Genomic DNA, 539777 nt, shown 5'->3' with positions numbered 1-539777 from the left:
AACCTGCAACAATATCGATTCCACCACAAAAAAAGCAATTCAGAACCCAGAAGTCTGTGTTTCTTCCTCCAGGCCAGTCTCCTGGGATGATGTTTCATTCCACGTGACCGCTGCAGCGGTGACATGGGATGAAACATCATCCCAGGGTTGCAGAGCGTCAGGACGTCGGAGGGACGCGTCGCCATAGTAAGTATCCTTTTTTATTTATTTTTTTGTGCAGTTTTCTGCAGCGGACATTCCAGCTGGAAAACTGCACCACAATTTGGTTTGGTTTTTCGGCCGGAATTCCCTGCGGCACACAGGGCGGATATGCTTTTACATTATTACATTTTACTTAATATATTATCTTTTAAAACTTTTTGGGTTTTTTCCTCACCCATTCAGGTCGCTCAAGCTTTTGACATTTCGCAGTAATTTTTATATGCATTACACCTATTGTCCACCAGAGGGCAACCTTGCCCTAAAGAAGAATATTTTCACAAAGCTAGCCTGGAAAGTGACTCACAACATGTGATTGATTGTAGAAAATACACCACACGCTAATATCTAGTCTGATGTCATGTTTCCAATGTGGGCAAGCGTATTATTCTGATAAAAAAAATGTGTTCAAAAGATCATTCACAAGAAATTCTCATTATGGTGGAAGATGAGGGCAATAATATTACACCCAATTAGCTTGTAAAAGCTGACCGAGAAAGCTGTCAATCACAAGCAAGAGACAATGGCCTAGGGTGATCGGAGATTTTTAAAACTCTCTAGACACACAATGCCTTTATCTATATCTGTGAGTGCTTTGTGCAGAGTGCAGTGGATTTCTTGGAGATGCAACTTCATGCTGCTCTCCCCTGCCTCATGCTTATGATTGGTTTCTCCCTGTCAGCTCTTATAAGCAAAAGGCAGGGGAGATAATGTGAAGCAGCATCCCATAGGAATACACTGGACTCTGCATACAGCAGAGAGCGTGAGTCAGGGGATTTTTATAACTGCAGCTAAAAATTGTAGGGACAAAACTACCACGGATGTAGCCATCTTTATCTTCACTGTGGTAACTTGCTGCAGCGTGATATTACACAACAAAAGCCATTGAAAAGTCAAAATAAAGGATTTTGCCACTGTGTATTTAATGCGTTAAAAGTCCAGGTAAAGACGCTGCACTCCTCGTCCCTAAGGGGAGAAATTATTTCTTCAGCAGCACTCTATGTATGGGTGGACACACAAAGGAACAAGTAGGACAAAGCCTGTGAGGAGGGGAGGTGTCTTAGAGCTGCCAGGAGGTAATTGATAGGCGATAATGTAATCCTGTTGTTCACAGGATGTCCTCCACACGGGGAGACTGACCTCCTGTCTGCACAGGAAAGCAAGTGCTGGACTGGTGGTCATACTGAGATCAGATGACACAGCTGCCCATAATGTTAGGGTTTAAAATTCATGAATGCAACATAGCTGGAAAGAAACAAACTACACTGCTAGAATATTGATGGTGAGTCCGCATTATATGTCTCCAAAAATTTTTCCCTGACGTGCTTCTTTAAAACTGTCAAATAAAATCTGAAAATCAATATTCTCACTGAGCAATAAATATTCAATCAGGACATAAGAAAATGACTCATTTACTTCTATGGGAGAGTGTTGTGGGCATGCTCTGTGACATGTGCAGAGGTCACTGTGCAGGGAGGGAGAGAAGGTGAACTGTTCTCATCGCCAATTTTTTATCCTGTGTATTCTGCCGCCATCTTTATAATAGAGGTGCTACCTATCTTTGTGATCTCACCCTATGATGAAATTAAGATTACTTCTGCCCATGCCCCCTTTTTACATGGCACAAGAAAATGACTAGGGTTTATTTAGATCAGGGGTCTCAAACTCGGCTGGGTAGATGGGCCGCATTACATAAAAATTTGATACAATACAAAATTATTGTTAATCAATTAGTTATTGGAACTACTATAACAATACTACATTACTATAATAATACTACATTACTATAATAATGCCGCTAGGTTTAAACTTACCGGAAATGTGCGATGTTACTCCACGTGCTTATTTTAACAATCCAGTTTAAGTGTCGCTAAATGCAGTCTGGCGGCTCAGTTGGCAGCGTTTGGCAGACACAAATATGTCAATATTGGGCAGCCCCTTTTTAGATAGTGCCACAGTGCCCCTCTGTAGATAGTGCCACAGTGCCCCTCTGTAGATGTTGCAACACAACCACTTTGCAGATGTTGCCACCCCTTTGTAGATGTTGCCTCCTTACTTTTGATTGACAGCTCCCCCCCCAGCACACACGAAATCCTGCGCTTGCGCATCGATCTTTTGGTGCGTGTGCAAAACGGGACACCACAGCAGCGCATGCGTTTTAACTAGATTTGAGGCCTGGACGAAGCAGGGAAGGGTGTCTGACATCCATGAGGGGTGCATGCGCGCTAAGTTAGACAGGATTTTAGCATTCAGGGCAGGCCAGTTTTTGGCGGTGGGTGGGCATAAGAAGAGGAACGAACGGGACTGCTGGATTATTACCATAAAAGGCGCAAAATGTTTGCCGTTATTTACGTTTATGAGAGGGGATAACGCCAATGAACTTTTGACAGCAGCGGCCAGCAAGGGGAGAGTTGAGGTCAATAGGTGAAATGCTGGTGACAGATTCCCTTTAAAGAGGACCGGTCATCTCTCCAGACATGTCTATTTGAATACATGTATTCCCAGTGAAATGACAATTTTGGAACATATTTTGTTATAACTCTGTGTTGTGTCCTTCCTCTGTTATTCCTCCTTGAAATGTATGAATAAATTGACTACTAGGTGTTCCCATTCTCCTTGTCAAGGGGGCGTGTTTCTAGACAATCTCACTCTGTCAGTCTGTGTAAAGACACCCCCTCAACTGGTAACACCCAGTTGTCAATGTATTCATACATTTCTAGGATGAATAACAGAGTTCTAAGAAAAGATGCTCCAGAATTGTTGTTTCATGAGGAATACAAGTATTTACTAAAATAGACATGTCGGGAGACATGTATTCCATGAGCTGCACATTATGCAGCACCCTATATGCCATCTGTGCAGGAGCACCGCTAATGAAAAACAAAATTCAATCCAATAAAATATATATGCCAAGAGTACACAACTATGGTGTCAGACAAATTTCAAATATATTAAAAGGGTTGTTAGATTTGGCCAATCCCTTTTTAGTAGATGAGTCCGCCAACGTTAAACTGATCACACCGCGTACCGATGCAGGAACCTGTGGGTAAATCCTGCAGCAACTGTTAGGCCCTGTTCACACACAGTTTTTTGCAGGCATCAAAAGATTTTGATATGCCTGCACGCCGTTTGCTGCGTCTTTGCGGTGTTTTTCGCTGCGTTTTTCACTCGCCCATTGAGCACCACGAGCAAAAACGCAGCAAAATACGCTTTCTCTGCCTCCCGTTGATGTCAATGGGAGGTCAGAAACGTAAGTGCCCGAAGATAGGGTGTGTCGCTTCTTTTTCCTGTAAGCGTTTTTTCCGCTCGCGGGAAAAAAACGCCTCCACCTCCAATGGGAGGCATTTTCGAACGTTTTTTGGCGCGTGGAAAAAACTTAGGACGCGGATACAATTGATTACAATAGCGCTGGCGAGTCCTGAACTATTAGTTTTTGCCTTGCCATTCAGCGTGTTAACAATGACGCAGTCGGCGCGACGTCATCACTCCGACTGCGCCGTTATGCCAGATGACACTACCTGGTGTCTGACCAGTACTGTGTCGCTGGAGGACGGCACAGGGATAGGTGAGAATGTTTTTTTTTTTTTGTTTTTTTTTTTTTCTGTGGGCAGCGTTGGGGGTAATATCTACAGGGCGCGTTATGTACATTGGGCAATATCTACAGGGGACATTGTGACTGGCGCGATCAACAGGGGTCATTGTGACTGGTGCTATCTACAGGGGGCATTGTTAGGGCTTATTCAGACGAACATGATATACGTCCGTGCAACGCGCGTGATTTTCACGCTCCTCGCACGGACCTATGTTAGTCAATGGGGCCGTTCAGACAGTCAGTGATGTCACGACATGTCCTATATTTGTGCGTTTCTCGTGCATCACGCACCCATTGAAGTCAATGGGTGCGTGAAAATCACGCGCAGCACACGGAAGCACTTCCGTGTGACGCGCGACTTCAATGGGTGCGTGAAAATCATGTGCAGCACACGGAAGCACTTCCGTGTGACGCGCGACTTCAATGGGTGCGTGAAAATCACGCGCAGCACACGGAAGCACTTCCGTGTGACGCGCGTGATTCTCGCAACAGCAGTAAAAACTATGAATGAAAACATACAAACAGAGTGTCATAATGATGAAAATCACGCAGCCGCGCATCCTACGCTGCTGACACACGGAGCTGTTAAGTACCTTTTGCGCACACAAAACGCAGCATTTTTTGCACACGCAAAACGCACATGCCTTAGCGTGTTCGGTGTTTAACTTTGCAGTGTATGACAAAATTGACTTCATGGGACAGAGCATGGTGCTATTATATTCAGGGGCGCAGTGTGTTATACTATTATATTCAGGGGCATAGAGTGTGGCACCATGAGCGGCAAACTGGAAATTGGCTGTGCCCGGGAGAAGTCATCATAGAGGTCTGGACCGGATGGAGAAGAAAAGAGAAAAAGAATCTGAGGCATCACCCTTCACTCAATGTAAATGTTTATTCTCCCTGTGACGGGTCAGTACTGTAGTCACTGTATGATCTGCAGGGAGATGACGGATGGTAGCATTCTTTTTTGGAAACAACAACCCCCAGCATATCCTAACCATTGTTCAGGCTATACTGGGAGCTGTAATTTTATGTTGTACAAACTTATATGGCAGGGGTTAAACTGAATTTGCAAATGATCTCTGTACTGAGCTGTATTTGGGCTGTATATACATACAGAGCTTGGTTCTTCTGCTGTATATATGTACTGAGCTTTGTTCTAGTGCTGTATATATGTATGGGCTTTGTTCTGGTGCTGTATATATATATATATATATATATATAATGAGCTTGGTTCTGGCATTGTATATATGTACTGAGCTTGGTTCTGGCACTGTATATATGTACTGAGCTTGGTTTTGGGGCTGTATATTTATGTACTGAGCTTAGTTCTGGGGCTGTATATATTTACCTTATCTTAAAGTAAAATTAGATGTTAAATCTACTTTTACCTTAAGATAAGGTAAATATATACATACAGTAAAAACGAAACCCAAAAAACCAAGAGTAATCCGTTCTTTTTCCAATTTAACCAATTCAGGACCGGGCTATTTTGAGCTTTCAGGACCAGACACCGTTTAGCCCTTTTTAGCACGTGTTAGTTAAATGGCTATAACTTTTTTATTTGTTGGGCTAACGACGTGATTTTTGTGACGTTTTTTCCGTAGACAATGCAGGTTTCTTTTTTTTATCGTTTTTATACACATCCTTTTTGCTATTTTAGAATTTGTATTCATAAAGTTTGAAAATAATAGTAAAAAAATAACCTTTTTTGCGTTTCAGCTATTTTTTTTTGGTAATAACATAGTTTTACCCTAAAATAGACCTTTTATTTGTGATCGTCATTGTCTACCGTAAATTTTAATATATTACATGTCTATATTAGGGTAATTGGGTCAGCGCTAGCGTTACAACAATGATTGGCGGGAGGGGAACGTTTTTTTGGGATGGCCATTTTATGTGTATTTATTATTAATTTTTTTGCACTTTACTTTACTTTTATTTTTTTATTACTATGGTCTGTCCCTCAAAGGTCAAAAAAGACCTTTGGGGAACTTTATATTTTTTTTCTTTCTTTTACACCATCTTTTCCACTGTAACTGGAGCTGCACAGCAGCCCCAGTTACAGGGGAAATCAGCCCTCTCATAGTGACAATTGTCACTAATAGGGCTGTGCTGGTGTAAAGGATTTGCCAGACACCGCTTCTGTCGACGCCCGTGGGCAATCAGTCTGCTCCTATGTCTGTGAGACTGACTCCATCTTCCACCACTCAGGATGGCAGGCTTAGGAGTGGGAGAGCCTATCACAGCCTGGCCAGACGGAGCTAGTTCCCGCCCACTGTCTATTTTTACCTGCCTTTCCTGTTCCTCCTTTGCCTGTGATTCTTCTATGCTTGTTTCCTGGCTTGCTGTTGCTTCTGCTTGTACTACTCATCCTCTGCTTGTTATTGACCTTGGCTTTCTGACCACTCTCCTGCTCAGCGTTTTGTACCTCGCTCTCTCCTGGTTTGACTCGGCTCGTTCACTACTCTTGTTGCTCACGGTGTCTCCGTGGGCAGCTGCCCCGTTTCCCTGGCTTCTGTGTACCCTTGTCTGTTTTGTCTGTCTTGCACTTACTGAGCGTAGGGACCGTCGCCCAGTTGTACCCCATCGCTTAGGACGGGTCGTTGCAAGTAGGCAGGGACTGAGTGGCAGGTAGATTAGGGCTCACCTGTCTGTCTCCCTACCCTGTCATTACAGCTGGGTCTAGTTAGACCCAGCAGCAGTCTGTCAGTAACGGCACCCGGCGATCCTGTGACCAGTCACATGAGCACCGGGAGCAATAGAGACAGCGGTGCGGCCGCTGCCTCTATTCCTATACACAGCGTTCATTGAGCGCTGTGTACAAGTCATCAGAAAAGACAGAATCAGCGAAAGCTGCTTCTATCCTCTCCTCAGGGTCCCCGGCAGTCGCTGACAGCCGGAGACCCGACATTCAGCTGCCCGATCGTGCGGGCAGCAAGTTAAAACCTGAGCCGTAAAAAGTCTATGGCTTGGGTTTTAAGGACCCTGACCGCTGGCCATAAAAACACAGCCAGCGGTCGGGAACCAGTTAAAAAAAAAAAAAAATGCCTTGTACTTTAAGGGGTTAAACAACAGAGACTGGTTCTTTATATTTATGCACAGCAGATCTTTTTCCCCGGAAACCACTAACAATCTAAAGCTCTTGACCTCTTTAGGGTCTCAAAGTATTTTTCTTTCTCTCTTTTTTGTATGGCTCATCCTGCTTTTACAGCGAATTCAAAACCGTGCCAGATCTGTGGCTGCCTAAACTGAAATCTGCAAATATACGGTAGAGCGTCCTCAAAGTTTGGGGGGCCCACACTTTGTGGACTGCCCGGGGCCCATTGTACCCTTAATCCGCCCCTGGGTAGGGCACACAGACTATTCCACATGCAACTCGGGCCTTTAGACTAAATTAATATTGATAGAAGAAGTAAAATAAGATGCACTTATAATGTGACCTAAAATAATTACATGTTCTACAGTCACTTCTTGTTACATTCCGTTTATGCTAGCCTTAGCGGTTTCTTTTTTGCATTGTTATGACTGAGGAATTAGTAGATCAATGTAAATCAATGGTAATTCACACAATGCGCATTGCCGGTATTTTCTAGTAAGTGTCCTGGCAGGATTTGATCTAATGAAGTAATGAGGGGAACGTGTTTAATTCCTTCAAGAAACTGGAAAATAGTAATGTACACAGCAGCCGGAGTCAAGTGTTTCACCCGTGTTAGTCATGAACAATGAATAAATAATGAATCCTCGTTTTTCATCGTGATAAAATTTGAGCATCTCCTGTTCTAGAGGAGTTGTACCACTGGTGAATTATATAGACGGAATTAATCTGAATAGCTGAAATCGCTGCGTCTTCTCCCAGCAATGTTATCTGTTTGCCAGGGTTGCCCGAAGTATTACCCGCAGTGGCTCAATTTTGAAAGGGCATGTCTCTGTTGTGATAATATCTAAAAGGAACCTGTCACGTCGAACATGCTGTCTCATCTGCAGGATGTTATAGAGTACGAGGAGCTGAGTAGACTGATATATAGTATTGTGGGCAGTGCCGCACCGTCCATGAGGCGAGATGAGCATCTAGCCTCAGGCGGCGGCCTGCTGCCTCTCTGAGGGGGTGGCGGATCCACTGAAACCAGCCGCCACCATCCCCTCCTGCACGAATTGTAACTGCGTCTCTTTGACGCAGATACAATTACATGTATAAGCGCTAAATGGCCTTACATTGGCAGCCAATCAACGCCTTTCAACGATGTGCGCTGCTTCCATTGTTGAAAGGCGCTGATTGGCGGGGCAAGTCATTCTGCCTTGCCAATCAGCACCTTTCAACGACACTAGTGCCGCGATGACGTCATCGCGCAGCTACTGTTATTGAAAGGCACTTATTGGCGGGGCAAGTCATTCTGCCCTGCCAATCAGCGCCTTTCAACGACGCAAGCGGCGCGATGACATCATAATGCTGCTTGCATTGTTCAGCCCCAGCAGACCTCCTTAGAAGATCGCAGGTCTGCATTCATTGACACAGGACGGCGCGGGAACTGGATCAAGGTGAGTATGTAAAGTTATTTATTTTCTTTAAAAAGTGTGCGTCGCATTATCTACAGGATGGGAGGGCTATATGTTGGGTACAATCAATAGAGGGGGCTATATGTGGGGCACTATATACAGGGGGCTATATGTGGGGCACTATATATAGGGGGCTATATGTGGGGCACTGTATACAGGGTGGCTATATGTGGGGCACTATTTACAGGGGGGCTATATGTGGGGCACTATTTACAGGGGGGCTATATGTGGGGCACTGTATACAGGGTGGCTATATGTGGGGCACTGTATACAGGGTGGCTATATGTGGGGCACTATTTACAGGGGGGCTATATGTGGGGCACTATATACAGGGGGCGATTAAGGGAGAATCGCTTATATGCCAAGTTGGAGAAGTGTGTCTTTGAAAAGAAGTCTTTGCCTTCCTGGGCTACATCATCTCGGATCAAGGTCTCAAGATGGATCCTGAGAAACTAAAATCTGTCCTGGAATGGCCATGTCCTCAAGGCTTGAGGCACTAAGGGAAAATCACTTATATGCCAAGTTGGAGAAGTGCGTCTTTGAAAAGAGAGTCGTTAAACATTTGCACCTTTTAAAAAGTGTCGTAGCTCACAATCTGAGCTTGAAGTCAATGGGTGCGTGAAAATCACGCACAGCACACGGAAGCACTTCCGTGGGACGCGCGTGATTCGCGCAACAGCAGTAAAAACTAAATGAAAACCACGTGCTTTTCTGTCTACAAACATACAAACAGAGTGTCATAATGATAGCGGCTGCGCGAAAATCACGCAGCCATGCATCATACGAGGGTGACACACGGAGCTGTTAAGTACCTTTTGCGCACGCAAAACACCGCGTTTTTTGCGCAAACAAAATGCACACGCTCGTGTAAATCCGGCCTTACCCAGAACTCTCTCCTTCTTCATGCAGTCTTGCCTCCTGGGATGACGTTTCATCCCATGTGACCGCTGCAGCCAATTACAGGCTGCAGCATCACATGGCCTGCAATGTACTCTTAGGAGGCCGGACTATGCTCAGAAAAGAGGCAGGACTTGTACCCCCCATGAAGGGAAGGTGCTGTGGGTTCCAGGTTGGATACGCTACGCAGTTTTTACGCAGCATATCCGTACAGTGGGAACCCGGCCTAAGGCTATGTGCACACAGGGCAAATTAGCTGCAGATTTTCCATTGGGATTTACAGAAGGAAAATTCACAGCGTATTACAACAGCCGCAAATTGGATGAGATTTTAAGAAATCTCATCCGCACGCTGAAGAAAAAATCTGCAGAGAAAACGTGCAGAAATTGACCTTAGGTGGCGATTTTTAATCCGCAGCATAAATTGACATGCTGTAATTAAAGGTATGCACCTCAGGTCAATTTCTGCACATTTTTGTTGCAAATCTGAGAAGTTGGGATTTTTGATGAGGAAAAGCTGTGAATCCGCAACGAAAATCGAAAGTAGGGAAAAGAAATGCTACACTTCCTGTTTAAAATAAAAAAATGCCCAAACTCCTAGCGAAGCAATAGCAGCATCTCCTTGTTCCAATTGCTGTTCGCTGCACAGCCTGTCTCCTATGATGACGTTTCATCCCATGAGACTGTTGCAGCTTCATCATTAGAGGCCGAACTGCCTAGAGACCATGCAGGTAAGTATAGACTTTTTTTTCCCGCTCTGCTTTTCGAAGCGGTGAATCCAGATAAAATTTGGTGCAGATTTTTGGCTGGAATTCCCTGCAGCAAATCTGCACTGTGTGAACATACCCTAAATCACACTGTCAGGGACAAGTGTACAGTACCACTATACAAAGATTAATAATACCGCCATATAGTGGTCAGACACCAGTTCTACACAGGCGCTCTAAATACAGAGACAAAGGCAATCCATGTGCTGCCATAAGGTATTGCAAAGAATACCTCCACCTAACACTGCATCCAAAGGAGTATCCGTCCACTGGAGCATTTCTATGGAATCAATGGAAAAAACCCACTGTATAAAATCATAGTCATACAGAGGTACAGTAGGGCACTAAAGCTGCAGAGGTTGTCCAGGATTAGCTTAATTAACGCTGAGCTGTAATACCAGACACAGATGTGGTGTTGTGTTTCAAAGAAAGCAGCCCTATTTTTCTAATGCCGGAACATCCCCTTTAAGACTATACAACCACTAAGATATGATCCTGGGTTTGCAGAAAAAAGAAAATAATGTTCACAGTCTAATGCTTTATTATGGGGCACTTTATTATATAAAGACAGGGTGGCTCCCAGGTTAAGCATTTACAGTAAATTACTTTGGTGTGGATTACAGCTTTGAAATGTGGAGCAAATAACATGCTTCAACCTTATTAGGCTTCGTTCACATTTGCGTCGGGACTCCGTTCATGGGTTTCGTTGGACCTTTCCGTCAAGGGAACCCATGCACCAAATCCAAACGAAACAAATGGAAACTATAGGTTTCCGTTTGTATCACCGTTGATTTCCATGGTGACAAATGCGGTTCAAATGTTTTTCGTTTGTCATCGTTGTGCAAGGGTTCCGTCGTTTTGATGGAACGAATACCGTAGTCGACTGCGGTATTCATTCCGTCAAAATGACGGAACCCTTACACAACTGAGACAAACGGAAACCATTTGCACCAGATCAATGGTGATGCAAATGGAAACCCATGGTTTCCGTTTGTCTCCGTTTGGATTCCGTTCATCGGTTCCCCTGACAGAAAGGTCCAACGAAACCCATGAACAGAGTCCCGACGCAGATGTGAACGAAGCCTTGTTCTGCTGCTGGCTACATATTAAACAAAATATTTTATGTTGAAATACAGTGTTCCAAATTATTATGCACATTGGATTTAAGTGTCATAAACATTTAATTATTCGTTTTTCTATTAAACTCATGTATGGTATTGTGTCTTAGGGCTCTTTGGATCATTGTAATCAATCTCAGACACCTGTGATAATTAGTTTGCCACGTGTGGCCAATCAAAGGAAAACTACTTAAGAAGGACGTTCCACATTATTAAGCAGGCCACAGGTTTCAAGCAATATGGGAAAGAAAAAGGATCTCTCTGCTGCCGAAAAGCGTGAAATAGTGCAATACCTTGGACAAGGTATGAAAACATTGGATATTTCAAGAAAACTTAAGCGTGATCATCGTACTGTGAAAAGATTTGTGGCTGATTTAGAGCTCAGACGGGTTCGTTCAGATAAAGGCATAATGAGGAAGGTTTCTGCCAGACAAATTAATAGGATTAGGAGAGCAACTGCTAAAATGCCATTGCAAAGCAGCAAACAGGTATTTGAAGCCGCTGGTGCCTCTGGAGTCCCACGAACCTCAAGGTATAGGATCCTCCAGAGGTTTGCAGTGTGCATAAAGCTATTGTTCGGCCACCCCTAAACAATGCTCACAAGCAGAAACGGTTGCAGTGGGCTCAGAAATACATGAAGACTAATTTTCAAACCGTGTTGTTTACTGATGAGTGCTGTGCAACCCTGGATGGTCCAGATGGATGGAGTAGTGGATGGTTGGTGAATGGCCACCATGTCCCAACAAGGCTGCAACGTCAGCAAAGAGGTGGCGGAGTCATGTTTTGGTCTGGAATCATGGGGAGAGAGCTGGTAGGCCCCTTTAGGGTCCCTGACGGTGTGAAAATGACCTCTGCAAAGTTTATGACTGACCACTTTCTTCCGTGGTACAAAAAGAACCGTGCCTTCCGTAGCAAAATTATCTTCCTTCATGACAATGCACCATCTCATGCTGCAAAGAATACCTGTGTGTCATTGGCTGCTATGGGCATAAAAGGAGAGAAACTCATGGTGTGGCCCCCATGTTCCCCTGACCTCAACCCTATTGAGAACCTTTGGAGCATCCTCAAGCAAAATATCTATGAGGGTGGGAGGCAGTTCACATCAAAACAGAAGCTCTGGGAGGTTATTCTGACATCCTGCAAAGATATTCAAGCAGAAACTGTCCAAATACTCACAAATTCAATGGATGCAAGAATTGTGAAGGTGATATCAAAGAAGGGGTCCTATGTTAACATGTAACTTGGCCTGTTAATTTATTTTTTTTTATTGAAAGAGCTTTTGATTTCTGTAAATATGACGACCTGATGTTCAACAAATTACCATTTTAGTTCTCTTTACAACCTTTAAAATGTTTTGATCTCTGGTGTGCATAATAATTTGAAACAGTGCATTTTGAGTTTTTTACTTCTAAAAAAAAAATCTGTTATCATTAGGAGATTTGTTCAATAAAATTCGCATTATACTCCAACGGTTGATGGCTTGAAGATTATACTGACTGTCATTTGCATCGACTATTTAGGAAAATCAGCGAAAAATAATATTTGCATAATAATTTGGAACGCGGTGTAGAACTATCTAGGAATTATGTAATTACAAAGAAGTTTAATATTTTTTATAATTAGCCATAATATGAGTTTTGTGCTGTAATTTTAGAAAACAAGTATCACTTAATTTCTTGTTTGAACTGCAAAAAGTTTTTACTTTGTGCGCTTGTTTTTTTACGGGCCTGTTCACATCAGTGTTGGCTTTCCGTTGAGGGGTTCTGTCTGAGGTTTCCATCGTGGAAACCCTCAACGGAAAGTCAATTTGCATCACCATTGATATCAATGGTGACGGAAACATTGCTAATGGTTTCCGTTTGTCACCGTTCCGGCAGGTTTCCATTTTTTCGACGGAATCAACAGCGGAGTCGACTGCGCTATTGATTCCGTCGAAAAAACGGAAACCTGCCGGAACGGTGACAAACGTAAACCATTAGCAATGTTTCCTTTACCATTGATATCAACGGTGATGCAAACTGAAGCTAAGGTTTCCGTTGAGTGTTTCCACGACGGAAACCTCAGACGGAACCCCTGAATGGAAAGCCAATGCTGATGTGAACCGGCTTTTAGCTGAACACCACCAATTAGTGTGTGTTCACATATATATGTTGCATGAGAATCCGTTTTTTTGTGTCTCGAGTGATTACAACTGATGGAAAAATGTATACGCTGCCATCAGGCTTTTTCACGATTTTTACTGCAGAACCATAAGTTGTCATCAGTTTTTAACATCCATTTTTACTACAATGGTCCACCAAAAAGGTTGTCTAGGGTCTGAAAATGTGTACATTTTATCAGAGAGGTGCATAGTTTGTGATAGATTGGATACGTGATCGATTAGATACATATTGTGTACTTGTCATTTCACAGAACTACTGACGTGATGCTGGCATGTCAGGGCTCTCCTTCTCTGCTCCGACCTCGGCGCTACACTGAAGTCTGACACACACATTATAATGTCACCTGTGTCATATTCAGTGCATCGCTGAGGCCGGCTGCCCAGAAGGCAGATGCTGTCCACTCACCTCAGATCAGATCTTCAAAGCAGCCTTGTGAACCTGCAAAGATGCCAAACACTAGCCTTCTCTTCAGGAAGTCGATAGTTTTTGGCGCCTTTACGGCTTCCAAATGCCACCCCGCATCTCCTACCCACCCCACACTACGCTGGGATTGCTGTTGTTTCTATTCAGACGACGGGGTCCGGGTGTCGGCTGTTAAAAACTGCCGTCTCGGTCTGTTTTTGACAGCCGTTTTGCATCTGTTTTGTTTCCGTTCCGTGTTCGTGTTTCCGTTTTAGACGGCCGATTGTGACCTGTTTTGCAACCGTTTTTCACTGTTTTAAAAACTGATGAATTTCATGTGTAGAAAATGCCACAGTGCCCTCTGTATATAGTGCCACACAGCTCTCTGTATATAGTGCCACATATTCCCTGTAGATAATGCCGCATTGCCCTCTGTATATAGTGCCACAGTGCCGCCTGTAGATAATGCCACAGTGCCCCCTGTAGATAGTGCCACATTGCTTTCTGTAGATAATGCCAGAGTGCCATCTGTATATAATGCCACACAGCTCTCTCTCTATATGGTGTCACACAGCCCCCTGTAGATAGCCTCTTTTTCAAGGGACCAAAGGTAATTAGACAATTATCTCAAAAGCTATTTAATGGGCTGCATGGGCTATTCCCTCATTAATCCATCATCGATTAAGCAGGTAAAAGGTCTGGAGTTGATTCCAGGTGTGGCATTTGCATTTGGAAGCTGTTGCTGTGAACCCACAACATGAGGTCAAAGGAGCTCTCAATGCCAGGGAAACAGACCATCGTTTGGCTGAGAAAAATGAAGAAATCCATCAGAGAGATGGTACAAATGTTAGGAGTGGCCAAATCAACAGTTTGGTACATTCTTGAAAAAAAAAAACAACAGAGCGCACTGGTGAACTCCAAAAGGCCTGGACATCCACGGAAGACAACAGTGGTGGATGATCGCAGAATCCTTTCCACAGTGAAGAAAAACCCCTTCACAACATCTACGCAAGTGAAGAACACTCTCCTGGAATTAGGTGTATCAGTATCTAAGTCTACCATATAGAGGAAACTTCATGAGAGCAAATACAGTGGGTTCACCACAAGGTGCAAACCATTAATCAGCCTCAAAAATAGAAAGGCCAGATTAGACTTTGCCAAACAACATCTAAAGAAGCTGCCCAGTTGCAGCATGCTTGAGAAAGGTCCTGTTGGACTGAAACGTTGTATGGGTGATTAAAAGCGGTTATATTTTTGGAAGTGCTGCCTCCTTGTCCATTCTTGTTTGCCCGATATTGAGGACCGTGGACCAGGTCCCGTAGAGGCGTGCACCCCTTTGGTGGTCCAGTTCTGTGGAATCTCTCTCCAGACTTCAGGCAGTCATTGCCTGCAAAGGATTCTCTGCAAAGTTTAAAAAATAAATAAAATATATATATATATATATATATATATATATATTTATTGTAATGTTAATTTGTCCAATAACTTTTGCGCCCCTGAAATAAGGAGGCTGTGTAGAAAAATGGTTGCAATTCCTAAACGTTTCACAGGATATTTTTGTTCAACCCTTTGAATTAAACCTGAAAGTCTGGACTTCAATTGTATCTCAGTTGTTTCATTTCAAATCCAATGTGGTGGCAGCAGAGCCCAAATCATGAAGATTGTGTCACTGTCCAAATAATTCTGGACCTAACTGTAGCCATGCACATGCGCGGCCCCATCTGCATTTATTCTGCACCTGGGAGTGGTGGTCCGCATCCACTTCAACAAGGAACATAGGTGCGGTGGGAGGTAGGACCCGCACTTATTAGATATTTGTGGCGTTTCCTGTGGTTATGCCACACGTGTCTTTGATGGGAATACCCCTTTAACACCTATTGAGTAGCTTTGTAGATACATTGCATTAATTATCTTGTACTGATTTAGAGTTGTATTATTGTCCAGACCTTTAATAATAGGCATATAGAATTCCCCATGCAATTGCACTAGCAATAGGAGAGTACATGAAACCGTTCATATGATATAGCAGTGCCCAAAGGGTAATTACTTTAGACAGAGGTGGACAAAGACAGCAGAGGGCCCTTGTGCAAGAACAGTATATGGGCCCCTTGCTCTTGAATATCTCAACATAGAGCACACCCTTACGTCTGCTCACTGGCGTAGCTATAGGGGTCGCAGCGATCGCAATTGCGACCGGGCCCCGAAGCCAGGGGGGCCCACGGCCCCCTGCACCACATCAATAAAAAGTTACTATAGTAACTCGGGCCGCGGGCCCCTGTTACTATAGTAACCTACTTTACTTACCTTACTGGTTCCGGATGGCAGCGGAGGTCCTGACGTCAAGCGCTGTGCGCAGCGCATGACGTCACAGCGCTATGCGCCGCGCACAGCATCGAGACGACAGAACTCCCGCCGCGGCCGAAGAGGAAGGTAAGGTTACCCTGACTGGCGGGGTCCGACTCCCGGGACCCGCCAATCAGCTGTTTTGAAGGGGCCGCAGCACTCGTACGAGAGCTGCTCCCCTTCATTCCTGTCACTTCATTCCGGTCACACTGTGAATCCGTGTCGGCGATTCACAGTGTGAGCGAGTAGTGAAATGAAGGGGAAGCAGCTCTCGTACGAGTGCTGCGGCCCCTTCAAAACAGCTGACTTGCGGGTCCCGGGCGACACATCAGCTATTGATGGCCTATCCTGAGGATAGGCCATCAATGTTTAGGGACTGCATACATCGTAGGCTTAGGGGGCCCATGAGACAGGATCACAGATTGTGTGATCCTGTCTGCTGGGCCCTGTATCTAAGCCAATCACATGGTAGGCTTAGATACAGGGCCCATGCGTGATCCTGTCTGCTGGGCCCTGTATCTAAGCCAATCACGTGGTAGGCTTAGATACATGGCCCATGTGTGATCCTGTCTGCTGGGCCCTGTATCTAAGCCAATCACATGGTAGGCTTAGATACATGGCCCATGCGTGATCCTGTCTGATGGGCCCTGTATATAAGCCTACCACACTGTAGGTTTAGATACAGGGCCCCAGCACACAGTAATCTTATACTGTATAAGATTACTGTCTGCTGGACCCTGTATCTAAGCCTATGTTGTGGTAGGCTTAGATACATGGTCCCACAGACTGTATCACACATGGCATGGGCCCTGTATCTAAGCCTAACACATGTGTTACTAATCATTTTTTGTGTGTTTTCTTACGGGTTCTGTCGTTGGACTACGGCGGATTCCAGGACTACTTCGATGACGGCTTTTTTTTTTTATTATCAATAAAATGGTTAACGAGGGTTGTGTGTGTTTTTTTTTTATTTCAATAAAATATTTTATCTATGTCTTTGTGTTTTTTTTTTAAACTATATTACTACCGCCTTAGTAATGGCCGCCGGCTGATTGACAGCATCCATTGCTAAGGCGGGGCTTAGTGATTGACGGTGCAGCGGCTAACACTAACCCCCTTTATTACCCCGGTACCCACCGCCACCAGGGGTGCTGGGAAGAGCCGGGTACGATCCAGTACCTGACCATCTGTAGTGATGGTCGGCCACTGGGGTGGCCGCAGGCTGGTATTATCAGGAGGGGAAAGGCCATAAACAGTGGCCCTTCCTACCCTGCTGATGCTAGACTGCTGCTGCTGCTTTATTTTATCTGGCTGGTTATGAAAAATGGGGGGGACCCCACGTCATTTAAAAAAAAATAAATTTGGAAAGAACGATGTGGGGCCCCCCAATTTTCAGAACCAGACAGATACAACACAGCAGCAGCAGGCAGCATTACAAGGGTGGGAAGGGCCACTGGTTTTGGCCTTCCCCAGCCTAATGCTACCAGCCTGCGGCCACCCCGGTGCCTGCCCGTCACTATAGATGGTCGGGTACTGGTTCGTACCCAGCTCTTCCCAGTACCCCTGGTGGCGGTGGGTACCGGGGTAATAATGGGGGTTAGTGTAGCCTCTGCACCGGCTAACATTAAGCCCCGTCTTAGTAATGGAGGTTGTCAATCAGCCAGCGGCCATTACTAAGGCGGTGATAATAAAGTTTAAAAAGATACAAGCACATAGAAAAAATATTTTATTGAAATAAAAAAACAACCCTCATTAACCATTTTATTGAGAATAAAAAAAACGCAGTCATTGAAGTCCTCGAATCCGAAGTCCAATAACCGAACCTGTAAAAAAAACACACAAAAATAATCAGTAACACATAAAGAAGCAAAATTATTATTCTTACCTATCCTGGGTCCTGCGCTGGAGCCGCAATGTCAGCGAGCTGGGCCCTGTATCTAATCCAATCATGTGTGATGCTGTCTGCTGAGCTGTATATCTAATCCAATCATGTGTGATACTGTCTGCTGGGCCCTATATCTAATCCTATCATGTGTGATACTGTCTGCTGAGCCACTGTATCTAATCCTATCATGTGTGATACTGCCTTCTGAGCCACTGTATCTAATCCTATCATGTGTGGTACTGTCTGCTGAGCCACTGTATCTAATCCTATCATGTGTGATACTGTCTGCTGGGCCACTGTATCTAATCCTATCATGTGTGATACTGCCTTCTCAGCCACTGTATCTAATCCTATCATGTGTGATACTGTCTGCTGAGCCACTGTATCTAATCCTATCCATAGTTTATAGGGTCGTAGTGCTATAGATATGCTATGCTGTCTCATATAGACACTTTTTTTTGGGCGGACACATATGTATTGGGGCTATTTCCCTGACATATTAAGCCCCGAGGGTATGTTCACACGGCAGCGTCTGTTACGGCTGAAATTACGGTGCTGTTTTCAGGAGAAAACAGCACCGTAATTTCAGCCGTAATGGCATGTGCAGGCGTCTTTCGCTGGGTCCATTACGGACGTAATTGGAGCTGTTTTTCTATGGAGTCCATGGAAAACGGCTCCATTTACGTCTGAAGAAGTGAGAGGCACTTCTTTGACGCGGGCGTCTTTTTTTACGCGCCGCCTTTTGACAGCGGCGCGTAAAAAAAATGACCGTCGGCACAGAACATCGTAAGACCCATTCAAATGAATGGGCAGATGTTTGCCAACGCTTTTGAGCCGCATTTTCGGACGTAATTCAATGCTAAAACGCCCGAATTACGTCCGTAAATAGGGTGTGTGAACCCAGCCTTAGTGATGCCCCCGGCTGCTAGTGCTGCATTGTTGGGTCACTTAGGAGACCCAGCGATGCAGCTGAAAGCGGCGGACCGTCGGCCATGAGAAGTTTGCGGGGGGGGGGGCCAGTAAGAATTTTTGCATCGGGGCCCATGAGCCTCTAGTTACGCCCCTGCGTCTGCTTATAAAGTGACAGTGGGCCCCCTGACCTACTGGGCCCCTGTGCAGTTGCACCAATGGTATGTCTTCCCCTGATTTTAGAGCATTGCCCATGCATTAGTGACATCCTCAAAAAGCACCACCATAGAGTAGTGCCAGCCATTGTAGTTAGCAATGAAATATACAGGACCAACGCAATGTTAATAGTGTTATCCACACTGCCAAAGTGCCAGCCAGAGAAGTCCTCTCACCCCTATAAGTGACAGTCACAGTACCCCTATATGTTGTGTATAATTTTCTGACATTAAATGGGTTGTCCAGTCTCAAAAAATTATTGGCCTATCCTCAGGATAGGCCATCAATAGCTGATGGGTCAGCATCCGACTCCCGGGACACTTGCCGATCAGCGGTTTTGAAGGGGGTGCAGCGCTCATACGAAGAGGTAGCGGCTGACGTACGTCATATGGACACTAACCATGACAGACAAGTAAAATAAATAGGAGGGTCATGAATGTAGCTATAGTAGGTGCAGAGGTAGCAGTTGTGCCTGGGCCTGTCCATATATGGCAGCAATATAAATGGCATGTAGTAGGTGTTACAGATTTTGCACTGGCACTCAGGAGCTTCAAGTTACGCCCCTGAGTAAAGTAATAGCAAAAAACATTGAAATCGATCAAAGGCAACCTGTGTCCTGCAGACAGATTTCTACAGCCCTGCAAGCTTGTGATGTCAACACTGTTTTATGGACAGGGCCGGCATTAGGATAGATGGTGCCCTGTGCGAAATTTTCTTCGGTGCCCCACCCCATCATAAAAAAATATGCCCCATAAAAGAGTATAATGTCCCCACACAGTAAAATGCCCTTTTTTAGTGCCCCCACACCATAACCACATAGTGACTGAATAATACCCCCATACTGTTACTAAATAATACCGCCACACCATAACCACAAAGTGACTGAATAATACCCCCACACCGTTACTGAATAATACCTCCACACCATAACCACAAAGTGACTGAATAATACCCCCACACCGTTACTGAATAATACCTCCACACCATAACCAACAAGTGACTGAATAATACCCCCACACCGTTACTGAATAATACCTCCACACCATAACCACATAGTGACTGAATAATACCCCCATACTGTTACTGAATAATACCTCCACACCGTTACTGAATAATACCACATCATAACCAGTGACTGAATAATACCTCCACACCATAACCACATAGTGACTGAATAATACCCCCATACTGATACTAAATAATACCTCCACACCATAACCACATAGTGACTGAATAATACCCCCATACTGTTACTGAATAATACCCCATACTGTTACTGAATAATACCGCCACACCATAAGCACATAGTGACTGAATAATACCCCCATACAGTTGCTGAATAAAATCCACTATACAAAGACCAATATTACCACTATATAGTGACCATATAGTGGTAGATTCCGGTTATACACAAGAGCTCTGCAGACTATATAAGTGATTACAGCACATTTATATCCAGTGACTTTCCCTATTTTTCCTCCATCCGGCCCAGACCACTGTGACGACTTATTCCAGCCTCGACTTGTCTCTGCAAAATTTGACACACAGACATGTCGGTTTCTCGCTTTTCCAGCATCCTCCACACCTATAACCCATCCTCTAAACAAACTTGTAATCCACAGTGCCCCTCATTGAAATAATGAATCTTCAGTGCTCGACACAATAAAAGTACCCAATCCGTAACGGTGCCCCCTTCCTGAGTACGCAGATACAAGTGAATGTGGCAGTCGCTAGCACCGGGGCCCCCTCCGTTGCTAGCGACGCTACTGGGCATGAGGGGGCCAGTGCCACCCGGCCCATAAATGTTATGTGCCGCGGCACTGCCTTTCCTCTTGCTGGGGTGATGTGCCCTGTGCGATCACACCGGTCGCTCTCCCCAAAGGCTGGCCCTGTTTATGGAGTTGTTGTTCATGCAATTCATGCAATACATGAGATACAATCCGTCCCTGGTGTACAATCTGATCTGAGATGCAATGCAGCGTCGGACTGGGGTTCCTTGAGCCCACCAAAGGAGATGATTCTGAGTGCCCAACCTCCATCTATAAGGAACATGTACAGTGGAGGAAATAAGTATTTGATCCCTTGCTGATTTTGCAAGTTTGCCCACTGTCAAAGACATGAACAGTCTAGAATTTTTAGGCTAGGTTAATTTTACCAGTGAGAGATAGATTATATAAAAAAAATTTAAAAAAATCACATTGTCAAAATTATATATATTTATTTGCATTGTGCACAGAGAAATAAGTATTTGATCCCTTTGGCAAACAAGACTTAATACTTGGTGGCAAAACCCTTGTTGGCACGCACAGCAGTCAGACATTTTTAGTAGTTGATGATGAGGTTTGCACACATGTTAGATGGAATTTTGGCCCACTCCTCTTTGCAGATCATCTGTAAATCATTAAGATTTCGAGGCTGTCGCTTGGCAACTCGGATCTTCAGCTCCCTCCATAAGTTTTCGATGGGATTAAGGTCTGGAGACTGGCTAGGCCACTCCATGACCTTAATGTTCTTCTTTTTGAGCCACTCCTTTGTTGCCTTGGCTGTATGTTTCGGGTAATTGTTGTGCTGGAAGACCCAGCCACGAGCCATTTTTAATGTCCTGGTGGAGGGAAGGAGGTTGTCACTCAGGATTTGACAGTACATGGCTCCATCCATTCTCCCATTGATGCGGTGAATTAGTCCTGTGCCCTTAGCAGAGAAACACCCCCAAAACATAATGTTTCCACCTCCATGCTTGACAGTGGGGATGGTGTTTTTTGGGTCATAGGCAGCATTTCTCTTCCTCCAAAAACGGCGAGTTGAGTTAATGCCAAAGAGCTCCATTTTAGTCTCATCTGACCACAGCACCTTCTCCCAATCACTCTCAGAATCATCCAGATGTTCATTTGCAAACTTCAGACGGGCCTGTACATGTGCCTTCTTGAGCAGGGGGACCTTGCGGGCACTGCAGGATTTTAATCCATTACGGCGTAATGTGTTACCAATGGTTTTCTTGGTGACTGTGGTCCCAGCTGCCTTGAGATCATTAACAAGTTCCCCCCGTGTAGTTTTCGGCTGAGCTCTCACCTTCCTCAGGATCAAGGATACCCCACGAGGTGAGATTTTGCATGGAGCCCCAGATCGATGTCGATTGACAGTCATTTTGTATGTCTTCCATTTTCTTACTATTGCACCAACAGTTGTCTCCTTCTCACCCAGCGTCTTACTTATGGTTTTGTAGCCCATTCCAGCCTTGTGCAGGTCTATGATCTTGTCCCTGACATCCTTAGAAAGCTCTTTGGTCTTGCCCATGTTGTAGAGGTTAGAGTCAGACTGATTAATTGAGTCTGTGGACAGGAGTCTTTTATACAGGTGACCATGTAAGACAGCTGTCTTTAATGCAGGCACCAAGTTGATTTGGAGCGTGTAACTGGTCTGGAGGAGGCTGAACTCTTAATGGTTGGTAGGGGATCAAATACTTATTTCTCTGTGCACAATGCAAATAAATATATATAATTTTGACTATGTGATTTTCTGTTTTGTTTTTTTATATAATCTATCTCTCACTGGTAAAATTAACCTAGCCTAAAAATTCTAGACTGTTCATGACTTTGACAGTGGGCAAACTTACAAAATCAGCAAGGGATCAAATACTTATTTCCTCCACTGTACATGTCCACTACGTCATAGTCCTTGTTGTTATCATTGTACACATAGGATATATCCTCAATAAGGTCTAATAGGTTATTTGTGAATCATCCCATAGGAAATAGATCCCAGTGACAAGTTATTGGCTCCAAATGTGGCTATCTTCTGAAGGTCCTTTAAGGCCCATTATTGTGTTAGAGCCCGGGCCCACGGAGGATCCTCTGGTGGTCCAGTCCAACCCTGCTTCAGTGCTCTTCCTGATCTTTCATTAGTAGTGGAGATATTTTTGATGGCCGATCTACTCTGAACTTTCGTGAACCTTCATATAGACTCATTAGGGCTCATGGACAAATCCCTGTCCTTTTATAGTGCTGCAAAAAACTGGCTGCATATGGGTGGCTTTTGTCTAATGTCTGTTTTTCTAACAGACCCATAGACTAGGATCGGGGACACACATCAGCAGAAAAAAAAACCACTGTATACATGGCACCGTAGAAATGAATGGGTCAGTGTTCTATCTGTTAAAAAAACGGATAGCACACTCAAGAGTGTGCACAAGCCCAAAGAGATGTAGGGAAAGAAGGAGCCACTACCATTTTACCCAAAATACACCCCATGCCCAGTGCTACATATAGGAACAGGGGGCAGTAGTTTGGGTGTGATATTTCCCTTGGGCCTTGTTGCAGCTAAAGCCACTCATACTAGGCGACCTTTCAGTAGATATTATTGTCAAAAGTAAATGATGTATACTTCTGTCTTGTTAAATGTTATTTACTATGCTTTAACAAAAACCACTGCAAGATAAAGCTGTTTAAGTAACTTTGCCCACATTTCCACCATTGCAGTGGATTCTTTGAATATTTTATAATACATTGAACAAGGAGCTTCATTTCCTGTAAGTATATGCACTGAATATACCATTTGATGTGATTTTCTGGATAAAATCAGGTCATATTTTTCTTTTGTTATTGATATAGCACCAACATATGAGGCAACACTGTACAATGAGATTACAATAATACTCATCAGCCCCAGTAGAGCTTACAATTGAATCTCGTTCCATAAGCTTTCTGTACACGATAGCGTGCCATCCTTCAGTGTGCTGCGTACTCCGAGGAATTGCTTTCTGATGTGTTGTGTTACCGCCACATTCTGCAGAGATGATTTTAACATTTTACATTGTGTTGACATTAATTAAACATGTTTCTAAACTGCACTATCATAAGTTGATTCTATATGAAACCCTGCAAGCCAGACTTGTTAAAGTTAATGCAAATGCTCGTTCCCAATTGCCCTTGCGCTCGTAAATTCTATTTTCATGCTTCTATTATTCCAATTATTCCCAAGAGTCGAAGGATTGGAGTCTCCTTGGAAACCGTCACCCCGCTGGTTACAGAAGGTGTCTTTTTGTGAAATGTTCACATGTAGAAATGCACAGTCATATTCTGAAATATTTTAGTCCACACCTAGCCAAGCTGTTTATTTTGGAAACTACAGTATAGGCCTCATGCACACGACCGTAAAAACACCCGTTATTGCGGGTCGTAATTACGACCCGCAATAACGGGCTCATAGACTTCTGTTACCCACGGGCACCTTCCCGTTTTCTCACGGGAAGGTGCCCGTGCCGTTAAAAAAATAGAACATTTTCTATTTTTCTATTTTACGGGCCGTGCTGCTATACTTTATAATGACAGCACGGCTCGCAAAAGCGGCCGGCTGCCCGCGGCCGGCCGTGCCCGCCCGTGCTCGTAATTACGAGTCGTAATTACGAGCACGGTCGTGTGCATGAAGCCTTAATCTGCAGCTTTGGACAATAGAAAAAAAAAATTAAGCGTCAGTTTTTAATTTTTTTTTTTTAAATACTATAATTAGTGTTGAAATGGGACAGTTCTTTGTTATGGCTGATAATCGGGAGAAATGCTATTGGATGTGCATATGTTATCCGACAAGGGAGAGAAAAAATCCTGGACTGCACCTCCACTTGTTAGGGCCTTTGCATAAAACGTTATTGCCCTACACTTGGCATGTACGTCTGGAAAGCTCCCAATGTACGCGCTAAATGTGTCCTTAGGGCTACAGTAGCCCAGCGTAGTTCAAAAGAGTGTGCTGATATACGGTGATAGACATTTTTTTGGGGAAGATGCAATTATATAGTAGTATTCCATTCTGAGAGATCCCTCAAAAAAAACGTATACTACATGGTATATGTTTTTTTTAATTTGGGAGCCTATGTGTGACAAATTCTATGGCATCCATCAGAGGCATATGTTAGATGTATATCTCTCTGGGAGCTAGTGACAGAGTTCCCAGGAAAAGCATCAGTTAGTGCTCGGCGCAAAGATTCTGGCCTTGGGGAAGCCTCTGACGTCACTGTTCATGCATTGTGGTGTTACATAGGACTGCAGGTAACATCTAATACATTATGTGTATTCAGAGAGTTATCACTGTTATCTGTGGTGTTTCATAGGACTGCAGGTAACCTCTACTACATTCTGTGTATAGATGTTCCTGTGTGGGTATATATGGTCTGTATGAGAATGTGTCTTTGTGCTTGTATTATGTGCCTTTTATGTATTTTCTCTCTGTGTATTTATGTGCCTGTGTGTGTCTGTAAATATAAATGTGTCTGTATGTCTAAATATGTTTTTATATATGTACAGTATATATGTGCCAGTATGTTTGTGTCTATATATGTGGTTAATTTTTGGTTTGTGGAGGGCGGCAATAGAGAGTCCCGCACAGGGCGCCATCCAACCTAAGGCCGGCCCTGACCACTTGCCACTTCACTGTGACCGCTTTATAAGTGGGTCACTACTCTATTAGCTGTAGTATCTCATTGCAACCAGTCCCTCTAGGAGTGGAATCCCCAGCCAGAGCGTTGCCGACACTTTGGCCAGGGATTCCTGTGCTAGAGGAGCCCCTGGTGTCACTGTCCATACACAGTGACGTCAGGGGATCCTCCTGGACCTGAATGTGATGTCAGGGGCAACCCCAGAGCCGATGTCGCAGAGCGGAGTATTAGTATAGGCTCTGCTCCGGAACTCTGGGGAAGGAACTGACATCAGTGTCCATATATGGACAGTGATGTCAGGGGCTTGCCCAGAGCTGGAGTCCCGGAGCAGAGCCGTTTCTAGCACTCTGCCTAGGATTCCAGCTTTGCTCCTGACATCACTGTTCATATATGGACAGAGATTTCAGGGGCAACCCCAGAGCTGGAGTCACGGGCAGAGCGCTAGTAGCTCTACTGGGACACCAGCTGTGCTCCTGACATCACTGTCCAGCTCTGGGGAAGTCCTAGACATCGCTGTTCATATGTGGACAGCGATGTCAGGGGATTCCACAGAGTCCCGGAGCAGAGCCTATACTAGCGCTCTGCCCGGGACTCCGGCTCTGGGGTAGCCCCAGACATCGCGTGTCCATATATGGACAGCGATATCAGGGAATTCCACTGAGTCCCGGAGCAGAGCCGATGCTAGCGCTCTGCCCGGGACTTCGCTCTGGGGAAGACCCTGAGAACACTGTCCATATATGGACAGCGATGTCAGGGAATTCCACTGAGTCTCGGAGCAGAGCCAATACTAGACGCGTGCTTGAGACCCCTGCCTTAGGGTATGTTCACACGCTTAGCAAAAAACTTCTGAAAATACGAAGCTGTTTTCAAGGTTTTTCGCTGCTTTTTTTTCGGTCTTTTTTGGAGGTGTTTTCCTATAGTCTATGAAAAACGGCTCCAAAAACGGCTGAAGAAGTCACATGCACTTCTTTTTCGCTGCCTTTTTTTAATGCGGCCGTTTTGAAAAACGCCCCGTCGGAACAGAACGCTGTTTTTCCCATTGAAATCAATGGGCAGATGTTTGGAGGCGTTCTGCTTCCGATTTTTCAGCCGTTTTTAAAGTATGTGCACGCACAAAATAAAAAACGTCTGAAAATACGGAGCTGTTTTCAATGGAAAACAGCTCCTGATTTTCAGAAGATTTTTAAGCCACTCGCAATTTTCGCTGCGTTTTTTACGGCCGTTTTTTAAGCTGTTTTTCTATAGAGTCAATGAAAAACGGCTCCAAAAACTTCTCAAGAAGTGACATGCACTCCTTTTTCGCGGGTGTCTTTTTACGTGCCGTTTTTGGAAAACGAGGCGTAAAAAACGCCCCGTCGGAACAGAACAACGTATTTCCCATTGAAATCAAAGGGCAGATGTTTGGAGGCATTCTGCATTCCGTTTTTTCAGGCAGTTTTCGAGGCGTAAACGGCCCGAAATACACCTGAAAACACTCTGTGTGAACATACCCTTAGGCCTAATTCACACGAGCGTATTTCACGTCCATGATACGCACGTGAAAACCGCACGTCACACGGACCTATGCAAGTCAATGGGGCATGTGTCCGCTGCGTGAAAGTTACTGCATGTCCTATACTTGTGTGTTTTTTGCGTATCACGCACCCATTGAAGTCAATGGGTGCGTGAAAATCACGGACGGCACATGGATGCACATCCGTGTGCTGTGCGTGATTCACGCAACAGTTGCTAAAGAAATCATTTTGAAAAAGAAAAACACCTTCAGTTTATTTTGCTGACGTGATACGCGTGCCATACTGATGACATACGTGCGTAAAAAACGCAGACACGCACCATACACTGATGTCACACGGCACTGCAATGCAGGAAAAACGCTGCGTTTTGTTACGAGCGCAAAACGAACACGTTCGTGTGAATAAGGCCTTATGCAGTCTCCTGCTATTTAAAAACACCTGGCCAAATGGGTGGAGTGCTGGTAGCAAGTACCAAATAATCCAAGAATTATTTATCCCTATTTACATCCAAAAGTTTGTCCACTGAGACTACATGGAAAGGTAAGCATTTTTTGTTCACTTAGTTTTGGTGTTGTGTGGTGGTCTTGGTTGTTGTGGTACTGTACCTGTGAGCGGTACTGTACCTGCGGCAGCATGGATGCTTTTGGGAACCTGGGTTGCTCCCTCTGCAGGGAGGAGGAGGACCCGTTTAAAAGAGGTCGCTGTTAAATGGCAAGTGGACTTATACAGTTTGATCAAATTTTTAAAAAAATTGGGCCATTTTTTCTTTTGCTTATATTCATACATTTTGTTTACCAGCATTAGATCAGAAAAGTAAATGTGCGATCCAAGTTTTCTCTCTCCCTTGTTGGATGTGCATATGTTATTTGATTTTGTCTTGGGGATATACATTTAGCTCCTTGACGTACTATTCCGTCATGATAAGCACATCGTTTGCGCACCATGATGGAATAGTACATCACTGATGGATCGGCCATTTCGGCCATCCTCTCGACACATATAGGAGCTGTGACAACTGGTGTCCCCACTGATTAACCCTCTAGAAGCCGCATTCAATAGTGATCACGGCTTCTTAGGGGTTAAACCACCATCGACGGCCCGCTACATGATAGCGGGCGGTGACGGTTGCTAAGGCAACCGGAGGCCTAACAATGTCCTCCGGCTATGCCAACTACGGAAGCCTAATGGATCCTGACAGCGAGTAGCAGACAACTCTAATACACTGCACTACGCAAGTAGTGTGGTGTATTAGAATAGCGATCAGGGCCTCCTGCCTTCAAGTCCCCTAGCTGGGACAAAATAACAGTTTAAAAAAAATAAAGTTTAAAAAGAGTTGTGTAAAAATAAAAGTTTAAAAGTAAGAATCCCCCTTTTTCCCTTATCAGTCTTTATTATTAAAAGAAATAAACAAATAAACTATACATAATTATTATCGCCGCGTCTGTAACGGACTAAACTACAAAAGTATTTTGTTATTTATGCCGCGCCTTGAACGCCATAAACGAAAATAATAATAAACCATACCAGAATCACAATTTTTTGGTTACTTCACCTCCCATAAAATGGAATAAAAAAAGATCAACAAGTCGCATGTACCCAAAAATACTGATCAAAACTGCAGTTCGTTACGGAAAAAAACCAGCACACGGCTTTCTTGATGGAAAAATAAAAAAGTTCTGGCTCTTAGGGTGGATTCACACGAACGTGTATTGGGTCCGTGCAGGCCGCGTGGTTTTCACGCGCCACGCACAGACCAATACAAGTCTATGGGGCAGTACAGACAGTCCGTGCTTTTTGCGCAGCGTTTGTCCGCTGCGCAAAAAGCGCGACATGGTCAATATCTCCGCGGATTTCGCGCATCACGCACCCATTGAAGTCAATGGGTGCGTGAAAACCACGCAGGTCGCACGGAAGCACTTCCGTGCGAACTGCCTGTTTCGCGCACCAGCTGTCAAAAGGATGAATGTAAACAGAAAAGCACCACGTGCTTTTCTGTTTACAAACATCCAAACGGAGTGTCTTTGAGATGAGCGAACCCGGACAACCGAACCGAACTTCACCGGGATCGGCCGAACTCGTTTTGGCCGAACCCGGCAAAAACATTTCCGGTACGCGACGTCAGGAGATAGTCACTGTCCAGGGTGCTGAAAGAGTTAAACTGTTTCAGCACCCTGGACAGTGACTTCCGATCCCAATATACATGAACGTGTAAAAAAAAAAAAGAAGTTCTGACTTACCGATAACTCCCGGCTTCTTCCTCCAGTCTGACCTCCCGGGATGACAATTCAGTCCAAGTGACAGCTCCAGCCAATCACAGGCCAAGCACAGGCTGCAGCGGACACATGGACTGCGGCGTCATCCAGGGAGGTGGGGACAGATGTCAAGAGAGGCGCGTCACCAAGGACGCGTCACCAAGGCAACGGCCGGGAGGGAAGTTCTCGGTAAGTACAAACTTTTTCTTTTTTGTTAACAGGTTTCTCGATATTGTGATCGGCATTCACTGTCGAGGGTGCTGAAAGAGTTAACTGCCGATCAGTTAACTCTTTCAGCACCCTGGACGGTGACTGACGTCGACTAGACTCATCTCTATGATGGCGGCTGCGCGAAAATCACGCAGCCGCGCATCATACACGGATGACACACGGAGCTGTCAAGTGGTTTTTGCGCGCGCAAAACGCCGCGTTTTTGCGTCCGCAAAAACGCCACGTTCGTGTGAATTCAGCCTTAGAATACGCAACACAAAAAAGAAATTATTTTTATGAAAAGCATTTTATCCTGCAAACGCCATAAGACATAAAAAAAGCTATGGTATCGCCGTAATTGTATCGCCCTGCAGAATATAGTGAATGTCATTTATAGCGCATGGTGAACGCTGTAAAAAATAAAAATAAAAAACAATAGTAGAATTGCTGTTTTTTAGTCACCACGCCTTTTAAAAAATGTACTGGTACCGCAGAAGCTCTGCAAATCCGACATGGCGCCCAGAAACCAATCCAGCAAAATTTACATGGCAAATAGCGCTCCTGCCTTTCTGAGCTCTGCTGTTTGTCCAACCAGCAGTGTATCACCACATGTGGGGTATTTCCGTAATCGGGAGAAATTGCTTTACAAATGTTGAGGTGCTTTTTATCCTTTATTCCTTGTCAAAATTAAAAATTTGTACCTTTTAATCTGAAAAATTTGATTTTCAATTGCACAGCCTAATTCCACAAAATGCAGCAAAAAAACCTGTGAGATCTAAATGCCCACTATAGTAGCCTTGATAAGTTCCTTGAGTGGTGTAGTTTGCCAAATAGGTTTGCCTTTGGGGGGGGGTTTCCACTGTATTGGCACCACAAGACCTCTTCAAACCGGTCATGGTGCCTAATAAAAAGGAGGCCTCAAAATCCACTAGGTGCTCCTTTGCTTCTGAGGCCTGTGTTTCAGTCCATTAGGACACTAGGGCCACATGTGGGATATTTCGAAAAAAATGCAGAATCTGAGCAATAAATATTGAGTTGTGTTTCTCTGGTAAAACCTTCTGTTTTACAGAAAAAAAAATGGAATTAAAAGGTTTTTTTGACAAAAAAAATAAATTTGTAAATTTCACCTCTACTTTGCTTTCAATTCATGTGAAACACCTAAAAGGGTTAATAAACTTTCTAAATGCTGTTTTGAATACTTTGATGGGTTTAGTTTCCAAAATCAGGTGTTTTCTGGGGGTTTCTAATATATAGGCCCCTCAAAGCCACTTCAGAACTGAACTGGTACCTAACAAAAAAGAGGCTTTTGAAATTTTATTCAAAATATGAGAAATTTCTGCTTATGTTCTAAGCCTTGTAACGTCCTAGAAAAATGAAAGAATGTTCAAAAACTGATACCAACATAAAGTAGACATATGGGAAATGTGAACTAGTAACTATTTTGGGTGGTTTAACCCTCTGTCTTACAAGCAGATGCATTTAAATTCTGAATAATGTTATTTTTACAAATATTCTCTGAATTTTGCTATTTTTCACAAATAAACACTGAATAACTGGATATATCAACCAAATTTTACCACTAACATAAAGCCCAATGTCTCACTAGAAAACAATCTCAGAATCGCTTGGATAGGTTTAAGCATTCCGACGTTATTAGCTCATAAAGTGAAATATGTCAGATTTTAAAAATGGGCTCTGAGGCTTAAGGCCAAACTAGGCTGCGTCCTTAAGGGGTTAATATGATTTCAGTCCCTGCCCCCAGTGTGGAGCTCACAATCTAATCTTAAACTTACAACAAACACGCAATAGGGCCAATTCAACAGAAAATCTATTAAATTAAGTATGTTTTGGAGTGTGCGAGTAAAATGAACATATAAACTCCATGTATATGTCCTATTGGATTCAAATCTAAGGCCTCAATGCTAAACCTCAGCAGTGTTGACCATTGTGTCTAAAATGGTTATTTCGTGAAATCATGCACATAGAAAGATAAATAATTGAAAGAACCAGGATTTAAAGGCCACATTTTATAATAGTGCAAAATGCAGCATCTTCCGAAGGGAGCAGGGCATTACACTAAATGAACTGATGGAGGAAATAGCATAAAAGTAGTTAACAGCTCCCAGTGGGTGTCAGGGATTAGTATGATAGGTACTGAATAATTTAGAGCCTGACATTATAATCCCTTACTCCTCACTGGTTAATTATTTCGATGACAACCCCCACCTCCATTTAGCAAGTACAATACAAGCCAAGGATCCTCAGGCCCACAGTGCGGAACTGACTAGGTAACCAGAGGATCCTTTGGTGGACTGTACAATATGTTTGATAAAGTCCGCATAATATACTTAAAATATTGATTAAAATGTAATCAACTTTATATTATACTTCATATAAAAAAAACATTGTACCATTGCTGAGTTACAGTGAAGGAAATAAGTATTTGATCCCTTGCTGATTTTGTAAGTTTGCCCACTGTCAAAGACATGAACAGTCTAGAATTTTTAGGCTAGGTTAATTTTACCAGTGAGAGATAGATTATATTAAAAAAAAAAAAGAAAATCACATTGTCAAAATTATATATATTTATTTGCATTTTGCACAGAGAAATAAGTATTTGATCCCTTTGGCAAACAAGACTTAATACTTGGTGGCAAAACCCTTGTTGGCAAGCACAGCAGTCAGACGTTTTTTGTAGTTGATGATGAGGTTTGCACACATGTTAGATGGAATTTTGGCCCACTCCTCTTTGCAGATCATCTGTAAATCATTAAGATTTCGAGGCTGTCGCTTGGCAACTCGGATCTTCAGCTCCCTCCATAAGTTTTTGATGGGATTAAGGCCTGGAGACTAGCTAGGCCACTCCATGACCTTAATGTGCTTCTTTTTGAGCCATTCCTTTGTTGCCTTGGCTGTATGTTTTTCGGGTCATTGTCGTGCTGGAAGACCCAGCCACGAGCCATTTTTAATGTCCTGGTGGAGGGAAGGAGGTTGTCACTCAGGATTTGACGGTACATGGCTCCATCCATTCTCCCATTGATGCGGTGAAGTAGTCCTGTGCCCTTAGCAGAGAAACACCCCCAAAACATAATGTTTCCACCTCAATGCTTGACAGTGGGGACGGTGTTCTTTGGGTCATAGGCAGCATTTCTCTTCCTCCAAACACGGCGAGTTGAGTTAATGCCAAAGAGCTCAATTTTAGTCTCATCTGACCACAGCACCTTCTCCCAATCACTCTCAGAATCATCCAGATGTTAATTTGCAAACTTCAGACGGGCCTGTACATGTGCCTTCTTGAGCAGGGGGACCTTGCGGGCACTGCAGGATTTTAATCCATTACGTCGTAATGTGTTACCAATGGTTTTCTTGGTGACTGTGGTCCCAGCTGCCTTGAGATCATTAACAAGTTCCCCCCATGTAGTTTTCGGCTGAGCTCTCACCTTCCTCAGGATCAAGGATACCCCACGAGGTGAGATTTTGCATGGAGCCCCAGATCGATGTCGATTGACAGTCATTTTGTATGTCTTCCATTTTCTTACTATTGCACCAACAGTTGTCTCCTTCTCACCCAGCGTCTTACTTATGGTTTTGTAGGCCATTCCAGCCTTGTGCAGGTCTATGATCTTGTCCCTGACATCCTTAGAAAGCTCTTTGGTCTTGACCATGTTTTAGAGGTTAGAGTCAGACTGATTAATTGAGTCTGTGGACAGGAGTCTTTTATACAAGTGACCATGTAAGACAGCTGTCTTTAATTCAGGCACCAAGTTGATTTGGAGCGTGTAACTGGTCTGGAGGAGGCTGAACTCTTAATGGTTGGTAGGGGATCAAATACTTATTTCTCTGTTCACAATGCAAATAAATATATATAATTTTGACAATGTGATTTTCAGTTGTTTTTTTTATATAATCTATCTCTCACTGGTATAATTAACCTAGCCTAAAAATTCTAGACTGTTCATGTCTTTGACAGTGGGCAAACTTACAAAATCAGCAAGGGATCAAATACTTATTTCCTTCACTGTATATTGATACTGTACCTGTATCCCATGTCCCAAATTCTAGAAAAGTCCCATCCATCAAATTTTCGTCTTGCTGATGCTGTCCCTTACACTGCCGTATCTGGGCAGTTCTTGCCTGGGAAGCGCTTTTTCTAGCTTGGCGCATGTGCTCTACTGCTTACAGTGTATGTTCGGCTGCATCCATAGACTTCTATAGGCTCCATTGACTTCAATGCAGCTCATAGAAAGCAATATGAACATTCAAATATAGATAGGAGGCATACATATATCAAGTATATATTATTGATTATAAGTTTGATAAACACATCACTAGTCACACATCACTAGTATGCCAATGTGTGAAAAAATATAAAACGATGCAGCTTACCAGCATAAAATCAATATACCTACATAAATGATATGAGACCAAACACCCCCATAAATTTATCACAAAATCTATATATCATTACGTATAAGCCAGATAAAAATAACACAATGGACGAGGCGGCATCACCGGGATGAAACCCATGGGGCAAACATATGGAAATAAAAATGCTGATTAAAGTGCAATGTGGGAGCTGCAAGCAAGGGAGTTGACCAAATGTCAGTACAAGTGTATAAGATCAGCACAATCCCACAAATCCAAACAGGGCCGCCATCAGGGCAGTACAGCTGATACTCCCATCAGGGGCCCGGGCTTTACAGGGGCCTGATGCGGCCGCATAGATATAAGGGTTGCAGAGGTCGTAATTGCGACCTGGCCTAGTAGCCAGGGGGGCCTGGCCCCCCGCAGCATGTCTAGTAAAAGTTACTATCGTAACTGAGGCGTATGTAATAAATTACTCGGGCCCCTGTTACTATAGTAATAACAGTATGCTTGCCTTCCTCGTTCGCAGTGCAGCTGAGGTCCCGATGTCTTTGATGTCACAACAATGTGCGCAACGCACAATTTCGCAATGCTGGATGGCGTCAGGACCTCCGATGCACCTGAAGCCGAGGGGGAGGGTAAGTATACGGTTACTGTTTGCTGGGGCCCTGTATCTAAGCCTACCACGTGTTACTAATGAGTTTTTTTTGTGTCTGGGCTTTTTTTTACAAGTTTAGTTGTTGGACTACCTCGGATTCGAGGACTACTTCAATGATTACTTTTTTTTACTTTCGATAAAATGGTTAATGAGGGTTGTGTGGGCTTTTTTTATTTCAAGAAAATATGTTTTTTCTATGTCTTTGTATTTTTTTAAACTTTATTACTACCGCCTTAGTAATGGTCGCTGGCTGATTGATAGCGTCCATTACTAAGGCAGGGCTTAGTGTTAGCTGGTGTAGAGGCTAATCCCCATTATTACCCCGGTATATACCGCCATCATGAGCACCGGGAAGAGCTGGGTGCAATCCAGTCCCTGACCATCTGTAGTGATTGCCGTGTATTGGGGCAGCCGCAGCCTGCTAATATTAAGCTGTGAAAGCCTAAAAACCGTGGGCCTTCCTACCCTGGTAATGCTAGTCTGCTGCTGCTATGTTGTATCTGGTAAAAAATAAGAGGGACCCCACGTCCCAGAAAAAAAGATGTGGGGGTCCCCCCCATTGTTCATAACCAGCCAGACACAACATAGCAGCAGCAGACTAGCATTACCAGGGTGGGAAGAGCCCAGATTTCTGGCCTTTCCCAGTCTAATAATACCAGCCTGCGTCAGCCCCGGTGCCCGGCCATACCTATAGATGGTCAGGTGCTGGATCTTACTCCGCTCTTGCTGTTACCCCTGGTGGCGGTGGGTACCGGGGTAATAATAGGGGTTAGTGCTAGCCTTTTCACCGGCCAACATTAATCCCCGCCTTAGTAATGGACGGTGTCAATCAGCCAGCGGCCATTACGAATGCAGTAGCAATAATAAATAATAATCTTTATTTATATAGCTCCAACATATTACGCAGCACTTTACAATTTAGAGGGAGCGTAAACCGACTATATCAGACATTACATAGTGACAAAGCTAATTTACAATTCAGACAAGAGGATTGAGGACCCTGCTCGCAAGAGCTTACAATCTATGAGGAAATAAGGGAGACACAACATGTAAAAGTGTTTGTTCAGTACAATGGTCCAGCCATCTTTTATAAACATGGGGTGGTACACATAAAGCTGCATGAGCCGGTCACCAACCAGTATCCGTGTATGACGGACATGAAATGAAGTACGGTGCAAGGAGTGTGAGGGAATCTTATTCTGATGACTAATGGGGCCAAGGAAAGGAGTCAGATTAGGGAATGTTATAGGCCTGTCTAAAAAGATGTGTTTTCAGGGCACGTTTAAAACTGCAGATATTGGGAATTGATTTTGTAAAGCGCCTGTAAAAATGTTGGTCTGTCCGTGATTTTTAGCTCAGTTGTCCAGAAATTTCTAAAGTGGAGGTTGACAACCCTGCCCCTATTTCAAATCTGACATGTGGTCATAACTTTTGAGAGCTTTTAATTATCCAAGTGATTCTAAGAGTTTTTTCGTGACACATTATGCATTAATTTTGTGGTAAATTTTGGCTGATATTTTTACCCTATATTTATAAAAGAAACTCTGAAATGTAAGGAAAAATTGTGATTCTCCATTTTAAATCCTCTGCTTCTAAAATGGATAATGATAATAAATTAATAAATAACGTTTACCATATGTCTTCTTTATGTAGGCATAGTTTTTTTTATTATTTAATTACATTTTTCCGAACGTTATAAGGCTTCTAAGTTTAATAGCGGAATGTCAAATTTTCAACAAAATTTGCAAAAACTTTTTTGAAGCATCACTTCAGTTTTGAAGTGGTTTTGAGGGGCCTATATATTAGAAACCCCCATAAATCACCCCTAAACCTATTCCAAACAGTATATAGCACGTTTATTAACTCTTTAGGTATTTCACAGTAAATTAAAGCAAAGTGTATGTGAAAATTACAACTTAAATTTTTTTGCAAATATCAAATTTTAATCCATTTATTTCTGTAACACAGGAAGTGTAAGGGAAACACAACTCAATATTCATTACCCTGATTCTGCAGTTTTCAGAAATATTCCATATGTGGCTCTACCGTGCTACTTGACTGAAACACAGTCTCAGAAACTGAGCAGCGCCTTGTGGTTTTTGGGGCCTCCTTTTTTATTCGGAAGTTTACCAGGCACCATTTCATGTTTGAAGAGGCCTTGAGGTGCCAAAATGTAAGATACGCTCCAAAAAAGACCCTAGATTGGAAACCACACCCCTCAAGGAATTTATCTAGGGGTGTAGTGAGCTTTTTGTCGTGGAAATGAACAAACAAAATGTTTTCCAAATAATTTGTAGTTTTAACTCTGTTTTAACTAAGGACTATAAGATAAAAGAACACCCCACAATTTATTAAGCAATTTTTCGCAGGTACAACATTACCCCATATTTGAATGTAAACTGATGTTTGGGCACACAGCAGGGTATAGAATGGAAGGAGCGCCATTTGGCTTTTGGAGTTAAGATTTTGCTGAAATGGTTTTCTGACACCATGTCTCATTTGCAAAGCCTCTGAGGTGCCAGTACAGTGGAAACACCCAAAATTGACTCCTTTTAGGAAACTGCACCCCTTTTGTAATTTATCTATGATATAGTGAGCATTTTGACCCTACAGGTGTTTCAGCAAATTTATTACAATTGGGCTATAAAGGTACCAGTACAGTGTAAACCCCCTGAGAAGTGACCCCATTTTGGAAACTACACCTCTCAAGGAATTCTTCCAGAGGTGTAGTAAGCATTTTGACCCCAGAGGTATTTTGCAGAAATTAGTGCGCAATGGATTTTGCAGAGTGAAAAATTGCAATTTTTATCCATTGATATGCTATTTCACTGCCCAATATGTTGTGCCCTGCTTGTGCCTCTATGAAATGACAGTTCTGTTGTTGTTATTATGCTATGTTTTCTGATTTTAGAGACACCCTACATGTGACCCTAATCTTTTGCCTGAACATACAACAGGGCATACGACTAAGGCCGGATTCACACGAGCGTGTGTATTTTGCGCACGCAAAAAACGTGGCGTTTTGCGCGCGCAAAAGCTCCATAAAAGTTTCGTGTGTCAGCAGCATATGATGCGTGGCTGCATGATTTTCTCGCAGCCGCCATCATTATGACACTCTGTTTTTATGTTTGTAAAGAGAAAAGCATGTGGTGCTTTTCTGTTTTCATTCATAGTTTTGACTACTGTAGCGCGCATCACGCACGGAACACGGAAGTTCGTCCGTGTGCCCTGCACGGTTTTCACGCACCCATTGACTTCAATGGGTGCGTGATGCGCGAAAAACTGGCAATTATAGGACATGTCGTGAGTTTTACGCAGTGGACATACGCTGCATGAAAATCACGGACAGTCTGAACGGCCGGCCCCATTGACTAACATAGGAAATCACGCGCGTAGCACGGACGTATTATACGTCCGTCTGAATAAGCGCTAAAAGAGATTTCAAGGGCTCTGAGCTCAAATAGTAAAAGAAAGTGACCCCATTTTGGAAACTACACCCCTCAAGGTGTTCATCTAGTAGTGTATTGAGCATTTTGACCCCACAGGTGTAATCCTATTTATGGAATGTACATCTGGAAAAAAGTTTAGAAACTTTGCAAATCCATTGCTTTAGCTATCATGTACTGATCCTGGGTTACATTCTGTGTTATAGTCCAGATCTGCATTTATAAGTCTGCTAGTTTCAGAGCTGAAATCTTCTGCCATTCCTTGCTTGCTCATTGTCTAGAGTTTGCTCTGGCAAATGTTATCGTTACATTAGGCACGGTACAGTAATCTGACATAAGAAAAACTCGCTGTCCCACAGTATTATGGGAGCTCAGCTAAGCTGTTAGAGATGTGTCTGCCAACAAGCTTGTTGACTGTTTCCAATGAAAACTAGCAGAATGTAAAAGTAGCTCTAAAGTATAATATGGGCTGTAACTCAGGATCATTACAAGCTAAGTAATGCAATGCATTTAAGAAGTTGGACCTTTGTAAATTACTTTCTCCTACTGTCTACTCATTTACAGAATTGTTGACATCTTAAATACAGGAACATTCCAAGCACAAGTCTACGGAAAAAGTCTGATCCATTTGAATCTGTGAAACATAATGCTTAGCGCATCTGAAAAATCAGTTATGTTGTACACTAAGAATTCAATCACTGCCTGTGGGTTTTGCAGACACAATATTGAGGTGTTAGTTATTGATCTAAACCTTATTATACATAGTCTTGGCATGGATCTTGGCACTCAACAATGGAGCAGATGGAAGAAAAGTGACCCATCTGGTACACTGTAGACATCACTGTATGGTTCATCTCATACAATCCGCTCTGAATTTGGAAAGTCCATAGGATGTGCTTAGAGCTAAACTTTCAAAAAATATAGCATACTAATGGGGGTTAAGAAACGTAAAGGGGTTTTTCATCATACACAATAATGGCATATCCACAAGATATGCCAAAAATGTCTGATAGGTAGGAGTCCTACCTCTGGGACCCCCACAATTTAGGAGAAAGTGGGGGTCCCGTCTCCAGTACGGCTAATAAAAGCAGTCTCTTTCTGGTGTAGACTAAATAGCGAGCTGGCCGCACATATGTGTTTCCTACTCCAAATCTATGAGAGCTATGGAAACAGCCTGAAAAAACATTCCTGTACTTCTGATAGGTGTGAGGATATGCCAAAAAAGGTCTAAGATGGGTCAACCCCAATTCATAATGCAATACACTGTACGTATTTATAATGGTTTTGAATCTGGTAATGGGGACGATTCTTATTTTAATATCTGCTTTCCTGTTTATCTATGTGAAGACATAAAGGGGTATTCTCATATGATATTTGTATGGTACATAACTAGGATATTCCATAACATCATATCCTACAAGTAACATTGGAGTCTAAACTGTATTGTAAAAATTCACTTCTTTATAACTATCTTTCCAACATGTTAAACAACAGTAGACAGGATAAAAAATACCTATGGATGTACAAAAGTGCAGGGAGTGAGTGCTGTTTTGCGTATGGTTTTAAACAGGCTAAGTATACAGTGGTCCCTCAACATACAATATTAATTGGTTCAAGGGCGACGAGGTAAGTTGAAAATATTGTAACTAGAGACCAGACCATAACTATGGAAAACTAGGAATTGGTTCCAAAGCCCCCAAAATGTCAACCACAGATAAGAAAAAATGATTTAGCAGATAACTAATACAGATAAAGCAAGTTCTTACATATAAAAGTCATTACTGAGGCTGCTGGAGGCTGTAAATCACTTTCTACGATGAGGACAGGAGCTTCTTCAGGAACCTGTACAGTACACAGTGTACCAGTAATATAACATGGAGCCGCCCTCACCTGGTGTCCAAAGGAGCAACTCATCCTGGCGCAGGTAAAGAGCCTTACAGGACATGTAGTAGTGTACTGTAGAGAGGCGATACTAGGCAGCCAATCAGGGCATACACTGCATTACAACAGACATTTTACTAGTAAAACGCCCATGCTGATTGGCTGGATCTTCCAACCAATCACACGTGCCGAGATCCAGACTTTTTGCATTTTGTATGTTGAATGTGGTTTCAAGTTACAACGGCCCAGGAAAGACCATTGTATGTTGAAAATATTGTAACCTGTGGCCATTGTAACTTGAGGGACCTCTGTATACTGTATATGCCAATTATAATAAAAATTAGGACAGAATACAAAATAGAAAATATACAATACATTATGTGATCTAGAAGATGATGTAGAAAAGTGTGCCAGTCATCGTAGCTGCGCATCCCACCCGCCTTCAGACATGGGATATCACCTGGGTTCCTGTACCCTCCTGCACATGCTTGAGGCCATCACTAATATGCGTCTATCCTTTAGCAACAGACATGTAATGAAAGATTCTACGAATCCTCAAGTTCTTTATGTCAGCCTGCGTATGCGCACCATTGGGAAACGTTTTTTTTGTTTTTTTTACATAAAACTCTAAAATGATCTCTGTGATCCCTCCCAATTACAAAAAAGGCTTATTCCCTGCTCATTGGCACCCCTGGCCACCCGATATGCAGTAAAAAAAACTGCAACCCAGCTCCATTCAAGTGTAATTACCTGTACGGTTGGTGGCCAGGAGCATCGATGTGGAGGGAAACACTGAACCAACACTCAACCAGCACTCCTGCTCCTAGAAGTCGGACCCTTAAAATCAGTAACAGGATGACATATTCTAGCAATATGCCATCACTTACTCTGGGGGGTAACCCCTTAAAACAAGGGTTATGAAAAGAAACTTTAATGATGTTTTCATGATAAGCTTTATATGATCACAGTAAGCTGATCTTACTGTAGACATGGAAATCTCCATCAGGGCATTATAAGATGCCGTTTCATGATGAAACAATCAAAATCCTTCTTTATACTGGTCTCCAAGCAACTATGCTATGATGAGGCGAGCTTGCAGGACTCCAGTTTGTCAGAGTGTGAGAGCCGTGGGGTTTACAATTAGAGAATGTGTGGACACAGAGCAGAACCTGTAGGGCATGCTAATTCATCTGCACCACACAATATGTACAACTACTCCATGGGCACAAGATAAGTCACGCACAGCTTGTGCATATCTGTGATATTGCAGATAATCCCGGTAATAAACCTTTTACTAACTGGATTAGAACCAGTTCCTTTTATTAAAAAATATATGAAATATTTAAACAAAAAATCTGTCGACTCAGGAGTCTTCTGTCAAGTCTCGAGCTAGTTTTGCTAATTATGACCAGTTATGCAGTTATACATCCCGGATCTTATTGCTGTGCAGAGAAGCCATTCAAAAAAGTTCACTCAATCAGCGCCAGAACGAGAGGGAGACAGAGAAAGGTGTCACCTAGGTTGCTATTGGTATTTTTTATTTAAGACTTCCAGAGAACATGATGCTCATGACAAGAACATAGTTTTGCCTCTATTTAAATCACTAGTTAGACCACACATGGAATATTGTGCAATTTTGGGCACCTGTGTATAAAGGTCCTATTACACGGCCTGATATGGGCCATGAAAACGAGTTCCAATCAACCAGACAGCTCATTGATTGGCGCTTCTTTGCTTCTACCACAGGGCAATGATATGAATTAACGTTCATATGTGCACTCGTCTGCCTGATCATTGACCCGCGTAATGGGGTCTTTATAAGGACATGGCTGAACTAGGTGCAATGAAGGGTAATTAAGGGAACAGACGGATTGCAGTACCAAGAAAGGTTTTCCAATTTGGGGCTATTCAGTATAGAAAAAAGATGGCTTAGGGGCGATCTAATTACAATGTACAAATATATAATTGGACAGTACAGAGATCTTTCTAATGATTTTTTTACACCTAGGCCTGTAACAAGGACAAGGGGGCAACCTTTTTGTCTAGAGGAAAGAAGATTTCACCACCATCACAGACGGGGATTCTTTTCCGTGAGAGCATTGAGACTATGGAACTCTCTGCCACAGGATGTTGTGATGGTTTATTCTTTGAGTAAGTTCAAGAAGGGCCTTGAAGCCTTTCTTGAAAAATATATTATAAGCTATGAGTACTGGACACTGGAGATGGGACGTTGATCCAGGGATTTATTCTGATTGCCATATTTGGAGTCGGGGAGGAATTTTTCCCCTAACAAGGCAATTGGAATCCACCTCATGGGGGGTCTTGCCTTCCTCTGGATCAACACGGTAGGATTATAGATTGTCCTTGATCAGGGGCTTAGCTAAAGGCTCATGGACCCCGGTGCAAAAATCCTTCTCGGGGCCCCCCCAACTTGTTCTCGTGGCCGACGGCCTGCAGCTTTTTAGCTGCATAGCTAGCTCTCTTAAGTAACCCAACGATGCAGCACTGGCAGCCAGGGGCATCGCCCCAATACATATGCCCCTCCCCCCACAAATTTTTTTTGTGTGCATATACTAGTCCTTCTCAATAAATTAGAGTATCATCAAAAAGTAAATTTATTTCAGTAATTCAATTCAAAAAGTGAAACTCCTATATTATATAGATTCATTACACACAGAGTGATCTACAGTATTTCCAGCATTTTTTTCATTTAATGTTGAGGATTATGGTAACAGTTAATAAAAACCCCAAATCTAGTGTCTCAGAAAATGTGAATATTACAGAAGCCCAATTTCAAAAATTATTTTTAATACTAAAATGTAGACCTATTGAAAAGTATGTACAGTATATGCCCTCAATACTTGGTCGGGGCTCTTTTTGCATGAATTACTGCATCAATGTGGCGTAGCATGGAAGCGATCAGCCTGTGGCACTGCTGAGGTGTTATGGAAGCCCAAGTTGCTTTGATAGCGGCCTTCAGCTCGTCTGCATTGTTGGGTCTGGTGTCTCTCATCTTCCCCTAGACAATACCCCATGGATTCTTTATGGGGTTTAGGTCAGGTGAGATTGCTGGCCAATCAAGTACAGTGATACTGTGATTATTAAACCAGGTATTGGTACCTTTGGCAGTGTGGGCAGGTGCCAAGCCCTGCTGGAAAATGAAATCAGCATCTCCATAAAGCATGTCAGCAGAGGGAAGCATGAAGTGCTCGAAAATGTCCTGGTAGACGCTGCGCTGACTCTGAACTTGATATAACACAGTGGACCAACACTTTGGACCACTGAGCAACAGTGTTGGTCCACTGTGTTATATCAAGTCCAGAGTCAGCGCAGCCATCTAGCAGGAAATTTTTGCGCACTTCATGCTTCCCTCTGCCAACGAGCTTTATGGAGATGCTGATTTCATTTTCCAGCAGGACTTGGCACCTGCCCACACTGCCAAAATTACCAATACCTGGTTTAATACCCACAGTATCACTGTACTTCATTGGCCAGCAAACTTGCCTGACCTAAACCCCATAGAAAATCTATGGGGTATTGTCAAGAGGAAGATGAGAGACACCAGACCGAACAATGCAGACGAGCTGAAGGCCATAACAAAGCAACCTGGGCTTCCATAACACCTCAGTAGTGCCACAGGCCGATCGCCTCCATGCCACGCCGCATTGATAACACCTCAGCAGTGCCACAGGCTGATTGCCTCCATGCCACGCCGCATTGATGCAGTAATTCATGCAAAAGGAGCCACGACCAAGTATTGTGGGCATATACTGTACATACTTTTCAGTAGGCCAACATTTGAGTATTAAAAATCATTTTTAAAATTGGGCTTACATAATATTCTAATTTTCTGAGACACAAAATTTTGGCTTTTCATTAAAGTGTAGCTAAACGTTTGACAAACTTCTGACGTGTTATAGTAAAATATCAGAAGATTTGATTTTTGAGGGTCTAAGCACGGAAACCTCCACCGATCGCTAGAACGAAGCAGCTGAAGCGCTCGTGTGAGCGCTCAGTCGCTTCATGTCTGTTCGGCTTTTTCCGGAGATAAATGTATCGGTGTACGGACTCAATAGAAACTCTATGAGCCCGTACTCCAATACATCGGCTTTCCGGAAAAAGCCGAACAGACACGAAGCGGCTGAGCACTCACACGAGCGCTTCAGCTGCTTCGTTGTAGCGATTGGTGGAGGTTTCCATGCTCAGACCCCCACCAATCCAATCTTCTGATATTTTACTGACATGTCAGAAGTTTGTCAAACGTTTAGCTACACTTTAACTGTTAGCCATAATCATCAACATTAAAAGTAAAAAAATGCTGGAAATAGATCACTCTGTGTGTAATGAATCTATGTAATATATGAGTTTCACTTTTTGATTGAATTACTGAAATAAATTAACTTTTTAATGATATTCTAATTCATTGAGAAGGACTAATATATTGTAACATCCATGATCGTCGTTCCTACTCACCCCCTCGACGGCCGTGGCCATGGACTCCTTCTTAGGAGACGCCAGCACTCATTTCCGCTCCGCAGTGTCCTGTAAGGTGCGCACACGCTCGTGCCTGGCCTTAAAGGGCCAGCTCCCTTGTAAAATGTTGTTCCATGGACTATAAAAAGGGCTCTACCCTTTCACTCCTTGCCTGAGCTTTGTTGTGTATTCCCATGTTAGTCTTAGCAAATGGTCCCTTAGTGTTATCCTGCTCCCAGTGTTCATGTGCCCTGCTACCTGTATCCCGTGCTGTGTTAGTTCATGAGTCTTATAGAGTGTTTGAGTCGTGTTGTGCCACCTGTCAGGCCTGCTGTCTTACGCCACGTCTGGTGTCATCGGCCATGCCTGATATCCTCTGCCACGTGTTGCATCACCTGCTGTCAAAGTTCCATCTGTGCCTAAGCCGCTGCTACTGTCTGGACTAATACAGGTACCCTTGTGCTTGAACTTTGTATAGACTTGGTACACTGTTGTTTGGCCAGCTGCTACTCCGCTACAGCGGTGCAGCCTAGTGGGTCCACATACGCACGGATCGTGATATATATATATATATATATATATATATGATATATATATATGATATATATATATATATATATATATATATATATATATACTTTTATATATATATACAATGAAGGAAATAAATATTTGATCCCTTGCTGATTTTGTAAGTTTGCCCACTGTCAAAGACATGAACAGTCTAGAATTTTTAGGCTAGGTTAATTTTACCAGTGAGAGATAGATTATATTTAAAAAAAAACTGAAAATCACATAGTCAAAATTATATATATTTATTTGCATTGTGCACAGAGAAATAAGTATTTGATCCCCTACCAACCATTAAGAGTTCAGCCTCCTCCAGACCAGTTACACGCTCCAAATCAACTTGGTGCCTGCATTAAAGACCGCTGTCTTACATGGTCACCTGTATAAAAGACTCCTGTCTACAGACTCAATTAATCAGTCTGACTCTAACCTCTACAACATGGGCAAGACCAAAGAGCTTTCTAAGGATATCAGGGACAAGATCATAGACATGCACAAGGCTGGAATGGGCTACAAAACCATAAGTAAGACGCTGGGTGAGAAGGAGACAACTGTTGGTGCAATAGTAAGAAAATGGAAGACATACAAAATGACTGTCAATCGACATCGATCTGGGGCTCCATGCAAAATTTAACCTCGTGGGGTATCCTTGATCCTGAGGAAGGTGAGAGCTCAGCCGAAAACTACACGGGGGGAACTTGTTAATGATCTCAAGGCAGCTGGGACCACAGTCACCAAGAAAACCATTGGTAACACATTACGCCGTAATGGATTAAAATCCTGCAGTGCCCGCAGGGTCCCCCTCCTCAAGAAGGCACATGTACAGGCCTGTCTGAAGTTTGCAAATGAACATCTGGATGATTCTGAGAGTGATTGGGAGAAGGTGCTGTGGTCAGAGGAGACTAAAATTGAGCTCTTTGGCATTAACTCAACTCGCCGTGTTTGGAGGAAGAGAAATGCTGCCTATGACCCAAAGAACACCGTCCCCACTGTCAAGCATGGAGGTGGAAACATTATGTTTTGGGGGTGTTTCTCTGCTAAGGGCACAGGACTACTTTACCGCATCAATGGGAGAATGGATGGAGCCATGTACCGTCAAATCCTGAGTGACAACCTCCTTCCCTCCACCAGGACATTAAAAATGGCTCGTGGCTGGGTCTTCCAGCACGACAATGACCCGAAACATACAGCCAAGGCAACAAAGGAGTGGCTCAAAAAGAAGCACATTAAGGTCATGGAGTGGCGTAGCCAGTCTCCAGACCTTAATCCCATCGAAAACTTATGGAGGTAGCTGAAGATCCGAGTTGCCAAGCGACAGCCTCGAAATCTTAATGATTTACAGATGATCTGCAAAGAGGAGTGGGCCAAAATTCCATCTAACATGTGTGCAAACCTCATCATCAACTACAAAAAACCTCTGACTGCTGTGCTTGCCAACAAGGGTTTTGCCACCAAGTATTAAGTCTTGTTTGCCAAAGGGATCAAATACTTATTTCTCTGTGCACAATGGAAATAAATATACACTACCGTTCAAAAGTTTAGGGTCACTTAGAAATGTCCTTATTTTTGAAAGAAAAGCACCGTTTTTTTCAATGAAGATAACATTAAATTAATCAGAAATACACTCTGTACATTGTTAATGTGCTAAATGACTATTCTAGCTGCAAACGTCTGGTTTTTAATGCAATATCTACATAGGTGTATAGAGGCCCATTTCCAGCAACCATCACTCCAGTGTTCTAATGGTACATTGTGTTTGCTAACTGTGTTAGAAGGCTAATGGATGATTAGAAAACACTTGAAAACCCTTGTGCAATTAAACAGTTTTGCTGTTTAGAGGAGCTATAAAACTGACCTTCCTTTGAGCTAGTTGAGAATCTGGAGCATTACATTTGTGGGTTCGATTAAACTCTCAAAATGGCTAGAAAAAGAGAGCTTTCATGTGAAACTCGACAGTCTATTCTTGTTCTTAGAAATTAAGGCTATTCCATGCGAGAAATTGCCAAGAAACTGAAGATTTCCTACAACGGTGTGTACTACTCCCTTCAGAGGACAGCACAAACAGGCTTATAATAAGGACACATACAAGGTTTCTGCATATCATAGCAGCACAGCCTGGGAGGCTGTTTGTGTTCCTGGTCTGGCATATAATATACCCAATGTGAGGGTTATTCTCTATACCCATGTTCACACTTTGCTGCAGCGCAGCTGCATGGTGGTGACACTAGCTACCCTGCTTTATTATTGTACTGCCGCAGACCTGAGAATACAATTGCAGGTTTGGAAGCATAGCCACATGTGTTCTTTGTGAACACTCTGTTATGAATTACAAACCATGACATCTTCATTATACATGGCCTAGGTATGTGAGTTTGGGGGTCACTCACACATATCACTCACACATATCTTTTACACCATCGGATATTTTAGTGTTTATTTTCAATTCATTTAATGCATATTAATAAAAGTTACATATTAATTTCAGATCACATACTTCTTCTTCCTTTCCCTTATTACTCATGTATACATACACACAGTTGTTTTTTTTTACAGTATACACATCATAAATGACACTATAAATTTGTTGTGCAGGTTATTACGGTTGCGACGATACCGAATACGTATATATTTTATGTATTTAGACTTTTTTTTAAATGTTTATTCTAAAAAATGTGCGTGTTTTTTTTTTAAATTTAACATTACTTTCATTTTTTTTAATATTTTAATGTACTAGCATATATCTATCTCTGTCTACATACAAGTATTTCCATACTAAGCTGTGCGGCCACACACCTTAGTATCGAAATTCATGAATTAACGGTATTGAACCGTTTGAGGGTGTGAATGTGAGTGAATTTGTTTGTGATTGAATTTTGTAAGTATGGCTATGTTACTCCACCTTGCATGGAGTATCCATTTTTATATCTTAAAGAATCCATTTTGTGTTTGAAGAATCATCTGTTTCTTTAAAAGAAGTCAATCATGCTGGGATTATCTGAATAATTATATGTTTTTGTTTCTTAGCTAATGTTATAATTCCTTTTTATGGAGAATATAGCTAAATATTTACCAGTTCTTTCGAGTCTGCCGTCCGATGCCGCCTGGGAACACAGTTTGTTTAAAATTTTTGTTATGGGGAATAGACTGGTGATATCGCAGCTGTGAGGTCATTATGACCCATCAGTCGTGCTGACGTTGGATGTTATGTGAAATTGTAGTCTTATGTAAAAAGCGTTTTATGCTCGTGATTGGCTCAGCATGACCAACTCCCCATTGTATGTAATTGGCTGAGATAGAGCCAACGGCCCATTGTAAATGTTTGTCTGACTTGAAGCCTACTCCCCTTTTGAAAGATATTATTGTAATTGCATTTCTATCAATAAAGCAAAGAAGGATATTTTGAGTATACAAAGCATTGTCTTTTTGTGTCTTACTTCTCTCCGATATATCGATATAAGATATGGATTTGGATCTGGATAAGCATACTGATGGGTGTCAGTTGACACACCCATCAAACCTTCTGTCTAATATGTTTTGATATATTGGAGACAAGTAAGACACAGAGACAATGCTTTGTATACCAAAAACATCCTTCTCTGCTTTATTGATAGAAATGCAATTACAATAATATCTTACCATATGGGAGTAGGCTTGAGGTCAGCCAATTATTTACAATGGGCCGTTTCAGTCTAATATATTTTGGCCAGGATTGCGTCAACAGAGGGTGCACGGCATCAAAATAGTATCGATATTTCGATGCATCGGGCAACCCTAGTCTGCACTTTATTTTTGTGGACCCTTTCATTGTCTGCACTTTATACATGAGGTAAATTGGGCAACAATTTATTCCCCTAATGACTGTCATCGGGGAAGAAGGATCAAGGATGTTGGATTTCAATATGCCTAAACCTTTGTTCCTCTGGAAGATGGGCGCTGACTGGGTTGTCTGACCGTGGCTGTTCTAGGGACCCCATAGAGATGGCTTTGTCCCACTTCTCTAACAAGTGGTAAGAACCTGAAAATAAGATTCCCGTCTACACAGGTACTGCATTGTAAGCAAAGGAAACTGAACCAAGGGTTCATCGAAAAAGAAGGGTAGTTAATGGTGTGGTGATGTGTGTTCTAGGATCCCCATTTCACTTTAAATGCCCTGAACATAATGTTATCCAATTTTCTGATAAAAATACAGATAGCTGACACTTAGTAAAATAAAATAAAAATTCTAGAGACTTTTTTGTGACACTGGAATATTTGTCTATAGGGACATACTAAAAAAACAAAATTTGTGACAAGACAATTTTAAATCACTCCAAGTATTCTGACGTCTACTTAAAAATAAATGTACCAATTTTCCACTGCACAGCGCTGACCTTCTTGCTTTCTTAAATTAATGGTATTTTTTTCCCCTTACAAAATCAAATTTTCTTGGATCTCGGATTAAGTGCGAATTAATTCCATCTCTTAACAAGGCGTGAACTGTTCTGAGGTCAGTTGAGGTAATTACTCGAAAGAAAACCGTACTTCATAGCAGGAAGCATACCAACATGAAACCTGCCCAAACCCAGGAAAACGGAAGATACTGGACAGGCTGCCGTCCTCTGTGGATTAACAGCTCTGTGCTTCACATTGCCACATGATAAAGTGTGAAGAGTTGGATGATTACAGTATAATTTTCAGGTTATTTATAAGTAAAGCTCTAGTTTGGAGCCACTTTAACCACTTCAGGACAGAGCCGGTTTTGGCCTTGAGGACCCAGACGATTTTTTTATGTGGTAATAACTTCCGAATGCTTTTACCTATCCAAGCGATTCTTAGATTGTTTTCTCATGACATATTGTATTTTATGTCAGTCTAAAAAATTGGTCAATAAATTCAGTATTTATTTCTGAAAAACACCAAAGTTTAGCATTTTTCCCAATTTAAATGTATCTGCTTGTAAGACAGATAGTATTACCACATAAAATAGTTACTAGTTTACATTTACCATATGTCTGCTTTATGTTGGCATCATTTTTTGAATGTCCTCTTATTTTTCTAGGGCGTTACAAGGCTTATAATTTAGCAGCAATTTCGAACTTTTTAAAGAAAATTTCCAAAACCTATTTTTTAGGGGCCAGTTCAGTTCTGAAGTGACTTTAAGGGGCTTATGTATGAGAGACCCCCATAAATCACCCAATTATAAAAATAACTGCACCCCTCAAACTATTCAAAACAGTATTTAGAAAGTTTCTTACTTTCGCCCTACAGGCGTTTCACAGGATTTAAAACAAACTGAAGGTAAAATGTATAAATATAATACATTTTTTTTTACAGAAATTCATTTTTAATCCATTTTTTCTGTAATACAAAAGGTTTTTACCAGTGCGACACAATATTAAATTTTTATGGTTCAGATTCTGTAGTTTTTAGAAATATCCTACATGTGGCCCCAGTGTGCTACTTGACTCAAACAAAGGCCTCATAAATGAAGGAGCACCTAGTGGATTTTAAAGCCTCCTTTTTATTAGAATATACTTAGGGACCATGTCAGGTTTGAAGAGGTCTTGTGGTGCCAAAACATAGAAAACACGCCAAAAAAATACACCATTTTGGAAACTACACCCCAGAAATTAATCTGGAGGTGTAGTGAGCATTTTGAACACAAAGGTTTTCTGTTAAAATCATTGGAATTATGCCGTTAAATTGAAAATCTACATTTTTCTCAAATATCATTTGCTAAAATTAAATTATCATTTTTATAAGGAATAAAGGAGAAAAAGCACCCCAACATTTGTAAAGCAATGGGTACAGCAATACCCCATATGTGGTCATAAACTACTGTTTGGACACACGGCAGGGCTTAGAAGGGAAGTAGCGCTATTTGACTTTTGGTGTTCAAATTTTGCTAGAATGGATTTTGGGGCGACATGTCGCATTTGAAAAGCCCCATAGGGACTAAAACCATGGAAACCACCCAAAAGTGACTCCACTTGGGAAGTTACACCCCTTAAGGAATCCTATCTAGGGGTATAGTGAGCATTTAGGCCCTACATGTCTTTCGCAGATTTAATTTAAATTAGGCCATGAAAATTAAAATCTAAATTTTCTCCACTAAAATGTTAAATTTTTTTCATTTTCACAAGGGATAAAGAAGAAAAAGCACCCTAACACTTGTAAAGCAATTTCTTCCGAATACAGAAATACCCCATATGTGGTCATAAACTTCTATTTGGACACATGGCAGAGCTCAGAAAGGCAGGAGCAATATTTGGAATGCAGATTTTGCTGGATTGGTTTCTGGGCACCATGTTGCATTTGTAGAGCCCCTGAAGTACCAGTACAGTGGAAACCCCTTAAAAGTGACTACATTTTGAAAACTATGTCCCTCAAGGCATTTATCATTTGCCTGGACATATGGCGGGGCTCAGGAGAAAAAGAGCACCATCCGCATTTGAGGCCTATTTTAGTACTTTTCACAGCATTTGCACACAATTACAGGACTCTGACGTAAAATAGTAAAACTGAAGGCCAAGAAGTGACCCCTATTTTATAAACTACAACCTCTAAGGCATTTTTTAAGGGGTGAGCATTTTGATCCCAAAGGTATTTTTCATGATAATTTAATGCGCAGCAGATGGTGCAAAGTGAAAATTGCAATTTTCCACTAATTTGCAATTTTAGTGCGCAATATGTTATGGCCAGTTTGTGCCACTGAAGACAAATACCTCATAAACTATTAGGCTGGGTTCACATTGAGTTTTTTGCAGGAGGAATATCTGCCTCAAAATTCTGTTTGGAATTTTGAGGCAGATTGTACTCTGCCTGCATTCCGTTTTTCGCTGCATTTTTCGCCTGCGGCCATTGAGCGCCGTGGGCATAAAACGCCGCGAAATACGCTTTCTCTGTCTCCCATTGATGTCTATGGGAGGTCAGAGGTGTAAACGCCCAAAGATAGGGCATGTCCCTTCTTTGTCCTGCGAGCTGGTTTTTCCGCTCGCGGGGAAAAAACGTCTCCGCCTCCCATTGAAATCAATGGGAGGCATTTTCCGCCGTTTTATGGCACATTTTCCGACGCGGTTTCAGTGCCAAAAAACTCCTCAAAAAACTCAGTGTGAACTCCCCCCTTAGGCTGGTGGTTCTGGGTATGGCAATGACATATATGTGGGCATTTAATGCTGTTTGGGCAGAATGTAGGACTCAGAAGGCAGGTAGAGCCATTTGGATTTTGGAGCGCTGATGTTTCCTGGTAGTAGTTCTGTTTGGGGTTTTACTGGTATTTCAGTTTATAATGTGGGGTATACGCAAGTTGGACAGTGTATATTAGGATATAATAAGGGGGTATAATAATGCGGTAAATAAATAATAATCATTAGATGTGTGGTCAGTGTCGCACTGATAAATGTTGCCCAAACCTATCCCCCTTTTGGAACACACTCTGCACCTTTTGTTCCGCCATATTCTGAGATCTATAACGTTTATATTTTTTTAGTTGACGGAGCTGTGTGAGAGCTTATTTTTTGCGGGACAATCTGTAATTTTTATTGGTATCATTTTGGGGTACATATGACTTTTTGATCACTTTAAATTCTATTTTCTGGCAAGCGCAGTGACCAAAACCCAGCAATTCTGACAATTTTCTTATTCTTTTATTTTTACAGTGTTCACCATGCGCTATAAATCAGATATTAACTTTTTTCTGCCGGTTGATACATTTATGGCGATACCATATGTTCATAGTTTTTTATGTATTACAGCGTTTGCACAATAAAATCACTTTTTTTTTTAAATGATTTATTTTTTTGCGTCAACATATTCTAAGAGCCATAACTTTTTTCTTTTTCCGTCAAGAAAGCTGTGTAAGAGCTTTCTTTTTGTTGCACGGGCTGTAGTTTTTATTGGGGTACATGTGACTTTTTCATCACTTTTTATTCTATTTTTTGGGAGGGGCGGTGACCAAAAACAGAAATTCTGGCATTGTTTTTTATTATTTTTTATGGTGTTCACTGTGCGGGATGAATTACAAGATAGTTCTATAGTTCGGGTTGTTACAAACACGGCTATATCAAATACGTATACTTTTTTAATGGTTTCATTTTTTCCCTATGATAAAAGACTTTTGGGGGAAAAAGGCAAGTTTTGATATTTAAACTTGAAGCTTTCATTTTTTTATTTTTGTACGACTTTTTAATTACATTTTTTTTGTCTTACCAGGGGACTTGAACTCCTGCACTGCTGATATCTTGTCTAATACATTGCACTACTACTACTACTACAATGCATTGGAGCTGTCAGTGTCACAGTGTCAGCAAGCCTTTGGCAGGGCCTTGTATGCTTCCGTACTTGGCAGACCAGGAGGTCACTGTTAGGTCTCTGGTTGCCATATCAACCATCGGCACCCCCGTTATCGTGATGCAGAGATGCTGATCGGCGTCAACCCAACTAGATGCCAAGGTTGCTTTTGACCGCGTTTTCTAAGGGATGGGAGCTAGCTCTGGTCCCTACATTGACAGCAGTGTGTCAGCTGGAAAATACAGCTGACACCATCACTATCACTACCCCATTGAATTCAATCGGGAACACCCGCAACAGAAAATCTACAAAAACGCAGCATAAATTGACATGCTGCGGAATTCAATTCCATACCGCAGGTCAATTTATTAATATTTACGCTGCGGTTTTTTTCAAAATCTCATCCACTTTGCTGCTACTGAAAATGCTGCAGAATTTCCGCACACAATTCCGTTGCGGAAATTCCGCAGCGTTTACAATACGTGGGAACCCGGCCTTACACAATGTTTGTAAATCACTAAAAAGCAGATCCAAAAAACTGTCCTAAATTTTGTGGAATGGAAAAGATCACTGTTTACATACAATTATTATGAAGGAATTTCATGCAAAATTTTGCCTCCTGCAAGCAATTTACTTTAAATAGTTGATGATTTACTGTTGTAATACCAAGAAATTGTTTTGTGTGTTGATATTTTTTTATTTCTTTTTTTGTTGGTAAGGCTTCGTTCACATCTGCGTCAGGGCTCCGTTCCGCCTGAGCTTTCCGTCAGAATGGAACCCTGACTGACACAAACGGAAACTATCAAATGGAAACTAACAAATGGAAACGAACAAATGGAAACGGAAACCTATCGTTTCCGTTTGTGTCAGTCATGGCTCCATTCTGACAAAGCTCCGACAGAACAGCGGAACAGAGCCCTGACGCAGATGTGAACGAAGCCTAAATGGTACAAAAGAATTGTTGTTGTATATTGTGAAAAAAAGGGAAAATAACTGTGGACTGACCGGCAGCAGCGTTTTCAATGGACTGTGGACTGACCAACCGTAGCTTTAAAGGGTAACTAAACTTTCCAAAAACTTCTAACATGTCTAAAACTTGGAAAGCCGATGTAACGGTGTACGGGCCCATAGACATTCTATTGAGTCTATACACCGTTACGTAGGCTTTCCGAGAAAAGCCGATCAGAAACCAAGCGGCTTAACGCTCACCTGAGCGCTTCTGCCGCTTTGTTTTATCGATTGGTGGGGATCTCAGTGCTCGGACCCCAACCGATCAAAACTTCTGACATGTCACTATGAAATGTCAGAAGTTTTCTGAAACTTTAGTTACCCTTTAACACTGCAATGTGGACTGAACGACTGCAGCGTTTACATTAGACTGTGAACTAACTGCAGCATTTATACTGGACTGCGGACTGACCGAATAAGGAATTTACATTGGACTGTGGAATGAATGAGTTACTTTTTAGCATTAATTATAATATGCAACGCTTTCAAAAAGTTGTATTACATGCCACTACCATAAAAGCCACAAAACAAAACTATGTGCACCACAATTTCTTAAATATATAATGAATCAAATGTATCAACTGGCATGAGGCACTTCATAAATTTAACGTAACGTAATGTAACTTTAAAAGCCTGCTGTAAATAAAGCGAACACAGAAGAAGCCAATATTGCGAAACCCAATGTGTACATAATTTTTTTAAATGTTGTAGCTGTTTATTTTAAACTCCACTGGGGGTCGCCATATTGGAGAAAGAGATGGAGTACAGCCACTTTGCCGAGAGAGCGGGAAGTGTCAGAGTTTCTGCATATAGAGCCTGATCTGTGTTCATAGTGTTGGGCTATTCTGCCTCATTTAGTATTCCAGCAATACAATAATACTGTGATCTGTCATTTTATCCCATCCTATAATGATAATGAGTTGACTCTGCTGAACCGTCCCAGTCTACACTGCAAAGCTGGAAATTAAACTGCAGAAAACAGAAACTATCAGCCTTTAGTGTAAGAACATGATACTTGATCATTGCAAAGGTGCTGAAAATAAGGAATAGGAGGGTGAAATAGCGGCTAGGGGTTTAGTGCTATTGTCAAAAAATCAGTCTATAAGTGGGGTTAAGCTCTGTTCACACCATCTTTGATGTGAACGTTCAGTGAATGCACCGGGAGCCCTATGTGTCTGGCGGATGCTATAAGAGTGTCCTTTTGGCATCCACTGGGCTTGTACAGTGAAGGAAATAAGTATTTGATCCCTTGCTGATTTTGTAAGTTTGCCCACTGTCAAAGACATGAACAGTCTAGAATTTTTAGGCTAGGTTAATTTTACCAGTGAGAGATAGATTATATTTTTAAAAAAAACAGAAAATCACATTGTCAAAATTATATATATTTATTTGAATTGTGCACAGAGAAATAAGTATTTGATCCCTTTGGCAAACAAGACTTAATACTTGGTGGCAAAACCCTTGTTGGCAAGCACAGCAGTCAGACATTTTTTGTAGTTGATGATGGGGTTTGCACACATGTTAGATGGAATTTTGGCCCACTCCACTTTGCAGATCATCTGTAAATTATTAAGATTTCGAGGCTGTCGCTTGGAAACTCGGATCTTTAGCTCCCTCCATAAGTTTTCGATGGGATTAAGGTCTGGAGAGTGGCTAGGCCACTCCATGACCTTAATGTGCTTCTTTTTGAGCCACACCTTTGTTGCCTTGGCTGTATGTTTCGGGTCATTGTCGTGCTGGAAGACCCAGCCACGAGCCATTATTAATGTCCTGGTGGAGGGAAGGAGGTTGTCACTCAGGATTTGACGGTACATGGCTCCGTCCATTCTCCCATTGATGCGGTGAAGTAGTCCTGTGCCCTTAGCAGAGAAACAAGCCCAAAACATATTGTTTCCACCTCCATGCTTGACAGTGGGGACGGTGTTCTTTGGGTCATAGGCAGCATTTCTCTTCCTCCAAACACGGCGAGTTGAGTTAATGCCAAAGAGCTCAATTTTAGTCTCATCTGACCACAGCACCTTCTCCCAATCACTCTCAGAATCATCCAGATGTTCATTTGCAAACTTCAGACGGGCCTGTAATGTGTTACCAATGGTTTTCTTGGTGACTGGTCCCAGCTGCCTAGAGATCATTAACAAGTTACCCCCGTGTAGTTTTCGGCTGAGCTCTCACCTTCCTCAGGATCAAGGATACCCCACGAGGTGAGATTTTGCATGGAGCCCCAGATCGATGTCGATTGACAGTCATTTTGTATGTCTTCCATTTTCTTACTATTGCACCAACAGTTGTCTCCTTCTCACCCAGCGTCTTACTTATGGTTTTGTAGCCCATTCCAGCCTTGTGCAGGTCTATGATCTTGTCCCTGACATCCTTAGAAAGCTCTTTGGTCTTGCCCATGTTGTAGAGGTTAGAGTCAGACTGATTAATTGAGTCTGTGGACAGGAGTCTTTTATACAGGTGACCATTTAGGACAGCAGTCTTTAATGCAGGCACCAAGTTGATTTGGAGCATGTAACTGGTCTGGAGGAGGCTGAACTCTTAATGTTTGGTAGGGGATCAAATACTTATTTCTCTGTGCACAATGCAAATAAATATATATAATTTTGACTGTGATTTTCTGTTTTGTTTTTTTATATAATCTATCTCTCACTGGTAAAATTAACCTAGCCTAAAAATTCTAGACTGTTCATGTCTTTGACAGTGGGCAAACTTACAAAATCAGCAAGGGATCAAATACTTATTTCCTTCACTGTATATGGTCTACCTTTTGTTTTTAGTGCATAGGAAAGCATAGTCTGCTGCACTTTACTATTCAGTGGACAACCGAAAAGTATATGGTTTGGCATACTGTGTCGTACATCTGGCCTTTACGTTCGGCGCATATATTTTGGGAGATTTTAGTGCGATATACACTGAACGTAAAGGTAAAACGTGATACGAATTGAACCTTGGGCTTTAATATCTGTCAATTAGCCAAATATCCACATCTCTCTCTTTAAGAATCTATATTTCTATCTTACTGTCACAAATCTGTGTGGCAATTATATAAATATTTCCCACAGTACTTCATTTTCTATCTATCCCAGGAGAGTGCTCTCTTTTAACAGATGAAGATAACATTGTGGTATAATCCACATTCGCTTCCTGTTCTTCATCATGGAACATCTGCTTTATCTAACTATTGGATGGGTTCCAAAACAGGTTTTTAAATGACCTGATTAATGTTCTTGATCTAAAACATTAATTAACAAATTTAAAAGAAGTTATGGTCCTTGGTCTGGCATCATTAAGTAAAGATTGAACAGCAATTAGGAAACTCCTCGTTACTTTAATATTGTTAAGTAGCTAATTGTTTTGGCATTTAAACAGTGTTCACTGCTGGAGGCATCAGTAAGGTATTGATCTTCAAGTCAAGGGTTAATAAGAGACACTCGATATTCTCTAATTATGGGATAAAAGGTTCAGAGAATGCCCACAATGCCTAAATCAAGAAGTGGGATGTATGATTTCAGGAATAATCATTAGGCTATGATCACATATTGTAATTTTTGAGATTGGCTACAGCCGATACGGCTCGTCATCGCTCCTCAAAAGTGAGCAAAGATCAGAAAGGGATCACCTGAGCAACGGGAATTAAACAGGCGCGTACTGTTTTATTTTATCTTACCTCATTTGCTGCTACAAGTTTCATCGGGATGGAGTTAAAGGAACAAACCCTTTAACTCCATTCTATTGATCTGGAGCCTGCGTGACCTGTCTCTGCTCCAGTGCACGATCACCATAGCAAAGGTATTGGGTGAGTAGCAGTCACTGATCAAGAAGGGGAGCACCTATAGAGGTAAAGTAGGTGTTCAGAGAGCACATGTTTCGAAGACATTCTTGTGTCAATATACGGGTTATTTTGTATTTTCCATTTGCATATAATGTCATGTTTGGATCATCTCTATTATCTGGGGCTGTGCATATGCCTACTGTATGACCATTGAAGACTTTCTTCTTAAATGCTTTCTAGAGATGCTGTTCTAAAATATCATAGTCATAATTCTTGGCTGTTTGTTCAAATTAAAACTTTGCTGCTCCATGGGACGAGGATGGCGTGTCATTACCATATGTTAGATGGTATTATATAGCTAGTCAATTATCTCACTTTACCAGGTGGGGCTCAGATGCCAAGTGAGAGTCCAGACCTTCCTATTCTCCCCATTCAGCACCATCTATTCTCATCCTCTGTATCTCCTCTTCTGTAAGATACAGCAGCGCCTTTTCTATTCTGCTGTGTTGACTAGACACACATCACTGTGGCACGTAAAGCCTTCCCGGTGCTAACTGTGGTAAGAATGGAGTTTGGTATTTCTCATCGATACTCATCTGCAGCAAGCCATTTTTGGAGTTCAAGGGAGAATTCACCCTCCCCTTCCCAAATATTCTCGTATTTCTGAGTTAAACATGCTCTTGAGACGCAGTTTGGCCAGGGGGGTATATCCTATCAGAAGTTCTCACTTCCTAATTTTACTTTCTCCTCTCTCAAGTCACTTAATCTACGGTTTTTACAACCTTTTATCTAAATATTTCAGGGAATCTGCACCTTAAGGTTCTTTTACACGGCCCATATATAAGGGCTGTTAAAATGAACGCTGATTATCGAGGCAGCTTGTCGATTGGCGCCCGTTTACTCCTTTCACAAGAAGCAATGATCGGTAATGTGTAGGGATGAATGATCATTATTAAGTTCGTTCGTCCCCATACATTTCCATCATGTGGGCAGCATATCTCTCATTTTATTGTCCGCATAAACAAACAAATCAGCCGATGAACAAGCGTTTGCTCGTTCATTGGCTGATAGTTACCCTGTTTATACAGGGCAATGATCTAGAACGAGAATTCACATGAACACTCGTTTGACTGATCATTGACCCATGTAAAAGGGCCTTTACCCCTCATGACAAAGTGTGAGGGAGACGTAGGCCCCTTGGCAGAAGAAGAATGGGATATAGCCCTGTCCTTTCCTAAATTAGCTTCCGCCAATCACAATGAGAGGCTCACACAGTTATATATTTTACATAAGGTATATTATACTACTTTTAAACTTCACAGATTCCACCCAGATTCAATTATTTGTGTGATCACGTCCTAAAGTGGCTAGTTTCTGGGACCAGGTTGTTACGATTCTAAATTACGAGATAGGAACCTCTCTTCCACTGTGCCATATGGCGTGTCTTTTTCTCACAGATTCTGATGAATCTCATTCACGTTATACTTATACCTTTTTGGTATTCCCCCCACTTATGGACTTGCTGGCTAGCGTCAGTAATTTGCTACCTCACAAGAAATGGATATACCAAAATTGTCCTCTCAAAATTTCTCAAATGATGGGACAGATGGTTGTCATCTTCTGCAACGGTCTGTTTTTCCCATATGACTTCCCCGACAGCCTTTAACTGCTGTCTGCCTCACCTATATTTCTCATTTGATTTATCTCCCCATTTCATGTCTGCTCTTTTTTTTATTTTATATGACACTAGTCCTATACTAAAAAGTATTTAGAAAGTCGCACCAAACGCACTGATACACATTTTTATTATACTAGTCCATCTCAATGAATTAGAATATCATCAAAAAGTTCATTTATTTCAGTAATTCAATTCAAAAAGTGAAACTCATATATTATATAGATTCATTACACACAGAGTGATCTATTTCCAGCATTTTTTTTTCTTTTAATGTTGATGATTATGGCTAACAGTTAGGGTATGTGCACACGATAGCAGGCATTTACGTGTGAAAAGACAGACTGTTTTCAAGAGAAAACAGCTGCCTCGTTTCACACGTAAATGCTCCACCTCGTATTATGCGAGGCGTCCGTGACGCTCTTAAATCTTGAGCTGCTCTTCATTGAGTTAATGAAGAACGGCTCAAATTACGTTGCAAAGAAGTGTCCTGCACTTCTTTGCCGAGGCAGTCAATTTACGCGTCGTCGTTTGACAGTTGTCAAACGACGACGCGTAAATTACAGGTCGTCTGCACAGTACGTCGGCAAACCCATTCAAATGAATGGGCAGATGTTTGCCGACGTATTGTAGCCCTATTTTCAGACGTAAAACGAGGCATAATACGCCTCGTTTACGTCTGAAAATAGGTCGTGTGAACCCAGCCTTAATGAAAACCCCAAATTTTGTATCTCAGAAAATTAGAATATTGGGTAAAAGTTGAAGATTGTAGCCGCATGGTGTCACACTCTAATCAGCGAATCAACACAAAACCCCTGCAAAGGTTTCCTAAGCCTTTAAAAGGACTGGTCTGTTGCTCTGTGGTCCATAGTCCTGTTTTCATATGAAAGTAAATTTTGCATTTCATTGGGAAATCCAGGTCCCAGATTCTGGAGGAAGAGTGGAGAGGCAATCCATCCAAGTTGCTTGCGGTCCAGTGTGAAGTTTCCACAGCCAGTGATGGTTTGGGGAGCCATGTCATCTGCAGTGTTGGTCCACTGTGTTATATCAAGTCCAGAGTCAACGCAGCCGTCTAGCAGGAAATTTTAGACCTCCTATAGGAAGTATCCAACAGTGGTTGGAAGAGCACGACAAAGACTTCCAAGTACTTCCCTGGCCCCATAATTCGCCAGACTTGAACCCAATGGAGCATCTGTGGGACCACCTCGATCGTCTTGTTCGCTCTATGGATCCTCCCCCACGCACCCTCCAGCAAATATGGGATGCACTGCAGTCAGCACGGCTCCAGATACCTGAGATAACCTACCAGCACCTTATTGAGTCACCCACAGCCCGTCTAGCTGCTGTCCGTGCTGCACTCGGCTGTGACTCTGGATATTAGCTGGTGGTCATAATAATGTGACTCGACTGTGTATATGCCAGTCCCCACTCGCTTCATACATTCTTACTTGTACACTACCAGTTATACGAAGTCCAACTGGTTGTTACTTTATTCATAGGGACTCCTTTGCTCTATTTAAATGACTTAGTGGAAACATTGTTTTGATCTACTTTATTGAAGTATGATACTTATGCACTACATATATACTAATATACTACACATTTGTATGCAGATTTTTCCCTATGTTACATGTACATTGCTTTGTGTATATGCTGTTCTACAATAAACTTTACTTGTTAATGAAAAAAAATTAAACTTCTGTCTCAGCTTAAACCCATCTGGGCAATTTCCTCTGACATTTCTGATTTTAAAAAAAGTGTGTTTTTGTGCATAGAAATGGCTTTCACTGGATGTTTTTTATATTTGTACCTCATTCTCTGTAAACTCTAACACAGTTGTATGTAATAAATCCCAGAAGATCGGATGTTTCTGAGATGCTAAAACGATCCTCATTCCATGGTCAAAGTCGCTCATCTCACATTTTGTCCCCATTCTATTCTTTGGTCAACAACCAAACAACAAGAACTTAACCATGACTATATATGATTTTATTTGTTACAGTGTGTGTGGATAGAGAAAGCCCTGCAAATGGGGCCTGTCCATATATGATGGTGTTCTGTGCAGGACCTTTAGTTGGCTCCCCCCATATGGTGCACTATCATACATTATACAAATAACCATATCATACAATGCCTAAGGCTGTATTCACACGACAGTGAAAAAAAATGTCCATTAAAAACTGATCAACTGTCAAGCCGTTTTGCATCAGTGTGTCTCTAAATTTTCACCCATTTCCAGTCCGTCTGTCCGTTTTTAATGGCCGTTTAACATCCGTTTTTCATGGCCGTTAAAAAAATCTGATGAATTTCATTGGTCAGGCTTTTTTTGTCCCAACCTCCTGAAAACACCCAAAGGAAGGTCACATGTTCACCTAGTCACTATTTACAGCCTCCCTGTATATGATGCCACACACCTCCCTGTATATGATGCCACACGCCTCCCTGTATATGTTGCCACACGCCTCCCTGTATATGATGCCACACACCTCCCTGTATATGCCACACAGACCCCCTGTATATGATGCCATACACCTCCCTGCATATGATGCCACACATCCTCCCTGTATATGCCACACAGACCCCCTGTATATGATACTGCACACCTCCCTGTATATGATGCCACACAGCCTCTCTGTATATGATACCACACATGTAAATCCCCATGTCACAGGTCTGTTTTTAACGGTTGTTACATGTATTGACAGCCGTTAAAAACGGATCCATTGGCTTCTATGGGGGCAGTCAGGCCGTTAAAATGGCCAAAAATAGGACATGTCCTATTTTTTGAAGACCATTATTCACAGGCTGTTAAAAAAACGGCTGTGTGAATACACCCATAGAACATCATTGTTCTTAAAATACCCGCGTGACAGCCGTTAAAAGAACGGCCGTCACATGGCCGTTTATCACTGTCGTGTGAATAAGGCCCCATGCACACGACAGCAAAAAACCTCAGTTTTTGCGGACTGCAATTGCGGTCCGCAAAAACGGAGCCATTCACTTTCATTGAACACTGACACCTTTCCGTAGCACTACGGAAGGGTGTCAGTGCCGTGGAAATGTTCCGGGAATTATGGAACATGTCCGTTCTTTCGCATTTTGCGGCCCGTGCTCCCATACTTTGTATGGGAGCACGGCCCAAAAATGCGGCTGTCAGTCAGCGGCCGGCCGTGCCCGCAATCGCGGGCCGCGATTGCGGGCACGGTCGTGTGCATGGGGCCTAAGGCCTAACTATCAGTATCATACAGTGTGGTACCAAAGTAATAGTGTCATACGTTGGCCAAATGGCACTTCTATTCAATTCTCCAAATGAGTAGCAGTGCCACACACGGCCAGCCTAAGGGTATGTGCACACGACCTCTTTTCAGACGTAATGGAGGCGTTTTACGCCTCGAATTACGCCTGAAAAGACGGCTCCAATACGTCGGCAAACATCTGCCCATTGCTTGCAATGCGTCTTACGATGTTCTGTGCAGACGAGCTGTCATTTTACGCGTCGCTGTCAAAATACGGTGCGTAAAATGATGGCTCGTCAAAAGAAGTGCAGGACACTTCTTGGGACGTTTTTGGAGCCGTTTTCTCATAGACTCTATTGAAAACATCTCCAAAAACGGGCGTAAAAAACGCTGCGAAAAACGCGAGTTGCTCAAAAAACGTCGGAAAATCAGGAGCTGTTTTGCCTTGAAAACAGCTCCGTATTTTCAGACGTATTTTGTTAATCGTGTGAACATACCCTTAGAGGTGTGCGATCTGTGCGGTTGCATGGGGGGAATCGGCTGCTTCTGCTAAAGGGATAAATACACATAGCCTTGAAAAAAAACAACAGGAATCTTAATATTGGAGCTGTTATTTGGTCACTGTATAATGGTATTATTTGAGCACAGTGTTGTGTATTTACTTAGACACTGTGTGGCACTGCTACTCCTAGGCACTGTACAGTATATAATATTTGCAGTATATGGTAGTGGCAGTACTGTAAAGCATTGTTATTTAGGCAATACCTCCCAAACGTCCCCGTTCAGCGGGACAGTCCCGAATTTTGGGCGGTGTCCCACTGTCCTGGGCGGCCGGTGGTATCTCCAGGGCTCCTAGCGTCAACTGTATCTGCGTCCTCAAAATTAGAAAAAAATTGTTCTTGGTTGTTGCTCTTTGAGATTCTTGAAAGTCAGGAGATATGATTTAGGCTATTGTATGGAAATGTTATTTGGCCAACCTTTATCACTGTTATCCAGGCACTATACTATATGCTTACAATTAGGCACTGTATGGTATGGTAATTTGTACCCGGTACACCATATGGGGGGTAACAGAAGGATCAGCACAGAGCACCATTTACCATAAGGCTGGACCTGGTGCCACGCCATGCCAAGTAAATACCACCATACAGTGCTCAAATAATACCAATAAACAGTGACCAAAAAACAGCTCCATACATAAAGTAACAGTGCTGTACAATATCTAAATAATACTGGTTTACAGTTAATATTATTTTTTGTGGTGGTCACAGGCCTCAATGCCAAGCCATTGGTATCGCCCCAGTCTGTAAGGGCAGCTGATGCGCCTTCTGCGACTGCACAGACCCCAAACCCCTAAGGCTATGTTCACACGGAGTATTTTGGGGGAGGAATATCTGCCTCAAAATTCCGTTTGGAACTTTGAGGCAGATATTCCTCTCCCTGCACGCCGATTTTCGCGGCGATTATCGCGCCGTTTTTCGCCCGCGGCCATTGAGCGCTGCGGGCATAAAACAGCGAGAAATACGCTTTCTCCTGCCTCCCATTGAAGTCAATGGGAGGTCAGAGGCGGAAGCGCCCGAAGATAGGGCATGTCGCTTCTTTTTCCCGCGAGGCAGTTTTACTGCTCGCGGGAAAAAGACGCCGACGCCTCCCATTGAAATCAATGGGAGGCGTTCTCGGGCCGTTTTTGCAGAGTTTTGCAACGCGGTTTCCGCGTCAAAAAACTCGGCAAAATACCCCGTGTGAACATAGCCTAAGGCTGGCCCTGCCTACACAAGCTGACACAAACCATGGGGAAGAGGCCCAGAGGTCGCACTACATATTTTCCATCAGGATAAAAGTACTCCTCTTAGCATTTTTTAGGAGTATTTCCAGCCAAGTAGTAACTGCGGTAATTCAAATTAATTATTCGTAGGGATACGTGGTATTAAAAATCGCTATTTATCAGGGAAACATTACTAGAACTTATAACAATGCTTTTATGCATAAATAGCGAGTTTAGGTAATGCTAAACCTGTCTTATATTACACACTGAACATAAGTGTGAAACACTACCTTTTTTAAAGCACTAAACAGATCAGGGCAGAGGACCATGTGAACGGATAAAGTCAAATCAAAGATCGTTGAAATAGTGGAACTGGAACAGGTCAAATAAGGTGTGTGCTCGGCCTGTCGCCCCCAGATATCCATTATAGTTCGACTGCACAAATCTGTGGTTCAGAGGGGCACGGTATAGCAATGCTTAATAAAAGCAGTACTATGTAGCGCCACCCTAAAACACAAAAATGCACAGTCCAAATAAAATAGATGTCTTATACAGTTAGGTCCAGAACTATTTGGAGAGTGACACAATCTGCATGATTTGGGCTCTGCTGACACCACATTGGATTTGAAATGAAACAACTGAGATGCAATTGAAGTGTAGACTTTCAGGTTTAATTCAAGGGGTTGAACAAAAATATCCTGTGAAACATTTAGGAATTGCAACCATTTTTCTACACAGCCTCCTCATTTCAGGGGCTCAAATGTAATTGGACAAATTAACATTACCATAAATAAAATGTTTTTTTTGTAATACTTTGTAGAAAATCCTTTGACTGCCTGATGTCTGGAACCCATGGACATCACGAAACGCTGGGTTTCCTCCTTTGTGATGCTTTGCCCGGCCTTTACTGCAGCGTCTTCAGTTGTTGCTTGTTTGTGGGCCTTTCTGCTTTCGTCTTAAGCAAGTGAAATGCAGCTCGATCAGGTTGAGATCTGGTGAATGACTTGGCCATTGCAGAATATTCCACTTATTTGCCTTAAAAAACTCCTGGGTTGCTTTCGCAGTATGTTTTGGGTCATTGTCCATCTGTACTGTGAAGCGACGTCCAATCAACCTTGCTGCATTTGGTTGAATCTGAGCAGAAAGTAAATCCCTGAACACTTCAGAATTCATCCGGCTGCTTCTGTCTTCAGTCACATCATAAATAAACCCTAGTGACCCAGTGCCTTTGGCAGCCATGCATGCCCATGCTATCACACTGCCTCTACCATGTTTTACAGAGTATGTGGTGTGCTTTCGATCATGAGCCGTTCCAAGCCTTCTCCATACTTTCCTCCTCCCATCATTCTGGTACAGATTGATCTTGGTTTCATCTGTCCGAAATGCTTTTCCAGAAGTGGGCTGGCTTCTTGAGATGCTGTTTGGAAAAGTCTAATCTGGCGTTTCTATTTTTGAGGCTGATTAATGGTTTGGACCTTGTGGTGAACCCTCTGTATTTGCTGTCATGAAGTCTTCTCTTTATGGTAGACTTAGATACTGATGCACCTACTTCCAGGAGAGTGTTCTTCACTTGGGTTGATGTTGTGAAGGGGTATTCCTTCACCATGGACAGGATTCTGCGATCATCCACCACTGTTGTCTTCTGTGGACGTCCAGGCCTTTTGGAGTTTCTGAGATCACCAGTGCGCTCAAGAATGTACCAAACTGTTGATTTGACCACTCCTAACATTGTGCTCTCTCTCTGATGGATTTCTTCATTTTATTTTCAGCCAAACGATGGTCTGTTTGACTTGCATTGAGATCTCCTTTGACCTCATGTTGTGGGCTCACAGAAACAGCTTCCAAATGCAAATGCCACACCTGGAATCAACTCCAGACCTTTTACGTGCTTAATTGATGAAGTATTAATGAGGGAATAGCCCATGCAGCCCATTAAAGGCATGGTGTTGCCAGAAAAACATGTTTTTTTTTTAAAAATTAAACATTTAGTGTGTGGGTGATTAAACATGGTTCAAATATTTTTTATTTTTTTCACGAGTCAGGAAATAGTCAGGAAATATTATAAATTAATTCTAATTTATAATACTACCCATTTTTGGTCACTAGATGGAGCTAGTTCCCAAAATTGCAGCATTGCAACATTGGGTTAAAAGCCCTCGCTCTAGTGAGCTCTCAGCATCCCCCCCTCCTTTATCCTGGCTAGTGCCGGGATAAACGAGGGGTTTGAAAGGTTTAACCTCCTACACTGTGTGTCGCCATTTTTTGAGGTAACCCACAGTGTAGTAGGTTTACATACAGTAGTAAACACACACAAACACTAACATACATTGAAATGTCTTACCTGCTCCTGCCGCCGCGGCTCCCTCCGGCCCGTCCGCTCCCTTTGCTGCCGCTGTTCCATGTGCACAAGTCCGGAAGCCGCGACCGGAAGTAGTAATATTACAGTCCGGCCGCGACTTCCGGTCCACAGGAAAATGGCGCCGGACGGCGCCAATTTCGAATAGGACTGTGTGGGAGCGGCGCATGCGCAGTTCCCACACAGACGCCGTACACGGACGTGAATGGGACGGGAGCCGTTCACAGTCCCTATGGGACTGTGGCTGCCGTACTCCATGTCTGTGTGTGTCGTTAATCGACACACACAGAAATGGAACAAAAAATGGCAGCCCCCATAGGGAAGAAAAAGTGTAAAAATAAGAAAAAGTAAAACACAAACACACAAATGAATAAAAACGTTTTTATTAAAGCACTAACATCTTTAACATATAAAAAAAATTATTTGCCATGACACTGTTCCTTTAAATAGCTTTTGAGATAATTGTCCAATTACCTTTGGTCCCTTGAAAAAGGGGCAGCTACATATTAAAGAGCTGAAATTCCTAAACCCTATCTCAAATTAGGATGTGAATAACCTCAAATTAAAGCTGAGAGTCTGCACTTTATGCCCATATTGATTATATAACTGTATATTCAATATGTTTTGGTAAACAGCTAAAATGTCAAAACTTGTGTCACTGTCCAAATAATTCTGGTCCTAACTGTATACACACATGATGATTTTTTTTTCTTTATCTCCATTAGAAATTAATATGCAGTTGTCAGGTGGGATTTGCACAGATCCCATTCCAGTCAAACTGGGTTAACGGATCGTGGTTAAAATGCGCGTTCTTGCCAGAAACAGTGGCAACACCAACCAATTTTGTCGCAATCTTTCAAAAATGTAAGGGAAAATAGTTTCTGCAGTAGTTCGTGGCAAAAAATTTTTTTCCACGACCTGTGAGGCCAGATAAAAACACACGAGCAAGTGGGTGATGTGGAGAAAGAGTAACCTCCTATAGAAAGGTGATGGGGTGAGCAGGGGACACGGAGGTCAGGCAAATGACCCTGGAGTATCAGACTGCTGGACAATAAACATGGGCACATAAACACAGGGGCTGGCGTGAGGGTGATAAATGATGAGGAGGCAATGGAGGAAGGGGATTGATGATGCAGGTAAAGGACCACAGACATCCTGGCGATCTTCATACCTCCAGCTCTCCTTCTTGTGAGGACTCTGGCGCTGACATACTCCGCGCCTTACTCCTCCACTGTGTCTATGGAGACTCATGCCTCTGTCCCTAGCAGCCCTTGTAAGGCCCAGGTGCCTCCAGTGCGGGAACGCCAGGCAGCTTGTAATGACGTAAGAATACATGTTCAGGAGCCTTTATAGGAGTCGTCAATAACGCCTGTAGAGGCATTGTTGTGACCTCTGCATATGCCAACTCTCTACTGACCCACAGTAACCACAGGGGCTGTCTGTACAGTACATACACCTTTGGTTAGGTCACTATATTTTCTAGAAATGCCTTCACAAAAATGAAATGTAAACATACCTCCCAACCATCCCGGATTTAGCCGAATACTACTGGATTTTGTATGCTGTGTCCCGCTGTCCTGGGTGGCCGGTGGTATGTCCTGGTCTCATCTGTATCTGCATCCTCAGGACGCAGGTACAGTTGAATTTAATGCTGTAGCAGGGAGCCGTGAGTGGCTTGGCACAGACAGATGCGATGAAGTGAAGTTATCATGCCTGTCTGCACCGAGCCACTCAGCACAGACTGGAGGAGCAAATGGCTCTCCTCCACTTGTGGTGGGAACAGGGATAGGTGAGTATTTTTTTTTATTAGGCACTATGGGGGTATTATACTGTATGGTGACAGATAATGGGGCATTTTATTGTATGGGGGAACCTGTTGGGGCAGTATACTGTATGGGTGCACCTGTGGGGGCATTATACTGCATGGGGCAGCTTTGGGGCATTATATTGTATGGGGCAGCTATGGGGGCATTATACTGTATAGGGGTATCTGTGTGGGCATTATACTGTATCTGGGCAGCAATGTGAGCATTATACGGTATGGGGCAGCTATGGAGGCATTATATTGTGTGAGGACCACATTGGGGGAATTTCTACTGCGCGTGAGCAGCTATGAGGGTCATTATATGGTATGGGGACATCTGTGTGGGCATTATACTGTATGGGGGCATCTGTGTGGGCAATATATTGTATGGGGCAGCTATGTGGGCATTATACTGCATGGGGCAGCTATGGGGTTATTATACTTAATGAGGGCAGCTATTCGGCATTATACTGTGAGGGAGGCTCTATGGGGAATTATACTATGTGGGAGGCACTATGGGGTATTATACTATGTGGGAGGCACTATGGGGCATTACACTGTGGGTTGAACTGGGTGTATATGGGCGGGTAATGGGCAGGGTTAAAGTTGTGGCTTAACAGGGGAAAGATTTAGTTGTGCCTCTTTGTAATACTTAAAAGGGAGGTATGATGTAAATACTGTTCAAGATAGCTCAAATTCAAGTATCTTAATTTTATTAAAAGTATATTTGCATCAATTTACATTTCAGGTTTAATAGAAATTTACAGAATTAGAAACAATGAATTGAATCATATTCTTGAGTGATAAAAATGTATTCAATATGCTAATAAAACGTCGCCTCAGGCCTCTTTTAAACAAAGCAGCACATGACCTATTTCAAGCAACACATCTCCCTTGCCAGCTGTTAATTTCCATCTGATATTTTCCTATTTACATTTAACATTAACAGCAACAGTCTGCAACTGCTGCATCAAGCGAGAGATCGCGTGGCAGGCCCGCGCACCCACAAAGCACTTGTGACGTTAAATTAACTGTCTGTGACAAACTGAACAAAGTGGGAAAACGACATGAAACTATTATATTTAAAGAGGACCTGCTGAGGACCAATCAGCGCAAGTCAGCGTCAGTGTGGCCAGGCACAGCATGACCTCACCAGAACAACCATATCTCGCGAGATCACACTGAGCCTGGCCACTTTGAAAATGCCTTGCGCTGATTGGTCAGAGTCAGAGGCAGGGAAGCTAGCTCTACCTTGGGAGAATGGGAGTAGCTCACGCCTCGTTGGCTGATTACAGCAAATTAGCATTAAAGGTGCTAATACAACAGGAGACCATAGCTCTGAAATGGGGGAGACGGGGACGGACAGGCGCTGGAATCATGGAGACAGCGCTATTTTGGTCAGATAATCAGTTCAACTGATATGACCTAGTGGCAGGTCCTCTTTAAAGTACCAAATCTCTTGTGACTGAGTGCCACACTTCGCCAGTTCCTGGTAGCCAATGTTATATATTGTATTTGAAGGCAAGTGAGCCGGTAATATGTTCTATACCCAGTGGTATATACTGTACTGAGATTCTGTTTACTTGATTATGGTTATTTAGCCAGCACTGATCTCTACAGTGGCCAGGACATGGAAGATAGTAGGAATAGAGCTGCCATCTGATGACAGCAGCTCCATTCTCTGATCAAACAGGGGTGCTGAATCTGAGTAAAATTCGCCTGGTTTTCAAAGGCTGTTATGTGCCTCGTATTTTTCTGCCCCGTACAAAAGCTGTGTGAACATACCCTAACCCCTGATAAAAAGTAATTACTTAGTTTAGTGATTTTCTTAAATTGCCGTAGTGACAATATAAAACGAACTTGCTGTCACTGGAATATCCCCTTATTAGTGATGAAAAATGTAAAGGCCCTCAAACATAAATAGGGATCTCAGGTTGCATCATGAAAATGACAAAGTATTGAAGCAAAAATAATCTTAATCTTATTAGGAGAGGTTTCCACAGCAACTAATGATTCCAGTCCTGGAGCTGGAAGTCGCCCATCAATCAGCATTCAATAGTGCGGCTTCATGGAGACAAAATGACCCCATATCCTTGTGCGTTCGCTCCTCCGTGTCATTATGTGTCACAGAACTGGGGTGTCTGTCAGAGGACACATAAATTATCTGCACTGATCTATACATATTTATAAACGCTATTCTCATGTATGGTTCATAACATTGTTTAGTGATAAAGATCTCAGATGCATTACAATAAAGCTATACAAGGGTATGTTCACGGTTTATTTTCAGGCGCATTTCCGAGAGTAAAACGTGAAGTGCTTGCAAACAGCTTTCCATCTATTTCAATAGGAAATACACTGTGTTGTTCATATGAGGCGTATATTTACGCTGCTGAATTGTAAAAAATGCCTCGTAAAAAATAAGTGATTGAGTCGTTTTACAAGCTGATTTTTATCAAAATACGCTTTGAAAGTACTCCGGCTTAAAATACTCTTGAAAAACGATTCAAAATGTCCTTGAAAAACATTTGCAAAAATCTTAAAACGCTCTTAAAATCAGCCTCGTATTTTTCTGCCTCAGACATATACCATGCGAACATACCCTATGTACTGAGACTGTACAGTATTCTCCTTCCCAACTAAAATTAAAGGGTAGCTAAACTGTAAAAAATCTTTTGATATGTCAGTAGTTTCAATCGGTGGGGGTCCGAGCACTGAGACCCCCACAATCACTAAAATTAAGCGGCAGAAGCGCTCGGGCGAGAATTGTGCTGCTTAGTTTCTGATCGGCTTTCCTCAGTGGTCTTGCTCTCAGTTTTTACATACGGGTTCTTATGACCTATAGTAATTAAATTAATGCTGCACATCATGCCCCAAAAACTGAGCAGTTCCTTACCACAAAATGTCAATGGGATTTGTAAAAGAATATCTAAATGTCCCATTTAATTAAATAGCAAGCTTTTGTTTTTTTGCTGTCGGATGAAACATATGTACAAGGATTGTGCATGTTGTCCTTTAAAAGAGGTTTCCACTACCCTAAAATGATTAAAGAAAATGAATTAATAGCACAGGCGGAGATGAGGAATGGCATGGCATTACTGCTGTTACTCTTATCTGCTGTCACAGTGCCAATCCAACTCTGAGGTGAACAGCTGGGTCATTTATGCTGTCCAACAGCTGTCTACTGTATATAAGTAGTCAGACGGTGCGCCCCGACGCAGCCAGTCTAAGAATACTTTAGTTATTTAGCACAAGGTCAACCTGGCACTTAGCTCACGATAGATTTAGTACATGGAAGCTATGCAGTACCCAGGCATTTACATTGCTTTTCCCTAAAAGAGAACCCGCGAGCACTCCTGATATGACTGTCTTAGTAAATACTCCTCAACATTGAAATTGCAACCTGTAAATTGCTATTAAACCTGAAATGTAAATATACTTTGAATAAACTGAAGATACTTATTCAGTATCAAGTATGAGACAACACGCACAGAAATACATTCACTTACACGCCCTGGCATGCTATCAATGAGGTTATTAATGGTTGTCTGAGGAATGTTATGCCACGCTGAATGCATTTGGGCAAGCAAATCATCAAGATTGGCTGCTGGCAGCTCCCTTTGCAATTGCCGACCAATGGCTTCCCATATATGCTCGATAGGAGACAAGTCCAGAGGCGCTGCAGGCCATGGTAACACGTTTAGGCCACGCAGGCTGCTCACAGTAGCATGAGCATCATGCGGCCTGGCGTTGCCCTGTTGAAAAACGGATTCTGGGACACTTTGGAGAAATGGCTATACCACTGGTTTCACGAACAAATCAATGTAACGCTACCGTACATTATGCCATTCCACACCATTATCCCGTGAGTAGGACTGGTGTGATATTCCCTTGAGAAGGCCTCTTCATGGCGTTGCTCACGTGGTCTCCAGACTAATCTCCGGCTATCATTGGGTCCGAGAGAAAAGCGAGGCTCATCGTTAAAGAGAATAGACCTCCATTGCAGCCTCCGTTGTCGTCTTGCTGTGCACCATGATAGCCTTTGAGAGTGGTGGCGTGTGGTTAATGGAACACCTGTAGCTGGACGTCTGGCTCGTAGCACAATGTAGTGCAAATGCCTTCTGATTTGTGTCGACACTGGTTGCTGCCCTAGACTTGAGACGTCCAATTTCACTTGCAGTACAGAATGGATCACTATGCGCCATTCTTTCAATCAGACGATCCGTCAGTGCAGAGGTTCTTGCTGTCATTCCCGTTCATTGTTGTTCTCCGGGACACGTAACGTTGAACAGTGCTGACATCTCGGCCTAGGTGCTTAGCGATCTGCTGGAGTGATAAACAAAGGTCTCTCAGCTCAAGTATTCTGTACCTCTTAGTTTGCAACAAGTGGCGATAACATCGACGAACAGGAGGCTTTGCACAATTATTCCACACTACTTGATCCGATTTTTGAGATTTCATTTGGCTAAAAAAAACTTTCCTTTCAATCTGCCTTTTATGCCCCTTTCACATGCCACAGATTGGAGCTAGGTGCTTAAAATTTTTATAATTTGCAGATCTCCGAAACACCTTCTACTTCCTCGATTTGCATAACCTTACGGCTTGGTGTTGCAATTTCAAGGTTGAGGACTGTAGGTTGCGTTAGCACTGACTGAACAAAGTCAGATTGTGTAGAGACATTCATTTGTCATGGTAACATTCATTTGTCAATTTATTTATAAATTTCTAGGAGGAAAAACAGAACACAGAGTTTTTAAAAAAGATGCTCCAGCATTGTTATTTTATGGGGCATAGTATGAACAAAAACAGACAAGTGAGGAGAGATCTTGTTTAATTTTGTTGTGGAATACATTTCTATTAATAAAACAAGATTTTTCAATAGATCAATTATTTATTTTTTAGTAAATGTTAGATTGGTGCAGGTACAACCCCCATGATTACTAGAATGGGACCCCCGAACACTGAAATTTAGCCAGCCATAGAAGGGAGTAGAGGCCGGGCTCAGCTATTACTGTTACTCCAATAGTAGAGTGGACTACATGCAGGTCCACACCGTCCATGAGGCGAGGTGAGCGTCTCGCCTCAGGCGGTTGCCTGTTGCCTCTCTGATGGAGCGCGGCACCACTGAAACCAACCGCCGCCACACCTTCTTGCACTATAATTGTATGTGCGTCTATAGGAAGCAGATACAATTACATGGATAACTACCTCTGGCAATGCAAAGAACATTAGCTCCTTGCCCCGCCATTCAACTCCTTTCAATGACGCAAGCGGTGCAATGATGTCATTGTTTCAGTTGCATCATTGAAAGGCACAGAATCGCAGGGCAAAGATAAGCCTTGCCCTGCCATTCAGCACCTTTCAATGACGCAAGCGGCGTGATGACAAGGATGATGTCATCCGTGATGACAAGGATGTGCCTAGCCCTGCCATTCAGCGCCTGTCAATGATGCAAGCGGCATGATGACGTCATCATGCTGCTTGCGTTGTTCAGCTCCAGCAGACTTGGTCAGCAGAGACCAAGCCTCCTAGAGGAAAGTGCAGGAACGGGATCAGGTGAGTATGTAAAGCTTTTTTTATTTTCAGTTAACAGTGTGACTCTATCTACAAGGGGGCTCTATCTACAGGGGCTAAATGTCGGGCACTATCTACAGGGGACTGTATGTGGGGCACTATCTACAAGGGACTGTATGTGGGGCACTATCTACAGAGGGATCTATGTATGGCACTATCTCCGGGGCGGCACTATCTACAGTGTGATCTATGGGGGGGGGGCGCTATCTACAGGGGCCTCTATCTGGAGCAGTACCTACAGGCTCTATGTGGGACACTATCTACAGAAGGCTTTATAGGGGGCACTATGTATGGCGGCGCCATCCACAGGGGGCTCTATGTGGGTCAATATCTACAGGGGGCTCTATGTGTGGCACTATCTACATTGGGCTCTATGCAGGCCACTGTCTACAGGGGGCTCTACGTGGGGCACTGTCCATAGGGGGCTCTATGTGGGGCATTGTCTACAGAAGCCTCTATGTGGGGCGCTATCTACAAAGGGAAATATCTACAGGGGGCACTGTGTGTGTCTGTGTGTGCGCGTGTGTGTGGGATACAGTGAATGGTGCTATTATAATCAGGGACGCAGTGTATGGTGCTTTTATAATCAAGGACACAGTGTATGGCCTATTATATTTAGAGGTGCAGTGTATGGCGCTGTTATATTTAGGGGCATAGTGTGTGGCACCATGAAAATTTTATCTTCGTTTATAGGTGCGGAAATGAGAGGCAAACTGCAGAAATGGTCCATGGCTGGGAAATTCATCATAGCGGTCTGGACCGAATGAAGAAGAAAAGAGAGAAAGAACGACTAGAATCTCAATGTAAATGTTTATTCTGCCTCTAATCAGTACTATAGTCACTGTATGATCTGCAACGAGATGATATGTTGCAGATCATGATAGAGATATTTTGGGTAAAATAGCAACTCCCAGCACATCCTTACCATTGTTCGGCCATGCTGGGAGCTGTAGTTTTACACTGTACAAACCTAAACGGCAGGGGTTGCACTAAATTTGCAAATTATCTCTGTACTGAGCTGTATTTGTGCTAGTGCTGATTTATGCACAGAGCTCGGTTCCGGTGCTTTATTTATGTACTGAGCTTGGTTCTAGTGCTGTATTTATGTACTGAGCTTGGTCCTAGTGCTGTATTTATGTACTGAGCCTTGTTCCAGTGCTATATTTATGTACTGAGCTTGATTCTGGGGCTGTAGTTATGTAGTGAGCTTGGTTCTGGGGCTGTATATGTTGTGCCCACGGTCGCTGACCGCAGGCACATCCTACCTACTGGCAGCCGCGACTGCAGATCACTCTCTTCATGCCAGCGTCTCCCTCCCCAGAGACGCTGGCACATGCGGCTGCAACCTCCACACTGAATCCTGCGCACCAGTTCAAAGTTCCCTGGCCAATACCTAATATATCCTGGACTATAAAAAGGGCTCTGCCCTTCCTCTCCTTGCCTGAGCATTGTTGTGTCTGCCCATGTTCATTAGCAAATGGTCCCTTAGTTGTATCCTGTTCCCAGTATTCCCGTATCCTGCATCCCATAATTGTGTTTGTTCCTGAGCGAAGTCTAGTGTTGGAGTCGACTTCATCCTCTGTGTCATCTGCCACACCTAGCGTCATCTGCCGCGTCAAGCGTCTTCTGTCACGCCTAGTGTCATATGCCACGCCAAGTGTCATCTGTGCCAAGGAGTCTGCTACGCCATAGTGTCTGCTACGCCACGTGTCTGTCAGAACTTCCATACAGGTACTCATGTTCTAAAGACTGGTATTGACTTTTGTTCGGCCAGCTGCTACTCCACTACGGCAGAGCAACCTAGTGGGTCCACATACCCCACAGTCGTGACAGTACGCTCAAGCCAGGGGCGGATTGGGAGCTTAAAGTGGCCCTGGGAAAAAATCTAAAAGTGGCCCCATGTTCTGCGTGGGGCCAGCACAAGTAGGCGGAGTCAGAAAACCGTTAGCTGTAGCCACATTAGTGATGTAATAATGCAGCCTTATTATTATTGTCGGCATTGGGCTGTATTCACATCTGCATTGGACGCTTTCACACCACAGTATTTCTATTAATATGATGTATGTGCTGATAAAGCTCCCAGGAGATGCATTAAATGGTTTAAAATATGGATGTCTCTGTTATCCGTCCTCCATAGGCGCCCATGGTAAAAAAAAACAAAAAACACATACCTATGCATGGAATAGCGCAGCCTTCTAAGCTATTCCATGCGGCAAAAAAAAGCTTTTTTAGCCTCCGTTGGGTGTATGAGGGTCTATGGATCCATTTATCATATGTATCAGGAGCTTTCCTGCCACATACAGTAAACTGATAGAAATACCACAGTGTGAAAGACGCCTTAGAAGCTTCCACTGCAGGTAAAAAAAATCGTGACCAAAATAGTGCAAAATGCGGCGCTATTGTGTCTGGTAAAATGCGGGGTAGCAAGTGGTAGGGGTACTATGGGGAACAGAAAGTGGCAGGGGGGTCTCATTGGGTGTAGGGGGACACTGAAGAGGATTTTGAACTTTAATTGTGGTGGGGGACACACATGGTGGCAGAGGCTCTGTGGGAGGAGGGCGAGAGGGGCATAGGAGGAGCCAGGGGGAGCGTATAGGTGAAAGCTGGGCCGTATTTAGAGTTGATAAATCCAGAATATTTCATCCCATGTGACCGTTGCAGCCTATTAAAGGCTGCAGTGGTCACATGGACAATAGTGCCATCCCAGCAGGCCGGGCTGTAGCAATAGCAGAGGGATGCGTCACCATGACGACGCTCAGGTAGTAAGTATAAACTTTTTTCTTTTCCTGCAGTATTTCCGCAGTGGGCATTTCGCCAGAAAATCTGCACCACAATTTGGAGCATTTTTTTGGGCGGAATTCCATGCGGTTTCCAGGATGAATACGCTGTGTACTTTTACGCAGTGTATCTGCTCTGTGTGTCCTTACTCTAAGGCCTCCCTCACAGACACACAAATTTTTCTGCGTTTTTAAATGCGTTTTCAAGTTCTATAAGGAAGCCTATAGGAAAACCGCCAGGAAACCTCCATACCCAGAGCATTTTGAAAAAGAAAGCCACAAATGCCAAAAATTGAATCAAAGGGGTTTTCCCATAAGAGACATTTATGATATATCCACAGGATATGTCATAAATGTCAGATAGGTGGGGGTCCCAGCTCTGGGACCCCACCTATCTCCAGAACGGGGCCCCCTAAACCCCGTTCAGCCGCTCTTTGTTGCGGCTGAATGAGGTGAATTCCAACCATAAAAAAGGTTATATAGTCGTGAGTTACGTAAACAGCGTAGCTCGCTGTTTCCGTAAGTCCCATACAACTGAATGGTAGTTACGGAAACAGCGTAGCTCGCTTGCTACGTTGCTTCCGTAATTGCCATTCAAATAGTGCCATTTAGCACTATTAAGGGATGTTCACACTGGTCTGACCCAGATACGACAAGGGAATTTCGGCCAAAAGTTCGCACCAAATCATGTTTAACATGATGCAGACTTTAGGCCAGATTTTCCGGTACGGGCACCAGAAAAGGGTATTTAAAAAAAAAAAAAACGCCACACTCCCCTCCCCATGGTCTCCCATAGCAACACGACACTCCTGCCAGGGCTGTGCCAGTGCTGCCGGCCTCCTGGGATGACAATTTCTCCCATGAAACCTTTTCAGTCTGTGGTTGGCTGCAGCGGTCATCCCAGGAGGCCGGCATCACTGAGACCAGAGAGGGAGGAGTGATGCATCACTATGAGAACGCCAAAGGAGGCAAGTCTGTACTATTTATTTTTATTTTTTACTACTTTTTTTTTCTGGGAATTTGTAGATTAAAAAATCTGCACTGCAGGATAATTTCTGCACAGAACTTGTGTCGATGAGATTTTTAAAATTGAATCCACTTTGCTGCTGCTGTAACTATTTCCTCCTGCAAATCCGGACATTCTGCAGCAGTTATGCTATGTTTCAACATAGCCATAAAGGGGAATGCACACATTATTGGAGAGGGGGGTCACCTGCTTGTGACCCCCCTCTCCTCTATGAACCAGAGCAGAGAGCCGTTAAAGGGGTTTTCCCACAATCATAAATTATCACTTATCCACAGGATAGGTGAGAATTTTCTGACCGCTGGGACCCCCACCGATTGTCAGATCGGGGGTCCCAAACTCCCAGATCCTTGTCATTGCTCAACCGCATTAAGGAGGACATAGAATGCAGTGGTGGTCGAGCATGTGTGCTGCTGCTCCATTCAAAGTCTATGGGAATGGCGGAAACAGCGGAGTTTCAGTGCTCAGCTATTTCAGTCATTCCCATAGACTTTGAATGGAGCAGCAGCACACATGCTCGACCGCCGCTCCATTCAATGTCCTCCTCACTGTAGTTGGAGGAACGGGGTTCTGAACCCCCATTCTCACAATCGATGGTGGCTCCAGACATAATTTATGATGTGGGAAAACCCCTTTAAGTTTAAGCGGTTCTGGAAGCCTTGACCTGTACAGTACATGAATGACCATTTATTTTAATACTGCCATGTAATATTACACAACTTTCTCCGCTGGGGGTTTCTGAAGCTGGACCTGTGGCAAACCTTGTATACAGCAGCACTCATCTGATCCCATATATCACTATACTTCACATATGCGTATATATATTGGACAGACACATACAAACACTGCACACATACTACACACACACACACACACACACACACACACTACATATACATACACACGCTACATATATACACACTATATATACATACACACACAACATATGGACACACACACACCACATATACACACACACACACACACACTAGATATACACACACACTACATATATACAAACACACACTACATATATACAAACACACACTACATAGACACACATGCATACTTACATACATACAGTAATTGCACACTCCAGTCCCCCTTTTAGATCACATATACTGACACTTATCTTCCTCCTGTAGACTCTGCTCTTCTATAGTCTTGGTAACTTCAGTCTCCTCTCACTCCTTTAGCAGGGGCTGGGGGAGGGGTGTGCAGAGGGAAAGTAGTAGCTGAAGTGTCTAACAAGGATAGTCCAGCTAGAGGGCAGGGCTGTACAGGGCTTAGGAGACATAGCAGCAGCAGCGGCGGCAGCAGCAGCTGTACAGGTCAGCAGTACAGACAAAGTGAAGGAGCAGGGTGCTGCTGACCTGTACAGCGCATGGGCAGTGAATTAGATGCAGAGCAGGACGCTGGGCGGCAGCTTCACACATTAGCAGTACAAGCTGAAGTAACGGCTGCCCAGCGTCCTGCTCTGCATAGATTCTATTGTTCCACCTGTCGGGCCCAGCCAAGCCGCTCTTACCAAGCTACTGCTAGACTTCCTGCTCTCCGGTCTCCTGCTCCTCTCTAGCGGGCAGCATCAGGGGGCGGATCTTCTTTCAGAAGTGCCTAGTGCGCAGCGTCTACTACACGCAGGAGATAATCGTTTTTTTTTTGTTAAAGCTATACTGCGGCAGCCAGGAAAACTCGTGTAATATGCTTGCGGCCCGTAACATTTACTGGGAGACCGGACTGGGGGCACAGTCCCCCCGGCCCAGCATACATCTGTGTATGTGTGGATTTCTTTATATCACAGATCAGTAACCACATAAACAGACTTATGCAGGACTGTACAGGAGAGCGGCCCCTGGGCAATGGAGCTGCCGGCCCACCGGGAAAATTCCTGGTCAAGTACATGGCCAATCCGCCCCTGGCTCAGGCCATGGATCCCGCTGGTCAACCTAAAAGTGGGGTTCAAATGATGCAAGTGGACATGCATGACCTCCGGGCACGCCAGGATCAACTACTACAGGTGGTAAAATCCATAACTAACTGTTTGGATCGTCCTTCCGTCCCTCCTCTGGCTGCTACCGCTGCTCCACCACCTGCTATCCCTCCTTCTTGTCCTGGGTTTGAAGTCTTGTTGCCTCTACCACCTCCCTACGATGGGGATCCTAAAACCTGTAGATGTTTCATTAACAATTGTACGATTCACTTCAAGCTGTATGCTGGGCTCTTACCCTCTGATGAGGCCAAGGTCGTTTTTATTATCTCTCTCCTCTCTGGGAAAGTCCTGGCATGAGCGAACCCCATCGTGGAACGAGAGGGACCGGAATTATCTGATTTACCACTGTTTTTAGAGGCCTTCCTTACAGAGTCCTGTATACAAACATCCTCTGCAGCTGTCTAACTGCTGACCCTCAATCAGGGGAAATCAACTGTAGGAGAGAACGCCATCTCCTTCCGTACACTGGCGGCAGAGCTGGTTTGGAATAATGAGGCACTAGTGGCAACTTTCTAGCAGGGATTATCTCCAGGTATATAAGATGAACTAGCGGCTCGTGAGCTTCCCTCTACCTTGGATGCTGCCTTGATACTGCTAACAACGAAGATCGATATGAGGATCCAAGAGCGCACTTGTAAAGTTCACCAAGAGAAGAGATCTTATCAATTGGCACCTAAGTTTAAAAAAAACCTTCTTCCTTTTCCTGTTGCACCTTTGGAGCCAATGCAAATAAACAGACTCAGACTGTCTGACCAAGAGTGGCAACGCAGACGTTCTTCTGGATTGTGTCTATATTGTGGTCACAAGGGACATTTATTGCACCAATGCCCTCAGAAACTGGGAAATCTCCAGCATCTAGGGTTGATTGGGGAGACAACTCTAGGTGAATCTAGCCTGCTACTAAATTCTCTCCCAGACTGTCTATTCCTGTATTAATCGTCACCAATGAAGGATCGTACTGTGTGCCTGCTCACTTGGATTCCAGAGCAGCTGCAAATTTTATCCAGCAGGACTTAGTTGATCGTCTCCACTTGACCACAGATCCTCTAGAGAAACCTCCGGCGGTCGCCTCTGTAATTGGACAACCTCTGCATGACCGTATCCTGTCTATCACCAAATCACTGAGACTACAGATAGGAGTCCTTCATTCAGAGCGGATTACTTTCTATGTCTTATACAAAGCTATCGACCCCATCCTGCTGGGATTGCCGTGGCTTTGCAATCATGCTCCAGTCCTTGAGTGGTGCTCCGGAGAGGTCCTCCGGTGGGGACCCTGATGTCTGCACAGCTGCCTGCCCCAGGTTCTTCCTGTTTCTTCTCCACTACCTCAGCCACTCTCTGGATTGCATTCACAGTATGCCAGCTATGCTAATGTCTTCAGCAAGAAGGAGGCAGAGGTCCTTCCTCCTCATCGTCTATATGACTGTCCTATAGAGTTGCTTCCTCAAGCCTCACGCCCTCGTGGACGGATCTACCTGCTTTCCTTGCCTGAATCCTAGGCCATGTCAAGGAGAACCTGGTGAGGGGGTTCATCAGGAAGTCTACTTCATCAGCTGGAGCAGGATGATTTTTCGTTGAGAAAAAGGATGGGTCACTGACCATGAATTGATTACCGTGGATTGAACCAATTCAAGGTAAAAAACAAGTACCCCTTGCCGCTTATCTCTGAACTCTTTGACAGGATTCTTGGAGCTAAGGTGTTCACTAAGCTGGATCTACGCGGGGCCTATAACCTGATTCGTATACGCAAGGGTGACGAATGGAAAACCGCATTTAACACCTGAGACGGTCACTACAAATATCTTGTCATGACCTTTGGACTGTGTAACGCTCCAGCAGTGTTCCAAGAGTTCGTTAGCGGCGTCTTCCATGATCTGCTGAGTGTCTGTGTGGTGGTATATCTGGACGACTTCTTGATCTACTTACCCGATCTGATGATACATCGGAAGCATGTACGCCAAGTCTTGTTGCGGCTAAGGGGGAATTAATTATAGGTGAAACTGGAGAAGTGCATATTTCGTTATCCTGATGTTACTCAACAGGTTTCCATGGAGGTTGATGCCTCTTCCATTGGTGCTGGAGCACTCCTGTTTCAAAAAGATTCTAAGGCCTCATTTACACGAGCGTAATATACGCGCATGCTTTTCACGCGTGTCGTACGCACCTATATTACTCTATGGGGCAGTGCAGACGATGCGTGAATTTTGCGCAGCGCGAGTGCGTTGCGTAAAACTCACGACATGTTCTATAATCGTGCGTTTTTCGCGCATCACGCACCCATTGAAGTCAATGGGTGCGTGAAAACCACGAAGGTCGCACGGAAGCACTTCCGTGCGAACTGCGTGATTCGCGCAAGAGATGTCAAACTGAATGTAAACAGAAAAGCACCACGTGCTTTTCTGTTTACAAACATCCGAACGGAGTGTCTTAGACATGAGCAAACCGAACTTTACCGGGTTCGGCCGAACTCGTTTTGACCGAACCCGGCAGGAGACAGTCACTGTGCAGGGTGCTGAAAGAGTTTAAACTGGTTCAGCACCCTGGACAGTGACTTCCGATTCCAATATACGTGAACGTGTAAAAAAAAAAAAAAGTTCTGACACCGATAACTCCCGGCTTCTTCCTCCAGTCTGACCTCCCGGGATGACAATTCAGTCCAAGTGACAGCTGCAGCCAATCACAAGCCAAGCACAGGCTGCAGCGGTCACATGGACTGCCGCGTCATCCAGGGAGGTGGGGCCAGATGTCAAGAGAGGCGCGTCACCAAGGACGCGTCACCAAGGCAACGGCCGGGAAGTTCTCGGTAAGTGCGAACCTCTTTTTTTTTAAACAGGTTACTCGATATGGTGATCGGAATGGACTGTCGAGGGTGCTGAAAGAGTTACTGCCGATCAGTTAACTCTTTCAGCACCATGGACAGTGACTGACGTCGACTAGCCTCATCTCTATGATGGCGGCTGCGCGAAAATCACGCAGCCGCGCATCATACACGGATGACACACGGAGCTGTCAAGTACCTTTTGCGCACGCAAAACGCTGCATTTTTTGCACGCTCAAAATGCACACGCTCGTGTAAATGAGGCCTGAGGGTAAGGCAGTATATTGCGGATTCTGCTCCAAAATCTTCTCTCTTGCTGAGCGCAACTACTCCATTGGGGATCGAGAATTGCTCGCTGTAAGGTTGGCCTTGGAAGAATGGAGACAGCTGCTTGAGGGGTCTGCTCACCCCATCATCATCTACACCGATCACAAAAATCTTACATATCCGCAGTCTGCACAGCGACTAAATCCTCGTCAAGCTACATGGTCGCTGTTCTAAGCCATATTTTGTTTTCTTCTCCACTTCCACCCTGCGGACAAAAACATTAAGGCTGATGCCCTGTTTCGGTCATTTTAAACTGACGACTCAGAAGAAAAACCTCAACACATTATTGATCCTTCTGGGATTATTTGTGTAAATCCTCTGCAGCTCAAGGACATTCCTCCTGGAAATATTTTTGTCTGTCCTGCTGACAGGAAAAGAATACTCCGCTGGTGGCGTAATTCCAAACTGGCCGAGCATTCTACTCGTCATTATTGGTAACTGTCACGGCCGTGGTCGGGGACCGCCTCCATTCCATACCTCGCGACGGTCGCGACCATAGACCGTTGCCATCTTGCCGGCATCTCCCTCCTAGGAGACGCCAGCACTCGCGCCCGTCCGGCCCTGCACTTAATGTTAGGGTGCGTGCGTGCTCGTTCCCGGCCTTAAAGTGCCAGCGCGCGCACATGTTAAAATTCCCCAACCTATCCCCAGCTCACCCTGGACTATAAGAAGGGCTCCGCCCTTCCACTTCTTGCCTGAGCGTTTTTGTTGTTTACCCATGTTCGTATTGCAAATGGTCCCTTAGTTGTATTCTGCTCCCAGTGTTCCCGTGCCCTGATACTGTATCCTTTGCTGTGTTTGTTCCTGAGCCTTTTCTAGTGTTGGAGTCGTGTTGTGTCATCTGCTACACCTGCTTTTATACATCACGTCTGGTGTCACCTACCACGCCTGCTGTCATACACCACGTCTGGTGTCATCTGCCACTCCTGGTATCATCCGCCACGTCAAGTTCCATCTGTGCCAAAACCTATGCTACTGTCTGGACTCTCTGAGGTACCCTTGCGCTAAGAACTGTGCATAGACTTTGTATAGACTGTGACTTAGCCAGTTGCCACTCTGCTACGACGGAGCGGCCTAGTTGGTCCACATACCCTAGATCGTGACAGTGGCCCTCGCTACCTAGAGATGTCTTGGACTTTGTTTACTCCTGTGCTAATTGTGCCATACACAAATATTCTCATTCTAAACCTGCTGGTTTGTTCCAATCTCTACCGGTGCCTGATGGTCCCTGGCAACACATTGCCATGGACTTTATCACTAACCTTCCCCCTCTGCTGGATGTGCTACGAGCTGGGTAGTAGTAGACCATTTCTCCAAGATGGCACATTTTCTTCCTTTAATGGGCCTTCCCTCAGCTCGTCGTCTGGCAGATCTGCTCATCCAACACATATTTTGTCTACATGGACTACCTCTTCATATTGTTTCTGACTGGGGGGGGGAACAGTTCACGTCTAAATTCTGGACAGCCCTGTGTAATCTTTTAGACGTGAAGAAGGACTTTTATTCTGCCTATCACCCACAGTCTAACGGTCAAGTGGAAAGGATCAACTAAATATTAGAGAATTATCTCTGTCATTATGTCTCTGTCCAACATGACAATTGGGTACAACTTCTATCTTGGACAGAATTCTCATACAATAACCATACAAGTGAGTCTACTGTTTCCTCTCCGTTCTTCATTGCATACAGTCAGCACCCACGAGTTCCTCTTCCTGTGCCAACTATGTCTCAAGTGCATGCAGCCAATTCTTCATTTGGGACCTTTCTACACATCTGGCAGCAGACCAAATCTGCGATTCTTAAGGCAGGGGATCGCATGAAAGCATATGCCGATTAGAAGAGAAGGGTTCCTCCTCAGTTTCTCCCCGGTGTCAAGGTCTTCCCACAAATTCGCTCCCAGGTTCCTCGGCCCCTTTGAGGTGTTACAACAAATAAACCCTGTGTGCTATAAGCTTGGCTGCCTCCTACTCTCAAAATCCCCAACTCGTTCCATATATCTCTCCTAAATCTTGTGATCCTGAACCGCTACAGCAAATACCCTGGTTCTGCAGTCACTCCCAGCAGTTCTTCTGATATCTTTGAGGTAAAGGAATTTCTGGACTTCAAGAGAGTAGGAGGAAAGACTTTCTATCTGGAGGACTGCAAAGGTTTTGGTCCTGAAGAGAGGCCTTGGGAGCCTGAAGAGAACATTGATGCCCCAGCTCTTATGAAAAAGTTCCTCTTACGCTCTGGACCTAAGAAGAGGTGGCGTAAGGGGGGGGGGGTAATGTTGTGGCCATGGTCGCTGACCGCCGGCACCTCCGACCTAACGGCTGCAAACTTCACACTGAAGCCTGTAGGGGGTGCTTGCTTGCATGTTCCCGGCCTTAAATGGCGAGCGCGCGCACCAATTCAAAGTTCCCTGGACAATCCCTAATACATCCTGGACTACGTTCTCTCCTTGCCTGAGCGTTGCTGTGTCTACCCATGTTCGTTAGCAAATGGTGACTTGGTTGTATCGTGTTCCCAGTGTTCCCGTATTCTGTATCCAGTAATTGTGTTTGTCCCAGAGCGAAGTCCAGTGTTGGAGTCGACTTCATCCTCTGTGTCATCTGCCATGCCAAGCGTCATCTGTGACGTCAAGCGTCATCTGCCACAGCGAGTGTCTTCTGTCACGCCTAGTGTCATCTGGCACGCCTAGTGTCATCTGTGCAGAGGAGTCTGCTACGCCATAGTGTCTGCTACGGCATGTGTCTTCCATACAGGTACTCCAGTTCTAAAGACTGTTATTGACTTTTGTTTGGCCAGCTGCTACTCCGCTACGGCGGAGCGGCCTAGTGGGTCCGCATACCCCACAGTCGTGACAGTATATAGGTACTGAGCTTGGTTCTGGGGCTGTATATGTACTGAGCTTTGTTCTGGTGATGTATTAATGTACTGAGCTTGGTTTCTGATACTGTATATATGTTTGAGATTGGTTCTTGAGCTGTAATTATATAGGATATATTTATAATAACAAAATTGCAGGGCAGACGGAATTAATGCAATTCATTGTCTATTTAATGGGAACCTGTCAGGTATTTTAACCCCTTGAACTGCCACAATGTGGTAATACATGTTATATATACAGATTAACTCCTACCGCAAATTCAAAAAGAGGGGCTAGATGCTATAAGGTAGAGCATACTCCCTAAGTAACAATAAAGGCACTCCTATATAGACATTTAAACACTGGAGAAAGGAAAGGAGCATATAGGCCATATATTAAAATGTAACTTTATTGACACATAGTAACATACACACAAAATACTTAAAAAGAGCACTAGTTATCTTGCCACGGCATTTTGGCACTATGCCATGGCAAGATAACTAGTTCTCTTTTTAGTGTTGCCACCCATACCTCATAGTTTACTTCTTGAGTGTCTGATACCTTTCATATATACTACAAACAGTCTACATTTACGTGTTTTTTCACTGGAACTGTATTAGTGTCCTCTCGTCCTTTTGTACCTTTTTAAGTATTTTATGTGTATGTTACTATGTGTCAATAAAGTTAAATTTTAATATATGGCCTATATGCTCCTTTCCTTTCTCCAGTGTTTAAATGTGGTAATAAATGACCTGACAATATTTCCAAACATTCCCCTGTATGGTTTTTTTCGATGCAGCAAAATCTATAAAATCAACTTTTAAAACTGCGCACACTATATGCGAATTACTCATTGAAGGGTCATGGGGTGCCACTATCCTGAAGATCACAAAGTCCTGCCTCCAAACCCACCTTTCCATGCTCGATTGATATCTTCCTGGCTGTTCTATATCACAACCTGTCTCCTCCAACTTTCTCGGATGCACCATTGCCTTATACTCTATGGGCACGCACTGTGCAGAGAGGTGCACTCTGCCCGGCTTTATCACTGCACCATGCATGCCAGGGAAGTACAAGGCAACGGCGTATCCGCAAGAGTTGGAGGAGGCTGCTAATGATATAGAACAGACCGGGATGTCAATCAAGATCTGTGGGGCGCCATTTCAATTTTCGCATCAGGCAGCAAAAAAAATAGAATCGGCACTGACTACATGCATGCATCAGTCCTCTCCGCGGCCTACAGGGTCATAGTAAACGGGAGTCCTCCATTCTAGTGATTGTAAGATTGTTCTAATAGTCGCCAATGTTATTTTTTTCCACAGTTTTTACAAAAAAACATTGATTTCAATGTGATTTTTGCCGTTGTTTCATCAGGTTTCTCTTGTTTTGCAGGCAGACTCCAAAAAACAAAGCTAGTCAGCACCTCCTAAAACAGTAAAGTAAATGTTCAGGTGCTAAACTGCTGTGACTGCAATGTGTAAACAAACACAGAACTGTAGCAGCACCTGCGGGCGCTAAGATATATGCAAACACTGAATTTTCACATACATTTACATTGCATTACATCTATATTTACTATACTACAAATGTTCTGAATGGTCAAAACCGGCTACTTCTGACAAATGTTATCTACTGTGTAAGGGGAGCTAAAGTCTTCAAAGAGAACCTATCAATAATACCTCGGGCAAAGGCTGAAAATACAGTCTTAGGGCTCATTCAGACGAACGTGAATAACGTCCGTGTGCTGCACATGGAAATCACGCGCAGCACACGGACCCATTGATTTCAATGGGGCTGTTCACATATGCAGGAGTTTTCACACAGCGAGAGTCTGTTGCGTGAAACTCACTGCATGTCCTATATTGGTGAGTTTTCACGCACCTACGCGCCCATTGAAGTCAATGGGTGCGTCAAAACCACGCACCGCACACGGATGCACATCTGTGTGCGGTGCGTGATTTGCGCATCAATTCAATTGAATTTTTTATTTTTTAAAAGATGTGCTTTGCGAGTGCATGAATAATGCATGCCACTTGCAAAGCACACCGATGCATAACGCAACACACACACGGACCAGATTCACGTACATTTTTCACGCGCATGAATCTGATACGCTCGTGTGAATGTAGCCTTAGGCTCCTTTCCCACTGCATTTTATGGTCTGTTTGAAGTATAAGCCGGGAAAAGCTCCCAACATCTATGCTAAACGTAGGCTGTGTTGAATGCCTAACGCCCAGTTCACACACAGTTTTTTGACGCAAGAACCACGTCAGAATCAGCGGAAAAAAACGGCCCAAAATTCAGTCTTAGGCCTCTTTCACACTGCATTTTATGGTCTCTGTTTGAAGTATACACCGGGAAAAGCTCCCGACCTCTATGCTAAACATAGGTTGTGATGAATGCCTAAGGCCCAGTTCACACAGAGTTTTTTTTACGCTGATTTTGAGGAGAAACCTCGCCGAATCTGCGGCAAAAAACGCCCAGAGGCGTCTTTTCCGCAGCGGTTTTTAGCCGCTCACGGTCAAAAAATGCAGCATGCTCCACGGTTCCGCCTCTGACCTCCCATTGAAATCAATGCGAGGTAATGAAAGCATTTTATTGCCCGTGGCGCTCAATGGCCGCAGGCGAAAAACGCTGTGAAAATCGCTGCAAGAATTTGCAGGCATGTCAAAATCTGCCAAAAAAATGAATTTTAAGGCAGATTTTTCTGCCTGCAAAAAAACTCTGTGGGAACAGGGCCTATCAGTGGCATCCGTCAAACAGATACCATTAGACCTCCTTCACACAGATTTTTTTCTGCCGTTTTAAACTACATAACAAAAAATGCATGTAAAAATGCCAACAGATACGTCATGAAAAGATATTAAAAAAAGCTCATGACGTATACATTAAACGGATGCCTTTGATGTAAGCCATATTGTTGCATACACCACCCATGGGCTCCCCTAATACAAAAACGTATACCGTGCGGTATGAGTCTTTGCTGGATCCCTTCCGGTATAATAGCGTAGTGGGCTACAATATTCAGGAACTATTTTGGTTCTGTCGGTGTAATGGGAGCCTATGGTTACATCTTACATATGTGCCGGGTGCTTTCCCGGCGCTTATGTCAAACGTACACAGAAAGGGAAAAACAGCACATTTTACAGGGTCCCTGCTGATCGGAGGATCCACATAGGGTCGTTACATTTTATTTTATTTTTTTTTTAAAAACAATTTTCCATTTTTCTTAAATAAAATAACGTAAACAATAAAATAAACATAATTGGTATCACCGCACCTGTAAAAGTTTGAACTATTTCTTCCATACTGTAAACGCCGGGAAAAAAACAACCAAAACTGCTGGTTTTTGGTCACCCTCCAAAATTTTAGAAAAAGTGATCAAAAAGTCATATCTACACCAAATGGTATCAATAAAAACTATAACTCGCAATAATCAGGATCTCACACTGCTCCATCGACAGAAAGTGAAAAAAGTTATGGGTCTCAAAATATGGCGTCACAAAACAAATTTTTTTAAACACATTTTTGGTATTTTGTAAAAGTAGTACAACTTAAAAAAAATATCTATTTGGTATCATCGTAATCGTATTGACCCGCAGAATAACGGTAACGCAATTGTCACTGCATGGCAAATGCCATAAAAACAAAACCCAAAAAGCAATGGAGGAATTGCGGTGTTTTTTTCCATTCCACCCCACAACAAAGTTATTTTTAAAAGTTTTGCCATTAAAAACTACAATTCGTGTCGCAAAAAACACCCAAAAACCTCATCATATGGCTATGTTTACAGAAAAAATAAGTTATGGCTCCTGCAAGGCGGGGATGAAAAAAATAAATAAATAAACAATGGCTTAGGCCTCATTCACACGGCAGGGTTTCCCGGCCGGGTGCCGGCCGTTCATAAATCGGCCGGCACCCGGCTGCATTAGGAATAATAGATCCTAATGGGGCTATTCACACGACCGATTTTTTGACGGCCGGGAAATCCGGCCGTCAAAAAATAGGACATGCTCTATCTTCGCCCGGGTACCCGGCTCCCATAGAAGTCTATGGGGCCGGGTATTATACGGCCATCACCGGAATGTGTTCCGAGTGATGGCCGGGTTTCCCGGCGCTTGCACTCTATCTCCTCCTCCTCACAGCGCAGAGTGCATGTGAGGAGGAGGAGTTGATGCCATTCGGACGAATGGCATCGCTGTACACTGTGTGGCAGGGCCGTGGTGTACTGCTTGTTTTCCTGGCCCGGCGACACCTTCGACGGCGCCGCTAGTAGCAGAAGCTGCTGCTGCTGCGGCTGCTACTACTGTAGCGACGCCACTATAGCAGAGCGGGGAGGTATCTCCCCGCTCTGCTATGTGCTAGCCGCGGAATCCCCGTGTTTTCGGGGATTCCGCTCCTGGACAGAGCGCTTGATGTCTCTGTCCATATCTGGGCAGTGACATCAGGGGAAACTCCTGAAGCGGAATCCCCGAACACATGGGGATTCCCCTTCAAGAGTTGCCGCTGATGTCACTGTCCGGATCTGCCCGGCCCGGCACGGATGCAAAACTTTATGCAAGCCGGCCGGGCAGAATGGCCGATTTTACCGGCCGGCACTCGGGCTCGGGAACGACCCGTTCGTGTGAATCCCGCCTTAGGCTGTTTTCACATCAGCGTTGCTTTCCGTTGAGGGGTTCCGTCTGAGCTTTCCGTTGAGGAAACCCCTCAATGGAAAAGCAAACTGAAACCTTAGCTTCCGCTTGCATCACCATTGATCTCAATCTGATATTACGGAAAAACCTATTGATATCAAGTTGAAAAGAGTCAAATTTGCTTAACAAACAGAAAGAAAGACCCTTTTGTAAAAGTTCAATCTCAATAGGGAGTAAAACCTTAGAAGAAATATTGATCACAAGTGAGGGCTCCGTACCGGAGACCGGGTCTAAACATTGATAGCTGGGCCTTCTGTGGTGACGCCCCGCTCTTCTCCTCTTCCTGGAGGTTTTCCTCGGCCTCTCTGAAAAAAAGGATGGCGTTCCCGCCTGGGACTTGAGTATTCGCTTTCTGTACTGGATGATAGAAAACCTCCCCCTTGTATCCTTGGATCATAAATGATATCATCCTGTTGAAACATTTGTGCAGTTTGTATCCAAGGAAGTTGAAAACGTTCTAACTAATATCGAAAAAGGTGGGATACGGGTTCAAGGGCATTTAAAGAGGCTCTGTCACCAGATTTTGCAACCCCTATCTGCTATTGCAGCATATCGGCGCTGCAATGTAGATTACAGTAACGTTTTTATTTTTAAAAAACGAGCATTTTTGGCCAAGTTATGACCATTTTTGTGTTTATGCAAATGAGGCTTGCAAAAGTACAACTGGGCGTGTTGAAAAGTAAAAGTCCATGTGGGTGTGTATTATGTGCGTACATCGGGGCGTTTTTACTTCTTTTACTAGCTGGGCGTTCTGACGAGAAGTATCATCCACTTCTCTTCAGAACGCCCAGCTTCTGGCAGTGCAGACACAGCCGTGTTCTCGAGAGATCACACTGTGACGTCACTCACAGGTCCTGCATCGTGTCAGACGAGCGAGGACACATCAGCACAAGGGGCTACAGATGATTCTGCAGCAGCATCGGCGTTTGCAGGTAAGTCGATGTAGCTACTTACCTGCAAACGCTGATGCTGCTGCAGAATCAACTGTAGCCTCTGGTGCCGATGTGTCCTCGCTCGTCTGACACGATGCAGGACCTGTGAGTGACGTCACAGCGTGATCTCTCGAGAACACGGCTGTATCTGCACTGCCAGAAGCTGGGCGTACTGAAGAGAAGTGGATGATACTTCTCGTCAGAACGCCCAGCTAGTAAAAGAAGTAAAAACGCCCCGATGTACGCACATAATACACGCCCAGTTGTACTTTTACTTTTCAACACGCCCAGTTGTACTTTTGCAAGCCTCATTTGCATAAATACAAAAATGGTCATAACTTGGCCAAAAATGCTCGTTTTTTAAAAATAAAAACGTTACTGTAATCTACATTGCAGCGCCTATCTGCTGCAATAGCAGATAGGGGTTGCAAAATCTGGTGACAGAGCCTCTTTAACTAAGGCTGAAAAGAAAAAAAAATTAATGGACTGCTCGGCTTATAAAAGAGAGATACTTTCTCAATTATCCGATAGTGATACATATAAAAGATTGGACAATGATCCAGTTTTTTCTATTAAAAGGAGCATTAGTATGGTAATTGATACGTATTTACAGTAGAATGGAGAAGACACTTACCCCTTCTGAAAAGAATATTCAATCCTTCGTACTGGAAACAAGGCAATTTTTTTGACAAACATCAATCCTATTGGAAAAATGCCTTTGGATAACCCTTTGGTGACGATAGATATAACAAGCTTGTATACGTCCATTGACCATCAAAAAGCGATACAAGTAGTCAGTGACTTGCTGTCTACGAGCAACTATTCAGGGGATCAGCAACAATTTTTGCTGGATCTTTTGAGTCTCGTTTTACAAGACAATTATTTTATGTTTCAAGACGTGTTTTACTTGCAGCAACGTGGGACAGCGATGGGCTCGAATGTGGCCCCTCCATATGCAAATATTTTCATGGCAGCTTTTGAAGAGAAATATGTGTATACTAATGAGTTATTTAGGAAATTCGCTCTGCTTTGGCGTAGATTCATCGACGACCTATTTTGCATATGGACTGGGCCACTCGAGTCCATCAACACTTTCTTTGATTACCATAATGGAATTTGGGGTGAACTGACATTTACCATCACTACTGATTTGAATCAAGTAAGCATCCTTGACACGCTAGTGATTAAAAATAGCGAGGGAGACTTGAGTACAGATATGAATAGGAAGCCTACCGATCGGAATAGCATTTTACATTCACGGAGTTCGTACCCCAATACTGTCAAAAAATGCATTCCTAAGTCCCAGTTTAAAAGGATTAAGCGTATAGTGAGTAATAAAGATTAGCAGTTAGACAGACTGACAGAAATGAGAAATAAATGCATCCAAAGGGGTTATGGCAAGTAGTACTGTATCTCGTAACAAAGGAATCAATGATTCACGTATACCTTTCGTACTTAAATACCATCCTTTCAATTGGAAGATTGACGCTATAATTAAAAGACATTGGCACATTTTACGCAAAGCATATCCAATGATTGAAGTTTTCCATAACCCCCACTTTTTTGTAATAAAAAATAAGGTAACCTTCAAGATAAGTTAGTTCGAGCAGATTTGGGTAGCGTCAAACAGTCTTTAAAACAAACCAATACGGTAAATTGTACTCAGTGCTCTAATGTCATAAGGGGGCAACATTTTTATCATCCACATTAAGGGCATTTGTATAATATCCAAGGATATTATAAATGTGATTCCACTAATGTTATCTATCTGATAAAATGCCCCTGTGGCCTTCTATATGTGGGCGCGACTATGCAGCGTATAAAAGACTGCATTAGCAAGCATAAGTCCATGATCAGACGAGAGAATTTGTTACTTCCAGTACCGCATCACTTTTTGGAGAAAAACCATAGGATTACCGAGCTCAAATTTCAGGTTATAGAACGCATACAACAGCCAAGACGGGGGAAGACGTGAAAAAGTTATTGCTACGCCGCGAAGCGTATTGGATTCATACTTTGCAAACATTGGAGCCACAAGGTTTAAATAGAGAGTATGAGATTGCTGGTATTTTATAATTCTTCAGAGTGATATTAATAACATTATCAATAAATGTAACTCTCCTTTTCTTTCCCTTTTACACTACGAGATCAAGCAGATAAATAGAATATTCTTTCTCTGTGGATCTACAAGAGCAATGTAGATAGGATAGGGTGATTATATACTGATTATCAGCCAGGATATTCAAATATAATAGATTACGAAAACATTAAAAATTTTATATATATATATATGTTAGTGATAGATAATATAAAATATAATAAATTTAATCATATATTAATGTACTTGATTTTTGCACAATGCAATTTTCGTTTAGATAAATTAGCCTTTTTTTTAATGGGTTTTCCGTTAATGTGTTAATTTTCTTAGCTCGAGCTGTTCATTAGAATTGTGAATTGGATTCATGTTTGTTTATATGTTAATCGGGTGATGTGATCGGAAATGTTACTATTTAAACCGATTCTTTGTATTCGTTGTGACTACTTTATTGAGAAAGGCCGAGTTTAAGCCGAAATGCGTATGAAATAAATACAGCATCAAGCAGAAAGTGTGTGCCGGGATTTATTTTTAATTTTGGTGGGTTCATCACCCCTCCAGGGCACCACATCACCTTGGGAGTGCCGACCATTTTTTATTCCTAAAAAAAAGACAATAAACACAATTATTTTGTAATAAATAATTTGTATTTAACAATAAACAGTAAACATATAAATGTTAAGTATCCACGTACTCATAATGACCCCTGCAATAAAGTTCTGCCATGTTTTAACCTGATCAATAAATGCTGTAAAAAAATAAATACAAATACAATGGCTAAATTGCTCGGCTGTTTCCTTAACGCCCAAAGGGCCAGGATCACACACATTTTTTTTATTAAGTTTTTTAAGCCAAAGCCAGAAGTGGATCCAAAAGGAAGGAAAAGTACAAAGAAAAGACTGATCCATCTCTTTTCTTTTGTAACCACCCCTGTGTTTGGCTCAAAAACTGCATAAAAACGGATTGTGTGATCCTGGCCTAGAAGAGACTGAAGAGAGCTGCGTATATGTGTGTTAACTTCTCTATACATTCGCTGCCTGGGTCAGCGACTGGTGGCCACCTCACCAGGCAGTACGAGGATCGGGGGATTCCCATTCTCCAGATAGTTGGGGGTCTAAGGCCAGGATGACACAAAAAGTATTTCTGAAGTCTTTGTGGCAGTTTTTGTCTTCATTTTTTTAGGTCAAACCAGAAGTAGATCCAAACGAAAGGAAAGGTATAAAGAAAAGACTGATGCATCTCCTATCTTTTGTGTCCACTTCTGCGTTTGGCTTGAAAAACGGAGCCAAAAAATGCATCAAAACTGTGTGTGTGATTCTGTTCTTAGAGATTTATCAAATTTTCTTGTTTTTTTTTATGCTTTCTATACTATTGATCATATAAGTATAAAAATATAAGTACAAAAGTGGAGACACTAGGGCCCCATGCACACGAATGTGCTTTTGAGGCCGCAATTCCCCCGAAAATCCACGGGAGAATTGCGGCCCCATTCATTTCTATGGGGCCATGCACACGACCGTAGTTTTTACGGTCCATGCATGGCCCGGGAGCCTGCACCGCAGAAAAAACGGACATGTCTTATTACGGCCGTCTTCTGCGGTCTGGGCTCATTGAAAATAATGGCCGCGGCCATGTGCATGGCCCGCGATTTGCGGGTGGCTCGCGGCTGACAGTCCGCTGCCGGCTGACCCGAAAATCACGGCCGTGCACATTGCTACGGTCGTGTGCATGAGGCCTAAGGGTAACTAAACTTTTAAAAGACTTTTGACAAGTCATAGTGACATGTCAGAAGTTTTGATCACCGATTGCCAAAACGAAGCGGCAGTAGCACTCTGGTAAGTGCTGTTCCGCTTAGTTTCTGACTGGCTTTTCTCGGAGCTGTGTACGAGCTCAAAAGAAAGTCCATGAGTCCGTGCACCGCTCGCTCGGCTTTCCGAGTAGCCGATCAGGAACGAAACGGCTCAGAACTCACCAGAGCCATTCTGCCACTTCGTTTTAGTGATCAGTGGGGGTCTCAGTGCTAGGACCCCCACCGATCAAAACTTCTGACATGTCGAAAGTTTTTTAAAAGTTTAGTTACCCTTTAATGTGACTCCTAATATTCTTGATAATTTATAGTAGGTACATTATTGCTTATAACACACTGTAGATGCTGCCGAAACACATTTTAAAAGACTCAGGGCGTGCACCGATGCTACATAACTGTATAACACATACTGCCGCTGCTAAAGAACCTCTTTTTTTTTTTTAAAGGGAGGGGCGCTACAGGTCAGTCACTCATTGGTTGGTAAAGAAGAAGCTACCTGCTGAAGCTGTCTAGACAGACAAGAGATGAGCAGCGCCTATGTAGCTCCAATTATCTAGGTTTAATCCTTAGGCCCCACGCACACACCAGACCCATTCACTTCTATTGCCCAAGGCCACCTTCCCGTATATTTACGAGAAGGCGTCCGTGCCATAGAAAGGCTCCGCAAAAGATAGTACGTGTCCTATTTTTGCTTTTTATGGACTGTACTCCCATACTTATACTTTATATGGGAGCGCGGCCCGCAAACGCAGGTGGCTATCCGCGGCCGGCCATGCCTGTAACCACTGAACGTGATTACGGGCATGGTCGTGTGCAGGGGGCCCTAGGTTCTGACATCAGAGTGTGATGATATAGTTTACAGAAAATCTCCATTGATGTGTATTATATTGTATATCATTATAATTAACAATTACTGCTATTTTACGTGGCAGGTGCATTATATGTTATTACATGCTGGCAGTCCTGGGGTTGTAAGGTGTGTTCATTTACTGCATGGTGGAATGGCTACTATAAATCATGTGTGGATGCATTATAATAGATTGGCAGGACTATGGTAATCAGCAGGTATATTATACTAAATTGTATTACAGGCTGGCAGTGCCACAGTTATAAGCTGGTGTATTATATTATAACAGGTTGAAAGTTACGGGGTTATGGGCATGTATATTCTATATCATATAGTATTACATGATGGCACACCTTTGGGTCCAGTTCACCCTGAATTTTTTGACACGTTTTTGACGTGGAAAATGCGCCACAAAACGACCGAAAATGCCTCCCATTGATTTCAATGGTAGGCGGACGCGTTGTTTTCCCACGAGCGGTAAAAACCGCTTGCGGGAAGAAGAAGCGACATGCCCTATCTTCGGGCGTTTATGCCTCTGACCTCCCATTGACATCAATGGGAGGCAGAGAAAGCTTATTTCGCTGCGTTTTTGCCTCAAAAAACGGATTTTTGAGGCAGAATTTTCTACCAGCAATAAACTCTGTGTGAACTCAGCCTTAGGGTCCATCACTGTCAGAATCTTGACACCAGATGATCCTCTTGTAGGCCAAGGCTCTGAAAAAGTGATGGACCCTATAGGTCCAGCAGAAGACAAACTTATTTGGCACTGACTTTGGAGACAATCAGACCCTGAGCTGGCAGTGTTGGGGTTATCAGCGGGTGTATTATATAGTATTACAGGACGGCAGTGCTGGGGTTATCAGCGGGTGTATTATATAGTATTACAGGACGGCAGTGCTGGGGTTATCAGCGGGCGTATTATACAGTATTACAGGACAGCAGTGCTGGGGTTATCAGCGTTCGTATGATATAGTATTACAGGACGTCAGTGCTGGGGTTATCAGCGGGCGTATTATATAGTATTACAGGACAGCAGTGCTGGGGTAATCAGCGGGTGTATTATATAGTATTACAGGACGGCAGTGCTGGGGTTATCAGCGGGCGTATTATATAGTATTACAGGACGGCAGCGCTGGGGTTATCAGCGTGTGTATTATATAGTATTACAGGACGGCAGTGCTGGGGTTATCAGCGGGTGTATTATATAGTATTACAGGACGGCAGTGCTGGGGTTATCAGCGGGTGTATTATATAGTATTACAGGACAGCAGTGCTGGGGTTATCAGCGGGTGTATTATATAGTATTACAGGACGGCAGCGCTGGGGTTATCAGCGTGTGTATTATATAGTATTACAGGACGGCAGTGCTGGGGTTATCAGCGGGCGTATTATATAGTATTACAGGATGGCAGTGCTGGGGTTATCAGCGGGCGTATTATATAGTATTACAGGACGGCAGTGCTGGGGTTATCAGCGGGCGTATTATATAGTATTACAGGACGGCAGTGCTGGGGTTATCAGCGGGTGTATTATATAGTATTACAGGACTGCAGTGCTGGGGTTATCAGGGGGTGTATTATATAGTATTACAGGACTGCAGTGCTGGGGTTATCAGGGGGTGTATTATATAGTATTACAGGACGGCAGTGCTGGGGTTATCAGCGGGTGTATTATATAGTATTACAGGACGGCAGTGCTGGGGTTATCAGCGTGCGTATGATATAGTATTACAGGACTGCAGTGCTGGGGTAATCAGCGGGCGTATTATATAGTATTACAGGACGGCAGTGCTGGGGTTATCAGCGGGCGTATTATTTAGTATTACAGGACGGCAGTGCTGGGGTTATCAGCGTGCGTATGATATAGTATTACAGCGGCAGTGCTGGGGTTATCAGCGGGTGTATTATATAGTATTACAGGACGTCAGTGCTGGGGTTATCAGCGTTCGTATGATATAGTATTACAGGACGGCAGTGCTGGGGTTATCAGCGGGCGTATTATATAGTATTACAGGACGGCAGCGCTGGGGTTATCAGCGTGTGTATTATATAGTATTACAGGACGGCAGTGCTGGGGTTATCAGCGGGCGTATTATATAGTATTACAGGACTGCAGTGCTGGGGTTATCAGCGGGCGTATTATATAGTATTACAGGACGGCAGTGCTGGGGTTATCAGCGGGCGTATTATATAGTATTACAGGACGGCAGTGCTGGGGTTATCAGCGGGCGTATTATATAGTATTACAGGACGGCAGTGCTGGGGTTATCAGCGGGTGTATTATATAGTATTACAGGACGGCAGTGCTGGGGTTATCAGCGGGTGTATTATATAGTATTACAGGACGGCAGTGCTGGGGTTATCAGGGGGTGTATTATATAGTATTACAGGACGGCAGTGCTGGGGTTATCAGCGGGTGTATTATATAGTATTACAGGACTGCAGTGCTGGGGTTATCAGGGGGTGTATTATATAGTATTACAGGACGGCAGTGCTGGGGTTATCAGCGGGTGTATTATATAGTATTACAGGACGGCAGTGCTGGGGTTATCAGCGGGCGTATTATATAGTATTACAGGACGGCAGTGCTGGGGTTATCAGCGGGTGTATTATATAGTATTACAGGACAGCAGTGCTGGGGTTATCAGCGGGCGTATTATATAGTATTACAGGACGGCAGTGCTGGGGTTATCAGCGGGTGTATTATATAGTATTACAGGACGGCAGTGCTGGGGTTATCAGCATGCGTATTATATAGTATTACAGGACGGCAGTGCTGGGGTTATCAGCGGGTGTATTATATAGTATTACAGGACGGCAGTGCTGGGGTTATCAGCGGGTGTATTATATAGTATTACAGGACGGCAGTGCTGGGGTTATCAGCGGGTGTATTATACAGTATTACAGGACGTCAGTGCTGGGGTTATCAGCGTGCGTATTATATAGTATTACAGGACGGCAGCGCTGGGGTTATCAGCGGGCGTATTATATAGTATTACAGGACGGCAGTGCTGGGGTTATCAGCGGGTGTATTATATAGTATTACAGGACGGCAGTGCTGGGGTTATCAGTGGGTGTATTATATAGTATTACAGGACGGCAGTGCTGGGGTTATCAGCGGGTGTATTATATAGTATTACAGGACGGCAGTGCTGGGGTTATCAGCGGGTGTATTATATAGTATTACAGGACGGCAGTGCTGGGGTTATCAGCGGGTGTATTATATAGTATTACAGGACGGCAGTGCTGGGGTTATCAGCGGGCGTATTATATAGTATTACAGGACGGCAGTGCTGGGGTTATCAGCGGGCGTATTATATAGTATTACAGGACGGCAGTGCTGGGGTTATCAGCGGGCGTATTATACAGTATTACAGGGCGGCAGTGCTGGGGTTATCAGCGGGCGTATTATACAGTATTACAGGACGGCAGTGCTGGGGTTATCAGCGGGCGTATTATATAGTATTACAGGACGGCAGTGCTGGGGTTATCAGCGTGTGTATTATATAGTATTACAGGACAGCAGTGCTGGGGTTATCAGCGGGCGTATTATATAGTATTACAGGACGGCAGTGCTGGGGTTATCAGCGGGCGTATTATATAGTATTACAGGACGGCAGTGCTGGGGTTATCAGCGTGTGTATTATATAGTATTACAGGACAGCAGTGCTGGGGTTATCAGCGGGCGTATTATATAGTATTACAGGACGGCAGTGCTGGGGTTATCAGCGGGCGTATTATATAGTATTACAGGACGGCAGTGCTGGGGTTATCAGCGGGCGTATTATACAGTATTACAGGGCGGCAGTGCTGGGGTTATCAGCGGGCGTATTATACAGTATTACAGGACGGCAGTGCTGGGGTTATCAGCGGGCGTATTATATAGTATTACAGGACGGCAGTGCTGGGGTTATCAGCGGGTGTATTATATAGTATTACAGGACGGCAGTGCTGGGGTTATCAGCGGGTGTATTATATAGTATTACAGGACTGCAGTGCTGGGGTTATCAGCGGGTGTATTATATAGTATTACAGGACGTCAGTGCTGGGGTTATCAGCGGGTGTATTATATAGTATTACAGGACAGCAGTGCTGGGGTTATCAGGGGGTGTATTATATAGTATTACAGGACAGCAGTGCTGGGGTTATCAGCGGGTGTATTATATAGTATTACAGGACGGCAGTGCTGGGGTTATCAGCGGGTGTATTATATAGTATTACAGGACAGCAGTGCTGGGGTAATCAGCGGGTGTATTATATAGTATTACAGGACGGCAGTGCTGGGGTTATCAGCGGGTGTATTATATAGTATTACAGGACGTCAGTGCTGGGGTTATCAGCGGGTGTATTATATAGTATTACAGGACAGCAGTGCTGGGGTAATCAGCGGGTGTATTATATAGTATTACAGGACGGCAGTGCTGGGGTTATCAGCGGGTGTATTATATAGTATTACAGGACGGCAGTGCTGGGGTTATCAGCGGGTGTATTATATAGTATTACAGGACAGCAGTGCTGGGGTTATCAGCGTTCGTATGATATAGTATTACAGGACAGCAGTGCTGGGGTAATCAGCGGGTGTATTATATAGTATTACAGGACAGCAGTGCTGGGGTAATCAGCGGGTGTATTATATAGTATTACAGGACAGCAGTGCTGGGGTTATCAGCGGGCGTATTATATAGTATTACAGGACGGCAGTGCTGGGGTAATCAGCGGGTGTATATAGTTGGGTGTAATATTGGGGTCGGCAGTGACTGTATTAGACGGGTGACATATTGGCCGGTATCCCGGGCCGGCAGGGTAGGAGCGGGGCTCCTCCCGTTCCGGTTTCCTGTGCCCCCTCCTCTCCCGCACACATCCCCGGACATGGCTCTGTGAGACAGCACATGGCGGCCGTGGCCATGCAGAGCCCCCCCAAACCATCTAACACCCCCCCGCTCTTCCTCCTCCGCAACTAGACACCCGACAATACGCCCGACACACCCGCCCATCACACCACAACAAGAAGCAGCGGGCGGCATCATGGGGGTCCACGGCTTCCAAGATTACATCGAGAAGCGCTGCCCGGGCGCGGTAGTCCCGGTGGAGCTGCAGAAACTAGCACGGGGTAGCTTAGTTGGGGGAGGCCGACAAAGACCCCCCCAGACCCCTCTCCGCCTGCTCATCGACGCCGAGAACTGCCTGCACCGTCTGTACGGCGGCTTCTACACGGACTGGGTGAGCGGAGGCCAATGGAACCACATGCTGGGCTACCTGGCGGCCCTGGCCAAGGCCTGCTACGCCGGCAACATCGAGCTCTTCGTCTTCTTCAACGGCGCCCTGGACAAGGCCCGGCTTCATGAGTGGGTGAAGAGGCAGAGCAACGAGAGGCAGACCGGGCAGCAGATCATCAGCCACGTCCAGAACAAGGGCACCCCGCCCCCCAAAGTCTGGTTCCTGCCCCCCGTGTGTATGGCCCATTGCATCCGCCTGGCGCTTATCCGCTTCCACATCAAGGTGAGACAGGTGCCCGGCCCTCTGCTCCGTCCTCTATCACTGTTCAAGCTGCAACTAAACATGGCGGCCTGTGTGTGAGCCTGTAGTGATGCCAAGGAAACCCTGTGCCCCACAGCTGACTACATATCAAGGCCCAGGCTACATAGGAACTTCAGACTGGCAGCACATTGTGCCACTGTCAGATGGGGGTCGCCCTCAGTATACCCATAAGTCATTGGACAAATGGCACTACCAAGATACAGTAGTGCCACCTTTCAATGATTTCTGTTTGAAGAGGAACCATGCAAACTGGTAATTGCATGGTAGAAGTCTCTGTGTAGCCCCGGCCTAGACATCGGCTGCTATGTCATATCCATGCCAATGATAAGCGGCACCATGCCCCCAGCAGCTGTAGTCAGATCACCCACCAGTGCCAAAGCCAGAATATTGTTCTCAAGTTGTAGTTGCTTGTCATGGCTGCCGACAGGGTGCCATTCAATAGTGACAGCAGGGTTATTTACATGGCGTAAGAGTGGTAAACCAGGGAGGCAGAGAACCGCTGCCAGGGATATGCCAGTGTGGCTTCTTGTAAGGGAAGAAAAATATTCTGGATCCAAAAGTGTCCATTAGAATCAATCCCTTACAATACCAAAATAAGCACACGAGGATCAATATATTATAAACGGAGCCGGTGATCCCGAAGAGTCCGCAAATATCCTCACAATGGATGGAGCCGACTGCTTTTATTTAGACTGGGCGATGTAGTATGTGATCGTAGTTCCCCCATCGCTACCACCTGCTCCATAATACCTGTGTATGGCTCGCATGATAGTCAGACCTGGTCCTCTGTGCTGTACAATGTATATACTAGATCAGATTAGACAAGCTCATGTGTATGGTGGAGTGACGACAGCCCCCCTTCCATGGCAGATGGGGGGGGGGATCGGCCATGTCAGATTTCAATATGCCCTATTCACTATTTATCTATGAGATCTAAGAAGTTGGCGGAAGTGTCTGGCAGTGGCTTATTCCCGTCTCCTTATTGAGATAATCACGCACGAGCTGATCTTACATGTTTATAGGGTTAGAGGAGAGGACGAGCTTACAGCTGTCTGATGTGTGTGATCACCTGTATATAATGCTGTATTGTTATTAAAGCGCGTACAGCATCAGAGCGGCTCGTGTACCCCCTGCCTCCCGTGCTTATGATCGTAGGAGTACGTGAGTTGCTCGGCTGCTGCCCGCTGTAAAAAATGGCAGCAGAGCTCTACGGTTCACTCCCCCATGGCAAGTGAGTGGCGTTAAAGGGGTATTCCCAAAATCATAAATGATCACCTATCAGGTGGGATCCCCAACGATCGTGAGAACTGAGGTCCTGCACCCCTAGATCCTCCTTCTACTTACCACGGTGAGCTTGAATGGAGTAGCGGTGACGCCTGCGGCCGCTGTGCTACATTCACGGTCTATTCACTTTTGGGACTCCCGTTCCTATGATGGGTGGGTGACCCAGCGATCATAAAAATGATCACCTATCCTCTGAATCAGTGATAACTTATGATTTGAATATCCTGTTAACCGCACCTCTTGACAGTCAAAAGCCTCAAAACTAATGGTACCGAAATCTCAGAAACGGCTTGAAGGAAAAATAAAAAAAAACTTCAGAATCTGTGAGGCGTCGGCAATTTTACTGATGTCACCTGCAGTTTTTTGGCCAGATAACGGGTTCTCACGTAGTGTAAACGCTGCGGAATTTCCGCAATGGAATTCTGTGCGGAAATTCCGCAGCGTTTACAGTAGCAGCAAAGTGGATGATTTAGAAAACCTCATGCCCGCACTGCGGAAAAAAAAACTGCAGCGTAAACATTAATAAATTGACCTGCGATGCGGAATTTAAATCCGTAGCAGGTCAATGTATGCCCGGTTTTCGTTGATTTTATGTGGCGGGTTTTCCCCATTTAATTCAATGGAGATGCAAGACCTGCAACAGACAGATAAGCGATGCGGAAAAAATAAATAAAATCTTACTTACCCAGAACTCCCTGCTTCTTCCTGCAGTCAGGCCTCCTGGGTTGACATTTCATGCCATATGACAGCTGCAGAGTCACATGGCCTGTAACGTCCTCTTAGGAGGCCGGATTACATGCAGAAAAGAGGGAGGGGGTAAGTTTGGCTGTTTTTTTTTTTCTCCCAGCGCTGCATTCCGCATATTAAATACTGTTCAAAAAACCGCACCACAATGGTGCAGTTTTTCGGACAGAAGGTGCTGTGGGTTCCAGGTCGGATGTTCTGCGCAGTTTTCACGCAGCTTATCAGACCCGTCGGAACCCGGTCTTGCGTTACAATTAAAGCGATTTTCCCATCAACATTTATTGCGTCTCGATTGGATAAATTCTAATAGTCGGATTGGTGAGGTCTGAGACCCCCTCATATCCTAAAAACCGATACACAAGCAGCACTTTTTTTTTTTTTTTTTTTTTTCATTTTACCCATGGACTATAAATAAGACTTTGATCTCCACCCGTTTTAGGATTGGCTGGTCACAATGGTCGGACTCCCTCCATTTAATAATTTATGGCCAATTGATATTTTTGGGAAAGCCCCTTTAGTTAAGGCCTGGGCTCCATGATGACATTGGACATACAATAATGTGCAGCATCCGAAGTTGTGTGCTGGCTGTGGCTGTAGAAATGTATTGATAGAGACAGATATGTCAATGGACGTTTCCACTCTTGTGCTATCGTAATAAGGGAGAGAAGAACAAAAGGTGAAGAGCTGGCGCTGCAGAGCAGGAGCAACATACAAAGTCATGCAAGTTTGTGATCACTGGAATGCAATTAGTGGTCCAGTGTGGCCTCAACCGTGGTACCCCAGTAGACATCAATATGTGACCTGTAATTCTTAGCAGCTTGCTGTCAGCTTCACACTGCAGGCAGGATTACTAATATCCTGTCTGTTCATTCGAGACTTTCCACGGCCACATTAAAGAGGCTCTGTCACCAGATTTTGCAACCCCTATCTGCTATTGCAGCGGATCGGCGCTGCAATGTAGATTACAGTAACGTTTTTAGCTTTAAAAAAACGAGCATTTTTGGCCAAGTTATGACCATTTTTGTATTTATGCAAATGAGGCTTGCAAAAGTCCAAGTGGGTGTGTTTAAAAGTAAAAGTCCAAGTGGGCGTGTATTATGTGCGTACATCGGGGCGTTTTTACTAGCTGGGCGCTCTGATGAGAAGTATCATCCACTTCTCTTCAGAACGCCCAGCTTCTGGCAGTGCAGCACTGTGACGTCACTCACAGGTCCTGCATCGTGTCGGCCACATCGGCACCAGAGGCTACAGATGATTCTGCAGCAGCATCAGCGTTTGCAGGTAAGTAGCTACATCGACCTCTGGTGCCGATGTGTCCTCGCTCGTCCGACACGATGCAGGACCTGTGAGTGACGTCACAGCGTGATCTCTCGAGAACACGTTGTGTGTCTGCACTGCCAGAAGCTGGGCGTTCTGAAGAGAAGTGGATGATACTTCTATACACAACGCCCAGCTAGTAAAAGTAGTAAAAACGCCCCGATGTACGCACATAATACACGCCCAGTTGGACTTTTACTTTAAACACACCCACTTGGACTTTTGCAAGCCTCATTTACATAAATACAAAAATGGTCATAACTTGGCCAAAAATGCTCGTTTTTTTAAAAATAAAAACGTTACTGTAATCTACATTGCAGCGCCGATCTGCTGCAATAGCAGATAGGGGTTGCAAAATCTGGTGACAGAGCCTCTTTAAGCTGCGCAATCTGTGGCTTAGTGACGAGGTTGCAGTCACCGGACCTTCGAGGCGGAGCAACCAAAAGCAAATGCTCAAATTGTGGGGAAGTCTTCACCTGGCATAGCAGGGTACCAGGCGTAATGTAGCTCAGGCTTTAGACTTCTTTTTTTATTCGTGCTGTGCTGATCCAGAGGATCCAGGGAAAAAAAGGATCCGAAAAAAACCTTGTTTGGTACATGAGAACTTGTCTCCATAAGGGCCAAAAAAAATCCTTCCTTACTTTGAATAAGAATAAACTTCTATGTGGAAGGTGCTAATAAATTTATGGCTAATAAATTTATATCTAAATTTATAACTTTTATGCCTCATGCCCACTTCAGTTTTTTCCTCCAGGGTGCTAGCCGTTTTTCTGACGGCTAGCACACTGACCCATTCATTTCAATGGGGCCATGCACACTTCAGTTTGTTTTTTTTGACGGTCCCGTTGCTCCGTTCCGATCCAAAGTAGAGCATGTCCTACTTTGGTCCAAGATTCCGTCACCGTGAGGCCCATGCAAGTCAATGGGGCCGTCAAAAAAACTGAAGGCACACGGAAGGCCTCAGTGTGCCGTCCGTGTGTGATGGAGCCGTTGCCTAGCAACGGCCGGGCGGACAGAAATACATTACAGAAATATTACACTAATCGGCAGCCAATTGTCTCTATCAATTACTGATAGAGAAAAGAGGCTGCTGATTAAAAATAAAAGAGAAAGCAGTTCATACTTACCCGTTCATTGTCTTGGTGACGAGTCCCTCTTCTACCTCCAGTCCAGCCTTCCTGTATGACGCGGCAGCCTGTGATTGGCTGCAGAGGCGGTCACGTGGGATGAAGCGTCATCCCTGGAGGCCGGCCTTCTGACGTCATCCTGACGTGCGTGACCGCCACTGTGATTGGCTGCAGCGGTGACATGGATGAAACGTCATCGCTGGAGGCCGGACAGGAGGAAAATTCAGGGAGTTCTGGTTAAAGAGGCTCTGTCACCAGATTTTGCAACCCCTATCTGCTATTGCAGCAGATCGGCGCTGCAATGTAGATTACAGTAACGTTTTTATTTTTAAAAAACGAGCATTTTTGGCCAAGTTATGACCATTTTTGTATTTATGCAAATGAGGCTTGCAAAAGTACAACTGGGCGTGTTGAAAAGTAAAAGTACAACTGGGCATGTATTATGTGCGTACATCGGGGCGTTTTTACTACTTTTACTAGCTGGGCGTTCTGATGAGAAGTATCATCCACTTCTCTTCAGAACGCCCAGCTTCTGGCAGTGCAGACACAGCCGTGTTCTCGAGAGATCACGCTGTGTCGTCACTCACAGGTCCTGCATCGTGTCAGACGAGCGAGGACACCGGCACCAGAGGCTACAGATGATTCTGCAGCAGCATCGGCGTTTGCAGGTAAATCGATGTAGCTACTTACCTGCAAACGCTGATGCTGCAGAATCAACTGTAGCCTCTGGTGCCGACACGATGCAGGACCTGGGGCAGGAAGTGAGTGACGTCATAGCGTGATCTCTCGAGAACACGCTGTGTGTCTGCACTGCCAGAAGCTGGGCGTTCTGAAGAGAAGTGGATGATACTTCTCATCAGAACGCCCAGCTAGTAAAAGTAGTAAACACGCCCCGATGTACGCACATAATACACGCCCAGTTGTACTTTTACTTTTCAACACGCCCAGTTGTACTTTTGCAAGCCTAATTTGCATAACTACAAAAATGGCCATAACTTGGCCAAAAATGCTCGTTTTTTAAAAATAAAAACGTTACTCTTATCTACATTGCAGCGCCGATCTGCTGCAATAGCAGATAGGGGTTACAAAATCTGGTGACAGAGCCTCTTTAAGTATGAACTTACTTTTTTTTTTTTTTATTTCATTAAAATTGTATTTTCCGAGCGCCAAGCATGGTACTGTCCAGGGTGCTGAAAGAGTTACCGCCGATCAGTGCAGCCCATTAACTATTTCAGCACCTTGGACAGTACCATGCTCGGAAACGGAAACACGGAGTGCACATGGCCGCTAAAACGGGCACACTGATCCGTCAAAAACGGCAGTGAAAACGGTGTCGGAAGTGTGCTCGAGGTCTTAGGCCGTTGAATACATCCGTGTGACGGTTGTTAAAACAACGGCCGTCACACGGACTTATGCAACTCAATGGGGCTATTCAGACGTGCAGTGTTTTTCACGTAGCGTATTTCCGTTGCATGAAACTCACTGCATGTCCTATTCTTGTGTGTTTTGCACTTCACGCACCCATTGAAGTCAATGGGTGTGTGAAAATCACTGACCGCACACGGACGCACATCTGTGTACTGTCCGTGATTCACGCACAAGTTAAGAATTGAAGAGAATTTTTTTTTTTAAATAAATCAACGTGCACATAAAAACATCAACAACTGATGCCACACGGAACACACATGGAACTGCAACGCGTGACAAACGTGTCAGTTTTTTGCGGATGCGAAACGGACACGTTTGTCTGAATTAGGCCTTAGGGTAAGGACACACAGGGCAGATATGCTGTGTGAAAGTAAACCGCGTATCCGTCCTGGAACCAGCAGGGATTTCTGCCTGAAAAACGACCAAATTGTGGTGCATATTTTCAGGGTGGAATCTCCAGTGCGAAAACATTGGTAGGAAAAAAAAAAAAAGTTCATACTTAACTCCGGGTGTTGGCATAGCGCCGTGTCCCTCTGCTCTGAGTGCAGCCCGACCTCCCGTTCAAGGACCCCAGGGCTGTCTGACCATATTGCCTGTTGTTAGGGAATACTTGGGTATGGGCATGCAAGATGCATCGGAACTTCGATACTGTGCATCCTCAAACAGTTCGATACCGTTGTTTCATGTATTTTGATACTAAGCTGTGCGGCCGCACAGATAAGTATAGTAATACATGAATGTATGAGAGCGGGGCTGCGGCTGTGTAACACAGTCATTGCCGTGCTCCTGAGTACTGGTAACAAGTGCGTGCCGTCAGGATGATGTGATGCGGCTGGAGCTGCACTAATGAGTGGCGGCACTGAAAACAGAATATGGCGGGCGCACTGCAAAACACCCCCATGTTCTGTCTTCAGTGCCTGAACCGCCGCTCATTAGTGCAGCGCTGACCGCGCGCGCACTTAGGGTCAGGTGCGGGGCAATGGCTGTATTACACAGCCGCAGCCCCGTTTAGAACGGCAGAGATCAGAGAAACCTCTCATCTCCGTCATTATTCCCCTGAATGCTTCGATCAAAGCTGACTGCAGCATTCATGAGAGAGGGGGATGGCCCTTGGATCGCATCACAGGGAATTCCTGTGACGCGATTGAGGGCCATACCATATATGGGCAGACAGCCCAGGGTCCATTGAAGGACCCCAGGGCTGTCCTACCATGTTTTCTGTTGTTAGGACACACTTAGGTATGTCCTGACAACTTCCTGTGTACTATCAGTATATAGATATATGCCAGTACATTAAAGTTTAAAAAATAAAGTAAAAACATAAAGTAATATTAAATTTAAAAAAAATACACATACACCTTTTTTTTACAATAAACATTAAAATAAGTCTCTACATAAAACATACACATATTCGGTATTGGCGCGGCCGTAATAACCTGCACAACGATTTTTTTTGCGTCATTTATGAAGTGTACGCTGTAGGAAAAAAACAACTTGTTTCACTTATTAATGGAAGGCACAAGGTGTGATGAATTTAACCTCCATGTGCCTCAGATTAATAGTAATTAACCCCCTCAACAAATAAAGGAAAAAAAGAACCCCAACATTTGTAAAGCAACTTCTCTGGAGTACGGCAATACACCATATGTGGTCATAAACTAATTTTTGGGCACACGGCAGGGCTCAGCAGGGAAGGAGCGCCATTTGGCTTCCGGAGTACAGATTTTGCTGGATTGGTTTCTGGTCGCTATGTAGCATTTGCAAAACCCCTGTGGGACCAAAACAGTGGAAACCCCCAAAAGTGACCCCATTTTGGAAACTACACCCCTCAAAGTATTCACCTAGGGGTGTAGTGCGCACGTTAACCCCGCAGGTGTTTTGCATAAATTAGTGTGCCCTCGATATTTCAGAGTGAATATGGGATTTTTCAATAGATATGCCAATATGTGGTGCCCAGCTTGTGCCACCATAACAAGACCGCTCTCTAATTATGCAGTGTTTCCTGGTTTTAGAATTACCCTACATGGGGCCCTAATCTTTTGCCTGGACATTCGACAGGGCTCAGGAGTGAAAGAGTACCATGCAAAATTGAGGCCTAATTTGGCAACATATAAAGTATTGGTTCACAATTGCAGAGCTCTGATGTGAAATAATAAAAGAAACCCCTGACAAGTGACCCCGTTTTAGAAAATACACCCCTCAAGGCATTTATTAAGGGGTGTAGTGAGCATTTTCACCCCACAGATTTTTTCCATAAATGATTGCGCTGTGGACAGTGCAAAGTGAATTTTTTTTTTTTTTTCCTAGATATGGCATTTCAGTGTCAAATGTCGTGCCCAGCTTGTGCCACTGGAGAGACACACCCCAAACATTAACAGGGTTCTCCCGGGTATGGTGATGCCATATATGTGGAAGTAAACTGCTATTTCGGCACACTGTAGGGTTCAGATGGGTGGGAGTTCCATTTGGCTTTTGAAGCGTGGATTTTGCTTGGTAGTAGTCTTGTTTGAGTATTAGGCCTGATTCGCACGAACGCTGCGCATCTCGGATGTGAAAAACTGCAGTTTTTCACGTCCGAGGTGCATTCGCGCTCAGCGCTGCAGGATGTGATGTCACGCATCCCGCATAGTTGAGAGTCTATGGAGGGATGCGTGGTGAAAGGATAGGACATGTCCTATTTTCCCACGGACCCTTCACACGGTCCGTTGAAACAACGGCTGTGTGAACGGCCACATTGAATAACATAGGTCCGTGGGACGGCCACGGTTTCAACAGCCGTCCCAGGGACGTTTAACACGTTGGTGTGAATCAGGCCTAACTGGTATTTCAGTTTATAATGTGGGGGGCATAGTCAGGTGGTATAATAATGGCGTAAAACAATAAAATAATCCATAGATGTGTGTTACGCTGTGAAGAATCCTCCATGCACAGGCCAGTGTCGCACTAATAAATGGTCCTTTCTTATCCCCCTTTTGGTCCACACTCCGCACCTTTGCAGTTTGGGGAATTTTGCTGGGAAGTGTTGTCCTGGTATAATACAGACACCGTCGCTTCCAGCAGATATGTTTGGGCCCCCCCCTTCCTTGTTCCCTAATTTTAGGGCCCCGATAAATCGCCTCTTGAAACAGACGAAATGTTCTCCTCTGATCTACACAACTGCATATTTTTATTTCATGACTTATTGGAGCCTTAACTAATTTTATTTCTTCATAGACGCAGTGGTATGAGGGCTGTTTTTTTGCGGGACGAGCTGTAGTTTTTATTGGTACCATTTTGGGGTACATCGACTTTTTGGTCACTTTTTATCCTATTTTTTGAGAGGCAAGGTGACCAGAAAACAGCAATTCTGGCATAGTTTTTTTTAGGGTTTTTTTTTATACAGCGTTCACCATGCGTTATAAATTACATGTTACCTTTATTCTGCGGGTCAGTACGATTCCGGCGATACCAAATTTATAGCTCTTTTTTATGTTTTACAACTTTTTGCACAATAAAATAACTTTTGTAAAAAGAATGCATTTTTGCTGTCGCCAAGTTGTGAGAACCATAATTTTTTTAGTCGACGGAGCTGTATGAGGGCTTGTTTTCTGCGGGACGAGCCATAGTTTTTATAGGCACCATTTTTGGATACGTGCAACTTTTTATCACTTTTTATTTCAATTTTTGTAGGGCAAAGTGACTTTTTTTTTTACGCCATTCACGGTGAAAGCAAATATGTATGGTTTAATTATTTTTTTCAATAATAAAGGACTTGATAAGGGAAAAAGGGTGATTGTGTTTTATTTTATTACTTGAAAATGTTATTACATTTTTTACAACTTTTTTTTTTTTTTTTACACTTTACTTTAGTCCCACTAGGGGACTTGAAGGTCCAACTGTCAGATTTTTTTTCTAATACATTGCACTACCTATGAAGTGCAATGTATTAGATCTGTCAGTCATTCACTGACAGCAAGCCGACTAGGCTTCGCCTCTGGGCGGGGCCTAATCGGTTTCCGTAATGGCAGACAGGAGGCCATTGTTAGGTCTCCTGTTGTCATAACAGCAGGCAGCAGTCGTGCGATTGCAGGGCACAGCTGGCGATCTGCTAACAACCACAAAGATGCAGCGATAGCATCCGATCTGAGGTGTTAATGGCAGGGATCGGAGTTAGCTCGGGTTCCTGCCGTTACAGGTGGATGTTAGCGGTTACAGCTGACATCCACCGCTGATGACGCCGGCTCATCTCCTGAGTCGGCGCCACTTTGCCGGCGGCTATGGAAACCCTTCAGGCCCCGCCTCTGGGCAGGGGCTGAATGTTTTCCGTGCTAGGCACACCGGGAGGCCAGTATTAGGCCTCCGGTTGCCATTGCAGACACCGACACCCCGGCGATTTCATTGCTGGGGTGTCGATGAGCTGCAAACACCTTAAATGCAGCGATCGCTTTTGACGGCTGAATTTAAAGGGAATGTGTCGCTAGAAATTATTTTTTTTTTTGTTAAACAGTTAGTATATACATGGTTACACATTGTTCTAATTTTTTCACAAGTCAGGAAATATTATAAATTAGATTCTAATGTATAACATTTCCATGTGCTGGTCACTAGAGGGAGCAATTCCCAAAATTGCAGCATTGGCATGTGGTAAAGCAACCTTATTGCTTTATGCTGCAAAATTGGAGAAGACACACTCGCTCTAGTGTGCTCAAACAATCCCCCTCCTTTATCCTGGCTAGTGCCAGGAGAAAGGAGGGAGTTGAATGTTCAAACCTCCTACACTGTGTGCCGCCATTTTTTGAGCGAATGCACAGTGTAGTAGACTTACATACAGTGGTAATCACACAGTAAAACACGAACATACACAAACATAACTTACCTGCTCCTGCCGCCGCTCCCTCCGCTGCTAGTCATTGCTTCTGAACATATGTCCGGAACCCGCGACCGGAAGTAGTCCTATTACTGTCCGGCCGCGGCTTCCGGTCCACATGAAAATGGCGCCGGATGTCGCTCGGCCGAAGACCTTCCTTTTGGACTGTGTGGGAGCGGCGCACCTGTGATAATTAGTTTGCCAGGTGTGCCCAATCAAAGGAAAACTACTTAAAGAGGCTCTGTCACCACATTAGAAGTGCCCTATCTCCTACATAAGGAGATTGGTGCTATAATGTAGGTAACAGCAGTGCTTTTTATTTAGAAAAACGATCTTTTACCCCGTTAGGAGGGTTTTTAGCTTTATGCTAATTAGTTTCTTAATGCCCAACTGGGCGTGTTTTTACTTTAGACCAAGTGGGCGTTGTACAGAGGAGTGTATGACGCTGACCAATCAGGACCAATCAGCGTCATACACTTCTCTCCATTCATTTAGTCAGTGCATAGTGATCCTGCTAGATCACTATGTGCTGTCTTATACTGACACATTAACGTTACTGAAGAGTTTAGACAGTGAATAGACATCACCTCCAGCCAGAATGTGATGTCTATTCACAATCCCGACACTTCGGTAACGTTTGTTTGGTACTTACAGCAGAGCAAGCGTAATCTCGCAAGATCACGCTGTAAATTACAGGTTACAGCGAGATTACGCATTTGCTCCGCTGTAAGTACCAAACAAATGTTACCGAAGTGTCAGGATTGTGAATAGACATCACATTCTGGCTGGAGGTGATGTCTATTCACTGTCTAAACTCTTAAGTAACGTTAATGTGTCAGTATAAGACAGCACATAGTGATCTAGCAGGATCCCTATGCGCTGACTAAATGAATGGAGAGAAGTGTCTGACGCTGATTGGTCAGCGTCATACACTCCTCTGTACACTTGGTCTAAAGTAAAAACACGCCCACTTGGGTATTAAGAAAGTCACTAGCATAAATCTAATAACGTGGTAAAAATAGATTGTTTTTCTAAATAAAAAGCACTGCTGTCACCTACATTATAGCGCCGATCACATTATATAGGAGACAGGGCACTTATACTGTGGTGATGGAGCCTCTTTAATGCAAAACCCTTCCCTGGTTTTTATTTGTTTTAACAGAGAGAGCTGGCAGACTTGTTGGTATTATATTAGTGTTTATCTGTATTTTTATCTGCACTTTAGTATTATCTCCCGTATTGCAGATACAGATCCGTGATACAAATGTAAATTAAATGCTACGTTGATGTCTGAGGAGAATATGGCGGTCATATGTCATCTGATAAAACATAGTGTGTTGAAAAGTACCAAATGGCATATCTTATTCCAGTCTCAGGAAAGGAGATAGTCGGTATGACTTGCGTCAAATGTATCCATAGGTGTATTTTGCACTGACGGAGAGGAAAAATAACAAATCTATTGCTGCGAACGGATGTAGATTTGCAACAAAATTTGCGCCATTTTCAGACATTCTACTCAGAGGTTGTCTCATTAGAGGCAACCCCTTTTAGGATTCGGCCTCTAGGGCGGGGGAGTGAATTATTACATGTGGACATCTAGATAAATGGCCATCCTTCTAATATAAGGTCACCTTGAGTCCGCCAGCACTGAAGCTGCTTGTTCTGACGGCTCTGTTCTGGCTCATAGTCGGGAACTCGAGCGGGGGTGCCCCCTCTGAAAAGTCCATGTGAATTAAATTGTGTCTGTCCGTATTAAGGACCTATTCTATACAGAGAGAATATGGATTCGGTGTAAACAAGTGTGAATGAGTCCTAGGTGAAGACTGGGAACCAGAGACTGATGGACACTTACCACGTACTCTAGTACTGCATCGGTCTGTAACCTCTCGGTACTACAAAGTAGTAGTGTTGACCATAGCAACCAAGCAGACTCGGGATTGTATTCATAAAACGTGTAATCCCGTTACTATGGCAACCTCATCGCTTTTCTCTGCACTAGTCTCCATTAATGAGGTCAACAATTTCACCTACACGTGTCAGATCTTGACCCCGCATCACGTTATAAATGGGACGGGCCACCAATAATAAATTAGGGGACCGTAGATTGGGGTTAGCAGTTCCCTAATATAATATTACTATCCAAATTCCATCTGACCGCAACAAGCGCTATCTAATATTCGAGCAGGGCAGCCAAATGCTGAGCAGTGCATTCTGGGATATGTTTTTTTTTCTTCTCTAAAAGTGTTCTTAAATCCCACCCTGTCAGTTCCTGAGTTTTTGCAGTTTTGTATTAAGGCCCTGTTCACACCGTTTTTTGCAGGTAGAAAAGAACCTGCCTGCACTTTCTTGCCACGGTTTTCGTGCGGACTGACCACTGCAGCACTTAGCCAGCCAGCCTCTGACTTCATCCAGGCCGGCCTCTTGGGATGATGTTTCATCCCATGTGACAGCCGCTACAGCCTGTGATTGGCTGCAGCGGTCACATGGGATGAAACGTCCCCGGACGCCGCGCTGGAGGAAGAAACACAGACTCCTGGGTAAGTATAAGACTTTTACTTTTCGCAGTTGCGTTTTATTGTGGCGGAATCACTGTGAGCACGCCGCAAAAAACAACTGCTATTTGTTGCGGGTTTTACCTCCCTATTGAATTCAATAGGGAAAACCCGCAACAAATAAGCAGCGTTTACGCAAATACAATTGACATGCTGCGGAATAAAATTCCGCAAGGCAGTTCATTTTCTGAGTGTTTTTTACGCTCCGTATTTACGCAGCGTGTGGATGAGATTTGTTTTCTCATCCACTCTGCTGCTACTGTACTTCCTCCAGATTTTACGCAACTAATTCCGTTGCGGAAAATCCGCAGTGTTTACGCAGAGTGTGAACGGACCCTCAGGCTGTTTTGCTGCATTTTGGTGGTTTTTGTAGTGCGGTTTTGTTTTTGTTTTCCAAGTGCAGCTAGATGTTACATTAAAGTCACACAAAAATCGTTTTGGGCTTGTGCCAATTTTGTGGTCAGTGGAGTTTTTTTTTCCAAATGCAGCATGCTCTGGGTATGGCGTGTTTTTTTTTTGGCGTTTTTTTGGGCGTTTTTCGCATAGGCTTCTCTGTAGGACTAAAATGCCAGAAAAAAAAAGCTTGTTAAAAATTACACCAAATGAAAAACGACACTGTATAGGCCCTAAAAAAACCGCCTGTTTTATTTTAATAATAATGCCAGCGGTTGTAAAAGCGTTTTTTTGATGCAGTTTCGAAATGCCAGAAAGGTGGTTCTTTTAAAAAAGGTCTTCCGCCTAAATACATTTTGAGAAAAATCTGATTGATTAATGCAGGCTGTTAAATGGGGAATGATGGAGTGACTGCGACCAGGCTTCATTGCCCTTTTTCTGCTGTCAGCACATTGACAGCCAGCTTTGAACTGTTGAGTCACTGGTTGCTATGGAGACTCCCTAACAGCTGCAGCTTTTATGAGGTTGTCAGGCTGTGCATCCCTAGCAACAAGGTCTCACGTCTTCACTTCATACATAAATTGGTACTGTAATAACGAGATTGGCAATAGTGAAATTGCAGTTTTCTCCATCCCTTGCACCTATATCAGTGAGACTTATGTAAAAAAAATATATAGATGGAGAACCTGTTGAAGGGTGCATTTAGATGAGACCATTTTGACAGTGCAGCATTAAAACATTGCGGCAAAAAAAAAAAAATTGTTGCAGTTTATGATGCGGTTATTGCTGTGCAGTTTTCACAGGTGAAACACGTTTATTTGAAAAGTTTCCCCTTTAACAACCTCTTCGCAAACTGTGGCAAAACCACATACGTTTCTGCTGCGATTTTTGATGCGGTTTTTACCATGCGGCCAAAAACGTCTCCTCTAAATGAATCCCTACTGTTAGCTCTATTTTATAGATCTCATTCCAACCAACCTGGTTTTCATAATGTAATCTCCCTGTGTTACTTTTTGGGTGCATTCTCACGTTGCGATCATATTGCAGCGTGAAGTAAGATTTCCGCAGTAACGTGTTGTCGGAGCTACCTGTTGCATATGTAAAACATCAGCGTTTTCTGTTGTGTGGTAATATTTCTGCCTATTACAATCACTGGCAGGACGTACGTGACCTTTCCTTTTATATCCGTGTGTATAACCGGAAACTTCAGCTCTTTGAAATCCAATAAGGCCTCATGCACACGAAGGTATTTTTTTCCTCCTGTAAATACTGGCATAAATACGGGTCCTTGGTCACACGTATTCGACCAGTGTTCGGCACGTTTTCGCTGCAAAATTGCACTGCACTAATCGGCAGCCCTTCTCTCTATCAGTGCAGGATATAGAGAAGGGACAGCTCTTGCCGCAGTAAAAGTAAAAGAAATTCATACTTACCCGGCCGTTGCCTTGGTGACGCATCCCTCTTTCGTCATCCAGCCTGACCTCCCTGGATGACGCGGCAGTCCAAGTGACCGCTGCAGCCTGTGATTGGCCTGTGATTGGCTGCAGCGGTCACATGGGCTGAAACGTCATCCCAGGAGGCCGGACTGGAGGAAGAAGCAGGGAGTTCTGGGTAAGTATAAATGTGGTGTTTTTTTTGTTTTGTTTTTTACAGGTTGCTGTATATTGTGATCGGTAGTTTCTGTCCAGGGTGCTGAAACAGTTACTGCTGATAGTTTAACCCTTTCAGCACCCTGGACAGTGACTATCCCCTGACATCGCCTAGCAACGCTCCCGTAATTACGGGTGCACACACGTAGTCACCCGTAATTACAGGAGCCCCATAGACTTCTATGGGCTTGCCCGTGCCGTAATTACGGCCTGAAATAGGACATGTTCTATATTTTTCAACGGCACGGGCACCTTCCCGTAAGCATACAGGGAAGTACCCGTGGCCAATAGAAGTCCATGGGCCCGTAAAAACGTGCCATAATTACGGCCCGTAATTACGGGCGTTTTTCCGTTCATGTGCATGAGGCCTTAATCTTCTTTCCTATGTTTACCGTGATGGGTGTTTAAAGTTGTTCACTCCACGTCTCAGCCTTACATTCGGTGTATGCACTGGGAAAAATCCTGGTACATATACTGAACGTATCAATACCAATACAACTGCGTATGCCAAAAATGACTACTTTTGGCATAAATCTGCTGGATTTTCCGCAGCATAATACAGGCATTATAATACAGGTATACGCCGTATTTACGCAATGTGTGAACTGACTAACCTTTGCACCACCCCGCCGGTCCCTGGAAAAGTTGTCTTGCATCAAACTGGTCCTCGGTGCAAAAAAAAGGTGGGGACCACTGGTCTATAGGATATGACCTTCGGAGCATAGAGATTAGTAACCAGAGTTTGGCGTTATCACCACGGCGCTGCTCCCTGCCCTATCTACAAGGTTATACCATAGTGGTGGCTGGGAGAGATGTAGGGTGTATGATCATTCATTAACCCCTTTATGATGCTTTTTTTCTATGTCTGGGTGTATGAACACAGGCGCAGAGTTGTCACTTGTGTAAGGACCGGTTTTGGCGCAATATGTAAAATGTGTCATTCATTTGAGCTTTAAAATGTCATAGGTTTCATGATCAGTGTCTCTAATAATAAACATTGGGGGAGATTTACTAGACAAAGATGAGGTACGTAGTGTACACCAAATTTATCGCACAGCACGCACCACCGTGATAAATTTGGCACCGTTTCTGCCGATCTGGTCTAGATTTACCTGGTTTGAATTAAGACCTTATTAAGAAATCTCCCCGATTGTTGTAAAAATAAGACAAAAAAAACCGTTTTTCTCCAGGTTCGACCTGTCGGACATGTGCCTTCATACTGTCTGTAGACCCTGATGAATGTGTTGCACAGGTGTAAACGGTGGCAGGCAAGTCACGCCAAGGAACACACCTGTCACATTCCTTTTGAAAGACCACATGAACTCCGTTCCAGTATTCGGAACGGAAACGCTGCGGATTTTCCGGAGACTGACGTGTGGTGCAGATTTTTTTTAATCCGCACCATATCTATTTCTGACGTGGAATGAGCACAGATTTGATGCAGATTTTCCCCGTCCTAGTGTCAGGGATTTTGGTGCAGATCCAAAGAAATATCCACAAGTGTGTATTTCAAATGAATGAATTAAAAAAAAAAAAAAATTAATTTGCAGGAAACTCTGTAGCTGTTAATCTGCCCAAAGTCCACACACTTATCTGCAAATCCAACCAGTGTGAACTAAGGGTCCTCTTACGCGGCCCGTGTAACCGAGCGCCGATCAACGAGACCGCTCGTTGATCGGCACACGTTTGCTCCTCTCACAAGGAGTAATGCACGGGGAGGAGGGTAGTAACGATCGCTCGTCCCCATACATTTCTATCATGTCGCCAGCACGTCTCCTTGTTTACTCAGAGAGATGCGCTACCGACAAAGATGATCATTTCTCCTGCATAAATATGTGATCAGTCGATGAACGAGCGTTTGCTCATTCATTGGCTGATCGTTGCTCTGTTTACACATGAACGCATTTCTCGTTTGCCAGATAATTACCCCGTGTAAAAGGGCCTTATCCCTAAAGTGTCTTGAATGTGGTGTAAAAATAGCCTTTTTGGGGAATGATTTATTTGTGCCTTGATTCCTAGAAGGAAAAAAATAAAAAAATAGGACTGAGGTTGTTTTTTTTAGGCGTTATGTACACACACTTTTTTTTTTTAGCGTGTAACAGATGCATATAAAACCCGCCATGCATTTCAAACATTTCTTATGTAGTTTTTTTAATATGGGTTTTTCTTGACTTTTTGTGAAGGTCTCTATAGAAGCCTATGGAATGTCATACATAGAGCATGGAAAAAAAAACACGCCATCAGCCCTTAAAGGGAACCTGTCACCAGCATTTCACCTATTGAACTTTACTTATCCCTCGCTGGCCGCTGCTATCAAAAGTTCATTGCCGTTATCCCCTCTCCTAAACTCCTCCTCCGACTGTAAATAACGGTCTGCAAACATTTTGCGCCTTTTATCGTAATAATCCGGTGTCCCGTTGTACGTACATACTAGAATAGGACATCAATGCACAAGCGCAGGATTTTGTGTGCTGGGGGAAGGCGAGGAGCTGTCAATCAAAAATAAGGAGGCGGGGTAAACTCGGAAAGGCTTGAGGAATGAAGATCTGACTCTTTTCAAACGAAGATTTGACTCTTTTCTGCTCATTAGCATACGGTGTGGGAACACCAAAAAACTGAATACTAAACCTACAGAGCCGACTAAGAAGATAATTATAGGTTATATAGAAATGATTTTTCCCCCACTACCACCAGGTATTGCTGGTTTAATAGGTGAAATGCTGGTGACCGGTTCCCTTTAAAGAAAAATTAGAAACATGCCACAAGTCAAAATGCTGTGCATATGTAGGCCTTGTTATATTTTATTATTGAGTTTTTAGAGGACCTGTCTGTTCTCCTGACGTGTCGCTTTTTAGTAAGTAATTTAATGATTCAGGGGCATCTTTTCTCAGAGCATTGCATTGTGTAGTTCCTCTGTTATTCCTCCTACAAATTTATGAATAAATTGACATCTAGGCTTTACCAGTTGGAGGTTTGTCTGTACGGTCTGACACTGTCCAATCAGTGCTGACGTGGTGAGACTATGAAGGGACACCAATTTGATGAGGAAAAAATTTCTAAAAGGGATAACAGAGGAACGGCACAATGGAGAGTTCTAAGGAAAGATGCTCCAGAATTATTTTATGGGAAATACAGGTATTTACTAAAATAGACATGTCAGGAGAGGTGATCGGTCCTCTGTAGAGTAACATTTTGGGGAAAAAAATAGCGCAAAAATACGACACCGTAAGGCCTTCTTCAAATGGGTGTTTCTTTTGCAGCTGCAAAAAACGGTCCATGTTTCGTGCATTTCAGCTCCGTGTGGCATCCGTTTTTCTCGTCCGTGTTTTCCTCTGCGAGCACTCCTTTTTTTTCTTTTTCTCTGCATTTCTTTAGTAGCTGATGCGTGATGTCGTCCGTGTGTTGTCCATGTTTTTCACGCAGCCATAGACTTCAGTGGGCAAAAACAGACCAAAGTAGAACTTGCAGTGTTTCACGCTGCGTGAAAAGCCCCATTGATTTACATGGGTCGGTAATTCCAACGAACAGCACACGAACAGCACACGGACGTAAAATACGGTGGTCTGAATAACACCAAGACCAGAATAAATGCTGCATGTGCATTCAGCTTTTATTGTCCGTCTTGTCCTAGTTTTTAACCTATAACGCATTGTTGAATGGGATGAAAGATTTAATTGTGTTCTAAAATACTAAGACGTTGCACGGCCAGTAGTACAGGGTGGGCCATTTATATGGATACACCTAGATAAAATGGGAATGGTTGGTGATATTAACTTCCTGTTTGTGGCACATTAGTATATGGGAGGGGGGAAACTTTTCAAGCTGGGTGTTGACCATGGCGGCCATTTTGAAGTCGGCCATTTTGTATCCAACTTTAGTTTTTTCAATGGGAAGAGGGTCATGTGACACATCAAACTTATCGAGAATTTCACAAGAAAAACAATGGTGTGCTTGGTTTTAACGTTACTTTATTCTTTCATGAGTTATTTACAAGTTTCTGACCACTTATAAAATGTGTTCAAAGTGCTGCCCATTGTGTTGGATTGTCAATGCAACCCTCTTCTCCCACTCTTCACACACTGATAGCAACACCGCAGAAGAAATGCCTCCCGATCTGACTCCATTGAAAAACAGCTCCAATAACGGCCGTAAAATACGCAGCGAAAAACGCGAGTTGCTACAAAAACGGCTGAAAATCAGGAGCGGTTTTCGCCTGAAAACCGCTCCGTATTTTCAGACATTTTTGGTCACTGCGTGTGAAAATACCCTAATATTGTTTTTCTTACTTCGGGTCCCTCACTTTTAGATTTGGTAGTAATGTAGGTCTGGTCCCTTCAGATGAGCTGGCAGTCCCTGTGTTTCCATGGCTAGGTGCCATAATCCTGCTTGCCTTCATGCTTCCGTCCATCCATCTTTTTGCTAACATTAAATTCAGAAAGGTTAGGATATGTGAACAGATGGCTGAGAGTATGGCAGGATTACACAATGCAAACGTTACCATGGAGACACATAGGTCTGCATAGGAACTGTAGACCCAAAACAATAGGAAATTGTTAAAATGTAGCTAAACGTTTGACAAACTTGTGACATGTCAGAAGTTTGTATTGGTGGGGGTCAGAGCGCTGAGACTCCTGCCAATCGCTAGAAAGAGGCAGCTGAAGTGCTTGTGTGAGCGCTCACACGCTTCGTGTCTGTTCGGCTTTTTCCGGAAATAAATGTATCGGTGTACGGACTCAATAGAAAGTCTATGAACAAGCCGAACAGACACGAAGGGGTTGAGCGCCCACACGAGCACTTCAGCTGCTTCGTTCTAGCGATGTGGTGGGGGTTTCAGTGCTCGGACCTCCACCAATCCAAACTTCAGACATGTCACTATGACATGTCAGAAGTTGGTCAAACGTTTAGTTATACTTTAATAACGACTACTTCCAGAGTTTCCTTATTTTTTTATTTTAATTGGTGCAAAAATTAGGTGTGAAGAAAAGAAGAAAAATAAGAGAATGGTGTATAAACTTCATAGATAAATCACTACAGTCAAAGTAGATTGTGCCTTTTAAAAAATTAGTTTGACCTTGCAGCCCCTCAATTCACTTGGGAAGGCAATGAAATTTGAGCCACGCATTATGTAGCATCCGAGATCTTGGTGTACACAGCACAGTCCTAATAACATCACTACATATCCCCTTTTACCCAAATACTATGCTCTTACCAGAAAGGCCCCATTCATGTCTCGTTTATGTCCCGCATTTAGTGTATGCTTCGATACTGGGCTCCAATAGCCTGATGATGGAGGCCATATGGATCCTTTTGGCTTCCGTTGGACTGGTATACGACAGTATACCTTTTTTTTTTTTTTCCCCCAATGATAGAATAGGGTAGTAGACTACATTATTCCATCCTGAGGGATCCTTCAAAGAGACTTGTCAGAGGCTGTCAGCTATGGAGTCCCCAGCCAGAACATTAAATGTTCTCTGGACAGGGACTCCAGAGCTGGAGGAGCCCCTGATGCCACTTTCCATATATGGACATATGATCCCTGATGCAGGGAGGACACGTGATCCCTGATGCAGAGAGTAAAGGCCCTTTTACACTGGCCAATTATCAGGCAAACGAGCGTTCATAGAATGCTCATTGACAAAAACTGCCCTGTGTAATACACCTGGCACGTGTGAATAAATGCCAATACTTTTTTCACTACTGGAGTGCTGCAGATATTATTATTTTTTATTTTGGATAAGTGGTTTCCCTGAGACTGGGGATGTTCCTGCTGCGTGGACCATTGGGGAATTTGTTTCTTCCTTTTTGTTCGTATGCTGGTTGTGCTGCTGCGATCTTTAAATCTAACTTAGGCCTTGTTCACATCTGCATCCTGGTTTCTGGTTTTAACGGAAACCGGGATGCAGTGCCAGATCTGTTTTGCTATGGATACCACCGGTCCCTGATGGACCCCATTGACTTAGGCCCCATGCACACGAACGTAAAAAGGCCCGTAATTACGGGCCCATAGACTTGCGGGAAGGTGCCCGGGCCGTTAAAAAATATAGAACGTCCTATTTTAGGCCGTAATTACGGCACAGGCAGGCCCATAGAAGTCTATGGGGCTCCCGTAATTACGGGTGACTACGTGTGTGTGCACCTGTAATTACGGGAGTGTTGCTAGGCGATGTCCGTAAATAGTCACTGTCCAGGGTGCTGAAAGAGTTAAACGATCGGCAGTAACTCGGCACCCTGGACAGAAACTACCGATCACAATATAGATTAACCTGTAAAAAAAAAAATGACGTTCATACTTACCCAGAACTCCCTGCTTCTCCAGTCCGGCCTCCCGGAATGACGTTTCAGCCAATGTGACCGCTGCAGCCAATCACAGGCCAATCACTGGCTGCAGCGGTCACATGGGCTGCCGCGTCACCAAGACAACGGCCGGGTAAGTATGAATTTCTTTTACTTTTTCTGCGGAAAGGGCTGTCCCTTCTCTATATCCTGCACTGATAGAGAGAAGGGGCTGCCGATTAGTGCAGTGTAATTTTGCATCGAAAACGTGCCCGTAAATACGGGTGGAATACTGGTGACACCGGATCCATATTTACGGGCACGGGTCCGTAAATACTGGTGCAATACGGATCGAATATGTGTGACCAAGGACCCGTATTTACGCCAGTATTTACGGGAGGGAAAAAATAAGTTTGTGTGCATGAGGCCTTATAATGGGTTCTGTGGTGGTGTTTGTTGATTGGACAGGAAGAATTTTTTTTTTTTCTGTCAAATCTGAAACGGAGGGCCCTGATGCAGGTGTGAACATAGCCTTATCCCAGGTACTGGATCCCTATGATCACCTAATAAACACTTTAAAGTGTAGATTCACCTTGTACTGAGGAATTGCATAAGTTCTACTGATCTGTGCCTATTATCAGTATCTACCAACTAGAAATAAGTTTGCAAGCAATTTAATGCCTTACCGTGTCGCGGCAAATCCAGAAGCAAAGGAGTTTATAGCAGGAGGTTCTTATAGTCTTGTCTATTATATAAGGCAGTCCTCATTATTAATCATGTAAATAGTGTTAGGTTTCATATCCGTAGGGAACATTGATCCCGCTCCCCCTCTGATCATTGATCGGTCTTGCTGTAACCTCTTTCCTTTCCTCTTACAGGTCGCACAGAGCATTGAAGACCATCACCAAGAAGTTATTAGTTTCTGCCGAGAAAATGGATTCCATGGCCTTGTTGCCTATGATTCGGACTACGCCCTGTGCAACATCCCTTACTACTTCAGTGCCCATGCGCTAAAGCTGAGTCGCAATGGAAAAAGTATCACAACCAGCCAGTATCTGATGCACGAGGTGGCCAAACAACTGGACCTCAATCCCAACCGATTTCCCATATTTGCTGCTCTTCTAGGTAATGCATTTGGTTCCATGTAATGTTTATACATTTATGTAATCCCCCCCCCCCTCCCGCTCCGTTTCTAAACGTGATTAGGTGAAAGGTCACATGACCGAACGACGACCTGTAACGGAGCCGCCAACTATAAAACAAAGTGTCCGGTAAGAGGATAGGTATCAATACCTTCCACCTAATTCAGATACTAAACGGAGGGGGGTGAAATTTGGCGGAGTGTGCTTTTAGTAACCTAACCGCATCACTTTTGAATGAAGGGATGGGTGGAGGTCTCGGCACACGGACACTGACGCTATCTTTTGATATTTTACAGAGGCAAATCAGGAGGGAAAGTTTTGTACACTTTCCTTTGTGCGCTCAATGACTTCTACATAGATTTTTACATAGCCTATTGCTGCTTATGGTATTTGCGGTTTAGGGTCTGTTCACACAGTGTAGTCATATCACGGGTTTATTGCTGCTCTGAATTGGCTGGAGCAGTGGTCTGCTGACAGGAAAACTCCAGTTCCGTGTTCTGCATCCTGTGGCTCTCCAGAAACCATAATCACACAGGTGCTTGGCTCTTCTAAGGGTGTATTCACACAAGCCAGTTAGGGTAAGGCCACACAGTGCGGCCACGTTGCGTTTATGTTGCGTTTTTAAACCGCAGCAAGTCATTTTTTTCAATAGAAGTCAATGGGGATGTTTTTGTTATGGACAGACTACTGCTGTTCTATTCAAATGTGTTTTCTGTGCGGTTGAACGGATCTTTATAATGTCCGACCGCATGAGGTTAATGACCGCGCTGCCAATGTTGTTGAATTGCTTGCGTTTCTGCTAACCGTTCTGCAATGTATTGTAATGAACTATAAACCGGAGGCACCTGTGTGTATAAAAAATCGCAACAGAACCGTAGCATTACAAAGACGAAAAAACGCATGCAGTTGACCGCGTGCGGTTTTCAAAAGCAACAAAACCCTTACCCTTGTGTTTTTTTAAAATTTATTTTCTGTGGTTATTGTAAAATGACAGCAGAAAAAACTGCGTGGTTACGCAAAACTGTGGCTAAAGTGCTACAGTTTTCATAATCACTGCGTATTTTTCAGAGGGATTATCTAGGATAGATCTGCGCAAAATAGATTTTTTTCTTTCATTCGCAGTATGTCAATTCTTTCACGATCACACAAGTACCCGGCTCATTAGTGCTACAGTTATAGCGAGGCCCCCCTATACACATAGCGAAAATATCTGCTGCAAATCCGCATGTGTAACAATTTGCTGCAGCCTCATCCGTCATTGAAAGAATGACTTCTGTGGTGAAAATCCGCAGCAGAAATATGGCATACTGCAGAATTTAAAATCTGTACGGCAGATCAATTTCCATGCGTAAAAATTCTGCAGAATGCAGATGAGATTTGTTCATATCTAATCTGCATGGCTTATATTGTATTCCACTGTGGATTTGCCGTTTCTAAATCTGCAGCAAATACGCAACGAATGCACATTCTGAAGATTTTTCTACCGCTAGTTTTTCAGAAGATCTGCTTGTTCCACAAACTTGTTGCTGATTTTTGCTTCAAGTTTAACCCTTTGCAATGCATAAGGTGAAATCTGCATAAAAATCTGCATGTAACACCTGCAGGTTTCGGCATGGATTTTCTGAAAAATCAGTGGCACGAAGTCTGCAGCGTGTGGTTTTACCGTACTGCAGAGCGAACAAGCCAAGCACCTTTGTGGTAGAGGTTCTTAATGAATGACTGCAAGCAGAGATCTTGAAAACCAAGAGAAATTGATACAGGAAGTATAATGAAAAATGCATAACTTTTTTTCTTTATACAAATTTATTTGCTGAAACCAGAATATCCCTTTAAACATTAAACCCATCTGTCTAAAAAAAAAAAAAAAAAAAAAAAAAATCCCTGAATCCATTGCGTTTTTTTTTTTGTTTTTTTTGGCTATGGGAACAGTGATCTTTCTTTTAAATGGCCTGAACACGTGAACAGATGGGAATGAAAGCCAAGAGGGCTCCGCTGTGTAGTATCCGGCCCGGTCTCTGATCATTATTATGTTCTAGTAGACGTTGCCATTGTACAAATAATCCAGTCCCACTGTTTCTTTTACTGTTCTCTGCACATATTCTAACCATGGAGAAGCTCTTGAAATGGTTCCATGACCCTAAATCTACGTTAATTTGACAGGAAAAAAATTCATGAACAATATGCTAATCCCGGCGTTGAGATTGACGATGTGCAGAAAAAGTGGTGGTTGAATAAAGTCATTTAGCATCACTTTTCCGTTTGGAGTCTCTGGTAAAGGAGCATCTGTGTGTAAAATGATCGTTCAGCTTTGCATGGAGAGGCCTGTTCTGTAGTCAAGGTTACCAAATCCTTCAGTGGGGCGTCAGGTGCTAATCTCCGATGGCGGCGGCCAAGCGCATTCTCTGGGCTTAGCCAGAAGTGTATCATTGTTCCTAATGCTCAGTAATTTGTCTGTGATGGAGCAGCAGTGGCTGAGGTAGTGCAACCAAGAGAAGCGCGCTCGGAGTTTCTGTACGAAACGCGTTCTGCGTTGTAGAAAATATATCCTAGAGGTTCCATCTTCTTGATGTGCTTGCAGATTACATAATACTTTGTCCCTTCGTCCTATTTCCACTCCTTCTACTAGTCTGCCTCTGTCCTAGATACAGCAGAGTTTACTGAATCATCTTCTCGAAGTCTTAAAATAATTGCACACTGATACATGGGTCCTCAGAACCATCTTAACTTGACGATGAGGAAGACTTACAAAAACAAGTGCAAAGAAAACAGGCGCGTAGCCCATGGTAACCTATCAGGGTGCTGCCTGCTCTTTTAGTCCTTGGAAGATCAGGACTTAAAGGGGTTATCCGGACATTTTTTATTGGTCTATCCTAAGGATATGCCATCAATATCACGGTGGTGGGGGTCTGACTCCTGGCACCTGATTAATTGAGTCGCGGGGTTCATCACCGCAGCCTTTTCACAGTTGACAGGCACAGTGCCATACACATCCGGAGCGGCTGTGCCTGGAGTTTCAGTTCCAGTCCCGTTCAAGTGAGTGGGACTGAACTGCAATCTCAGGCACAGACTCTACCGTTATGTACGGAACGGTGCCTGGTACACTGAAGAGGCCGCGGCAACGAATGGCGCGGGCCCTTCAGTTAGCTCATTGGTGGGGGGTCTGAACCCCCTGATTGATTGATAGATAGATATATTAATCTGATTATTAGAAAAAGGTTTTCAAATACAAAAGATAAACAAATCTGTACAGATCAGCAAAAATACATATCCATAATGGTAGCGTTAGACAAAAATACAAATAAGCAGAAGAATGTATCTGAGCTTTTGACCACATATAGGCATACAGAAGGTGGTATATAAGTTACAATGCGTAAATTAGCACAAGAGGAAACAGGCGACACAGGTGTGCTAGGTACACTGAAGTCAAGGAATAGGGGAAAAGAAAGGGGTATGTGAGGAGAAAAAAACATTTTAAAAATAAGAAATATAGAAAAAAAGAAAATTGTAAATAATATATACGTATGTACGAAGGAAAGAATGGTAGGATATAAGGAAAATGGAAATGCATCCTGATACAAGATGGAGGTCGCAACCCAAAAAACACGCCATGTGCCAGAAAACCGACTAGGTGACTTTCAGCCTAACCAGGTAGCAAAATATGAACCCGATTTTGAAGGAGGTCCATGCAAGCCAAAGAAGAACTATTCGATCAGAGTGGTCCCTATCCTCTGCCATCAAAGATTCCATTCTTTGAAGAAGATCCATCTCAAACACCCATCCTCTAATTGTGGGGATGCTCAGCGGACCTCCAGTGTCTAGGTATGACTGTTCGAGCCACAGTCAGGAAGTTTCTAAGAAGTCCCTTTTTTATGTCTGACAGGGTACCGGGAATCAAAGATAAAAGAGCAATCTAAGGTGTGGGTGCCATGGAAGATTTCTCAACTAAGGCGTAAATGTCAAATATAGCCTTCCAGAAGGTCTGCAACATCGGGCAGGACCACCAAATATGCAGCATCGTTCTGGTCTCTACCGCAACGCCAACAGATGTCGCCTCTGAATAGATCTTGTGTAAGATCTGAGAGCAGCGGTACCACAGAGTCAGTATCTTAAAATTATTTTCTTGAGCATGACATGCCATAGGCATTTTGTGAGTCATAAGAAAAATTTGATCCCAGTCTGCTGTTGACAGGCTAACCTCAAGTTCAAGCTCCAAGGCACTATTGTATGCAGGGGCTGGTCCGCTGAAGCCTCCAAGAGGAGGGTGTAAAGTGTGGAGATTACTTGGCCAGGTATGGACAATTTGAAGTTATGGATTCAAAGGTGGTGGTATTTGTCGTCAACTGAAGCCCTCCAGGTAGGGTGGAATGAAGGTAGGTTGAAAGTTGAGCACATTCAAGCAAAGAAAATGTCCTCCCAGGACAGGTCCCCTGCAGCTCAGAAAAAGAGGGAAGCCGTCCATCACCCAACATCACCAGGACATATGAGTGTGTCAGCAGGGGAAGACAAAGTCAGAAAAGCAGTATTGTTCACAGCTAGTGGAAATTCCGGATTGTAAAAGAAGCCCACGTCTACGTGATAGGCCTCTTCTAACTAAGAGTCTATCCCAGAGAGTGAGGAAATCATGGGTAAGTACTGGTAAAGTAGAAAAGGCAGGTCTGTGATCAGGCAGGATCCACGGCAAAGATCTTTGGGAGATTGCGGCAATGGTCCAATGTTCAATTCACACCCATTGTTTGTTAGGACTATTGTGAAACCAGTCCACAGTTCGCATGAGAATAGTGGCTTGATGGTATAGGGAGAGATCAGGAAGTCCAGCTCCACCTTTTAGCTTTGGACGAGACAAGGCCTTTCTATTGAGACGTGGCCTGAGAGTGCCCCAGACAAATTTCTGAAAGGCCCCTTGTAGACTCTTAAAGAACGTCCCGGGAACAAGAATAGGAATAGCCTGAAATAAAAATATGAAGCGTGGTATAATGTCCATTTTGATGGCGTTCATACGGCCAAACCAGGATAATTGGACACGATCATAAGACTGTAGGTCTTTGAGAGTACGTTGGAGTAGCAGAGGAAAATTAAGAGCATATAAATCCATCAGATCTCTGGTTATCTGAAATATTTAATAGAACTCGGTTGCCATTTTAAATGAGAAGAAAGACTTTAGGAGGTCTAGCAGATCAACCCGTAAAATTGTTTAGAGCCTCTGTTTTTGTATAATTCACTTGATCAAACTCACGGATGGGGACTGGAAAATAAATGGAGGGGTTCGTAACAAAGAGTAAGAGATCATCCTCGTATAGAGCCAGTTTATGGTGAGCCTGTCCCATCCTGATCCCAGAGATATCTGGAGAATTACGAATAGCCGTCGCTAAATGTTCCATCGTGATAACAACAAAGAGCAACAGGGATAAGGGACACCACTTGCGATCGGTAAGGAGGGAGAGAGCACACCTTTGACCCGTACTCTAGCCGTAGGTTTCTTATAGACCGGATCCTTTCCAACATTATGGGGCCAATCCTGAACTGGTCAAGGTCAGCCCATAGAAATGTCACATGGACGCGGTCAAAGGCGCTCTCTGCGTCCACTGACACTAAACGCATAGGGATTAACATTTTCCCAACATATGACATTATTAGTTTTTAGTGTTGTCTCGAGCCTCTCTTCGAAGGACAAAGCCTGCTTGATCAGAATGTATAACCCGTGGAAGGAGTGGTGCTTGCCTATTAGCAATAGCTTGCTGGCATAATGTTTAACCTCCAAATTTATCAGTGAGATCGGGCGAAAATTCGAGCATATAGAGGGATTCTCTCCAGGCTTTATGACCGTAATAGTCGCCATCAGAGTTTGTGGGGTGAAAGGGGTCGTAGTGGATACAGAGTTGAAGCACCTGGTCATAAAAGGAAGGAGCTGAGGAAGTAAAGCCTTGTAGAAGGCTGTTGGAAATCCATCCGGGCCTGGGCTTTTACCAGCTGGGAAAGACTTAATAACGGCCTTCATTTCTGATTCCAAGAAAGTCCCACTTAAGGAGGAGGTCTGTTCTGGATCTAGAACCGGTATGGCTGTGTTGGAAACGTATGTCGATTTTTCTGCTGGAGTTCAGTAGGTGATGTGTTCGCTGAGGGACCCCTAAGATTGTAGAGGGAGCGATAGTCTCTAAAGACGTTTACAATCTCTTATGGTTTATGTCTCTGTTCACTAGATATGGCTTTGATCACGGGGATAAACTATTGAAGAACTCGTGGATTGAGAGACCTAGCCAAGGTTTTACCACATTTGTTCAATTATTTGTAGGAGTAGTGGCGATCTCTAAAAGAGGCATCTGCCTGATCAAGTAGGTCCCGCAATGAGTTACTAGCTTCCATCAACTCGGCCAGTGTCTGAGAGTGTTGGGTCTGCTTATGTTTAGATTCCAAGTCTTGTATTTGAGGCAATAGACGTTTAATTGCAAAGGCCTTTTCCTTTTTCAATAGTGTTTCCTGTTGTATAAAGGTTCCACGCAAGACGCTCTTCAATGCTTCCCATTGAGCTTGGAGGGGAGTGGAGTCTGAAACATGGTGGTCAATGAATTTGGAAATGGAGCTCTTGAAAGCAACCTGATAAACCAAATCTTTTAAGAGATTCGGATTCAGTCTCTAGTGCCATTCTCTCGGCATAGTGTCCAGGTGAGTGAGGGAACGCAAGACCGGCAGGCACATGATCTGCCCAGATCATAGAGCCAAACAGAGTTTCAGGGGTCCACGACAGTTAATGATGGCTGATGAAAAACAATTCTATTCCACTGTACATGTCGTGAACTGGCGAATAAAAGGTAAAATCTCTCGCCTGGGGATTAAGGATTTGCCAGTCGTCCACCAGCTGTAAAGTAGAGAGCTTAGATTTAATAGCGAGCAGTTGGGAAGCAGCAATGGGGGACCTGCCCGAGGAGGAGTCCAGCACACAATCCATGTTTAAATTAAAATCTCTCGCAGTAATCAAAAAGCATTCAGCAAATCTAGATAGCTCAGTGAGAGAACCTCTGCACACGCGCGCCTAGTCGTGATTAGGCAGACATAAGTTAGCAATAGTAAACCGTTTCTGATACAGTTCCAATAACCGAAAACGCACCTGAGGGTCATAATGTATTGCGATGATAAAGACCGGAAGGGATTTATGGATAGCAATACTCACTCTAGATTTAGCGTCAGGGTTAGTACTATGGAACCACCGCGTAAACTATGGTTCATGGCTAAAACAAACATGATCAGCCTTAAAACGGGTCACCTGTAAGAGTAAAATGTGAACACGTTGTTTGTGCATATGATACAGAAGCTGAGCGTTTCTCTGGTGTATTAAAGCCCCGTATGTTCAATGAACAAGGTTTCAAGGACGCTATCTGGGGTGGAAAGGGGGGACGATGAAAAGAAGAAAGACTAGAAAGATAATGGAATCACCACAAACTGCATTCCAGCCCCAAAACTAAGTTCAGGGGAAAGAGTGATGGTACTGAGTGTTTGGATGAGCACACACCCTAAGTGTGGGGTCGACTAAACAATGGAAGGATATTCTTAACCAACCTCCGTTTACCCAGTAACAAATTTAGAAATCCCACAGAGCGTAAAAGTCAAAAAGAAAAGTTTCTGAAGGAGACCATTTCAATCACAGCTCCAAGAAATGAGAGATTACCAGGAGGATGAGGACAAAAAGGTCCCACTCTAAGGATACTTAGGAACCCTAACATATTTATCAACTACGAGAAAATTGTAAAAGAACATTATAGCAGCTTCAGGGAAGTCAATGTACAACCTTAGTCAACAAATGATAGGAAAAACACTGTTTATGCCGCCCACCCCAGGAGATTATCAGACCCTATAATATGCTATATTAATGAAAGGGCGGGGATCAAGGCAGAAATAATATTCAAACTACAGGACATATGCTAATTATTCGGCAACTCATTGACCATGAATAGTTGACCATGAGTCCCCAATGGCCACCTAAATTTATAAGTAGCTTTTTGATGCGTGGGTATATATGTGTGTCCCAAGGGGGAACGGCAAGGACCTACATGCCAACAGACTTAATCGTCACCCTGGTGCCCCGAATACATATACTATCCAAAGTGAGTTTTCGCCCCAAAAGAGACCAATATGTGAACCAACAATGATAGTAAACTGAACCCCAATGTGGTGATGACCATCTTACTGATACACCATATACAAAAACTGAAAAATTCTAACTGAAAACTAGAAATGCCGCTTACCTCAGGAGGATATCTGGCACAATTGATTAGTCCTAGAAGGAGGGATGGGGAACAAAGTCCTAAGAACCCAGGAAGTGAAAATGAAAATCCAAGCTCACAAAATTGAATGACTAAACTGCATCCATACACTATCAAACTGTATATAGATTATGGTATATACAAATCACATGGTAATTAGGGCCATCAATTTAGTGGACATATATATCACTCCCGGGGGAACTGGCAAAAACAAAACGGAGCAAAATCACACCACGTTTCTTAGGTAAGAAGTCAAGGGATATTGCACAGATATGACAAATAAGTTGCATACAGAAGTCGTCACAGAGGCTCTGGCGTGTATGTGAGAGATGGGGCAAAAAAGAGCCCCCCCACATAAACACCTCCCCATATAAACGTCACCTCACTTCCACTCCTCCGTGTTCATGAGCAGCAATAGAAATTGTAAGTGAACCAGCCTAAGTCCGTGGAGGGCAACTCCACATACAGCACAGGAAAGGATACCGATCAGGTCAAGATGGATCTATCATCTGGGATAATTAATGTGGAATCCCACTCCTGTGAGCAATCGGCCTCTCCCAGCAGAAGGCAGATAGGATCAGAGGAGAGAGCCCCACTGTAAAGCTAGGGATCTTTAAGGTCGACGGAAGTCGCACCCACGACACAATATGAGCAATAAATCTAAACCTTATCCGGTTGGCGTTGAATCCAATATAGCGAAATGACTAACTGGAAGGAAGGACCATGTGGAGGCAAACAATACATACCTTTAGCAATGTGAATTAATAGTTAGGAAGTTCACCCTGAAGAGAAAAACAGTCATGCGGTAAATTGAGGCTCGACTCACGTATGGCCAGCCGATGCAAAGTCAAAGATTACAGTGGTCCTATTAGTGGCAGAGGAGAGCAACTCAAATAGCATACAGGCAACGAGTGAGAGTCTTCCGGATAGGTTGAGAAGCCAAACAGAGGCAGCAGAGTATAATGAGCGTACAAATCATGGTTCCATAGAAGCAGGATTAGGGACCTGGGGTTTCCTATGTCTTGGAAGAAGTGGAGGATTACCATTCCGCTGGTTTCTTTGAGACATCCTCTGCAGTAGTGGCAGGAACAGCCAATCTGGGATTGAGATAGGTGGTAAAATCAGGGATGTATTCTGTAGAGTAGACAGAATATGTGGAGAAACCCTGACGAACTTGCAACTAGAAGGGATACCCCCCAGGGGTACAGAATATCTTTTTCTCTGAGTTTCCTCCGTTTGGCTAATGTAGTATGGGAGAGGTCCGCCAAAAGCTGTACAGGTGCTCCATCAAAGTCAAAAGTACCTTTTATTACAGGTTTGGTGCATGATATTTTCTTTGACTTGAAAAAAGTGAACTCCGCAAACCACATCACGCAGTCTAGCTAAATCTGTCCTCCGTGGACCAATGGTACGGTGAGCACTGTCAATCTCCAACAGGGAATCGGCAGCTTTATCCAGCAGTATATTAAATATACCTGTTAAAGTGGGTATAAGATGTTGGGGTCCAGTGGCTTCCGGGATGCCCTTGACTCTGATGATCCTCCTATTTCTGTTTTCGGCGTCGTCAGCCATGTCAAACTGCAATTGAATATGTGATGAGTGCTGATCTAACGAGTTGTTGTGAGTCCTGTTGTTGCTGGAGCTCTTGAGTTTTAATGTCTATAGCTTCCACATTCGCATGTAAATGAGAAATGTCCTCCTTCAGGGAGCGAATTTCTGTTTTGCATACCACTTCAAGGCGGGAAATGTAGCCCTCCATGTCCGCTTTGGTGGGGATAGCTTCCATTTGTGTTGTAAGCACCCCTATTTCTGGTGCAAACTCCACTGCTTGGGGGAGGGCAGGAGGAGACTTACCCCGTAGATGGAGAGGAGGAAAGTCCCGTGTCCACATCGGGGAAGTTCTCCCAGCAGGATGCCTAGTAGCCGACACGACGCTCCGGTCCGCCATGTTGGATTGCAGAGTCTGAGAGTCGGGAGAAGGAGTCGGTAAAATAATGTGGTATACCGCTCCTTGTACTGCTATGATCACTTCTCTCGGGTGTCCTGACTAAGAGACGTAATCTTCGCATTAGTGATGTGTAGGGCAATGAGACGCTGTTAATCGGGCTGGAAGTAGGAAGCAGGCGCTCTCACACCACGCGTCTCACCAGCGCCATAGCCAGGCCGCGCCCTGCACCCCCTAATATTGATGGCCTATCCTAAGGATAGGCCATCAATAAAAAAAATGTCCAGACAACCCCTTTAAGTCTGATTGGCCGCTTTACTTGTCTCACGTTAAGTGCAACAACCTTTTTCATTTGTGAATAAACGGCCCATACACCTGGCTTTGGGTTCAAGCGGATGAACTAGAATGGCACTACCTTAAAGGATGTAACTGAAGGAGACCCACGTGTTTATTGTGGCCTTAAGTGAAGTCATTGTAAAAGGTTTTTTTTTCTTCTTCTTAGGAAACCACATCTTACCCGATGAAGATTTAGCAGCTTTCCATTGGAGCTTACTTGGGCCAGATCATCCATTGGCTTCACTGAAAGTAGGTGAATAACCTGTGTACTATATATGTGCTTCCTCCATCCTTCTTTCTAGTCCAAAAAGAGTTCTAGAATTTGAGAGATTCACCTAAAACTATAATGTACAGAAAAAAAAAGTTTTTTTTTTTGCTAACTTATCCCTATGCTGAGATATGGCGACTTGACATTACAGGCCCAAATACGGAAACTGCACTACTGTGTGGGGATAACCCTGTACAGTTTAGTTTCACCCGAAAATATTGAATTTTTAAACTCTAAATCATTTACAAGGTCACTAACAAATAGTTTGACAAAAATATGTCCCAATATTGATGACCCCTCATTTCCCCCCTGTATGACCTCTATATGCCAGAATAGGGGATGTGGGCAGCCACATAGGGAAGGATTTATCAAAACTGGTGCAATGGAAAAGTGGAGTAGTTGCCCATAGCAACCAATCAGGTACAAGCTTTTTCAGAGGCACTTAGACGCAATCTGGTTGCTATAGGCAACTACTTCACACATTATTTTTTTTGCCAGTTTTGATAAGACTCGCCCGTTTTTCTCATTTTATGTACCCAACTATTTAACAACCTTTGATCACCTTGGCTGCCACGTTAAATGTCACACTTTTGACGTGTATGTATGTATGTATGTATATATATATATATATATATATATATATATATATATATATATATATACATATATATATATATATATATATATATATATTATACCCCCATACCTATATATTTTCTGCATGTAGATGCCCCAACACACTCATGGGGCGCCTTCATGTACCTTTTGCTTCAAACAAACCATACATAAAAATGCATAAAGTTGAAGTTGTGCAGAGTTCATACATGTCACTAGTCTACGTCCACCTGCATATATCTTCTTTATATCGCAAAACTTTGTCTGCAGTCCATAAACATTCGCATCTGTTGATAAATGGTCTGATCAGGCGAAGGGGGCAACTATATGTATAACTGCTCGTTTTCTCACCCCTTTTGTAGAAAAAAATGTTAAGACCCCCCCCCCCACCCTAAAAGCACACACATCCTCTCTTGTTGTTAAGAGTGGGTGATATGAAGAAATGTTTCTGTAAACCCCCACCCGAGTGGTCACTGGAAGGTTTTACAGCAGAGATGACCATAAGGCCCTTTTACACGGGCAGATGATGGAATAAGCGTTTGTACGCACACTCATTCCTGATCATTGCAACATGTAAACATGACCGCAATCAGCTGAAAAAAACAGCAAACTTGTATGTTGGCTGATCGCGTCCTTTATGCGGTCGGAAAAATGATCGTTTGTCGGCAGCACATCATCTCGTGTAAACAGGGCGATGCTGACAAGTGGCATACGGCATGGAGACCAGCTATCGTATTAACAATAGTTTTGTCTCCATACATGTAAATGGAGCAAAAAGTGTCGGTCGATATGTTAGTTACCAGCCACGAAATCTGGCCGTCTAAAAGCACCTTAACAGGCGATAATGTTTATTCCTGTTCTCACCAGCAGCGTCCCCCCTCCCTTACTGTGACACCGAATCAGGAAGTAAAACTTTTCATCTCGTTCCCCTACTTAGAGGCCCTGTCACCAGATTATAAGTGCCCTATCTCCTACATAATCTGATCGGCGCTGGAATGTAGATAACAGCAGTGGTTTTTATTTTGAAAAAACGATAACTTTTGAGCAAGTTATGAACAATTTTAGATTTATGCTAATGACTTTCTTAATAGACAACTGGGCGTGTTTTTACTTTTTACCAACTGGGCGTTGTACAGAGGAGTGTATGACGCCGACCAATCAGTGACCAATCAGCGATGGAACGATGAGAAGTGTATGACGCTGATCTGATTGGTCAGCGTCATACACTTCTCTTTACAACGCCCAGTTGGTAAAAAGTTAAACGCCCAGTTGTCTATTACTAATTTGCATAAATCTAAGATTGGTCATAACTTGCTCAAAATTTATCGTTTTTCAAAATAAAAACCACTGTTCTCTACATTACAGCGCCGATCAGATTATATAGGAGATAGGGCACTTTAAAGAGGCTCTGTCACCACATTATGAGGGAATCTCTCATTAGTTTAGTAATGCCCTGTCTCCTAGTTAATCTAATAGGCGCTGCCACACTGATAATCGTGAAAATTCTGTCCCAAAACATTTATTATTTTAAAAATTTTGAGCTTTTTGCTAAATATGTAAATTAACCTTTATTAGACAAATGGGTGTCATCACCAGTGATTCTCCAGAGGAGGCGCTACCGCATAGCCTCTAACCCGGTCCTATCTGCATGAAGCTGCTTCACACAGTGTGAGAGACTGAGGCTGGAGGGAAAGGGGGGGGATCACTTAAAACAGCCATATCTCAGGCTTTGGTTCTGGTGGCATATGAAAGAGGAGATTCTAATTTTTCATATGGCACCAGTTGAATACACAGTTTGGAATGGAAGCTGTATACTATATGATCACGCTGTGTTGCTGGGCAGGGAAGGGGAGAAACTGTGTGCTGATTGGACAGCGTCATACAGAAAACATTACACAGCCCAGAGTGAAAAGAGACAATCACCTCCTATTTGTCTATTCGAGCCAAATTAACATATTAAGAAAAATGCTCATAACGTTGCAAATAATAAACGCTTTTTAATATAAACCACACTAGTTATCAGCATCATAGCGTCTATTAGATTAGTTAGGAGATAAAGAATTGATAAACTGGTGACGGATCCTCTTTAAAACGAGTGCTGCACTCTAAATATTGCACCCAGAGCTATGGTGCTGGAATTTGAAAGCTAAATTTCTGGGCTTTAATATAATATTAATATCTAAGCAGTTATAGTTTTCTTTCTTTGTGTCAAGTGTTTAGTCCAGTTGTACCGCATATGTCCTTGGCAGTGAAAGGGTTAAATAACCCTTCAAAGGTTTAGGCTATGTTCACACATCGCGGTTTGTTGCAGATTTTTAAGCAGACGCTAGAAGTGGATCCAGCAATGGGGACAAGTAGAAGTTTTCCCTTTAATATTTCCCATTCCTTTTGAAACCACTTCTGGCTTTGGCTCAAAAATCTGCAACAAATCACGATGTGTGAACATAGCCTTAGACTCTGTTCTGGCGCACTGCTTCTATTTCATTAGGTTGCTATTGCCCCTGATGGGCAGAATAGTGAAATCTGCTGTACCATTCTAGCCAATATAAAAAATAAACCTGACCTTTCCTATAATATTTCAAAGAAATCCCCCAAAACAGATTGGTTTTCTCCATTGTGGATCTTCAAAAACTGAAGCCGTGGCTCATTGAACATACAGCTTGTTGATTTTTGGTCAATAGTCGGACATGTTCAAAACTGATGTTAATGCCTTCCTTTATGGTACCATTGATCAACAATGTGAATATTGATCACTTATCTATTTTACATTAAAATTACAACCTCTAACGATAACGGATCCTTTTGCTATGGCCTCTCATATGTATGGATCACCATAGGAGCTGGGGAGACGCTGTGTCCTGATTGTTTCTAGGTGGAGAACAAGACTATCGGCGCGGTACATCGCTTCTGTAATTGTTTGCTGAATGATCATGACAAATGTAATGCTTGTTTACAGGCACTTTAAATGTTTGTACAGGATGCATTTGAATTGCAATACAAAAGGCGACGGGTCTATAAACAGTGATTGCTGCTATTCATTCTTCAGGGCTTCATGTTGTCTTTTGTGACAATACAACTCAAAAATGTTGAGGGAAGGTAATGGGATTATTTGTGATGCTTGTGATTTGCCAGTGTGTGCAGACGAGTTACATCTTGTGCCTCCTGGGTTTTATTGTGAGTTTTTGTTCGAACCCTTGCTGCTTAGGTTTTAACATACATACATACATACATACATACATACTGCACATACATACAGCACATACATACATACTGCACATACATACATACATACATACATACATACTGCACATACATACATACATACAGCACGCACATACATACATACATACATACATACATACATACATACATACATACATACAGCACGCACATACATACATACATACATACATACTGCACATACATACATACAGCACATACATACATACATACATACTGCACATACATACATACATACATACATACAGCACGCACATACATACATACATACAGCACGCACATACATACATACATACATACATACATACATACATACATACAGCACGCACATACATACTGCACATACATACATACATACATACATACATACAGCACGCACATACATACATACATACATACATACATACAGCACGCACATACATACTGCACATACATACAGCACATACATACATACAGCACATACATACAGTACATACATACATACTCTTAGGGTCCATTCACATGAACGTGAATAACGTCCGTGTGCTGCGCATGGAAATCACGCCCAGCACACGGACCCATTGATTTCAATGGGGCCGTTCACACATGCGTGAGTTTAAGTCAATGGGTGCTAGAAAACCACGCACTGCACATGGATGCACATCCGTGTGCGGTGCGTGATTTGCGCATCCATTCAATAGAAAATAATAATAAAAAAATCTGTGTGCTTTGCGAGTGCATGACTAACTTGTATCGTTTACTAAGGATAGGCCATCAATATCTGATCGGTGGGGGTCTGACCAGGTCCGATGAGCTGGTTTGAGGGGCCGCAGCACGAGTACGAGTGCTGCTCCCCCCCCTTTTTTTTTACATTTTTTTTAAATATAGAATTTTATTCAGTTTTAGACACTGTAGAAATACATATGAATTAGATCACAAGATAAGCGATTATAGCAAATACTTAACGTCACAGAACACCTCTACATGCTCCCTCCTTTCTATATGTATTTAATTAAAACCCCTACCCCCCCCCCCCCTCCCACGGGACATAATTACTATTATTCTTTAATAGCAAAAAACTTTTATCAATTTATTCTAATGAGAAAATCTCCTTTTAATAGTCCTTTCGATCTCCTGAGACCTCTTTCTATTTTTCTGCATTTGCGGCACGCGTACAGGCGCTGCTTCCCCTTCTGTACTGTCACTGCTCATACTGTGAATCGCCGACACACTTGTAGCAGCCATTCACAGTATTATAGCCTTCTCCCATGCACTTAAAAAGGCTGTTCTACTGTGAACCGCCGCTACAAGTGTCAGCGAGTCACAGTACCAGTAGATAAGGAATGAAAAGGAGGTGTATGAGGGCTGTGGCCCCTTTAAAACACCTGATCGGTGGGGTTTCAGGAGTCGGCTCTCCACCGATCAGATATTGACGGCCTATTCTGATGATAGGCCATCAATTTCTGATTACTGGACAACACCTTTAACATCGTCTGTATCAATACCGTGATCTCCTGGTAGATGAGGTTTTTGGTAGCAGCATATTTCCTCCTCCCATTGAAATAAATGTGCCTGCTCGGGATGTTTGTGACGGATGTCTATAGTTATCGGTGTCTCGTCCGTAAGGACCAAAACCCCTCTTTGATCTGCTTTTACCTGGTTAAAAAAAAAAGTGTCGCTGACCATGTTCTTGTTAATATTCTGATGTACAAACTGGAGTTTAATCCTTTTCATTTTTCCTGTTTAGGTTCGTGCTCACCAGCTTGTGTTACCCCCCTGTGATGTTGTAATCAAAGCGGTTGCTGACTATGTCCGTAATATTAAGGATACAAATGATTTGGACTCTATCTCTGCTGATGTTTTCCAGCATTCACAGGTAAGGGACATGTCTAGAGAAATTACTTTTCAGGCCTGGCACATTAAACCTCTGCATGCGCCTAAGAAAAAGTGGGTGCTCCAAATCTGTTTGGCAAATTCTAGTTTTTCAAGGAGTACTTTGGCTATGGCATCATTGACATAAAAAAATATTAATATTTATTATTACTTATGGCCATGGTTACCTGGAGTTAAAAGAAAGTTGCACTAAGTTTCAGGCTGCAGTAGTCATTCCTTCATTCATTTTCAGACCCTCTGATATGCAGTTGGCAACCTGCCCCTAGTTTCAGACTTTTCTCATGTGGACGTGTCCCTCCCAGTAATATATGCTGTAAGGTCTGGAGTTCAGGATGCTACACTAAGATACTGACCGCTTGTGTGATTTATTTATTTTTGCCTCCTTGCTGCTTTGTCTAGAGGCCCTTTGACATGGGCCAAAGGCTTGTCCATCGGCTGTTTGGATGTTTTATGCGGCCAAAAAAACATTGCTTGTCCGCAGCACATCTCTCTGTGTAGACAGGGGACGTGCTGCCAACAAGATGTAAATTGTATGAGGACGGACGATCGTACAAACTATTAATTGCCCCCATAAATTCCGACCGTTGCTCCATGTAAGTAGAGCTAAACGAGCACCGAATCGACATGGCGCTTGTTACTGGCCAGGAGATTTGAAATCACCATAATCCTAAAGGAATGGAGGGGGAGAGCAGAGAGAACCGACACAGCCAGGAGCAGTGTGCTGTTGGATCTATGTCAGAATAGACAGCACAAACAGCTGTGTACAGGAGTTACACACTCTACAAGAGCAAAATAGTCTTTATTAAAAATGTTATATTTTAGAAAGTTGCTTAAGTTTATGAACAATAAAAACAACAATGGCGGGTGCAACGGTGTCCATAGCCTTTTAAAGGATAACTGAACATTTAAACAACTTTTGGCACGTCAGTGTCTTGTTGCAGGCAATTGCCAGCCATGGTTGTGTTTAGATAGAGAGATAGATATATAGAGATGTAGAGGTAGATCGGTAGAGGTAGATCGGTAGAGGTAGATATATAATCTCTATCTCTGTGGTGGACATTGGAGGCAGGACTAGATGACTTCATGTCAGTGGGCTGTAATGATTGGGGTGGATTACTTATGTATGGTTTTTTTTCTAGTCAAGAACAGATGACAAAGTTTCCCGGTTCAAGAGAGCAGTCGCTTACTACAGAGCCACCAACAAGCACCTGCCATACCCTGCCGCTCCTTACCCTGGTCAGTCTGATCAATGATTTCTGTTTACTGCTCTGTAGCTGGTCTTCATGCCTATGAATTCTGAATGGTTATAACGTCTGACATTAAGGACGGTTTCCTGTCCTTCAGAGATTGTGTGACAAGCAAACGCTAATAATTGTATTGTTTAGAAGCAATACCTCTACCTGATGCATGATTAATAGATTAGTCAGTTTGCGAATGTATCCACAGGTCGAAATATTTTCCATTAAGGTGTTTATAAATCTTCATCAAATGAGGACCAGCTGGTGATTGGCAGATCGATGTAGCTAAGACTCCTGTTGATAAGCTGTTGTTGCCAGAGGGAAGTTGCGGGTATCTGCAATGTAGTATTACATGATATCTATTGTCACGCTGAGCCCACCAGAGCCAGTCTCTGCAAAAGCTCTCTGCCCTAGCCAATATGGGGGCTTCCTGAGGGAGGAACCAGACGTCCGTATTCTATAATAGGGCACATGAACATGCATTGTTTTATCGCGGCAACATCTAATAGTATATATTGACTTAGTCATTGTAGCACGGGGGTAAAGAAAGGCCCCATTACACCGGCTCGTTGATCGGTGCTTGTTTTCTCCTGTCACAAGGAGCTATGTACAGGGACGAGCGGTCGTTGCTCCGATCACTCGTCCCCATACATTATCATTTCAGCAGCGCGTCTCCCTGTTTACACATGAGATGTGCTGCCGACAACGATATTGTTTTAAAAAACAGAAATATTACGATTTCAGCAGATGACCGAGCTGATCTATGACCGAGCTGATCTATGACCGAGCTGATCTATGACCGAGCTGATCTATGACCGAGCTGATCTATGACCGAGCTGATCTATGACCGAGCTGATCTATGACCGAGCTGATCTATGACCGAGCTGATCTATGAACGCGCTGATCTATGAACGCTTGTCTGCCTGATAATTGCCCAGTGTAAAATCCCCTTAACTCTTCTTTGGAGCAGTCACAGTCCATCCAGTAAGGCCTACTAGAAGACGACTAAGTTGAGTTACTTTAGAGTTGCATGTCGGGCGATTTCATAGGAAAATTGTCAAGTTGCACTTTACGACATGGAGACGCACAGACGTTGTTTTATGGTGGGACTTACAATAATGAAGATTGAGGACTTTTCCTATTGACATCTGTTGGTTTGTGACTCGAGCATGAAAAAATTGCACGACTTGATTCGTACAATTGACTTCATAGTCTAGTCCTGGTTTAAAGCACATCCAAAAGGTGAAAACCCGACCTCTGATAAGACAACAGCTGAGAATTTTAAAGCACAATTCTGTCTTCTCTTATTAATCCCATTTAAAATGCATTCTAAAAGTGGAGTGAGACGGATAAAATATTCTGGAACAATAGACATTTTAGGTCTTATGAAGCTCACATTTTATTTGTATTTATACATAAATGACCAATTAATAAAAGCGATTCCTCCTCGCTTACTGCAGGTTGAATTTTTAAAATAAGCATGGCAGCATTACTGTATAATAAAGGCTTTAGCCTAAGCAAAATGAAGACTAGGCAAGTGTATATATATATATATCTGTGTGTAAGTCGTGGTACGGTTTATTTATGGGGTGTTTTTACTCTTTATACAGGCAGACCAAATAGAGGCCCTGGTATGATGCAGGTATGTCCGTCTTTTTATTTGGTTCCTTCAAAATTGCACTAGGCCATTTGGTGTATTTTTTTTTTAATTCTAATTGGGAATAAAAAAAAACACCAAATGGTTAAAGAGGATCGGTCACCTCTGCTGACATGTCTATTTTAGTAAATACTTGCATTCCCCGTGAAATAAAAATTCCGTAACATTATCTTAGAACTCTGTGTTGTGCCTCTGTTATTCCTCCTAGAAATGTATGAATAAATTGACAACTGGTTGTTACTATTTCTCCTTGTCATGGGGGCGGGTCCCTACAGTCTTACTCTGTCACCACTAATTGGACGATGTCCAATTGTGTAGCTACACACCCCCAACTGATAACACTGCTGTCAATTCATTCATAAATTTCTAGGTGGAATAACGGAGGACAGGCACAACGTAGAGTTCTAAGAACAGGTGCTCCAGAATGGGGAATACAATTATTTACTGAAACAGACATGTCAGGAGAGGTGACAGGTCCTCTTTTACATAGTAAGTGTATATATTTGGCAATCATCAGAATTTCCTGAATATACCTGGTAAATATAATTGGACTGATAGTTGCCCCATTTTTCCCATTGACTAATGGAGTGTACCAGTGGTCAGACTCTCGCTTATCCGACTGTTATGGCATATCTAGTCTATATTGGTGCACATCTGTAGCGTTTCAGCGAATAACAAATTAACCGTTTATGAAATGGAGCTTTAACTCCCGCAATGGAGACCAGGCAAGCTAAGCATGTCTCTGTCAGAGATGGGGGGGGGGGGAGGTCTGGGGGTCTGGGTTGAGCTGAATAGCTGTTCACTTACCAGGCATTGAGTTAAAGAGGCTCTGTCACCAGATTTTGCAACCCCTATCTGTTATTGCAGCAGATCGGCGCTGCAATGTAGATTACAGTAACGTTTTTATTTTTAAAAAACGAGCATTTTTGGCCAAGTTATGACCATTTTTGTATTTATGCAAATGAGGCTTGCAAAAGTCCAACTGGGCGTGTTGAAAAGTAAAAGTACAACTGGGCGTGTATTATGTGCGTACATCGGGGCGTGTTTACTACTTTTACTAGCTGGGCTTTCTGACGAGAAGTATCATCCACTTCTCTTCAGAACGCCCAGCTTCTGGCAGTGCAGACACAGCGTGTTCTCCAGAGATCACGCTGTGACGTCACTTCCCCAGGTCCTGCATCGTGTCAGACGAGCGAGGACACATCGGCACCAGAGGCTACAGATGATTCTGCAGCAGCATCGGTGTTTGCAGGTAAGTTGATGTAGCTACTTACCTGCAAACGCTGATGCAGAATCAACTGTAGCCTCTGGTGCCGATGTGGCCGACACGATGCAGGACCTGTGAGTGACGTCACAGATCTGCACTGCCAGAAGCTGGGCGTTCTGAAGAGTAGTGGATGATAATTCTCATCAGAACGCTCAGCTCGTAAAAGTAGTAAACACGCCCCGATGTACGCACATAATACACGCCCAGTTGTACTTTTACTTTTCAACACGCCCAGTTGGACTTTTGCAAGCCTCATTTGCATAAATACAAAAATGGCCATAACTTGGCCAAAAATGCTCGTTTTTTAAAAATAAAAACGTTACTGTAATCTACATTGCAGCGCCGATCTGCTGTAATAGCAGATAAGGGTTGCAAAATCTGGTGACAGAGCCTCTTTAAGCAGTGGTATTCAAGTAAATCGAGAAGATGGAAAGTTCTAGAAAAAAGCCACAGAGGTTCGCTGCCACTACCTATGTCGTAGTGTTTTTAGTTCTGCTTTTTTCGGATAGGGGCTTTAAGAGGCTCTGTCACCGCATTATAAGTGGCCTATCTTGTACATAATGTGATCGGCGCTGTAATGTAGATTACAGCAGTGGTTTTTATTTAGAAAAACTATCATTTTTGACAGTTATGACATATATTAGATTTATGCGAATGACTTTTTCTTAATGGACAACTGGGCATGTTTTACTTTTTGACCAAGTGGGCGTTGTGGAGAGAAGTGTATGACGCTGACCAATCAGTGACCAATCAGCGTCATACACTTCTCTCCATTCATTTACACAGCACATAGTGATCTTACTAGATCACTATGTCCCGCCACACACACACACGCACGCACACGTTACTCAAGTGTCGTGACAGTCAATAGAGATCAGTACCAGGCAGGACGTGATGTCTATTCAGAATCCTGACACTTCGGTAACGTTTGTGTGAGATTTACAGCAAGGCAAGCGTAATCTCGTTTTAAATGAGTTTACAGCGTAATCTCGCGAGATTACGCTTGCCTTGCTGTAAATCTCACACAAACGTTACCGAAGTGTAAGGATTCTGAATAGACATCACGTCCTGGCTGGTAGTGATCTCTATTCACTGTCAGGACACTTGAGTAACGTTAGTGTGTGTGTATGTGGCTGCACATAGTGATCTAGTAAGATCACTATGTGCTGTGTAAATGAATGGGGAGAAGTGTATGACGCTGATTGGTCAGCGTCATACACTTCTCTCCACAACGCCCATTTGGTCATATAGTAAAACACGCCCAGTTGTCCATAGAGAAACTCATTAGCATGAAGCTAATATAGGTCATAACTCCTTCAAAAAGGATTGTTTTTCTAAATAAAAAACCACTGCTGTAATCTACATTACAGCGCCGATCACATCATGTACAAGATAGGCCACTTATAACGTGGTGACAGAGCCTCTTTAAGTTCTACTGTGTTCAGTTTTTCTCTTGTTTTTTTTTAAATTCTATTTAAACATTGTGTTTGATATATTTACAGGCACCACACATGCCCATCCCTTGTGGGGTTCCTAATAAAGGTCCATATCCATACAACCTCTCTGAATCCACTGCCGCCATCAGTCAAACAAACAAATGTGTGTCTGAGCAGAACAATTACAGTAACATTCCTCATGAAGGCAAACATACCCCCCTGTATGAGCGATCTTCTCCCATCAACCCAGCACAGAGTGGGAGCCCAAACCATGTAGACTCTGCGTACTTCCCACCATCATCTGCTTCATCCTCATCCGATATTGATGATGGCAACGGAGGAGCCACCAAGTGAGTGTTTGCATTGGGCTTCTTATCCTCTCAGCCCATCACGATTTCCCTCATTAAACCAGTCATTTCTTCCTGTTTAGCTGGTGTTTGTATGCATTGGGTTCCTGTATGGTTATGCATTTTCCCTTAAAGGGGTTGTCTCCTGTCAGGACATATGGCCATTATATAGAGCCCCCACTTGGCACCCCTCTCTATATCAGCCAAAGTAGAGTCGCTAACAAGCAGGAACCGTTTCGAATAGTCGCATATAATACTACTATTCTCCTGTAGCGTCTGCTGTAGGGGAAATGTATAGCTGCAGATAAAATGGACAACTAAACTCAAAAAAAAATTTAATTGAATTGTTGCAGCAAAAAGAACCACACTCTGTGTACACCACCAATGTATATCTGTAAATTGGAAACGGGAAAGGGAAAAGAGGGAAAAATTGTGTGGTTCAATAGAGCATAATATATAAACTAAAAAACCTTTATTAGTAAATTATTAATCATTAAAAAATCCAATGAATGTGGGATGTATCATGTGCAGATGTCCTCTATATGCACTACAGAGGTAATTCAGTCCGTAAGTTAACTGAATACTCTGCGATGGTAATAAATGGACAAACCACAATAGTATGAGATGCCTCCTGTGTAAATGTCACATGTCCCTAAATCAAATTGCTGCCCAATGGTAGAACCACGGGCGCATGGCAGCAACCAGTCTTGCTATACAGAATAGGGGTTGAAACCATTGAGTATGTTCACTATATGTCTTGTTCAATTAGAAATGACCCCAAGTCTAAACCTGTCATGTTGACCATACATATGTGCAAGCAGTGCAAATTTCATTTGTTAGTCCTGCTAGTGCTGGCGTGATGTAAGCCGGGATGTAAGATTCAAGCCCAGTGGTGGAGAGGCCCTGCACTAGAGGCAATTGGGCATGTGAGCACAGAGGGCAGCGAGATGAAGACAGTGAGCCGGAAGAGCCGCTCTGGGTATTGTCAGAGCGGCCTCCTGCGCTCAGCTGTTACTCCGCTAGTCCCGCTTGTGGGGTAAACCTGGAGAACCGAGGGCGCATGCGCCGGAAACCGCTCTGAGATTTGCATCGGGCGGTTGTAGCCTCTCGGCTGTGTCTAGGGATTAGACACAGAGCTGTAATTACGTGGAGGTAGGCTAGATAATTAATTTCAGAGGATTTCTAGAACCTGACATTGGATTGATTCAAATAGTGACTAATCACCCGACGCGCGTTTCGCCGGCTTTTCCGCCGCCTTCTAGGGACAAGTGACTTATTTACACAGGAGGCATCTCATACTAATGTGGTTTGTCCATTTTTTACCATCACAGAGTATTCAATTAACATACGGACTGAATTTCGTCCTTCGTGCAGAGTTAGGGGACATCTGCACCTGATACATCACACTTGCATTGGATTTTTATTCTCTATTGAACCACGAAATGCATAGCTGGACCAAAGGCAATTAGCGGATCGTCACAGCTGCCCTCGTATTAGAGTGGTTACCCGGTTGTCCTAGATTCTTAACGCCAAATCTACCTAGTGTGTGTTGTTGCACAACTAGGCAAATGTATTTATTTTATGGTCACTGATAAAAAAAATTTAGGGCCATTGGGCAGCTCTTGCACCATTTACATGTGAAGCTGTAAAGATCAAATTCTTTCCCTCCCCACTGACCCGTTTCTAATAATGCAGTAATCCACACCCATGATCTGTTACCCAGAGTCTGGGACTTACTTTGTTTTTGTTTTTTTTTAAATATACCAAATATGGCTTAAAATAAAGAACTATTCTTACCGTTCAAATTCCACAGTTCCTGGTCATCACCGGTCTTTGTGTACACCGCTGCAGCGATGATGAGTCGCCACAACACATGACCAAGGCGTCCATTCACTGGCTTCAGCGGTGAGGTCAATGCTCAGAGGAATAAACAAAGACTGATGGGGGACCAGGGAACTGTGGGATTTGAAAGCGTAAGTACATTGGGGCAGATTTATCAAAAGTGATGAGAAGGAAAAGTGAAGCACTTGCCAATAGCAACCAATCGATTCCAAATCTAATTTATTTTTTTTCAGCCCTTTTGAAAACGGAAGAAGAAACTAATTGGTTGCTTTGGGTAATTCCTCCACTTTTTCTTTGCACTAGTTTTAAAAAAAAATCTTCTTCCATTGTTTGAGAAAAAAACCCCCAAACAAACTGGAAAATCCCCATAACCTGTAGCGTGAAGCACTTTGGCATAATATTACTAAATAGGTGGAAAGTACTTTTATTTTATCCATACAATCTAATTCCATGTTTTTATTTGTTTTTTCCCTGTCTCTTTTTTTAAGCCATATCAGCGGGACCAAACCTGACTGGGATAAAAGAAGTAAATCCCCTGGAAAAACCAAGAAGGGTACCACAGACCAAGCCAAGGTAACTTCACCAAGCAACCTAGCCCACATATGGTAGCGAGAGGAGAAAGCTTTGCAATGTTTTAACCCGTTAGTGACCGGCCCATCGTGTTTCTACGTCTGTCACTAACGGGCCTTATTCCGATGCCATAGACTTTTTACGTTGCGGCATCGGAATAAGTTTACAGAGCAGGGAGCTGTCAAATCTCCCTGCTCTCGGCTGCTAGAGGCAGCTGAGGGCTGGGAGCGTCCCTGCTCTGCCGGGTGAGATCGATATTAGTATCGATCTCACACGTTTAACCCCTCAGATGCGGTGCTCAATAGCGAGCACCGCATCTGAATGGTTTTGGAGAGAGGGAGGGAGCTCCCTCTCCCAGCGACACCCGGCAATACGATCGCCGAGTGTCTGTGTCTCAAATGGCAGCCGGGGGTCTAATAAAGGCCCCCAGGTCTGCCTGGAGTGAATGCCTGCTAGATCATGCCTCTGGCATGACCTAGCTAGCAGATGCCTGTCCGTGTTAAACGGACAGGCAGTAATACACTGCAATACAAAAGTATTGCAGTGTATTATAATAGCGATCGCAGAATCGCTTATTATAGTCCCCTAATGGGACTAGTAAAAAAGTGATAAAAAAGTTTAATAAAGTTAATTTTAAAAAAAATGTGGAAAAAATTAAAAACCCAGCTTTTCCCCTTACAAACTGCTTTACTATTAAAAAAACAAAATAAAGTTAAAAAGTTACACATATTTGGTATCGCCGCGTCCGTAACGACCCCGACTATAAATCTATTACATTATTTAACCCGCACGGTGAACGCTGTAAAAAAATTAATAAAAAACTATGGAAAAATTGCTGTTTACTGACTTTAAAAAAATGTGATAAAAAGTGATCAAAAAGTCGCATCTACTCCAAAATGGTACCAATAAAAACTACAAGTCTTCCCGCAAAAAAAAAGCCCTCATACAACCGCATCGGCGAAAAAATAAAAACGTTACGGCTCTTCAAATATGGAGACGCAAAAACAAATAATTTTGAAAAAAAAGCGTTTTTACTGTGTAAAAGTAGTACAACATACAAAAACTATACAAATTTGGTATTGTTGCAATCGTAACAACCCGCTGAATAAAGTTATTGTGTTATTTATACCACACGGTAAACGGCGTAGATTTAGGACGCAAAAAAGAGTGGCGAGATTTTTTTCTATTCCCCCCCCCCCCCAAAAAAAAAGTTAATAAAAGTTAATCAATAAATATGTCCCCCAAAATGGTGCTATTAAAAAATACAACTCGTCCCGCAAAAAACAAGACCTTATACAGCTATGTCGACGCAAAAATAAAAACGTTATAGCTCTTGGAATGCGACGATTGAAAAACGTAAAAAATAGCCTGGTAATTAAGGTCCAAAATAGGCTGGTCATTAAGGGGTTAAGGGTTCCTAGAATTGGTTTATAGTGGAAGTATGGCATTGATGTGTACAGAAGAATATGGCTTCTCTCCATATATACCTATAGAATACCTCATGTATTTCCGATATTATGTCTTTGTTCATGGAAGATTGTCCAGTAAGGGTACTCTTTCCTTTCCATTTTTTCCTCTTATTGACACAGACCGAAAGTCCTTCTCCTGCCGCATCAGGATCCAGGACCACAGACAAGAAAGGCAACCAGGGGAGTCTACAGATACCTTGTCTTCTTTCCATGCCCACCAGGAACCACATGGATATCACAACTCCTCCTCTGCCTCCCGTGGCACCTGAAGTATTGAGAGTAGCAGAACATCGTCACAAGAAAGGGTTAATGTACCCCTCCATCTTTCACATTCTCACAAAGGTATGCAATGGCTACGCCGCACACTGATGCTTGCAAAGCACATACACTAATGGGATAACAATAATAAAATCCATTTTATGTTTGATATTGGATTTTCCTGCAAGACATTTTTCACTGTTTTCTTTCTATAGGTTTAGTAAGTAGAAAGCTGCTCCGTATGACTCTCTGTGAGATATAGTTTAAACTTATTTTTATTTGCACAAACATGGCTGCACATGTGTTTGCCTATATACTATCTTACAGTACGCTGATTAAAGACTGCTTTGAATAAATATAAAGTCATAATGACTCCTAACAACATATAAATAGCCAAAAAGTCTGGGTGATATATGAATATATTACTTGTTTTGGGTACACTTGTTAATGATCCAGGCTGCTGGAGGTATTAAGGTTTTAGGCCGGATTCACATTGCGTTTTATCCCTACATTTAGCGTGTACGTCTGGAAATCTCCTTACGTACACGCTAAATGTGTCCATAGGGCTCCATTAGCCCGATGGAGGCCAAACGAGTTTCCTTATGGCCTCCATCAAGCTGGTATACGTCGGTAAACCCTTTTTTATTTTAATTTTAAGAAAAGGAATAACGTAGTAGACTACGATATTCCATCCTGTATGGATCCTGTAAAACAAAAAATACTGTACAGTATACAGTTTTTTAACATGGAAGCCTAGGTGTTATGGATGCTACTGTATGGCATCTGTTACAGGTATACGATAAACATATACCTGGGGGGGTGCTTCCCCAGACCTGTAATCCTCGAGAAGTGCATTAGGTAGCGCTCTGCCCTGGAATTCTGGCCCTGGGGGAGCCCCTGATGTCACTGGCCAGAGCTTTGAAAGCGATGTGGCCAGGGACTCCAGGACTGGAGAAGGGGCTTTCAACTACAGTCCCCGGCCAGAGTGTTTCCAATGCTCTAGCTCCTGAGTCGAGGAGCCCCAGACGTCACTGCCCATATATGGACAGTGACATCAGGGGCTTTTCCAGGAGCAGAATCTCTGGCCAGAATGTTGCAGACACTCTGGCCAGGAAATCCGGGATCTTAAAGTGTCAAGTGCTTCCCCAGGACCGGAGTCCCTGGGCAAAGTGCTTTTGATGCTCTGGCCAGGGACTTCAGCATTGTAGCTCCTGACATCACTGTCCATATAGCGCAGGACAGTAGCGCTGTGCCCGGGGAGTTGGGGCGATGTATATTAGACTGTATGCTTTTACAGTGGGATACATTACTACATTCCATTGGAGGTATACATCGGGACTCCACCCAAAAATATATTACATAGCAGCTAGATTTTACATTGATGATGATGATATAGTCCATATTAATCTAAGATAAGATTCAGTACAATGTTTGTAACTTACTTTGTTATTAAATAACTATTTTTATATAAAGGGAGAAATAAAAATTCCAGTTACAATAGAAGACGAAGCAAACAAGGACCTCCCACCTGCCGCAATTCTTTACAGACCAGCGCGCCAGTATGTCTATGGAGTCCTGTTCAGCCTTGCCGAGAACAGGAAAAAAACTGAGCGTCTGGCATTCAGAAAAAACAGAATGCCTCCAGAATGTAAGTGATCGAGTCATTAGGGAAGCAGCTGGAGCAAATTCACTCCATTAATTGTTCTGTCCCTTTAATAAATAAGTACTTTTGGTGGATTTTCTACATACGTTACATTATCCATGAAAATCAAAGCCAATAAAGCTATAAGTTATCCACTATAGGCAGCAAAGATTATTCTAACACTGTTGAGCCTGGGTTGTGATGTGGCTTTGTATAATTTTCTTAGAGGATCTGCCACTAGTTTAGTAATGTCCTATCTCCTAGCTAATCTAATAGGCGCTGCCACACTGATAATGCTAGTGAAAATTGTGTCCCAAAAAGTTCATTAATTTAAGTTATGAGCTTTTTTTCTAAATATGCATATAAGGCTATACTAGACAAGTGGGTGTCAACATCCGTGATTTTCCTGAGGTGGAGCCTCCTCACAGCCTATCAGCATGAAGCTGCTTCACACAGTGTGAGAGACTGAGGCTGGAGGGAAGGGGGATCACTTAAAACAGCCATATCTCAGGCTTTGGTTCTGGTGGCATATGAAAGGGGAGATTTTAATCTTTCATATGGCACCAGAATCGCATTCTAGCTGTGAAACAACCAGGAGATATCACCAGTTGAATACGCAGTCGGGAATGGAAGCTGTATACTATATCATCACGCTGTGTTGCTAGGCAGGGAAGGGGGAGAAGCTGTATGCTGATTGGACGGCGTCATACAAAAAACATTACACCGCCTAGAGTGAAAAGAAAGAGTCGCCTCCTATTTGGCTATTCGAGCCAAATTGGCATATTAAGAAAAATGCTCATAACGTTGCAAATAATAAACGTTTTAAAACACAATTTACACTGTAGTTATCTGCATCATAGCGCCTATTAGATTAGTTAGGAGATAGGAAATTAATAAACTAGGGACAGATCCTCTTTAAATAAAATCTTGTACTGCTGGGTTCATTCAGTGCAGTTCTGGTAAGGTAGCTACTATGCACCCTGCCTAACAGGAGGCTGTATGGAGCTTTAGATACTCAGTTTGATGACCTATGGTGCCCTGTATGGCTGTGTATTCTGACCTATTTCCTTTAAAAATCAATGTTCCTCAGCGAGAATTGCTCCATATAACTCTAATAACATTATTAAGTGATAAAAAAAAAATATACATTTTAAACAAAGGTATGCATATCCATGTACAAGCAGAGGCATCCCGAGACACAATAAGGCCTCATACACTTTTACAGGTGTCGTAGTACAGCTCCATACATCTTTAAAGTTGCAGTTGCTCTTAAACCAAGTTCAACTTTTACCCCTTCGCGCTCAGTGACGTACTATTACATCGTGCTCAGTGACGTACTATTACATCGTGCTCAGTGACGTACTATTCAGTCGTGCTAAGTGCATAGTCCGCGCTCAGCTCCGGAATAGTACGTCGCGGGAGGAACGGCCATTTCGGCCGCCTTCCCGACACATACAGGTCTCGTACAGCAGTTGCCGCAGCTCCTTCAGCGGGGACCGATCACTGTGTCCCCGCTGATTAACCCCTTGGAAGCCACGTTCAATAGCGATCGCGGCTTCTTAGGGGTTAACCTACCATCATCGGCCCGCTACACGATAGCGGCCGGCGATGGTGGCTATGGCAACTGGACGCCTAACAATGGCGTCCGGCTATGCCACCTACGGAAGCCTAGTGGGTCCTGATTTAAGTCAGGACCCACTATGCTTGCTGTCAGTGAGTAGCTGACCACTCTAATACAATGTACTACCCATGTAGTGCAGTGTATTAGAATAGCGATCAGGGCCTCCTGCCCTCAAGTACACTAGTGGGATAAAGTAAAAAAAAAAAGTTGTGTAAAAATAAGAAAATAAAAGTAACGAAAGTAAAAATCCCCCTTTTTCCCTCATCAGTCCTTTTATTTGTTTATTTTTATTAATAATAAACTATACATAATTGGTATCGCCGCGTCCGTAACGGCCTGAACTACAAAAGTATTTTGTTATTTATCCTGCGCAGTGAACGCCGTAAAAGAAAATAATAATAAACCACACCAGAATCACAATTTTTTTGGTCACTTCACTTCCCAAAAAATGGAATAAAAAAAGATCAAAAAGTCGCATGTACCGAAAAATGGTCCTGATCGAAACTACAGTTCAGGACTAAAAGACAAGTCCTCGCACGGCTTTCTTGATGGAAAAAAACCAAAAGGTTATGGCTCTTAGAATAAGGTAACACAAAAAGTAAATGATTTTTAATAAAAAGTATTTTATTGTGTAAACGCCATAAGACATAAAAAAACTATAAACATCTGGTATCTCCCCGCAGAATAAAGAGAATGTCATTTATAGCGCACGGTGAACGCTGTAAAAAAAAAAATAGAATAAAAAAAATGGTAGAATTGCTTTTTTTTTTTTTTTTTTAGTCACCACGCCTCTTAAAAATAGAACAAAAACTGTCGTTTTCATGGGGTGCATGCAACTTTTTGATCAATGAATTCCTCAAGGGGTCTAGTTTCCAAAATAGGGTCACTTTTGGGGGGTTTATGCTGTTTTGGCACCACAAGACCTCTTCAAACCGGACATGGTGCCTAATAAAAAGGAGGCCTCAAAATCCACTAGGTGCTCCTTTGCTTCGGAGGCCGGTGCTTCAGTCCATTACCGCACTAGGGCCACATGTGGGATATTTCTCAACTGCAGAATCTGGGCAATAAGTATCGAGTTGCGTTTCTCTGATAAAACCTTCTGATTTACAGAACAAAATGGAATCAAAAGGATTTTCTGCCAAAATAATTAAATATGTAAATTTCACCTCTACTTTGCTTTAAATTCCTGTGACACACCTAAAGGGTTAATAATCTTTCTAAATGCTGTTGTGAATACTTTGAGGGGTCTAGTTTCTAAAATGGGGTGTTTGATAGGGGTGTCTAATATATGGGCCCCTCAAAGCAACTTCAGAACTGAACTGGAACCTAAAAAATAAATAAATGAGGCAATACTTCGCTTCTTACATTATACTGATAATGAGCCGTGCCCACCCCGAGATGACCCCAGTTTTGACCGTTTGTATAAACGGAGACCCCTATTAGACCGTTTCAGTGCCCGGTTTTCCCAAGCATACACCCCCGAGAAGTGTATTTCTATTGATGAATCCTTGGTACATTTTAAAGGGAGGCTTCAATTCCGCCAGTGCCTGCCGAGTAGAGGGCAAGGTATGGCATGAAGATGTATAAGCTGTGCGAGTGCATCAGGGTATACCTACAGATTTAGGATGTATGAAGGGAAGGACACCAGTATTCGACCCCCAGAATGCCCCCCCCCCCCCCTTACTGGGAGTTAATGCAAAAATTGTGTATGATTTGGTGCTGCTGGACCAGGGTTACCACCTCTACCCGGATAATTTTTATACCAGCGTCCCGCTCTTCAACTGCCTCACTCCCAGAAGTCCTGCGGCATGCGGCACTGCTAGAAGAAATCTGAGAGGCCTCCCTAAAACACTGCTTGGGCAAACAAGAAGGGGTGAGAGCAGGGCACATTCTAGCAGCAACATATTGTGTGTCATGTACAAGACAAGAGCGATGCCACACCAGTACCCATGTACCTGTACGAGGTCCCAGTACAGAGACCCCCAAACCAGACTGCATCCTGGACTACAATAGGTACATGGGAGGGGTGGACTTGTCAGATCAAGTCCTGAAGCCCTACAGCGCCATGATGTGTGGTAAAGGAAGCTGGCCGGGCACATCATACAGATGGCATTGTACAATGTGTACGTGCTACATCGATGTGCAGGCCAGAAGGGAACTTTCCTGGAATTTCAAGAGGTGATTATCAAGAACCTAATCTTTAGGGACCAAGAAGGGGGGGGCACCCAGTACTTCTGGAAGCGGGGGCTACACGCATCGTACCAGGGCAACACTTTCCAGGAGAAGTTTCCCAAACTGGCAAGAAGGGAAAAAGTCAAAAGAGGTGCAAAGTCTGCTATAAGAGGGGGATAAGGAAGGACACAATATACCAATTTGACACGTTTCCCGAAAAACCAGGGATCTGTATGCAAGTGTTTTAAAATTTATCATCCATCCCTTGAATTTCAATCTACCCCAGTTTTACTTACCCTGATGCACTCCACACAGCTTATCCCCCTCATCTTTCTCTTCTTAGTCCTGCTGTGTGCCCACATAACAGCCACATGTAGGGTATTGCCGTACCCGGGAGAACCCACATTACAGTTTATGGGGTGTATATCTCCGGTGGCACATGCTGGGCACAATATATCAGACACTGAAATGGCATATATGTATAGAAAATTGCAAATCTCACTCTGCACCAACTGCTGCACATTATCTTTTACACAATACCTGTGGGGTCAAAATGCTCACTACACCTTTAGATGAATGCCTTAAAGAGGCTCTGTCACCAGATTTTGCAACCCCTATCTGCTATTGCAGCAGATAGGCGCTGCAATGTAGATTACAGTAACGTTTTTATTTTTAAAAAACGAGCATTTTTGGCCAAGTTATGACCATTTTTGTAGTTATGCAAATGAGGCTTGCAAAAGTCCAAGTGGGTGTGTTTAAAAGTAAAAGTCCAAGTGGGCGTGTATTATGTGCGTACATCGGGGCGTTTTTAATACTTTTACTAGCTGGGCGTTCTGATGAGAAGTATCATCCACTTCTCTTCAGAACGCCCAGCTTCTGCCAGATCACGCTGTGACGTCACTCACAGGTCCTGCATCGTGTCAGACGAGCGAGGACACATCGGCACCAGTGGCTTCAGTTGATTCTGCAGCAGCATCGGCGTTAGCAGGTAAGTCGATGTAGCTACTTACCTGCAAACGCCGATGCTGCTGCAGAATCAACTGTAGCCTCTGGTGCCGATGTGTCCTCGCTCGTCTGACACGATGCAGGACCTGTGAGTGACGTCACAGCGTGATCTGGCAGAAGCTGGCGTTCTGAAGAGAAGTGGATGATACTTCTCATCAGAACGCCCAGCTAGTAAAAGTATTAAAAACGCCCCGATGTACGCACATAATACACGCCCACTTGGAATTTTACTTTTAAACACACCCACTTGGACTTTTGCAAGCCTCATTTGCATAACTACAAAAATGGTCATAACTTGGCCAAAAATGCTCGTTTTTTAAAAACAAAAACGTTACTGTAATCTACATTGCAGCGCCTATCTGCTGCAATAGCAGATGATAGGGGTTGCAAAATCTGGTGACAGAGCCTCTTTAAGGGGTGTAGTTTTTTAAAACAGAGTCACAACTGTACTGGTACCTCAGGGGCTTCTGCATACATGACTTAGCACCAGAAAATCCCCAGTAGGCCAAATGGTGGTCCTTTCCTTCTGAGCCCTCCCATGGGCCCAAACGGCAGTTTATCACCACAAATGGGGTATTGCTGCACTCAGGACAAATTGGGCAACAAAATGGGGTATTTTATTCCTTGTGAAAATAAGAAATTTTGATAAAAAATTACATATTATTGGAAACAATTTTAAATTTTTTTTTTAATTCACAGCCCAATTCAAATACATTCTGTGAAAAAACTGTGGGGTCTAAATGGTCACAACACCCATAAATTAATTCCTTGAGGGGTGTAGTTTCCAAAATGGGGTCACTTCTGGTGGGTTTCCATTGCATTGATACCTCTGGGGCTCTTCAAATGCGACATGGAACCCGAAAACCAATCCAGCAAAATCTGCACTCCAAAGAACACAAAGCACTCCTTCCCTTCTCCCCCCCATGGGCCCAAACCGCAGTTTATCACCACAAATGGGTTATCGCTGCACTCAGAAAAAATTGGGCAACAAAATGGGGTATTTTATTCCTTGTGAAAATAAGAAATTTTGATAAAAAATTACATCTTATTGGAAAATATTTTAAATTTTTTTAATTCACAGCCCAATTCAAATAAATTCTGTGAAAAAACTGTGCGGTCAAAGTTATAACAACAACCATAAATTAATTCCTTGAGGGGTGCAGTTTACAAAATGGGGTCACTTTTGGGGGTTTCCTGCTGTTTTGGCACCTCAACACCTCTTCAAACCTGGCATGCTGCCTAAAATATATTCTAAGAAAAAAGAGGCCTCAAAATGCACTAGGTGCTTCTTTGCTTCTAGGTCTTGTGTTTTAGTCCACGAGCGCAGTAGGGCCACATGTGGGACATTTCTAAAAACTGCAGAATCTGGACAATACATATTTAGTAGTGTTTCTCTGGTAAAACCTTCTGTGTTACAGAAAAATAAATTGAATAAAATTGAAATTCAGCAAGAAAAATGAAATTTGCAAATTTCACCTCCACTTTACTTTAATTCCTGTGAAATGTCTAAAAGGTTAAAAAAAACTTTCTAAATGCTGTTGTGAATACTTTGAAGGGTCTAGTTTTTAAAATGGGGTGTTTTATGGTGGTTTCTAATACATAGGCCCCTCAAAGCCACTTCAGAACTGAACAGGTACCTTAAAAAAATAGGCTTTTGAAATTTTCTTAAAAATGAGAAATTGCTGTTTATGTTCTAAGCCTTTTAACACCCAAGAAAAATAAAATAATCAAAAACACGATGCCAGTCCAAAGAAGACATATGGGAAATGTGAACTAGTAACTACTTAGGGTGGTGTAAGCATGTGGTTTACAAGCAGATGCGTTTAAATTCTGAAAAATTCAATTTTTCTAAATTTTCTCTAAATTTGGCAATTTTTTACAAATAAACACTGAATATATCGACCAAATTTTACCACTAACATAAAGCCCAATGCGTCACCAGAAAACAATCTCAAAATCGCTTGGATCATTCCGAAGTTATTACCACATAAAGGGAAATATGTCAGATTTGAAAAATGGGCTCTGAGCCTTAAGGCTGCGTCCTTAAGGGGTTAAACAAGTGTTTGGATACGGTCTCTTAAATCACTTGGTTCTGCATTCTTAGTATTAATTGTGCTGTGTATACCTTACAGATTACCCAGTCATTATTAAGGAGTGGGCCGCCTACAAAGGAAAGTCCCCACAGACCCCAGAACTAGTGGAAGCCCTAGCTTTCAGGGAATGGACTTGCCCTAATCTGAAGAAACTTTGGTTGGGAAAAGCGGTGGAGGACAAGAACCGGAGGATGAGAGCTTTTTTGGCATGTATGAGATCCGACACACCAGCCATGCTCAATCCCACCAATGTGCCCACTCACCTCATGGTGCTGTGCTGTGTTTTACGGTAAGTAGCTTACGGTTACTTGGTAGTGGACTTTCAGTATGCTACACCGCTCTATTGACACAATCAGAAAGAAAACCCCATTCAACGGAAAATAGAGCATAATCTGCATGCTGTGCTAAAATCTGTCTTGTGGTTAATTCAGAACTTTTTATAGATTTTGTGTGATTTAATGAGTAATGAAAGGTCACCTATCATTTTTAAGTCACTCTGTAGGATTTGTGCATTACCATTTAATGCTAAAATATAAATCTGTTCTCTCCACGCTTCATTTATGTTTTTGTGCAGGTACATGGTGCAGTGGCCAGGCATTCGAATACTCCGTCGCCAGGAACTTGATGCCTTCCTTACCCAAGCACTTTCGCCTAAACTCTATGAGCCCGATCAGCTTCAAGAACTCAAGGTAAATGCTTCTTCGTTGAGAGAGGCTGGCGACAGATTCCACTTGAGGACTAGTGGAGCAGCTCACTATTCTATGGAAACAGCCGAGCAAGCACTTCTCAGCTGTTTCCGTAACTTCCACAGAACAGAATGTGGAGAGCCCCGCACATCGGGTGACCCCCTCCTCCCCGTTCTCAATTTAGGTCTGGGTACCAGAGCTGCTTAGCGCTCTAATTGTACACAGGTAAGTCTTCTATAGGGTGCCAGTCACACCCACAAGTGACGCCAGTTACTTAAATCAAAAGGAGTACTTCTTTAAAGGGGTTTTCATCTTGGACATTTATGGCATATCCACAGAATATCCTTAAATGTCCGATAGATGCGGGTCCCACTTCTAGGACCCGCACCTATCTCTAGAACAGAGACCCATGAATCCCATTCGAGTTCCGGAAACAGCGTAGCTCGCCGTGCTCTCGCTGTTTCTGTAACCCCCATTCACTTCTATGGGAGTTAAGGAAACAGTGTAGCTGTGAGCTCGGCTGTTTCTGTAACATCCAACCACCTTATCAGGGAGTGCACAGGAAGCAGTGGGAGCCGAGTAGGGTAGAACAGGGTTTAGGGGGCCCCCGTTCTCGAGATAGAGATAGGTGCGGGCCCTAGAGGTGGGATCCACATTTATTGGACATTTATGGCATATTCTGTGGATATACCATAAATGTCTAAGATGGGAAAATTCCTTTAAATGATCGTCTCTTCTGATTTATATTGTTGGTGCATGAGAATCAAGCAACATCACTGCTTTGGCAAATATTCACCTTTAGAAAAGAAACCAATATGAAAGGTTTCACTACAACACCTAAGCATTGGCTGTCTGGATGTAGTCCATGTCTAAGTGCCTTCAAGTTGTCTATTTTCAGCTTTGACTTGAGGTGGTGAATCCATGCCTTCTAGCGCTTGTAGAACATTGTTGAGCTGTCATTTTTTCATGTGAAAACTGCTTTTGGCTTAGAATGTGAATTTGAATTTGGTTGTATGTGAATTCATTTTCATCCATAAACTTCTTGTTTTTAGATTGATAACCTGGACCCCAGGGGGATTCAGCTGTCTGCCCTATTCATGAGTGGAGTGGACATGGCGCTTCTAGCCAACGACGCCTGCGGACAGCCCATTCCCTGGGAGCACTGCTGTCCCTGGATGTATTTTGATGGAAAATTGTTTCAGAGCAAGCTCATTAAAGCCATCAGGGAAAAGGCCTCACTAATTGACCTCTGTGATGGTCAGGTATGTGACCAGTGCACCAGGTAAGTGCTTAAGCAATCTGTAGTCCTCTACATGTAGAGCATGTGGACTACACGTCACATGGGAGTAGGTTCTCTACAAAAATCTTACACCGTGGCTATGGCGGCTGAAGATACTTTAGGCTTAGAAATGTCTATAGCGGTAACACGCCCTACCTGTGTCCTTCATGGACTTTTAAACTAATGACCAAATAAAGCTCTTTTTTCACATTTCTCATTGTGGATGTGCTGAGGAATATATTTTTTACCTCTTTCAAAATAACAGAGACATTAGTTAGCCAAAATAGGACTCAAAACTATTTATGCCAGGAAAATACCCCCACAACTGTCACTTAGGAACTATTGTATCTCAGCTATGTTATTGTGACCATTATCCTAACTAATGTTTTATTCTCTTTAGGCAGAACAAGCTGCCAAGGTGGATAAGATGAGACAAAGCATCCTTGAAGGGCTACACTTTTCCAGGCAGAACCACCCAATGCCATTCCCACCGCCTCCCACCATGCCTTTCTATCCTGCCGCTATGTACCCACGACCTTTTGGTCCAATGCCTCCTCCTCCAGGCAGAGGAAGAGGATTCCCTGGTAAGGGTATATTGAAATCAAATGTTTGTAGTAAGACTGTATTAAAAATTATGTGAAGGAGGGTGGGATTATTCTATTACAATGTTTTTTTCTCTACCAGAGGCAGAACTAAGGTAACTTGGTCATAGTAGGTCTCTGGGGCTGTGCTTGGTTCATGCGACCCTGTTACCGAAGGAAGATTTGTGCACAGTATTACTGTGGGCAGGCCTATGCTTCGGGTTAAAGGGAATGTGTCGCTAGAAAAAATTTTTTTTTAAGTTAAACAGTTAGTGTATACATGATTAGACATTGTTCTAATTTTTTAACATTTTTCACAAGTCAGGAAATATTATAAATTAGATTCTAATTTATAATATTTCCATGTGCTGGTCACTAGAGGGAGCAATTCCCAAAATTGCAGCATTGGCATGTGGTAAAGCAACCACATTGCTTTATGCTGCAAAATTGGAGAAGACACGCTCACTGTAGTGTGCTCAATTAATCCCCCTCCTTTATCCTGGCTAGTGCCGGGAGAAAGGAGGGGGTTGAATGTTCAAACCTACACCGTGGACTGTCCAAGTGCATCCTTAACCGCATCACTGGCATATTTTAATGTAATATTTACCCACTCATGCATGACAGCACCCCTGGAGAAGACCTCACATCAGTAGGAAATCTGAAAAGATAAAAATGGACACCTCTCCACACCACCCGTTCAGCTTTCCTGTCTTCTGGATGGGTTAGCCTGTAGAGGACTCCTTGAATTTCCAGAAGACTGGACACCATCCAGGGCTGCAGTTTCCCTAGCACTTACTATTACTCCTTGGGGTTTCTGGAAGGGGCAAGCCTCTGAAGAGAGTGGCCATTACCCTGCGGCAAGTCTCACTCCTCAATCCGGGTGCTGCTTCTTTCCTTGCAAGCGGTGGTTTGCTACTATGCCGGAACTCTTCTGGGAAGGGGGTATTTCTCCTTACACACTGTTCCGCAGATCGGAACGTTTGATGCACCTGACTGGGCAACATTACAGGAGCACTTCTAGTCCGTGCGTGTATGTCACTTCTGGCGGTTACCTCAGCGTCCCACGTGAGAGGAGGCATTTGGAGTCTATGAGCCCGTACTCCGATACATCGGCTATCCGGAAAAAGCCGAACAGACACGAAGCGGCTGAGCGCTTCAGCTGCTTCGTTCTAACGATTGGTGGGGTTCTCGGTGCTCGAACCCCCACCAATCCAAACTTCTGACATGTCACTATGACATGTCAGAAGTTTGTCAAACATTTAGCTACACTTTAAGGGTCAGTGATTGGGAATAAGAGTGCTTGAGGCAATGAAATCGAGACCTGTTGGCCTCAGATGGGCCTTGTGCAGTGCTTAAAGTGTACAAGTTGTTTCATTTGTCTTTTCAGGATAAGCTAACATGGAAGTGTACATGAGGAGCAGCACTATTTCTGGCCATTATGATTGATTTTGCAATTTTTTTAGTTTTCCCCTTTGCATGATATATCTGTAGTTTGCATTTCTCTCTGAGCTGGGGGTTGGAGACGAGCAGCCTTACACTACACGCAGTAAGAAGAGGAGAAAATAAATATATATATAGAAGCACTGCTGTGAATAGAGTGCGTTGGTTGTGGTAGAAAGTTCCTATGCCTGTCGTTCTACTCTTATCTCTTGCACTTCCTGCTCACTCCCCCTTCCCTCTCCATAGGCTTCAATAGACATGTGTTATCTGATACATGTGAGCTACAGTCCGACTCGAGACGGATATAGCTGAATTTTCAGAGTGAAAGTCAATTTAGCAGAGGGAGGGGGGAGCAGGAAAACAGCCTAATAAGAGAAGAAAGAAGCATTTTTCTCTAAGATAGATATATTAGTCTCTTATAATCGCTTATTTATGCAAAGTTTGTTGAAATGACCGTGCCTATTTGATAAAGGATACAGTCGACTTGAGGCACCCCTGGAGGAACACTTGGTCACGTCCCATGTCTCATTAATGTCAGGATTGACTCCAAAGAATGCTTCCTGTTGTGAAGTGATTCCATCAGCCTGAGGGAACTTGGAAAGCCAAAATAGATGAAGGCGCCACGGGGGGCATGGACAGAGATTAGTTGAGGGGAGTGATCCAATATAGATCCCTGGGAAGTTAGGTCATATCTGCCATACGTGGCCTTGTATTGGAGGGGGGACAAAGGTATTGTCTATGTGAGATAGATACCTATGGGAGGGGGAGTAACAGAAGTACACGTCCGTAGTGGGGTAAAGATGTCGCAACACATCACACCTTCCCACCTCAGAGGTGGAGTGGGAGAGCCTATCTAACAATGGATCGGTGAACCAAGTTAAAGTCGCCTGTGCGTACAAGTAATCTGGAGAGTCTAAAGCAAATAACAGAGTCTCTCATGGAAGGCCCATGTCGGCTGGAGGTGGATTGTAGATTGCAAGAAGAACCAATTTATGGGTATCAACCGTACAGGCTAGAAAAACTGGCCTTCAGGGACCGACCTAACAGACTCCAATTCCAAAGCCAAGGGACACACTACCCTAGAGCAGTTAGAATGAGAGGAGTGATGCATCCAGCCGACCCATCGCTTGTGGAGGGAGGGAAGATGTGGCATGATCAAACGTGTCTCTAATACACAGACCATGTCTTGGCTATGATTTTGTAGGAAGGAAAATACCAGGTTACGTTTAAGGGGATTCACATTCCAGGCTATACATTTCAAAGTACTGTTAGCCATAATGTGAATTACAAAAAAATATGGTCAGAATGCCAGCAATGACTGTTTAAGTCGGACCCCAAGTTCCCATAGCATTACAACATAGATGCAGTAGATAGAAATGGAGAGGCAACCATTTGGTCGTAGCTCAATGACATAGTGACCAAAAAAAACATGATCACGCTGAACTTAGCGAGATTAGTCCACTTGCGAAGTTTACTCCAGAACAGAAAGCAACGTCCAGATGTAAAAAAAAGAGCAGCACCCTCCCCCTGCAGTCTCCAACCCAACCCACCTACATTGAACCCCAACTAGGTAGGTTTAGATTCCAAACAAGTAATATACGCAGAGGTCTAACTAGCTAGCTATCTGATGAATGACTGCTGAGCACCCGGGCTGGGGCTTGAGAAGACATAAAAAAGATATTAATCAGTGGAAAACTGTTTAGACCATCAGGCGAGTTTATCGCAATGTAACGTAGCCCAATGGGCCCAGAGAGAGCAGCAACTCCGTCCCGAGGAGAATGTGCAGAAAATCTGGGCGGATTATCCAACCACGCCGAGGCTTCCGAAGGTGATTCTTGAAAGTGCGCTTTGCCATCCCAAATGACCCCCTAATCAAGCTGGAAAGGCCATGGAGGATGAGATTGCTCTGTTCTTCAAAAGTTTCTTGACTGCTACGAAAATACTCTGCGCTTCAGCAGTCCGACCGAAAAATCTGGAAACAAGTATGTTGTGCAACTTGATGGGGCGCTTTAGCCAGGCCAAGGTAAGGATTTTATCCTGGTTCAGTTCAACAGCTGCCTAAGGCAGGGTCGCTGTGGGGCTCCAGGAGGCCGAGGTATCGTGGGAAATTGGGGGGCTCATTCCACCACGAATGCAGTTGAAAAGTAGTCCTCTCAAAATATTTGTTTATGCCAACTCTTGGCAAACTTTTCGGGGTATTGGCTCTCGGTGCGCTCCGGCATGCCTACCACATCATTGCATTAAAGCCAGTTTTTTAAGTCCTCTGTCTTGGATTGCCGATCATTAGCTGTAGAGGAGAGTGAACGGACTGTCAGCCAGCGGTATCATCTGATCCTCTATCTGTGGCCTTAAGATATCGTGACCCGCTCCCGCAATCCCTGGAACTCAGGACGCAGAGATCAACCTGCACCTCAACCAGCTTACCTGTAAAGGTTGACTAACATGCAGTGATAGCAGTAAGGAGCTGTTCCAAGACCTGTTTCAAGGTGAGTTTAGCCGCTAAGTCGTGGTCTGGTGCAGGGGACTGGCCTCCGGCTATAAAGCTTGGCCGGCGCTGTTTTGGGCTTGCTTGCATATGAATCGCTCCAAGGTTTGTGCAGCGTTGCTGGGGCTGATTTTCACCATGGAGGAACTAGAGAGAAGCGGGAGCCAGCCGCAGATGTAGGTCAGTTTACCGGGTTAACATGTATCAGGAGTATAATCAGGGGTATGGATGAATGGAGCTCACATACTCTGCTAGGACAGGTACCTCCGCAAGCTCCTTTTAAATTAAAAGTTGGCTGAGCATCCATTGATCCGGAGGTTCGTGGTTGCCTCTACCAGACTTGGGCCCCATGTTAAGTCCACCACCCCTCCCTGGGATTTGAATTGGGTGCTCTCAGCTATCACAGGTTCTCCTATTTGAGCCTCTAAATTCCATTTCAATATAGATCCTCACTTTAAAAATGCAAGCAATAGCAATAAAAAAAAAACAGGGCGATTGTAGCGCTGCTAAAAATCACAAACTGACTTCCCGATAAAGATAACGGTATTGTAAAATAACTGACAACGCGTTTCAGCTCAGAACGGGAGCTTTCATCCTAGTGACTAGGACCTGATGAAGGCTCTGATTCGGAGCTGAAACGCATTGTCCGTCACCCAATAAATACTGTTCTCTTTACCTGGAAGTCCGTTTGTGATGTTCAGCAGCGCTACAATCGCTCAGTTTTTTCTTCCTATTGTTTGCATCTGATTACGGCTTACGTTACTCACGGATCCGGTACCATGGAAAGCAGCAGCTTGCATCATTTCAGCCTAATTAGAGTTGTGCCTGCTCAGCACATCCTGATCAGGTGAGCAGTTCTACTTTTACTTTCTGTTCATCCAAACCCACTAAGATTCCACGCTATGGCACGCCATCCTTTTCCCCTTTAATCCTTACCTTAAAAATGACCTTTCTAATCAGCCCTTCCTCCCCATACTACCATATTAGAGGATAAATCACAAAAATAATTTATTAATTTAAAATGACTGAAAAAGGCCATACTTACTCATAATAGGGCACCAGTTCCCAGCAGGATCCAGAGAAACCACAATGTTACATAGAGGGAGATTACACAGGTACAAAATACTGATGAACAGCTACTCGCATCTACAATTCATGAGGGGGGGTGACTTCTTAGTATTATCATTGCACGCAGATATGGCTTCTATAAATGTGCCAGTCACACGGTTACATGTCTGCATCCTGCTGGGAACTGGTGTTTGTACCTGCCCTTGTATGAGTAAGTATGGCCTTTTTCAGTCATATTAGAGGATAGGGTCATCAAGAAAACCTTGCTAGACTTACTACCAGGTAGTCTCTGACTTCCGGAAGCACCAGATTGTACTGCCTACCTTTTTGTACTAGTCCTAAAAATACCCAAGAGGAAGACTTTCCCAGTTTAGATAGAAGTCTACTCCAGAATCATGATGCCTCTAAAGACTGGAGATCTTCAGAAAATTTGCTGATCCAGTGTCAGGGTATCAATAGAAGTTCTGCGGCTGGATTAAGCAAGCCATAAGTTTAGCCTATTCCAGTCAGGGTCTTTCACCACCTGTGGTTTTTCGGGCCCATTCAGTCAGGGCAGTATTCACCTTTTTGGTAAGAAAGAACAAACGCATCCTTAGAAATTTTTTTGAAAGGCAGGCGTTCCCCCTGCCTTGGAGCTCCCCTCACACCTTCCTCAAGCACTACCGCCTACAGCTCCCTTCTATATCTGACGGGCTTTGTAAGAAAGCTTCTAGCATTAGTACTTCGGTACCTCTCCATGGGTGCTCTTGATTTAATAGATCAGCAGTATTTCTGGGTTGATCAACTAAGAATTCTTGCCGTTGATATTCTCATCTTAAGTTCTTGCAAGGACTTGGGGTGTGGAGAGCTGTGTGCACTTTATCTTCTCAGGTACCCTGCCTTGCTGATGTGAGGTCTCCCCAGGGGTGCTGTCATGGGTTCGAGAGAAAAAAAACTTACTGGTAAGAGTAATCTCTCTTTTTTTAACATTTTATTCATTTATTTTCAGGAGTCCAGCCAATTCCTTCTCAGGGAGGGAAGCTTGAAATAGCTGGGACAGTGGTTGGCCAATGGGCAGGAGCAAGACGTGGCCGTGGCAGAGGGCCATTTCCACTGCAGGTGGTTTCTGTTGGGGGACCAAATAGAGGGTACGTATATGCTACATCGGTACTAACACTGTATTATACGGTCAGCTTCATCTTTGAGGTTTATCTTACCTGTTTATGTGGAATACTTATGCCCATATCATACTTCAATGGCCTCCCATCTGTGCCTCTCCAACTGTAGCTGTCATGGCATGCTGGATGATACCGATTCAAAACAGGAGAGTCTCTGGTTTAAGATCTCATCTAGATGATTGAAAAAAATACAAAGTTGTGGTTAACACCCAGATCCCTGTACTTTGTAATCTCCATATCTTACGCTGCTACTTCTAAGAAGTACTACAACTACTTATTTTATGAGACTGCGCTTAACACAATGTGAATGTTTTAAGTCTAAAATTGTGGATAATCTTAAATTTGGGAAGTTTCTCAGCTGTAGTGAGGGAGAAGCTATGACATTCAGGTCCCGTTTACGTTTGCAACAGAGGCTGCGCTATTATATCCGGGAAAATGACGGAACCCATTAAAGACAATGGGTTTCATCTGGCGCTGTTGGTTGCCATCATACAACGGATCCCGAGCTTCCGGTATTCTCGTTGTTCTGCTCCTATGACAGAGCGGAACACAGATGTGAGCGAGCGCTTATTCCTTTATAACATAAAATATTTTTATGTAATTGCAAAAATGTGATTTGTTTGTATTTGTACCGTTTACAGACGTCCAAGAGGAGTTATATCAACCCCAGTTATAAGAACGTTTGGAAGAGGGGGCAAATACTATGGAAGAGGAGGATACAAAAATCAAGGGCCATCTCCGGTACATTATTGCCATGTGCTGAAAATTTTTGAGAACTTAGGGCCCATGCACACAAACGTGCTTTTGCGGCCGCAATTCCCCCGAAAATCCACGGGAGAATTGCGGCCCCATTCATTTCTATGGGGCCATGCACACGACTGTAGTTTTTACGGTCCGTGCATGGCCCGGGAGCCCGCACCGCAGAAAGAACGGACCTCTCTTATTACGGCCGTCTTCTGTGGTCCGGGCTCATTGAAAATAATGGCCGCAGCCATGTGCATGTCCCGCGATTTGCGGGCGTCTCGCGGCTGACAGTCCGCAGCCGGCTGACCCGAAAATCACGGCCGTGCACATGGCTACGGTCGTGTGCATGAGGCCTTAGAGGTTCTGTCACCAGATTATAAATGCCCTATCTCCTATATAATCTGATCGGCGCTGTAATGTAGATAACAGTGGTTTTTATTTTGAAAAGCGATGATTTTTGCGCAACTTACGAACAATTTTCGATTTATGATTCGTTTTTTTTATTAAAAAAACGCCCAGTTGTCTAACTTTTTACCAAATTGTTGTAAAGAGAGCTGTAAAGAGAAGTGTATGACGCTGACCAATCAGCCGCATACACTTCTCTTCATTCATGATTAGCTGTACTCACGCTGTGCTGTCACTTACTCACACTAACTTTACCAAAGTGTCTTGAGAGTAAATAGACATCACCTCCAGCCAGGATGCGATGTCTATTCACACTCCTGACACTTCGATAAGTTTATGTGGGTTTTAACTCACAGCACAGCGTGATCTCGCTGTAAATGACAGTGCCGCGTGATCTGTGTGCGCAGTGAAAGAAGCTAGACTGGAACGATGAGAAATGTATGCCGATGATTGGTCACTGATTGACCAGCGTCATACACCTCTCCTTACAACGCCCAGTTGGTAAAAAGTTTAAAAAAACACCCAGTTGTCTATTAAGAAAATAATTCGCATAAATCAAAAATGGTTCATAACTTGCGCAAAATTGATAGTATTTCAAAATAAAAACCACTGTTATCTACATTACAGCGCCGATCACATTATGTAGGAGACAGGGCACTTATAAATGCAATTGCGTTAAGTTTACACAGAAATCACTGAATGTATACCCTAGTGTTAAAAATAGAACTTTTAATATTAACAATCTAAAATGTACAACAAATAATGAAACAAACCCCTTTAAACCCAAAACAAAAACCCCGCTGGGGTTAACACCCTAATGAGGTGAAACTGGTATGAAACCAGGCTTAAGGCTATATTCACACGACCGTGAAAAAGGTTTTGTTTAACTGGCAGTAACACGGCCGTTTTCAGAACAATGAAGTTCTATAGATGTATTCACGCGGCCGTTTTTTTAACGGCCTGTGAATATTGGCAGTCAAAAAAATAGGACATGTTCTATTTTTGTCCTATTTTTTTAACGGCCAATATTCACAGGCCGTTAAAAAAACGGCCGTGTTAATACACCCATAGAACATCATTGTTCTGAAAACTGACGTTTTTCACTCTTGTGTGAATGTAGCCTAACTGCCCAGAAAAAAGCAAAGGTGGCACTGTTTCTAGAAGGTAGCAGCGATGTTTTTCTAATATAAAAATGCTTTTAGACATAAAAGGGCATTAAAAAAAAACGTGCATTTTTGATTGGAAATAGCTTTTATGCAAAGATTCCTCTAATGCCCCATGCACACGAACGTGCTTTTGCGGCCGCAATTTCCCCGAAAATCCACGGGGATTTTTGCGGCCCCATTCATTCCTATGGGGCTATGCACACGTCCGTGGTTTTCACGGTCCGTGCATGGCCTCGGAGCCCGGACCGCAGAAAGAAAGGGCAGGCTCATTGAAAATAATGGCCGCAGCCATGTGCACACCCCGCAATTTGCGGGCGGCTCGCGGCTGTCACTCTATGGCCGGCCGACCCGGAAATGACTGCCGTGCACATGGCTACGGTCGTGTGCATGAGGCCTTAGTTTGTGCGAATATGTTTGAAAATATGAGTGTGGCTCTTTGTCTATACACTTTGACCAACATTTCAGTGACTCTTGCTTTCACATCACTTTGTTTTGTTTTTACGACGTTCACCATACGGTAAAAAGACATGTTCACTTTATTCTGCGGGTCAATACGATTACAGCGATACCAAATTTATTTAGTTTTCTTTGTTTTACTACTTCTACAAGGAAAAAACGGATTATTAAAAATAAAATTAGAGTTTTGCCCCCACATTCTGAGAGCCATAAAGTTTTTATTTGTCTGTCGATTTAGCCGTGTGAGGGCTTATTTTTTGCGGGGCAAGCTGCAGTTTATATTGGTACCATTTTGGGGTACGTGAGACTTTTTGATAACTTTTTATTTCATTTTTTTGTGGGAGAAGAATAAACCAAAAAACAGCAATTCTGATGTTTTTTATTTTTTACAGCGTTCACCGTGCGGACGAATAATGATATATTGTAATAGTTCAGACTTTTACGGACGCGCCGATACCAGTTATGTTAGCTTTTTATTTTATTTTTACATAGTGCTTGAGGGAAAATGGGAAAAGGTTTTTGGTTTTTTTGAGCTTTTAATTTTTTCTTTTACTGTGTTTTACTTATTTTACTTGTCCCCCTAGGGATACCAGTTATATTGCGTTTTGTGACAGCCTCATATGAAGCCCTGCCAGAGGCAGGGCTTCATAGGAGTACAAAGATGGCGGACCTGGGGGACTTCATCATGCCCCCAAGCTGCTGTTCCAACCACGCGGGGGGGGGGGGGCGTTGGGACGGTACATGGGGTCGCCCCCCTGTTTTTAGTCCTTTAAATGCCGCGATCGCTATTGGACGCGGCATTTAACGGGTTAAACAAGCGGGATCGTGCACAAACAGGATCCCGCTCGTTACCCGGAAGTGTGGGCTCTATGGTCTTAGCCCGTGAACCCGCTCCATATTCCTCCTCCCGGTGTGCGCCGTATATATACGGCGGATGTCGGGAAGGGGTTAAACTAAAGTTTTACTTCTTGAAATCCAGCTTTTACGTATGCTATATACATAGAAACTGTTTCTCAACGGCAAAGCCGAATCAATGTCTACAAGATATTTTGAAAACCTGTATTTCAAAAAGTAATCTTTTCTTTTTTATAAATTCCACATCCTGACCGAGATCTTTTTGTAATAAAGAAACTGTTTTGCCAGCTTCGGTGAGTGCCTCGATCATTCTTCTACAATATATTTAGCTGGTTGTGCTACACTTTCGATGAGCAATTTACCTGCATTTATCCAAATAGAAAGAAAGCCATTCTTCTACACTCCCATTCCGATTGTGCGGTTTTGGCAGTGCCAGCCCTTTTCCTTCTTCCCATTTCATTTGAATAGGTCCTGTGCTGCCAAAACAGTGGAATCTCCCCAAAAGTGGTTTTGGAAACTACACACCTCAAGGAATGGGGTATAGTTAGCATCTTGACCCGACAGGTCTTTTGCTTTATTTATTGGAATATATCTGTGAAAATGAAAATCTACTTTTTTTCTATAAAAAAAAATGACATTTTTACAAGGAATAAAGAATAAAAAGCTCCTCAACTTGTAAAGCAATTTCTCCCGATTACGGCAATACCACATATGTGGTAATAAACTGCTGTTTGGACCCACGGCAGAGCTTAGAAGGGATGGAGCGCCATTTGGCTTTTGGAGCGCAGATTTTGCTTGGTAAGGATATGTTCACACGTCCTATTTACGGACGTAATTCAGGCATTTCACGCCTGGAATTACGCCCGAAAAAACTGCTCCAAACCATCTGCAAACATCTGCCCATTGAATTCAATGGGTCTTACGTTGTTCTGTGCAGACAGCCCTTTTTTTTACGCACCGCTGTCAAAAGACGGCGCGTAAAAAGACGCCCGCCTCAAAGAAGTGCATGTCAATTCTTGGGACGTAATTTGAGCCGTTTTTCATTGACTCCAATGAAAACCAGCTCCAATTACGTCCGCGAAAAACGTGTGCACTTGTCAAAACATCTGAAATTCAGGAGCTGTTTTCGCCTGAAAACAGCTCCGTAATTACAGATGTAGTTGGCGTTGCCGTGTGAACATACCCTAATAATTCTGTTTGGGGTTTTGCTGGTATTTCAGTTTATAATGTGGGGGTACGTGTAAGCTGGGCAAAGAACATCAGGGCATAATAATAGCATATACAAATGTGGTAAATAAATAATTCATAGCTATGTGGCCAGTGTCGCACTGATAAATGGTGCCCAATCTTATCCGCTTTTGGACACACTGCACAATTTCTGTCGCTATATTCTGAGTGGCAGAACTTTTTTTATTTTTTCTCCACCGGAGCTGTGCGAGGGCTTATTTGTTACGTTACAATCTGTAGTTTTCATTGGTACCATTTTACAGTACAAGTGATTTTTTGATCACTTTTTATTCGATTTTTTTGTCAGGCAAAGTGAGAAAAAAAAAAACATGACAATTTTTTACCGTAGTCACCATGCGCTATAAATGACATTTTACTTTATAATGCAGGTCGGTACGATTACGGCGATACCATATATATATCGGTTTTTTTTTAATGTTTTGTGGCGTTTGCGCAATAAAATCTCCTATAAAATTATTCTGAGAGCCATAATTTTTTTTATTTTTCAGTCAAAGCTGTGTAACGGGTTGTAGTTTTTATTGGTATTATTTTGGGGTACATGCAAATTTTTGATCACTTTTTATTCTATATTTTGGGAGGGGTGATGAACAAAAAAATAGTGATGCTAGTATTTTTTAATTCTTTTTTGCGGTGTTCACCGTGCGGGAAAAATAATATCTCTTTTTATAATTGGGGTCGTTACGAACGCGGTGATACCAAATATGTGTACTTTTTTAAAGTTTTCCTTTTTTTCCCTATAATAAAAGACTTATAAGAAAAAAAACTTAGAACTTGTTTTTACACTTTTATAAAACATTTTTATGACTTTTTATTTTTTTAACTAGTTTTACTTGAAGACCTGCAGCACTGATGGCTGCTATAATACATTACACTACCTAGGTAATGTAACGTGTTATAAACTGTCAGTGTGACGTTGACAGTCACTGACAGGAAGCCTATGAGGACCAGCTGATCCTCATAGGCTTCCGTGAATGGCAGACCAGAGGCCGTGCAACCGGCGGCAGCATCCGCAATCGGTCCTCGAAAGTTTGTTGTAGCAACAAACTTTCCCTGCGATCACATGATCGGGACCTGAACCAATCAGGTCCCGGTCATGTCTCTGGGACCAGAGGCAGGGGTTGACAGCGCGATCCGGGTGTCACCACTACTCTGAGACACCTGGATCACGCTTTTAACACTGTGAATTCACGTCGGGGCTGCACAGAGCCCCGCAAGCGCCGACGTGAATTTACTGTGGGCGGTCAGGAAGCGGTTAATAACGGTGATCATATTCTCTGACAGTCGAACCAATCGGTTCGGCTGTCAGAGAACAGGTTGCTGGGGAGCCGGGGACACTGACACAGCCGGCGTCCGAGCGCTTTTCACAGCGCTTTGACGGCTGGAACAGATCTGTATATACACATCCTGGCAGCACGGGGTATGTGCGAAAAAGATGTGTATGTACAGATTGTCGGCATAAAAGGGTTAAGGACAACTTTTTGGCTCTCCTGACCGTTCTGTTTTATTAAATAGTTGTATTCTCCGTTAATATAACAATGCTGGAGTAAGGCCCCATGCACACGGCCATAGATTTCCTCTGTAATTACAAACCCATTCATTTCTATAACCGACGGATACCTCCCCGTATATTTAGAGGAATGTGACCGGGCCATAGAAAGCTTCCGTTAAAAATAGGACAGGTCCTATTTTTTTACATTTTCCGGACAGTAATTCCATACTTTATAATGGGAGCACGGCCACAAATGCGGGCGACTGTCCGTAGCTGTAATCACAGACCGGTATTACGGCTATGGCCGTGTGCATGGGGTCTTTGTAGATCCTCCTGGAAGTTTCTGCATAAATTGACATGGGTAACGGTAACACCCAGTTGTCAAAGGGGCGTTTCCCTACAATCTGGCACTGATTGGCGAGTGCCAACTGGTAACACCCAGTGTTTAATTTATTCATAAATTTCTAGGTGGAATAAAACCGGAACGGCACAACGCAGAATTCTAAGGAAAGATACTCCAAAATTGTTACATTATGGGGAATACTAACCTTAACTAAAAATCGGCTTTTAAAGAGGGCCTATCAGCTCATTTGACAGAAAGTTTCCCACAATTGTATCCTGTCCAGACAACCTTCCTCTGAGTTACAGATTTTCATATTCTGTATGTAAACATGCATGTACTCATTCAATGAACGCAATTAAAAACACACAGTATATTAAAACACAAAATATAGAATAGCCACATTTTTAACACCATTCTTAGATACAGCGTCCTATTCTGATTGAATTCATACTAGGGGGAGCATGTATTCACCAGTCTTCATATAAAAAAAGTTGGAGTAGGATGTGCCTAATTTATTCAGAGGTGCACGCCCCTTAATAAATAAGGCGCATCTCTTGCCATCTGTGCACCAGAAAATCAAATCTACACCATTTTCTGTGAAAATTATAGTTAATTATTTTGGCCCACGATAGCCCAGCCCACCTTTTTAAAAAGTGGTGGAGGCGGCGTAAAAATGTCGCAAAACGTTTGGGCAAAAAGCAAGTGCCTTAAAGAGTTTCATAAATCACACCCCCAGCCCCCACCGCAATCTTTTATAGCAGTCACAGCTCTGTTTTTCCAATGCAGAGCTGCAATTCACGTTGTACATAAAGGTAAATAATACCGGTCTGCTGCCGACACTAGGGGGAGCTGAGGAGCTTACTATTTTATTAATGAGTTAAATGTAGTATGCAGTAAGCTCCCCCTAGTGGTGTCTACAGGCAGACAGAATTTATCACAAAATCTGTGTGGATTTGGAGGTTTGAATTCGAGAAAGTGAGTTTTAATCATTTTAAACACATTGGATTTATTTACACCAAAATGGTTTTCAAGGGTGGACATTCTATTATAAATTGAATCCGTGTAACAACATTTACTGTAATTTAGGACATTTCTGAATATGACGTATGACTTTTATCTTTATTTTTATCTGTAGACCAAGCCGGCATATGCCACTTCTGCAGCCGAGGTGGCCAAAGAGCTTAAGACGCAATCCGAAGACTCCAAATCATCTGCTGTGTCTTCAGATGGATCTCTGACCGAGAACGGAGTGGGGAATGAGGAAACACAAGCTTCCCAGATAAACGGGGGCTCGGGAGATGTCCGGCCTTCTGATCACTCTGAAAGTGCCTTAAGCAGTGACTCTAAACCGTGCAATATAAATCCTCACTTAAATGCACTAGCTCCAGACAGCGCGTGCCACGAAGAGGAGACTCTCGAGGCGACTGTCTTAAAAAAAGAAGAGTAAACTTATTTTTCTAGAGGGTGAAGGATGTTAGACAGTTCAGGGTTAAGAATATCTGGAAAGATGGAGAGCCTACAGTTACGTACATTTTTTCCTTTCCGTAAGCGAAAAATGAGGATTTGGAAATTTGGATCCCTCTTTTGAAGTCAGGCTAAAAAAAATAAAGAGAAAAGATTTTATTTTACTTTTTAACCAGTTTGTAGTCAAAATGCTACAGGGATAAATCACCGCTGATAATAAGAAGAGCATTTGACTCCCATATTTAAAGAAACATACACAGAGTTAAAACTGGTTATAACAACAAGAAAGACAAAAATAAAACCGCTTGTTCTGTTCCTTGCGATACCAGAACACAAATTTTTGGCAGTTTTTTCAGTATATATATATAGCTTAAATATAATTTGTAGTATCTGGCACCATATGTATGCCATTATATTTGATTTTACATTACTGTGTCACAAGATAAAAAAAAAAAATTAGAAACTTGGTTTCCGGATTATGATAATGAAATATGGCACAACCATTTTTTTTTTCCCTTTCATTCTTTATTATTTCATCGCTGTTGACGTGGTTTTTCTTTTTTTCTACTAAGACGTGCAACTTATTGGAACACGAAAAATATAGCGTAACCTTTGCAGATTTTTGCTGATATTTTAAACACTCATACTATTCAAGACAAGTTAGAAATCATAGGGGAAAAAAAACCGACCTTTTTTTAAATTGTTTTTCGTTCCGAAACGAGAAAACTGGCGTACTCAAAGTTTCCGTAATACTTTAATACCATGCATCCGTGATCAATAAAGTTGTGTGGTTTTTGAATCGGACGTAGACCATTAGTGCTACTATTGACCTGCATGGTTCATCATTTTAAGGTGTGTAGTTAATATTATGCATGTTCTTGTCCTATTTCTACCATTCTTACAAGTTCTGTGCCCCATCTGCAAAACAAAAACTAATAATCAGTAATAGTTCTATGAAAGATGTTACTTATGTTTAGTCATTGACTGATATCTCTCTAACCTTTAAAAAAAAAAAAAAAAAAAAAGTTTGTGATTATTGACCTCTGTTGCATTTATCCTTAAAAACAAAAAAATAATAATAATTATCTAGCCGTTTAAATATCAACGTTTCCCTGGTGTATCCATTGCTGTATTGCATTATTGTTCTTTGTTGCTGTTTTCACATTAGAAAATATGAATTCTGTGATTAAAAAAAAAATCATAAAAGTGCTTTGATCCTCCCCCCCCACCCCTCGCTACTTTAGCAGGACAGGTTTGCTGGTTCCTGGCGTCGTCTTTTTCAGGAATGTAGCCTCCTCCTTCCGCAAAGTACACCTGTATCATTTTGATGTTTCTGTTAGTGTTTCCAAACTTTTAAATGTACTTTTTGAAAAAAATCCAAAATCATTTCTTTCTCTTCGTTTTCATATAATTCTCCTGATGCTCTTCATCACTCATTAGTGATCAGAAATGAGGTGTAACTCCCCCATTCTTTGCCCGCAAGAGCTGAGTAGGTATTTTTAATGTAAGTTGAAAGGAGTTTTGCCCCAACTCATGGACTGTGCAAGAATGAACTACTGTTGGCTTTGACTGGAAGTCGGTGGATTGTGGTGCGTTATGTTTGAAGGCTATTGAATGCAACTTACAATGCTTAATAAAAATCTTTATTCTTTTAGTATAAACTTCAGACTACTTGTCTTTTTTATTGCTTCCTGGTGTTTTTCAGGTCTTGCTTGATTTTGAAGGCTATGTAAACCTTGGTTTTTTTTAATAAGAAGGTCAATTAGTGTGTCTTGTGCAGCTTTATAATTATAATTTAAAATTATTTTTACTTGCACTGAATCCTGCACCCGTCAGTAAGGTACAGCTGCTCTGTATACAGAATACAGAGCAGCTGTATATCAAAAAGTAAAGAACGTTTTTATAAACTAATTAGTTGCACAAAACACAGACTTTATTTTTTTTTTTAAAAAGCTTTTGAAGGTTTACATAGCCTTTAAAGAGAGGTAGACCGACCACAGTCCAGGGAGCTGGATCCCAAGCAGCATAGTCCCCGCCTCCCCGCGGAAATACTGTCTCGTACTGAAAACATGATTACAGTACTGTATTCCCACGGGGAGGCAGGGACTGATGCTAGGAACCCGGCCTGGGAAATACGGGCCGACACATGGTCTGTGTATCATGGATGGAACACGGCACATTTAACTTTAGAACAGATGTTTGTACCCCTCTAGACCCTAAAAAAAAAAGTTCTGAAAAAGGGGTGTGTCTTCAAATGCACCAAAGATCTGGCACAAAATTCTGCGGCAACATAAGCCAAATCAAAGAAAGTAAAAGGAGAATACAGTGTAGCTAGATGCACCAAACTTATCATACACCATGCACCACTGTGATAATTTTGGTGCATCTTCTGACTGCCAGGTCTAAGTTTACACTATCTAAAACGTACACAGCTTAGTAAATCCGCCCACAGCTCTAAGAAAAGACGCTCTCCAGGTAAATATATTTTAAGAAAAATCTGATTAATAGCTTAAAATGGAGAGTGCCATGGTTTGGCTAATGCCAAACAGCTCCCCCCCCCCCCCTGTGCTATTGCCAATCCAACACAATGTCTTACAGTGTTAAACTCTTTAACCCATTGGTTGTTCCGGTTACATGCTCATGCGCACTGCCGCTCCATTCATTCTCTATGGGAGCGCCGGAGATAGCCAGGTGCAGTGTTCAGCTTTTTCCGGTGCTGCCATAGAGAATGAATAGAGAATGTAATTTGCTAAATTGTGCGGCTATAAAGAGTGTATTAATTAATGGCCATACGATTTTGCAGATAAAGGAACGGTTTATCCGCATGAACGTGTGGCCACTAACAGGCTATTTGACAGCCGCACCGAAAATGGTGCCGACGCGGTTGTTGGCCGCTCAGTGTGCTCTTACCCTTAATCAGTCTTTCCAATGGGTTCATCAGGCAAAATGCGAGCAGTTTATCTCTGATTATTTAGGTCTTTAGCTCAAAGTTAATTGTATTTTAGAGCTCGTTCTTGGGTTAGGAGTCCAGTGGGAGGTTTCAATCCATGATTGGCAGTTTTCTGTTTATTAGTGTGTTTAGGACCTCCCACTGGAGTATGAAACCCAGAATAAGCAGAGATTTAAATTAATATTTGCACATCACCTGATCTCCACTTCTTGCCCACCACAATTACAATACAACTTTCCTCACTAGTGTTTGATCACTGCTTTAGATAAGTGCCCGCAAGTGATTTATGGGATGTGGTCTGGATACAAACATCCAGCAGTCTTCATACTATATATGAAAATAATTCATATGACAAGGCATTATGCACATGATAGAAGTGACATGATACACTGATTTTCTGTTGGGCTTGTGGTTATACAAGAAATACAAAATCTGAGCACAGAATGGAGAACAGCGGTATAAGTTATGACAACAAAACGCTGATCAATCTGCCTAATCAATAGAGGTCCTGCCGTTTACAGATCTAATGTACATTTGTTGTTTGTCACAAATGACTGCATTCAATAACGACCAAAAAAAATGCAACATAGCAGATCAACTTTTCCGCAGAAATCTGCCTGCGGCGAGCGTCTGTCACGTTTGTTTGTGACGGCCGACAAAAAAATGTCTAAATTGACCTTTTTGGACATAAAATACCAAATGTATGGTTAGCTGTGCCCTAATGAAACCGAGATGGAAAACAACCAAAGCTGAGAAAATAACTTGCCGGTAAGCATCATCCATGGAGTGGTGGCTTAAAGGGATTATCCAGGCTTTATAATTAATGTTAATTTCACCTGCAAATGGGGTCGTCCGTTGCAAAAGCTGTGATGTTCTGTACTGGCACATGACCCCTCCAATCACAGGCTGCAGCAGTCACATCCGACTGAAATGTCATCACAGGAGAACAGAAACCGGTGTTTATTTTTTATTTTTTTTCCTGTCGGTTGATTTTCGTAACATGATTTGGTGCAGATATTTAGGCGTATTTACCTGTTGTTTCTGGGTTGGATATGCTGCGAACATTCTGCAGCTTATCCAGCGTGGGTGAACATTCCCTTTTTGTCCCACTAGGGGACTTGAAGCTGCGATCATTTGATCGCTGTTGTAATGCTTTGGAACACTTAGGCTGGGTTCACACAACCTATTTTCAGACGTAATGGAGGCGTTTTACGCCTGAAAAAACGCCTCCAATACGTCGGCAAACATCTGCCCATTACTTTCAATGGGCTTTACGATGTACTATGCAGACGACCTGTCATTTTACGCGTCGCTGTCAAAAGACAGCGCGTAAAATTACAGCCTAGTCAAAATAAATGCAGGACACTTCTTGAGATGTAATTGGAGCCGTTTTTCATTGACTCCAATGAAGAACAGCTCCAAATTATGTCCGTAAAAGACGCAGCGAAAAACGCGAGTACATGCAATTACGTCTTAAATTCAGGAGCTGTTTTCTCCTGAAAACCGCTCCGTAATTTCAGACGTAAATGCAATTATCGTGTGCACATACCCGAACACTCAGGCCGGGTTCCCACGGGTCTGATACGCTGTGTAAAACCACAGTGTATTCTAGAACCCACAGCACGTTTTTTTCAAAAAACCGCACCACATTTTGGTTGCAGTTTTTCGGTGCAGAATTTCCGCTGTGCAAAGCTAGCTGCCGGGAAGTCTGCAGTGGCAAATCCACACCAAATTGTGCAGATTTCCCAGCGGAGAACAACCAAGCGTCCACAAAAAAAACCTCACTGTACTCACCTTCCCTGGTACTCCTGTGGCAATGCTTCCCTGCTGGTCTCTGTACACACAACATCCAACAATGATGTGTCGTCACATGTGACCGCTGCAGCCTGTGATTGGCTGCATTGGTACATGTTGACACATCGTCGCTGGAGGCCGGGTATACAGAGACCAGCAGGGAAGCATTGCCACAGGAGTACTAGTGGAGGCGAGCACAGTGCACCCATTTGGGTGCAGTCACACGTGGCGCACTTACTTGGTTTTTCCACAGCTTAAAATTCTTACAGAATTCGCTGCGAATACACATCGTAACCACAGCAAATTCTGCAAAAATTTTCATTTGCTGCTCAATTTTACTTTCACATTGATTTCAATGGGGAATATCCACAACAAATGTGCAGCAAACCCGCAACATAAATTGACATGCTGCAGAATTAAATTTCGCACCGAAGGTTATAATTTCTGAACATTTTCTCCGCTGATTTTTCCTGCAGCGTGCGCATGTAATTTTTTCAAATTTCATCCATTTTGCTGCGACTGTAAAACGCTGTGAATTTTCAGTCCACAAAAATCGGGCAGAAAATCCGCTAAGTGTGAACATAGCCTTGTACTAACAGTAAAAAAAAAACTAATGGAATACTGATTATAAATTACGGTCAGGTGAAAGCAGCCTCTGGAGGACCCAGCGCATCTGTTTATTACATTGACCGCAATTGATTTCTATGGCCACCATGTGATTCTTCATTTTCCCTGTGGTAACGCTGCAGGGGAATGAACACTTGCTGCCAGGTTTTCCTACATATTACATCTAACAGCTGGGGCGCACTGATCAGCTTATTTTAGAGGGACCCTTCTAATAAAAAGGTATTGTCAAACCAGAAAGCCCTATAAGAAAATGCAACCGATGATACGTCACACAGGTACATGGCTGGTTACAAGACAGATCTGTAATAACTACATTATTATGCACCTGTGTGATCACCACATAACCTGGACAGACTTAGGGTCCCATTCAGACATTGCGGTTAAAACCACATCGAAAACTGCAAGTGGTTTTTACTGTGATCTGGTTTATTTTTCGATGCAGATTTAACCGCACCTCAACCGCTAAGTCTGAATGAACTCTTAGGAAATATGCTCTTCAAGTAAACCATAAAGTTCAGACTCAATGACTGAAAGCAGGGATCTTAAAAGCATACAAATTAAGAAATACACAAATCATACTAGAAAATTGCATAACGTTTCACAGTACATAGGTAGGTAGTAGTTCAGAGCGCACAAGACCAAGGTAGGTGCACGAATAGGGTCCCAACCCAATCGTATAATAAAGAAGTATTCGGCACACAAGTTAGAAGTTTCTTGAAAAATCTTGAATTTTATTTAATCAAAAATGATGCCAGAGGCTTAGTGCGTGCGACGTTTCGGTCGTAACTTAGACCTTCATCAGGCACTATTGGAGCAAATTATATTGCAAACAAATATATTCGCATCATGTAAATTTATAGATTTCATATAAGTCATATATCATAACAAAAAAATATAAAGAAAACAATAGTATCTAAATAAATTTCAGTAAAATAAAAATTAGAATAGGAACAGTATCCATGACGTGCTCCGACATTGTACATAGGGGTAATACATTGTGGAAAATTGCGAAGTAGACATAATGCAAATATATATTATATAGTGTATGTACTATTATATGACATGCTGTATGCGCATGGAGAAAAGAAGACCTAGCATAGGAAACAATGTCAGGGAATATCAGGCAAAACAAAATACAAATGCAATCTGTTTTAGAGATGGGCTCAGGGTATGTTCACACGACCTATTTTCAGACGTAATTCGGGCGTTTTACGCCTCGAGTTACGCCTGAAAAGACGGCTCCAATACGTCTGCAAACATCCGCCCATTGCTTGCAATGGCTTTTACGATGTTCTGTTCAGAAAAGGTGTAATTTTACGCGTCGCTGTCAAAAGACGGCGCGTAAAAAGACGCCCGCGTCAAAGAAGTGCAGGACACTTCTTGGGACGTAATTGGAGCCGTTTTTCATTGACTCCATTGAAAAACAGCTCCAATTAAGTCCGTAATGGACGCCGCTAAAAACGCCTGCACTTGCAAAAACTTCTGAAATTTAGGAGCTGTTTTCGCCTGAAAACAGCTCCGTAATTTCAGACGTAATTTGTTAAGATGTGTGAACATACCCTCATTATTTTTTTAAGCATTACAAAGGAGAACAAGCATCAGTAGCAGGCACATGGTAAAGTGGGTTTATTCTGAACTTCATTCATATCTGGACTTGGTGTTAAGGAGCATGGTCCTGAAGTTATTGAAAATGGATAATTCATTATTAGTGTAGGTGAGACATAAGTGGAGAGTGTATATTATTATTGAGAGGGAGGGATATCGCGTTGTGCATAGGTAGCCCCTCAGTGTTGCTTGTCAGGGGTGTATTCTCTGTACCTAAGTGTTTGTATGTTGCTGGAGAAATTAAAGACCAGACTTTTTTCTTTCTTTCCCGTGCGTCACCCACGGCACTCCTACAACCCCTATAATTATGTAGAGTACTTCAGTTGACAGTTTTCTATATTCTTACCTATGTCCTTCTGGTTACTGGTATATCCAGTCGTTGGCGCTAAGTTTTCTATGGCGGTTGACCGCTGCAAAAGATGGTAGCTGTACACAGCTTTTTTTATGTGGGGTCATGTGGGTGGAGCGGTGGGCGGCACTTAGATTGTGCCGTCTACGTCTATATACTGATAGGTTGGTCGTATGTGCCTGGTGCGGAGTTATTGTTATGGGCGTGTTATACTAAGTGAACTGACGGCAGGGGGCGTTTTACGCTAGAGCCAGCTGTAGTATCACGGATTTGTTTGTTATATTTTAAAAGAAGGTACGGAGTTGTTTCGATTTAGTGACATAGAACCTGATAACGTGTTGCACTATGTAGAACACCAGTATCATGAATTTGTATGTTGTTATATACTAGATGGTGTATATTGATTAGTAACCTTTATGCCCCATATATATACTCTGATCCTGGATGATGTATATTAATTAGTAATATTTGAAACATTTAAGTCCCGTATAACCTTGTCTTGTGCTACATAGAATTTGTATAAATAGAAATAGGTGATGTTAGCGTCTCTTATGGCATGCTAATGTGCTGCACTATGTGGGTATATAGTATCAAATCTGTGTACTACAAGTAAGTTGGGTGTTAACTATACGGGTTCTATATGTCAATGTTCAGGATATAGAATATATGTGGGGGTAAAGTGCATGTTTGGGTATGCAGTGTTGTTGTGTAATATAAAAAATATTTAAAGGGGTATTCCTGTTCTAGGAAATACTGTAAAGCTTAAAGGAACAGTGTCACCCCAAAAAAAATTTTAATATGTTAAAGATGTTAGTGCTTTATTAAAAACGTTTGGATTAATTTGTGTTTGTGTGTTACTTTTTTTTATTTTTACACTTTTTCTTCCCTATGGGGGCTGCCATTTTTTTTTTCCATTTCTGTATGTGTCGATTAACGACACATACAGACATGGAATACGGCACCTCCAGTCCCATAGGGACTGCGAACGGGGCCCGTTCCATCCACTATCGTGTACGCCGCTGTGTGGGAACGGCGCATGCGCCGCTCCCACACAGTTCAATTTGAAATGCGCGCCGTCCGGCGCCATTTTCCTGTGGACCGGAAGTCGCGGCCGGACAGTAAGATTACTACTTCCGGTCGCGGCTTCCAGACTTGTGCACATGGAGCAGCGGCAGCAGACGGAGCGGATGGACCGGAGGGAGCGGCGGCGACTGGAGCAGGTAAGTGATTTCTATGTATGTTCGTGTTTCAGTGTGTTTTACTACTGTATGTAAACCTACTACACTGTGTGTTAGCTCAAAAAATGGCGACACACAGTGTAGGAGGTTAGACCGTTCAAACCCCTCGTTTCTCCCGTCACTAGCCAGGATAAAGGAGGGAGGGATTCTGAGAGCTCACTAGAGCGAGGGCTTTTTACCCAATTTTGCAGCATAAAGCAATGTGGTTGCTTTACCACATGCAATGCTGCAATTTTGGGAATGGCTCCATCTAGTGACCAGTGCTGGGACATATTATAAATTGAATCCAATTTATAATATTTCCTGACTCGTGAAAAAAAATAAAAAATTAGAACAATGTTTAATCACCTACACACTAATTGTTTAACTAAAAAAGCAAAAACATGTTTTGCTGGCAACACATTCCCTTTAAAGGGTAACTAAACGAAAATTGAATAACATTTCACAGTACATAGTTAAAGTGTATCTAAACGTTTGACAAACTTTGACAAACATGTCATAGTGATCGCTTAGCCGCTTTGTGTCTGTTCGGCTTTTTCCGGAAATCAATGTATTGGAGTACGGGCTCAATAGAAAGTCAATGAGCCCGTATTCTGATACATCGGCTTTCCAGAGAAAGCCGAACAGACACGAAGCAGCTCAGCGCTCACAAGAGCGCTTCTGCCCCTTCGTTTGAGCGATTGGTGGGGGTCTCAGTACCCGGACCCCCACCAATCAAAACTTCTAACATGCCACTATGACATGTCAGAAGTTTGTCAAACGTTTAGTTACACTTTAACTATGTACTGTGAAACGTTATTCAATTTTCATTTAGTTACCCTTTAAGCTTTACAGTATTTCCTGGAACAGGAATACCCCTTTAAATATTTTGAACATGTGCAATATTGTTAGATGATAATGCCAGACATTCACAAAATGAACAATTCACCTTGAAAGCTTAGGTTACTAATCCCGTCAGACGACTATATTAATGATATTTGCCACCAGGAGGACATAAAACATGTCATAGCTACTGTTCATTGCCTTCTATGCACAGTGGGGCAAATACCGGCACATAATGTAATAGATATTCCTACATTTTAATTTCTGAAATGTAATTATAGTCAATGCTGTAAATGTAAAATGTTTAGATTTTGAGGGAGTCGAGAATACATATATGACACTAATGTTGAGATTGCTGTCTAGTGCCTCCTAGTGTATAAATGGATGTAATTATCTTAGTGTTTGCACTGAGTTACTATATTACATATTAAAGGCCCTTTTACAGAGAACACTCGTTGCCGATCTTTGCCCTGCGTGAACGAACAGCCAATGAACGAGTAAACGTTCGTTCATCGACTGATTTTATCATTGTCAGCAGCACATCTCCCTGTGTAAACCGGGATATGCGCTGCCGATATGATAGAAATGTATGAGGACGAGCAATTGGAGTAACGAGTGCTTGTCCCCATACTAGTTCCTTGTGTAAGGAGCTAACAACCGCCGATGTACAAGTGGTCTTATTGATCAGCACTCGTTTACACGGCCCACGTTGGGCCGTGTAATAGGACCCTTAGTCAATAAGGCCTTCTGCACACGTAACGGATTTTTGGTCCAGAAGTGCAACTAGAATAAACTACAGCGGAAGATTATTACAGGCAAGTGAATTCAATTTAAAATAACTCATCCACATGCTGCTAAATATTTTCCGCACTCAAATCAGAACATGCTGGGGATTTTTAAATCCGCAGCTTTCTCATTCTGTTGCGGATTTCACCCTTTCTAAGTTAGAAGTCGATGAAATCCGCTACAAAATCCACACATAACACATGTATACTTAACTATGAAAATGCTGCGGAATACCTTAAAAAATGTTTAAGGAAATAAAAAATAAAAAACTGCAGAAAATGCTTAAATAATAAACTTTTCAGTATACTTACCTTTTCTAATTTTTCACCATTCTCCCACGGACTCCATTAGGCTCTGATCACATTACTTTCAGCTTTACATTCGGCACATACATTGGGGATATCTCCAATTGTTAAGGAGGTCTGGATTAAGGCCACGGAAAACATCACATTTAAAAGTGAGTTACATTGGCTGACATGAGCCAACTTCACTAAAGTAAACACACGTTTTATTCCATGGGTTTAAGATGTTTGTTTAAACTGAATCCCTCCCTTCCTGCCATGGAATAGGAGAGCGGGATGTGTGCCTGGCTGTCTGGTTATTTCCCCTTGTGGCTTCTCTTAGTTGTTATGTTTCTTCTTCGTGAAATTACTGTTCTCAAAATAAAAAGTCTAAAATGTCTGCCAGATTTGTTGTGTCAAATTTTGGCAAGTCTTATAAAGTGGCACAAATAGGCCAACTAACCACATATCACACACCATCTAAGTAGCCAATGTGGCTTAAGCTGGCCACACACTTTAGATCCTTCGGCCAACAGCTATTCCTACTGACTCCCCCATACATATACATACATGGTCTAGCATCCATGTGTTTTTAATGGGAAGAAGGGAGAAAGCCGCTGCCAGACTCCTCTACTAATGAACAAAAGGATCGGGCATGTTAAAATTGCCTAACCCCTCTCTCCCCTGACAACGATTGTGCTCCTTTCTCTCTGGCACCATCCTCTTGGCCACATATAATTAATCCAATCTTAGAACGCTCCTCAAAGGGGTATTTTCAACGTACTCATTTATGGCATAACCACACCATGAATATGTGATTGGAATGGGTCCCACACCTATGTGAGTAACTGGGGTCAGCTGTCTCGCTTGCTCAGCTGTTTCTGTAACTCCTATAAAACTGAATGGAGAGAGCTATCTCTCTATTCAATCTCCAACCGCATGCGATGGAAGCCTCATAAGACATGACATGGGTCGAAGGACCTCTGTTTTCCCTAGAGGTGGGAAATGTGCCTATTACACATATGGCATATAGTGTGGATATGCCATAAATGTGTGAGTTGGGAATATCCATTTAAGTCCTTGAGGACATGAAGAATTGTTTTTTATTTGCATGCCAACGGCCATAACTTTTTTTTTTGTTTGGTGTTTCCCACAAACACATTTATCCCCTAACCACAGGATAGGGGACACACGTGTGATCGCTGGGGGTCTGACTGCTGGGATCCCCAGCGACGAGGAGTACAGGAGACCGAAAGTCCCCTGAAGTGCTCCATGAGAATGCTCGACTATTCATTTCTATGGAGCTGCAGGAGACGTCGGTTCCGGAAGCCCATAGAAATTAATCGAACGCTGGTTGGACATGCGCACCAGTGCTCCATTCTCATGTAGCACTTCAGGGGACTTTCGGTCCCCTGTTCCCCTCATCGTTGGGGGTCCCAGTGGTCGGATCCCCATCGATCACACATGTATCTCTGATTCTGTGGATAGGGGTTACATGTGTTTTGTGGGAAACCCTTTAAATATACAAAACAATATACATAGCCTACTGTATTGTTAGTCCACGTGTAATAGAAATTCTTTGTCTGAAGCCTCTCTTACTGTATCTACCTAGCTGAAACTTTTTCTCTCTCTCCTTCTTTTACACAAAAGCTGAAAGTCCCCTCTCTGCTGTCTTTTTCAGTCCACCGAGGTTGAGCTGAGACGTAACTGCCCGTCAACTCAGTCTCTTGACGTCACTATTACTGGGCAGATTAGTTTTCTCTGTGCTGCAATGAATAGTTGGGGTAGGAGCTCCCAACTCACCAGGTTTATGTGAGCCCTTGGGCAATAGAGTCTCAGCGGGCCCCTTCGTGGTGTCACAAGCAGTAGTAAAACTGCATGTATTGTAGACTTCACCTTATTTCCATGCAGAAAATATTCAGCAGCATGTGGTTAAGATTTGTTAAATCTTATCCACTTGCCTGCAAGAATCTTATGTTGCAGATTTTCCACCTGAAATTTCCGCTGCAGATCATACGGTGACTAAAGTACTGATCAGTCAAAGGGGGAATAAACATTTACATTCAGTGACTCACAGGTGACATCTTCTCAAATTCTAGTCATTTTTCTCTTTTCTTCCCCAACTGGTCCAGACCTCCATGATGACTACTCCCGGCCACGACCCATTTCTGAAGAGTTTGTCAATTAGATATCTTCGATTCCTCGCTTTTCCAACATTTCCGTACCTATAAACTAAGATAAAATTCTCATGGTAGCATACACTGTGCCCCTGAATACAATTGTTTCGAACACTGTAAAGTAAAGCACAACTCACACAGTGCCCCCCCCATCGATAATGCCATGCACCTTGTCCCCCATCGATTGCGCCACTCACAGTGCCCCACGTTGATAGCGCTCCACACAAAGAGCCCCCTGTAGATAGCACCACTCAGTTAGAGCCCCCTATAGATAGCGCCACTCACATAGAGCCCTTGTAGATAGTGCCACTCACAAAGAGGCCTATGTAGATAGCGCCATTCACAATGCCACCTGTAGATAGTGTCCCACATAGAGCCCCTTGGTTGATAGTGCCCCTCATAAAGTCCGTGGAAGATAGTGGCCCTCACACTGAAAAAAAAACAACTTTACATACTCACCTGTCGCTCTTCCCACGCCGTCCTCCAGCGATGGAGTCGTGGTGTCTTTTGCATTATCGCGCTGCCTGCATTACAGGTAAAGCGTCGAATTTCGAAGCAGGGAAATGATAGTTCAATTGCCTAGCCAGAGCTCGTCTACTCAGTCATCAACCAGTGACAGATTTGGGATATCGTTACAAGGGTATTCCAACTAAAAAGACATATGACATATCCATAACCCATAAATGTCTGATTGGTGGGGGTGAACACTGAATTAAACAGAACAGTGAACACTGATTTACAGAACAAAGCAACCAGCGCAAATAGAAGGAAAATAACCAAAAGAGTTGGCCATGCACGGCTCTTTCCCTTCTAGTTTATAAAACTTAAGAAAACTAGCATGTCAGAGGTGGTACCATCACTTATAAGACATTCAAAGCATAACCTGTGATACCCCTTTAAATATTCAGGTACTCTCATTTCTCCTCATCTGTAGCTATCATACTTCAAAACATAATGTTAAAAACGGGTACATAATACTTTTAGAATGCCAATAATAGAAAGTCAATGGGTTCACTAAAATATATCATTTTCTTATGTTTAATAGTATCCTCTCAGATCTCAGATTATGCCCAGAGCAGTCTCTTGCCATCTTTAATTAGAACATTTTGTCTCATCAATACAACCCATTATTCAAAATGCTGATTCTATGATGTACTTTTGTCTACATGAAAGGAAATCCATACCTTTATCTTCAATAATCAAAACTTCAGATCAAAACTAGAAATGAGCAAATTCCCCAAAATTCCAGTCTGATTCTCGGTGGCACTATATTTATGTTTCAAATCAATTTATTACATTTCAACAGAAGTTGGATACACAACATGCATATTATATGGATCCATAGCAAGTTGTAAGTTCACGCAGGAGGCTAGTGGTCGGTATCCATCATATATATATATATAATATATATATAATATATATATATATATATATATATATATATAATAGTAAGGCAGGTAGGAGCAGCACAAGTGCAAATTACCAAATAAATGGTCGGTGCTAAGCTTCAAATGATAGGAGTGACTTCTCCCCATACGATGTATAACAAAAAGACGAGCATGGAAGCAGCACTCACGAGAAAAAAGTGAAGTTTATTCACTCAACAAATGCAACATTTCACTTCCTCAATGAAAATGCTTCCATGCTCTTGTCTTTTTGTTACGTATATATATATATATATATATATATATATATATATATATATATATATAGTGAAGGAAATAAGTATTTGATCCCTTGCTGATTTTGTACGTTTGCCCGCTGTCAAAGACATGAACAGTCTAGAATTTTTAGGCTAGGTTAATTTTACCAGTGAGAGATAGATTATATTAAAAAAAAGAAAGAAAATCACATTGTCAAAATTATATATATTTATTTGCATTGTGCACAGAGAAATAAGTATTTGATCCCCTACCAACCATTAAGAGTTCAGCCTCCTCCAGACCAGTTACACGCTCCAAATCAACTTGGTGCCTGCATTAAAGACAGCTGTCTTACATGGTCACCTGTATAAAAGACTCCTGTCCACAGACTCAATTAATCAGTCTGACTCTAACCTCTACAACATGGGCAAGACCAAAGAGCTTTCTAAGGATGTCAGGGACAAGATCATAGACCTGCACAAGGCTGGAATGGGCTACAAAACCATAAGTAAGACGCTGGGTGAGAAGGAGACAACTGTTGGTGCAATAGTAAGAAAATGGAAGACATACAAAATGACTGTCAATCGACATCGATCTGGGGCTCCATGCAAAATCTCACCTCGTGGGGTATCCTTGATCCTGAGGAAGGTGAGAGCTCAGCCGAAAACTACACGGGGGGAACTTGTTAATGATCTCAAGGCAGCTGGGACCACAGTCACCAAGAAAACCATTGGTAACACATTACACCGTAATGGATTAAAATCCTGCAGTGCCCGCAAGGTCCCCCTGCTCAAGAATGCACATGTACAGGCCCGTCTGAAGTTTGCAAATGAACATCTGGATGATTCTGAGAGTGATTGGGAGAAGGTACTGTGGTCAGATGAGACTAAAATTGAGCTCTTTGGCATTAACTCAACTCGCCGTGTTTGGAGGAAGGGAAATGCTGCCTATGACCCAAAGAACACCGTCCCCACTGTCAAGCATGGAGGTGGAAACATTATGTTTTGGGGGTGTTTCTCTGCTAAGGGCACAGGACTACTTCACCGCATCAATGGGAGAATGGATGGAGCCATGTACCGTCAAATCCTGAGTGACAACCTCCTTCCCTCCACCAGGACATTAAAAATGGCTCGTGGCTGGGTCTTCCAGCACGACAATGACCCGAAACATACAGCCAAGGCAACAAAGGAGTGGCTCAAAAAGAAGCACATTAAGGTCATGGAGTGGCCTAGCCCGCCTCCAGACCTTAATCCCATCGAAAAGTTAAGGAGAGAGCTGAAGATCTGAGTTGCCAAGCGACAGCCTCGAAATCTTAATGATTTACAGATGATCTGCAAAGAGGAGTGGGCCAAAATTCCATCTAACATGTATGCAAACCTCATCATCAACTACAAAAAACGTCTGACTGCTGTGCTTGCCAACAAGGGTTTTGCCACCAAGTATTAAGTCTTGTTTGCCAAAGGGATCAAATACTTATTTCTCTGTGCACAATGCAAATAAATATATATAATTTTGACAATGTGATTTTCTTTCTTTTTTTTTATATAATCTATCTCTCACTGGTAAAATTAACCTAGCCTAAAAATTCTAGACTGTTCATGTCTTTGATAGTGGGCAAACTTAGAAAAATCAGCAAGGGATCAAATAGATAGAATCTTATTCATACGGTTTTTCACTGCCGTAATTGAAAGCAATGGTCGTCTCCAGTTTTGTGCTATATGGTTGTGAGCTGACATCATAAGGAGTTGAAGTAATTTACAAGACAGGGTAAGAAAGGCCGTCTGGTTTAACCCCTAATAGACAAACCTCAGGATTTATCTCTTTGTGTGTATTAATCACGGAGTTAGAAAGCGTCATTTGACGTTTTGACATGTCCACCATGTGGTGGCACTATTTTTAGCAATTAGATATACGCAAAACAATCAGTGACGTCACGTTCGTGAAGTCTGTTTTAGTACCAGGGTTTAAATTAAAGCCTATTTATTGGGGAAAAAATATGTCACTTGGACACAGACTGAACCATAACGGCGCTGTATAAATGCTTGACACAGAACAATACTACAATTTTCGGTGACACTATTAGATCTCTGTTTGAGAAGGCAGCGGCACACTATCAGCACCAGGATTAATAATATTGAAGAATATTTGGATATGATGTGATGAAGATTGCTGATTCATAAATGAATGTAATAATTGTATAGATGCAGCAGGACTCACTCATAGCAATGGCTGCCTGTGCCTGTCAAACTCACTGACCTCTACTGACTCCCATCTCTCTCTAAAACCTCTCTATCAAATTATTGTAAATCTATCCTATCTATTCTCTAATCACTTCTCCTCACTATGAAACACACTCATTAACAATAATTCCCTATCATTCTGTATTTTACTATCTTTCACTCTCTGTCTGACGTCCTCTCTTCTCTCTGTATCCAGACAAAGCCACAGCATTTCCTGGTTGGGCTGTTTATAGTATCTATTAGTCATACAACGATATGGGAGGTGTTTTATATTATTATCTATTGTCCTATCAGACATGGGTTTCTATTTACACATATACCCATGGGAAAATGACCCAGTAAATTAGATAAGACAGTTGGCTCCAGCCAGCTGCATCGTCTTGTTTACAATCTAAAGATTTCCTTTGATCGTCTTGTTTCCTACCCTCTGGGGGGGAACCATAAACAATGGACACATCCTGTATTGTATCCTACGTCACAGGAGGTTCCCACGGCCTGCGCCCTCCCCTGCACGTGCATGAGTTTGGCACAGTGATGTCATATAGAAGTGCACGGAGAGAGTGTTTAAATAGACAAGCAGGCCTGCTGAGCTCTCTCTTGCTTCCCTACCACCACCAACGAAGGACCTCCTGCTCCCTCTGGCTTACCGGTAAGTATCCTCCCCCTCTCCATGTGCAGCGGCAGATGCACTTACCCCGCTTTCCAACGAGTTTTTCCCCTGGTCATTATCCTAACCTTCTCTCCAAATCATATTCACCTCCCATAGCCCTGCACATTTAACCTACACTACCTGCACATTGGTTTAACCCTAAGGGTATGTTCACACACCCTATTTACGGACGTAATTCGGGCGTTTTTGCCCCGAATTACGTCCGAAATAGCGGCTCCAAAGCGTCGGCAAACATCTGCCCATTCATTAGAACTCTTACGATGTTCTGTGCAGACGGTCATTTTTTTTACGCCCCGCTGTCAAAAGGCAGGGCGTAAAAAAGACGCCCGCGTCAAAGAAGTGCCTGTCACTTCTTCAGACGTAAACGGAGCCGTTTTCCATTGACTCCATGGAAAAACAGCTCAATTTACGTCCGTAATGGACGCAGCGAAATAGCGCCTCAACATGCCATTACGCCTGAAATTACAGTGCTGTTTTCTCTTGAAAGCAGGACCGTAATTTCAGCCGTTACAGACGCTGTGTTTTTATTTAATAAAATATTATATTGACTTTATTACATTTTTCACACACAATGTTATTTTTTATTAACTCTTTCTTACTGTACTGGGGGCTGCCATGTTTTATTTCATGTGTGTATGTGTCTCTTAATGACACATACACAGATGGAATACGGCAGCACAGGGCATAGGACACAATGAACGGGAGCCGTGCATTGCTTCTGCTATCTGGCTCTGTACTGCGCAGACGCAGTTCAGAGTCACACAGCAGAGAAGCTGGTTTGTAGGGAGATAGCAGGCGCCATTATGAAGACCGGCTGCACTGCAGGTAAGGCCACGTGCACACTTCCATCACCGTTTTCACGGCCGTTTTTGAGGGATCCGTGTGCCTGTTTTAGCGGCTGTGTGTACTCCCGTGTGCACTCCGTGTTTCCGTTTCCGAGTGCCGAAGATGGTACAGTCCAGGGTGCTGAAAGAGCATGGTTATTCAGCGCTAGTCACTGTACAGGGTGCTGAAAGAGTTAATGGAGTGCACTGATCGGCGGTAACTCTTTCAGCACCCTGGACAGTGACTAGCGCTGAAGAACCATGCTCTTTCAGCACCCTGCACAGTACCATGCTCGGCGCTCGGAAAATATAATTTTAATGAAATAAAAAAATAAGTTCATACTTACACTATCGTTCAAAAGTTTAGGGTCACTTAGAAATTTCCTTATTTTTGAAAGAAAAGCACAGTTTTTTTCAATGAAGATAACATTAAATTAATCAGAAATACACTCTATACATTGTTAATGTGCTAAATGACTATTCTAGCTGCAAACGTCTGGTTTTTAATGCAATATCTACATAGGTGTATAGAGGCTTATTTCCAGCAACCATCACTCCAGTGTTCTAATGGTACATTGTGTTTGCTAACTGTGTTAGAAGGATAATGGATGATTAGAAAACACTTGAAAACCCTTGTGCAATTATGTTAGCACCGCTGTAAACAGTTTTGCTGTTTAGAGGAGCTATTAAACTGACCTTTCCTTTGAGCTAGTTGAGAATCTGGACCATTACATTTGTGGGTTCGATTAAACTCTCAAAATGGCTAGAAAAAGAGAGCTTTCATGTGAAACTCGACAGTCTATTCTTGTTCTTAGAAATGAAGGCTATTCCATGCGAGAAATTGCCAAGAAACTGAAGATTTCCTACAACGGTGTGTACTACTCCCTTCAGAGGACAGCACAAACAGGCTCTAACCAGAGTAGAAAGAGAAGTGGGAGGCCCCGCTGCACAACTGAGCAACAAGACAAGTACATTAGAGTCTCTAGTTTGAGAAATAGAAGCCTCACAGGTCCTCAACTGGCAGCTTCATTAAATAGTACCCGCAAAACGCCAGTGTCAACGTCTACAGTGAAGAGGCGACTCCGGGATGCTGGCCTTCGGGGCAGAGTGGCAAAGAAAAAGCCATATCTGAGAATGGTTAATAAAAGGAAAAGATTAATATGGGCAAAAGCACACAGACATTGGACAGAGGAAGATTGGAAAAAAGTGTTATGGACAGACGAATCGAAGTTTGAGGTGTTTGGATCACACAAAAGAACATTTGTGAGACGCAGAACAACTGAAAAGATGCTGGAAGAGTGCCTGACGCCATCTGTCAAGCATGGTGGAGGTAATGTGATGGTCTGGGGTTGCTTTGGTGCTGGTAAAGTGGGAGATTTGTACAAGGTAAAAGGGATTTTGAATAAGGAAGGCTATCACTCCATTTTGCAACGCCATGCCATACCCTGTGGACAGCGCTTGATTGGAGCCTATTTCATCCTACATCAGGACAATGACCCAAAGCACACCTCCAAATTATGCAAGAACTATTTAGGGAAGAAGCAGGCAGCTGGTATTCTATCTGTAATGGAGTGGCCAGCGCAGTCACCAGATCTCAACCCCATAGAGCTGTTGTGGGAGCAGCTTGACCGTATGGTACGCAAGAAGTGCCCATCAAGCCAATCCAACTTGTGGTAGGGGCTTCTGGAAGCATGGGGTGAAATTTCTACTGATTACCTTAGCAAATTAACAGCTAGAATGCCAAAGGTCTGCAATGCTGTAATTGCTGCAAATGGAGCATTCTTTGACGAGAGCAAAGTTTGAAGGAGAAAATTATTATTTGAAATAAAAATAATTATTTCTAACCTTGTCAATGTCTTGACTATATTTTCTAGTCATTTTGCAACTCATTTGATAAATATAAGTGTGAGTTTTCATGGAAAACACAAAATTGTCTGGGTGACCCCAAACTTTTGAACGGTAGTGTATATGAGACAGTAGATCTATAACAATACGATCCTATAGCTATGGATAGGATTAGATACAGCGGCTCAGCAGACAGTATCACACATTATAGGATTAGATACAGTGGCTCAGCAGACAGTATCACACATGATAGGATTAGATATAGGGCCCAGCAGACAGTATCACACATTATAGGATTAGATACAGTGGCTCAGCAGACAGTATCAGACATGATAGGATTAGATATAAGGCCCAGCAGACTGTATCACACATTATAGGATTAGATACAGTGGCTCAGCGAACAGTATCAGACATGATAGGATTAGATATAGGGCACAGCAGACAGTATCACACATTATAGGATTAGATACAGTGGCTCAGCAGACAGTATCAGACATGATAAGATTAGATATAAGGCCCAGCTCGCTGACATTGCAGCTCCAGTGCTGGACCCTGGAAAAGTAAGTATAAGAATTATTTTCCTGTTTTATGTGTTACTAATTATTTTTGTGTGTTTGTGGTTTTTTGTTGTTGGACTACTTCCGATTCGAGGACTACATCGATAACTGCATTTTTTTTATTCTCAATAAAATGGATAACAAGGGTTGTGTGGGATTTTTATTTCAAAATATTTTATCTATGTCTTTGTATTTGTTTAAAATTTATTACTACCACCTTATTAATAGCTGCAGGCTGATTGACAGCATCCATTACTAAGCTGGGTTTAGTGTTAAGACATGAAGAGGCTAAGGGTATGTTCACACGGCCTATTTACGGACGTAAATCGGGCGTTTTTGCCCCGAATTACGTCCGAAAATAGCGCCTCAATAGCGCTGACAAACATCTGCCCATTGAAAGCAATGGGCAGACGTTTGTCTGTTCACACGAGGCGTATATTTACGCGCCGCTGTCAAATGACGGCGCGTAAATAGACGCCCGCGTCAAAGAAGTGACCTGTCACTTCTTTGGCCGTAATTGGAGCCGTTATTCATTGACTCCAATGAATAGCAGCGCTAATTACGGCCGTAATGGACGCGGCGTTCAAGCGCCTGCACATGCCGGTACGTCTGAAATTACGGGGATGTTTTCAGGCTGAAACATCCCCGTAATTTCAGCCGTAACGGACGCCCTTGTGTGAACATACCCGAACACTAACCCCCATTATTACCCTGGTACCCACCGCCACCAGGGGTATCGGGAAGAGCCGGGTACGATCCAGTAACCGACCATCTGTAGTGACAGACGGTTACTGAGGTGGCCGCAGGCTGTTACTATTAGAATGGGATAGCCCAAAAACAATTGGGGAACAGGAGCAGAGGCGGAAGCAGCTAGCGCCCCTAGCTGTTGTGCCATGACGTTTACTGCCACAAGGAGTTGATCCTGTCGTGTTCGCAGGTCCTGCAGATCCACCTGCATGGCTTGAGAAGGTGACAGGCCTTTGGATTGACCAGCAGGGTCCATGGCCTGAGCGTACTGTCACTGCGCGGGGTGTGAACTCACTGGGCCGTACCGCGTAGCGGGATAGCAGCTGGCCAAACAGGTATAGGCAATGTTTATAGTTCTGGAAAGGGTACCTGAGGCAACGTAGACAGTAGCGGTGGTGCAGGCTGAGATGAGGCTCCGGCAGTAAATAGACACGCGGCGGGGTGCAACGCAGCAGATGCAGCAGAGAGTACAACACGACTCCAACACTTCAAGGCACAGGGGCACGGTACACAGGGTACAGGCAGCAGGAACGGGAAACACTGGGAACTGGAAAAGCCCGGCACTCACTCTTCCATGGCCGCGGCCGTCATAGGGTAAGTCAGGACGAAGGAACTCGGCCATAGACGTTACAACCAGCCTACTCAGCCACATTATGCCTGAATTGTACGTTGGCATAATGACGTCATTCCGCAGGCGCAATGACATCATCGCGCCTATGCAGGGTTCCAATCCGTGTCTTCTATAGCCTGCAGGCCCAACATGGCTTGTAGCCGAGCCTAGCGAATAGCGGACAAGGGAGCTAGCTCCCTGCAGCTCTGCCATTGTATTCAATTGTAGCGATAATCTGGCCCTGGTTATAGCACTAGTAATGCAGTGATAAAAAAACATCCCTTTGTGCAGGCTGGAGGGGAACATTCCTTCAGTTTCAGGGCCCTAGTATTTAGGAACTAGGAAGGAAAGGGACATAGCACATCTGCTGGAAGTGAGGGCACCCGTATTATACCAGCGCAACACTTTCCCAGCAAAATTTCCCAAACTACAAAGGAGGAAAAGTTCACTTACTAGTGTCAGCCACCACTACTACCTCCTTTATATCAGGGTCACTAGGGTTATACCTAGCTTCCCTACCATTCTCTTGTATTAACATTGACCTACTTGCTTTGCTACTAAGAATGTGTATACGACTGCATAGTAAATAAAGGGTAATATTTATTAACATACACTTTAATCGCACTGCACAATATAAACAAGGTATCACAATCCTAATCTATACAACCACCCACTTACCTAAACATACATGTATACATTGCGTTACAATACATATTATAACTACACGTACACAGTACAATATATTACAATACTATACTAACACCCACCCACTTAAGTAACATACATATAAGTTACAGTGTACTCACTCAAGCTTGCTTCTGTGACCCACCCCCACCTGTCTCTAACTTTCCCTATATACCCAAGGGGTTAAATACCAGGGAAAATCTGCAGACCAGGCAAGGGCCAGGAAAAGTGGGGTTTTGGGGAGAAGGGTAGGAGAGGAGAGAGAGAGGGGGCAGGATACTTAGCACATGTGGTCCTAGTTTGGTGAGTCAGGAACAGAGAGTTGGTGTCTGGTCAGGTAGCAGGCGCAAAAGAGAGAAGTGTGTGACAGTTTGTCTTTTAAACCCTCCCGCGCACTTCTGTATGACATCACATGCTCATGCACGTGCAAGTGGGGGGGGGGGGCATGGGACTGTATATGGCTTCCCCCTATGGAATCTCATTACATGGCGAGGCGGGGGCAGGCAGTGGGAATGCATTGGATGTGTCCACTGTCTTCTCCCCCCTCCCCCGGAAGCTAGAGATACACCTTTCTGCAGGGACATATATATATCTACACTCACATGTACATAGATATAAATATTTAAAATAATTCCCTTTACAATCTCCCTGTTGTCGGGAACACGACAATTAAATTTGTGGAAGTGTTTGTTCTGTATTTAGCCCCTCAACCTTGTTACTGGTAATGGTCGTAGATGGAATGAAGTGTGATTTTGGATTTAGGTACTCCGGACATCACTTATCGCCTCAAGGACACCTTCCTGCCAGTCCTCAACCTCAAAAGTCCATATAATGTAACTCACAGTACATAGAAATGCAAAGCCTATCGAACAAACCTCAAAGTCCATAGAACGAACCTCAAAGTCCATAAAATGAAACTGAAAGTCCATAGAAACTCAAAGTCCTGGATCTTCTTCTTTCTTGGATCTTGATCTTTCTTTATGAATCTTTTCTACTTTAGCGGCGTCAGCAGGTCTTTCCAGCGGCTGATCCCATTTTAGCGTGCCGACCCGTGTAAGGCTACTTATTCCCTCCCACGGTCAGCCTTGGAATGGCTTAGTCCTGCCTTTCGACAACCTTCCTTCAACACAGTTCGTTAGTCGAACCTTGCGGCACCACATTCAACTGGGTGCGTGGTCAACTTGACTTCTTCCAAATCTCCCAAGCACCTTGATTAAAGACGCAATCTTTGTGGGCTGATACCCAGGTCTCTACCATGGCAGGTTAGCATCCCTAAATAGGATGTGATGGCTCAGTACACGATATCTAATTGTGAGGTGGAACATCCTTCCGTTTCCCCTCTACCTAACATTCAATCCATAATCTTATGAACCATACCAGTTCTAAGATTGAGGTGGCAATTACCTACAAGGGTGTGTGTGTACACCTACCTGTCCCTAAGGGTTCCAGCACACTACCCAATCATACATACAAAATGTAAAATAATCAAACATACAAAAATATTCCCCCCAATCCATAGGTATATGTTCATATAGAGATTCATGCTTAAACAGCATCTCTCTCTACTCTTCCATAAGCACGTGCAAGGTACACATGTAAATGGGGTGACTACAGGCTGTAAATATGTGCCCACCTACATGTACACAGTCACTGTGGGACAGGCTTGTCCTCACTGAGTATGACTATGTTCCTTACACATATCTACACCTAGAATGTCTATATGTACACCTTGAAAGTTTTTGTATGACACATTGATTCATATTACACTACACAAATATATGTATATACATAAACTCGACAATTATGGGTCGCAGGACAGTATTGGTATTATGTCCTTAATCCAAGTCCATTCTTTTACGCCTGACCTGGTTTACTTGGTCGGCAAGTCCTTTCACCCATCAGTACTATCACAGGGTGGATGAGTAGGTTAAAGAACAAAATTGCTTTGTGGTTGTACCCAAACAGGCTCTCCCACCAGGAAACCTCTGAGTCTCTTTTCAGGGAATGGGATGGAGGCTCGATTCTTAGACTTTTTACGCTTCTCCACGATATCCTCTTCCTCACTGAACTCAAGAGGGATCATCTGGAGTCTTACAGGAGCATCTGGGCGGATATCGAGCCTCTACTCAGGGGTGAATGGAGTTCTTCCGTTTTGCTACATCGATACCTGTGACAATACAAAAAGGTACAATGCTCCTTGGAGGAGTAATCCTCTTCCGGTGCAATTAGTCACACAGATGGTGTAGTAAACATATTGCACTCGGTACCAACACCAATACCCTTGACCCATCTATCTTAAGCTTGAAGAGGGTATTGGGTTGACCTTCATCTCACAGGTTCCCTCGGTATCTCAACAGTGGTGTCTAAGCACCTGGTCTAACTACCTTGGCAGAGGATCGCATCCTTCTCCTTTCAACATCCATCTGTACAGATAGATATGGATGGCTGCCCTTATAGGTTAGGATATGCGAGGGGAGCTGTAGATGAAGAACCATTTTGTGGTTCTTCACAATTCTCATGTTTGTGGAACTATATCCTCGTCTTACCAAACTCATTATTTTTAAATCAAGATATGGGTGTAATGCCAGTCAACCTCCCCCTGTCAACCTTTCCTAAAGGACCACTCCAGTTAAACACCAAAGAATCAGCCATACTTTTATTAGCTGTATTTAATTGCACTCGCATTAGGCCTCAGATGAAATTGTGTTAAATAACAATTCCAACGTTATTATCCCAAATAGAGAGCAATTAAAACATTTTGTGATTATAGATGTAGATGCAAAGTCTAGGTGCGCAGTATAACATAACACTACAAGTGAACTTATGTTACCTGTTCACACCTCTATACCTAATATTAGTTCACAGAACAAGCAAATACACCACTATCCAATGGTTGATTATCCAGTTGTTTTCCTGGAGTGATTTTCTAATTATGCATATAAATACAGGCAACACCCATATAGTATAACTACATATAACCAGGGATATACCACAATAGAATCTATGAAGGAACCACAAAATGAAAACTCAAATGAAAACAAAAGGACAACAGGGGACAAACACAAGACCATAAACACAGTACAGACATCAAAGAGATAACACCTCACTGTGAACATGTAATTTATGGACTACTTAAAATTCATAGCTGAACTCCTCCCTAGTTGTGGTTGGTCATTTAGACCCTTGAGCACATGGTGGAGCATATGGCTGGAGGAGATTCTCATGCAGCCATTTTGTCCACCATTTGATGTAATGTGGCCATTTTCTATTGCTTCACTACTAGGCTTTCCACAGTTGCTTATACCATGGCAGTTTCTAGCAATATGTCCCATCTGACCACATTTAAAACATTTGACAGGACCACATTTCTTTGTACCCAAAGACTTGCAGTACTTCGCAATATGTCCTCAGCCGGCATATGCAAAACATTTAATAGTACATGCTCTGCTCTGTTAGGGCAGTCACCAGTGCATGATCTTTTAAAGTTCTGCATTGCTAGGTACGCACTTCTGATTATAGTACGCTTACATTTGCGTAACACTTTCGTAACAATGTTACCTTCAGGTTTCTGGATGGGATCACGATTTGGGACATCTGATCCATCACTCTTTCTACTCCCTCCTTTTTGCCCTGTAGAGGGCAAACTTACAGCAGAATCAGGCCTTGAGATAGACAAGGCCGGTAACATTTTTGAGAAATCTTTTATGATGTTTTTCATACTGGAAAACCAATTGTGACCTAGTAGAAAGTTCATCATTCAACTTGGCAATGATCGCATCCGTAGTTGCCACCTTATCCTTAAATGCATTGATCACAGAATAAGACCCAATCAGCTGTGCATCAATATCATCACCACTATTTCTGAAATATATCACCTGCGGTTCCAGCATGCAAATTTGCTTATCTCTACATTGGGCACTCTCTGTCAGTTGTGTCTGCAAAGCACAAACCTGCTATACATTATTGACACAACACTGGCAGTGAAGATTTGGGGAATCACTCTTTATTGAGTGATCAGGCTTTCACGTCTCCTCATACACACAGATAAGTTTAGCAAGCATGTGGAGCCGTTTGGAGGTTTTCTTAAGAACACTCCTCTTGCTAATACACAACTTATCATGGGCATAAGCGTCATCCAGCAGAGTGGACCACAGCATTCCTGCTGACTTGTATGTAGTGGGGGTACTGGATTAAATGTAGTGTTTTTCGCGAGGTGTTTCAGTGTGGAGAAATCCATACTCACTCTTTCAGAAGTCATCTCAGTCTGCGTTGCCCTCCTAGTCCCCTGCTGCATGTTAAAGGTCCTTTACTCCGGAACGCCTTTTCCCGACCAGCTGGACCTCACTTGAAGGACACCAATATCGATACTTCCTTGCTTTGCTATCTATCAGTAGTCATCTCAGTCTGTGTTGTCCTCCTTGTCCCTTGCTGCATGAAAAAGATCCTTCTATTCCGGAACGCCTTTTCCCGACCAGCTGGACTACACCCGAAGGACACCGACGTCTAAACTTCTGAAACTCTTACGTTGCTCGATCACCCGACGATTCGTCGCAGTAGAGCAGCACACCGCAAAGCAAAATAACAACGTTAATAACTTTGAAAGAAAAAACAACAATAAATAGCTAGGTTTGCTGTTCTCAATTATATCCTGTATCAAGCCTTAAATAAAACTGTGTTACTCGTCCAAACTTCCAGGTTTAGGCGCACAGTATAACCCAACACTACACCGTGTACGTACGTTAACTGTTCACGCCTCTCTGCCTATCTTTTTTTTCACGTTTTAACACAATCTTATTGCACAAAACACAGGAATAAATCGAGAACAGTTTGGCCCTTTGCTCACCATATGTTAAAGGGCTGGGGTACTAGCGGGATTCACTTACTAGTGTCAGCCACCACTACTACCTCCTTTATATCAGGGTCACTAGGTTTATGCCTAGCTGCCCTACCTTTCTCTTGTATTAACGTTAGTCTACTTGCTTTGCTACTAAGTGTATATGACTGCATAGTAAATAAAGGGTAATATTTATTAACATACACAGTAATCACACTTAGATATAAAATACACCAAACACAGTAAATAATCACAGTATAGTATCAGTGCATCCCAATACACATAACAACTTAATATGTATTGAATACACTGACACTACACTGCACAGTATAAACAAGGTATCACAATTCTAATCTATACTACCACCCACTTACCTAAACATACATGTATACATTGCGTTACAATACATATTATAACTACACGTACACAGTACAATATATTACAATACTATACGAACACCCACCCACATAAACATACATATAAGTTACAGTGTACTCACTCATGCTTGCTTCTGTGACCCACCCCCACCTGGCTCTAACTTTCCCTATACAGTTAAATACCAGTGGAAATCTGTAGATCAGGGAAGGACCAGGGAAAGTAGGGTTATGGGAAGAAGGGTAGGTGAGGGGAGAGAGAGGGGGGAGGATACTTAGCACATGTGGTCCTAGTTTGATGAGTCAGGAACAGAGAGTTGGTGTCTGGTCAGGAAGCAGGAGCAAGAGAGGGAAAAGTGAGGGACAGTTTGTCTTTTTAAACTTCATGCACTTCTGTATGACATCACATGCTCATTCACGTGCAAGTGGGGGGGAGGCCATGGTATTGTTTATGGCTCCCCCATGGAATCTCATTACCTGGCGAGGAGGGGGAGGGCAGGCAGTGGGAATGCATTGGATGTGTCCACTGTCTTCTCCCCCTCCCCGGGAGGATAGAGATACACCCTTCTGGAGGGACAAATATATATACACACACAATGGTACATAAATATATAAAACACTTCCCTTTACAATCACATATGAGGTATTGCTGTACTCAGGAGAAATTGTTTTACAGATGTAGGGGTGCTTTTTCTCCTTTTGTCCTTGTGGGAATAAAAATATTCTACATTTTATTGGGAACAAATTAATTTTCAATTTTCTCAGCCCAATTCTAATAAAATCTCTTAAAGACCCCTTCAAACCTGACACGGTGCCTAAAATATAATCTAATAAAAAGAAGGCCCCAAAATCCACTCGGTGCATCCTTTGCTACGGAGGCCGGTGCTTCAGTCCATTACCACACTAGGGCCATATATGCGATATTTATAAAAACTGCAGAATCTGGACAATATTTTTTTTTTAAATGAGTTGTTTTTAAAATGTTGCAAACAGAATAAAGTATACATTGACATAACATCTCGGATGTATAGGAAAAGCTTTACAGTCAATTATAGAGAAAATAAAGAATATAGCCCTTTAGCAACATTATAAAAACTGTTTTTCTTTCATAGAACCATAAAAAAACTAAAAGAAACAAGTTATCGTCTATGCCATCTTGCAGATACATAAATGGAAAGAGAATAGAGAAAACACCCAAAATGAATGAGTGATTTTTTAACTTAGAAGTCCTCTATAGCAATGGAGTCAGCGTTCCCAACCACAGGCCCCACACTTTATTGAATTTAGTAGGACAACCCCGATGCTGAAACACTAATCTTTCATAGGATACAGCAGTATTTACAAGTGTTTTCCACTGTGAGAGTGTTGGCGGTCTGTCTGCCATCCAGTGCATCGCTATAACTTTCTTGGCTAAAAACAAAGATTCTCTCAGGAATATGCGGGTATAGTGTGGCCATTGTTCTTCATCCAAAATACCAAATAAAGCAACTTTAGGGGACAGGCAGAAGGGATGTAAGGAAATCAAATACTCGTGTCCAAAAGGTGGGCAATCCCAAATAAGGCGCCAGAAATTTGCCTCTAGGCCATAGCATCAAATGACACACCGAAGTGGGCATTCTGCCCATTTTATGTAATCTAGTTGGTGTTAAATAAGCCTGATGTATAACACAAAGTTGAATGAGTTTGCTATTAACCATGGCATATTATGTGCCCTGCGCACCTGTATGATTGTATGTACCCTTTTAATATTGATAGTGGTAGACTTCCTGGGCATAAACCCAGTTTGATCCGGATGAATAATTGTCAAAATAACTTGATTTATTCTTTTAGCAAATATTTTGGTTAGAACTTTATAATCTACATTGACTAAGGAAATCGGTCGGTATGAACAGCAATCTTCAGGGTTTTTACCAGGTTTCAAGAATACTATGATGGAGGCGTCATAAAATGTGGAAGGAAGTAAACGTGTGAGCAAGGCCTGATTAAGGGTATCAAGTAACATCGTGCCTTTATGTTCCAGATATCTCTTGTAAACTTCAATAGGAAGTCCGTCTGCGCCAGGTGACTTGTGAGGGGCCATATCCCGAATGGCATCTTGAAGATCCTCCATAGAGATGGGAGCATCTAACAAAGTGACCTGTTCTGGTGATAAAGTAGGAAAGGATAAATCATGCAAATAAGCCAGAACATCATCTACAGTGTGGTTAGTGGAAGAGCTATATAGGGCAGCATAATATTATTTGAATCTGGTGGCAATAGCATCCCCTTCTGTCAAGATGTGGTCGTTATCATCTCTGATCTTTAAAACCGAATTTGAGGTGTTTTCCTGCTTAAGTGGGCCAGCAATTGACTGGATTGATTTCCCATTTAAAAATAATACTGGTGTGTAAAAAAGAGTTTGCGCTTTGTTTTAATGTGGAGTTGGTGTCTATATGAAAAAGTCAAAGTTAACCATTCAGCTTTGTGAGCTTCTGTAGGGTCAGAAATGTATAACAATTCCGCCGCAGCCACACGGTCCTCCATTTCTCGTTCTAAGTAGCCCGTAGATTTTTTTATGTAGGAAATCGTGGGCAGCAAGCAACCACGTAGATAAGCTTTAAAGGTGTCCCATTTTAGGGTATGGAGGATAAGAAGATCATGAACCTGTAAGAACTGCACTATTTGATCTGGAATACGATCTGAGGGGCCGATCAGTGTCAACTAGAAAGGATGTAACCTCCAATTGGGTATCAAACACCGCCCTGAAAATTCCAGCCTAATAAGTATCGCACTGTGGTCTGAGATGCCTCTGCGGTCATGGGACACCGAAGAAGTATGTAGTGACAAATTAGGGGAACCAAAAGCATAATCAATTCTGGAAAGAGCATGCCGTCCAGAGGAGTGACAGGTATATTCTAGAACCTGCGTATGTTGATATCTCCATAGATCGATCCCACTCACACTCTCTATCAGTTGACTTAAAGGGGTCGGAGGTGCCAAATTTGGGTGGGACACCGGTGGTGACTGTCCATAGGTGGGGACATTATCTGATTGAAGTCTCCCATACATAAAACATAAGAGGTAGGAAACTGATGGGCTAAAGCAATCGCCGCCTGAAGAACAGAAGTGTTAGCTTGTGGAGGATTATAGGTACACATAACAACATATGGCGTAGTATCAATTTAAGCATAAACCTGGCTACGGGGTCTCTACGTATATGTATGGGGTTCCAACATACAGAGCAATGGATTAGAAGAGAGACTCCCCTCGAGTAAGAGGTATTGAAAGAATGACATGCCCATTTAATCCAAGGTGTATTGTCGTAGCGGGGTAGCAGCTGGCCAAACAGAATACCAAGTCAATATAAAGTCCGAGCACAAGGGTAACTGTATTAGTCCAGACAGTAGCAATGGCACAGATGGGACCTTGGCGGCAGGTGATGCAAAATGTGGCAGATGACACCAGATGTGGTGTAAGTTAGCAGGCGTAGTAGACAACACAAGACGACTCCAACACTAGAGAGGGCACAGGAACAAACACAGCACGGGATACAGGCTATAGGTAGCAGACCACGGGAACACAGGGAACAGTATACGGCTAAGTGACCATTTGCTAGACTAACAGAGGAATATAAACAACGCTCAGGAAAGGAGTGAAGGGGCAGGGCCCTTTTTATAGTCCAGGGTGATCTGCGAGTAGTTAGTTAATTCCTAACATGTGTGCACTCTGGCCCTTTAAGGCCGGGAATGAGCTTGTGCGCGCACCCCAGGGGTCACTGCAGGACAGGACGGCTGCATGTGCTGGCATCTTCGGGGAGGAAGACGTTGGCAGGATGAAAGGAGTCTGTGGTCTGCGACCACAGCCCTAATACAAGGTGTCACGTAGCGGATTTGTGGACCCACTAGGCCGTACCGCTGTAGCGGGGAGGCAGCTGGCCAAACAACAGGGAACCCCAGCAATACAATGTCCCGCACAAGGGTACCTGGATAGTCCAGACAGTGGCCGCAGCTCTGGTACAGATGGAGATGGGTGCAGCAGGTAACGCCAGATGTGGCGGATGACACAGGTGCCGCAGGTTGCGCCAGACGTGGCGAACTCCTCCGTACGTGGCAAATGACACAGATCGCGGCAGATGACACAGGACGTGGCGGATGGCACAGAAGCCGCAGGTTGCGCCAGATGTGGCAAATTCCACCGGACGTGGCAGATGACACAGGACGTGACACGACTCCGACACTAATAGACACAGGAACAAGAACAGCACGGGATACAGGAACAGGTAACAAGGCACGGGTAACAACAGGAACGGGAAACACTAAATGACCATTTGCAAGACAGACTAGGGATAACTAACAACGCTCAGGCAAGGTTTAGAAGGGCTGGGGCCTCCTTATAGACCAGGAAATCATGGGCTGTTGATGATGATGATTTCCTGATGTGCGCGCAATGGGCCTTTAAGGCCAGGCACAAGCGTGCGCGCGCACCCTACGGGACACAGCAGAACGGAGCAGACGTGAGCGCTGGTGTCTCCTAGGAAGGAAATGGGGACCAGCGTTCACGGATCCATGGCTGCGGGTATCGGGAGGTGAGTAAACCCGACGGCCCGTGGCCATGGATGCTACAGTATCCCCCCTCTTACGCCACATCTTCTTGGGGCCAGAGCGAGAGAGGAATTTTATAATAAGAGCAGGAGAACTGAGGTTCTCTTCTGGCTCCCAGGACCTCTCCTCAGAACCAAACCCTCTCCAGTCCACCAAATAGAAAGTCCTTCCTCCTAACCTTTTGCAGTCCAGGATCTCCCTCACCTCGAATATATCAGAAGAACCGCTGGGAGCAACTGTGGACCTAGAAGTCTTGCTGTAGTGGTTCAGGATCACGGGTTTCAGGAGGGACACATGAAAGGAGTTGGGGATTCTGAGGTTAGGAAGCAGCCGCAGCTTATAGGAGACAGAGTTTATCTGTTGCAGAATCTCGAAAGGACCAAGGAACCTGGGAGCAAACTTGTATGAGGGCACCTTCAAACGAATGTTCCGAAAGGACAGCCAGACTTTGGTACCCGGAAGATACTGACTCCCTTCTCCTTGTATCTACCTTTCGCTTCATGCGATCGACTGCCAGCAGAATAGAGGATCGGGTCTGTTGCCAGACCTGCAGAAAGTCCCCATATGCAGAGACACAAGCGTTGATCCTCTCAACTTGCCCATTGGACTGGGGGTGATACGCTGAGGAAAAGTCCAATCTCACATCCAGGAGCTTACAGAGGGCTCTCCAGAACTTCAAAGTAAACTGAACCCCCCGGTCGGACACAATGTGAAGAGGCAAGCCATGCAAGCGAAAGATGTGCTGAATGAAGAGACTCGTCAGTCGAGGAGCAGAAGGTAGGCCGGTCAGCGGGATAAAATGTGCCATCTTAGTGAACCGGTCCACCACCACCCAGACAGTGTTGCATCCTGCTGAGGGGTGAAGGTCTGTGACCAAGTCCATTGCAATGTGCTGCCAGGGGGCGTTGGGTACAGGCAGAGGTTGAAGCAGGCCGTTAGGCTTGGAGTGAGTAACTTTGTTAGAAGCACACACCGTGCAAGAAGAGACAATGTCCAGAACATCTTTAGGTACCGTAGGCCACCAGAAGTGACGAGCAATCAGGTCTCGAGTTTTACGGACACCAGCGTGCCCAGCTAGTTTAGAACTGTGTGCCCAGCGGAGAATTCTTCTCCTGTCTACCAACCGAACAAAAGTCCTCCCCGGAGGGATGTCTTTAACCTGCAGAGGATTAGCAGTAACAACGCAGGACGGGTCTATGATAGTCTGAAGGGACTCCACCGTGTCTTCCGTCTAAAATGATCTGGACAGTGCATCGGCCCTCACACTCTTGTCCGCGGAACGGTAGTGGAGCACAAACTGGAAACGGGTGAAGAACTGTTATGGCAGGAAGAAGGGGAAGGGGCTAAGTGAGCCCTAATCTACCCACCGCCCTGTCCCTGCCTACTTGCAACGACCCGCCCTAGGCGACGGGGTACAACTGGGCGGCGGTCCCTACGCTGACTAAGTGCAAGGGAATACAAACAGGGAACAAGCAAGGGAAGGGACCGTAGCCCACGGAACACCGTGAGGAAACCAGAGTGGTCTACGAGCCAGTCAGAATCGGGATGTCACGAAGTATACGAACGCAGAGCAAGGAGCAGGAAGCAAGCCAGGGTCAGAGCGAAGCAGGATAAGCGGAAGCTGTAGCAAGGCTGAAGCAAGGCAGTAGCAGGCTGGAGCAAGGCAGTAGCAGGGCCAGGAAACCAGGAAGAATCACAAGCAATGAGGAAGAGAAAACGGCAGGTATAAATGGACAGGGGGCGGAGCTAACTCCGACTGACCAGGCCGCGATAGGCTCTCCCACTCCTGAGCCTGCCACCCTGATTGGTGGGAGCCGGAGTCAGTCTAAGAAGTCCGGCTTCAGGTGTCGATTGATTAATCCTGGGAGTATCCACAGACGTAGTGCCTGGCAGATCATTTACAGTACCCCCCTTTTATGAGGGGCCACCGGACCCTTACTAAGAGGACCTGGTTTAGTGGGGAAGAGAAGGTGGAACCTCCTGACCAATACCCCAGCGTGAACATCTCGAGCAGGTACCCAAGTCCTCTCCTCCGGCCCGTATCCTCTCCAATGGACCAGGTACTGGAGGGAGCCCTGGATCATCCTACTGTCCACAATCTTGGCCACCTCGAATTCCACCCCCTCAGGGGTGAGAATGGGAACAGGAGGTTTCCTCGAGGGGGACCAGGACGGGGAGCAGCGTTTAAGGAGGGAGGCATGAAAGACGTCGTGTATGCGAAAGGATGGGGGCAGCTCCAGACGGAAGGCTACAGGGTTGAGGACTTCAATGACCTTATAAGGCCCAATAAATCGGGGAGCAAACTTCCTGGACGGGACCTTAAGGCGCAAGTTCCTAGACGACAACCACACCAGATCCCTGACGACAAACCGGGGGTTAGCAGAACGTCTTCTATCAGCCTGAATTTTTTGTACGCTCTGGGACGCCTCTAGGTTCTTCTGAACCTGGGCCCAGACTGTGCACAGTTCCCGATGAATGACCTCTACCTCGGGATTATTGGAACTACCAGGAGAAACGGAGGAGAACCGTGGATTAAACCCGAAATTACAGAAAAACGGGGAGACCCCTGACGAGTTACTGACCCGGTTATTCAGGGAAAATTCGGCGAGGGGGATGAATGAGACCCAATCAAATTGACAGTCAGAGATGAAACACCTTAAATATTGTTCCAGGGATTGATTAGTCCTCTCCGTTTGGCCATTAGTTTCGGGATGGAAGGCGGAGGAGAAGGACAGATCAATCTCCAACTTTTTACAAAAGGCTCTCCAAAATAAAGAAACAAATTGTACCCCTCTGTCAGAAACTATATTGACTGGGACCCCATGGAGACGCAGAATGTGTTTAACAAACAAAGAAGCTAACGTCTTGGCGTTAGGTAGTTTCTTAAGGGGCACAAAGTGGCACATCTTGCTGAAACGGTCTACTACCACCCACACCACCGACTTGCCTTGAGATGGAGGCAAATCGGTGATAAAATCCATGGAGATTTGGGTCCAAGGTCTCTGGGGAATGGGCAAAGAACGTAGTAAGCCCGCAGGTCGGGACCTAGGGGTCTTGGACCTAGCACAAACCTCACAAGCGGCGACGTAAGCCCTAACGTCTTTAGGCAACCCAGGCCACCAATAGTTTGGTACCCAAGATGCCAGGATGACCAGATAGTGCGGAGTCATGGTTTTCCCTAAGTACCCTTAGCCGGTATTGCAGGGGGACAAACAGCTTGTCCACAGGGAGGTTCCCGGGAGCTGAACCTTGATCAGCCGCAATATCAGAGACTAAATCAGAATCAGTGGCAGAAACGATTATACCAGGGGGTAAAATACAAGCAGGATCCTTCTCCGAAGGAGGATTGGCCATGAAACTACGTGACAGTGCATCAGCCTTAATATTTTTGGACCCAGCCCTATAGGTAACCAAAAAGTTAAATCTGGTAAAAAAATAGCACCCATCGAGCTTGTCTCGGATTAAGCCTCCGGGCAGATTCTAGGAAAACCAGATTCTTGTGGTCAGTAAGGACCGTTACCTGGTGTCTGGCCCCCTCCAGGAAGTGACGCCACTCTTCAAAAGCCTATTTAATGGCTAAAAGTTCGCGGTTGCCAATATCATAGTTACTCTCCGTGGGCGAAAACTTCCTGGAGAAGTAAGCACAGGGGCGGAGATGGGTGAGGGACCTGGTACCCTGGGACAAGGCAGCCCCCACTCCCACCTCGGATGCGTCAACCTCCACGATAAATGGCTCCTTTTGGTTGGGCTGAACCAGCACAGGGGCCGAGATAAAGCACTTCTTGAGGGTCTCAAAAGCCTGGACGGCCTCAGGAGGCCAGTGGAGGACATCAGCACCCTTGTGAGTGAGGTCCGTAAGAGGCTTAGCGACGACCGAGAAGTTGGCAATAAATCTCCTGTAATAGTTAGCGAACCCCAAAAAACACTGTAGCGCCTTCAGGGAGGCAGGTTGGACCCATTCCGCCACAGCCTGAACCTTGGCAGAGTCCATGCGGAATTCATGAGGAGTGAGGATTTGACCCAAAAATGGTATCTCCTGTACCCCAAACACACATTTTTCGGTTTTCGCAAACAGATTATTTTCCCGGATGACCTGGAGCACCTTCCTGACATGCTCCACGTGGGAGGACCAGTCCTTGGAAAACACCAGTATGTCATCAAGGTACACTACAAGAAAATTTCCCAGGTAATCTCTCAGAATTTCATTAATAAAATTCTGGAAGACAGCAGGGGCATTACACAACCCAAAGGGCATGACCAGGTATTCGAAATGACCTTCAGGCGTGTTGAACGCAGTCTTCCACTCATCCCCCTCTTTGATGCGGATAAGGTTATACGCCCCCCGTAGATCAAACTTAGAGAACCATTGGGCCCCCTGAACCTGATTAAAAAGATCCGGAATCAAAGGAAGGGGATACTGGTTCCTTACAGTGACCTTATTCAAGTTACGATAGTCAATGCACGGCCTAAGACCACCATCCTTCTTCCCCACGAAGAACAATCCAGCACCTACAGGAGAAGTGGAGGGGCGAATGAAACCCTTGGCCAGGCATTCTTGGATATATTCCCTCATAGCTTCACGTTCAGGACATGAAAGATTAAATATCCTACCCTTAGGAAGCTTAGCACCTGGTACCAAATCGATAGCGCAATCGTAATCTCTATGAGGGGGCAACACCTCGGAGGCCTCCTTAGAGAAAACATCAGCGAAGTCCTGAACAAACTCAGGTAGCGTGTTTACCTCCTCACGGGGAGAAATAGAGTTAACCGAAAGACATGACGTCAGGCATTCACTACCCCATTTGGTGAGATCCCCAGTATTCCAATCAAACGTGGGATTATGCAACTGCAACCAGGGAAGACCTAATACCAGATCGGACGATAATCCCTGCATCAACAGTACAGAGCACTGCTCCAAATGCATGGAGCCAACAAGGAGTTCAAAAACAGGAGTATGCTGAGTAAAATAACCATTAGCAAGAGGAGTGGAGTCGATACCCACTACCGGGACAGGATTAGGCAAATCAATAAAAGGCATTTTTAGAGACATAGCAAATTCCACAGACATGATATTAGCAGATGAGCCTGAATCCACGAAGGCACTGCCGGTGGCAGACCGACCACCAAATTTTATTGCGTTTCATATTAACGGGAAATACCTGTGCGCCCAAGTGACCTCCCCGATTATCACTTAGGCGCGGAAGTTTTCCGGCTGCTTATTCTTGCGCCTGGGACAGGTGTTCAGTTGATGCTTGTCATCCCCACAATAGAAGCAGAGACCATTCTTCCTGCGGAACTCTCTACGTTGACGGGGGGACACGGAGGCCCCGAGTTGCATAGGTACCTCCGAGTCTTCCGTGGAAGAGCGAGGAGACGGGACCTCGGGGGGAATCGCAGGGAAGTCAGAGGGGAAAACACTGAAACGTTCAAGCTGTCGTTCCCTGAGACGTCGATCAAGTCGTACTGCTAAGGACATAACCTGGTCTAGGGAGTTAGAAGAGGAGTAGCTAACAAGCAGATCCTTCAGGGCGTTAGATAAGCCTAACCTAAACTGGCACCTTAGGGCAGGGTCATTCCACCGAGAAGCTACGCACCACTTTCTAAAGTCAGAACAGTATTCCTCAACAGGTCTCCTACCCTGACGTAAGGTCACCAGCTGACTCTCGGCCAAGGCAGTCCTGTCAGTCTCGTCATAAATGAGTCCGAGGGCAGATAAAAAACGATCAACGGAGGAAAGTTCAGGGGCGTCAGGAGCCAAGGAGAAGGCCCACTCTTGGGGCCCTTCCTGGAGTCGGGATATAATGATTCCCACCCGCTGGTTCTCGGAACCTGAGGAGTGAGGTTTTAGATGGAAGTAAAGTCTGCAACTCTCCCAAAAGGAGAGAAAAGTCTTACGGTCCCCTGAGAACCGGTCAGGTAACTTGAGGTCAGGTTCTAGAGGTGAGGTGAAGGGTACTACTATGGCAGCGTCAGGCTGGTTGACCCTCTGAGCCAGGGCCTGGACCTGTAGGGAGAGGCCCTGCATCTGCTGGGTCAGGGTCTCAAGGGGGTCCATGATAGAGTAGAAGAAAGGGTAGACTAGGTATAGGCTTGTGATTATGTTATGGCAGGAAGAAGGGGAAGGGGCTAAGTGAGCCCACCACCCTGTCCCTGCCTACTTGCAACGACCCGCCCTAGGCGACGGGGTACAACTGGGCGGCGGTCCCTACGCTGACTAAGTGCAAGGGAATACAAACAGGGAACAAGCAAGGGAAGGGGCCGTAGCCCACGGAACACCGTGAGGAAACCAGAGTGGTCTACGAGCCAGTCAGAATCGGGATGTCACGAAGTATACGAACGCAGAGCAAGGAGCAGGAAGCAAGCCGGGGTCAGAGCGAAGCAGGATAAGCTGTAGCAAGGCTGAAGCAAGGCAGTAGCAGGCTGGAGCAAGGCAGTAGCAGGGCCAGGAAACCAGGAAGAATCACAAGCAATGAGGAAGAGAAAACGGCAGGTATAAATGGACAGGGGGCGGAGCTAACTCCGACTGACCAGGCCGCGATAGGCTCTCCCACTCCTGAGCCTGCCACCCTGATTGGTGGGAGCCGGAGTCAGTCTAAGAGGTCCGGCCTCAGGTGTCGATTGATTAATCCTGGGAGTATCCACAGACATAGTGCCTGGCAGATCCTTTACAAGAACAGCGACCACCTGGCTTGACAGGGATTCATTCGTTGAGCAGACTGAAGGTAGGTAAGGTTCTTGTGGTCGGTGAAGATCAGGATGGGGTGAGCTGCGCCCTCTAGAAGATGTCTCCACTCCTCCAGAGCCAATTTGATGGCCAGTAGCTCCCGATCTCCAATAGAGTAATTGCGCTCAGCAGAAGAAAAAAGTCTAGAATAGTAGCCACATACTACTGCCTTTCCTTTGGCACTCCTCTAGAACAGAAGTGCGCCAGCACCAACAGAGGAAGCGTCCACTTCCAGTGAGAACTGCTGAGATACGTCAGGATGATGGAGGATCGAAGCTGAAGTGAAGGCTCTCGAGGCTAATAAATGCGGACCCTGCCTCTGGAGTCCACACCTTGGCGTTCGCACCCTTCTTGGTAAGGGTAGAGATGGGAGCCGTCAGAGAGGAGAAGTTAGGAATAAATTGTCAGGATCCATCTTGAGACCTTGATCCGAGATGATGTAGCCCAGGAAGGGCAGAGAACTCCTCTCAAAAGATGCACTTCTCCAGCTTGGCGTATAAACAATTCTCCCTTAATCGTAGTATAACTTGACGGACATGCCTCTGATGAGTCATCGAATCTGGGGAAAAAATAAAAATATCATCGAGATAAACAACAACACAGACATAGAGGAGATCTCAGAAGATATCATTAACAAACTCCTGAAACACTGCGGGAGCGTTACACAGTCCGAAGGGCATCAGTAGGTATTCGTAGTGCCTGTCCCGGGTGTTGAATGCTGTCTTCCACTTCTAACCCCGGCGAATCCGGACTAGGTTATAAGCCCCCACAGGTCTAGCTTAGAATTTTTTTTAGCTCTTCGTATGCAATCAAACAGCTTGGATATGAGGCAACGTGTATTTGTTCTTGACCGTGATCTGGTTGAGACCACGGTAGTCAATGCAGGGTCGAAGGGATCCGTCCTTTTTAATGAAGAAGAATCCAGCACCGGCCGGGGAGGAAGACTTTCGTATGAAACCCCTCTCCAAATTCTCCTTGATATAGGTTGACATGGATAGAGACTCTGGCAAGGAGAGAGGATATACTCGGCCACGGGGGAGAGAGGCATTAGGAACCAGTTCAATGGGGCAGTCATAAGTCCGATGTGGAGGCAGCATCTCTGCCTCCCTTTTGTTGAAAACATCCGCAAACTGACCAAACTGGGGGGGGGGGGCAGTCCCACCAATGACTGAGGCAGATGAGGCTTGAGAAGATGGATCTGCAACTGATAACGACCAAGGTACTTGAAGCCCCATTGGAGAACCTCTACAGAATTTCAGTCCAGGACCGGGGCATGTAGTCGAAGCCAAGGCAGGCCCAGCAGAACAGGATTGATGGCCTTGGGCATAACAAGGAAAAAAATCAGTTCAGAATGAAGGACTCCAACCTGGAGCTTCAACGGCTTGGTTTTAGAAATGATAGTATCAGGCAGAGGCAGTCCATTCATTGAGGCAACAGCCAAAGATGTCTCCAGGAGAACTGTGGGCAACTGAAGATGATACACTAGCTCCTTTTGAATGAAGTTAGCCGCAGACCCAGAGTCAAGATATGCAGAAACCTGATGCGTCCTCTCGCCGGATACTAGGGTCACAGGAATAGTCAACTTGGAGCAGAATGCTCTATTAGGTACCATTCCACCTAGGGTTGTTTCTCCAACCAATCCTAGGCAATGGGGTCTCTGGGAACTCAGACGCACAATATGGCCTCCGAAGCCGCAATACAAACAAACTCCAGAAGTGCATCTGCGCTGTTTCTCATGGATAGACAACTTGACCTGGTTACTCTGCACAAGATCCTCTGGTGGGACAACTGAGGAGGATTGCTGGAAAGTAGAATCCAGCCTAGGAAGTTCTCTCTCCCGGAGAAACTCTTGGGAACGCTCCCGGATACTCATGTCAACCCGGGAGGCGAGTAGGATAAGATCATCCAGGGTAGATGGCAGATCGCGAGCAGCCAGCTCGTCCTTAATCCCTGAAGACAGTCCCTGCCAGAATTTGGCCACCAAAGCCTCGTTGTTCCAGGTCAACTCAGCAGCCAGGATACGGAACTGAATGGCATACTCGCCCACGGAGAGGTCTCCCTGGTGTAGGGTAGCAGGGATGCAGCAGCCGAAGAAACTCTCCCAGGTTCCTCAAAGATCGAGCGGAAGGTCTGTAAGAAGCACTGCAAGTTACGGGACTCTGATCCCTGATGTTCCCACAGAGGATTAGCCCATGCCAGGGCTTTGCCAGTAAGGAGAGAGATGATGAAGGCGATCCTGACGTCATCCGAAGGGAAGGACCTGGCATGTAGTTTGATGTGGATCTGGCACTGATTCAAAAATCCCCTGCAGGTCCTCGGATCTACGTCATAGCGTGGAGGTAGCGGCAGGAAGCACAGGGGATTGGTACTGGTATGGACAGGAAGTGTAGCAGGAGGAACAGCAGGAATGGGTGCGGTGACGACTGTGGTTGGAGCAAGCAGCCGATGGGCGCTGGCGTTCACCGACAGGAGGAGTTGGTCTTGTCGTGACTGGAGATCCTCCATCTCGGTCAGCATGGCTTGTGTGGTCAAGGTCTCAGGTTGACCAGCGGGGTCCATGGCCTGAGCGTACTGTCACATAGCGGGTTTGTGGACCCACTAGGCCGTACCGCCGTAGCGGGGAGGCAGCTGGCCAAACAACATGGAACCCCAGCAATACAATGTCCCGCACAAGGGTACCTGGATAGTCCAGACAGTGGCCACTGCTCTGGTACAGATGGAGATGGGTGCAGCAGGTAATGCCAGACGTGGCGGATGACACAGGTGCCGCAGTTTGCGCCAGACATGGGAACTCCTCCGGACGTGGCAGATGACACAGGACGTAGCGGATGGCACAGAATCTGCAGGTTGCGCCAAACGTGGCAAATTCCTCCGGACATGGCAGATGACACAGGACGTGAAACGACTCCGACACTAATAGGCACAGGAACAAGAACAGCACAGGATACAGGATCAGGTAACAAGGCACGGGTAACAACAGGAACGGGAAACACTAAATGACCATTTGCAAGACAGACTAGGGATAACTAACAATGCTCAGGCAAGGATCAGAAGGGCTGGGGCCTTCTTATAGACCAGGAAATCATGGGCCGTTGATGATGATGATGATTTCCTGATGTGCGCGCGCGCTGGCCCTTTAAGGCCGGGCATGAGCGTGCACGTGCACCCTACGGGACACAGCAGAACGGAGCGTAAGTGAGCGCTGGCGTCTCCTAGGAAGGAGATGGGGACCAGCGCTCACAGATCCATGGCTGCGGGCATCGGGAGGTGAGTAAACCTGACGGCCCGTGGCCATAGAAGCTACACAAGGTTTCTTAAGGCAGTCTGATTGATCAGGTGAGTTTCTTGTAGGCCTATGAGGTGGGGATTGGATCGTCTAATATGTGAGAATACAGAGGCTCATTTATGCACAGTTCCCAAACCACGGACATTCCACGAAATACAGTTCAGAGACATCGCCATAGAAACAACAATAGAAATATACTACATACAATACAATATAATAATATGCAATAAAAAGGGAACAAAGGGGTGTGTAGACATACCTATAGGAGCTGACGGCATAGACATATGCAATAGTAACCACAGAACTTAACAAAATAACATAAGAAGAAAACCTGAAGATGACCCTACCCAGGTCTAAAGAATGGGGAATACCCAACTGTGATATGGTCAGGTATACAACCTGGCAGCAGAAAATAAGCAGTAGTAACGTATCTGAGAGTCGGACTGAAGTATCACAGGTATATAGAGAAAATGGGGTGTGCCCCCCCCTCCACCGACCTATGCGAGTAAGTAATAAACTGAACGAGTGAAGGTGTATTTCACAATAAAACCACCTCACAATAGAAGGAAACATAACGAGAAAAAACAGTTAGCAATATGAGGTATAAAGTAGTTGAAGCAATAAGCAAAATATCACCAAACATAACCAGGGCCTCAGGTGGTATAAGTGAGGAAATGTAGAGAGTGTAACTGAAGTGTCGATGGGCATGTGCCTCAGCCGGGCTATGCAAAAAGATCACTTTATCGTCGTGTACAATTCGAAGGTCAGCAGGGTATGCCACTGAGTAAAGAATGCTGCGATCTTTAAACTTTCTTTTGACTTCAGTAAAGCTGGTGCACTGCTTCTAAAGGTCTGCGGAAAAGTTGGGAAATATAGAGACAGTTGAATTCTTGAACATCAGTGGAGCTTTCCATCTTGCCTGACGCAGAGCAGTGTCTCGGTCTCTGTAGGGCAGCATGCGGCGGCGGTGGTGTAGCCGGAACATGGTGTGCCCTTTCAACCACAAAACAAGTGGAAATGACCGTCTCTCCCAAGGTGGATTTGAGCCAGAGTTCAGATTTCTCCGGCAGGCCAATGATGTGCAAATTATTACGGCGTAGCCGATTCTCCAGGTCATTGCTCATGGATTGGCAAGCATCTGCCTTCCGTGTGGTAGTAGCAAGGGTAGTGGTCAAAGGGCCAATTCTATCCTCTACATGAGAGAGGTGTTCTTCTAACTCTCCCATGCACCCCCTCATATTTTGCATGTCTTGACGTAGTAAACTAACATCGATTTTAATCTTCTCGATCTTTCCTGTCAAAGACATTTTACAGGCGTCAATAGCCGTCAAAAGTTATATAGAGAACTGATGGAGTGTAGGCTCCTGTTCAGCATCGGAATCCATCCCACTGTGTGAGTGAGGATCCTCCTCCCTACCGTTGGTATGAGTAGATCTAGTCTTGTGTGGAGAGGAATTGTCATCATCCTGCTCATTACGAGCAAAATCTTTCAGTTTGTCCACAGCCGACTGATGCTTCAATCTATGCATGGTATGCAGCAAAATAGAAATGGAGGAGAACACAGATCCACTCTAAAACAGAAGATCAATAAAGCAAAGTCTCCTTTATACACAATGTGGTCCAATGATGTGGAAAATAATGCATACGGCCAAATCCGACAGATTAGCTATGGAGGTCAGCAAGTAGACAGACAGTTTAGGATAATGAGCGTTGTAGTTCAAACGCCAGACCTCGCCAGATATCTCAGGGGTAGGAGTCACAGTGTCACTGTAATTATAGGCCGCAGTCTCCGCCAGTGGGGATGTTCTAAACTGCGTGGTGTATGAGCAAATGCAGTACCTGTATGTTGCTGCAACTGGCGTCCGTGAAGCCTGAGGAGGGGAGCTCCGTGAAGTCACGGTCATAGAAGCCGACGGCGAGTCAATATGCGTCACTGAGGGGGGCTATCTCTGGATCAGCCTTGCCCTTCACCACAGGAAAATGCAGCTACCGCTGTGTAATCCGGAGCTCGCAAAACGAGGACGGAAGTAGGTAGGTATGGTTATAGAAGCTGCAACCCGCCACACGGTACAAACAGCAAACATAGTTCCGGTCACCTAGCAATCACAGTACGTTCTAGAGGCCATGGGAAGGGTGCAAGGAAGTGCAGAGTCAGTCTACTCAGAACGGAGGTAAAAAATGTGCCAGGTTGAGTCAGGATAATGGCGGGATTACATGGGTTCCCCAGGAGCTCCTCTCAAACACGACTGTCCATGTTGCCCGCTGGCCACGCCACCGGGTAATACATTTTTTGTTGTATTTCTGTGGTAAAACCTTCTGTGTTACAAAAAAAAGTATTAAAAATTAATTTCTGCAAGAAAAAATTAATTAGTAAATATTACCTTTACTTTAACTCCTGTGAAATGCTTAAAGGGTTCAGAAACTTTCTAAATGCCATTTTGAATACTTTGAGGGGTGCAGTTTTTAAAATGGGGTGATTTATGGGGGTTTGTAAAATATGGGCCACTCAAAGGCACACAGACCTGAACTGGTCCCTGAAAAAAATAGAGACAAATTAATAGTTTTTTACCGCTTAGACGGTTGTGGATGTAAAGTCTGAAGTGTCCATCAAGGGCTTGACCTTCTCCCAGCTAGCAGCAATTTTTTGTGGTATAACTATCTGTCTTACAAGCAGATACATTTAAATTTATAAAAATTCAAATTTTTCCAATTTTTCGCTATATTTTAGTGTTTCTCACAATTAAATACTGAATGTATCGACCAAGTTTTACCAGTAATAAAGTCCAATGCGTCACGAGAAAACAATCTCAGAATTGCTTGAATTCTAAAGTTATTACCAAATAAAGTCACACGTCAGATTTGAAAAATGGGGCTCTGTTAGGCTTCATGCCCACTTTAGTCTTTTCCTTCAGGGTGATATCCATTTTTGTCACTGATAGCACCCTGAACCCATTCATTGCAATGGGCCCATGCACACTTCCGTTATTTAAACGGATCCGTTGTTCCGTTCCGTCAAAAGTAGAGCATGTCCTACTTTGGTCAGTGATTCAGTGACCGTGTGGCCCATAGAAGTCAATGGGTCAGTCAAAAAAACGGATGGCATACGGAAGGCTTCCGTGTGCCGTCCGTTTTTGACGGATCCGTTGCCATAGCAATGGCTGGGTGAGCCAAAGTTCACAGACTCACAGACTACAGTACACAGTCATTCCTGAAGATGGATGTGGAGAGACTCATAGCATTGGTGCATGATCACCCAGAACTGTGGGATACGCGCGCAGAATGCTCCCACGACCGCTATAACAAGGACGCCGCGTGGGAGGAACTTGCCAAGGAGCTTTTGACGCACAGATGGCAGCAGGGAACTAGTGCCCAGCGTCACAAAATAAGTAAATGCACACATTTTACTCCAAAAATACCAAAGCAAGCCAATCAAAGTAATCTCAAACTGTTCTCTATGCTCTGCAGGCTACAGAAAACAGCACCAAAAACTTCTTGTAACCTTTCTATGGGTGTTTCCTGGGACATGTGACAAGTTCAAATGAAGTTTACCTTCCGTTTTTTTTTAAACTGAAAAACTAAAAGCCAAACGGAAGCACAACGTACGTGTAAAACGGAAACACGTAACGGAGTGCACACGGAAACAAAAACGGACACAAGGATCCGTCAAAAACGGCTGATAAAACGGTGATGGAAGTGTGCATGAGGCCTAAGGAAGGTCAAAACTGTCCGCAGCAGGAAGGGGTTAAATCAAGTTTTTATTTATGTAAGTTTTCAATGTCATTATTTATATGTAAAAAAAAATAATCTGAAATCTTACAGTTTTCACCCATTGACCACAGAGCCTCATAAAACCATGCTTTACATATAGCATCAAGTTCTTCTGGTGAAATTCTGTCTTTAGTTAACATATTGAACTCAATAATAAAGCAGCATGCAGTAAGCACCTAATCATTTAAAGAGACTCTGTCACCACATTATAAGTGCCCTATCGCCTACATAAGGAGATGGGCGCTATAATGTAGGTGACAGCAGTGCCTTTTATTTAGAAAAACTATTTTACTATTAGCTTTATGCTAATTAGTTTCTTAATGCCCAAGTGGGTGTGTTTTTACTTTAGACCAAGTGGGCGTTGTACAGAGGAGTGTATGACGCTGACCAGTAAGTGACCAATCAGCGTCATGCACTTCTCTCCAGTTAGTCAGCGCATAGTGACACTGCGTTGTTCATTATGTGCTGTCTTAGGGTATGTGCACACACACTAATTACGTCCGTAAATGACGGTACCGGAACACAGTGCAGGGAGCCGGGCTCCTAGCATTATAGTTATGTACGATGCTAGGAGTCCCTGCCTCGCTGCAGGACAACTGTCCCGTACTGTAATCATGTTTTCAGTACGGGACAGTAGATCCACGGAGAGGCAGGGACTCCTAGCATCGTACATAAGTATGATGCTAGGAGCCCGGCTCCCTGCACTGTGTTCGGTCCACTACTTGCGGCCGAAATACGTCCGTCAATTACGGACGTAATTAGTGTGTGTGCACATACCCTTATACTGACATATTTACGTTACTGAAGTGTTTAGACTGTGACTAGACATTCCTTCCAGCCAGGATGGGATGTCTATTCACAATCCCTGCACTTCGTGAACGTTTGTTTGGTACTTACAGCAGAGCAAAGCGTAATCTAACTGTAACCTGTCATTTACAGCGAGATCTCGTGAGATTACGCTGTAGATGACAGGTTACAACGAGATTACGATTGCTCTGCTGTAACTACCACAGAAACAGTAACGAAGTGCAGGGATTGTGAAGAGACATCCCGTGGAATGTCTATTCACTGTCTAAACACTTCAGTATTGTTAATGTGTTAGTATAAGACAGCACATAGTGATCTAAAAGGATCCCTATGCGCTGACTAAATGAACGGAGAGGAGTGCATGACGCTGATTGGTCAGCGTCATATACTCCTCTGTACAACGCCCACTTGGTCTAAAGTAAAAACACGCCCACTTGGGCATTAAGCAACTCATTAGCATAAATCTAAAATTGCTAATAAGTGGTGAAAATAGATCATTTTTTTAAAATAAAAAGCACTGCCGTCACCTACATTATAGCGCCCAACTCCTTATGTAGGCGATAGGGCACTTATAATGTGGTGACAGAGCCTCTTTAATGAGGCCTGGATTTCTATCTATCCGGACTTCTCTACATGAACAAATAAGCTCCGGCTGAGCTTTCTTGAGGCCAAAAGGAGATTGTTCAAGGCAAATATTCAATATTTACTTATATATGCAGCAAAATTAAAAATCTCCCACGAACTATGACTTTTTTTCAATCAGCAATGGAGGCGGATCACTGGCTGGACTCTAAAGGGTTCTAAATATAAATCCATAATTTACTATTACTATGGGGCCGGCAGCAATGGCCTAACTTTAAACTTTTTTCTTTTTTGTGTTTCTCATCATTATTATTGGCATACTGGGTCCCCTAGTGGTGACCTATTCTATCTACCTTTGTATGCGGGGGAGGGGGGTAAGATGTTAAAAAGAGATGATAGATGAGGAGTTTTCTGGTGCACTGGTAGTTGGTGCATTAGCGAACTATGTGTGAGGTCTTGCCAGGGAGGGTGTCGACTGGCGGGGGAAGACAGAGAGAAAATCTTATTTATTTATTTTTTTCTCCTCGGTTGGCCATTTATAAAGAAGAACCATGCTTAAAATAGTGTCATGGAAAATTTTTAATTTAATTTCATTAGGAATTACCTCCCGGCCATTATATGTCTTAACGAGACCCATTTGGTCAAAGATAAAATTAGCAGCTTTCAGAGAGGCTGGATAGCCTGATCTTATCATTTTTCCAGAGGAGTTTCCATATTAATACAGAGGAAAGTAGACACTGAGACACCATTATCGATACAGAAGGAAGGTATATCATGCTTTATGGATGTTTTGATGGAGTAACCTGTGTTCTTGCAGCGGTATACATCACCCACCATTTTTCGTCATGTGTGATCAAGGTGGTCTCGCAATATTTGATATCGAAACCAAAATGCCCCTTTTTAATAATTGGAGATTTCAATGAAGTCATGGATGCAGAGTTAGACCGATTCAGGAAAAATCCAATAATATCACTTAGGTCAGCAACTAAGTTAATAAGTTTAACATCTGAATTGGGCTTGCTTGATATATGGCGGATGAGAAACCCCCATGCTAAGAGATTTTCATGCTTTACAAGTTCTAGGGAGGTGATGTCAAGAATTGATGTTACCTTCATTAATGAACTAATGTTGAAGTATATAAAGAAAGTGTCTTATGAACCTCGTGGCGTCTCAGACCACGCTCCTGTTATGGTCGAGCTTGATCTGAGCCCGGACGGGTTAGTAAGGCATATAAGATTTTTCCATCAGTCTTGGTGAAAATTCCATTCCACGAGATAGATAATGAATTGTCAGTGTTTCTGGATGCCAACTCGTGTCACCAGGATTCAGCGCTATAACGGGATACCCTAAAAGCATTCATTAGGGGAATTGTTTTCAAAAACCAAAACATCATTAAGACAACCCAGTATATTCCAAGAGATATTATTAAAAAAACAACTAGAGAAGGCGGAAAGGTAATATGTAGATAATCTTTCAGAAGCAACTGAATCTCAATGGAAAGTCTCCTAAGTAAAATATGAAAACTTGGTACAGGAGGAAGCACAATCAGAAATCTTTTTGAGTTGCAAACAATACTATTTTGAAGCTAGCAAATAAAGTAAATTTTTTGCTCTTATTGTAAGTAACCAATGGCATTCTTCTTCTGTTTCCTCCATTAAGAACACAAAGGGGCAACTTGTTCAAGACACTAGGGAAGTAGTAAAAGAATTGAGAAGATTCTATCAAGACCTGTACCGCTCTAGGTTAATTGAGGATAGCATAGATAGTTATCTGGGTGGAATAAACGAATATTGATAAAGAACAAAGATTAATGTTAGATCACCCGATAACATCGGTGGAATTTAGAGCTTCCTTACTGGAAACACCAAGTAACAAAGCTGTGGGGGTAGACGGAATTCCATTTGAACTATATAAGTTATACCAGGATAAATGAATCCCTATTTTAGTAGACACAGCTAATTTTTTCTATGTTAGAGGTAGGCTTCCCGAATCTATGGAGGCCACAGAAATGATTGTGATCCCTAAGAAAGATAAGGACCCTCTCTTGTCAGAATCGTACTGGCCTATTTGACCGTTGAATACGAACGTCAAGCTGATGGCCAAGGTTTTGGCCAGCAGACTGATGAAAGTAATGAATAGTATAATTCACACGGACCAGACCGGGTTTATTCTGGGCAGGGTTATGGTTAAGAACATCCGCTGAGTTTTTGCTAATTTACAATATGGAAAAGTGTATGCCAAGAAGGGTGCTATGCTCTCAATCTATGCTATGTAAGCTTTTGATAAAGTCGAATGGTGTTTTCTTTTCAGGATTTTGGGTTGTTTTGGTATTGGAGAAAAATTCATAAATTGGATTAAATTACTGTATAGACAACCACAGGTCAGAGTAGTCATGAACGGTCAGAAATCTGCTTACTTTAACTTAGAAAGGGGAGTGTGGCAATGTTGTCCTTTAGCCCCTCTCTTATTTACTTTAGTAATTGAGGTTTTGGCAATGAAGATAAGAACCTCTGAGAACATTGTGGGTTTACAAATGGGTAAGGCTGTGTTTACATCAGCGTTGAACTTCCGTTGAGGGGTTCCGTCGGAGGTTTCCGTCTGGTTAACCCCTCAACAGAAAGGCAAACTGAAACCTTAGCTTCCGTTTCCCTCCCCATTGATCTCAATGGTGACAGAAACTTTGCTAAAGGTTTCCGTTTGTCACCGTTTTGACAGGGTTCTGTTGTTTTGACAGAATCAATAGTGCAGTCATCTGCGCTATTGATTTCTCCAACTGTCCGATATTGTTACCAGGAAAAAAATGAAAAAACTAGAAGCTCTCTAATGACCCAATTTGGAACGGGAAATTTTTGAAAAAAAATCACATTAAAGACTCTGTTCTTACCCCACCAGTAACTAAAGGGGGCTTTGCCCTTCCTGATTGAAGGAAGTACTTTTTATCTTCTCAGTTTCAACAGTTCCGGGACTGGGAGGGCCTGGGGCTAATGGATTTTTGTTGAAAGCACTAGGGGACAAATGGTGTAATATATTTGAAGCTCTAGAAGCCGGGGTTCTGAATTCCCCTGATTTGGGACTTGGGCCTATTTATAACCAGCAGCAGGTCTGGGATACTGTTAAACTCATTGAAAAAATTAATACCTTTATTGAAGTCACTCCTCTATGGGAGAATAAGAATATTGGCGAGTTTGATGGCCTCCCGGACTCTTTGTTTTGGAAAAAGCATCACATCACAAGGATATCACATTTAATAATGCACAACTAAAACCTTTTACATAACTGCAGAAACTGTACAAGGTCCCTTATTATGGTCTGCTTAGATCTCTTCAAATTAAACACGCCTTTTTAGCCATTAAAGAGGCTCTGTCACCAGATTATCAAATCCCTATCTCCTATTGCATGTGATCGGCGCTGCAATGTAGATAACAGTAACGTTTTTGTTTTTTTTTAAAAGATCATTTTTGGCTAAGTTATGAGCAATTTTATATTTATGCAAATGGCCTTTCTAATGGACAACTGGGCGTGTTTTCTCTTATTTCCAACTGGGCGTGTATTGTGTTTTTAGCAACTGCGCGTGTTTACTTCTTTCACTGCACAATCACACTGTGCTGTGGATCATGCTGGGCTGGAACAATGAGAAGTGTAGGACACTGCTTAGTCACTGATTGGTCAGCGTCATACACTCCTCTGTACAACACCCAGTTGGTAAAAAGTAAAAACACGCCCAGTTGTCCATTGAGAAACTCATTAGCATAAATCTAAACTAGCTCATAACTTGCTCAAAAATGATTGTTTTTCAAAATAAAAACCACTGCTGTTATCTACATTACAGCGCCAATCAGATTATGTAGGAGATAGGGCATTTATAATCTGGTGACGGAGCCTCTTTAAATATAAATCACTGTTTGTTCTTACACCTTTTCAATCATTAGAATGTTTAAAAATTAAGAAAGGACTTTTGTCCTCACTATATAAATAATTCCTTTTAAGGGGTGATGGAAATCATATTAAATCACAAAGAAAATGGGATAAGGATCTTGGAATTAGGATCGATTGGGAGTTAGTTTATAAACATATTGGAGAAGAATCATTGAATCACGATCACCGATTTATTTGTTTTATGATCAATCATAGACTTTATTATACACCGAAGCTCTTAAAGGTTATGGGGTTAAGGAATAACGATAAATTTCAGAAATATAGTATACATCAAGTGGATCTCATCCACTTGTTGTGGTGTTGTCCCAAGCTACATAAATACTGGAGTGGAGTAGCAGCATCTATTCTAAATTAATTCGGAAAGAGGTTCCAATCGAACCGACGCTATTTATTTTCGGCATCTCCGGTCTTCTGAAAGACTGTGGTTGTAGCAAACTAATTAGAAAGATTTTGTTTCTGGCAAATTGGTTATCATTTATAAATGGATCTCAAAATATTTCCCACAGGACGTAGAATGGCACCATAAGGTGAATAGAGTGATGCTTTTAGAAAGATCATATTACTTGACGCTAAGTAAAGAGGAAGGGGAATTTTTTTAAAAATAAAATCTGGAGCAGATGAATAATGGAACTATCCCCCGAACAGAAAAAGACCTTCGTGCTGGTTTAAAATGTGTTAGTAGCTGTTTGAGGAGTAATTTTTTTTAATATATATATATTTTTTTCTTTTTCGCTTTTCTTTCTCTCGCTCCTCTCCCCACACAATATTTTCCAGGGTTTTAGGGGCGATTGTTGATTTTCCAGCATTGACTTTTGGGATAGTGTCTGACTACATAATATTTTGTTTAAAATAATGTTAACTCTGAACATTTTCTTAGTTTTTTTGTTATGTAGTATGGAATATTTTGTTATATAATTCAACAATAAAAAATTATATTAGATAAAAAAAAAGGTATACATAGCTTTTAAAGTCCAAGCCATTTTTCTTTTTCAATTCCCCGCCTTTTAAAAGCCATAATTTCTTTTTACGTCAATGGAGCAGTGGTGAAGGCTTATTTTTTGCGAGAGGAATTGTAGTTTTTATTGGCGCCATTTAGAGTACCATATAATGTACTGGGAAATGGAAAAATATTCTTTGTGGGGTGGAATTGGAAAAAAACTGTGCTTCCTCCATGTTTTTTTTGGGTTTCGTTTTTACAGCTTTCATCATGTGGTAAAAACGTCCACTTAAGTTTTTTTTTAAATTAAACTTTTCAAATATGGGTCACAGAAGACAAAAAACGGAAGTGAAAAAAAAGGGGGGGGGGGACACCAAGAACATAGAGAACTGTAAAAAAAACAGCGGTGAGTTTAAAAATGCAAAGAAAGTGCAAAATCATTATAATAACTTTTATTTGCCCATGGAAATGTACTAGAAATAGTACACATTGAATTCCAAATCAAAACAATAACAAATCGTATCCAGTTTGTGTTAACCCCTATTCGCACGACTCAGTAGCTATACGTAGTCGCGGGAGGTTACTTTCCGCACAAGGACGTATAGTTACTGAGTCGCTCCTGGTGCACCCTGTCGGTGACAGGGTTCACCGGAAACCAGGGGGTCAGCTGTCTCTGAGAGCTGACACTCCACTGTTGCCGGCTAGCGGTCCTTTGCCGCTGGTTTTGGCAATTAACCCCTTAAATGCGGCGACCGTCGCATTTTAGGGGTTTCCAGCATATGGGCAGATCAGACGATGAAACTGCGGGGTTTGACGATGGTTGGCATGAATCCGGAGGCCAAACAATGGCCTCCGTGTCTGCTGGCTACGGAAGCCTATCAGGACCAGTCTTCCATATACGGAAGCCTCCGGCTGGCCCTGATAGGCTTACTATCAGAATGACAGGAAGTCACTGAGTCGCTCCCGATGCACACTGTCAGCGACAGTGTGCATTGGCAACCAGGTGGTCAGTTTTACAGATGTTTGAGTGCTTTTTCTCCTTTATCCCTTGTGAGAATGTAAAAATTCAACATTTTAGTGGATGTTGACATTCATTTTCACTGCCTAATTCCACTAAATGCTGCAAAAAACGTGTGGGGTTAAAATGCTAACTATACCCCTAGAAAAATTCCTTAAGGGGTATAGTTTCCCAAATGGGGTCACTTTTGGGGGGTTTCCACTGTTTTTGTCCCTCCAGTGCATTGCAAACGAGACATGGCACCGAAAACCAATCCAGCAAAATCTGAGCTCCAAAATCCGAATGGTGCTCCTTCCCTTCTGAGCCCTGCTGTGGGTCCAAACAGCAGTTTATTACCACATATGGGGTAGTTTCGTAATCGGGAGATGCTTTACAAAAGTTGGGGTGCATTTTCTCCTTTATTTCTTGTAAAAATTAAAACGAAGTCTACTTTTTTCAGTAAAAAAGTAGAGTTTCATTTTCACTGCCTAATTCCAATAAATTTAGCAAAAAACCTGTGGGGTCAAAATACTAGCTATACCCCTAGATAAATTCCTTGAGGGGTGTAGTTTACATAATTGGGTCACTTTTGAGGGGTTTCCACTGTTTTGGCACCATAGGACATCTTCAAACCCGACATGGTTCCTATAATATATTCCAATAAAATGGAGGCCCCAAAATCCTCTAGGTGATCCTTTGATTCGGAGGACAGTGTTTCAGTCCATTAGAACACTAGGACCACATGTGGGATATTTCCAAAAACGGCAGAATCTGGGCAATACATATTGAGTTGCGTTTCTCTGGTAAAACCTCCTGCGTTACAGAAAAAATTGTATTACTGATGAATTTTGGCAAAAAATTAATGCTGTTTTGAATACTATGAGGGTGCAGTTTTTAAAATGGGGTAGTGTAGTGTAATACATAGTGTGAGGATGGTGTAGTGTAATACATAGTGTGAGGGTAGTGTAGTGTAATACATAGTGTGAGGGTAGTGTAGTGTAATACATAGTGTGAGGGTACTGTAGTGTAATACATAGTGTAAGCGTAGTGTAGTACATAGTGTGAGGGTAGTGTAGTGTAATGTAGTGTAATACATAATGTGAGGGTAGTGTAATACACAGTGTGAGGGAACTGTAGTGTAATACATAGTGTGAGTAGTGTAGTGTAATACATACTGTGAGGGTAGTGTAATACACAGTGTGAGGGTAGTGTAGTGTAATACATAGTGTGAGGGTAGTGTAGTGTAATACATAGTGTGAAGGCAGTGTAGTGTAATACATAGTGTGAGGGTACTGTAGTGTAATACATAGTGTGAGGGTAGTGTAATACATAGTATGAGGGTAGTGTAGTACATAGTGTGAGGGTAGTGTAGTGTAATACATAGTATGAGGGTAGTGTAGTGTAATACATAGTGTGAGGGTACTGAAGTGTAATACATAGTTTGAGGGTAGAGTAGTGTAATACATAGTGTGAGGGTAGAGTAGTGTAATACATAGTGTGAGGGTAGTGTAGTGTAATACATAGTGTGAGGGCAGTGTAGTGTAATACATAGTGTGAGGGCAGTGTAGTGTAACAGTAGTGTAGTGACTCTGACAGGCGCCCTGTTGGCCAGTTGCCATACCGCCAAGGCAGTACGGCCCAGTGTGTCTATGAACCATACGTGACAGTATGCTCAGGCCATGGACCCCGCTGGTCAATTCAAGACAATGACGACGTCACAAGAGATGCGGGCGGATATGCTAGACTTTCGGTCTCAACAGGACCAACTCCTCCAGGCCTTGAACATTCTCGCACGTCGGCAGGAGGCACGAGCTGCCGTTCCTCCTACTACACCTCCTAGCAGTACTGTTCCTCAGATTACACCTCCTGGCAGTGTTGATCCTCGTTTTTCTTTGCCACTTCCTGACCGCTATAATGGAGACACAAGTACCGGTCGTGGATTTTTGAACCAGTGGCAGATCCACTTCAGTCTGTATTCAAGGGCATTTTCATCTGATGGCGCAAGGGTCGCTTTCATCATATCTCTTCTTACTGGCAAGGCCCTTGCATGGGCGAACCCTATCTGGGAGAGACAAGGACCAGAGACCCGTGACTTTCAGGTGTTCCTCCGGACATTTCACACAGTGTTTGAGGAGCCTGGACGAGTCTCCTCTGCTGCGGCTTCCATGCTGAACCTACGCCAAGGAGACATCTCTCTGGGCGAGTACGCGATCCACTTCCGAACGCTGGCGGAAGAACTGTTGTGGAACAATGAGGCCCTGGTGGCTACATTCTGGCATGGACTGTCTTCTAAGATTAAAGACGAACTTGCCGCTCGAGACCTGCCATCTACCCTGGATGACCTCATCCTCCTGGCTGCCAGGATTGATAGAAGGTTCCAAGAACGGCTCCAAGAGGTTGGTCGGGGGGAGGCCTTCCTAGTCTGGCCCCTAACTTGCAGCAACCCCTGCCGTCCTCAGATGCCGATCCTCCTCAGGAGTTTGTGAGGATGGACCAATGTAAGCTATCTACCCAGGAGAGACAACGCAGACGCACTTCAGGAGTCTGTCTTTATTGCGGCCTCGGAGGCCATCTTGTGCGTCTGTGTCCCCAAAAGCCCCAAAGCCTAGAGTTGGTAGGGGAGACAACCTTGGATAAAGAAGGACACCCGTCTAAGTTGTTCATACCTGTGACCATAGTGTCCGGTGAGAAAACGCATCAGGTCTCTGCGTATCTGGACTCTGGATGCGCTGCTAAGTTCATTTGTAGAGACCTGGTGGACCTTCTCCAATTACCTACTACCCCTCTGGAGAGACCGGTGATAGTTGCATCAGTAAATGGACTACCTCTGCCAGACCCAGTTATAGCTGTGACCAAGCCGCTGAGGCTCCAAGTAGGGGTCTCCACTCCGAACTTCTACCGTTCTATGTCCTGTCCAATGCCGTTAACCCTGTGCTGCTGGGTCTGCCTTGGCTCCAACTACATGCCCCAGTCCTGGAACACTGGAGAGGTTCTCCAGTGGGGCCCCGAGTGTCACAGCCAATGCTTGGTGCAGATTCGTTCAGTCCAACCTCCTCTTCCTCGATCATTGGCAGGATTGCCTGGTCATTATGCTGCATTTTCGGCTGTCATCAGCAAAAGGGAGGCGGAGACATTGCCCCCACACCGGGCGTATGACTGATCGAGATGATCCCTGGTGCATCCCTTCCCCGTGGTAGGATATATCCTCTCTCCTTCCCAGAGACTCTGTCCATGTCCGCCTATGTTAAGGAGAACTTGGAGAGGGGCTTCATACGGAAGTCTTCCTCCCCGGCAGGAGCCGGGTTCTTCATTGTCAAGAAAAAGGATGGCTCCCTGCGTCCTTGTATTGATTACCAGGGTCTCAACCAAATCACGGTGAAGAATAAATATCCATTGCCGCTGATCTCTGAATTATTTGATTGTATACGTGATGCCAATTTTTTTTCCAAACTAGACCTGCGTGGGGCTTACAACCCAATCCGGATTCGCCAGGGTGATGAATGGAAGACTGCATTTAACATCCGTGATGGACACTATGAGTACCTAGTAATGCCCTTCGGCCTGTATAATGCTCTCGCGGTCTTTCAGGAGTTTGTTAATGACATTTCCGTGACCTCCTCTATGTTTATGTTGTGGTCTATCTTGATGACATCTTAATATTTTCTCTAGATCCTGCGACTCATCAGAGACATGTCTGCCAAGTTTTGCTGCAGTTAAGGGAGAATCGTCTGTACGCTAAGTTGGAGAAGTGCGCGTTTGAAAAGGATGCTCTGCCCTTCCTCAGCTACATTGTCTCGAATAGAGGTCTCAAGATGGATCCTGAAAAGGTAAAGTCCATTCTGGAATGGCGACGCCCTCAAGGCTTGAGTGCCATACAGCGCTTTCTGGGATTCACCAATTTTTACAGACAGTTTATTCCAAACTTCTCCTCACTGACATCTCTGACCTCACTAAAAAGGGCATGAACGCCAAGCAGTGGACTCCTGAGGCAGAGTCTGCATTCAATAGCCTGAAGAGTGCCTTCATGTCAGCTTCTATCCTCCATCATCCCGACATTTCTCTACAGTTCTAGCTGGAGGTGGACGCATCCTCTGTCGGTGCTGGTGCACTCCTGCTCCAGAGAGGTTCCAAGGGCAAGTATGTGATATGTGGATATTTCTCTAAGCTCTTCTCTTCCGCAGAACGCAACTACTCGATTGGGGATCGGGAATTACTGGCCATCAAGTTGGCCCTGGAGGAGTGGAGACATCTACTAGAGGGCGAAGCTCATGCCATCCTGATTTTTACGGACCACAAGAACCTCACCTATCTACAGACGGCCCAACGGCTGAATACACGTCAGGCCAGGTGGTCACTGTTCTTTACCAGCTTCCAGTTTGAGCTCCATTATCGCCCGGCCGACAAGAATGTGAGGGCCGATGCCTTGTCCAGGTCTTTCGAGACAGAGGACACCATGGAGATGCCACAGAACATTATTGATCCGTCTTGCATTGTCCATGTCAATCCCCTGCAAGTTGGCGACATTCCGCCAGGGAGGACTTTTGTGCGCCTGGCTGACCGAAGGAGAATCCTCCGCTGGGGGCACTCCTCTAGACTGGCAGGTCACGCGGGGACCCGTAAGACCCGAGATCTGATTGCCCGTCATTTCTGGTGGCACACGCTGTCCAAGGACATTTTGGACTTTATTACTGACCTGCCTCTCTCTGCTGGATGCAGTGCTGTCTGGGTGGTGGTGGATCGATTTTCGAAGATGGACCAGTCTTCCTTCTGCTCCTCTACTGGCCAAGCTGTTCATCCAACACATCTTCCGCCTGCACGGCTTACCACAGCATATTGTGTCTGATCGGGGGATTCAGTTCACTTGAAGTTCTGGAGAGCCCTCTGCGGACTCCTAGGTGTAAATTTGGACTTTTCCTCGGCCTACCATCCTCAGTCCAATGGTCAGGTCGAGAGGATCAATCAGATCTTAGAGTACTACTTACGCCACTTCATCTCCAAGCAGCATGATGACTCGGTGCAGTTGCTTTAGGGCTGAAATCTCATACAACAATCACACCAGCGTGTCCACACAGAAGACACCGTTCTTCATTGTCTACGGCCAACACCCACAAATTCATCTCCTGGTGCCAGATACGTCCGAGGTACCAGCTGCTGACACGGCTTTTAGGGACTTTCTGCAGATCTGGCAGCAGACTCGATCCTCCATCCTGCTGGCGGTCGAACGCATGAAACGGAAGGCGGACACAAGGAGAAGAGAACCTCCTCAGTTTCTAACTGGCACGAAGGTCTAGCTGTCCTCCAGGAATATTCGACTGAGGGTGCCGTCATACAAATTTGCTCCCAGGTTCCTCGGACCCTTCGTGATCCTACAGCAGATCAACCCTGTCGCCTACAAGCTCAGCTGCCTCCTACCATCAAGATCCCCAACTCCTTCCATGTCTCGCTCCTGAAACCAGTGGTTCTGAACCGCTTTACAAAGACTCCTAGCCATGCGGTTGCCTCCAGCGGTCCTTCAGACACCTTCGAGGTTAAGGAGATCCTGGACATTAAAAAAGTAAGAGGAAGAACCTTTTATTTAGTAGATTGGAAGGGGTTTGGTCCAGAAGAGAGGTCCTGGGAGCCAGAAGAGAATCTCAACGCTCCTACCCTCATTAAGAAGTTTCTCCCTCATTCTGGTCCCAAGAGAAGGGGGTGTAAGAGGAGGGATACTGTAACGTCGGTGGTCGCTGACCACGAACTCCTTCCATCCAGTCGACGCCCTTCTCTCCAGAGATGTCTGCACATACGGCCGTCCTGTTCCACAGTGACCACCAGGGTGCACTCGCGAGCTCAGTCCAGACTTAAGAAGCCAGAGCGCACGCATGTGGGAGATTGAGCTGATTGCTCTCAAAGCACCCTAGGCTATAAGGCTTCATGCCCACTTCAGTTTTTTCCTTCAGGGTGCTATCCGTTTTTGTCACTGATAGCACCCTGAACCCATTCATTTCAATGGGCCCATGCACACTTCAGTTATTTAAACGGATCCGTTGTTGCGTTCCGTCAAAAGTAGAGCATGTCCTACTTTGGTCAGTGATTCAGTGACCGTGTGGCCCATAGATGTCAATGGGTCAGTCAAAAAAACCTTCCAAAAAAAGAAGGCTTCCGTGTGCCGTCCGTTTTTGATGGATCCGTTGCCATAGCAATGGCTGGGTGAGCCAAAGTTCACAGACTACAGTACACATTCATTCCCGAAGATGGATGTGGAGAGACTCATAGCATTGGTTAATGATCACCCAGAACTGTGGGATACGCGGGCAGAATGCTATCACAACCACTATAAAAAAGGACGCCGCGTGGGAGGAACTTGCCATGGAGCTTTTGACGCACAGATGGCAGCAGGGAACTAGTGCCCAGCGTCACAAGATAAGTAAATGCACACATTTCACTCCAAATATCCCAAAAAAACAAAGCAAGACAAGCAGAGTAATCTCAAACTGTTCTCTATGCTCTGAAAGCTACAGAAAACAGCACCAAAAACTTCTTGTAACCGTTCTATGGGTGTTTCCTGGGACATGTGACAAGTTCAAATGAAGTTTACCTTCCATTTTTTAAATGGAAAACCTGAAGCACAACGTCCGTGTAAAACGGAAACACGGACCGGAAACCACATGGAAACAAAAACGGACACACGGATCCGTCAAAAACGGCCGATAAAACGGTGATGGAAGTGTACATGAGGCCTAAGAAGGTCTCAGCCCCTTCCTCCCATGCCTAAGCGTTGTTGTCGTATCCTAAGTTTGTCTTGCAAATGGTTCCCTAGTATTTCCTGCTCCCAGTGTACCCTGTATCCTGATCTAGTGCCGTGTTGTATACCACGCCTGTCCTGCTACTCCACGCCTGACGTCTACCTGCTGCCTAATCCCAGCCAAGCCTGCCTTGCTACTGTCCAAGCTGCCACAGGTACCCTATATGGACTATAGACTCTGACCTGCGCCCTGTTGGCCAGCTGCCATACCGCCAAGGCGGTACGGCTCATTGGTTCCACGAACCCTACGTGACATAGTGTAATACATAGTGTGAGGGTAGTGTAGTGTAATGCATAGTGTGAGGGTAGTGCAATACATAGTGTGAGGGTAGTGTAGTGTAATGCATAGTGTGAGGGTAGTTTAATACATAGTGTGAGGGTAGTGTAGTGTAATACATAGCGTGAGGTTAGTGTAGTGTAATACATAGTGTGAGAGTAGTGTAGTGTAATGCATAGCGTGAGGGTAGTGTAGTGTAATACATAGCATGAGGGTAGTGCAATACATAGTGTGAGGGTAGTGTAATGTAATACATAGTATGAGGGTAGTGTAGTGTCATACATAGTGTGAGGGTAGTGTAATGCATAGTGTGAGGGTAGTGTAATGTAATACATAGTGTGAGGGTAGTGTAATGCATAGTGTGAAGGTAGTGTAATGTAATACATAGTGTGAGGGTAGTGTAGTGTAATACATAGTGTGAGGGTAGTGTAATACATAGTGTGAGGGTAATGTAGTGTAATACATAGTGTGAGGGTAGTGTAGTGTAATACATAGTGTGAGGGTAGTGTAGTGTAATACATAGTGTGAGGGTAGTGTAGTGTAATACATAGTGTGAGGGTAGTGTAATACATAGTGTGAGGGTAGTGTAATACATAGTGTGAGGGTAGTGTAGTGTCATACATAGTGTGAGGGTAGTGTAATGCATAGTGTGAGGGTAGTGTAATGTAATACATAGTGTGAGGGTAGTGTAATGCATAGTGTGAGGGTAGTGTAATGTAATACATAGTGTGAGGGTAGTGTAGTGTAATACATAGTGTGAGGGTAGTGTCATACATAGTGTGAGGGTAGTGTCATACATAGTGTGAGGGTAGTGTCATACATAGTGTGAGGGTAGTGTCATACATAGTGTGAGGGTAGTGTCATACATAGTGTGAGGGTAGTGTCATACATAGTGTGAGGGTAGTGTCATACATAGTGTGAGGGTAGTGTCATACATAGTGTGAGGGTAGTGTCATACATAGTGTGAGGGTAGTGTCATACATAGTGTGAGGGTAGTGTCATACATAGTGTGAGGGTAGTGTCATACATAGTGTGAGGGTAGTGTCATACATAGTGTGAGGGTAGTGTCATACATAGTGTGAGGGTAGTGTCATACATAGTGTGAGGGTAGTGTCATACATAGTGTGAGGGTAGTGTCATACATAGTGTGAGGGTAGTGTCATACATAGTGTGAGGGTAGTGTCATACATAGTGTGAGGGTAATGTAGTGTAATACATAGTGTGAGGGTAGTGTAGTGTAATACATAGTGTGAGGGTAGTGTAGTGTAATACATAGTGTGAGGGTAGTGTAATACATAGTGTGAGGGTAGTGTAATACATAGTGTGAGGGTAGTGTAATGTCATACATAGTGTGAGGGTAGTGTAATGCATAGTGTGAGGGTAGTGTAATGTAATACATAGTGTGAGGGTAGTGTAATGCATAGTGTGAGGGTAGTGTAATGTAATACATAGTGTGAGGGTAGTGTAGTGTCATACATAGTGTGAGGGTAGTGTCATACATAGTGTGAGGGTAGTGTCATACATAGTGTGAGGGTAGTGTCATACATAGTGTGAGGGTAGTGTCATACATAGTGTGAGGGTAGTGTCATACATAGTGTGAGGGTAGTGTCATACATAGTGTGAGGGTAGTGTCATACATAGTGTGAGGGTAGTGTCATACATAGTGTGAGGGTAGTGTCATACATAGTGTGAGGGTAGTGTCATACATAGTGTGAGGGTAGTGTCATACATAGTGTGAGGGTAGTGTCATACATAGTGTGAGGGTAGTGTCATACATAGTGTGAGGGTAGTGTCATACATAGTGTGAGGGTAGTGTCATACATAGTGTGAGGGTAGTGTCATACATAGTGTGAGGGTAGTGTCATACATAGTGTGAGGGTAGTGTCATACATAGTGTGAGGGTAGTGTCATACATAGTGTGAGGGTAGTGTCATACATAGTGTGAGGGTAGTGTCATACATAGTGTGAGGGTAGTGTCATACATAGTGTGAGGGTAGTGTCATACATAGTGTGAGGGTAGTGTCATACATAGTGTGAGGGTAGTGTCATACATAGTGTGAGGGTAGTGTCATACATAGTGTGAGGGTAGTGTCATACATAGTGTGAGGGTAGTGTCATACATAGTGTGAGGGTAGTGTCATACATAGTGTGAGGGTAGTGTCATACATAGTGTGAGGGTAGTGTCATACATAGTGTGAGGGTAGTGTCATACATAGTGTGAGGGTAGTGTCATACATAGTGTGAGGGTAGTGTCATACATAGTGTGAGGGTAGTGTCATACATAGTGTGAGGGTAGTGTCATACATAGTGTGAGGGTAGTGTCATACATAGTGTGAGGGTAGTGTCATACATAGTGTGAGGGTAGTGTCATACATAGTGTGAGGGTAGTGTCATACATAGTGTGAGGGTAGTGTCATACATAGTGTGAGGGTAGTGTCATACATAGTGTGAGGGTAGTGTCATACATAGTGTGAGGGTAATGTAGTGTAAGGCCTTATTCACACGAACATGTCCGTTTTGCGTGCGCAAAAGGTCCGTGTGGCATCAGTACATGGTGCGTGGCTGCGTGATTTTCACGCAGCCGGCATCATTATGACATTCTGGTTTTCTGTTTTCATTCATTTATTTCACTACTGTAGAGCGCATCACGCACAGCACCCGGAAGTGCTTTCGTGTGCCGTGCATGATATGCAACACGGCCAAATATAGGACATGTCGTGAGTTTTACGCAGCGCACATACGCTGCGTGAAATTCACTGACAGTCTGAACAGCCCCATTCATTAACATAGGTCCGTGCGACACGCGTGAAAACCACGCGCGTAGCAGGGACGTATAACACGTTCGTGTGAATAAGGCCTAATACATAGTGTGAGGGTAGTGTAGTGTAATACATAGTATGAGGGTAGTGTAATACATAGTGTGGGTGAGGGTAGTGTGAGGGTAGTGTAGTACATAGTGTGAGGTTAGTGTAGTACATAGTGTGAGGGTAGTGTAGTGTAAAACATAGTGTGAGGGTAGTGTAGTGTAATACATAGTGTGAGGGTAGTGTAGTGTAATACATAGTGTGAGGGTAGTGTAGTACATAGTGTGAGGGTAGTGTAATGCATAGTGTGAGGGTAGTGTAATGCATAGTGTGAGGGTAGAGTAATGCATAGTGTGAGGGTAGAGTAATGCATAGTGTGAGGGTAGAGTAATGCATAGTGTGAGGGTAGAGTAATGCATAGTGTGAGGGTAGAGTAATGCATAGTGTGAGGGTAGTGTAATGCATAGTGTGAGGGTAGTGTAATGCATAGTGTGAGGGTAGTGTAATGCATAGTGTGAGGGTAGTGTAATGCATAGTGTGAGGGTAGTGTAATGCATAGTGTGAGGGTAGTGTAATGCATAGTGTGAGGGTAGTGTAATGCATAGTGTGAGGGTAGTGTAATGCAGTGTGAGGGTAGTGTAGTGTAATACATAGTGTGAGGGTAGTGTAATACATAGTGAGGGTAGTGTAGTGTAATACATAGTGTGAGGGTAGTGTAATACATAGTGTGAGGGTAGTGTAATACATAGTGTGAGGGTAGTGTAATACATAGTGAGGGTAGTGTAGTGTAATACATAGTGTGAGGGTAGTGTAATACATAGTGTGAGGGTAGTGTAATACATAGTGTGAGGGTAGTGTAATACATAGTGTGAGGGTAGTGTAATACATAGTGTGAGGGTAGTGTAATACATAGTGTGAGGGTAGTGTAATACATAGTGTGAGGGTAGTGTAATACATAGTGTGAGGGTAGTGTAATACATAGTGTGAGGGTAGTGTAGTGTAATGCATAGTGTGAGGGTAGTGTAATACATAGTGTGAGGGTAGTGTAATACATAGTGTGAGGGTAGTGTAGTGTAATACATAGTGTGAGGGTAGTGTAATACATAGTGTGAGGGTAGTGTAATACATAGTGTGAGGGTAGTGTAATACATAGTGTGAGGGTAGTGTAATACATAGTGTGAGGGTAGTGTAATACATAGTGTGAGGGTAGTGTAATACATAGTGTGAGGGTAGTGTAATACATAGTGTGAGGGTAGTGTAATACATAGTGTGAGGGTAGTGTAGTGTAATGCATAGTGTGAGGGTAGTGTAATACAAAGTGTGAGGGTAGTGTAATACAAAAGTGTGAGGGTAGTGTAATATATAGTGTGAGGGTAGTGTAGTGTTAGGGTATGTTCACACGAGGTCATTACGTCCGTAATTGACGGACGTATTTCGGCCGAAAGTACCGTACCGAACACAGTGCAGGGAGCCGGGCTCCTAGCATCATAGTTATGTATGACGCTAGGAGTCCCTGCCTCGCTGCTGGACAACTGTCTCGTACTGAAAACATGATTACAGTACGGGACAGTTGTCCGGCAGCGAGGCAGGGAACTCCTAGCGTTGTACATAACTATGATGCTAGGAGCCCGGCTCCCTGCAGTGTGTTCGGTCCGGTACTTGTGGCCGAAATACGTCCGTCAATTACGGAAGTAATGACCTCGTGTGAACATACCCTAATACATAGTGTGAGGGTAGTGTAGTGTAATACATAGTGTGAGGGTAGTGTAATGCATAGTGTGAGGATAGTGTAATACATAGTGAGGGTAGTGTAGTGTAATATATAGTGTGAGGGTAGTGTAGTGTAGTACATAGTGAGGGTAGTGTAGTGTAATACATAGTGTGAGGGTAGTGTAATACATAGTGTGAGGGTAGTGTAGTGTAATATATAGTGTGAGGGTAGTGTAATACATAGTGTGAGGGTAGTGTAGTGTAATACATAGTGTGAGGGTAGTGTAATACATAGTGAGGGTAGTGTAGTGTAATACATAGTGAGGGTAGTGTAGTGTAATATATAGTGTGAGGGTAGTGTAATACATAGTGTGAGGGTAGTGTAGTGTAATATATAGTGTGAGGGTAGTGTAGTGTAATATATAGTGTGAGGGTAGTGTAATACATAGTGTGAGGGTAGTGTAATACATAGTATAGTGCAATGTGTAGTACACAGAGTTGTGTGTTGTGTAGTGTAAGGGCAGTGTGGTGTGTAGTGTTGTGTAAGGGCAGTGTGGTGTGTAGTGTGGTGTGTAGTGTAGTGTAGTGTAAGGGCAGTGTAGTGTGGTGTGGTGCATTACACAGGGCTGTGTAGAGCTGTCACCAGGGGGCACACAGACAAAGCCTGTCCCCGCTCCGAGCCCCGCTCAGCCGCCGCCGCCTCCCTCGCTCTGATCCGGGAGGAGCTCGGGGAGAGCCCACGGAAACTTTCCCGCATTTTTCCCCGCATTGTGTCCGGATCCGGAGTCACGGGGGCGGCTCGTCCTCCCGCCTCTCCACCGTGTACCCCCTCCCTTCTTCCCCGGTGTCCTGTCAGTCCCTCCCTGGGAGTGTTGTTGTGAGCGGGGATCTAACATGGCGACGGTGCCTGTGTACTGCATCTGCCGCCTGCCCTACGACGTGACCCGTTTTATGATCGAGTGCGACGCCTGCAAGGACTGGTTTCACGGCAGGTACGAAGCGGGTGTTGCGGGTGTGTTCTGTGTGAGCGGGCGCTGTGAGTGCTCAGAGGCCTCCTGCCCGGGGTGACGAGGAGGCTGCTGCCGCCGCCGCTTGGGGGGCTCTTATTGTCATGTTGTCTCTTTTGTGTGCTGGAGGAGTTCTGACGGCTGACATAAGCGCCCTGTATATCGCGATATACTGACATGCTGTGCCCGTATGCGCGATACGCGGCTCTTTTATCGCGACCCATGCATTCTTGGGGCTGATAGACGAGGCATTAACCCCGTGCGTGCTGGAGAATGTGGCGCGGTGCTCTTATTATTATTGCTGTTTGTTTTTGGTGGGAATGACAAGCGGCTGCCGCCTCCATCTCTCCTTCTCTGCTAGGAGAGTGCATTGTACTGTGTGCAGCCTGTGCTGTCTGTGACATGTCCCCTGTGAGGGGCTCTGTGTCTTCTATGGACGCTCCTATTGTTACTTGATGATTTGTTACTATTATTCTGGAGTTGTCACACAGTAACATTGTATCCATGACTTTATTTCACTGTCCATATTAACATTCTCCCAATAACCCTCCGGTTCTGCCTTCGTATTTGGATCATGAGCGTAAACCTGTAACCAAATCGATTCATCGGAACGATGGCCAAACCCAGATCGGCGACAATCATTTCCGACAGTTTTCTAATATTTGCACGAAATGTCACTGTATAGACGATTCACTTTAAAACCTATATGCGACCTGATCTATTTTGATTGTCATGATATCCCATGGAGCGATTGTCCCATAACAATGACACTGATGTTGTAGGCACAATCGTTATGTTCATTGTGACGGCTCGTCGGCTTTATGTCATGATCAATCAGAATGTAAACAACCGTCCCATCATGATCGTGATGGATGGTATATAATTGTATCCGATCGTGTCGGCTCCATAGACGCAGTGATTATCATGACATTACGGTAAGAACACTGACGTCAGATTTACAGAATTCATATATTATAAATCCTACTAATGTAATAAACTTGTATGGAGGGCACGCCGGAAAGTCAATAAGCGAAGGCTTCTTATTGATACGTATGTGATGGCTGTGGTGTTAACTCTTCAGCGTCCTCCATTGTGGGGTCGTATGTAAACAGCTGGGAGGGTCGGAGGGTTGTAGAGGGACTTGATGGTCCTTACTGTCTCCAGTTGTTGTGCCTGGAACATGCCCAGTGCTTTGGACTGCACCATCAGGAGGAAATGTTGCTGCTGCACGGATTGGCAGTGAATGGTTTTAGTGGCAGTGAATGGGGATCAGCTGGTCTCGCTCTGCCAGCTTCATTGACAGGCAAACAATAAGGAGCTTGTGCTCCATTAACTGCTTCCTGCCCCTTCATTGCTGGCTGAGACAAGTGCCACTGTACCCAGGCTCCGCCAAGATCAAGGCCAGAAGTGTCAGGATTGTCAGTGTCACATTTATTAGAAAGCAGTGTACAGGGCAAGGATGCCCGGGCCAGAGCCAGTATAGATCTACTACCAAGAGGGAGGCATCCCTATCCTGGCAATGCATGTGGATGAGTAAATGTTTAGATTTTTGTACAAGATTTATGGAGGTTGTCAGTAAAGGGAGGTGCAATAGATCAGATCCAGTCAGTAGCGTTCTGTAAAACTGCTTGTCACATTTCTTCCCCAATAAAGAGGTGATTCCTTAGTCAGCCCTGCATATGCCATGCCAGCTGGGGAAGTCTCCGTGACTGCGGGTGATGTGGGACAGGGAGAAGATGGGTGACAGCGAGGCACAACATACAGTTTTGACTGTATCAGTCATTGAATTACTTCTTATTTGCTGAAGGCCTTGTTCACATTTTCGTGATTCGGCGCGGTATTTGAGGCATTATATATTTTTTTACCAAAACCAGAAGTGGATCCTAAATTGAGGAAAAGTATTAAGGAAAGAAGAATACTCTCCTCTTCTTCTAGTTCAGGGGTCAGCAACCTTTGGTACTCCAGCTGCTCTGAAACTACAACTCCTAGCATGCCCTGACAACCAAAGGCTTTATTATTCCAGCCAAAGGCTTCTAGGGTATGCTGGGAGTTGTAGTTTTACCACATCTGGAGTGTCGAAGGTTGCTGACCCCTGCTCTAGTTAATCCTAGTTGTGCCCTCTGTGAGCAAGGCAGAATATGCCAGTCTCTGAAATGTCTTGTGCCTACATTACCAGCTGCATTTGGATTTTCTATTCTGTCGTTTATTTATTTTGTGTGTATACAAATAAGCACAAAACGTGATGGAAATTTGTCATTGACACTATATAGCCATGTGGTCCATGAGCTGTCTACACTGAGGTGCTGTGTACTGCTTATACCAGAAGCCAGGTAGCCAGTGCCACTAGAAAGTTGCTGCTGGTGTCTCCATTTTTGGGTTATTGATGTTGATGGAAAGTCTATTGCTTGGTTACTAAAAAAAATAATGTAACTGGCTCCTGGATTATACAGGAATGTATCCAGCCCTGGTTTACAGAGTCGCTGTCAGTCTATTGATGAGCTGTGTACATGGAGGTGCTCACAGTCCCTCGAGATCCTAGATCATGGAGCACATTGACATACAGTGTAGGCCTCATGCACACTGCCATATTATGGGTCTGTGTTGTACGGATCCTCAATCCTGCTGTGTGCATGAGTCCGCAATGAATCCGTTTTAGAACAAGTTGCGCTCAGTCAGAACATCTTTAAAGTAAACCTGTCACATGTCTGATCGCGGGCTGCGGCTGCATGTTATAGAGCAGGGGGAGATGAGCAGATTGATATATATTTTTGTAGCAAAAGATTTAGTATAACTTGCAATTTATTCATCGAAACCTCTGCTCATTCTGGGCTTAGGAGTCCAGTGGGCGGTCCTAATCACTGACGGCTATCTCTGTATTCACACTCCTACAGGAAAGACTGTCATTCACTGAATAGGTACACAAAACCTAAATCAAAAGCACTTCAAGAACACTTGATTGGTTTGGTTTTCAGGAAATTATTTTTTTATTATTTTTTATTTCCAAAATTAGTGACATAGAATGTATTTTTGAAGCAAGCGATGTATAATTTAACGTTTCGGCCCAGCCTAGGCCCTTCTCACAATCGCTGTAGAGAAATGAGACAAAGTAAGGACATAATAAATATATATATATATATACATATATCAGCAAAGGAAAAAGTATAACAAACAATGCAAGATACATAAAAACTAGATTCTGAGATCTATACTATGAATCCAGTCCGAAATTATGAAACTAACAGACCTAAACATACCTATCACCTATCTCAATCAAAGAAATATATAGTACAAAATTATTATATACGACATGCATGTATAGTAAGTGATCAGATGAAGACAAGTAACATATAATAAATAATACATTCATGAAAGAGACTCCTAATCATGTATCAATAGCAAGATCTCAAAGGTATACAACATATACAATGTCGAAGTACATTAAAAATTGACAAAAATTACATATAGAAGCTATAGGAGAGGCATTAGCAAAATGCCTCTCAGGACCATACCATAAAGTACCGGTAATTGAATAGTGACCAGGGTAAAGATGCAGGGAAAAGCATAGTATAAGACGTATGTGTAAAAGAACTCCTATTGATGTATCAAATGGAGTAGTGACTAAAATACAAAGGTAGGGTAGGACATAGTGAAGTAAATCTGTGGATACGCAGTATGTATAGAGTCAATAAAGTTGAAAATTTCGTACTGGATTCATAGTATAGATCTCACAATCTAGTTTTTATGTATCTTGCATTGTTTGTTATACTTTTTCCTTTGCTGATATATGTATATATATATATAATGTCCTTACTTTGTCTCATTTCTCTACAGCGATTGTGAGAAAGGCTGGGCCGAAACGTTAAATTATACATCGCTTGCTTCAAAAATACATTCTATGTCACAAATTTTGGAAATAAAAAATAATAAAAAAATAATTTCCTGAAAACCAATCCAATCAAGTGTTCTTGAAGTGCTTTTTGATTTAGGTTTTGTGTATATATAGTGTGGGTACTCCAACTCGAACCTGAATAGCACGAGAAACTAGGAGTGCATCCTTACAATATTTATATAGATATTCACTGAATAGGACCGCCCACTGGACTCCTAAGCCCAGAATAAGCAGAGGTTTAGATCAATAAGTTACAAGTTATACTAAGTATTTTGCTACAAAAATATATATCAAATTGCTCACCTACTCCTGTTCTATAACGTGCTGCCTGCAGATCAGACCGCATGTACCACGTAACAGGTTCCCTTTAAGATAAAATATACGAGTTTGTAGGTAACTATGGTGCATAAAACCTCTATGATTGACTACAAGTTACATTTCGTGATCTATTCTATCTCTTACACTATAAATAATGTGTGTGTGAGACACAAAACAACCTACTGAGCTATAAAGTAATGATTGTTGTGTGTATTGCGCCATAATGATCAGATACGACCAATACAGTCAGGGCATGTATTAAAATTTACAGGGAACAGTGAATATGAAACGTGTATTTGGCGGTCTGGAGCAATGTAATAGTATATTATTGAATCGCTCACAATGCAATTCCTGAAAAATCTACAATACTTGAATTTCTGGCAGCTCTATGAGATAGTGAAGACTCCTGGGAAGAACTTTGCTGCTCTTTGATGTCACCGTTGTCTCTTACTTTGCTCTTTCTTCTGCTCCTTTTTCCCTCGATGACCTCCACTATTAACATTATTAAAGGGTATGCACACCTTTGAAATATTATTTTTTTTTAAATAAAAACGTGTGTCCTGCGCAACTTTCTAAATGGCTTTTATGAAAAATTATTTTAACTTTTTGAGATACAGCTGTTTTATATTCTGTATATAGAGCAGCTGTATTTAGCGCTAAGACCTGAATCCGTCAGGTCAGCTGCACTGACGGGTTTAGTTTCAGCGGATCCATCTGTTATCGATCACATCTAAGTTATGAACTTAGATGTGATCGGTAACCGCTCGATCTGACATGCAGGACCCGCTGTCATTGAACCCGTCAGTGCCGTTAACTTGACGGATACTGGTTTCAGAGCTAGATACAGTTACTCTGTATACAGTATACAAAGCAGCTGTATCTCAAAAAGTAAAATAATTTTTTAATGAAAAGTATTTAGAAAGTTGCCCCAAACAAAATAAAATAAAATAAAATAAAAAAAATGAAATGATTTTAATGGTGTACGTGGCCTTTAAAGAAGCCGTGCGTCAGGAAGTTCTTGATGGTCAGGTATATAGTGTTGCTGGTTTGCTTGTTCAGTGTGTATTCATCATAACTTGTACTGTATCTACTCGTCCATGTATGACCACGTTTTCTGATGATTGCTTTCTATGACATTAGTGATTGGCCCCATTCTGTATAGTGCTCAATTATAGGCGCCAGATATGGTGCATTGCATGTGCAGCGGTGTGTAGGGAACAACAGATGCCGTGTCCTGTAGAAAAGAAAGCTGACTTCAATGTCAACGATTCTTAGCGCAAGCAATGATGGGACTTTATTTATATTTTATTCATGACATTGGATTCAGGGGTTAAAATAAGGCACGGAAAAAGAAGCATTTCACTGTACAGTGCGGTGTACATATCCCAAAAGATCTGTTTTTGCTAATTATAATAATGACCTTGCCGTTTCGTATAGTAAGTAGAATTAGATATTATTTTCAGACCTTTGCAGTCTACTATTTATACGCATCAGCAGGGGTCCCAGTGATCAGACCCCCAGCGATCAGGCATTGATGGAATATCTAATCGTTATTCCATCAATGTTAAAGAGGACCTGTCTGCTCTCCTGAGATGGCTGCATTAGTAAATATTTTTTTCACCCCATAAAATAACAATTCTGGGACATCCCTTAGAGCTCTGTATTGTGCAATTCCTCTGTTGTTCCTCCTAGTAATGTATGAATAAAGTGACAACTAGGCCTTACACAGTCTGACACTGTCAGCACTCAATGGACAGTGTCAGAATGTGTAGGGACATGACCCATTGGTAACACTCAGTTGTCAATTTATTCATCCTATTCCAGGAGGAATAACGGAGGGATGGAACAATGTAGAGTTTTACAATAAGATGCTTCAGAATTGTTATTTTATGGGGAATACCAGTATTTATGAAAACAGACATGTCAGGAGAGCTAACCGGTGTTCTGTCATGGTGGGAAAACCCTGTTGAAGGGGTATTCTCATCTTACTGGATCTGCCAGAAAGTCTCTGATAGATGTGGGTTCCAAGTTTGGGAGCGGATTGGAGTTACATAAAAACAGTGAGCTTGTCTGTTTGCATAAGCCTGGCCACCTATCCAGTGGGTCTCCGCCTGAATACAGGGGCCGCCTCAACAGACGGGTCTGGTGGACCCCCGTTCTCGAGATTGATGCAGGTCCCAGCTCTGGCACCCCCACCTATCAGACATTTATGGTATATCCTGTGGATATGCCATAAACGTCTAAGGCCTAATGCACACGACCGTGTTTTTTTGTCCATGTGCTATCCTCAATTTTGCGGATAGCACACCCATTAATTTACATAGCCCATTCATTTATATAGCCAATGCACATGACCATTATGTTCACGGATCCGTGTGGGGGCAGCGAGTCCAGGCCGCAAAAACTGTGGACATGTTATTTTACTGTTCGTATTTGCAGATCATGTGACCTACTCAGGTGGTTGGGGCAAACTGATGACCAATCCCAGCCTTCCTATTTTTTTTTTGGGCGGATCCATGAATATTGATGACACACAGATGCACTACAGAAGTTTTTTTGAGAACAAATGGACCGAAAATACAGGCGACGTATATCTGTGGTCTTGCGGACCGCAAAATTGCCATGGTCGTGTGCATTAGGCCTAAGATGGGAATACCCCTCTAAAGTAAAAAAGAAATACATTCTTACCATGAGATCCATGACCCAGCACTGGGGACTGTCTGTTATATGCCGCAATACGAAACCGTAAGCTCTCTGTAAGCGGCAGAGTGGTACCTCCAGGATGCAACGTATTCTTGACCAGAAGCAATGGTTCTAGGGGAAATACAGCATGTGTCGGAATTGGGGGTCTGTGTGCATGAGGCCAGGAAGAGCCTCTGTGAAGAATGATAGGAGATATCTCTTTTCGATTGTTGGAAGGACAGAGCTTTTTGTATCCATCCAAGATGATTGCCGTAGAACTGTTAGGGTATGTTCACACGAGGGCATTACGTCCGTAATTGACGGACGTATTTCGGCCGCAAGTACCGGACCGAACACAGTGCAGGGAGCCGGGCTCCTAGCATCATACTTATGTACCATGCTAGGAGTCCCTGCCTCGCTGCAAGACAACTGTCTCGTACTGAAAACATGATTACAGTACGGGACAGTTGTCCGGCAGCGAGGCAGGGACTCCTAGCGTCGTACATAACTATGATGCTAGGAGCCCGGCTCCCTGCACTGTGTTCGGTCCGGTACTTGCGGCCGAAATACGTCCGTCAATTACGGACGTAATGCCCTCGTGTGAACATACCCCCTAACATTGTTTCCTATATCACTCTTTTAGGAAGTTTGTATCATACAGTGTCACAGCTGATTTAATAGGAGAATAATTTTTATGGATTGCAGGGGTTTTCCAGGAGTAACGTAGTAAAAAAAAGTTATTTGTCTGATCTATAATGAAAGAGCATTTATGTATTCTGTACTGACCAATGGATTACAGTGTAGACACCTCTGCTCTGAAACTTATGTATCCGGTTATGCTACAGTCAGTCCTGTGTTGGGAGATCACTGCACACAGTGATGAGAAGACTAGTACTTGTTTTCTCTTGGTATTTGCTTTTGATTTCTATTCACTAGCGATCACCAGAATCAGGGGTCTCCGGACGCCAGTCCTGTCTGGTGAGGCAGCTGCCGCATCCAGTTGAGGAATGGATGGAGAGGTGGCATGGTAAAAAATATAGAAAAGAACAGTGCCATATCATTTCGCGCATTGAAATCACAGGTTAAAGGGACGGTCCGCCCAGGTCAACCACCTTTTGTTAGACAAGCTTATCTCTTGCCAGAGTTAAGCTGCTAGCGTGGCCACACTTTTCCTTTACATTTGGGGCGCCCATGGAAGTCAATTGGCAACCATGTATTACATAAAAACTAGAGTAGCCTTGACAAATTAATGGGGGTCCAAAGTGGGGAACCACCCTCTATTACCTCCACATTCTCTAATATTTTTTAATAGGGCACACTACACATTTTTTATATGACCACCCAAAATTTTCTAGAGGGGCAGTCCTCCCAAAGTGGGCCAATATACATAGGGTTTAAGGGGATGGTTTAACTGTATAGAGAGCAGGGTTGTCTTGAGTGGACAACAACTTCAAGCTTTACTATTTTACTAAATATTCCGATTTTGGGCATTATATAGGCACATTGTCTTTCACCAGCGGACCGCTGAAGGATGACCATTATTTATGTATGTGCAGAACTCAGCTTTGACCTATTGGATTTTATTTACACAATCTCTGTTATTTAAATAAAGGGTTTTATCCCCTAAATATGATTTATGTATATGAAGCTTGAAGTGAATACAAATAGATTATTTTTATGTCTTACCCTAGCATCCTCTGTAGTCACACCACAGATAGCTGAAGCCATATGTCATGTCTTCAGAGCAATATCTTAAATTGATTTGTCACTTGGCAGAATGCTGATCTTTAAAAGAAGAGCCTGCTAAGCCATTCTCATATTAGCCTTCCAACCTTGATGATCTATCGAAAATATGACATTGTGACATTGTTTTCTTGGGTTAGTGCACCAGCATTGGTGGTATTATCATAGCAGGGCTCTTGACTTCGCCACTTCAATGGTGTCTGTAAAGGGTGGACCCCCATCCCTCATTAACTAAACGTAATGGAAATGTACATTTAACAAGGGGTTATAATCACAAAACCTACAAGCCACTGTAAGAAAATACAACACATCCGTGCATGTAATATGTTTGTAAATTATTCATACAAAAATTTTAGTTTTAGCACAAGCCATGTGAACAGGTCTGTGGCGGCTCTGTCTCTCTCACAGCTGGAACACCCAGCAGAATGTTAAAGTGTAGCTAAACGTTTGACAACCTTCTGACATGCCATAGTGACATGTCAGAAGTTTGGATTGGTGGGGGTCCGAGCTCTGAGACCCCCCACCAATCGCCAGAACGAAGCAGCTGAAGCGTTCGTGTGAGCGCTCAGCTGCTTCGTGTCTGTTCGGCTTTTTCCGGAAAGCCAATGTATCGGAGTACGGGCTCATAGACTTTCTATTGAGTCCGTACACCGATACATTTATTTCCGGAGAAAGCAGAACAGACAGGAAGCGGCTGAGCGCTCACACGAACGCTTTATTTGCTTCGTTCTAGCGCTTGGTGGGGGTCTCAGTGCTCGGACCCCCACCAATCCAAACTTCTGACACGTAGCTATGACATGTCAGAAGTTTGTCAAATGTTTTGCTACACTTTAAGCACTAATCAGCAGCTGATTTAGGTTTCATTCACGTATTCTCAGTTTTTAGTTTCTTCTGCTTTGTCATAGGAACAGAAAAACGCAAAAAAGGAAATGCCAAAGCCATTGCATCGTGGACTTTAACGACGCCCGATGTAACCCATTGACTTTATTGGGTTCAGTTGGGTTTCCACAAGGGCGTGTGCCGTTTTACCAGAAGATATAGCGCAGTATGCTGCGTTATTTCTTGCAGCATTTTTTGCCGGTACGGCGACGGAGGCCCCTAATGGAGCCTGTGAATCAGATCTGAACAGAGTCTTACGTCCAGTTATCACATTATATCCATTTAATCACTTGATCGTCCAGTGTCTTATTAGTTTACTGTCTATGGCATACAGTCTTGATGTAATCCGTACGATGGGAGATATCCAGAAATTTCACATTACGCCATGACTAAAGCACGTTCCTTTAATACTTTCACGTATTACAAGGTTTTAGAATAATATTGCAGATTGCTGCCAATTATTCTGTAATGAAAGTGGCTGTTGGGTTGGGTGGGGTTAGAGCTTCGAAGGGGGGGGGGGGTGTTGCCGAAATGTTTGAAAAACAAAGCGGAGAGAAGAGGAATTTCTATGGCAACCTTCGCCAGCTTTTGCCAAGTGCTCTGCTCTCAATGTCGAGAAATGAGCTCTAATAGAGAGGAAAATAACTTAAGTCTTCAGTCCCTGGAGAATTGTGATTATCAGACAATACCTTGTCATGTTTTATTCCGTTCTCTACGCTCCCAACTCATACACTTCTTTTGCTTACTTTTTCCCACCCAGATAGCAAACCCAAAAAAACACACCCATAAAAACAAAATGAACAGCAATGTGTGCAGATTTACACTTAGTAAAAGGCATTCATTACATAATGTGTAAACTCTGATGCCAGTAATTCTCCATCTAACATAGAATTTCACAGCAGGAAGGAAACAGCGTGTCAATTTAACCTGTCAATTTCCCCAAGTCTTATGTCTGTGTTGTTGTCACTTTATTGACTCGTGCCTTCTTCTCTAGAAAGTTATTCCCATGAATGATCTACTTTTATTCGTGCAAAACAATAATTTCATTAGCTTAAACTTTCTTGGCATGTCCGTGGTCAAATTCCATCCTTTCTTAATGGGGTTGCCCAGGCACTAAAAACTGATGGCCTATCATCAGGATAGGCCATCAATAATTGATGGATCCGGTCCAACTTTCGGGACTCCCGCCCATCAGCTGTTTTGAAGGGGGTGCGGTGCTCGTACGAACGCTACTTCCCCTTCATTTCTTCTTGCTCCCTGTGAGTCGTCGACGTGCATTTAGCGGCAATTCACAGGCATTGCAGCCTTTTCTCCCATTGAAGTGAACAAAGGCTCCCAGATCTGCCACAAGAGAAAGCCGATTAGGCCAGGCCTATACTGAGTATACCAAAGCTTTGAAGAAGCGAAATGATGATCGCACTATCAAGTCCCCTAGAGTGACAACAAAAGTAAGAAATAAACCCCTAAAAAATAATAAATAACCCCTTTTTAACATTAAATATTATTTTCTTTAGCAAAAATAGTAAAAAAAAAACGAATTGTGTGTGTGTATATATATATATATATATATTCATTTTAATATGTACCCCATATAAATTATATGAACCTCAAAATAATTCTAAAAAATACAACTCGTCCCGCAAAAAACAAACCCTCATTCGGGGACAGAAAAAAAAATAGTTACGGAATGCGCCAAAAATCAACACGGATCTGTAATGTCCATGTGCATGAGCCCTAAGCCTTATTAAGAGAGTCTGTGTGTAGGTTATTTGGATGAGCCCCTGGACTTGACTGGAAAACATCGAGCAGAATAAGGATTAAACACGTGTGGAATGCTGGTGTAAAAACGCTGCTGCCATCTGTGTATTGCTGCTTAGAGGGTGACATAATTTTTATATATAATCTCCAGTAGCATCTGGAAGCGATAAATAGTACAGTAGTGCTGCGTACAACAATAAAGCAAACACAACCCTCCATATTTTTCATACTTTATTATTTACACAGTACTGAATAGTCTTGAGTTTGGTTATGAAATATCCAGGACGGACAGCGGGCTTGCCACGAAAGTGTGATCTGTTAGGCTATGTTCACACAGAGTTTTTTGCGCTGTTTTTTTGTGGCGTTTTTCGCCTGTGGCCATTGAGCGCCGCGGACAAAAAAACACCGCAAAATACGCTTTCTCTGCCTCCCATTGATGTCAATGGGAGGTCAGAGACGTAAACGCCTGAAGATAGGGCATGTCGTTTCTTTTTCCCACGAGACGGTTTTTCCGCTCACGGGAAAAAAAACACCTCCGCCTCCCATTGAAATCAGTGGGGGGCATTTTTGTCCGTTATCGATGTGGTTTCTGCGTCAAAAAACTTGTAAAAAAAACTCTGTGTGAACTGGCCCTTCGAGTTTGACTACTAGGACCTTCACTGCTCCTGAAAATATGGGTACTTCACTCCTAATAATGTTGTTGCCACAATTTCTAGGTGCCATATAGCTAGTTTTATTATATAATTGGAGTGACAAATTGAAAGAATCATAAAAATGATGCTCCTGAGCAATATACTAAAAACTGCCACTCGTTCAGTAACCATTGCTCAGTTTTTGTCTTGTTATAGAAGCAGTCTGTGCTCCAGAGCTTCACTTCCTCCGGTAAGGTCCCATTCACATCGTGTTTGTGCCCTCCGCCAAGCATATACGTTTTTAAACACTAAAAAAGTATTGAAACGTATTGCTCGGCGTATACATAGACGATAATGGGTCAAATGTAGACCAAAATAGCATCCGTTTGGTCTATGTTTGTCATAGTTTACGTTTGGATACTGTTTTTTTGAAAGTACTGAAAAGCTGCGCTATCCTGTACTTAAAAAAAAAATAAAAATAAAAAAAGAAGGTATACGCGACGTAACGTTTTTCTAGCATTGATCTCAATGGATGACGTATGCAAACGTAATGCTATACGTTTGTATCTGTTTTACATACAGTAAATCTCAGTTTTTCTTTCTGTGGCTTCGTTCACTTCTGCGTCAGGACGTTTTGGAGTTCTGTCGGTCCTTCCCGTCAGAACGGAGCCCTGACTGAAACAAACGGAAACCAGATGTTTCCGTTTGCATCACCATTGATGTCAATGGTGACCTGGTGCAAATGGTTTCCGTTTGTCTCTGATGTGCAAGGGTTCAGTCGTTTTGACGGAATGAATACCGTAGTCTACTGATACCGTCAAAACGATGGAACCCTTGCACAACTGAGACAAACGGAAACCATTTGCACCAGATCCGTCACCATTGAAATCAATGATGATGCAAACAGAAACCCATGGTTTCCGTTTTGTTTCAGTTCGGGTTCCGTTCTGACGGGAAGCTCCGATGAAACGCCAGAACGGGGCCCTGACGCAGATGTGAACGAAGCCTTAGCTGTTGCAAAAAGATACAACCATAGTCAGACATTTTTTTAAAAGAGCTGCAGCAACATTTTACAAACCCTGCGTTTGTAACCATGACTAGGTGAAAGGTAGTGACGTGTATTCTCTTTCTGGGCGCGTTATTTTAAAGTTATCCGCTCCGTTCCGGGTTGCCGTTTTGTCACGTGACCTACACTTTGACTATGAATCCTACAGCGTCTGCTGCATTTACCGGAGGTCGGTCTCTCTATGGAAGCCTAGTGCCAGAGTGCTTCTTTAAGGTTATGGAGAACTGTACGTGGTCACCCGGTGGCTTGACCACAGATATTCCCTCGTATACATTTTTTTTAGCACTTTATCAGGGCACCCTGAGGCACCCCTCTGCCATCAATTTTTAACATGCTGGAATATATACTTTAAATAATATAAAATAACCCCAGTTTGTTCTAAACACAATCACTTTTGTGAAGCCTGATTATTTTCTCAGATTTCTTTTACCAGTATGAAGATGTTCTTCGGGAAAAAAAAAAAATCCATTAGCCATAATGAAGGAACTTGAAATGATGTGATTTGCTGGTGTTTTTCTTTGTAACGAAAGAAGAAATTAAATGTTCTTTTGTTCGTAAAGAACATTGAATAACATAGAGTTAATGGAAACATCAAACTTCTTAAATGCTGCTTCATTATGTAGGATCTTTATAGAAGACACGGCTGGTTAATGACGGATTTCAGGTAATATGCTTGAAATAGCGGAAGATACCAGTGTACAAGGAGGAGATTGGAATCGAGGGCAAAGGAAATCGATCATCAGATTTTTTAACAAAACATTTGTTTCGACTTTCAATATGAAAATAAATACTGAAATATTAGTCTAGTGTCACTAGTCACTAGAGCAGCTCACTTTTCAGCTTTGTAGTAAAGTCTGTAGGGTCCCATTATCAGGGCTGGGGCAACAATGACAGATGAATTCCATGTCTTTTTTATTGCTGGATGCCCAGATATGCAGCGTTAAAGGGGTATCACCGCAATCTAAAGTAATTCCCATTGTTATGTAATATGTTTAATAAACCAGAATGCATTGTTAAAGAGCACTTGCCCCCCCCCAAGTACCCCTATTGTCAGTTTATGTTGATATCTGGTTATATCCGCCAGTAGTCCTCTAGCGACTGGTCAAGCATGTGCGGTGTAATCCTCTCTTCTTCTATAATTGGTCTCTCTCCTTGCCTGTGTGGAGACATGGTGCATGCATGCTTTCTCCAATGTCTGTGCACAGGGTCAACATGCATAGTGTAATGCGCACAGGAGAGGAGAGGAGATGGAGGACCCAGGAGATGTAAGGATGCTTCTGGGGAACATAGTTTCCCAATCCAAATAGGTGGGACGCCCACTTTAGTCAATGCAATGACAAAGAAGAACTGGGGGCAAGAGAAGTGAGAAAGGAGGCACAAAGTACACTCCTCTATTCATGGTATTATGCAGGTACTGGAGTTTCCGAAAAGATGTTACATTGTGGGACAACCCCTTTAAGGTGAAATTACTGTCGCCGATCAGTGGCTTTCACATAACTCTGGCATCGCTCGTTTGAGGGAAACAAATCAGATGGGCTTAAATTATACCTGTCCTATCCCTGTTTCCCCAATGACAGCCATCAAGGGAAAGTCTGCTGGTCACCGTAGACCTAAAAATTGTTGGGATCTGCTGGCGGATATCTCATGTATATTGCTTGCTCGGCATAGGCGATGGAGGAGTAAATACACACACCCATTGTATGTATTATTAATATTCTTTTCTGCTGCAACTTTCCAGGGATTTTATAGCAAGCTGTAATAACAGAATGGAGCATGGTCTACCAATGATTCAATACTAACCATGGAAGTAATGCAATGTGTTAATGGGAATTCCCTAACTGCATGTCAATGCAAAAGAGAGTTGGTCACAAGAATTATGACCTATGCCCAATGAAAGTCATCGCCGACCTTTTATACTGGGTATGTAAATCACACACTATAGGAGTACAGCTCTGCAGATAGACCATCTAGTTGTTCATACGAGTTGCGATTGGCCAATCTTGCTTCCTGTTATCACGGCAATCTGGGGTGTCAAGTATCGGAGGGGGAAAAATAGTGTGACCTGCTCCAACTGCATCAATGTGACCTCCTTTTCCACCTCCAAAACAAGCACAGGGCGAGATTACTAAAACGACCGCACAATGGAGGGGAAACTGCCGCCACAATGGAGGGAAGAATATTGCAGTTTTGGGTTCCTCTTAAAACGGAAAAACCGATATTACCGTTTCAGCTTTGTGGTCTTCGTACTCTTTTCTAAGTAACTTGATTATTATATGTTTTCATCCACACTTACTATTGAAATGAAATTCATTGATTCTTAGGGATTAAAACATTTTCCAGTGTGTACTGGAAGTGCCTTCTCCTTAGGCTTTCAGTGGATTAGGCTGACGATGCTTTTTAGAAGAAGGAAGAGAAATCAAAAAGTGTTTTGTTTTTCTTTTTCTTTTTTTTTTTTTCTGATTATTTGCTAAAAGAATAGAAGTGTAGTCTAAAAAGTGGAGCTAAAGTAGAATATATTATTTGTTTCACTAAAGATGAGTTATTTTCCTTTACTCAAGAAAAGACCTAAGGGTTGTTGTATTTGAAATCTCTATTTGAATACGGCTGGATTGCTTTTGGTTATTTGCTTCTTGGATAACCAGTGCTTCCCGATTTGAGGAGTCTTGTCATAATAATCCAAGAGAATGCACTATAGCTAGATATACATGGTTGTGTTTTTTTTATTTATTTTTTGGTCTAGTCCAATGATCAGGTTTAAAATCCAGTCATGAGAAGGGGAGCCAACAAGCACCCATTATTGTATACAGAGATTCTTCAGCATATTAGAAAGTATTAATGTGATACGTCTGATTATTTCCTCTGCGTGCTGATGGTGCATGTGGGGCTTTGAGGATGGGCATATGTCTCACAGCAATCGACGTGACTGACCATTATTTCTAAAACTGGTATAAGGCAGTATGTATTTTAAATGGAATATATTATCAGATATATAAACATATTTTTTCTTACATTTTTTTCATTCTTGGTATTCCACTTAAACCGCTGGAGCACACGCAATAAGCTGACATTACCTATTTTCTGCAACTCACATTTCAGGTTTGTTGTATAGATTAGGGCAGGTTCAACAGAGTCATGCCAATGGCACAGGGTGTTTAGTGATAAATGACAACTTTATTGTACTATTGAAGTTCTAGATAAGGCAGATGTTACTCACTTCTCCGTTGGTGGTCGTGGTGCTCCCCCTTACAGCTGCCTGCCGCATCTGGTTGCCATGTAACCAGCCTCAGCACCCCTCACTCCAGCAACGTCCTCTGGTCTTTGTTTGCAGTTCCCTGTTTTCAGCCACTGTCATGGAGACTGGCACCTGCTGGTGACTACAAGCCCGGCAGCGTATTTAGCAGTGTCCAGCTGACAGCCCTATGTGAATTAAGGTACATTCCTGTGTTTGTCTTGAACCTGACCTTGGCCTTGTTTCTGGATTCAGCTCTCATCTTGCTTCCATGGATTTTTCGCCTGGTACCTGTAATGTATAAGCTACTGTCTGAGCGCACCTTCTACCAATTGGTGACCACTCTAGGGACCGCAACCTGGAAACCCTGCAGGAAAAATCGATACCTAATTACAGAGTTTTTAAGGGAAGATAGGGTAGATTCTTTAGACATTCCACCCCTAGGTTAGCCAGCACCAAATTGATTGCAGCCCAGGGGGTCGCCTTCTCTGATGAGAAATGTAACAGCAGATGATCTGGTAGCAGCTCCCCTGCCACTCCCTGGTGTTTAGGGAAGGGGGCAATATTCCATCCCCTCCGGAGACTATATTAGGGCTTATTCACACGAATGTTAAATACGTCCGTGTGATGGCCATCAAAACAACGGGCGTCACACGGACGCATGTATTTCAATGGGGCCATTCACACGGCCGTTGTTTCAACGGACTGTGTGACGGGTCCGTTGAAAAATAGAACATGTCCTACTTTTTTCCGTTTTCACAGAACCCTCCATAGACTCACAGGTGGAACTCCTACGTGAAAAACGTCCATTTTTCACATCCGAGTTTCCCCACGTTCGTGTGAATAAGCCCTTAGGCTGGAAACTTTTCTGTCTATTAAGTCCCATTAATTTCAGTTGCCTAAAGAGCACATGTCCCCTGCGGCACTGTATATACAGACAATACAGGAACGAAGTTTATTTCTCCCCAGGGAAATTCGAAAAAATAAATACCTACGTTTAACGGTTCATCTTTTTTTTCTATTTTTACAAACTAACATTGCATTAATTTAACTAACGTTTAACTAACATCTATATAAAGTCATTATGTATTTGGGGTATTTACAACGGACACAAACATAAACAATTTTTTTTGTTCAAAAATCATAACGATTGTTAGAAAAAAGACTTTATAGGTATGAGTTTCAGGATGTTTTAGGTGCAGTTACCTACCTTAAAAGACCCCTAGTATATTTCCTTATTTACAGAAATGGCTCTGAACAGGAAAACGTTACGAGGCGTAAGAGACCGTGAAGATTTGAGAGAAATAATATGTGCTTACTGGGATGTTATTTTCCAACGTGTATGTAATGTTTGGTATGAATGATTCTTTTATTCGATTTCATTCATATTTTTACTTGTGGTTTACCAAGACTACTTTGCTTTTTCTTTTGCGCTATATTTAGCCTTGTGTTAGATTCCGGAAGAATTGTCTCTGGGTGTGCCCTGTCTACCCAATCATTAGGTAACATTTATTAAAAAATTATCAAAATGAAAATATTTGTCTACACTAAACTCAATATGAGATTTCCTGTAGTATTGTTGTGGTGGGAATGATGGTCGTTCAGAGGAAGAAGTCTCATTCATAGGTATTGTGTTTTTACAGAATAATTACTGGTTTCCACCACTTACAGAATGTGAATGGAGGTTAAAGTGGATCTTTAGGAATTCTATTCTTGTATGTATGGAGGGTATTGAGTGCCATACAATAAATTTAATTGTATACCTTCGCTAAATTCTCTGCTGGTTGTCACCACCAGACCTGCCCAGTCCTGAGACCAGGGGGCCAAATGCATACATTCCATCTCTTGTAAGAGGTTATGGGCTCCCTTGGATTGGCAGTACCAGCCAAGCTCCGCTGGTGCCACGGAACGGTCTCCATATATTTTGCACATCCTGTTTCTTTGCCTCCTTTTGGTTAAATGCCATTTATATTATTGTACAGTATTAAGAGTGAACTAAAAGAAGATGATGGTTTTCTGGTTGTGTTCCTGCATGGTCTGTGCTGGGTAACCATTATTGAAAGAAAATTCTTCACCCAGGTCATTTCATTTTGGAGAGCTTCATATCTTGTTCTCAAGAGTTGAAGACACTATTCAGAGGTGTGCTTATCCATGGCATTATTAGCAAACAAAATCCTCTTGTCTTTTCCGGATCTAGACATGTTCATCCGGAAAAACCTGTTTCTCGTATTCCACCAGTGAATTTATCTGAGCACCTTTTTTGTTAGACAGCTAAGAAAATTACATGTGGAATCTGTGTCAAGTTAAGTAGTAGCATCATTTAGACTGTAAGTTGTGATATCTAGGCTACATTCACACAACCATAAAAAAACGGCCGTGTGACGGCCCTTTTTTAACGGCCATCACATGGCCGTTTTCAGAACACCGAAGTTCTATGGGTGTGTTCACACAGCTGTTTTTTTAAAGGCCCGTGAACACTGGCCGTCAAAAAATAGGACATGTCCAATTTTTGGTCGTTTTCACGGCCAAACGAATCCCAGAGAAGTCAATTGATCAGTTTTTACTGGCCGTTTTTCAGGAAACAAATCCTTGTAACGGCCGGTAAAAACTGATCCTGGGCGAGGACTTCCCCGCACACAGCGGTACTTTGAGCGCTGAGCCCAGGGAAGCCCTTGATAGTACTGTCCATGTAAGGACAGTGAAGTCAGGGCTTTCAACAATTGGAATCCCCGGCCAGTGCATCTCAAGATCTCTGACCCGCCTCTGGCAGGGGATTCCGCTCCTGGAGAAGTCCCCGGCGTCTATCCATGTATGGACAGTGACGTCAAGTGGTTACTCCTGGAGCGGAATCCCCGGCCCGCTCTGGCAGAGGATTCTGCTCTCCTGACATCACTGTCCATATATGGACAGAGACGTCAGGGTCTCAGTCTATGAGGAGAATCCACAGCCAGAGGGATTCCGCTCCTACAGTGAACTACAGTTGTGCTATCTACAGGGGAGGTGTGTGGTGCTATCTATAAGGGGGGGTGGTGCTATCTACAGGTGGATGGTGCTATATAGGGTGTGCCACTATCTGCGGGGAACATTCTAGCGCTATCTACATGAGCACTGTGGCACTATATGGGAGGTGTGGCACTATCTACAGGGGACACTGTGGCACTATTTGGGCTCTGGCGCTTTGTATGTGGGCACTATGTCACTTCATATGTGGGCACTGTGGCACTCTGCAGTGGCACTATGTGGGCATTATCAACAGTGGGCACTTCTACATGGGCACTGTGGTGTTTTCAGGGGGTTGGGACAAAAAAAACCTGACAAATGAAATCCATCCTTTTTTTAATGGCCATGGCAAACGGATGACAAACAGCCATTAAAAACGGACAGACGGACTGGAAATGGTTGAAAGTTTGGAGACACTGATTCAAAATGGCCATGAAAAACAGACAGTTGATCAGTTTTAATGGCCGTTCTTTTTTCACTGTCGTGTGAATGTTCACTTATGGTTTTAATTGTTCCTTGTGTATTTTTGTTACTGTAATTGTCAAAATATAGTGTGCTTTCTCTGGATTCATGGGCGCCCTCGACCGGACAGTCTGTCAGGGAAGTTCTAAAGGGTAAGCCTTTTTAAATGGGGATGCAAGAAAAAAAATACACTGGGTACGGGTAGCTTCTAGTGTCAGGCAGAGCGTGCTGTCGTATGGTGCCTCCAATTGGCACCATGTTATGGAGAAATTTTCCGGGGTGAATATCTCCATAATACGGCGTCCCATACGGTGAATTCTGTACAGTGTGGTCCATAAACTTTTATGGATATTGGCATACAGGTATAATGGCTCCGTACAACCTGGGGCTTGTACGGAGCCATGATATAGCGGTGTCCATGAGCCCTTAGACAATCCTGCGAAAGAACAGCTACTGACACAAGAATAGTGCCCGTTCTAATGTTCTGATTGGCTATTTTCAAGACAGTCGGTTTCTCCGATGTGATGGAGATGAAAGCTGAATATAAAAGTCAGTGCAGTATCAAAAAACCTTCATGAGCAGAACTCCTGGTGCATTAAATAAACCCTTCGTGACTAAAATGATAGACAAATATGATGCCGAGCGTTCAGATTTTGGTGTTGCAAACTAAAAATTTCGACCAAGATTCCCATATTATATATCACTACATGTCATCACATCCTGCATTTCCGCTGACTTGGCGCTTCCAATTACAAACAGAATGTCAGAAAGCTCCAGTCAGATATTTTGTTTGCCGTCTTGCACTTCAAGGTCCCTGGAATTTTTATATGATCTATAATTTACTGGCCGGTCTTCAATTAAATAACTTTGTGTGTCCATCGATTACGTACTTCATTACACAGCCAGATTCCAGTGTTGTGGTGATAAAATAATGCAGTATATTATGCTTTAGTCAATACGACTTTTTTTTGTTTGTTTCTGTTTTCTTTATATTTTGTTTGAAACTAGAATAATGTCTGTCATGAATCACCGACAGAAAAAACAAAATTGTGCATGGAAATAAACAGACATTATTCTATATATTTTTTTATTTTTTTTGTAAGCTCTAAGGTCAATTTACAATTCGTTTTTTTTAAAAAGTATAAATAGTCTCTGGGAAGCCACATTTATCACATGGGAGGAATATGCAGCAGATATGACAAATTTACAGCATTTTCTGGACTATTTGATGCAAGAAATAAAAAAAAATCTCAAAAAATGTTTTAGAATAATTTTTTCCCCTCTCCAAAATTTAGTTTGAGGGTCAAGCCATAATTTATTTTACTGTCGATTACCTATAGAATTCAATAAAAAAATAAAATAAAACTGTGCCTCTGTATGAAATCGGAGGCATATGTGGGGCCCCAGAGTGCCATATTATGGCTCCATACAACTCTAAAGTTGTGCGATCCTGTAATTCACTCGTATGCATGAACCCTTCTAGTCAAAAAAGTCCAGTAGAAGAAAAGCAAAAGTTTGGACTCCTGCTGTGCCACTAGATATGAGAGATGTCTACTGAAATGAACAATTTTGAATGGTTCACTCCACCCATCAGCAATTAATCCATCATGTTCTTTTGTCCATAAGACTAGTTATTGTCCGATAAGCACCATGTTGAATTTTTCAGCCAACTATATGATGTCTATGGAACAAACCACTGATTGATGGATGATATGATATTATTATGGAGCTTGGCTTTGACACTAGTCTCGCATTGTAGTTGTATCCAGCAGAACTGCAATTCTACGTTCTAACAATCGAAAACTGGTTGCTAGATTTTTATGTATATATTTTTATGTGTATGGCCGTCTCCAAACATCCACTAATTGTTGACTAAAAAGATCTTTAGGTCCCTCATGCTTTACCAGGCTGAATTTCTATATTCCTTTGATGGAGAGTTTGTGGCCACCTTGAGATGTTGTGTAATACAGGTCATTTCAAGAAGAACTCCATAAGGGCCTGTTCACATCAGCGTTGGCTTTCCGTTCAGCGGTTCCGTCGGAGGTTTCCGTCACCTTTGTTGGTTTGCATCACCATTGATATCAATGGTGACGGAAACATCGCTAATGGTTTCCTTTTGTCACCATTCCGGCAGGTTTCCGTTTTTTCGACAGAATCAATAGCGCAGTCGAAAGTTCAAGCCGATTCATGTCTGCTGCTTACCAAATTTCAGTCCAAGTAGTTATTTATTAGGGTCAGCTCACAAATTTTTTTGGTCACCAATTTTGATGCAACAACCACGTTGGAATTAATAGCGCAGTCGACTGCGCTATTGATTCAGTTGAAAAAACGGAAACCTTCCAGAATGGTGACAAACGGAAACCATTAGCAATGTTTCCGTCACTATTGATATCAATGGTGATGCAAACGGAAGCTAAGGTTTCCGTTTGGCTTTCTGTTGAGGGATTCACCCGACGGAAACCTCAGACAGAACCCCTGAATGGAAAGCCAACGCTGATGTGAACCGGCCCTTGGATACATTTCCACAAGAGCATGGAGATCTGGATGTGTCGAGCAGATTCATGGCTGCTGCTTCCCAAATTGCAGGCCAAGTAGTTATGTTTTGATGCAGAAACCACGTTGGAATCGGCGCCAAAAAACGCCTTAAATCGCCCCCCCCCAATTGATTTCAATGATAGGCAGGAGGTGTTTCTTTTCTAGGGTGGCTTTTGACTGATCGCGGGGGGGGGGGGGTCTCAGCGGCATGCTCATTTTTGGAGCGGTTTCCTCCTTTGATCTTCCCTTAAAAATCAATAGGAGCCAGAATAAAATGCGCCGCTTGTTTGAAGCATTTTATAGCACGGTTATTGTCCAAAACAGTCTGCGGTTTTTTTATTTGGTTCATAAAAAGAGCGTCAAAACGTTTCCATTTCAAAATCTGCCTGCCTGACAAACAGCTCCAAGGGAACTGACCCTTAGGAAATTATGAAGGACATACTGATGATCTATTACAATAGGAAACTCCAGAGTGTACCTGTTACATGAATTTTTACATTAGAAGTTCAGGAGATCCCCCCCCCCACGCTCACACAGAGTAGTAGCAGCTATTTATTATATTCATTGTAACAGCCATTTTCATGAGAAAGTAGGAGAGGTTGCCGCAACCACGACCCTTGCGTTAGCATCACTGAATAGTCAGATAAATCTTGCCCACCTTCGGCTGCCACAATGGCAGTAGCTTTTTCTTTGATTTTATTATATTTTTTGCAGTCTGTTATGGCTGCTGGGAAAATATGCTTTTATATAGTGATAGTTTATAGTTGACATCTACCTTTGATGTTGCTTTAAATATGGGGTTTTCCAGCACTGACATTTTATGGTATAACAGGATACGCCATAAATGTCTGATAGGTTGAAGTTTCATGTCTGTGACCACCACCTATTGAGAGAACGGGGGTCTCATAACCCCCGTTCCACCAGATGACATGATCACCACATCTAGGCGGAGATCGAATGGAGAGATGGTCACACATTTCCACATCTCTCTCCATTCAAATCTACGGGAGATTATTGGGAACAGCAAAGTTGAGATATACAGTGGGTATGTGTCACTGCTCATCAAGGCTAGCCATTCAGAAGTCTGGGAAAGCTGAATGACCGCTCATCAAAATGTGCAGTCCTATTTAAGAGCAGCATATTATTGAGGGTAAGTTCACACGTAGAGTAATTACTGCGTATTTTCCGCAACTAATTTCGTTGTGGAAAATCCGCAGCATTTGAACAAATCTCATCCACACCCTGCGTAAATGCGGAGTGGAAAAAACGCTCAGAAATTGACCTGCATATGCTGCGTTTTTTGAGGCAGAATCGCAGCTTTCCGCCACAAAAAAAAACGCAACTCGGAATAAAAAAAATCTTATACGTACCCAAAATTCTGTGTCTCTTTGTCCAGACCGGCCTCCTGGGTCACATGGGCTGAGACGTTGGAGAGACGCGTCGCGATGGCAAGTATTTTTTTTTTTTTTTACTGCAGGATTTCCGCAGCGGACATTCCGGCTGAAAAACTGCACCACGACTTGGTGCAGTTTTTCTGGCGGAATTCCTTGTGGTGACCAGGGCGGATACAATGTATGCTTTAACGCTACGTATCTGCCCTGTGTAAGTATACCCTAAGACTGGTCCGATGGAATATTGTAACAAATGGCACAAAAAATATTGTGTTTTATAGCCGCTAAGAAAGAATCCAGCGGACTATCAAGATGCGCCAAATCTATCATCCAGCCTGCGCAATGGTGATAACTTTGGCGCTTTTTCTACAGTCTTTATTTTAGACCGTATTAATAAATCTGCGCTGTTTGGTATAATAACTCTGTGGACCGGTCATTATAATATGCTGCCCTGTAATAGGACGGCATATTCTCATGGCAGATATTTTCTGGAGGTCTTACAAATTTAGGGGGTAGGACACTGTTCAAATATGGAACCTATTGTTGGGGTTTAAGCCTCGGGAGCTTCTCTCTTCTCTGGGAGATCTTTCTGTTTGGCACGTTCTGTCGGATCACGCTTTGACCAGACATGTTTGTGTACGTGTAACACTACAATACGCACTGTTGGAATAGTTGCTAGCATTTGTTGCGGGGGACAGACAGATAAAAGGCGCTTTTATTTCTCTGTTCAGCAGATGATATAATATGTACAGACTTTTGTCATCCCTCATCTGAAACTGCCTGTAACGTGCACCTTATCTGCTTCTTTCCAAAGCCTCGTGGAATAGACGTGCCCCTTATCCGATGACTGCTGCTCCTTCCGCAGCCTGAGACTTGGACATTCACCATCTCCCTCATATGTTCCTGTTCTGGGGCTGTCAATAACACATATCTGTCATTATGATTATTGTAGGTTTCATATCTGTTAGTGCAATTGTGATAATGACAGAGAGCGGGATTGTGTTTTCCCATAGCTATTTATGTGCCACAACACTCTGATGATGTGTGGGAGATGAGTGACAGCTTCCAGCAATTGTGCATCTCACTGACGGTTCTCCTTACAAATAGCAGTAGTGACGTGTGTCACTAAATAAACAGGGCCATATTGGAGGTGTGATCGGCAAGCTGAACGCTCTTATTTGCGGATGATCAATATTCGACTCCAAAGTAAAAGGAGATGGCATTTTTTTTCCAGCCAAGATAGTGTTGGTTATTAGATTATCTGTTCGTTATATCAAGCCATGGGTCAAAGTTATCCCTAATATTAAACTGTTTCCAAAAAAATGGGAATTTAAAAAAAACAAACAAAAAAAAACCCCCCAGAACTAAAGCGCTCAAGTGTAATTTTACCTTCAGTGAGCCTATGAAAATATATTATAGTATTATGGGAAGTCATAAAAATGTTTTCCCAGAATCATAAATTGTCACCTATCCACAGGATAGGTGAACATTTTATGATCGCTGGGGGTCCCACGGCTGAGACCCTCACCGATCGTGAGAACGGTGGTCCCAAACATTTAGTACCTCTTCACAGCACCCCCCTGCAGTGTGGAGGAGCTTGAATGGAGCGATGGCCGAGCATGTGCTTGCCGCTCAATTCTATGACTGAGAATGACTGAAGCAGTCGAGCACTTTGAATGGAGCAGCAGCGCACATGGTTGACCGCCGCTCCATTCAATGTCCTCCTCACTGTGGTCGAACAGGGGGGGGGGGGTTCGGGACTCCTGTTCTCCCGACCATTGGGTGTCCCCAGCGTTTAGAAAATTTTCACGTCGGCCATTGCCCACAACGATCTTTTGCTGTGGCCCATTGTATAGGAAAGCTCAGTCTGCTGCCCTTTTCTATATAGTATAAAACAGAGGTTTACCGATGCATACCACCCCAAAAGAGGCCGAAAGCACACTGTTGGCCTGTGCCAGGTTAATGGGTTTACCTGGGCCTGAAGGGTAGTGGGAAACACTCTACATGCTTGTTTTTTTATTTTCTTCTGTGTCCACTCGTATACTGTCGACTGCCATATACAGCGACCTATAGTTTGGTGGTTGACTTGCAGGGCATTCAAAACAGAATTTGAAATTCTCCACATCCCTATTGTAAGGGTATGTTCACACGCCCCATTTACGGACGTAATTCAGGCGTTTTACGCCTCGAACTACTCCCGAAAAAATGGCTCCAAACCATCTGCCCATTGAATTCAATGGGTCTTACGGTGTTCTGTGCAGACGGGGGGTTTTTTTTTTACGTGCCACTGTCAAACGACAGCGCGTAAAAATACGCCCGTCCCAAAGAAGTGCATGTCACTTCTTGGGACGTAATTGGAGCCGTTTTTCATTGATTCCAATGAATACCAGCTCCAATTATGTCCGTAAAAGACGCCGCAAAAAACGCGTGCACGTGTCAAAATGTCTGAAATTCAGGAGCTGTTTTCGCCTGAAAACAGCTCCGTAATTTCAGGCGTAATTGGCGTTGCCGTGTGAACATACCCTAAGTGTCATAGAGACATATCAGAAGTTTGGATCGGTGGGGGTCGCTGAGACGAAGGTGCAGGAGCGCTCAATGTTTAAGCGGCAGATAAGTAACTATATCGGTGGTAGTCCTCATACAGATGTATCATTCTGTTTTATTTCTGATTGGAAAAATATATTACGAGACACACATGGCCTCCAGGCAGGATTTTTCCCCCGCTAATATCATGCTGTGGCTTCCCATGAAATCCTCTCTTTTGGGCCTCAGATGTTGGCATGATAAATAGTCGTATGAAGTACCGCTGTAGTTACCCATTGATGTGTAAGAATGCGCCTGTTCCCTTATTAGAACCACACTCCAATGTGACTATGTTCTGCTTGGGTAAATGAAGTCTTCATGGGTATTTTCTTTACCTTACTTGTCAGATATAATTTTTATAGCATGAAGTCTCAGAATCCTGGTGTTTGTTGCCAAGTCTGATAATTGTACTTTAATGATAACCTGTCTGCATTTGTGAAGCTTCTGGGATGAAAGAAGCCTGAAGCCAGTGACATCAGCTCACTGCCGGGGCGGACGTTGCATCAGATATGTTGTATGAGTGCGGTCATCGCTATGGGGAGATGTAATAAAGGTATATTAGATCACTGCTGCATCCTCTGAACATCGCCTGCTCTGTCAACATTTCTGTGAGGAAAAATGTTTCATTTTTATTTGTATATACATTTTAATTGCTGTACTAAATACATCTGGAGTACGTCTTCAAGAAATCGAACATTGCAATTGGCTAGAATTCCTAGAATGCAAAAAAAAAATATTTATAATTTTTGATATGTGTAAAACATTCATGGTTTGCACATTTATGGGATGTGCATATCCTTTTACTTCCAGAATTGCTCCTTTTAATAGGAGCAATTTGAATAATAAAACTTTAATGGCCATTAATGGTTGATCTGTTCCAGGAGGACCACCATCGATCTGCAGACTGAAGGGAATGTGATGCTCAAGTACCCCATCGTTCTACTAGTGGCCGGGGGTCCAGGAGAGGTCGTCAATATGCGTCCTAGAAAAAAAAAACACCTTTGAATGCATTTCCATAATATACAAGTGAAGGTTCACCACAGATAAAGCGGTTGTCTTAACTGGATAACCACAGTCCATATGATCTATTCGGGCAAATGCACGTCATGAGAGGGTGGGGGTCCCACGCTCGGTACCCTCTTCTGTGAGCCAGAGAGTAGAGCTGTGACAAAGAGTGACTTATACACTGGGGGACTCAACCGAACCTGCAGAATTCAGCTACATTCTGAAAGGGGGATGTCCAATTGGGATTACACCTTTTAACCTTGCCTTTTAAAGGGTTCAAAGGGAATTTTATATTGATGGCCTAACCTTAGGATAGGTCATCAATATCCGATCGGTGGTTGTCCGACTACTGGCACCCATGCCAAACAGCTGACTGAAGGGGTTGCAGTGACGAACGCCACGGTGTCATTAGGCTGGGTTCACACACACTTTTTTTCAGGCGGAAAATCTACCTCAAAATTCTGTTTGGAATTTTTTCTCTGCCTGCACGCCGATTTTCACTGCGTTTTTCGCCCACGGCCATTGAGCGTTGCGAGCAAATAACGCTGCAAAATACGCTTCCTCTCCCTCACATTGATGTCAATGGGAGGTCTGAGGCGTAGATGCCCGAAGATAGGGCATGTCCCTTCCTTTTCCCGCGAGCCGAATTTTTCCGCTCACAGGAAAAAAACGCCTCCGCCTCCCATTGAAATTAATGGGAGGCATTTTCAGACGTTTTTTGGTGCGGTTTCCACGTAAAAAAAACTCTGTGTGAACTGCCCCTGTCCGTTCACACAGAGTTTTTGACACATTTTTTCAACGGCCGAGGGAGAAAAATCTGCCTCAAAATTCCACACGGAATTTTGAGACAGATTTTCTGCCTGCGAAAACCTCTGTGTGAACCCAGCCTTAATGTTTACCAGTCACAGCACCGTACACATCTGTAGTGGGCTGTGCCTGGGATTGCACCTCAGTCCAAGTCACTTCAAAGGGACTGGAACTGCAATCCAAGGCACAACAACTACGAATGTGTACAGCGCTGTGACTGGTAAACTTTGAAGACGCTGCAACCCCTTTAGTCAGCTGATCAATGGGGGTGCTGGAGGTCGGACAGAGGATAGGCCATCAATAGAAAATGACATTATTTATGTTTCTGAGATTTGCTGCCGGTCAACCAGCGAAGCCTTTACAAGACTCAGGGCTGTGAAAATCACAGGAACTACTGTAGGTTACCAATGGGCCTTACATTTTTTGCTTAGGTTTTTCGGTTGTTCTCCAATGACTATTATTTGGTTGGAGATGTGCTATAATTCTGTATTAAGTGTCAGTAGGCTATTAGCCCAAGAAGAAACAGATACTTGTATGTGTGGCTATAGCATGTTTTCTGTACAATGTGACGTAGGGATGCACGGTGCATCGAAACTTCGATGCTGTTTCGATACTGTGCATCCCTAAACGGTTCAATACCGCTATTTCCGTTATTTCGATACTGAGCTGCGCAGCCGCACAGCTCAGTATAGTAATACATGAATGTATGGGAGCGCGGCTGCAGCTGTGTAATTCAGCCACAGCCCCGCTCCTGAGTCATGATAAGTTCGCGGGGTCAGCATGATGCGATGCGGCCGGCGCTGCACTAATGAGCAGCGGCACTGAAGACAGAACAAGGACGGGCGCTCTACAAAACACCCCCATGTTCTGTCTCCAGTGCCTGAACTGCCGCTCATTAGTGCAGCGCCGGCCGCATCTCCTCATGCTGACCGCGCACGAGGAGCGGGGCAATGGTTGTATTACACAGCCGCAGCCCCGCTCTATAACGGCGGAGATCAGAGAAACCTCTCATCTCCGCCGTTATTACCCTGAATGCTGCGATCACAGCTGACTGCAGCATTCAGGAGAAAATGAGAAGGAGGGATGCCCCTGGATCGCGTCACAGGGAATTCCTGTGACGCGATCGAGGGCCATACCATATATGGGCAGACAGCCCAGGGTCTATTGACGGACCCCAGGGCTGTCTTACCATATTTCTTGTTGTTAGGGCATACTGAGGTATGTCCTAACAACTGCCTGTGTATTATCTGTCCACAGGCTAATGTACTGGCACATATCTGATATATGTCAGTACATTAAAGTTAAAAAATAAAGTAAAAACAAAGTATTGTTAAATTTAAAAAAAAATACACATTCACCTTTTTTACAGTAAGCATTAAAATAAGTCTCAATACATAAAATATTCACACATTCAGTAATGGCGCGCACAACAATTTTTTTACATCATTTATGATGTGTACGCTGTAAAAAAAATGAAAAACACGGCTTTCATTCACTTATTAATGTGAGGTGCGAGGTGCGATGAATTTAACCTCCATGTTCCTCACATTAATAGTAATTAACCCCATCATGTACCTCGTACATTAACCCATTATGACTGAGAAACATGAGGGGATTAATTACTATTAATGTGAGGCGCATTCAAAATTAATCACACGTCGCGCCTCACATCAGAAAACGGAAGAATTGTTTATTTTTATTACTGTTGGCAAAGTATCGAAATTGGTATCGAAATCGCAATACTAAACGAAGTATCGGTATCGAAGTCCAAATTCTGGTATCGTGACATCCCTAATGTGACGTGATGATTATCTTTTCTAGTAGAATAGGGGAATTAACCTTTTATTGGTAGCGGTGAGGAAGTCTACACAACAATCGGGATCGTTCTCGGCGATCACCTTGATTATACCTTTGCTTTGTGAAAGCAGTTTCCTCTCCTATATACTTTTCTGAGGAGCCTCTTTCTTTTCTATACTTTGAAGTTCTCTTCTAGGCATGTTTCAGTTTAGTAGAGCACAAGAGTCAGATGATATTGTGGGAAATCTAAGCAGCTGTTTCATGGGACTAGCTGAGAAAATGTGTTTGTTCTAATTATGCAAGCTCAGAGAATGAAGAAATAGATCTCTCAAGTGCGCAATATGGTGTATTAATAAAGACACAATATAAATGATCTGTTCTGTTATAAGAAATCGGGCTGCATGGCAAGGAGTCGCAACTTCACCACAGAAGATAACATTCAGTCTAAGGCTTGGTCTAAAGCCTTGGTCTACTTGGTCTAAAGTAAAAACACGCCCACTTGGGCATTAAGCAACTCATTAGCATAAAGCTAAAATCGCTAATAAAGTGGTAAAAATAGATCGGTTTTTAAAATAAAAAGCACTGCTGTCACCTACATTATAGCGCCGATCTCCTTATTTAGGAGATAGGGCACTTATAATGTGGTGACAGAGCCTCTTTAAAGGGAACCTGTCACCAGCATTTTAGCTATAAAGCCAGCAATACCTGGTGAAAGTGGGTGAAAAATCATTGTCATCTAAGCTATAAATATGTTCTAAGTAAGCTCTGTAGCTTTAGAATTCCGTTTTTCAGTGGTCCCACACTGTATGCAAATGAGCAGAAAAGAATCAAATCTTCATCTGAAAAGAGTCAGATTTTCATTCCTCCAGCATCTCAGAGTGGACTCCACCTCCTTCTTTTTGATTGACAGCTCCTTAGCCAGTCAGGACCAGACAGGTGGCAACGGTGGGCGGGGTTAAGAAGCTGCATCCCAGAGGGAAACATAATTACCATAAAAGGCGGGAAGAGTTTAAACGACGATATTTACAGACAGAGGAGGACTTCAGGAAAGAAGAGAACAGGAATGAACTCTGGACAGCTGCGGCCATTGAGGGGTCAGGTGAGTTTAACAGGTAAGATGTTGATGACAGGATCCCTTTAAGCAGTAGCGGCGCTAGGAAAAGTGAATCTCCGGATGATGAATCATAATCGGCCATTGACTATTATGGGATAACCATCTGTCCTCTGAAAAAAACAGTGTTTCCTAGTGTCTCTGCTGCTTTGTTCTAGTGATCGACGAGGTTCACAGCGGTTGGAACCCCCGCTGAACGGACATACTTGGTGTATTCTAGCCATATGCCATCAAGGTCTTAGGCTATGTGCACATCCTGTTTTTGGCCTATGTTTACGTATACGCTGGGAAAATCTAGAAGCTGTGACAGATGTATTCAGAGTGGTATCCATCATCATACCTCATAAACTCTCGTGACCCTATTCATGACACATACGTTAAACGCATACCATTATAGTCTACAAGTGAATGAGACTGAGGGGCAATCCCAGGCACACCCGTTGTTGATGTGTACGGCGCTGCTCCTGTTAAACACTGAAGAGGCTGTGGCGATGAACGCCGCGGCCACTTCATTTAGCGGAACGGCGGGGGTGTCGAGAGTCTGACTCCCACTGATTTGATATTGATGACCCATCCTAAGGATAAATGAAGAAAAGACCAAAATAAAATGTATAGGACCTACAAACGGCGCTGCTAGAATGGAATTGGAGAGATCGAACTAATAAACATAATTATAATTTATTGACGGGCCTAAGGATAGGCTATCAATAAAAAAAATGAACGGACAATTCCTTTAAGTGAAACAACCATTTCCTAGTGTTCAGTGAAAAGTAACCATATATATATATATATATATATATATATATATATATATATATATATATATATATATATATAGTTTCAGTTTTGATTTACTGATTGTTAATCCGGGGACTAAAAATTGCTTGGGATTTACAGTTTTACATCAAAAGAGGTCACTTACTAATGTACTTTCATTTTTAATTGTGTACTGAATTGTGCAGTTCAAACCCGGTGAAGTGGTGCCGGAAGTCCTGAAGTTTTCCTAATATTGATGACACGCCGACACGGCCCCACGTGACTCGGGGCTTTCTTCCTGTGCTTTCTTCAGTGTGTTATTAAGTGCATGACTGCAAGGGGCTGCCACGTTGCCTATCGCTGGAGTCCCCAAGCAGAGCATCAGCAAAGAGGCTAGAATTTACATTTGCTAATGTTAGGCTTCGTTCACATCTGCACTAGGGCTCCGTTCCGACGTTCCGTAGTCGACTACGCTATTGATTCCGTCAACATGACGGGACCCTTGCACAATAGAGACAAACGGAAACCATTGGTACCAGATCCGTCACCATTCGTCCGTTTGTGTCTGTCAGGGCTCCGTTCCGTCGGAACGGAGCCCTAGCGCAGATGTGAACGAAGCCTTGGTCACACATGGAGCTTTTCTTTATAGGCAATAGACACCTTTAAAGGCATTTTTCTTTTTTAATAAATAGATTAGTCAGTGTGTTTAGTGTAACTTTGTAATTAGTCTTTATTAAAAAAATATTTTTACTTTTGGAGATACAGCTGTTCTGTATTCTCTGCACAGAACAGCTGTATTGTTAGTTTTACACTAAATCCGTCAGTCCTGCGGACCTGACAGGTTCAGTGTCGGCAGGTCCTTCGTGTCTGTGACACGCAGGATCCACCTGTAATCAATCACATCTAAGTTCAAAACTTAGATGTCCGCGGGACTGACGGATTTAGTGTAAAACGAACAATACAGCTGTTCTGTATGGAGAATACAGAACAGCTGTATCTCCAAATTATAAAAGGATTTTTCTATAAAGACTAATTACAAAGTTGCACTAAACACACTGACTAATCTATAAAAAAAATGCCCTTAAAGGTGTCCGTAGCCTTTAAGACTTTTTGTTGTTCTTGAGAGTATTGATTTCAGTAGTTTATTATGAAGTCCTTATTAACACTAATTTAGCAGATCATTTAGCAACATTGATTCAAGCTGCAAGTACAAAAATGCAAGAGTCAGGGTTTTCACAGGAAAAACAAGCACAAAAGATGAGGAAGCAACCTGCGGGCGCTATATGCAAACATTGAATATATGGGTTATATTAAATTGCATTACTGCTGTATTTTCTATACTTATAAATGTGAGTTTTTAGCGCTGATTTTGATCAAACTGTGTGAGCCTACCTGCCATGACGAAGCGAGCTCATACAGATGGGTGCCTATACTAAACAGACTCGCCACTTTTGGCTTAGGCCTACAAAATAAACTTGGTTTATGGTGCCTACTGGAGTACTACTGTGTTGTATACGGTATATTTTCTTTTTATACTAGTATTTTTTAATGTTTCTATGACAAGTACCTCTTACACAAATAATTTAACATCACAGCCCTCCCCAGGTCACAGCGGGTACTCCCCGGTGTACATTAACCACAGATCACACAGATTGAGCCACTATGTTCTTCGCTCACAGTATATCTGTCAGGGCCATAAGATGATAACTAAAGAGTCCTATAATGGACAAGATATGTCATCTACTTTTAAGATCATCGTTGTGACTGGTCAGTACGTATGTCTTCAGTGCCTTCTTTAAAATGTGGAGGGCATATTTTTCATAATATATCTCCGAAATGATACTAAAATGTTATGAGAATTATTACTATTCTGGATTTATAGCATGATATGGGGAATTCAACTCATGTATTAAATTAATTGCAAAGCATTTCCCCCTTAAATAAAATGTAAAAGATTGAGTTCTCATTCTGTCAAGATGTTAAAATTGTATTTAGCTCTTTTTTTAGTTCTATCTGTTCCTGCGAAAGCTCGCACAGAGATTGTCTCCCAGTTATACAGTGATACAGGCGGTTATTAGTCATCACTTCTTGTGAGAATTCTTAATAAATAGTAAGGTAGACTGTTCCTCACATTATTGGACATTCAGTTAATTTCCTTTAAATAGTATCTGTCATTAATTTTGGAGATCGAGATCTACTGGTCGATCTTTGACAGGTCCTGAGTAGATCACTGATGTCTTAGTTTAAGGGTATGTTCACACGGCTTAGCAAAATACGTCTGAAATTACAGAACTGTTTTCAGGCGAAAACAGCTCCTGATTTTCAGACGTTTTTGTAACTACTTGCGTTTTTCGCGGCTTCTTTTACGGACGTTATTGGAGCTGTTTTTCAATGGAGTCAATGAAAAACGGCTCCAAAAACGTCTCAAGAAGTGACATGCACTTCTTTGACGCGGGCGTCTTTTTACGCGCCGTCTTTTGACAGCGACTCGTAAAATTACACCTCGTGGGAACAGAACATCGTAAAACCCATTGAAAGCAATGGGCAGATGTTTGTAGGCGTAATGGAGCCGTTTTTTCAGCCGTAATTCGAGGCGTAAAATTTCTGTAGAATTCCGCATAGAATCTGCACCAAATTGTTCAGATTTCCCCGAGGACAACAGGCAAAAAAAAAAGAACACCGTATTCACGTCCCCTGGCACTCAAATGGCAAAGTGTCCCTGGTCCCCCACCAGTATCTCTGTACAACTGGCCTCCAGTGATGAGATGTCGTCACATGGGACACATGATAGACTTCAGGACGGCCGTAGTGCAAGTAACTGGAAGAAAATCAATGACATGATTCTGTAATTGGTGACAGATGCTCTTTGATGTTCTGACCTGTAAGGGTATGTTCACACGAGGGCGTCCGTTACGGCTGAATTTCAGCCGTAACGGCATGTGCAGGCGCTTGAACGCCGCGTCAATTACGGCCGTAATTGGCGCTGCTATTCATTGGAGTCAATGAATAACGGCTCCAAATACGGCCAAAGAAGTGACAGGTCACTTCTTTGACGCGGGCGTCTATTTACGCGCCGTCATTTGACAGCGGCGCGTAAATATACGCCTCGTGTGAACAGACAAACGTCTGCCCATTGCTTTCAATGGGCAGATGTTTGTCAGCGCTATTGAGGCGTTATTTTCGGCCGTAATTCGGGGCAAAAACGTCCGATTTACGTCCGTAAATAGGCCGTGTGAACATACCCTTAGATTACATTTCCAAAATATTAGGCAATTGCTTATATAGCAGTTTTCTAGCATACATATACCATATAAGATTAAGAATCGGAGCGATCTGAGGGTACTGAGCTGTCAATTGCAGGAATTCCACATCCCTCTTGTTTGCCCAACACCCGCTGACTACCAACACTGCCAATTTTTTAAGACTTATGAGTCGGCTATAGTCTACTTCTGTTGGCTCATCAATCTCCCATAGGTCCACTTCTGAAACACAATATATCTGCTGGTAGAAATATATTAGAAAATTGCTATATTAGACTATGTTTGAATGTCTAGTGAACTGCGCAGCTATAAGGTGGAGTCACGTTTTAGAATTATTCGTTGACCTTCATTAGAAAAAAGGATCTGCTTTTTTTCCAGAAACTACGCCATGTGTCTGTTAATGCAGAAAATGAATGGAACTGAATGGTAATATCAGGCGCAGCCCGTGCACAGACGCGGCGCTGTTTCTGGAAAATAAGCAGATCCTTTTTTCTAATCCTGGACAAGCCCTTTAAAGGGTAACTTCATGAAAACATGTGGTGCTCTTAACCCCTTAATGACCGGGCCTGAAAAGACCTTAATGACCAGCTAAATTTTTCTGTTTTTGCCTCTCTGCGTTTCAGCAGCCATAACTTTTTAATTTTTTCATTGACGTGGCTGTATGAGGCCTTGTTTTATGCGAGAGAAATAGTATTTTATTTTTCCCACAGTTTGGGGGTAAAAGACATTTTTTTTACGGCTTGAATATAGGAAAAAGCGATTCTCGGAATAGTTGTTTTTGTTTATTTTTTATCCCGTTCACGTTTCACGCTAAATAACCCGTTAGATTAATTCTTCCGGTTATTACGGTCGTGTAGATACCTAATATGCGTAGGTTTTTTGTTTTTATTTAGTGTAGGGGCAATAAAATGTATTTAATGCAAAATAAAGACTCTTTTTGGCACTTTTTTTATTTATTTATTTGTTTTGTTACTTTTTTTTTTTTTAATCCCATCAAGGGATAACTTTATTTTTTACTTGCAATGTATTAGCATACTTCTGTATGCTAATACATTACACTGTGTCACAATGACACAGGCTGCTGATCGGGCAGCACATAGTGTGCCCGAACAGCAGGCACACGGAACAGACAGCCCTGGCGTCCTTTGTAGGTCCCCAGGGCTGACTGCAGAGGGATTCCCCAGTGTTTGATCGCATCACTGGAATCCCGGTGATGCGATCAAAGAGGGAAATTCCCTTTGATCATGCCGCGGTCACGGACCGCGGTAATCAAAGGGTTACACAGCTGGGGTCAGAATGTTTGCCGACCCCAGCTGTGTTCAGGAGGCTGCTCTAAGATCAGGAGCTGTTAGTAACCGCTCCTGCTTAGAGGACGAGTGCTCACAGGAGCGCTCATCAGCCTGATCTGCAGCGACGCCAAAAGACGTCTCTGTAGATTAAGCACCCGCACCGCCTGACGTCAAAAGACAGTGGGCGGTCGGGAAGGTGTTAAAGATCCACGGTGAGGGAGAGGTGGAGTAATATTTACTATATTCAGCAACTTCACCCCATAACAGTTTTTGGCTTTCTATGTAGCGTTTATATCTGTTAACAATCTACGAATGACCTGTTTATTTCTCCTCTTTATACAGTTGACATTATTGCTGTTGGTTTTCTGGGGCAGTACTAGTCTGGCACAGTATTTAGCTGCAGACCGTGTTACAAAATAATATATACCGCACCAGAACATTGTCAACGTTAGGATGGTACCACGCTACTTTTCAGCAGGGCATAATTTCTCACCCAGCTGCCCAGTCACTTGCTTATTGAAGCAAGTATAACATTTACTGGAGTACAAAGGATTTGTGCCACCCTGCGCTTCAGAAAATGAGCACACAAAATGACACTTCGAAGGAACGGATGGCGGTGTCTTTTTTTTTTCTTCTTTTGGATCACAGTAAATATTTATAACTGCTCGCACCAGCTGCATTATATAAGATGTCACATCTCAAGTCTCTGAACATTTGTTGTGCATTTGGACTTAAAAAAAACTAGATTTTTTTTTCCAGTAAAGAATGTTATTGAATAAACGTTTTAACCCCTTGACGACATTTGTCGTATGGATACATCATGGAAAGCTAGTGCATCCCGCATTTTGCCGTATCCATACACCAAATGGTGGACACCGGCTCAGAAGCTGTGTCGGTGCCACAATCCCCGGGTGTCGGCTGCATGTTATAGCTGACACCCTAGGGTAATGGCGAGGACCGAGGTTTGCTCCGATCCCCGCCATTAACCCCTTAAATGCAGCGGTCAAAAGCAATCACCGCAGTTAAGGAGTTTGCAGCTCATCGGCATCTTGTAACGGCCTTGACTATAAAAAATTATGTTATTTATTCCACGCGGCGAACGGTGTCAAAAAACAACGTAAAAAACAATGGCAGAATTTCGCTTTTTTTGGTCACTTTGCCCTACAAAAATTGGAATAAAAAGTGATCAAAAAGTCATACCAATACTAACCACAGCTAGTCCCGCAAAAAAACAGCCCTCCTACAGCTCCGTCGACGAAAAAAATAAAAAGTTATGGCCCTCAGAACATGGCTACAGAAAAAATACATTCTTTTTACAAAAGTAATTTTAGTGTGCAAAAAGTTGTAAAACATAAAAAGTGCTATAAATTCGGTATCACCGAAATCGAACTGACCCGAAGAATAAAGTTAACATCTAATTTATTACACGTGGTGAACGTTGTATAAAAAAACCCTAAAATAAAAATGACAGAATTGCTGTTTTTTTGGTTACCTGGCCTACCAAAAAATAGGATAAAAAGTGATCAAAAAGTCGATGTACCCCAAAATGGTACCAATAATAGCTACAGCTCTTCCCACAAAAAAAACAGCCCTCATACCACTACGTCTATAAAAAAATAAATGAGTTAAGGCGTCAATGAGTCAAGAAAGAAAAATATGCAGTTGTGCAGGTCCGAGGGGAACATTTCTTCTGTTTCAAAAGGCGATTTATCAAGGCCCTAAAATTAGGGAATTAGGAAGGGTAGGGTCCAAACATATCTACTGGAAGCGAGGGTGCCCGTATTATACCAGGACAACACTTTCCCAGCAAAATTTCCCAAACTGCGAAGGTGCGGAGTGTGGACCAAAAGGGGGATAAGAAAGGACATTTATCAGTGCGACACCGGCCTGTGCAGAAAGGATTGCTTCACAGTGTAACAAATGTGCATGGATTATTTTATTGTTACTTTACCCCATTATTATACCACCTGACTATGCCCCTGATGTACTCTGCCCGGCTTACATGTACCCCCACATTATAAACGGAAACACCAGTAAGACTCCAAACAAAACTACTACCAAGCAAAATCCACGCTCCAAAAGTCAAATGGCACTCCCTTCCTTCTGAGCCCTACAGTGTGACCAAACAGCAGTTTACTTCCACATATATGGCATCAGCATACCTGGGAGAACCCTCTTAACAATTTTTGGGGTGTTTGTCTCCAGTGGCACAAGTTGGGCTTGGCATATTTGCCACTGAAATGGCATATCTAGGGAAAATGTAAAATTTTTACTTTGCACCGTCCGCAGCGCAATCATTTATGGATAAGACCTGTGAGGTGAAAATGCTCACTACACCCCTTAATAGGGGTTTAAATTTATTATTTCACAGCAGAGCCATGCAATTGTGAACCAATACTTTGTAAGTCGCCAAATTAGGCCTCAACTTCGCATGGTACTCTTTCACTCCTGAGCCTGGTCGAATGTCCAGGCAAAAGATTAGGGCCACATGTAGGGTGTTTCTAAAACCGGGAAACACGGCATAATAATTAGAGAGCTGTCTTGTTATGGTGGCACAAGCTGGGCACCACTTGTTGGCATATCTATGCAAAGAAAATCCCATTTTCACTCTGTAACATCGAGTGCACACTAATTTCTGCAAAACACCTGCGGGGTTAAGATGCTCACTACACCCCTAGGTGAATAGCTTGAGGGGTGTAGTTTCCAAAATGGGGTCACTACTGGGGGACTTCCACTGTTTTGGTCCCACAGGGGCTTTGCAAATGCGACATAGCGACCAGAAACCAATCCAGCAAAATCTGCACTACAAAAGCCAAATGGCGCTCCTTCCCTTCTGAGCCCTACTGTGTGCCCAAACAGCGGTTTATGACCACAAATGGGATATTGCCGTACTCTAGAGAAGTTGCTTTACAATGTTGGGGTGCTTTTTTTCCTTTAGTTGTTGAGAAAATGAAACATTTTGAGCTAAAGCTATGTCTTATTGAAGAAAGGTTTATTTTTTAATTTTCACTGCCCAACTCTAATAAAATCTATGAAACAACTGTGGGGTCAAATTGCTCACTACACCCCTAGATTAATTCCTCAAGGGGTGTAGTTTCCTACATGGAGTCACATTTTGGGCGTTTTCACTGTTTTGGTCCCTCAGGGGCTTTGCAAATGCGACATGGCCTCCGCATACCATAAATTTGAGCTCCAAACGCCAAATGGCCAAACAGACGTTTATGAGCATATATGGGGTATTGTTTTACTCGGGAGAAATTGCTTTACAAATGATGCAGGCTTTTTCTCCTTTAGTCCTTAGAAAAAATTTAGATTTTAATTTTCACGGCCTACTTCCAATAATTTCTGCAAAAAAGCTGTCGGGTCAAAATGCTCACTATACCCCTATATAATTTCCTTGAGGGGTGTAGTTTCCCAAATGGGGTCACTTTTGGGGGATTTCCACTGTTTGGGCACCGCAAGAGCCATTCAAACCTGACGTGGTGCCGAAAATATATCCTAATAAAAAAGAAGGACCCAAAATCCTGTAGGTGCTCCATTGCTTCTGAGGCCGGTGCTTCAGTCTATAAGCACAACAGGGCCATATGTGGGATATTTCTAAAAGCTGCAGAACCTGGGCAATAAATATTGAGTTGCGTTTCACTGGTAAAACTTTCTGTGTTACAAAAAAAAATGGATTAAAAATGAATTTCTACAAAAAAAATATGAAATTTGTGGATTTCACCTCTGCTTTGCTTTAGTTCCTGTGAAACGTCTAAAGGATTAAGAAACTTTCTAAATGCTGTTTTGAATACTTTGAGGGGTGAAGTTTTTTTTAAAATGGGGTGACTTATTTGGGGTTTCTAATATATAAGGCCCTCAAAGCCACTTCACAACTGAACTGTCCCCTGTAAAAATAGCCTTTTGACATTTTCTTGAAAATGTGAGAAATTGCAGCTAAAGTTCTAAGCCTTGTAACGTCCTAGAAAAATAAAAGAATTTTCAAAAAACGATGGCAATCTAAAATAGACATATGGAGATGTTAATTAGCAACAATTTTGTGTGGTATAACTGCCTGTCTTATAAGCAGATACATTTAAATTGAGAAAAATACAAATTTTTGCAACATTTTGGTGTTTTTCACAATTAAATACTGAATCTATCGAGCTAATTTTGCCAATAACATAAAGTCCAATGTGTCACAAGAAAAAAGTCTCAGAATCGCTTGGATAGGTAAAAGCATTCCGAAGTTATTACCACATAAACTGATACATGTCAGATTTGAAAAATGAGGCTCTGTCATGAAGGTCAAAAGTGCCAAAGCGGGAAGGGGTTAATATGATGGGATACAGATTGCAGCAAAATCTGTAGAAACGAAGAGGTGCTTCAAATTAATCGAAAGAAATAGCCAAAGCTTCTGAAACGGTAAGGGAATTCCAAGAAAATATTAGATCCTTCTATCTTGTGAAAAATTCTATTTAGCTATTTAGGAATGGTTTCTATTACTGGGAAAGCTGGGACAACCGCTGTGAGAGCTGTAGTAGAGCAGTGTGATTAGGTTTTTTCCACTTTAAAGGGATTGTCTGCTTTGGAGAACCACATTTTAGATATTGAGGTCCTTGACAATAAATGGATCCCACGGTCCCTCTGCTGAGGGGGATGATCACTTAGGCCCCATGCACACGACCGTGTTTTTGCGTCCGCAATTCCCCCGCAAATCCACGGGAGAATTGCGGACCCATTCATTTCTATGGGCCCATACACACTATCCGTGTTTTCACGGGTCTCCGCATGTCCGCAAATCCGTGCCGCAGAAACTCAGGGCATGTCTTATTACGGGCCGCAAATTCGATGCGGACATGCCAATAGAAGTCAATGGGCCCGTGGAAATTGCGGATACACCTCCGTGTGTCATCCGCAGTTTGCGGATTTGCGGAAATGTTGCTTGGCGACGACCGGGAATGAGTTCTGTCGTCATCCTGTTTTACCTAGGCTTTTTTTTTTTCATCCGCATTTTGCGGATTACATACGGATGAACTGCGGATTACATACGGATGAACTGCGGATGACATTTCACGGAACACGGTCCTGGAATTTGCGGACCAGAAAAACACTACGGTCGTGTGCATGAGGCCTTAGTGCTGATTTCCCCCAAAGGCCCAAATGCCAACTCTGTAATAGGAAACGGGATAATCCCGTGAAATAATCCCATGAAAAATATTATGTTTATGTCAAGAGTAACCGCACTTTTGTGAAACTTTTGAAATGTCATGGAGATATCGCAGAAATTTTGATCAGTCTGGATGCTGAGATCCCCACTGTCGCGGAAATTAAGGTGCAGAAGTGCTCTGCACCTCCGACTGTTATTGTTGCTCCTCGCTCACATAGCCCGTCTTCAGGTTTACAAGGAGACCTGATCACAGATGAAGGTGAAGGGCACTCAGTTAAGCACTTCTGCACCTTCGTTTCAGTGACAGTGGGGTATCAGCACCTGGGCCACCACCAATCAACGCTTCTGATATGTCTCTATAACATCAAAAGTTTATAAAAGTGCAGTTACTCTTTAAATAAAGCACCAAACTATAAACTTTTGGTTTGAAACTGATAAGAAAGGAGAGATCCAGACTGATCCAGAGAGATCCAGTGAAGAGTTATGACATTTACTTATATTGTATGGCGCCACCTGGTGTTGCAAGTGGATTACAATATGCAGGTTCACCATATGAGCTAAATGCCACTGGAGGTGCATGCTTAATCACTAGTAATAGTGATAGCGTCTGCCCTGCTTGTCAGGGAAGGAGCAGAGCCTCTGCAGGATCAAGGCAGTATAGCTGAGGAAACTCCGCTATAGAATTGTTGCTGTTAGGATTGAAAGTAAGAAGGGACTATGTCACGTAGGGATCGTGGACCCACTGGGCCGTACCGCCTTGGCGGTATGGCAGCTGGCCAACAGGGCGCAGGTCACAGTCTATAGTTCGTATAGGGTACCTGTGGCAGCTCGGACAGTAGCAAGGCAGGCTCGGCTGGGACTAGGCAGCAGGTAGACGTCAGGCGTGTAGCAGAACAGGCGTAGAATACAGCACAGCACGACAACAGCACGGCACTTGACCAGGATACAGGTTACAGGAACAGGGATCACTGGGAACTGGAAAGCGCTAGGAGACAAACTAGGATACGACAAACAACGCTCAGGCAAGGATCAGAAAGGCAGAGGCCTTCTTATAGTCCAGGAAATCATGTGAGTTGACGATGATGATTGTTTTCATGTGCGCACTGGCCTTTTAAGAGCGGGCACAAGCACGCGCACCCTACGAGACACAACGGACCGGAGCGGAAGTGAGCGCTGGCGTCTCCTAGGAAGGAGATGGGGACCGGCGCTCACAGATCCATGGCTGCGGGCGTCGGAAGGTAAGAAACCGGACGCCATGGACGCTACAAACTATATTGTCAGCTGGAGGGGGAAGGAGACTGATTCTTCTCAAATCCCATTCCCCAGCAGCACGGATTATTAGCAGCTTTAAGGGGGACACAGAGAAGCAAAAGATGATGAAATAGGTATTTATTTATTTATTGCTATAAATATGACAAATACATTACTTTTAAACGCTATTTAAGAGCATTTTAAGACTTTTGATGTGTGGTAACCCCTTTAAGTGCCATTTATAGCTCTAGAGTTCAGTTTGAAGCACAGGGAACTTTGGGCTCCCTCTGGCACCAGGAGACTGCAGCCTCCGCTTTCCTATAGTGACTTTCTTGCTTCTTTATAATGCATAGACACCAGTGGTTGTTTACGGTGGCTCTGCACTCTGGCTAATGGAGGGTGACCCTGATGGGAGAACCTACTTAAGTACTTTTATATTAGAGCATATAGAAAGGGGGTGTCTATAGGGATCAAGTCCTTTTAAGCTCACTTCTAATATCTCATTAATATGTTGTGGATTTGTGAGCTGTGACTCCAGCGATTCTCAGAACCATGTGGCTGCAGCATTTGGTAAAGCCGCAGTACTACTTCATTAATTCTTAATTTAGACAGTGCTCTTTTGGGCAAGTGCAATAAAGTATATATACATGCTATATTAGCTACAGAAATCAATGCTAAATAGAAAGTAGCACTTTGTGGAAATTCCTAGTTATAGGAATACTTGCCGAGAGTTGCAGGCATTGCTGTCGTCCTTTTCCTCTTCTCTCTTCAACTCCACCAAACGTAAATGTATTTTCCAATGAATTGGGTCCTCTAATTTGCTGTGCCATCCACTATTACCAATTTTAAGGCATGAACAGAGCTAAGGTTGCCCATTCACCCATAGAGCACAAGGTCATGATCTGAGGATGCAGATGGTCCAGACAAATTCTGGCTTTAAAATATGGTTAAATTTGTTCCTTTGGGTGACTCTCATTGGTGCAGTGTTGAAAATATATGCATGCTCATTAGACTTCATTGATTTCTGCCTTTCTAAATTGTCATTCACAAATGTCTTTTCCAGTTGTCCCTTAATGTTATATATGCCACAAAGAAAACATTCCTTCAGTAAATGAAGGCCACGCTCTGCTACACTTAATATGAAATTGATTTTCCTTGAAGCATGAAGACATTTCTTTGACATCTATGGACTGCTTGGTTTTTGTTTAAAGCTACTGAATACAGGAATGTAGGTTATAGTTGTGTAGATGAAGGTAGAGTATATGCATTTAGGAATTATTTACGGGGTCTTGCTGCTTGTCTATCACTTTTTTTTTTTTTTTTTTTAGATGGGCCTGAAGCTCACCATACAATGGTCACTTTGCTTAGAATCCGACCAGCATTCCGACCTATTTTTTTTTAGTTGTTTCATTAACGGTTATCGTTGCATGTATGGGTGCCGTAAAAATGTTTTCAGGAATGTGAATTCTGTTTTGTGCAGATAGGAATTGACGATATGTAACTCATTAGCTAGAGGGAATTTAGATTGGTGCCAGAGAGGTGCTGTGACTTCTTGCTACGAGAGAGGCAGACAAATCTTTTTCAGTCACTACCTGTGCACAGAGCTGTTCACATGGTTATTACAGAGATATTGTGCAAAACTGAAAACGGAAGGAAAAACCTGATGATTTTATATTCTTCCCATGTGCTGGCTATACAAATATGACAAAAGTCGGCTAAAATGGCATATTTTTACCATTTCGTCTGACCATCGCTTTAAAATTATACTGCTGTCTGCCAAAAAATTGATTTGTCGTGTTGGATTGTTTTTTTGCCCGTTGTCGACTGAAACTAGGCGTGTACTGCATGATCGACTGATTTCGCCTGAGCATTTGTCACTCTTGTTTTTGTCCCACTTTTTTTGTTTAGAATTAGATCTTTGATCTGCTAGTTTAGTCTGGCATGTTTGACTGGATCATTTGTACGAATGATCTGACGTACAATTGATTGGCTGCATTCTCTGCGATCCTAATCTTGTGTGTGGCCAGTTTTTAGTATATGTGTGTATGAGATTGAAAAACTGGATATTTAGCCTGAAACAACCAATAGGGTCACTTTATTTTAGGGTATGTTCACACGGCGGGGGTCCGTAACGGCTGAAATTACGGGGATGTTTCAGCCTGAAAACATCCCCGTAATTTCAGCCGTACCGGCATGTGCAGGCGCTTGAACGCCGCGTCAATTACGGCCGTAATTAGCGCTGCTATTCATTGGAGTCAATGAATAGCGGCTCCAATTACGGCCAAAGAAGTGACATGTCACTTCTTCTACGCGGGCGTCAATTTACGCGCCGTCATTTGACAGCGGCGCGTAAATATACGCCTCGTGTGAACAGACAAACGCCTGCCCATTGCTTTCAATGAGCAGATGTTTGTCAGCGCTATTGAGGCGCTATTTTCGGGCGTAATTCGGGGCAAAAACGCCCGATTTACGTCCGTAAATAGGCCGTGTGAACATACCCTTATATGTTACGATATCTCATTGATTAGTTGGGTAACAATCTCATCAATTTTCTTTAGAAGAGCCCCATTGTGCCATATTTATGCATCGCACATGAAAATCTCGGATAACCAATCCAATCTACATAAAAAACCTGGATATTATTGGTGGTTATTGTTCTTTGCACTCATTTACATAAACGTCTGTTTACAATGGTATTATTATGGCACATCTGTCTGACTGACTGAATTCTCTGTTCTGTCGTCATTGTTACTGAGCGTCTGAGAGAACGTGGTAATTTTAGCAGGTTTTAGTGCATCTTTGTTGAGCACCTGCTACGGGAAATTTCCTGTGGTTTACTGGCTGTCACAGCTGTATGTAGCTACAATTTGTGTGTACACGTGCGGGTTTTATCTCTCTGTCAACTTCAAATTAGTTTCGAAAGGAAAACAAACCATTTTTGTACATTTCGGCCTTGCATTCGTTTCTGCTTTTCTTGATTCCACAACGTAGTGTACTTTTACTGTATGTAAACTATTATTTATACATAGATTATACCATTATATTGAACCATATGTATGTATAGTCCCAAGATCGAAAAACATTATTCATTTTAAAGTGCCAATGTTCGACATTTCAATTAGTGCAATGACTTGGTTTTGTCTTCCCAACAGTCCAACTGATCAACAGGTCTACGCTATTTTCAGTCATACCCACAGAGAAGCGATGGACAAGTTTAAAGTGTAGGTAAACGTTCGGCAAACTTCTGACATGTCATAACGGATTGGTGGGGGTCCGAGCACTGAGAGCCCCACCAATCGCTAGAACGAAGCAGCTGAAGTGCTCGTGTGAGCGCTCAGCTGCTTCGTGTCTATTCGGATTTTTCCGGAAAGCCGATGTATCAGAGTACAGGCTCATAGACTTTGTATTGAGTCCGTACACCGATACATTTATTTCCGGGAAAAGCCGAACAGACACAAAGCAGCTGAGCGCTCACACGAGCACTTCAGCTGCTTCGTTCTAGCGATTGGTGGGGGTCCCCGTGCTCAGACCCCCACCAACCCAAACTTCTGACATGTCACTATGACATGTCTGAAGTTTGCCGAACATTTAGCTACACTTTAAAAGAGGGAAAAAAAATCCAAAGGTTCTATAAATATGACTGCCATGTGATGAACCACACTTGCCCTGCACCACCACCATTTACGAATACATGACGCAGAGTGTTTTAGGGAATTAGAACTGGTCTTGGGGTAAGTTAAAGGGGTTCTCCGATTTCTGCAAATGAATGTTATTTTTTGTATAATTAAAAGTTATAAAATTTTCCAATATACTTTCTGTAGTAAGTCATCACAGTTTTAAACCCTTATCGACCGGCGTATTGTGTTTGTACGTCGGCCGTTAGGGGCAGTTCTTCTGAAGCGTTGCCTTTTCACGTCGGCGCTATAGAAGAGGTTTTCACACATCGGGCAGGGTGCTCCTGAAGCCCAGGCTGTTGCGAACAGCCTCGGGCTTCAGGACATTGATGGGAGACCACAAGAAGTAGTCTCATGTTTAACCCCTTAGATGCGGCGCTCAATAGTGACTGCTGCATCTGAGTGGTTTTAGAGGGATAGATGGTTTTTATGGCAGCCCGGGGGCCTAACAAAGGCCTTCAGGTCTGCCTTTAGTAAATGCCTGCCAGAGGCATGGCCTAACAGATGCCTGTCCGTTTTACACTGACAGGCATAATACACTGCAATACAGAAGTATTGTAGTGTATTATAAAAGCGATCAAAAGATCGCACAGTAAAGTCCCCTAGTGGGACTAAAAAAAAGTTAAAGTTTTAATAAAGTTTGTAGTAAATATATAAAAGTCCCAAGTAAAAAAAATTAAGAACCCACTTTTTCCACTTACAAAATACTTTATTATGAAAAAAAGTAAAAAGTTACACGTTTGGTATCGCCACATCCGTGACGACACCAACTATAAAAAGATTGCATTATTTAACGGTGAATGCCATTAAGAATACAATAAAAAATAATGCCAGAATTGCTGTTTTCTGTTCATCCTGCCTTCAAAAATTGTTCATAAAAAGTGATCAAAAAGTCGCATGTACTCCAAAATGGTAGCAATAGAAACTACAAGTCCTCCCACAAAAAAAAGCCCTCATATAGCTATGTCAGCAGAAAAATAAAAAAACGATGGCTCTTAAAATTATGACGACACAAATTTAATTTATTTATTTTAGAAAAAATAAGTGTTTTTACTGTGTAGAAGTAGTAAAACATAAAAAAAAAAACTATATAAATTTGGTATCACCGCAATCGTAACGACCCGCTCACCAGCAGAGCAAGCGTAATCTCGTTGTAAATTGTCATCTACAGCGTAATCTCGCGAGATTACGCTTGCTCTGCTGTAACTACCACAGAAACCGAAACGAAGTGCAGGGATTGTGAATAGACATCCCGTGGAATGTCTATTCACTGTCTAAACACTTCAGTATTGTTAATGTGTTAGTATAAGACAGCACATAGTGATCTAAAAGGATCCCTGTGCGCTGCCTAAATGAATGGAGAGGAGTGCATGATTCTGATTGGTCTGCTTCATACACTCCTCTGTACAACGCTCACTTGGGCATTAAGCAACTCATTAGCATAAATCTAAAATCGCTAATAAAGTGGTGAAAATAGTTAGTTTATAAAAAGCATTACTGTCACCTACATTATAGCGCCCAACTCCGTATGTAGGAGATAGGACACTTATAATGTGGTGACAGAGTCATCTCTGCTTGTCATTCACTAGAAACATTCATTGTTTACTTCCAGTGTTTAAAATTCTGTCTATGGTCGTGTGATGACACAGGTGCTGGGATTGTTAGAATACACAGCACTGATACACATGCTGTAAGGCTGCATTCACACGAGCATGTTTCGTCCGTAATGGACGGAACGTATTTCGGCCACAAGTCCCAGACCGAACACACTGCAGGGAGCCGGGCTCCTAGCATCATAGTTATGTACGACGCTAGGAGTCCCTGCCTCGCTGCGGGACAACTGTCCCGTACTGTAATCATGTTTTCAGTACGGGACAGTAGTTCCACGGAGAGGCAGGGACTCCTAGCGTCGTACAGAACTATGATGCTAGGAGCCCGGCTCCCTGCAGTGTGTTTGGTTCGGGACTTGCGGCCGAAATACGTTCCGTCCTTTACAGACGGAACATGCTCGTGTGAATCCAGCCTTACAGCATGTGTATCAGAGCTGTGTCTTCTAACAATCCCAGCACCTGTGTCATCACACGACCATAGACAGAATTTTATACACTGGAATAGGGATGCACGGTGCATCGAAACTTCGATACTGTTTCGATACTTTGCACCCCTAAACCGTTCGATACCGCTATTTCCTGTATTTCGATACTTCGCTGCACAGCTCAGTATAGTAATACATGAATGTATGGGAGCATGGCTGCGGCTGTGTAATTCAGCCACAGCCCCGCTCCTGAGTCCTGATAACATGTGCGCACGGTCAGGATGATGCGATGTGGCCAGCGCTGTACTTATGATCTGCGGCACTGAAGACAGAACATGGCGGGCGCGCTGCAAAACACCCCCATGTTCTGTGTTCAGTGCCTGAACCGCCGCTCATTAGTGCAGCGCCGGCCGCATCACCTCATGCTGACCGCGCGCGCACTTCCTGTCAGGAGCGGGGCAATGGTTGTATTACACAGCCGCATCCCCGCTCTATAACGGCAGAGATCAGAGAAACCTCTCATCTCCGCCGTTAATCCCCTGAATGCTGCGATCACAGCTGACTGCAGCATTCAGGAGAAAATGAGCAGGGGGGATGCCCCTGGATCGCGTCACAGGGAATTCCTGTGACGCGATCGAGGGCCATACCATATATGGGCAGACAGCCCAGGGTCTATTGACGGACCCCAGGGCTGTCTTACCATATTTCTTGTTGTTAGGACATACCCAAGTATGTCCTAACAACTGCCTGTGTGCTATCTGTCCACAGGCTGATGTACTGGCACATATCTGATATATGTCAGTACATTAAAGTTTAAAAATAAAGTAAAAACAAAGTATTGTTAAATTAAAAAAAAAAAACACACATTCACCTTTTTTACAATAAACATTAAAATAAGTCTCAATACATAAAATATTCACACATTCAGTAATAACCTGCACAACAATTTTTTTGCATCATTTATGATGTGTACGCTGTAAAAAAATGAAATAAACACGGCTTTCATTCACTTATTAATGTGAGGTGCGATGAATTTAACCTCCATGTTCCTCACATTAATAGTAATTAACCCCATCATGTACCTTATACATTAAATTGGTAGAGTAGACCTCCAATTTATATTATAAGTTGATAAATTTATCCCTCCATGCTCTGGTGTACACCACCTATTAAATCATGAAAAATGTAGGTATAGGGAGAGAGGAGGAAAGGTAGAGCATGGTGGACAATGTCGCCTTCAATTTTTTATTGATACCGACTAGTGTAGTAGGAGAAGGATTATACTATGCAATGTCCCCTTTATTGCCACATTGTGTGGTATTTTGATTAAATTATTGCACAGTGTGATTACAGCTTTAAACAAATTCCACTGGGTAGGGAGCTTGTTGGCCCTACTACTCAGGTGGAAATAAACGAGGTGGTGCTGCAAGGGTTATTTTTGTATCTGTAAGATACCTTGCATATGCACACTACAGGAGGTTGTGTTCAAACTCTATGGAGTTCATAGAGTTTGAACACAAATACCATTAATTCATGTATCTCGATACTAAGCTGCGTGGCCGCACAGCTTAGTATTGTAATTCATGAATGTAGTCACACATGTAATACAGCATTGCCCTCTCCTGACAAGTGTGCGTGCGCGGTCAGCATGATGTGATGCTGCCGGTGCTGCACTAATGAGCGGTGGCCCTGAAGACAGAACATGGGGGTGTTTTGCAGTGCGCCCGCCATGTTCTGTCTTCAGTGCCGGCTCATTAGTGCAGCGCCGGCTGCATCACATCATGCTGACCGCGCACGCACACTTGTCAGGAGCAGGGCAATGGCTGTATTACATGGCCGCAGCCCCGCTCTGACTGCATTCATGTATTACAATACTAAGCCCTGCGGCCACACAGCTTAGTATCTAAATACATAAATTAACGGTATTGAACCGTTTGAGGGTGCACGACATCGAAATAGTATCGATATTTCGATACATTGTGAACTCTAGGTCACACAATAAATATCAATATCTGGATTCTGGACAGCTGATCTGAATTGTCAGTTTACACACACCGATATTCTGGACTGGCCTTAGGTTGAATGGTTCCCTGTGCAAAACCTTCTATTGACACCCTGCCCACCCCATATGGTATACCCTGTAGCGTCCAAATATCATAATGATTCAATGCCCAAATAAGGCCCTGTTTAAATATTGTTACCGGAACACGTTCGGCGTATGCGACCGGAAAGCTCCTGGCTCATACACCGAATATTTTCAAAGGCCCCAATTCACCCAGCTGAGGTTAAGAGATTGTCCTTTTGTCCCCCGTCGGGCTGATATGCGTTGGCAAACCTTTTTTGTAACTAAGTGCAGCAGACTGTGGGTCACTGTAAAAAAAAAAAGTTAACTTTTTTTTATAGCATTGGGGCCAAGGGTAATGTATGGCTATACAGTAGCATGAGTTGGAGCCTTCGGCCAAAGGTATAAATCAGGGAATACTCCCGATGTCAGGGAATACTCCCGATGTATACCTCTGGTGAAAGGCTATGATGTGATGTTGACAGAGCCTAACATTGCCATAAGGTGCCCAAAAAGACACTTCAAGACTACGGCTTACAAAACGCTGCCTAATTAAAAAAAAAAAAAAAAGAGAGAGAATGTAGCGGCCTTCCCATCGGGCCAAATGTGGTATCGGGGACAATCGCACATGGTTTTACTACAAAGTACTGCGCTTCATCATGCAGCTTTTACAGGTGAAACAAATGGTTTCAATGTGCACATGTAACTATAGACGCCCTATAAAAACAACCAGATTAGTCCCCATGATGTTTCTCTGAGTGAGCGTAGTGACTGCGTGAATCGACCAAAGTCTGTCTCTTATGTTGTGCACTGTATATCGCTTGTGTTGTGTCACTGGCCCCGCGCTGGCCTTACCGCCCCTCAATGTGCTCTCTTAATACTGCCCAAAGAGAGGTCATCTTTGTTACACCGCCACGTCCAGGGGTTGTGTTACTCCTCTTTATGGGTCTTCAGACAGCTCAATAATATATCAGTCTTTGGATCAGAGAAGCCGGTTTATTAATACCAGGTACATTTCACCCCTGGACACACATTCATTCTGACATATAAATTATACTTCCATCTTGACAAGATTTTCTTTGCAGAAGTAAATTCTTTTCTCCCAAATGTCACATACGGCAGTGAACTTCTGTCTATGTATGTGTCCCCAGAGCACGTCCATAATTCCTGCTCAGCCATGTCTACGGCCTCCATGCTGAAAGCCGGGCTGCCAGGGAATTCCCGCACATAGATCCTCTTCTCAATTCTTTTGTCATCATTTTCTTTTCATTAAACAGGTTGTTATAAAGGTAAATTCATACATAGCGTGAGTCAGCAGTAGCAGGCATCCAAATATATAATAAGATTAGTGGGGGCGAGGTCTTAAATGTTTAAAAAAAAAAGGATGTTATGATCATCATTGCTTTTTCCGATGTCTGACTCAAACGTATTATTTTTTATAGTGCAGGTTTGGTTTATAATGTTCCATATAAAGGGAAATATCTGTACATGGATTGTGGACACCTTTAGGCCTCATGCACACTGCTGTTGATCAGGACCTAAAACTACAGATCCTAGTGTCCATATTTGGGTGCGTTAGGCCCCATGCACACGAACGTATTTTTGCGGCCGCAATTTACCCGCAAATGTGTGGCTGAATTGCGGCCCCATTCATTTCAATGGGCCCATGCACACGACCGTAGTTTCCATGGTCCGTGCATGGCCGAGGAGCCTGGACCGCAAAAAGAGTGGACATGTCTTATTGCGGCCATGTTTTGCGGTCCATGCTCATAGAAATTAATGCAATTTGCGGGCGGCCGCGCGGTTGACACTCCACGGCGGTCCGACACTCCACGGCGGTCCGACCCGAAAATCACGGCCGTGCACATGGATACGGTCGTGTACATGAGGCCTTACAAATTTTGTGGTCGTTTTTCTCCTTGTGGAAATAAAAAAAAATTAGCTAAACCTACGTTTTCTTTGAAAAAATTTAGATTTACATTTTTACGGCCTACTCCCAATAATCTGCAATAAACCTGTGGGGTCTAAATGCTCACTATACTCCTAGATAATTTCCTTGAGCTGTGTAGCTTCCCAAATGGGGTCACTTTTGGGGGATTTCCACTGTTTTGGCAGCACAAGACCTCTTCGAACCTGACATGGTGCCTAAAATATATTCTAATAAAAAGAAGGCACCAAAATCCATTAGGTTATCCTTTGCTTATTAGGCCAGTGCTTCAGTCCATTACCACACTAGGGCCACATGTGGGATATTTCCCAAATCTGCAGAACCGGGGCAATAAATATTGAGTTGCATTTCTCTGGTAAAACTTTTCTGTGTTACAAAAAAAATTGATTAAATATGAATTTCTGCAAAAAAAAATAATGAAATTTGTACATTTCACCTCTACTTTGGTTTAATTTCTGTGAAACGTCTAAAGGGTTAAGAAACTTTCTAAATGCTGTTTTGAACACTTTGAGGGGTGAAATTTTTAAAATGGGGTGACTTATTGTGTTTTTTTTTAATAGATAAGGCCCTCAAAGCCACTTCACAACTGAACTGGTCCCTGAAAACATAGCCTTTTGAAATTTTCTTGAACATGTGAGAAATTTCTGCTTAAGTTCTGAGCCTTGTAACGTCCTAGGAAAATAAAAGGATGTTCAAAAAACGATGCCAATCTAAAGTAGACATATGGGTGATGTTAATTAGCAACTATTTTGTGTGGTATAACTGCCTGTCTACAATCAGATATATTTAAATTGAGAAAAATACAAATTTTCACAATTTTTCACAAAATTTTGGTGTTTTTCACAATTAAATACTGAATGTATCGAGCAAATTTTGCCAATAACATAAAGCCCAATGTGTCACGAGAAAAAAAATAAATCTCAGAATCGCTTGGATAGGTAAAAGCATTCCGAAGTTATTACCACATGTCAGATTTGAAAAATGAGGCTCTGTCAGAAAGGTCAAAAGTGACCAAAGCAGGAAGGGGTTAAAGATCATATGTCAACAAGATAGAACTAGGACATTTAATAGATGCCTTAAAAAAACTTCTGGTGGGTACGATAACTTCTACTGAAATTTTTCATCTTGTCAGTATAGGATCAACTTTTTATTCGGAGCTTGACTTCTTTTTAAGGCCCAGAATCTGGTACTTGGCATGTGGAGGACGATTTAAATGCCCTTTTCCAGGTGCCCCCATAATAATGATTACAGTACCAGTATGTTTTTGATCTTGCTCCACCGCCGTCTTCATTCTTGACTGTGCCGCACTTACCCGCTGTGCTGCTTTGTGTTAGATTGTAGCCTTGTTCACGTCACATTTTTTAGCCTACGTTTAGCTCCCGACGTATATGTTAAACGTAGGCCGTTCCAATGTCAATGTTAGGCATCCGTCTCTCAAACTATTCTGGGATATCTTTAATGTATATGTTTTGACCTTTTCTTGAAGTATCTGTAAAACGTATCCCATAATAGTCTATGGGTGACGGGTGCCACTGTTAGGCATCCATCACTTATACACTATTATGACATGCTTCAAACGCTCATGACACATATATATTTAATGGGTGAATGGGACGTATGCAATACATGCATCACCCATAAGCTTTCATACAAAAAAAAAAATGCTATTCCATACTTTAAAAAAAGTCATACCGACATATACCAACCTGACTAAGGCCAATAAACACATTTAGCGTGTCCGTCAGGAGCTACAGATTCCTCTTTTTGGATCTGGCTTTATTTTGAGTACTGAATAAACCACTGCTCATTCCGTGTATTAATCTTTGAAGCTCTTGCTGGCTGTCCCGCTTGCTATCAGACGATTTCACGAGTAGTGTATTACCACTAACTGTGTGCTGCTTAAGTAAAGGTTTCTGGGACTGCCCATTGCCCACAGCATAACAAAGCCTAATATATAGCGGATGCACAAGGAGCTGCATGCTGGAAATGATAATGTTCAGCTGGAATAATGAGATTTTTTTTTACTTGCCCGTATTCACACATCTGGCCTGGGATCCTTATGACGGCTCTTTATAACCGAACCATCACTCCATTATAAAGTCATAAAGAATCTACACCCACATAACTGCCCTGCGATCATCCTTCCAAAAAGGAAAGAGTCTTTGTTTCTAGAAGAAGCGAAAATACAAACTCTTTTTGTATTTCTACACACAATTTGGGCATGGGGTATGGCATTAATGGGGTTTCCCACGATAATAACTTATCATCTATATCCACAGGATAGGTGATTAGTGTTTGATCACTCAGGGTCTAATCACTAGAACCCCAAACGATCAAGAGAATGGGAGTCCCGAGTCCCCTGTTTAAACATGCTGCCACTTCATTCATTCTCTATGGGACTGCTGGATAGCGTTGGGAGCCCCAGCGATCAAACACTTATCACCTATCTTTAGGATAGTTGATAAGTTGTTATGGTAAGATAACCCCTTTAAGTTAAATTTACCCAAAATCAGAGGTAATCTTGAATCATCTGATAGCACAGTAAAGCAATTTTTTTTATAGCTTGAATGCTTCGTAAATACAATATTAATCAACAAATAGTCTTGATTGAAAATACCCTACCATTTTGTTTCTGCAGCTCCTATGCAGTCGAGTATGTCTTCATGGTTACAGACTACAATCACACCCTGTACTGCAGTCATACTCCCTTTCACCCGTCCCCTATTTTTTGCTTATATACATTCGTTATGGTAGCAAGCAGTAGAGTTTAAATGGAAGGAAATACAACTGCAGGATCAGACTACATCGTTTGTTTGTAGTCTGTAACCATAGAGATACATAGGTCCTCATAAGGGCTGTAGACTAAAAACGGTAGGAAATGTTTTAATCAAGAAAATGTACATTTTAAGATGGTTTGGAGCAATACAAAAGTGGACACACTTTTTAAGATCCTGACACCTGCTTTAGACTGGACACCTGACGTTTGGGAAGAGTTTCTCATAGTTACAGAGTAGACCTTGTGCCATATATGCAGCTTTCAAGACAAGCTGACTATAGGAAACTTTCAACACTTGATTTGAACTGTTCTATACACATGAAATTTATATATTGCCGAGCCTGCTGATTGAGGCGGAACCGTCCGACCATCTGTGTATTCGGTGTTCTGCTGACGTTCAATCATCAGAAGTTGGGGGAAAAAAATTCAACATGCCTGATTCCTTGTTCTTAAGGGAGATAAGCCGCCACTAGAAGTGTCTGGCAGCGACTTATTCTCCTCTTCCCATTGAGAACGCATGCATGCTCGGCCGAACCAAGCATACACGTGTTTGGGGATGTCAGGAGAAATAGCTGTTGGCCAGATATTGAAATGTATGGCCAGCTTTAGCGTTAAATGTGAACCTTTCTTAAAGCGAACCTGTCTCCAGTATGTCCCCTATTTAACCAGCAATACCTGGTGGTAGTGGGTGAAAAATCATTTTTATGTAACCTATAATTATCTTCTAAGTCGGCTCTGTAACTTTAGTATTTTGTTTTTTTAGTGTTCCTGTGCCGTATGCTAATGAGCATAAAAGAGTCATATCTCCATTACTCAAGCCTTCCTAGTTTACCCCGCCTCCTTACTTTTGATTGACAGCTTACTTTTGATTGACAGCATTCAGGGTGGGACAGTTTTCGGCGATGGGCGGGCATATGAAGAGGAACGAACGAGACTGCCGGATTATTACCATAAAAGGTGCAAAATGTCTGCAGAACGTTCTTTACTGTCGGAGGAGGGGTTTAGGAAAGGGGATAAGGCAATGAACTTTTGACAGCAGCGGCCGGTGAGGGGTGAGTAGAGTTCAATAGGTGAAATGCTGGTGACAGGTTCCCTTTAAGTAATTTTGCATTACTTGAAGTGCCATAGTAAAAATATAGTGTGGCGGTAAACCCAGAGAACCCAGTTAGTCAGCAGCTCATCATTTCCTCCAATCAGCGCTACCACAAGCATGCAAAATGAAATAATAAATTATTATTACATGATTAGAATATTTATTGTATTTTTAACGTGTCTCCATACTGAAGCATACACTGTACTATGTGGCTACATTATTTAGACATCCTGATGTCAAGACGTCAAGGTTTGCTGATCAGATTTTCTCCACTTTTGCTATCCACACATGATCCGGATGATGTATTAGCCGCGTCCGTTCGTCTGTTGAGCTTCTGATCTCTCCTACGATGCAGCGACCGCTCTTGTAAAGGTTACGGTATCAAAGATGACATTGATGTTATTATGCAGATTCATGCGGGATACTATCTGAACACAATGTTAACGCTAATGCTTATTCAGTATGGAAGGAAAGCGTGGATTGTGCAGTCTCCAGGATACAGATAATATTCTTTATTGAGAAAGAAACCCCTTTGTTTTACATTTCCCTATGAATGGCGGCTCATTGTTATTTCCATAAAAGTGCCCAAAGCTGCCAATCTAGAGGAGATTATGTATTCACTCCATGCTATTAATCTCCAGACTGATTGAACTTAAAGTGCCATCAAAATCAAATAAAAAAAAATGATAGAGTGTAACAATTCCGGGGTTGAGGCAATTATCTGTGTACTTTACTCACCGCGCTCATGAGATTGCAAGAGCCGGGCCCTCTGTAGCCGTGTCGTGTTTTTTTACATTCACTTTTTCGTTTAGTTACTGATCGGCCTCAGGTGATTGGATTGCTGCAGGTAATGATCAATAACGCATCTATGTCCTGATCTGTACAGAACCAGGTGTAATGATGTCTGTATGAATTCTAGTTTACAGCTACGACCTATGACCATCTGCGATAATGTGAAATTGGACTGGTATGAGGATATGTATCCACTGTGCGGTGGATGTGTCGGTATTTACTTCTGGTCATTGCATCCATAGGATGAAGGGTGCTGGGAATCCGCGAAGAACATTATTGCTTCTTCACATGATAAGTACAGATTATGGTTTCCATATGTTATGTCCCATTTTGTGCTACAGTGCCACTTGGCAAGCTTACCCAAGCCCAAGCCACTTAAAAACGAAGGAAAATTTGGCAAGGTGGATGTGCCCCTACAACGTTCTTCTATTTACAGAATTATGAGCCGGTAAAGACATATCTCAGGAGGTCCCCCGTAGATTGCTATAAAGGCCGCCGTACAATGCAGCAGAGGCCCCCCATAGATTGTTATAAAGGCCCCCGTACAATGCATCAGGGGCCGCCATAGATTGCAGCTCAGACATTCTGCATTAGGCTGAATTCACACTGCTTGCCAAATGTATCTATAGATCACCCTTTACCACGACAGAGGCCAAAATGAGTATCCTTTTGGCCTTCATCGGGCTGATATATGTCCGTATACCTTCTTTTTTTTTTTTTTTTTAACTGTATGGGCTAGGGTTCTGAAATGGAATAGTGTATGGAAGAGGTATCCTACAGAAAAATGTATACCGCGTGGTGTACTGATGTTTTTAACATAGGAGCCTATGGGGACGGGCGCTGTATGTTTATGTGAATCGAACCCTTACTGATGATAATCCATGTACAATTCTGTGCTGCAGCACTACGTGACTCTTTATCCTCTTCAGTTATGAAGAAAATGCTAAAGCCACAGTGAAGACTGACACTTAGGGGGAGCAACATAAGGGATTGGAGAGGATGCAGCTCTCGATAACCATGTAGATTTATATGCCTTTTCAGCTTTCGGGGAAGCTAGGACACTATAATTATTGACATTATGGGTTGTGGTCCAGTATCCTTTACATGTGTAATAAAGACACAAGATAACTCGGGAATAGTTGAAGAGAACATTGAAAGGCTTCACGCAAGACGACGACTTTGAAACTTCCATTTCCAGTTATTTCTTGTTACAACCTGTAACTTATTGTCTTTGCATGCAAAAACATCTGACGGGGGGGCGTGGCCAGCAGTCGATGGCGCCGGTCGCATAAACTGAGAGCTCCGCGCCCTGCCACGCAGATCCAGCAGCCTACAGCGGGGAAAGGTGCCTCATATGGGGAAAAAAAGACCCCAAGGGTCTAGACTCACCCCTGCAGCACAGCACCAGGTCGCCGCCGCTCCACCAACGATCGACGGCTACTTTCTTCGGCGACAAGCCACGCCGCTCCCTCAGCCGCAGCCATCTTGGACAGCCTCGTGTCAGAAGGAAGGGGAGATGTCCGAGCAGGGAGAGGAGACAGTGCCCCACGTACAGGGTAAGCTGAATAGCCGGATGGCTAAAGTTCATCCTCCCAGCTCCCCTAAGCTGTCCTCCACCTCGTCCTGTGAACAGCAGGGAAGGGGGTCCCCTATCCCAGGAGCAATGGAGGCCAGGCCACGAGGAGCATCAGCTCAGTTAGAGGCCCCAGTACACCTGCTTGAACCACCAATGTCACAGCCCTCAGCACAAATGGCCCTACAGATTTGGCCTGCACCTAAACCTCAACGGCCCACGATCCAGCAGCCGGGGAGGAGAGACGATCTGGGGGATACACCATCTTTGACCCCCTATGCCCAGGCCCCGGTATATGCCTCAGATTCTGACCTGGAGGATTCAGCCTCACTTCCTTCAGATGTGCCCCCTATGTGGAGGGAATGTTTCTCACAGTTGCCCACTAAAGAGGACTTTAAGAGTATGATACAAGAAGTGAAGGCAGCTTTTCGTTCAGAATTGGCGGGGGTGTCGCAGCATATACAGCAGATTGCTACGAGGGTGGAGGCTCTAGAAGATGACCACGATGCCACTAGGCGCCATGTCTCTGTGATACAGTCTTCAGTGTCCTCCCAGCTGGCGTCCATTAGAGATATGCAACTGCATCTAGAGGATTTGGATAACAGAGGTCGCCGTCATAATATAAGGATAAGGGGCATACCGGAGCCCTCGGGGTCTGAAGATCTTCCCATCGTGTTAGAGACTATCTTTAACGACCTTTTGGGTGCACCCCCGTCTAATCGGATACCGCTTGACAGAGCGCATAGAGCACTGAAACCAAAATCCATTACATCTCAGCCCAGAGATATCATCTGCTGTGTCCAGGATTTCCGCACTAAGGAGGACATTATGCTTAAAGCCCGTCAGCGTAAAGACCTGGAGTATGCCGGTGTGCCGATTCAGTTATTCCCGGATCTCTCCTGGATTACGTTACAGAAAAGACGTCTGCTTCGTCCGCTTCTCGCAGCCCTACGGGACCACAATATTATTTATCGATGGGGGTTTCCGTTCTCCCTTACAGCCCGAAGAGATGGTGTTTCTGCAACCCTGAGGTACCCAGGGGATTTGCCTCATTTCTGTGACTCCCTTGGTATACCAACGCCCAAGATGCAGAATTGGGAGACTCCTTTGCCGCCTTCGTCTCCACCTCCAGTCTGGCAGTCGGTCCGAAATAAGCGGAGGACCTCTCCAAGACGACAGTCTAACCGAAGTTCACCAAGACCTGATTTGAATTGATGGACGCTGCGCAGATACACGGCACCTCCGTAATATATGTGAAGGAGCCTGGTCACCCATACCAGCTGCTCCCTTCGCCAGTTGCACTATCCTAGGCTAAAAATGCATTTAGGATTATATTTCTGATTTTATGTTACTTCTCTTTAATTCGTTAACGTAAATTGTGGCAGGGCGCGATTGCCCGGGATACACTTGGCTCTTTCACCCCCTTTTTGTTTTTTCTCGGCCTGTACGTATTTATACGTACTTTTGTACTAGGTTCCTCGACTGTTGAGACCCGACCTCCTTTTTTGATAGGGGTAATTTGTTTTGCAGTTCTCCCTCTGTTTTTAGAGAGAGTTGCAAAGGGTAATATTGTATTACCAGTTTTCTTTTGCTTTAATATCACCCGCCCCAGGGTATAGTATTCTCCCTGGTAGTATTTTCTGAGTGTGTTTGAAATTCATTGATCTCATGCATTTCTCTTTGTTCTCACTGCAGATATGTGTATTGTCTCCCTGGTACGTCTTTACCCCAGTGTCTTTCCCTCCCCTCCTACTTTCATCCGAAATAACACTTGAGACGACAGTGAATCCTCCAAGAACCTCCAAGGTAGAAGGACGCCGTAGAACACTGCTTGCTTTGAAACCGACATGGGACTGGCCCCGACATAACTGTGAGCTGTATACATCCGCACTTTCCACATCATTCTTTGCTCTTTCATACATCTTTGACCATGGTTAAATTTGTCACACTTAATGTCAAGGGTCTCAACTCCAATGTGAAGAGACGCTTGCTTCTCAGGGAGTTGAAATCGCTTGGAGCGGAAGTTGCTTTTCTGCAGGAAACACACTTAGATTCATCCGGAACTTTCCAATTTGCCCGAGGGGCGTATCCTGCTGTGTACTCTGCCTCGTCAGGTCGCAAAAGGGAGGGGGTGGCCATTTTGATAGCAGCTTCCTGCCCCATACAAGTTCACACCTCACATCTAGATCCGAAAGGCAGATATGTTATAATAGAGGGGACTTTGCTTGGACAGCCCATTGTTTTATGTAACGTTTACTCTCCTAATACCGCACAGATTCCATTCCTACGTAGACTCCTTTCTAAACTCCAGAAGCTTCCTAGGGGGGCATGGCTGGTGGGAGGAGATTTTAATGTCCCGTTCTCCACGTCCATGGATAGGGTCTCTCTTACACACGCTACTCCGACGCCCACCCTTACAGGACTTTCTACACGTTTTAGGCAACTAATTAGAGAGCACCAGCTCTATGATTTGTGGCGAGTGGATCACCCAGGTGATAGGTCCTATACCTTCTTCTCCCATACGCACAGCACTCATACACGCTTAGATTACTTTTTTGGTAATGTCCCTGCCCTCCGTGCGCTCCAGGGGGCGAATATAGACCCCATCTCTTGGTCAGATCACGCACCAGTTTCTGTGTCCCTACAGATAGGGAAACCAAATACGAGAGTATGTCATTGGCGCTTAAACGAAACTTTGATTAAGTCCCCTTCTCTTAGGGACAGCCTGGCCGGACATATGCGGGAATTTTATGCACTTAATGAGGGATCGGTTCCTTCAGTATCCACTCTTTGGGAGGCGCATAAGGCGGTGATGAGAGGGCAATGCATAGTAATGGGATCTAGATTGAAAAGAGACTCTCGGGCCAAGCGGGTGGCTCTCCATCGGACAATTACTAAGTTGGAGAGAGAAATGGGGATTAAACCGGCGGTCCCGACACTACGGAAATTGATAGAGGCTAGAGCACAACTCAAGGACTTAGCTATGAAGGGGGTAGAAAAGTCATTACTATACACAAAAAGGAAATATTACGACAAAGGTAATAAGGCGCACTCGCTTCTGGCCAGACTATTGCGGGATCAGGCGACTGTTCATACTCCACAGGCGGTTCGGGATAAGGCGGGCATACTCCAGCATCACCCAGACACGATAGCCACACTTTTTCATGACTATTATAAATCCTTATACCACCTGCCAAATACCTTACCACCTGATCCGGCTCGTCGGAGGGAAACGCTGCAAGCATATCTCTCTTCCTGTGCTCTCCCTAAACTGAAAGATGAGGAGCTTTCATCCCTGAATGCCCCGATCTCTGCGGAGGAATTGTTTGATATATTGAAGGACCTCCCTAGTGGTAAGGCCCCTGGACCAGATGGCTTTACATATGGGTATTATAAGACCTTTGCAGAGATCTTGGTTCCACGGATGGCTTCGTTATTTAATGAATTCCTACAGGGTTCTCCCATCCCTCAAACATTCCTGCATTCTCATATCACGCTGATCCCTAAACCGGGTAAAGACCACGCAGAGTGCTCCAATTACAGACCCATAGCCCTTCTGAATTCGGATCTAAAAATTTTCACCCGTCTTCTAGCTAATAGACTCAATGTTTGGCTCCCTTCTTTGATTCACAAAGACCAAGTGGGCTTTGTGCCTCTTAGGCAAGGAGGAGACAACACACGAAGGGCCCTTGACCTCATTGATGCCCTCCAAAAGCAAAAGGAATCGGCGATCCTTCTTAGTCTAGATGCAGAGAAGGCGTTTGACCGCTTGGGATGGCCATTTATGTTCGAAACTCTAAATTCATTTGGGATTTCGGGCCCTTATTTGACAGCACTGCGTGGTCTCTACTCCAAACCGACAGCGGCAATTAAACTCCCACACTCCACCTCCCCTCCGTTTCAAATCTGGAATGGTACACGTCAGGGGTGTCCCCTATCCCCACTTTTATTTGTGCTATGCATAGAACCTTTAGCAGCTCAAATACGGAAATCCAGGGATATAGCGGGGGTCCAGATACAAGATAAAGAGTTTAAGGTTTCCCTGTTTGCAGATGACGTCCTCTTGACTATCACTAAACCTCATACCTCCCTCCCTAACCTTACTACAGTTCTCCGTAGGTATGGGAGGCTGTCAGGATATAAAACTAATACATCTAAAACGGAAGCGCTCCCTCTTAATGTCCCACACCAGGAGCTCCAGCTACTCAAACACAACTACACCTACAACTGGAAGGAAACCTCCCTGACTTATTTAGGAGTTCAACTCACTCCCTCCTATACGTCGGTTTACAAGGCTAATTTCCCCTCTCTGTTTGTAGAGCTACGTCAGCTAATGGCCAGGTGGGATCCTCTTCCCATGTCATTTTTTGGGCGCATAGCAGCGGTCAAAATGACCTTGCTCCCTAAATTACTGTACTACTTTGAGACTTTGCCGGTAGCAGTACCTATGAAGGAATTGCGGGCCATGCAGTCTTCTATCCTCAGGTTCATATGGCATTCCGGCAGACATCGAATTCCGAAATCAGTTTTATTATCGGGTCGATCTGCGGGTGGGCTATCGGTCCCTGATGTGGTGAAGTACTACTGGGCGGCACACCTCCGTCGCATACCCAGCTGGGTGTCTTTAAGGGCGTACAATAAATGGACCGAAATAGAGAAGCTATGGATGGCCCCGGTCCACCCAAATTCCCTGTTATGGGGTGACCCACTGGTAATGCCGACTGCATCTTTATTGGGTCCCATGAGATTTCAAAGGGAGGTGTGGGAAACCTGTAAAAACCGCTTCCATTTGGCATCGGGTTGCCCGCCCTTGACTTCGGTACTCTACACTCCCACTATTCCGGGGGGCACTACCTCCCGAATAGTCCGATTGTGGACGGGAATTGAGGTATTTCACCTGGCTGATATGGTTGATCCCCACACGCAAGAGCTTCACCCGTTTTCATACTTTCAAAAACATCATAATATTCCCTCCGCTGCGTTCTTTCACTATCTTCAGGTTAGACATTACATGCAGCAAACTTTTAGATCCACGCGGGTTACTGCACCTACAAGCTTCGAAAGGTTATGTCGGTATGCTACCACCACTAGGGGGCTTATCTCAGCCATTTATGCATTATTGCTATCCCCGGAGGGTTCCCCTCCGCCTGGGCATAGATACATGTTGAAGTGGGAGGCCTTACTGAATAAATCCATCCCGCTCTCATTGTGGCAGATTATTTGGTCGCAAGCAGCTAAAACCTCCATCTGCACTGCATATAAGGAAAACCAATATAAAATCCTTATGTTTTGGTACCATACCCCTGCCTTTTTGCATAGCTTCAATCCGGGTATTCCGTCGGATTGCTGGCGATGTAGAGGTCAGAGAGGTGATCTGTTCCATATTTTCTGGAGCTGTTCACTGGTACAACAGTATTGGTTGGAAGTTAAGAACTTGGCATTGGCGGTGTTGCAGCAGGATATTCCCTTAGACCCTCTTCATTACCTCCTAAATGTTCCCCCTAGGTCTTTGGGGAAATCACCAGCTCGACTCTTTCGACACTTTCTCACAGCCGCTAAGACGTTGATAGCGTGGAAATGGAGACAGACAACCCCTCCCTCCCACATCGACTTAGTAACTAGAATTAGGGAAATACGTACAATGGAGCATATGACGGCCTCTATTGACAATGAACTGGACAGGTTCAAAGTGGTGTGGGACCCGTGGGACAAGTATTGGATACAGGGAACTCAAGATTAGGTGGTAGGTGGAGCTCCGACTATCCCCCCCCCCTCACCCCCTTAAACCCCTGTGTTTTTTCCCAGATGTTTTGTCTGTCTATTGAAAGTTACTGTCTTACTATGTGAATTGCATGGCCCTTCATGCTGCTCTAAGTTATATGTATATTTTTGAAAAATGTTCAATAAAAACACAGTTGAAACCAAAAACATCTGACGGTAAATACACGAGAGCAGTTCCCGTTTCAGTGATGAGACGTTGGCTGCACAGAGGAATCATTATATGGGGTACAGGTGTTGCTTCGCTTTCATAAATGGTCAGTGACACGGTACAAAGCAATGTATTAGACCCTGCGGTATCGCTGAGTCAGGCAGTTTCTCCTGCTGTGTACTGCTGGATGATCTGCTAGAAATAATATATTTATGTCATTTTTGTGTTAGTCCATAGATAACTGGGAGCCCAGTGGTCCTGGCTGTAAACAAGAAGCGGCTGGTTGCCAACGTCCCATCTCATTCTGCAGCCATTGTCACTTGTTTTCCATCAGCTGGATTTCAGTGACACGGTCGGGGCCAGGCTCGCCAGGTTCTGTCACAGCAGATGTGCCATGAGTTTAGCACTTTGATGCTTCAAGAAAAAAGTATGTCTCCAAACAGATGGATTGAAATTGGATTGTTTGTAAATGAAAGGAGATATACTGCCTAGACATCTGAATCTGGGGAGAAAATCAATTCACAGCATTTTATTATTTCTCCAACTTTATGCTGGATTTCCCTGTGCTAAAAGTATCAGAAAATAAGTTGTCTCTGGGAGGAAAAAAATGGATTTATCCACGATAAATACGCCAGATGATACATCTGTAAAGGATCTGCCAGGCACAGCTTCGGGGTTAACTCCCATAACTAATCAGTCAGCACCTGAATCTACATCCCTGAGACTGACTCCAGCTTTCACCACTCAGGCTGGCAGGCTTAGGAGTGGGAGAGCCTATCGCAACCTGGCCAGACTCAGCTAGCTCCCGCCCTCGGTCTATTTAAGCCTGCCCTTCCTGTCCCTCGGTGCTTGTGATTCTTTTCGTGTGGTTTCCTGGCCCAGCTACAGCTCCTTCTATTTTGATCCTGCTCCATACAGACCCTGGCTTACTGACTACTCTTCTGCTCTTCGTTTGGTACCTCGCACACTCCTGGCTTGACTCGGCTCGTTCACCACTCTGGTTGCTCACGGTGTTGCCGTGGGCAACTGCCCCTTTCCCTTGCTTGTATTCCCTTGTATGTTTGTCGTGTTTGTCGTGCACTTACTGAGCGCAGGGACCGCCGCCCAGTTGTACCCCGTCGCCTAGGGCGGGTCGTTGCAAGTAGGCAGGGACAGAGTGGCGGGTAGACTAGGGCTCACTTGTCCGTTTCCCTACCCCCCGTCCGTACATAATCACAAGCCCATACCTAGTCTACCCTGGTCCCTGACACCACTATGGACCCCCGTGAGACCCTGGCTCAGCAAATGCAGGGTCTCTCCCTACAGGTCCAGGCCCTGGCTCAGAGGGTCAACCAGCCTGATGCTATCTTGGTAGTTCCCCTCACCTCTTGAACCCCACCTCAAGTTGCCCGACCGGTTCTCAGGGGACCGGAGGGCTTTTCTCTCCTTTCGGGAGAGTTGTAGGCTTTACTTTCGTTTAAAGCCTCATTCCTCAGGTTCTGAGAGCCAGCGGGTGGGTATAATTATGTCCCGGCTCCAGGACGGGCCCCAAGAGTGGGCCTTCTCCTTGGCTTCTGACGCCCCTGAACTTTCCTCCGTTGATTGTTTCTTTTCTGCTCTCGGACTTATTTATGACGAGACTGACAGGACTGCCTTTGCCGAGAGTCAGCTGGTGACCTTACGTCAGGGTAAGAGACCTGTTGAGGAGTATTGTTCTGACTTTAGGAAGTGGTGCGTAGCTTCTCGGTGGAATGACCCTGCCTTAAGGTGCCAGTTTAGGTTGGGTCTGTCGAATGCCCTGAAAGACCTGCTAGTTAGCTATCCCTCTTCTGACTCCCTAGACCAGGTTATGGCTTTAGCGGTACGACTTGACCGACGTCTCAGGGAACGACAACGTGAACGTTTATGTGTTTTCTCCTCCGACTCCCCCATGATGCCTCCCGAAGTTCCGTTGCTTCGTTCCTCCCCAAAAGACTCAGAGATACCTATGCAACTCGGGGCCTCCGTGTCCCCCCAACAACGTAGAGAATTCCGCAGGAAGAATGGTCTCTGCTTCTACTGTGGGGATGACAAGCATCAAGTGAACAACTGTCCTAAGCGTAAGAATGCAGCCAGAGAACTTCCGCGCCTAAGTGATCATCGGGGAGGTCACTTGGGCGCACAGGTATTTCCCGTAAATAGGAAACGTACTAAGATCTTGCTTCCCTTTCAGGTCTCTTTTGGTGGTAGGTCTGCTACCGGCAGTGCCTTCGTGGATTCAGGGTCCTCTACTAATATCATGTCTGTGGAATTTGCTATGTCTCTTGCTATGCCTCTGATTGATTTGCCTAAACCTGTCCCGGTAGTGGGTATCGACTCCACTCCTCTTGCTAATGGTTATTTTACACAGCATACCCCTGTTTTTGAACTCCTTGTTGGCTCCATGCATTTGGAGCAGTGCTCTGTACTGTTGATGCAGGGATTATCGTACGATTTGGTTCTAGGCCTTCCCTGGTTGCAGTTGCATAATCCCACGTTTGACTGGAATACTGGGGAGCTAACCAAATGGGGTAATGAATGTTTTACGTCATGGTTTTCTGTTAATTCTATTTCTCCCCCTGAGGAGGCGAACACGCTACCCGAGTTTGTTCAGGACTTCGCTGATGTTTTCTCTAAGGAGGCCTCCGAAGTGTTACCTCCTCATAGAGAATACGATTGCGCTATCGAATTGGTACCAGGAGCTAAGCTTCCTAAGGGTAGGATATTTAATCTTTCTTGTCCCGAACGTGAAGCCATGAGAGAGTATATCCAGGAATGCCTGGCCAAGGGTTACATTCGTCCCTCTACTTCTCCGGTTGGTGCTGGCTTCTTCTTCGTAGGGAAGAAGGATGGTGGTCTTAGGCCATGCATTGACTACCGTAGCCTGAATAAGGTCACGGTAAGGAACCAGTATCCCCTTCCTTTGATTCCTGATCTCTTCAATCAGGTTCAGGGGGCCCAATGGTTCTCTAAGTTGGATCTACGGGGGGCGTATAACCTTATCCGCATCAAAGAGGGGGATGAGTGGAAGACTGCGTTTAACATGCCCGAAGGCCATTTCGAATACCTCGTCATGCCCTTTGGGTTGTGTAATGCCCCTGCGGTCTTCCAGAATTTCATAAATGAGATTTTGAGAAATTACCTGGGGATATTTCTTGTAGTGTACCTTGATGACATACTGGTGTTTTCCAAGGACTGTTCCTCCCACATTGAGCATGTCAGGAAGGTGCTCCAGGTCCTTCGGGAAAACAAACTGTTTGCCAAAACCGAAAAATGTGTGTTTGGGGTACAGGAGATTCCATTTTTGGGTCAAATCCTCACTCCTCATGAATTCCGCATGGACCCCGCCAAGGTTCAGGCTGTGGCGGAATGGGTCCAACCTGCCTCCCTGAAGGCGTTATAGTGTTTTTTGGGGTTCGCTAATTATTACAGGAGATTTATTGCTAACTTCTCGGTCATCGCTAAGCCTCTTACGGACCTCACTCGCAAAGGAGCTGATCTCCTCCACTGGCCTCCTGAGGCTGTCCAGGCTTTTGAGGTCCTTAAGAAGTGCTTTATCTCGGCCCCGGTGCTGGTTCAGCCCAACCAAATGGAGCCATTTATCGTGGAAGTTGACGCATCTGAGGTGGGAGTGGGGGCTGTCTTGTCCCAGGGTACCAGGTCCCTCACCCATCTCTGCCCCTGTGCCTACTTCTCCAGGAAGTTTTCGCCAACTGAGAGTAACTATGATATTGGCAACCGCGAACTCTTAGCCATTAAATGGGCATTTGAAGAGTGGCGCCACTTCCTGGAGGGGGCTAGGCACCAGGTAACGGTCCTTACCGACCACAAGAATCTGGTTTTCCTAGAATCTGCCCGGAGGCTAAACCCGAGACAAGCTCGATGGGCGTTATTTTTTACCAGATTCAATTTTTTGGTTACCTATAGGGCTGGGTCTAAAAATATTAAGGCTGATGCACTGTCGCGTAGCTTCATGGCCAGCCCTCCTTCGGAGGAAGATCCTGCTTGTATTTTGCCTCCAGGTATAATCATTTCCTCGATCGATTCTGATTTAGTCTCTGAAATTGCTGCTGATCAAGGTTCAGCTCCCGGGAACCTTCCTGAGAACAAGCTGTTTGTTCCCCTGCAATTCCGGCTAAGGGTACTTAGGGAAAATCATGACTCCGCACTATCTGGTCATCCAGGCATCCTGGGTACCAAACACCTCAATACTAGAAACTATTGGTGGCCTGGGTTGCCTAAAGACGTTAAGGCCTACGTCGCCTCTTGTGAGGTTTGTGGTAGGTCCAAGACTCCCAGGTCCCGACCAGCGGGCTTACTGCATTCGTTGCCCATTCCCCAGAGACCTTGGACACATATCTCCATGGATTTTATCACCGATTTGCCTCCATCCCAAGGCAAGTCGGTGGTGTGGGTGGTAGTAGACCGCTTCAGTAAGATGTGCCACTTTGTGCCCCTCAAGAAACTGCCCAACGCCAAGACGTTGGCTACCTTATTTGTCAAACACATCCTGCGTCTCCATGGGGTCCCTGTCAATATTGTTTCGGACAGAGGGGTACAATTTGTTTCATTGTTTTGGAGAGCCTTCTGTATGAAGTTGGAGATTGATCTGTCCTTCTCCTCTGCCTTCCATCCTGAAACCAATGGCCAAACTGAGAGGACTAATCAATCACTAGAACAATATTTAAGGTGTTTTGTCTCTGACTGTCAATATGATTGGGTCTCATTCATTCCCCTCGCCGAATTTTCCCTTAATAACCGGGTCAGTAACTCGTCAGGGGTCTCCCCCTTTTTCTGTAATTTTGGGTTTAATCCACGGTTCTCCTCCGTTTCACCTGGTAGTTCCAACAATCCCGAGGTAGAGGTCGTTCATCGGGAACTGTGCATAGTCTGGGCCCAGGTTCAGAAGAACCTAGAGGCGTCCCAGAGCGTACAAAAAACTCAGGCTGATAGAAAACGTTCTGCTAACCCCCTGTTTATGGTCGGGGATCTGGTGTGGTTGTCGTCTAGGAACTTGCGTCTCAAGGTTCCGTCCAAGAAGTTTGCTCCCCGGTTTATTGGGCCGTATAAGGTCATTGAGGTCCTCAATCCTGTCTCCTTCCGGCTGGAGTTACCCCCGTCTTTTCGTATACACTACGTGTTTCATGCCTCCCTCCTTAAACGCTGCTCCCCGTCCTTGGCTCCCTCGGGGAGACCTCCTGTTCCCGTCCTCACCCCTGAGGGGGTGGAATTCGAGGTGGCCAAGATTGTGGACAGCAAGATTGTCCAAGGCTCCCTCCAGTACCTGGTCCATTGGAGAGGATACGGGCCCGAGGAGAGGACTTGGGTACCCGCCCGGGATGTTCACGCTGGGGTATTGGTCAGGAGGTTCCACCTGCGTTTCCCCAGTAAGCCAGGTCCACTTAGAAAGGGTCCGGTGGCCCCTCATAAAAGGGGGGGTACTGTAAAGGATCTGCCAGGCACAGCTTCGGGGTTAACTCCCATAACTAATCAGTCAGCACCTGAATCTACATCCCTGAGACTGACTCCAGCTTTCACCACTCAGGCTGGCAGGCTTAGGAGTGGGAGAGCCTATCGCAACCTGGCCAGACTCAGCTAGCTCCCGCCCTCGGTCCATTTAAGCCTGCCCTTCCTGTCCCTCGGTGCTTGTGATTCTTTTCGTGTGGTTTCCTGGCCCAGCTACAGCTCCTTCTATTTTGATCCTGCTCCATACAGACCCTGGCTTACTGACTACTCTTCTGCTCTTCGTTTGGTACCTCGCACACTCCTGGCTTGACTCGGCTCGTTCACCACTCTGGTTGCTCACGGTGTTGACGTGGGCAACTGCCCCTTTCCCTTGCTTGTATTCCCTTGTATGTTTGTCGTGTTTGTCGTGCACTTACTGAGCGCAGGGACCGCCGCAAAATTGTTGTACCCCGTCGCCTAGGGCGGGTCGTTGCAAGTAGGCAGGGACAGAGTGGCGGGTAGACTAGGGCTCACTTGTCCGTTTCCCTACCCCCCGTCCTTACAACATCTCTTTTAGTTGTGCTATTGTTGACTAGTGCATATATATATATATATATATATATATATATATATATATATATATATATATATATATATATATATATATATATATATACACACACACACACACATAGGGCTTCCACTGCAACATTGCATGGGCTGCTTGATACTCAGGGTGGCGTGACTTATACACGTTATAATGCTACCACCCCGGTAAAGGTAAACCGTGTCATCAAGAATGGTGAAGATGTCATCAGATGTGTCATATTCTCAAATGAGGACAAAAGTGACCACCAGACCCTAATGTAAATATAAAGAGACCGATGTGCCAGCTTCTAATCCAAAACACTTTTTTTTCTCCCCCGTTCCGTCAGAATTCTGGTGTTTTTGACGGCAAGAATATTGTGGTCTTGTGGATCTGTTCTTACCATCAAACATGACCAGAACCCTAAAAGAAACCTGACGGACCCATTATATCTCAATGCGATCCATGAGAAATCTTTAGAATCCACTTGAAGTCGGATGCATCTTACCGGTCATGGGTCTCTTAAGAACAGAAGCCAAGAGCCTAAAAAAGGTGAAAAACGTTTTTTGCCGTAGACTCTTCTTTAAAAAAAATAAAATAAAGAAAGGTTACATTTTCCAAGCACTTCTAGCTTCTATGGAAAACAACATCACAATACGACATGTAGAAATGGCCGTTGCAAGTTTTAAATCCTTTCGGGTGATTTTTCTTTTTTTGTTCATCCATTGAAATCAATTGGGGAAAAAAATGGCACCAAATCATCACTTTCAACGGCGAGATGTAAGCCGCACTGATTGTTGACCTACGCTGGAAAGATATCATACCGGCCCAGAACTTCCCTCACCAATGGGCCTTTTAAGGGAACAAGGTCTTGCTATTACTATGTTACAGTAAAATTCCTTTGACCCGTTAGTGACTGCCAATACGCCTTTTCACGGCGGCCACTAATGGGCTTTATTATGATGCATACGCCTTTTCACGGCGCTGCATTCGAATAAATAAACAGAGCAGGGAGTCGTTAAATCTCTCTGCTCTCAGATGCCAGATGTAGCTGAGGGCTGGGGGCATCCATGCTTGAACGGGTGAGATCGATATAAGAATCGATCTAACCCGTTTAACCCCTCAGATGCGGCGCTTAATAGTGAGCGCCGCATCTGAGTTGTTTTGAAGAGATGGAGGGAGCTCCCTCTCATCCCAACGGCACCCGGCGATAAGATCGCCGAGTGTCTGTGTCTCCGATGGCAGCCGGGGGCCTAATAAAGGCCCCCAGGTCTGCCTGTAGTGAATGCCTGCTAGGTCATGCTAGTGGTTCAAAATAAAAACCACTGTTATCTACATTACAGTGCCGATCAGAATATGTAGGACATGGGGCACTTATAATCTGGTGACAGAACCTCTTTAAAGAAAGACATGGCCAACATGGCTATCATCAAATCACCCCATATCCGACTCCAAAGACCTCCAGCAAACAGCTTATTTTTCGATTTCCTCTGCAGCGACTGCTACGGAGTAAATGTTGTATTACATGTGGCCATGAAAATGAGTACCGATCCATGTAATAAATGGACGAATCAAGTCCGCCAGTGCGAGAGCCGCTGCTTGTTAGCCGATCTTTGCTCTGGCTCACAGAGGGGGTGGTGTGCTTTCCTAGGGTTAATATGGTTTTCATATTACTAGGACATTTCAAATAAATGCTTATGTTAATTAAAATGAGAACTTAATTTTATTTATTTTTTATATAAATGTACAATATTCCACATTTGAAGTTTTCTCTACACATAATTAACGGATTCAGAGGTTTTTTTTCTCAATTTTCATGTCTAAAATCTAAATGTTATATTCTGCTGATTTCTTGTTACCAGGGAGCAGTGCTTCTGTTCGTACTTTTACACGCCTTTACTTTTGTAGCAGCTGTGCGAGGGATCGCTGCGTTGTCCTGTTCAAGTTAATGGGACAGTGGTGCATTAGCTTACACAGCCGCTACGAAGGAGTGCTAAAGTACAAACAGGAATGAAACCTATGTCAACAATGAAGAGGCTTTAAAGAGGCTCTGTCACCAGATTCTCAAATCCCTATCTCCTATTGCATGGGATCGGCGCTGCAATGTAGATAACAGTAACGTTTTTTTTTTTAAAAAAAAACCTTCATTTTTGGCCAAGTTATGAGCTATTTTATATATATATATATATATATATATATATATATATATATATATATATATATATATGCAAATGAGCTTTGAAATGGACAACTGGGCATGTTTTTATTTGTATGTCCAACTGGGCGTGTATTGTGTTTTTAACTGGGCGTGTTTACTTGTTTTACTAGCTGGGCGTTGTGAATAGAAGTGTATGATGCTGACGAATCAGTGACCAATCCGCATCATGCACTCCTCTCCATTCATTTACACAGCAGCATCACGTTCTTACTAGAACGATGTGCAGCCACATACACAAGTGTCCTGATAATGAATACACATGACCTCCAGCCTGGACGTCATGTGTACTCAGAATCCTGACACTTCTGAATCCTTTCTGTGAGATTTCCAGCAAGGGAAACGAAATCTCGTTTACCTCATAATCTCGCGAGATTACGCGCGGCTTGCTGAATCTCATAGAAAAGATTCAGAAGTGTCAGGATTCTGAATACACATGACGTCCAGGCTGGAGGTCATGTGTACTCATTATCAGGACACTTGTGTATGTGGCTGCACATCGTTCTAGTAAGAACACTATGTGCTGTGTAAATGAATGGAGAGGAGTGCATGATGCTGATTGGTCACTGATTCGTCAGCATCATACACTTCTCTCCACAACGCCCAGCTAGTAAAACAAGTAAACACGCCCAGTTAAAAACACAATACACGCCCAGTTGGACATACGAATAAAAACACGCCCAGTTGTCCATTTCAAAGCTCATTTGCATAAATATAAAATAGCTCATAACTTGGCCAAAAATGAACGTTTTTAAAAAAAAACAAAAAACTTTACTGTTCTCTACATTGCAGCGCCGATCACATGCAATAGGAGATAGGGATTTGAGAATCTGGTGACAGAGCCTCTTTAAGCGATCGTACGAGCATTACGGCCCCTTCAAACAGCTGATTGGCGGGGGTGCTGGGAGTCGGACCCCCACTGATATAATATTGACCTATCCTAAGGATAGGCCATAAATTTTAAGATCCCGGATATCCCCTTTGGGCAACTAATACTCAAGAGTCGGGAAACTACTCTGATATATTGCACAGTGATGGTAGCATATTTTATATTAGCATTTTATTGTGTGTCATTAAGAAACTAATTGTCATAAATCTAAAATTGCTCATAACTTGCTCAAAAATGATCGTTTTTCAAAATAAAAACCACTGCTGTTATCTACATTACAGCGCCGATCAGATTATGTAGGAGATAGGGCACTTATAATCTGGTGACAGAGCCTCTTTAAGACAAACTATCACAAGTTATACGTATGAGATCGCTGGAGATGGGTCGTTGATCCAGGGATTTATTCGGATTGCTATATTTAGAGTCGAGAAGAAACTTTTTCCCCTAATATGAGGCAATCGGCAACTACCTCATAGAGGGTATTTGTCATTTTCTGGATCAACACTATAGGATTATAGGTTGTACTTGATGGACGTGCGCCTTTCAACAATGTAACTATTAAAGGGGCTGTTTGTGAGCAGACAACCCCTTTAATAGACAATTGACAATTCAAGGTTATTATAATACTGGTTTTATTAAGGTGCAATTTCTCTTTTGTAGAAGTGTCTATGAGAAGACTAATATTCTGTAATATTTATAGCAGACAAATCTGAGCTTCTAATAAAAGCCGACAACCTAATAGGAGAAGCGTGTTCCTTTGTTGGGGAGCTTTGTATATTACATTGCTGCTCTTTGGAAATTTTGTTTGTAAACCTAATTTGTTTTCTAAGTGTTTGGAAAGACTAGCACTGCGATCCATGAAGTAAAATGATTTCATGGGTGAAGAGCTGAGAAAACGTAATTGAAACCGAATATAAACCAAATGTTACGAGCAGTGATTTACAACAAGCGCACGACAATATACCAGTTGTCATAACTCAATATGTCTAAAGGACAAACTATCTGGGCGTCTTAAACAAACAGTAGGCCCTGAGATCCTTTATTCAAAATCATTCTAATAGTTTTTTTAGAACCGCTCGACACAAGTTTGTACGTAAGTCACTGAGAGTTGTGCTTCATTGGTTAGTTTTCCACCATTTACTGTAGCGGTTAGGCTCTGTTCACACTTCGTCAGAGCTTTACTTTGGAGATATACGTCAGGAGCGTTCCACGACTTCCGACCTAAGTCCCATGTATTGCCATACACAGTGGCATTCATCAGCCATTGGATCCAATGTTAAAAAAAATAAAGTATACCGTGCGGTATACTTTTTGCGGTGGCCTACTATATTGGAAAGCGCAGTCTGCCAGCCCTTTGGCCTACCGTTGGGTGAATAGGGGCCTATGGCTGTGTTCGGCATATGTGCGCTGGAAGCTTTCCCGATGCATATTTAGAGCATGTTCACAAAATTAAGTGTGGGCCCCACTGCAAAATCTGTAACGGCCCCTTCCTACAGTCCTGGCCAAAAGTTTTGAGACTGACAGAAATTTTTGTTTTCAAAAAGTTTGCTGCTTCAGTGTTTTTAGATCTTTTAGTCACATGTTTCTATGGTATAGTGAAGTACAATTATAAGCATTTCATCAGTTTTTAAACTCTTATTGACTAATACATCAAGTTTATGCAAAGACTCAATGTTTACAGTATGGACACTTCTTTTTCAAGACTTCTGCAATTCGCCCTGGTTTGCTGGATATCCGCTTCTGGGCAAAATCCTGCTGATGATAACCCACTCTTCCCTAATCAGTGCTTAGAGTTTATCACAATTTCTGTGTTTTTGTTTGTTCATCCGCTTTTTGAGGTTTGACCACAGATTCTCAAATGGGATTGAGATCTGGGGAGTTTCCTGGCCATGGACCCAAAATTTCAGTTTTCTTCACCTAGCCACTATGTTATCACTTTTCCCTTGTGACCTGGTGCTCCATCATGCTGGAAGAAGCGTTGTTCATCACCAAATTGCTCCTGGATCGGTGGGAGAAGATGCTCTTGGAGGATGTTTAGATACCGTTATTTATTCATGGAAGTGTTCTTAGGCAAAATTGTGAGTGAGCCGACTCCCTTGGATAAAAAGCAACCCCACACATGAATGGTCTCAGGATGCTTTACTGTTGGCTTGACACAGGACTCATGGCATCGCTCACCCTTTCTTCTAAAGAGACTTATTCTTCCAGATGTCCCAAACATTCTGAAGGGGGCTTCATCACAGAAAATAACTTTACCCCAGTCCTCTGCAGTCCAATACCTGTACTTCCTGCAAAATGTCAGTCTATGTTTTTCCTGGACAGAAGTGGCTTTTTTGCTGCCCTTTTTTACACCAGTCCAGCCTCCAAAAGCCATGACCTCAATGTGTGTGCAGATGTACGAACACCTGCCTGCTGCCATTTGTGAGCAAGCTCTGCACTAGTGTTGAACTGATCCCGTAGCTGAATCCTCTTTAGGAGACGGTCCTGGCACTTGCTGGACTTTCGTGGGTGCCCACGAGCCTTCTTCACAGCAATTGAACCTCTCTCCTTGAAGTTCTTGATGATCCGATAAATGGTTAATTTAGGGGAAATGTTACAAGCAGCAATGTCCTCTCCTGCAAAGCCCTTTTGTGCAAAGCAATAATGGCTGCACGTGTTTCCTTCGAGGTAACCATGGTTAATAGAAGAAGGCAATGATTTTAAGCACCGCCCATTTTAAAGCAACCAGTCTGCTCTTATAATTCAATCAGCATGACAGAGTGAGATCAGCTGCCTTGTCCTCGTTAATACTTTCTCCTGAGCTAACGAGAAGATCACTGGAATGATGTTAGCAGGTCATTTTGTGTCGGGGCTAAAATGTAGTGGTAATCAGATTTTTATGATTAAAGAGGCTCTGTCACCAGATTTTCAAACCCCTATCTCCTATTGCAGCAGATCGGCGCTGCAATGTAGATTGCAGTAACGTTTTTTTTTTTTTTCAAAAACGAGCATTTTTGGCCAAGTTATGAGCATTTTTATATTTATGCAAATGAGCCTTTCTTAAGTACAACTGGGCGTGTTTAAAGTTAAGTCCAAGTGGGCGTGTATTGTGTGTGTACATCTGGGTGTGTTTACTTGTTTTACTAGCTGGGCGTTGTGAATGGAAGGCTACATCGACTTACCTGCAAACGCTGATGCTGCTGCAGAATCAACTGTAGCCTCTGTCGCCTGGTGCCGATGTGTCCTCGCTCGTCCGACACGATGCAGGACCTGGGGCAGGAAGTGACGTCACAGCGTGATCTCGCGAGGACACGCTGTGTGTCTGTGCACTGCCAGAAGCTGGGTGTTAACGAAGAGAAGTGGATGATGCTGATTCGTCAGCATCATACACTTCTATTCACAACGCCCAGCTAGTAAAAGAAGTAAAAACGCCCAGATGTTACACACACAATACACGCCCACTTGGACTTAACTTTAAACACGCCCAGTTGTACTTAAGAAAGGCTCATTTGCATAAATATAAAAATGCTCATAACTTGGCCAAAAATGCTCGTTTTAAAAAAAAACAAAAAAAAACCCGTTACTGTTATCTACATTGCAGCGCCGATCTGCTGCAATACGAGATAGGGGTTGCAAAATCTGGTGACAGAGCCACTTTAAGTTAATTTTTATGGAAAGAAATGACTTTGGCTTTGAAATAAATTGCAATTCGTCTGATCACTCGTCATAACAATCTAGAGTTCATGCAAATTGCCACTATAAAAACTAAAGCAGCAAACTTTGTGAAAGCCAAAATTTGTATCCGTCTCAAAACTTTTGTCCGGGACTGTACAATGTGCCATTTATAATACTGGTGGGTTCTTATGTGGCAGTGGAGCCTATGGGTCATACTCTCCTTTTAATATCCGGCCATATGGAAAGCCTTCAAATAAGTGTTCTCTGTCAGCTATCTTCCCCAATTTTCGCATAAACTTGCATGTTTAGCTTTGCCTAACATGTATTGATTCATTAGGGTTCCTGGGACAAGCTGCTGCCAGACTCTTTGGGTGCCACTTATCTGGTGTGCAATCGGGAGGGATTGTTAGGGGACTTACACATATCTGCATATCTTATGTGAACAGCCAGCTTTAAATGTTGTATTTTTATAACTATGTGAGATATTTTGCCAGGGTCGCTAGGCACTTTATTACCCATATGGAAACATTAAGGTCACGTTACTGCTGCAATTTTTACCAAGACTCACAAGCAACACCATTTATTTGTGCAGTCTTAGGGTATGTTCACACGGAGGAATTTTGCGTCGGGTACCGCTGCAAAGATCTGCCTACCATTAATTTCAAATGGAGTCGGGCGCTTAATTTTCCCGCTAGCTGATTATTTTAGCAAGCGGGAAAAAGAAGCATCCTGCTTGATCTTCGGGCAGATTCCGCCGAACCTCCCATTGATGTCGATGGGAGGGAGGAATCTTCCTGCCGTCAGCAGGAATAGTTCTGCGGCGGATTTTTTACCGTGAGACCTGCCACGCAAAATCCGCCGTGTGAACTAGCCCTTAGAATCCGGACTTCATCTTCTCCTTGTAAAATTCTGAGGCAGAAGTATTCATGTTGTACATCAATACTCTCCACCAGTCCCTCTGCAAAGTAGTGAGCGGAGCATTGACCCCAACTGATGCCTACTTCTAGGTCCCTTACACTTTTCTATAGTGAACCATGTTGGAGCTTCCTTGATGCATTGTAACCAATAAGCAGAATCCTAACCATAATGTGCAGCACATCACATCTCAAAGAAAACAGATTCTGCTATGAATACCCCTTGCATAGCAGATTTATGGGTCCGCACTCATAGTAACGATCACTCGTCCCCATACATAACTAATCCCTGCTCATTGTGAAAGGAGCAAATGAGCGCCGATCAACGAGCTGTCTCTGTATTCTCTATACAGAGCAGCTATATCAAGAGCTATTCACTGAATCCGTCAGTCCCAAGGACCTGATGGGTGCAGCGACAGCGGGTCCTGCGTGACGAACGCAGGATCCACCTGTAAACTGTCACATCTACGTTATGAACTCAGGTGTAATAGATTACAGGTGGATCCTGCGTGTCAGAGACACGCAGGACACGCCGGCACTGAACCCATCAGTTCCGTGGGACTGACGGATTCAGTGAATAGCACTTAATATAGCTGCTCTGTATAGAGAATACAGAGCAGCTGTATCTAAAAAAGTAAAAAGAATACAAAGTTACACAAAACACGTTGATACACCTTATTATTATAGATTAAAAAAAATAATTGCCATTCAAAGGTTTACATAGGAGGTTATTCTTTTTGGTTTTATCTCCGGTGATTCCGCTGAGAGACGACGCTTTTGTTTTCTCGATCCATGTTGATGAAGTTCCCGCTGGTTAAATTGGTTGAATAATTGATGTATATTAGTTACCGTAACAAACTAAGAGATATATCCCTGTCAGTGCTAAATTATACAGAATCCTTTGTTCTGAACATGTTCAGCCTAGATTGTATTATACACACAGGATTGCGCACACATTTATATTCCTGCTATCACAAGTACTGGATATTCGGTGGAGCTGTGATACTTCTGTGAACTCCTGGTTTGTTAGGCCTTTGAAGTCTATTGTTCCTAAAAGCAATGGATCGTAGCATCAACATACAGAGATACGGACAGATTATAATGAAGTGGAGTCTTTACAAATTCTCATGGAAATATCTGGTTAAATGACATCCTCTTGCGAATAAATTGATGGAAAATACTCTTTCATTTCGGCACACGTGTCCATTTATAAAATATATAAAATATGAGTGCCCCTTGAAAAGGATTGATTATTGATATCACTGTAGACAATATCAACATGAAGGAACACAACACAGATAAACTTTATAATGCAGGGCCTGAGGGGGCGGTGCATGACACATAGATGTAAGAGAATCCCTGTGTTAAGCACCGCCCCTTCAGGCCTTGCATTCGGCATTGAACAGTATATCAGTATCACCGGGAATTTTCCTTTTTATTACTTGAAACTTAACGTAGGATACAATTGAAAGAAATATGGTAAGACCCCATTAGTCTTCCTTCTGCACATTTGTGTGTATGTCGTAACAGAAGATGGTCATAAATGTTCCAATAATTCATCTGATCAGATTGATAATGAGTGGTTCGAAAGGTAAGGGGTATGCCTATGGGATAACATAAACTGTTTCTGTTCAGAACGCTTATTAAAATGTTTTAAATATTTATTTAAGCTTGCTGTCTTCTAGTATCAGCGCCACTCTTGTCCATAGGCTGTTTCTGGTACTGCAGCTCAAACAAACACAAAGTTTACAAAGACATTGAATATTTGAAAACTTTTACATTGCATTACTGCCACATTTACTGTACTTGAAATGTGATGTGTTTAGCGTACATTGTGATCTAATTTTAATCATTCCATTCATAATATATATATATACTTTAAAGACAGACATTTTATATTTTAAAGCATAGCTGCAATCCTATTATCATTTTCCAGGTTCAGGTTGGGGCAACATAGTCATATACGTCGCCACCAGCCCCAGTGATATTATGGTACCTGTAATGTAGCTAACCAGTGTGCCAGTCATATAACTGGCCTGTTGTTTGGGTGGTCACTGTATTTCTCTGGCTACGGTTTATATGGTAGTTGGTTTCCAGCGGACAACCTGGAGAATTGTGAAATGCAGCTTTGACTGGGTATGCAGAACATGACATGAAGCAACTCACAATCAGTACTAGATAAGTGCAGTGAAGTGTTTGCAGTGTTACCCCACAATATGTATAGGTTTACTGACGTTTAAGAGGGTGCGACACTATAAGTAGCTACTAATGTTTTAGAGTAAAATGTGAGCCACGTTTAAGAAAGTGAGAAAAGAATACACTCGAAGACACAGCCGATGTGATGTTTTATGTAGACCGAAAATTTATATCATACCTTAACCTACTAATGTAATGATATTACAGGGTGCATAGATACATAGCAGAGCAACAAAATAGTTAACTTCGTGTCCAACTCCCAAATTCTATTGTGTTAGAAAAGCTGACTTTGCCATGCAAAGGCCTAATATTTGGGTGAGAATGGAGACATGGTGGGGAGGGTATGTTGCTTAAAAAAATAAAAGGTCCATCTTTGCAACTTTTTTTTTTCTTAATAAAAAAAAAAAAAGTCCTCTTATTTTGTGTCTTCAGTTCCTATGCAGAGCTATGTGTCTCCATGGTAACAGACTAAAAAACAAAACAAAAAAACCTGTGTAGTCTGATTTTGCAGGGTACCTACTTCCATCCGTCCCCTTGCTTACATTCACTTCGTAGGATAGCAAGCAGTAGGGGACAAATGTATGGCAATACGACTGCAGGATTAGACTATAGTCTGTTTGTAGTCTGTTACTATGGAAACACAGGTCTGCATAAGAGATGTAGATACAATCTCTATGGTTTCCGCGAAAGAAACGGAAACCTTACTGAACAGAAACAAACGGAAACCATTTGGAACGGAAGCATTATCATTGAAATCAATGGTAATGCAAAGGAAGCTATGGTTTACATTTGTCTTTCCGTTCATCTGTTCCTCTGACGGAATGGATGAGCGGAAACAGCAAACGGAGCCCGACGCTGATGTGAACGAGGCCTAAGGCTACCTTTCGGGCTAGCCTAGTTATGTGTGTCTATTGATTCGTGGTGTCTACGTGTAACATTTTAGTAGGAAGACACTGGCATGCTTAACTGGCAATAGCCCTGACTGTACACAAAGATGTAGCATGTGGCATATTTAAAGTGGAATTGTTTCTTTGTGAGACGGAAGTAAGCATGAAGTCTATCTAGAATCAGGATTGTTGACAGATAATTACATTTATGCTTTTCTTGCCAACATTTCGTTAGTGTGATAAATGTGTGACATGTTCGCAAATTTATCAGCTGTCCATTAGCTTCCTGTGATAACTGGCACGTGTAGGGGTAGTGTTTCACGTAGGGTACATGGACCCACTGGGCCGCACCGCCGTAACGGTATGGCAGCTGGCCAACAGGACACAGAAGGAAGTCTATAGTTCTATAGGTGTACCTGTGGTAACTCTCGGACAGTAGCAGACAGGCTCAGACGGACTTTAGACAGCAGGCAGGCACCAGGCTTGGTGTAGTGGAGCAGGCGTAGACTCGGTGCAGTACAACTCTAATACCACACGACACTTTAGACCAGGATAACACGGGATACAGGTACAGGTAGCAGGAACGGGGAACACTGGGAACTGGAAGACACTTAGGAGACCATTTGCATAGACAAACATGGGATAACAACAACAAGGCTCAGGCGAGGCAGGAAGGGGCTGGGCCCCTCTTATAGTCCAGGGTGCTCATGGGCTAATTTTAACTCAGGTGCGCACGCTGACCCTTTAAGAGCGGGCACGAGCGTGTGCGCGCACCCTACGGGACCCGGCTGAGGTAAGCGGAAGGGAGCGCTGGCATCTCCTGAGGAGGAGACTGGGGCCAGCGCTTGCAGATCCATGGCTGCGGCCGTCAGGAGGTGAGTGAGCCTGACGGCCCGTGGCCATGGGCATGACAATGAGTGAGGCGGCTGCAGATTTTTGTGGTCTTTTCCAACTTCACTAGAATATTGACGTTTCCAGACTGTACACTGCATCATGAGGCCAGGAGGTATTAAACATCGCCAAAGGCCAGAAAAAGCAGCTTTCCAACCATAAATAGACAGCCTCTGTGAGCAAGATGCTTCTGTCTACGTGACCTGTAGTAAAAACGCTAGCGAAAAGCAGATAAACAAGTAACGCTGGCATAGATATGTGCGCGTTTCTCTCAAAATTGACAGGGGTGGTCTTGGGCTGATTCATCCCATTACATGGTCCCGAAATTCTTCAATTTTTTTTAATTACCACTGATTATCCCTTTTTTTCAATGTTCTATTCGATATCTAACAAATTCTTTCTCCACTGTGTTCAAAAATGATCTCGTGAGACGGTCATTCACGTCCGATGGTTTGACAATACAGGGCGGGTTTTCCACAAATATTTATGCACTTCTAGAAAACATGCGATTTGAAAATGAATTTCCAAATTCCATGCTAATATTGGCTGTAATCCATTTACGATATTCAATCTCCTATAAATTTAAGCTGTGCATGGCGACTTTACGAAAGAGCATCTTATTACAAGGTACAAACAAGTTACAATATTACATTCGGGAATTGCTTAAATAGGAATTCCCTGGTAATGTGTTATCCTCGGGATAGGTCGCAGGCCTCATTTTCACAGTGCGGTTCTGAGGCACACAGATGCACGATCTCGTGATTGTAACGCAAACCCGTATTTCTGTCCACGGGGTTCTTCTGTGCATCTCCATATGCCACAGTAATCTCCCAGTAACACTGTGTACCATCTGAAATACTGGAGTCTTCTTAGGTGGCAGAAGGGTCTAGGCCCTTATTATACCTGGACCCCCACCTGTCCTCTGTCAACATTTTGTCAAGGATCGGAGGCTGCTGTTGTTTCTGCAGCAGGTGCATGGACTTCTGCATATTTCAATCAGATGAATGGAACAGATTTTTTAGTTGCAGAATATTTCTGCAACAAAATCTGCTGCGTGTAACCGCACCCTTATAGCGAATGGGATATTAGTGAACATACAATAATACACCTATCTTTCCACTGCAGAGGACACAAGATATAGATTGTAATGTGTTATTCTCAGACGGCGTTAAGAGCTGCCTCTGGAGCCCCATAATGTGGTAGATTGACTGCCACTTCCTTAATGTCTTTGTTCTCCATTGGCTTCAATGGGGATAATTTGGGCAGGTAAAAATGTAACAATCGCAAGTACAGTTTACATGCGGTACCATAGAATAAATCTTAGAACTAGAAAGTATTTAAAGGGGTATTCTGATTATATCATGTTTTTACAACTCCCCTCCTGATGTGCTGGGTTTAAAGCTAACCTGATTCACTCGCTCATTGCTGCTCCGTTCCTGTTACCGGCAAAACGGAGGGGCGTGTCCAGCATGTGTTATGTGACCAGCCTTAGACCTCTTTGGACTACAATTCCCATAATTCCCCACAGCACTGTGTGTCTCACTGATTGGTTAATAGCAGAGCCTCATGACGCCCAAATGTCCAGCACCCCCACACTTGTCAACATGGTAAATATATCCTCTTGTGGGAGTCGGAGAAAGGGATGGAAGTGTTAAAGCACTAGTAGTTCCAGAATAGCTCTCCTGTAGAATGAATCAGCTGGCTTTATTTAGTGGATTTTGTCCTATAATTTTTTTATTTATACCGTTGCTTCGTCCTGTCCTATGTGAAGGCTTCTTTAACAATTTCTTTGGTTCTGGTAACCAAGATTCATCCATGCACTAATGTGAAGTGAAAGTTGTTTCATTAGACTTCAGGTTAATCGTATCTACTGCTTGTTTCCTACATGGATCTCATGAAGTACTAAGTGACACGTTCCTGATCCACTCCTTGCGTCACCTTAATGCACTAGGATGGAAAGCCATTACATAGAAGTCGTTTAACCACTGCCGTAATTGAATCAAATCTACGCAATTGGATTTCAGGACATAAAAACAATCGGTTTCAGATGTCTTCTTGTAAGATGGTTATAGTAGACATATCCAAGTTGGTTTGGTTCATGATAAGATAGAATTATAATACATTTTGGGTAAGACATATTTTGTTGCCAATTTTAATTGAAAAATATTTCCATTTTCAATATTCCATATTCAATATTCAATATTCCATATTCCATTTTCAATATTTCCATTTGAAATCAGGAGCTTTTTCTGGAAATATGTCTTTGAGTCAGGGCTGGACAGATCGCAGGAGCCAGGAGGATAAAAATCTCCCAAAAAATTGCTATTGGCTGCTTACTCTTTTTGAGTTTTCTGTTTTGGGCTAGGGAATCTTTTTTTTGAGGACCAACTAGAAAAGTTAGGTTTGCGGCAATTTTTGGTAATCTCCGATTAGCCTAGGTGCAACTTTTTTTTCCCATTTACTTCTAATATTCAAATGATGAACACGGAGAGACAGTGGTGCTGTTAGTTTTGTCATCTCATCTTTGGGTCACATTTTTAAATTTCTTTTAGGCCTTATTCACACGAACTTATTTTACGTCCGTGATACTCGCGTGAAAATCATGCGCGTCGCACGGACCTATGTTAGGCAATGGGGACGTTCAGACTGTCCGTGATTTTCGCTCAGTGTGTGTCCGTTGCGGAAAACTCACGACATGTACTATACTTGGCCGTTTTTCGCACAGCACGCACCCATTGAAGTCAATGGGTGCGTGAAAATCGTGCACGGGACACGGAAGCACTTCCGTGTGCCACGCGTGATTCGCGCTACCGTTGTAAACTAAATGAATGAAAAAATAAAAGCACCTCCTGCTTTTATGTTTGTAAACATAAAAACAGTGTCATAACGATGCCATATGCACGCACCAAATACTGATGCCACACGGAACGCAGCGTTCGTGTGAATAAGGCCTTAGGAAAAGTTTTAGGATAAATATATTTGATTTAGAAATTCCTGTTGACTAGCATTAACATGTGAGAAATAATATGGCAATGGTGACCCCATGACACATCATGAACCTGGCCTAAGTGTCAAAACATTAAGAAGTACTGGCATTCTATTCATGAAGCAGGAGCTCAGGATGAACATGGCAAGAGTTTCCTCCTAGATTAGAGAGTGTTGCAGGGCATGGAATTGTCAGATGACTCTGCCAAAAAATTGTGTTCTGAACATTATATATAAAATGTGATTATTGTCTGTGCTGTATCTGTGGCTGTAATCGACTGGACTTTTTATGAACAGATCTTTTACAAAAGTAACATCTTTTCCAAAAACAAGGAAGGTCAAGGATTAGAAAAAAGGGTCTGCTTTTTTCCAGGAAGAGCACCACACTTGTCTATGGGCTGTGACTGTTATTGCAGCTCATCCCTATTCAAGCTGCAATACCAAACACAGCCCATGCAGAAGAGTGGTGCTGTTCCTGGAAAAAAGTAGTCCCATTTTTCTAATACTACAGATTCATTAAATAAATGTTAATGCTTTGAAAAATAAATCTCTGAAGCTTTGTGTGGAGCTATTTCTGTGAAGATGAGATAGACGGTTTCAGTGCCAGGTATTGTAACCTGGTAACATAAAACTCTACTCCATTGTTTTGCGTTTTACATGGCTGTAGACCAGGAGAAGTAGCTTTATAACAGCCACTTGGCATCTTTTATCTTAAGGAGAAGAGAACTGGAAGTTGTTTAGACTAAACTTTGAATTAGTTGTTGGGACAAGATGATCTGTATATTAACACTCGAGGTGTCTTGAGGAGCTGTCGAGGTGGGTGGTACAGACGCTGTGGGCTCTAGAAGGAAAATGGTCTTTGTATGTGTATTTACTTTGGCTGGAAATAACGGCTTTGTAACCTCTCCTATTCTGTGGTTGGTTAGAAACATTCTGAGCGGCTTTCGCTGGGCTTGTTCAGAGCCAGCTTGCTGCTTATGACTCCAACAGATGTTACTTATTTTAATTCTGATGGGATTCTCATAGACTTTAGTTTCTTCTTCCTCCCTGGAGCTTATATTTTTTATCAATGGCTTGTAGCAAAAAAAATATAAAAAACAAAAAAAAAAAAAATCGCTGAATTTAAACAAATATTGTGCTTGAAAGGGTTGTCTTGTATAGAAACCGTATTTTCTAATACTCTATTAGGGAATTCTTAGTTAACATGGGGGAGGGGGGGCCCCCATTCAGGACTCATCTATTAGCAGGAGCGGAGAGCTACAAAGAGTGTCCTTTGCTTTGGAGGACCCAACATGTCCATTCATTAGGGGAACAGTGTAAACGCTACATTGTCCTTATAGTGGCTACAGGGAAATTGAACACATGTTGCCGCGTTATCCCACAGATCATGGTTGATCATAGCAGGTCCCGGTAGCTGGACAACCTTTGATCAGCTTATTGTTTCAGTGGATCTTTCTAACAAAAAGGTGTTGTCCAAAGCTAAAAATCCCTTTTAACTCCATTCGGCCCTCTGACGTACTATTACGTTGCGACAGGAAGGTAGTTGATCCGAGCTACCGTAAGGCCTGGTTTACACGAGCGTGTGCGTTTTGCGCACGCAAAAAAGGCGGCGTTTTGCGTGCGAAAAAGGCACATAACAGCTCCGTGTGTCTTCAGCGTATTATGCGTGGCTGCGTGATTTTCGCGCAGCCGCCATCATTATGACACTCCGTTTGGATGTTTGTAAACAGAAAAGCACGTGGTGCTTTTCTGTTTACATTCAGAGTTTGACAGCTGTTGCGCGAATCACGCAGTTCGCACGGAAGTGCTTCCGTGCGGCATGCGTGGTTTTCACGCACCCATTGACTTCAATGGGTGCGTGATGCGCGAACAGCGCACAAAGATAGGACATGTCGTGTTTTTTTTTCAGCGCACTCACGCTGCGTAAAAATCACGGATTATCTGCATGCCCCCATAGTCTAATATAGGTGCGTACGACACGCGTGAAAAGCACGCGCGTCGCACGCACGTATATCACGCTCGTGTAAATGAGGCCTAAGGCTGTGTTCACAAAGGGCGGATACGCTGCGTAAAAGCATACAACGTATCCGCCCTGTGCGCCGCAGGGAATTCCGGCCGAAAAACCGCACCACATTGTTGTGCAGTTTTTTGGCCGGAATGTCCGCTGTGGAAAACTGCACATAAAAAAAATATATCATTTCATACTTAAGTAGCCATGGCGACGCATCCCTGCCTGGCCTCTTGGGTTGATGTTTCATCCCATGTGACTGCCGCAGCCTGAGATTGGCTGCAGCAGTCACATGGGATGAAATGTCATTCCAGGAGGCTGGCCTGGACAAAGAAACATAGTATTCTTGGTAAGTATAGGATTTTTTTTTATTCTGAGTTGCGTTTTTTGCGGCGGAATCGTTGTTTTTCCACCGCAAAAAATTAAACATCTGCTACTTGTTGCGGGTTTTACCTCCCCATTGAATTCAATAGGGAAAACCTGCAACAAATAAGAGGCGATTACACAAATACAATTTGGTAAGCTGTAGATTAAGAAAGCGCACCACAGGTAGATTTCTGAATATTTTTTTCCGCTCACCATTTATGTAGTGTGTGGATGAGATTTCTTCAAATCTCGTCCACTCCGCTGCTACTGTATTATCCTGCGGATTTTCCGCAACAAAACTTTCATTGCGGTGAACCTGCAGTATTTACGCTGCGCGTGAACTCACCTTTAATAGTACACCGTATTAATGCAGCCAACACTCCGTTCCAAATCCATGGATAACGCTGATTCCAGCTGTTTGACCCCTTAGATGCCGCAGTCATTAGCTTTTGTATTATAGTTGCAATTAGGAGATGAATTTGTCAAGCCCAGTAAAGTAAACAAGAAGTTAAATAAAGTTTATGGAAAAGTAATAATAAAAAAATCTCAAGATAAAGTTAAAAAACAAAAACAAAACTATTTTCTCCCTTGCAAAATACTTTATAATGGTAAAAATATATATATAATGACTTGTACTATAAAAATAAAACATTATTTATCCCGCACTGTGAATTCTGTAAAAATAATAAATAATTTTAATAAAACAATGGCAGAATTGCTATCTTTTGGTAATTTTGCCTTCTAAAATAAAGCAATAAAAAGTAATCAAAATGTCATATATACCCCAAAATAGTAACCATTGAAAATACAACTCGTCCCACAAAAATAAACCCTTATAGAGCTCTGTCAACAGCAAAAAAAGAAAACAAAAACGAATATGTCATTTATCTAGCTGAGCTGGAGTAGATTTGCACTACAATTCCTGGTGTAAATTTATAGTAAATTTGTCGAGTCGCTGAAAACCCCGCCCCATCAGCTAAGCCAAACCCACTTTTGGGTAAACCGGCGTGAGTGGCACAGATGACTGAAGAATCACAATACATTTTTTGCGCAAATTGCCATATTTAAGCCATTTGCAACTTTCATACGCCAGAGGATTTCAAAATTCCCCCCGAAGATTTTTTTTGTGCCATTTGGAGCAATAGTACAGCAAATCTGTCCCTGTAATATCCTGCCCTTAAATAGGAACCAATTTAACCCTTTCATGACTGGGCTATTTTGAGTCTTCAGGACCAGACACTGTTTTGCCATTTTTACCACGCGCTAGTTAAACGGCTATAACTTTCTCTATTTGTTGGGCTAGTAACGTGATTTTTGTGATGATTTTAAAATTTCTAGGCTTAAAGTTTGAAAATAATTGTAAAACTAAATAAATGCTTTTTTACTTTCAGCTATATTTTTCTGGTAAAAACATAGTTCTAACCTAAAATAGACCTTTTATTTGTGAGCGACATTGTCTACTGTAAATTTTTATATATTACATGTCTATTTTAGAGTAAATGGGTCAGGGCTAGCGTTACGACAATGATTGGCGAGGGGAAAATTTTTTGGGGGTGGGTATTTTATATGTATTATTTCGTTTTGTTGCACTTTATTTTACTTTTATTCTCTTAGGCTGGGTTCACACGTTTTTTGCAGGAGGAAAATCTGCCCCAAAATTCTTGGAATTTTGAGCCAGATTTTCCTCCTGCCTGGACGCCGTTTTTCACCCACGGCCATTGAGCGCCGCGGGCATAAAATGCTGCGAAATATTGATGTTAATGGGAGGTCAGAGACATAACCGCCCGAAGATAGGGCATGTCCCTTCTTACTCCCGCGAGCCAGTTTTTCCGCTTGCGGGAAAAAATGCCTCCGCCTCCCATTGAAATCAATGGGAGGCATTTTTGGCCGCTTTTTGGCACGTTTTCCGACGCGGCTTCTGCGTCCAAAAATTTGTCAAAATACTCAGTGTGAACTGGCCCTTTTATTCTCCCTCAAAGGTCAGAAAAAACTTTTGGGGGACTTTTTTATTTTCTTTACACCTTATTTTTCTACTGTACTGCAGCCCGCACATCATATAATTCCATTGATATTTTGTACTTCAGGCATTTGATTAAAAAAAAAAAAAGTTGTTTGCACAATTTCAAGGGTTTATTTCTGGCTCAGGACGATCAGACTGTTGTTAAATCTTCCACAACATTGTGTCGTATAGGATGGGTTTAGCAGTTCCTCAAAGTTTTGTAATGTCCAGGTTGCAGCGTTTTTGACTATCTCTGTTCCCCAGTTACACTGTTAGATATGGTGTCTCATGGGAGCCGCTTATCTGCAATCCACCAACAAGTACCCCATCAAAAAAGAGAAAAATAAAATATTTTCACCTTCTATTTTTGCTTTGAGATTTTTGAGTTATATTTATATATAAAGTATTTTTTCTGCTTTGAGAGGTTTTCTAATCCTTTTAATGTAAAGTCAAGGGACGTTGCTGGTTTGCTTTGGGTGCTGAAACCTTACAAATTGTGAGCCGAGTTCCCTGACATATAAAGGACTTATAGCCTCCATTATTTTCCTACTAAAAGCTGGTCCTGTGTAATAAAAAATTCTTGTGGAGTATTAAGTATCCATTTCCTACACTGTTCTGTGGAACATTAACCTTGATGGCCTATACTATGGATAGGCCATCAATGTGGGATTGGTGTGGGTCAGATCTACAGGACCCCTACGATCAGCACAGTGAAGGGTCCGCATGAACCCTACGTTCCCTTCAATGTTTACATAGGTGCATCCATTAGAGATGCTGTGCCTGGTACTTCAGCTTGTCCCAGTCACTTCACCTCCACTGATCAAACATCTCTCCTATGGAGAACCGTTTTCAAGTAAATAAATTGTAATAGACCGTAATCATGAATGTACATACTTTAACATTATACAGGGTGGGCCATTTATATGGATACACCTAAATAAAATGGGAATGGTTGGTGATATTAACTTCCTGTTTGTGGCACATTAGTATATGGGAGGGGGGAAACTTTTCAAGCTGGGTGTTGACCATGGTGGCCATTTTGAAGTCGGCCATTTTGTATCCAACTTTAGTTTTTTCAATGGAAAGAGGGTCATGTGACACATCAAACTTATCGAGAATTTCACACGAAAAACAATGGTGTGCTTGGTTTTAACGTTACTTTATTCTTTCATGAGTTATTTACAAGTTATGGGTGTCAGGTAAGAGCATTCTTAGATGAACAGTTTCCTGGAAAGTGGATTGGTCATCGTGGGCCAGTTGAATGGCCCCCTAGGTCTCCCGATCTGACCCCCTTACACTTTTATCTTTGGGGTCATCTGAAGGCAATTGTCTATGCTGTGAAGATACGAGATGTGCAACAACTGAAACTACGGATACTGGAAGCCTGTGCTAGCATTTCTTCTGTGGTGTTGCTATCAGTGTGTGAAGAGTGGGAGAAGAGGGTTGCATTGACAATCCAACACAATGGGCAGCACTTTGAACACATTTTATAAGTGGTCAGAAACTTGTAAATAACTCATGAAAGAATAAAGTAACGTTAAAACCAAGCACACCATTGTTTTTCTTGTGAAATTCTCGATAAGTTTGATGTGTCACATGACCCTCTTCCCATTGAAAAAACTAAAGTTGGATACAAAATGGCCGACTTCAAAATGGCCGCCATGGTCAACACCCAGCTTGAAAAGTTTCCCCCCTCCCATATACTAATGTGCCACAAACAGGAAGTTAATATCACCAACCATTCCCATTTTATTTAGATGTATCCATATAAATGGCCCACCCTGTACATTCTGCAGTTTCCCATAGCAACCTATCCGGTTGCAGCTTTCATTTAAAAACATCCTCTGAAAAATTGCTATGGGCAACTGCTCCACGTTTCCTTTGCACTCGTTTTGATAAATCTCATTGTGTTCCATGTCCACACCATTTCCTTGTTATTTTATGGCATCGAAGGGTGACGGCCATACATTTTCGAGGCTTGTTGTGGATTTTCTGCCCTGGGAGATCATTAAACATGACAGTCTGCACTGTAATGCACGTTGTCACACCAAACCAACCCCCCCCCCACACGGATAGTGAAATATAGATATGTAGGAATATGATGTTCTACATTGTAAAGGCAGTTTGTAGTGATCTACCAACACAGGTCTGGGGCATAATAGGAGCTGTTATTCACACTGCTGTCCCACCCACATTGGGCTGCTCAGAAGGGTAAACATTGGGGGCAATACCACAGCGACCAGTACAGAATATTTATGCGTATTTGTGCTTTGAATACATGTTTTTAATTATAATATGCCATGAGACACTATCTCAATAGCTGAATCTTTTAGGATAGTTATACATTTTATATCCACAATTTATTTTCATTTTCATCCTCTTATTAAATGTTGGAATGTAAATAGCAACTTAGTGATGGGCATTTTAGCAGCAGAATCCGTATCCGGTAGTATCATCAGTATCCGGTAGTATCATCAGTATCCGGTAGTATCATCAGTATCCGGTAGTATCATCAGTATCCGGTACTATCATCAGTATCCGGTAGTATCATCAGTATCCGGTAGTATCATCAGTATCCGGTAGTATCATCAGTATCCGGTAGTATCATCAGTATCCGGTAGTATCATCAGTATCCGGCAGTATCATCAGTATCCGGCAGTATCATCAGTACCCGGCAGTATCATCAGTATCCGGCAGTATCATCAGTATCCGGCAGTATCATCAGTATCCGGCAGTATCATCAGTATCCGGCAGTATCATCAGTATCCGGCAGTATCATCAGTATCCGGCAGTATCATCAGTATCCGGCAGTATCATCAGTATCCGGCAGTATCATCAGTATCCGGCAGTATCATCAGTATCCGGCAGTATCATCAGTATCCGGCAGTATCATCAGTATCCGGCAGTATCATCAGTATCCGGCAGTATCATCAGTATCCGGTAGTATCATCAGTATCCGGTAGCATCATCAGTATCCGGTAGCATCATCAGTATCCGGTAGTATCATCAGTATCCGGTAGTATCATCAGTATCCGGTAGTATCATCAGTATCCGGTAGTATCATCAGTATCCGGCAGTATCATCAGTATCCGGCAGTATCATCAGTATCCGGCAGTATCATCAGTATCCGGCAGTATCATCAGTATCCGGCAGTATCATCAGTATCCGGCAGTATCATCAGTATCCGGCAGTATCATCAGTATCCGGCAGTATCATCAGTATCCGGCAGTATCATCAGTATCCGGCAGTATCATCAGTATCCGGCAGTATCATCAGTATCCGGCAGTATCATCAGTATCCGGCAGTATCATCAGTATCCGGCAGTATCATCAGTATCCGGCAGTATCATCAGTATCCGGTAGTATCATCAGTATCCGGCAGTATCATCAGTATCCGGTAGTATCATCAGTATCCGGTAGTATCATCAGTATCCGGTACTATCATCAGTATCCGGCAGTATCATCAGTATCCGGCAGTATCATCAGTATCCGGCAGTATCATCAGTATCCGGCAGTATCATCAGTATCCGGTAGTATGCAACAGACCTTTGGTGTCTCAGAACAGACTTTTCTCTGTGTGCCACCAGGGCGATATTGCAATTATATAAGGAATGACTGAAACCCGAATCCGTCCAGCAAAGTAAAGAACATGGCGAGCGTCAAAAGATACCTGTTGCTTCAGGGCTGAGGGCATCTGTCACCGTTATTCCCTTAGTTTATTTGTACCAATTTAGCAATAACAATCCCTCTGATGCAGGCTGATATGTTGGGTGTACCAGCGAGCGCACGCGTTTCCAGGCCTGAGAGATGCTGACAGATGTAATTATGATGCATGTTCAATTCCAGGTAGAGGAGAAAGCTGTCACCTTGTGAACCGCATCTCCCTGTAACCGGCAGCTGCAGATTTTCCATCACTCGCTGATTCCAGGGAGGTTGTGCAGGAGCCGGGCCATTAGCATAATGTGAGGACTCACAGTCTTATAGATTTTCACTCGAGCCTCAAATATGTCAATGATAATGTAATGAATAGACATTTCTGGAGGACCAGTGTGATTATTACTGTGGGTTTGTTGCCGAGCTGATATCCAAAAACATGGCCTACAGTCCGATTAATACCATGGGCATTTATTTTTAAAGATCAAGTGCATTCTATTTGGTCTCATATTGTAATGAGAAATATATGAAGTAATTTTCGAATATATAAAAAATATGTCCCAGTCCTACAATATCGGCCAAATCCCACTCCTCCTTTTTACAATCGTGTGACTCGCTGTAAGGTAACTGGCAGCAGAAGGAGACTCCACCCGCGCTCTGCCTGCTATAGGGGACAAAAAGTAATCCCCGCCCATTGATGACGTCCCGTCCTCTTTTGTGTGCCAGCTGCCAATAGAAGAAGGAAATTTAACCCCTGTGTTCTCTGCAAGATTTCTATAAGATTAATTTTGTCATGAAGAAAATCCTGCAGGCTAAGGATATGTTCACACTGGACGGATTAGCTGCGGATTTTCTGCAACTGATTTCCTTGCAGCAAAGTGGATGAGATTTGAACAAAGCTCATCCACACGCTGCGTAAAAAATCTGCTCAGAAAACGTACATAAACCGGCGGTGCGTTTGTTTAATCCGAGGCATGTCAATTTATGCTGTAGAATCATTACACTTGTGTTGCGGTCTTTTTTCAATTGGGCGGTGAAAGTGGCAACCAATAGTAAATGTTGCGATTTTTGCGGCAGAAAAGCTGCAGTTCTGCCGCAAAAGTAAAAAAATCTGAAAAAAAGAAAAACAACTTTTCTTTTTTAGTTTAAATTTAATTAAAACTGCCGGAATCGAAGAGCTGTCAGATTCTGTCGGTTTAACCCCTTAGATGCCACTGTCAATAGCGACCGCGGCATCTAATGTGTTTGACGGAGGGAGGGAGCTGCCAGAGGCATGGCCTAATAGATTGCCTGTCAATTTCACCCCGAAAGGCAATAATGCTTTGGCATAGTAAGAATACCAAAGCATTATATCTGCGATCAAAAGATCGCAAAGTGAAATCCCTAGTGGGAAAAAAAAAAGAAAAGGAAAACCGTTATATAAAGTTTATGAAAAAATAAATAAAAAGATTACAGTAAAAATAAAATAAAAAAATGTGATTAAAAAAAAGTGGTTTTATTTAGTAAAAGTGTCAAAAAAACAACACATACACATATATGAGATCACCGCAAACATAACGACTCGACCAATAAAGTTAACATATTAATTAAACCACCGGTTAAATGGCGTCCAAAAAAAAACCCGGCAAAATTCCATTTTTTCCATTCCCCTCATAAAAAAATAAAATGAAAGTTAATCAATAAGTTCCATGTACCCGAAACTAGTACCAATGAAAACTACACCTTGTCCCACGACAAGCCCACATATGGCTACATTGACAGAAAAATAAAAAGTTACGGCTCTTGGAATGCAACGAAAACAAGTAATTTTATTTTAAAAGGGTTTTTATTGTGCAAACGTAGGAAAACATATAAAATCTTTGTATATTTGGTATCCCCGTAATTGTACCGTCCCATGGAATACAGGTAACATGTTATTTACACCGCATAGTGAACAGCGTAAATTTATAACGCGAAAAACAAAGCTAGAATAGCTGCTTATTTTCAATTCTCTCCTAAAATAAAGTTTATAAAAGTTCATATATTATATGCATCCAACAATGGTGCAATACAACTCATCCCGCATAAAACAAGCTTTTATACGGCTATGTCGACCCAATAAAATAAAAAAGTTGTAACTTTTGGAATGCGACAGTGAAAAAACAAAAAATAATCCTTGGTCATTAACGCACAAAAAGGCCCGGTCGTTGTTTATTTGTCATGTATGCTGCAGTTTTTACAGTAAGGCTGTGTTCACACGACCTATTTTCAGACGTAAACGAGGCGTATTCTGCCTCGTTTTACGTCTGAAAATAGGGCTACAATACGTCGGCAAACATCTGCCCATTCATTTGAATGGGTTTGCCGACGTACTGTGCAGACGACCTGTCATTTACGCGTCGTCGTTTGACTGCCTCGGCAAAGAAGTGCAGGGCACTTCTTTGCAACGTAATTTGAGCTGTTCTTCATTGAACTCAATGAAGAGCAGCTCAAGATTTACGAGCGTCACAGACGCCTCGCATAATACGAGGAGGAGCATTTACGGCTGAAACGAGGCAGCTGTTTTCTCCTGAAAACAGTCTGTCATTTCAGCCGTAAATGACAGCTAGCGTGTGCACATACCCTTACCATCTGCTGACCCTGTTTTGATTGAATTGACGGACTATTGAATATTGGGGGAGTGGAATTCTGTGTCTATTCACCTATGATATTAGTGCGGGTTCCCCATAAGAAGTGCAGTACTTTGAATGTATTAGTGATCCAATATACAGACCATTGTGCATAATAAATGGTTTTTATTTTGATGGAGATCTGAAATATCAGCGAGGCTGGCGGATTATGCTGGGCAGGGATTACTACATTTATATCTGTACAGCAGAAAGACCTAAAAGTATAGTACGATACATATGTGATCTATACATGTAAGTGGTTACAAAGAGTGTCCCTTCCTCTGGAGGACCTGGTATGTCCATGCATTAAAGAGAATGTCACTTCTTCTGACGTGTCTATTTTAGTATTCCCCATCACAATTCTGTAACATATTTTCTCAGAACTTTGTCATGCTGTTGTTCTGTTTTTCTTCCTTCAAATTTATTAATAAATTGACTACTGGGTGTGAATTGACTACCTGTTGTCGAAGTGGTATGTCCCTACACAGTCTCATTCTGTCAGCCCTGATTGGACATTACAAATCTGTGTAGACCGTCCCCCCCCCCCCCAAATAGTTACACCCAGCATTGTGAGAAACTAGACATGGACTGCACAATCCACAGTATATACGTTGATCTGAGCCGCTAGGCATAATTTAGAAACATGAACATGAGGTTCTTTGTAAACATTTTGATCAAACTGTATAAGCCCACTTGCCACTTCACGGCGACCTCTTTAAAGTGGGTCCCTACTCTAGCGGTTGCACCACCGCATGGCGGCTACCACCACCGCAGCACCGCTCCTGCAGAGGGAGCAACCCAGCGGCCCAAAAGCACCCATGCCTTCAGACCGTGCCAAGCCTCCTTGGCTCTGGGCCACGTCCCCCCACAAGTGCAGCACTACAGCAACAGACACCACCATACAGTACCACAACATGTGAACAGATGGAATGAGCTCACCTTGCCATGCGCCCCCAGTGGCCAACTGAGAGCACAAGCAAGAGCAGGAACACTTATGAGGTTGCACCCAGTTGGCAATTTATTCATTAACCCCTTAAAGTCCAAGCCAATTTTTTATTTTATACTCCCCACCTTCTATGAGCCGTAGCGTTTTAATTTTTCTGTGTGAAAGTGATGTGGTCTTGTTTTTTGCGGGAGGAGTTGTAGTTTCTATTTGCACCATTTAACCCCTTAATGACCAGGCCAGCTACATTTTTCTGTTTTTGCCTCTCTGCCTTTCAGCAGCCATAACTTTTTTATTTTTTCATTGACGTGGCCGTATGAGGCCTTGTTTTATGCGAGAGAAATAGTATTTTTTTTCCCCACAGTTTTTTTACGGTGTGAATACAGGAAAAAGCGATTCTCTGTATTGTTTTTCTTGTTTGTTTTGTATCCCGTTCAAGTTTCACGCTAAATAACCCGTTAGATTAAATCTTCAGGTTATTACGGTGGTGTAGATACCTAATGTGTGTAGGTGTTTTGTTTTTATTTAGTGTAGGGGCAATAATTATGCACAATAATGACTTTTTTTATTATTATTTTTTTGTTACTTTTTTTTTCTAATCCCATTAAGGGATAACTTTATTTATAACTTTTTTTTTTTTTACTTGTAATGTATTAGCATACTCCTGTATGCTAATACATTACACTGTCACTATGACACAGGCTGCTGATTTGGCACCACATAGTCCTTTGTAGGTCCCCAGGGCTGACTGCAGTGGGATTCCCCGGTGTTTGATCGCATCACCGGAATCCTGGTGATGCAATCAAAGAGGGGAATTCCCTGTCATCATGCCGCTGTCACGGACCGCGGCAATCAAAGGGTTAAACAGCTGGGGTCCGAATGTTTTCCTACCCCAGCTGTATTCAGGAGGCTTCTCTAGGCTCAGGAGCTGTTAGGGTATGTTCACACGGCAGCGTCCGATACGCCTGAAATTACGGAGCTGTTTTCAGGAGAAAACAGCTCCGTAAATTCAGACGTAATTGCTCGTCCTCACATTTTGTGAGGCGTCATTGACGGCCGTAGTTTAGAGCTGTTCTTCATTGAATTCAATGAAAAACGGCTCAAATTACGTCCAAAGAAGTGTCCTGCATATAATGTATATAAGTGCCCTGCACTTCTTTGACGAGGCAGTCATTTTACGCGTCGTCGTTTGACGTCAAACGACGACGCGTAAATTACAGGTCGTCTGCACAGTACGCCAGCAAACCCATTCAAATGAATGGGCAGATGTTTGCCGACGTATTTGAGCCGTATTTTCAGGCGTAAATCGAGGCATAATACGCCTCGTTTACGCCTGAAAATAGTTCGTGTGAACCCAGAATTTTTTTTTCACACATTCTGAAATCCATAATTGAGCGGTTTGAGGGCTTATTTTTTGCGGCATGAGCTGTGGTTTTTATTGCTACCATTTTTTGGTACTCGACTTTTTGATCACTTTTTATTGATTTTTTTTCAACGCTAAGTTGACCAAAAAACAACTATTCTGGCGTTTTTATATATTTTCCTTTTTACTGCGTTCACAGTGCGCGTTAAATAATGCTATATTGTAATGGTTCAGACTTTTCTACACTCAGCAATACCAATTTTGTTTATTTGTTTATTTTTTACATCAGAGGAAAATTGGGAAAAAGGGGGTTTTTGGAAGTTTTCATTACTTTTTTTTTTTTTTTTTAAATTCACTACTAATAACTTTATTTAACTTTTTTTTTACACATTCTATTAGTCTCCCTAGGGGACTTGAACCAGCGATCGTTAGATTAGTCTGCCATGGTCCGTGAAGGAGTTAATTTATAGGAGGAATAACACAGGAACACCACAACGCAGTGTTCTAAGAACAGATGCTTCAGAATTGTTATTTCATGGGGATGGGATTACAATTATTTACTAAAATAAACATTTATTTTATTGGAAACGGTGTAATGCTTAATTTCTCCTGTGGTGGTGCTGTAGGGAAATTGAACACATGTTGCCTGGTTCCCCAGCAGTTTATAACTGATCACTAGGGACACTAGCACCATGAAACCATGTGATCAACTTGATGAAAAGGGACAATGAAAAGCACGCAAACCCATTAATGTTTAATGTTCATTTTACTGAGCAATAAATGTTAAATGACCTGATTTAGGGTGGCTTCACTTGCATAATTTTGCGTATTTCCTGTCGTTTTTCTGCGGCGAAAAACGAAGCGGCAAGATGTCAGCTTGACATCAATATGGAATTTTTAAGCACGCTACAAACAGTGTCGTTTTTTGGGATGGCGGTTTTTATTTTGTCTTTTGTTTTTGGCTCAGTGGCGTTTTTATTTTTTAGGCATCTAGTTTTGTTTTTTCTTCCTATAGCCCTCCATTCGTTTTATTCGCCTCTTAAAAAAAAACGTGTAAATGTGTGCGGCGGTTATTTTTTTATGCGTTTTTCTGAATTTATCACATAGTTAGAATCACATGATTAGCAATGTGAAAAAAGCAGGTAGTAAAGCAAACTATTAGAAAAAAACGCCACACAAAATACACTTGAACCATTTTACCAAAAACGTTTTTCTTTTATTTTGTGCGTTTTTTGGACCAAAAATATAGAGATTAATGTATATTGCTGGTCCATGAAGCAGGCCGTGTGGGCTCCATCCCGTGTGACAGCTGCAGGCAATCACAGGTTCTAGCGGAAGTCACATGGGATGAAACGTCATGGCCGACCTGGATGGGGTCAGAGGCCCACTCTCCTGGTATGACGTTTCCTCCCATGTGACTGCCGCATGGATGAGCAAATCACAGGCTGCAGTGGTTTCCTAGGATGAAACGTTATCCGAGGAGGCAGGCCAGCTAATGCTGCAGTTTTCCGCAGCGGACATTCCGGGCGAAAAATTTGGTTCAATTTTCCTCCCGGAATTCCCTGCGGCCACCGGGGCGGATACGTTGTGTACCTTTTACGCAGCATATCCGCCCAGTGTGAACTTACCCTATGAGTTACCAGGGATATAGCAAGACACACTGACCATATACCGCACTAGTCCCAGATATCGATTTGTGACCCGAATTTCTAGATGTCCCTTCAGACAGAGTGCAGTGCATGGAATTTGTAGGACAAATAAAAAGAACAGATTTTATATGATAAGATGAATAAATTGTATTTGAATTAGATTTTTATTTGTTTAAAATTAGACGAGATTATTATCAGTAAGTCATTTTGTATCTGTAGCGGCAATCTTCGGGGACCTCCTGGAATAGCTCTTCAAGATGACATTAGATGTCGCGGGAAGCTCATTGAATGTATAAAGATTGCAAAGTAAAGTGCTTCTATACGGAGATTGTATTATCCATAATGGTTTATTGTTATCCCCGGTGACAGACATTTTTACAGGAAAGCATTGCAGTGCTCACAGGTCATTTGTGGGTAATATGCCTTTGGTGAAGTGTAAACTACATTACCAAAAACCCAAAGTGAGTGGTCACAGTACATTGGTTGTCTGTGAGTAATTTAAAGGGTAAGGGTATGTGCACACGTAGTGACCAAAAACGTCTGAAAATACAGAGCTGTTTTCAAGGGAAAACAGCCCCTGATTTTCAGACGTTTTTTGAGCAACTCGCGTTTTTTGGGCCGTTTTTGCGGCGTTTTTTATGTCCGTTTTTGGAGCTGTTTTCATTGGAGTCTATGAGAAAACAGCTCCAAAAACATCCAAAGAAGTGTCCTGCACTTCTTTTGACGAGGCTGTATTTTTACGCGTCGTCGTTTGACAGCTGTCAAACGACGACGCGTAAATGACAGGTCGTCTGCACAGTACGTCGGCAAACCCATTCAAATGAATGGGCAGATGTTTGCCGACGTATTGTAGCCCTATTTTCAGACGTAAAACGAGGCATAATACGCCTCGTTTACGTCTGAAAATAGGTCGTGTGAACCCAGCCTAACATGAGATTATAAAAAAGGATTACGTTTTTTCCAGAAACAGCGCCCCTCTTGGGATGTGCTTGTTACTGCAGCTCATCCCTACTCATGGGTTCCATACGTTGCGGGTGTCAGGTGTATTTTACAGCTGAGATGCTGCCCTAACTGCTCGGATCGCTCATTACTACGATCCCAGTTGTTTAACTCCTGAGATCCCACGGTCAATAGCGACCACAGAATCTAAGCTGTTGAAAGAGGGGGGGGGGGGGCTGCCAGCTTTGTGCTCATTTTAAACCCTGGAAAAAAAAAACAAGACACAGTCTTGGTGGTGGAGAGGTGCTGCTAGTGACAGCGAGTCGAAGGGTGAGTGGGAAAGATCCTGTTGACTAGAGGGGCACCGTCAGGTACAGTGAGGCACCTAGCGTGTGGAGATGTGCGATCAGAGGCCTCAAGGCACTATGTTGGTAGGGAGATGTCTGGCAGGTAGGAAGGCATTACCAGGGCTGCAAGGCACATGGTGGGTGGAAATGCACCTGGAGGGTGGGTGAGTTACATCAGGGGCAGCGAGATGACTATAGGGATGATGAGACAGCTGCAGAGGCACCTGGAGGTGAAGGATGAAAAAAACATATGGGTGAAACAGCCATTTAAACGCTATGTGAACCTTTGAAAGGCATTATTATTATTATTTTTTTACACTAAATAGGCCAGCCCGTTTGATTAGTGTAACTTTATAATTAGTTTTTATTACAAAATTGTTTTACTTTTTGAGATAGAGCTGTTCAGTTTTCTCTATACAGAGCAGCTGTATCTAGCGCTAAATCCCGTCAGGTTTGCGTTACTGATGGGTTCAGTGAAAGCAGGTTGACACACAGGATCCACCTGTAATCTATAACATCTAAATTATGAATTTAGGTATGATAGATTACAGGTGGATCCTGTGTGTCAGAAACACTGAACTTGTCAGGTCCATGGGACTGACGGATTCAGGTCTTCGCAAACGATAAGGTTGCTCTGTATACAGGATACAAAGCAGCTGTATCTCAAAAGGTAAAAATTAGAAAATTGAACCAATTACACTGACTGAACTTTTTATTTAAAAAATAAATCAAACTCACCTGAGGATAACGTATGCTGGTAGCAGGAACAGCAAAGTATTAGGAGGTGAGATGTAACAGGGATACAGTGAGGGCACTGATTTATGTGTGTGTTGGTGCACAAACATGTTAAAAAAGGCCGTCATTTTAGCTAACCTGCGACTCCAATGAACTCACATAGCCACTTATAAAGCCTGGAAAATGCTGAAAGAATTAGCCCTGCCTCCCATTCCCTTATATACAACTACCCAGCCTGCCCTCTCCAGCCCTGCCCACCAATCTCGGGTTACATCCCGCCCCATGCCCTCGGCTGGCAGCCTATGACTTCATAAGCTGCCAGTACTGCAGAGCATTACGTTCAGGAAGCCACAGGAGGTGGGAGGAAACCGCATTGCTTCACGCTGTACGCTGTCTCCTCTTTCACAAGTAAACGTCGGAAGAGAGCGACGAGGCGGCAGGGCAGTGACGAGGTGGCGGGCGTGGTCTTGTAGCTCGGCCCGACGGCGCCGTTATTTAATAGATTCAACAATTCTATCTAAACACAAAGTCCTCAAAGGTGAATTAATTTGATTAATCGCGCAGCCCTAATTGCAGTATATTGTGCTACTGATCGCTAGTTCAAGTCCTAGGGGGACTAATGAAAAAAACTACCCCATAAACTAACGTTTTTCTCAGTGCTTGGACTCCCACCGATTAAAACGTCTGACCTGTCACTATGACATGTCAAAAGTTTAGTTACTCTTTAAAGAGGACCTGTCACTAGCTCCTACAAAGTGAGTTATTAGACTCACGTAATTGGCGCTGTCTGTGAGTCCAGCGGTGTTTGTTCCTTACTTCTCCATCCCCCCGTTGCTGAGATATTGCCCCCTCTTTATTTATTAAACAATATGTAAATGAACCGCTGGCTAGCCAAGTGGGTTTGGCCGCCACCGATTCTCAATGGGTGGAGTTAGGTCAGCGTCAGAGGCTCTCTGCTATCAGCGTGGGGCTGTTTCCTTCAGACATTCCTAGGCAAGCGTCATCGTGTGAGTCTCCCGCGAATAAAGAGGGGGCAATATCTCAACGGGGGGAAGTAGAAGTAAGCGACAAACACTGGTGGACTCAGACACAGCGGCAATTACACGAGTCTAATAACTCACTTTGTAGGAGTTAGTGACAGGTCCTCTTTAAATAATAATAAAAATGCGTCATTATGTTTTACCTGTACGAATCACGCCACTAAAATCTACATGGCAAAACAGCTGCAGTTAGGCCCCATGCACACGACTGTAAAAATCGTGACGCAATTATGGTCCGCAATTACGGACCCATTCACTTCTATTGTCCATGGACATTTTCCAATTTATTTACGGGAAGGTGTCCGGGCCATAGAAGTGTACCGCAAATGATAGGACATGTCCTATCTTTTGTGTTTTACTCTGTATGGGAGCTCGGGCCGAGAATGCGGACTGCTGTCTGCAGTCGGGGGCAGGCCGCACCCGCAATCGCGGCCCGTGATTACCGACACGGCCATGTGCACGAGGCCTCAGACCCTTAGAAAACTGCTAACTTTGCAATCTTGTCTTGCTTGACTAACTGAAGTTTACACAACCTTACCCATGTGCTTCTTAGCTTTTTTTTTTCCATTGAGGTTGAACTAAAACTCTGTTCACATCTCGTTATGTGAACAAGTTCGGCGTATTCATCGGGAAAGCTCGTAAAAAAAACAAACGTAGCCATAGGCCACTACTCACCCGAGAGTTTATGTGACAACGTACCTTTTATTTACTTTGCTATACAGGGGAAAACTAATACCACATGGTATATGTCTTTTTTGTTTGTTTTTACATTATGGCCCTATGGCTGATGTTTGCCACTGAATGAATGTGCCGACGTATACAGCGTATTTGAAAACAAAATGTGAACACAGCCTAAGAGACAATTCATAGAGTATAAGGTTTCATCTCGGGGAGCATGGTAACGCTGTGCTGTGGTTGTCTGCGTCTATTTCTTAATATTGCGGCCTGTCTGAAACCTGCAGTATTTTCCCGGCAGGTGAGAAAAAAACCGTTCATTGCGCATTGTTCTTCATATCATGAAGTGTAATTTCACGCTCCACACTCTCACATGAGGAGAACACTGCTCAGCAATTTTAGTCTTGAATGATCTGAAAACCCGTTCATCGCTGCTTAATGCTGGCCGGCTTGTTTAAACTTTTCTAGAAATTTCCTTTAACTCCACGGCTTGCTACAGAACTGTAGATAGGAACGAAGTTCTTAGGAACTACATTTTATTAGTACCGCTCCACTTTTTTTTTTGGGATATAGCAAATAAGGGAAGTTAAAGAGGCTCTGTCACCAGATTTTGCAACCCCTATCTGCTATTGCAGCAGATCGGCGCTGCAATGTAGATTACAGTAACGTTTTTATTTTTAAAAAACGAGCATTTTTGGCCAAGTTATGGCCATTTTTGTATTTATGCAAATGAGGCTTGCTAAAGTACAACTGGGCGTGTTGAAAAGTAAAAGTACAACTGGGCGTGTATTATGTGCGTACATCGGGGCGTGTTTACTACTTTTACTAGCTGGGCGTTCTGATGAGACGTATCATCCACTTCTCTTCACAACGCCCAGCTTCTGGCAGTGCAGACCTGTGACGTCACTCACAGGTCCTGCATCGTGTCGGCCACATCGGCACCAGAGGCTACAGTTGATTCTGCAGCAGCATCAGCGTTTGCAGGTAAGTAGCTACATCGATTTACCTGCAAACGCTGATGCTGCAGCAGAATCATCTGTAGCCTCTGGTGCCCTCGCTCGTCTGACACGATGCAGGACCTGTGAGTGACGTCACAGCGTGATCTCTCGAGAACACGGCTGTGTCTGCACTGCCAGAAGCTGGGCGTTCTGAAGAGAAGTGGATGATACTTCTCGTCAGAAAGCCCAGCTAGTAAAAGTAGTAAAAACGCCCCGATGTACGCACATAATACACGCCCAGTTGTACTTTTACTTTTCAACACGCCCAGTTGTACTTTTGCAAGCCTCATTTGCATAAATACGAAAATGGTCATAACTTGGCCAAAAATGCTCGTTTTTTAAAAATAAAAACGTTACTGTAATCTACATTGCAGCGCCGATCTGCTGCAATAGCAGATAGGGGCTGCAAAATCTGGTGACAGAGCCTCTTTAAGGACGAGGTAGGGCGTTTATTTCCCTGCCCCCCACTTCTTTTTCTCTGTATATATGAGAGGTTTGTGAACCAGTTCTTCATTACTGACGATGCTAGCGGTTTTATTGGCAAGGCATCTGTCTATATACTCTTTACTGATCATTATTATCTGAAAATACATTGGTTGTCTTTATATATTGACTTGTTTATTTTACTTGTTGCTGGTACACGGATTCAGCTCTGGTTTACATTTCAGTGGTTTATAATAAAAGTTATTTTTTTAAGGTTGTACATATTTAGTGATGCGTGACGCAGGGATTCTCTCTTTGCACGATCACAATCTATACTAGTTGGGGGTGATAGTTGCATGCAGATAAATGGACGGAGTTCCTTTGCTTTAAATGTATTGATTCCAATAAGGCCGAGACATCACTGAAACGCAGTTGCCTTCTACTCGGAGTAAATCGTAATTCCTGTAATTATTGTAAGTCGCCACTGACTTTTCCCTCATAGGATAACGGTAACGTCTCAGATGAATCGTGATAATACAGAATTTTCTCCACAACTCACAGGAGACCAAAAAGTTGCGTCCTTCAACTGTTTCTTTGACTGTACATTAGTTGTCTAGATCTTTCAACAATCTAATACACCCCGATCAGCCATAACATTAAAACCACTGACCGGTGAAGTGAATACCAATGATTATCTTGTTATAATGGCTCCTGACAATGGGTGGTATATATATATATTATTCAGCGAGTGAACAGTCCGTTCTTGAAGTTGATGTATTGGAAGCAGGAAAAATGGGCGACTTTTACAAGGGAAAAAATTTTGATGGCTAGACGACTGGGTCAGAGCATCCTCAAAATGGCAGGTCTTGTGGGGTGTCCCTGGTATGCAGTGGTTAGTACCTACCAAAAGTTGTGTAACGAAGGACAACCGGTGGACTGGCGACAGGGTTATGGGCACCCAAGGCATTTGGGGTGCGAAGGCTAGGCCGTCTGGTCCGATTCCACAGAACAGCTACTGTAGCATAAATTACTGGAAAGTTACTGCTGGCTGGGATTAATACATTTTCTCTTAAATGCTGCAGTCCGCTTTGATCGCAGCATTGAAGCTAATATCGGCGGAGATGAGAGGTACTATTTTGATACAGTGTACCCACCAAAGGTTCAATGCCGTTAATTCATGTATATCGATACTAAGTTGGCGGCCGCACAGCTTAGTATTGTAACACGTGAATGTAGTCAGAGCGGCGATGCGGCTGTGTAAGGCTGGATTCACACGAGCATGTTCAGTCCGTAAAGGGCGGAACGTATTTCGGCCGCAAGTCCCGGACCGAACAAACTGCAGGGAGCCGGGCTCCTAGCATCATAGTTATGTACGACGCTAGGAGTCCCTGCCTCTCCGTGTAACTACTGTCCCGTACTGAAAACATGATTACAGAACAGGACAGTTGTCCCGCAGCGAGGCAGGGACTCCTAGCGTCGTACATAACTATGATGCTAGGAGCCCGGCTCCCTGCAGTGTGTTCGGTCCAGGACTTCTGGCCGAAATGCGTTCCGCCCTTTACAGACCGAACATGCTCATGTGAATCCAGCCTAATACAGCCATTGCTCCTGAGAACAAGTGTGCACGCGGTCAGCAGTAGGTGATGCGACTGGCGCTGCACTAATGAGCGCTGGCACTGAAGCCATAACATGGGGGTGTTTTGCAGTACGCCCGCCATATTTTCCGTCTTCAGTGCCACCGCTCATTAGTCCAGCGCCGGCCGCATGACCTCATGCTGACTGCGTGCGCACACTTGTTGTCAGGAGCAGTGCAATGGCTATATTGGCATCTAAATAGCATCGATGTTTCGATGCATCGCACAAACCTACAGTGAACAACGTAAATTTAAAACCAAAAAAAAAATAAAAGGCAGAATTGCTGTTTTTTACCCCCCCCCCCCACTCACTCACAAAAAAAAAAATACAGACAGAAAAATTTAAAGTTATGGCTCTTGAAATACGGCAATGAAAATGAAAACAGATGCATCATCCCAATGACCCGCAAAAGGGCAGACCTAGAGGCGTTAGTAAATTTGTTGCATCTTACTCCAGCGGGCTTCAGTCTAAGACTGGCGTATTAAATGCCAGTCTTAGTAAATCTGGGCCACAATACAATGCAGTCTGCTGCATAGCCGCGTAGTACACAATATCAGGCAGGGGGTTTTAATGTTATGGCTGGTGTGTGTATAAGTATATATATGTATATATTTGTCCGTGCGCTCGCTTAACGAGAATAGAGAATTGACAAGACGACGTTGGTATTTCTGGATAATAATACTGTTTATTTTCCCCTTAGAGGAATGGCCCCTCCATAGAAATAACCTGCATGTTCATGGCAGGAGTGGGTATGATAACTGCTGGCCGATAGTTGTTATTGAAGACCTTATTAGTGCCCTCCGATAGCCCGAGGCGATCCTCTGCTGAGACTGTTGCTGTCCGAGAAGGATGAAATGTTTATTTCCTTTGCTGCCTGTGGCGATGTGATAAATGACTCCTTGTGAATTCTCCACGACTGCCGATCATCTTTGTTCCTTGTCCGCAGGAGCATGGTGTATAGATTTATAGATCTCTCTCGCTGGAAATAATTAAGAAATCACACGCACCTTCATAATTTTACAGGAGAATCTTTATTATTTGCTGTTATTAATAAGGGACGAGCAGTACATTTTTTGTTAGTCTATGGAGAGAGGAATCTCATTAGAACGATGAGACCTGTTGTATTGTGATACATGTAAGGGCCTGTTCACATCACCGTTCGCTTTCCGTTCCGGGGTTCCGTCAGAGGTTTCCGTCGGGTGAACCCCGCAACGGAAAGTGAAAGTGAAACCACAGCTTCCGTTTCAGTCACCATTGATATCAATAGTGACGGAAACATTGCTAATGGTTTCCGTTTTTCCGACGGGATCAATAGCAGAGTCGACTGCGCTATTGATTCCGTCCTTAAAACGGAAACCTACCGGAATGGTGACGAACGGAAGCCATTAGCAATGTTTCAATGATATCATGATATCAATGGTGACTGAAACAGAAGCTGTGGTTTCACTTTCACTTTCCGTTGCGGGGTTCACCCGACGGAAACCTCTGACGGAACCCCGGAACGGAAAGCGAACGGTGATGTGAACAGGCCCTTGGTGAAAATATCTGCCATATTTTAAGTGGGTGCTCTTCTTTTCTCTCTGCACGGCCACTGTTGGTCCAACTATATGCAGAGTTGGATTTCAGTACCATTTCTATGCAGATGATGACAGAATATATTCATCTTCCCATGACATCAGTGATTGTGTCTAATTTAATTTAATTTCAGATAAGAGGACATTTTACAAAAACTGAGCTTTTTGATCCCCATTCTTTATTTCAGTGTGTGGCACTGTGATAACTCCTAGGCAGCATGCCCGTCGTCTTGGGGTAATGCTCGGCTCTGATCTTTCCTTTACTCACTATATTCAATCACGTGCATGCTTATGTCACCTGCACCTCAAAAACTTCTCCACAATCCACTCTTCCTTACAAAATTGTTAGGGTAGGTTCACACAGGGCAGATACGCTGCGTAAAAGCAAACCTTGTATCCGCCCTGTGCGGGAATTCCGGATGAAAAACCGCACCAAATTGTGGTGTCGTTTTTTCGGCCAGAGTGTCCACTGCGGAAAACTGCACATAAAAATAATGGATACTTACCATAGCGACGCGTTCCACCAACGTCATGACGTTCTGCAGCTTTGGGTTGACGTTTCATCCCATGACCGCTGCAGCCTGTGATTGGCTGCAGCGGTCACATGGGATGAAACGTCATCCCAGGAGGCCGGCCTGGATGAAGAAACACAAAATTCTGGGTAAGTATAAGATTTTTTGCAGCGGAATAGCTGCTTTTCGGACGCAAAAAAAACACATCTGCTTTTTTTTTGCAGGTTTTTTCAATGGGGAAAACCCGAAACAAATAAGCATCATTTCTGCAAATACAATTGACATTCTGAGGATTAAAAAACTGCACCGCAGGTCAATTTCTGAGCTTTTTTTCCGCTCAGCATTTACGCAGAATGTGGATGAGATTTGTTCAAATCTCATCCACTTTGCTGGTACTGTATTATTCTGCAGATTTTCCGCAACGAGGGCCTTTGTGGAAAACCCGCAGTATTTTGGCTACGTGTGAACTGAGCCTTATTGTCGCTATTGCTAATCACTAAACTCTCCCCTTTCCAATCTATCATGAATGCAGCAGCCAGGATCATCTTTCTGTCAACATCTACATCAAGGCCTCTACCCTGTGCCATTCACCGCACTTTTTCCCCCATTCCCTTAAGAATTTAATTCAAACATAACTCTTGTCCACAAATCTCTCCACAGTGCTGCACCTCCTTACATCTCCTCCCTCGCTGTCCACCACCCTACCCGTGCTCTACATTCTGCCAACGATCTAAGATTAACATCCACCATAATCCGAACCACTCCTACTCCTGTTTCTACATTTTAAGTGTGCCCTAAAGACGCATCTTTTTAGGGAGGCCTATCACATTCCCTATTTTCACTCCTCTGCTTTTTACACCAACCTTTATTATTCCTTAGAACACAATTCCCAGCAATATCTCTCACACTTCATGTACCTTACAGAGGACCTGTAACGTCTCCTGACATAGCATCCTTTCTTAGATCTTTACATTTGGCCATTCCTCTGTGATTCCTCCTAGAAATGTATGACTAAATTGACGACTGGAAGTTACCAGTTGGGGGGAGGGCGGGGGGGCCTTACACAGACAGACACTGTCCAATCAGTGCTGATAAAGTGAGATTGTACGAACAAACCCTTTTGACAATGGTAACGCCCGGTTGTCAATTCATTCATGCATTTCTAGGAGGAATAACAGAGGAATGGCACAACACAGAGTTCAAAGAAATGATGTTCCATAATTATTATTTCAAGGGGAATACAAGTATTTACTAAAATAGACAAGTCTGGAGAGGGGACAGGTCCTCTTCAATACACTGCGTCCACAAAAATACTGGCGACTAACTCACGCAGTTTTGCACGTCTTCCCCAATTTTGCACAAAAGGTGGCTGTATCATTGTACAAATCAGGAACTTTTACCTCCTTGTTCTACCCCTTCTTCTTTGCAATTTGTAAGCTTTTGCAAGTAGGACCCCCACTGTGTAATGTCATATTTTATTTGTACCTGTACCCTCTGAATTCTAATGTGCTGTGAAATATATTTACGTGGTCTAAGTAACGATTATTATTATTATAATAAATCATGGCACTATAATGACTGCGTCCTTTACCTGTCTGCTACACTTGCATATACTTCATTAAAACAGTTCTTCACTTTCACAGCTGCATCCAGTAAATACTGTCATGAGCCGTGCAATGTGAGCTCTATAGTTCTGTCTCTTGTAATATAGAGGTAGGTCCAGGTGATTATAGTCGCTTTATGGGCAGAGATGACTCTATTTTCTGACCTGCGTTTTGAAAACCGTTTATGTTGATGAGTGCCGGGAACCTGCTGTCTAATGGTTACTGCTTTGCATGTTTCATAGCAATTTCAGCAAGGATTATAATTTAGCAATTTCTCCAGAAATGTGTATTTAAACATTTTCTCCAGTCTCTCAATGAAATTAATGAATCGTAGTTAAAAAAATAATAAAAATAAATAAGATTTACATACAGTTTAGGTTTAGCTCCAGGAGCCTGTGAGGGATATTTACCATTTATCTGTCTTGTGGAAGGTATGTCTCCACTCTCTGCAGATGTCTTGTGGGACTGGTTGTAGGACTGCAACCGGGAAGTGTGCCTATCTCTACATAGTCACTTCACATTGCAGTCTATCTTTTGATCCTTAATTTATTGAGGCTACGCGTTTCAATCATAGCAGCGCCATTAATTGGTCCATTTTTTGTGAACCATAAAAATTCCTATTCTAGTGTGGCAACTTTTACTGTTGCAAGTTCGGACCGAGCTTCAGCTTGCCGTGTGTTTATTACTAATTCTGCTTACATCAGAGTTGTGCCTGACATTGCACAACCTTCATAGGTGAGCGCATTACTGTTGCCTTCCATCCACATCACTCCCTAGGTGATCTTCACTATGTCGCGCCGTGCATCTCTGTTTTTTTCTTTTATAGATATCTTTTGACCCTGTTCTCCCCCTTTCGTATTATTAAATTAGCACCCTGTTACTGTGATTGGGGGTGCGGAAGAATGGTATAAGGCAGTGATCCCCAACCACCGGGCCGCAGACTAATACCGGGCCACGGATTATTTGGTACTGGGCCGCGGTATCTGGTATCTGCCCTGGTAGCCTCAGGGAATTTCAGGCAAAAAAACCACACCAAACTGTGGTGCAGTTTTCCGCCCGGAATGTCCGCCTCAGAAAACTGCTGAGAAGGCCTCCTGGGATGATGCTTCATTCCATGTGACTGCCGCTGGTCCCGGTTCCAACTGTATCTGCATCATTAGGATGCAGATACAGTTGAATTGAACACTGGAGCAAGAGTGACATCGCCTTGCCCCAGCATTCACTCTGTCGTGTGCGGCTCGATGCAGGCAGGCGCGATGTTGTGACGTCTTCTGGGCCTGTCTCCACCCGTCATGGGAACGGGGATAGGTAAGTAATTATGTTATTATTTTTTTATTAGGCACTATGGGGCATTATACTGGGTATGGGAGGGCGGGGGCTGATATGGTGGCAGCTGTGGGAGCATTTTACTGTATGGTGCGGCTAAGGGGAGCCTTATACTGTATGGGAGGCATTATACTGTATGGGGGGCCTTATACTGTATGGGGGGCATTATACTGTATGGGGGGCATTATACTGTGGGGGGCAGCTATGGGGGGCATTATACTGTGGGGGCAGCATTATAATGTGTGGGGGAAGCTATGGGGGGCATTATACTATGTGGGGTAGCTATGGGGAGCATTATACTGTGTGGGGGCATTATACTGTGGAGGCAGCTATGGGGGCATTATATTGTGAAGGGGGCAGGTGTGGGGGCTTTATACTGTGTGTGGGAAGCAATGGGGGGCATTATACTGTAGGGGCATCCATGGTGGCCGGGCATAAGCACGGACAGGGGTCTGGTGGTGTTGGGGAGGGGTATGGGGGCAAAATGGTTCATGGTGCAAAAAAGTATGGGGACCACTGGTATAAGGGATATTCTTTCAGATATGTGGTCTCTGACCTTAGTAATGAACTAACCTGTGGGTGAGGTAGTGCAACAAGAGGTGCTTTCAAACTCTTACGTATAGTGTATAAGGAAGTAACGACTAGTCCAGGCAGTAATGTCGAAAAGTAGAAAATATTATTTTATATTTTTCAATGTCAATTGACAGAAAACAAGTGCAAAAATATTGCCAAATCTGAATATAATATATCACCCATCGGAAGGTTAGAGTCCTGGTTAGAATTCAATCATCTTCTCAGTTAGATCCAGGGCTTTACACCGATAGCAGAGACACCACGTGTGGAGGATCGGCGTCTGACAACACCTGTGCAATGATAAGTGAGCAGCGCTATACAAATCGAGGGGGAATCATGATAAAGAAGACTTTGGCTTCTGAAACTTTCATGCAGTTACCCAACATCTGCTTGATTTCCCACAAACGATCGATCAGTGGTTTGATGGACATTTCGATCAGTGTAACCATCGTAAATATGGCACCACTTAGGCCCCATGCACACGACTGTGCCCGTAATCCCAGCCAGCGATTGCGGTCACGGCTGACAAAGTATGGGAGCATGGCCCATAAAATCAGAAAAATAGGACTTGCTACATAATTCCCGGCATGGACACCCATCCGTAGCGCTACGGAAAGGTGTCCGCAGCCAATAGAACCGAATAAGTCCCTAAAACCGGTTTTACGGTCGTGTGCATGGGGCCTTACAAAAGGAAAGTTTGATCGAAGCAACTTATGTGTTGTAAATGTTAGGTGGAAACATTTACTGATCCTTCTAACCATATTGACTTATCTGTGTGCACAATCGATTTTGATCAGTTAGAAACAATACTTATATCGTTGCTCTTTTTGTTTATTTAGAGTAGGCAGTAAATTTTACCATTGTTTGAAAATCCGCGAATCTTAACAGCCCTTTAGGCTGGGTTCACACAGAGTTTTTTGCAGGCAGAAAATCTGCCTCAACATTCCGTTTGGAATTTTAAGGCAGATTTTGCTTTGCCTGCACTGAGTTTTTTGCCCGCACCCATTGAGTGCCACGGGCAAAAAACGCAGCGAAATACGCTTTCTCTGCCTCCCATTGATGTCAATGGGAGGTCAGAGATGTAAACGCCCGAAGATAGGGCATGTCACTTCTTTTTCCCTCGAGACTGGTTTTCCGCTTGCGGGAAAAAAACTCCTACGCCTCCCATTGAAATCAATGGGAGGCATTTTCGACCGTTTTTCGGTGCTTTTTCCGACGCGGTTTCCGAGTAAAAAAAACTCAGTGTGAACTTGCCCTTACAGTCATGTCACATATGTGTAAAAAGAGTCTTTCATATAGAGTTGCATTTGAATCTATACCTTCTGTAGGCTGCCATCAACATTTGTGCAGATGATGTTCCTTATTATTAAAGTGGTTCTCCGGGAATTCGGTTTATATTACGCCTAATTAGCCTTTTTTTTTAAAATAAAGATTAAGAGGGCTTTTTAATGACTTGTTTTAAAAAAGAATAATGACCTCTCTTCCTACGCCTGCGGACTTGAGCATGTGGACTTTGCAGCGGCCCTCAGTTTCCTATATGCCTCCCTCTCATTGCAATGTACAGGACAACATAGAGAATGTATACCCGCTGAGGCCGTGTCACAAAATGTCAGTATGTGACAGGGGCGCAGCGGGGACCCTGTCAATGAGAGAGGAGGGAGCTCATGTACGGACCTGAGTGCCGCTGCACTTTTTTAAACAACTAATTGAAAAGCCCTCTTCATGAATAAGGACAAAATATTAAAAAATCCCCGAGAACCCTTTACGTTCAGACAAGTCAGTTTAGACTTCTAGTGACCATATGTACATGTTTCGTCATAGTGCCTTATATCCTGTTTGGGTCTTCAAAGCTATAGAGCAGTCGTCATTTTTATTGTAGCGTTTTTACATAGAAAGAATGGGATTTTTTGTTTTTTTTTGGACGCTTTATTCGTAGTTTACCCAGACTGTGTTGTCGGTGATTTGCAGAACAAAAAGTCCGTGTTGATATGTGATGTTTTTCTTTATTCGACCTAAGAATAATTGAGGATTACAAGCAAATCCGTATAAACGTTCAATATCAAAATAATGGGCTGTCATGATACTTGGCTTATTAGATAGTAAACATTTATCGAACGCCATCTAATGTGCCCATATTTAATAATTATCTCTCCCCCCTAGGGTGATGCATCAGGCGTTGCTCATATTCACAATCGAATGCCCTAATTTGCCATAAATCGCACTTTCATCGCAAATTCACGACCGTGTTTGCAACCACACAGTAACCATTTAAAGCCTATCGTAAAATGTGACACCGCTTTTATAATTTACATCATTAAACTTACAACCGGTCAGAGCCGCAAAATCCCTCAGTGTTTCCCTATTCCGATTCACATTGATTCATTTTCATTAATAAAATATGGTATTAATATTTCATGTCCGGCCATAGAAAGGCTCATTATTGAGAGTTACAAAGTGGGATTAAATTGAAGCTTGAGAATCCCTTTACACTGAGCGCTGTCTCCTCCATCAGTATATAAATGACATTGTCAATGAATGTGAGTTTTTGGGTTTCTTTTTTTTTCGCAGTAATTACACTTCTGGCTGTATTGATTTATGGCGCAAACTTCTACGTTACATCATGATGAATTACACTCTTAGACCTTATCGGTCATGACTGGTTCCTTGGTAAAGACTGATTGTAGAATATATAAATAAATGTTATCCAGGTGTAATTGTTACCCACCTCTATAAGAAGTCATCTGGGCAAAGCTATGATAATCTCGGGAGCCTTAGGGGGGATTCACACGAGCGTGTATTCGGTCCGTGCGGGCCGCGTGGTTTTCACGCGCCACGCACAGACCAATACAAGTCTATGGGGCAGTACAGACAGTCTGTGCTTTTTGCGCAGCGTTTGTCAGCTGCGCAAAAAGCGCGACAGGTTCAATATCTCCGTGTATTTCGCGCATCACGCACCCATTGAAGTCAATGGGTGCGTGAAAACCACGCAGGTCGCACGGAAGCACTTCCGTGCGAACCGACTGAAACAGCGCACCAGCTGTCAAAAGGATGAATGTAACCAGAAAAGCACCACGTGCTTTTCTGTTTCCAAACATCCAAATGGAGTGTCTTTGAGATGAGCGAACCCGGACAATCGAACCGAACTTCACCGGGTTAAAACCAAGCACACCATTGTTTTTTTTTGTGAAATTCTCGATAAGTTTGATGTGTCACATGACCCTCTTCCCATTGAAAAAACTAAAGTTGGATACAAAATGGCCGACTTCAAAATGACCGCCATGGTCAACACCCAGCTTGAAAAGTTTCCCCCCTCCCATATGCTAATGTGCCACAAACAGGAAGTTAATATCACCAACCATTCCCATTTTATTTAGGTGTATCCATATAAATGGCCCACCCTGTATAACTTTATGAATGGTTTTCTGATTATGGCTATGAAAAATCCTATTAACAGGCAAATAAAAATCTAAAAAACAAATTCAGACCCTGGCAGGATCTGACTGTTAAACGCTACAGCATTTTGTCCATCCTTGTCCTCATCATCCCCCATTTGCCGCCGCAGTCTCCATAGAATTCAATGGAGCTGACACCACAGGAAAATACCCATTAATCCTGCTGCTAACCTGGAGAAGCCTATCCCTAAGGCCCAAATGTTGAGAGTTATTTTAATGTTAAGAAATAGGTTACAAGCAGTATAACCCTTAGGGTATGTGCACACGAGGGCGTCCGTAACGGCTGAAATTACGGGGATGTTTCAGCCTGAAAACATCCCCGTAATTTCAGCCGTACCGGCATGTGCAGGCGCTTGAACGCCGCGTCAATTACGGCCGTAATTAGCGCTGCTATTCATTGGAGTCAATGAATAACGGCTCCAATTACGGCCAAAGAAGTGACAGGTCACTTCTTTGACGCGGGCGTCTATTTACGCGCCGTCATTTGACAGCGGCGCGTAAATATACGCCTCGTGTGAACAGACAAACGTCTGCCCATTGCTTTCAATGGGCAGATGTTTGTCAGCGCTATTGAGGCGCTATTTTCGGACGTAATTCGGGGCAAAAACGCCCGAATTACGTCCGTAAATAGGCCGTGTGAACATACCCTTAAAATAAAAGCTGGAGGTGAACCCTGAGCTGGGACTCTGTTATTAATGTTTTTGATAATGTGACATATCTACATGCTTCGGTTATTAGTACTTTTGTACCAAACAATGTTTGTTCCGTTATCATGCCCATTGCAGTGGCCTCTTCCCTAATTTTTTTGTCTCTTGTTCATAAATAATTAATTAAAAAAAGAGCAGTATAACCCCCATATTTTTCATATTTTCTTTTTGAATTTGCATGGAAAATCACACGGTAGATGATGACTTTGGCTGCGTGATGTCTGGAGTCACACAATGCCTCCAAAAAGTTGCATCCAAAATTCAAAAAGTCAAGATGCAGCATTTCCATTGAATGCTGCTAGAACCGGACTCAAGAAAGAGAAACCCCAAAATGGTATCAATAAAAGCTAGAGCTCGCCCCACAAAAAACAAGCCCTCACGCAAAAGTTATGTCTCTCAGAATATTGCGACACAAAAAAAATAATTGTTTTTTTCTTTGTAAAAGTAGTAAAACATAAAGAATATATAAATTTGGTATCACCGTAATCGTATGTACCTGCAGAATAACGTTGACATGTCGTTTTTACCACACGGTGTATGCCGTAAAAAACAAAACTTAACAAAACAATGAAGGAGGCAAATATTTTTTTCCAATTTCCCAGTATATATGGTACAATAAATGGTGCCATAAAAAACTACAACTCGTCCCACAAAAAACATGCCCTCATATGGCCATAGCCATGCAAAAATAAAGTTATGGATTTTGTAACGTGGGGAGCAAATAGAAAAAAAATGGCTGTGGCGGCAAGGCGTAAATTACTCTAATGAAGCAAATTGTCAGACCACTTCTGTAATCATTTAATGTGAGCTTGATGGGTTCTTGAGTCAACAAGTTGTAAAATGTTAATTATTAATTTGTGTTTTATTATACATTATGCTCATTACAAATCGTATAATATTAACTATGATCCATGGCATCTTGGTTGACTTTGCATGTAGGGGAAGACATAGAAGGTAGACAATATTTTGCCCTTTATTATTTACATCTTTGGTACCAGAACGGGGTGCACGTAGGGAAGGTTTTCAGTTGCCCGGAAACCCCCCCCCACCTGTGACCAGGGTTGGAAGGCCCTTACATACTTTTGTACTCCGTTGTAGCTGCGTCCTTAGGTGGGCAGGGGCATTGTATAGCACTATCTACAGGGGGTACTGTGGAACCAACTACATAGACACTGTGGCATTATCTGCAGGGGCAGTGTGTAGCACTATCTATAGGGGGCACTGTGGAACCATCTACATGGTCACTGTGGCATTATCTGCAGGGGCAGTGTGTAGCACTATCTACAGGGGGCACTGTGGAATCATCTACATTGGCACTGTGGCATTATCTGCAGGGGCAGTGTGTAGCACTATCTACAGGGGGCACTGGAATCATCTACATTGGCACTGTGGCGTTATCTGTGGGGGCAGTGTGCGGCACTATCTACAGGGGCGTTGGCACTATCTACAGGGGGCAGTGTGTGGCACTATCTGGTAGGCACTGGCACTACCTACAGGGGGCAGTGTGTGGCACTATCTGGCGGGCACTGGCACTACCTACAGGGGGCAGTGTGTGGCAATATCTGCAGAGTGTAGTGTGGGGCACTAAACAAGTGGCATGGAGTGTGACACAATCTATTTTGTTTTTTTACACTACCAGTAGTGGTCAGCACATATCCACTAGCCCAGCCCTTCTTTTTATTTTTTTTTATTTTTTACTAGAACCTATAATATAAAGGGCTAGGCTTGTGGATAAGTGCAGACCAATACTCGTAACATAACAACTACAGGATAGCGGGAGCATGGTAAAAAATAACCTGGTTTGAAAAGTATGCGTTAGGAAACCCCCCTATAAAAATACTGCATTTGCCCTGCAGAATGGTCAGTTCTGGCCAACATTAATCCGTGTTGGTACATTCTCTATCAGTAGCGGATATTAACTGATTAATGAATTCCTGTATCGTAGCACCAACATATTACACACTCACACACAAACACACACACACACACACACACACACACCTCATGTATGGCCACAGCAAACGCAACGGTGCAATTCCGATGTCCTCTCATCCTACGCTATCTGGAGCGTTTCAAGGCGGTACATCTTACCTTGTTTTTTATTTCTTGATAATGAGTGTACTGTTTCTTTAAAGGACTTAAGTAGCATAAATAACTAATGACAGTCAGTGGGGAGTGATCGATTTGCTAGGCAGGTATATTCCACAGCAAACACAGATAGGACTGCAGTGCATCATATTGGGAACCTTTGCAATATTAGGAAAAGACAGCCAGCTCTGCTGTGCAGAATATATTACATAGGATGGAAATAATCTTCTTTGTGTAACATATCAGTTTCCTGAGCACTCTACTGTAATCTCTAGCAAACCAAAGAGATCTCAGTGTAATGAACAGCGGATCTGGTGAGCGCCTGGTAGCAATAAATGTACTGTGCACTGGTGCGGAGCCGCTCTTATCATTGCATAGTAGGTTAGAGCACTTAGCATGGGGCACGTGACGTTGTGGTCATCTGGAGCTGTGAATGTGACTCATCAGAACGTTACGTTTCTTATTCTCGGCGTAGACAGCGTGATGAAACGGCTGCGGACAAGTCTCTGTCACATTTCTTGAAGTCTAGAGATTCGAGTGACTAGATAGGTAACACATAGAAGTCGGGTTTTATAGAAAGCCTTTACTAGCCAGTATTGCGGCCAGTCTGATCCTAAAGCCCAATAATAACCTGATCGCACTCATTACAATTGGGCATGTCGGAATGTAGTGTTGGAAGATGACCGCCATGGACAGAGATCAGCTTGTGTGTCCCCTATTTATAATTCTTTTTCACATGATCTGTATTTGTAGATTTGATTTCAGTTTTATTTTTTAAGGTCCTCCAAATTCATGGGATACCAGAATCCTTACAAATGTTAGGTAAGTCTTGTAACTCCTATAAGCATCATTAAAGGGTTTGTCTATTTTAGATTAAAAAAAACTTTAAAGGTATTCTAAGTTAATAGAAGCGTGTCCCTCATTTGGGAGTAAAGAGCGGCTACAAAGAACATCTGTCTGGAGGACCCAGATATCACACAGAAAGCATATTGGAACGGTGTAATGCTTCTTTTCCCCTAAGGTGATGCTGCAGGGGAATTGAGCAATTAATGTCAAGCTCTCTTGTAGATTACAGCTGATGGCTGTGGTCCCAATAGCATGAAACCCTGTAATATGATTATTTTTGAGAGACCCGTCCAACAAAAAAAGAATATGAAAAGAGGACTACTCCTTTAACGTAACTTTATACACATAGGTTTGGTAAAACCTTTCAATATCAGACACACCTTTAACAACATAATTGGGGCAATAATACATTTTTGAAGCAGGTTAAATTTCTGAACCGAAAAAATCCAAAAAGTATTCTCAGGTGTCTGACGGTTCCTTATTGGTTCAATCAAACCTGTCATCTCTCCTGACATGTCTATTTTAGTAAATACTTGTATTCTGCAATTAAATAACAATTCTGGAACAAATGTTCTTAGATCTCTATGTTGTGCCGATCTTCTGTTATCCCTCCTAGAAATGAATGAACAAATTGACAACTGGCTGTTACCAGTTGGGGGTGTGTCCCTACACAGATTGACAATGTCCAATCAGTGTTAACAGAGTGAGACTGTGTAGGGATACGCCCATTTGATAATTGATACCCAGTTGTCAATTTACTCATAAATTTGTATGAGGAATAACGGAGGAACGGCACATCACAGATTTCTAAGAAAATATTTAGCAAAATTGTTATTTCATGGGGAATACAAGTATTTACTAAAATAGACATGTCAGGAGAAGCGACAGATCCTCTTTAAATAAGGCAGTACATGAATAAAATAGGTAAAAACAGGACAAATTTCCTTTGTAACCGTTGGTCTCGCTGCTTTATCGAGGAGGGGATTTTATAAAGAGATGGATGCTTGCAGAGTCAGTGTGGTCCATGTCTTCTATTACGTTTGGTATTGGAAAGTGACAATAGATCAGTTTTTGGCTGTTTTCCAGGCAACTGTAGATCTTTTAATGCTTCCTTCAGTTTTTCTGCCCCCGACTTGGCTGATTGTTCATCCGGTATATACATATTTATCTATACTTTCAAATAAAGAGCGGTGTTTTTCCAATTTGTATATTATGGGCAGATGGAGGGTGCCAGCAGGAAGTGCACAGCTCTGCCTAACGTCTTCATGCTTCTCTGCGCTCCTTACTAGTGATTCTCTGGATCAGAGCGATTCATTGCCAGAGTCTTGTAGAGGGAATACTGTGAGCAATGTCTGCCATCAATATGTTTTACATATTTTAGTAGAAAAATGGAAATAATAATGTTTATAAAATGAACGCATTAAACTGTGCTAAGGCCTATGCGCATTTACAGGGGGATTCTGATGCATTTTTTTCAAGCAGTCTTTTTGCCGGTGAATGCCCACACAAGTTTGAAACTGGCACCAGAGGCAGCTGGCGACTGCTGGATTTCCACTTTTCTATGGAGACCAGTATAATCAACTGCTATATTGCAGCAACACCGATGCTGCATATTGATGACTTGCCACCAAGATTTCTACTGGGGGTGCAGAGTATTGAAGCCGTACCTTAACATATTTGCCTAAGGGTTCATTCAACTTTTTTTTTATAGGCAGTGGAATCAATTCCCTGGCTATATGAGAACAACAGATTGTTCCCTCTGACACCCCAGATTGATGACCACTGTCCCCGTCAAGACAAAAAAAAACATTGCATGTTACCATTCTCTATCAGACCTAAAAGTTGTCATACGATGTTGACATATTTTAGTTTTTGGGCAGTTTGGGGACAATACCGTTTTCCGTACAAAAGCAGTGGATTGCGTTTAGACTGTGGAACGGAGGGAAGTGGTGAATAAGTGTGAACTAGTTCAGCATCAAGCAAACCTAGAAAGATGCAAAGGTCTTATAGGTCAGGGGGTCCATGATGATCTGGTTATATTTGCTCTAAGGGGGTCAAGTCCAGAATGAAGGAGACAGGGAGACCAATGTGTGTCGGTTTCCCTTGGGCCCACACATGGCCCTGGATGGCCACTGGGTTTATGTTCACCAAAGGTAACCATACTTGTTAAGTTTTATTATTATTATTTTTTTTAAATTGTATTCGCACTACAGCATTAAAAAAACTTATTTGCCAATACTTCTCTTCCTTTGTACCTTTCAGTGAATCCGTAGTGCCAGGAGGAGGTCAGGTGTTTGGTATCTTAGATGATGTGAATCAACTTTGATCAGCTTTGCCTCAAAACGGCTGACAGAGCGATATAGGGGAGGTCATTTTAAACATATCTTTTTTTCTTGGTCATGCATGCTGCATGACTTGAGAAACCGACGTCTGATTCATCCGGCGCGACGTTCACAAGTTGCACACTCTGCTCTGAGTAACAGCTCTAGCGGCCAATCAGAGGACCGCTAGAGCTGCCATTTGGAGCAGAGGGCAGGGCTTGCAATGCACATGAAGCCCCGCCTTAGTGGCACTTGTGGAGTTAAACATCATTTTCTCGGACATGCATCTTGCATCAACGAGACAAAAAGTATGTTTAAAATTCCCTCCCCCTCCCCTCCCCCTTCACTCTTGTCAGCAGTGTTGACTTATCAAAACTGCTGAGAGGTTCCCTTTATTATAATTTATTGGATACGCAAGTACATGAAATTAAAGTTAAATAGCTGATATCGGTAAAAATGACATCCATATAATATCCGCTACATATTTATACTTAATCTACAGTTTGTTAGCTACCGTAGGCCAAGTTCAGACACTACTGAATTGTGATGGATATGCGGTGCCGATCCAGCAACACAAATCCATAACTATTTACCAAGTTTTTCCTTCCCCACTAAGTCAATATAGGTATCCGGTACTGCATACTTGTTTATTATTGAGTGTAATGTGTATACAGTATGCAGATAGCTCCTGAGCCACCCTAGTGGTGGCTGCAGGCAGTCCAATTTTTTTCAGTTTAAAGGGAATGTGTCGCTAGAATTTATTTTTATTTTTTTAGTTAAACAGTTCGTGTATAAATGATTAAACATTGTTCTAATTTTTTTATTTTTTTCACGAGTCAGGAAATATTATAAATTAGATTCTAATTTATAACATTTCCCTGTGCTGGTCACTAGAGGGAGCAATTCCCAAAATTGCAGCATTGGCATGTGGTAAAGCAACCACATTGCTTTATGCTGCAAAATTTGAGAAGACACACTCGCTCTAGCGTCCTCAAACAATCCCCCCTCCTTTCTCCTGGCTAGTGCCAGGAGAAAGGAGGGGATTGAATGTTCAAACCTCCTACACTGTGTGTCGCCATTTTTTGAGCGTAGTAGGATTAGATACAGTGGTAATCACACAGTATAACACGAACATACACAAACATAACTTACCTGCTCCAGCCGCCGCCGCTCCCTCCGGTCCGTCCGCTCCCTCCGCTCCTAGTGCTTGCTTCGACCGGAAGTAATAATCTTACTGTCCGCCCGCGGCTTCCGGTCCACAAGAAAATGGCGCCGGATGTCGCTCGTCCGAAGACCTTCCGTTTGGACTGTGTGGGAGCGGCGCATGCGTCGTTCCCACACAGACGGCGTACAGCATAGTGGATGGAACGGGCCCCGTTCGCATTCTCTATGGGGATGTATGTGCCGTATTCCATGTCTGTATGTGTCGTTAATCGACACATACAGAGATGAAAAAAAAAAATGGCAGCCCCCATAGAGAAGAAAAAGTTAGAAAATAAAAAAAAGTAAAACACAAACACACAAATAAATATTTTTTTTTTAAATAAAACACTAAAAGCAAATTTATATAAAAAAAATTTTTTCGCGACACCCTTCCTTTAACGTGTATGCTGGGGGTTTGGAGCTCTATATCAGAAAAATGGAGCACAGAAAGTTGGTGCTTAAAACAAAATAGTATTACAAGGTGGACAATCGCTTTGAGGGCCATAGAATCTGCCCTAGGATCTGGTGATTATTTGATTAAATATTACATACAATTTTTAGGTTAAAAATAGCTTACTAGGGTTTTACTAACTTCTCATTTTAGGGTATGTTCAGACCTGGCCGAAAAACTCTACTGTAGATTTTGCCATGAATCGGCATCAAAATCTGCATGTGTTGCATTGCAAAAAGGAGATATTTGCAGCAAAAATCCACAGCATGCGCACTGATGTTCTCCGCTACATGTTAAAAGGTGTTTTTATAACTCCAGCCACGTGTATTGTACAGTAAAGTGCCGCTGATAAATCTGCGTCGCATGTCTGAGCGGTATACGTGGCATGAAAGCCACACATAAAATGTGTCCTATTAATCTCAATGGGTATCCGTCCAGTTGTTCATACAGTGTCGAGATGCCACACACGGAATAGCCCCGTTGCATGCGACTACTAAAATGCCAGCAGATACACGGCAGATAAAACTGCAAATCTGGAGCAGAAATCTGAGAATCCGCCTTGGATTTCTGCTGCGGATTCTCTTGCAAAGTAAACATACCCGTAGGCTATGTTCACACGGGGCTAATACACTGTGTAAAAGCACACATCATATCCGCCCAGTGCGCCACAGGGAAATCCGGCCGAAATACCGCACCAAATTGTGGTGCAGTTTTTCGGCCGAATTGTCCACTGCGGAAAACTCCAAAATGGATACTTACCATGGCGACGCGTCCCTCTGACATTCTGCAGCCCTGGGATGCTGTTTCATCCAATATGACCGATGTAGCCTGTGATTGGCTGCAGCGATCACATGAAACGAAACGTCATCCCTGGAGGCCAGCCTGGATGAAAAAACACAGAATTCTGGGTAAGTATAAGATTTTTTTTTTCTGAGTTGCGTTTTTTCAGCGGAATCGCTTTTCCGCCTCAAAAAAATGCAACATCTGCGATTTGAATTCAATGAGGATAATAATGTTATTTTTCGCTCATCATTTACGCAGTGTGTGGATGAGATTTGTTTAAAACTCATCCACTCTGCTGCTACTGTATTATGCTGGGGATTTTGCGCAACGAAACCTGTTGCGGATAATCTGCAGTATTTACGCTACGTGTGAACTTACCCTAGCAGTAGACTTAGCTGATAATGTGACTCTTGCAATAGAGCACTGGCTTGGGGATTGAGGCAAATAACGGCACCGCTGTATCGCTGACTGTCCTTTTTATTTATCTGTATTTACATTGCCTTTCTGCTATGAGATAGGCCGTGCGTGCGCACATGAAACATCCCGTCCTGCAGCGCTGCACGCCATTCTCTGGCAAACAGTCCCAGCGGGTGTTTAAACACAACATCACTTGCAACGTTGCTTTGTCTTAAGAGTTATTCTTAGTGTTTTACTTCCAACTGTTTGTGAGGTATTATTATTTGATCATTTTTTTTTTTAGAAGATAAGTGTACGTTACACCTTAAAGGAAAGTGTCTCCGAGCAGCGAGGAATCTTATGGCAAATTAATGTGATATTGGAAATGTGGCAGGAGACCCCACCACTCAGTTTTATGGGATTGTTACAATGACAGATATTATAGCAAATATTATTTTGAAATTCGGAGAAAGTGTCATTGGAACGAAACGAATTCAAATGGTAGAAGTTGAAAGTTATTCAAGAGATATTGGCGGTAAGAGGTCACATGGGACAAAGGAGGAGGCCGGCTGCACGCGGGGACGCGCCGCTATGGGAGCCCCAGGGGAGCTGAGTTTTTTTTTTTTTTTTTTTTTTACCTGTATATTTTATTTAAAAAGTTCTTTGTTACAACAATAAAGAACACAAAGAAAGAAAGAACATGTTACAAAAAGGATGGAGAGCAAATTGGCAATGAAAACATATCGATCAAATACTGTCAAAGTTAAATCGACATGGACTAAGCAGGTCTATAACAAACATATAATGATGCAGTAAGTAGGGGAAAAAAGTAAGAATTAAAATATATGGTCTTTTATTTGAAAGTGGAAATACTCTTTTTCTTCTACTTGCGATTTTTGCAGATATTCCGGAGAAGGAAAAAAATTAACATTTGGTATTTGTTGTGGATTTTCATTTCCCCATTGAATTCATGGGGGAAAATCTGTAAGGGCCTGTTCACATCAGCGGTCGCTTTCCGTTGGTGGGTTCCGTCTGAGTTTTCCGTCACAGGTACCCATCAACGGAAAGGGAAATGGAAACCATAGCTTCTGTTTGCATTACCATTGATTTTTGCCTTTCCGTTGATGGGTTCCTCCAATGGAAAGCTCAATGAAACCCACCAATGGAAAGCAAACGCTGATGTGAACACACGAGGCCTCATGCACACAGCTGTGCCCATAATCACGGCCCGCGATTGCGGGCACGGCTAGCCGTGGGTTGCATTTTCGTGCTGTGCTCCCACACAAAGTATGGGAGCACAGCCCGTAAAAAACGAAAAGTAGGACATGCTCCATATTTCCCGGCACGGTTCTACGGCACGGACACCTATCCATAGCAGTAGGGAAATGTGTCCGTGGCCAATAGAACCGAGTGGGTCCGTAATTGCGGACCGTATCACGGTCCGCAATTACGGAGGTTTTTTTATAGTCGTGTGCATGGGGCCTAACAAATATACAACCAGTCCGCAGCATAATTTGACATGCTGCGGATTTAAAGATCCGCAACGAGAATTTCTGTTAAAATGCTGCTACCGTAATGCGTTGCTGATTTCCTGCCTTCAAATACGGACAGAAATACGTCTACAGTAATTTCGCAACGTGTGGACGTAGCCTAAGGGCTTGCCCACACGTAACGGAATTGCTGAAGAAATTCCGTTGAAAGTAGCAGACTTTCCGCTGCGAAAAAAACACAATTTTCTGTGTTTTTTACTGCAGAAAATGGTGCGTATGTTGCTGCGTTTTTCTCAATGCTGGGAGATGGTGATATCTCCTCTGAAAAACGCAACAATTCAGTCCACATTCCGCAGCAGGAATTGACTTGCTGCGGTACGAAAAATACACACCGCAATTTCTGGTCTGAATTTTTACGCAGCGTGTAGATGAACGAGATTTGTTAAATCTGCTACTTTGTTCTGGAGCTTGTTCCGTCCGGTATTCCAGATGGAAAATACGCAGCAATTCAGCTACGTGTGGACAAGCCCTCAGGCTGGATTCACACAAGCACATTACGTCCGTAATGGATGGAACGTATTTCGGCCGCAAGTCCCGGACCAGAACACACTTCAGGGAGCCGGGCTCCTAGCATCATAGTTATGTACGATGCTAAGAGTCCCTGCCTCGCTGCCGGACAACTGTCCCGTACTGTAATCATGTTTTCAGTAAGGGACAGTAGTTCCACGGAGAGGCAGGGACTCCTAGCGTCGTACATAACTATGATGCTAGGAGCCCGGCTCCCTACAGTGTGTTCGGTCCGGGACTTGCGGCAGAATTATGTTCCGTCCATTACGGACGTAACATGCTCGTGTGAATCCAGCCTCAGGGTACATCTGCATGCAGCAGACTTGTTGCAGAAATTTCTGCGACTCCCAATTACCTGAATTTGGCTTGCCGATATCCATACACATGTGGCAGAAACAACCCCAGTCACACTTATGGAACAGATTTCCAGTTGCAACTAATCTGCCGCATTCGAATATAATCTTAGTGTTCATCCCGATTTCCCTGCCTTGTGAAGGAAATGCCAGAACTTCAGTGAAGACTGACATACAAGCAGAGCAGTAGTAAAAACTGGGTGACGATCACTGTGTACTTTGTAATGAATTTTTACCCAGTGTCTGTACCAAGATAACGCCGGAACATCTGAATACAATAATAAACGTCTTCACGGTTCAGTTGCTATTTTGGGTCTAATTGTTAATGCCGGGTCCTCTTGTGTTTGTACAGTATGATCTACTAATGTTAGGGCCTGTTCACATCAGCGTTTTGTTTCCATTCATCACTTCCATTCAATCTTCCCATCGGAGGAACCAATTAACGGAAAGCCGAACGGAAACTATAGCTTCCGTTTGCATTACCGTTGATTTCACTGGTAATGCTTCTGTTGCAGTTGGGTTTAGTTTTGTTTCCTTTCCGTAAAATGTCAGTTTTTTCACGGAAACAAAAGTCCTGTCAACAGCGCAATTGTTTCCGTGAAAAAAATGGAAACTTTACGGTATGGAAACAAGCGAAAACCAACTGCAATGGAAGCATTACACTTAAAATCAATGATATTGCAAACGGAAGCTATAGTTTACGTTCGGCTTTTTGTTCATCAAACGGAACCGATCAATAGAAACTAAACGCTGATGTGAATAGGCCCTTATACTGTTTATTAGCCAATGTTGCTTCTTATTATTAATCACTTTAAGGCCAAGATCACACTCACCATTATGATGCAGTTTTTGTGGTAGGTTTTTGGCTGTTTTTTTTGATCACCATACTTTTCAATGCAGTTACACCAGAAAACTGTAATTTTTGGCCTGATGGTAAAAAAAAAAAGTATATCTTCAATACATATTTGATATATTACACCCATAGCTGACCTTATGGGTGTGTGACTTGTACGGTCGCACAGGGTGCACCAGCCATCCCTGCCAAAGGGGCACCTCCTATGCATTTGTTATCGGCAGATATCGTATTATTATTTGTATAGCATTGTTATTAAAATACAGATATTTGATGACTGTATGATGGTATTATTTGAGCACTGCATGGCGGTATTATTTGTGCACTGTATGGCTGTATTATTTTTTAGCACTGTATGGTGGTATTATTTGAGCACTTTATGGCGGTATTATGTAAGCACTGTATGGTGGTATTATTTGAGCACTGTATGGTGGTATTATTTGAGCACTTTATGGCGGTATTATTTAAGCACTGTAAGGTGGTATTATTTCAGCACTGTAAGGTTGTATTTGAGCACTGTATGGTGGTATTATTTGAGCACTGGTTGGTGGTATTATTTGAGCACTTTATTTATTTATTTATTTAAGCACTGTATAGTGGTATTTACTTTGTATGTGACTGCTGCTTTGGCAGTGTACTGTATATTATTTTGCAGTGTTTGATGGTAGTGGCACTGTATAGCATTGTTATTTAGGCAACTGTATAAAAGTGTAATTTGGCTAATTTATACACTTAGAATTTCGCACTGTTTGGTATGGTTACTGTATTTGTACACTGCATGACAAAACACCATATGGGGAATGGTGCGCCAATAGCAAGTACTTTACTGGGCAGCATCCTACATAGGGCCGCCCTCATTACCCCTAATACTTGATCAGAGATTATCATTTCAGTTCGTAATCCTCCCTGTGAATGGTTAATATACAAGGCTGGATCTGACATAATGTCCCAATTCTTCTGTCAGAGGTTTATTGTATTTTTTGTGATTTTCTTCAAGGTAGGTCAGTTCTGGGTTCCTTCCTTGTTAGAGAAGTAGATCTGTATTGTGTAGAGGAAGACAGAGCGGTGCACATTTGGGTTTTCTATTAAAGGCACAGTGGGACTCCGCAGTTAGAGGGCCGACCAGGTGTTAGTGGCAGATCAATGCTCACTGTCTTTTGTATGTATTGAGTATTCATCAGATCTTTTGCAGTCAGATGTCTCTGGTAAACGATTGATTTTGAGAATGATCGTACATTTCCTTCTGCAGTGTCTGATACATTGTGTGATGTTCATTCAGTGATGACTCGGTGGTCCTGGCCGGCTCAATATTCACATCACACGATAGGAAGATCTCATGTACATGTGTGATATTGACCTTGGTAAACCTGAGAAAAGTGAAAGTTGAGATATAGCTTAAGTCGTCATCTCAAGACTCGGAGCTTGATACTGGAAGTATAATTGGCTCTGACAATTGGCCAGCTCTCCTTTCTGATCTGTTCTCCAGCGCATTTCTTTTTCGGTGTTTCCTGATTTGTAAGTTCTTTTTACCTTCTCATTTCGTCACCAGGAAAACAACTAAACTTCGCTGTTTAGACCTTCACGTTGGTTAGATATTTCTTAACTTAACTGACATCTCTTCTCTTTTATTATTGACATGTATGGGTCCTGTCTATTGACGACACATGGATTGAGATTTTTTTTTTTTAATACCAAAATTGAGAATGTAAGGCTGGGTGAACAAATCCCATGCACGCGCTGCAGAAAAAAATCAGTGGAGCGTTTGTTTAATCTGCAGCATGTCAAATTATTCTGCAAATTCGTTGCTCTTTTGTTGCTGGTTTTCCCCATAGAAGGTGTTGTAACCCACAACAAATAGCAATAATGCAACGTTTGCTGTGGAAACGCTGCGATTCCTCCAGAAAAAGCGCAAATCAGAAGAAAAAAATAACTAACTTTTTTGTTTAAATGTAAGAAAAAAGTGAATACTTGCCTCCAGGTGTTGTCATAGAGTCGCATTCCTCTGTTCTCTGTCCAGGCCGACCTCCTAGGATGACATTTCACTCCATGTAACTGCTGCAGCCAATCACAGGCTGTGGTGGTCACCTGGGCTGCAGTGTCATCTCAGGAGGATGTTGCATGCTCCTTGTTATCTATATGAGTGTGATTCAGTACCAGCAAAGTAAATGAGTGTACAAGTAATCTTATCTACATGCTGCAGCATTTTTCTGCATGTAAATCCGCATCATATCATTTTATCTTGAGTTAACGTCTCAGAATTGTGTCTGACAAGTTTATAAAATCCGCAGCAGATAATCCGCACCTGTTTCCACATCAAAATGTAAAATATGCATCAATATTGCATCTTTCAAGTGCGGAATTACCTGCGTTCATCTATGGTTTCGATGCATCAAATTCTGCAACGTGTGCATGTAGTCTAAGAAGCTAAATATTCACCATTGTTCTGGTGGTTGCTTCTCGATAACTAGGGGGCCTAGAATACCATGTATGACAGAGGGAGGGTTACCAGATCATAACATAAATTAATCTCACGATAAGTAGTGCAATGGGGATTCGTTGCTTGGTTTGCATCCCGGGGCTATGGTCTCCATATCAATACGAACATTAACTTTTTTTTTTATCGTCTCGGTGTTCAGAAATATTGGCAGATTAATTGTCTTTCTATTTATTTGACTGTGAGTATATTTGTGCCGTTCAAAGGTAAAATTAGATTATAATCCCTGCAGGCACGGGGACCACTAATGACAAATAAATCAAGTCTCAACACAGCATTGTGTAATATATTGATGCAATAATCCAATACTAATAGGGTACCAAAGACTTACGGTAGAAGGGCCGGCACACCATTGCTCTTTTATCATTGTGGTTTATTATTTGCATTGAGCCACTGTGATCTTACGTGTCGGAGAGTGGAATGAGAACATGTCAATGTCTTGCCTATAATCTTAAATGTAATATTGCCGTAGTCCTGTGCCCGTCTTCTCTATTCATTGTGTAATCTATCAAAAAGGAATTAAGGAATGGTGTAAGAAAGGCCTGGGCTTCCCCAAGTAGTTGATGAGTTTCATACATATTCGTATGTGTCATGCCTAGTTTCCATATATTTAATGAAGACACAAATCTTCTATATATATGGTTCATGGAAAACCTGATTTTGTTTGCATGCCTCCCAGCGTTGTGTTACCGTGACTATTAAGTCCTCAATGTGAGTTCATTTACTGCGCTGATCTCTGATTAACACACTCCTGGAAGCGCCATGGGAAAACATACACAAACGTGCCCAGGTTCTCTAAAGAAGAGCAAAAAATGCTGTACCATTCCTGCAGCTGATCTGTATGTCACAGGCAGGAGAAGAAAGCATCTACGAGCATGTAAAAACCTTCCCCAATGGACATTCTCCTATGTATACCTGGACAATAATACTGGGCGAATATATTTTCGCAAAAAAAAAAAATAAAAAAAAATCTAGGGGTTGTCTCGCCACAGATGGTCCCTCTAGGGCTTGTCCACACGTAATGGAATTCCTGCAGAAAATGTCTGCAGCAATTCCGTTGAAAGTAGCAGACTTTCCGCTGCGGAAAAAAACGCACGATTTCCTGCGTTTTTGACTGCAGAAAATGGTGCGTATTTTGCTGCGTTTTTCTCAATGTTGGGAGAGGACATCTCCTGAAAAACGCAGTTTTCAGTGAGGTGTCGGCTTATATTGCAAAATAGACATATGTTACGATTGGACAATGCTTTTGTACATAATATACTTGTATTATGACTGGGCAATAATTTTTTACACAGATCCATTTTTACCGGAGACATCTTTTTTTTTTGTCTTGGTATAAATTGCCAGCGTTTAATAATATACTCGTGTGGATCTCCGAATCAAAATAACGCATGTAAGCGTAAAAAAAATGGTATGGTAGTATTATTAGACAAATACGATAATAATAATCATTAGAAATACTTTCACTTAAATATTTATGTTCATATTTTTGCCTTTGTCACGCATATAGATGGAATATCCAAGATAGTAGATATGACTGTCAATTACAAAAAATATTTGATACAAATCGAAATCATAAAGCACAACAACGCCAGCCTTTTACAAGGTGTGAATTTAGTCATTTAGTCCTTTAGGTTAAAGTGAATCTTACCTGTAGCTCCACTAAGCCTCTGTTTTCAATAGTAAATTATTCCCGTGCGTGGTTCCAGAGTCAAACGTTGTATTCCCCAAAATGTTTCAGATTGTTTTCATGGACAAGCCTCAAATGTTTCGCGAGAGGGGTATCCGTCTTATTTCTAATATTGCTGATATGTTGTAGAACTCTTCGTCTAAACTGTTGAATTGTCTTTCCGACGTATAGAAGGGAATAAGAACATTGTGCGACATAGATAATTCCTTCAGTCTAAGGCCCCATGCACACGACCGTAAAAGTTGTCCGTAATGGCGGACCGTAATATAGTCCGCCATTACGGACCCATTCCGTTCTATTGACCGTGGACACCTTTCCGTATTGCTACAGTTGGCTGTCCGTGCCGGGAATTATAGAGCATGTCCGTTTTTTCGTGTGTTATACGGGCCGCGCTCCCATACTTTGTGATTACGAGCATGGCCATGTGCATGGGACCTTACAGTTGATAAATTCTCCAATGTCCTATCTTAATCTTATCCACTGGATTGTCATAAGTTGTCTTTTGGGCCATCAGATTTTGTTCACAGACTTTACACTCAGGACATATAAAGAAGCCTTTAGGTCTAATTGGGAGCCAAGTTTTTAGTATGTCCCAATGTTTCGATAAAATTCTTTTTATCTCCTGGTTTTGTTTATCAAAAGTCCCTATACATCTAATCATCTTTTCTTGAGTCTGACTGTTCTCTTAAATTTCCGTTTACAAGTATATTTCAATCAAGGTTTTTCGCCTTATTATATGCCCTTTGTAGAGTTTTACACGAATAACCCCTTGACAGAAAGCAGAGATCCATACTCTAAATTTCGAATTCAATGTCCTCCTCTCTAGAACAGCTGTTCTTAGATATTGCCCGACAGGAATACCCTTTTTCAAACTTTCTGGGTGATAACTTCCAAGCCAACACATTATTAGTCGATGTTGGTTTATGAAATTTGTTTGTATATGATAATCTTTATCGATCCAAACTGTCAAATCCCAAAAATGTATTAAATCCTTATGTATTTCACTTATAAAGAAAAGGCCAAGTTCATTTTTGTTCAAAATCTCAACAAAGTCAAAATAATTTTGGGCCCCCCCCCCCCAGAAGGTTATGTGATGGGTGTAAAACATGAGATCCTCTCAGAAGACCTCCTTGTCCTCCCACCAGCCCAGGAGGAGATTAGCATATGAGGGTGCACAAGACGTCCCCACAGCAGTCCCCCGGAGCTGGTGGTAGAAGGTGTCTCCGAAGAGGAACAACTTGTGCTTTAAAGTAAATTCTAACAGATTCTAAGATTTATAATTGGTAAAGGCAGTCCGTGGATTTATTTGTTAATCCACAATTGTTTGTCCTAAGTGGGGTTAATAAAAACTCTTTTAGTGTATATCAACAAAGGAAATTTTTGTTTTATAATGTGAATATAAATAACCAATCACACAGTTAGTGGGAGTACAACCTTCGGATTGTGTTAGCACAATCCTTGTGTCTTTAATATGAGAGCCGTAGTGGCGATCAGCTGTTTAGCTTCCGAGACCCCCCCAGCAAACCGCTGATTTTGTTGGGGGAAGAGGCAGACAGCTTTACGGATGAATGGCCCAAGACTAGAGCCGCTGCTTGTTAGCTGCACTCCATTATGGTTTATATAGGGGGTCCTGATGGAGGAAGCTCTTCTATGATGTCTAATAGTATTGTTATGCTGAAAGGGGTATGTTGAATTCTATATTAACCCCTTCCCTCTTTAGCCACTTTTGACCTTCCTGACAGAGCCTCATTTTTCAAATCTGACATGTGTCACTTTATGTGGTAATAACTCCGGAATGCTTTCACCTATCCAAGCGATTCTGAGATTGTTTTCTCGTGACACATTGGACTTTATGTTACTGGCAAAATTTGCTCGATATGTTCAGTATTTAATTGTGAAAAACACCAAAAATTAGCGAAAAATTTCAAAAATTAGCATTTTTCTCAATTTAAATGTATCTGCTTGTAAGACAACAAAATTGTTGCTAATTAACATCACCCATATGTCTACTTTAGATTGGCATCGTTTTTTGAACATCCTTTTATTTTTCTATGACCTCACAAGGCTTAGAACTTTAGCAGCAATTTCTCACATTTTCAAGAAAATTTCAAAAGGCCATTTTTACAGGGGCCAGTTCAGTTGTGAAGTGGTTTTGAGGGCCTTATATATTAGAAACCCCAAAAAAGTCACCCCATTTTAAAAACTTCACCCCTCAAAGTATTCAAAACAGCATTTAGAAAATGTCTTAACCCTTTAAACATTTCACAGGAATTAAAGCAAAGTAGAGGTGAAATTTACAAATTTCATATTTTTCTGCAGAAATAAATTTTTAATACAATTTTTTTTATAACACAGAAGGTTTTACCAGAGAAATGCAACTCAATATTTGTTGCCCAGTTTCTGCAGTTTTAGGAAATATCCCACATGTGGCCGTAGCGTGCTACTGGAATGAAGCACCGGCCTCAGAAGCAAAGGAGAACCTAGTGGATTTTGGGGCCTTATTTTTGTTAGAATATATTTTAGGCACCATGTCAGGTTTGAAGGGCTCTTGCGGTGCCAAAACAGTCAAAATCCCCCAAAAGTGACCCCATCTGGGAAACTAGACACCTCAAGGAAATTATCTAGGGGTACAGTGAGCATTTTGACCGCACAGATTTTTTACAGAAATTATTGGAAGTAGGCGGTGAAAATTAAAATCAACATTTCTTCAAAGAAAATGTAGGTTTAGCGATTTTTTTTCTCATTTCCACAAGGACTAAAGGAGAAAAAGCACCGCAAAATTTGTAAAGCAATTTCTCCCGAGTAAAACAATACCTCACATGTGGTAATAAACGGTTGTTTGGAGACACGGCGTGGCTGAGAAGGGAAAGAGCACTATTTGGCTTTTGGAGTTCACATTTAGCAGGAATGGTTTGCGGAGGCCATGTCACATTTACAAAGCCCCTGAGGTGACAAAACAGTGAAAACCCCAAACAAGTGACCCCATTTTGGAAACTATACCCCTTGAGGAAATTATCTAGGGGTATAGTGAGCATTTTGACCCCACAGGTTTTTTGCAGAAATTTTTGCAAGTAGGCTGTGAAAATGAAAATCTACATTTTTTCAAATAAAATGTAGGTTTAGCTAATTTTTTTTCATTTCCACAAGGACTAAAGGAGAAAAATCACCATAAAATTTGTACAGAAATTTCTCCCGAGTAAAACAGTACCCCACATGTGGTAATAAACGGCTGTTTGGACACACGGCGAGGCTGAGAAGGGAAAGAGCGCCATTTGGCTTTTGGAACTCAAATTTAGCAGGAATGGTTTGCGGAGGCCATGTCACATTTACAAAGCCCCTGAGGGGATAAAACAGTGGAAACCCCCCACAAGTGACCCCATTTTGGAAACAACACCCATTGAGGAAATTATCTAGGGGTATAGTGAGCGATTTGACACCACAGTTTTTTTGCAGAAATTATTGGAAGTAGGCCCTGAAAATAATAATCTACATTTTTTCAAAGAAAATGTAGGTTTAGCTAATTTTTTCTCATTTCCAGAAGGACTAAAGGAGAAAAAGCACCACAAAATTTGTAAAGCAATTTCTCCCGAGTAAAACAATACCCCACATGTGGTAATAAACGGCTGTTTGGACACACGGCAGGGCTTAGAAGGGAAAGAGCACTATTTGACTTTTTGAGATCACATTTAGCAGGAATGATTTGCGGAGGCCAGGTCACATTTGCAAAGCCCCTGAGGGGACAAAACAATGAAAACGCCCAAAAAGGGACTCCATTTAGGAAACTACACCTCTTGAGGAATGCATCTAGGGGTGTAGTGAGCATTTTGACCCTACAGATGTTTCATAGAATTTATTAGAATTGGGCAGTGAAAATAAAAACAGTCCTTTTTCTTCAATAAGACGTAGCTTTAGCGCAAATTTTTTCATTTTCTCAACAAATAAAGGAAAAAAAGAACCCAACATTTGTAAAGCTATTTCTCCCGAGTACGGCAATACCCCATATGTGGTCATAAACTGCTGTTTGGGCAAACCGCAGGGCTCAGATGGGAAGGACCGCCATTTGGAGTGCAGATGTTGCTGGATTGGTTTCTGGACACCTGTGGGCCCAAAACAGTGGAAACCCCCCAGAAGTGACCCCATTTTGGAAACTACACCCCTCAATGCATTTACCAAGGGGTGTAGTAAGCATTTTAACCCTGCAGGTGTTTTGTAGAAATTAGTGTGCGCTCAATGTTGCAGAGTGAAAATGGGATTTTTTTCCATAGATATGCCAATATGTGGTGCCCGGCTTGTGCCACCATAACAAGACAGCTCTCTAATTATTATGCGGTGTTTCCCGGTTTTAGAAACACCCTACATGTGGCCCTAATCTTTTGTCTGGACATATGACAGGGCTCAGAAGTGAAGAGTACCATGCGGAGTGGAGGCCTAATTTGGCGATTTACAAAGTATTGGTTCACAACTGCAGAGGCTCAGATGTGAAATAATAAAAAGAAACCCCTGATAAGTGACCCCCACTATGGAACTGCACCCCTCAATGCATTTATTAAGGGGTGTAGTGAGCATTTTCACCCCACAGGTCTTTTCCATAAATGAATGCACTGCGGATGGTGCAAATTAAAAAAAATTATTTTTCCCTAGATATGCCATTCAGTGGCAAATATGTCATGCCCAGCTTATGACGCTGGAGACACACACCCCAAAAATTGTTAAAAGGGTTCTCCCGGGTATGACGATGCCATATATGTTGAAGGAAACTGCTGTTTGGGCACGCTGTAGGGTTCAGGGCCGAGGGAGCACCATTTGGCTTTTGGAGAGCGGATTTTGCTTGGTACTATATTTGTTTGAGTATTGCTGGTGTTTTATAATGTGGGGGTACATGTAAGCGGGGCGGAGTATATAAGGGGCATAGTCAGGTGGTATAAAAAAATAAAAATAATCCATAGATGTGTGTTACGCTGTGAAGCAATCCTTTCCGCACAGGCCGGTGTCGCACTGATAAATGGTGTCATTTCTTATCCCCCTTTTGGTCCACACTCCGCGCCTTTGTAGTTTGGGGAATTTTGCTGGGAAAGTATTATCCTGGTATAATACGGGCACCGTCGCTTCCAGCTGATATGTTTGGGCCCTCCCCTTCCTGGTTCCCTAATTTTAGGTCCTTGATAAATCGCCTCTTGAAACAGAAGAAATGTTCCCCTCGGGCACAACTGCATATTTTTTTATTTCCTGACTTATTGGAGCCATAACTAATTTTATTTTTCATAGACGTAGCGGTATGAGGGCTGGTTTGTTGCGGGACGAGCTGTAGTTATTATTGGTACCATTTTGGGGTACATGCAACTTTTTGATCACCTTTTATCCTATTTTTTGGGATGCCAGGTAAACAAAAAAACGCAATTCTGGCACAGCTTTTTTTGTTTTTTTTATACAGCGTTCACCACGCATTATAAACTACATGTTAACTTTATTCTGCGGGTCAGTACGATTCCGGCGATACCTAATTTATAGCACTTTTTTATGTTTTACAACTTTTTGCACAATAAAATTACTTTTGTAAAAAGAATGTATTTTTTCTGTCGCCAAGTTGTGAGAACCATAACGTTTTAATTTTTTTGTCGACGGAGTTGTATGAGGGCTTGTTTTTTGCGGGACGAGCTATAGTTTTTATAGGTACCATTTTTGGATACGTGCGACTTTTTGATCACTTTTTATTGTAATATTTGTAGGGCAAAGTGACCAAAAAACAGAAACTCTGGTAACGTTTTTTACGTTTTTTTTTTACGCTGTTCACCGCGTGCAATAAATAATATAATATTTTGATACCTCAGGTCGTTACGGTCGCGGCGATACCAAATACATATGGTTTATTATTATTTTTCAATAATAAAGGACTTGATAAGAGTAAAAGGGGGATTGTGTGTTATTTGATTACTTGAAACTTTTATTGTTTTCAAACTTTTATTTTTTGCACTTTTTTTTACACTTTTTTATACTTTTTTTACACTTTTTCTCAAGTCCCACTAGGGGACTTGAAGGTCCAACGGTCAGATTTTTTTTTTTCTAATACATTGCACTACCTATGTAGTGCAATGTATTAGATCTGTCAGTCATTCACTGACAGCAAGCCGTTTAGGCTTCGCCTCCCGGCGGGGCCTAAATCGGCTTCCGTAATGGCAGAGCAGGAGACCATTGTGTCTCCTGTTGCCATAACAGCAGTCGCCAGTCCCGATTGCCTGTCAGGGCTGGCGATCTGCTTGTAACCGCTACGATGCAGCAATCGCTTTCGATTGCTGCATCGAAGGGGTTAATGGCAGGGATCGGAGCTAGCTCCGGTTCCTGCCGTTACAGGTGGATGTCAGCTGTACAGTACAGCTGACCTCCACCGCTGATGACGCCGGATCAGCTCCTGACCCGGCGCCATCTTGCCGGCAGCTACGGAAGCCGATCAGGCTCCGCCGCCGGGCGGATCTTGACCGGCTTCGGTGCTAGGCAGACCGGGAGGCCAGTATTAGGCCTCCGGTTGCCATTGCAGCCACCGGAACCCCGGCAATTTCATTGCTGGGGCTCCGATGAGCTGCAAACACCTTAAGTGCAGCGATCGCGTTTGAGCGCTGCACTTAAGGGGTTAATGGCGGGGATCGAAGCTAATTTCGGTCCCCGCCGTTACAGTCGGATGTCAGCTGTAAGATACAGCTGAGATCCGACGATGATGGCACCGACTCAGCTTCTGAGCCAGTGCCAAACGTTTGACGTACATGTACGGCATTTTGCGGGAAGTCAATGCTTTCCATGACGTACATGTACGTCAAATGTCGGGAAGGGGTTAAAGGTAAAGGGACTGTAGTGAAGTGTCCGTTTGCCTTCAATAACATTACAGAGAAGTAGAGATTGACTTGAGCTCTGGAAGATAATATTTTTATTTATATAGCGCCAACATATTCCGCAGCACTTTTCAGTTCAGGAGGTACATTGTACAGACAATATCAGACATTACACTGACAAAACTAACTTACAATTCAAACAAGAGGAGTGATGACCCTGCTCACAAGAGCTTACAATCTATGAGATAATGAAGAAGTCCCTTCCCTTTTTCCCATCCCTAACTTGATGGACATACCGTATGTCTTTTTTCAACCGTAATAACTCAGAACATTAACTTTGTGCTTTGTTATTTTACAGCTGTGTTAGTGTGGAAGAAGATGAAGCTCCTGATATTGATATCTACCACTGTCCGAATTGTGAAAAGACCCACGGGAAGTCTACATGTGAGTAACAATCGCCGCTTTTGTATGTCTACATTGGAAGAAAGCTCCACGATTTATAACATATCAGACAGAAAAAGGACCAGTGACCGAAGTCAAAGGAGAAGTAGTGGCACATGCAGCATCACTGCCTATTGAAATAAGTTGGAAGACAATCACTCTGTTCCTTAAAGCGGATCTGCCAGCTGAAGGTAAGTGGTGATTGAAGGGCTGCTGTGGTAGTAGATACACAGCAGCCATCCGTCAATCATCACCGAGCGAGGTGGGGGGAGAGCTCCCCTTATGAATTTACCAGACTAATAACTATGGGTCCAGTGTAGCCAAACGGCACAATATTAGGTGTGCTGTTCTGGCTAATATGTGGACGAACCTGTTTTTGTAATATGCCCTTACCCAGGTCAGCACATTTTGCTGACCGATCTGCTTTAACCCCCTTCCATATAATAAAGAGTTGACCCCGCATGCACCGTTACTTCTCCATTGGTGGTTCATCACTGGTCCATTCTTGTGAATATTTGGGTACCCAGCTACTGGACTCCCACAGTCACACTGACATGTCATTGACATGTCTTTAAAGTCATTTTTGGGACAGCCCTTTTAGGTCCACTAATAATTAGGAATCAGGGGTAAGTACTTGAGAAGACATTTGCAGGAGAAAAAAAAAGATGAGACTCCTCTTTATCAGCTTGACTATATACTAGCAGACATAGAAGGGGCTGCAAGACTTGTCTATTCGGCTTATGTCATTGTAGGAGAATGGGGAAAAAACCCTCCTTCGTTGGCACTCCTGCAGTTCAGGTTTTATGTGAAAGTCCAATCTAAACTCAGTTTTATTAACTCCTACCCATCCACAATCTGTACATTAAAGGGGGTTTCCCAGAATCATAAATTATCACCTTTCCACAGGATAGGTGCTAATTTCCTGATCGCTTGGGGGCCCACCTTTGGAACCCCCACCGATCGTGAGAACAGCGGTTTTGAACCCCAGGATTCTCCTCACTGCAGTGAGGAGGATCTTGAATAAGCTAGTCGAGCATGCGCCCACCGCTCCATTCAAAGTCTATAAGTAAGACAGAAACAGCAGAGCACTGTCTTTCTAAAGATTCGAGAGCGCACATGCTCGACCGTTGCTCCATTCATTGTCCTCCTCACTGTGGGGAGGAACGGTTTTAGGGACCCACATTATCACAATCGGTAGGGCTGCCAGCGGTGGGGTCCCCTGGAAATTGTAGATAGGTGCTAATTTATGATTCTGGGAAAACCCGTTTAATGGTCTCTTGGGTAGTACCGTTCCCGGTAGGATGGCAGATTACATTCCTGGGCAAAAGACTCACAATGCTTCCCTTAGTCTTTCCTAGGTATGATTTATTTCTGGGGTTTTTAGACCATTTCTCTTCAGAAGCTACAGTAAAGGTACGAACTCTATTACGACATATCACTGGTTGACTTGCTGGAAGACTGACTGGGTAGCATAGGCAGAATCTTCCATCTGGTGATTTTCTTCCGATTTATATTTCTTTGCAGCAGAAAAAAATGAAATAGGAGACAGTAAAGGCCATTTTACACCGGCCGATGCAGCCGAGCGCCGATCAACAAGACAACGTTGATCGGCACTCGTTTGATTGGGTCACACGGAGCTATGGATGGGGTCGTTACTTTAAACGCTCGTCCCCAGACATTATTATGATGTTGACAGCTCGTCTCCCTGTTTACACAGGGAGATGTGCTGCCGACAACAATAATATTTCACTTTTTTGAAACGATACGACCAGCAGATGATCGAGCTCGTTTGCTCATTCATCTGCTGATCGTTCCCCTGTTTACACTGGGCAATTATCCGCAACGAGCGTTATATGAATGCTCGTCTGCCCGATAATCGTCCAGTGTAAAACACCCTTAATGCTTATTTATTGAAACTACTGTAAAGATAAATGGAGTTATTGCCCATAGCAATTCTGTGTTACAACAAAGCAGACCAGGTTTATGGCTGTCGCCTATAGTTCAGCGATAAAGCTTGTCCATCTAATAACTATTTTTGTGTCCTTCTACTTTTGTCCTACTGTTTTTGGAGTTTTCTCAGGACAAAACAACCCACAGGCATTAGATCATAAGGTTCATAACTGAACTTATGGAGACCGATTGGCAAGGACACTAGTCAGATAGGAATAGTGCGATGATGTAAGCAATAGAATGGTGGTAGGTGGGAGGTTACAGACCACAAACTAACACTGTATAGTCAGATCAAGCACACATACCAAAAGTATGTTAGGAAGAAGTACTGTATAAATGGAAGGGAGCTTGACTGCAGGATCAGGTTTACACACAAGGCTTATTTGTAGTCTGTTACCATGGAGACAGATATTATTAAACCCTAGGCGCTCCACGACGCAATTGTACGTCCTGGCGGCCAGTGGCTTAGAACACCAGGACGTACAGTTACTGCGCAGTTCCTCTTGCACACTGTCGGTGATGGAGTGCACCGGGAACCGGGAGGTCAACTGCTCCCAACAGCTGACACGGCACTTTTGCCGATCATCGCCGCTGATTTTGGCAATTAACCCCTTAAATGCGGCGATCGATTGCAATCGACGCATTTTAGGGGTTTCTATCACATAGGCAGAACCCATGCAATTGTGGGGGTTGCCGATAGTTGTCATGGCAACCAGAGGTCAGACATACTTATGGCGTTTTGAGGGCGGAGAGTGGAAAATGAAAAAGCAAAAAAAGGATCAGTGCTGAAAGGGTTAATTAATTTCTAATAAAAAACAAACCAACAATTATTACCACATATGGGGTATTGCCGTACTCAGGAGAAATTGTTGGGCGGCTTTTTATCTTTTATCCCTTGTGAAAATGAAAAAATGCAACATTTTAGTTGACAAAAATGTAGATCTTCATTTTCACGGCCAAATTCCTCTAAATTCTGCAAAAAAAATCTGTGGGGTCAAAATGCTAACTATAGCCCTAGAAAAATTCCTTGAGGGGTGTTGTTTCCAAAATGGGGTCACTTTTGTGGGGTTTCTACTGTTTTGGTCCCTCCAGTGCATTACAAACATGACATGGCACTGAAAACCAATCCAGCAAAATCTGCGCTCCAAAATCCAAATGGCGCTCCTTCTGAGCCCTGCTGTGGGTCCAAACAGCAGTTTATTACCACATATGGGGTATTTCCGTAATCGAGAGAAGGTGCTTTACAAATATTGGGGTGCTTTTTCTTCTTTATTCCTTGTAAATATCAAAAATTTCTGTTTTTTAAGAAGAAAAAGTAAATTTTCATTTTCACAGACTATCTATACCCCTAGATAAATTCCTTGAAGGGAGTAGTTTCCAAAATGGGGTCACTTGTGGGGGGTTTCCACTGTTTTGGCGCCACAAGACCTCTTCAAACCTGACATGGTGCCTAAAATATAATTTTTAAAAAAAGCAGACCCCAAAATCCACCAGGTGCTCCTTTGCTTCTGAGGCCGGTGTTTCAGTCCATTACCACACCAGAATCACATGTTGGATATTTCTAAAAACTGCGGAATCTGGGCAATAAATATTGAGTTGTGTTTCTCTGGTAAAACCTTCTGTGTTACAGAAAATTTTTTATTACAAATTAATTTCGGCAAAATAAATGAAATTTATAAATTTCCCTTCAAATTTGCTTTATTTCCTGTGAACGCCTAAAGGTTTAAGAAACTTTCTTAATACTTTGAGGGGTGCAATTTTTAAAATGGGTTGATTTATTGTGGGTTTCTAATATAAAAAATCACTTCAGAACTGAACTGGTCCCTGTAACAATCGCCTTTTGAAATTTTCTTCAAAATGTGAGAAATTGCTGCTAAAGTTCTAAGCCTTGTAACGTCCTACAAAAATAAAAGGACGTTCAAAAAATGATACAAACATAAAGTAGACCTATGGGAAATGTTAACTAGTAACTATTTTGTGTGGTATTACGATCTGTTTTACAAGCAGATACATTTAAATTTAGAAAAATGCACATTTTTGCTAATTTCCTCAAAATGTTGGTGTTTTTCACTTATAAATATTGAATTTATAGACCAAATTTCTCCACTAACATAAAGTACAATATGTCACGAGAAAACGATTGCTCGGATAGGTAAAAGCATTCCCAAGTTATTATCACATAGTAACATATGTCAGATTTGAAAAAATCGGCTGTGCCACAAGGCAAAAACAGGCTGCGTCCTGAAGGGGTTAATCAAGACTATTCCGAAAGCGTCTTAATTGTTTGTTTGTTTTTTATACATTGGAGCGATGTAAATTGGTATACTTCTACTACTACATTTGTAAACCTAAATCTTGCAATACCTAATAAATGTAATCTTCTGCGCGTGTCATGGCTATGTGGTTTGACCTTGCATTGTCATGTCTGGCATCATATTTGATATCTTTCATTTAAAGTAGCACGTTGACACCGCCACTTGAAATGTCTGCAAATAAAGAAGATAAAATGAATCGTCCTCCAGACGTGTGGTGGGTCTATTGATGTAGTCAACCAATTCTTGTAATTTCAATAGTCTGCAAGGTCGACTACAGGACTGGCGAGCCTCTCACTAACAATATGGTGTCATATGTTTCAGCAGATTATATGTATCCGTCACAATGTTCAGATTGCTTTCTTTTCTTATTCTTCCTTTTTTTATATTTGGAATGAAAATCCAGCAAGTTCTCCTATAGTCCAAGGACACTGTCTCCTCATTCCCTTTAGGTACAGACAAGAACTGTATATACTTGTATTTGATTGATTTTCTATTCACTCATGTCATACAGTTCATTACATAATACACATCAATGAATGAATAACCAGCAAGAATTGATTATTGATGTTTATTTTGCAGCCACATCTCGCCCCCAGAAATTTTCATGTTCATCTAAAGATTTGAAATCCACTTGTAGGGGTTAAAAGAGTTCTTTGACACTTTATGGAGGGTCAATGGTACATCTTTAGTATCAAATCCAAGAGGACTGGCTTATGACTAGCATGTCATAAGTGTCAAATTTGGGTGGTCATGAGGCCCACCCCTTGTCTTAAGACAGTCGTCCTAGCGATCATCTTATCAACGCGGGTCTGGCTTCCGGAACCCTTCCCCACAATCAGCTGTTATCGCTGGGGAAAGTTTTGCTCGGCCCACCACCCAACCGCCGAATACATAAATGGCAGGGAGCCAAACCTGTACACTATTTTGGCCGTGGCAACTTAGTGGCAGTCTGTTTTGCAGAACCTGATTGATCAATTCATCTTATGGAAAAGGTGACAAGTAATCAGCCAGGGGAGGTCAAATAAAAATGAGCCATAGGTACCATGCACATATTTAAAATTCAGATAACTTGATATTAAAGCTGATTTGACTTGCATCTTCCCCCGGCTTTTCTTTGTTGTGCTTCGATATAGGTCTGTTTTGTCTGACGTTATTGTCTGAAACGCCTTTATCGGCTCTTCCTGAAAGGCATTGTTGGTTTCCATTATGTTCCTCATGTGCTGCTTTCTCCTTATGCATTGTTTGATCTGTTATTTTTTCTTGTATCCTTGTTTTTATTTGATCCATTGTTCTCTTCATGTTTTTACTGGTATAAAAGCTTTTGTAAATAATGAGCATATAATAGTATATCTTGTCATGGAGTAAAACAACAATGTTTTATAAATTCTTTTAGCCGACTTTGCCTCATTCACACATTGCAGATTTGGCCAGTAGTTTGCATTGCTATTTTGAGGACTAAGCAAGTCGACCCTAAACACATATAATGGAGTTATACTTATTCTCGTCTTCGCATCCACTCTTGAGTTTGGCTTCAAAATACTGATTCTAAATATTGGCCAAATCTGCAATGTGTGAATGAGGCCTTTTAAAGGGGTTGTCCAGTCCCTAAAAATTAAAGGCTTATCCTCAGGATGGACTATCAATATCTGATCGGTAGGGTCTGACTTCCGGGACTCAGCTGTTTTGAAGCGGCCGCAACTCTCTTACAAGTGCTGCTTTCCCTTCATTTTGGTCACTGCTCACACTGAATCGCTGACACGTCAGTAGTGGGGGTTCACAGCATTACAACCTTCTCCCATTGAAGTGAATGGGAGAAGGCTCTAATATTGTGAACCGCCGCTACAAGCATGTCGGCGATTCACAGTATGAGCAGTAAGGGAAATGAAGGGGGAAGCAGTGCTCGTACGAGCGCTGCGGCCCCTGCAAAATAGCTGATCGGCGGGGGTCCCGGCGGTCGGCCCCTTCGACCAGTCAAATATTAATGAGCTATCCTGAGGATAGGCCATCAATTTTTAGGGACTGGACAACCCCTTAAGGGTATGTTCACATTCAGTGACCAAAAACGTCTGAAAATACGGAGCTGTTTTCAGGCGAAAACAGCTCCTGATTTTAAGAAGTTTTTGTAGCAACTCCCGTTTTTTGCGGCGTATTTTACGGCCGTTATTGGAGCTGTTTTTCAATGAAGTCAATGAAAAATGGCTCCAAAAACGTCCCAATAAGTGACATGCACTACTTTTCGCGGGCGTCTTTTTACGCGCCATACTTTGACAGCGACGCGTAAAATTACACCTCGTGGGAACAGAACACTGTAAAACCCATTGCAATCAATGGGCAGATGTTTGTGGGCGTATTAGGGGCGTTTTTTCAGGCGTAGTTCGAGGCGTAAAATGCCCAAATTACGTCAGAAAATACTGCGTGTGAACATACCCTAAGTGTTAATGTTTATTGTGACTTTGTGTGAGGATAAACCTGTTTATTGCACACTGTTCCCTCTACCTCCTATTCTACTGTGATACATACCTAGACCTTACCAGCAGTCTTGTCTTGAGGAACTGGAGAGTTTGGGAATGTAATTTTTTTTTATTATTCCTTATTCAATAATACACAATGAAAAGATCGATAAAAAGATGCACATAAGCCTACACTCGTATCAGAATAAGTTGAGACTCGCCTTACCTGGGGATTCAATGAGCAGGAAAGGGTCGCTTGGTAGGGTAGGGCGGTGGTTGGAGTACGGCAACCCAGTAATGAAGTCTTGAAGAGTGGGTGGCAGAATCTCTAGAGGGTGTTTCAGCCAGGTCCCTCACATTCCACATACTGGATCTTTATCATCTAGTAGTAGTCACAGATCATACAACTGCCAGATGCCCTCTCTTTGTGGTGGATGAGCTCATCTATTTAGGGACTATTTCTAGCTTATCCATCCTAAAGTTAGTTATGTTTAGCGGCTTCTATGCTTTCGCAACCTCTGCCTTGCAAATGGGCTTTATATTGAAGATAAAGTAAAAAAAAAAGTGAGATTGTCCGAAATAATCTGTTTTTTTTTTTGGATGAGACTGTACTCTGAAAAACTCTGATGTGTGGCAAGGAACCTGCAAACGAGCCTCGGTGGCATTAGATGAAGGGGCATTAGGGTTCATAGTAGAGGAAAGTGAAGGGGCAAATGGCTCATCCCGGTAAGGGGGAAATACCATTGAAATAAACTGAATGGTGACTACTTATTTATATCTGCATTAGAGGCAGGATCAGGGGCAGTTAAATCAGTCCATCAGTGTAAATGCACGCCATACAGCAATCCAGTTCTTTACTTCCTGGACCTCCTTTGAGTATGACTTTGAATGGAAAGGAGTATTGAACAGAAACAGCAGTATTTTGTGCAGAAAGAAATGCTACTGATTCGCTGATATGCTTAAAAGAGTAGTTCGCTATTTAACAATGTCTTTCTGTTGGAAGGGTCCCTTTATGATAAGCTGATCACGATTTGTCCAACAGCAGGTGCTTCCCTGCAGCACCGCCACAGGTGAAATGAAGCATTACACAGTTTTGGGTCCTCTGGCGTGCGAAACACTCTCGGGTCGAGCTAATAAATAAGGGTCCTGAACCTTGGCCCCAACTCTGTTAACCCCTTAAGGGCACAGCCTGTTTTGGCCTTAAGGACACAGCCTATTTTTTCAAATCTGACATGTGTCACTTTATGTTGTAATAACTCCGGAATGCTTTCACCTAGCCAAGCGATTCCGAGATTGTTTTCTCGTGACATATTGTACTAAAAATTTGGTCGATAAATTCAGTATTTATTTGTGAAAAACACCATAATTTAGAGAAAATTTGTGAAAATTAGCATTTTTCTAAATGTAAATGTATCTGCTTGTTAGGGCAGATTCACACGAACGTTGCGTTTTTGCGCGCGCAAACAACGCGGCGTTTTGCGAGCGCAAAAACCATTTGACAGCTGCGTGTGTCATGCGTGTCTGATGCGCGGCTGCGTGATTTTCGCGCAGCCAGCATCATAGAGATGAGGCTTTTCGACGCCCGTCACTGTCCAAGGTGCTGAAAGAGCTAAATCTTTCAGAACCCTCGACAGTGAATGCCGAACACAACAGCGAAAAACCTGTAAAAAAAAAAAGATAAAGTTCCTACTTACCGAGAACTTCCCGGCCGTTGCCTTGGTGACGCGTCCTTGGTGACGCGCCTCTCTTGACATCGGGCCCCACCTCCCTGGATGACGCGGCAGTCCAAGTGACCGCTGCAGCCTGTGATTGGCTGCAGCCTGTGCTTGGACTGTGATTGGCTGGATCTGTCACTTGAACTGAAGTGTCATCCCGGGAGGTCGGACTGCAGGAAGGAGACAGGAGTAATCGGTAAGTTAGAACTTCGTTTTTTTTTACAGGTTCATGTATTTTGGGATCGCAAGTCACTGTCCATGGTGCTGAAACAGTTTAACTCTTTCAGCACCATGCACAGTGAATGTCTCCCGACGTCGCGGACCGGAAATTTTTTTGCAGGGTTCGGGCAAAACGAGTTTGGCCGAACCCGGTGAAGTTAGCTTTGGTTGTCGGGGTTCGCTCCTCGCAAAGACACTCCGTTTGAATGCTTGGAAACAGAAAAGCACGTGGTGCTTTTCTGTTTCCATTCATCCTTTTGACAGCTCGTGCGCTGTTTCAGTCGGTTCGCACGGAAGTGCTTCCGTGCGACCTGCCTGGTTTTCATGCACCCATTGACTTCAATGGGTGCATGATGCGTGAAATACGCAGAGTTATTGAACCTGTCGCGTATTTTGCGCAGCGAACAAACGCTGCGCAAAATACACGGACTGTTGGTACTGCCCCATAGACTTCTATAGGGCATTGCGTGCCGCGCGAAAACCACGCGGCCTACACGCTGCCAAATCACGCTCGTGTGAATCCGCCCTAAGACAGATAGTAATACCACACAAAATAGTTACTAGTTAACATTTCCCATATGTCTACTTTATGTTTGCATCGTTTTTTGAATGTCCTTTTATTTTTCTAGGACGTTACAAGGCTTCGAACTTTAGCAGCAATTTCTCACATTTTCAAGAAAATTTCAAAAGGCTATTTTTACAGGGACCAGTTCAGTTCTGAAGTGGCTTTGAGGGCCTTATATATTGGAAAGTCCCCATAAATCACCCCATTTTTAAAAATGCACCCCTCAAAGTATTCAAAACAGCATTCAAAAAGTTCCTTAACCCTATAGGCGTTTCACAGGAATTAGGGTATGTTCACACGAGGGCGTCCGTAACGGCTGAAATTACGGGGATGTTTCAGCCTGAAAACATCCCCGTAATTTCAGCCGTAACGGCATGTGCAGGCGCTTGAACGCCGCGTCAATTACGGACGTAATTGGCGCTGCTATTCATTGGAGTCAATGAATAACGGCTCCAATTACGGGCAAAGACGTGACATGTCACTTCTTTGACGCGGGCGTCTATTTACGCGCCGTCTTTTGACAGCGGCGCGTAAATTACGCCTTGTGTGAACAGACAAACGTCTGCCCATTGCTTTCAATGGGCAGATGTTTGTCAGCGCTATTGAGGCGCTATTTTCGGACGTAATTCGGGGCAAAAACGACCGAATTACGTCCGTAAATAGGCCGTGTGAACATACCCTCAAAGCAAAAATAGATGTGAAATTTACTAATTTCGTTTTTTTTTTTTGCCAAAATTCATTTGTAATAAAAAAAAATTGTACCACAGAAGGTTTTAGCCAAGAATTGCAACTTAATATTTATTACCCTGATTTTACAGTTTTTAGAAATATCCCACATGTGGCCCTAGTGTCCTCTTGGACTGAAATACAGACCTCAGAAGCAAAGGAGCACCTAGAGGATTTTGGGGCCTCCTTTTTTTAGAATATATTTTAGGCATCATGTCAGGTTTGAAGAGGTCTTGTGGTGCCAAAACAGTGGAAAGCCACCAAAAGTGACACCATTTTGGAAACTACACCCCTCAGGGAATTTATCGAGGGGTGTAGTTAGCATTTTAACCCCACAGGTTTTTTGCTAAATTTATTGGAAAAAGTCTGTAAAATTGAAAATCCAAATTTTTTCTGAAAAAACATAGAATTTTTTAATTTTTCCAAGGAATAAAGGAGAAAAAGAACCCCAGCGTTTATAAAGCACTTTCTCCCGATTACGGCAATACTCCATATGTGGTAATAAACTGCTGTTTGGACCCACGGCAGGGCTCAGAAGGGAAACAGCGCCACTTGGATTTTGGAGCACAAATTTTGCTGGAATCATTTTCGGTGCCATGTCATGTTTGTAACGTCCTGGAGGGACCAGAACAGTGGAAACCCCCCAAAAGTGTCCTCATTTTGGAAACTACACCCCTCAAGGAATTTTCCTACTGGTATAGTTGGCATTTTGACCCCATAGGTTTTATGCAGAATTTAGTGGAATTCGGCCAGGAATATGAAAATCTACTTTTTTTTCTGAGAAAACGTAGAAATGTTTAATTTTTTCTAGGAACAAAGGAGAAAAAGAACCCCAAAATTTGTAAAGCAACTTCTCCCGATTACGGCAATACCTCATATGTGGTAATAAACTGCTGTTTGGACCCACGGCAGAGCTCAGAAGAGAAACAGCGCCATTTGGATTTTGGAGCCCAGATTTTGCTGGATTGGTTTTCGGTGACATGTCGCGTTTGCAACGTCCTGGAGGGACCAAAACAGTGGAAACACCCCAAAAGTGACCCCATTTTGGAAACTACACCCATCAAGGAATTTTTCTAGTGGTATACTTAGCATTTTGACCCCACAGGTTTTCTGCAGAATTCAGTGGAATTCTGCCGTGAATATGAAAATCGACTTTTTTTCTGAGAAAACGTAGAAATGTTTAATTTTTACTAGGAATAAAGGAGAAAAAGAACCCCAAAATATGTAAAGCAACTTCTCCCGATTACGGGAATACCCCATATGTGGTAATAAACTGCTGTTTGGTCCCACATCAGGGCTCAGAAGAGAAACAGCGCCATTTGGATTTTGGAGCCCAGATTTTGCTGGATTGGTTTTCGGTGACATGTCGCGTTTGCAACGTCCTGGAGGGACCAAGACAGTGGAAACACCCCAAAAGTGACCCCATTTTGGAAACTACACCCCTCAAGGAATTTTCCTAGTGGTATAGTTAGCATTTTGACCCCACAGGTTTTGTGCAGAATTTAGTGGAATTCGGCCGTGAATATGAAAATCAACTTTTTTTCTGAGAAAACGTAGAAATGTTTAATTTTCACTAGGAATAAAGGAGAAAAAGAACCCCAAAATTTGTAAAGCAACTTCTCCCGATTACGGGAATACCCCATGTGTGGTATTAAATTGCTGTTTGGACCCACGACAGGGTTCAGAAGAGAAGTAGCGCTATTTGGAGCTCAGATTTGTCTGGAATGGTTTTCGGGTGCCATGTCGTGTTTGCAGAGCTACTGCGGTACAAGTACAGTGGAAACCCCTAGAAAGTGACCCCATTTTGTAAACTACACTCCTTGAGGAATTTATTTAGGGGAGTAGTGAGCATTTTGACTCGAAAGGTGCTTCTTAGAAGTTGCAAACACTGGGCTGTGAAAATGCAGAATTTAATTTTCTCCAATAAAGCTTCTCCTGCTTTATCCTCATATTTTTCTTTTATACAATGGTAATAAAAAATAAAAAAAAAACACTCCAAAATTTGTTGTGCAATTTCTCCGGATAAGGCCAATACCCCATATGTGGCCATTAACTGCTGCCTGGGCACACTGTAGGGCTCAGAAGGGAAGGCCTACCTTATGTTTGCAGAGGCTCCAGAACATAAAGTAAGTTCAAGAAATGCCTCATTTAATAAAATTGCACCCTTCAAAGCACAGTATTCATCCAGGAGTATAATGGGAATTTGTATTATTGAGATATCAAATTAATTTGGAAAATAAATGCCCAGGCGGTATTTAAGAAATAAATGGAATGGATGTGATGTCATTGGAGTAGTAAAAATTACATTTAACGAATATCAACAGAGGTGTGATAAAAACGGAAGCATTCTCCGATGCAGAGGCCTGGTTTAGAGGGACAGGTCATACAGTAGTGAGTGGTGTCTTTCCTAATCCCTCTGCTTGAGCAAACTCGACACCTTTTCTGGGGTTTTTGTTTTTTTTCTGTGGGGGGAAGTACTCCCGGGAAATGCTGGCCAGGTATTATTCTGGAGATCCCAGAAGTGCTGCTACCTTCACTGCTGCCATCTGCTTCCTGGTCTCCAAAAATAATTTTTTTTAAAATAATTTTTTCTTGGAATCCCAGGAAAGTCTCCGTATTCCCTGCCGTTCTGTAGAGAACAAAGGCGTTATAGAGGGCCACTTGGGTGAGGTATACCGCCAATTTTTTATACCACACCTTAGATTTTCTTAGGGCACAGTAGGGCTGCAGTACCTGGTCCGAAAGATCCACCCCTCCCATGAATTGGTTATAGTCCTGGATGCACACAGGCTTGGTGGTCTGCTCTGTGGCTCCTCTGACTGGAACTGGGGTGTATTGATCAGCATGCAGTGTGGTCAAAATAAAGACATCACGCTTGTCTTTATATTTGACAAGCATCAAATTTTCGGAGCAAACAGCCCTGCTTTCCCCACAGCGCATTGTCTGCTCTATAAAGGACTTGGGGAGACCCTTTTGATTTCGCCGAATTGTGCCACATGCCAGTGTGCCCCTGGCAGAAAGGCACTTCAGGAGGGGGACGCTATTGTAAAAATTGTCCACATACAAGTGGTATCCTTGGTCTAGTATGGGGTGGAGCAAATCCCATACTATCCTCCCACTTATTCCCAGGACAGGGGGACAGTTTGGTGGCTCGATCTTAGAATCCTTCCCTTCATATACACGAAAGCGCAGTGTATACCCAGACACACTTTCACAGGCTTTATACAGCTTCACGCCATACCTAGCCCTTTTATTGGGCAGGTACTGGCGGAAGTGTAATCTGCCTTTAAAGTGGACTAGGGATTCGTCCACTGCAAGGCATTTTTGGGGCGTATAGACCTGACTGAATTTTGAGTTGTAGTGGTCAACTACTGGCCTAACTTTATACAGTCTATCATAATTGGGGTCGTTTGGGGGTGGGCACTCATCATTATTGTTATAGTGAAGGAATTTTAATAAAATTTCAAAACGGGCCCTGGGCATGGCAAGAAAATAAAGAGGGGAATGATAAAGGATGTCTCTGTTCCAATAGGAACGTATCTTGGGTTTTTTGGTAATGCCCATACTCAATAGAAGTCCCCAGAACTGGTGGATTTCAGTGGGGTTTGTGGGGGTCCATTTTTGGGGCCTGGCATAAAAACTATTTGGATTGCGGGAAATAAATTGCTCCGCATAGATGTTTGTTTGTGCCACAATCAAATTTACAAGGTCATCAGTGAAGAACAGTTGGAAATAGTTCATTTCACTGAAGCCTGCGGTATCTACATTGATGCCTGGAGTCGCAGTGAATTCAGGCACCTGGGGCACAAAATTATCTGCGGGGATCCATGTGGAGTCAGCTGTACTGGGCTGCGATTGTGCACTACTGACGCCTACCCTTGGACGCCTACGTGGCGCTTCATCAATAGATGAGTCACTAGACGAAGAGGACCCTAAAAATGTCACCTCTTCCCCACTACCAGAATCAGAGTCCTCAAAGAGCATGGCACATGCCTCTTTGGCAGTATACAGACGCTTAGTCATTTTTTTTTTCTTCTGTAAACTTGGTAATAAAGTGTCACTGGTGTTGAAAGTAACGTAAAACTTTTTTTGTATTTTTTTTAGGTTTTTTTTTTGTGTTTTTTTTATTGTTTGTTTTATAGAATAACTAATTCCCTAAAACAAAGGTATTTTTTAAAATATAGCTACAAAAACTCCCGGGTAACAGGTGTCAAACGCAGGTGGATTGAGTTTGGTATGTCCCAATTAGGCGCAGAACACAGGACGATAGCGATGAGATAATATATAGGTCACAGGACAGCTGTATAGGTCACAGGACAGCTGTATTGGGCACAGGACAGCTGTATAGGGCACAGGACAGCTGTATAGGGCACAGGACAGCTGTATAGGGCACAGGACAGCTGTATAGGGCACAGGACAGCCGTATAGGGCACAGGACAGCCGTATAGGGCACAGGACAGCCGTATAGGGCACAGCACACCCGTATAGGTCACAGCACACCCGTATAGGTCACAGCACACCCGTATAGGGCACAGCACACCCGTATAGGGCACAGCACACCCGTATAGGGCACAGCACACCCGTATAGGGCACAGCACAGCCGTATAGGTCACAGCACAGCCGTATAGGTCACAGCACAGCCGTATAGGTCACAGGACAGCCGTATAGGTCACAGGACAGCCGTATAGGTCACAGGACACCTGTATAGGTCACAGGACACCTGTATAGGGCACATGACAGCTGTATAGGGCACAGTAGATTGGCTGCTGGGTGATCCAGGGGTTAATTTATATAGTTAATTATTAATTTACTCTCTCACTAGCAATAGCTCCTTCTCTGATCGCTTCCCTGACAGAAGTGAAGCAGTCAGAGACGGAGACTACACTAAACTCCCCTCTCCAACTGTCATAATAAACTGTGATTGGTCCATCAGCACTGATGGACCAGTCACAGCGATCGCCGGCCGAGGACAGCTGTGGTTGGTCCTCGGCCGGTATCCCCTGTTTCTAAGCTGTCTTGGACAGCCGTATTTCCTAAAATGCAATGTTAGACCTGTCAAAATAAATTATACTAAGCTGCGATTGATCCATCTGCACTGATGGACCAATCACAGCGATCGCCGGCCGAGGACAGCTGTGATTGGTCCTCGGCCGACATCCAGAGTTGCTAGGCTGTCTCTGACAGCCGTCTTTTTTAAACTTCCGCAGCACCAGGATGTGCGGCGGAAGTTTAAATTGTTCGGAACGTCACACTAAGCTGTGATTGGTCCATCTGCACTGATGGACCAATCACAGCCATCGCCGGCCGATGACAGCTGTGATTGGTCCTCTGCCGGCATCCTCAACTGCTAGGCTGTCTCGGACAGCCGTCTGTTTTAAACTGCCGCCGCACATCCCGGTGCGGTGACAGTTTAAAGCGTTCACGTAACTACGTGGAGATGCGCGAACAGACCACATCCCATCACGTACAGTTACGTGAAATGGCGCGAAGGGGTTAAATCAGAATTCCCTCAAATTATATCAATATTTTTTGGGCTGGCTCATCAACGGCTCTTTACTAAGACATTTCACAGTATCGCCTTTGTTTAGCAGATCAGTTTACAGCCCCTCAATCTGCAGTTGGTCGGACATATAGTTAAAGAATAAGCCATGATTGCTGAGATATTACATGAATACATTTTCACCCATTTTATATGTATAGACCTGGTATATGATGCTTGACACTTGCACTAAAAAAAGTTTTCTTTTTTTGCTTATTTTTTTTTAGTATTTTGTTAACGTAAGCAATAATGTACACTTTTGAAACCAATTTTTTCATTGCTCCAAATGAAACTGTATTTCAAATAGTGTTGACTCACATAATACGGCGGTTTTGTGTCTACAGCTCCTATGCAGACCTATGTGTCCAAATGGTTACTGACAACAAACCCGGCGTGTAGTCTGATCCGGCAGCCATATGTTCTTCCCTTCCATCCGCCCCCTCTTCTACTGGTTGTAGATTAGCAAGAATATCAGACCACACATAGGGTTGCTTCATTTTCTGTTTTAGAAAAGCAATAATAAAAAAACATTGGGTTGCAAAAGGCTACATAGCCTCAAATATCATCGCAGATTGGTGTGTGTCAATAGAAACAGGAAGGTCTTCAGCGTTTTTGTTAAAGAGAATTTCCTACAAAAAAAAGGAAATCTCATGGGGGCGTCATAGGTTCGTCGCCTATATCTAGCGTAATATAAATTCTGTTGAATTTTAATGTTTTTTTTTTTTTTTTAATAGAACCTATGGTCCTCCTGGTATAATAACAAAGATGACTACAACCGTTACATTTTACAATACGGTTGTCACCTATGAAAAGTAGTCTTCTTCCTGAACTAGAATGCAACCTAAGGGTATGCGCACACACACTAATTACGTCCGTAATTGACGGACGTATTTCGGCCGCAAGTCCCGGACCGAACACAGTGCAAGGAGCCGGGCTCCTAGCATCATACTTATGTACGACGCTAGGAGTCCCTGCCTTGCTGCAGGACAACTGTCCCGTAGTATAATCATGTTTACAGTACGGGACAGTTGTCCTGCAGCGAGGCAGGGACTCCTAGCATCGTACATAAGTATGATGCTAGGAGCCCGGCTCCCTGCACTGTGTTCGGTCCGGGACTTGCGGCCGAAATACGTCCGTCAATTACGGACGTAATTAGTGTGTGTGCACATACCCTAAAGCTTCCCCACACCGTTCCCTTTCTAATTTCTCTGCTGTACTGTCAGTCCTCCTGCAGTCCCTACTACCGTGCATTCTACTCTCTCTAATCTAAGCCTTTGTGAGTCTGCGATGTTTGTATGTGATCTTTAGAGCTGTGCGGGGAGACAGTCAGCGTATACACCCAGTTAGAAATATATTTTAATATGTGCTGGTACTTACTAATACAAGGCTCTTTGCAATCTACTTTATTAGCTGCCGAGCTCCCGCTGCACGGTTGAAATAACTTGCAGCGATCTCCTGAAGCCACACAGAGTGAGTGTATCTACCTCCCAGGCACCCATACCCACTCGGAGGCCTCTGCTACTAAGCTTTTAGGAGAGACTGAAGCTTTCAGTGGGTACAGAAGCAAACGAGGATAGTGTGCCCCGCAAGTTATTGCAGGAGTTCAGCCGTGGTGTGGATGGTTAGCAAAGGGAGGCAAGGTATTCTAAAGAAGTACGAGCCTTGTATCAGTAAGGCCTTATTTACACGAGCGTGTTAAACGTCTGTCTGACGGCCGTTGAAACAACGGCCGTCCCACGGACCTTTGTAATTCAATGTGGCCGTTCACATGGCCGTTGTTTCAACGGACCGTGTGAAGGGTCCGTGAGAAAATAGGACATGTCCTATTTCTTCACGCTTCACGCATCCCTCTATAGATTCTCATCTGTGGGGGATGCGTGACATCACGTCACGGATGCACCTCGGACGTGAAAAACTGAAGTTTTTCACGTCCGAGATGCGCAACACTCGTGTGAATCCGGCCTAAGTAGCAGCATCCATTAAAACTGATTGATAACTGGATGGACGCTTTACGAGCACAGAGAGAAATCCCAGTGCTCACAAGAGCTGCTGCACTGCTTTACAATACATGTGCCCACGGCCAGATTTTCCTACAGGCGCAGTAGGCCTGGACTTAGAGGCAGCCCTGGGAAAAGGATGCCTTCTAAAGGGAATATTTACATAGGAGTATACCGAACTTTGCCTGGCATTCATGTGGATGTTACTATGACATGTGCCATCTACCTAAAAATTGTTGTAGCATAAGTACACCGCTTCATGGCAACTGTATTCCCTAATGGCAGTGGCCTCTTTTGAGCAGCATAATGTTTCTGCCACACTGCAAAAGCTTTTCAGGAATTGTTTGAGGAACATAGAGTTCAAGCTGTTGACTTGGCCTTCAAATTCCCCAGATCTCAGTCTGATCGAGCATCTGTGGGATGTGCTGGATAAACAAGTCCGAACCATGGAGGCCGCACCTCACAACTTACAGGATTTAACCCCTTCCCGACATTTGCTGTATGGGTACGTTATGGAAAGCATTGAGTTCCCGCAAATTGCCATACCCATACGCCAAATTTTTGGCACCGGCTCAGAAGCTGAGCCGGTGCCATCATCGTCGGATCTCATCTGTATCTTACAGCTGACATCCGACTGTAACGGCGGGGACCGAAATTAGCTTAGATCCCCGCCGTTAACCCCTTAAGTGCAGCGCTCAAACGTGAGTGCAGCTCATCGGAACCCCAGCAATGAAATTGCCGGGGTTCCGGTGGCTGCAATGGCAACCGGAGGCCTAATACTGGCCTCCGGTCTGCCTAGCACGGAAACCGGTCAAGATCCGCCAGGCGGCGGAGCCTGATCGGCTTCCGTAGCTGCCGGCAAGATGGCGCCGGGTCAGGAGCTGATCCGGCGTCTTCAGCGGTGGAAGTCAGCTGTATGTTACAGCTGACATCCACCTGTAGCGGCAGGAACCAGAGCTAGTTCCGATCACTGCCATTAACCCCTTCGATGCAGCAATTGAAAGCGATTGCTGCATCGTAGCGGTTACTAGCAGATCGCCAGCCCTGACAGGCAATCAGGACTGGCGACTGCTGCTATGTCAACAGGAGACACAATGGCCTCCTGCTCTGCCATTACGGAAGCCGATTAGGCCCCGCCGGGAGGCGAAGCCTAATCAACTTGCTGTCAGTGAATAACTGACAGATCTAATACATTGCACTACGTAGGTAGTGCAATATATTAGAAAAAAATAAATCTGACAGCTGGACCTTCAAGTCCCCTAGTGGGACTTGAGAAAAAGTGTCAAAAAAAGTATAAAAAAAGTGAAAAAAAAAAAAGTTTCAAGTAATAAAATAAAACACAACCCCCTTTTACTCTTATCAAGTCCTTTATTATTGAAAAAAAAAGAATAAACCATACGTATTTGGTATCGCCGCGACCGTAATGACCTGAGGTATCAAAATATTATATTATTTATTTCACACGGTGAACAGCGTAAAAAAAACCCGTAAAAAACTATACCAGAGTTTGTTTTTTGGTCACTTTGCCCTATGAATATAGGAATAAAAAGTGATCAAAAAGTCGCACATATTCCAAAAATGGTACCTATAAAAACTATAGCTCGTCTCGCAAAAAACAAGCCCTCATATAGCTCAGTCGACAAAAAAATGAAAAAGTTATGGTTCTCACAACTTGGCGACAGAAAAAATACATTATTTTTACAAAAGTAGTTTTATTGTGCAAAAAGTTGTAAAACATAAAAAAGTGCTATAAATTAGGTATCGCCAGAATCGTACTGACCCGCAGAATAAAGATAACATGTAATTTATAACGCATGGTGAACGCTGTATAAAAAAAACTAAATAAAACTATGCCAGAATTGCGTTTTTTTGTTTACCTGGCCTCCCAAAAAATAGGATAAAAGGTGATCATAAAGTCGCATGTACCCCAAAATGGTACCAATAATAACTACAGCTCGTCCCGCAACAAACAGCCCTCATACCACTACGTCTATGAAAATATAAAATTAGTTATGGCTCCAATAAGTCAGAAAATAAAAAATATGCAGTTGTGCAGCCCGAGGGGAACATTTCTTCTGTTTGAAGAGGCGATTTATCAAGGACCTAAAATTAGGGAACCAGGAAAGGGAGGGCCCAAACATATCTGCTGGAAGCGACGGTGCCCGTATTATACCAGGACAACACTTCCCAGCAAAATTCCCCAAACTGCAAAGGCGCGGAGTGTGGACCAAAAGGGGGATAAGAAAGGACGCCATATATCAGTGCAACACCGGCCTGTGCAGAAAGGATTTCTTCACAGCTTAACACACATCTATGGATCATTTTATTGTTTTTTTTTTACCCCATTATTATACCACCTGACTATGCCCCTTATATACTCCACCCGGCTTACATGTACCCCCACATTATAAATGAAAACACCAGCAATACTTAAACAAATCTACTACCAAGCAAAATCCGCTCTCCAAAAGCCAAATGGCGTTCCCTCCCATCTGAACCCTACAGCGTGCCCAAACAGCAGTTTCCTGCCACATATATGGCATCGTCATACCCGGGAGAACCCTTTTAACAATTTTTGGGGTGTGTGTCTCCAGCGTCATAAGCTGGGCATGACATATTTGCCACTGAATGGTATATCTAGGGAAAAATATAAATTTTTAATTTGCTCCATCCGCAGTGCATTCATTTATGGAAAAGACCTGTGGGGTGAAATGCTCACTACACCCCTTAACAAATGCCGTGAGGGGTGTAGCTTCGAAATGGGGTCACTTCTCAGGGGTTTCTTTTTATTATTTCACATCTCAGCCTCTGCAGTTGTGAACCAATACTTTGTAAATCGCCAAATTACGCCTCAATTTGACATGGTACGCTTTCACTCCTGAGCCTGGTCGAATGTCCAGGCAAAAGATTAGTGCCCCATGTAGGGTGTTTCTAAAACCAGGAAACCCAGCATAATAATTAGAGAGCTGTCTTGTTATGGTGGCACAAGCCGGGCACCACATATTGGCATATCTATGGAAAAAAATCCCATTTTCACTCTGCAACATCGAGTTCACACTAATTTCTACAAAACACCTGCAGGGTTAAAATGCTTACTACACCCCTAGGTAAATGCATTGAGGGGTGTAGTTTCCAAAATTGGGTCACTTCTGGGGAGTTTCCACTGTTTTGGGCCCACAGGCATCCAGAAACCAATCCAGCAACATCTGCACTCCAAATGGCGGTCCTTCCCTTCTGAGCCCTGCCGTTTGACCAAACAGCAGTTTATGACCACATATGGGGTATTGCCGTACTCGGGAGAAATTGCTTTACAAATGTTGGGTTCTTTTTTTCCTTTATTTGTTGAGAAAATGAAACAATTTGCGCTAAAGCTACGTCTTATTGAAGAAATAGGATTGTTTTTATTTTCACTGCCGAATTCTAATAAATTCTATGAAACATCTGTGGGGTCAAAATGCTTACTACACCCCTAGATGAATTCCTCAAGAGGTGTAGTTTCCTAAATGGAGTCCCTTTTTGGGCGTTTTCATTGTTTTGTCCCCTCAGGGGCTTTGCAAATGTGACCTGGCCTCCGCAAACCATTCCTGCTAAATGTGATCTCAAAAAGCCAAATAGTGCTCTTTCCCTTCTAAGCCCTGCCGTGTGTTCAAATAGCCGGTTATTACCACATGTGGGGTATTGTTTTACTCGGGAGAAATTGCTTTACAAATGTTGTGGTGCTTTTTCTCCTTCAGTCCTTGTGGAAATGAGAAAAAATTAGCTAAACCTACATTTTCTTTGAAAAAATGTAGATTGTCATTTTCAAGGCCTACTTCCAATAATTTATGCAAAAAACCTGTGGGGTCAAAACGCTCACTATACCCCTAGATAATTTCCTCAATGGGTGTAGTTTCTAAAATGCGGTCACTTGTGGGGGGTTTCCACTGTTTTGTCCCCTCAGGGGCTTTGTAAATGTGACATGGCCTCTCAAACCATTCCTGCTAAATTTGAGCTCCAAAAGCCAAATGGCGCTCTTTCCCTTCTCAGCCTTGCCGTGTGTCCAAACAGCTGTTTATTACGACATGTGGGGTATTGTTTTACTCGGGAGAAATTGCTTTACAAATTTAGCGGTGCTTTTTCTCCTTTAGTCCTTGTGGAAATGAGAAAAAAAAAACGCTAAACCTACATTTTCTTTGAAAAAATGTTGATTTTAATTTTCACGGCCAACTTCCAATAATTTCTGTAAAAAACCTGTGCGGTCAAAATGCTCACTATACCCCTAGATAATTTCCTTGAGGTGTGTAGTTTCCCAGATGATGTCACTTTTGGTGGATTTTGACTGTTTTGGCAACGCAAGAGCCCTTCAAACCTGACATGGTGCCTAAAATATATTCTAACAAATATAAGGCCCCAAAATCCTCTAGGTGCTACTTTGCTTCTGAGGCCGGTGCTTTAGTCCAGTAGCACGCTACGGCCACATGTGGGTAAAACCTTCTGTGTTATAAAAAAAATTGTATTAAAAATTTATTTCTGCAAAAAAATATGAAATTTGTAAATTTCACCTCTACTTTTCTTTAATTCCTGTGAAATGTGTAAAGGGTTAAGACGTTTTCTGAATGCTGTTTTGAATACTTTGAGGGGTGACGTTTTTAAAATGGGGTGACTTTTTGGGGGTTTCTAATATATATAAGGCCCTCAAAGCCACTTCACAACTGAACTGGCCCCTGTATAAATAGCCTTTTGAAATTTTCTTGAAAATGTGAGAAATTGCTGCTAAAGTTCTAAGCCTTGTGATGTCATAGAAAAATAAAAGGATGTTCAAAAAAACGATGCCAACCTAAAGTAGACATATGGGGGATGTTAATTAGCAACAATTTTGTGTGGTATAACTTCCTGTTTTACAAGCCGATACATTTAAATTTTGGTGTTTTTCACAATTAAATACTGAACATATCGAGCAAATTTTGCCAGTAACTTAAAGTGCAATGTGTCACGAGAAAACAATCTCAGAATCGCTTGGATAGGTGAAAGCATTCCGACGTTATTACCACATAAAGTGACCCATGTCAGATTTGAAAAATGAGGCTCTGTCAGGAAGGTCAAAAGTGGCTAAAGAGGGAAGGGGTTAAAGGATCTGCTGCATACTTACGTCTTGACAGACACAACAGGACACCTTCAGAGTTCTTGTGGAGTCCGTTTCTTCACGTGTCCGCTGTTTTGGTAGCAGGAGGTGGACCTATGCAGTATTGTTCAGGTGGTTTTAATATAACTGGACAGTGTAAATCCAGCACTGAATGCGCCTCGAGGACTGCAGGTTCTGTCAGTTGTTCCTGGGTGATGTAGTAGAAGGAGGACATTGTCTCACCTTCAGCAGCAGACTTCTCCTCATTGCCGTTCTAGTTTTAGCTATTCAGTGTGTAGAAGAGGAAAGGGAGACCTAAAAGAATAAGTAGCAACAAAAAACACAACAGTTTGCATTACAATCTTCGTCTCTATTCCCCTTGCATTTGAGCCTTCCGTCGGAGGTGTACATTTAAGAAAATTTCTTAAAATATATCTCTGACGGAAGGCAGTGATGTATGCCAGCATATAGGCATACAGTGGCATACGTTGCCAATTGGCTCCCATGCTAAAAAAAAAGAAAACTTCTACCACACGGTATACATTTCTTACACTTTTCTGTAAAGTTTAAACAAGGTATACTAGATGGTCGAATGCCAAAAGAGCACCCTTTTGTCATCCGTCCATCGAATGGAGACCTATGGATACATTTGGCATATGCCTCGGCTATTTTCCTGGCAGATACACCATATGTATTGCTTAACTGCAATGGGAACATAGCCTAATACTTCAGGCATATATGCACTTTTTATGGCATCACTAGAATTGCTCTTTAATTACTTTTTTATTGATTCACATCTATGTTTGATAGCTCCTGTTAGAGCAGGCCCAGATTGACGTATTTCGTGTAGTAGTGTGCGTGCCCCACGATAAATTGCTTCTTAGCTGCCTGAACAAACTGACAGTCACACAAGTTATGAATCACTGTGAAAGCAGCACCTGCCATCTATAAGATGGTAGCAGAATCTGGTGCCTAGACCAGCCGCAGATGAAATAAATGCATGTATTATTTTGATATTTCCATGGTGAGTGTGGACAGGCACTAGTTGGGTATCAGAGGGATCAATCTTCTGAGGTTGAGGAATTGCTTTTCCAATGCATTCCACCATTATAAAAATGTATATAAATGAATCCCTACCATTTATGTGGCCGAAAATGATGCCTTAAAAATAAACGACTTGTCCCACGAAACACAAGGCCTTAAATATCTACGTAGCCCTAAAAATAAAAAGGTTATTGCTGACTGATTGTTTTCCGTTTTTTTGCCTCTTCACAATCTATTCGTTCTTAAGGCCAAAATTGAGCTGCCATTAAGGGGTTAACAGATGGGTGCCCGCAGTCCCCGACTTTCATCTATTGGCCAAAGTGGCTGTAAAGAATGTCTATCACTCTGGAGGACCCCACACCTCCATGTATTACATGGAGAGCCTATTGACTTCAATGAGCACTGGGCAATGCTATATTTTCGAAGCTCCTATTAAGGATTTCTGAATTAATAGAGGGGTTCCCCCACTCAGGACCCTCGTCTATTCGCCAGAGATAAGAATGGCTCTAAAGAGTTTCTTTTACTCAGGAAGTGTGTAATGCTTCATTACCCCTGCGGTGGCACTGTAGAGAAATTGAACAACTGCCGCCATGTTCTCCTATAGAATACAGCTGATCATTAATGCCAAATGCACACAATGCGTATTCCTTGCAGATTTGCCGTGCGTATTTTCATGCAGCTAATCCGCAGCGTAATACAGTTCCAGCAAAGTAAATGAGATTTCAAGAAATCTCATCTACACGTTGCGTTTTTTTTCCTGTACGTATATTGACCTGCGGTGCACATTTTAAAACCCTCATCATGTCAATTTATCTTGCGTTTCCGCTTGTGAATTGTACTTGACTAGTTTAAAATAAAACAACCAAAAAAAAAAACACACACTGAAATCCACAGCATAAAAACGCACCTATTTCTGAATCAAAATGTAAAAACGCACTGCGGAACTACCTGTGTTTACCTGCGGTTTTAATGCAGATTTTCCGTACCAAATTCCGTAACGTGTTCATTTAGAATAAAGTTTCCAGGAGTAAGGAACCTTGTGATGAACTTATTGCCAAAGGATCGTCCTAGCAAGGAGGCATTGTTCAAAGTGCACAACCCCTTTAAAGAGGCTCTGTCACCAGATTTTGCAACCCCTATCTGCTATTGCAGCACATCGGCGCTGCAATGTAGATTACAGTAACGTTTTTATTTTTAAAAAACGAGCATTTTTGGCCAAGTTATGACCATTTTCGTATTTATGCAAATGAGGCTTGCAAAAGTACAACTGGGCGTGTTTAAAGTAAAAGTCCAACTGGGCGTGTATTATGTGCGTACATCGGGGCGTGTTTACTACTTTTACTAGCTGGGCGTTGTTTATAGAAGTATCATCCACTTCTCTTCAGAACGCCCAGCTTCTGGCAGTGCAGATCTGTGACGTCACTCACAGGTCCTGCATCGTGTCGGCACCAGAGGCTACAGTTGATTCTGCAGCAGCATCAGCGTTTGCAGGTAAGTAGCTACATCGACTTACCTGCAAACGCCGATGCTGCTGCAGAATCATCTGTAGCCTCTGGTGCCGATGTGTCCTCGCTCGTCTGACACGATGCAGGACCTGTGAGTGACGTCACAGCGTGATCTCTCGAGAACACGGCTGTGTCTGCACTGCCAGAAGCTGGGCGTTGTGAAGAGAAGTGGATGACACTTCTATACACAACGCCCAGCTAGTAAAAGTAGTAAACACGCCCCGATGTACGCACATAATACACGCCCAGTTGGACTTTTACTTTTCAACACGCCCAGTTGTACTTTTGCAAGCCTCATTTGCATAAATACGAAAATGGTCATAACTTGGCCAAAACTGCTCGTTTTTTAAAAATAAAAACGTTACTGTAATCTACATTGCAGCGCCGATCTGCTGCAATAACAGATAGGGGTTGCAAAATCTGGTGACAGAGCCTCTTTAAGCTTTACCTTACTTTCAAATTAATTGCTTCAGCTATTATCAAAATTAAAAAACAAAAACGTATTCGTTGTATATACATATCGACACAAGTAAAGCTTACTTTTCATTGAAATTTTCGCATTTGACCTCTTTTGACTTTATATTTAATACATTTCTGTATAGTTTTAATATTTTCTCAAAGGTTTTGTGGCTTGATTTGGAAAACAGCAATTATTTTGTATTGGATTATATATAATATGTAAAATTCTGCACAAAACAGAAAATAGGACGTCATATTCTGCATTGATCCACGTATCCTCAGCGATGGAGCACAATATAAAATGCTGCAGTTTATCATGTTGGATGCCTGTAATGACTTACAATGTCTGTGTATTTTTATCCATAAAATAAATATCACCCAAGTATAATTTATTATATTGATTTCACGAGATGTGGCTGCTAAAATGACAATGCATCTGTGTATCCCAGTAAAGCTTCAGGTCTCTTTCTTTATTGAAGCACCATATTGGAGCCACTTTGAACCATATATTATCATCAATTCTCCAATATATATCTGTTAGCCAAATTGCTTTCTTTTCGAGCGGTTTGTATAACAGATCAGGGCAGTCATAGGGAATTCCAATTTCCACATGGCAGCCTTTAAAAATGTCAGCAGTATGTTGAGATAGAGAGCATCCTTTTTATGGCGAATGAAGCAGCCTTTTTATTAAAAATAATTTTTTACTTTTTGAGATACAGCTGCTAAATAATTCGCTAAATCCTGCTCACGTCAGGTCCGCGGACTAATGGGTTCAGTAAAAGCGGGTCCTGCGTGCCATTCAAAGGTTTACATAGCATTTAACAAATTCAAGCAAAGGTAAGGGGGGACACATCCTAAAATTAAATAATGCAATTCTGGTTGCTTGCACTTGTCTCAAGGGGGAGCCTATAAACTTACTGCAGACTGTTGTATTATTGAGTTCATTGTATTTACTGTATGCAGTAAGCTCCTAGGCTCCCTCTATTGGCGGTTGCAGGTAGAATTGTATAATGTATTTCTTTGTCTATACATGGGGTTTGGAGTTCTGTGCCAGAAAAACAATACTCCTACCCCTATAAAGATGTATTAAGAAATGAAGTGTTACATAATGTTGAACCTATAGATGACATGGTGTTAAAAGGAAGACAATCACTTTAAAGGTTCTCCATTTCTATATTAATGAATTGCATAGATTACAATTCCCTTATATGCTTCTACTATTGCAATTAATCCCTTTACAAGCCAGAGGATTGTAAAAAAAAAATTAAGTTATTCCATTCCTCAGTGGCTTCCCTGTCTGTCCATCAGCAAGCACAGGCTGTTTTATCAGATTTAAAAAAAATAAAAAATGTAAGGTATGGCATCACTATTCTCAATGTATAGCAACTACTTAGGAAATGTAGTTATATAATCCTTTCAATATTAACATTTGATGATTTTATCTTTTTGGATTGTATTTTAAAAACCTGTTTTACAGCACAATGTATGCTAAACGTCAACCTACAAGGAAGCTTCATGTCTTCAGACCTTATTTCTTATCACTATTACTATTCTTCACTTGGAGGGAAGCATAATATTTTTTTTTCTGGTTTCTCCTAGTAAAAAAGAAAAGAAATTTGCACAAACATGACACGGGACAGGCTACAGACGTCAAACCGGTTCAAAATGGCAGTCAAGTCTTCATTAAAGAGCTCCGAAGTCGAACCTTTCCAAGGTAAAAGAAACACTAATCTGTAGTCACGTTAAGATGGCGGTACAGAGACTGAACAACCGCAGCAACTCTCCCGGCTGTGGTCCGATAAACCATGTAATATTGTCACAAATTACATTCATATAATAAAGTAGATGTTAACTGCTGGGGTAATGGGTTTTAATATAGAAACATCTTGTGTGGATAAGGTCGTCCATACAGGCTTTCCCCACTGATATGGCTACAATACAGAAAATCTAAGACAGTCAAACAAAGAGTGGATGGTTTCCCTAACATTTTGCCAAATTGCCTACATTGGCATCAGGATAGTAATACCTTTCAGAATTCCCTCAACAAAGACTGTCATGTAGCCGTGGACTAATTTTCGCTACGGGATCTGCCAATAATCTAATGTCTAAGGGCTATCAGATACCATAGCGCTTCTGACCTCAAGCAGAATAAACCAAAAGGTTGGACTTTCTTCTGCCAGTCGTTCATCTCCATGGCCTGTTAGAGATTGTCCGTTTTCATTGCCACCAAAAATGTCCTTTGACCAACAACCATTCTGTAGGCATGGCCAGCTTAATGTACCCGGTGATTTACTTCTTGCTTACTTAGGTTATCTAGATGTTTTCTCAGCCAGTATATGAAACAGGAGGTTAAGGGTTTTCTTTGTTTTCGAAAAAGAAACAAACCGGCATTAACAAATTTCTACTATATAATTACACATAAATACACAGTAAGGGTCTTATTACACAGGCCGATATGGGCAGTGAAAACGAGCGCCTATCAACCTGACCACTCGTTGATCGGCGCTCGTTTGCTTCTTTCACAAACCTCAATGATTGGTTATGTATGGGGACGAGCGATCGTTACTACGATCGTTCGTCCCCATACATTTCTGTCATGTCAGCAGCACATCTCCCTGTTTACATAGGGAAATGTGCTGCCAACAACGACAATATTTAATGTGGCATAAATGAGCGTTTTCGCGTTCATCGACTGATCATTGCCCTGTTTACACAGGGCAGTGATCGGGAACAAGCGATCATATGAACGCTCGTTTGCCCGATTATTGGCCCGTGTAAAAGTTCATCATTGTCTGGAGATTATAACCAGGTTTGATTTTGGAAGCACTGAGATCAGGCCTGTCTCAGTGCTTCCAAAATCAAACCTGGTTATAATCTCCAGACAACGATGAACTTTTTCACAGATTTCTTGCGCTCACAAACTGCTTTCTATTGACTTTAATGGAAAAGCCACCTGGCAGTTCAAATTGCATCGAACTTTCGCACGCAGATTTAAAATCCTTGTCAATAAGTGACATGTCACTTATTGGCCCGGAAAAGCTGGTGGATTTTTACAAGGGGATTGCACATTGCATGGGGCTAATCTACTGCACATCACACTGGAAATCGACATAAACAATCCACAAGCACACGCAGATTTCTGACGCGCATTTCCCTTGATATCCACGTTTGGAAGACCTGTGTGAACATACCCTTACAATAGTGTCCAAACAATTGTGACAGCCTAAAACGTCCCCATACAAATGTGCCAATCACAGAAGTGCTCGAGCAACTGTGCCAACTATAGTGGCCCTTTTATACCACACACCGAGATCAAGTCGGCCAGAAATGATCACAGATGTATTACGTTCCGGGCCATGCCGGGGATTCAGGATGTTCTCACTGAGTGATGTTCGTGGCATGAGGTGGGGTGATCAGGAGCAGCATGAGAGAAGCTACGGAGACACCGCGGCCGCCCGGGCAACAGGTCAGCTGCGTGTATGACTTTACTGTCGCAACCTAGAGCGAGTTCACGACTCTTGAATACACACCATAAATCAAATTAACTAAGAAACGTAGAATGAGAGCAAACTGATTGCTCTCTAGGGATGTTTCATGATTTACATTCCTTTATTGCGCTTAATTCGAGGAAAAGGCAGAAGAACTCCGTAACTGTATAATGTCTGGTCGGGAATGGAAATTTGTAAAATCCTCAAAATGATCAAATGAAATAAGCGGATATGCGATTCCGCAAGATGCGTAATTCTGAATGCTAGAAATAAATTGTATGCCGATTCCTTTTTGGGCGTAAGATACGGCAGTCTTATGTGGGCCTAAGATCGATAAGAGACTTCTGAAAAGAAAAGAAGTCCTGCGTTGAGGAGGTTGCAGCTGTGTCTCGCTTATATCATCTCTCATCTGAAAGAATTATTTCCATACAAGGTGTAAAATCTAAAGTGGATCTTAAAATGCGACAGATTCACATCAACAGGTAAAATAGAAAAGAACAAATTTAACACTTGTCAAATTCTTCTGATTTTGAAATAATCACGTAGACAAGTGCGATAACCAAAGCGTGAGGTATTTTATCATGCGGTCTACGGGACCCTCGTCCGTCTCCCATCAGTGTCGTATGTAAAGTAGAAATGACATATAAGCAGGGGTTATTTATGGAGAAAAAATGCAAACATTTTCTAAAACGGGTGTAAAAAAAAATAATCTAATATTTGTATACTCTGCCAGTCAGACAGTATCCGTGCCAGCTGCATGCCCTTGAATTGGTAGAACTCCATCCAGGAAAATTACATTTTCATTGTTTGTACCATTTACAATATAAATCTCCGTGTCTTCACAGCATTGAGAACATTTACAGAGGCCTTTTTCTATAGAAACAGCTCTACTACTAAGGCCTGATTTACACGAGCGTTTGCGTTTTGCGCACGTAAAAAACGCGGCGTTTTGCGTGCGCAAAAGGCACTTGACAGCTCCGTGTGTCATCAGCGTATAATGGGCGGCTCTGAGATTTTCTCGCAGCCGCCATCCTTATGACACTCCGTTTGGATGTTTGTAAACAGAAAAGCACGTGGTGCCTATATTAGTCTATGGGGGCATAGTCTGTGTGTGCTTCCGTGCGGCATGTGTGCTTCCGTGCGGCATGTGTGCTTCCGTGCGGCATGTGTGCTTCCGTGCGGCATGCGTGGTTTTCACGCACCCATTGACTTCAATGGATAGATGCAAATCAGCAGCACAGGATGATTTTTCTAAAGCGGGTGCACGCCTCCTAGGCCACAGTCCAAAAGTGACCCCTCAATCAGGACAAAAAGAAAATGAGGCAGCACTACCAAATATTTGGATGAAGATCCTTTTATTCCACGTGTGTGCAACATTTCAGCTCGGTGTGAGCCTTTCTCAAGCATTGACTTCAATGGGTGCGTGATGCGCGAACAGCGCACAAAGATAGGACATGTCGTGAGTTTTTTTCAGCGGACTCACGCTGAGCAAAACTCACGGACTGTCTGCATGCCCCCATAGACTAATATAGGTGCGTACGACACGCGTGAAAAGCACGTGCGTCGCACGCACGTACATCACGCTCGTGTAAACGAGGCCTAAAGGTTATGCTATTTTCACAAAGGGCCAGTAACCTCAAAAATATTCCGTCTGTATGGACATCAATTTACCATTTTTATATATATATATGTATGTATGGCTGTAGGATATGGGCAATCTCAGGAGTAGCTGCGCTGATGTATGTGTGCTGAGTCACTACTGCCATTTATACCCCATAGGCATCATTACGAGGTGTGTGTACGCTCAAATTGCCAAGTGTGCTCATTGGGCTGGAGGGTGCCCATGTCTGCACAGACGCTTCCTGCCTGGTACCATGCACCTCTACTTTCTGAATCATTGGGCTTCCTTCCGGTTGACATATCCAGTCGATAAGGAAGGGGGTAGTTCAAAAGTCAAAGAACTACCAGCTTTTGTTTGGATTTTTTTTTTTATAACAACATAATGCAATTATCTAATTCTTTTTTTAATCGGTTACTGGGTTTTTGACGGCAAGAATAGTGTAGTGTGCAGGGTTATTCTTGCAGCCATAAACATCAGAAACCTGATAAACCCCATTATAAGATAATGGGATTGTTTGAAAGTGGATCCGTTAGGGTATGTTCACACGGCCTATTTTCGGCCGTTTTTCGGGCCGTAAACGCCCTAAAAACGGCCGAAAGATCGGAAGCAGAACGCCTCCAAACATCTGCCCATTGATTTCAATGGGAAAACGGCGTTCTGTTCTGACGGAGCGTTTTTCACAGCGTTTTTTTTATGCGTAAAAAAACGGCCGCAAAAAAGAAGTGCAGGACACTTCTTGGGACGTTTTTGGAGCCGTTTTCCATAGACTCTATTGAAAACAGCTCCAAAAACGGCCGTAAAAAACTCAGCGAAAATCGCGAGTTGCACAAAAAACGTCTGAAAATCAGGAGCGGTTTTTTCCCTTGAAAACAGCTCCGTATTTCGAGACGTTTTTGACTCAGCGTGTGAACATACCCTTATAGTTGTCCTGTCACTGCTGCTGTTTTTGTGTTGTTTTTGTTGTTTTTTCCTTTTCAACTGCAGCTTGCTCCCTCCCTGGACGGTGACTTCAATGTGGGGAAGCAAAATGCACCTATATGTTTGTTTTTTTTAAAGAAATAGTTCTGTGAGTACCTTTCAGTCTTTCCCTTTTTTTTTTTTTTTTTTTTTTTAGGCGCTTTTTACTTTTAGGATGCAATAGTTGCTATCGTTTTCCATTTCACCTCCTTATGTGAAGCTGGCGTCCATTTCTTAGGCTCACATAGACGCGGCTTTCTTACTACAGATCCTAACGGTGCTGACGTATTTTGGGTGTGTTGGGAGTTCCATAAAGGTCATTATATCGTAAAGAATAATGCTGAAATGCTGCGCTACTCTTGCCAGTACCTATGGCGGATATATTTGTATATTTCTATAGCATTTATGTACGCTGCCTGCTATATATTTATGGTGGTGCAAAGAAACGATGTAGGACTGTATTTATGAACCTGAAATCAGGAACGTGTCTCTGTGGGCGTCTCATCCCGACTCCTCTCTATTAATCTCCCTAATTCCGCAGTTTTGTGTCAGCAGCGAGTAACTGTTTTCTTGATGAGATTAAACCCTCATTCAACTAGTGGCTTCTGTGTGCGGGTTTCAGAGTGCAGCATGGGGATTGTGAAGAGCCGCCATCTGACCACAGATGTCTTCCTGGCAGGGGGGTCTGGCAGATCTTCTGAAAGGGAAGTTGCTCCGCTCTCATCTGCCTGCCCAACTGGAAAGGAATTGATTTGAATGTTTGGCTCAGAATGTAAACAGAACCGTAGATGATAAAAGAAAGAAACTTCGAACACAACATTCAGCAGGAATATACTTTTAGGGTAAATTCACAATAGCGGAAATACTGCGGATTTTCCGCAACGGATTTAGTTGCGCAAATTCCACAGCATGATACAGTAGCAGCAAAGTGGATGAGATTTGAACAAATTTCATCCACCCGCTGCTTAAATGATTAGCAGAAAAAAACGCTCAGAAATTGACGTTTTCTTAATCCACAGCATGTCAATTGTATTTGCGTAATCGCGCTTTTTTTGTTTAAATCCTGCAACGAATAGCAGATACTGCAGTTTTTTTGTGGTGATTCATTAGCAGCCTTCCTCTTTTTTATGGATCCGTATATACGGCGTGGCATGGAGGCGTTCAGCCTGTGGCACTGCTGAGGTGTTATGGAAGCCCAGGTTGCTTTGTTAGTGGCCTTCAGCTCGTCTGCATTGTTGGGTCCGGTGTCTCTCATCTTCCTCTTGACACCCTTCCGTATATACGGATAAAATACGGATGCTTACAGATCCGTATTTACGGATAGTATTTACGGATAGATGAAATACGGACGTGTACACGGGAACTGAGGGTGTCCGTAAATACAGTCCATGTTGCATCCATATTTGATCTGTATATACAGGTCTGTAAAATAGAGGGAGGCTGCAAATGATGTCACCAACATGTTGCATAGCGACGTTTCCGTAAATACGGAAGGTATATGGATGCACATCCGTAGCTGTCCGTATTTACTATAAGCGCTCATAGGCTTCTATGGGAGAGTCCGTGCTGTAATTACAGACAAGAATAGGACCGGTCCTATAATTTTTTCAGCATGGACACCCATCAGTAAAAATACTGAAAGGTGTCCGTGACCAATAGGAATTAATGGGTCCGTAATTACGGATGAAAAATACGGTCGTGTGCATGGGGCCTTAGTCTGGGTTCACATGTTGTGTTTTTTTAACTGGGGAGATAAACACATCTAAAAAAAACAAACAGTTTTTTTTAATTACTTGTGCGTTTTACAAAGTGTTTCAGCTGTAAACCTCTGACTAGTAAATTAAAAACTGGATTACAGCTGAAACACTTTGTAAAATGCATAGGTAATTTAAAAAAACGCTTGCTTTTTTAGATTTTCCCCCCAACAGTTCAAAAATGCAACATGTGAAAACACATGAGCCGTTCTAACTAGCCAGCCGCTATCCGCACCACAAGCGCTCGTCCATGCAGTTTTCCAGCACGGCTCAGTGCCTGATGAAGGTCACTTTGACTGAAACGTCGCATTCTGCCACTGGCATTAAAAACAATATAATAAAAATACCTTTTGTTTCAAAATTGGTGTGCCGGATACTCTTTTATACACCGTGGTGCAGTTTTTCGGACGGAATTCCCTGCGGTTGCGAGGGCGGATAAGCTGTGTACCTTTTACGCAGCGTATCCACCCCATATGAACGTAGCTTAAGTCATCAGTCATCAGGTGATGTCATTGATTTATTTCATGGATGTAAGTAGACACCTGCCTGGAGCTTTATCGTCTCACAAACCTTAAAGGGGTTGTCCAGTATTAAAAAAAGGTTGTTTCTAGGATCTCCGCCGGTCTTATCCATAGGACGTGTCGGTATTGCAGCTCAATCCCGTTTAAGTAAATAGGTCCAAGCTGCAATACCAGGCACAGTCAATGGACAAAAGTGGTGCTTTTTCTGGGAAAATAAAAGACACTTCTTTCTAGTCCTAAACAACTTCTCACATGTATGAAAAAAAGAGAGTAGGAGAATTAGAGATGATTAAAAGCATTTTTTTTTTCCCAGTAAAATGAAGCTTAAAGAGGCTCTGTCACCACATTATAAGTGCCCTATCTCCTACATAAGGAGTTGGGCGCTATAATGTAGGTGACAGATAGTTTTTTTTAAATAAAAAGCATTACTATTTTCACCACTTTATTAGCAATTTTAGATTTATGCTAACGAGTTGCTTAATGCCCAAGTGGGCGTGTTTTTACTTTAGACCAAGTGGGCGTTGTACAGAGGAGTGTATGATGCTGACCAATCAGCATCATGCACTCCTCTCCATTCATTTAGTCAGCGCATAGGGATCCTTTTAGATCACTATGTGCTGTCTTATACTGACACATTAACAATACTGAAGTGTTTAGACCGTGAATAGACATTCCACGGGATGTCTATTCACAATATCTGCACTTCGTTACTGTTTCTGTGGTACTTACAGCAGAGCAAGCGTAATCTTGCGAGTTTACGCTGTAAATGACAGGTTACAGTGAGATCACGCTTCCTCGGCTGTAACTACCACAGAAACAGTAACGAAGTGCAGGGATTGTGAATAGACATCCCGGGGAATGTCTATTCACTGTCTAAACACTTCAGTATTGTTAATGTGTTAGTATAAGACAGCACATAGTGATCTAATAGGATCCCTATGCGCTGACTAAATGAATGGAGAGGAGTGCATGATGCTGATTGGTCAGCGTCATACACTCCCCTGTACAACGCCCACTTGGGCTAAAGTAAAAACACGCCCACTTAGGTATTAAGCAACTCATTAGCATAAATCTAAAATCGCTCATAAAGTGGTGAAAACAGATCGTTTTTTAAATAAAAAGCACTGCTGTCACCTACATTATATCGCTGATCTCCTTATGTAGGAGACAGGACACTTATAATGTGGTGACAGAGCCTCTTTAACGCTTTGGAGACGCAGATAATTTTTAGATTTTCATTTTTGTTTTTCCTCCCCGCCTTCTAAAAGCCATAACTTTTTTTTTATATTTTAATCAACATACGAGGGCTTGTTTTTTGCGGGACGAGTTGTAGTTTTTCACGGCATTATTTAATGTACTATAAAATGTTCTGGAGTAACTGAAAAATAATTCTCTTTGGGGTGAAATGGGCAAAGAACAGCTGTTCCAACTTCGTTTTTTTTTTGTTTCATATTTACGGTGTTCATCGTGCAGTAAAATTGACATGTTCACTTTATTCTACGGGTTGATATTATGTAAATACCAAATGTATATAGTTTTTAAGGTTTTACTACTTTTAAGAAAAAACTTATTGTTAACCCCTTAAGGACGCAGCCTAGTTTTGGCCTTAAGGCTCAGAGCCCATTTTTCAAATCTGACATATTTCACTTTATGTGGTAATAACGTGGGAATGCTTAAACCTACCCAAGCGATTCTGAGACTGTTTTCTCGTGACACATTGGGCTTCATGTTCGTGGTAAAATTTGGTCGATATATTCAGTGTTTATTGGTGAAAAATTGCAAAATTTAGAGAAAATTTTGAAAAAATTGCATTTTTCAGAATTTAAATGTATCTGCTTGTAAAACAGACGGTTATACCACCCAAAATAGTCACTAGTTCACATTTCCCATATGTCTACTTTAGATTGGCATCGTTTTTTGAACATTCTTTTATTTTTCTTGGGCGTTACAAGGCTTAGAACATAAACAGCAATTTCTCATATTTTTAAGAAAATGTCAAATGCCTTTTATTTAAGGTACCTGTTCAGTTCTGAAGTGGCTTTGAGGGGCCTATGTATTAGAAACCCTGATAAAACACCCCATTTTAAAAACTAGACCCCTCAAAGTATTCAAAACAGCAGTTAGAAAGTTTTTTAACCCTTCAGGCATTTCACAGGATTTAAAGCAAAGTGGAGGTGAACTTTGCAAATTTCATTTTTCTTGCGGAATTTCAATTTTATTCATTTTTTTTTCTGTAACACAGAAGGTTTTACCAGAGAAACACTACTAAATATGTATTGTCCAGATTCTGCAGTTTTTAGAAATGTCCCACATGTGGCCCTACTGCGCTCGTGGACTAAAACACAAGCCCTATAAGCGAAGCACCTAGTGCATTTTGAGTCCTCTTTTTTATTAGAATATATTTTAGGCAGCATGCCGGGTTTGAAGAGGTGTTGAGGTGCCAAAACAGTAGGAATCCCCCAATAGTGACCCCATTTTGGAAACTACACCCCTCAAGGAATTCATTTAGGGTTGTTGTTACCATTTTGACCGCACAGTTTTTTCACAGCACCTATTTGAATTGGGCTGTGAAATTAAAAAAATGATATTTTTTCCAATAAAATGTCATTTGTGATCAAAATTTCTTATTTTCACAGGGAACAAAATACCCCATTTTGTTGCCCAATTTGTCCTTAGTGTGGCAGTACCCCATTTGTGGTGATAAACTGCCGTTTGGGCCCATGGGAGGGCTCAGAAGGAAAGGAGCGCTATATGTTTGTTGGAGTCCAGATTTTGCTGGATTGGTTTTCGGGTGCCATGTCGCATTTGCAGAGCCTCAGGGGTATCAAAGCAATGGAAACCCACCAAAAGTGACCCCATTTTGGAAACTACACCCCTCAAGGAATTCATTTATGGTTGTTGTTAGCATTTTGAGCACACAGTTTTTTCACAGCACCTATTTCAATTGGGCTGTGACATTAAAAAAATGACATTTTTTCCAATAAGATGTAATTTTTTATCAAAATTTCTTATTTTCACAGGGAACAAAATGCTCAATTTTGTTGCCCAATTTCTCCTGAGTGCAGCAATACCCCATTTGTGGCAATAAACTGCCATTTGGGCCCATGGGAGGCCTCAGAAGGGAAGGAGCGCTGTGTGTTCTTTGGAGTCCAGATTTTGCTGGATTGGTTTTCGGCTGCCATGTCGCATTTGCAGAGCCCCAGAGGTATCAAAGCAATGGAAACCCATCAGAAGTGACCCCATTTTGGAAACTACACCCCTCAAGGAATTCATTTATGGGTAATGTGACCATTTAGACCCCATAGTTTCTTCACAGAACTTATTTGAATTGGGCTGGGAATTAAATAAATATATATTTTTTCCAATAATATGTCATTTTAGCTCAAAAATTCTTATTTTCACAAGAAACAAAATACCCCATTCTGTTGCGCAATTTGTTCTGAGTGCCGCAATACCCACATTTGTTGTGATAAACTGCCGATTGGGCCCATGGGAGGGCTCACAAGGAAAGGACCACCATTTGGCCTACTGGGGATTTTCTAGTGTGAAGTCATGTATGCAGAAGCACCTGAGGTACCAGTACAGTTGAAACCCGCAAGAAGTGACCCCGTTTTAAAAACTACACCCTTAAGGCATTCATCTAGAGGTGTAGTGAGCATTTTGGCCGGAGACCTACACCCCATAAACTGTAATGTGGGTTCTCCCGGGTATGGCAATACCCTACATGTGGCTGTTATCAGCTGCCTGGGCACACAGCAGGGCCCAGAGGGGAAAGACGAGGGGGGATAAGCTGTGCGGAGTGCATCAGGGTAAGTAATATTGGGGTAAATTATAAACCAAGGGATGTATGATAAATTTTAAAACACTCTTTCATACAGAGCTCTGGTTATTCGGGACACGTGTCACATTGATATATTGTGTAATCCCTTATCGCCCTCATATAGCAGACTTTGCACCTCTTTTGACTTTTTCCCTTCTTGCCAGTTTGGGGAACTTCCCCTGGAAAGTGTTGCCCCGCTTCCAGAAGTACTGGGTGCCCCCCTTCTTGGTCCCTAAAGATTAGGTTCTTGATAATCACCTCTTGAAATTCCAGGAAAGTTCCCGTCTGGCCTGCACATCGACGTAGCACGTACGCATTGTACAAAGCCATCTGTATGATGTGCACGGCCAGCTTCTTATACCACACCGCATAGCGCTGTAGGGCTTCAGGGCTTGATCTTACAAGTCCATCCCTCCCATGTACCTATTGTAGTCCAGGATGCAGTCTGGTTTGGGGGTGGCCTTTCCTTCATATATCCTAAACCTGTAGGTATACCCTGATGCACTCTCGCAGCTTATACATCTTCACGCCATACCTTGCCCTCTTACCTGGCAGGTACTCGCGGTATTGAACCCTCCCTTTAAAATGTACCAAGGACTCATCAATAGAAATACACTTCTCGGGGGTGTATGCTGGGGAAAACCGGGCACTGGAACGGTCTAATAGGGGTCTCCGTTTATACAAACGGTCAAAACTGGGGTAATCTCGGGGTGGGCACGGCTCATTATCAGTATAATGTAAGAAGCGAAGTATTGCCTCATTTATTTATTTTTTTAGGTTCCAGTTCAGTTCTGAAGTTACTTTGAGGGGCCCATATATTAGAAACCCCTATGAAATACCCCATTTTAGAAACTAGACCCCTCAAAGTATTCACAACAGCATTTAGAAAGTTTATGAACCCTTTAGGTGTTTCACAAAAATTTAGAGTAGAGGTGAAATTTACATTATTTTTTTTTGTCAGAAAATCCTCTTTATACCATTTTTTTTATAACACAAAAGGATTTATCAGAGAAACGCAACTCAATACGTATTGCCCAGATTCTGCAGTTTTTAGAAATATCCCACATGTGGCCCTAGTGCGGTAATGGACTGAAGCACCGGCCTCCGAAGCAAAGGCGCACCTAGTGGATTTTGAGGCCTCTTTTTTATTAGGCACCATGTCCGGTTTCTTGTGGTGCCAAAACATTGGGAACCCCCCAAAAGTGACCCCAATTTGGAAACTAGACCCCTTGAGGAATCCATTGTAGTTTTCATGTCATGCATGCGGCTTTTTGATCAGTTTTTATTCTATTTTCATGTGGCGTGGTGACTAAAAAACAGCAATTCTGCTATTGTTTTTTTATTCTTTTTTTTTTACAGCGTTCACCGTGCGCTATAAATAAAATATTCACTTTATTCTGCGGGGCGATACGATTACGGCGATACCAGATGTTTATAGTTTTTTTTTATGTCTTATGGCGTTTGCACAATAAAATACGTTTTGTAAACGATCATTCACTTTTTGTGTTACCTTATTCTAAGAGCCAGAACGTTTTTATTTTTCAATCAATAAAGCCGTGCGAGGACTTATTTTTTGCGTAACGAACTGTAGTTTCGATCAGGACCATTTTTAGGTACATGCGACTTTTTGATCTCTTTTTATTCCATTTTTTGGGAGGTGAAGTGACCAAACAATTGTGATTGTGGTACGGTTTATTATTATTTTATTTTACGGCGTTCATCGTGCGGGATAAATAATGAAATAATTTTGTAGTTCAGGCCGTTACGGACGCGGCGATACCAATTATGTATAGTTTATTTGTTTGTTTATATATTTTTATTAATAATAAAGGACTGATAAGGGAAAAGGGGGGATTTTTACTTTTATTACTTTTAAATCTTTTATTTTCTTATTTTTACACATCTTTTTTTAACTTTATTTTTACTGTATTACTTTGTCCCACTAGGGGACTTGAGGGCAGGAGGCCCTGATCGCTATTCTAATACACTGCACTACATGCGTAGTGCAGTGTATTAGAACTGTCAGCTACTCACTGACAGCAAGCATAGTGGGTCCTGACGTTGTCAGGACCCACTAGGCTTCCGTCTATGGCATAGCCGGACGCCATTGTTTGGTGTCCGGTTGCCATAGTCACCATCGCCAGCCGCTATCGCGTAGCAGGCCGGCGATGGCAGCTTAACCCCTAAAAAGTCGCAATCTCTATAGAACGCGGCTTTTAAGGGGTTAATCAGCGGGGACACAGCGATCGGTCCCCGCTGTAGGAGCTGTGACAGCTGCTGAACAAGACAGCAGCGTCACAGCTCCTGTATGTGTCGGGAGGACGGCCGAAACGGCCGTTACTCCCGTGACGTACTATTACGGCATGGAGCGCGAACGATACAGCTGCCATGACGTAATAGTACGTCAAGGAGCGGGAAGGGGTTAAAGAAAAAAAAATGTTTTTTTGTGTCACCATATTCTGAGAGTCATAACTTTTTTTTTTATATATTTGGTGATTGAGTGTTGTGAGGGCTTATTTTTTACAGGGCGAGCTGTAGTTTTTATTAATACCAATTTGTGGTACAGGTACATGCGACTTTTTGATGACTTTTTTTTTACATTTTTGGGGCACTGAGGTGACAAAAACCAGCAATTCTGTTTTAAATTTTTTTTTAATGACGTTCACTGTGCGGGTTAAAGAATATTAGATTAGTTCAGGCTTTTTTTTTTTTTTAACATTACGTTATTACGTTTTTGTACACTAAAGAAAATATTCTTTAATTTAATTTTAGTTTTTTTTTTATAAGTCCCTTAGGGGACTTGAACCAGCGATCGATGGATCACTTGCATGATATACTGCAATATTAATGTAGTTTGCAGTTTGTCATGATTTTGACAGGTTCCTAGCTATGTACACCTTTTTTTTTTTTTTTTCAATAAAAATATGTATCAGTGTGTTTGGTGCAACTTTCTAATTTGTTTTTATTTAAAATTTATTTTAACTTTTTGACATACAAGTGCTTTGTATCCTGTGCACTGAGACCTGAATCCGTAGGGACAGCGGGACTGACAGGTTTAGTGACAGCGGGTTTTTTTGGACGCCGTTCTCCCAGCGGTTTAATTAATGAGTTAACTTTATTGTTTACTGTAATGAATTTTTTTTGTTATAAACTTTATTTAACTGTTCTACTTTTTTTTTTTGTCTCAATAGGGGACTTCACCATGTGATCTGCTGATCGCTTATATCATCCTTTGGTATATTTGTGGCCTAATAGGCATTTGCTGAAGGCAGACCTGGGGGCCTTTGTTAGGACCCCGGATGCCAAGAAAACCCGACGGTGCCCCACAATTTGTTTGCGGGGGCGCCTATAGGGTGACAGATGGAGTTCCCTCCCTCTGTCAAACACAGATGCCGCTGTCGCTATTGACAGTGGCATCTAATGAGTTAAACTGCCGGAATCGGAGCCCGCTTCGATTTCCGGCAGTTGGGGCCGGAGCCAGGCTGTGTATAAGAGCCGTGGTCCTGCCGCTGATTGCGTGGGTACACTGGTACACTGGCAGTACCCACCCGATCAGAGCGACGGATATATCCGTCGCTATGCGGGAACGAACACCTGCTTGCTATGGATATATTCGTCGTTAAGGGGTTAAGGCTGGGATCACACACAGAGTTTTGATGCAGTTTCACTTTTTGTTTTCTTTTTTTTTCTTATTCAAATTTTTATTGAGTTTCAGAACACAAAATTTACAAAACATAGTGGAGGGAAGGCCTCCACACCTAAATAAAAACAAACAAGGTCAGTGGACCAAAGCAAAAACAAACAAAACACCAAAAGGAAAATCAATAATGTGCAACACATCTCAACATGAAAAAGAGTGGTCGGTATACAACAGTAGCATGAGTAATCCTAGAGGCATAACAACAGAATGTACAGCGAGACCACTTAATTCAAACAGAGAAGAAGAGGCACATTACCCTAGACAGGGGAAGAGAAAGTATAGAAAAAGGCCCCAAGAGAGGGAGGGATAGGAGGGAGGGGAGAGGACAAGGGGATCCTGGACTCCAGTTCTGGCGTATTATGAATGAAAATCAGCAGCGCGCAAAAGCCATAGTACATTTCACAGGGGCATAGGCCGACTCAGGTTACCGCCGTGAGGTAGGAAGGAGAAGAAAGAAACACTATCCAAGGAGACCATGTAGACGTGTATTTTACCACAGATGCCGGGGAGTGAGCCACCAAGTGTTCCATTCGCTGTATCAAGGCAACCTCCCGAAACCACTCATCTAATGTTGGGGGTATTGCCGTTTTCCACCTGCGCGGGATTACTGACTTTGCTGCCTGAAGGAGATGTCTAACTAGTGAGCTTTTATAAACTTGTATTGGCATCGGGAACATGAATAAAAGAGCTGCTTCCGGAGAGTTGGGGACATAGACTCCAGTAACCTCCAATATTAATTTAAGCACCGCATCCCAAAAACTCCTCAACAAGGGGCAACTCCACCAAACATGAGACATAGAACCTCCTACAGCACCACAACGCCAACAATTGTCAGGCACAGACGGATACCATTTATGGAGCGCAGCCGGGACCCTATACCATCTAGAGACAATTTTGTAACTAGTTTCCTGGGCCCTAATGGCTATAGAGGCTTTTTGTGAGAGGGAGAAACACCGCTTCCATTGTGCATCAGTAAATGTAGTATGTAATTCTCTCTCCCAGGCCCCGCAGAAGGAGGGTAGTTGTTGGGAACGCTGTGAAAGGAGTAATTTATATATTGTGGATATGGTATGGGTAGGTGGCTGGGAGGAGACACATAGGCGCTCAAAGTCCGTCAACAACCTGTGAAGGTGTGCGCGTCGGTTAACTGTTCCATAAAAATGTTTTAACTGGGCATATTCATATATATGGCGAGTGAGGGGCACGGCATCGGGGCAGATGGAGGTTAGGGGGAGAAGAGAGGAAGCGGAGAGGACCTGAGCAAAATACATGGGGCCGGTGGGCGGCCTGCCTAGGAAGGAGCGACCAGCCTTACCAGCAGGAAAGGCTGGATTATCTGTGATAGGAGTTAAAGGACCCAGGGGGTCTATAAGCGAACATCCAGGCCCTAAGGACCTCAACGCCATGAGGGTATGGTAAACAACAAAGGAGGCTTGAGTCGGTCTGTTCCCGGGCAGGATCCACGGCAGGGATGATAGGGTACTGGGACATAGTTGTTGAGCCAAACGGACCCATAGTTTTGATTCTTGGTTATGAAAAAAATCTAAAACACGTGCGTGAGTTGATGCCAGATAGTAGAGCCGACAATCCGGCAGACCAACCCCACCCGTACCCCTGGAACGAGTCAGCAGAGCCCGGCTCAGACGTGGACGACCAGTCGGCCAAATGAAGGAGCCGAAGCATCGCTGAAGCCGCAACCAATAGGAGGATGGAATAGAGATGGGGATCGTCTGCAGGAGATAAAGTAAGCGGGGGAGGAGAGACATCTTAATAATATTGATACGACCAAACCAGGAAAACTCAGTCTTATGCCAGGAATTAAGATCAGTGCGAAACTTGGCCAGTAGGGGGATAAAATTATTTGTAAACAATTGTGTAAGGTCCCCACTTATACGGGCACCCAAATATGTAATACCCCTGGAGGGCCATGAAAAGGGGAAATTACTTTGGAGAAGCGATACTAACGGGCCTGGAAGAGAAACATTTAACGCCTCAGACTTAGAGAAATTGATTTTGAAATTAGACCATGTTCCAAAACGAGACAACTCGGACATCAGTGAAGGGAGAGAGACATGAGGGTCTGTGAGATAGACCAATAGGTCATCAGCAAATGCCGAGCACTTGTATTCCTTCCCTCCAATGTTAATACCCTTAATATCCGTGTTGCTCCGAATGGAGGCCATGAGGTGTTCCATAACCAGGACATACAACAGGGGGGATAGGGGACAGCCCTGTCGTGTGCCATTGTAAATAGGGAAAGGTGCCGAGAGGGAGCCATTTATTTTTATTTGGGCCGAAGGCGTGCGATACAATGCCATAATTTTTGCCAAGAGAGAAGGTCCTATTCCCACATGCCGAAGGGTTTGGTAAAGTGCAGGCCACGATATTCTGTCAAATGCCTTTTCAGCATCCAGGGACAGGATCATGAGCGGGATTCGGTTAGTCTGGGCGTGGTGAATGATATCGAAAGTTTTAAGGGTGTTGTCACGGGCCTCCCGACCAGGCACAAACCCCACCTGGTCCGGGTGGATTAGTTCAGGCAGGTATTTATTCAATCTATTGGCGAGCAATTTAGCGTACATTTTTAGGTCTACATTGAGCAAGGAGATGGGACGATAACTGGAGCATAATTGAGGGTCCTTACCCGGCTTAGGGATCACTACGACATGAGACAAGGTGGAACTAGGAGGAAACAGGACCTCCGGGGAAATAGAGTTAAAAGCTAACAACAAAAGCGGTAGCAACCGGTCCGCCAACACCTTGTAGAACTTGGCAGTGTAGCCATCCGGGCCAGGACTCTTCCCCCCTGGGAGATCGGTTATAACCCTGAGGAGTTCCGAGGAAGTGAAGTCCGAATCAAGTTCCTCAGCTATCTCCCCAGACAACGGTGTGAAGGGGGATGAGAAAGAATCCCGGTCCGGCGGATGGGAGGGGGCGGGGGTGGGAGGGTCAAGGTTGTAAAGATCAGAGAAAAAGCTATGGAAGCACTCCGCTATCTCTGGGGTCGTGTGAACAACTTGGCCAGAAGGAGCCTTAGTATTTGGGATGTGTGACTGGGCAATTCTAGTTTTTACAGCTCTGGCCAACATACGTCCGCTCTTATTGCCAAACTCGTAGAATTTACTGCGACAGACTTGGAGAGCGCGCTGCTGGGCAGAGTCCAACAGCCGTCTGGCGTCCTGTCGGGCAACCTGTAACTCCCGTAAAATCGGAAGAGACAGCGCACGTTTGTGAGCCAGTTCAAGAGCGCTAATTTTTTGGAGAGCAATTTTAAGGGAGTGGGCCCTTTCTCTTTTAAGGCGCGCCCCGTGTTTTATGAGGACCCCCCTGAGAACGCATTTAAGGGCTTCCCAACGAACCAAGGGGGACGTGTCATCTTGGGCATGATCAAGTGTGAAATGTTCCACAGTTTGAAGCAAATCAGCATGGCACACCCCATCCAGGAGCAGGGACTCATTCAGTCTCCAAGTCCAGGGGCCTTTAGTGATGAAGGGGAGATGTAAAGTACAATATACCGGGGCATGGTCAGACCACAGGATACTGCCAATGGACGTAGAGGCTACCCAGGGGAGAGCATGTTGCTGAAGGAAAATGTAATCCAAGCGACTGTAGGTGCCATGCGGATGGGAGTAAAAACTATAATCCTTATCCGTGGGATGTTGAATGCGCCATGCATCACACAGTTGAAGTTGTAGGAGAGCTCGCCTCGCCCGCCTAATAGCACCGTATGCAACACTAGAACGACCAGTAGAATTATCCACCGTCGGATCCAGAGTAAGGTTAAAGTCTCCGCACAGCACCACAGTCCCCCGGACCACCGGAAGGGCGGTTTCTATAAGTTGAAGAATGAAGGGCACCTGACCCTGGTTAGGAGCATAAGCGTTAATCACCGTGAATTCCCTCCCACCAATATTAAGCACTAAGATGAGGTATCTCGCCTCGGGATCCACAACAAGATTGACAACCTGATGGGGGAGAGACTTGTGAAGGGCTATGGCAACTCCACACGATCTGGAGAGGGGATTATTACTGAAATGCCACGTAGTGTAGTGTTTGTGCTTGATAGTAGGGGCATGTCCCTCCTTAAAATGTGTCTCCTGGAAGCATGCGATGTGTACCTTACGCTTGTGTAGATGGTGTAAGATTTGCGCCCGCTTTTCAGGAAAATTCAGCCCCTTCACGTTGAAGGAGGCAATATTAAGGTCAGCCATGGATGCAGACTAAACGGCTCACTGAGGTATGCCGGGTAGCGCACGAAGGATCGGAGTCCAGGATCACCAGGAGGGAAGCAGAGGAGGGAAACAAGCTAGGAGTAAAGAACAGAGCATTAGAGAAAAACACAGACATAAAATCAAACAAAAAAGGCAGTACGAAAACAACTGCCGCACAAACTAAGCGCACAATTGCGGAAGACCAAAAATTCGGTCCAAAACCTACAGGGGGAAGGTGACAACTATGCATAAGAGTTATCCGCACTCCCTAGCGTACAATAATATAAGTATTAACAGCTTAACATCATTTGCATACTTTAAATAATGAGAGAGGAAGACATTGGAAGGCATCTGAAGGTAATACTCAGAGCAACAAGCAATCTTGAAATCAGACATCAAGTAAGTAAGTAACAGGAGGAATTCCAGGAGCGACAGTCCGGATCATCATGCCGAACGGGCGGTCTCCATGGGTGGAGTAGGATCACGTTCTTGTCGGCGTCTAGATCGTCTGCGAGGTCCACGCGGAGGACGACCCTCCGCCACAGCCAGGGGCCCAGAGAACGGGCGTCTCCCCCGCGATCCCCCGCCAGCAGAGGATAACAACGAGGGCCACTCCGGTAATGCAACATGAGGAAGGTTCAAGTCCCGCAAGAAACCAGGCAGGTCGGCCGGGGATCGCACAGTATAGGTACGGCCCTCCTGTCGAACCATCAGGGCAAACGGGAAGCCCCACCTGTAGATGATGTCCCGGTTCCGGAGCACCTCCAGCAGGGGTTTGAGAGCAGCTCTATGCGCCAGCGTGTGTCGAGATAAATCCGGCAAAATACGCAACTGCGTGCCTTGGTGGAGAATGATGGGCTGCCGTCGGATTTTTTGGAGGATAGAGTCCTTGATTGCGTAAAAATGGATTCGGCAGATGACATCCCTCGGCCGAGGATCATCAACACTTACAGGGCGGAGAGCTCTATGTGCCCGGTCGATCTCTATATGGGTATTCGGCGGACGGCCTAGTAAAGTATTGAAGATGGTGGAGAGAGTCGAAAACAGCTCAGACGCAGGAACAGATTCGGGCAATCCTCGAACACGTAGGTTGTTCCTCCTATTACGGTTTTCAATATCATCAAGGTGCTGCTGCAAAGTGAACAACTGAGCTGAGTGCTGCTGAATAGTGGATTGGATATCTGCAATAGTGGCATTATCAGCCACCCGGTCCTGCGTAAGAGTGTCCACCCTCGTAGAAAGTGAGGAAAGTTCAGCACGAAACTGTGTAAACTCCAGCTTGCATTCTTCAACGATCTGTCTGGCGAAGGACGTCATATCAGCCCTAGTAGGCAACAATTGAACAAGCTGGCGGATATCTGAGAGAGTCGCCGGCCGATTTTCACATATAGATCCAGACGACGGGTCAGTAAAACTTAATCCCCTACTGGCTGGGGTGTCCACTTCAGGCGACGGGAGTGGGTGCAATTGAGGACCTTGGCCACTTGCAGGTAGTGCAGGCATAGCCCCAGGGTGCTGGGGAGCTCCCATAGGCAGGGTCGAGGCTATGGTTGTTGGGGCATTGGGGAAGCTGTGCCATGCAGAGCCAGAGGACCAAGAGGGAGAGGCCCCCACCAGCCCAGGGTCCCTGGGTGGGAGGGGAAGATCTGGAGCTATCAGTCCCACAGCGTGTGAGGTGAGCTGGGTGATGGGAGGCTCAGGGCCTCGGTACTCACTGTGCCTCCTAGCTAGCTCCTCCAACTGCAGCACTGCAGGCAGGGCAGGTGTGGTGTCTCTCACTCCCGGGGATGGTAGTAGGCCGCTGTCGGGTCTCGGAAGGAGAGGGCCTGCAGGCCATGAGAGCAGTGACGGGGGAGGGTGGTGTCCTGGCATGCGCAGGCCCTCCGGAGAAAGCCGGCCGCCATCTTGAGAGGCCACATGGTCCTGTGACAGGGGAACGGCGTCCGCCGCTTCAGGGGCCCCTAATGCCTCCCAGCTAGACCGGGGATCTGGTGCCTCTGGGTCCGGTACCTTCTGCGTTGGCACACTCTCTTCCGGAGCAGCTGAAAGGAGGGCCGTGCTCTCCAGAGCAGGCCCGCATCCGCACGCCTCATGGTCCCGGCGGCCATCTTGGAGATCGGCAGGCGCTGTCGGCCGTGCCGCAGGAAACATCACAGCCCGGGAAGGAGACAGAGGACCGGGGACCCTCAAGATCTGCACCTCAGAGGGTGAGTGGACGTGTCCTTCTGCCATCCCCGGCCCCCCTGTGCACTGGTCCGTTGGGGATGGAGAGGTCGGGCGGCCATCTTGACCACCGGCCTCGGCCCGCGTCGCAGCCCGCAGCTGCATCTGGGGCTGTCGCCCAAAATACTCCCCGATATCGCGCTGGGGCGATGAGGGGCATGTAGGGGCTGCTGCCTTCGTTTTTTTTTGATTCTTCCCCATAGCTGGGAGCGGATGTCAGCCGATTTCGGGAACGCTAAGAGAGGAGCTGGAGAGAGCACGTCTTCACTCTCCCATAGCTGGCCACGCCCCACCACTTTTTGTTTTCTTAGCCAAACAGGAGTGGATACAAAAGAAAGAAGATACATCAGTCTTTCCTTTATACCGTTCCTTCTCTTTGGATCCAAAAATTGCAACAAAACTCTGTGATTCTGGCCTTACCCTGGATAACCTCACTACATAAGCAACAAAAGTCATATATTTTTTTATTTTTTTCTCAGTCCTTTACTACCTGGAAACTGTAAAAAATTAGGTTTGCGGCTAGTGATGTTACTTTGGCTTTTTTTTATTATTATTATTATTATTATTATTATTATTATGGTGACGTGTGGGAAATGGAAGAATATCTCTGGAAGGGGAATACAAAGTCCTCTACTGAACCCCTCCCCAGTCCACTCCTCTAGAACATTATGAGCGAAGTTTGAAACACAGAATCGAAACCATAAGAATGTGGGAAAATCTTAATAGTATTTTGTGATTGTTCCTGCCCTGCCGTTGTGCTTTACTGATGAACATTTTATTTTTGCCTTTTTGTATTTGCTGTTCTAAGACGTGCATTTGTTTCTAATTTTATTATGATTGAAATGAAAAAAAAAAAAGCCGTCTGTTTTCACCAGAATAAGGCTGGACGGGATATTTCAGGAAGCGCCCTCTCCTCTTATTTTGTCAGAGAACCAAATCTTCCATACTGTATGAAATGTAAACAAACACGCGTTGAGAGGAAGGTCTCAGTATCGCCGCCTTCTGGCAGACCAAAGTATCACTGATCTGTGAAAACCATGTAAAATCATCACTGTATTTCAGAAAGATAGTTAAAAAAGAAATATTCCAAAAAATAATCTCAGAAATTAGAATGCGGTTGAGAAATTGAACCTACTATCATATCCAGAAGCGCACATATAATAAACATACGTGAATTAAGGGTTAAATCCTGTGTGTTTTGAATGTTGTTGCATTTCGAGTAAATCCATACATTTCCATCTGCTCACATGTAACATTTGGTTGGTGCATTATTTCTAAAGTCATATAAGAGCACAGACAGATGCCCTGAATAAATCTGACCTAAATGTTGTATCTACCAAAATGAGAAAGTCATGCTAGTAATGAATATAGACTTACACAGTATTAGGGATTTGTGTGCTTTTATTATGTATCTGATCTGTCATGTTGTCATCATTTTCATTATCATTAGGCTATGTTCACACTAGACATCACAGCTTCATTTGACTTATTTTTATTAAATAATGAACTGATGCAAATATGCATTGGATGAGTTTTTATAGATCCGTTAGGCCAGGTTCACACCAGCGTTTGGCATTCCGTTGTTTTACTCCGTCAGAGGAGCAGAACAAGGGAAAAGCCGGAAGCCCAACGGACACCACCTGCGGCTGACAGAACCAATTGAGTTTAATGGATTCTGTCGGGCTGTTATCAAGGAGTCCGTGGTTTTACAGGAAACAATTGCGCAGCATGCTGCACTATTGCTTCCGGTATTGCTGACTGGATCTGTGACGAAGATCCCTAACAGAGCCTCTAATGCAGATGTGAACGAGGCCTTACACATCATGTTATCAGTTGTCATACGTTTTTATATATATATATATATATATATATATATATATAATTTTTTTTAAATTACATTGAAATTAATGGGACGACGGAAAAAAAAACTACAAATGTGACATTAATTGTCATCCAGCAGATGTTTTTTTTTTCATCCATCGTCCTATCGACTTAAAAAATATCTATCGTGATTAAAGGTGGATACTATTTCTGACACAAAAGTGGCAAACAAAATCACACTAAAATCAATGAGATGTGTCGTTATATTGGTTTTCAATGTTTTTAGTCTGAATAATAACGTGGAAACAGCTCAAAAATTGAGAAGTGTATATAATATATATATATATATATATATACACATATACATATATATTTGAAAGTGGTGACAGCACTCTGCGAACACTAACGCCACCCATACACTAAATATAAATAAATATGCATTGCTGCTGAAAGAATCCTCTTACAATAGTGAGGTTCTTAGCACACATTTTGATCAAATTGTGTGAGCCCACCTGCCACGACAAGGCGACCTCTATAAGGTGGGTACCTACACTGCTCATACCCCCCATATATATATAAGGAATAAAAATAGATACAAGTGACACATGCATAGTAGAAATTGCAAAATATCACAGTGATAATACTATGAAGCCAAGCAGTGTTCATATACTATAGCGGTTATTTTGCTTATTTTTGATACTTAAAGGGTTTGGCTCACGAAGATATCCCTTTTTAAATTAAAGATCCGCTGATCACTTCAGATCCGGCTTCTCTCACATCCGGCGATCAACTGTTATCACTGTTATATGGGTTTACATTCTAGCGGCCCTGCAGAGAAAAAATAGGATTACATAGCAGGAATTCAAATGAATGAAACGAATGACCGTCCATGCGATGTATGAATGTGCCACATCCGCCTGAGTGGGAGCCGGGCTGTAAGAGGATGGGCACCTCCCTCTATGATGGTGCATATTGACGGGTGGTCATCCTTTAAGCAGGCAGTCAGCCTTATTGTAAAAGATGAGATGGTGCATTTCTTTGGCCTGGGTATGAACGCTAGTAGTTTTGGGCAGTATGCATGGCCGGATAACCATTGCCGTCCAGGTTTGGGTAATTTATATTTTTTACAACTTTCCATACGTATTGGGCTTTTGTTGGAAAATGTGTGAACAATCTGATGTCCTATGAAGCTGGCAGGACTATCGCTGTGAGGAAAGCGATGGGTTCGATTATACCTGTCAGATCCTCTTGTTTCCCTGCCAAACGCTGTCAGGAACGTCTGGTAGTCTCAGATTTCAGGATAACTGTGGGCTGAACAATGGTTTGGCTGACAGGTATCACATGTCTATAGATGCCTTGTGTCCTTTTACAATCAGGCTCAAAAGCAGATTACAGTCTCTGGGACTTGTCACCAGGACTATAGGATGTGTTGTCAGAGCATAAAGGCCCTATCACAGGGGCCACTGATCAAGCGAGCATTCATATGAACGCTCGTTCCCGATCATTGTCCTGTTTAAGCAGCCAATGAACGATCGCTTGCTCGCTTTTCAGCTGATCGGCTCGTTTTTGCGGCCAAAAAAATGGTCGCTAGTCGTTAGCACATCTCCGTGTGTAAACAGGGAGATGTTCGGGGACAACTGATCAAAGTAACGATCGTTCGTCCCCATATATTACCGACCATAGCTCCTTGTGAAAGGAGCAAACGAGCGCTCATTTTTATGGCCCATACCGGGCCTTTAAACCCAGACAAAGCCCCTAGATATTTACTCATCAAAATGTCTCAAAGTGTTACATAGGACTGCAGTTAAACCTACCGAGTTAGCTAAAGCATGTATTCTGGTTTCAGAAAGTAAGTGTTATTATAAGTTTGATTCAAAGTTTTACAATTTTCCCATATATTTTATGTTTCAAGATCTCTGCTTGCAGACATTCAGTAAGAACCTTTATTGTTTACTTTCAGAGGATAAACATCTCTTGGTCATGTGATGGCAACACAGGTGCATGGCTTGTTACAGTACTATTATCATGTGTCTCGTTACGAGTCGTGCACCTCTGTGTCCATTACATGACCAGGACAAATTTGGATCCACTGGAAGTAAGCCGTTAAGAATTCTATAGAATGACTGCAAGCAGAGATCTTGAAAACAGTGAGCAATTTATTCAGAAAGTAAATTGGATAATATGTTTTCGTGATACAGGGAATAACTTTATTTGCTAAAACCGTAACAGCCCTTTAGCTTCAAGGGTTATAACGCTGCTCAAAAGAATCAGTTCAATGACAAATTCGGCTCTGCTACGTCTGTACGATATCTGACATCCAGCGGGTTGGCGATGACATAGTAATGTTAAGAATAAGCATCTGTTGAGATTTTATTGCTGCATTTCTCATATGACGATACATGAATTCTTACTAAACTACTGCGGGTGAATTAGTGATTCTTTACAAGTGGCTGTTCTTATCCGTCACCTGTCTCATTTCTCACGTCATGTAAGCAATTTGTCGAAATAAATGTTTTCATATGAATCAATAACCGCTTAATAGACAGGCCTGTTTTTTATTTATATAATCCATAAATGAAATGAATAATTCATAGTCTGCAAACAACAAAGCCTTAAACTAACACTCTCTAGTTTGCACGTGGCATTTTAAATTGGAGATTCCTGGTATTGTAAGGGATTTAGGAGATACTTGTTGCAGAAAGGGGGATTGTGGGCTCCAATCAACGATGAGAAGACTCGTTTGTCTTGACTGTGTTTACTACTGGCTTTATCATTTACAAATGTAGCAGAGGTGAGTTTGTCATTAAGCACACATCATTGATCACCATGTGTTAGCAGTGGTTTTATATGTGGATGGAGACGAGACTTTTAAGGGTATGTTCACACTAGGGATGTCACGATACCAGAATTTGGACTTCGATACCGATACTTTGTGTAGAATTTCGATACTCAATACCAAAACGATACTTTTGCCAATAATTATAATAATAATAATAATAATAAAAAAAATTCTTCCGTTTTCTGATGTGAGGCGTGTGGTGTGATGAATTTTGAATCTCCACGTGCCTCACATAATGGACAACATTGGGTTAATGTGTGAGGTACATGATGGGGTTAATTACTATCAATGTGAGGCACATGGAGGTTCAAAATTTATAATACCTCGTGCCTCACATTAATAAATGAAAGAAAGCCGTTTTGTATTTTATAACAGTGTAAACATGAATGACGCTATAAATGTGTTATTACGGTCGCGGCGATACCGAATGTGTATATTTTATGTATCGAGACTTTTTTTATTGTAGTGTGTGTGTGTGTGTGTTGTTTTTTTTAAATTTAACATTACGTTATTTTTTTTTTAAACTTTATTATTTTTAAACTTTAATGTACTGGCATATATCTATATGCCAGTACATTAGCCTGTGTACTGATAGTATACAGGCAGTTGTTAGGACATACCTAAGTATGCCCTAAGAGGAAATCTGGTCTTCAATGGACCCTGGGCTGTCTGCCCATATATGGTATGTCCCTCAATCATGTCAGAGGGGTTCCCCCATCTCATTTTTGAATTCTTGAATGCTGCTGTCAGCTTTGATTGCATCATTTAAGGTAATTGCGGCAGAGATCAGAGGTTTCTCTGATCTCCGCCGTTAGAGCGCTTGGGCTGCGGCTGTGTAATACAGCCATTGCCCCGCTCCTGACATTAAGTGCGCGTGCGATCAGCATGAGGTGATGCGGCCGGCGCTGCACTAATGAGCGGAGGTTCAGTCACTAAGGTCAGAACATGGGGATGTTTTGCAGTGCGCCCGCCATGTTCTATCTTCAGTGCCGGCGATCATTAGTGCTGTTCTGGCCGCATCGCCTCATCCTGAAGGCGCGCACTTTTCAGTACTCAGGAGTGGGGTGATGGCTGTATTACACATGTATTACACACCGCAGCCCCGCTCTCATACAGTCATGTGTTACAACACTGAGCTGTGCGGCCGCACAGCTTAGTATCGAAATACATGAAATAACGGTATCGTTTGGGGATGCACAGTATCAAAACATTATTGAAGTTCCGATGCATCGTGCATCCCTAGTTCACACTGCTTATTTTTGACCGTTTTTCCGGCCGAAAAATCGGAAGCAGAACGCCTCCAAACATCTGCCCATTGATTGCAATGGGAAAAACGGCGTTCTGTTCCGTCCGTCCGTTTTTTTAAAAACCGCTCCAAAAATGGCCGCGAAAAATGCAGTGAAAAACGCAAGTGGCTTAAAAAACGTCTGAAAATCAGGAGCTCTTTTCCCTTGAAAAAAGCTCTGTATTTTCAAACGTTTTTTGGTTAAGCGTGTGAACATACCCTTACATTATCTTGAAGAAAAGCTTCAATTTGGAGACAATTTGGTGATTTACTCATTTTACAGCCGCTTCCCTGTAGACTTCATCAGCAGAATTATGTCATTGAGTTCTCAAAAGATCTGTTGTGATCACTGTCAGCACATTGCCACAACCCCGAGAATGCTGCCGTAAACAGGATCACAGCACCTGGAAGGAAGAAGAGGGAAATTTGCTCATGATGCCATTCCTTAATTTAATATTTAAAGGGGAATTCCAACCAAAAATGGGTGGAGTGTATGTTCTCAGATCAACACAGATTTCCAGAGCAAAGGTGCTTCATGTGATCTTTAGATTACCTTAACCCCTCTTGATGGCATACACCTTTCACTTACCGGAAATTTTAAGCAAAGCTGTAATTATCTAAATGGCTACTTAGGTATGTGCACACGATGAGAGGCTTTTACGTCTGAAAAGACAGACTGTTTTCAGGAGAAAACAGCTGCGTCGTTTCAGACGTAAATGCTGCTCCTCGTATTATGCGAGGCGTCTTTCACGCCTGTAAACTTGAGCTGCTCTTCATTGACTTCAATGAAGAATGGCTCAAATTACGTTGCAGGACACTTCTTTGCCGAGGCAGTCAATTTACGCGTGGTAGTTTGACAGCTGTCAAACGACGACGTGTAAATGACAGGTCGTCTGCACAGTACGTCGGCAAACCCATTCAAATGAATGGGCAGATGTTTGCCGACGTATTGTAGCCCTATTTTCAGACGTAAAACGAGGCATAATACGCCTCGTTTACGTCTGAAAATAGGTCGTGTCAACCCAGCCTTATTTAAAATGTTGTGTCAGAGATTTCCAAAGATCAGCGCTTGAACTCACTCACTCACTCACTCACTCACTCACTCACTCCAAACTCTGACACTGGGATTTTCTGCATTTCCCTATGATATGTCATTAGACTGCTTTTAGGCGGATTTCCCCTTTTAAAAGGATATGTGCACATTTTAAACCATTTTTGTATTGTTTAAATGCATATAAAATATAGGTGAAGCAACTTTGCAATACATTTTGATAGAAAAATGTCTTACCGTTTTGTGTCTACAGCTTCTATACAGACTCATGTGTCTCTATGGTTACAGACTACAAACAAATCCTATGTAGTCTGATCCTGCAGACCGGTATTACTCCCTTTCCACTGCCCTTCTACTGTTTGTAGGTTAGCTAGAAAAGGAGGCAAATGGAAACGAGGGGGTAAGGATATTTATAATCAAGACTAACTGCAAAGTTGTTTCATTTGAGATGTATGGTTGCAAAAGTGCATAGACCCTTTAATGCGTCTCTTATGGAGCTTCGCTTTAAGGGTATGTCTGCACGTACCTACATATGCTGCATTTTTTAACAGCAGACCCGGAGGGGTTTCCGCAGCGGCAAATCCGCACCAAATCGTGTGGATTTAGTTTCGAATTGCTTGCGGATAACAACAGAGAGGAAAGATAGATCATATTTGCCTCCCCTGTTGCTTTTGTAGCGACGTGTTTCCGCTCCTCTGACTAGTCTTCGTGTCGCTGGCCTCTTGAGCTGACATTTCATCCCGTGTGATTGCAGCAAAATCTGCAACAATTGGCATTTGATACACATTTTGACTCACCCCCCCCCCCATTGAAGTCAATGGGGAAAATCTGCAACAAAAACAAAAAATCCGCACCACAGGTCAATTTTTGGACCGACATATTCTGCAGGGTGTAGATGAGATTTGTTAAAATCTCATCCACTTTGCTGCTACTATAATACGCTCAGGATATTCCATCCAAAAATCCGGATGGAAAATCTGCATTCTATTCCACTTCATGTGAACGTAGCCTAAGTCTTATTCCACATGCACATGGCCATATTACGGCTCCATTTAGAAAGAAGCCATAATAATAGTACACCCCCTAGTGGTGCTTTGGGCCTTTCTGTATCTCATACAGAGGTTTTTGGCGTATAAATCTGACAGAAAAAAATATCATGACATGCTCCATTGGATGCCAAATTTTACCCTAGAGGCATTGCCTCTTGTGAGGAAATCTCCCTACATGCGTCAGTCAACGGAGCATTGTACATCAGCACACGCTATCCTGTATGGCTCCACGCCCTGTGCAAGGATTTCACAAGGTCTCACAAGGCACGTAAACAGGGTAGACCCAAAGTACTAAGTGACAAATTCAGCTCAGCTACATATATATTTATTCACAGACTCCTAATACAGTATTCTGTACTGAAATTGGATTATTTTCAGATGGTAAATTCTAGAACGAAGGCTATTATTATTGAATCAAAATAACTTTGTGTGAGATGAAATGATCAAAATCGGCATCTGACTAGGATTCATCAGCTTGATGGCAAAATAGTGAAACGTCACAAAATGAGACTGATCTTGCAGTGTGTAATTTATCAACTAACTACATAGACTCTGCCCCTTGTGAATCAGTACCTCTGGCTGGTGGACCCAAATAAAAGGAAGGATTGTCTCCTTGTCATAGGGATAGAGGAAAAGAAACCCCTGTGTGACCAGGTGACAGAAAAAGCAGCCCCTTGAGAGCTTATATGGCTGACAATGGTAGCTGTCACACGGCTACTAAGTATTATATTGGTATTAAACTGAATACAGTATTTTTCTGGCAGCAGCAGTGTGATGCAACTATTAATTTTACTTTTATTCTGTTCTTTCATGAATGTTATTTTAGGTATCCAGTGATACGCATGTAACCGCTGTGACTTTTCTCTTACAGTGCCGAGGATGTGGTTACTAAACTGAATGGCAGTCAATTAACAGTGGAATATTTTGAAGACACTGGGTTTACAGAACCAATTCTGGTGCCAAAGAAGGATGGTCTGGGTCTCTCTGTACCCGCTCCCACATTCTACGTCAGTGATGTTGAAAACTATGTTGGTAAGTTGTCAATGACAATTGCTATGTTTTTATAGTTATCCCATTCTATTGTTTTGCATTCTAGTAAAAATGTATTCATTTTAGTGTCTGGCAGTGTTGCAATAAAGTCTGCTTAGACCTTTAAGTGAAATTCCAGTTGAGGTCTTAAAGGAAACCGGTCACTAGGTTTGGAACCACTAAACCACCAGCATGCTGTTGGGTTTTAGTGTTCCAAACCTGCCCACGTCAGAAATGGACGTTTCTGGAATAGTTCGTAAAGTAAGGGTATGTTCACACGCACTAATTACGGACGTAATTCGGGCGTTTTTGCCCCGAATTACGTCCGAAAATAGCGCCTCAATAGCGTTGACAAACATCTGCCCATTGAAAGCAATGGGCAGACGTTTGTCTGTTCACACGAGGCGTAATTTACGCGCCGCTGTCAAAAGACGGCGCGTAAATAGACGCCCGCGTCAAAGAAGTGACCTGTCACTTCTTTGGCCGTAATTGGAGCCGTTATTCATTGACTCCAATGAATAGCAGCGCCAATTACGTCCGTAATGGACGTGGCGTTCAAGCGCCTGCACATGCCGGTACGGCTGAAATTTCAGCCGTTACGGACGCCCTCGTGTGAACATACCTTAAGTTACATCTAAGGCTGGGTTCATACGACCACATTAACGTCCGTAATGGACGGACGTATTTCGGCCGGAAGTCCCGGACCGAACTCAGTGCAGGGAGCCGGGCTCCTAGCATCATAGTTATGTACGATGCTAGGAGTCCCTGCCTCTCTGCAGGACAACTGTCCCGTACTGTAATCATGTTTTCAGTACGGGACAGTAGTTCCACGGAGAGGCAGGGACTCCTAGCATCGTACATAACTATGATGCTAGGAGCCAGGCTCCCTGCACTGAGTTCGGTCCGGGACTTCCGGCCGAAATACGTCCGTCCATTACGGACGTTAATGTGGTCGTGTGAACCCAGCCTAACCGAGAGATGTCCGGCAGCATCAGACACATTAGCGCATAAAGTGGAGGACAGTACACCTCGCTTCACTGCGCATGTGCCCCATGCCGCTCCCGAGCTTTTCTCTGTAAATTGCAAGTTGCTTGGCCTCATGCACACGACCGTAAAAACTCCCGTTATTACGGGTCGTAATTACGACCCGTAATAACGGGCTCATAGACTTCTATTGGCGACGGGTGCCTTCCCGTTTTCTCACGGGAAGGTGCCCGTGCCGTTGAAAAAGATAGAACATGTCCTATTTCAGGCCGTAATAACGGCACGGACAGTCCATAGAAGTCTATGGAGCTCTCGTAATGACGGGTGGCTACATGTGTGCACCCGTCATTACGGGAGCGTTGCTAAGCGACGTCAGTAAATAGTCACTGTCCAGGGAGCTGAAAGAGTTAACTGATCGGCAGTAACTCTTGCAGCACCCTGGACAGTGACTACCGATCAGAATAAACCTGTAAAAAATAAAAATAAAAGACGTTCATACTTACCGAGAACTTCCTGCTTCCTCCAGTCCGGTCTCCCGGCCGTTGCCTTGGTGACGCGTCCCTCTCGACATCCGGCCCGACGTCCTGGATGACGTTTCAGGCCATGTGACCGCTGCAGCCAATCACAGGTCAATCACAGGCTGCAGCGGTCACATGGACTGCCGCGTCATCCAGGGATGTCGGGCTGGATGTGAAGAGAGGGACGCGTCACCAAGACAACGGCCGGTAAGTAAGAATTTCTTTAACTTTTATTACAGAAAGGGCTGTCCCTTCTCTCTATCCTGCACTGATAGAGAAAAGGGGCTGCCGATTAGTGCAGCGCTATTTTGCCGCCAAAAACGTGCCTGTAAATACGGGTGGAATACGGGTGACACCGGACCCATATTTATGGGCACGGGTTCGTAAATACTGGTGCAAAACGGGTGGAATACGTGTGACACCGGACCCGTATTTACGCCAGTATTTACGGGTGGGAAAAAATACGGTCGTGTTTTTATTGAAACTGCCGTTTTTAACGTGGCAGGTTTGGAACCCCTAAACCCCAGCTAAATAAAGTCATGCTGGTGGTTTAGTGGCTCCCAACCTAGTGACCGATTCCCATTAAGATGATATGTAGGTCACTTCCCTTGAATTACTTACCCACTATTTTATTCGGCTGCTTTTTACCTCTGCTGATTTACGTCAGAGCTGTGATCTGTGACTCCACTTCAGCTGCAGTGCTTACAGGGAGAATGAGGTGGTCTGAAATCCACCTCCTGTCTCATTATTGGCTCAGACTTCTTCTCTGTCCCTCCTGCAGCTCTGCCTGCCACCCACATAATTCCTAGAAGTTTTGTGTACAATTTACGCTACTTTATTACACTACGTTGTCAGTGTTTGTGTCAAACCCCTAAATATTCCAGACTCCTATTACTATAAAGCAATCATATAAGATACTGATTACGTATTTAATAATAATACAAAAGAAATAAAATGTTATTGCATTGTTCGATAGATAGTATTTATGCCAAATTTACTGGTGGCCCCTCTTTTTGGCTTGCCTTCTATTGATTCTGTTGTCTATGAAAGTTCTTGCTTCCTAGATTAACCTAAATTGTTCCTAAATTCTACGGTATTATGTCTACTCTTGCATTTTCCGATGTTTCGTGAGTTTGTCTGCTAGTAGTTATTTTGGTATTATTTTACCTTTATCCCTCTGACATGAGCACATGAGATCAGATGTGAGTATTCCTACATATTGCATTATTGGAGAGTGACGTTTTCCCGTCTGTTGACGCACTCCACAGAATGCACACACATTACCGTTCCTCAAACGCATTTCTTCCTGGCAGATTTATTTTTGAACAAATGCAGCGTGACGTCATTAACCATTGCTTCACCTTGGTCTGCAGGTCCTGAGAGGGTGGTCGATGTTACCGACGTCACAAAACAGAAGGACTGCAAGATGAAGCTCAAGGAATTTGTGGATTATTACTACAGCACTAATAGGAAAAGGGTTCTTAATGTAACCAACCTAGAATTTTCTGACACAAGGTGAGCATAACAGACGTGTCCTCAGCTGGTCATGGATGTAATAATATTAATCGGATTTATTCACTATCACTGGTATATTCATGGTTATTCTGTCTATGCATCGTTCTGTTATGATGGGTACAATTTCCCCATATGAAATAATTTTCATTGTTTCATTCATTACCTTGCTGTGAAGATGATTGTTGTGCCTACCGGGAAACAATTTAAGGAATGTCTGACACATTTTCACTGGTCATAACCGCATAACGATTATCATTAACATATTCGCCTGTACACCTATGGCCAAGTTAACAGTACGTGAGTGCGCAGATGAAGCAGAGCTAAGGCTATGTTCACATCTGCGTCAGGGCTCCGTTCCGGCAAAACAGAGCCCTGACTGACACTAACTGAAACCAAAGGTTTCCGTTTCCATCACCATTGATTTTAATGGTGACGGATCAGATGCCCATGGTTTCAGTTTGTCTCTGTTGTGCAAGGGTTCCGTCGTTTTGATGGAATGAATACCGTAGTCTACTACGGTAGTTATCCAGTCAAAACGGAAACCTATGGTTTCAGTTTGTGTCAGTCCGGACTCTGTTCTGACGGAAAGCGCCGAGCGAACGTAGACTGACGCATATGTGAACGAAGCTTGAGTCATTCTTTTTTACCATGACGTGTCAGGATATGATATATGGGATTTTCCATAGGGCTGCAGATAAATCAACTGTAGCGGTTTCTGTTATGTAACATAATAAACAACAAGTTCAGCTCTGCTACATCTGAACATATGCATAAAAGAGCTTTAATATTGCTCATTATTAAAATGTATGGCACCTTTTCCTGTTTACAGCTAGGACTTCTCTCTATGACATCCATATGCTCTAATAGGAATATTCCTATTCCAGTAACATAAAAATTAGACCCTAAATGTTCGTCTCCAATGTGACGAGTGTGGTTTTTGCTTAAACTGTCAGAGGAACACATAAGCAGTTTATTTGCTTTAGGCTACATGCACACATTGAGTAATTTGATGAGGAAAATCCGCCCAAAAACTGCAGATAAACTCCGGTAATTCTGCAGGTAAAATCCGCATACAATTTTTTCTAGGTGCAGTTTTTACATTTTGATGTGGAAATAGGTGCGTTTTTTTTCCCTGCGGATTATGGTGTTTCTTTTTTTTATAAATTTGTCTGATACAATCCTGAGATGGTAATGCATGATAAATTGACATGCTACGGATTTTCAAATACGTAACGCAGGTCAATTTACGTGCAGAAAAATTCTGCAACGTGTAGATAAGATGGCTTGAATTCTCATTTACTTTGCTGGTAATTTATTACGCTGCAGATTTGCCGCAGGAAAATCTGCACGTCAAATCCACACGTAACACGCATTGTGTGCATGTGGCCTTACAGGGTAGGGTCGCCTGAAAACATCTTCTGAAATGTCACTGTGACAGAAGATGTCATTGGTAGAGTTCGGTGCCCTGTAACCCCCATTACTGTCTAGAATGAAGAGACCTTGGTGCTCCTTAGATTGCTGTTCCCCTTCATCTTCTGGCTCGTGAAATTTTCAGTTTTCCAAGTCTGTCGTCAAAAATTTCCCATTCACTACACTGGGTGATGAAGAAGCATGGAGCATGCGGCCCCTTCGTTCTATTGATCGGTGGTCACAGGGCACAGACCTTCCACCGCTTCTGACATGTCTCACGTGACCTAACCACACATGAGCCACTGGAATTAGACAAAGGCAAACGAAATAAGCAATGTAGGTCATATATGTAGAATATTAATGTGTATCCTTTGTTACAACGTATTTTACATGAATGTATATGTACGGGAATGTCCAGTATTATTACATGATATCTTGTGTACAGAATGTCCAGCTTTGTGGAATCTCCAGAGATTGTGAAGAAGCTCTCGTGGGTGGAAAACCAGTGGCCGGATGATGCTCTCCTAGCAAAACCAAGTGTGACCAAGTATTGTTTGATATGTGTGAAAGACAGTTACACCGACTTCCACATAGACTCGGGAGGGGCCTCAGCCTGGTACCATGTGCTTAAAGTAAGTCCTTGCTGTCATGGGTCTTTTTCCTATAGTTCCACTTGTCTGTTTCCCTCATAATATCTAGTACTGCACGTTATCATATAGGGTCTGAATGTCTTTCAACGCGCTAGAGATTTAGACTGTGGACTATAGATTCTGATTTAGTCAAACAACACTGACTAGTCTCCTGGCCAAGTCAAGAAACAGTATAGGAGGGTGCCATCTACCACTGCATGATCTGCCAGGTTTTCCATTCAGGAACCTATGAAGGCTGGGTGGTAAACATTGTAGGAGCAGAATTGGCAGCCATGTTAGTTTTCTCGAACAGATGTAAGTAATGACTAAATAGGGTTTGACAGCAGTAGACCACTCATGGATTGATCTGGGCGGCTGCATATTTTCCCTGCAGTGGCCACTGCAGGAGACATGAGGCCACTGCAGGTGACTTGGTTGACCGCGTAATACATAGACACTCTGAGTACGTCACAGTTTGAGCTGCTCCTTGCAGCTTCACACTTGCTAACAGAAAAGGGCGAGCTTATGGACAGGGGTTGTCCTGGAAGGACAACTCCTTTAAAACCGTAAAATAGTAATTAATTACACATGTAAGTATTGTAGCTATCACTTAGGGATGACATTAGATCACAGCAGCAGGAGAGGATTATGCTTGTTTTGTGGAAGACAGTGACCTGGACACTTTGGGATTGTTAGTGGCGACAGAGCTACATGATGTCAACTTTTTTTTCTTTTTTTTTTTCAGGGAGAAAAAATATTTTATCTGATCAGACCGGCTTCAGCCAATATCTCCCTTTACGAGCGATGGAGATCAGCTGCCAATCACTATGAGATGTTCTTTGCAGATCAAGTAGACAAATGTTACAAGTGCACAGTTAAACAAGGGCAGACACTGTTCATTCCATCAGGTGAGAATGAGCTAGAGATGTCCAAAAAGGTCTTATATGGTCTATGTATTTGAAGTTATGGGGTAGAGCTATCACAGACAAATCCTGGCGCTATGTAACAAGCGTCATCAAGGCTGTGTTCACATCACCGTTCCTTTCCGCTGAGGGTTTCCGTCAGAGGTTTCCGTTGAGTGAACCCGTTAACGGAAAGGCAAACGGAAACCTTAGCTTCCGTTTCCCTCACCATTGAACTCAATGGTGACGGAAACCTAGCTAATGGTTTCCGTTTGTCTTCGTTAACCGGATTGAAACCTCCGACGGAACCCCTCAGCGGAAAGGAACGGTGGTGTGAACAGGCCCTAAGTCATGTCTGTTACATGCTTGTCGTATCTGTTTTACACTGTGTAGTATTAAATGTTTATAAGCTCGGCACCAACCCCGACCTGTTGTATTGAAAAATATGTCAACCAGCTACAACCAACATGCCATGACCCCAGTACACCCCTGGCCCACCTTTCCATTCATTCTCAGACTGGATGCAGCAGCCGGGGCCACCACACCAGGTGGGACTGTGGGTTGGACTGTTCTACAGATCGGTGCGGGTTCCATAGCTGGAACCCGCATCTATCAGATATTTATGGCATATCCTGTGGATATGCCATAAATGTCTAAATTGGCAAAAACCCTCTAAGATTGATGCTGAGCAGTCTTAGGCTCCATGTGCACCTAGAGTCCCTGCGGCTCAGTACATTGTGCCGCCATATGGTACCTCTGAATGCCATCGGATTACAGAGACACCTCCACAATACGGCATCCACTCGAGCATTCAACATTTGTATTCTGTTTGATAGCTCTTTCTCTCTAAAAACGGGCACACTATTGTATGTAATGGTTAATGCCCTGTATACAAAGCAAATAAAATAGGATAGGATTTTGTTACTAAGTAATGAACTCAACTATCTTTGTTATAGGGTGGATCTACGCAACATTAACCCCCGTGGACTGTTTAGCATTTTCCGGTCACTTCCTTCACAGCCTGAGCGTGGAAATGCAGATGAGGTATGCTGTAATTCAGACTTAAACAACTTAGACCTCCTTCACATCACATTCATTGCACTACGTTTGACGTATACGTTAGACATAGGCTGTGACGGATGTCTTAACAGTGGCATCTGTCAACATAGACTATAATGGTATCCGTTAAACAGATACATCGTGAACTAAGGTCATGTGAGTCCATGACGTATCCATTATAGTCTGGGTGACGGATGCCACTATTCGGTATCCGTTTAACGTGTACATCATGAAAGGCTATTAAAAAGTCCATGATGTAAAAGTTAAACATATGCCTGCGGCGTTTGCCATATAGTGGCATTTGTCACCCTTAGGTTCCCATGTTAAAAAAAAAAAAAAGTATACCGCGCAATATATGTTTTTTTTCTGACTACGCTATTGCCTTCCTTAAAAAAAGGTATACTCCCGTATACCAGCCAAATGGCGGTCAAAAGGAGACTCTTTTGTCTCTCGGGCTAATGGATCCCTATGCACTCATTTCGCATGTGTACGCCTGGAGCTTTCCCAACATACATGCTAAATGTAGGCTATGAACGTGATTGAAGGGGGCCGTGTTTGTACTTTTGTTTCTAATGCAAAATTTCACAAATTTTAACGTTTCATTGATATAGACCATACTGATAGAATATGTCAAACATTATCTTAGATTATTATGGAAACATGGAAAATATTTTCGAAGTTCTTCCACTGATCCCAACGTTCGGCTTGTCATTATTAGACAGGTCCTTCAGAGGGAGAAGGACACTTTTTATCGGTTCCCTGCTCTGGCAAATAGACTCCACTCTATTACAGCTATATGGTCTAGCAAGGCATATGGATAGGGGTTGTCCAAACATGTTCTTGAAATTTGGGTCCTTTACATAGATAACTGACTACTTCTACCATATTCCTCATTCAGTCTCTCTTTCTTTAAAGGAGTTCTGCTGTCTGGTTTTCACACTGACATTCCGGCTTTGGGATGTGCGTTTTGGTTGTCAGGAAATTATTCAGCTTTCAATGATCTTTAAAAAGAACACTGAAATGATTCAGCAGTCAGTCAAAAGAAAAATGTGTTATCTGCCTACAAGTACACAGGGGAGAATGTATCAAAGGGCAGACTTTTATCCCAGATTTTATCATCTAGAATAAGCCGATGTAAAAAGGAAAGTGACTTTCTACGGTAATGGCACCGACCTGACAATCCGATCAGTCTTCACTCTAGCTGAATGCATAGAGTGCAGATTGAGCTTTGCTGACTTAGTCTGGGTTCACATGTTGCGGTTTTTAACTGTTAAGGAGATTAACGCGTCTAAAAAAAAAACGTGTTTTTTTTTCAATTATTTATGCGTTTTACAAAGTGTTTCAGCTGTAGACCTCTGACTAGTAAATTTAAAACCAGATTACAGCTCAAACACTTTGTAAAATGCATAGGTAATTTAAAAATGCTTGCGTTTTTTTAGATGTGTTTTTCTCCTCAACAGTTCAAAAATTCAACTTAAAGAGGTTCTGTCACCAGATTATAAGTGCCCGATCTCCTACATAATGTGACCGGCGCTATAATGTAGATAACAGGGGTTTTTATTTAGAAAAATCTATTTTAGATTTATGGTAATTAGTTTCTTAATAGACAACTGGGCGTGTTTTTACGTTTTGACCAAGTGGGCGTTGTAAAGAGAAGTGTATGATGCTGACCAATCAGCTTCATACACTTCTCTGTATTCATTTTTAGCAGTACTCGCAACACAGCGTGATCTCGCGAGATCGCGCTGTACTGTCACATACACCCACATTACTTTACTGAAGTGTCTTGAGAGTGAATAGACATTGCCTCCAGCCAAGATGCGATGTCTATTCACACTCCCGACACTTCGGTAAAGTTTCTGTGAATGACCGCACAGCGTGATTTTGCGAGATCACGCTGTCCTGTGTGAGTAAGTTCCACAGAAACTTTACCAAAGTGTTGGGAGTGTGAATAAACATCGCGTCCTGTCTGGAGGAGATGTCTATTCACTCTCGACACTTCAGTAAAGTTATTGTGGGAGTATGTGACAGCACAGCATGATCTCGCGAGATCACGCTGTGTTGCGAGTACTGCTACAAATTAAGTGTCACTTCTCTTTACAACACCCAGTTGGTAAAAAGGTACAAAAACGCCCAGTTGTCTATTAAGAAACTAATTCGCATAAATCTAAAATTGCGCATAACTTGCTCAAAATTGATCGTTTTTCAAAATAAATACCACTGTTGTTATCTACATTACAGCGCCAATCAGATTATGTAGGAGATAGGGCACTTATAATCTGGTGACAGAGCCTCTTTAAATGCAATGCAACACAAACGCAACATGTGAACTCCGCCTTAGAAGGAGGAATACAGGTGAGCCGTTCTAACTACACAGTGTATGAGTATCCTTCCTCGCTTACCCAAGATTTTCTATGTTTGTGTGGTCCATCCACAAGTGTGTAGCAATGTCTGACTCAGCTGTGGCTATCTGCAAGGCATTGCTTAGAAAAGAGGTTCTGTCAATTTTTTAAAAATATCTGATTAATAGTGCAAGCTGAATTGGGCTATGACATGGCTTCACTTCTCTTCCTCACCTTTGCTCTTGGCACAGTACCCATTCTGCTTTGAGCTAAACCGCTAGGTCACTTGGGACAGCCTAGTTGCAAAGGATACTATGCCTGACAGACACAACAGAGACAACTTTTTATAAGGGGTTGTCAGGCAGCATATCCCTATCAACCAGCGTGTCTCAGATTATTCAAGTCACTTGGCACTACTCAAACCCCATTCTATTGGCAGTGGAGGAGAAAAAATTCTGAGCAAATTATGACGTGCCATCAGCCTAATTATACTTTTATTTTAGTTTAGCATGTTCTATTACAGGTACTCAAATATACCAAAGGGGTTGTGCACTCTGCACAATCCCTTTTTGTTAAGAGCCCCTTTAAAATAAGCGGCTCACAAAGTGTACCACTAGCGGTACCTCAACTAATCAGCTGTAATATGGAGAAGAACCTGGCAGCAAGTGTTCAGTTTTCCTACAGCGCCACCCCAGGGGAAATTAAGCATTACATGTTTCCCATTTAAATCGGTGGGCTGCCCGTGTAAGGCTGTACAGGCTGGTCCTCCACAGTGAAAGATTCTCTTAGCAGCTGTTCTGGCTAATTGAAGGAGATCCCAAATGAGTTACTCCTTTCTATTATCTCAGAATTCACTAAAAGGTATTTGGAAATAGGTTTTCCAAACCAGACAATCCATTCAACTGAAAACTTCATACACGGTAGTGTCCTCAGTCACCCATTGCTGTATGTATATGATATTTATGTTTATGATACGTGGGATCCCAAACAGCAAAAATGTCACTTAGGCCTTATACACACGATTGTAGAGGTGTGCATGGTCCGTGATTACAGCACAGACGGGCCGCAGAGTGTCATCCGCGGGCCGTCCGCAATCTCGGACTGTGTGCACACAAGATGTGCATTGACTTTAATGAGCCCAGACCGCAATTGCGGACCGTATAATGACATGTCCTATTTTTTTTTTGCAGTCTGAGCTCCAGGCAATGCACAGACCATGGAAGCCACGATCGTGTGCATGTGGCCTAACACAAATTACCATGTTGTATTTTTGTGACTTTAGTAACTTTTTGTCCTCTTTTGTCCATTTGTTATAACTTATCCCACAGAGCATATGAGGTAGAAAAGAGACTGAAGATTGTCAGCTTAACTCAGTTCCCAAATTATGAGACAGCTTGTTGGTATGTGGGACGACACCTACTTGAAAAGTTCAAAGGTATGTAAAATATTGAGATCATTCCAGAAAAACTCCCCCAGAAATACTGGTAAACTGTACCGAACTGCTTTATTAAAAGAAATAAAAAAGCATTCCCTCTATTACTCGCCTTATATTTCTTTGCCCACTGCTTGGAACCATTGACCATCATCCCAGATGTCCTGGCTGCAGCTTGTTCTCTATAGATGCAACCAATGCCTCATTTTTAATTTATTTTTTTGTCCTGGAAAATTACGAACTGCCAAAATGTTTACAGACCAATTGGAAAACGGAAATGTTATATGCATTAAATGTTATATGCATTTTGCGCGCGCAAAACGCACACACTCGTGTGAATCCGACCTAAGGCCTTATTTAAACGAGCGTATTTCACGTCTGTGATACGCGAGTGAAAATCACGAACGTCGCACGGACCTATGCAAGTCAATGGGGCCATTCAGACATTCCATGTTTTTCTCGCAGCGTGTGTCCGCTGCGTGAAACTCACTGCATGTCCTATACTTGAGCGTTTTTAGCGCATCACGCACTCATTGAAGTCAATGGGTGCATGAAAATCACGGACAGCACACGGACGCACATCCGTGTGCTGTGCGTGATTCACGCAACAGTTGCTCAAGAAATGATGGGAAAAAGAAAACCACCTCCATTTCATTTTGTAAATGTCAAAACCGCGTGACATACGGATGGCATACGCGCGAAAATAACGCAGACACGCACCAAACACTGATGACACACGGAACTGCAACGCGCACAAAACGCTGCTTTTTTTTACGCGCGCAAAATGCACACATTCGTGTAAATAAGGCCTAAGTGAAAGAAAGAAGTTTTTATTGTATTTTTTTTATAGCGTACACATCAAAAATGACGCCCAAAAATTGTTGTGCAGGTTATTATGGCCGCGCCAATACCAAATATCTGTATATTTTATGTATTGAGACTTATTTTCATGTTTATTGTAAAAAATGTGTGTGTGTATTTTTTTTAATTTAACATTGCTTTGTTTTTACTTTTTTATTTTTAAACTCATTTTCCCCTTAAATCCTGCGGTCAGCTTTGATTGCAGCATTCAGGGGAATAGCGGCGGAGATGAGAGGTTTCTCTGATCTCCGCCGTTAGAGCGGGGCTGTGTAATACAGCTATTGCACTCGCTCCTGACAACAAGTGTGCGCGCGCGGTCAGCTTGTGATGCGGCCGGCACTGTACTAATGGGCGGAGGCGCAGGCACTGAGGACAAAGAACATGGGGGTGTTTTGCAGCGCGCCAGCCATGTTCTCTGTCTTCAGTGGCGGCAATCATTAGTGCAGCGCTGGTCGCATCACCTCATTCTGAATGCATGCACACACTTGTCAGGAGCAGGGCAATGGCTGTATAACACCACCGCAGCCCCGCTCCAACTACATTCATGCCTCCAATATGGCCGCCACAGAAAAGTTTTTGAAAATAGCTACAACATTTAAAACATAGAAGAAACAATTAGTTATTTTCTACAGACTTAAAGCTAATTAATAAAACTAAAATCAAATTCATTAGACATTCTCTGCCCTCTCAAAATAAGAGGCTTTACTCACCGTACAGATCTCCCGGCGTTCCAGCGCAGATGCGTCCCTGCGCTCTGCCGCTGTTTGTTGACATGACTGCATCGATGTCGTGCCTGTATACCCACGTGATTGCTAATAACTGGTTTCAGTGGGTTTACAGTATGACACGGGCCCGATGAGGTCAGTATTTGGCTGCAGCGATCCCATGGGTATACGAGCACGTCATCATCGTTCTCATGTCAACAAACAGCGGCGGAGACCACAGAGTGGCTGCACTGGAACGCCGAGGACCCTGATGGGTGAGTAATGCCTCTTATTTTGTTTCATTGCCTCCCCCCACTCCCGGCCAAATTTTTGATTAACTTGGAAAACCCCTTTATAGTTTACGTCTCACTTATTCCATTGTTGGAATGATTTATACCAGGGTTCCTGGTTGCTTGAGGTGAATCATGTGGTACTAAAACCGCAAAAAAAAGTTGTACACAATTTTTCCAATTCTCACTGCAACTTTCAAGCTGATGAAGGATCATTTCCAGACTGATAACGTGAACATGATTTCTCTGTCCCTTTTGGAATTAGAAATTGCAATATTAATTATGTGTGTTGCTTTTCTCTAGCATTACATAAGTCGGGGAAGCAGCCAGCACCTCACCTTGTCCAAGGGGCCAAAATTCTGAATGGAGCCTTTAGGTCATGGACGAAAAAACATGTAAGTTATAACCCGCTAGTTTAGTTCTAGTAAGGCTGGATTCACACGAGCATGTTCGGTCCGTAATGGACGGAACGTATTTCGGCCACTAATCCCGGACCGAACACTCTGCAGGGAGCCGGGCTCCTAGCATCATAGTTATGTACGACGCTAGGAGTCCCTGCCTCGCTGCAGGACAACTGTCCCATACTGTAATCATGTTTTCAGTACGGGACAGTAGTTCCACGGAGAGGCAGGGACTCCTATCATCGTACATAACTATAATGCTTGGAGCCCGGCTCCCTGCACTGTGTTCGGTCCGGGACTTGCGGCCAAAATACGTCCGTCGATTACGGACGTAACATGGTCGTGTGAACCCAGCCTTATACAGAATAGTTGATGTACTTCATTGCTTCAGAAATCCATTGGATCTTGTGTGGAGACTTATTTCCGGAACTGTTTTGTTGTGTCCTTTGCTTTCCTTATAAAATCTTAGTACTTGCGTTTGCTTTAGTATTTAACCCCTTAATGACCAGCCTATTTTAAACCTTAAAGAGGCTCTGTCACCACATTATAAGTGCCCTATCTCCTACATAAGGAGATCGACGCTGTAATGTAGGTGACAATAATGCTTTTTATTTAAAAAAACGATCTTATAACGTTATCAGCGATTTAAGTTTATGCTAATGAGCTTTCTTAATGCCCAAGTGGGCGTACTTTTACTTTCGACCAAGTGGGCGTTGTACAGAGGAGTGCATGACGCTGACCAATCGGCATCATGCACTCCTCTCCATTCATTTACACTGCACTAGCGATATAGATATATCACTATGTGCAGCCTCATACACAAACACTAACATTACTACAGTGTCCTGATAATGAATACACATGAAATCCAGCCTGGACGTCATGTGTACTCAGAATACTGACACTTCTGACTCTTTTTTGTGAGATTCCAGCAACGGATACGAAATCTCGCGAGATCTCGGAGCTAAACGAGATTTGGTTTCACTTGCCGGAATCTCACAAAAAAAGATTCAGAAGTGTCAGGATTCTGAGTACACATGACGTCCAGGCTGGATTTCATGTGTATTCATTATCAGGACACTGTAGTAATGTTAGGGCTTGTGTATGAGGCTGCACATAGTGATATATCTATATCGCTAGTGCAGTGTAAATGAATGGAGAGGAGTGCATGATGCTGATTGGTCAGCGTCATGCACTCCTCTGTACAACGCCCACTTGGTCGAAAGTAAAAGTACGCCCACTTGGGCATTAAGAAAGCTCATTAGCATTAACTAAAATCGCTCCTAACTTTGTGAAAAAAGATCGGTTTTTTAAATAAAAAGCATTCCTGTCACCTACATTACAGCGCCCATCTCCTTATGTAGGAGACAGGGCACTTATAATGTGGTGACAGAGTCTGTTTAATGACCAAGCAAATTTTTACGTTTTTCCATCGTCGCCTTCAAAGAGCGATTACTTTTTGATTTTTCCCCTCGACATAGCTGTATAAGGTCTTGTTTTTTGCGGGACGAGTTATATTTTTTTAATAGCACCGTTTTGGGGTACATATAATTTATTGATTAACTTTTATTAACTTTTTTGGTGGGGTAATGGAAAAAACCCTGAAATTTCACCATTCTTTTTTGCGTCTTAAATTTACGCCGTTTAGCGTGCGGTATAAATAACATTCAGCAGGCCGTTACGATTGGAGCGATACCAAATTGATATAGTTTTTTTTATGCTTTACTACTTTTACATAGTAAAAACATTTGCCAGCTTCACGTGTCCATTTTCAGCAAATTAATGTTATTTTTACATATAATTCAAAGTTCTACGGTTTCCCAATATACTTTCTGTATTAATTTCTCACAGTTTTCTAGATCTCTGCTTGCTGTTATTCAGTAAAAAACATTCATTGTTTATTTCCAGTGGATATAATTCTGTCCATGGTCATGTGGTGGACACACAGGTGCTGGGATCGTTACAGTTACAGTATGTGTATCCGAGTTGTGTCTTTTAACGATCCGTGCACCTGTGTGTTCATCACATGACCATGGACAGAAATGTATCAACTGGAAATAAACAAGGACTGTTTCTACTGAATAACAACAAGCAGAGATCTTGAAAACCATGGGAAGTTCATACAGAAAGTATATAGATAAATTGTATAACTTTAAATTATACAAAAAAATAACATTAATTTGCTGAAACTATATAACCCCTTTAAAGTATACCTCCACTTAGTCACCAACCAGACCTGTCATTGAGCGTGGAGAGACGCTCCTGCATGCTTGGCGATACAGTGGCAATCCTACGACGCCCAGCTGGTATTGTGCACGAGTCCAATTCTAATTAATTTGACCCTGCAAGATACTCTCCGGCATTGTATGGTTGCCACGACAACTGTACCACCCCGCATGCATGAGCGTCTCGAGTGGAAGATCACAAGTACACTTTAATCATTGTATAATTGAAAAGTATTGCAACATTCAAAGTAACTGTATTAGTTGATCCGATCTCTGCTTACTTTCAGTGAATAGAAACATGTATTATTTACATTCAAAAGCTGAAAACCTGTTTTCACACAGATGCATTGCTCTTTAACCGGTTAAGTCTATATGATCTCTGCCTTCTAATGAGATATGCACCTGTGCGCTCGAGATGGAAACAGATTTTCAGCCTCTTGAGTGTAAATTAGAATGTTTCCACTCATTGACTGCAAGCAGAGATCTTGATAATCATGAGGCATTGAAGCACACAATCTTATAATACATTGAAGAGGCCTTATTTACATAAACCAGAAAACCCTACATGCTAAAAGGAGGTTTGCAGATAATGGTCCTTTAAAGGGAGTCTAGTTTTTGCTAGTTTTTTATTTTTATTTATACTATATTAAAACTTTTTTATTTGACAAAAATATATATAATTTCACCCCTTTAATTAAGAGCCTATATGATGTACAAGATCTATCCTGAATTTATAAATACAAATAACATTCCCCTATACCCTCCCATCCCAGTCTTCAACTGTCCCCATAACACCGCTAGTTAACAATAGGGTAAATAAGTAGCAACGTACCAGTGTTGGATCTCTAAGTGCTTGTATCAAGGTAAAAAAAAAATTACTTTCCCGTGTCCACCGAACCAGGAATTGTCCGGCATCTTGAGCTCCAGCCCGTCCCCTCTGCAGTCAATTGACGGGTCTGCTTCTCTTCAGCGTCATACAAGCAAAGTTGTTACTTCTTTACCCTATTGCTAACAAGCGGTGTAAGCCGATTGGTGGGCAAAAATGTGATGACAGACTCCCTTCTAAAGGGTTTTCCCATGTTTAGAAATAAGGCCATATCGCTAGGATAAGCCATCACTTCCTGATCGGTAGGGGGCTAACTGCCAGGACATCTACCGATTCCCAAAATGAAGCTAGTTAAGCGCTTTGGCTCCTTCACAGATTTTTCCTGCACAGCAGCGCTCCTATGCACCTGCTTTGCAGAGAACTACATCGCAGCCCCATTCAGTTGCATTCAATGGCGCAGTGTTGCCGTTTCCTGCTGAGCAGATGAACGGAGCGCCACAGTGCATGGAAAACATCCAAAGGGGCTTCTTCATGACCTCTTTATTCTCGGTCATCGGCATGGGTCCAATACGTCAGACCCAACCAATCATAATGTTCTATTATATCATGTAACATTCTGAGATGGGAATTCTCCTTCAGTAGCTCTGTGGCCAATTTAAGCCAGGTGGCGTAATGTTGTGTTTCTAGTTGATAACTTATTGCTATTGTCCCTTTAAGGCTCTATTAGAACATGAAGATGAACTTCCAGAACATTTCAAACCCTCACAGCTCATCAAGGACCTCGCCAAAGAAATCCGGTTAACAGAGGTGGGTCTATAGCAGTCCCTTGCCTGGACCTTAAGTACCGTACATATCAGGAGAACGTCTGGTTACTGCCTTATGAGTTTCATTTATATGTCGACAGCAAATGTGATCACTTTTGGTAAAAACGTAAGTTTTTATGTTTTAAAAAATACACCAAGGAGTGATGGTGAAAACACGATGAGAAAGTTCAGCATCTTGTTGTAGCTGCCCATACACTTACAATACTGATGTTTATTTCAATGGGGAAAGGGAAACAAAGGATCGGGCATGTCCCAGATTTGCTATTGGGGGAGGGTGGTCGGGACACCCCCAAAAAAATTAGATAGTTAGCTGGTCCCACCGTTAAAACAAGCGGAAGGACACCCATTATGTCATTTTTGTCACAATTTTAGTCCTAATTCTCTGAAAACACATAGGGAAGGTTACATGATCGCACAGATGCCATTTTCTATTGCTTTACAGGTATATGGGGAGCTTTGTCTGATTCCACTGCTTTGTGGGATCAGTTTTGGGCTATTTTAGATCTGCTGATCATGTCTACTGAACGAGTGTTCTGTTGGCCTGGCTCATCGCTTGTGGATTTGGCCAGCAAAGTGCGAGCCACATGGAGCCAACGTTCTCCAGCAGTGTCTCCTGGTGATGCCTCTGTACCACACTGGTATGGAACAAACGTACTGGTTTCACTTTATTTTGCTTGGCAACAGATCAGTTAAAAGCAGATCGCACACGCTTCCATATGTCATCCGTTTTTTTCTCACTCCCATAGACCTGAATAAGGAAAAACTTACCAGAATAGGACATTCATGTGTTTCTTGGATCATACACACGGATCCATTAAAAAAAATAAAAAAACGGGTTCGACTTGCATGGGTCAGTGCTGTCCGTTTTTAAAACTGACAGCACACTGAAGAGAAAAACGGTCATGTGAATAAGGTCTAAAACTGGTGGAAGCAGAAATATGTGACCTATTTACAGAATATTTTCTTTTAAAGCGCATCTGTTTCCTCATTATGCATTATGGCAGCATATTACAGGGACACGTCCATCCTTCTATTAGCCAAAACGGCACAACACTATTGTCCGTTAATTCCTATTAGCCAGATCGCATAATTATTTTTTTCGAACAAAAATCTAAGCTTTTAAACAAGCCCTGGATCGCAGCTCTAGCTACAATACAGTTACAGCCGTTAGTAGCAAGGACGTATCCGATACGAGCTTGTCTATTGAAGTGCCTTGCTGCCAGAACGTATGAGATACATCCTTGGCAGAGAATGGGTTAATCGCTTCTATTAGCCAAATGGCACAATATTTTTTAATAATATTTGTGAAACATTAAGTTTGCTCTAGGTACTGAAGTGAGCTCTTAAAGGGATATTACGTTTTCAGCATATAAAGCATATTCATTGTATGATGAAAAGGTATCCAATTTTCCAATATACTTTCTGTATCCGTTTCTCGCGCGTTTTCACGATCTCTATTTGCAGTCATTCAATAGGAACCTTCATTGTTTACTTACAGACAATAAAAAGGCAGAGCTCTGATAACTGTAACGAACTGTGCACCTGTGTGATGGTCACATGACCTGGACAGATTTTTCGTAGTAAACTATGAAAGTTCCCAATGAATGACTACAAATAACGATCTTGGAAACCATGAGGATTTGATGCAGATAGTATATTAGAAAATATAGGGAATAAGCCTTATTTCCTGAAATCATAATACCCCTTTAAACTCGCCATACACTGAAGACAGCTGTCGGGATAACTTTGCACCGCCAACTCCACCGTAGCCATACATGCTTGTATAGGCTCTGCAGGGATGTTAAGGGAGGAGGGGATAAAATGCTGCCAGATGCCTCTGGCGATGCTGATCTCCCAGGGGAATGAATTAAAAGAGCCAAAACTGTATCTGATGTGTGTGGCTAGCTTTAGTTATGAGTGATCTGAATGAATAACCACTTTTTTCTCTACCTAGAATGCATCGAAAGTCAACAAAACGGACATCAGTGCCAATACAATTCCAGAAGGGAACAGTATTCCAGAGAAAATCGAGAAAGAAGAACCTCCCTCGCCTGTGCCAGACAGTCCTCCACCCGTGGAAAAAGTTACAAAAAAAAAGACGACTAAGAGTGAAAAGTTACCCAAGCCTCCCAAACCGCCTAAACCCCCCAAAGAGACGAAACCTCCAAAAGGTGCCAAACCACCCAAAACTCCTAAAACTCCCAAACCTCCAAAACCACCTAAAAATAAGGAGGGAGGGAAAAAGAAGACAAAGAAGGTCAAGGAGTCTCCGTCTTCAGTACCAGCCTCCCCTGATCTTGATGTTCTTGAGGCCCACACGAAGGACGCTCTGATTAAAGTTGACACACCAAAGAAGGGGACAGTAAGTATAGCTCCTGTTAATAGGTGCGCCCCTCAAAATGGGATTTTCATGTCAACTCTAGGGCAATAGACAAGTAGTATTCGGATGCATTTTCTACACACTTGGCTTGTGCACAATTCCTTGTGCCTAGGGGATTGGGGTGGCTGTTTCTCTGTCTTTGATATTTATCCCGTCTGCATTTGCCTTCAAGTCCTCAATAAAGGAAATACGATTGCTGGATACAGTAGAGTTGCCATGAAGTAGAAGCATTGTAGGGTGGAATTTTTTTTATTGGCAATCAGTATAAATTCCGTGATCAATGATCCATCTCAAATAATCTAGTAATGGACTAATATTATAAATTATAATGTCGATCAGCAACTATTGCTTTGGAAGAAGGGAATTGGTTGTCAGTAGATCTTGTAAGAAATGCATGTAAATAAATAAATAAATAAAAAAATCCTTCAATTTCAATCTAAATAATATTTGCTTATTAGGAACTCCAGATTTTCTCAGTTGTAGATAGATAATATTAGTTAGATCGATAGATATTACATAGGTAGATATTTGATATATAGATAAGTAGATATTAGATAGATAGATATTAGTTAAAGTGTAGCTAAACATTTGACAAACTTCTGACATGGCATAGTGACATGTCAGAAGTTTGGATTGGTGTGTGTCCGACCACTGAGACCCCCACCAATCACTAAAACGAAGTAGCTCAAGTGCTCGTGTGAGCGCTCAGTATCTTTGTGTCTGTTCGGCTTTTTCCGGAAATAAATGTATCGTGTACGGACTCAATAGAAAGTGTATGAGCCCGTACTCCGATACATCGGCTTTCCGGAAAAAGCCGAACAGAAACGAAGCAGCTAGACGCTCACACGAGGGTTTCAGCTGCTTCGTTCTAGCGATTGGTGGGGGTCTCAGTGCTCGGACCCCCACCAATCCAAACTTCTGATATGTCACTATGATATGTCAGAAGTTTGTCAAATGTTTAGCTACACTTTAAATATATATTAGATAGACATATTACACAGATAGATATTTGCTAAATAGATAGATATTAGTTAGGTAGATAATGTTAGATAGATTTCAGATAGGTAGATATTAGATAAATAGATATTAGATTGATATATAGATAGATATTGATCAATAGATAGAGATAAATCGGCCACATATATGGATTCAAGGTAGAAATATTGTGGCTTGAATTCTGTGATATGTACAGATGACTGGATAGTGTGGATATCGGGTATGGGTACAAGGAGGTGCAGGTATGGGGTTGGATATAGGTGTGATAATATAGATTTACTGGCACTGCCTACAGGGAAAGTACTAGATAGTTGTGATCACCTAATGTAGCATTGATAAATCACATTTTCTCCTTTTCTTCAGTTCTGATTGTCTCTTTTTTTTTTTTTTTTTAGACACCTAAAGAGGAGATAAGTGTCCCGAACAAAGAGGAAGCAACTAAACAGAACAACGAAATAGAAAAGTTTGAGATCCGAGAGCAGAATAAAATCAAAACAGAAGCGAAGTGGAAATACAAGGTAAACTATACTTGGAGATTTCTACAAACACATACGACATTAAAAGTGAACAAAGCAATGTTACTTGTGCCAATAATCGCTAATCAGGTCGCTGCTTTGATTTTCTAACCTGCTATTACACGGGCCGATATGGGCTGTGAAAACGAGCACTGATCAATGAGGCAGCTCGCTGATCAATTAGGCAGTTCGCTGATCGGCGCTCGTTTGCTCCTTTCACAAAGACTAATGATTGGTTATATATGGGGGACGAGTGATCCCTAATACGATTGTTCGTCCCCGTTCACTTCTGTCATGTCGGTAGCACATGTTTATACAGGGAGATGTGCTGCTAACAACAATGATATTTCTTGCTGATTGAACGTTTGCTCGTTTATCAGCTGATCACAGCTCTGATCGCTCCCTTGCTCAATCATCGGCCTGTGTTAAAGGGCCTTTAGAAAAATAAGAGCTGGATTCTTAGTTTCTCTTTTGTAACTGCTTTTATTTCCACTATTTTTTAAAACTATCTTCACTGCTGGGAATCGTGTCATTAGCAGGGTATGAGGATTTTCAGTGACAATTTACTTAAATCACCAGCTATAGCTGTGTTCATCCATGCCCAGTTACTGAGCTGTAGGATGGTTTAACCCTGAAAAGTTTCATCTGGTATTTTAGGATAGGCCATCTATATTACATCGGTGGGGGTCCAACGCCCGGCACCTTAACCAGTCAGCTGTTTGAAGAGACTGCGGCACTTGTCCCGGTGCTGCAGCCTCTTCAATGTTTAATCTCTGTTGCACACGCCATTACTTTCATTGCAGCCGAGCGTTGTATTGCAGCGTTGTCCCATTCAAGGATAGGCCATCAATATTACAATCCCATATAACCCCTTTATTGGAAGTGTTTCTAATGAAAATGTATCGTCTTCTCTAACTGTTTTGCAAAAGTCCAAGCACCCCATGAAAGGGGCTCAAAACTGATGTCACCAGTCCTCCGTCACTGGTAAATTGACAAATTCGTCCTACTCTATACCAGGCAACCCTTATAGTAGGCATCATTTTAGCATCACCCTAGCTTTGTTTTATTTTACTTTAGGTTATTTTATTGCGTATTTCTATAAGAAATGTATTACCCAAAAGAAAAATATTTCAATTTTAGATGTTCAGTTTAGTTTTACTGGTTGGTCTCATAAGCAGCTTAAATGCCAACCAGTAATTTTACTTCTCTGCAACATTGTATCTGATATGTGGTAAATTACATGTAATTATCACTTGTGGAGACTGTTTTCTTTTGTTCTATCATAGCTAAGAGATCTACATGAACTGAAAGGAAGCAAAGCGAAAAAAACTGTTAGTCACTGAAAAAATCGTACTCCATTATGGCTCCTTGATAAAGATACTTGGTGCTCAGGCTTATCATCAAATATATTTGATTTTTCTTTATTTCATGAGAATGCAGAGAACAATTTTACTTGTTAAGTTCATTGTTCAATTATAATTCATTTTAGGAAACCGATTAAAAAGTATGTGTTTAACGATTTAATACGGCGTTTTTGTATCAAGGCAATCCTTTTATATATATCTCCGTTACAAGCGCATCACGTCATCTTACTTATACTTAGAATTGTGAGGTTCTAAGCGCACATTTTGATTAAATTGCGTGTGCCCAAGCTGCTACGAAAATAAGACCTTATTCAGATGAGTCCCCACACTAAACATTATACCTGTACAATAGGAGACTCACCTCTCTATACAAAATGTATACAGCATAGATAGGAAATTACTATATTTTATAATAATTCAAAGGGGCTTTGGACAGCTTGCAGGAGGACACGACCAACATGGAGGCAGTCACCACCCCCAAATATATAAGGTCACATATAGGAATACAATCACTGCCCTCTCCTCACTCAATATCTGCTCAAACGCAGGTCAAACATGAGTTTTTAGGTCACACTGTAGTTTTGTTGTAGCAACTGGAGATCCATTAAAGGGAACCCGTCAGTAGTTTTGGAGCCACTAAACCAACAGCATGCCAGTATGCATCTGCCAACATCAAAAACAGAAGTTTAGGGAATATTACAACTTACCTAAAGGAGTCCAGCAGCATCGGGTGCTTGCACATTGCACACATGAAGCCGAGGACAGTACACCTCGCTTCACTGCGCATGCGCAGTATACTGTTCGCAGCTTCATGTGCACAATGCGCAAGTACCCGATGCCACTCCCGCTCCTAATTTTAGTAGATTAGGAAATAGTTAATTAATTAAATTCCAAACATCTGTTATTGACGTGGGCAGGTTAAAGGGGTTTTCCAATACTGAACGACTGATGACCTATCCACCGGATCGGTCATCCGTACATGATCTGTGGGGGTTGGACACCCGGGCCTGGCACGGTTAAGTCGCTCCGGCGGCCTCCGAGCACCGGACGTCCATGCCGGAAGCAGTTGGCTCCGGCCACTGAGTACTGCAGCTCTGCTCCTATCAAAGTGAATAGGAGCAGAGCTGCAGTACGGCCGCTATGCTATATACGGAGCCAACTGTTTCCAGCTCTGTACATCGCATAATAGGCCATAACATCCGGTGCCCGGAGGCAGCCGGAGCAGCTTAACGGTGTGGGGTCCAGGTGTCGGACCCACACCGATGATATACTGATGACCTATCCAGTGGATAGGTCATCAGTTGTTCAGTAGTGGAAAACTGCTTTAAGAACACTAAACCCCAACTGCATAATGACACGTTGGTGGTTTAGTGGCTTCAAATCTACTGACAGGTTCCCTTTAATATTATTAATTTCCTGCCCATATATGGGAACAGTGAGGTCAAGTAGGTTACTACCTCACCTCTTACCAAATGCAAAACACCCTATGAAAGGGATTTAGTTTCTAGGAATTTAGGGGGTTGTCTCATCAAGTCACCCTGTGTCCATATGCCCTATTAGAGCATATAGACCTCCACTCAGGACCCTCCCTCTATAAGCTTAAGTGAAGAGCCACTAAATACAGTATAATCGACTCCAGTTCTGGTGAGCTTGGCCTGGTCATGTATTACATATTGACCCATTCATTTGAAAGGGAACCATGAAATACTATGTTTGTTTGGTCAGACGAAACTTGCCGATAACAGCTGATCATGGGGGATTTGAAGAGCTAGACCCGTCAGCGCTGATCACCAAGGCGTGTGTATTTAGAGACGGGTTTATCTTCATGAGACATAGTTTATAGTCACCTTACTAAAGTCTGCTATTGATATGCATGAAACTGGGAAATTCTGTATTTTCTGTTTTGTTCAATAATGCACCATGAAGTGGATAAATAGGGCCAACTCTAAATATATATACGATGCTGGATGTCTCCGCGCTGCAATAATGAGCTGGGAAAAAAGAGGAACATTATTAGATCTACAGGGAACTCGATTTCCGACCATACTCTTTGCATATCATCAAATGCAACATCTTCACATAGACAATGTGGCAAACCGTCAGCCGCAGAGATTTGTAAAAAACTGAATTTGAAATGCAATTTTTTATCTTTCCTAAATGACTTCTATTTTTCTCGCGTGCAATTTCCTGCCATCTTCTTCTGCTAAAATAAAAATGAGATCATTAAGTTAATGTAAATTTTGACGAGTGTATATATTCATAGTAACAATACTTAACACTTGGCAGATTGAGATAAACTTTGTAATATTGTCGACGGCACATGAAATATGTTTACAATACAAGGCAAATGTGAAAATGAACCTGAATTTATTGTGATTAACATAAAACCAATCATGGGGGGGGGGAATATTTAACTGTAAAAATGCTGAGCGACTGATTAACCCATTTACTTTATTATATTGCAGAACAGCAAGCCAGATTCCTTACTAAAAATGGAAGAGGAGCATAAAATACAGAAAAGTCCATTTTCCTCCATTAAGGATAGCAAATTTAAATTCTCTTTTTCTGGCAAAAAACTATTCAGGTATATAAAATTTTGACAAACGTATTAAAACAATGCAAATTAAGTTTTGATAATACCAATGGGCAGCTGATTTTTGAAAACCCCTTTAAATCTTTGTTTATGCAGGGGATTGGGCGTTCTGTATCCGAAAAACACCTGCTACCAAGATATATTAAGATATTAATCAGCATAAAGTTTTTAATCTAGATTACAAAAAGACATTAAGGTGGTATTAAAGGGTGGACATTCACTTTTTAAGGTGGTCGCAGACATTTTTTTTGTGAATTCTGCCATGGGATCCATTGATTGCTTATTTTGGTTCCTGCCAGACAGTCCCCTGCCGTTGGAGAAACAAGGATCCGACAAATTTGGTTTTTTTACCTTTTTGTTGCTTTGTTTCGGTAGATAAATTATGCCAGACGTGTCTGACTCTCCTCTGCTCTTATAAGATAAGATTTACCCATAGACTTTAATGTGACCCTTGGAAGTGTATGGCCATCCTGTCCACATTTGCTCAGTTTTTTGGGGGGGAAATGTAGAGCAAGCACTACAAAAGTTGATATTACTATGTAACTAAATAATAACATCCTGGTCATAAACTAAAGGTGGGGTTACCAGATTAGAGACCCCCCACCATAAAAGCTTCTAAATTTTTATATAGAGCAAAGGGTAAAAAGGGAAAACATGGCAGCGCTGCGGACATCATGTATCCTGTGACAAATCGTTGTGCAATATTAGACACTTTTAGTAATTCTTTTACGACGTACCATGACCAATCTGATTGGTTCCCTTCTCTGTTCATCATTCTTAACCTATTGACCTCATATGACATCATTTCTAGGTTATTGGCGGTACTCTTGAAAACGATAAACATTGTGCTTGTTTCTCTTGTAAACTACTGGCTTCATGAAGACGCTAGTCCAGCGTCGAAAGGTGTAGCCTAAATAGGTTGTTGGGAATAAAGATTGTGTCCGTGCCTGATGTAAGCAGCGCTGCTATATGTTTCCTCTTTTCTCTGAACCCTTTTCTCTATTGAAATTGCGGTAACCTTACTCGTCTACCGGCAGGGATAAAGCTGCAGCTGACTACCCAAAAATTCTGTGCTTTTAGCAGGGTTGTGCCTGTGGTAGTACAATGACCCGAGGTGAGCAGAACTGCTACCAATCTCTCCTTCCTATTGTCTGAGGTGACCCGCACAGTGAGCCCCTGTGCGCCTTTTTTCTTTTAGGCTTATCACATTTTTTTGACATTGTTTCCCTATAATATAGAATGGGAAGAGCTGTCGACATTTGCCAACTTCTCTCCACTTAATTTCTGCCTGGATTCGACTGCTGGAGGTCACCTCATCAGGCAGATTGGGAGTTAGACATTTTTTGGCATATCCTGGGGTATGGGAAATCATGTTTATGGATGTTGGCTACATCAATCGAAGTTTATATAACAAAAAAAAACATTGGCCTTTTGATTATACATTAAAGTCTATGTGAACCTTTAATAGGGATTTTTTTTTTTAAACCGGTCATTCAGTGTGAGTTTTTATTAAAATGTGTTTTTCTTTTTGAGATACAGCTGCTCTCTATTCGCTATACAGAGCAGCTGTATCACTCGCTATATCCTGCTCCCCTCAGGTCCGTGGGACTGACGGGTTCAGAGAAAGCAGGTCCACGCAGGATCTACCTGTAACCTATCACATCTAAGTTATGATCTTAGATGTGATGTATAACAGGTGGATCCTACTGGTCCAAGACACGCAGGAGCCGCTGACCCTGAACCCGTCAGGTCCGCGGGACTGACGGATTCAGGTCATAGCGAACGATACAGCTGCTCTGTATAGAAAATACAGAGCGGCTGTATTTTAAAAAGTAAAAAGAATTTTTAATAAAAACTAATTATAAAGTTACACCAATCACACTGACTAATCTATTTCTTAAAAAAAAAACAACGGACCTTTAAACGGACCCTTTCACGCCAGTTATAAAGTAATGTCAGATACACGGATTTCAGCGGTCTGCCTGTGGAGTACTTCTTGTGTACTTACACAATGAAAGTCGTAGCGCTGTGTGCAAGGAGCTCGGCGTGCGGCACTTTTGCGTATCCGCAAGACTCCTTGCCCACAGCACTCGGCATCGCACTGCAACGTTCACTGTGGAATACACAAAAAGTACTCCAAAAGACAGACAAAAGTGACAGACGGCTGAAATCATCTGATCTGACACTACTTTGTGCCGCCCTAAGCGAGGGAGGCATAAATTACCTGACAGGTCCCCTTTAAATTGAGGGGGCGTATAAGATGCTCCAGATGATCACCTGGCTACCTGGGCTTCTTTTGCTATTTGTGAAAGGTATCACTGGATCTTTAGCGGGCACTTAAAAGTGAATTATTGCAGGACATGACTAAATACCGCTTTACCTTTTTACATAGGCCTTTGCTCTTGCTGGGGAGGATATTTTTGTCTACAAGGTTAAGCTGCTTCTTCCAGGTTGTACTTCCACAGTAAAGAATCGTAATAAATCACTTATATTTAAGGTGGATAGGTGACGGTGACCACTGAACATTGCACAAACTCACGTATCCCAGTGCTGCCGAGCCGGCTCGCTGGTTTTATTCTCTATTGGTGTGATTTGTCATTATTCTTTAGTTGGTCTGGTCTAGACTTTCTTTTTGATGTGAGTTTATCTTTTGTTCTTTTGTAACCCATGGTTATTTTTTGCAGCCATAAAGGAATCAAACCCCAGAACAGTCCCAGCATCTTCGGGTCCTTGCAGAATTTTAAAGAAGACAAAAACAAGCCAATCAGGGATGAGTATGACTACGTCTCGGATGACGGAGAGCTAAAAATTGACGAGTTTCCAATCAGGAGAAAGAAAACGACGACAAAGAGGGACTTATCATGTAAGATGTCATACACATGCATAGAACATGCGGTTATACTGGCCCTATCTAGTTTGGTTTCTAGGGGCAGCTGCCAGGGGTGAGGATGGGGCCACAAAGGACTGCATCTAAGGATAGAGCCGCTTACATTGATTTCTAAGAAAGCAGCTTCATGTACCCAAAACAGGATACTTCATGTATCCCAGCTGAAACTTGCCGTGCTCTTGTTTTCTTGTAACAGTTTGTCATCCAGCCATTTTTAAAGGGCCACTGTCATTTTTTTTTTATACATAAGTCAAAAGCTATGACCGCATCTCCACTGATCACAACTTCGGACATGTCTCTGTAACAAAGAACTTTTTAGTGCCAACATACTGGGCCAAATTGATCAATGTGCCGTAACTGTAAAAAAGGAGTAAGTGTCCCAGAAACTGTCTAAGGACAGGAGACTTGCTCCATATTTATCACTTTTAGGACATCTTTATATTTCAGTAGGGTTGTGGCTTTTTAAAGGGGTTGATCAGGATTAGAAAAACATTTCTGCTTTCTTCCAAAAACAGCACCAAAACTGTTTATAGGTTGTATTAGATATTACAGCTCAGTCACATTTACTACAACAGAGCTGAACTGTAATACCAGACACATCCTATGGACAGGTGTGGTGCTGTTTTACCAAAGAAGCAGCCATCTTTTTCTAATTCTGTACAACTTTGCAGGGGTGTGTGTGTGCGTGTGTGTGTGTGTTAGGGGGGGGGGTCATGGTTTGTTAGTCTCAGACATTTATTATTACAGATGGACTGTGCGTTCTCTCCCTCAGCACATTGTGCGCTACATTCAGCAATGGGGCCTACACACTGTTGATAAATCTGCCATCTTCAAATTCTAATTCCTGGCAATTTTTACATGGCGACCACGTCCCTGCGTCTTTATTGAAAAGTTTACACATTCTGGTTATGTTCCTCACTATGGCAATTCAAAATATCTTCAGTTTTAGTAACAGTCACTTGTTTTATTATAGTCACTTCTTTATAAAGCAGCAGATGCCATATAATGACTTAGAAGCTGCAATCATCGACCTCTAGTGGCAGAACTGGAAAATGCCATGCTTTACTTCTGCTGATGCCATGAGTCAGGCCATGTGGCATTGTTGTGAAGACTCTGTCAAATGAAAATGTCTCCTAACTATGTAACCTTTAACTATAGTGTAAATGGAGAATAGATAAGATTTCATTTTACAAATACTGATCTTATATAATCCCTATCCGCTAATGTAGGGGTATTAAATGTGCAGTAATCTAGATCTAAATTGTGATTATGTGTTTAGTTTTATCAGATGCAAAGGAAACGCCTCCTCTTGTGCCACTAAAGAAGCCGAAAGTTCTGGAAAAGAAGTATAAGGTATGAAACCTATCTCTGATGCGTCTCCTGCTGTGGTTGTGTATTAGGTGTTTTATAAGCAAATCATCGCACTTGTTAACCCCGTTTTATATATATATATATATATATATATATATATATATATATATATATATATATATATATATATATATATATATATATATATATATATACATACATACACAGAACCTTTCACCTCCCCATACACGTGCAGCATGTAATGGGCAGGGCTGCACAAACACAGGGGCACGTTAAAAAAAATTTCTACCCTCCTCCGCCCCAGGGTTTGTGCAGCTGTGCCCATTACATGCTGCACTCAGTTGCACATGTATGGGGCGGTGAAAGGTTCTCTTTAAAGGAACACCCCAGGCAAAGCTGATTCACTGTGTTATGCCTAGTGATGGCCTGAGAATGTCGGTACATGGCTATCTTTGGTGTTGGTTGAATCCCTGCAGTTGCCTGCAATTTATTTATTTTACTTGGTCTCAAAATCATGGTCGTCAATATTTATGAAGTGTAGAATAATATTTACCCCTTGCCGACATTCGCCATATATGTGCGGTGGAAGTTGGAGGGAGAAGTATGGAGCAGGGTCACGGGCTGCAGCTGTGTGTTACAGCGAACATCCTGCTCTAACGGCCGGGATTGGAGAGACAACTCTGATCCCAGCCGTTTAACTGTTTAGATGCCAACGGTGGCATTTAAGCCGTCAGACAGAGGAGGGTGGTCCCCTGTGTCGTCCCATCACCCCCCCCCCATGATGCAAATCCGGGTTGTTAATGGTTATCATGGCAGCCTGGGGACCCAATAAAGGCCCCCCATCTACAACCTTTGTACTCCTATTAGGCAAGAGGCAGGACTTAATAGATGCCGGCAAAAAAGACAATACATTGCAATATATAAGTATTGCAGTGTATGGTAACATCGATTAAGCCATCGATTGTACAAGATAAAAAAGTAAATAAATAAAGCATTTCATAAAGGGGGAGAAGCTGATCTCTGTGATATATAGGTTTATATGATTTGAAGAAGGATTTCTGAGGAAAAAGCAGAGTAAATCCGAACAGGACTCCTAGGAAAGACAGTGAGAGTCCTTCTAACCCCGCCCACACAGTGATTGACAGCCTTCTCTATACACACACTGATACAGGGAAAGCTGTCAGTCAATGTGTGTGGGCGGGGTGAGCAGGACTCTCATTATCTTTCCTAGAAGTCCTGTCCGGATTTACTCTGCCTTATTATATAAACCTAAGTATCACAGAGCTCAGCTTCTCCCCCTCTATCACATGCTGCCCTCAGATAGGACTGCATAAATCGCCTGACAGGTTCACTTTAAAGGGGTTGTCCACTACCGGACAACTGATGACCTATCCACCGGATAAGTCATCGGTATATGATCTGTGGGGGTCTGACACCCGGAACCCGCACTGATCAGCTGGTGCAGTGCCTCCAGGCACTGGATGTCCATGCCGGAAGCAGTTGGCTCTTGCCACAGAATAGCGGCCGAGCTGCAGTTCGGCAGCACGGCCGCTATGCAATGTATGGAGCCAACTGCTTCCGGCTCCATACATTGCATACTGTGCAATGACATCCGGTTCCCGCAGGCCACCGGAGCAGCTGATCAGTGCAGGGTCTGGGTGTCGGACCCTCACAGATCATAAACTGATGACCTATCCAATGCATAGGTCATCAGTTGTCCGGTAGTGGACAACCCCATTAAGGCCCTAAAATAGCCCGGTCCTAAAGGGGTTAAAATACTTAAAAAACAAAACAAACAAAAAAACCTTGATATACATTAAGTCAGATCAGTTTTTGATGTACAAGACACAATATCCTAGACAAGCCAGGGTAGTCCTTAGTATTGCAGAGACAGGAGCAACAAAGGTCTAAGACCAGGTAACAGTTTTATTATCTCAACGTCTTGATATAGCAGACCGGTTGCAATTCTGTAATATTGATATTCAAGACAGAATAGAGTGCTATATGCATTGTAATTTCCATATATTAGATGGGGTAAATTTATATACTAGAGAGAGTAGAGTGCATTTATAATCTTGGTATACTCGAGAGGGTAGAGTGATATATAAGACAGGGTGTTATATGTCTTTGATGTAGATATGCAAGACATGGTAACACGGTCTATGATTGTACTGAAGTCATGAAATAGCCGACAAAATAAAGCAGTGCAATGAACGCTATGAGGTTTTTGACATCTTTATATACATCACAGATTAGAATGCTTCCTAGAAGGAGAAGGTCATTTTTAACACAATCTCTCGCAATATAGAGTGACGACTCCTCCGACGAGGGATCTCTTCACATTGACACCGACACAAAACCAGCCCGAAACTCCAAAGTGAAGAAGGACAGCACAAGTTCTGGAGGCATTCTGGACCTTTTGCAAGCAAGTAAAGAAGTTGGTGGCTTGGATTATAATTCAAATAGGTAGGTAAACCGAGGCAAGCTGAGAGCATCACTTGTGAAATGTGTTTTATCTGGATACATTGGAGGTGTGAGTGTATCTGACAGTTTTATGCTTGCTTTAGTGAGAGCGCCTGCAGCCCCATGCAGTATACAGGCAGTAATAATCCAGACGATTTACCGGAGCACTTCACAATTTGTGTCAAGATGTTTTAAAGTGACAAGAAAATCACTATTGTTGCTTTCTTGTAACAGGTCTAATGCACCGAGGGCAAATGTCTGCTGTAGTTAGCTGTCGTATTGGACAAATGTTGGTTGGAACGACTGGTAAAGCAGATAAGATGTTTTCTGTCCAAAAAAATAAATACTGTTGTCCAAAAATAGGTAGGAATATTGATATATGCATTTCCCGACCAGTGCCTCCTCCTGTGACTCTTATGATGATAGGCGATAATTCTTTCTGGCTTGTCAAGGCCTCTTAGAGATCATCTTCCTATTTGCATGAATGGGATAGAGATAATACAAGACTCACACATGTTGCATCTTCCTCTTTGGAAATTAGAAGTACTGGGCATCTGGAGAATTTTTGGGAAACCAGTAACTACTTCAAAACCTGTATGTATGGCCACATGGGAAAAAAAGTACAGTGGTAGATATGTGGAGGTGGGTGACTTGGAGATGATACACTTCGCTAAAAGGGTTATTCTGGTTTTTCGTAAATACATTTTTTTCTTGTTCGCTTTAGCTCATGAGCCTCCGATGTAAAAAAAATGTGTATGATTGGTGTTACGTCCAGGGCTGATGTGTCGCGCATTTTAAGTTTCTGCCTAAGAAGAACGGCAAGTCACCAAACACACGAGTGCCTCCCCAACTGGATCCCAAGACAAGCTGGTACTTGCGCACTATGGTGGCCAGGAGCTTGCATTATCTCATTTATAGCACCGCTCGTGTATTCAGATGCCCTGCACATACCTGGTTTCGTATTATGTTCCAGAGTACTAGAGACTTCTAGAAATTGTGCATGTCAGAAAGTGAGTCTAGGAAACAAGTATCTACTAATCTAACGCTGGCTGCAGAGACTGGAGAAACTCCTTCATAGAGGATCTGTCACCTCTCCTCACTTGTCTGTTCTAGTAAATACTTAAATTTCTCATAACAACCCCGGAGCATCTCTTCTTACAACTCTGTGTTGTGCCGTTCCTCTTTTATTCCTCCTAGAAATGTATGTATAAAATGACAATTGAGCGTTATCAGTTGGGGGTGTATGTCCAATTAGACTGATAAAGTGACACTGTGTAGGGATACACCCTTTGACAAGGGGAATGGTAACACCCAGTTGTCAATTCATACATTTACATTAGGCATAAAAGAGGAATGGCACAATGCAGGACTTCACACGTCACAGGATAGGTGATGCTTGCATGCAGTTACATGTAGTTTGAGGTGCAGTTTCTTATGCATTTTTTTTTGCAAAAGCAAGGAGTGTATCCAACAGGATGGAAAAGTAGAAATCCTTCCTTTATACTTCCAATTCCTTTTAAACCCACTTCTGGCTTTGCCTTAAAAAACTGCATCTAAAACTGCACCGAAAACCGCATGTGTGGTTCCAACCTTAAAGTGTAACTAAACTTTTGAAAAACTTTTGACATGTCACAGTGAAAAGTTTTGGTCCGAGACCCCCACGATCACTAAAACAAAGCGGCAGAAGCACTCGGGTGAGCGCTGTGCCGCTTAGTTTCTGATCGCCTTTTCTCGAACTGGTGTATGGGCTCAATAAAAAGCCCATGAGCCTATACACCACTCGTTCACTTTTCCGAGGAAAGTCGATCAGAAACAAAGTGGCACAGGGCTCACCCGAGCGCTTCTGCCGCTTCATTTTGGCAATTCGTAGGGGTCTCAGTGCTCGGACCTCCACCGATCAAAACTTCTAACATGTTACTATGACATGTCAAAAGATTTTTTAAAGTTTAGTTATGTAAAAGGGGGTGGGGTAATAGCGGGGTTCACCTACTAGTGTCACCCACTATTACTACCTCCTTTATAATCAGGGCCACTAGGGTTATGCCTAGTTCCCCTACCTTTTTCTTATACGAACGTCAATCTAATTGCTTTTGCTACTAATTAAGGGAATATGATTGTAAGTAAATATAAGGTAATATTTATTAATACAAACCGTGATCAGAATTAGATAAAATACACCAAACACAGTTCACCGTAAATAATCACAGTATAGTATCAGTGTATCCAAATACACATAACAACTCAATATGTATTGAATACACTGACACTACATTGCACAGTATAAACAAGTTATCACAATCCTAATCTATAACACCACTTACTTACCTAAACATACATATATACGTTGCGTTTCAATACATACATGCTCACTATTTCTGTCTCACTCCCTCTTAAATAACTGTCCCTTTACGCTAAGGGTTAACAAGAGAGGTGGAGGATAAAGGGTTACCAGGGAAGTCAGATAAAGGGTTAACAATGGGAATGCGCACGCAGTTGGGAAAGGGTTAACTAGGGAGCAATGGGTAATGTGTATAGGGGAAGGTAAGGGTTAAATCAGGGTATAGGGGAATGTAAGGGTTAAATCAGGGACATGCTCGTTGTATAGGGGAAGGTGATACTTAGCAGGAGAAGTCCGTTGGTGGAGTGGTGAAGAGCAGGAGTTGAGCCACAGGTCTGCAGGGCAGGAGGCAGGAGGCAGGACAGGTGAGCCGGCGTTGGTGGAGTGGTGAGGGCAGGTCCCAGCTACTCTCCTAGTCGGTGGAGTGGTGAGGGATATATATATATATGTGTGTGTGTGTATATATATATATGTATATATATATATATATATATATATATATATATGTGTGTATACATATACACACACCTATATATACTATATATATATATATATATATATATATAGATAGATATGTGTGTGTGTGTATATATATATATATATATATGCACACACTAATATATATATATATATATATATATATATATATGCACCTGGGTACGAACAACCTGCATGCATCATATGTCCTAGGGGGAGCTACACTGGGGGAGTCACTTGTTGAGAAGGATCTGGGTGTATTTGTAAATCATAAACTAAATAACAGCATGCAGTGTCAATCAGCTGCTTCAAAGGCCAGCAAAATATTGTCGTGTATCAAAAGAGGCATGGACTCGCGGGACATGGATGTAATATTACCACTTTACAAAGCATTAGTGAGGCCTCATCTAGAATATGCAGTTCAGTTCTGGGCTCCAGTTCATAGAAAGAATGCCCTGGAGTTGGAAAAAATACAAAGAAGAGCAACGAAGCTAATAAGGGGCATGGAGAATCTAAGTTATGAGGAAAGATTAAAAGAACTAAACCTATTTAGCCTTGAGAAAAGACGACTCAAGGGGGACATGATTAACTTCTATAAATATATTAATGGCACATACAAAAAATATAGTGAAATCCTGTTCCATGTAAAACCCCCTCAAAAAACAAGGGGGCACTCCCTCCGTCTGGAGAAAAAAAGGTTCAACCTGCAGAGGCGACAAGCCTTCTTTACATTGAGAACTGTGAATCTATGGAATAGTCTACCTCAGGAGCTGGTCACAGCAGGGACAGTAGATGGCTTTAAAAAAGGGTTAGATAATTTCCTAGAACAAAAAAGTATTAGCTCCTATGTGTAGAAATGTTTTACTTCCCCTTTCCCATCCCTTGGTTGAACTTGATGGACATGTGTCTTTTTTCAACCGTACAAACTATGTAATATATTAGGGGACACTTCCCTTTACAAGTTACCCTTCAAGTGAAATAGCCAATCTACTACTATATCTTATTAAAACAGAATTCTACCCAATTAATAAAGCTTTTATGTGCCTAAAGACATACATTTGCTACAGCAGCAGTTTGTTCTTCTGAGCTGCTTTTCCTACTATAAATGAAGTCAGGAAATTGCAACCATAGTGAGCCTATTAGAAGTCTTAGGCTGGGTGTTCACACTGAGTTTTTTGCAGGAGGAAAATCTGCCTCAAAATTCCGCACAGTGAAAACAAGGTATCACAATTCTAATCTATACCACCACCAACTTACCTAAACATACATATATACGTTGCGTTTTACGCCGCGGGCATAAAACGCTGCAAAATACACTTTCTCTGCCTCCCATTGATGTCAATGGGAGGTCAGAGGCGTAAACGCCCGAAGATGGGGCACGTCCCTTCTTTTTCCTGCAAACCGGTTTTTCCACTCGTGGGAGAAAACGCCTCCTCCTCCCATTGAAATCAATGGGAGGCATTTCGCCCGTTTTTTGGCACGTTTTCCGATGCGGTTTCCGTGTCAAAAAACTCTGTGTGAACTGGCCCTTAGAAGAACTGGCTTTGCTCAATGGGTGATCTTTACACAGATAGTTTCCTGCTTTTTCATCCATCACACTCCATTCTCCCTGTCAGTCTTATGTATAATTCTTCCATAGTTACTCCCTCCGGCTTTCTGTGCCTACTTTGTTTATTATACAAGGAGAATGCACTAAGGTAGGAATGGCCGAGGAAGAACCCACTTAATGCATTTTCATTGATTTCAATGGAGAGCAGTTAGAAAGTAAACCTGCAATAAAAATATGGTAACGCGTGCAATTTGTAAAAAAAATAATAATTTCATAGTGCAATCTGAGCCTTACATCTATAAGAAATTTTGAACGAATGACTAAATTAAGGCATTGGGCGTGATAAAAAAAATGACCTTAATGAATGCTCGCAGTCTTTTGATGGCGGGTGGTGGAAGTCCTTAGTCTATAGCAACGTCTTTTGGCGAGTGCTCATCCTCTAAGCAGGAGCTGTAACCTCCTGAATGCAGCTGGGATCAGAAAAAACTCAGACCCCTACTGTTTAACCCTCTGATCGCCACGGTCCGCGACACCGTGTCCCTAACACCAGCTTGTGTCATAGTGACACAGTATAATGTATTTGCATACAGGAGCATGCTAATAGATTATAAATAAAAAATAAAATTGTAAATAAAGTTATCCCTTCATGGGATTAAAAAAAAATGTAATAAAAAAAGGTCCAAAGAAAAAGTCATTATTTTGCATAAAACACATTTTATAACATTACACTAAAAAACGAAACCCTACACATATAAGCCGCCATAACCTGAAGAATTAATTTAAACGTTTATTTAGCATGAAATGTGAACGGGATAAAAAAATCAACACCAAAAATCTGCTTTTTCTTCTATTCATGCCGCAAAAATAAATAACACAGTACATTTTTTCTACCCCAAACAGCACGGGAAATAAAAAATCTCCTACATGAAACAAGGCCTCATATGTAAAAAAAAATAAAAAAAAATTGACTGCTGAAAGGTAAAAACGAAAAAATGTAGCTGGTCATTAAAGTAGTTTTCCCACAAAACACCTGTATCCCCTATGCACAGGATAGGGGATACATGTGTTATTGCTGGGGGTCCGACCCCTGGAACGTTCAGCAATGAGGAGAACGGGGGACCGAGAGGCCCCTCGAAGTGCTTCATGAGAATGGAGCGCTGGTGCGCTTACTAGGCAGTGCTCTATTCATTTCTCAGGGACTTTTGGGACCGCTGTCCCCGGCAGCTCCATAGAAATGAATAGAGCGCTGGTCGAGCATGCGCACCCGCGCTCCATCCTCATGGAGCACTTAGGGGGACTTTCGGTCCCCCGTTCTTCTTATCGCTCGGGGGCCCAGCGGTGGGACTCCCAGCCAATCACACATGTATCTCCTATCCTGTGGATAAGGGATACATGTGTTTGTGGGGAAACCCTTCTCAGGTCTGGTCATTAAGGGGTTAAAGCAAGCAAAGTATCATGGTTATATTAAAATGCACTGAGGTTTCTACTATAAGTAATGTCCTTCATTAAACAGATTAAAATGCGATTCTGCAGATAGAGATGAACTTCCCTCTTTACTGAGTAATGGGCAGTTTGTATAACGATCTGGCCCGTTCTTCTATGTGCTGCTTAATTGCGCGGAGCTCTAGATGTGCCCGGCAGCAGTTCTTCCTGCAGGTTTGATGGTCTATTTCACCTACAATTACCTCTGGGAGGAGTAAGAGGAGATCACACACAGGATCGAGCTGTAGACTTTCTTGGCAGATTTCACAAGTGATGTTCTGATTTCTTTTCCATAGGTTAAATAAGGACATTGCACTGAGAAAGTGAATGCTTGTGACATATCAGAAGGTAACGTTGGTCGGGGGCCATCAGATGGGACCCCCTAGTTGATGGAATTGTAGGGACGTGCGGAGCACAGGCTTTTAGTTCAGAGACTTCCATATCTCTGAGTGACGTTGATGGGGCTTCCTTCATATGACTGAAACTTTAATTCTGTATTTCAATGAAAACACTGTTAACGCATCTCGGAGATGCAGAAATATCCAAGCTAAAATTTAAAGGGGTAGATCTCTGCAGCCCCTCCATTGTAGCGATCAGTGCGGGTCTCCGCTCACAGACATCCACTAAAGTTATCTTCTCACATGTCTCATTATTCTGCTAGGCTAAAGGCAAGACTTTCTTCATGAAGAGATCAGTCCCATAACTATAAGCTTGAAGGGGTTCTATGTCTTTAACATTTAGTCTTGATGTTTACCAAAGTAACTTTGCCGTGGTGCCTGAACCGTGGCCCATCCATAGCGTGAGTTGTGTAAATAGCAATGAATGTATAGAGCTTATCCATACATCTAACGCTATTTGTGAGCTTGTACCCGTCTACATATTGTGTGTATGTATCACCTACATCAGTCTTAGGCCTTATTCACACAAGCGTGTCCAATTTTCATTAAGTTTTTCATGCATGTGACTGTCCATGTTGCATCAGTTTGGATTTTGTGTGTCATCTATTTTTCTCGTGCGTGTTTCTCCTCTGCAAGCACTACTTGGTTTTAGTTGTTTTTTTTTATCTCTGCATCTCTATAGCTACTAATGCTTGGAAAAAATGGACCGCACACGGATGACGTCCCTGTGCTGTCCGTGTTTTTCATGCACCCATAGACTTCAATGGGCAAGTTTGATCCGCAAAAACGGACCATAATAGGACATGCGGTGAGTTTCACGCAACGAACACACGCTCCATGAAAAAATACGGATATGTGAATAGCCCCATTGAATTGCACTGGTCAGGGTTCCGTTTGTTATTTAAACGGACAGCACATGGACGTGAAATACGTTCGTGTGAATAAGGCCTAATGCTCTTTTTTCCTACTTTTTTGTGATTGGTAGTATACAGCTATTGCAGTACAGTTACAGATGTGTATAAATTGAGTGGTAATGGGGAAGCCTCTATAATAAATCCGCAACTGATTTTTATGTACTGAGAATGCTTTGCTGTACTGTGCAGTTCTCGCACACATGGGTGCATCCTGATGTGTCGCCCCTCTGGTGTTTTTGATGGAGGACAGTTACTCAAACAGAGATCCCTGGTCACTAATAAGCAATGGATCACCAGGCAGTAATATAATATAAAAATATGCAGGGCCAGATTTCTCCACTAGCACAAGAGGCACGTGCAGGAAAGGTTGTTGTGCTGTGTTGTAACCGAACATTGTATTTTGCTCCACAGTCAGCCACCTGCATCCCCAAGCACACAAGAAGCAATACAGGGCATGCTGTCGATGGCTAACTTGCCTTCTGACTCCTGTCTACAAACGTCGTGGAATACAAACCAATCTAAAAATAACTCCATATCAGCCCAAAACTCTAAGAAATCAGGCAACAACAAGTGTACGAGCAAGCGAGTCAGCAAAAAAGGCGCAAAGAACAACATCACCGTGGACGACTATGAAGAGGAACAGGACAACTTGGGAGCATGCTTTAAAGACTCCGACTTTGGTAAGACGCACCAGTTGAATACATACACCCTGCATGAGTGTATTGTAACCTTGACCTTTTGATAAGAGCACAAAATACAAGAGAAGTGCTAATTTGAAGCTGAATAAAACAGGTTTGGAGGATTTCTGCTTATGTTATTATGCAACACACATTAAAGGGGTTGTTTTTTGCAAATAAAGCAAGCCTAGCGATCAGCTGATCACAGCGGGCCGGCATCACAAAACCCCTAGCGATCAGCTGTTATCACCAGGGAAAGCTGCAGCGGCCACTACAGGAAAAATATAGTACTACATGACTGTCGTTCAACTGAATGGCTACCATTGTAATACACCGATGGACCGGGCTGTGTTAATAGCTCTCCGCTCTGGCTCATAGAGTGAAATCTCACCTCTTTGGCATCAATATGTCATCTTAGTGAAACAACCCCTTTAATTTTGCTCTGCATTGACTACAAGGAAAGATCCAGAGCCTACTTTACATTCAGTATAGAGGGCAAGAGAAGTGGAGCTGTGAAGATGGCCGCATGTACTACTCAATTTTGCACCAGGTACAGTATATATATAGCTGAATAACCAAAAATTTTTGCTGTGCACCTTCAGGGATTTCTTTACAATCTAGCATGCTCCTCGAAATCTGTGACATTTGGCAAATATTTAGTGATACAAAAAAAAAGATGTGAAAAGCGGCAGGCATTTTCTAAATGTGTTGAAAATGTCTCATTATCTGAAAATGATGCAGTATTATTCTAAAAGTTAACATTTTTTGCTGCTGCAAATATTAAGAGAAAAGACAAAGTGAATATATGTGTCCATACCGAGCATATAATAGACCAAAAAAAACATTCTGTGCCAAATATAGTCAGTTTTGTTGACAGTTGTCTGTTTTATTAATGCTTGCGTTCCCCATGAAATAAGTTATGGAACATCCTAAAACTCTGAATTATGATGTTCCTCTGTTATTCCTCCTGAAAAGTGAGAATAAATTGGCAACTGGGTATGACCATACCCCCTTGTTAATAGTGTGTGAAATGGTAACATCCCATGATCAGTTGATTCATACATTTTCAGGAGGAATAATAGAGGAACAGCAATACGAGTATTTACTAAAACAGATATTTCAAGAGAGGTTAAACATCCTCTTTAAAGAGACTCTGTCACCACATTATAAGTGTCTACATAAGGAGATCGGCGCTATAATATAGGTGATAGCAGTGCTTTTTATTTAAAAAAACGATCTATTTTTACCACTTTATTTTACTGATTTTAGATTTATGCTAATGAGTTGCTTAATGCCCAAGTGGGCGTGTTTTTACTTTAGACCAAGTCGGTGTTGTACAGAGGAGTGTATGACGCTGACCAATCAGCATCATGCACTCCTCTCCATTCATTTACTCAGCGCATAGGGATCCTGCTAAATCCTTATGTGCTGTCTTATACCAACACATTAACAATACTGACAGTGAATAGGCATTCCACGGGATGTCTATTCACAATCTCTGCACTTCGTTACTCTGTCTGTGGTAGTTACATCAGAGGAAGCGTGATCTCGCGAGATCTCGCTGTAAATGACAGGTTACAATGAGATCACTTCCTCGGCTGTAACTACCATAGAAACAGTAACGAAGTGCAGAGATTTGAATAGACATCCCGTGGAATGTCTATTCACTGTCTAAACACTTCAGTATTGTTAATGTGTTAGTATAAGATCTAGCAGAATCCATATGCGCTGAGTAAATGAATGGAGAGGAGTGCATGATGCTGATTGGTTAGCGTCATACACTCCCCTGTACAACGCCCACTTGGTCTAAAGTAAAAATACGCCCACTTGGGCATTAAGCAACTCATTAGCATAAATCTAAAATTGCTAATAAAGTGGTGAAAATAGATCGTTTTTTTTAAATAAAAAGCATTACTGTCACCTACATTACAGCGCTGATCTCCTTATGTAGGAGACAGGGCACTTATGTGGTGACAGAGCCTCTTTAAGGCAAAGATATAGGTATAAGTTTAAACATTTATAATGCAGATGACTTGAGTGGGTGTTTTGTGCCGTACACCTGTTATGACATCAGTAGGTGTCAGACAGTTGGGACCCATAGTGATGACCAGATCAAAGGTCCTGGCATTGGCATGCCCAGATGACCGATCACTCATGCCACCATTACATTGAGATATCATTGGGCATACTGGAAACCACCTACACGTGCCTACTTCCTTTCCCAGTGATGCTGCTGTAGGATACTGGTGCTTTTGCATGAACATGGCTGCCAACGTGTATTTGTATGACAGGTGAACATTGAAGTTTCTGCATGGGATCCCAGACTGCGGAATTGGTTGTCCTTTTTTCTGCTCTAATAGTGACGTACAGAAGAGTTATATAATTTAGGTTGTTTAATGTTATGAACTCAATTACCTTCCTATTGAAAATGAATAAGTAGGAGACGGCTGATTCCGGGCTCACATTCAGGCAATCGCTCTCGTTTGATTTAAAGCTCCATTTGTGGTTGAAATCAGAAACAGCCGGTGGTCTGATGTAAATAGATTTCGGGTTTGCCTCCAGTGGTGAGCGCAGGCCAGTAAAATAAATTTGGTTTCCAGATTTCAATAAGGAGTCTTTTGGAACTAAAATTCTGCACAGTCAGACTGCAAATAATTTTAAATATTATCAAATGTTTACGGCGCATAATCCATTTTCTTTTCTCCTGCCTAAGCTTTATAATGGCTTTGTGTACGTGAATAATAAACGTGTTACGCACAGTTAATTTATTTATACATTTCTAGGAGGAATAGCAGAGGAATGGTACACCACAAAGTTCTGAGAAAATATGTTACAGCTTCGGTATTTTATGGGGAATACAAGTATTTCCTACACCAGTCATGTCAGGAGAGCAGACACGGCCTCTTTAAAGTCTAACTCCAGTCCATTGCAGTAACTAGCTATACAAGGTATATTCAGGCCTTATTAAAACGGCCGCGTTCGATCCGTGAGATACGGACCGGATGTCGGACGCATTTCCCGGGCCAAACACATTTCATGGAGCCGTACTCCTAGCATCATAATCATCCATTACGCTTTGCATCACTGCCTCCCCACGGGAATAGAAAACATGATTACAGTATGGGACATTATTCCCGTGGAGATGCAGGGACACCTAGCATCATACCTAACTATGATGCTAGTAGTACTGCTCCCTGAACTGCGTTTGGTCCGGAAATTGCGGCTGACATACGGTCTGTATCTCACGGACTGAACACGGCAGTGTGAATAAGGCCTTACTTAGTATTACATTCCCATCTATATGTATGTCTACTTCTCTTCTTGTAGTGTATTCATCCTAGGTTTGCCTAACTTTCCTGACATCTTTTCTGGGTTACCACCTTTTGAGAAGATGTAGCTACATAAGCAGAAGTTGTGACAGGGACGTTTTTGTGCTATACAATAGACTGCCTTACCATGGTAAACAGGCTGGTTTTCAGCTACAGGAAGTGATACTGCAACTAGCCTCGAGCAAGATTGCTTGTGTTTGTCTCATTACAAATAAGAAAAGTAGTAGTAACAGTAGTAGTAGTAATAGTAGCAGTAGCTTACCACCCAACTTTCAAATAACGCAAAGAGGGACAACCGATGCGGCCCACATAGAGCGCCACGGCAAGTTTTTTCCTTTTGAGTCACGCCTCTAATTCCGCCCATACACACCTGATTTAGCCCACACAGTATCATGCTTCCTTTGTGCCTCCCACACCGTATAATTCCAAATAGCTGCCCCATACAGTATAATGCCTGATAGCTGCCCCATACAGTATCATGCCCCCATACAGTATAATGTCCCTTTAGCTGCCACCATGCCCCCTTAGCTGCCACCATACACTATAATGCGCCCTCAGCTGCCCATATAGTAGAATGCCCCTTTAGCTGCCCCAATACAGTATAATGCTGCCTTAGCTGTGCCCATATAGTTTAATGCCCCCTTAGCTGCCCCTAGTGCCAGTGCCCACATAAATAGTGCCACAGTGCCCATGTAGATAGTGCCACACCCCCTTAAAGATAGTGTCATTCCCCCTGTAGATAGCGCTGCCCCCCTGCCTGTAGCCATTGGGACTCCCTCTAGGAGCAGAATCCCCAGCCAGAGCATCAAGCACGCTGTGGCTGGGGATGCCGCTGCAGGAGGAGCCCCTGACATCACTGTCCATATATGGACAGTGATGTCAGGAATGCCCTCTATGAGCGGAATCCCTGGAAGGCGCGTTGGCAATGCTCTGCCAGGGGATTCCGCTCCAGGAGAAGCTACTGACGTCACTGTCCATATATGGACAGTGAATTCAAGGGCTTCCCCGGGCTCAGTGCTTAAAGTAGTGCAGTGCCCGGGGAGCAGTCCTCTGTACTAATGCTGAAGCAGGGAGCTGATCTCGCCTGGGACATCGGCGAGATCCTGGTTTGTCCCTCTGAATCTGGGACGGTTGGGAGGTATGTAGTAGTAGTAGTAGTAGTAGTAGTTGACTGTCCTCACGTAGAGAAGTGGTGCTGTGCAGGTTTGTCTATAGAATAAGAGAAGATGTAATTCTCTCATCTGCAGAATATGAGATGTGGTGGTGTGAGGCCTATCTGAATCAATGTGCAGTATGTCTCACATGCAGACTGAGATTAATATTACTGTTCAGATTGTCTCGCTAAAACACTGCAAATTTATATTTTTGATCGGCAAATGTTGGTGAACTGAAGGCATCAGAACACAATAACCATTAGCATTAGTATACATAGGTGTACTGACATGGATTTATTTTTGCATTTGAATACATAAAAATAAGCATTTGTGGAACAGATAATTAACGTAACATATACTGTATGGAATAATATACCCGTTCCTGCAAATTATAAGAATGTTTGTTACCGAGGAATCCTGTAACCATAAAAGCACAAAGCGGCAGGCTAAGTACTTTTGAATGGAAAAGAAAGCTTCATGTGTATTACTGATTAAATAACAGGAACGGTTTCTTGTTGAAAATGACGGTCTACAGCAGAAGAGGTGAGCTTTACAGTGCCAGCTACACAGTGCCCCCATACAGTGTCAACAACAATGAGGTCCCCATACAATTCCAGTGCCGCGCTCCCATATACTACCAGCCGAACATGGTTTTCTACACAATACCAGCCAGATTGTGTCTACCCCCATAAAGTGCCAGCAGCTGTGTGCCTGAATGTGCCATCCTATCCACATTCTATCCTGTTGGCACAGGAGACAACTTGCCACTTAGCAGAACCGATCTATAAGGGGGGGGGGGGGGTTCTGCTACTAATGAGATGTCGGCACCTATGATGTTAGAATGTGCGGATTATGCATTTATTATTTACAGACATCTCAATGAAAAAAACTCCTTGCTGTATTGTTGGCATAATATAGATACAGTACAATGAAAAAACCTGAAAAGTCAGATGTGACCGCTATCTAGGTTTCCGTTTTCCATGTAGAGCCGCTAGATGTTCAGGGAACTAGAGGACAACCTTATTCCTCCATGTCATGGACATCTATGGCATCTCTCTAGTGTGTAGAGCACTCGACTGCCCAGATGCCCAGAAACATGTCCTGCCAGGGAAATTGTAAAATTTTCAATTCACTAATTTTAACATTCGCAGTAAATCCACCGTAGTTATTTTTTTGTTTTTTAATGTTTATAGTCTCATTGTTTTAGACCACTCATTTCCATTGCATAACTATAATTGATGTTATTTTTAGGGAAACCCAGAAGTTGGAGTGTAGTTAGGACCTAGAAGGGCTTCAAACATTTCCTTCATTTCACCGCTCCTTTGTGTTATTCTGGTGCATTGCGTATAATGTGGCTCTTATTGCAATATACACATTAGATGTAAATACATTTACATGTTTATTCACAATATTTAATCTTGTTTTGTTAATTTAGCAGAATGAAAGGCTAGGTACACCTTTGATTCAAAAACATTTTTTTTTGTTAATAAATCAATGATTGAGGTGATTTAAAAAAATGTTTTTTACCTTTTCAAATACAGCTTCTATGTATCCTGTATACATAGAAGCTGTATCCTTCCGTCAAAGCCAATTTTGTCAGGTCCGCTGCACTGACGGCTCCGGTGAATGCAAGTCCTGCGTGTCTTTGACAAGCAGGATCCAGCTAATAATGACCACATCTAAGTTCATCAACTCGTATATAATCGTTATTAGCTGGATCCTGGTTCATAAACTTAAATGTGATCGATATCAGAGACACACAAGACCAGCTTTTGCCAGGGCCGTTAGTGCAGCTGACTTGTCGAATCGGCTTTGACAGAAGAATACAACTTCTATGTACATATACAGGATACACAGTAGCTGTATCTTAAAAATTAAAAAAAATAATTGTGATCATAGCCGTAGTTACGTTTCTCCCTTTAAACATTACTTAAAGTGGCTCCAAAAGTGAAATTTCATTTTAACAGGGTAATCCACTTTCAGCAGATTATTCATGCAATTTTCCAATATACTTTGGGCATATATTTTCACTGTCTTCAAGATCTCTGCTTGTTGTCATTGAATAGGAACCTTTAGGCCGGGTTCCCACGTAAGATTTAAAGTAGCAGCAATGTGGATGAGATTTTAGAAATCTCATGCCCGCACTGCTGGAAAATAATTTGGCGAAAACGTTAATAAATTGACCTGCGGTGCGGAATTTAAATCTAATTTAAATGCGTTTTCGTTGCTTTTCTGTTGCAGGTTTATCCCATTGAATTCAATGTGGATGAAAATAACCCGCAACAGAAAACCACATGTTGTGACTTTTGCGGCAGAATCGCAGCGATTCTGCCGCATAGATCGCAACTGAGAAAAAAAAAAAATCATACTTACCCAGAACTCCCTGCTTATTCCGCCAATCCTGCCTCCAGGGATGACGTTTCATCCCATGTGACCGCTGCAGCCAATCACACGCTGCTGCAGTCATGTGGGCTTTAGCGACATCCAGGGATGGACCGGACCGCCGCGTAGGGATGCGTCGCTATGACAATGGCCTAGGTAAGTATGTTTTTTTTTTTTATTATTATTATTTCAACGCTACTTACCGCAGCAGAAATTCCGGCCTGAAAAGCCGTACCAGAATGAGGTGCGGTTTGTCGTACGGCGTGTGCTGCGGGTTCCAGGTCGGATACGCTGCATGGTTTTTACGCAGCGTATCCAACTCGTGGGAACCCGGCCTTATTGTCCAGAGGATGACCATCTGTTCTGCTGAGGTGATGAGAACACCGGTGCCGGGCTTGTTAGGGTATATTCACATATTCAGATTTGCTGCAGAAAGTTCTGTGACTATTACATTCATCTGAATCTGCAACAAATCTGCTGTTTATGAATATGCCGTTAGGCCATGTTCACACATTCAGGATTCTGTTTAAATTGTAACAGGATCCACTAACATTCTTCCGGCAATGCATGTAAATGGGGTAGGTTATACCTCTTTCACACACTCAGGCCTGATTCACACGAACGCTGCGCATCTCGGACATGAAAAACTGGTGTTTTTCACATCCGAGGTGCATCCGTGCTCAGCTCTGCGGGATGCTATGTCATGCATCCCCCATAGTTTAGAGTCTATGGAGGGATGCGTTGAAACAACAGCTGTGTGAACGGCCACATTGAATTACATAGGTCCGTGGGACGGCCGCTGTTTCAACGGCCGTCCCACGGACGTTTAACATGCTCGTGTAAATAAGACCTCAGGAAAATATCTGCGAGGAGCAATGAACGCAATGCAGATATTTCACTGATACGTCACAGTTTAGCTCTATTGAATTACAAGGAGTCAAATCCACATGTGGCTTCAGTGGCCAATCCGTGTTAGAAATATTTGAAACAAATAGAAAAAAGGAGTCATACAGTGAAGGGAATAAGTATTCGATCCCTTGCTGATTTTGTAAGTTTGCCCACTGTCAAAGACATGAACAGTCTAGAATTTTTAGGCTAGGTTAATTTTACCAGTGAGAGATAGATTATATAAAAAAAAAAAAAAGAAAATCACATTGTCAAAATTATATATATTTATTTGCTTTGTGCACAGAGAAATAAGTATTTGATCCCTTCGGCAAACAGGACTTAATACTTGGTGGCAAAACCCTTGTTGGCAAGCACAGCAGTCAGACATTTTTTGTAGTTGATGATGAGGTTTGCACACATGTTAGATGGAATTTTGGCCCACTCCTCTTTGCAGATCATCTGTAAATCATTAAGATTTCGAGGCTGTCGCTTGGCAACTCGGATCTTCAGCTCCCTCCATAAGTTTTCGATGGGATTAAGGTCTGGAGACTGGCTAGGCCACTCCATGACCTTAATGTGCTTCTTTTTGAGCCACTCCTTTGTTGCCTTGGCTGTATGTTTCGGGTCATTGTCGTGCTGGAAGACCCAGCCACGAGCCATTTTTAATGTCCTGGTGGAGGGAAGGAGGTTGTCACTTAGGATTTGACGGTACATGGCTCCATCCATTCTCCCATTGATGCGGTGAAGTAGTCCTGTGCCCTTAGCAGAGAAACACCCCAAAACATAATGTTTCCACCTCCATGCTTGACAGTGGGGACGGTGTTCTTTGGGTCATAGGCAGCATTTCTCTTCCTCCAAACACGGCGAGTTGAGTTAATGCCAAAGAGCTCAATTTTAGTCTCATCTGACCTCAGCACCTTCTCCCAATCACTCTCAGAATCATCCAGATGTTCATTTGCAAACTTCAGATGGGCCTGTACATGTGCCTTCTTGAGCAGGGGACCTTGCGGGCACTGCAGGATTTTAATCCATTACGGCGTAATGTGTTACAAATGGTTTTCTTGGTGACTGTGGTCCCAGCTGCCTTGAGGTCATTAACAAGTTCCCCCTGTGTAGTTTTCAGCTGAGCTCTCACCTTCCTCAGGATCAAGGATACCCCACAAGGTGAGATTTTGCATGGAGCCCCAGATCGATGACGATTGACAGTCATTTTGTATGTCTTCCATTTTCTTACTATTGCAGCAACAGTTGTCTCCTTCTCACCCAGCGTCTTACTTATGGTTTTGTAGTCCATTCCAGCCTTGTGCAGGTCTATGATCTTGTCCCTGACATCCTTAGAAAGCTCTTTGGTCTTGCCCATGTTGTAGAGGTTAGAGTCAGACTGATTAATTGAGTCTGTGGACAGGAGTCTTTTATACAGGTGACCATGTAAGACAGCTGTCTTTAATGCAGGCACCAAGTTGATTTGGAGCGTGTAACTGGTCTGGAGGAGGCTGAACTCTTAGTGGTTGGTAGGGGATCAAATACTTATTTCTCTGTGCACAATGCAAATAAATATATATATTTTTGACTATGTGATTTTCTGTTTTATTTTAAATATAATCTATCTCTCACTGGTAAAATTGACCTAGCCTAAAAATTCTAGGCTGTTCATGTTTTTGACAGTGGGCAAACTTACAAAATCAGCAAGGGATCAAATACTTATTTCCTCCACTGTATACTATTTTGATTTTAAATGCCAAGGGCATAGAAAAGGTAGAAACTTTATTGGACAATACAAAATACAAATACTTAAAATCGAGACCAAAAATCAGAGAACTGTATATGAGTTGCACATAGGACAAAAGAGCACATAGATATCAAAAAGTGGGCTCTAATAGATGGCAAAAAGCCATATCAACAGTAGCCAAACAAATGATAATGTTCTATGTCAAACAGGGGTTATGCAGAGTTACATCACACAGTAAAATATAACACAGACAGAGTATATGCCACAATAGTGTCTGTGGAGGAAAAGGTCAATTGTAACATTGCTATATAGTGTTCTGACACTCACATCTTAGAAGCACCAGTAAGTATGCTCGGCGTCTCTAAGTCTCAAAGGGGGCTAGATGGTCCCAGAATGTAATATAAATTTAGTAAATACCAAAGAGATGAGTGACTAACCCATGTCCCTCAGAAGGTCCAGTAGCTCCAAGGTGAGGAGAAAACCCGTGTTAGAAATATGTCTCATCCATGGATCTCTGCCGCAGGGATTCTAACAAACTCCTATTGCAAATCCATGCAGTGTGAACATGGCCTTACAGTTCAGCTATCAGAGATCTCTCATGAGCCGTACATCCGTGTAATCATCACATGAGCAGGACATGCTTTTATCTTTTATAAGGCCTCATGCACACGACTGTATTTTTTCCCACCCGTAAATACGGGTCCGGTGTCACACGTATTCGACCCATTTTGCACCAGTATTTACGGGCACGTTTTTGGCTGCAAAATTACACTGCACTAATCGGCAGCCCTTCTCTCTATCAGTGCAGGATAGAGAGAAGGGACAGCCCTTTCTGTAATAAAAGTTAAAGAAATTCATACTTACCCGGCCGTTATCTTGGTGACGCGTCCCTCTCTTCACATCCAGCCCGACCTCCCTGGATGACGCGGCAGTCCATGTGACAGCTGCAGCCTGTGATTGGCCTGTGATTGGCTGCACCTGTGATTGGCCTGTGATTGGCTGCAGCGGTCACATGGGCTGAAACGTCATCCAGAGATGTCGGGCCAGATGTCAAGAGGGACACGTCACCAAGGCAACGGCCGGGAGACCGGACTGGAGGAAGCAGGAAGTTCTCGGTAAGTATGAACGTCTTTTATATTTTTTTTTAACAGGTTGCTCTATATTCTGATCGGAATTCACTGTCCAGGGTGCTGAAAGAGTTACTGCCGATCAGTTAACGCTTTCAGCACCCTGGACAGTGACTATTTACTGATGTCGCCTAGCAACGCTGCCGTAATGACGGGTGCACACATGTAGCCACCCGTCATTGCGGGAGCTCCATAGACTTCTATGGGCTGTCCGTGCCGTTATTACGGCCTGAAATAAGACAAGTTCTATCTTTTTCAACGGCACGGGCACCTTCCCGTAAGAAAACGGGAAGGTACCCGTGGCCAATAGAAGTCTATGAGCCCGTTATTACGGGTCGTAATTACGACCCGTAATAACGGGAGTTTTTACGGTCGTGTGCATGAGGCCTAAGTAAACTATGAAGGTTTCTATTCAATGAATACATGCAGGGATCTTGAAAACATGATACACAAGATACATGAGAAGAATGCAAACCTTTTCATTACATACGGAATAAACTCATTAAGTTATTAAACATTGACTCTATGAACTCAAAGTACTAAAATAACTGCACCATTCACACACCGCCAGTCTGCGCAGTCGCCCAGAGCTGTCTGACAATCCTCCGATGACGCATCGTCCATACTGAAAGCATCGCTGCAGTGGTCATGTGACATGTTACTATGGATGACACATCATTATATAGGATTATCAACACAGAGTGTGGGGGTCGAGAGCAGACTGGCAATGTGGGAGCGATCAGTCATCTGTGATGTAAGTACTGAATATTAAAAATGTTATTAAAGGGAATGTCCAGAATTAGAAAAACATGGCTGCTTACTTTAAAATATAGTGCCAAACCTGTCCACAGGTTGTGTGTGGTATTGCAACTCATCAACATTCACTCCAATGGAGCTGAGCTGCAATAAACACACACAACCTGTGGATAGATGTGGCGTTGTTTTGGAAGAAAGCAGCCTTGTTTTAATTATCATGGACAACCCCTTTAATTTAAGCGAATAACTTGGAAAACCCCTTTAAAGAATTTTATAAAGCGGAGTTCACACCTGCTTTGTCAATTACGTATTTCTGTTCCGTCACAGGAGCAGAAAAACAAAATTGACGGGGTAGATCAGTCACACAATGTTCACCGGTGGCGACCGACGGACCCTATTGACCTATAATGGGGTCCAGCAGGTTCTGTTGTTTAGACGGGAAGAACAGCACTGCATGCTTGTCCCATCAAACATGACGGAATCTGTGACGGGGGCTCTGATGCAGATGTGAACAGAGCCGAAGACGATTGCAAAAATAACAATCCCCTAATATAATATCGGAATCACTCTCTGTAGTTATAGGAGCGACATCGTAACAACCTGTAGACTTGCAATTCCCAGCTCTTCTGCAGATCTATCAGCAGAGTACAGGCTGTTCCCGCAGCTACAGGGAGTGTTTGTGATGAGCGCACAATATTAGGAAATGACTATTTATGGAGTTCCCTGATATATTTTTTTATAGTGGCTGCGAAATTGGAGCATCACATTAAATAGATAAGTGCAGTATATTTCCCACTTGATTTTCTGTCTAAATTCAGCCTGTGTCCGAGAATTAACCATTTGTATTGGAGATTGTGCAGGACGCTCCAGTAACCCTGATCTCTGTTTGTGTAGTTTACCCATCTCTCGAGTCAGACGAAGATAATCCTGTGTTCAAATCTCGATCACGGAAGAGAAAATGTTCTGATGATGCTCCATATAGCCCCACAGGTGAGCATGCATCTCTGTAATCCGCCCGCTGTATAGGCGCCCAGCACTATGTCGTTGTGTAACGCACAGCAGTGTTTTTTCAGTTTACCCAAAACACCAGAACTCAACAGAACATGATTTTTATCGAATTACAAAAAAGTACATATATACATTATATACATATATAAACGCAAAACCTTTTCGTTGTTTTTTTTTTTTTTTTGGTTTTTCTTATTGCTTTTTTTTTTAGTCATTTTTTGTAAAGCACCCATACCATCAAAATCATCACATAATTCATTGTTGCAGTGGATTGTGTAATACTAAACGTAACATTAACAAATCTCTTTACAACCTCTATATAAATAACGGATGACGACGATAACTGAAAAAATGCTGCTGAGTCGTGATTGAGGTGGGGGATGGGCAGGATTTTTGGCAATGGATTTAGGCCTCATGCACACGACCGTAGTGGTGTGTACGGCCGGGATTTGCGGCTCGGACGTCCGCAGAGTGTCACCCGCGAACCACCCGCAAATCGCGGGACGTGCACATGGCCGCGATCATTAATTTCTATGAGCCTGGACCGCAAAACACGGCCATAATAAAATATGTCTGTTCTTTTTGCGGTCCAGGCTCCTGGGCAATGCATGGACCGTGGAAACCACGGTCATGTGCACGGGCCCATTGAAATGAATGGGACCGCAATTCACCCGCAGACTTGTGGGCGAATTGCGGCCCCAAAAATAAGTTCATGTGCATGGGGCCTTACTCAATATGTAAAGTAGATTTATGGGAAATTAAAAAGACAAGTCAAGTAATAGTGCCATCACGTGCTGTTATTTCCTAATATACTCTCTATTACATTGAAAACTTTGCGCAATACATTTTGGAACTCACCTATTGCCCCCCACCCCTGTTAAGGGTATGTTCAAACGCAGTGTTTTCAGACGTAAATCAGGCGTTTTACGCCTCTAATTACGCCTGAAAAAACGCCCCTAATACGCCTACAAACATCTGCCCATTGCTTTCAATGGGTTTTACGGTGTTCTGTTCCCACGAGCCTTAATTTTACGCGTCGCTGTCAAAATACGGCGCGTAAAAAGACGCCCGCGAAAAAGAAGTGCATGTCACTTCTTGGGACGTTTTTGGAGGCGTTTTTCATTGACTCCATTGAAAAACAGCTCCAATAACGGCCGTAAAATACGCCGCAAAATACGAGAGTTGCTACAAAAACGTCTGAAAATCAGGAGCTGTTTTCGCCTGAAAACAGCTCCGTATTTTCCGACGTTTTTGGTCACTGCGTGTGAACACACCCTTACTGTCACTACATTGATGAGAATTTGGGGGTTCAGATTTTAACAAACAGTATATTAGGAAATAGTAAACTGAATGTTATACACAAGTGATCTTAAATGGACATTTTGTGGGGGAAAAAAATATATATATATCTATATATTCCGAAAATTCAGAATTTCTTTTAAAAGTTGGATGTATGAACTTAATTTCAAAGAGGGAGAGTAAAACCCATCTATAAGTTTAATAACAGATCTTCATTTGGCGTCTTTCTAACAGGTTTGAAATTACAATTGTGAACATGTTGTTATCAGGGTATGCTGGGAGTTGTAGTCTCACAACAGCTGGAGAACCATAGGTTGAAGACCTCTGCTTCACAATGATCTGCTTCACACCTAAACTAGTAGACATTTCCTGTACTTAGCGCAATAGACTAGATTATTATTAGCAGGGCAATTGTCCTATTCCCTAAGCCGTCCTATGAGATTTAGGTTCTATTCAAACAGTGCAGTCAAAGGCTATGTTCACACGGGGTATTTTGCCGAGTTTTTTGACGCGGAAACCGCGTCGCAAAACTCGGCAGAAACGGCCCGAGAACGCCTCCCATTGATTTCAATGGGAGGCGTCGGCGTCTTTTTCCCGCGAGCAGTAAAACTGCCTCGCGGGAAAAAGAAGCGACATGCCCTATCTTCGGGCGCTTCCGCCTCCGACCTCCCATTGACTTCAATGGGAGGCAGGAGAAAGCGTATTTCTCGCTGTTTTATGCCCGCGGCGCTCAATGGCCGCGGGCGAAAAACGGCGCGAAAATCGGCGTGCAGGGAGAGGAATATCTGCCTCAAAGTTCCAAACGGAATTTTGAGGCAGATATTCCTCCCCCAAAATACTCCGTGTGAACATAGCCAAATTGTGTTTTTTGCGGCAATTTTTGCAAAATTGCAGGAAAACACTATGGTTTTGTCAAAATCGAGGCAAATTGCAGCGGTTTTGTTAAAATTGCGCCAAAAAACACAATTTGATTGTGCTGTGTGAATAAGCCCATAAAGCAGATGTGTCTGCTTAATATGCTGCCCTAGTTAAGGGAAGCGTTTAACAGCTACAGACCGCACTCCTTGTAGCCAAAGCGGCAACAATTTTTGTTTACAATTTTAGGAGCACTGAAAGAACAGCGGATTCATAGTTATAAGCCCAGTGTATTGATGAGGAGAGCGCTCCCCCCACTCCTCTCTGCAGCTGTCAGACTCTGTATACACAGCCTGTCAATCACCAGCCTAAAGGGCGAGGAGAGATGAGGGAGCGCTGTCCTCATGAATACACCGTAATCTTAACTATTCAACTGACAGATCAACTTTAAGGAGACCTACCCAAAGAAAATGAGTGTGCGTTCAAAATCTGGAAAAGGCCTATGCTGAGGCATGATCACTTGAGGTTAGAGAGCCAAGGCCTCTGGCTGCACCACTGAGAAACCACTGACAACATGTCCCCTTCTGGTGCTAAGATGTCATGGAAGCCTCATGTGAATTCAAATCACCAAACACAACACTATTTATTGTTCTGAAGGGTTTGAATAGAGGCAGATATGTGGATTTGGAGATTTTAATTCACAAAAGCTTTCCGTGGTAGAAATCGGAACAGGAAAAGTCATTAATATCACTTAGTAGTGCAGCCTGAGGCTTTGGGCCTGTAAATTCAAATGACCATATCTCTGCATAGAAGTAAAATATTAAAGAAAGTTTTTTACATTTTAATATACACAAGATGGTCTGTTAAAAAAAATAATTCTGGTCTACTTGGGTCGTTCTGATAATAAGACAATGTTAGGGCATTGCTAGTTATTTCATTCCCCAATATAACAATTTAGTTTAACAAAAAGTGAGTCCAATAATTAACTATGGTGTGATGTTTTTGTATATCTCATAGGTAGATTTCCCGGTGCCTTTCTGCATTTCTATAGTAAAATGATCGCATGTAAATATCCATGTTGGTTTTTTTTCAGCATTCAGAATGTATTTTTTTCATTTTTCTATCATATTTTACTTTGGTACTTTTAATGAAAAAATGAAGCACATATAATATAAAACAAAATACAATTTTCTCTCCAGTAGTATTTGGTGCATTAACATGCATATAAAAAGCAAACACAAAGAGCAGTAACGAAATGGAGATATGGAAATATGTTTTGCATATTTTGTTAATCTATTTTTGTAATATCCTTATACTCAAGGGCATACATTTTTTTCTACCTTTTATTTTTCATTTTATTTGGGGTTGCTATAGCCTATAAAATATAAACATCATATAAATATAGCAACAGATTACATTAGACTCAATGCATATTACTTCTGCTGGTATGGAAAGTGAGACCAGGCAAGCTAAACCCGCCCCTTGGAATAAGCCCCGCCCCATCGGTGTGCTTCGCAGAAATGGGGAGGATTAGGGCTAAATTTCAATTGATCAGGAGCTTGCAGACTAATAAAGATTTTTTTTTATGCATTTGTAGGTTTATTGTCCCTTTTAAACTAAGTGAACAACCTTAGCCCGCAGGTGCCACCACCACCACCACCACCCATATAGCACCATAACCTATATAAAGTGACTCGAAGTATCGGGTATACAGCGAGGGTAAGATTGTAGTCTTGAGTTCCGAATTAGTTACTTTTAATTTATTAAAGTTCAATTCAAGAATCACAGGATGTGGTCGAATTAAATCATGTAGTAATGGTGCATGCTGGGAATGAGCATAGAAAGACTCTGAGCTTTTAGATACTTTGAAAATAAATAAAAAGGCAAAAAAAATGGTTTTGTTTAGAAGGAAACGGAGATAGGTTAGATTTCTGCGCAGTCCGAAGTTAACCTGAAGCTCTCATTACTGTATCAATTTCGCCTCTTTTGGAAATTAATTTCATGCATCCAACTTTCAGTACAACTAATAGTAAAACTCGACATAGTCCTATGGCACTCATACGTTCTCCACTCATTCATTGCTATGATCATCTAGAGAAATCGGGGGGAAAAAAAAGGTTGGAAGAGGAGATACACAAGGGCTAAACTATTAATAGGATTAATTCCCTATTTAGGTTTAAAGGTACACCCCAAACTGATACATTAAGAAAACTTTTAGACGGGCAGATTTTTTGCCTTTAACGAGCGTCGATCAACAATATAGCAAGTCGATCGGCGCTGGTTTAGCTCCATTTAGCACTCATCGGTACTGTGTGCCCGAGTGATGCTTAGTGTGATCACTCGGGCACAGACAGTCCCATTATTGTCAGCAGGACATCCGTGTTTACACAGGGAAATGTGCTGCCAAAAACCGATGATTGCTCATTTATCAGCTAATTGCCGCCATGTTTATACGGGACAATGATCAGAAAGGAGAATTTGAAAGTGCGCTCGTTCGACTGATCATCAGCCCGTGTAAAAGTGCCTTAAAGGCTATGTACACCTTTTGAATGAATTTTTTTAAAATTAAATCAGTGTGTTTTCTGTTTTTAAGCACTTTTCTTATTTTTATTTTTTTTTACGATACAGCTTTTATGTATCTTGTATACATAAACACTGTATTGTTCTCTCTGAGCCGATTCCGTCAGTTTAGCTAAAATGATGTCTTGGCTGAGAGCAGGTCCTGCGTGTCCCTGACACATAGGACCCAGCTATTATAGATCAGATCTAAGTTTATAACTTAGATGTGATTTGATATTAGGTGGATCTTGTGTATCAGAAACACACAGGACCTGCTCTCGGCCGAGCCGTCCGTTTAGCTGAACTGACGGAATCGGCTCAGAGAGAACAATACAGTTTCTATACATATAAGATACAAAGAAGCTGTATCGTAAAAAGTAAAAAAAACAACACGTTTTAATAAAAGTCAATTAGAAACGTGATGAAAAAAACAAAACACTGATTTAATAAAAATAAAAAAATCCATTCCAATTTTTATTCAAAGGGGAAGCCTTTAAGTTACGCCAAGTACAGGGCCTGAGGGAGCGGTGTATGACAGTGATTTAAAGAGCATCAAAGAGATTTGTCATGTACCGCCCCCCTCAGGTCTTGCACTAGGCATAACACAGTGCATCCATTTTGCCTCGAGTGTTCCTTTGTGAAGAGGAGACATGAAATTAGGCCAAATCTGGGGCTAGAGGGTGTTATAATGAGCCTTTCCACTAAACAGATACGTCTGATATTTCTTCATGAGGTTTTCTAGCATACTGGAAATCCCTTTATGATAAACACAATTAAATTTTTTCATGAGGATCTTCACTGCCCAGGGTTCAAGAAGATGGGCAAATGTCTTACCCTACACATTTGCCCATCTATGGCTAGTCTTATTGTAGAAGTTCTTTGCCAAGGAATACAATAACTCGCAGAGCTACGCTGTTTCCGTAAGTCTTATAGAACTTAATGGTAGTTATGGAAACAGCGTAGCTCGCATGCTACGCTGCTTCTGTAACTGCTATTCACTACTATTGGAGATACGGAAACTGTAGCTCAGCGCGTTACGCTGTTAACATAACTCACGACCATATAACGTTTTTCATGGTCGGAAAACGCCTCATTCAGCCACAACACACAGCGGCTGAACGGGGTTTAGGAGGCCCCGCTCTGGAGATAGGTGTGGGTCCCAGAGGTGGGACCCGCATCTAGCTGACGTTTATGACCATATCTCGTGGATATGTCATAAATGTCTCTGGTGGGAAAACCCCTTTAAGCTGTCCATACACATTAGTCTAATGTCGGACGATTTTGGTGAGATCAGCCAACTATCTAATATGCATGGGGAACTCCCGACTGTCCACAGGCGGCAAATGTAGGAGAAAACGAGGGTCGGGCATGTTTATGGGTTTGATGAAAACAAACATTCGGCTGACAGCAATTTTGTGTATGGACAGCTTGACCAAGAAAGTGTTTGAAATTATCCTGTCAAAGGGCTAAAGTTCTGTAGAATAAATGCTATGTAAACCTTTCAAGGTATTTTTTTTTTCAAATAAATTCTTATTATATAAAACAACTTTGTGATAGGTTTTCATTAAAAATATTTTTTTTACTTTTTGAGAGACATCTTTTATGTATCCTGTATACATAGAATCTGTATCTTGCGCTCAAACCTGAATCTGTCAGGTCTGCAGGACCAAAGCTTAGAGGTCATCGATAACAGGTGGATCCTGCGTGTCAGAGAAATGCAGGAGCCGCTGTCACCGATGCCGTCAGTCCTGCAGACCTGACGGTTTCGTGTTTAAGCACAAGATACAGATTCTATGTATCCATGATACAGTACATAGAAGCTGTATCTCAAAAAGTAGAAAAAAATAATAATTTATAAAAAACAATTACAAAGTTGTTTACAATTATATGATATATTGTTTTATTTGAAAAAAATTAAAAGCATTCAAGGATTACATCGCCATTAAGGCATATGTGTCATGCTTTATCAAAGTTGAACTAGATGGCGCCACTTAACCCAAAGTGCAAATCAGTGGGCTGGACAAATATTCCCTTTCCGATATGTGAGCCGTCTTGGCAATAGGGGGTCTTGTGCCTTTTGGCCTCTTGATTGGCTATTTTGAGGGCTGTTTAGTTGGTCCAATTGTACCCATCTTTTCAGCATTGATTTCTCCCTATCTAATGGCAACCTGTCCTGGTGACAGGATACTTTTAAAATGGTGCTGATATTAGAACAGGTATCTCTATCTTTGATAGCAATGAATGTAAAAATAGCAAACATTTTGGAGAGGATAAAAAAAAATGTGATTGCTTACACAAAAAAAAATTTTTTTCCCCCCTACAAAACACTACATTTATAACTAGGGTTTGACTTCTATCCTCAGATGGTCTTGTGAATTGAATGACTATGTAAGGTCCTCGCATGTTATCATATTCATGCCGGTCCCTTATTAAATGTTTATTATTTAGCAAGAGTTGGCCCCTCCATACCGCGGCAAGACAGACCTATCCGTGAAGGTACGAGAGTTGCCTCTATTGAAACGGGACTTGCAGCTGCTGCAGCCAAGTTATCCCAGCAGGTGAGACAATACAACAGTCTCTCATACACAGCCTAGACTTTTGTGTGATGTCACTTTTAAAAATGGCTGCCATAGTAGAGATACCCCACAGGTTACACTCCATTCCTAATATTAGTTTATTGCTGAACCTTTAAGTGTAATATTTTATTTTATAGAAATGTATGGAAACATATACACATTATTAATTAGGATATGTGGAATACAACATTTTCATTGTTTTATTTTACAAGATTTGGATACAACGATGTGAATCATATTCTTCCCCAAATTTTAGCAAATTTGATCGAAATTAAGCGAGAGGTTATTGAAGAGAATAACTTTTCACATGGATTTTTATATAATCAAAGATAAATATTTTTCATTTGAAGAACCAGTAATTATTTTGTATCTGTTCACTTTTTAATTTCCTCTAAAAAAAAAAAAACAAAAAAAAAAATTTTTAGGTTTGATTTAAGAGTAATAAAAGGGTTTTTCCCACATTTGACATCTATGACATGTCAGTCCCAGCTATCTGCTCTGGAAGACACCAATGTCCATTGGAACATTTCATTGACTTCTGTGAATGAAGGGCTACTACTCCAGTGAAAATGGGAACCAGGACCCTTTTATTCTCAAGGGTCAGTGTGGTTCCCACCCTTTTAATAGTTATGATATATCACAGGGCTTCTCAAATTTTTACTACTGGCATCTCACCAGCCAGGACATGTTGATGGCTGGGTCTCACCAGTAGTCGAAGTCCATGCCAAAATTAAATATGTATCTGAATATTTGATGCCTCCAGAACTTGGTATAATAAGAAATGAGTAAATTATATATCTAAACCAGAGATTGGTGCAACCAGAGTAAGACGTGTGCAGCATATGATGACTCCTGCCTTCCCTGCTGTGCTTCACAAACAACCAAGGACATACATACCATAGAGGCAGTCAATGAGGCTGCTATGGGCCCCTTGGATGGAGGGGGCCCCAGTTCTGGATATCCCCATTCCCTTGCTGTTGCATGGTGGGTAGCTGTTCAGGACCCCCCTCTCCAGAGTATCTGTATTGTTATCAATTAAAGAATGATGAATTTTCTCATGAAAATGGCATGAAAGAAGAAACAAACACCAGGTCTAACGTGTCCTTGGTGGCAAAACCCACTACCATAATGGGGCAGCCAGTTTCATCTATGCTATGGGACCCACTCTCCTCTATCTACACCACTGCATAAACTTATGAGCACCTCACCGTTTGAGAAGCACAGATATATCTGAATGACATGTGACCGATGTCAAAAATGGGGAAACTCATAGTTTTTGAAATAGTTTACTATTTAGCAATATAGGATCAAACCGCACTGCTTATAAAAATTAGAAAAATCATGAAATGTAAAAAAACCACATCTTAAACAATGGCTTATCATGTGTTATATGAGACACTCATATGATAATTTTTTTGAGTAGATATAAAGCTCACACGTTTTTGGCTTTTAATATATACAATGAAGGAAATAAGTATTTGATCCCTTGCTGATTTTGTAAGTTTGCCCACTGTCAAAGACATGAATAGTCTAGAATTTTTAGGCTAGGTTAATTTTACCAGCGAGAGATAGATTATATAAAAAAAAAACAAAAAACTGAAAATCACATTGTCACAATTATATATATTTATTTGCATTGTGCACAGAGAAATAAGTATTTGATCCCTTTGGCAAACAAGACTTAATACTTGGTGGCAAAACCCTTGTTGGTAAGCACAGCAGTCAGACGTTTTTTGTAGTTGATGATGAGGTTTGCACACATGTTAGATGGAATTTTGGCCCACTCCTCTTTGCAGATCATCTGTAAATCATTAAGATTTCGAGGCTGTCGCTTGGCAACTCGGATCTTCAGCTCCCTCCATAAGTTTTCGATGGGATTAAGGTCTGGAGACTGGCTAGGCCACTCCATGACCTTAATGTGCTTCTTTTTGAGCCACTCCTTTGTTGCCTTGGCTGTATGTTTCGGGTCATTGTCTTGCTGGAAGACCCAATTCTAGACTGTTCATGTCTTTGACAGTGGGCAAACTTACAAAATCAGCAAGGGATCAAATACTTATTTCCTTCACTGTATATTTTTTTACTTCGTCTTAGTTAATTTTATCTCTTAGCAGTTCTTACAAGAATGATGGCACTCACTACATCTGCTTCCACTCAGGAAGTCTCCTATCATCTGCATTATTATGTTATGGTTTTGCTAATTTTCCTATGTTTTCCCTTAAGTTGCTTTCTCCTCTTTGCTCTGTTTTCTTTGACTTTTTGCTTTTCTTTGACTAAAAATAGTTTAAACTACCAAATATTGAATGTAACTTTTTTTTTTTTTTTTTTATAAACGGCACTACTATTAAGAATTCCTAGTGAGACTCTTTAAACCTTTGTATTTTTTTATTATGTAAAAGTTCTTAATAATTGAGGATACACACTACGTTTTTTCAGTAGTTTTAAAAGATTTGAACATTCCCACATATCTACTGTGCAATTATCACATTGAATCCCCCACCTCTCCCCATTATTTCTTGGCATGGCAAACGCGCTATTGCTGCACTTCATGCTTGTTAGTTTATTGCAAATAAGTACATTTTAATTGGTATATATATATATATATATATATATATATATATATATATATATATATATATATATACAGTGCAGGAAATAAGTATTTGATCCCTTGCTGATTTTGTAAGTGTGCCCACTGTCAACGACATGAACAGTCTAGAATTTTTAGGCTAGGTTAATTTTACCAGTGAGAGATAGATTATATAAAAAAAAAAACCTGAAAATCACATAGTCAAAATTATATATATTTATTTGCATTGTGCACAGAGAAATAAGTATTTGATCCCCTACCAACCATTAAGAGGTCAGCCTCCTCCAGACCAGTTACACGCTCCAAATCAACTTGGTGCCTGCATTAAAGACAGCTCTTACATGGTCACCTGTATAAAAGACTCCTGTCCACAGACTCAATTAATCAGTCTGACTCTAACCTCTACAATATGGGCAAGACCAAAGAGCTTTCTAAGGATGTCAGGGACAAGATCATAGACCTGCACAAGGCTGGAATGGGCTACAAAACCATAAGTAAGACGCTGGGTGAGAATGAGACAACTGTTGGTGCAATAGTAAGAAAATGGAAGACATACAAAATGACTGTCAATCGACATCGATCTGGGGCTCCATGCAAAATCTCACCTCGTGGGGTATCCTTGATCATGAGGAAGGTGAGAGCTCAGCCGAAAACTACACGGGGGGAACTTGTTAATGATCTCAAGGCAGCTGGGACCACAGTCACCAAGAAAACCATTGGTAACACATTACGCCGTAATGGATTAAAATCCTGCAGTGCCCGCAAGGTCCCCCTGCTCAAAAAGGCACATGTACAGGCCCGTCTGAAGTTTGCAAATGAACATCTGGATGATTCTGAGAGTGATTGCGAGAAGGTGCTGTGGTCAGATGAGACTAAAATTGAGCTCTTTGGCATTAACTCAACTCGCCGTGTTTGGAGGAAGACAAATGCTGCCTATGACCCAAAGAACACCGTCCCCACTGTCAAGCATGGAGGTGGAAACATTATGTTTTGGGGGTGTTTCTCTGCTAAGGGCACAGGACTACTTCACCGCATCAATGGGAGAATGGATGGAGCCATCCCATCAAAAACGTATGGAGGGAGCTGAAGATCCGAGTTGCCAAGCGACAGCCTCGAAATCTTAATGATTTACAGATGATCTGCAAAGAGGAGTGGGCCAAAATTCCATCTAACATGTGTGCAAACCTCATCATCAACTACAAAAAACGTCTGACTGCTGTGCTTACCAACAAGGGTTTTGCCACCAAGTATTAAGTCTTGTTTGCCAAAGGGATCAAATACTTATTTCTCTGTGCACAATGCAAATAAATATATATAATTGTGACAATGTGATTTTCAGTTTTTTGTTTTTTTTTTTTATATATAATCTCTCACTGGTAAAATTAAACTAGCCTAAAAATTCTAGACTGTTCATGTCTTTGACAGTGGGCAAACTTACAAAATCCGCAAGGGATCAAATACTTATTTCCTTCACTGTATATAAAATTAAAAAGGATTTCCCACAACAGATTAGACGTGTCATTAAAGTGAGATCGGTGAGTTTCCAGCATTTGATACTTCCTCATATCCTAAGAACGAGCCGGTCCGTAGCTCATACGTTAAGGTTTTCCATAAGCCCCACCCATTTCAATGGGGTTGACAGGAGTCCATAAACCCTGGACCACCACCAATCAGACTTGACATGTCAAAAAAGTCTATTGTGGGAAAAACTCCTTTAAGTCTTAAAGTAAACTTCACTTTTTGTACAACTTCTGCCTGATATAATAGAGCATGAAAGGAAAGGAATATAGCAACATTTAGGTGTTATCAAAAATTAAAATGGGAGGAATAATGGGCTAAATTTCTTTATTCTCCATGTGCAAAGAACTGGCTAGTATGGAGCATGCTACGCTCTATTGCAAACTGTGGTACTTCTAATGCATGCAGATATATTGTAAATATATTCTAGGAACTATATACAGTATAATATTGGAAAGTCCCACAAAAATGGAGCGTCACTTTGAGTCTGCATCCCATTCTAAGATTTATACTGTAGTTATTGATTTTATTTGCGTTTTTTTAATGTTAATTTTTTTTATTGTACTTTTTCTACGTTGTATTCTATAGTGTATATATTATTGGATGATTCTTTTCAATAATTATCAGGATCTGGAACTACATGGGAACTTAGATTCAACCAGAAAAATCACTGCAGCAGCATAGGCAATGCAAGAGAGGGACAACCTTGTCATTGCTTTGGTTGACACTCATGTCTTCGCGACGGCGTGGCATTATATGCATTCGACTCATGCGTGCACTTGATGCTCTTGTCCACTAAACTACAACGGTAGGACTTCATCTACAGAACCTTCCATGATGGTGGCAAATTGTGCCAAGATTTTTGGAACCATGTTTCGGTGTGGTCTCCAGTTACTCCACTTTCTCTTTGCAGAAGTTTTTTTCTCAATGCAGCGGAGGTGTAGTAAAATGGGATTCGGCCTAATAATAACGGGATGCAGAATCATTTGGGATGTAATTGGGCAACAATAGGTCATAATATAGGAGCAGTATATAGGACTGGTGACTAGTCATATCTTCCTATGTTTTTTAGTACATCACACAGCAAAATACCAAAGTATCAGGTTTTATGTGCCTTTTGTGTGTGTTAATTATTTGCAAATATACAGCTTAGACCACATTATATGGCGGTGAAAGACCAGCTAAAATATAATATGCATTTTCAGCTTTTATTGGCATGTCAGAAGGTCCCATCGGTAGGACTCGGAGCCTGAAAGCTGAGGCCACTACTAATGTCCTACAATGAGGAGATATTTCACATGTAGGTGCATATGCCTATATATAAATTAAAGACTCAGAACTAGAGTATATTTTATATACACATCATTACACCTATAAATGCAGTGGCTCTCAAAGTCAATCCCAGTAAAGTGGTGCTGTGTGCTGTAGTTTCTTATAGGCAGTGTAAGTCGATTGCAAATCTTGTTAGTGTGCGCAATAAGCATTGCCGTAAAGTCTCTATTAATACAGTCCCTTTAAATGAGAAAATATAAAATAAAAAAAAGTAATAACCCCCCAAAAAAAAAAAACCCAAAAAAATACTCCAAAAAATTCACACTATTTACTCAACATACTACATACCGGTAAATATGGAGACGCAGGCTTTCTAGCATCACCTTCTGTGGATGTTTCTTTTCTAAATCTCTGCTCACCTGTTAGAATCAATCCATATTTGAAAGCAGCCTCATGATAACAATTTGCTTCCTTAAAGGAGGAAAAAAAAGTCAAGAAGAAAAAGAATACAAAAAAGAAGCTTTCACCTAACAACACAAATAAACTTTGTCAGGAAAGCAGTTCTCCTGAAGCCACAAAGCTGGAATCTCTGGACACTAGTCTAACAGACCACGAGTACACGGCCGGTGTCAGCACGTTTGGTGTAGCCCAAGTAAACAGAGGGTCTCAGCCTATGGCCCCCGGGGTGTTCCTCACACAAAGGAGACCGTCTGTGTCTTCACAAAATAACTCAGCTGCCAAAGGTAAACCTACATGTGGAGTGTATGCCGGACTCACCTGAGCAATGTGTCAATAATATCGCAGATATGAGATTAGGATGGAATGCAACATGTGGGAAGCTCCACTCCGGGTCCCAGTGGTTGATGGTGTTCCAGATTGTATCTTTATCTAGGAGTTTCTTTAGAAACAGCCATAGTGTTTTTGAAAAATCTGGTTTATTATCAGTTTTTAGGACCTGGAGGTGCACAGATTTGAACAAAACTTTAAATATGTATTTTCCTATGTTGCATTTCAAGTCTCATATGCAGCACACTGTTATTCTGCATACCCCGTTAGTCTGCATACCCCTATATATGTGCCCGCATCTGCACTGCCCGGCATTGGGACACTTTAGAAGGCCATTTTCAGGAAAGAGGAACCAATGGGAACAAACAAAAAAACTGTGCGTATATCAGAGACCAATAGCTAACATCAAGGAGGATGAATGGGTAGGTATACTGGTTATCTTTACCACTAGTCTTATATCCAGAAAGGGTTTAGAGTAGACACCCAAAACCGTACTAATCACCTCAGTCTATTAGTAACTGATACTATATGCAGTTGGAGGAGAGGCTCTTCTACAACTTAGACCAGAATGTCCACCTCATCACCAGGTGTAATAACCTATGCTCGGAGGTACAATTTTTATTGCTGGCTGTGTAAGTGATCCAAACATACAGCAGGCCAGCCATGTGGATTTTCAAGTCCCCGCAGTTGCTCGGCCATTCCCTTCTGCCAGTCCTGCAGGAAATCATTTCTATTGCTAATTTTTTTGTAAGAATCTGGTTAAAAGTATATTTATCATCTAAATTTTGCAGAGGGGTGAACTGAATACATGACAGTAGCTTCTTCTGACCAGTCACACTGTAGCTGCTGGGGTATATTCTGATTGATCTTTTAGTTTCGGCTCTGTTTGCATAGGACTGCACTGCATCGTATTTCTCCAGTATACGTTTACTACAGAGCAATTCAACACTTGCAGTAGATTTTTCTCATTTGTATCTATGATGAGTTTCACAGTACCACTTCTCTTGTCTTGTACACAATATGGTTTTACTAAAATCAAATCTTTTAAGTTGTTTAGAAGTATATGTTTATTTATATACATATATATATATATATATATATATATATATATATATATATATATATTCATATATAATTTTTGGAGGATATATAGGAACTAATGTGTATTTACATCACTGGAGCTTATAGACCCATGGGCTTCATAAAGCACATATTAAATTCAACTTCTGCCTTCATGTACAGGAATAATGGCTCCTAAAGTCATCTGTAGGTTTTGTTGCAAATTGGTCTATCTGCCAGTAAGGAAAGAGCTTGGTCTAAATATAGTATTGTGTTCCATTTATATTCAAGTACGTTTATTTCTAAATAATAGGACAAGTATCTGATAATACACAAAACGAGAACTAGATATCACTGTAAAAACATAGAAGCACTTGTAAATTAGACTAAACGTATCCGACGGGATCGGCCAATAATCTATTGTGTATGGGTGCCACCCAACTCTCCCCTGGTGGAAGACGTCAGGGGAGATTACAATCTGGCGTGTTGGATTTTAACGATTCCCATGGGAGATAATCTTGCCCCCCCCCCCATCTCCCCCATCCTCATTAAAACAAACACAAACGCTCAGCTAGGCTGAGCGTGTATGTTTATGGGGCATCCGGGAAAAATAGCTGTTGTCCTGACGAAACAGTTACTTAATGTGTATGGCCACCTTAAGAGACAACCTGGGGTCTATTTCACCTTATATATTCCGCTATGAAACCTTTCCATAAAAAAAAACATTGGTTCAGAGAACACGTATCTAAAAGAGGACCTGTCATGTCCTTTTAACATATATAATGAGGTGGATAGTTGAACATCCACTGCAGCGCTGATTTTATTTTCCTGCTAGTCGCCCGTGTTCCCCTGCAATCGGCACCTTTAGTTCCGGTGCCCTGTAAGTGTAGACTGTCAAGTGGGTGGTCCCCAATGCTCAATGTTTATGACTGAGATTGACACAGAGCACTGGGGACTGTCCACTTGACAGTCTACTCTTACAAGGCACCGAAGCTAATGGGGCCTATTGCAGGGGAACGCAGGCAGCTAACCGGAAAAGACAACCAGTGTTGCACTCAGTGCTGCCGCGGCTGATAAGCTATCCAGCTTGTTGCACATGTTAGAGGACGTGACAGGTCCTCTTTAAGGAAAACAAGCCCCATTTTTTTGCATCAATACAATAAGAAAGACCTACTATGAAGTGAAAACTTTAAGTTTTGTGCTGTATATAAGGCTGTGGTGGCTCTTACCATCTCAGTTTCTATACACATTTATCAGGCTTGTAACCTAAATCCGGGAGGCTTGGATTTTTTCCTCGAGAAGACTCATCCTCACCCTGAAAGCAGATCTCAGGGAATGTGATTGAGGCGTTGAATACATTTGTTTAATGTGATTTCAGACATGGCAGAATTGTCATGTTTTTTTGGTGCGGATTCCGAACCGTAAATCCACGAATATTTACAATACAATACATGGGTATGGGGTTTTAAAAATCCCATCCACATGTAGCGGAACAAATCCATGTGGAAAATTCAGAGCATGCTCAATATGTTGCAGATTTCTTCCTTTCCAATGGAGGAAATCGGCTGCAAAATCCACATCATGATACTTTGTTACTGAGCAGAAACTCCAGATCAAATTCAAGATCAAGTAACAATATGCTGTTAATATTGTCCCGGAATTGTAAGGTCCAGGTATGAAGCATACAGCTGCTTCCAGGAACCCAAAAGAAAATCCTTGACCTGGCCTCTGATGACACGATGGATCTGATGCCTGATTACCGGCAGTTCCCAGACGTCCTGTTATTTTACATGTCAACATTGAATACTTTGATTAGAGTATCTTAAAGCGTTGACACTTATAATGAAGTCAGACATAGACGTAGAAAATGACAGCGATTCCACTTGACATAACCCAGTAATGTAGGAGCCCAGCCTTTGATGCATAGGCAGCCTCTAACATTCCTCCATGGAACCCTGCCTGACTAAATAAGCAGCTAATCGTTAGTTACACTTCAGTTACTAGAGGAGATCGCGGCCAAGACACGAGCGGGTTACGCACAGGAGTATGGGCAGACAGAATAAATAAATACCAGCACATTCATTTCACATATACACTATAACATACATACATTTAACTCTTAGGCTAGATTCACACGAACGTGTCCATTTTGCACACACAAAAAATGCAGCATTTTTCGTACGTTACATTTCCGTGTGCCATCAGCGTGTGTTCCATGTGGCATCAGTTTTTGATGTCCGTGTGGGTGCACATTTTTTAATTTATTTTTTTCTCTGCATTTCTTTAGCAACTGGTGCATGAATCATGGACAGCACACGGATGATGTTCCTGTGCTGTCCGTGACTTTCACGCACCCATTGACTTCATTGGGTGCGTGATCCGCAAAAACGCACAAGAATAGGACATGCAGTGGGTTTCACGCAACGGACACACACTGCGTGAAAAACAACGCATGTCTAAACAGACCCATTGAATCTCATAGGTCTGTGTGGTGTTTGCGAAAAAAAACGGACAGCACACGGACGTGAAATACGCTCGTCAGAATAAGGCAGTATATAATGAACGGTAAAAACACCATCTATCAACCAACCAAATTGTCTCGATACTGCGAAGAGTCATTGTCAGGGTCTAGATATATATAGGGTCCATACAGATGTTGAGAGGGGGATGTTAAAAAGCACCCTATGGGGCATTGCTTGTGGTTTTCAGAGCATGCTGGCGGTTGTAGTTCGCAACAGCTGGTGAGTCAGAGGTTAGAGACAAAGGTTCTAGGACATGTTGCCCTTTTTTCCTAACTTATTACAGGGTGATTATGTTTTGTTTCTTCTGTTAGGGCATGACCACACATGGCGGAATTCCTCCGCAACTGTCCGCATCAATGCCGCACAGAATCTGCGTTGCAGATTCTGCAGCGGATCTGCACAAAATGTGCAGAAAATTGATGCGGACTGGCCGCTGCGGACTGCAGGAAAAGTGCTTCTCTTCTCCCTATTCAGTGCAGGATAGAGAGAAGGGACAGCACTTTCCCTAGTGAAAGTCAAAGAAATTCATACTTACCGCCCGTTGTCTTGGTGACGCGTCCCTCTTTCGGCATCCGGCCCGACCTCCCTGGATGACGCTCCAGTCCATGTGACCGCTGCAGCCTGTGCTTGGCCTGTGATTGGCTGCAGCCGTCACTTACACTGAAACGTCATCCTGGGAGGCCGGACTGGAGACAGACGCAGGGAGTTCTCGGTAAGTATGAACTTATATTTTTTTTTACAGATACATGTATATTGAGATCGGTAGTCACTGTCCCGGGTGCAGAAACAGTTACTGCCGATCGCGTAACTCTTTCAGCACCCTGGACAGTGACTATTTACAGACGTCTCCTAGCAACGCTCCCGTCATTACGGGAGCCCCATTGACTTCCTCAGTCTGGCTGTAGACCTAGAAATACATAGGTCCAGCCAGAATGAAGAAATGTCATGGTAGTAAAAACAATACGCTCCGCAGCACACATAAGATCTGTGGACTTCATTGCGGAATTTTGACTCTCCATTGAAGTCAATGGAGAAATTCCGCCATGAGTCCGCAACCAGTCCGCCACTGCTCCGCAACAGACAGAGCATGCTGCGGACACCAAATTCCGCTCCGCAGCCTATGCTCCGCAGCGGAATTGTACGCATCGTGTAAACGAACACTGCTAAATTAAAGTGAAAGTCAATGGAGAAACGGCTCCGCTGCGGATTAACGCTGCGGAGTGTCCGCAGCGGAATTTAAGTGAAATTCCGCTATGTGTGAACCCGCCCTTATAGTAAAAAATACATCTGAAAAGAAACAAAATCAACTAATATGTATTATGTAAATTACTGAATTCCATTTTCGTAATAAATGGGTTTTGGAATACAAAAATTTCAAAGCAACAATTATATCATAATCTGACCATGTACAAGGAGGCCATTACAAAAGCCTCAGCTAACAAAGACAAAAGTCATCAAATGATATATAACCTAATTACATGCTAAACAGATATGTAGGTTGCAGTACTAAAAGTGTAGATCCAGTGTAGCGGATGTCCTCATCGCCCGCCAAAAGTTTAAGTCTGCTGGAGATACAGATTGCAGATTGTGCGGTACTGTTGTGGAGGCAACTATACGACACCTGAAGCCTCTCCTGCAAAGCTCATATGCAGGACAGGCGTTGGGCATTGTATGTTTGACTCGGCAGCAGTAACGCACATGCTGGCAGCTGTGCCTACCACCATCAGATCGAAACTCTTGGCGGGAGACAAGTAGACCTGCACCATAGGCGGTCGCGGCAGGATAATGTAAGCTAGAATAACTTTTAATAATCTAACGCCCCAAGGCCCTTCTTCCTGCACCTTTCCCTAAGGGCTCATTCAGACGAGCCCATGTGTAGTCCTTGTGACGGCCGTTAAAACAACGGCCGTCACACGGACTCATGTACTTCATTGGGGCCGTTCACACGACTGTTGTTTCAACGGAGCGTGTGAACGGTCTGTGAAAAAATAGGACAGGACCTATTTTACTGCGTGTCGCGCATCCCTCCATAGACTCTAGTCTATGGGCGATCCGTGGTAATGCGTCCTGCACGGGTGCACCTCAGACGTGAAAAGCTGCAGTTTTTCACGTCCGAGGTTCGCTACGCTCGTCTGAATGTAGCCGAAGTGATTGAGGTCTTGAAGAAGCCCATCATGTTTATATTCCCTGCAGGACAGGTGGAGAGGATGACAGAAGCTCTTCTGGTTTATTTCTTGTAAGAGATTAATTGTTGTAATTAATACAGAATTAGTTTACATTTATATAAAAATGAAACTGGGTATAAAGCAAATAACATTCTGATGGCATTTGAATGAGCCCACATTTGTGTTCAGTTTTCTATCGTTTCCATCATAAAATATTAATAGAAACCTTCCATGACTTCAATCACCAGTACATCGCTTTCACCATTATATTGTCATTTGTATTACCTGTTGATACAGATGCTTATTGAAGTACTAGTCCAAATTATGTAGCAGCTCTATGTGACTGCTGACCGGCGGGGGTTGTGCCTAGTGTCAGACCCCCACTGATCTAACATTGATGTCCTATCCTAGACATAAGCCATCAAAGTTTGACTCCTTGAAAACTCCTTTAAAGGGTAACTAAATGTTCTTCAAGCTTCTGACATGTCAGAAGTTTCGATTGGTGTGTGTCCGAGCACTGAGACCCCCACCGATCGCTAAAACGAAGCGGCAGAAGTGCTCATGTGAGCGCTCAGCCTCTTCATTTCTGCTCAGCTTTTTCCGGAAATCAAATCATAGACCTTCTATTGAGCCCGTACTCCGATAAATTGATTTCCAGAAAAGGTCGAACAGAAACAAAGCGGCTGATCGCTCACAGGGGCGCTTCTGCCACTTTGTTTTAGTGATTGGTGGGGGACTCAGTGCTCGGACCCCCACCAATCGAAACTTCTGACATTTCACTATGACCTGTTAGAAGTTTGTTGAACGTTTATTTACCCTTTAATTTGTTACATGCACAATCATCATTATAAAGAAAAACTTTTAAAAGGAGTTTCAAGAATAATTGAGAATATGCATTGCTCATGTACACACCCGTCTTACTACAGCCCTATACTATACAAGCTATGGGGCTGTAGAAATCTCTCTGACCATACTGTACCTTTGTGTGTCTCTGATTTTTATACGGATTGTTTCTAGGGAAAAAATGTCCTACAATACAGGCACCATACAGCGGCACATTGAGTGCCTACGGCTCCGTAGTAAGTACAGACAAGCTGTGCTGTGTGTGTATAAGGCCTTAAAAGGGGTTCTCTTGGTCTCACAAATACAGCCCAGTAAATATTACACAAGTCATGCTCTAGTTGATATGATTCATGGTATGTCTCATGCATATGGACAGGATAAGTACATAGGTCCCTATGGATGGTGATCAGATAAAATGACTGCATAAAAAGAATTTTTGTGCAGAGAATACAGCTGGCAGTAAGGGGGCGCTATAGCTGGATAATTAGAGTTAATTGAGCATGGGAACGGTTTTGTGAATAATTTTTACACACAGCTCATTTTTAATAGGATGTGAAGGTTTCCTTTATAACATTGAGCACAGGCTGACATTGACACGCCAGTCCTTCCTATGCTGACGACTGTTTGCAAGTAGCGATCGTCGCTAGAAGCAGTCACAGTTATTGCAATCGTCACTGTTAAGCGTTACTGTGAGGCACCAAACTTTAAATAAGGTCTTATTTAAGAGGCCCATAAAGGGTTAAACTAGTTAGCAAATAGGAGAAGATTTTAAACTGGTGCACAGGAAAAGTGGAGCAGCTGCCCATAGCAACTATTCAGATTTCAGCAGTCATTTTTCAGAGGCCCTTTTGAATATGTAAGAAGCAAGCTGATTGGTTGCTATGTGCAGTAGCGACTTTTTTTTGTGCACTGAACATACCCCCAAATGTGTGCGCGGTGCGTTGGGAGGAGAGTCCTATTTATCAACAGCTGTCCTCCAATCAGCAGAGTGCTTTGTGTGCCAGCTGTTTTAACCCTTAAAGAAGCACTCCATTTTTTTCTTTTATCATTAGGCAGCTATCCTTCCAATATATATATACTCAGCGAGTGTTACCTTATCTAGTTATTCCTTTCTATCTGAATTCTTCTCTTCAGTTGGATCATGTGACCTTACTCTGACCTGATGATAAAATCTACAGCAGTTAAAGTGGTTTACCACTTTCTGACAACTGATGACCATCCGTATATGATCGGTGCGTGTCCAACACCCGGACCCCACACCGATCCGCCACTCCGGCTGCCTCCCTGCACCTGATGTTTGGAACGGTATGCAGTAGTTGGAGCCGGAAGCAGATTGCTCCGACCACTGCATAGCGGCCGTTCGGCAGAACTGCAGCTCTGCTCCTATTCACTTGAACAGGAGCCGAGCTGCAGTACTACAACTCGGCCGCTATTCTTTGACCGGAGCCATCTGCTTCCGGCAATATTGTCTGGTGCCCGGAGGCAGCCGGAGTGGCACCAGACTATATTGCCGGAAGCAGTTGTCTCCGGTCAAAGAATAACGGCCGGGCGGAAGTCCAGATGTCTGAGATGTACATCAGTTGTCAGAACGTGAATGTACATAAGAGTTCCTGATTTAAGGACTATACCAGGTTCTCCACAGAACTATATGTTATATGTCTACTGATGAGCAGACGTATAACTATCATACAGTTATAATGAAGACGGCCTTAGCTCAGCCTCCTGCCTTATAAGGGTCAGTTCACACCTTGCATAAATACTGCGAATTTTCCGCTACGAAATTAGTTGCAAAAAATTTGCAGCAAAGTGGATGAGGTAAAACAAATCATATCCACATGCTGTGTAAATATATAGCGGAAAAAAACGCTCGGAAATTGACCTCCGGTTCAGAATTTTATTCCACAGCCTGTCACTTGTATTTGCGTATATGCTGCTTATTTGTTGCACGTTTTCCCCTTTGAATTTAACAAATACCAGTTGTTGCGTTTTTTTGCGGGGTGTTTCAGCGATTCCACTAAAAAATACGCAACTCAGAAAAAGAAAATCGTATACTTACCCAGGGGTCTGTGTTTCTTCTTCCAGGCCGGCCTCCTGGGATGAAGCTTCATCCCATGTGACCGCCGCTTCAGCGGTCTACTGGGATGACGTGATCTGAGGAGGCCGGCTACGTGCTGCAGTTTTTCGCAACGGACATTCCGGACGAAAAAATCCACCACAGTTTTTCGCCTGGATTCCCTGCATTGCACAGGTCAGATACACTGCATGCTTTTATGCAGAGTATCCACCCCGTGTGAACTCAGCCTAACTGTGTGACAGTTATGTGTCTTCTCATCAGTAGTTAGTATCATAACTTTCTGTATCCCCCCCCCCTGTAGAGAACCTGTTTGGTACAGTCCATAAATCAGGAAGTGAAGAGGCTGACTCTCAATTACATTAACTGCTGTAGATTTTATAAGGTTAGAGTGAGGTCACATGACCCAACTGAAGAGAAGTATTCAGATAGAAAGGAATAACTAAATAAGGTAATACTTGCTGGGTATATCTATTGGAAGAAAAGGTACCTAATGAAAGGGAAAAAAAAAAAATCAGTGCCTCGGCTGGCATTTTTTGTGTGTGTTTTTTTTTTAGTAAATTCTTATATTTTCTGTCAAATAAAAATTCTGGAACATATTTTTTATAGACCTCTGCACTGTCATATACCTCTTTTATTCCTCCTAGAAATAACTGAATAAATTGACAACTGGGTATTACCATTCCTCCTTTCGAAACGGTGTGTCCCTACACTGTCTCATTCTGTTAGCACTGATTGGATATTGTCTGTCTGTGGAGAGACACACCCCCAACTGGTAACACCCAGTTTTCAATTTATTCATACATTTCTAGGAAGTATAACTGAGGGGCCGTACAATTTAGAGATCTAAGTAAAAATGCGCCAACATTTTTATTTCACGGGGAATATAATTATTTACTAAAACAGCCATGCCAGGAGAGGTCAGAGGTCCTCTTCAATGGAAATGTTATAGATTCCCTTATATATTCTGGATTGAGTCTCAGATGTTACCTTATATATAAGATACTTGCAGTTCTAACACTGGTGCAGTACCAAGGAAGGCGTTCAGACTTGCAAATCATATAAAAATTGTTTCCTTGCTCTGATTTGGTTTTGTGTTATCATTGCAGGTAAACGTACAAAAAAAGGCATGGCAACAGCTAAACAGAGGCTTGGGAAGATTCTGAAAATCCACCGGAATGGAAAACTTCTCCTTTAGTGTTTTTAAAGAGACAGACATTTATTTTCTCCTCACGGCTCATAGACTCGTGAGCTGACACTAAACCTTGAACTCTCAAAGGACTGCAGTGGCACAAAATGTGCTAGGAGGAACGCACCCCGCTCTACCTTCCTGCCACCACTTTAGTAATACTTTTTAACTTCCAGCAGTTGACATGTACAGAATACTGCTAATATTTTTTAATAATAATATTGTCCTTTCTCAAATTGCTGAGAGTGACTAGTTTGCAGGAAAGAAGAAAACGAAAAAAAAAAAAATTTGGATCATTCCAGTCTTAGAAAAGAACCCGCGTAAGCCTGGTCAGTGGGAGGAACACAAAATGCATTGCTTGGTTTATTTATCTTGCAACCATTATGTTACAGACATACAGCACACAAGACGGCGGCTGCATCTGGTCAGGAACCCTTCACTCGTGTATGCCAGTCATACCAGACCTAAGGTCGCGTGCTTTGTATCATCGATGTCATCTTAATTCAGATGAGCTGGTTCATTATTGTCAAGGTCTTCAGTTGGTGCGACTCAATTCCATTTTGCCGATCAACCATGAAATGTTCATTCGTCGCTATTTGGCTTGTAGCTTTGGCACGTTGATATAGCCAACAGTGACTGCCAAACCTATTACCATAGGGGAACCCCTGAAAAAAGTTTCCACTCTCGGGGAACCCTTACTCCCTATCCTGCCTCAAAGAGGCTTGGTTTAAGGTGGGTAAAACATTCTAGAATTCTTGCCCAGTTCTATAATTTGACTGAGATTTTTTTCACTGATTTTCCAGACACCTTTGAGCAGCTTGGAATCAATTTGTCACCCCTAGTATAAAACTGACAGGTGTTGCTGTATTCTAGGGAACCCCTGACCAGGGCCCAAAATTCACAAGGTTTCTGGTGACCCTGGTTTTGAAACATTGACTTACACAGATCCATACAGCTTTATATAATGGCCTACTACATACATTAAAGTCTGTGTATACCGCAGGTACATAGTCTGTGCGGTATGAATGTGTATGTCAGCAAATTCCCATGTCCATACATCATGGCCCCCAAGAGCTTGTGGACCAAATTTCATACAACTATGTATTCATCACGGAACCCCCTCCCTTTTATCTTTGGGTTTAGGTATAATTTATGAAAAAAATATAACAAGTAATATTGGAAGAAATTAATTTTATTGACCAAATTACCTGTTCCAAGATCATGAAGTGTTCAAGTGTCAAAGGCTGATGCTGGGCATCAGTAACTAAGTAGGTTTATGGGCATATTAATATCTGGAATCAAGGTTAATGGACAAGACCTTTAACACACATAACAGACTAACAGAGGGGGTTGTTTTTTTTAAATCTGGGAATGTACAGGGATTCTGTCGTTTTTAATAAATATAGCCAAACTGCTGTTACATTTCATAACCACTGAAGCTAGGGGGCAGTGTTTATTCACTTGTCTTGTCCATATGAATAGGATTCTCATATAGATCACTGTGAACGAATCCAGCGGCTGAGATTTTTGAGTCCTGCTCATTTGGGTCCATTCATATTATTCAGTTAGAGCTCTATTAGGAAACTAGAGACCCCCCTGTAACACCAGTTTAGGAAATGATCAATTTTAACACTACTCACATAGTTTCCCTTGAAGATTTTAAACTTTTTTTTTTTAAACCGATTTTGACATCTGGTCCTTACACCAGAAAATCTTAGTTACATGATCCCTATTGTTACTCCCTTCTTCTACATCACACGTCTAGTTTTATTTTGAAGCCATAATATTCCTTTTTTTTTTCATTTTTGAACTTATGTTGGAATCTGAAGAACTGAATGCACATTACTGGAACATTCCAAGCAAAGCTGATACACTGTTTTCTGTCTGTGTCATGCTCCACCCCTTTGGGCCCTGCACTAGGCATAACACAGTGTATAAGTTGCGCATGGAGTGTTTATTTAAGGAACTCCAATTAGGAAAATGACAGGACTAATTATTGCACTTACTATAGTATATAAACGGCGTAATAATCTATGCCCAATACAGTGGCACACAGTGAATTAAATTGTTATGTACTTGGTTGGACGAATGTGATTGTTTTATAGGAAAACCATTGTTTGCGTTGACCTAAATATCATAAGACATTGTTGTCACATTTTTATTGGAAGATTTACATGACAGAATTAACCTAGGAAAGTCAGAATGATATATTGAATAGAAACTCTTACCCACTATTCTGTCAGCCATGCCCAGCGCTGGAGATGTCGTCATGGAGAAATCACTGTGTTTTGTAGCAAACCAGATGCCTGTCCCAGTAATGGTCCTGAAACTTTCATAGCAAGCAGAGACCAGAATGCAACACATTCGAAATACTTTGTACCAGGCAATCTAATTCTTTGTTGTTAGATGACCGATATCATTCAATACTATTTTTGCTAAAAATCTGACCACCAACTTTGATTAGTTTCATTGGTTTATGCCAGTTTTAACCTAGTCATATCATAAAACTCCTAAATATTCTGATAACGTATGGGACTTGGGTATAGTGTAGAAGTTTAACACTGTTGTCATGCTCTGCCACCACTGTATGAATAAATTCCCCTTTCTAGATATCACAGGATCCAGCAGAGGGAGTGATTATTAACATAGAGAACAGGGTTAATGTATTGCTCCAATGCATCTACCATAAAAAAAAATTAAGCAAAATAGAAAATAGTCATAATTAAAATAATTCTAACAATTCTGCTTGTCCACAGCTCCTGTGCAAACATATGTGTCTCTATGTGTAGTCTGATCCTGTAGTCACTATTCCATCTGTCCCCTAATTTTTGCTAACATATAGTTATTAGGTTAAGTAAGAAGTAGGGGGACAGATGCAAGAGAGTATGTCTGTGGGCTCAGACTACACAAGACTTGTTTGTAGTCTGTTACCATGGAGACATGCACAGGAGCTGTAGATACAAAAAGGTAGGAAAATGGAATGAAAATAGTTGGCAAAATTGCCTCTTTTTTAGGATTGGACCAAAATATTTTTTTTAGCTTTTTGTAAGGTTTGCATATCCTTTAATGATCATGATTATGGAAGCCCTAAGATCTATGCATCATGGGAGCCCATGTAAATAAGATTTTGGGGTATGAGACATCAACCCTTATGTGGGCTAAAACGGAAACTTCTAGTTACACTTTGACATTTACAGATTCTATCAGGCGTCTCGGAAAGGGCTTCTAACTGCTGGAAGGCGTTTGTAAGGCAAGCACTTAACATAAGCCATTCCCTTTCTATGTTTCTCTATACTCTATATGGGTGTACATACAAAACTGCCTTTTTTAGTTATCACTTCCACAGCCATTGTTAAGCTCCATCAGATACTCATCCGGTGCTCTATCAATAACGGATAACTTACCACATACAAAAGGTTGTGGCTGCACAAAACCCAGTATTTCCGGTAAACCATAGGAAGGTGTCGCGTACTGACAATGTAACTGGATTCCTATGCGTCCAGCAGGTAGTGTTTAGTGTAGGAATGACTTGTCTGCACTTCGGCACTTATAAGGAGACACCATTGTTTCTCAGGCAATCCCATCCTTTTAGTTTTTCCTTTATGTTATTATGTGTTGGCTACAGCATATTTTTTCCTACAATGTAGCTTGTAAATAGCTTTTTAAATACTTTTTGTTTTCTACAAGATCAAATACAGTATCTTTAGGATTTCCATTTTTTTCTATAGATGATTTCAGTTGCATTTATGCAGAATTTTACCAAGTATAATAAACAATTTTATTTTATATTATATATTTTTTGTTTTTTTGGGGGGGGAGCGAGAAAGGAAAATAAAAATGCCTGGAGTTTAATTTGTGCAGCCATAAAAGACGTCTTATAATAAAATAAATGTAAATGTTTGAAAAAAAAATATGTAAAATTCAAAAACAGGACAATAAAAAAAAAGAAATGAGATATTTTGAAGACTGACCTTCAAATGATATACCAGCTCCTTGTTCGAATTCTTGTATTATGAGAAGATGATGCAGTTATTTTAATAGCACCTTGTGAAGTGTTCTGTGTTTTGTGATGATGTAATAATTTATTAATGTTTGTAATCTTTTATACTTGTACATTTCGTATGACCTTCGTTTATATACACATTATCCGGATGTTCTGTCTATGAAAATTCAGCTACGGGAAACAATGGCGGCCTTATTAACTAAAGGAGTATCGACTTGCTGTGAGCGCCCCTTGGGAAAGTGGTCCAGGCACGTGCATCTAATAGGGTCCCAGAGTTCTTCAGAAAGCTTCCTTACAGATTGTGTATTGTCCCTGCTCAGCATCAATATTATAGCGTATAATCCCCTTCATGCTGTTTTTTTATGGTTATTTTTATTTTTGCATCATGTACATTTTTAATGAAGTTTATTGTGGCTATTACAGTGTTTTATTTACAAAATTAAATCAAATGCTCTTGTATTAAGTCACTGAAATCTAAGTAAACTTAGATCAAAGTTTAAGAGAAGTAAAATATTTCAGGTTTTGTATACAATTGTGTCTGTGTGTTTTTTTACTGCCATATAAATGTAACACAGCATCAAGGAGTTGTGCTACATAACACACTCAGCTCTTCTACATTTGCCAAACTAGGGTCTGATACATCTGAAAAATATTGTTTTTTTTAATTTAAAATATTTACAATAGACAGTAGTATGGCTTGAATAAAAAAAAACATATTTAAAGACTTTTTGTATCATTAAAATCCACTCCTGCATGAAACTGCACGCTGTGTTCAAGTATTGGACATTTTTTTTGAGAGTTTTTCTCATGTGTTTCTAGTCCAAACCAGGGGTATATCCTAATTAGAAGTATAAAGGGAAAAAAATATTTTTTTCTGCCAGATAGTTATCCATTATGCATCACGCCAGAGAACATGTTTCCATTGCTCCAGAGTCTAGTAATGGCGGCTTTACACCACTCCAGCCGACACTTGGCATTGTGCATGGTTATCATAGGTTTATGTGCAGCTGCTCGACCATTGAAACTCATTTGATGAAGCTCCCGACCCGGGCCAGTTTTAGACAAAGTGTGGCAAATAGGGGAAAATTTAAAATGGCGCCCCAAATCCTGAAATATTATACGAAGAACACAGTCACATTAAGTTAATTCAGTACATTTAACCAAATATGTGCCGCAACTATTTTTCAGATTTTGACTTTAGTTTTTTTCCTCCCCACCTTCCAAAAGCCAGATGGATATAGATATAGCCGTATGAGGGCTTGATTTTTGCGGGCTTCTCCTGCAATCAAGTTCTCTAAACCGCATTGAGACAAAAAATTGCACCCCACCCAGGTAGACTGGCATCAGTTGAGACAACCAGCCACTATAGGGGCGAAAAAGACCAACCCATTATGGCGGCTGGTGCGTTCTCCACCATCACTACTCCTTATGAATCCAAGAGGGCAGGAGAATCAACTTGTCCAGTGAATCCTGAGAGGTGTCCCAGTGTAAAAAGATCGACCCCTGGAGTTGAACTGCATATGGAACTGCCTCGAAAGTCGAGACCTGTACCTTTCCGCCATGCAAAAACAGATAGACGAAGAAGTGTTCTAGCGAAGACCCACCTCGGCTCAAATGGAGGCTACATTGTCCACTGGAAGAAGGACTCTTGCTGTCCTACAGTTAGTTGTTATTACCAAAAATTACATGCTATGAGTTGGGACTAATGATGTTTTCGACCCCTAAAAAGGTTTCAACCGAGGAACCTGGTTGATAACTTTCTGCAGAAGGTAACAAACAGCCTGAGAAAAACAGAAGCTCGATCCGGTGCAAGAGGTGGTCAACAGAAATAACCTGTAAGAACACTATCTTGTATATGATTGACTAACTCCTGAACCGAGGAATCGTCCACATGAGCGAGCCATGTCTCCAGAAAGGAAAGAATCTGTCCCCCCACTCTGCTCTCCAACACGAGTGGGGAGACACCTTCCTGTTGTTGATGTCCTAGCACAGGGGGGTTTCTGGGCCGCAGCTACCAAGCAGGCCTAGACTTGAAAGCTGTTTGTCTAGAGTCGTTTGGATGGCTTGTCCTCGTGTCTGTTTTGAATGTGGTCTTCAGGAGGAGAAATTGGCAAGAAGCAAAAACACTTATACCAGAGAGAAGGCTGCATACGGTGTAAATAGTTTTGAGGCAAAAGAGAGCGCTTACCGCTAGTAGCATCAGCACTTATTTCATGCAAACATTTACCAGTGTTCTAATGCTGTATTTAAGTACTGAGCTTTGTTCTGGTATTGTATTTATGTACTGAGCTTGGTTCTGGAGTTGTATATATGCACTGAGTTTGGTTCGGATGTTGTATATATGTACTGAGCTTGGTTCTGGTGTTGTATTTAAGTACTGAGCTTGGTTCGGGAGCTGTTACATGTACTGAGTTTGGTTCTGGTGTTGTATATGTGTATGAGCTTTGTTCTGATGCTGTATATATGTACTGTGCTTGGCTCTGATATTGTATATATGTACTAAGCTTGGTTCTGGTGCTGTATATATGTTCTGAGCTTCTCTTTTTCAGTGGAACGATGCAGCGGCGCGATGACGTCATCGCCGACTGCATCATCACTAAAGCGCCATCATGTGCCTCACCATGGCAGCGCTAGTGAACTCAATTGTATCCGCGTCCTATGGACGCGAATACAATTGAGTGCAGTGGACCGGTTCACCCGGTTCTGCGAACCGGCTGTAATTTTAACAACTGGTTCGCGTGAACCGGCTGGATCCCATCCCTGGTGTATGCTATCACTATGAAAAGACCAATAGAGCCAATAATACTATAACACAGCGACCATACAGTGGTCAGATACCAGGTCTACATGGGCACTCTGCAGAGTATCATCTCACTGCAGAGTATACAAGAGAATACGATACTGCTGGATACAGGCAGAATAAACAACTGTTAAATCCAGTGACTCACAGGTGACTTCTCTGATGGGAGTCGTTCTCTTTCCATTTCTGCTCCGTCTGGCCCAGACCTCCATTAAGACTTATCCTGCCGACTGCTGTTTGCTGTTCAGATATCTTTGGTTGCTCACTTCTACAGCCCTCCCCACCCTGTAAAGCAGCACCAATTCAGACCAGACCCCTGAACTAAATCAGACCCCAGATCAGACCCCTAAGTTTATTATAGCCCAGACCACACCTTCTACATTAATCAGACCCAAACCAGACCAGACCCCTTAAATAATAAGACCCCCTAAACAATCAGACCCCCCTACTGGCACTGACATCTATAGAAACCTAATCTCTTCTCGTCTATTACACGATCAATGCTGCATAGTATTATTGCAGCAAAATATATTTAGAACAATAGATATATGTCGCTCAAACCCCAGACTAGAGAAAATGAAACAAATAATCAGACCTCACACCAGACAACCGCTGCATCCAGGCCATATAGTACTAAAGAGTATGTATGCAGCTCTAATATCTACTCTTTAGTACAGTATGGCCTTGCGGCCGAGTAATATTAAAAAAAAATAAAAAAATATATATATATATATTCAGAATCAGACCCCAGATATTTGTCACTTAGACCTCAGACCAGAGACCTCCTTCTGGTTTCTCTTCTGGTCTGCTTCGGGTGCCAGTGTACTGTGTCCATACATTGTGTACACCGCTGTACACAAGACACAGTACGGTGGGGCTCATAGCAGGAGAGGAGCAAGCTCAGCTATAAGGCCCCATGCACACGAACGTGTTTTTGCGTCCGCAATACCCCCGCAAATCCACGGGAGAATTGCGGACCCATTCATTTCTATGGGCCCATACACACTATCCGTGTTTTCATGGGTCTCCGCATGTCCGCAAATCCGTGCCGCAGAAACTCAGGACATGTCTTATTACGGCCCGCAAATTCGATGCGGACATGCCAATAGAAGTCAATGGGCCCGTGGAAAATGCGGGTACACCTCCGTGTGTCAACCGCAGTTTGCGGAATATGCGGAAGTGTTGCTAGGCGACGACCGGGAATGAGTTCTGTCGTCATCCTGTTTTACCTAGGCTTTTTTTTTTAATCCGCATTTTGCGGATTACATACGGATGAACTGCGGATTACATACGGATGAACTGCGGAGGACATTTCACGGAACACGGTCCTGGAATTTGCGGACCAGAAAAACACTACGGTCGTGTGCATGAGGCCTAAGGGCAAGAATACTGGTGATATGGCGCATGCTCCTGTATGGGCTAATTCCACCTGTCTGACTCACTGCTTTTCACCTGCCAGCCTGGTCACTTTGAAAAATGGGCAGCTAAACAGCAAAGCTGAACAAGGGGTCCCTTTGGGGATGGGGGCCCTGGACAATGGCTCAGTTTGCCCCCACTGAGCCCGCCGTGCTCTCGACGTACAGTTCTTGTGTTCGTGTCCCTTCCAGAGACAGTTGGAACTCTGTCTTGAGTGACACAGCAGAGAATAGATTATTTTTACACGCCACTCGCTTTAGCACTTGACAGACCCATTCTTTGTAGCTGTTGTTATATGTAGACACTTTCACTTCACAATAATAATACTTACAGGTGACCGGGGCAGATCAAACAAATCAGAAATGTCCAAAACTGACTTGTGGCAAAGGTGGTATCCTATGACAGTGCCACGTTTAAAATCACTAATCTCTTCAGTATTACTACCAATGTTTGTCTATGGAGACTGCATGGCTGTGTGCTTGATTTTATACACCAGTTTGCAATGGGTGTGATAAAACACCCGAACTCAATAATCAGCAGGAGTGTCCATATACAGTACTTTTTGGCCATATGGTGTAGGTTCAAAATTCTGTGCTGAATAATTTCTAAATATATCTTTATAGCTGTTGGAGCTTTGTTTTTCTATTACAGAGCTCAAAACTCCCTGCATAGACACTGATCTAAAACATAAAATTCTGTAACCACCACTAGAGGGAGCTTAGGAGCTAACTGCATACTGTTTATTGAACTCAATAATAACACAATGTGCACAGAGATCTTAAGCTTCTCCTGGTCCCGGTGAGCAAGCAGGTTATCTTTTAAATCTATCTGTACGGGGGATTTGGAGCTCTGTATCAGAAACACAAGGCTATGTAAAAATTATTTATGCACAAATAATCCTTCTTTTCTGTGTGGGGCAGCCTATCATTTATTCACACAGAATTAATAACAGCAGAACAATAAGCAATGCAACCAGGAACTTACTAATAGAGAAGGCATGGAGAAACAACATGGCTGCTGGGCTAAGAAACCAAAAGTTGAATAATTTAGAAAGTAAGTGAATTTCACGATAAATAATAACAAGGAATTGTACATTACCATGTAACTTCTGACAAGCAGAATTGTAAGGGATGGCTGGATTCTTTAATCAGCACAGAATTTTGGTCCCAAAAAACGACATAAAAAAATTCTTCAGCTTTCCAGTAGATGGCGCTCCAGACCTTCTTTTAGGTTAATAGCCCATAAATTAAGTAACCATGTGTGATTTATGTGCGGACAGTGGACACTTCAGTGAGGCCTGAGATGTGGGAGAATTTCCATCAACTGATGCATATTCTTAATAAAACTATGAAAATGCACCTATAATATGTGTTCACTCAGTATGTGCAGCCCCTTTCTATAATAATAATAATAATAATAATAATATAATAATAATCTTCAGTTATCACGTTCTGCAGAAATTTGCAATGCAACGGGTACATGTACAAACAAAACCCAACATTACAGAGTAACAAGTGCTCACCAATTCAACAAGAGGAGTGAGGTCGCTGCTCACAAGAGCTTACAATCTACGAGGAAATATGGGTGACACGAGGTGAAAGTGCTTGACTTGCACAATGTTCATCTTGTATACAAAACTGTAGAAGACATGAAACTGCATGAGCTATTCAGTCTGTGGAGACACAGATATAAAGTACATGGAGTGTGGGGGATAGTGCTGAATGAAGGGATCGGGTTCGTATGATTAATGTAGGGGGGTGTTCCAATTAGACAATGTGATAGGCCTTCCTTAAAAAATATGTTTTTGGGGCACACTTGAAACTGGATGTTGGGAACTAATCTGATTGGGGTAGCACTTTCAAGAGAACTGGTGCAGCACGAGAAAATTCTTGGAGACAGGAGTTGGAGGTTCGGTTTATGGTGGATGTTAATCTAATGTTGTTGGCAGAACGTAGAGCGCGAGTAGGGTGGTAGACCGAGATGAGGGAGGAGATGTAAGAAGGTGCAGCACTGTGGAGAGCTTTGTGGGTGAGAGTAATAAGATTAAATTGTATTCTAAAGGGAATGGGCAACCAGAGCAGTAACTGGCACAGGGTTAGAGGTGTTGATGTAGCGGTTGGTAAAAAAAAGATGAGCCTGGCTTCTGCATAAGGGATAGATTGGAGTCGGGAGAGTTGATGGAGGGGAAGACCAATGGTGGATCATCATATGGTCGTTTTGGGCGGCTGCATCATGGCAAAAAATTTGACAAAACTGCATTGTGTATGTCCTGTAAAAGGACCTGCAGAGCAGCTTTAGTTACTGTTAGAGACCTGCTGGTAACATGACCGCAGGTCCTAGAACAGCAGCAAGACTTGTAGGCCCACAGGCGTTTAGCCGCTGGTCCTGAGACTGGGAGGCATTTAAGTGTTAAAAAAAGCTGTTGTGCAGCCTAGGGGATGGTTTCGGTTTTGCTTAATATCGCATTAGCCAATGGCAGAGTGGGGATTATTTTTGACACAGTGAGCGGTGGAGTATGGGCGGTAATACCAGCAGTCTGGAGCACTTCACCCTCTTTTGGCCTTTACTAGTTACCCCATACTTGTATACCCTACCTGTAGCTGTGACCATGAACCGGCAAAAGCTGTAGGAGATTATCCGTATCCTCCAAGATGAGGGCTTCTGTATGGCTGCAGTCTCTCCTCAATGAGTCTGTTGCACCTGCGGCTTCCCTACCCTCTACCCTCAAAACACGGCGGTTGGCTCGGCGCTCCAGGCTGTCCGCTCGCCTGTCCCCATTTGCAGCGGTCAGTACACGCTCTATGTCCGCAAGATGCGGTGCCCATGCCCAAGCCGTAGTTCGGCGTTCAGCCCTGTCGCAGGCATTGGGGTTGGCGGCGGAGGCTGCACTTTCTGAAGTGATCCCTCCATCCCCTGGAATAGCATCTCCCTCCAGCCTGGAACTGGCGAGACCCAGCCCAGCAGCTGTGCGGTGCACCACCATGCATGGTACGGCGCCCATGGCCTTTACCGCTGCAACCACTGTGGATTTACCTAGGGGGGCTCCACTTCCCCAGCATACCGGGCAAGCTTTGGAATAACAGCTACTGTGGTCGGCCCACCTCAATTGCGTCCCCAGGCCATATCTAGCGGGGACTGGCATGACACCTCCCCTACCCCTCTGGAGGATGGAGCAGAATTCCCGCTAGGTGAAAGTGGGGAGAATCTTTTCCTCTGCGAGCAAGAGAAACCCCCAGTGAGGCCCAAGCCTCCCTCAATCCCTAATGCCCCATTGATAATACCAGGGGGATTGGGCCTGGCCTACATACTAAATGAGGACCACCAACGTTCCCTTTCCCTCCATTCCAGGGAGAGCAACTGTGCGGGTCGTTCCCGCACTCGGCACAGGTGTTCTTCCAGGCACAGGTCCTATCGCTGTTACAGTCGGCGTCCCTCCCAGAATGGAAGATCACCTTCTTCATCGGGATCCAAGTCGGCGAACTCAGCACTGGCTGGTCTAACCACGGCAGCCCATCCGGAAGCCACAACAGACGACGCCTTAGCAATTGCTCATCACACAGGCGTCGTTCGCAGGACCTATTATTACGGAGGTTCCAGTAGTAGTGGCTGTACACGCACATCCTCCACGTCTTCTACCATGGTTCCTGCGTCGTCTGGACACGGTGAGTCTGACTGCCTTCGGGAAACGGGTTCGGGAATTGCTTCTTATGGTGAATTACTGGCTGCGGTGCGATCCCTGTTGGCAGGCACCCGGCTGGTCCTGGCGGGACCAGCGTTGCAATCAGTGACAGGGTAGTCTCTGGTGGCGGCTTCCACTTCTACGCCTTCTTTGCCTGCTTTCACGGATACCTATTTCTGTGGTATAGCTCCCCTCGGCGCTTATCTTTCTGAGGATACCAAGGAAAAAAAAGGGAGGAATGATTACGTCGATATTTGATCCTTGGTGTCTGTGGATTCAATAACCGTCGATAAGGAATGTCAGTTCGTGAGAAGTGTTCGTACCAAACTGAAGGTTGCTAGAACTTTCAACAACACTCTTCAAGCCTTTGCGGTTCTGGGATGTGCAGTGTCACAAAAGTTCCCAGACCGATCATTTCAGTTTTTTGTTTATTTAGACACTATATTCAGCGCTTACAAGACTCATGGTAGTTTATCTTGGTGGCGTTTCAATGAGCAGTTTCACAGGCGTATGTCACAAGGAGGTTGGCTGGGATACAAAAGCGCCCCGATATTTGGCTGCTGCTTATCATGTCCCAGCGACCCTTTCAGCCCACAGCCCCCTCCTCTGCCACGTTCGGCGGTCCCCATGTCGGGGTTGGGGGACCCATTAATAGATGAACCGGTTCATGCTGGCTTTTTAATGAGGACCACTGAAAATTCTATGGGTCGTGCAAATTCAAACACGAATGCTCTGTGTGCGGGGGATCCCATTCTGTCATCCGCTGCTCTCATCGAGTGGCCGACATGCCCCGCCCCAATAATGTGGGTACGATCGATGACTCCGTTGCGCGTCCTAGGTATGTTAACTTGGCTAGACCAGTACCCCAGAATGGGGGAAGCCGTCCTGCTTAGAACAGGTTTTTTGTTTGGGTTTTTCATCCCCTTTGTTTATAACCCCGATCCCATGTTCTCAGGTAATTTGAAGTCGGCTAGGGAGTTCCCACTGGTAGTTCCTATCCTAAAAGCAGTTCGGTGAATGGCGGGATTAGCAAGGACATGGCGGCGGTTTCGTACGTGTCTTTCGATAAAGCAATGGACTTAGTTTGCCAAACGGGTAGGGAGCGCTTATGGCTAAGTCGGATATTGAGTCGGCTTTCTGGTTATTGCCCGTCCACCTCAACTGCTTCCACTTACTCGGTTGTCAGTTCGAGGGACAATTTTATTTTGACATGTGCCATCCCATGGCGCGATCGATTTCCTGTTTTTACTTTGAAGTTTTTAGTTAATTTCTAGACTGGGTGTTGAGAGAGATGACGGCCTGTTCGTCGGTGAGGCACTACTTAGATGTATAGATGAAAGAAATGAAAATGCGGCACTCACCCGTTTGCAAATCTTCTTAACTTTATTGTGTCACCTTGGCGAGGGTAAAAGCATTACAGGGGAGGACAGCTAGTTGTAGGTTACAGCCTGTTTCACGCTGGAGATCGCGCTTCTTCTGACCTCTACTTAGATGATTTCCTTTTTGTCGGCCCCTCCGCCTCGTCCAGTTGCCAGTTTTAGCTTGATTGGTTTTGTTTTTTAGCACATTGTTTTGGCATACCTCTCTCTGCGGAAAAAAACGGGGCCCTACGACTGTGTTGTCTTTCCTGGGCATAGAAATCGATCCGGTGGAAATGGTTTTCCGCCTGTCGGAAGATAAAGTGGAAAAGTTGAGGTCATTTTTGGCGTTGGCGCACCCTCTCTTTACCTCCATATTACGTTGACTATTCGATTCGATTTGCAGGTGTGGCACACTTTCATAAACGATTACAACGGGCATACATGTTGGAGGACATCGACAGTCTTTATGGAACTGTTTACTGATGCTTCCGGCAGCATGGGTTTTGGGGCAGTGTTTGTTTCCTCGTGGTGTGTAGCTCCTTGGAAACCGTGACACTCGCGCGGTTGGTGTAGCAACTTGACACTCTTAGAATCTTCCCCTGTTATTGTTGCAATTGAATCGTGGGGGGTGAGAATATCTAATTCCTCTGTGTTATTTTGGTCTGATAACTCCAGTGTTGTACATGCCATTAACCATCTTATTTCCTCGTCAGTGCCGGTAATTGTCCTACTTGACGCTTGATGTTGCAGGCTCGCCACATTCCGGGATTTCAGAATCGGGTCGGTCACGTTCTTTTATGCTTCAATAGGCAGGTATTTCGTTCACTTTGCCCGCAGGCAGAATTGGAAGGGACCAGATGCACATATTCGCTATGGAGGATACTGGATCTCAGCTGGTCCCACTCGTGAGGTCTTCACTTGTCTCGTCCACCTGGGTGGCTTACGGTACAGCATAGAATGAATGGCTGGAAGTGGTGGGAGACTGTGTAGTTGAACCTGAGGAACAACCTCGGCTGTAGTGTGTTCTGGAGTACCTGTCTCGTCTGTATGCCTGCGGCGTCCCCGGTTTATCTGCTCAATGATGGCTCGCGGATTTGGCCTTTTTCTTTAAGCTGCACAACTGGTCCGACGACACTAAATCCTTTTTCATAGTTCAGGCCTTGAAGGGTTGGAAGAAATCCGCGGTTAGAAGGGAATTGAGGCATCCCATTTCTTTCCCCGTCCTCCTAAATTTGTTGCGTGATTTGCCGGAAGCCTGTTCTTCTACGTTTGAAGTTCCCCTATTTAACACAGTGTTTGTCTTTGCGTAAAACACAATTTAAGCATTTCTGAACTTGTTCCCATGAGTGCGTCTCACCCTGGGGGTTTGTTCGTCGACGATGTCCCCCTGTCTAGTACGGCCGTCCGTTTCCACATACGTAGGTCCAAAACGGATGTGTTTCGAAGGGGTTGTTGGGTGTCATTGCAGCTTGTACCTGGGCTGGCCTGCTCCGTGGAGTCGGTGTCACAGTATTTGCCTGTGCGACTGTTAGGAACACAATTCTTATCACATTCTGACGGGACACCATTCACTAGATTCCAGTTCTCAGCAGTGTTTGAAAAGGCTATGGCCCACGCCGGTTCGCAAGAGTGCAGCACACATTTCTTCCGTATAGGTGCGGCTACCGCCGCCAGAGCTTTGGTTTATCTGACGATGAGGTTCGGCGTATTGGGGGCTGGAGTTCCGAGTGTTTCGCTGGCTATATTCTTCCAGATTTGGTATTGCATTGACTTTTTTTTTATTTATTTCAGGTTCACGTTCCTCGGTATGCACCCTCGGCCATTCGTTTGTGTTCTGGGCTGAGCGCAGAGTGGCCACACGGCCAGGAGGCCTCTCTCTGGGCTTCATGGAAACGTAAATTTACTGGCGGGGTCTCCGGGGTCTCAGATGGTTGCAGGCTTTGCCCGAGGTTGTTGCGATTAGCAGACATCGAATGGTACCGACTGTGCTGGTTATCCATATCGGGGGGAAATCATTTGTGCTTGGTTCCTTTGGGGATGTTGATAGCTTTGATCCAATCAGACTTGGAAAGTTTTGCATCTGTTTTCCCGGAGCTGGTCATGGTCTGGTCAGAAATAGTCCCCCGGGCAGTGTGGCAAGGGGCCTGGGACATGAATGCCATTGAGAGAGGTAGATGCCTTTTGAACATGAGAGTATCCAGGTATGTCAGAGCCAGAGGTGGAGTGGTTATTAGGCACAGGCAACTCTGTGGATATATTCCTCTCGGGTTTACAGGATAGCATAGAACAGGCCCTATTTTTGTTGACCGGGAGTCATGGGGGAGGAGGATTCGGCAGTTGAGGATACACATCCTGCTCATGGCTGTCTTGGAGAAGGTCAGTACTCACATGCCCTTCCATCGGCAGGCTGGCATTCGGGTAAGGCTATGTTCACATCTGCATCAGGGCTCCGTTCCGACGTTCCATCAGAGCTTTCCGTCGGAACGGAGCCATGACTGACACAAACTGAAACCATAAGTTTTCGTTTCCATCACCATTGATTTCAAAGGTGACGGATCCGGTGCCAATGGTTTCAGTTTGTCTCCGTTGTGCAAGGGTTCCGTCGTGTTCCTGGGATGAATACCGTAGTCGACTGGGGTAGAACGGGTTTAGGGGGCCCCGTTCTAGAGATAGGTGCGGGTCCCAGTGGTCTATTGGACATTTATGACATATCCTGTGGATATATCATTAATGTCCTTTTTTTTCTTTTTTATAAATATGCTTGATTTTCTATCTATATAAAAACATTATCCACTCACAGGTGGAATTATATATATGCATACATTTATATTCTTAAAAAATTGTTTCTAGTATACTTTACCCATTGTAACGTCTATGGCCGCAGACTGTCGTCATGACTTACCCTCTGACGGCCGCAGCCATGGACGAGTAAGTACCCGGTGGCATCTCCCTCCTGAGAGATGCTGGCACTCATTTCCTGCTCCGGACATTGTCTACCCCGGGGCGCGCGCGCCCGCACGTGCATGTCTTTAAAGGGCCAGAACGCGCACAGTTGCAGAATACTGCAATCAGCCCAGAATACTTCAGGACTATAAAAGGGGCTCTGCCCTCTCGATCCTTGCCTGAGCATTGTTGTGTTAACGAAAGTTTGTCATTGCAAATGGTCTCCTAGTATTTTCGAGTTCACAGTGTTACTTGTTCCTGCTACCTGTACCCTGTGTCCCGTGCTAGCATGCCTCTGTGCCGTCAAGAGTTGGAGTCGGGTTGTGCCCTCCACTGCATCTATTGAGTTGCACCCCGCAGGGTGTCTGTCTACTGTCGGAACCTCATGTTATCCTGAAACTACCGCTACTGTCTACATTGCCTCAGGTACCCTTTCTGAACTATAGACTTTGCATTGTACCTGTTTGACCAGATGCTATCCCACTACGCGGTATGGCCCGGTGGGTCCACACCCCGCGCCGTGACAGTACGCTCATGCCATGGACCCCGCTGGTCAATTCAAGGGCCTGTCACCCTCCCAAGCAATGCAGGCAGACCTGCAGGACCTGCGAGCACGACAGGATCAACTTCTTGTGGCAGTAGACTCCATGGCACTACAGCTAGGGGTGCTAGCTGCTTCTTTTTCTGCTCCTTTTCCAGCTTATCCGAATGATCCTCCTGCTACACCTTCTGGCAGCGCCGGTTCTGATCCACGGTTCTCGCTGCCACTACCACCTAGTTTCTATGGAGACGCAAGTGCGTGCAGGGGATTTCTCAACCAGTGTCATATCCACTTCACCCTGCACGCCAGAGCATTTCCCTCAGAGTGCGCCAGGATTGCCTTCATTATATCTTTACTTGCCGGCAAGGCCTTGGCGTGCGCAAACCCAATCTGGGAACGACTGGGACCTGAGACCCAAGACTTCCAGGGGTTCGTGCGGGTGTTCCGTACTGTGTTTGAGGAGCCTGGACGAGTCTTGTCGACAGCTACGTCTAAACTGAACCTTCGCCAGGAGGACACCTCCATGGGCGAGTACACCACCCAGTTCCGGACCCTGACAGGAGAGCTATCCTGGAACAATGAGGCGTTGGTAGCTTCCTTCTGGCATGGTCTGTCATCCGAGATCAAAGACGAACTAGCAGCTCGTGATCTACCACCTACCTTGGACGACCTAACTTTATTTGCCACCCGGGTGGACATGAGGCTCAGAGAAAGATCCCAAGAGGTTCGTCAAGAGAGAAGGCTTCCTAAGTTGGCTCCCAACTTCCAACAACCCCTCTTGTTCTCATCTGCTGCTTTACCCGAGGTTCCCATGCAGGTAGATCGGCTTAAACTATCTGTCCAGGAGAAACAGCGCAGGCGCACTTCTGGACTCTATATTGTCTATATTGCGGCCTCGCTTGCCATGTCGTGCGTCTGTGTCCCCAGAAGCCAACAAACTCCAACGCCTAGGATTTGTTGGAGAGACAACCCTGGGCGATACAGCATTTGACAGAGAACTCTCGTTCAAACTGTTCATCCCTGTGACTATTGTCGCTGGCGAGAGGCCCCATCTGGTCTCTGCCTATCTGGACTCTGGCCAATTTTACACGCAAAGACCTTGTGGATTTTCTTCACTTGCTCACTACCCTTCTGGAGTAGCCGTTCACTGTTGACTCAGTAGATGGACTGCCTGTAGCGTCCATGGCCGCGGTCCGTCGGGTTTACTCACCTCCCGACGCCCGCAGCCATAGATCCGTGAGCGCTGGTGCCCATCTCCTTCCTAGGAGACGCCAGCGCTCACTTCCAAATAGGAGGAAGTCATCATCATCAACTGCCACGATTTCCTGGTCTATAAGAAGGCCCCTGGCCTTCTAATCCTTGCCTGAGCATTGTTAGTTTTCCCAGTCTGTCTTGCAAATGGTCCCTTAGTGTTTCCCGTTCCAGTTGTGACCCGTGCCTTGTTCCCCGTTCCTGTTTCCCGTGCTGTGCCTTAGTATCAAGTCGTGCCACGTCCTGTGTCATCTGCCACATCCGGAGGAATCTGCCTCGTCCTGTGTCATCTGCCACGTCCGGAGGAATCCGCCACATCCTGTGTCATCTGCCACATCCGGAGGAATCCGCCACGTTCTGTGTCATCTGCCACGTCCGGAGGAATCTGCCTCGTCCTGTGTCATCTGTCACGTCCGGAGGAATCCGCCACGTCCTGTGTCATCTGCCACGTCCGGAGGAATCCTCCACGTTCTGTGTCATATGCCACGTCTGGAGGAATCTGCCATGTCTGGCGCAACTTTCGGCTCCTGTGTGATCCGCCACGTTTGGCGCTATCTGCTGCACCCATCTCCATCTCTGCCAGAGCTGCGGCCACCGTCTGGACTATCCAGGTACCCTTGTGCGGGACATTGTATTTCTGGGGTGTCCTGTTGTTTGGCCAGCTGCCTCCCCCCTACGGCGGTACGGCCTAGTGGGTCCACTAACCCACTTCGTGACAGTACGCTCAGGCCATGGACCCTGCTGGTCAACCTGAGACTTTGACGACACAAGCAATGCTGGCCGAGATGGAGGATCTCCAGTCACGACAAGACCAGCTCCTCCTGTCGGTGAACGCCATAGCCCATCGGTTGCTTGCTCCAACCACAGTCGTCACAGCACAGCGGTTCCTCCTGCTACACTTCCTGTCTGTACCAGTACCAACTCCCTGTGTTTCTTGCCGCTACCTCCACGCTATGACGGAGATCCGAGGTCCTGCAGGGGATTTTTGAATCAGTGCCTGATCCATTTCAGTCTACATGCCAGGTCCTTCTGTTCGGATGACGTCAGGATCGCCTTCATCATCTCTCTCCTTACTGGCAAAGCCCTGGCATGGGCTAATCCTCTGTGGGAGACCTGGGACTTGCAGTGCTTCTTACAGACCTTCCGCTTGATCTTTGAGGAACCTGGGAGAGTTTCTTCGGCTGCTGCATCCTTGCTGACCTTACATCAGGGAGACCTCTCCGTGGGCGAGTATGCCATCCAGATCCGTATCCTGGCTGCTGAATTGGCCTGAAACAACGAGGCTTTGGTGGCCACATTCTGGCAGGGACTGTCTTCAGGGATCAAGGACGAGCTGGCTGCTCGCGATCTGCCATCTACCCTGGACGATCTTATCCTACTCGCCTCCCGGGTTGACATGAATATCCGGGAACGTTCCCAAGAGGTTCTCCGGGAGAGAGAACTTCCTAGGCTGGATTCTGCTTTCCTGCAATCCCCCTCAGTCATCCCACCAGAGGATCTGATGCAGAGTAATTATGTCAAATTGTCTACCCAGGAGAAACAACGCAGACACACTTCTGGACTTTGTTTGTATTGCGGCCGTGGAGGCCATAGTGTGCGTCTGTGTCCCCAGAGGCCAGAGAGACCCCATTGCCTAGGATTGGTTGGAGAGACAACCCTAGGTGGAATGGAATCTAACAGAGCATTCTGTTCCAAATTGACTATTCCTGTGACCCTAGTATCTGGCGACAGGACGCATCAAGTTTCTGCCTATCTTGACTCTGGCTCTGCTGCTAACTTCATCCAGAAAGAGCTAGTGGATCATCTTCAGTTGCCAACAGTTCCCCTAGAGACGTCTTTGGCTGTTGCCTCAGTTAATGGACTGCCTCTGCCTGATCCCATAATTTTTAAAACCAAGCCGTTGAAGCTCCAGGTTGGAGTCCTGCATTTTGAATTAATTTCTTTCCTTGTTTTGCCCAAGGCCATCAATCCTGTTCTGCTAGGCCTGTCTTGGCTTTGACTACATGCCCCAGTCCTGGACTGGAATTCTGGAGAGGTTCTCCAATGGGGCTCCAAGTGCCATGGTCGTTGTCTGTTGCAGATCCATCCTGTCAAGCCTCCTCTGCCTCAGTCGTTGGCGGGACTGCCTCCCCAGTTTGCTCAGTATGCAGATGTTTTCAGCAAAAGGGAGGCTGAGACTCTGCCTCCACATCGGACCTTTGACTGCCCCATTGAACTGGTTCCTAATGCCTCTCTCCCCCGTGGACGGGTATATCCTCTCTCCTTGCCAGAGTCTCTATCCATGTCAGCCTATATCAAGGAGAATCTGGAGAGGGGTTTTCATTCGAAAGTCTTCCTCCCCGGCCGGGGCTGGATTTCTCTTCGTTAAAAAGAAGGAAGGATCCCTTCGTCTCTGCATTGACTACCGGGGTCTCAACCTGATCACAGTCAAGAACAAATACCCATTGCCACTCATTTCTGAGCTATTTGATCGCATACGAGGAGCCAAATTTTTTTCTAAGCTAGACCTGCGGGTGGCTTACAATCTAGTCCGGATTCGCCGGGGTGATGAATGGAAGACGGCATTTAACACCCGGGACGGGCACTACGAATACCTAGTGATGCCCTTTGGACTGTGTAACGCTCCCGCAGTGTTTCAGGAGTTCGTTAACGATATCTTCCGGGATCTACTCTATGTCTGTGTTGTTGTTTATCTCGATGATATTTTTATTTTCTCCCCAGATCCGACGACTCATCGGAGGCATGTCCGTCATGTTCTACTACGATTGAGGGAGAATCATTTATATGCCAAGTTGGAGAAGTGCGTCTTTGAGAGGAATTTTCTGCCCTTCCTGGGCTACATCATCGTGGATCAAGGCCTCAAGATGGATCCTGAGAAAGTGAAAGCTGTCCTGGAGTGGCCACGTCCTCAAGGCTTAAGGACCATACAGAGGTTCCTGGCATTCGCCAATTTTTACCGGCAGTTTATTCCTAACTTCTCTTCTCTGACGGCTCCCATCTCGACCCTTACCAAGAAGGGTGTGAACGCCAAAGTGTGGACTCCAGAGGCAGAGTCCTTATTTATTAGCCTCAAGAAAGCCTTCATTTCAGCCTTGATCCTCCATCATCCTAACGTATCTCGGCAGTTCTCTCTGGAAGTGGACGCTTCCTCTGTTGGTGCAGGTGCACTTCTGTTCCAGAGGAGCTCCAAAGGAAAGGCAGTAGTATGTGGCTACTACTCAAAACTGTTTTCTTCTGCTGAGCGCAATCACTCCATTGGAGATCGGGAGCTACTGGCCATCAAATTGGCCCTGGAGGAGTGGAGACATCTTCTAGAGGGCGCTGCTCACCCCATCCTGATCTTCACCAACCACAAGAACCTTACCTACCTTCAGTCTGCACAACGACTGAATCCCCGTCAAGCCAGGTGGTCGCTGTTTTTCACCCGTTTCCAATTTCTGCTCCACTACCGTCCCGCGGACTAGAATGTGAGGGCCGATGCCCTGTCCAGATCGTTTGAGACGGAAGACACGGTGGAGTCCCTTCAGACTATCATAGACCCGTCCTGCATTGTCACTGCTAATCCTCTGCAGGTTAGAGACATCCCTCCTGGGAGGACTTTTGTTCGGTTGGCAGACAGGAGAAGAATTCTCCGCTGGGGACACAGTTCTAAACTGGCTGGGCACGCTGGTGTCCGTAAAACCCGAGACCTGATTGCTCGTCACTTCTGGTGGCCCACGCTACCTAAAGATGTTCTGGATTTTGTCTCTTCTTGCACGGTGTGTGCCTCTAACAAAGTGACTTACTCCAAGCCTGCCGGCCTGCTTCAACCTCTGTCTGTACCCAATGCCCCCTGGCAGCACATTGCGATGGAGTTTGTCACAGACCTTCCCCCCTCAGCAGGATGCAACACTGTCTGTGTGGTGGTGGACCGGTTCTCTAAGATGGCTCATTTTATCCCGCTGACCGGCCCTCCTTCTGCTCCTCGTCTGGCGAGTCTCTTCATTCTACACATCTTTCGCTTGCATGGCTTGCCTCTTCACATCGTGTCAGATCGGGGTGTTCAGTTTACCTCAAAGTTCTGGAGAGCCCTCTGTAAACTCCTGGATGTGAGTTTGAACTTTTCCTCAGCCTATCACCCCCAGTCTAATGGGCAAGTTGAAAGGATCAACCAGATCATGGAGAATTATCTACGCCACTTCATCTCTTCACAGCACGATAACTGGGTACAGCTTCTTCCATGGGCCGAGTTTTCATACAACAACCACACAAGTGAGTCCACCACTTCCACTCCGTTTCACATCATGTACAGTCAACATCCTAGAGTCCCTCTTCCTGTGTCGACTTCATCTTGCTGCTGACTCTGCATATGGGGACTTCCTGCAAATCTGGCAACATACCCGGTCCTCTATTTTTCTAGCGGTAGATCGCATGAAGCGAAAGGCGGATACTAGGAGAAGAGAGCTGCCTCAGTATCTTCCGAGGACTAAAGTCTGGCTGTCCTCTCGGAACATTCGCTTGAGGGTGCCTTCATACAAGTTCGCTCCCAGGTTCCTTGGTCCTTTCGAGATCCTGCAACAAATCAACCCTGTCTTCTATAAGCTGCGGCTGCCTCCTACCCTCAGAATCCCTAACTCCTTCCATGTGTCCCTCCTGAAACCAGTGGTCCTGAACCGCTACAGCAAGACTTCTAGTTCCACAGTTGCTCCCAGCGGTCCTTCTGATGTATTCGAAGTAAAAGAGATCCTGGACTGCAAAAGGGTAGGAGGAATGACTTTCTATTTGCTGGAGAGGGTTTGGTCCTGAGGAGAGGTCCTGGGAGCCAGAAGAGAACCTCAGCGCTCCTGCTCTTATTAAAAAATTCCTCTCTCGCTCTAGCCCCAAGAAGAGGGGGCATAAGAGGGGGGATACTATAGCGTCCATGGCCGCGGGCCGTCGGGTTTACTCACCTCCCAACGCCCGCAGCCATGGATCCGTGAGGGCTGGTCCCCATCTCCTTCCTAGGAGACGCCAGCGCTCACTTCCGCTCCGTTCGGGTGTGTCCCGTAGGGTGCGCGCACACGCTCATGCCCGGCCTTAAAGGGCCAGCGCAATTTGCCCTCATCTTTCTCTTCTGAGCCCTGCTGTGTGCCCGCATAACAGCCACGTGTAGGGTATTGCCGTACCGAGGAGAACCCACATTACAATTTATGGGGTGTATATCTCCGGTGGCGCATGCTGGGCACAATATATTGGACATTGAAATGGCATACATATATAGAAAATTGCAAATCTCACACTAGAACATCAGCTGCGCATTATCTTTCAGACAATACCTGTGGGGTCAAAATGCTCACTACACCTCTAGATGAATGCCTTAAGGGATGTAGATTTTAAAATGGGGTCACATCTTGGGGGTTTCAACTGTACTGGTACCTCAGGGGCTTCTGCATTCATGACTTAGCACCAGAAAAGCTCCAGTAGTCCAAATGGTGGTCCACATGTAGGGTAGTGCCGTACCCAGTAGAACCCACATTACAATTTATAGGGTGTATATCTCCAGTGGCACACGCTGGGCACAATATATTGGACACTGAAATGGCATACATATATAGAAAATTGCAAATCTCACACTGCACCATCTGCTGCGCATTATCTTTTACACAGTACCTGTGGGGTCAAAATGCTCACTACACCTCTAGATGAATGCCTTAAGGGGTTAGTAGAGGGTGGGAACACAAGAAGCTCAGTTTTAGAAAGGCTCAGTTTCAGATAGAAAGAGAGGACATGATGTTAGAGACAGCAAAAAGACAATCACTGGTGTTTTGTATTAGGGCGGGGCTTATGTCACGGAAAGATGTAAATAATTGGGTGTCACTAGCGTAGAGATCCAACACAGCCCCAATAGGGCTGGGTAGAGAGAAAAGAGGAGCGGACCTAGGACTGATCCCTGAGGAACACCAACAGTAAGTGGAAAAGTCGAACCAGCAAATGAAACACTGAACGAGCCTTCATAGAGATAAGAGGAAAACCAAGAGAGAGCAGGGGATGTGAGAAAAATGGGTGACAACCTATGTGGGTGCTGTAATGGTGGCTATACTGGTTGTCACCCAGCTTCCAGAAAGCAGATAAAGCGAATAAGCAGCTGAATACAAAACTGATAGCACAACTTAATGACAAAAATGTACTGATACGTTTGTCGTTGCAGCTGATCGGATAATCCATCAATATATAAATCCAGGCAAACCCCTTTAATCCCACTGATGGTATACATTTTCAATAAAACTAATTTATAATGGTTAAAAAAGGAATAATTATTCATAGCAACCAATAATTTAAAGATTTTTCTAACGCAATTTAAAAATATGCAAAATATATCTACTTCAGAAGAAAGAAAACTGTCTCTCTAGTGTCACCTATAGGTAGCTACCCTGTATGTCAATGTCCACCCCCCTAGGCCCCATTTACACGTCGGCATATTTTCAACGTGTATTTTCGCAGCAGAAATCCCAGTCATACACGCTGATTTCTATGGCAGATGTCATTCAATTGTGCTAATCCTACATTTTTTTCATGGCCAAATTTTTTTTCACAGCCCGTAGCATGTGATTGGGGTTACCGAAAACCCATTCACATTAATGGGATGCGGATTGTCATCAGATTTGATGCTGATTTCGGGGCGGAATCCACATCAGATGCTTGTAGAGCCTTGAAACAGAACAGAATAGTGCTTTAATGTCAAGTATAAAAATTCTGTGGACAGGAATCCTCATATTGAAAAATGTAAAACTCTATGGGATTAGCACCAATCCAACATATCATACAAACAATCTCATCCACATGAGGCCCTTTTACACGGGCCCATTATCAGGCAAGCAAGCATTCATATGAATTGCTCCCTGTGAATGGAGTAAACAAGCACAGATTAATGAGCCGTCTCGTTGATCAATGCTCGTTTACACGGCCCATGTCGGGCCGTGTAAGAGGACCCATATTTGAAATGACGCACTGAAATTGGAAAAAACTTTACATAAACCTACATGTACGAGCCCTTATCAGGCTATATATCCGGCCAAAAGGTAACAATTTAAACAGATCGTGCAATGGGTTCAACTGGTCCTTCAAAATTTTGTTTGCCGTAGCTAGACATCTTTTCTCAAAAATACTGTACCCTGAACATCACAACCGATTATGGACCTGGACATTTTAGCTACCAAACAATACCTCTGTAGGATAAAAGACTCTCCATTTTTGCCTGATATAAACGCTGCAGAACATCAGTACTAAAACCAATTTTTTTTTTAAAGTTTCAAGAAATAGATCCTCTGTTGCGCCTTCTTCATTAGCGCATATATTGTGCCCACCCATGGTAATCCTGGAATGTTCCTATTTCTTTTTCCGGAAATCAATAATCGTTATCAGCCAAACCAGAGACACTCATCTCCAGATAGCAGTTTCAGAGTTGTTGCTCCTCATCAGTACAGAGTAGCACACAGTTCTATTCTTGCCATCAAACCGACGGACACCAACTTGGAATTAAATTCAGGCACTGTTGGGATTCGTTGTATGAATAGATGGAAACCGCAAGGCACATGTGAACAGAGCCTACGACTGTTTTCATTAACATTGAGAATGTTTTATCCTTTAGTTTTGATAAATGTCCGTCATTGTACAGTATCAAGAAGCTTAGAAGGATGGATAAAGAACAGCGCTAACAACAATGGCTCCTTCTCTGACCAACAATTGAATTGTATATTACAACTGGCAACACTGAGGCAGACCACGTCACTGCTATGGGGCCTGGCACTGAAATGCTCCACCTGATTCCCTTTTCAATAAAATGTTGTTTACATGTATTGGCCACTAGGGGGAACTCATTGCATACATATTTATAAAGCATCCAATGAGTTCCATGGGAGCTGTACATATCCATATGCAGCCAGCTCCACCTAGTGGTAGCTGTAGGCAGCTGAAATTATACTATTTAACCCCTTTTAGGGGGCCATTTTTAGGTTTTTCATTTTCGCTTTTTCCTGCCCACATTTCAAAAGCCATAACTTTTTTATTTTTCCATTGATAAAATTCCATTGATTTTTCCATTGATAAAAAAATCTTTGAAGGGTGGAATGTTAAAAGCTGTGATACCTCCATTGTTTTGGGGGTTTTGATTATACGTTGTTCGCCGTGCAATAAA

At 43.1% G+C, this 539777-nt stretch overlaps 2 protein-coding genes across 5 annotated transcripts; both read left to right on the top strand.

Annotated features, from left to right (window-relative positions):
• The first annotated feature begins 101296 nt into the window (after nt 1-101296).
• Nucleotides 101297-178422, top strand: FAM120A (family with sequence similarity 120 member A). The gene is made up of 17 exons (XM_075833864.1): nt 101297-101953; nt 124484-124730; nt 135450-135532; nt 141133-141261; nt 142418-142514; nt 144127-144158; nt 146943-147226; nt 149554-149638; nt 151225-151446; nt 152836-153010; nt 159935-160184; nt 160470-160584; nt 161634-161843; nt 162261-162444; nt 168423-168561; nt 169233-169332; nt 176433-178422. The coding sequence occupies exons 1-17, from the start codon at nt 101480-101482 to the stop codon at nt 176742-176744; spliced, it is 3138 nt and encodes a 1045-aa protein (XP_075689979.1). The 5' UTR covers nt 101297-101479; the 3' UTR covers nt 176745-178422.
• A 63869-nt stretch (nt 178423-242291) lies between these two features.
• Nucleotides 242292-518147, top strand: PHF2 (PHD finger protein 2). 4 transcript variants are annotated; one of them, XM_075833859.1, is made up of 22 exons: nt 242292-242602; nt 381634-381719; nt 408901-409015; nt 438513-438673; nt 441546-441687; nt 443543-443729; nt 444472-444634; nt 445585-445672; nt 449358-449464; nt 451620-451711; nt 455486-455575; nt 457547-457954; nt 459364-459486; nt 463313-463431; nt 466125-466303; nt 467607-467680; nt 469968-470125; nt 477692-477960; nt 490217-490312; nt 497492-497601; nt 503475-503745; nt 513558-518147. In XM_075833859.1, the coding sequence occupies exons 1-22, from the start codon at nt 242505-242507 to the stop codon at nt 513638-513640; spliced, it is 3219 nt and encodes a 1072-aa protein (XP_075689974.1). In that variant the 5' UTR covers nt 242292-242504; the 3' UTR covers nt 513641-518147. The 4 variants fall into 4 exon arrangements, with proteins under 4 accessions (XP_075689974.1, XP_075689975.1, XP_075689976.1 ...); XM_075833860.1 differs by lacking the exon at nt 503475-503745 and having other exon boundaries at nt 513552-518147; XM_075833861.1 differs by lacking the exons at nt 497492-497601; nt 503475-503745 and having other exon boundaries at nt 513552-518147.
• The last annotated feature ends 21630 nt before the right edge of the window (nt 518148-539777 follow it).

The sequence above is a fragment of the Rhinoderma darwinii genome, chromosome 7 (assembly GCF_050947455.1).
Source record: "Rhinoderma darwinii isolate aRhiDar2 chromosome 7, aRhiDar2.hap1, whole genome shotgun sequence".
Taxonomy (NCBI): domain Eukaryota; kingdom Metazoa; phylum Chordata; class Amphibia; order Anura; family Rhinodermatidae; genus Rhinoderma; species Rhinoderma darwinii.
This window is presented reverse-complemented; position numbering and strand designations above follow the sequence as displayed.

Bases quoted from the DNA above. Each gene is read 5' to 3' on its own strand.
- FAM120A (XM_075833864.1), top strand. From the start codon at position 101,480: ATGGGGGTCCACGGCTTCCAAGATTACATCGAGAAGCGCTGCCCGGGC. The intron at 144,159-146,942 runs GTATGTCCGTCT...ATATATTTACAG, and splicing joins GAGGCCCTGGTATGATGCAG to GCACCACACATGCCCATCCC. The intron at 169,333-176,432 runs GTACATTATTGC...TTTTATCTGTAG, and splicing joins AAAATCAAGGGCCATCTCCG to ACCAAGCCGGCATATGCCAC.
- PHF2 (XM_075833859.1), top strand. From the start codon at position 242,505: ATGGCGACGGTGCCTGTGTACTGCATCTGCCGCCTGCCCTACGACGTG. The intron at 242,603-381,633 runs GTACGAAGCGGG...GTTATTTTACAG, and splicing joins AAGGACTGGTTTCACGGCAG to CTGTGTTAGTGTGGAAGAAG. The intron at 451,712-455,485 runs GTAAGTTATAAC...TGTCCCTTTAAG, and splicing joins GGTCATGGACGAAAAAACAT to GCTCTATTAGAACATGAAGA.